The sequence below is a fragment of the Meles meles genome, chromosome 8, assembly GCF_922984935.1.
Source record: "Meles meles chromosome 8, mMelMel3.1 paternal haplotype, whole genome shotgun sequence".
Classification (NCBI taxonomy): domain Eukaryota; kingdom Metazoa; phylum Chordata; class Mammalia; order Carnivora; family Mustelidae; genus Meles; species Meles meles.
In genome coordinates this window covers 62739014-63202500 of record NC_060073.1, presented here as the reverse complement: position 1 = coordinate 63202500, position 463487 = coordinate 62739014, and the positions used below count along the sequence as shown (strand labels likewise).

Sequence of the window (463487 nt, the reverse complement as noted above, 5' to 3'; positions counted from 1 at the left end):
TTTATCAGCTGGATGACTTTGGCCAGTATTTTCCCGTCTCTGTGCTGCTGTAGTTCATGGGAAGTTTGGGACTAACCTTCACCTTAATCGCAGCCATTGTACAAGTTATGGCGTGGCTGACAAGTGTGCTTCCTACTCTGTCTACAGGGTTTTCGTTAAGACTTCTGTGGCATCCTTTCTTTTAAACGACCCCTAATCTTTAAAAAAAGTTATGTTACTGTCATGAAGATTTCTGTTATTTCGCATACCCCACAGTTCCTCCTGGCCGGCCCTCCCCTCTTCTCCAGCATCTGGCTTCCTTGTATTTCCACGTTCATGTTCCCGTTTCATGTCTATGCCTGCCCTCAGGCGTTTGGTTGGACCCCAAACTACAGTGCCTTCCTCTACCACCTGGCAAATGCCCACCGTGGTGCCACTTCCCCCAGGGTGTTCCCTAGCTTGGCCAAGCCACACCTTTCCTTTTCCAGAGTCCTACTGCCTGCCCTCCTCCCCTCCCTCCCTCCTTCCCATCTGCCCGCGTTTACTGGGCATCTACTTTGTTCCAGGCACGGGCCCAGCGATTCCACAGCAAACAAAAGGCAACAATCTCTGCCTTCCTGGAACTGATGTTCTGGTTGGGAAGAACAAAAATAAACAACTAAAACTAGGATTTCTTTCTTTCTTTTTTTTAATCGGGCAGTGGCACATATTAAGGACAAGGTTGATACAACAGCTTGAAGATAGGGACTGTGGGCCAGGAAGGGCCGTTGGTGAAGAGGAAGGATTCTGTTTTATTTAGGTTGTCCAGAGGCCTGCCAACAGAAGTGGGGGTGGGGGCACAAGCCATGTGGGGCCCGGGGGGGCGGGGGTGCTTGGATCATTGCAAACAAGGCCCCCAGGGCTGGAGGGAGGGAGGGAAGAGGGAGGGCAAATGGGAAGGCAGGGGAGCAGGGGCAGACGGGGAGCCCAGGTGCCACCCCAGGCTTGGGCACAAAGGTACGAGGTGACCCCCTTGTGCCCGGGGCCAGGCTCTGAGCGGAGCGCTTGGTGTCCAGCACCTCACTTGCTCCTTCTGGCAATCCAATCCATCATCTGAGCTTGGTTTTCAGACCCATTCAAAAAGGCAGTGGAGGCCCAGAGAGAGAAGGGACCTGCCAGAGGTTGCACGGCCCTGAGGCCCTTTCTCTTCCTCCTCAGTCTGTGGCAGGGTGGCCGTGGGGAGGTGGGAGAATGACCACGCCCTGAGACTGCTTGTGTTGCCCCAGGCTCTCCTCTCAGCATCTGCCCATAAATCACTCTGACACCCGATGAGGGGGGGCACGGAGGACAGATGTCACATCACCTCTGTGGGTGAGCGCTTCCCTGGCCGTTGGGTTCCAGCTGAGCCTGTGGTCCTTGGCTCCAGATGCTGGCCGCCCGGCCCCAGGGCTCCGAAGGCCAGGCCCACGACACCAGGGCACTTGTGTTGCCCTGGGCCGGGAGTGGGGTTCAGGAGAGAAGTTTCGACCCCACGCAGCTAAAGGATCTGGCTACCAGATGAAGACTGGGAAACACTCAAGTCCTATCCACAGTCCCCTAACCCCCCACCGCCCATCCACTGGAGGGTGAGGGGGGTGAGGTAGGCTGGTGTGCTCACAGCAGGGGGCCGCCTTCTCCCCAGGCCACCCCTCCCTGCCCTGCGGTGCCGAAAGCTCCAGGCCCTGTCAGAGGTGTCTGGGATTGTTTGGAGCTGTCGCAGGAGCAGAGGCAGGCAGAGAGAGAGAAGAACCCCTCCACCCACAGCCTCCCACCCCCACGCCCCATGTTGGTGAGTTGTGGGCATAGTCATATCAAACGGTTTTTAGGGGCACCTGGGTGGCTCAGTGGGTTAAGCCACTGCCTTCGGCTCAGGTCATGATCCCAGGGTCCTGGGATCAAGTCCCACATCGGGCTCTCTGCTCAGCAGGGAGCCTGCTTCCCCCTCTCTCTCTCTGCCTGCCTCTCTATCTACTTGTGATCTCTCGCTGTCAAATAAAAATTAAAAAAAAAACCAAAAAATGGTTTTTACCTGGAAGTGGGTTAATGGGCTCTTTGAATAAGACCCCAGGGCTTCCCAGGAATCCCCTGGGAGGAGGAGCGGCCCTTGTCTGGGCCCGCTGGGGGATTCGGGGAGCACCCGTCCTGTGTGGGGCTCTGAGCGGTGCTGAGGCAGCATCATGAACAAGGCACCTGCCATCAATGAGAGGTGGGCCTCCAAGTAAGACCCACTTCTCAGCTTGCACTCAAGGCCTGGCCAGTGGGCTCGGCTGACCTCTCCCGCCCCTATCCACCTGCCATGCGTCACCCCATCATTTCCCACACTTGCCTTGGACTCGGAAGCCATCACACCTCTGTTCAGACCCATCCTTCCTCCAGGCCTGCCCTTCCTTCCACTACCCACTATCAGAGTCTAGATCAAATTCTCTGCCCCCTCGCAGGTCCTTAAGTTCCCATGCACAGGACACCTCATTTCCAGCTTGGCCGTCACCGGGCATGGGTCACACAGAGGCTGAGAAGCAGGTGGTACCTGGGGGGTGGGGGAATCATGGCTTCCAGGACCGAGGGGCTTGCTGACCTCGGGCTCTGTCACCTCCTGCATGGTGTAAGCCTCGGCTTACAGCTGGGTCACTTGATGCCACTTGTGAGGACACACGGAATGCTCGAGGCGTGTGTGTTCACGGAGGGCCTGCTCAGGACTCAGCCCAGCACTGGGGAGCACTAGCGGCTCCCGGGTTCGAGCCCCAGTGGTGAGCCCCGGGAGTCTCCCCCATGGGAACTCCCTGCTGAAACCCCCTCCGGCCATCTCCGGCCACAGGGCACGGCCCCCCAAGGATGAGCCCTTCCTGGACATGCCCATCCTTCTCTTTTTCTTTCTGATGGAGGCAAAAGGCAGCAAGGGACAGGGCTGCTCCAGGGAACAGGGGAGTCGGGACAATGGAGGCCAGAGATGGGTGATGGGTTGCCCAGTCTGGGCCATCCCGGATTCCAGAATTCTAGAGTTCTAGGAGGATGGGGATGATACCTGCTCCACCACCCAGCCCTGCCAACCCCTGATTTGAGTCCCCTTCCCTTCCAGAGTTGAGGGCAATGAGAGGCTAATCCTTAACATTTGTCTGCTCCTTGTGGCCTTTCCTGCCCTAATCGTGGGCCCCCAGCTTTCTCTACAGCTTCAGTTCCCTCCAGCCCCCAACCTCTCTTAGCAAGGGAAAGCAGGCTGCCCCCAGCACCCTTCCTCTCTGGGGGACCCCAGTTATGTGGCAGGTGAGAACGTGTCATCTCTGGGAGCCCATCCTGCTCTGAGTTTGCAGGGGCCCTACTCTTCCCACGCCCCAACAGACGGAGCTGCCTGAACCCAGCACTGGCTCTTCCCTGCCTTGCTGTGTGGCCTTGAACAGACTGCTGCCCTCTCTGGACCTTTTATTTTCCTTTGGCCCAAGGCAGGGTCAGCCTCAGAGGGTGCAGAGGAGTCCAGCCAAGGTGCCTGAGGCTGAAGAGGGACGAAGTCCCACCTTGTCACCTCAGAGCTGTTGGGGAGGGGCAGGGACCTGGGAGGGGGGGCTGTAGAAGGGACTGTCGGGCAATGGCAGGGTGTGGGCGGGAGGGCGGTGGGGGATTGGTGAGGGTGGGGTTTGGCGGGCAGCCAACCTCACTCACTGCAGTGACCCCCTAGTGGACCCCACAGAGGCTGCTTGTCAAAGCCTCTTGCCTAATTAGCAAATTGCTCCCAGATGCCCTCCCACAGACTGACCTCCTCCCAGCCAGAGTCTACTAGGACATGTCAAGCCGAGCCCAGAGAAGGGGACACTGGTGTGCAGGGCAGCCAGACCCTGCCTGGGTCCTCCTCCCCACCCCAGCCACCCGGTCACCCAGCCATCCAGGCCCAGGCCAGTGTCTACCCCAGAGTCCCATGCCAGACGAGGGCTGATTTAGGAGCCAGGCCTACTCGGGGACCTTGGTTGGGTTCTCTGCTTCCTGTTTTTTTCTTCCTTAGAACGGGGATTTTGATCTCGACTCTCCAGGGCCACAGACATAGTGTTTACTAACTCCCGGGGGGAACTAGCGCCCCTCTTTCTGAACCCCAAACCAGAGTCTCGGAGATGGAGTATGGGCTGACAACCGGCACCGGGCTGCACCCCTGCTCTAACCCTGGCACCAGGCTCGCTTTGCTGGAAGCAGATGCCCCGCCCTCCTGTGTCCTCCGGAGACAGACTCGGCCTCCCCACAAGTCAGTCTCTCTGGAGGACAGGCTTCCGGCTGGCCAGCGCCTATGCCAGAAGAGAATGTGCATGAGGCTTCCCCACAGCCCCAGAGCCTCGCTGATGACCCGCTCTGAGGACACTTCTCAGGGTCCTGGGGTCTGATGCAGATGGGGGCGTATTTCCCAGGGTCCAGCTGGGAGCCCCCGCATGGCTATTCCCACCCCCAGGCCCCCGTTCGGTGCTCCCCCTAATTCCCAGCGCAACCTCACACAAGTGTGCACACACACACCCACACGCACAGGCACACACAGCTGCACACACACACAGACGCAGGGCCGTGTGCACGCGCACACGGGATCCGCCAGGGCTGAGGAGGAGCAGACATCTGCCAGCCAGGTGCGTCCCAGCTGCTAATCAGTGCTTGGAAGGAGCCGCTGGTGCCGGGACCCCTGGGGAGATAAGGGCAGCCAAAGGTCGCCTCGGGTTTCCACAGCCCCTCACGGTGGCCGCAAGGACCATGCCAGGAGGAAGAGGGCCCAGGGGGCCTTGGCCACTGTCTCCAGTCCCTAAGAGGCCACAAGAAGGCACAGGGCGTTCAGCAACATGGGTGGAAAGACATTCATCTGGTTAGAGCTGTCCCATATGGGCAGAGGTGGCCCCAAATTGAAGGGAGAGAGCCCACTGTCCCTGGGGATATTCAAGCAGGCGCTGCAAGCTACTGGGGACTTTGATGGGTAGGCTCGATGACCACCAAGAGTCTTTTTAGGCAAGGCATTTCCTTGCTCTAAGATTCTGAGTGTTAGTGACCCTGAGCTGAGAATTCCTCTGAAGCTTGGCTTGGATACAAACCCCTCCCCAGGCTCCTTCCAGTCCCCTTACTCTGGGACTTTCTGTGTCTCTAGACTCCTCTCGGCCAAGCTCCGTGGTCTGTGAGCAGATAGTTCAGGCTCCAATCCCTGCTCATCGATGACCTTGTCTCACCAGGCTTCGTGGCTCCCTCTGGAAGGTTGGGCCATCCCAATGGCCTCTGCCTCTCACATTGCGGTTGTAGTGGGGGATAAAATGAGGGGCCACACATGACAGCTATTGTGAACTAGACCAGGAGCTGTGAACTTGACTCTGGCTTGGAGGGCTCTGCAGGAGGAGGAGATAGTAGGAGCAGAGACTGGGGGTAATGGAGAAGATAAAGGAGTTAGAGTGACAGCTGGGCTGGGTATGAGCAAGGGAGCTCTGAGGGGGCAAGGCTTGGGGTTTTCGGATGCCAGACAGAGGCCCCGGGACCTGCGTCAGTGGACATGTGTTTCCCAGCGGGACACCGGGAAGGGGCATCGATCACTGCCCGAGCCTGCCAGCCCAGGCTCCAGCCACTGGAGCTGGTGGTGGATCAAAGGGCTGTAGAGATGAGGCTGACAGCTGGGCCAGGCCTGGGTCACCTCATTGACCCCAGCTGGTGGCCCAGACCTCAGGAGAGTGGAGCTGGGAAGTAGTGCTTGAGGATGAGGCTCCAGGAAGCAGATTCTGGTCCTCAAGGAGCACCTGCTGGGCACCAAACTGGGTGGGGCTTGGCCTGCATCATGGAATTGGGTGCCCACATGGGGATAACCCATTTTACAGAGGAGGACATGGAGGCCTAGAGATCTCTTCTGTCTGGGTCTCTTCCTGCCCTGCGTCCTCAACCACCAAGGGAGAGGGTATATCCAAGGAAACATGGTGGAAGCACCCAGATTAAATGGGGGAAAAAATCTAGCAACTGGAAGGGAGAAAGAAGGGCTGGAACACTAGGATTGTGTCTCCAGATCTACTTGGAGGGCTCCAGAGCCACAGGTCTGCCTGGCCTGGCTTGGCCCTCCCAGACCCACAGCAACCACCGTGACCTTGGAGGAGCATCTTCAGGCCTCCATCTCCCCATCTGTAAAACGGGTGGTTTGGATTCACTGCCCTCTAAAAGGCCTTCCAGCCCTGGGGTGGAATGGGGAGGGCTGCCGAGGATTTCAGAGAGAAGGCCTCTTCAGCTCAGATTTAACAAGCCGTCTATTCAGTTGGAACTGATCAAAACCAGACTTGAGCTCAGTTGCGACTCTGATTTGCACGGACTGAAGCCGCCAAGAATTCATCCCTCACTGTTTCCAGTAAATAATTGGGCTCCTGTGGGGTTCCCAGGGCGGGCCGGACGTCTCACCTCCTTGCTTCACATTGAATTTGACCCGGGGAGTCCTGGTGGGAAGGAAACCCACAGCCGGGCCTCCATCTGTGCTCCTACCATCCCACCCCATGGTGGGTGGGGGTTAGCTCAGGGCCCCCACCCCTCACGTGGCCAGATGGCCAGGCTGCCAGCTGGAGCCCACGGGCCCACTTGCTGGGGAGTCTGGCTCCCCCTTTTCCTTCACACACGCCGTCCACAGACCTTCTCAGAACTCCTGAGAACCGTGATGGGAATTCCCGACCCCTCCTCAGAAGTCCCCCACAGTCTCTCAGAGGTCCTGACGGGTCACCACCTCTTCCTTTGTTGTTCCCCCTTTTTCTTTTTTTTTTTTTTTAAAGATTTATTTATTTGACAGATAGAGATTACAAGTAGGCAAGTAGGCAGAAAGGCAGGCAGAGAGAGAGAGAGGAGGAAGCAGGCTCCCAGCCAAGCAGAGAGCCCGATGCGGGGCTCGATCCCAGGACCCTGGGATCATGACCTGAGCCGAAGGCAGAGGCTTTAACCTGCTGAGCCACCCAGGCGCCCTCCCCCTTTTTCTAAAAGAAACCAAGAAACGCACAAACCAGGTTTGGAATAGTGACATGCTGGACGTTGTGCAATGAGCCCTGTCTTTCAGTTATGTGGGTCACTGTCCCAGTTCTGTGGCTGTGAGTGTGCCCCTGTGGGGTGAGGGGGGAAGTGCTGGGGGGCCTGGACTGAAAGCCCACTGCACAGCGTGCGCATGGGCACACACAGGGTTAACACCCAGGGATGTGCTCTTGAACAAGAGTCCCAGGGACAGCGGCTCTTCCTGCGGTGTTTGGGAGCTCTAGGCCAAAGATGGACAGAACATCCACTCTCCCCCAGGACTGTAACTCTGGAGTTCTCTGGACTCCAAGTCATCCTCCGTGCTCCAAAAATACCCCAAAGCCACAGAAAATAGAAAGATGTGGGTGATAATTTGTTGCCATTTCACACTGAGGTGTGAGCGATTGTGTTTGACCGCAGAGGAGAGCCAGCAGCCCCCAGGCCAGGAGAAGAAGGGACAGCCACCCCCCCCACCCCCGCCACCACCCCCTGACCCCGATCTGCCAGCTGCGGTCTCACATCCCCCCCCCCCCCCCGCCCCCGTGCGGATCTCTGGGTAGTGCATTTGCTCATTTGCTGAAAGTGGGGAGGGCAGGAAGGCCCTTTCAAAAGGGGACACCTCTAAATCCCGTTGTTGTCATGTGCATTGAGTGACAGCGTTGAATTCATTCTGAATCTCAAATACTATTCGAAGATGGCAGGAGACGGTTTACTGGAAGGGAGCAGGATTTTTTAAAGTTTCAGAACTAGCATGAAGAGTTGGTGGCTACCGGCCTCACCCACCTTCCGGGGCTCTGTCTGGGCTCGGCGTCTGCATTCTGAGTTCAGGCTCTGATGTTATCAGTCTTGATTCTAGGTTCTGGATTATCAGCCCATGATTCAAGGTCTAATAGATCATCAACAGCCCTCTGGGCTCCTAACAACATACTGTGAATAAGTCTACCAACCAACTAAGCAGAAGAATGGAGAAGGAGGGAGGGGAAGGTGTGGAGGGAAGGGCATCTCCATCCTCCTGGACCTTGGCTCCGCCTACCGGCTGCATTTCTCCAGGACCCTGGTTATCTCCTCCTCCCTTTGGGTCTAAGAACCAAGGTTGGGGGCAGGTGTCCCTGGAGACTGGGCTATTCCTTCTCTTGCTACCCTGAGAAAAGGATTTGTAAAAATCTCTTTGAAGCCCCATCTTACTGACCACTTTGGACTCCCCCTCCTCTCCCACCAGCCCTTCTACTGGGGGCCAACAACCCAGTTTGGGAAAACAGCCCTTGGGCCCTTCCCTGCTCCATCCACTTCCCAGTTCTCCTGTGCACAGGTGGGCCTTTCTCTTCCGCTTCCCCCACAATGAAGCAAAGCTGGATGGGGAAAGAAGGGGAGGGCAGTTTGCAACTGAGTGGCCTTAAAAACATGGGGGTGGGGAGTCAGCCAACATTGCCTCTGTTGGCCACTTGTTCCCTTGACAAGCCCTTTGTCAGGCTAGGGGGACCCAAGAGGAGTTCAGCCAGGTACCGGCCTCCCTGGCTCCATCTGGCCCCAGACTGGGGGCACCTTCTGGGTGAGGTTTCTGTCAGACCCTCCTGCTGATCCCAGTATCCAGCCCAGGCAGGATCTAAAACCCTGGTTTTGGAGAATATGAACAAGACCCCGGCCTCCCCCCAAACCTACCGCATCCAGCATGGGACTGACCCAGAGAGAGAGTACAGGGTGTGGGAAGTGGGGAATGCCCCCCGATGGCAGCACCCATGCCAAGTGGGTGTGGGAGCCAGGGCCACATGGGAGCTGTACTGCTCGACCCCAGCAGCCTTCTCCCAGACTGCCTGCCTTGCTGGAGGCTGCCCCAGGAGAGAGGGGCAGGCCGCTGACATTGCCATGGACACAGACAGCTTAGCTCCCCAAGGGCCAGCCCCCCTGCCCACTGCTCCCCTCCCACACCTGAAATAAGAGACACCTGGCAGCACTTTCCAGTCTGTGACGTTTACTCCCTGATGATTCCCCCTAACTTGACAGACTACTATTTAGGAAGACGCAGGGGCTGGCTGGAGAGACAGGTGCTGCCCAGGCTCTCCCCACCTCTGCGGCCAGGGACCCCGGCTGCTGAGGAGGCCGGTATGGTTTGGCCTTATCTGCATCTCAGACCTAGATGGATGGCAGACAGGTGCCTGGGGTCCCGGCTACCCAAGTCCTTCCCAAGCCTAGCCAGAGAAAGTCATCAGCTTGCAAGTAATCAGACCCGGCTTACCTGTCGCAGGCTGTTCTGGGCCACCCAGGTCTGGGAGCCAGCCCGCACACAACTGGCCTACCGGTCCCCAGCAAGGGGGGCTGCTTGACTTCGTCCACAGGCCCAGGCCCAGTCCTGCTGCCGTGAGACCCCGGCCTTTGTGATGTCTGATCATGGGGGTCCCTGACCCTCATGTCCCCTGACAGCAGGCACCCCCAGCCCTTTACTCCCTAGGGAAGGGTCAGGAAGAAGGTATTGATGGGCACAGCAAGAAGGACCTTGCCAGACAGCCAGGATGAGGCTTGACATTGTGCTTCCCCGGCTGTCCCACAGCTTCCCACCTGCACAGCTACGCCCTTGACAGGACGGATCTCTGGGCCGCCCTCACCTTTGCCATCTCCCAGGATGGGGCTCCCATGCCTTACAACTGGATTTCCCCCAAAGCCCAAATCCCCCAGGGTATCCTGCAGCCTGCTGGATCACATCCAGATGTCAAGGCCATGATCCCACACAATGGCTGTTAGACCCTCATCTGAGAAACATTTGCAGGCACTCTGTTTCCGCTGGAGTCACAAGATCTGACTTTGCACCCTCCGCCCAGCCCTCCCTGCCATATGACCTTGGGCAAGTCACTGTCCCTCGCTAGGCCTTCGCTGAAAAGTCATGCTCGGATTCCAGGTGTAGTAGTGACCTCATTTTTCATTCTTCTCCCTTTCACATCCCATCCTATGGCCTTTCAGACAGTGGGCAAGCAGGGTTTTTTCTCTCTCCATTTCGAAGGCCTAGGAAATGGAGGGGAAAGGGGCTGCCCCCTACAGACCCTGCTCCCTGCAGAGACCTGGCGACAGAGGCTTGGCCCAGCCACCCCACGAGGCCCAAATCAGGAAGACCACCCTGTGAGAAAGGACCATGGCTCAGGGGGGTCAGTAAGCAGCCATTGCAGCCGTCACGGCTGATATCCATTGCCTGCTTTCTCTGTGCCGGTAGCCAGGCCACGTGCTTTGCACTATTAACCCACTGACTCCTCAGAAAACTGCAGTGAGCCAGGCCCAGCTTTCAGCCCTGTTCCAGAGGAGGAAACCCGGGCTCCGAGAGGTGAAGGCCTTTGCCCTTGGCCACACGGTTTGTGAGCTGCTGCCACTGGGACTAGAATCAGGTCTTGTGACACCCAGAGCCCGTTACAACCTATCCCGGGCCAGACTCAACCCCAGATGTGCTAGCCCACAGCTCCCCAGATGTGTCCCTTCCTGCTGCCTCTGTAGGGCCATGCGTGGGCGGAGACTCTCAGGCTGCAGAGGGGGATGGGGACCAGGAGAACAAGGACCGGGTCTTTCCCAGTGGAGCGCTTCCCAGCAGACAGTGGGGTCTGGGTGTAAGGGTGCTGCCTGCCTAGGACCCGGGACCGCACCCAGTTCCCCAAAGGCCAGGGCAGTGCCCAGAGTGGCCAATGGCCCAAGGGTCCTCCCTGCTGCCCCACCCCCACCCTCCCCTTGTGCTCAGAGAGGGAGAGCTTGGAGGCCTTGCTATCTTGGGGCAAATAGAGGTGGCCATCTAGGGAGGGGACTCTGCTAGGTCAGAAACAGGAAGGGTTTTCTGTGAGAGGGAGGGAGAAGCTCATGGACCCATAGAAATCCAAGAAATCTCTTGCCGTATGGCTGTGTAAGAGTCTGGGCCAGCTCCCTCCTAGTACACACCGGGATGGGGGAGGCGCTGAGGGGCAAGGGCTGGGAATGGGTACCATCCCAGGTGCTTTCATGTTCCCAGGAGGCTCGGGGACAGGCAAACCCTTCCCCACATCCCAGAGTGCCGCCTGAGTGCTCATGACAGCCAGACTTATGCGCCCATCCAGCTTCCACTGGGGAGGAAAGTCCTGTAGAGTGGGGACCTGTCCTGGGAGCTGGAGGCCCAGGCTGAATGAGCCCGAGAGAGATGGTTTCAAACTTGCCCTCTGGTCCAGCCACATGCCCAGGGTCAGCCCTTCTTTTCGTGGGTAAAGTGGGGACGTTGTCCCTTTCTTGACGAGAGTTTAGGTGCAGGTCAAATGAGGTCCTGTGTGTGTGTGTGTGTGTGTGTGTGTGTGTGTGTGTGTGGTGGGGGGAACGAGCTCATTAATCCCAGAGGCCTTTTCGTTAGATACAGACTGGGGCCTCCCCCTGCCTCCTGGCCTTCCCCTCCCAGTCTCTGGCTGTCCATCTGTTCCATGGGGGAAACCGGGCTAAAGGATCCAGAAGGCTGCTTCTTGCTCTTAAAAGTCACCTGTCACCTCCCCAGTTGGGAAGGAGGGGCAGGATCGAGAAGGGTCCACAGAATATCAGGGGGTTGGCTGGGCTCCCAGAAGTGAGATTCCGGGGTCCCCTGAAAGACTGCGATGTCCAGCAGAGCCATCTGGAGCCATCTGGAGCAGGGCCAGGCCTGCGGTGCTGGAGATGAGAAACGGCCCGGGGACGCAGCTGAGGGGGGAAGGGGGTGGGGAGGAGGTCTGTCCCCTGCGGGGTGGGCGGGGTGAGCCGAGTCTAAATAAATCACTAACACACGGGGGTGGGGGGGAAATTCCTTGAACAGGCGCCCTGGATTATGGACAACAGAAGGGGAGGGGATAGGGGAGAGGCTCAGGGGGGTCATTCCTGTGATCTGCCCCTCTCGGGCACCAGGGCCCTTCCCCCTCCCACATCAGGGGCTGTGACTATCTGAGGACTGGCTGCCCCTGGGGTGGGGTTGGCCTTGGTTGGCGGGGGGATGGGAAGGGGTCTCTCCATCCCGTCGTGAGAAACTCGAAAAGCCCCGAGCCCCTCCGAAGGGAGAAAGGTGTTGAAAGCTGCATCCTGCTTGGAGGGCTGCGCCAAGGCCAGAGATAATATCGTGCAGAGAGCAGTGAGGCTGGGCCTCACCAGCCCCAGCCTTACCTCCACCCGCCGCGCCCACACCCCTGCCTGGGCCCGAGCCTGTGCTCTTGGGCAGGGGCTGTGTTGCTCTCAGCCTGGGGAGCGGCCTGGCCCTCATCCCAGTGAACCTCCTCCAACCTTGAAAAACCCAAACTGGCGCAGGGTGGGGGCAGAGATCAGAGTGGGGGTGCAGAGGAGCAGCCTGATGCTGAGGTCTGGAACTGGGCAGATCATCCTGGGTTCCCTCCGGCCCCTGGAAAGAGGAGCTGGGGAACGCTGGTCATCTCTAAGGAGGGGTCTGAGGGTTTCTGGGGCCTTTCCTAGGCAGGGGCATGAGGCTAGCTCAGGGTGCTTCTCTCCAGGCTTTCCCTGCAGCTCCAGGGGCGGGGGTTGGTGGATGGACAGATGGATGGGTGGGTGACTAAGAAACAGCCAGGACCCAGAAATTGTACAATCCGAGCATGACTGGGGAGCAGGTCCAGGGAAATGTTTCCCACTTCCCCACTCAGGAATGAAACTTCCTCAGGAATGAAACTGTTTCAGGAATGAAACAGCCCTCACGGTTCACAAAGGGCCTTCACACTCAGTCCCTTGGCCCTGGGAGGAAGGACAGCGAGGCCAGATTCTCCCTGTGGCACAGGAGGATATGAGGAAAGGGCCAGCTTGGCACCCGGTGCTGTCCCCAAGGCTTCCGTGTCCTCTTCCTCTGTCCCAGGAGCCCAGGACTGCTAACAGGACAAGAAACGTCAACCTACATGGTCCATGAGACAGCCAGATCTGGGGAGGGTCAACCAGGGGACTAAAGACCCAACCAGGACCAGAATTCAGCTGTTCAGTTCCCAGCCTGGCCCTGTGCAGGAGATGGACACAGCCATTTTCCTGAGCAGGGGGCCACAAAGTCCAGGCCCCCAGTCTCTCTCCTGCATAAACCCCTTCCTTTCTTGGGCTCTCTGGCCCACGGCTGCCCCTCATGCCCCAGCCCCTGCCAAGCTCTGTGGTGTCTGCCCTCTGCCCCCTGCAGTGCTGGAGCCCGGACCACGTGACAGGCAGGACAGGGAGGCTTTTCCTACAAGCCGGGAACCTCTTGCAACCCTTGGAGCTTGAGCTTCTCCAGACCGCGGCCCCCGCCTCCCTGCAACACACATCTGTTCTGGAGCCTGAAAATGCCTCGTTGAAGAACGGCTCTGCCAGTTCATTTCCTCTCATCAGCAGCCCGAATGACGCCCTCAAATGCTCCCTGCCAGATCCCAGGCCCCTGCCAGGCCCTGGGAGGGACAGAGAGAGGCTGGGCTTTGGCTTTGAGTTGGGTGAACTGTGCCCCTTACCACTAGGGTAGCCCTCACCCACCCACTGCCCTTCTCTGAGCCTTAGTTTCTTCATCTGTAAAATGGGACAATGACTCAGGTCAGAGAATACACAGTATTGCAAGACTCGGAGGACAGGAGAGATGTTAATGGACTTCACAAATTATAAAATGCTGTTCAAAATACGAACGAACGATGAGGGAAGAACCTGGGTGACTTCCCAGGGTCACACAGAGCTGGTTCCAGAAGCGGTCACACAGAGCTGGTTCCAGAAGCGGACCACGTCAGTGTGGGAGAGCCAGACCGTGGGAACCCCTAATTCTGAAAGGCACTGGGAGCCGCTGTGGGGTTGCTGATAAGCACCTGCTCAGGGAGGGCTGCCCCCATGCTGGTCAGAGGGCTCCTCATCTGAGAGCAGGGGTAGGCCTTTATCTGGGAACTTCTCAGCAGCCCATTAAACCTCTTAGAAAACAGGCCCAGAGAAGGATGGGACCTACGCAGGATCATATGGTCACTCGGACGGGGCCAGGGACCAACCAGGTCAGGGTGTCACCAACTGGGGCAGCTTCCTGGCTTTCTGGGGACTGTAGGAGCACTCACACCCACTCAGGCCCAGGAGCCCAAGCCCCTCACCCTTAGGCCACACCTCAGACTCCAGCCCTGAGTAGCCCGTTAAGGCCCAGTAGGAGGCCAGGCAGGGACCCAGAGGGGAGCAGGCAGGCAGGACAGGCAGAGCAGGGTCTTCAAAGAAGAACCAGAGTCAGGGTGAAAAGGGCTGGAGGAGGCTGGACAGGGGAACCAGAGGCCCGGGAGCAGCTGCTCTGGGCCCATCCCAGGAGTCTTAGTCAGGGAGACTGAGGTCTGGCCTAGCACAGAACTCATCGTCGCTCGTTGGCTACAGCCCATGACGTCCCCACACAAGGTGGGCCCCAAAGCAGAGGGGTCAGGGACAGTCAGTGCTGGCAATCAGGGATTTTGTGAGGCTCTGGTACAAGTGACTCCTCAGAAGAGTTCGTGAAGCTAGTAAATAAAGTCAACACAATTTGCTTCACCTAATGAGGTGGGAGAGGGGTCACTCAGGAGCAAGGGCAAGTCAGTCCTGTGCCCTCTGCCAGCCTGGGGGGCAGTGAGGCCGGACCATCTGTCTGTGCCTTGGGGATTGTGGTTTCGTCAGCTCCTCACCAGAGCACTGAGGTGAAAAAAGCGCTTCCTGATTTCTGGACGATGACACTGACATTCAGAGAGGTTACGTCACTTGCCAGCAAAGGACAGAGCTGGCATTTGGATTCAGGTCTGCGGATTTCAGGGTGAAGGTCCTTTCCACTCCCTCCCCTGCCACCCCACGCTCTCTACCCCATCCCCACCCTGTGGTCCGGAAAGTAATCTCACAGGAGAACAGGGCTCTGTCCTCCCGCCCACCCGGCTGGCCTGACTTGGCAGTGACCTTCACCACTACTGGCCACACCCCCTTTCCTCTGGACTACCTGCCTCCCTCCCACCTTTCTGGCCACTTCCTCTTAGTCTCACGTGAGGGTTCCTTTCTTCCTCTTTCTCCCACCTCTAAATGTACCTCAGAGCTCAGGCTGACCCTCTCCTCCCACTCTGTAGTCACTCTCTGACTGGCCAGTGACCTCTTGTCTATACCCGCAGTGCCTACCCACCTCTACCCTCGGGAGTCAGGCGGGCGCCTCAAACAGATCAGGTCTACGTCTGAAGCAGCACTCCGCCCAGTCAAACTGTCTTGCCTCTTGCTGGCATTACGGCCCCCATCTCACTTCCATTCTGGCCTAAGTTACCCTTCTGCCCTTCCCCTTCAGCATCCACTGTGCTTTTTTTCTTTTTCTTAATTTAAATTCAATTTAGTTCACATATAGTGTATTATGAGTTTCAGGGGTAGAATTTAGTGATTCACCAGTTGCATATAATACCCAGTTCTCATTCCATCACGGGCTCCCCCCTTAATGTCCATCACCCAGCCACCCCATCCCCCCACTCACCTTCCCCTCCAGCAACCCTCAGCTTGTTGCCTATAGTTCAGAGTCTCTTCTGGTTTGTCTCCCTCTCTATTTTCATCTTATTTTATTTTTCCTTCCCTTCCCCTATGATCCTCTGTTTTGTCTCTCTCTCTCTCTTTTTAAGATTTTATTTATTTATTTGACAGAGATCACAAGCAGGCAGAGAGAGAGGAAGGGAAGCAGGCTCCCTGCCAAGCAGAGAGCCCAATGCGGCGCTCAATCCCAGAACCCTGGGATCATGACCTGAGCCAAAGGCAGAGGCTTTAACCCACTGAGCCACCCAGGCGCCCCGACTCTGTTTTGTCTCTTAAATTCTACATATCAGTGAGATCATATGGTAATTGTCTTTCTCTGACTGACTTATTTTGATTAGCTTAATACCCTCTAGTTCCACTCATGTTGTTGCAAATGGCAAGTTTTCGTTCTTTTTGATGGCTGAATAATATTCCTGTGTGTGTGTGTGTGTGTGTGTGTGTGTGTGTGTGTGCACGTGCACACACCACATCCTTAGCCACTCATCAGTCGAAGGATGTCTGGACTCTTTCTACATTTTGGCTATTGTGGACAATGAAGTTATAAACATTGGGGAGCAGGTGTCCCTTCAAATCGCTATGTTGTATCCTTTGGATAAGTACCTACAGTGTGATTGCTGGGTAGGGTAGCTCTATTTTTAACTTTCTGAGGAAACTCCATGCTATTTTCCAGAGTGGCTGCACCAGCTTGTGTTCCCACCAACAGTGTAAGAGGGTTCCCCTTTCACCACATCCTCTCCAACACCTGTTGTTTCCTGGTTGGTTAATTTTAGCCATTCTGACAGGTGTGAGGTGATATCTCACTGTGGTTTTGATTGGTATTTCCCTGATGCCAAGTGATGTTGAGCACTTTTTCATGTGTCTATTGGCCATTTGGATGTCTTCTTTGAAGAAATGTCTGTTTACGTCCTCTGCCCATTTGTTAACTGGATCTTTTTTCTCTGGGTGTTGAGTATGATAAGTTCTTTATAGATTCTGAATACTAGCCCTTTATTGGGTAAGTAATTTACAAATATCTTCTCCCATTCCATAGGTTGCCTTTTAGTTTTGTCGACTGTTTCCTTTGCTGTGCAGAAGCTCTTTGTCCTCTCGAAGTCCCAATAGTTCATTTTGCCCTTGCTTCCCTTGCCTCCAGAGACGTGTTAAGCAAGAAGTTACTGCAGCTGAGGTCAAAGAGGTTGCTGCCTGTGTTCCCTTCTAGGATTTTGCTGGATTCCTGTCTCACATTGAGGTCTTCCATCCATTTTGAGTCTATTTCTGTGTGTGGTGTAAGAAAATGGTCGAGTTTCATTCTTCTGCGTGTGCCTGTCCAATTTTCCCAACACCATCTGTTGAAGAGACTCTTTTTTCCATTAGATGTTCTTTCCTGCTTTAATTGATGATTAGTTGACCATAGGGTTGAAGGTCCATTTCTGGGCTCTCTATTCTGTTCCACTGATCTGTGTATCCGTTTTTGTGCCAGTCTTAATGATTACAGCTTTGTAATAGAGCTTGAAGTCCAGAAATGTGATGCCTCCAGCTTTGCTTTTCTTTTTCAACATTACCTTGGCTATCTGGGGGTCTTTTCTGGTTCCATACAAATTTTAAGATTATGTGTTGCAGCTCCGTGAAAAATGCTGGTGTTATTTTGGTAGGGATTGCATTTTTAAAAAATCCACCTTACTGAGGCATAATTACATACAACAGACCACGCCCACTTAAAATGTACTTTTGTAATTCTTATGTTTCTCAATATATTGAGCTTTTTATTCTCATTCTGGAATGTACTCCTTTATGCCTGGTGATATCTTCTTTTTCCAGTCTACTTAATCTGATATTAATATAGCCACTCCAGCTGTCTCATGCTTAGTCTGTTTGCATGGTCTGTTTCATTCCATCCTTTTTCCCCCCAGTCTGTTTGTGTCTTTATATTTAAAGTGTTTCTTTTTTAGGAGGCATGGAATTTGTTCTTGCCTTTTTTTTTTTTTTAACTCAGTTTGACAATCTCTGCCTTTTCACTAGAATATTTGTTCCATTTGTATTTACTGTAATGATTGAAATGCTTTTCTGTTAGGGACTCCTGGATGGCTCAGTTGGTTGAGTGTCTGACTCAACCTGATTTTGGCTCAGGTCATGATCTTAGGCTCCCGGGATCAAGCCCCATGTCGGGCTCCATGCTCACCAGGGAATCTGCTTGACATTTTCTCTCTCTCTCCCCCCTGCCCCCCACACATGCTCTCTGTCTCTCAAATAAATAATAAATCTTCAAAAAAATATTTTTAGTCTGTCACTTTGTTGTATGTCTTTTGTGGGTTTTGTTCATTAGTTCCTCTTTCTGGTTTTCTGTTGAGTTAACCAGATATTTTTTAATATTCCATTTCATTCCATTTTTAGTGGCTTTCTAGCTGCATCTCTTTGCATAACTTTCAGTGGTTGCTCTACAGATTACAATATGCATCTTTATTATATTCATATGAACATGATATGTATACATATACATATCTTTATCAGTGTCTACTTGGAGCTAATGAATTACTTAATTTAGGAATGTTGCAATAATATATTTCTATCTATTCCCCACTCTCCTTAATGCTATTGTTGTCGATTACATGTACATACTTTATAAGCCCCCAAATATATATGTAATCTTTTCATTGACCCACATATTTATCAATTCCAGTCCTCTTCTTTCCTTACTGTGGATCTGAGTTCCCTTTAGCCTGAAGAATTTCCTTTAGCATTTTTGGTTATTAAGAACTCCTGATCATAAATTATGTCCTTATTTGTTTATCTTAAAATGTCTTACTTTATATTCATTTTTGGAGGATGGTTTGCTAAATATAGAATTATCTGTGACAGTTTTTTTTTTTTCAGCACTTTGAAGGTGTTTCAGGGTGTTCTAACATCCACTGCTTCTGATGAGCAAGGATCACTAATTGCATCACTGTTCTGTATACAAGTTATCTTTTTCTTCTGGTTGTGTTCAAGATTTTCTCCTTCACTTTGGCTTTCCATCAGTTTGACTTTTTTTTTTTTTAAGATTTTATTTATTTATTTGAGAGAGAGAGATCATTAGGAAGGGCATGCACAAGTAAGGGGACAAGTAGAGGGAAAGGGAGAGGGAGAAAGAGATTGCTCACTAAGAACAGGGCCCGACTTGGGGCTGGACATGGGGCCCAACATAGGGCTCGATCCTAGGACCCCAAGATCATGACCTGAGCCAAAGTCAGAGGCTTAACCCATTGAGCCACCATGCAGCCCCTCATCAGTTTGCCTTACGTGCCTAAAAGTGATTTCCTTTGTGTTTCTCTCCTTGGGACTTCTTGAGATTCTTAGCTCTTAAAGTTAGTTTTCCACCAAATTTTTGGCCAGCATGAATTCAAATACATTTTCCTGCCATTTTATCTCTCTCTCTTTTCCTTCTGGCATTCCAATTACACAGATTTTAGACTTTGTGATATCCCTCAAGTTTCCAAAGCTCTATTCATTTTTCTTCTTTCTTCTCTCTGCAGATTAAGTGACTTCTGTTCAATTGCCTGCAGGGATCAGTGATTCTTCATGGCTGTCTCCAATTTATAGTTGAGCTCAGCCACTGAATTTTTCATCTCAATAATTGTACTTTTCAATTATGGAATTTCCATTTAATTAAAAAATATATATATACACGTATAATTTCCATTTCTCTTTTGAGATCCTCTTTCTCTTCACTCATTTAGACCTTTTGTTCTTTAAATCTTTGAACATATCTTCCTTTAACCGAATGTATAAAAGCTGCTTTGAAATCTTGGCTGAATCCAACATCTGGGTCCTACTTAGCTGCTTGCTGGTCTTTCGTTGGGTTTTGTTTTCCCTGAGGATGGGTCGCATCTCCCTGTTTCTCCGCAGTCTGAAAACTAGACACTGCGGTAATTCCGGTTCCACTGTGCTCTTCTTTTTATTTTATTTTATAAGATTTTATTTATTTATTTGACAGACAGAGATCACAAGTAGGCAGAGAGGCAGGCGGAGAGAGAGGAAGGGAAGCAGGCTCCCTGCGGAGCAGAGAGCCCGATGGGGGCTCCATCCCAGGGCCCTGGGTTCATGACCTGAGCTGGAGGCAGAGGCTTTAACCCACTGAGCCACCCTGTGCTCTTCTGATGACTCTCGGTTTTGATTCCGGGGAGCAGCTGATTTCCATGATTCAAACTACAAACACTGTCCCCTGACAGCGTGCAGTAGTAGATGGCTCTGGTTTTTATTTTGTTTTGTTTTGTTTTTTTAAAACTCCTGGCTCCCGGGGTCTTCTCTCTGCACCTCTGAGAGCTGGTGATCACCCAAGGATTGGGGCAATTTAGATTCAGATTGGGGTGCTCACTCTTTGGTGGTTCCCTTGTTTTTGTGGATCGACCCCTACATGTCCAGCTGTTCAGCCAGTCTTGGATTCTGTACCCCGACACCTCAATGTCGAGTTCTCTGCTACCTGCGTTGCACACAGGTTGGGAAAATCCACTGTTATGTAAAAGCGGCGTACTCCCACACCTTCTGGGTCTAGTGTGGCTCTGCCTTTCAAGGGTAGCTTCCCCTCTGGTTCCAGCCTCTTTTTCCATAAGGCACTCTAGCATTGGGCTAAAGACACAGACAGCCATTTATGCTCAGATTTTGGGTCTTATACCTTCTGCAATTCTCTCACTTCCAGAATTTTCCCTTTAAACTCCCAGCTGTTCCTAAGGCTCCGAACCCTGCGCTCTGCTCCCAGAGGAGGCGAGGCGGTGCTAGAAGTCTGGGGAAGACCACAGTGATTCTTGCACCACCCAGGGGCGGTTTTTCAAGAGTCAGCTTTCCTCTGGCTTCTGTCTGTTTTGAGACACTTCCCAGGGCCCTTCAATGGTCGTTTTGTTTTGTTTTGAAATTTTGTCCAGATTTCATCATTATCTTCAGGAAGGTTCGTGTGCTCACTTCCCACCGCCACCATTACCAGAAGTTCCTCCCACTGCATTCTTTTTAAAACATATACTAGAACATGTCCCTCCCCGTGCTTAAGAACGTTCAAAGCTTTCCCACTGCCCTAGGGCCAAGTACACAGTCCCCAGTGAGACCTGTGACACCATACAAAAAAGTAAGGTACAGACTCTTTTAAGGTTAAAAATTCCTGTAGATCCCCTAAAGTTCAAAATTGATTTTTCTTTAGAATATTGCCTGAACAATCTGTGCCAGCATAGGATCTTTCCCTTCCCTTTCCATCCCCTTCCCGGGGCCTGGCATACAAGGGAGCCAGAAATCAAAAGGAGCATTTGGGAATGTGGCCAAGGTGAAGCGAGAGGACAGGAACTCTTCTGGCAAAATGATGCTGGGAGGGGCCCCATCTAGGCGCTGCCAGTGATCAGGATTTCTGGTGAGGCTCTGCCAGCAGAAACGAAAGTTCCTCTCCTTCTGCCCAGGCCCTCCAGAGGCTGAGGGGAAGAAGAAGCAAAACACCAAAGGGGAGGGGCACCCAGGGATTAAAGGCATCCAGGGAAATAGAAGGAAGGGGAGAGTCTTTGGAACAGAGGTGTTGGCCACAGAGGACACTTGAGGATCTACAACAAAGGCCAAGGCTGGGGGCAGGGGAATGCAGTCTTTCCTACAGCCTGTCTCCCTCCTTTCTCAGATATGGCCCAGCAGCCCCGAAGTAAAGACTTCTGACATTTCCTCCTGGATCCTATTTTGTTTTGTTGGGGGCAGGGAGGGGCTGGTGAACAACCGCAAGGAAAGCTTCTCCAAGACAGACCATTCCGCCCTTCCATTTTTACTCTCAAGAACCCTGGACAGACAAAAACCCAAATATAAGCTAACGTCTATAGCTCCCCTACAACCAACAACCAAACCAAGTTCACAAATTAAGAACACACGAAACTACAAAGCCGGTTAAATTCTTATTAGCAACATGAATCTCATGCGACAGACGGCGTTTTGCAAAAACGACGTCACTGCCATCACGGGACCGGCACTGCCTTGAACGCACCAGCGAGTTCTTCAGCCTTCCATCTGTCCCTACACCAACGGCAACTCTCTCCTCCCACTGTTCTCTGCCTCTGAACTTCTGGGATTCCTTGGGGCCACAGGCCCTGACGTCATGTGGACTTCACTCAGCAGGAATGCTTGGTTACTCGTCCAGCTGGCCTCCTCCGTCCCTGCTCGATGGCGGCCAGTGCAGCGGAGCGATCCGGAGGTGTTTGTCACGCCTTTGACCCCTTCGCTTGCCCCACCATTTGCTGCCTCCAGGGCAGACAGTGGATACCGTCCAACACAATAAAGGGAATTGGAGTGCCGAATGTCTCAAAAGCCGGGCTTTCATTGCAAGGCCAGGCTTTGTTGCGCAAGAAAAAGGATTTCTGAGTTCTGACTAGACAGGCCTGGAGCCTGGCGAACTTTGAGTGTACAGTCATAACAATAAAATAAAATAATATAATTTTTAAAGAAAAGCCACAGAAGGGAGGAGAATACAGGTTGGTGATGTTGTAGAAATGTTTTCCCACCTCTAGAAAAGGAAGTGAAAGTTGGGAGAGCCTCAGAACGCACTATTTGGAAGGGGCAATGCTAGACCCCAAAGTCAAAAGACGGGTAGAGCCTGAGAGGAGCCCTTCCCTCCTTGCCCCTTGCCCCCGTCCGGGGTCTAAGCAGGAGGGAGGTTTGGGGAGAGTCAGAGACAAGGGACCCAATGGTCTAGGGTCTGCCAGGAAGACCTAGGAGAGCCTTCACAGAAGTGCCATGGTCCTCAGGGTGCCTGGAAGCTGCCTAGCAGAGGGGAGAAGTCTAGGCAGGTGGGCCTGAGGGCAGCCTCAGGGCAGCAAGAAAAAGGGGGCCAGGTGGCCTCATTTCCCAAAGGGGAATTCCCCCCAAGAGGGCTGGACCAGGGCAAGAATGACGCAGGATAGAAGGACCCAGAGACCAGAACCGCCAGAGAACCTGAGCTGTGGAGGCAGCAAACACCCAGATGAGCCACACTGTGTGCAGGTCAGAGAGTCGCTCGTCAGAAGCCCCAGACCTGGGGCCAGAGTGGATGAAGGATGGAATTAGGGAGGATTTGGGAATTTTAACACTTCCCCAAAGAAGTTAAGAGCTTTAACCATAAATGGCTGAGTTGCCTCAAAGTGTCACAATCAGGCATTTCTGCCACCAGCTGGAGGGGGCATAATGAGCCTGGTTGAAGAATAGTTACGGGAGAGCAAGTTAGAGTTCTGCACTTCTAGACCTGGCCCCAAGGTTTGCTTGGCCAGAGCCGGACCAACAGGGGGCGCCTAATCAACACTAAATGAATGAATGATGGCGGGAAGGGAACTGTGGCCTAGGGCTCTGATGGGGTGCAGAGACAGGACTCAAAGGTTTTGGTTTCGTGTTCTAGCTCTCTCATGTTTTGGCTCTAGGGACTTGGCCATGACACTGACTTCTCTGGGTCTCAACTGCTTCATCTGTGCAATGGGCACTCAGCACACGGACACTGATTGAGCAAAACTTCCTGGGCAGTAGCTGTTTCTTTTTTTTTTTTTTTTTTTTTAAGATTTATTTATTTATTTATTTGACAGACAGAGATCACAAGTAGGGAGAGAGGCAGGCAGAGAGAGAGAGAGGAGGAAGCAGGCTCCCTGCCAAGCAGAGAGCCCGATGCGGGGCTCAATCCTAGGACCCTGGGATCATGACCTGAGTGAAAGGCAGAGGCTTTAACCCACTGAGCCACCCAGGCGCCCCATGGGCAGTAGCTGTTTCTTAAACAAAGTCCCTGTCCTCTGGGAGCTCACAGCCTCCTGGAGGTGGCAGACCGGGAGACACACACCTAGAAAAAATGTATGAAGGGCTGTGGTGGGAGAACTCATAGGTAGTGGGAGGAGCCTAGAGGAGGATGGCCTGCCTACTGTGAGCCGAAGGTGGGGAATAGAGACTGGGGCAGAGCACAGGGAGGACTTCAATGAAGAAAGGAGAATGGCTGGCGCCTGGCTTATAGGATGAACAGAAGTTTGCTGTGGGCGACGGGGAAAGATAGTCTAGGCTCTGGGAGATTCAGGAGCAGGGGCGTTCTGGGAATGACAAGCATCCAACTGGCTGGAGGGCAGGATGCCCGCCAGGAGGCACAGTGGGGAGGAATGGGCCCCACTTGCCTGTCACACCTCACCATGGCCAGTCCTGTGTCCTCTACCCACCACACCCTCAATCCCAGACACAGGCATTTCGTCTGCACATACGTCAGTATGCGTCTCTAAGAGACAAGGGACTTAACAAAAATTGTTAGACTGTTTTTCTATCACTATTATCACACCTCAAAGAATAAGGAGTCCTTAAGACAACCAAATAGGTAGTCAGAATTTGCATTTTGATTGTCCCTTCATTTTTTTTTTTCAGTTCATTCAGTGTATGGAAACCAAACCAGGTTCATCACAGAATTGACTGCTATGCCTCAAAGATATTGAGTCTCTTTTTAATAGGTTTTCCCCTTCTTTTTTTTTTTTTTTAAAGATTTTATTTATTTATTTGACACACAGAGAGAGATCACAAGTAGGCAGAGAGGCAGGCAGAGAGAGAGAGAGGAAGCAGGCTTCCCGCTAAGCAGAGAGCCCGATGCGGGGCTCGATCCCAGGACCCTGAGATCATGACCTGAGCCGAAGGCAGCAGCTTAACCCACTGAGCCACCCAGGCGCCCCAGGTTTTCCCCTTCTTGTTTCTATTTTTTCTTACACTGTATTGGAGAAACCAGGTTGTTTGTCCTGCAGGGTTTCCTACGGTCTAGATTTTGCTGACTGCATTTTCCAGGTGTTAACGTACTCATCTGCCCTCTGAGTTTCCTACAAACTAGTCGTTAGATCCAGAGTTTTCTGTGCAATACAAAGTGAAGCACAAATGCAAATTACATGTGTGCTTTTCAATTTTCTGGTAGTCACATTTTAAGAAGTAAAAAATATGGATGAAATTAGTTTCACTATTTTACTTAAGTCAGCAAATGCAAAATATTATCATTCTAACATGTAATCAATGTTAAAATTAATATAAAATTATCATTCTATTTTTGTATGAAATCCTTGAAGTTCGGGGTGTAATTTACACTCCCAGCGCATCTCAGTTTGAACTAGCCACCTTGCAATGGGGCCAGCGTCTCTTGCATGGGACATCACAGAGAGAGCTCTGACGCTTATTTAGGGTCAGACTTTTGTCAAGAGTGCTTCATGGGTTCTTCCAACAGGAGGCATAAATTCTGGGCTCACTGTCTCTGTGACATGAGCAGTCATGTCCCATTGTTGTCTTAGACACATCACACTCATTTGGAGTTGCATCGTGGTTATACTTTAGTTCTATTATCCCTTCTGGATCTTTATATTTCAGCAAAATATGGAATAAAAATTAAAATTTCAACCAGAAAAAAAAAAGGAATATTTCAGCAAGAGAATTTCCTCCTCCTCAGCAATTCAGTTAACTAGTGAGTTATAATCCATCTGGCCGAGGTAAGTAGCGTCTGTCTCTTTCTCATAGGTAACGGTTCTGGAGGGTTCGAGCTATGTCTAGGGAGTGTGGAGGGAGGGAGCCAGGGAGGAGGTGACGGCCATCAAGGAAGGGACGTCAGCCATGGATTGGCCCCTCCCTGGGCAGCCAGCCAATCCTTGCCCCTGAACCTCAGGAATTGCCCTTGAAAGGCTGGAAAGCACCCCCCCCCCCCCCGCCTGTGCTCTGGGACAGTCATCCCATCAGGCCCCATCCCAGGTGTCCTGCACCAGGGGCAAGGCAGGAAAATCACCCCTCCCACCCTCTGCAGAAGGACGCTCTAGTCCAGTCCTGCCTGCCCCCGCCCCGCCTTCCTCCTGTCCTCCTCTGACCCAGGTAATGTCTGCGCCATCCCCAGGGGCTCCCTTCTCCCCGACCCCCCCATTTGCTCTGAGACCTTGCTCCTTTCATTGCTCTCTCTGCCTTCTTCCTGAGCCTTCACCTGCTTCCGCTGCTGCCTACTGGCTGCTTCCCCTTAGCACTTACCTGAAATCTGCCCTTGACCTCACATTCCTCTCCAGCTTCCACCCCATTTCTCTCCATTCCTTTACAAGCAAACTTCTTGGGAGTGCTGTCCACACTTGCCGTCCCCGCTCTCACTGCCACTGCCCCCTGGCTCTGTGTAGACAGTGACAGCTCATGGCACGAGAGGTATATACAGGGCCCTGGAAATTTCTTCTCTCCAGCTTCTAGCCCTGGCTGCTGGCCCTGCCCCTGTTTTATCCCCTTCACCTACCTGTTGGATGCAGCTAAGGTGCGTCCTCCAAGAAGCCTCCCCCGGCCCCCATATCTTAGGTGTTCAGGCTTCACACTTCCCATGGCTGAACTCCTGAGTTTTGACAGTTACATCCATTTCTGACAGTTACAGATGGACGTTTCCACTCCCTAGAAAGTCGCGGCCCCCCTCACAACACAATGTTCATGAGGTGTTGACTTCTTCCTACTCCTTGGGCAGGAATGTCCTCCCAGTCTGCGCCTCCTTCTTGGCAAGGGGCTCCTGAATGGGGAAGAGCTACCCGTAGCCGGCAGGATGTTCAAATGGGGCGGGCAGAGGGAGCAGGCTACCTACCGGGCCTTGCTAAGGCTCAGGGTGCGGAAGAGGCTCTGTGGAGGGGTCAGGGTTTGGTTTGGCCCCAGTGTCCCTCTGGGATCTACGCAATCTCAGGCAGCTCACCCTCCCTCAGGGGCCTTCTGGGGGCTTCCTGGTCAGGTGGTGATGCTAACACACGGCCTCCGTCTTCCCGCGGCTCTCCTCAGTGTCAGAGGCTATCATGTAAGTGATTGGGTTGGGGCAGGAAAACACCACTGCATCCGGGTCTCTATAGGGCGGGGCAGCAGAGGCTCAATCCCTGCACTGGTTTCTCACCTAGTGGGGGGGTCATTCCCACTCAGGATGTTTACGAAAATCTGTGATAAACCTTCAAAGGCGCACCTCTTTTTACTGTTTACAAAAGCCCAGCTCCAGAGTCTCAGCTAATCCATGGACACTTCTGCCTCAGAAGGTCGCCAGTGATTTTTGAGGTGGACTCTGGGCATGCTGGGCCCTCCTAGAGCTCCCAAGGGACCAAGAGACAGGCACAAATGAGTTACAAAATCTTTGTATCTGTGCTCTGTCTCACTCTCCCATTGCCCCAACTTTAAGAGTACCTGCTGTGTGCCCCCAGAGACCTTAGACAGGGCTGGGGACAGAGCTGTCAAGGCAACTGGAAGGTTTCTGGAAGCAGACGGTCTGGCCTTGAGGTCAGCAAGCTTTAGAGACCTCTGTCTCATGAACAAACATTCCCATACTGTCTGCGTGAGTGGTAGGCTGGGGCGGGGACGGAGTCACCTCCCACCACAGTAACAAAGTATGGCCAAGTCCTTCAGCCAAAGTGCAAAAAATCCGTGGACACGAAGCGGTGCCAGTTTCTTTGAGGAATAATGTGTTCCCTATAAGGGAAGGAAACATTTTTTTTTTTTTTTTGGCAAGTAAAATTTTGAGAGAACGAGTTTATCCCTTAAAATATCAAAACTTCGCCCTTCAGAATCGTATATTCTCTTAAAATAGTTTACGCATTTTCCTATCCAACTAAAATTCATTTCCTATCAAACTACAATTACTTTATCCTTTCTCTGATGACAGAGGGCCATCTTTAGGAATGGTAGAAGTCATTCTAGCTGAATTTTTTAAGCTAGCTGGTTTATTAATTTTTGTTTCAGAGTTCACAAGCCCTGTGTGAAGGATCTTGAGGAGACAGCAACGTAGTAACCATACTGCTACCCAGAAATCCCTGAGCAGAGGCAGGCTGTGTTAAATGGTTTAGCCCCAAGTTCTTCACAAGAACTCTGTTGTGACACCCTCTGTCACACAGAGGGTGACAGGTTTGGGTCCTCCCCTTTTCTGCCATGCTCTGGAGCCTAAGGCAAGCTGAGGAAGGTTTTGAAGAATGAATACCAATCTGCTCTTAGGGTAAGAAGAATCTCTGTCTGGGCACAAGGGCCTGGCTTCACTTCTCAGAGGGGCACACGGGCTCAGAGAAGTCAAAGGTCACACAGTCCGGGAGCAGCAGGCGGGCGGGATGGGATCTGTCAGGCGAGGGGCTCCTCACACATATGCCCGGACTGTTTTCTTCCTGCTTGTATCTGCTTCTTGAGAATCAGGTTATCCAGTATCTCTGTCCACTCACACCCTCCATTCCTTCCAGTTTGCTGCCTGTAATTAGTGGGGACTGAGGGAAGCTGATTCCAATCATGTCTTGTACAAAACTGAAGGGACCCACACCTGTCATGGCCCTGCTTGACTTCTGTGCCCAGGCCCGGCTGACTACGGATGCCTTGCCAACCACCAGCCTTTCACTTTTAGCTATAGACTCAAGACCATTCTTTTTCTGGATCGCTGACATGGCCAGCCTCTAAACTATGTGGAATTATCGTGTAGACATGTGTTTTTTATTCATTTCAAATCCACAAGGCTGAGCTGTCTACCTACAAAACTGTAATTAGATGCGCTAGGAGGGGGAAAAAAAAAAAGAAAAAGCTTCTATCTCCTTCGAGCAAAATTAAGAGCTCTGGGCACTAATTCAACGCGCAGCGAGGCAGCCAGAGCTGTGTAGGAGAATATTTATGGATGAGATGGGCCTGAAGAAGCTCATCTGCCAGGTGTTTAAAAACATGCAAATTAGGCTAATCAGGCTTATAGACCACATCTCAACACTGTCCATACCACCCGCTAAAAATCCTCGGAACACCTGACGTCTGTTTAGAGCTTAGTTTTTCAAAGGACAGGTTTCAGCCCTGACACATTCTCGATGTGGACAGAAGAAATAACCGCACTTCAGCGGCCGGGTCTAGATGATGCCAGAAATCCTCGTCGGCCGACCGATTCCTCCAGGTGTGCGAGGTGCTTTGCAATGATCACGAAGTGCTTTTGTAAGAACATTGAGCTCTTCTAACAGTATCATCAGCCCCGCGTGGGGTGGGGCGAGAGTGAGGGAAGTACCATCCCTACTCCACACAGCAGGGGCCAGATTGAGAGATGAGGTGGCTGTCCCCAGGTGTTAGAACAGGAAACAGTAAGAATAAGTCTTGGGCGTCCTGTCACTAGGCTGTGGCCTCCTGTAGGACAATAGGGACCACCATTGATGGCACAGGCCCCATACAAACGCAAGGGTAAGGATAGAGTTCACTCCCATTTTTTTGATTAAGAAACGGGGGTGGGGGCAGGGTGGAATCCTTATAAGTTCAATGACTTGAGCAGGGTCACAGGTTCAAAGTGGCTGAGTCGGGGCCTTGGGATCAGCTTCTGCAGACCAGATGCTGGCTGCACTGTCTCCGGTACCTGCTCAGCCTGTTACCCAGTACCTACCCTGAAAACACCAGGGTGCGAGGAGGCACCTCTTTTTCAGACATTTCCCCCCCAACAACAAAATGGGAAAGAAGAGTAAACAGGCTCAAGTCTGTTTACTAGTACTGAAGTCTAGCCCTGACTTGGCTGCCGGCTGTTACTCAGATCTAACCAAGTTACTCTCTTGCTTTGCTGCCTGGAAAGGGTGCCTCCCAGCTGCCCGCCGCAGGCATCTAAATCCGTCTCGCCACCTGAAGGCCTTCCCCACCAGCCTGCAATTCAATCTCTCCTCACCTTTCTTCACATCCGCTCAGGTCTCCAGCACAGGGGAACTTGACGTTTTGCAAACACTTGAGGCCCTGCCTTGCCTCTGGGCCCTTGCCCGTGCTGTGCCTTCTACCCGGGATGTCGTAGACATTTTTCATCCTATCTAGCTTTCATCTGCATGACCTCCACGAACCTTTCCTGATCCCTGAGTCAGCTAGCTTTCTTTGCATTCCACACGCTGATTATATATCTGTCCCATCACAGAATGGAGCGCGCTAAATTCTAACGCAGCAATACACCCACCCCCCACCCTCCACCCCTAGAGCAACAGCAGAGGCCAGGGTTTATGAATCTTTGTATTGACCTTGCTTAGCCCAGTCGCTCACAGACAAGACAGAGAGGGAGAGCTAGCTTAGTAAATGTGCAATGGCTGGCTGACGGTTTATGAACAAGGTTTTCATAGTTAACTCAGCTTCAACATGAAATTCAAAACAGTGAAGAAGACGGGACTCAAACATGGCAGGGGAATAACATACACTTTTACTCTCAAAATAAATACTAATCAATTTTATTTTATAAATACAGATGCTGAGTTTTCTTCCAATTACCAACAGATCAGTTTCACATGCCATTTATTATTGGTGGTGGTTTAAAAAATTATTTAAATAACCGGTTAGGTCAGGATAAATGGGCACCATTAGAACGGCTAAAAAAATATAGCTGGATACAATCTTCCAAAACTAATATTCTGAAGGGGGGGAAAATCTCTGGAATTTCTAAAGCGGGTAAGGGGAAGTGGAGAGAGAGAACACAATCATATCTTCATTTGATAACATTTACTGGCTGTTATAAGGGTCGCAGCTACAAGAAAACGGAAAGAGCTTTTAGCAGTTCTGACACAGATAGTAGTGAATTTCATTTCAGCTTATATCCTCAGAGCAGATTTTTTTCCTTTTCTTTTTTCTTTAGTGATTTAAAAGACTAATTAAAAAGATTAGTAGGAGATAGTAACCCATCCCATGTTTTGGCCTTGGCCACTTGAAAGAGGTCAAATGAACTCTGCAGCTTTGGGAAACGTGGAGCCGGGTTCCTCCTGGAGACACGTGAGACTGCAGGTCCCACCCAAGGCAAGGCAGAAACAGGAGGCACCAAGCAAACTTAAGGAGCACCTGAAAGCCCAGAGGAACGCAAACCCAGGGGAGGCGCTGCGAGGTGTAACGTCACTGAGCACTGTGTGGACCCAGCCGACGTGCAGGTAACCAGTTCTGAGCTGCCTAAGGACATTCAGGGGCAGGGCTCCGTGCTGTGGGGGTGCAAAGCTGTGGGTCCCAGAATCAGGAAGTCCATGGACCAGAGACTGACAGAGCCCCAGAGCCTCGGGCTCTGTCTGGCTGTGTGGAACCTGAGATGAACATTGTAACTAGGGGTGTTCTGCGTGTGGTCCCCCTGCTTGGGGCCACCAAGACCCAGGCTGTGAGGGTGCGCACCTTAAGCCGCATGCGATGCGCTTCTCACTGGGCAATACTAACAGTCCTTCCAAAATCTTTTCCTTTTGGGGGCAGCGGTGGGGGTTAGTTCCCTGGAGGGCTCCACACAGCCTAGTCTGAAGGAGAGCCAAGCCCACGGTTATCTTCCCTCTCATGGACTCTAACGTGAGTGACAGTACTCTGCAAAGAAACTGTGACTCGACAGATGGCTTCTGTGTTAGGTTTGGAGGCGTTCCACCTCTTTCTATGGAATAAGATGGATTTCTCCAGATCAAGTTAAAGCTCTTAATTGCTTGCAGGTCGGCTCTGCCTGTCAAGCATGGATTCTGAGTTCTCTTTATGTGGAAAGTAACAACACGAACGATTCTGCTTGACGATGTAGTTGTCAATGAGAACTTGAGCCCAAGGGTGCTTGGACAATACATGAAAAGGATCGCGAGAGCTAGGAGATCAGCTGTCGCGCGGGACAGACACAGCTACAGGACGGGCCAGGTGTGAGGGTTTTTGTGTGGCCACGCAAACCGGGTTGACTCAAGTCGACATCAGCGCGGACACAGCTACCCTTTTGGTTCAGTCTCGCCCTGTCCTGATGTAACATGGAGATGCAGGTTCTAGATGAATTCCGAAACTGGAAAAAACAAATCGGGTCAAGTGAAGCAAATTCAGTTTTTATTCTATACAATACATGAATATATGCATAAATTTTCCTTAAAGAGCTTGCAACCCTGAGGCAATGTCCTTGGGTATAGAAAGTATAGAGCAATAGCAAATGAGAGCTGAGCTCCAGGAACGAAATCGGACTTCAAGAACATAATTTACTATGAACGCACCTGCATATATACCAGCAGTTTCTACGCCTCAACTATGCCTCTTCATCCAGCTCTCCCGAATGCCTTGTGGTCTGCATGTCGGACAGCCTGACTCTCTCCAGATTTTACATTATATCCAGTGCCTTCCTTTCTGACTGAAATTTAATCAATCAGGGTGGAGCTGACACATAGGGATTTCTGTCTGGTGAGTTGCTAAGAGCTTGCCTGGTTTTTGACTGCAGCATCTGCCCACAGAAAAACTCTGGCTCCCAAAGGGGGCTGGATGCCATCTGACTGTTGTAACCTTGTTGGGGTCCTTGAGCATCCTTTGGGATATACCAGAGGAGAGGTTTCTCCTTTGATTCAAGGGTTACACCAAGCTATGGCTGAGCTGAGGAGGTGGGAGATCTTGGCTACTGCATTCAAGAACCAGTGAGTCTGAGGTCCTCAGTTTTCTGGGTGCACAACCCAGCCATTGTGAAGATGGGGCAGTGGATGGGGTGACTGGGGGCAGGTGCAGAGAGATCTGGGTGTAAGGAGACCATTGTGCTTCTTATTCACCAAACTCATGGATGGTCAAAGATCTTTCAGTAAATGGTGAAAACCTTTTTTGGATTATTTGGTTTTCCCAAGCTTTATAAACTTATGGGCAAATGCTTATGAGAAACTAAAAGTGAGTTTATTATATTATTTATATATTATCATCTCCCCTCTGAGGATAACACAGAAGTGTAAATTAAAAAGCAGACAAATACCTATAAGGTGACTTGAGCTAGAGTGTGACTTTTGCCCTAACACAATCATCAGGCCTGGAAAGCAAATCTTGCAAGCAAAATCTAACTTTGTCTGGCCCACTGATACACAATGATCCTGAGTCCGTCCTTGACTGACAAAGTCTGTTTTGCTGAGGAATATCCTCCATTAATATTCATTTTATGTCATAATTATTCCAGGGGGTAACCAGTGCAGCTTTCTCTTCCTTTCAGGCAGCGCCTCTGTCCCAGTCCTACCAGCTGTCTGCTCACTTCACTTATCGGAACTCCTGCGCGGCCGGCGGAAGCTGGACACATTCTCATTCAGTGCATAGATCCTTCGAGAGAACTCTTCAAATTCTCCCAGAACTTGTTCGTCACACTCCACTGCCACGGCACTATCCACCGGGATGCAGTTAAAGGCTTCCAGCTGATCGCCGGAGGTGAAACCTGTGGCTTCCATCCCGATGATCTCCTCCGCCTGCTCCACAGTACAGCAGAGCTCAGGCTCGGACCCCGGGTGGTACTCCCCCGGGAGGCGGATGCTGGAGGAGCCAGCCTGCTCGCCGGGCAGCAGAGTGCCGTTGACCGTGGATGCGTGCCCGGAGAGGGCTTCTTCTTGTTCTTGGCCGGTGCTCATGCTCACGGGACCGCTGTTGAATCTGTCACCCAAATCAACTCCTTTTTTCTTGTTTTCTTTGGAGAAGTCCAAGGAGGTATCCAAGGAGGAGGACAGGGATGTTGTCTTTCTCTCAGATTCTCCTGCGGAAGGGATGGCGGGAACAGGCTGGGTGAGCACTGAGTTATAACTGGGAGGAGGGGTTTGGTACTGGAGTCTCTCATTCTCTGAGCTGGCCCGTTTTCGGTGTCCTTTGTCTGGGGATGGGATCCCCCCAGAGAAGCCTACATCTGCGCCTCCAAACATGGAGCTTTGTCTCTGTGGAACAGGGATGGCACTGGAGGTGTGGTGTCTGTCGCTAGGAGACAAACAAAAACAAGAAGTTACTTTCAACTTTCGAACTCAGTCTAAGCCTTCTGGATCCAGAGACAGGAAACAATATATTTAGGTTCGAGAGAACAAAAATTGATAATAATCAACCTTAGTACTAATTGTAGTGAACAAATGCAAGAAAAAACATGAAGCATTCTGAATTCAAGTTTGAGAGCTTCCTTCTAGAAGGATACAACACACACTAAAATATATCCAGAGGACAGTCCTCAGGGTGGGATGGGGGATAGAAACCATGTCGTGTGGGGAAGGGCTGAAGTAACTGGAGGGATGGGATCTGAAAGAAAAGTATTTGAGGAACGTCATCAACCTCATGGGCTTGAAGCACTATCAATATTTTTATTCTTGTTTGAAATATTCAACTTAGGGCACCTGGGGTGCTCAGTCACTTGGGTGGCTGGCCAACTCTTGGTTTCAGCTCAGGTCATGGTTTTGGGGTCCTGGGACTGAGCCCTGCATCAGGCTCCACACTCAGTGGGGGAGTCTGCTTCAGGATTCTCTCTCTCCCTCTCTCTCTGTCCCACCCCCTGCTCGTGCTCTCTCTTTCTCTCTGTTATAAATAAATGTTAAAAAATAGTCAACTCTTATTTTATCTTCATAAAGCAGGCATCCTTATTTGGCAGAGAGGTTAAATGACTCTGATAACCTCAGAGAGGTGGGGTGGCAGGCTAAACTAAAACCCATGACTCACGACTCAATGATCAACAGCTTTTCTGACATCGACATGCACTACAGAACTGGCAGCGCGGGGACTTGCCTCTGTATCTATATCTAATAGAGATTATTATCGATCTAATATCTATATCCAGCTATTTTTTTTAATGAGACAATAACTTGGAAAATGGCTTCTCCTTCCTAAGGCTGGTCATACACACACATGGTTTACAATGCTTGGTCTTCAGTGCCCTCTCCTGAACTTGAGTTCCTTCTCAGGAAGACACTTTGGGGCCAGCAATAACAATCACAGCTTCGCTATACAAAGCACTTTAATTTCTTAAGTGATTTCACGTATCTCGTTTCACTTGGTTCTCACAAAAACCCTGTCAAGAAAGCAGGGTATCCACTATTACCCTGAAGTCTGAAACAATAAATAATCACGAGTTAATGGAAATTGAGAATCCAGACCCTGGAAATGATGGTCACGGCAGATGCTGTACTGGTGAGGCCAGCCTGGAGTACGGATCACTGTTCTAGATAGCACACTTGGATGGAGCCTGTCCGCTCAATACACCGATGTGAACACACGGGGGCCAGAGACAGAAGGAAGTGCAAACACGAGATCCATTTGACTTGGATTCTTCAGGGGAGGACACATTCAGAGAAGTGGCTTGCAAAACAGCAGCTATCAGTCAGGCAAAGAGGTTGGACATGAAACTATACCAGCCCAACGACCAGCTATTACACGCACCAGGCCTTGGGGAGGGCAAACGGATGCAAGACAGAGCAGACCCTGCCTCTGAGGAGCTTCCAATCTTGCAGAAGAAAGTCTGCCATAATTACTGAAACAATACACTGTCAAGTTATAGTTGTGCTAAGTGCCCTGAAAAGGAAGGAAGGGGCTAGGTTTCCTTCTGCCGCAGTCCTCAGCCATAAGCCCTCGGGCCAGCTGCTTGCCCCCTCTTCTCTCAGATTTTTTTTCTGATGCTCGATTACGCCCGTGGTCTCAGACACCTAAGAAAGGGTTTTTCTTCTTGCAAAAAGGCAACCACCGGGCTGCTAATCCACAGGCTCATCAGACTCCATAGCTTGGCTGTAAGTGCTGGTGCCAGGAGAGATTTCATAATTAGGGGTGGTCACTGGTGCATATATAAAACAAGGCAAGTAGACCAGCAAATTACTGTTTTTAGTTCTCAAGAGAAACAAAACAAAACAGAAGAATCTACAGGCCTTAATTTAGGCTTTCAGTTAATATGTTGTCAAAACTCACAGTAATTGGGTAAGCCACACGTTTTTGCCTACCTTGTTGATTTTACTCTACCACTTGCTGACAGTATCCCTCTCTAAATGATTCTGCAGGGGCCCTAGGTAATCAGACTAAAACACAGCCTCAGCACTACCCACAGACCTTCTATTCCGGGCACACAGGCCAAGCTTTCAGTTGCCACCCCAGCCCAGAAGGGGGGACACATCAAGTGCAGCCGCCTGGAACGCCGCAGGTGGTATCCTCGGCACACAGCCAGAGTCAGGTGCAGGAGCGCTCGCAGCGATGAAGGCTCAACGACATGGCACCTCGCCACCACCGCGACCCGGCGCCCCCCCGCCCGCCCCCGCAAGCACCCTGTTCTGCTTCTCTGCTGGGCTGCAGGGGGGCTGACAAAAGGCAGGGCAGGAGGAACAGGCCTGGGCCCAATAAGCTGTGCTGCTGATGTGAGAGGAAAGGGGCTTTCGCAGCTGTCTTAGATTGGGAGACTCTGTGGAAGCTCTCCACCACTTTGTACAACAGAAAAGTAATCAAGCGTGACATCCCTCTCCTCGACTCTAATGGGAATGGAGCTATGATTTTCTTGCCCATCAATAAAGCTGAACCCTTACACCTACCTGGTGGAAAAGGTAGGCAGGTGGATGGGTTAGGCGGTTTGCTCAAGGCTGCCTCCAGAGCCCAGGCTGTTGCGTCCCAAATGGGAAAATCACATTCAAATTCAACTAACATTTACTAACTGCCAGTGAGATGCCCAACCTCCAGCTAAATGCCATTACACAGGCTTTCTCATTTAACCCGCCCAGTCCGTCTCGAAGCGCTGGGGCGCTTCTCTGATTTTAACAGATGGATTCTAAAGGCTTTGCAAGGTAGAGACTTCGTCATTTTCTGACATCCTGACATCAAAAATCCTTTAGATTTTTATGAAAACCCAGGTAATGACAGTATCAGATACTATCTGGGAAAGCCCAAGTAACAGTAAAATGTCCCCTCTGAAGAATGGTAAAGAAATGACTTATTGCAGATAGCGAAGAAGGTGTCCATGTCTAGAATTTGCGCTTCAGTCACCACATGTTGTCTTTCCCCCATTTGTAGCCACGTGTAACAAGACCTTTCAAAAGTTTTTTATTAAAGTCTTTCTTATAATTGTAAAGACTGTAAGTTGAAGAAAAGGGGATCTTCTTGACAACGCTGGGCTATCGATATGAACACGCATTACGGAACTGATATGGGGAAGAGATGATGGGACACTTAGTGGCGTTGGGTCTGGGTCTCAGGCTCTCGCAGCCACACCCACGCCTCCCTGGGTCCTCTCTCACTGCGGGCCTGGCGGTGTCCCTGCGCTGGTGCTCCTGTCTGCAGACCCTTGCCTTTGGTTAATGTCTGCTTCTGACTCGCTGTGCCTGCCTGCGGTGGATGGCCCGAGAACTGCGTGCCAAGTAAGAGTACGTAGGCTTGAGTGAGGGGCCAGCTACAGCCAGGGCATAACATGCTTGACTTTATGAGTTTTGTAACATTAGTTTTGGCTGCTCAGAGTTAATTTTTTTTATTATTTCCAGGATCTTAGCAGTGGTCCAGATTTTTCAGATAGCTGAGTTCTAAACAGCTGAAGTGCTGAATGATCACATTAAAATATATACAAACACACATGCATTTTTAATTATTATAATAATTTATACTCCCTGGAAAACTAAAAAAATATAAACTATATGAAAAATATAAATCACTCACAAGCCCATTACCTATCAAATAACCACAATTAATTCCAAGTATTTTGTTTTTAGATTTTGATTTCACATATGTGTGTTTAATTAAGAGAAAAAATCTGAAGTTATGTTTGTGGTACACACACACACACACACACACTCACACACACACACAAACACACTCACAATTCTGTATCCTGCCATTGGATTTTATTAAAACCTTTTGGTAAATAATTCTAAATGGCTGCTCTACTGAATGGAATATTATTCCCTTATTTTTGTATTTCTAAAATTTTGCTATTAAAAAACAAACTGCTACAAGCATCTCTAAAAACATAATGCACAGACTTTTAATAAAATAATTTGGATTTTAACATTTAATAGTAAATTTCTAGAATGAACCTTTGTTACACATTTTAGTACAAGCTAAATTCTTACAATAAGAAAAGGGGCATTTTTACCTCTACCATTGCCTAAAATACAGAAAGGTAGCAATTAAAGAGGCAAATGATAGATCAAAAAAGAATGCCTGGAAGGTTTCAAGATTTTTTCTGTCTGATTACAGTCTGGCTTCATGACTATTTCATCTAGATGGAAGAAGAGGTCAAAATGCATAGATTTACTAATTACACGACCAATTTTTAAAGGCTGTTGACAATTTACTTATCAAATGAAACTGGTACATTATTTAAGTTGTGGCGATGAGTCACTAATCGGGAATTTTTACTCTTAGAAACAACTAGAGTAAACCTGGATGTTTTGGGGAGGGGTGCATGCTGCAGGAAACGTGGTCGCTTTGCTCCATCCTCCACCCTAGCCAGGGGTCCCTAAGTGCCCTGCAGCACTAGATCAGGGGGCCCAAGGTATGAGGTGTGGTAACTAGATGGAGTCCCCTAGCTCACCACACACATTCTCATTAGTCGTTTGCCTTGAGTGGATGTCTTTTCCAGCCTGGCTTAGGTTCAAACTGGAAACCTGGAAACATGACATCTGGGGTTTAATGCTGCAATTAAAAGGAATTTATTAAAAAACAATAACCCAAAGACATTGTAATTGCCAATTTACCAGGCCATAGTTTATTTAGGGAAACACGGGATAGGTTGTTGAGTAACTGAACCACATCGGGACTGTTAGATTACTTCACGATCAACCTTTTGCTACAAGTACGAAAGGATACCCCAGAGTCACAAACAATAGCCTGATGAGGGAGAAGCCAAGTAGTTTGGAGTTCAGAGATCAAGGAGGGCAGTCTGTTTTAAATTTGGCTTCTCTGGATCAAGTCTTCTCTGATCTCTCTAAATTAAGGTGATTAATTTCTTTCTCATTCTGTGCGTCCTGATTTATTTACTGCGGTCAGTTACCTGTTGTTAGGTCTTCGGCTGTAGCTGGAGACAGGGGTGGTGATGACAAAGAAGGCTCAAAACCTGGATCCTGCTCCAAGCTCTGCAGCCATGACTGTCGACCTAGAGTTTTTTGTTTTTGTTTTGTTTTAAGATTTTACTTATTTATTTGACAGAGAGACTGAGAGAATACAAGCAGGGGGAGTGGGAAAGGGAGAAGCAGGCTTCCCATGGAGAAGGGAGCCTGATTCAGGGCTCGATCCCAGGACCCTGGGATCACAACCTGAGCTGAAGGCAGACACTTAATGACTGAGCCACCCAGGCGCCCCTCGATCTGGAGTTCTAACTTAAGGTTAGACTCACCACTTGCTTGTTATAGGACTATAGGACCATAGGCAGTCCCTCCTCTTCTCTGTGCTTTAGTTTTCTCCATCACAAAACAGATCACTGGACTACAGCAAGGATTAAATAAAATAGCGTACTTGCAACCCTTAGCAGAACGCCTGGCATATAAGCTACTGGCAGCAGAAGCTGTTAACTGTGGCTGCCGTCATCATCATCAGCTTCCATGGGCTTCGGATTCCAAAAGAACTGCCCTCATTTCACAGAAGGGGTAACTGAGGCTCAAAGGCATATAATGTCTGGGACCATGGAACACAGGTAACCAGAAGTAAAGACCAAAATACGGGTCTCCGTCCTCCTGCCATTTCCTCCTATACAGAATGCTGTTTAGAATGGGGACAAACAGAATTCCTCCCCCTTGCCCCGTCTCCACTTGTGCACAGAAGGGAGCCAGCTGCAAGAGGGAGAATGAGAACTTAGGCAAGAGTAAAAGAGTTTTGGAGGAAAGGTACTAAATCAATCAAAAGCGAAACATCCCCCGTTTTTTTTCTTTTTTCTTGAAGACATGGGGTGGGGAAGGCTTTGAATAAAGTAGAAATGCTCAATTGCCTCTATTTACATGATCTACCAAATGCTCAGGGACTATAAAAACTTCCCAGCATCCTTGGAGGTACATTCCAATTGTCCCCAAACCCCTGATGTATCATTTTTCTATATGAATCTAGCTTCAGGGAGAAGGAATTTTTCTAAGGGGGGGAATTTCTGTTATCCCATCCTAAAGGAGGAGGATCCTGCTCAGCCTTCTAGGACCATTATACAAATACTTTGCCATGAAGCCAACCTGGGGGACAGCAGAACCCAGTTCATCCCCAACCCCCAGCTGCTCTTCCTGCCTCTAACACTTTCCCTCCTCCTCTTCTTTCTGTTGGTTTTATAGCCTCCTTTAAACCGAAGGACTGGGAGAGAGAAAATAAGGTATGAAAGCACCGGTCTAAAATGAGGTTCCGTTTCCACGTCCCCCTACATAACGTTCCAGAGCTCGGCAGGGAGCCCCGCGGCACGGAGCCCAGGAGACGCCCGAAGCACCAAGTGCTCTGAACCAAGGTCTCCTCTTCTGTGAAACGTGGAGAGCCACCTGACGGTTGTTACAGCAGGAGTAAAATTCCTAGTACAATGAGGAGGTACACCATAGATTGTTACTAATGGCACAACGGCAGCAGCTAACAGTAAGGGAGTGTGATGAAGTAAGCATTCTGTTGATGGCTTTCTACGTGGTCTCGCTTCAGCCTCACATCTCTGTGAAGTATTAGGAACGTCGTCCTCCTTTAACAGATGAAGAAAGGGAGGCTTAGAGGTTAGGTCACTTGCCTGAGGTCAAAAGCACTCACTGTGACTGAACAGACACAATCTGACTAAATAAATGTTAGGTTCGTTCTCTCTCCCAGTTCCCAGGACTTGACACCAGAACATGGACACTTAATCATGCTTCTACTCGAGGGAGGAGGGAGACTCAGAGGAATAATGTTTAGGCTAAGCGGCTTGGTGTCTTCTCTTGCTTTTCTCTTCTTGCCTCTATTCTTAAGTTTGGTGACTTTTTTGGCTTCCTAGGAACTGTTATTCTGCTGTAAAAATGCTGATGGAATCCAAGCATCGATTATGAAAACAGGAATACATTTTGCCACCAAATGGTATAAATGTCGAGACTCAGGGGAAAGGGAAATAAAGGAAAAATGTAAAGATTGGCCACATCCAGAGAGTTCCTGAAGGCAGGGTGAATTTTTAGCCATTTGGAACGGTTTTGTTCCCTATTCTCTTTCAGATTCACTTTTGCTGGTTCTCTCCGTCTACGGCCAGGTCCCACTCTGTAAGGTACTGGGAGGGAGCACAGTCCACAGTCTCAAATATGTGTCTTTCCCTCCTACAGAACGTCTCCTCTGAGAAACATTACTAGATCACAGCTGGTCAAAATGCTAAATCTTGATTGTCTGGATCCCGGCCAAAGTCGACAGCTACAACTCGGTGGGATAAGAATACTTAAAAAGAAAACAGAAAAAAACACCCCGCTTTTAAACAACATTCGATCTTCTTTCTCCCCCTGCAGCAAGATATGACCTCACGGCTGTGAGGCCTCTCCGTGGAGGTGTTTAAGTTGGTTTACGGCCATTAGAAATGTTTGAAGCTCTAGGTACTCCTCTGCGCCAATAGCATGTCAACTGTGCTAAAAAAGCAATAATAGTTTCTCACCTTCTTAAAGATTACTGCTTAAATAATGCAGAGCAACGACAGCGCTGCGCCCAGTGCCAAAAGCAGGTTGCCAAGGCGAAGCTGAGGTAGAATTACGTCTTTTGGCAGCTACGGAATTATGACATAAAGTTAGTTTTTTTAAAAAAACAACCTCCATAAATTAGACTACTATCCTTTTTCAGAATCCAGCAAAAGCTGGGATTTATCTTTCTCCTTGCTCTCTCAGATCAAGCAGAAGCGCAGAGACTCCTTTTGGGAAAGCCAAATTTAACAGCTAGATCTTATCTCTCAGGAGGTGGCTGAGGGTTAGCGGTTTGAAGCCTGCAGTGTCCTGACCACAGGCAAGTAATCTAAAGGCCTCTCACCATTACCAGATAAGCGAAAGTGCTTAATCTTTGCCCAGGATGTTAACAAAAACAAGAAACAAAATAAAAATAGAAATAATCTTTGGCCAAAAGCATAGGCTGAAACCTGTGCCAATGGTCACCTTTCCCCTGGGCTCGGCTTGGAAGGTTTTCTGCCAAAGTCTGACTAAATAAAAACAGAAAGTTTAAAAAGGTATAACTGAACAAGGGAGCCTTTAAATTTTATTTCAACTAAGGACTGATGGAAAGACGGATTTGTAAAAGAGAAAGTTCCAGAGGCAAAGGGTAAAACAAGCAAGCTGAAGAAATCCATTTCCCCAGGCTACGTGATCTGACCGAGGGCCTGACCAGAGGCTAAGGGGATGCCCACAGGCAGGAGCTCATCTGAGGGCCAGCTCCACCTCAGTCTCAAGGCCGAGTTCCCTGGGATCAGGGAATAGAGAGTGATCCTTAGGGAGACGGAGAGGGGTCCCAGGATGAGTCAAGTCAACCACTTTACCCATCAGCTTTCATTGTAAGAAATCACCATACAAATGGATGTATTAAAAATCACAGTGCAGCAACAAACATTATGAAGACCATAAAATGGTCTGCAGGAACAGAAAGAGATGCTGGAGATAATACCAGAGGCCCCCTGGAGTGTCTGAGTGGAGTAATAGAGTATTTAGGCTGAGAACTGGTGGGTGGGGCAGGGGCAATGTAGCCTCTACCTTTGGCAGGGACACTGGAGGAGGCAATCTCACAGAACCCAGCCTCAGGGAGATCTTTAGAGACAGTCTAAAACCTGGTCAGAGATTGCTTTCTGAATTTCAAAAGCAGACTTGCAGAGAGAGCTAAAGGAAGTTTTAGGCTCCATAAGCCAGTGACAGGCTCTGTGCAATGAAGTCTTCGAAAGATACTGTGAAAGTTCAACTACCTCGACATTTCTAATAAGCTCTGATGAGCTGAACCGTGGGGCTCTGGGTGTTTGTTATTTTGAAAGAAAAATGAGTAGCGCCGCCACCATTTCCCGAGATGCTAGAGGTCTCCAGAAGAAGTTTCTGAATTACATTAGCTGCCATCTAATCATCACTTAGTGACAGACTGTGGGGCTCCGGGGGGAGTATCTGGGGAAACTTGTCTTTGGTAGTCCTCCGTACTACCAAGAGGTGCAGCATGAAACTATGAATACTGACAAATGATTTACTCCCTGATGCAAATATTTATTGAATGTCTACTATGTGCTAAACACTAGGGACACAATAATGATCGAAAATAAGGCCCCAGTTCCTGCTTTTGCAGAGCTTACCCCACAGTGGGAGAGGACAGATACCTGTCACAAAATTATGACAAAAATGTAAAATGATAACCTCCAACACATGCTGTGCAGGTGAGGACATGGCCTAAGAGAGCGTGTCAACAGAACTGACCCAGAAAAGGTCAAGAACTGAAGCGTTCGTAGAATTTTTCACTGGGTGAAGAATGGGTTGGTGGTTAAGAGCATCTTCCAAGCAAAAGGAAGAGCATACGATGAGCCCCTGCATCAAGACAGAGAACAATGTTTGAGGACCCAAAGGGTCATCAAGTGGAGAGCAGCATGGTAGAAGATAAAGCTGGAGAGGAAAACAACGTCTAGATCATGCAGATGTCCACAGACCAAATTGATAATTTTTCTCTTTAAGCCATTAAAGCATTTTAAGCTACTGGTGTGTGTGTCGGGGGCGGGGAAGGCAAAGGTGGTGGAAAGAGAGATCTATTAATTGATTGACTGATCAGTGTTTTGGAAAGTGCCCTTTGGTTGAAGTTGGAGAAGAGATGGGAGGGGGCCCAGAGCGGATGCTGGGGAACACAGGCTGTGCAGCAGTGCAGGTGAGAGACGATGGGGGCTTGGACCAGAATGGAAATATACCAGTATAGATAGTAGACCTGTCAGGAGAAATCAGTGGGGGTTTCTAAGGCTATGGGGATGAGAGGGAAAGCAAAGAAGCAAGGATTATGCCCGGCTTTCTGGCCACTATGAAAGAATGGATGAAGATTCCATTTGCTGTAAACAGAGCACCGGAAGACCATGAGGCTTATGGTGGTTGGGATGGCCAGCAGGAAGAAAAAAACACAGGCACACAGCACGTGTTGTGAAAACATCCAGGAGGCAGTCTGAAGGGAAGGGAGGTGTGATATCTGAAAAGAGACCTGGGCTGAAGATTTTGTGCTTGTGTTTCCTTTCAGTGTGGGTAATAATGAAAATGATGGTTGTGGATAAGATCACCTAAGGCTGGAGAATAAACTGGAGAAAAGAGGGCCTAGGACTGAGCCTTGAGGAGCTCCCATTCTTTATGCTGAGGTAGAGGAAGAGGAGATTGTAAATGAGAGGGAGCAGTCAGAGAGGAAAGAAGAAAACCAGGAGAGCGTTATTATAATGATAGCATTTCTTCCTTGAAATCACAGGGTGCTAAACAGTCCCTTGTATAAAACATTTTAGTCTTAACATAGTTATAAATGAGGCTTAGGTAACAAAGTGGGGGCCTAAAACTGTTCGACCTGGGTCCAAGTCCAGCTCCTCTGCTTGATGGCTGGGTCACCTTTAAGTTATTTTGACCTTTCTGTGCCTCAGTTTCCTCATCGAGAAGATGAGGCAGGATAGTGGGTCCTAATTCTCAGGGTTGTAGTGAGGATTACAGGAGTTAACTAATACACTCAGGATGCTCTGGAAGAGTGCCTGCTTTGCCCTAACAGTCATTTGACATTAGTTACAATGGCATTACTTATTACATACTGCTCTTTATTAACAGAATTGTGGAATAAGCTTCATATAAAATGATCTTAAATGTTAAACTCCAAACTTAAAACACAGGGAATTGTATCTGAATTGATTTTAAACTCAAAGGTCATGCTGCAGTAGTCAGTAGTCATTTTTAATGCTGCAAACCCTTGTCGGCTTTTGATGGGCAGAGACCATAGCTCTACAGGCTTCTTGAAACTTAATACAGTGCTTTAGATCCAGAAGGATGCTTATCTGCTGAGAATTGGCACGTGCTACAGAGTCCCTCCTAAAAAACACTGACTTCTTAGTACAGGACACATTAGTGGCTTTTCTGCTAATTCTTTCCCTCCATTCATTTAAATATGCCCATCTTCCAAAGCCCAATCCGAGTCCAGCCTCCTTCATGAAGCCTTTAACCATGTCAACTTAAAGTAATCTCTTTGAACAGCCACAGCACTTGTAATTAGTCCATCCAATTGATGTTTAAATACGCTCACTTGTGTTTCAACACATATTTCAGTAGACATTACTGACATCCACGGTCACTGCCTGGCAGTCTCCTAGGTCTGGAAATGACAAAGTGTATAAAATAAGGTTTCTATCAGAAAGGAGTTCCCAGGGTGCCTGGGTGGCTCAGTGGGTTAAAGCCTCTGCCTTCGGCTCAGGTCATGATCCCAGGGTCCTGGGATCGAGCCCTGCATTGGGCTCTCCAGGGAGCTGGCTTCCTCCTCTCTCTCTCTGCCTGCTTCTCTGCCTACTTGTAATCTCCGTCTGTCAAATAAATAAATAAAATCTTAAAAAAAAAAAAAAAAAAGAAAGGAGTTCCCATTGTAGTTGAGAAGATGGAGAGTTAACCAGTAACCAGAACACCATGGTGCTTTGTGTACAATGCACACTTGGTATATTGCAGCAGGAGGGAGCCAGCGATCATCTGGAGGACTCATCACAGGAGGCCGTATTCAACTGGCGCCTTGAAGGATAGGGGGGAGTTAACCGGGGGAGGTGGGGGTGGGGGGGTGGGGTGTGTGTGTGTGTGTGTGTGTGTGTGTGTGTGTGTGTGTGTGTGTAGGGGGCAAGAGTAAGAAATGAAGGGAAGGATCATTAAAGCAGAATAAAATACAATGTGTGCAGTCCAGCTATGGAGCCAAGTCTTGTAAACACTGTAAGGGGGGACAAGACTTGTCTCCTATTTCTTGAAATCTACTCTTTCACTTTCCAATCTAACGTAGTAAAGAGTGACTATTAAATGAACTTATCTGTTTTATGAATAAATGGATTTAATTAGTTGTACTCAAAAGGAATAATTTATGGTTTTTTCTTTTTTGGCAACATGTTGAGAAACATTCTGTTAATGAAAAAAAGAAGGTAAAAAGAAGAACATGACAGTGTTATTTATAACATGAAAAACAAAACTATTTAAAGATACAGTTATAGTAAATCTAAATGAGAATATTATGCAGCCAATAAAATGATGCTAAAAAGTTTTAAATGGCCATTATAAAAGGCTTAAGATGTTATGTACAGGGGCGCCTGGGTGGCTCAGTGGGTTAAGCCTCTGCCTTCAGCTCAGGTCATGGTCTTAGGGTCCTGGGATGGAGCCCTGCATCAGGCTCTCTGCTCAGGGGGGAGCCTGTTTCTCTCTCTCCGCCGGTTTCTCTCTCTGCCTGCTGCCTCTCTGCCTACTTGTGATCTCTCTCTCTGTCAAATAAATAAATAATTTTTTTTTTTTTACGATTTTATTTACTTGACAGACAGAGATCACAAGTAGGCAGAGAGGCAGGCAGAGAGAGAGGGAGAAGCAGGCTCTCTGCTGAGCAGAGAGCCTGATGCGGAGCTCGATCCCAGGACCCTGGGCCCATGACCTCAGCCGAAAGCAGAGGCTTTAACCCACTGAGCCACCCAGGCACCCCTAAATAAATAAAATCTTAAAAAAAAAAAAAAAGATGTGATGTAAACAGTAGTATATACAATTGTGTGGACGGACTATGCTGTCCGACACTGTAGCCACTAGCCAATGGTCCCTGAGTACCTGCAACGTGGCTAGCTGCATTTGAGACATGCTTTATATATATATATACCAGATTCAGAAGGCGTAGTATGAAAAAAGGGATGCAAAGTATTTTATTAATAATTTTAAAAATACTGATTATATGCTAACTGGATTTTATTAGAATTAAATAAAATAGTAAGACTAATGTACCTATTCCTTTTTACTTTTTTATAATATGTCTGCCAGAAAATTTAAATTTACACACGTGGCTCAGACTATATTTCTACTGGACAGTGCCGGTATAGACTACAGGATCTCAACTATAAAAGAAACACAGAAAACTGATCAACAATGGTTTTTGTTCCTAGACTGTGGGGTTATTATTCCTCCTTCGTCTGTATATTTTTTTTTTTTTTTTTTTTTTTTTTTTTTTAGATTTTTATTTATTTACTTGATAGACAGAGATTGCAACCAGTCAGAGAGGCAGGCAGGAAGAGAGAGGAGGAAGCAGGCTCCCTGCTGAGCAGAGAGCCCAACGTGGGGCTCGACCCCAGGACCCTGGGATCATGACCCGAGCCGAAGGCAGAGGCTTTAACCCACTGAGCCACCCAGGCGCCCCATCGTCTGTATATTTTTATACCTCCCAAATTTGATTCACTGAGCACATATTATTTTATAATCAGAAGGAATTAACAGAAGCACACAAGACACACATAAAAACAAAGAGAAAAAGATTCCAGTTTGGTTCAAAGACTTGGTTGCTGGGGGTTGAGAAAAGAAGTCCAGGGATACCCAAATGACTTTCTGTCACTGATGGAGGGTTAGCACACAAGGGATGTTGGCCAGCTGTTCTCCATCCTGACTGGAGACAGAAAAAAGCGGAAATGGGTGTTAACCGCAGGAGGGGGCCTGTAAGTTAAATATAGGGAAGAATTTCCTGAAGCGAGGGTGTTTAAACTCTGGAATGAGTTATGGAAGAAGCCTGGTCCCCCAAGGTCTTTTAAAATACTACAGATACCCATATGCCTTGTGTGTTCCTGTCTAGAGGCAATGAGATGACTTGTCAAGGTTCCTTCTAAAATAGCTATCTTGGAGTAAATAACTCCAATAAAACTTTCTTTTTCATTTATTTTTGACCAGGCTTCACTTTTCATATTAAGGATGCCAGTTTGCAAGAGGTACTCTGAAAGGCAAGCCCATCTGATGCCGCTACCTTAAGTGGTGCACTTGAGACTTCAAAGACAATGTCATTTGATCTAAATTTAAAAACTAACATCAGTTAGACATGTTTTTTAAGTCCCTCAGGGTCACCTGCCAGAAACTAGTGCTGAATTCCGTGTAAGCATGATAGAGGGAAGGAAAGAGGACACGTTTGCATTTAAAGATGATTTAGAAAAATGTTAATGCTGGATACTGCTTCATTTTCAAAGGTGAATAGTTTGGCTTAAAAGCTAAAGTATTATACTACTACCCTCAGATTTTAAAAAGTATACTGGCCCACTTGCTCTTGATTTTCATTATCCTCAGTTTTAAAAAAAGGACTTTCTTAAAACATGCCAAAGTTCCTCCTTCCTTCCTTTCCCTTTCTTCCTGCCTTCCTCTTCCTCCCTCTCTCCTTCCTTCCTCTCTTCTCTCCTTCCTTCCTTCCAAAGCTGTTCAGCTTGGTCCTCTCTATTTATGAAAAGGAGTGGAAGGAATGGAAGACTAGATAAAAAATAGGTCACCAGAAACGCCATCTAGAGATTTATACCACTTAAGTGAGATGACCCAACACAAAGCCACTAGTTGTTACTTCCTCAGTCCCACCATTAAGTGCTAGAAGGAATCAGGAGAACTATTCCAGCAAGCTGCGGAATAGTCATCCATGCTTCTCTTCGGCGTCCCATCTTCAATAAGGTCACTGAAACTGACGTGGTCTCTGTAAAAACTGCACACCTGGTCCTAAAACGTCAAACAACTCAGACCAAGGTTGACCTCCAGCAGTTACCAGACTGTCCACTGAAGCTGGGTCTCAGGCTCCAGCTCCAACGTGACAGCAAGAATGCACAATGTACAGGGAAATTCTTGCAAGTCATGTCCTTCAAAATATTAATTTGTCTTATCTACTCATTTAGATTCCAAACTAAACAACTGTCATCTAAACAGAGCAGGAGTTACGTTACACTTTTGAATCTTTTTTGTCTCTTAAATAGTGCTATATGCAGAGGAGACAGTTAATGAATTGTTAAAAGCATAAATCCTACTTAACAATACTTTGCATAGTCCTTTTTAGTTTATCACTCACTTAGACATGACCTCATTTGCTCCATACAACTATGCTTGGGAAATAAGGCTGGTGCTACTAACTTAATGAAAATTAAGTGATAGAGCTGAAGTTGGAGCCTACGTTTTTTGATTCCCAAATCGAGGGCTCCTTCTGCTGTATTACACTGCCTTGCATGAAGTTGCTGGTTTAAGCTCTGTAGTTGAGAAAAATTAAACTTGGAATGAAAAATTCTACATATAAGGCAGGACATATGGTTTGAAATCCCACTTTTATCATGTCTTATTCTGAAAAGCAAACAAACAAACAAACAGAAACAAACATAAAACTGGGGGAAGGCAAACACTGGGAGCAAACATATGTTTTAGGCTAACCCATGTGCTTCCTTCAGTTTTCTTATTTCTTGAGGAATGGAGATGAAACATATAACCATTTATGTTTCTTTTGGTCTTAAAGTTCCCCAATTCTTCACAAAGTTTTCTGACTCTTGAGTTTCCTCCCTCTCTGAGTATATGGGGTAGGATAAGCTTCAAAGAGTGTTTCCACCAGGACTGCTGCCTTGGTACCACAGCAGTGTATTTTCTTAGTACTCTGGACTTGACTCTGGTAGATTTCCCATTAGAAATCATGAGGCACAGAGACAGGAGGGCTGGGGAAGGGCAGAGAAGGAGAAGGATGACCACTGATTAAGACGGGGCAGCATCGTGTGATAAAAAGACAAGAGCCAGATATCTGGGTTTCTGGCCCCAGCTGCATCACTTAGGAGCATGTGACCTTGCCAATTCACTTCACTTTTTTTTTCTTAAGATTTATTTATCTATTTGAGGGAGAGAGAGAGAGAGAGAGAGAGAACAGGGGAAGGGATAGAGGGAGAGGGAGAGAGAATCCTCAAGCAGCCCCGCCCCGTGAGTACAGAGCCCACCACCCACCGCCGCAGGGCTCCATCTCACAACTCTTGAGATCATGACCTAATCACGACCTGAACCAAAATCAAGAATCAGCTTAACTGACTGAGCCACCCGGGTGCCTTTCACTTCACTTCACTTCACCTTTCTAAGTCTTGGTTCTCTGATCTGTGAAATGGTGATTATCTGCTTTGCCCTCGCAAGGTTGCTGCAAACTTAAATAAAAATATGGAACATTTTGCAAATAAGAGACTTATTAATTATAACTTCTAACTCCATATGAAAGGCACCTAAGAAGGCAGGTACCAAAAAAAGTAGGTAGGCAAACAGATCTGTAGGATACTTACCTCTGTGGCTCTCAAAGGGTCTTATAAAGGATTTGGGGAAAGCAAGAGGGAGAAGATGACTATTTTGTATCATTAACTTACAAGACGGCCTGAGCCTCTATTAAAAAACGTGACCAAGAACCATATTCCATACCTATTTGTAGATATTAAGGGAAAAACAAAATACCTATAACAAAGACTGGATTAACATTTGAAGACAGAGATAGTAACTGTGATTCCCTTATCCACTACATATTTATAATGACAGCTACCCCTTCGTGACTGCTGTGTGACAGGCAGTATGCTAGACGTCTCTATATTTAACCCACATAGCGACTCTATCAGGTAGGCACCAATGACTCCATTTTACAGATAAATTGAAGCCGACAGCTTAAACTTGTTTGAAGTTTCAGAGACTGTAAGTGGTGGAGTTGGTATTCAAAACCACAGTCTTTTCAGGCTCAGTATGACCAGGCAACTGTTTCCCTAACCTACTCGGTCCTATTCTCCAGTCTTCACATGCCCAAATCCTTCCCGTGCTTTAGGTCAACTGAATGCTGCCTCCTTTAGTGAAGGCTCAGCCCAGGTCTCACTCACTGCCCCCACATCAGGAAGTCAATGACTCCCTCTGAATGTTCCAAAGAACTTATCTACCTAGAATACTTCATACTTTGTATTTGCCATTATGTACTGCTTGTTTCCATCTCATTGCCTCAAATAGACTATACCCTCCTTGAATGTAAGTTCAAGGAGTATATTCCATGAACAGAACAAAACGGATGGCTAATTCATTCACTCACATAACTCCAGGCTTCCCTGATGCCAGGCTGGGACCACAAGATGAAAAAGACACAGTCCTCAGCAGCTCAAGAGCCTAGTGGTTAAGACTTCCTGGGAGAAGTGAACCTCTGCTACCGAGGGACTACGTATTTAACTTGGTATCTGCCATTGTGCCTGTTGAGTGAGTGAATGAATGAGGTTGGACATACTCAGAGTGAGAGAGCAACACTTGGACAGGGCAGAGGGAAGGGCAGGCTCTTCTGCGTAGTGGGAACTTGTCTGAGTAAAGAACTGAAATCGGAAATAAGTGTGGTCTGTCTGGGGGTCAGTGGAGAAGGGGTGAGAGAGTAGTTGAGAAACACAGTCAAGGCCCTGTCCCAGGACCTGAATGCTGGGGCCCCATCACACAGCCTGTTCACAACCACCCCAGCGACTCTGTTTTAAACTTATCGTCTTACTGGCAGGCATCAAGCCGCAGCTCGTGTATACATTCTTCCCTGACCGTGAATGTCAGCTGCGCATGTGCACGTCAGTTTGCATCTGAGACTGCAGTTAGTAGCAAAAGAAAAAATGGGATGTTTAAATGGCAGGCTGGTGGCTTTTAACCAAACGACTCAAGAGTACAACCTCTGACTTGAAATTCTGCTTTTCAAAACCGTGTTGCTTGGCAGTTACAACGGGATCAAGTGATGATAAAGTTGATGAGAAAACGGGACTTCCTTTGGAAAGAGCTAGCATAAAGCACCAAGCACTGCGCCCCATGTAAGTCTGTTCATGAGGAAAAGGGGTTAGTTTTAGGATGAATCAGATAGATGCTTTTGATATTAGATCAGAATCCTGTAATGTGAAAGAAAAAAAAATCCCGTCATTAAAGAAATTTTAATCACACTGTCCGTCCTTAAAAAAACAAAACAAACAAGCTGTCATGTAACTTTGAAGCTTACCACAAGGAGGAATTCAGTGACTGCACTGATCCTCAGCCAGTTTGAAATCCTCGACACCAAAAGAACATACAGCAAGTCTGCTTCCACGGGGACCAATCTGTGAATGGTAACAACCACACAGAACATGGAAGTGTTTTCTTTTACAAAAGATGTAAGAGGCTCCCTCAGGAGCGTGAGTTTTTTTACCCTCTGCCCTAAGGAGCACTGGCTTGGGAGGTAATTCCTCAGTCCACGGTTGCGTTAGGAAATTCTCAGATTTCCTTGGAGGCTAAAAGTGCTTGTTCCAGCTTTGTTTACATTTGTAACTTCCAGCCTGGCTTCCTGCGGTGGTTTCTACTTGGAATCATCACGTAGCACTCATTCTGTGGTGCTCTGCATCTACCTGTAGCCCATTTTTCACTAGAGCATCATAAAGTGGTCTCTGCTACTCACTCAGTGCTAATGCGCTTGGCACAGTTGGCACAGAGGGGCACTGTGTAAAATGTGTGCGCTTAGGGCTTAATGGGTTTACTACATCAGTGCCAGGAGACCTAGATTCTAGTTTTACTGCCATAGGTTCGTGGGTCAACCATGCTCAGAAAGCCATTTATTTTCTCTGTACCTTAGAAGGGAGAGTTGCTGGAAATTGCAGTGTTTTAGGAGAGGAAGGGTAGGCAGGTTGCAATGTGGAAGCATTTCTTTGTAAGCATGTTGGGTAAACTGTCAGCTCAGGAGAAAGGGATTGAATCTCTAAGTTTCAGTCATTTATTTTAACTTTGTTTTTTTAAGTATTTAGATTTTTCTAATTTTGTATTTGAAGTCATATATTCTTTTTCTTGAAAAGTGGTCCCGGGACGCCTGGGTGCCTCAGTGGGTTAAGCCGCTGCCTTCGGCTCAGGTCATGATCTCGGGGTCCTGGGATCGAGTCCCGCATCGGGCTCTCTGCTCAGCAGGGAGCCTGCTTCTCTCTCTCTCTCTGCCTGTCTCTCTCTACTTGTGATCTCTCTCTGTCAAAAAAAAAAAAAAAAAATCTCTTAAAGAAAAGTGGTCCCAAATTGTATAAGCTTGAAGGACCACAAAACCCAGATTCTCTTGGTTCCTAATGTGAATGCACAGGCTAGCCAAGGTGGTCTGTCCTTTGCCAATAAAGCTACTGGGCCTTTTCTACAACTGCTCTCTCCATATGAAGGGACAGGTGAGGACAGTGGTGGGAGAGAAGGAAGGGGAAGAGCACATCCTAGACTCCTAGACAGAGGAGCAGTGAGTCAGGAGAGAACCTGTTCCCGTAACTAAAAGGAGGCCAGGACAGCGACCACCCATGAGAGGACAGGAGAAGGCAGGGGGCAGGCAGACCATGACAAAGAGTATGAATTTCATTCTGGCCACTGAAACCAGGGAGTGATTAAGATATAGTTAAAATTTAAAAGACCCCTCTGGCTACTGTGGGGAGTTAACATGGGGTGGGTGGGGAGTGGCAAGAGTGAAATTAGGAGACAAACCAGACTAGTGCCATTTGGGGCAAGACAAGGTGATGCCCTGGACTGTAGCGGTCACGGCGGACATGGGCGGTAGTGGTTGGTTGGATTTGATATACACACTTTGCAGACTGGATCTGGTGGGAGGGGAGAAGAGAAGGGAATCCAGGATCATGCCCCAGTGTGAGCGTTTGCGACAGGAAGAAGACAGTTTCAGATATGTCCAGGCTGAGGGGCCCATGAAACTCCATGGTTATCACAAGTAGATCTCTGACTCGGCAGAGTTGGCGAGAGAGATCTACGCTAAAAGTGTCACTTTGGGGGTCATCAGCACAGAAATGGTTTTCAAAGCTGAGGGAATGGATGAGATCACATGAGAAGGGAGTAGAGCGAGGAAAAGAGAGGAGGACCCAAGATGGGGCCATGGAGAATTCCATATTTAATGATGTAAGTACAGGAGGAGGAATACCAAAAACAGAGAAGAACTGCAGAAGGGAGAAAAACCAGCGGAGGATGGTGTTAAGGAAGACAAGAGAGGAGATACTTCAATGAAGGCCAAATGCCAGACGTGGAACAGAGCAGGATAAGGATGGAAAAGTGACATTTAGGTTTTGTAATATAGAGTTCCATAGGCATCCATTTAGATAAAAGGAATTTCAGTCTACTGACAGAACTGGAAATCATACTGAAGTAGTTAATGAGGAACTGGGAAAATAGAACATAAATAGACCTTTAGTAATTAAAAATCTGTACTTCTTCCCTCAACAAATTAAAAAAACACTAGGTTTTTGCTAAGTTCTATCAGATCTTCACTATACTAGATAATTTTTATCTTACACAAACTATAAACTGTTCCAGAGAATACAAAAGAAAGGAAAGATCTCCATTTATCTTTTAAGGCTTTTAAAACCTTGTTACCAAAATCAGACAAGGATTATTATATGAGGAAGAAAAATTCAAGGCTAACCTCATCTCAGTTCACAGAGTTAGATACTCTAAAAATTAGCAAACTGAATCTAATAACATAGGAAAAAATCATTACACATTATGACCAAGTAGAGTACATCCCAAGAGGCAAAAATGATTTAACATTAGAAAATGTATTAATACTTATTAACATATTAATATAGCAAAGGAGAACAAATACAGTGCTATCTCAATAGATTCAGAATAAGCATCTGATAAAATTCAAAATACACACACTCAGTGTATGTGTACACACACACACACACACACAGAGGAATATTATTCAGCCTTAAAAAAGAATGAAAGCTTGCCATTTGCAATGATGTGGATGGAGCCAGAGAGTAAAATGCTAAGTGAAATAAGTCAGTCAGAGAAAGGCAAATATCAAATGATCTCACTCACATGTGGAATTTAAGAAACAAAACAAATGAAGAAAGGGAAAAAAAAGAGAGTTAAACTGAGAAACACCCTCAACTATAAAGAACAAACTGATGGTTACCAGAGGGGAGGTAGGTGGGAAGATGGGTGGAAGAGCTGATGGGAAGTAAGAAAGAGTACGTATACCCTGACGGGCACTGAGGAATGTACAGAATTGCTGAGTCACTATACTGCAGACCGAAAACTAATGCAACATTGTATGTTAACTATACTGGAATTAAAATTAAAAACTCAATTTTAAAAAATGGAAAAAAAACCCAAATACACACATTCATGATTTAAAAAAACACCACCAAGTGGGCTAGGAATAGAGAGAAATTTCCTTTTGCTAATCAAGGATATCTATCCAAACCTGCAATAAATATAGTATTTAAAATGGTGAAAAGTTAGAAGCAATCTCTCTTTTGTTGTTTAAAGATTATTTATTTATTAGAGAGAGCAGGAGAGAGAGGCGCAGGGAGAGGGAGAAGCAGGCTCCCCGCTGAGCAGTGGTAAAGGCATTCTCTTTAAAGTCAGGAGCACCCAAAGCTATTCACTATTGCTGTTCCTCTTTAATAATAAAATATAAGAAGGAAAAGTAATAAAAGTAAAAACAGAAAGGAAGAAACAATGCCATCATTCACTAAAATAGTATGACTATATACACAAAAAAATCCAAGAGAATCTAAGACAAACTACTGTAATTAATGTTAGCAAGGTTACTAAATGTACTCAAAATACAAAAGTCAGTGGTACTCCTGTATACTAGCCACAAAAAAGTTGGATACTATTAATAAAGAATTTATAATAGCCACACAAATGGCAAGCTACCTGGGACTAATAAAATATGTGTAAGACCTTTAGGAAGAAAATCTTAAAACTTCATTGAGGTACGTTTAAAAAACAGAAAGAAAATGTATAAAGAGATACAGGGAACCCCTGGGTGGCTCAGTCAGTTAAGCATCTGCCTTCGACTCAGGTCACGATCTCAGAGTCCTGGGATCGAGCCCCTCATCAGGCTCCCTGCTCAGCGGAGAGTCCGCTCATCCCTCTGCCTCTGCCCCTCCCTGGCTCACTCTCTCTTTCCGTTCTCAAATAAATAAATAAATAAATAAAATCTTTTATCATACAAATCATACAAATATAATTCATAAGTCAAGGAAAGTCAAGAGTTTCAAAGAACCGTAGGTAGGAGCCTCGCCCTATCAGACATCAAGAAAATTGGGGGTATCTTCCTTTTCTTGCTATGAAGGAACATGATTTAGGAGTAGCACTCCTGGCTTCTCTCCATCCTCTCACTCTCTCTGTGAGGACAAGGGCCTTTTCTGATGGGTGAATTTAGAGTGAAAAATAAAACCTGGGTATTCTTGGCTTAGTCCCATCTGGTTTTCCGCAGGAATCTCTGACTGCTCTCCACGGTATAGTCAAGGGTCTGCCTCTGTGGAAAAAGCCAGGGATTCTCTAGTTCACAATGCAACCGTGAAGGGAAGTTTTATTTTGAGTGACATTTTTGCAAGCCCTTTTTATTACAGATCTTAAGCCACATTTTCCAAGAGGCTTCATCAGTAATGAAACTGACATTGTGAGTTCTATTAGTCTGTCTCTTGTATCTCCTCTCTCAATGGTCCCAAATTTAGGGGGGAAAGGATACTATTTATTGGGCACCCTCAAATCTCAACATGACTTATAGAAATTACATCTTATAAGAGTTTAAAAATGTGGTATTAGCCCATAGATAGACAAATAAAACAAAGGAGTAGGAACTGTGAGCCTAGAAACAGACTCAGATATATAAGTATAAACTTGGTACATGAAAGAGATGACATTACCAAATAGTGGACAAAAGATAGAGTCTTCAATAAATAATACCAGGACACTTTGCTGTCTGGACTGAGCAAGGTTCATTTAGTGATTCATCAGGTGGTATTATGGGTGGCCTCTTTAGAAAAAATAATTTTAGGTTATTTATCACTTGCATTATAAAGCCTTTCATTAATTATATATCTTATTCTCAACTAGATCACAATCCCTTGAGGGTAGGGATAGAATCTTACATTTCCCGTTAACCCTCCAGAGTGCCTATCACTGAGCTTTACACAGAGACAGCACTAAGTAAATGTCTGCTGGTTCATTATTATTTTACATTAAAACTCAATTCCTATCCCTCATGCCTCAGGGCATACAGGTCCACATCAGTATTAGGCATTTCTAATTATTTTGATATTCTGACTAGTAGGATTCTTTAAACAATTGTGCATTGACTTAACAGGAGTCCTATCTAAAATCACACAACCAGAACACGCATTTTGAGGTTCAAAGAGGACAAAAATAAAAAATGTCAAAATAAAGGTCAAAGATGTAACTTTCTCATTATTTTCAAGGCCCATCCTTATGGCACAGAAGAAAATGAAACCAATCTTGTACCTTCCTCCCCACAAGTAATTTTTCTGTCTAACGTCTTATTTATTCTCACCACAAACTGGTGAGATGAGCAGGGCAGGGATTACAGATGAGGAAATTAAGTTTCTAAGAGGTTACACTTTAGGTTCACCCAGCAGGTTAGAGAAAGATGGCGGACAAGGAGCCAGTGTTCTTTAGAAGAAAATATGCTGTTCCCAGCTGTCTAGCTCTTGAGGCCTGATTTCCATTTACGTGATTGTCAGTTACTGCCCATCACCCCAAAATTCAAACTTTGAGAATTACTCAATGGCTAGTACACACAGCTTTCCATTTATTTAAGTCAGATGAACCAATCTCATGTTTTTGCAATGGACTTTTCCTTGCTCCTTCTCTTTTTCAAAGAGCCAGTCTATCCTGACAAAGCATTTGCAAGCAGCAATTTGCCCTCATGGTACAACAGGCACTGACATCAAATATAAGAAACATTCTAGCATGTGTCTCCTGGTCTCAGACTAGGTCCTGCCAAGCTGACCCTATTCACTGTCTGCTTTTTTCCCTTAACTCTCACGGCCACTGATCACGCTGTTATTTCTGTGGTTATGTCCTTTACCTATTCTTTGAGGAAGTCCTAGTGGCCCCACAACTCCCTTTTGTGAATCACACTCAAGGATTCCGCACCCAGCCAACCTCCCAGTGTTTAAACAATACCCCTCAAGCCCACTCTCCTCCTGCTTAGCAAGACTGGGGTAACCCACACATGAAAATGGCTGCCTTTCCTTTTCTTCAGGCATCTTAATAAAGAAGGAAACACAGAAGGCAGGTGAGGAGCAATGGGGAAACTAGGAAAGTTTCTCAGGATTATTATCCACATTCCAGTTTCTGGGTGTCAGAGAGAAAGGTACTCACCACCTGACCATTAGTCCATGTTCCATGAAATTTTTCAGGTTAGGGAGGGTTTGCCTCAAGTCTGGAGTCCCTAGTCCATGTTGATATCTTAGCTGCAAAGATGGAAAAATAGAATTAAAAGAAATTCTGCCAGATACGAGGCAATGTTTCCCAAACACGATCCATTCACTACATTTTTTGTTCTTCTTTCGAACTCTAAAAGAGGAAATGTAAATATATGACCCCAACATCACTGGCCACACTTTTGGAATGGTATTTAAAGGGAACCTCTTGGGACGCTTGATCACCCAGTCAGTTAACTGTGTGCCTTTGGCTCAGGTCATGATCTCACGGTCCTGGGCTCCCTGTTCAGTGAGGAGTCTGCTTCTTCTCTCTCCACCCTTGCACCCCCTCCAGCTCGTGTATGTGCTCCCTCTCAAATAAATAAACAAACAAATAAATAAAATTAAGGTTGGCTTTTCACCTCCTGCTCCCTTGTTTCCTAAAGCTGGAGAAGACAAAGAATGCCAAACTATGGAATCAGCATATTTTAAAGAGCCCCGTAGCGCTGGCTAACATCAACTCCAGGGACATACACTGGAAAACCAATATTTTATTTTATTTTTTTTAAAAGATTTTCTTTATTTGGGAGAGAGAGAGACAGAGATAGTGAGAGAGAGCATGAGCGGGGAGGAGAGGGAGAAGAAGGCTCCCCACTGTGCAGGGAGCCCAATGCAGGGCTCGATCCCAGGACCCTGGGATCATGACCTGATATGAAGGCAGATGCTTAATGACTGAGCCACTCAGGCGCCCTTCAGTATTTTGTTTTCGATACTGTACGGCTGGCATTACATACTCTGGGCACATTCAATGACTCTTTCCTTTTGTATAACAACCAAGGTTAAGGGTCATGCTATGTTCATCTCTAATCCCCAACAGCTCAGTTAATGCTTGCTAAACAAATAAACAGCAAGCCATTTTTGAGGACAATGTGCTCTGTTTTTCTCTTAGATTCCTAACTTTCCCTTTTGTCCAGAACTAGTATACAGAGCTATAGAGCTGGTATGAGACGCACTATGGCCTATGGATGGATCTGGTCTTAGTCTTACTTATTTGTGCTAGAGCTGATTTTCCAACCCTAGGTCCTTCTGTGTACCTAGGTAACTTGCTAAATGGTTTTCATGGTCTGTTCCTAGTCTCTGAACACCATTTGCTTCCTTAACTGGTCATGACAGAGATCTGAGGCAAATATATGTGCATATTCATACCCATGCTCTCTCTCCCTCACACACACATCAAATACACAGTAAAGGTACAGTAGAAATGTATTTTTCAAATGACATATATGAAAAAAGTACTCTGTAAACTGTGTACTGGTGTGCAAACATGAAGGATAATTACTTGTGAAGTCTTACTTTTCCAGCACCTAAATTTAAAAGTAACAAAATCAGGGGCACCTGGGTGGCTCAGTGGGTTAAAGCCTCTGCCTTCAGCTCAGGTCATGATCCTAGGGTCCTAGGATCGAGCCCGGAATCGAACTGGGCTCTCTGCTCAGCAGGGAGCCTGCTTCCTCCTCTCTTTCTGCCTGCCTCTCTGCCTACTTGTGATCTCTGTCTCTCAAAAAAATAAAGTCTTTAAAAAAATAAAATTAAAAAAATAAAAGTGACAAATCAAACTTCTAAATATTTTCCCCTCTTAAAAAATAAAACCACTATGAACAAAAAAAATTGTTCTCTTTTGTTTGTATCTAGTACTGAACTTATTTTTTTTAAAGTATGAGTGATACTTAGCACAGAAGAGTTTACTCTTACTACCCTGAACTTTTAAAGGAAAACCCCCCAAACCTAATCAGATCTCTTGAATGGTCCAAATACACACATAAAGTAAGGAAAAAGGAAACACAGAATGTTAAAGTAAAGAGGCATTTTGAATATAATTTAAGCTAATCCTTTCCTTTTGCAGGTGGGGAAACTGAAGCCCAGAAAGGGTAAATAAATTCTCCAGGGCCATGTGTTTCAATAACAAAGATATTATTAGCTACAGCCTCATTCTCACAACCTTGCTATTCTACCATCTACCCCAAAGTCTGAGAGGAAAATTGGTTGAAATACTTGAGAAGACAAGGGAAAATATCCTTTTCCTTTTCCAAAGCTAGCTTGGTGACCTAAATCACCTCCCGAGATTTGCTGACCTTGAATTTTAAGATCTACTCCATATTAAATGACATCATTTCTTAAATTAATATAAAAGCATTTTTTCCATACATTGATAAAAGTAAAATGGCTGATATCCCAATGTGACATTCCTGAATTCATTGTTTCAATAAAAAAGTGAAATTGTTTACACATGGTATGGAAATTTCACCTGTGATTCATACTGAAAAATATTAAATATTAAAAAAAAACCTAACTCATACTGAAATAACACAAAGCTCTGTGTCCCTGAGCCAGTACATAGTCAACTGCTGCCCCAGGTTCCACAGTGGAAGGTTGGTGTTGCATTCTTTGCAGAGACCACAATGAAAATTTTTCTTCAAGACTGATTTCAACCAAAAAAAGAAAATATGGGAATTTCGAGCCTCTACCTCTATATTTGCTATATTGCATTATCATTTTTATCATAGAATCATAGGATATTATAGCTTAAAGAGATCCTGGAGATCATTTTTCCAACCTCCTTCCTTTCATAAATGAAGAAATGAAGGCTCAGCAAGGCAAGTGTCCTGCCCAATGTCAGAGAGCTGACAAAGGACAAAGCCAAGACTGGAATTTTTAAAAATTCTTATTTATTTTTAAAATCCAAGTATAGTTAATACACATATGCTGAATGATGAATGTTGAATCAATATAATCAACCTTGATGCAACACTCATCATGTATAATGATTCAATAATTCTGTACATTACTCAGTGCTTACACAGTAATTGTATTCTTAGTCCCCATCACTTATTTTGCCCATCCCCCCTTCCCCTCCCCTCTTGGAACCATCAGTTTGTTTTCTGTATCTCAGAGTCTGTTTTTTGGTCTTTTTTCCTTACTTGTTTTGTTTCTTAAATTCCACATATGAGTGAAATCACATTGTCTGACTGACTTATTTCACTTAGCATTATATCCTCTAGGTCTATGCATGTTGTTGCAAATGGCAAGATTTCATTCCTTTTTATGGCTGAGTAATATTCCAGAGTAATATCGTGCGTATGTGTGTGAGAGACATCTTCTTACATTCCACTGCATGTATATATACATGTAATATTTATATATATCACATCTTCTTTATCCTTTCATCTATGGATGGACCCTTGAGCTGCTATCAGATCTTGGCTTTGTAAATAATGCTTCAATAAACAAATAAACATAGGGGTGCATAGATCCTTTCAAGTTAATATTTTTGTTTTCTTTGGATAAATACCCAGTAGTGGAATTTCTGGATCATAGGGTAGTTCTATTTTTAACTTTTTGAGGAGCTTCCACACTGTTTTCCACAGTGGTTGCACCAGTTTGCATTCCCACCAATAGTGCATGAGGGTTCTTTATCTCCACATCCTCACCAACACCTGTTGTTCATGGTGTTTTTGATTTTATAAGGCTAGAATTTCTTTTCATTCTTTTTTTTGTATTTTTGAATTATTTAGAATTTTTAAGAATTTCTTAAATTTTAATTTTCAACATATAAAGCCAAAAAAATTCATATAATACACATATATTACATTTTAAAAATAAAGTACACATACTATTTAATAAGCCTAAATTGCTCCAAGGCTTAGAATGAAAAAGCAAATTCTTTGCTCTTCAGTAGCAAGACTTTTAGCTGTTTCTTCTTTATCTTCATATTTATAAGTAATATGATTGTATTAATTTTCCTGTTCTTTCCTATTCTTCCCAGTTTTAGACATCATCTACTATGTTCCTATTATGAAAAATAAAAATTCAGCTTTTATATTACTCTTCTCTTACACAAACATGTTATCCCCTAACCCATCCATCATCTATTGATTTTTTTGTTAAAGAATACGAGGATTTAACTACCCTCCCAGATAAACTTCTCTTTATCCTCAAAGATATTCAATACCACATTTTTGTTAGAATAGTATTTCACGCGTCTCTTATTATACCTGCAGAGATACTGTGTACTGCCAAGCCTGTCTTTTGACCTATTCCTTACTCTACGCTCTATGAGGCACCTGATACCTCCTAAGTCCTTCTGGAGTCCTGTGGCTTGAATTGCAGTGCTGCTTGAAGGCTTTAGGTTTTGGTTTTCTCCATTCTGTCAACTCAGTTTATCACTCATTTATTTGTTTGCATTCTTCTAAAATTTTGTTGACTATCACTCACTCTTGTCTCTTCTGTTCTTTTCATCTTCATGAGTTTGCAAGTTTAAACTGTTTTATCTTTATTAGTAGTATTTCATTAGGGAGCAGACATAAAGGAGGATATTTAATTTGTTTATCATGCAGCATTTCAATAGTGGCTAACAAACTTCCTTACACCTTTTACAGAGTACTCAATGGAGCTCTATTTTCTGTTTTTAAGTCTCTCTTTAGGCATCATCCATCTGGCCATATTCTATCCATTCTCAAAGAGCCAACACAAGTTTCATTTCCTGTAGGTGGTTCTCTCTGACTACTCCAGGACAAGGAAGCATTTTACATCTCTCCTCAAATCTCTTCCTACACCATGTTTGCATGTACTGTCTTTGGAAAGCTCTAACTAATTCAGTAGGTACTTGATAAACATTTGTTAATAAGTTCAATCAGTGGAATATGAGAGACAATGAGAGGCATCAGGACAGCAATGAGCTTCAGTGGAGATCTGTAAGTGACCGTGCTGTCACTTCCTAGTTGTCTGACTTTGGATGTCATTTTGCTTCTCTGAGGAGTTTCAGTTTCCTTACTTGTAAAATGGTGAACATTATCTGCCTTGCAGAGCTGTTGTAATGTTTAAATAAGACAAAGTATCTGGAGTACCCCAAACAATATCTGGTAAATAGTAAGTGCTCAATAAACTATACTTATTGCCATTTTAATACATATATGCTCTATACGTTTTCATTATCATAGCATCTACCACTAGGCTGGGCATAAAACTGGTGTTCAATGATGGCTTATCACTTAACCAATTAGAATGAGAAATCAGAAAAGGGAAAAAAGAGACTTCAAGTCAAGGGGAAAAATCTTAACTGTACTGTTTACTTTTTTAAATGCTAATTTCTACTCACTTACTAAGCTTTTGACTGCAAGCACTCCAAAGAGGCAGTAATGAACATAATACATGTCAATATCTTTAAAACAACTGCACAGGGAAATGGAAAGGCTGGGTATGTGACATGGATGGTCAGAAGATCTGGGGGACAGAGCTCTGCAGAACGATCATGAGTGAGGGCTAGCCAAAGAATTTTCAAACTTCTTTTTATAGCCTGGGAATCCTTTGTTCAAATGAAATATTATTTATAGCCCAAAGTGTAAAACAAACAGGGAACCGCTCTAACTGTAGGGAAGTGGTGGAGTAGAGTCAGAGAACGGCAGGCATCCTGTCTTGCAGGTTAAACGCTCCTAAACTACAACATCTCTAGGAGCCTTTCAAAGTTCTATGAGTCTCCTTTTAAGTGCTCTAAAATTATAGGCTGGCACCATGCATCTAAGGATTTTGATATAAAAATATGGTTTGCATGGTGCATGTTCACAATGTGCGCAAGGAAAGCACATTAGTCCAGTTGGTGCCATTTCTGATGGTGTCAGAAGCCAACCTGGCTAAGAGGGTGTTCAGTCTTTATGTAGTCCCTTGAGAGGTGGGTGTGACGAAGAGTCTATAGAACGTACTTTTCTGGTCACCTTAGGGGAAGTGTATAAAAATGTAAGGGGTAGGGTGGGGTTCGATCTTTATTTTAAAACTTTTATTTATTTATTTGAGAGAGAGAGAGAGAGGAAAGGGAAAGGGAGAGGGACAAGCAGACTCTGCTGAACACAGAGCCCAACATGGGGCTTGATCCCACGTCCCTAAGATCATGACTTGAGCTGAAATCAAGAGTCAGGTGCTTAACCCACTGAGCCACCCAGGTGCCCCGGGGTTCAGTCTTAAATGCTACACTATGTCAGGAAGAGCTGAGCCATTATTAAAATGTAAATACTTCAGGAAAGAAACAAATCTTAATTTTTATTAAATAATTCTTGAACAAGTTAACAAGTTAACTCTGGTGATGTATTAGTAGAAACAGGAAGAAAGAGGAGTTAGGCTGAGGAAGAAAAGACAAGGACAGGACAAGAGGAGGAAGAAGTACATTTACTAAGTTCCTACACATTCTATTCTTTCATCCAACAAGTATTTATGTAGTGTCCACCAGGGTAGGCAGTGTGAATCAGCTCTGTCTCTAGAATGACAGGCCTGGACTCACAGTCTGCTCTCACCACGGGATGTATGTTAATCTTGAACAAGTCACATAACCAATCTGTGCCTTGTCTATAGAACATGACCAGCGCTGTTTGTCTCATCATATTGTTGTAAGAGTTCAGTTGGGATACTGACAGAGGATGGAAACTCCTGAGGCCTGATGTTTAGAGGGCAGTCACCAAAGCTGTTGAAGACCTGGAGCGCTAAGCTCAGGAGTTCAGCCTTTATCTTGTCAGCAGTGAGAATCTAGGACAGGGTTTCAAGCAGGAGACTGAATGAGGAAACAACTCCAAAAGCAGCTCTGAAGGACAGGTTAAAAGACTGAAGTACTCTTTCCTCTGATAAAATCTTACTTCACGTTCCATCCAAACCTGCCCTCACCGGCTACTATCAATACCACACTTCCCCTAAAGAGCTTGTCTGCTCTCACTTCTGATTAGAGAAGGCAGATGCCAAGAAACCCAGGCAAATAAAATACTACTTTGGGTCTGTCTAACTGCCTCAAATTAGTCTCTGAAATAAACACCTTTTGTAACAACTTCCTACTGCATCACCACCCAAAGAGTCTAAGCAGTTTTTAAGTGGAATTTTGGTTTCAATTAGCTTGAATTTCAGTTTTACTTTGATTGGTTTAGAACTCCATGGGAGCAATTAAGCTTTTGTGCAACTGTAGAGTAGGCTAGTAGGTGAAAACTATACATACATGATAAGTTAGATGGGGAAGTGGGAAGAAGCAATGTTCAGTGGTTTCCCTGGAAAAATGAACAAATGCTATTGTCTATTAGCAAAAGAAAATCCCCATACTAAAATAACCAGGAAGATGTGCCTTTATAGTTACTAGAACAAGCACAAGGAAAGAAAACTAGGGCAAAGGATACATTTAGACCTCAACAGATAATCATAACCATGTCAATTCCATTAAATATCTTTCTCTATTTTCTCTCTCCCACACCATCTCCTTGTATAAAAATACACTGTTTCTCCAAAGTCACATCTTGGTTTCATCTCAAATCACTATACATTCACTGTGTGTTTCACCAAATTAAGACTGATCAACTATGACTTTAGAGCCTTTGTAGTTGAAATTAACTAGTTGCTACAGTTAATAAATGGTGCTCCACTGACCAGGTAAGACCATTTGCAGGTCTGTAGACCGTATTTTAAAATAAAGTGTGATTGAACTTCTAAGGAATAAATGCTGAGTTCTTGTACTCAGTGAGCATCTGCGTATTGAGCTAAGAGAGCTAATTTAATATCAAAGTGCTCAATTTTATTTTTATTTTTTAAACACACAATTTTTCCAGGCCAGGAAAGACTCTAGGGGTTCAGGAATCATTTTGTCATTTAGGTTTTGGCAGGAGAAATTCAGTTTAGACAACAGACACAGGCACGCGCATGCGCGCACACACACACCCATACCCTTCCAAACTACATTCATCTACACAAGGCCACTTACTGCGTGGCTTATTAGTTCCATATGGGACTTGAGCTAAGCTGCATGATATGTTTGATACAAACCGTCTGTTACCGTGAGGGAATGTGGATTAATACAATGCTTCAATAAAGGTTACTAAAAGATCAACACTTTTGTGATGGGATTACAATGAATTTGACTACAAAGAGAACTGGTCTACAGGAACTGAAAAAAATAAGAAATTAAAAATGTACATATGCATCAAAGACTTAATCTTAACTCTGGAGTTCTGGCTTATGTAGTCAAAAATCTCTATTGGACTAGTTACCAATATTTTAATTCATTTTTAAATCCCAAGGTTTCACTGACATGAAAAGAACTACATGAGGAGCTTAAAAAAAAGGGTACCACCATGTCAAAAAAAAACCCTGCTTTCTTAGAAGAAACTACAATTCTTTCAAAGATATGGAAAAGCTACTTAAAGAATATTTAATATGAGTAATAATATTGTTTCTTACAGTGAGTCATTGCAATATATACCTCTAAGGAAAAGTATAAAAACCTGATTATGGGCCTCTGGTTGCGAGTACAACCTAAGTACTTTTCCATCCCCATCTACAAACCATGCCAGTTCTTTTCCAAAATAGGTATGTTTTAATATAAACACTGGACACAACTGACCTCAGGCTTCAGAAAAGCCCAAAAGTCAAGTCTAAGAAATGGAAGCGCTTCTTCTATTCCTCCTCCCAATTATACTATCAGCTACTATTAGAGTCAAGGGATTCATATTAGAGCTGAATGGCACCTTTGAAAGCATCATCCCACCTGCTTTAGTGACCTTGTATGGGATGTACAGGGTTATGCAACCTTTCTAAGGTTGAATGGGTTGAGTCTAAGGAGCAGAATCTAAGTGTGCTGAGTTCTAACAACAGGCTCTTTTCTTTATAACACATGTTGTATTTATGAAGCACAGGTTATATCCGAGCCAAACTTATCATTGTAAAATCTGTCATACTAAAAGTACTTCAATTAAGATAGTCTTTTGCTTCAGAAAGTTATGTTTGCCAGAAAAGAGCTAGAAGCACTATTACACTGATACAACTCCGGGGCCAACCTGATCTGTTAAGTGTGGTCTCGGTTGTTGCTAACGAGGGTCAGCAAAGCACACTGCAGATAGCCAAGCGAGGCAGAGTGGGACATCTGTCAAAGGCAGGCAGATCGTACCCTTGACAGCAACTGCAATCAGCTTTAATTAATGATCATCAAAGAAAGGTCATGTTCTCTGGAGGCTAAAGGCTATGTGAGTGGACAAACTTTACAGGATCCATTGGAGCAGACATTCACGCTGTCAGACCGAGCTTCCTGCTCTCAATGTTAACCGTCCTGTGCGTCCTGATTTACCCCAAACTACCTTGTATTGACCTTTGACCAACCTGGATTCCTGATTCCCTAAACAGTTCAAACTCAGCATTTCTGCTTCCAGTTCACTGACTTTGATGCCACGTTGGTGCAAAGAGCTACACTGGACCAAGAAGATCACAGTCTAATAAGGCAGAAACTGTTTTCTAGAATGTCTTATAAATGGAATCGCAGAATATGTGGCCTCTTGTGTTTGTCTTCCTTCATTTATGTTTTTGAGATTTATCCATGTTCTATGTGGATCCTTTTTACTGTAGTCCCTTGTAGGGACAAGCCATCAATTGTTTATCTGGACACCAGCTGATGGACGTTTGGGTTGTTTCGTGTTTGGGCTATTATGAATTAAGGTGCACAGGTTTTTGTTTGGATTTGTATTTTTATTCCTCTTGGACCAATACTTAAAAATGGAATTTCTGGACTGAATAGAAGGTATATGCTTAGCTGTATTTTTAAAATGCCAAACTGTTACCCAGAGCAGCTATCCAGTTTGCATTCCCACCAGCCATGTCTGGGTGTTTCAGCTGCTCTATGACATCGTCAGGACCCGATCCTGTCAGTTTTAAAAATTTTAGCCATTCTAGTAAGTGGGTAGTAGTATCTCACTATACATTTAATCTGCATTTCCCAAATCAATAATACAATTGAGCATTTTTTCATATGCTTTTCTTGCCATCTGTGTATCTTCTTCTGGCTGCCTTGTAGTTTCTCTAAGCTACTTCTTATGAATACCTAATATATCTGATTAATACCCTCTGATTCATCATAAGACCTTCTAACCGATCATCTTCTAGTGAATACCATTTCTACTTAATCTAGCTAGAGTAGATTCTGTTTACAACAACGCCACAATCCTATTCGCAACAAGGAGCCACAGGGAGTTCTTACGTGTATGAAAGTCAAAAATGAAAATGTTATTATGACTGCAGGAATTTTCTCATAGAAATTTAGGTAAATCTAAGCATTAGTTATGTGGAACGAAAAATGCCCTTAAATCAGCTGGCATAAATCTGATTACATAAGGAATAGAAAAGCCCATTCTGACATCTCCCCAGCAATGTACAGTGACCACAAATACCTGACAGGATCACTAGAAGAAGTTACTTAACGCAATTCAACAAATAATTACTGAACAGTGTGTGTGTACGAAGGGCGTGTGTGTGATAATGACAGAAATGGAGATATGTGTACGGCATTGCTTGGAAACAGGGGAAATTTGGAAATTGATTATACTCTAAGCCTTTGGCCAGGTTCCATAGTGGAATAATGACCATGTTACTGATAATGAAAATAATGCTAGAGCTGCTAATGTATTTCCTGAGTGATTCGTTATGTGCTAGGCATTGTGCTAAGCATTTCACACTGCATTATTTCATTCAGTCCTCACTGCTACTCTCTTACAACTGAGGATACTAAGGCTTAGGGTTCACACGTGGTAGAGCTTGAGCTGGTACCCTAGCACTCTGAACTCTTAACCACTCAAGAATGATGATGATAATGGTAATCTCAATAGCATCTACTGTTCTCAACCTGCAATCTGTGCCAGGCATGGAACCTGACTGTTTACTTATGTCATTTCGTTTAATCTTCATAATAACCCCATGATATCACTCTACACATGACAAAGTTTAAAAGGTTAAAGGAGTTGTGTGAAATTTCATAGGTAAGCAAGCCGAGGAGCTGGGATTTGAATTCAATGGATACTTTACACTCCAACACAGTCTAAATACTGCTTAGAAGTTGGTTAGAAAAAATTGTTTTCTCATTCTTCATTTAATTCCAATACTTGGAAAGAGACTCTCAACTCTTTAGAGAAACACATTCCTTCTCTTGATATCATTCATTTGACAATAGTTAACATCTCTACTCAGCTGTCATTCAGCTAAGTTATACAAGTTTAGTCTTTTTAAATCTTTGCTTGTAAATTAATCTCTACAGGCTCTTCATCATTCTTGATGTCTCTGAACTCCCTCCAGTTTCCTTTAAAGAATCTGGTAACGAGGCGCCCTAAATGGAACACAGTTTTCCAGAATGCTCTTTTCTCTCATTAATGATTTTTTCCCTTAAAATATTAATTTTGCTATATTATCTACTTTATGCTTTTCAAGTTTCTTCATGGAATTCTTCTGACCTAACTTGAATTGCACTGGAGTCTAAAGCCCATGTGTCCACTATTTTAGTCTCTCTGGCTGATCATAAATAAATGTAGTTTCAAAAAAAGCAAAAGGAAAACAAGACAAAAATGGCAATGAACTGTCAAGTGCACAGTGCTCCTCCAACTGGACAGATACTCTTATAGTTTGGTCTGGGATAATTCTATTCATCTTTTTGATCTTACCATTCATTTAATGCGAAACCATTTGCTAGATATGTACTGAATGTCTACTAGAGGCAAGTATGATGGAGTATCATAGAATGACTCAGCCATGAACCTTGAAGGGGTTACCTTTAAAAATGAACCTAGAAGGGAAAGTATAACCTTCTGTGAGGGTTTGAAGGGTGGGATAGTGGTCAGAATTTTAAGATTGGCCCCCTGGCCTCCATGCCCTGGTGTTACTCTCCTGATTATTTTATATTTATGGCAAGGGGAGATTATCTCTATGGGCCTCATCTCATCACAGGAACCCTTTAAAAGCAGGGAGTTTTCTCTGGCTGGCAACAGAAGAGAAAGTTCTGAAGGATCTGAACTGTGAGAAGGGTTTGATGGGACATTATTGGTCTGAAGACAGAGGGGTCATGTGAGAAGGAATGCAGGAGGCCTCTAGGAGCAAAGGCTTGCCCTTGGCTAAACGCCAGCAAGTAAATGTACATTTCAGACCTACAGCTGAGAGCAACCACATTCTGCCAACAATTTAAATGAGGTTGGAAGCGGATTATTCCCAAGAGCCTCTAGATAAGAGCCCAGCCTGACCAACACCTTGATTTTGGCTTTCTGAGACCTTGAGCAGAGAAACCAGATGAGCCCACCCAGACTTCTGACCTACAGAACTGTGAGATGAAAATGCATGCTGTTTACTAAATTTGTGGTGATTTGTATGAAGCAACAGAAAACTAGTAATGGTGAAAAAGATTCTTTTTACCTTTTACCTGAAGATATCTGAAGTGAATTCATGGGGATGCTGTAGCCTGAGCAGTTAGTTCCTTGGTGGACAGATAACATTTTAATGTATCTACTATGTGTCAGCACAATGGGGACAGCTCTATACACGAGCACAGAGGTTTTTAGTTAGAAAATAATATTTTGAACATTAAACACATGCTGGAACGTACTTCTCTGATGGCTAATTTAAGTGCGCAGGGGAAGGGGTTAGAGACACTGAAGAATCATCTCCAACTTTATCTATTTTGGGGAGTCTGAGGTTTTGTTCTCCAGAGATACGGATTCTCTAAAATATTCTCTGCAAGATCCTGTCAGGCTAAGAGCCAAGTGCGGATGTTCAAGTTTATAGAAGACAGACTTAATAACTAAAAACACACGAATGACTGTTCAGCACAGGACAAAATCTTTGGTTGTTTAAAGCAAAGCACAGCAGTAAGTGACTTTGTTTATCAAGCTGGGAAAACAAAACACCCTGTATGTAAGAATCTTTTTCAAGTATAATGGTCACAAATCAAGTCACAATATAAATAAGACAAGCTTATAAAAATTGAGGGAGGAAGGCAAAATGATCATTTCTTAGAGATGATATATTATATATCAAGAAACTCCAAGCAAACCAACTGAAAACTCATCATAAACGATAAGATAATTAAGTAGAAAATTTAAAAACAAAAATCAGTCGTCTTCCTTCATATGAATAACAGTGAATTTAAAAACTACATGGTGCCATTTTAAATAGCAACAAAGATAAAATAAAAAATAAAAACAGAAATAAATAAAATAGAAATAAAAATAATCAAAATGGCAAGATCTACATGAGGACCACTATTATATTCCATTAAGATGCAAAAGAAGATCTTAATAAATGTAAACTCACCCTGTTCTCAGATAGGAAGTTATTAGTGTAAAGATGACATTTCACTAAGTCAATCGGAGAAAGACAACTATCATATGATCTCCCTGATATGAGGACATGGAGAAGCAACATGGGGGGTTAGGGGATAGGAGAAGCATAAATGAAACAAGATGGGATTGGGAGGGAGACAAACCATAAATGACTCTTAATCTCACAAAACAAACTGGGGGTTGCTGGGGGGAGGTGGGATTGGGAGAGGGGGAGGGGGCTATGGACATTGGGGAGGGGAGGCGAACCATAAGAGACTATGGACTCTGAAAAACAACCTGAGGGTTTTGAAGGGTCAGGGGTGGGAGGTTGGGGTAACAGGTGGTGGGTAATAGGGAGGGCACGTTTTGCATGGAGCACTGGGTGTTGTGCAAAAACAATGAATACTGTTATGCTGAAAAAAAATAAATAAAATGGGAAAAAAAATGACATTTCACGATAAGCTATAAGTTTATTATGCTACCAGTTAGAAATACCAAATAGAACTTTTTAGAACTAGATAAAGTGACTGCAATGTTCAGTATTGTTTTGGTAAATAAAAACACTTCTACAGCATTTTCTAATTGCTAGGCCCTACCTTAAGAACTTTATAAATATTAATTCATTCAATCATTGTAAGAAACCTACCAAAGCAACTACCATCATCACCTTCATATTACAGATGAAGAAACTGAAGAAATACCAATAATATGAAGAAATTTCATATTAGAGATTAAATAATTTACCCTACATAATATCACAAGACTATAACTCTTTAATGGTGGAGATCTATTTTATTTATCATTAAATGCCCAGCACCTAACATGACGCCAGGTGCATGGTAACTAATTAAAAAAATAATATTTTTTTTTTTGAGGACTGAGTTGCAAATTGCAGGGGTGAAATTCTTATTTGCTCATTTGATTTATAAAGAAATCTCTGTGGGAAAAGCTTTCTTGGAGTGTTGGGACTTAAGCCATAATCTGACAGAAAGTGAGCTGAGCCGAGCTAGACAGTAAATAGTAGGAAGGATGGAAGCCAGTGGAATGGGAAGAAAGAACCTAAGCAAAGCTCAGAGTCAGGGAAGTACTTAGATGAAGGTACATGGTTGCAAGGGTGGGAAGGGAGGTAGGGGTGGTGGCTGAGAACAGATTCACCAAGGAACTATTTTATTTAATTTCTCGTAATAGAGCAGGAATGCAATTTTTTTTTTCCCTTGGCAAGTGCACTGGAAAATAAAGTTTCTATAATGTGTTAACCATCAAAACAGGTATGAACAATTTTGGACAACTTTAGTGGGGGCACAAAAAAAATGAGCACCAATTTTTTTTTTTTTTTATATTTTATTTATTTGACAGAAATCACAACTAGGCAGAGAGGCAGCCAGAGAGAGAGGAGGAAGCAGGCTTCCCGCGGAGCAGAGAGCCTGATGCGGGGCTCGATCCCAGGACCCTGGGATCATGACCTGAGCCGAAGGCAGAGGCTTTAACACACTGAGCCACCCAGGCGCCCCGAGCACCAATTTTAGATTGTGTAAAAATTTCCATCAGGAGATTTGCTAAATGAGAGCTCCATTTGCTATTTAAATATTAGTCTCTGGCACCATTAATCTTTGAACAAGTTCTGACACAGAACCACCCTATAAAATCAATTAGCTGTTCCAAGGACATGCCAAGGTTCTTAAACAACATGATCTTCTTTCTTCAAACGGCTATTTCCATGTGAACTTCCTAGCTAACTTCTGAAATTCTTACATCAAAAATAATCAAAGAAAAAGCTAATTGAAAATATAGGAACTGGTGTAGGAATTAAAAAGGGAGTTAAAAAGTGAGAGTCATGGGTTGGGGCACCTGTGTGAACTTGAGCAAATCACTCAAACCCTCTGAGCCTCTGGTTCCTCGTGTACAAGATGCCCATCACAACATCTGCTTCGTGGGTTATCGTATGGATTAAATAAAACGATGCAGGTAAAACTCCCAACACACTCAGTGAGTGAGCCATAAACATCTTACAATTATTAGTTCTTGTCTTTGTTCTTCAACAGCTATTCTTAAGAAACATTACTGTTTTTTACACTAAACCATTAATGCTAATTTTTCTACTTCCTTCTTTACTAGTTTTTCTTTCTAACTTCCTTTAGTTAAGGCTATATGCTAGTTTTGGTCTCCAGTGAATCAAATGCATTTTATTTTTATTTATTTATTTTTTTTAGAGATTATTTATTTGGGGGTGCCTGGATGGCTCAGTGGGTTAAGCCGCTGCCTTTGGCTCAGGTCATGGTCTCGGGGTCCTGGGATCGAGTCCCGCATCGGGCTCTCTGCTCCGCAGGGAGCCTGCTTCCCCCTCTCTCTCTGTCTGCTGCTCTACTTGTGATCTCTCTCTCTCTCTCTGTCAAATAAATAAATAAAATATTTAAAAAATTATTTGATAGACAGAGATCACAAGTAGGCAGAGAGGCAGACAGAGAGAGAGGGGGAAGCAGGCTCCCTGCTGAGCAGAGAGCCCGATGTGGGGCTCGATCCCAGGACTCTGGGATCATGACCTGAGCCAAAGGCAGAGGCTTTAACCCACTGAGCCACCCAGGAGCCCCTCAAATGCATTTTAAATGTGACATGTGAAAGCCTCCAAAAAACAAGGCTCACCAGAAAGAAAGCATCCAAGGTAAAAAGTATATCCATAGCATTTTAAACATAAGAAATGGCAAAATTCTGTGGATCAGAGTAGATTGAAGTAAGGGGATTGGAAAATTGACAGAAAATCAAAAGTGGGATGACAGTGGTAGGATTATCAGGTAGAAGGCATAAAACTGTTAGAGGTAAAGGGCAGGTTTACATTCTGAACCCAAGTTCAAAGTGTGTGTGTGTGTGTGTGTGTGTCAAATAGAATTTGAGCTAGAAATAATCTAGCTCTAGTAACAACACCATGTCTATTCTTTTCTGCTCCACCTTCGGTCTTAAACAGGTACAAAGAAGACAAGAAGCTGAAGTCATATATTCATTCAGTCAGTAGACTCTGAACATTTTCTGTGTGCTAGGTCATGGGCTGAAGTCACAAAATAAAGAGGCAGTTCCTCCTTTAATAATAAGGGGCTCCTGGGTGGCTCAGTAAAGCGTCCAACTCTTCATGTAGGCTCAGGTCATGATCTTGGGATACTGGGATCAAGCCCTGCCTTGGGCTCCATGCTCAGCAGGGAGTCTGCTTGAGGAGTCTCTCTTCCTCTCTCTCTACCCCTCCCCCACTCATGCACATGCACGCTCTCTCTCTCTCACATAAATAAATCTTTAAAAAATAGAATAAAATGGAAAAGACATTTAAAAATCAGGAATGTAATTATATTAAAGAATAATAAGCATCACATCAGAGAAAATTATAGGAACACAGAAGAGGGAGACCTAAGTTCAGGGAAGACAGGAACATCTGGAAAGGATGTGGTAACCTATCCGGTTACACAGTATAAGCTGGATTTTACCAGGTGAAAGGGTGGGGAAACAGTCTTCTGAACCGAGGAAACTGCATGTGGAAAAGCCCAGAAGCAAACAGGGAGAACAGCCACCGGTTTGGCATGGGAAGAATGGGGGTGAGACTACAGTAATGCAGGGTTACGACAGGAACAGCAGCCTAGGGAGGAAAGTCTTTAGCAAATTTCTAAATCTTGAACTCACTTCTTACTTCCAAAGAAGTAACCAGCATGTCAGATGACTGTGACACAGTGTGACAGAGAGCTGAACGTGTAAAAGGCTTCAAAGGATAATAGTTTCACACAAGGAGGGAAAAGCCATGGTCTGGAGAAATGGAAAAACTACACATCCCTCCCCTTGACCTTCACCACCTCGCTGTTGTGGAGTCTCAAAAAGCAAGGCCTCAGTAGAAGGGGCTTTAGGTTTCGGTTAAGATAAAGAGAAGGAGAGGGCGCCTGGGTGGCTTGGTGGGTTGGGGCCTCTGCCTTCAGCTCAGGTCATGCTCCCAGGGTCCTGGGATCGGGCTCTCTGCTCAGCAGGGAGCCTGCTTCCTCCTCCCTCTCTCTGCCTACTTATGATCTCTGTCTGTCGGGTAGATGGATAGAATCTTAAAAAAAAAGAAAAAAAAAAGATAAAGAGAAGGAGAGAGGTCTACGGCTGCTAGGGGTTTGCCAGGGGCTGGGAAGCCCTGTCCTGAGATGTCTGGAGGCTCCTGCTCAGTGAGAGTGCCCTTGACGTCTGTGGAGTGGCATCACCTGGATGAAGACGGTCTGTATTCAACAGCCTTGTGGAGAAGTCCCTGGGGAAGGTACCAGGAGGCGCCTGTTTTAGTGAAAGCCGCTGGAGGTCTATGAAGCCGCTCAAGGAAGGGACTGCCTCAGGGAATTTCTAACAATCCTCAATGTCCTTGTTTGTGGAACAGGCTGCTGTTCTGGGAAAGCCTGAAGCAAGGTGTACATCTGGATGACAGTGAGAGCCCCCGTTAGGCACAGAATCATAGGCACTAGAGTGTAACCTTAGAAGGCACTTGGTTTCACCTTTTCCCAAAACAGATCTGTGTTCTGTAGTATCCTTGACAATCATTTAGCACTTAGATACTTAATTCCTCCCTAAGTTTTTCATTCCAATGTTGGACAGTTCTATCTGTTAAAAATCATGATTCTTCACGTGAACTAGAAATGTCCCCTTTCTGATTTCTATCTTTTTGTATTAATTTAATCCATCAGCAAAGTTTAATTTCACTCCTTCTTCCTCTTGACAACCTTTCAGATACAAAGACAGATATCTTCTTCGCTTGGACATAATCTTTACTTAGGTTTTTGACTCATCTGGAATAACTAAACTATATATGTAACAAACACATTTCAGGTTTACCAATAACTTTCATTACAGTCTTGATCTCTATCAGATCAAGCTGTTAAAAAGTCATATTAAGTAAGTGTTAACAGAGAGGGATCCTGGCCTCCCCAGTGGTTCTTTGCTTCGTATGTGTCTACTGAATGATACAGTATGGGAGAACACCGACTCTTGTTCTACTGAGGTGTCCTATGTCAAAACCTTTCAGGCTTGTACTGTATCATTCCACAGGTTCCATAATCCAAACACCTAGAACTATATACCTGTCCTTAATAAGCCTCAGACTTTGGTTCTTTACATAGCTATGCTTTTGTCTTGCTATTCCTTCAGTCTGGAAGGTCTAACCTAGTCCTTTCCATCTCTCTGGCTTTCTTACTAAATAAAACCTTACCCTCTGTTCAGGTATATCACCAAAAAGCCTTTGCTGGTTGAATCAGTAAGAAGGATAATGGGTATCATTTAACCATCAGCCTCCCTGTCCTAAGCTCTCTGCCAGGTTCTTCAATACTTTATGGTGTTCAAAGTTTATTAACCCTCAAAGTGTTATTATCTTTGCTTCACAGGTGAAAATACAGGTTGAGAGGATAAGTAATTCCTAAAGGTTATACAACTATTAAAACAAGAAAAACTCTGATCTACCTAATTTAGAGCCCATGCATATCTAATAATGCTGCTCCCAAGATACTGCTTATCTTCTTTATAGCATGTGTATCATGGATAAACATTAGAGTCAGAACTAACTTTCCATTTACCTCGCTTCCTTCACAAACGATCTAAATCTATTCAGTGTCTCAGAAGGTAAATACATTCCTTGTCAATTAGTTTTAAGAATATCTACGAAGATATTCCTATCTCTTAGGAATACTATGGAAAAGTGTTGGAAAGTAGAGGAGGTCTCTGATTTCTTAATACTGTGACTCTGTGGACTTTAATTCTTGACCAGGAAAACACTATTCAGCAAAGCCTGGTTGTGGCTTTGGGACATTTGCTGGTTGTACTCAGATCTCATTCTTGTACTGTTGGAAAAGCAGTAAAATCAGACTGAATTTAGTTAAAGAGAATATTTTAGAATTTACTATTTTTCTCATACCTTTAAAAAAACCCCTAATTTCTCCATTTAAAATCTTATTTGGGGGGATGTGCGGGTTAAATTGGCAGACTGAACAGGTACATTTACTCCTGAAACTCCAATAACATTCCAGGAATGATCTTCCACTATTTCTAATGAGAAGACAGTAACATTTTAAACTGTTGTTTCCTGTATGTACTGTATTTATGTATAAATAAAAGAAAGACAGTAAGGGAGGATATAACAACAACAAAATTTTGGAAACTGAAAAGAGGATAAACAAGTGCTAAATAACTTAGCAGACTTAAAAAAGATGAGCAGTAAGCCAGCAGAAGGAAAATGAGAAGCAACTTGAACTATACTTCAGTAACCCCCGTAAGGCGCAGAAACCGGCGACCCTGTGTACTTCTTGACATGTCAGCAAAACTGGGCTTAAGAACAGAAGACTGGGTGATCATTCTGTGGTGTATACAAATACTGGATGATTTTGCTATATACCTGAAATTAATATACTGTTGTACGCCAATAATATTTCAATTAAAAAAAAAAGGAACAGGAAGACTGGTTGAAAATCTGTAGGACAATTATATCTCCAGATCCTCTCCCAACTCCACAGAGCCATAACCACTCTTACACACTAGCAAATAAACTTGAATTTTGCTCTTTGGAAAGGGAAACATTAGCACAATTAAAGACCAAAGCACTGGGTTGAAAACAAGGTGATTAAGTGAACATATGCATATTAAATGCTGAGACCTCCAGTCATCCTCCCCAACTCAGCTTCCAGAATACAGGCAAATACTTTACAGGCTTGTACTTTACAGCTGTAACTGAAAGATTCTCAGCAAGCTGAAGAGGAAAGACTTATGTAGAATGACAGTACGTTTTCCCCAATGAAAAGAGCACAGACAAATTACCCTACAGTGAAATCCAAAGTTAACCTCTATCCACACACTACAAGCTTCCTATGTTTTCTAGTCTTCTCTTCTTAAAAATAAGTATGCGATCAAATATCATCAGATTCCCAAGAAAAGCCTCTAAGGCAAATAATACATCAAAAATCAAACTGAAACCAAAAATAAGAATAAAATTTAGAAAATCATTAATATGCTCAAGTAAGAGAAGATACCACACACATGAAACAACAGGATGCTACTTAGAGAAAAGGAACTCTTAGAAATTTAAAATATAGGGGCGGCTGGGTGGCTCAGTCGGTTAAGCGGCAATAAAGCCCCTCGTTGGGCTCCATGCTCAGTGGGGAGCCTGCTTCTCCCTCTCCCTTGGATGCTCCTTCTGCTTGAGCTCTCTCACTCTCTCTGTTGAATAAATACATAAAATCTTTAAAAAATTTAAAATATGAAAGCAGAACATGAAAAATGAAAAACAGAAGGGTAAGATGCAGAGTTAAAGGACTCTCTCAGGAGGAAGAACAAAAAGACAGAGATGGAAAACACGAGACGTGATACAAACATGAGAGGTAAGTGTGGGAAATCCAATGCTAAATAACAGTAGCCCCAAAAGAGTGACAAGAGAAAATAAAGAGGAAGTCATCAATGAAATAATTCAAGGAAATTTTCTAGCACTTCATGACTTGAATTTTGAGACTGAAAGGATCCACTGAATACCCAGCACAATGAATAAAAATAAGCTTTTGTATGGTTTTGACTAGAAGAGGAGAAAATGGCACCCAATAACTTTTAACAACTTACTTTATATTTATAACAATAACTTTAACAACTTACTACCACAGGCATATGTTTCAGGGAAAATGCTCAGTTACTGTGTAATTTTTCCTTAACCATCCTCCACTTCTCAAAGTCTTGCATTATTTCTGGACACATAACAAAGCCAAGCACATATAAGCAAAGACAGTAATTTCATCTGATAGAAATGTGCGTTGCCCTTCTCTCTCTCTTTTTTAAATTTTTATTTATTTATTTTTTCAACGTCCCCTTCTCTTTTCAAATGGCAGGCTTTTTCTTTTCAAATGCAGGCTATTCCTTACAGTGTTGAATTCTCAGTCCTTAGCCCAAGTAAGAAGACCACAGATTCATTCTATCTTCCGCACGTAAACCCTTCCTGGGCCCATTTGATGTGCTAGACACTGTGTTAGGATAATGGGATGAGAAAGCTTCAGCCTCTCGCCCTTAAAGAGCTTATTCACCTAGTAGGGGACACACACACATACTACATAACAACAGAAATGTAAGAGTATTGGTATGTTTGATTGACTGTTTTTAAAGAAAAGTACAGCAGGGAGATGAGAAGATGGAGGGTAACTTTGTTCAGGAGGGTAATGAAAGGCTTCATGGACCAGAATGGCCCTGTTCTGGATAGTGGTAAATGAGTAGGAGTTTAGCAGAGGTATGACAGGAGGAGATGTCAGGCAAAGGAAATATATATAAAAGCAAAAGCAGAAGGTGGGTCTCACATCAGTGTAGTGGTTTAGCTTTCCTGGCATAAACGGCCAGTGGCAGGAGTTTGGGCATTAAGTGACAGCAGGAGGTGAGGCTAAAAAGGGAGGAAGAAGACCATGGGAAGCCTTTGCCAAGCTAAAGGTTTGTTGTTGCTATTATTTTTTGAGGGGGAAGGGCTGTGGAGAGATAGCCTACTGAGAACTATTAAAAGTTTATTTGTTTTGTTTTCTCTTTTGAGACAGCACACATTGCGGGGGGGGGGGGGAGGTGCAGATAGAGAGGGAGAGAGAGAAGCTTAAGCAGGCTCCGCCCACAGTGCAGAGCCCAGCAGGGGGCTCAATCCCAGGACCCTGAGACCAGGACCTAAGCCGAAATCAAGAGATGGACCCTTAATCGACTGAGCCACCTAAGAGCTGCTGAAAAATATGGAAAGGTTTTAAGTAAGGGGTTGACAAGAACAGATTTATAAGGTTTCTCCCGCCTTCCCCATTGTTTTTTCACTGTAAGTGTTTACTTGAATGCCAAGCACTTGAGCAAGGGCTCTACCTTGGAGGCAATAAAGAATCTCTTAACAAAAATCAGCCAAGGTGAAACCCCAGGGGCATTACAAATCAATGCCACTAGTGGTAGGTGAATGTCTATAAATGTCTCAGGGTTCAGAGGGTAGTACTGGACTGAACCAGGCCAATGCAGTGACCATGGCTAAGTTACTAAATCTCTTTAGTGCTAAAATGAGAACAGAAAAGAATTTATATTCTGTCCACTTCAACGATCATTATAAGGATCAAATAAAATAACGCACATAAAAATCTTTTGATAGGGGTGCCTGGGAGGCTCAGTCAGTTTATTGTCTGACTCTTGATTTTGGCTTAGGTCATGATCTCAGGGTTGTGAGACTGAGCCTCACATTGGGCTTCGTGCTCAGCGGGGAGTCTGCTTGCAATTCTCTCTCTCTCCTCCCTCTGCCCCCCCCCCCCACCCTTTTCAGTAAAATATCCTGACCCTCCATCTGTAAACTGTATGATTTTAGTTTTCCTGAACTTCGAAGTCCTCATGTGTAAAGTGTGGATACTTCCATCTATCTTACAGAGTGCAAAGAGGACTGCAGTGCCTTGCCGGACACGCAATGTCTGTAACAGTATCTTAACCATTTAAACTGGCTCACTGAATGTCAGTTGGTCAGTTACGCAGTTAATAAGTATTCACTGAGGACATGAAGTATACAGAGTCCTGATTAGTCAGAATTCCTAGGAAAAATAAGCAAAGCTGGAACAAAATTTTAAAATACCACCATAATGCTCACGATCAGGTCAGCTCGAGCACAGTAACAAGTACCTACAGGCTTAAAGCTTTCTCCAGAATCTCATGCAGGAATTACCCAAGAACATGTCTGACTTTCTCCTTGGCATTTCCATGTACCCACACACATTCATAACCGTGTGTGTGTGCACGCGTGCAGAAACATTAAGACTCACTAAGGAAAAATAAATCTCTCACAGTTGAAAATTAAGGAACTGCACAGGCAGCAAATCTCTGGGTGAAGGTGATGCAGTGGGTTATACAAGCCAATAATTTATGTTAGGGCTTCACAAAGTGTTCGACACCAGGAAAGGAACCAAAATAAGTCCAATTACATCAATAAAAAGGTATGATTAGCTGTGCTGCCCAGGCTGGGATGCTATTTCTTGCTATAAACAGAAATGGCTAGAATTTGGATGACTAACTAAACAGTGCAATAATAAAAACAAAGCATGTTATAATAGCTGCTGCAAGATCCCCAACCTTGGGGATCAATCAAATAATGGCTGTTGCCATATATATACAATCTCGAGGGTTTCTGTTTTTTGCAGAAAAATAGGTTCAGATCATTTCTAAACTAGCAATTTGTCTGCCTAGGTTTTGTTAAGTCTGTTATGGTTACGAGAAAATATGATTTTTCATATTAAATCATTTATGACCTTGGTAAAATATTACTTTATATTAACCAACTCTTGGGACACCTAATTTTATGAAACATGCACTTTAGTTTTAAAAGTATGAAAGCAAAACTGTGTATTCTTAATCTACTACATCGTGTTAACAAGCCATCAAAGATCTGGGACTATAAAGGGAAAAAAATACACTGAATCTCCATCTACTTAGTTTCAAATACGAAAGGTTGCCGGCAATTAAAAACAATACACAGGTAATACTTTAAATCCTTAAACAGATAAGGAACATGTTTAATTGGATCCCTGGATTCATGTCTCCCAATATTCTAATATTCCCATATCTGTGGAATATTGGGAATATTGGAAATATTGGAAATATTCCCAATATTCCACACAAGGTTACCAATGTTACCAATATTCCACAGAAGAAGGTTACAGAAAAAAGCAGAAGGTTATGGGAAAATCCAACAACCCCTTCAGGGTACAGGTCAGCAACTTTATGGATATAATGACAAGTATTTCTGGAATACATGGTGAAAATAACTAAAGAAAGATTATAGCTCGTGGATTAAGCTGGGGCACCCACAGTTCAAAAATATGTCTTACACAGTTCCATGGCTTAAATTTTAAATTACCAATATATAATCAGGAAGAGAGTCACCTTTGTATTACTTATTTAATTCAGATTATTTTCTTCTTAATTACTGACCTATCTGTTTTCTGAGGGAGTGGGGCTTTGACCACTCTGGAACGGTGAGGGGAAGTGGATTTTGGTGGGGCCACACAATTTGGGGGTTCAACAAGGTTGTGACACAGCAGTGTGAGAACACTGGGCATCAGCAGGTACATGGTATCTGGAAGGTTAGGAGGAGCTCAACAAATATATGCTAATAAATGAGTTGGAAAAAGGCCTTGGAAATAAGACAGTGACAAAGCTGCCTCCTTTGATATTTGATCACAGGGCCGGAAACTGACAAATGCTAAAAGTGCCACTGGCTGCCACTGACATGAATAACATGAACTGCCAATGTCCAGCTCCAAGTGGTTTCCTCTCTAACAGACAAGCTGAAATACATATGATAAAGCCCCATATGTTCTGCTTTTATATTTTACTAAATTCCAATGCTGCTCAAAGTGCCAGGATACAATAAACAAGGAGCTTGTGCCAGAATATAAATAAATGCACCACCTTCCGTCATTGAGAATGTCTTCATATTAAAAAAAATTGTGTCTGAGCTAAGCAGTGTGTTTACTGACCTAGCTGACTTTAGTACAAGTTCCTGGTCTCCCCGCACCCTGGTACAAGCAGCTCTGTGGGCTACAGACTGCCTGCAGGTCCACAGACCACACGGAGTTGTCCTGGTAGAGACAACCTCAGCACAATTTATACCCAAAGGATGTTTTCCCTAAGAAGAATCAGTTAGGAAACAATCACCCACTATAATAGAAGAGGTCTATAAAGGAAACTAACATTTAGGATGATGATGATGATGATGATGATGATGATGTTCCAAGGCTTTTACATATATAATTTTATTTAACCTTTACAATTACCCTGTATTGGCAATATTACCATTCATGAATGAGGTTCAGAGAGGTGCTAAAATTATCTGAAGTCTTGCAACTAATATAGAAGCCATGAAATGTGCCCCTGAGGCAGGAATATAATTGGCTAATGGCTCCAACTACTGTTATTTTTGCATTTTGAACTGCATTCATGCCCCCCATTCCTGCAGGCTGCTCCCAGCCAATGACTCCCAAATGTCTCACATTTGGGTGAGACATGGGATGCCTCCAATGGTCAACTCTGGCTTGACTTCCCATCAACCTTGATGAATCTTCCTTAGAACAGAGCTGCAGGCTAAGATTCCTCCTACCCAGTCCTTCTTCCTTCCCTTTCTCCTCCTACAAACATATCTGCATTGAGCTGAAGGCTCTTTGCACCTTCTTTTGCTCCCTCCTCCAATAAATCTTTGTACATTAATCACCTCTGCTTCATGTTGAACCAAACTAATACAGTTAGTAAATGCGGATACTGGTCCTGACCATGTGGCTATTTGGAGGAAGAGAATGTTGGTATAGAATTAACTACAGTGGGATGCCTGGGTGGCTCAGTTGGTTAAGCGGCTGCCTTCAGCTCGGGTCATGATCCCAGTGTCCTCGGATCGAGTCCCACATTGGGCTCCTTGCTCAGCAGGGAGCCTGCTTCTCCCTCTGCCTCTGCCTGCCACTCTGTCCGCCTGTGCTCGTTGGCTCTCTCTCTCTCTGACAAATAAATTCTTTAAAAAAAAAAAAAAAGAATTAACTACAGTGAGTCTAACACATTGAATTTTACTCCCACTAAAGGAATTTTGATCAAAGGAGCAAATTTAAAAGGCTGCCACTTTCTCTTTCTACACCTAGGATAATACACGAAGACTGAAGGCCAGAAGTGGAAAGTAATGACTTTTGGTAGTAAGACTAATAGAAGTGTGTGGGCTAGCAGATTTGCAAAATCGCTTCTTCTTAGTATCATTAACTTCATTTTGCCAGTTTTAAAAAAAGCAGCGACAGCAAAAACCCAAAGTATAACAAAAGAGTGCCATGTTGCCATGGTGCTGCCATAGCCCCGGAAGGCGGTAATTTATGGATTTCTCAAATGGAAAGTCACACTAGCAACTTTGCCAAATGTCTCGATTGGATACGATCATGAATGAAACTGAAGAGATTTTTATTGAACCTCTATTTTGGTTAAGGCGGTATGGTGGGGAATTCATCAGAATAATTAGATTTTATACACATGTGGACTATTTTTCATATGGAACAACTTCTCTGATACCCATTCACCCACTGGAGCCTTGTATAGTACATTTAATTAATACTTTTTGGCTGGCATATGTAAAAGGTACACAAACTCTGTATATATTCTGAGTTTTAGACTAAAAGTAGAACACCAAGATAACTTATAAAGTACAGGGAAACTAGAATAATGTATTTTATTTAGAAAAGGAGATTATATAAGATATTAACTTTGGAAATAAATGATATTATATATCTATTTTTAATGGCTATGTTTTAGGGAAAGAGAATAAAAATGACAACATAATAACGAATGTCTTTTTTCTCACATCTTCCGTAACTTACCAGAATAAAGATCTTAGACCATTACTAAAAGCTCTGCATTCTCATAGACTCTTGAATTCAGATATTAATAACTCCTTTATAGAAATAAATAAAAAAGCACTGAAGGGAGACGGAAAGTGCATTAGTGTTCATGTTATCTCTCCCAGTATGAATTTAATGGGTATCTTAATAAGGAGAAATAAACTAATGTCACTGATTAGGAAATATATCCACTCACATGCTTTGGTCACCTCCAGTGGGGCTTGATGGTGATGTCTGAGTGGAATTACTTACTATAAAGCAAATGATGAATTAGTGTCGGGGCAAAGGGACACATAAATGTGTCCCAGAGATGAAACAATTATGTTCTGTATCACAAGTTAAAGGTCAACGCAAAAGACAGTGCAGTCAGTCCTAAAGCAGGGCTAACCAATTTGGCTAAGCCCATTGCTTGGAACTTGCTGAAGCTAAGCTGTTTTGATAGCTGGGCCACAGGCTTCCTTGGCTATAATAACCTGAAAGTAACATTTACGTGTTTTAAGTCTCTTTTAATCTCCTAAATACCATGAAGTGATGTTTATCAGATTTTAAGACGCAGGCACATTCCACTCAGATGATTTCATTCTCAGGGGACCTTGTCATTACGAAGGCTTATTCAAAGAAGGTGAGGGTTCACAAGCCTTTAAGAAGAATCCTAAGTGACACCGCAAACTAAATTTTAAAAACTTGTTTTTGGCTTTGGCTATATAAAGAAATTTCCTTTTCGTGGTTAGTTTAGTGGTCATGGTTCAGTAATCTGTGGATAAAGTGACCACCATGATTAGTATATCAAAAATGTATAAATTATGCCTCTCACTTTCTCTTCTAATTACGTACACTTAGTACAGAGCCTTGATCTATAAGTGGAAAATGCCCAAATACCCAGGAACACATTTACTTACTTCTAGGCATTTCAAACTTCCCATATTCTTCGGCACATTTTAAAGATTTATTTGAGAGCGAGAGAGAAAGAGAGCACACATACATGAGCACGAGTGGGGGGGTGAGAGGGAGGGAGAGAAATCTCAAGCAGACTCCTCACTGAGTGAAAAGCCTGACCTGGGGCTCGATCCCAGGACCCTGAGATCATGACCTGAGCTGAAATCAAGAGTTGGCTGCTTAACCGACTGAGTGAGCCACCCAGGTGCCCTTTAGGCACATTTAAGAAAAGAGATGTACCCAAAAACTCAGTCTATTCATTTATTTGGGGCTTATTTTTATATTACACATCCTTAAAATGGTCATAAACATTGTTTCCAATTTATCTTTCCACAACATGAAGGAGAAAAAAAAGTATCCAAAATACTCGAGCTTATTTGTTTCAGTGGTTTATTTAGAATTCCTTCTCAACCAAGGAGTGATTTAATTATTCTAAGCCTCAGTTTCCTCATTTCTAAAATAAGGATAATAACAAAACCCTGAAAGGGTTATTATGAAGATTGGCGATGTAGAACAAAAAGTGCTTTGCATAGAGATAGTCAATAAAAATAGTCATTCTTATTTGTGAAGCTAAGACAAAGGAACTTCCAAGTGTTGTAGTTCAAAATCTTTTTTTCTTCTGGTATAGGACACTGAAATATCAAGTCCTTAGTAGCAGCAAGTATTTTTCAGCAACTATAAGAAATTCACTGAAACAGTACTACACATACTTTTTTAAATTGTTGTTATTCTATAATGTTTTCATGTGCAGATATAACATACACATAGCAAAATGCTTAAAACACATATGTGCATTGCTTAAAGGACCATGATAAAGTCAGCCCCCATGCTGCTAGCACTCGGTCACGAAATAGAATGCTGCTGGGGCCCCAGGAGCCCCCATGGGCCCCTTTTTTCTCATTATGACGCAGTCACTAAGCTTGCTTTTCCTACAGTTTCCAGCCCCAGCAATCCAGTTTCACCTAGCTTACTTCTGAACTACACATAAATGGAGTAACACTGTGGAAATTCTCTTTTGTTTTGCTTCTTTTATTCAACATTATGTTTGCGAAATTCGTCCTTATCACTGCATACAGCTATGGCTCCATGGCTGCACAGTATTCCATTATATAAATATATCCTGATTAATGATAAACATATTGCTGACAGAGTTTAAGCTGTTTCCAGTCTCTGGCTATTACAATTAGTTCTGCCATAAACATTCTCATATGCGTATCTTCAACTTCACTGGATAATGCCAAATTGTTTTCTAAAATGATTTTTATCAATTTACACTCCCATCACTTCTACTTTAAGAGAAACCAATCTGGGGTGTGTGTGTGTGTGTGTGCTTTGCATTTTTTTTTTAATCATGTATCTGTTCAAAACAAGATTGGTGGGAAGAATCACAGAACATTACTGCTAGAAGGAAATTGAGAGATTATTTACTTTAACATCCTTATTTTAGAAGGATGTAGAGCTTAGAAAGATTAGATACTTTCTAATGTCACAGTGTGTAAGAGGCACACTGAGAGAACTCAAGAGAAATACAGCAAATGCTGAAGCTAGGATGAATGTAGGGCTTTCTCCATAGATACTAAGCAAGGCGGTCTAAAAACAATGAACTAAAACTGCCTTCTGTTAAGGTGAACACAATGAGGAGAAAAAAATGCTTCAGAGAGGTTTAAAAAAGGTGGCAACAACATTATGTTGTACAACAGACCTCTGTGAGCCTCATCACATACATAAAGACATTGAGGCCCAGAGAGAAATTTCTCAGATACCACCACAGTCATCAAATGACAAATACCAAACCAAGAACTTAACTGGTGTCCATTTGTGCTTGTGTTCCTAACCATAGTATACTGCCCTAAACCTACTCAGCCAATGGAATACTGCTGTATTTTAAAAAGCACAAAACAAAATAATGTTGATTTTGTTAATTTTACTAAGAAGTAATGAATACCACAGGGAAAACACATACAATAAGACAAAAAATGTACCTAGGTAACCTCTTCAAAGCAGGAATCTTTATACCTGTCGGTGTATCATTACAATTTGATTACAGAAGCCTAGCACTAATGGACAGATTAAGGAATGTGGTTTCTAGTCCCAGGTTCACCGAAGCATTTGTCCCATTTTGAGAATGTCAAGAAACCTTACTATGCCTCGGTTGTTACTAAAAATATATGTAATTATATATTTTATTATATATTTTAATATTATTATATATGTTTATATATACACATTTTATTATAAAAGCAATAGTGTACTCAACAAAAAAGAATCAGAAATAGGTAAGTAGAAAAATTATGCAAAATCCCACAAAACAAACATGTAACACAATTTTGTCAGAATGTGGGCAGTATTTTTCCCCCTACATAAAGGGTGAATATTTATTTGGTGCCTTTAAATTTTTTATTTCCATAACTACAGCATATACATTTAACTCCATATCCTCTTTTCTTCACTAATAACAAATGCATTTCTATACTATTACCTCATCTTCGTAAACATTTTAATAACTGTGGATGTCCTTCAGTTTATTTAACTTACCCCTAGATAGCTATTTTCAGTTATGATGAACATCTTCTAACTGTTTTCAGGGAGTGAGAATTATTTCCTTATGACAGAGTTTCCAAGAAGAATTACTAAATCAAAGGTGAAAATTCTTATTAAATCTACATCAGAGGAGAAATTGTGAGAATCAGCAAATAAGCTTTTCATATGAAAGCACTTTGAAGACTACAAAGCACAACATAAACACATGGTGGTATTATCATTACTGTAAGTCCATGTCATATGGACTTCTACTGACACATTCTCTACCTGGAATGGTACCCCATAAATATCTGCTTATTTTCTACCAACAAAATCACTACCATGTAGCATACTGTTTACAAATTGTATCTTAGAGAATCATAAAATCTTTTTGATCTTGCTATGGTAAGTCAAAAAAAACTTGAAGGTAATAATAAAAAGCAACGAACAGATTGAAATATAAGTGGTAAAGTTCAGAAGCACAAATTCAAACACTATTAGGACTGATAGGGACCTCAAAGTACACAGAGCTCAACCCCTTTCCTATTTAGATGAGATGACTAAGGCCCAATAGAAACCACTTGCCCAAGGTACCAGCAGGTAAAAAGAGATGGACTAGAACACCAACATTTCTAATTGTTGGTGCTATGTTCTTTCTATTAAATCATACCATCTACCTTTTTGGAGTCCATTGGATGATAGAATTTCATTCCTCCCATTATATCTGTCCAAGTTACTTAAAAGTAAAATGCTAGCTTGAGTTGACAATATATACAGCTTTTAAACTGACAACTTATAGAAGTATCTATAAAGGCAGTGTTCTAAATATAGGACTATGATTTGGGTTTATCCACAGATAACTGTGGGTCTGTCTTTTCTTGCTCTCTTTTATTAAAAGATAAATTAGCAAAATAAAATCATTAAAAGTTTTAAATTCTAGACTCTCAAATCAACTGTGCTATCTTCCCCTAAAAGCTAGAGATCCTAGGTTTTGAATCAAAAGACTGAGTTTCAAGTTTTGTCTCTACCAGTTAATGGGTCTGTGTGGCCTTGAGGCAGGCACGTAACTTGTTCAAAGCTTAGTTTCCTTATTAGCAAGAGAAGGCAACAATAATCTTGTGCCTCACAGGGTTATGGGAGATTATAAGAAATGTGCCTTGTTACCTGTACCATGCTAAAGTACAAACATCATACAATTATCTGTGTAACTATTATACCAAGCAACAGAGAAGAAATAAAAGTTTAATGCTCAAAGTCCTATCTACCAGGCTTAATCAGGAGAATCAAAGCCTGATTCAGTTTCCATTTTCATAAGGATAAACAGAACAAGAGATTTGTAATTTTTGTTTTAATACCTTGACTATATAGCACATCTTTTTATGCAGTTCTAAAATTATCCCATTATGAGTTAAAAATATATCAGTTGGCAAACAGCAAGACAGAGAAAATATTGCTAAATTTGGGGGGAGCACTCTAGGAATGTAATATTCCCTGATTAAAAATGTAATGCTGCAGTTAAGGGTAACATGTCATAGAGACAGTGAGAAGAGGAGTTCATTGTCCAGGGACACAGAGTAAGTCATGTCATCAAGAAGCCTGAGGAGAGACATGGACTGATCCCAGCATGTGTATCTACTCTGAGCTTTGTTCACACTCAAACCTCTGTGTGGGGGGCAAGAGGGTCTTTACCTTTCCCTCTCTACTTCCCTTCCCTCTACTTTTACAGCAAACTGACTTGTTCTTAAAGGTCTAACTTGAATGTTTCCTTAGAATACCTCCCAAAGAAAGTTTCATACATCTCTATCACTACTGCACACACCATACTACAGTGTTGGTTGGAAGCGGAGCACCAGGTTTAGGAACCAAGTCCTATTTATCCTTGTCTCCACAGTACCCAGTCCAGTACCTGACACAGAATAAGTGATGAATCAGCCCTTCCTGCAGCCACAGAAACATCAAGAGAGTAAACAGAAATATCATACCAGTCATAAGACAAAGATGAATGAAAAGAAATACTGACAGTAAAGAAAATGTGCCGAGCAAAAAAAAAAAAGAATGAAGAAATGAGCCAGGCAGTGGGAGATGGGAGTTGAGAGGCTCTTCCAAAAGCTGTCTTCATCAAGCCTCTGCCCTAATGCCAGACAGCTTTTACATAGGAAGGGAACTGAAGATCCTAGAGAGGACTGGGAGAAGAAAGGAGGTATAAACAGAGAAATAAAAAAGACTGACACAAGTCTGTGACTAGCAAATTCTTCACTCTTAGATGCAAGGCCTATGCATTATTTCCTTGCATCTTATATAATTTTGGGCATTCTACAGTCTACCTATAATTTTTAAAAAGGCACATTTATCAAAAGGTACTGGTTATTCACAAAAGAACTCGACACAACAAGTAAATATACGAAATACATGAACTTAACACTAATGATCAACAAGCTACAAATCAGTATAGAGATCTATTTCCTCTCTTACATAAAAAAAAGGTTAATAAATACACAATATGCAATAACACACAATACATAATATTGGCAAGAGGGTAAAGAAGCACCTATATATAACTTTAAAATGTATATGTTCTTTGACCCAGCAATTAAGTGTTTATCTTAAGCAAATAACTGAGCACAGGTATAATTCAGTAGAAAGATCTTCCTCATTACAAAGTTGTTCACAATAGAGAATCTTGGAAAACAATCTAAATGCCCATTAATAAGGAAACTGTTATAGTATGTCCATACAACAGAAGGCAATGCAGACAAAATTTTACACAACTATACTCATCAATATGAATCTATCTTCACAATATGATTAAATGAGAAAAGTAGAGCAAACAATAAAATGCACAGTATGAAACAATTTACATAAAATTTTACTTATTTAACTTATGTATGTATATATATGCATAGATGTTTGGAAAGGTGTTCATCAAAATATTACAATGGTGTCTCTGAGTAGTGGAATCCCAAGTGGTTTTAATTTTTTTTCTTTAATGCTTTTCTGTATTTTAAAAACAAATTTATAATGAGATTGGATGATTTACATGATAAAAGTTATTTTTTTTGAAAAAAGAAAACTGTTACCTTAACCTGAAACTAAAAGCTCATTTACAGTGAACAAAGTATCTGAATATTTTCTTCCCATATACAAGGTACTCATCTAGGCAGCTAAACAGGCAAATTTTCCCCCTTCTTTGCTTATTTGTAACTTGTATTTAGCTTGTAATCTACTTTCATACATTGTTACCCCATTTTGTATTTGTGGAATATGGGATTTCTTTATCACAAAGTTATACTATACTTTGCATTTTATGTAGTTGGCAAACATTTACTTAGCACTTACTCTGTTCTAGGCAGTATGCTGTCTTTACAAATTATTTAATCCTCATAACAACTCTGAGACAGGAACTACCCTTGTAGGTATTATTACTATTTCCATTTTACAGGATACTGAGGCACAGAGAAGTGAATTAACTTATCCAAAATCGTATAGCTAAAGTGATGCAACTAACATTTGAACCCCTGCAGTCTACATCCATAGTACTCGATCTTAAACACTCAGCTATGAAGCATTTCTTTTAGTTCATTTTATTCCAGGATTTTGGCCTTGATAAAGTTAGGATATAGGATAATCCTAATAGGATAATAATTTTATCCTGGAATTTTCCCTGGAAACCCACATCTGGACATTTTAAAAAGCATTTCTCTAATAGGTACCCAAATTTACATATAATAATTTTTTGATGTTCATTTCCTTAAATAGCTTATACCTAAGTTATGCTGTTCACTTGATGCCAACTAAAATCAGGCTTTTCACAGATATTATTTCTCATAATTCATTTCATGAGACTTAACCATAAAAAGTTAGAATTGATAGCCTATCTTCTCTGAACTAAGCACTGTGTATTTCATTTCAGTTGAGGTGTGTTCTTTAAATATTTTTCTCCCAGCAAAAAATGTCACTCCTGGTGGTGATTTGGAATAGGCTAATGCCATTACTGAATAAGGTATTTATTTCTTTAGTTGAAGAAAATAATTTGGCAGCCTAAAATACTAAAACATGCAAAATAAAATGCTAAAGTAAATCTTTTAAAACAATTAGGATAGGGGCGCCTGGGTGGCTCAGTGGATTAAGCCGCTGCCTTCGGCTCAGGTCATGATCTCAGGGTCCTGAGATCGAGCCCCGCGTCGGGCTCTCTGCTCTGCAGGGAGCCTGCTTCCTCCTCTCTCTCTGCCTGCCTCTCTGCCTACTTGTGATCTCTCTCTCTGTCAAATAAATAAAATAAAAATCTTAAAAAAAAACAAAACAATTAGGATAAAGGAAAAAAGAAGTTATCAAGGCAGCTAAACCAAATAAGCTGCTAAATTTACACTTAGTTCTTAGGTAGCCACAGATAAAAGGGAAACCTGTTATTTACTGTTTCTTCCTGTCTGAGAAAAGGAAACCAGCAAGTACAGTCTCTTGAACTTAGCCAGATTCTTAGGGTCTGAATTTCTTTGCTCCCCTTCAGAGGTTCAGTTTCTCTAAACGTAAAATGAGGACAACAATACTTACACTTCAGGGCTTTTGCAAAGGAAAAAAGAGATGATATATGTGAAAGATCTTTGCACTCTAAAATAAGCTACATAAATACAGGTTACAATAGCTTTATTTTTCATTTGGAAAGGTGTTTTTGACATTGGATTTCTAGTTTCAGTTTTGAGAAAAGATGTCCAATAAAGGTAAAAATAGATTATTTTGTCTTGTCTACTTATCACTCAGCTTTAAAGAGTACAGTGATCACAGCCAATATATCATTAAAAACGTCTAGTAAACTGGTTAATAACTAAAATTAAGTGTTAAGTAAAATTAATTGGTTAAGTGTTCTTAACAACGAACACTTAACCTATTACCTACAACTACAAAAAGGTAATATCATCCCTTTAAATACAGAATGATATTTTTGGAAAACAACTACATGTATGATTTTTCTACCTCAATTAAAGCCTTTATTTAAAGAGATATAATAGATACATCAAGATACATACATACATATATATATATATATATATATATATATATTTAATATACACATATTTAAATAGAAATAACTATCAACCTTAACAAGGAAAAAACAATCTTCTGGCTAATTCTTTCAGTTATTATTTACTAAACATCCCAAACATGCCCTGGGAGCTCATAAAGACCACAATCAGGTTCAAGTACAAAGACTGGTAATTGCATGGGGCTGGGGCCAATGCTGTGCAACAAAACCATCTTTACTATCTCTGCTATTAAGGTAACTTTCTGCTTCAACCAGGCTGGTCTTGATATACCTTAAGCAGTGCTTCTTCTGCACCTTCACTACTGCTCCTCTCTCACTAGTCAAACACCTTCATCCTTGAATTCCCAGTTCAGGTGCCATAGCTTCCTACTGAAGGATTCCTTCTGCACATCAGCCTCACAGGAATGACAAGTCAACATCAAGAATAAATGATGGCAGTTACCAGTGACTGAGTACCCTTTCTAGGGACAAATTCTTAGCTATAAACTTGACATTCACTGTTTCTGGCCCCCACAATAATCCTGTGAGGACTACCCAGCCTTTACAGATCCAAGGAAATAGAGATGTAGTGAGATATTATTACATGCTCAAGTTCATCCAGACAGTCAGTGGGATGCACATCCAGGTCTGCGGAACTCTAACCCACCACAGGGTTCTACCTACTAGGATAAACAGAACCTCTCCTTTGATACTGATCATTGTAGGTTTTGTACTGCCCTGGGAAAAAGTTTGTGTTCAAAAAAGCAGAAAGATATAAAGCTATATCTAAGCTATATATAAAGCAGAAAGATATAATGTTACCTCAACTATGTAAGAAAAAGAAAAAGGGCTCCTGGGTAGCTCAGTTGGTTAAGTGTCTGACTCATGACTTTGGCTCAGGTCATGATCTCATGGATTGTAAGATCGAGCCCTGTGCTGGCCTCCATGCTCACTGAGGAGTCTGCTTGAAAGTCTCTCTTTTCTTTTCCATCTGCCTGTCCCCCACACCATGAGTGCTCTCCCTCCTCTGTCAACTAAATAAAAAATAAATCTTTAAAAAAAGACAAAAAGTTTTGAAGATTTGGAAGGCACATATGAACGATGAGATTAGACTCTAAAAAATTCTGTTCTTCTATCTTCTTCTGTACTCTAAAAAAGCATCTATGGAGCACCTGGGTAGCTCAGTTGGTTCAGTGGCTGACTCTGGATTTTGCCTCAGGTCATGATCCCAGGATCCGGGATTGAAGCCCACTTTGGGGTCCATGCTCAGTGGGGGCTCTGCTTGAGATTCTTTCTCTCCCCCTCTCCCTGTCCCTCCCCCCATTCACATATGCTCTCTCTCTCTCAAATAATTAAGTCTTTAAAAATTTTTCTAAGATTGGCATATATTATTATTGAATTTAGAAAATATTTTTTAGAAAATACTTCAGAAAAAAATTTTTAAAAAGATACAGAGTATACGAACATAAGGACAGGCATCTAGATTAATGGAACAGAATTTAGAGTTCAGAAATAAATCCTCACATTTATAGTTAATTTTCAACAAGAAGGCCAAGACAATTCAACGGGTAGAGACTAGTCTTTTCAATGAATTTTTCTGAGATAATTGGATATTCACATGCAAAAGTATGAAACTGGACCTCTTAAATGCTACAAAAAAATTAATTCAAAATGGATCACAGACCTAAACATATGAGCTAAAACTACATAGAAGCAAACCTGTGCTAAGCTTTCTTAGATTTTTTTTTTACACCAAACGCACAAGAAAGAAAAGGAAAAATAAATTTAAAAATTGGACTTTATTGTGGTGCCTGAGTGGCTCTGTCAGTTAAGCATCCGACTCTTGGTTTTGGCTCAGGTCATGATCTCAGGGTCATGAGATCGAGCCCTACATCAGGCTCCGTGCTCAGTGAGGAGTCTGCTGAAGGACTGTTTCTCCCTCTGCCTCTCTCTGCTCTCATTCTCTCTAAAATAAATAAATACATCTTTTTAAAAAATTAGACTTTATCAAAACTAAAGACTTTTCACCTAGCATAATTCTCTCTAGCTCCAACCATGTCATGGAGAATGGGAAGATTTCATTCCTTTTTATGGCTGAGTAATATTCCACTGTATATATATACACCACCTCTTCTTTATCTTTCATCAGTTGACAGACGTTTGGGCTGTTTCCATAATTTGGCTATTGTAAATAATGCTGCTATAAACACAGGGGTGCAAATATCCTTCTGAATTAGTGTTTTTGTATTCTTCAGCTAATACATCATAGGGCAATGGTTGGATTGTAGGGTCGTTCTATTTTTAGGTTTTTGAGGAAATTCCATATTGTTTTCAGAGTGGCTAGACTAGTTTCCATCAACAACAGTGCAAGAGGGTGCTCCTTTCTCCACATCCTTGCCAACACTTGTTGTTTCTTGTGTTTTTGATTGTAGTCATTCTGTCCAGGGGACAGACAGGTTTAAATGGGTGATGGGAACTAAGGAGTGCACTGGTTATAATGAGCACCACATGATGTATGGAAGTACTGAATCATGATATTATACACCTGAAACTAATATTATACTGCATGTTAAATAACTGGAATTTAAATCAAACCTTAAAGCCTAAAAACTTCTGTGCTTCAATGGACAATATCAATAAAGTGAACAAGACAGTCTATGGAAGGGGAAAAAATGTTTGCACATCATACATGTGAGAAGGGACTTGTGTCTAGGTTATGTAAAGTACCCTTACAACTCAATAACAAAGACAAATAATCCAACTTAAAAATGGGCAAGGGGCCTGAGTATTTCTCCAAAGAGTACATTATAAATGTCCAATAAACATGTGAAACGAGGCACAACATCATTAGCAAATAGGAAAGTTCAACTCAAGACCACAATAAGATACCATGTTGCATCCAGCAAGATGGCTATAATCAAAAACACAGAAAATAACAAGTCCTGCTGGAGATGGGTAAGGGAACTGAAACTCTTATACACTGCTGCTGGGAAGGTCAAATGGCAATTCTCGAAATGTTAAACAGTTACCATGTGGTGCAGCAATTCCATTCCCAGGTAAATACCGAAGAGTAAAGAAAACATATGTCCTCACAAAAACTTGTACATGAATATTCCTAGCAGTATTATACATTCTAGCCAAAAAGTGTAAACAACCCAAATGTCCACCAACTGATGAACTGATTAATAAAATGTGGTATATATCCATATATATCTTCAAGTAGCCAAAATGATTTGGCCAAAAAAAAAAAAAAAAAAAAAAAAGGAATGAATGATACATGTTATCACATGGATGAACCTTGAATATATAAAAGTGTAAGAAGCCAATCACAAAGATCACATATTGTAGGAGTCTATTTATAGGAAATGTCGGAATAGGTAAATCTATAAAAACAGAAAGTAGAATGTCAGCTGCCTAGGGATGGGGGTCTCGGGGAATGGGGAGTTAAGTAATGGGGGCAGTAAAAACATTTGGGGGTAGTAAAACATTTAAAGTTGATTGTGGTGATAGTTGCACAACTCAGTGGATATACTAAAAACCATGGAACTGTACTTTTATTTAAATAGATGAATTATATGATATGTGAATTATATCACAGAAAAGTTTTCTTTAAAGATACAGGTATGGGACTTAAAAAAAAACGTTTCTACTACATTACTGGCAAATTTCGTTGGCAGCAGCAGGAGAAAATGGCAGTCTGACTATTAAAACATCCTTGGAATTTGTATTCTCAATTCCAAGAATTAAGAAAATAAAAACGTGTTTTCTTCCCATGTGTCACATAGATTGGACTGTATGTTGAAGAAATAGACAAGAATTTAAGCTGCTGGGTGTAAGCTGGCATTCATCCTTTCTAAATAGCTGAGCACAGTAGGCCCCACGAGTAGTCAGGTTGTAGAGAAAGACCATGTCCTTGGCAGAACAGAGGTTTCCAACTGTTTTTGGAAGGAGACGCTACTTTTACTTTCTATGAAGTCTTAAAATAACCTGAGGGGAAAGAGAGGTAGTAGAATGAAAGGAAGAGCGGTCATGAAGTCCCCGCATTCTAGTCCTGGTTCTTCTGTTGAGCTCTTGCTCTCAGGCTTCCCATCCGCAAAAGGCAGATCACTGTCTGTGACCTATCTACCTCATAAGATTGTAAGAAGACTCACATTTTTAAAAAATTTTGAAAAGAAATAAAGAAATAAATGTCAGTGGGATATAGCCAGATTGACATCAGGAGATTTGGTCTTGATTTGTGTGCCATTTACTAGTTTTGTCATCCTCTGGAAGTTAGCGTAGCAGCAGCTCAATCTCTTATCTCTAAAGACAGACCCGGTCAACTGCTTCAATGAGCATGAAATGTGATAAAGAAGTAAAAATATAAAAAAAGCCACATTACATTCAAAACAAATGTAAATCATCATTAATATTTATAAACTAGATCCTCAAAAGCATTACTGTTAAGTCCCTGAGCTTTCAAGAAAGGAGTGAAGAGGCCTGGCTTAAGAAATGTCAAAGGCAATCAGGAAAGAGCCCAATGATAGTTCCTGGCCATGAACTGAGCATACTGGATGGACTTGTACTGAACATATTACCAGAATTTAACTGTTAAGTCTCTTATATCATGTTCCAAATTTAGGAAACCAATAAGTGTGCCTTATCAGACTATGAGCAACTCAGTTGTTTTGTAGGAAATCTGGATGGCCACCTTCTCTACGACAGCAGTTCTTAAACTTTTTGGCCTCAAGATCTCTATACTTTTTCAAATGACTGAGGACGTTAAAGAACTTTGTTTTTATATGGGTCATTTATACCAATGTTTACCATATTAGAAGTTACTTTTAAATATTTAATTCATTTAAAAATAACAACAGATGGGCACCAGGGTGGCTCACCCGTCTAAGAGTCTGCCTTTGGCTCAGGTCATGATCCCAGGGTCCTGGGATTGAGCCCTGCTAAGTGGGAAGCCTAACTTTCCCTCTCCCTCTGCCTGCCCACTCTGCCTGCTTGTGCTCTCTCTCTCTCTGTTAAATAAATAAATAAAATCTTTAAATACATATTAATATGAAACATTGTTTTAGTTTCAGGTGTACAACATAACGACTGGATAAGTATATAATTTGCAATATGGTCATCACAATTAGTCTAGTCATTCATCACCTTACAGTTACTAATTTTTTTCTTAGGGTAAGAACTTTCTTAGGGTTAGAATTTTAAGATATATGGATGGTCTCTGACTAACAATGATTTATTTGACTAATGATTTTTTGATGGTGTGGGTTATGGATGGAGTGAAAGTGATACACATTCACTAGAAACTGTATTTTGAAGTCTGAATTTTCATCTTTTCCCAGGCCGGTGATAGGTGGAGCAGCGGAGAGCTACAGCTCTGTCAGCCATGTGACCGTAACGGTAAGCAACTGATGCCTTCACAACAATTTAGTCCCCATAAAACCATTCTGTCACTTTCAGTAGAGTATTCAATAAATTATATGAGATATTCAATACTTTATTAAAAATGGGCTTTGTGTTAGATGATTTTGCCCAACTGTAGGCTAATGAAAGTGTTCTGAGTATGTTTAACACAGGCCAGGCTAAGCTATGACATTCAGTAAGTTAGGTGTATTAAATACATTTTTGACATGGTATTTTTAACTTAAAAAGGATAATGGTAATCAGAATATAAGCTCACCACAAGTCAAAGATCTGTACTTTCTTAGCAACTTTTTAAAAAAAATTTTTATTTATTTATTTGAGAGATAAAAACAGAGATAGTGAGAGAGTGCATGAGGTGGGGAGGAGAAGCAGGCTCCCTGCAGGGAGCCCTACAGACTTCCAGCTCCATCCCAGGACGCTGGGACCATGACCTGAGCTGAAGGCAGACATGTAACTGACTAAGCCACCCAGACACCTCTCTTAGCAACTTAAAATATACAATGCAGTATTATTAACTGTAGTTACCATACTATACATTATATCCCCAGGACTTATTTGCTTTACAACTGGAAGTTGTGCTTTTTGACCATTTTCAGACATTTTACTCACTCCTTAATGCCCCCAGCTCTGGCAATCTCTGAACAGTCTCCGTACCTGAGTTCGATTTTTGTTTTAAGATTCCACATATAAATGAGATCATTTAGCATTTGTCTTTCTCTACCTGACTTGTTTCATTTAGCACAATGCCCTCAACATCCATCCATTTGTTGCAAATGGCAGGATTTCCTTTTTTTTTTTTTTTTAAAGATTTTATTTATTTATTTGACAGAGAGAGAGATCACAAGTAGGCAGAGAGGCAGGCAGAGAGAGAGGAGGAAGCAGGCTCCCCACAGAGCGGAGAGCCCGATGCGGGACTCGATCCCAGAACCCTGAGATCATGACCTGAGCCAAAGGCAGCGGCTTAATCCACTGAGCCACCCAGGCGCCCCCTTTTTTTTTTTTTTTTAAAGATTTTATTTATTTAGGATTTCCTTTTTATTATAGCTGAATAATTTTCCATGGAATGTGTGTGTGTGTATGCGTGCGTGTGTGTGTGTGTGTGTACACATACCACACTTTCTTTATCCCTCCATCCACTGATGGACATTTAAATTGTTTATATATCTGAGCTACTGCAGATAATGCAACAGTGAATATGTAGGTGAAGACATCTTTTAGACTTAGTGTTTTCATTTCCTTCGGTTGAATACCCAGAAGTGGAATTGCTACACCATATAATAGCTTTTTCCACCCCCACCATATAATAGCTTTATTTTGAATTTCTTGAGGAACCTCCACATTGTTTTCCATTTTGTCTACACCAATTTATTTTCCTGCCAACAGTACACAAGTGTTTCCTTTTCTCAGTATCCTTGCCAACACTGGCTAATTCTTGTCTTTTGGATAATAGTGAGGTGATATCTCATCGTGGTATTGATTTGCATTTCCCTGAGGATCAGGGATGTTTAGCACCATCCATCATATATTTTAAATCTGTTCAGTTCTCTCCATCTCTATCCCTACTATCCTAGTCCAAGCTACCTACAACCCTCATCAGGTATTTTGAAATAGCCACCTCAGTGGTATCTTAGTTCTATTCTAGCCCTTTATAATTCATGAGAGAAGGAAGAACAATCTTTGAAAAAATAAATCAAGCCACTATCCTGCTTTAATTATTCACTGGCTTCCCTTTGTATTTAGAATTAAATTCAAACTCTTTATAATCTCTTAGGCCTTATAGGATATGCTCCTGGCTACCTCTCTCCTTACTTACTATACTCCTATCACATTAGCCATCTACACAAGCTCTTTCCTACATCAGGGATTGGGCACTCACTGCTCCCATTACCTTAACTTACTGTTTCCTAGCTCTTTGCATGGCTGGTTCCTTGTCATCTCCATGTCTTAACTCAATATTGCTTCCTCAAAGGCTTATTTGACAATGTAATCTGTAGGTCCCTCTCTCCAGTTATGCCTCATTATATCGCCTAGCTGATTTCTATTATAGCACTTAACACAATCGAAGATTATTTTGTTTACTGTCTTTTCATTAGCTTATAAGTTTAATGAGTTTTCTTGTTTTTTTTTAAAAAGAACTTTATTCTGATATAGCTCACCTACCATAAAATTCACCTATGTGAAGTGTATAATCCAATGGTATTTAATATATTATTATTTTTAATTATAGTAAAATATACATAAAATGTGTCATTTGGGCCATTTTAAAACCATTTTTAAGTGTATAATTCAGTGGCATTATCATTATATTCACAATGTTATCGAACTATCAACACTATCTTCTTCTAAAATTTTTTCATCACCCCAGACAGAAACTGTAACAGAGGTAAGTAATAACTCTTCCATTTCCCCCCTTTCCCAGCTCCTAGTAACCTCCAATTCCTACGTATTTGCCTAGTTCAGATAATTCATATATGTGGAACCATACAGTATCTGTGTTTTTGTACCTGGCTTATTTAGGAGGCAGAGATCTTGTGTGTCTTACTCACTGTTCTTTTTTTTTTTTTTAAGAGTTTATTTATTTATTTGAGAGAGAAAGAGAATGAGAGAGAGGGAGAGAGCATGAGAAGGGGTGGGTCAGAGGGAGAAGGAGACTCCATGCCGAGCAGAGCGCCTGATGTGGGACTCGATCCCAGGACTCCAGAATCATGACCTGAGCTGAAGGCAGTTGCTTAACCAACTGAGCCACCAGGTGTCCCCTTACTCACTATTTTCACTCAGAATATACAGCACATGGTAGATGCACAACAAATACTTGTTGACTCAATTCATAATTTGAAGCAAGTCACAATTCTTTGGGATCTGTTTCTTAACTGTGTATAACCATTCATTCATTCATTCATTCATTCATTCAACATTCTTTTGAGACTTTACAGTTTTAAGCATCATGCTTACTGAGATATCATAACGTGTAAAAAGCTGTCTCTGCTCAATGAACATTCAGTTTCTTTCCTATATGGGAATGTCATCTTCTTTGACTCTGTGCACTTTTAGGATGGAAATACAGTGGACCGTTGACCAATGCAAGGGTTAGGGATGCTGACTGCCCACACAGATGAAAACTGCCTCTAACTTTCGACTCCCCAAAACCTAACTACTAATTGCCTCCTGTTGACTAGAAAGCTTACCAATAATACAACCAGTTGATTAATACATATTCTGTATATGTATTACATACTGTGTGCTTGCTCTTATGATATGCTAGAGAAAATGTTAAGTCACAAGAAAGAGAAAAATACATTTATAGTACTGTCCTTAGCAAAGAAAAAAAAAACACAACAAAAAAAAACCAATAACAACCACCAAAAAACCCATGTAATAGTGGACCTTGTTTTTTTAGTGGATCCATGTTGTTTTAAGGGTCAACTATACAGAACAATGAAGCATATGGGAACAAGGGAAACTCCGCCTCACCGGTCAGAAAAAGTGATCCTAACTGGGGCAAAAGATGTCCAAAGCCATACTGTCTTCAAATCCATTTAACATTAGCTGCGTCTTTCATTTTGTAGGGTGATAATGAGGGTTACATGGCTATATATATGTTTCAAACAATAGAACTCTCCATAAATGTAAGGCAAAGTATTGTATTTTTTGATTTATTACTTTTTATGCTGAGAACTAAAAGCAAACTACTGTGTTACATGCAAATTCTAATGTAATGTACTTATAAAGTTACTGACAATTGTGGCAGACCCTGGTTATTTATTTATTTTACAGAGAGAGAAGAGAGAGAGACAGCAAGAGAGGGAACACAAATGGGGGGGTGAGAGAGGGAGAAGCAGGCCCCCTGTGGGGCAGGGAGCCTGATGTGGGGCTTAATCCCAGGACCCTGGGATCATGACCCAAGTTGAAGGCAGAGGTTTAATGACTGAGCCACCCAGATGCCCCAGAACCTAGGTTTTTGTTTTTTTTTTTTAAGATTTTATTTATTTATTTGACAGACAGATCAGAAGTAGGCAGAGAGGCAGGCAGAGAGGGGAGGGGTAGAAGCAGGCTCCCTGCTGAGCAGAGAGCCTGATGCGGGACTCCATCCCAGGACCCCGGGATCATGACCTGAGCCGAAGGCAGTGGCTTAACCAACTGAGCCACCCAGGCGCCCCAGAACCTAGTTTTTTAAATCAATGTTAATTATACTGTGCCTGAATTTTGCCAGGCCTATTCCTATAGTGTTATATGTTGACCAACAAAGAAAGCTATTCCCAGACAAAGGGGCTGACAAGTGAAAAATATTACCAAATGGTACTAAAAACAAGGCACTTTGCTTTATTCACTTTCAATACCCAGTAGAACATAGAGACACATACCTTTAGACCGCAATGACAGGAAGAGGGCAAGGAGGCCTTACCACCCCTCTCAGCTCTTCAAACAACACTTGAGGATTTCTACTTGAAGGCCTGTCTTTCTAAGCTTGTGCTTTCAAAACGGGCTGGACTGGTCCCAAATACTGAAGTAACAAATATTACTAAATTCTGTCATTTCCTCTACCAAAAAAGTGAGTTTACTACTACTTCTGGTTGTGATGAAAGGTCCTATTGACTATTCAAATCCTCAACCAAGTTATGGATGCAGTATTAAATGACTTCACTCCTTTTTCTCTGGCACTTTAACACATGCCAATGCTTTCATCCACCTCCACTAACCTGGCCTATAAATTACTGAGGTGGGGCCATTTTAATAGTACGATTTGTTCACATCTCTAGAGGTGGGGTATAAATGAGACTGGCTGAGAAGAAAAAACTCTCCTTTGACAACATGTATTAATATGTAAGGTACAGAAATATATGTAAGGTATAGAAAACTAAATCTTCAAAAAGTTGGAAATTTTTTCCTGATACAATATATATGATTAGGGCTCATACTGATTAATACTTTTTTGATTTGTTATAAATTGAAATGTAACAAAGTGATGGTATTAAGGTCAAAGATGAAATGAAATATTTTGCAAGAAATATCAGAAGATGGACCATATACAGTTGAAGCGAAAAAAGTTTAAGGTCACAAATTCGATAATAGTTTCTTTCTAAATTGTCAGAAGAGGCCTCCTGAATGCACTCTGAAACCTAAAACAATTTGTTTATAAAAAGCTGACTGTCCTCTCCTTTTAAAACTGCCACACAGTGATGAAAAATACAGAGGGCAAGATACTTGCTCTCTCTGGATTTAAAGGAGTTAACTTATCAATCTTAAACCCACACACAAGTGACAAGTGTAGTCTCTCAAATCTTCCAAAAAAATTATTAAGTTGCAGATACAAAAAAAGTAGAAACCATCTATTGTTTAAACAGATGAATAAAACTAGTTCAGCATGCTTGTGACCTTGGTTCAGTTAAGAATAAAGTCAGAGGCTTCTTGGGAAGTGCTCCAGAGTGAGGACCAAACAGGTACCCGAGCTGAGTCTGAGGTGCAGGGTGGACTTGCCCAAATTTTCCACTGCACACAGCCTCCATCTTTGTCTTGTTTTCAGAGCAAGCTGGACTATTTGTAGCGCCTCTTTCAGCATCCTCTGGCACTCCTATGTGTGTGAACTCTGTGTGTGTGTGTGTGTCCCCGCGCGCGCATGTATGCACGGCTGAAATTTAAAGGAAATCCAGACATTCAGCTCTAGCCTTAATCAGGAGTAGGCTTCAGAATCTTCAACAGGTTTTGGACCTCACCCTAAGCATTTAGGGCAAGAAATAGAAAATAGGGCAAGGAGAGACAAACCTCTGCATTCAGATCAGAACTTAGTTCCACCAACTTTCCTGACATCCTACCCCCCAGACTCTGGACTCATGTGCCCTTTTCCACACTGGCTGACCTCACCTGGAGGTACTCTCTAATTTACTTAGACCTCTTCTCCCTTCATGCACTCTTAGGCCACTTCTGCCTTTTCCATAGTATAAAAACTATAATCAGAAAAAACAAACAAACAAACAAACTATAATCAGTAGCATAAGACAGCCTTGAAATAAAAGTCCTATTTCTTTCCTTCCTTTTTTTTTTTTTTTTTTTTCCCAAGAAGGCTCTATGCCCTACATGTGGCTTGAACTCATGACCCCAGGATCAAGGGTAGCATGCTCCACCAAACGAGCGAGCCAGGTGCTCCTAAAAAGTCCCATTTCCTAGACTAAGGTGATTCTCCGCCAAAAGTGGAGAGAGGGAAAGCATCAGGTGTGGGAAGAATGGCACATGGAAAGATGAGTCACAGGTCAGAGACTGTGGGCTCTGCAGACTGCCTGAAGTAAAGAACACAGGCTGGAATGGCACTTAATAAGCAAGCAGTATGACTGCAAGGGCGATGAGTATGCACTTACAAAGCAAATGATTAACTGAAGACTGCAGACTAGAAATTTGATCCAATATCAGAAAAGGTAAGAATCTAAATAAAAATCAAATTAAATAACATTAAACTAATATTTGATGAGGGATAGCCAGGCAAAGATGATACCATATGGAGGAATAATTCTAGATCCATCAGGAAAGAATAAGGGAAAATTTCAGTGAGTCTTTATATTCATACAGATAAAAGGCAATCTTTTAAAAACAAATACATTATTAAACCTTCTTGCTTCTATTAAAAGAGAAGGTCTGAGGATACAGCTGATAATGTCTTTAAATAACAGTCAAATCCTGGGTGCTTATCCATGTGCTATTCCAACTGAGCATGTCCATATAAAAACAATGCACTGAAGCTGATCTTCCTTTACAACTAGAAAATATAGGAAACGTCTACTTTGTTTTTTTGTTGTTTTTTTTTTAAGATTTTATTTATTTATTTATTTGACAGAGATCACAAGCAGGCAGAGAGAGAGAGGAGGAAGCAGGGTGTCCGCAGAGCAGAGAGCCCGATGCGGGGCCCGATCCCAGAACTCCGGGATCATGACCTGAGCCGAAGGCAGAGGCTTTAACCCACTGAGCCACACAGGCGCCCTGGAAACGTCTACTTTGGAAGCACAGTCAAGTATGCTACAGAAATGCTTCATGGCTCTTTTCGGAAAATGAAACCCAAGCACCTGTTAGTCTTTCTACAGCATATGGGAAGACTTTATTTAAAGAGATACTAACTGGCTTAATGTCGAGAGAGCTGCAGAAACCCCAGATGGGTTGGAAGGACCACGTGGTTGGTCTTTTCTTTTTGGTTCTTGCAAAACAAGGTGAGGAGACCATTAAGGACTTGCCAGAGGCACTAAACTTTTACTCCATAAACAACTCCCAATGCAAAATGAGTCCCTAAACGTGGTTTAAGAGAACAAAATGATCTAAGAGAAGAAAGCTGTGTGAGAAGCTACAGAGAAAAAAAGTTATAAACGGACACATTCAAGTACAGTATACTAGCAAGTAACAACTTAGTAAAGGGCTTCTGAGTTTAGAAGGATTTCAATGTGCATCCACTGCTAAGCAGGAGTACTTATAATGGCATGAAATTAGGCTGTGGCCAAAAAAGAACTTCGCATTATCACCCTAACTGGTTAAATAAAACAGTCAACTGTAGTAGTCCTTATTTATAAAGAAAGATGGTCAGCAATCCAAGAAGTAGATTGCATGTGGGAAGCAGAAAAGGAGTGAAGAGAGGTTACTTACCTGTGCTATATTTTTGTTCAGAAGATAGACACCATAATCAAATTGTAACTTCTCCCCTCCTTTTGGATATAATGGAAACCTAAAAAAAAAAAAAAAAAAAAAAATCCAGTAGGATTAGAAGCTTTCCAAAGCTTGAGTAAAACAACCTCCAAGTTGTTGACAAAGATAGAAGCTCCCTGAATACAGCATAAATATGTAAAGACCTGGACTACCAGCTGGTTATAGTCCCTGCACCCATTATCTTAATATCTTCATAATTAGTCCAATCAGATCAATGGTTCCTTTGTTTCAAAAAAAAAAACCCGAGGGATGCCTGGGTGGTTCAGTTGGTTGAACGTGTGACTCTCGGTTTCAGCTCAGGTCATAATCTCAGGGTCATGAGACTGAGCCCTGTAACGGGCTCCAAGCTTAGCGTGGGGTCTGCTGGGGAGTCTTTCTCTCCCTTTCCCTCTGCCCCATCCCTCCCACATACAGAGGGCAAGATACTTGCTCTCTCTGGATTTAAAGGAGTTAACTTATCAATCTTAAACCCACACACAAGTAACAAGTGTAGTCTCTCAAATCTTCCAAAAAAATTATTAAGTTGCAGATACAAAAAAACTAGAAACCATCTCTTGTTTAAACAGATGAATAAAACTAGTTCAGTTTTCTGAACTAGTTTTCTAGTTCTCTTTCTCTCTCAAATAAGTAACTTTCCAAAAAATTGAGTAGGTCATGCCACAATGGACTAATACATAAAAAAATGACCCAACTAACCCCAAGAAGTTGAGACCACTATGTTTCATACTTATGTATCATAAACTTTCCACCCTAAACTTAAGATCCTAGAAGCTTTTCCTCTATACTTTGGGCCTGACAGCTCAAGTTCTATTAAATAGAAAAGAAGATTAAGGGGAAAAAAATCAGACTTGAAAGCAACATATAAGATTTCTGTTTCCTTCAAGGTGGCCAGTCAAATCAACAGTACTAATATGAGTGAAAATTCATCCAGAATTCATTCACACCCACAGGCGTGCTATTTGGATGTTATTTCTCCAAGGCAATGTCATGCCATAGAGCTCTCATCAGACTTTCCATTTTAACCTGACTCACTGAATTAACAAAGGCCTGAGATTTGTGGATCCTTATCAACATGATGAGTTATTTTAGAAAATAAGTTTCTCTCACTATTACCTTTTCCCTATCCCTGCAAATGAAGAAGAAAAGGTTATATTCTACTCATATCTTCCCAATTCTCAAGACTAAGAATACATTTCTATCCTCTGAAATAAACACACAAACACAGATCAATCACAATTTAGATAGGATCAAGAAGAAAATTTCACCTTCTTTAGTTCTGCAATATATGATTATTCTCAAAAATAAAATAATCCTATTGAAATGAATGGAAGGTGACAGTGGACATTCTTAAGTTTAACTGCCGGAGGAAAAGATACATTCCATGAAGTCTGATGGATAGTGTTTTCCAGGAAAAATAAAGGAAATAATTAAAAACCTTTATATTGGGGCGCCTGGGTGGCTCAGTGGGTTAAAGCCTCTGCCTTCAGCTCAAGTCAGGATCCCAGGGTGCTGAGATCGAGCCCCGCATCAGGTTCTCTGCTCAGCAGGGACCCTGCTTCCTCCTCTCTTTCGGCCTACTTGTGATCTCTGTCTGTCAAATAAATAAATAAAATCTTTAAAAAAAACCCTTTATATTAAATTCTTCTTTTTTCAAAAGATTTATTTATTTATTTGACAGAGAGAGAGAGAGAGAGAGAGAGATCACAGGTAGGCAGGCAGAGAGGGGGAAGCAGGCTTCTGGCTGAGCAGGGAGCCTGACATGGGGCTTGATCCCACAACCTTGAGATCATGACCCGAGCCAAAGGCAGAGGCTATACCCACTGAGCCACCCAGGGGCCCCATATTAAATTCTTGAAAGCTGTTGATTACATACAGTTTCCACAAGGTAAATTCATTGTGCTATAAAATTACAGGCACTGCGGAATGAGTAAGTTCATGAACTTCCTTATTCTCTACTAAGGGAACACCAAATGTTGCATACATCCATCAAGAAGATACAGCTTTGTATTTAACTGAAGCAGCAAAAAATAAAGCAGGCCATGTGGTGTGGCCCTAAATTGAGATACATAAAAATAACAGCAAACTTAGGATAAGCAAAGTGCAGCACTAGGCTTTCCCAGGGTGTTTGGGAATCATCCAAATTTGTATGAGGTAGCTTGCAAAGAAACTACCTAATTGTAAAGACATAATAACACAGGAGCCCTCTGGAAACAATCTAGTAGAGTCCCAAAGCTCTGTATTATGTAGTTGTTATTCTATAAACATCACATGTAGATTATCTGCACCGCTTTCCAATCCCACATATATCTCTACCTTCAAGTTACCTATATAGAAACAGTTTCAAATGTTAGAAGAGTACATTGAAATAAGCACACGCTAAAAAGCCAAGTCTTTACATTCCTGAAGAATGGATCTCACAACATGGACTTTATTACTTCATCAGGACTTCTTTATAGAAAAAGTCACAAGGTGTGTACGTAACATTAAAACAAATCTGAAGAGTGATTAAAGCCAAAGGTTCAAACAGGACAATTTTAAGACAGATCGACATTAGGACAGAGTCCTATCTTACATTGCTTTCAAATTCTTAAGGGACCACTTCACATTGAATAATATAATAGCTTATAACTATTATACATTCATCTCAGTTTGCAAAAGTACATGGATCTATAGATCAACTAGGCAGTCTAAAAAATGAAATCCATTTTAAAAGGTAAAACCTATCACCATCAGGACATAAGATAGAAATCAAAGGCACCTTAGTTCAGTGTAGACAGAGAATCACATTAGCAAACTGTAGAAGGTTTAGATAAGAATGTGGTCGTTCAAGTACACCTAGAAAAATGTCCTTAGCTCCACAAATAGGATTCATTAAAGGGGAGTAGTACATTAAATAATCGGAGGAAGAACTATATATTTCCTATTACAAAACTCTTACAGAAAAGGCAAATTGTCTGAAAAGTTCGCTAACTCTACATGGCACCTATCAATGAATATAAAAGCAATAAACAGATTATGTGTGAAGATGATCTGGTGCTCTTGAGCACAGGGTAATTTCAGTATGAATTATGACATGACTACCACAAAGCTAGTGTGATCCCAGGCTGCATTAAAAGAAACAGAGCAGATAATCAGGAAATATGCTACTGGCAACTACGCTGTACTGGGTCAGACTATACTGAGAGATTTAAGTTCAGTTCTGGGAGTTAATTTTTTTATAAGCATACAGATAAACAATTGGGAAATTCTTTTTTTTTTTAAGATTTTATTTATTCAACAGACAAAGATCACAAGTAGGCAGAGAGAGAGAGAGAGGGGAGGAAGCAGGCTCCCCGCTGAACAGAGAGCCCGACACGGGGCTCGATCCCAGGACTCCGGGATCACAACCTGAGCCGAAGGCAGAGGCCCCAACCCACTGAGCCACCCAGGTGCCCCCAACTGGGAAATTCTTATAGTTTATGTTTCTTATGGGTTTTATAATAATCTCATTTGACTATAAAAAGCATGCAGTGAAGCAGATGGTCCAGGGTTTTTGTTAAAAAAAATGATTTGCCTTGATCACCTACTCAGTGGGAGAGACATGACTGGAGTATTAGGTCTTCAATTATAAATTCAGTATTCTTTATCACCTCTAAGTGCTTAAGAGAAGCAGCACAACTAAGATCACTAGAAGAATGGAAGCTCTGGTTCTAAGAGAAATGGTTGAAAGAACAAGAGATGTTTAGTCTGGAGCACAGAAGTCGCAGAGAAAACAAATGAAGGACTTGCAGAGAGAAAAGGAATTCTTTTTGTTCTCATGGTTTCAAATATGGAGAACCGAAGTTAATGGTAAAAGTTACAGTAAAAATTACAGTTAAAAAGTAAAAATTGATTTCACCCAGAGTTAGTCAAAATCCAAAAGATTCTGGGTAGAGGCAGCCAATCAGAAGCTGGACGACAAATAATGGACATATATTCAGGGTCCTAATAGGCTGAATGGTGGCCCCCAAAAGGTATGTCCATACCCAAATTCTGTGAATGTGACCTTATTTGGAAAAAGGGCTGCCATTAAGTTAAGGATCCTAAGATGAGATCGTCCTCAGTTATCTGGGCGGGCCCTATAACCAATACATGTCTGTATCAGGGCCACACAGAGGAACAGACACAGAGGTGAACATCATGTGAAGATGGAGGCAGAAATTAAGTTATATAGCCTTACCTGGAACCACTAGAGGCTGAAAAGGCAAGGAAAGATTCTTCCCAAGAGCCTCTGGAGGGAGTGTGACCCTGCTGACACTTTAGTTTTGGAACTCAGGCCTCCAGAACTATGAGAGAATAACTTTCTACTGTTTGAAGGCACCAAGTCTGTGATATTTTGTTACAGCAGCCCTAGAAACTGACACACAGGTGGGGGGTACTACCAAACACTGAATGACTCAGTAGACTAGATGAAGTATACCTCCTCCATCTCCAGGATTCTGTAATATTAAATAAACAAAACTAAATATGCTGAATATAACTTCATCTTTCCTTCAGGAACCAAGAAAATATTTCAAGACTGTAATCCAAAGAGTCATAATGACAGTCAACAGCTAAGGCTGCAAAGTAGATCTACTGAGATGCCAGTAAATGGAATGAGCAAAAAAGAGATTCATATGTATATGAATTCACATATAGATATATATGAATTACTTTCTATGTGTGTGCATGTGTATATACACAAAGAACAAATTTCACTGAATTTGGAAAAAAACTGTAAAATGAAGTGACTATGAATCATTCTTCCTTTAAAAAGTAACTTAAAAAAAAAAACTTCCTTTAAAAATAACTTTAACAGTTATTGGGGCTCCTGTGTGGCTCAGTGGGTTAAAGACTCTGCCTTCAGCTCAGGTCATGATCGCAGGGTCCTGGGATCGAGCCCCGCATCGGGCTGTCTGCTGGGCAGGGAGCCTGCTTCCCCTTCCTCTCTTTGCCTGCCTCTCTGCCTACTTCTGATCTCTGCTGTCAAATAAATAAAATCTTAAAAAAAAAAAAAGATAACAGTTATTAAAACATTACCCTCTCCCCAACCTAGACAATTTTACAAAGGATTCCAAATTGGTGACAGTTTCTTGCCTTCACCTTCAGAAACCCACATCAAGGTCTGGTTCTTTAATGGTTCAACTGGGGATAAGGACATGGTATAATTAATTCAAATTTTTTATTGTGTATGTTAAGATCAATTCTGCTCAATGCATCTGTAGAAAACGTGACAATATATATACTCAGTATATTTTGAGGTCATGACTTTACTTCAAACTAACATACTTTCTCCTGTTCAGATTAGTTTCCTACCACCACTTTTATCAGTTACTCAGGCTTAAAATGACATTCAATCTTTAGCCACCTTCTTTGCCTTTTGTATTTGCAATGATTCACCGAGTCAACAAGTCATTTTTCCTTGAAACATTCCTATCTCTCCATTCCACTGCCACTCTGGAAAATTCTTTGCTGTTGTGTGCATTGCAGGATGTTTTAGCTGCATTCCTGGCTACTCATTAGAAGCCAGTATTATTGTTTATCCTCTTAAGTATAAGTTGTTGTTGTTTTTTTTAAATCATGTTGCTTCTCAGCTCTGCTTCCTAATCACTTATTGTCTTCAATTTCCACTCCTCTGCCCATCTTTCCAGGCCTAAGGGACTGGACCTGTCTGCCTGATGTATGTGCAGCTTATTATGCTCAAGTGGTTTCCTCACAGTCTCAAGAACACACGAGCTCATCTCTCTGCCTTTGCGCACTTCCTAGAAATGCTCATCTTCCTTTCTTTCCACCTGGCAGAGGAAAAGAGACTGTTTCACTTGGTCACAACTAAAGAAAAGAAACTCACATTTTGTTTTTAAAAATTTTATTTATTTATTTGACAGAGAGAGAGGGAGATCACAAGTAGGCAGAGAGGCAGGCAGAAAGAGAGGGGGAAGCAGGCTCCCCACTGAGCAAAGAGCCCGATGCGGGGGCTCGATCCCAGGACCCTGAGATCAGGGCCTGAACTGAAGTCAGAGGCTTAACCCACTGAGCCATCCAGGCGCCCCAGAAACTCACATTTCTCTACTGAGTTGTATAGTATCACTAAAGCCTTATGTCTGTGTCACTGCAAGTTGATGCTAATGCAGTGACACCACGAGGCAGACCATAGGCACACTTACAGGATGGGAAAGGGCTGCAGTAGAGCAAGGGAAAGGGAAAGGAAATAAAGTCAGCAAGGTAAAGCATCTGGGTCATGCCCAGTCACAATAAGGACTTTGGCTTTTAGTCCAAATGAGGGGGAGTTGTGAGGACAAACTGCAGGGGAGAAGAAAGGAAACATGAAGAGGCCACTGCAAAAATCAAAGCAAGGGAAGAGGGTGGTTTAAACCAGGACAGCGGCTGTGGAAGTGGTCAGGAGTGGCTGAATTCTCCTGTTTTGAAGACAGAACCAACAAGATTGGTTGGCTAATCTTACATGAGGTATGGGAGCCAGGGGAGTCAAGGAGAACTTCAAAGTTGTTGGCCTAAGCAACTGACAGAATGAGGTTTTCATCTCAATGTTGACACAAGTACAGGTGGCATTGAAACAGACAGTTAGGGGCTGGCGTGAGGAACAGAGTGCGGGCTCGGGGCTCGAAGATTCGGCTGCAGAGGACAGCAGGGGCCAGACAGGGCGAGGTCCTGTAAACCATAAGATACCAAGATCATACCCTTAAGGACAACGGGAGGATAACCAAAGACTTCTTTAATGTGGGAGTGACAGGATTGGGGTTATATTTTGTAAAGAGCACCCTGACTACTGCAGACCTAGGTTAGAGGCTGCTACAATGGTCTAAGCCAGAATGGTGACAGTTTCGATTAGGATTCCAATAGTGGAGAGGGAAAGATGTGAATGGATTTGCGCTATAATTGACGGGTGGAACTGAAAGGATTTTGGGACAGATTGGTTGTAAAGGTGGTGAAGAGGGAGGAGTCAAAGATGACCATTTTGTGTTTTGATTGAGTAAGTAGGTAGATGGTGGTATCTGGGAAATGAGACCGGGAACACTGGAGGAGGAACAGGTATATGTTATTTAGGTATATAATAGATATAAAATATATGTGTTATACAAAATTTTATTATATATAAGGTTAGAATAGAAATTTGGGGTAAAAATGCTAAGGAATTATAAAAATTGAAATGGGGGGGGTGCCTGGCTGGCTCAGTGGGTTAAATGTCTGCCCTCAGCTTGGGTCATGATCCTGGGGTCCTGGGATCATGCCCCGCATCAGGCTCTCTGATCGGTGGGGAGCCTGCTTCTCCATTTCCCTCTGCCTACCACTCTGCCTACTTGTGCTCTCTCTCCTGTCAATAAATAAATAAAAGCTTTAAAACAATAATTGAGATAGGTACTACAGCCATAGATATGAACGAGATGGCCTAGAGAAATCATAGAGAAGACAGCTATTTCAGAGCCTTGAGAATATCAACAAGGGACGGTGAAAACAAAGAGCAGCCAGAAAAGGACTAGTCAGAAAGATTTGAGGAAAACCAAGTGTCTCACCAAAAAAGCTCAGAGAAAGTGTTGATTTAAGAAAGACTGTATTATCAATAGTTAAATGCGGCTCACAGATTAGGCAAAATGGACATGAAAACATGTGAATGGATGTAATTATAAGAGTTCATTGGTAGGGAGCTTTGGTAATATGGTAAACACAACTTTAAATGAAGTAGTGGGGGATGACGGAAGGCTGGTATGAATTCAGGAGTGATGAAGTGGGAAAATGGAGTGGAGGAGAATTTGGCACAGAGAACAGTGAGCTCAGTAATAGGAGGACAGGGTGAAGCACAGCAAAACTTCCTGAGAAGGTGAGACGGACAGGCTCTCCATTCTACAGGTGAGGATACAGGAGAAAGATCTGCCTTAGGTGGCAGGTGGGACAACTATCCCATTATAGGAAGGATAAAGAAAATGAAAAAGCCTGGATGGAAACAGTTTATCCATCTGACAAATTTCCACTGAACTCACACTGTGCCAGCTATAGTGCTAGTGGCAGAGACAGGAGGGTGAGCACACACAATGAAGCCTGGAGTCCAGTGGAGTACACGGGCATTGCTCATATAATCACTAACAAATATCTAATTTATAAATTAAGTACTCAGAAGGAAAAAGCACTATTCCAGAAAAGAAGCAGACAAAAACTAAGAGTCAGGGAAGACTTGTAAAAGAAAGTGACACTCTAGCTGAGATCTCCAAGATGGGTAAAAGCTAAGGGAAGGAATGCTCCAATCAGAGAAAGCAGCATATGTAAAGGCCCCAGTGTCAGGAAGGAGGATGGTGCTTCAAGGATTGGTATATTGGACTGAGGTGAGTTGTGCTCAGAGATAAAGCTGAAGCTGGATAGGAGGGAAAATTTGCAGGGCCCCCTACCCTCTAAATGTGCCTAGATTATGGTCTGATTCTTTTCTAAGAGAAACAAGAAACTATGGGAAGACTTTAAATAAAGGTGTAACTTGCTCAGAATTGTACTTGATACCTTCCTTTTTAAAATGAACACTTTTCTCTTTGAACTTTCCTGATGATGACAGATTTGCATTTTGAAGAAATTATGGCTGATTACAGTGGAAAATGGTTTGGACGTGAGACCAGCTTATTATACACATTTAGGGCAGAGATCATGGTTGCCTGGACTAAGGTGGTGGTATTAGAAATGGTAAAAATAAGACTAATTTAGAAGGCTTTTAGGAAATAAAATCATAAAGATTCCTGTCTAGTTGGAAGTGAAGAGTGATGGAGAGGGAGGGATCATGGATAACTCTTAATGTCTGTTCTGCTGAACAAGACAGGAGCTTGATCAAATGGCAGAACAACTTGAACAAAGAAATGTAACAGAACTGCACAGCACTACTGGGAGCCCAGAAGTGGTTATTAGTCATGAGTTTATAATGATGCTATTGTGTGACTTTCTCTAGACATCTGCTTGGATGCAGCAAGTACAGAGAAAATGGACAGCAGGGCTGTAAAGATGACAAAAAGCTACAAGGGGCAAGATGAAGGTGTTACTAAAATAATGGGCCATAACATCTAAACTGGAAAAAAGGGGCCAGGATCTAAAGGCCACCAGAGGGAGCAATGAACAAGTGGGCTGAAGGAACAAGCGGAAGGAGAGAGTATTCAGAGAGCGAGAATCAAGATTTTGGATGTGAACTGAAATGATAACATGAACCATAAGATTAAGTGAAAATAATGAAATGCCAAGAGGTCATTTGTAACAAAGATCAAGAAAATGAGAGGCCAGGGTGTTGGATGAATCATCCATTTGGGTGTTAATTTCACCCATAATAGCAAGACCTTGAATAAAGAGAAAGAGTATTTCTCTTTCCCAAGTTCTCTGCTTTCTCCGTTTCTCAGTTGCCAAAATATGTGAGTAAGGGCATTATAACTGGGAGATTGGTAGGGGAAAGGGTGTATAGCTGAAGAATATACTCTCAAAAGAGAACAGTTCTTGTAGGTTTGCTTTACCAACAGAGTAGTGAGAATCTAGAAAAAGCAACGAGGAGCAAGAACACCCTCACCTCCTGAATCTGAATACCCAGCATTTTAAAAAATGAGTGACTACCAATGAGAAGGCTATAGGAAAAGAAGGGTCCTCAGGGAAAATTCAGGCTCAGATAGGCTGAACTCTGATAAGAACCTGAAGATATAGGAGGGTTTGTTGATTATACAGATGCACTTTCAGAGGATCCAGCTGAAGGGCTTGAGTCTGGATCAGGGTCAAGGAAGTAGAGGGCATTTTGAGGATGATGGAGATGACAATACACGATTTTTTTAAAAATGTATGTTCAAATGTCAATTTATTATTTTTCTTTTCTATCTTATTTAAAAAATTTTATGATAATAAAATATTTTGAAATGTTTCGGTAGGAAGTTGAGGTATTCTCATTGGACAGTTTCTGTCTTCTCTGTAAAATCAGAAATGAGGCAATTTATCAAGCATGAAAGGGAAAATTAGTGATGGGAAAAAAGGAGAGAAGGTCTGATATAGTCATACAACAGGAGAACTAGTTATCTAGGATGTATCGATCCAGTGGAGATGGAGGAGTCTAAATATACAGCGCCAGTAGTCTTTCCAGCTGTGTGACTGTTGTTCCAGGAGCTAAGTGGACTGGAGGTAAGAATGATGGGATGGGGCGTTTAGGATATTGACAAGAGAGAAGCTATGAGGAAGAAGCTAACAGGATATAAGAATAATGACAGTGGCCTACTAGGGGCAGGATGATGGCTCAAGTCTCTAAGGGGGTACATTAGTGAGTTTTTAAATGATCCTAACATACATCAAAAACCAACAAATCTAAACAATGTCAATGATAAAATATTTCTCCCAGAAAAAAATATTTTGTGGGTCTAATTTCTAAACAATTAGAAATTTCAGTGATTATTTAATTTCAATATATATATAAGCTTCAAATCAGGGTTTTTTTTTCATTATTCACACCCTAATAAAAATTCTATCTATATAGAAGTTAGTTCAGAGAGCTCCCAGTTATATAGTCAGCCGAACGAAGTGGACGAGGCTATATACTTCCATCTCTAGTGTTGGTTTTGAAATTTGAATGGTTTAGAATGGTTTGGAATGCTCTGGTCACCGTTTGTGTCTCCGAACTGTTCCATGCTACATATTCCTGTGTTGAAACAGCAGATTCAAAGTAAACGATGATGGTAATGTGTAATTTCTTGTCTGAGTTTTTTTCTGGTGTAGAGTTTTAGATAAGATTATTCAGATACAAAAGTACTGCAGTTGGCCTTAAACAAGGTATGGTGACATGCAAGCCTTTAAAATTGTTCCTTGAAGATGGACACACTGAAACTGTGTTCAATAAAAGAGTAAACATATACACATTTTCTCAATCAAAGAAAATTTTCTGCCTTTCTTTTTTTTGCCATTATTTGTTTCATTTCATGATCATTAGTGGACAACATTTTATCATATAGAGAAAACAGTATTAAAAATGACCCACTCCAAGGGCACCTGCATGGCTCAGTCTGTTGAGCATCTGACTCTTGATTTCGGCTCAGGTCATGATCTCAGGGTTGTGAGATCCAGCCCCACATTAGGCTCCTTGCTCAGTGCGGAGTCTGCTTCTCTCTCTTTCTCGTTTCTCTCTCTCTCCCTTTGTTACTATTCCCCTGCCCCTAGCCTGCACTCTCTTTCTCTCTCTCTCTCAAATAAGTAAATCTTAAAAAGTGATCCACTCCAAGCGTCAAAAACACTAGGTACATGCCCCTGAGAAATGATTTTAAATTGACACCAGGATACACAGCAGATATTACTTGCTCTAGACCCAGATACATGGGAGGTGTGAGATAAGAAACAGTTTCCCATTAAGATGGCTCTAGGATAAGTGATACTTTTAGGAGAGAGCCACTTATTTTATCTACAGCAAGCAGTTGTATATTCAGCAGTATATCTTAGTTGTTTCGACAATAATAGAGTAAAAGGGTTGAAAGCTTGTCTATATTATAATCACCGAAGAAGGGTTTTAGAAAGCACAGAGGAAAGATCTAGGGAGGAAGTAAGGACAGTGATAATAGATTAGAGGAGAAGGAGCAAACAATAACTAACAATGTAGAAATAATCCATGGGCAGAGGGTGACAAAAGTCCTCACAGGAGAATAAGAAGAGTGATTTTTTCTTCCCCATCTTCCTCTATGGGAAGAAAAGGGAGAGAGACTGTAGAACAGAAGATCTTACAGGCCAATAAATGAGATTACACTCGATACGACAGGTAATTAGATGCCATCACAAGTTTTTAAAGGAGAAATCATGTAATGAAAAGATTTACATCAGATTATTTTCCTTGCCAATATTAAATATAGTTCTTTAGAGCGGTACTAAAAAGAGAATGGAATTTCAGGGAAATAGAATTCCAAATAATTTCAGTAAGAAGGTTAAAAATAATCCCCATTTTTTTACTTGGTAAGCTGCAGGGTTGTGGAAATTGTTAAAGAACTCAATATCAATTTCCTTGCAGAAACCTTCCAGTTTTTCCACACCCTTTTGCTAACTGTTGAAAAATAGTCTACAGGCAAATTTCAGTGAACAGGACAAAATTAAAGGATGGAAACCATGTCTTTTTTAATAGTCAGTTTTGTAAAATAAAAATTCTGCCAAGAAAATCAAAATCACATTCCACAACATTAACAGCCATCTTCTATTTGCCTGGGTTTAATAGCACCTGTTTCCCACAAAATCTGCAAACGTTAAAAGACCCCCACAAAATCCTACAATTAAACATGCAAGGTGCATAAACCTACCATACTTGGTAATGCCAGAAGATTTTTCCATCTGGAACAGGAATTCGGAAAAAAAGACCATTCACCATTTAAAATTTCTAAAGACAACTTCCCGAAGGGTGCATATAATATAGGTTTGTTTAAACCTATCAGTGCACCTAATGGCACAGTCTCTGTAAACTGCTTCTTTATCAGTGCTAGGAAGATAATAGGGACTCAATGTTGTATAACAAAATAATGCATTTAATTATAGTACCTATTTAGGAGTGGGGGAAGGAGGATGAGAAAAATAGAAGGGGGATATAAGGCTTTTAAGTTATGAAAGTCAGAGTTATAAAAGTCTGGCTTTGAAGTCAGGCATAGGCTCAGATTCCAGCTTTGCTATTTACTTGTAGTGTTAACAGGCATAGTGCTCTAACCTGTTTCCAAATCTCTACAATGGGTTTAATAATACCAATCTTTCAGGACTGCTGTAAGAACTGAATTACACAAAAAATCTAAGAGCCAGCACAGTTACTAGAATACAGTAGGCATTCAATTATTATTACTACTATGCTTTATTTCCTGGCCTCACCTCTCCCACACCTATCTCTACGTGCTACAATGGGAGATACCATAGTTTACTCACTTTGCTGCCTCCTGAAATCACACAGTATTCTTATGCACCTGGTGCTTCCTATCCCATATTTTAGTTGTTTACCCAGATGTCCTATTTTCTCTATTACACTATAAATTCCTTGAGAATGTAAGTGTTAAGCTCAGAGCCTTACCCACCGTAGGTATTCAACAAATATCTGCAACAAATGAATAAAGACTAAATTTTATTTTTTTTTTTTTTTTTTTTTAAAGATTTTATTTATTTACTTGACAGATAGAGATCACAAATAGGGAGAGAGGCAGGCAGAGAGAGAGAGAGAGGAGGAAGCAGGCTCCCTGCCAAGCAGAGAGCTCGACGCGGGGCTCGATCCCAGGACCCTGGGATCATGACCTGAGCGAAAGGCAGAGGCTTTAACCCACTGAGCCACCCAGGCGCCCCAAGACTAAATTTTAAAAATACTGAAGAACAAGTATCTGATGATATACAGCCCTGTAAATTTAAAAGAAATAAATAAAGATTTTAAGACTGAGAAATATTTTCATCTTTCTTTCTTAACCTTAGTATAATATACCCAGACAGTCAACTCCCATTTTTAGAAAGTGTTCCAAACTCCGCTCGAAAGAAAAATTTGTGGGCGGGGGGAGGAAATTTCAAGTTACAGAATGGTGTTTACCGTGGATTAGCAGGAAGCAGTGGCTTCCAGCACTAGAGTAAGACAGCCAGTAAGCAGAGTGACACAACAGCAATACGGATGCTGATGCTGGGACTCTGTTCTACATTAGCAATACAACGCAACTGTCCTATAGGCACTATGGAGGTGCCCACCATCACACAGTCCTTCTTAATACTCAACAGCCACCAATCCCACTCTACTCCACATCACCCCTGCCCTGAGTCTGGATTAGTTCTGTCCTCACAGAACCCTGTACCCTAACACAGTGCCCTTTACATTATATTGTAACTGATTACTTATTCCTTTGAATCTAAAAATGAAAAACGTGAGGCTCAGTCTTATACCCCAGTTTCTACAGTACAGCATCTGGGATATATTTACTTGTGGGATGGACAGAGGAGTGAATGTATAGATGGATGGTAGAGCGACAATTCTGACCCATGCCTGTTTGATTCCTAATCCTGCGCTTTCAACTCTACACCACTGTCCCCATCTAATAATAAACCCATTTTGTGAGTCTGTATTATTTTGCAAACTTCATCTACTCAAGATTTCTATAAAAATTCATGGGACTTCCTTCTTCATCTCAAACGTCAGATGTTCATGAAGGAAATAATTTCCAAATTCATCAACTACCTGGGTAGACTGGCATCTTGAAAACCAACAAATCTAGCTTTTACGTGACAACATTTCGGGTTTATAGCTGAGTCGAAAAGGTGAGATTGTTAACACCAGTATCTATAGATCTCATTAAAATCCAAAATGTAACTTCTAAAGTCCTAGTAACAACATTACATATATGTATTACTTCGGGGATTTATACATAAAGAAGAGTGGTTAAAAAACATGGAAATAAACCCATAAGGTTTTGAAATATCCACTTAATTTCACTACATTGATTTTTCAATCACTGTGTACATAAATTTCTTAACTACTTTAGTTTTAAAGGTTAATTTTAGATCATTTATCACGAAGCCTAAAAATGTCTATGTGCTTTCTAGATGTCAAAGCTCAAAATTACATATATAAGTTAACTAAAGTGAGTTTTCTAAAATGAATACGCTGTATAGGAATTCCATATATTTAGAATATATTTGAGAAAGACATATTTCAATTCTGAAATTTCAAAAGGAATCACTTCAACTCATCATTTCACCCAATTTCAGAGCACAGAAAGATAATTTAGTGGCCCTTAAAAGTCATTCTGTTTAAGTGAAGATTTCACAGGAGGAGAAAACTCCAAGTATCACTGACCTGACAGCAACCAATGCTAACATCTAGGTTGTCATAATCAATCTGCTTTAATTATCAACAAGTTTTCTCCACTTCTGCCCAGTCATTTAGGGCTGACCTCTGACAAGTACTTACAAGTCATCGAAATCTCATTTTATTTTATAGCCTCATATTTGTTATTGGGCTAATCTTTACCTGTTCTACATCACACAACAGCTTAAATATTTGAATGGCCCAGCAATAAATTTCCATGGTCCCCTTGGGTCAGTCAGATGTTAGCTGTTAAGTAAAGCTAAAAGGATCTATGCTTCATAAATTTCCTTCAGGGTCCACATTTGCTCTTACAGGCTAGGCTTTCAAGCCCAAACATCTTTATAGCTATGTGCAGTGATTTATTAACTCCTCCTTGTTTTTATCCAAAAAGATCAATCACATTTGTATCAATAAGCTGGTGTGCTGGTGACTGCTTTTTATTGTACATATAACCACCTGCCTTTAATACAAACTTGAGTCTAAAGCTTTTGTAAGCGCTTGCCGGATTTAACTACCTTCACCTGTTTCTAATTTGGTATAAAACATATGGTTTAACTCTGCTATTTAGTTCTAAGTCAGCCTTTCCTCTTATGGACCCAACAATATAAAACAAACCCAGAGCACAAAAAGCTAAATTTGGTGGATATTATACACACACACACATACACACTTCCCCAATTACTTCTGAAGAGCACTTCTGACAAATAACAGGAATAAAATATTTTGCAGTTATGAAATTATTACATTTCTTTGCAAACAATTAGATATGTCCCCTATTACTCTCGAGGGTTCTAAGAATTATGCCCAAACTACAAAAGTGACTGTTTTATCTCGGGACCTCAAAAAAGGTAACAGCCATATCTGGCTGCCTGTGAGGTCAGGGAACAGCGTTCCTATCTTTACATTCAGGAATCTACATCCAGCCAGGTGAAAGCAAGGTTTTCTTTTCCCTTCCCTTATCTTTCTGTAAATTAGACCAAAAGTTGGAGAGGCGGGGCGCCAGCAGAGAGAGAGAACCACCACCTAACCCAGCATGGTAAAGTCAATACTAAAATTAAGAGTGTCTGGGTGATAGGGCAGGGAGGAGTAAATCCTCAGGAAAAAATGACTAATAGAAATGTCTAGGAAAGGCAGAGAAGTCAACACAGCCTCCCACAGCTCTACCAGACATCTTTCCTACACACATTTACTTTTCCAGTCATGGTGGGACCTGACAACACTGGCCACAGCTGGCACTTAATCTCCCATTCAAATTCCTCTCATCCTTTGAGGCCCAATGCAAAAAACCTCTATCTACTCTACTTTTCCCAACTCCCCAATCAGAATTGATGGTGCTTCCATAAGATTTATGCATCATTTGGGAGCTTTCACATATTTACATGTCTCTCTCTTGTACAATAATCTAACAGGCACTGAATAAATGTTCACTGAATTGTATTAAATTGGTTTACAAAGAAAAAGATTTTGTTTAAATGAAGCACATGGAAATTAATGTCATTTTTATTAAAATAATATTTAGACACGGTTTAAAAGTCAAATTTCTCTACAAACCTGATAGTAAAAACATCAGTTTGCATGCTTATTAGCTAATACCTTAACTCTACCTCAATTCCTAGATCCCAGAGCCAATTATTCTCAACACTTTAAGCTGCCTTTTCCCCGTGGTATTTACCCTACATATATCTAATTAATATCCTATATTCCTGTTTCTTAATTCTACAGTTTAAAAAATAATCTACTGACAACCTGCTGGGGAAAATGAGGATTTAGCTCTCTTCCATGCTGCTTCCCCACCTCGTCTCAAAACACCCACATTTCCCCTTCCTCCCATTCTCTCAACAGGGTCAACACTACGACTTTTGGTTAAACCAGTTTAAATCAATATGTAACATTACAGCATCAAAAGCACATAATTATTATTTTGAGCTAAGCTACATAATGTAAAATATTTACATCTTCCTTCTTTTAAGCTTGGTTCTTCCTGGAGTTAATAACTATCTAGTTTGTTCATTTGCTAAATTTATCGATGTATACCTCTCACTAATTCAGCCCCTGACTCCCTGAAAGCCATGAAAATTCCCTCTTGATAGTTAAATACATCAGATACTCTCGTTTCAACTCTTTCTTCAAGTCAGTCCACCTGCTCGCTAGGCCAATTGAAAAGCTGACCTACAAATTCCCTTTGCCATCAGCCTGAGATCCCTTCTTTTCCTTAAATGATGTTTTCACTTGCTTTATTCCCTTGTACTAACAGAACACATCTTCCAGGAGCTCCCTAGAAAAGGTGCAGAGGTAGGTTTTTTTAGGGACTTCCATGTCTGAAAGTCTTTTCTCTAGTCTTACATTTGATTGGTCTGACAGGTAGATAAATCTAGGTCATAGGAATGACTCCCGGTACGTCAAGGGCATGACCCACTGTTTTGTAGTTTTCAGTGTCGCCATTGAGCAGTCAGACACTTTAACTCCTATTCCTTTGTATGTATTTATCCCCCTTTGTAAGCTTTCAGGATCTTCACTTTACCTCCAGCATTTTGAAGTATCACAGTTCTCAGCACTTGGTGGGCTCTTGCAATCTGAAATCAAGTCTTTTAATTATTGGATTTTTTTCTCACATTCTTTCTTGGATGATTTCCCACACTGTTTTCTCTGTTCCTTTTCTGTACACACCTCTCTAGCCTCCTTGCGCTCAGAAGAAACAGATTTCTCAGTCTCTTGTGGAGGATGGAACATGTGAAAGTCCTTATAGGAGGAAAGAGTGCTCATTTTCCTGATGGTTGAATAAGACTGACAGTTGAACAACCATCTTGGTACGATGAAGGCCACAACCTAGGGATGGCAGACAGAGAGTTTCACGGAGCCTGAATTTTCTGAAGCTTTTATGGAACTGCCATTCCAGTCCTGGATTACTGATCGGACTTTTATGTGCAATAATAAAATTTTATCTGTTTAAGTCATTGTTAATCTGAGGTTTTCATTACATGCAGACAAACCCCAAACTGATACTCTTTCCCCAGACTGAAGCTTGGAGAGCGACTTGACCAAGATTAGAGTGAGAAGGAGGAGAGCTAACTCAGGTCTTACACCAAGATTGATACATACATACCTCATTTGTCTGTGCTTTTGCATTATTGAGCTTCCCAGATACCACCAGCCTCCCCTCTCCCCAGACTGAAGGTTTGTGGCAATGCTGTGTTAAGCAAGCCTGCTGGTACCATTTTTCCAATAGCATTTGATCACTTTGTGTCTCTGTGTCACATTTTGGTAATTCTTAACAGTATTTCAAACCTTTTCATTCTTACTATATTTGTTAGGGTGATGTGTGATCAGTGATTACAAATTGCTGAATGCTCAGATGATGGTTAGCATTTTTAATCAATGAAGTTTTTTAATTACTACATTTTTTAAGACCTAATGCTACTGCATAGTTAATAGACTACAGTAGCATAAACAAATTCCATTTGTTTACACAATAATTCCAAAAAAATTCATTTCACTTGCTTTATTATGCTATTTGCTTTGTTGCAGTGGCCTGGAACTGAATTGACAGTATCTCTGAGGTATGCCTAAACTTTCAACTGCAATTGGCTTTCTTTAAGTTATTACATTCTAGAACCAGATACACATACATGTCATAATTTAAGAATTGGGTACAATTACTATCTCAAGAAAAAATAATAGAATTCAGGTGTCAGAGTTCTGATCCCTCTCCCACCAGCGGTAAGAATAAAATTTGTTTTATGAATTTTACTGAGCCAAATGATGGGGACAGATGTTTTTTAAAATCATGCAAAATATGATTATAAATGTTTTTCACCAAATTTGAATATAATGTTGGAAGTGATGTAATTTAAAATGTGGACTTTAAATAAATAAAAATAAAATGTAGACCTTAGTGTAGACATATAGCAAGTTACCCTACAGAACACTGAAGACATGTACCAACATATTAAGATACTCCTTATAAAAACTAAAAAAAAAAAAAAAAGTGATTTCAAATACAAGGCCCAGGCTGAATGTCACTTACACACAGTAAAAGCCCAGTAAATATTAATATTTATTAAATGAATGCCAATCGGTTCTTGATTCATTTGCTAAAAAATATTTCCCAGCTGTTCCTCAACTTACAGTAACCATTCCCACATCTTTGTTCCTGATGTTTATATAATTCAACTATCACCTTCTTTTTCTTTTTCTTTTTAAAGATTTTTTTTTAAAAGAGTTTATTTATTTGAGAGACAGAGAGAGAGAGAGAGAGAGAGAGAGAGAAGTCAACTCTACACTGAGCACAGAGCTGGATGTGGGGCTTGATCTCATGACCTGAGCTGAAATGAAAAGTCCAATGCTTAAGTAACTCAGCCACCCAGGCACCCCTATTTTTAAAGATTTTTTTAAAAGATTTTTTTATTTCAGAGAGAGAGAGAGAGCGTGTGTGTGGGTTGGGGGTGGATGGGGGAGAGGGTGAGGGTAAGCAGACTCCCTGCTGAAAGGAACCCAATGCAGGGCTCCATCTCCAGACCCTGAGATCATGACCTGAGCCAAAATCAAGAACTGGATGCTTAAACAACTGAGCCACCCCACCCAGGAGCCCCAAGATTTTTTAAAATTAGAGCATAACAAGCAAATAACTATATATCCACAACCTAGGCCTGACAATTGATATTACTTTTGCATTTTTTAGTTAAAATAAATAAAACATTGCAAATAAAGTGAGCCTCCATTGTTCCCTACCACAACTACTTCCCCATTTTTGACAACAGTTAGGATGTTTCAACTTTAAGTGACAGAAAACTCAAATCAACTGATTTAGAGAAGAAGAATGGAGACTAGTTCCAAAATTGGCTAACTCAGGAACTTGAGGACTTTATCCAGGACTCAGGTTTTCCCATCTTTCTATCCTGCCATCCTTAGAAAGTTGGTTTAGACCCATTCATGGTTATAAAATGGTTGCTACACATTCAGGTCTCATTTCTGGAGACATCTAGTAGATGATGATGGACTTGTCTCCCAGGCCATTGGCCACACATCACATATATATATAATACATAACTTTTTCATTAAAGTACAACATACAGATAAGTTCAAAACAGAATTAATGATCCTATGAAACCAGTTCTGAGATCAAGAAATAGAATATTATCAACATCCTAGCCATGTCTGTCTTAGTGCATAAAACCACTCCCAGAAACACCCCTTAAAACTGGCCAGAATTGTGACAGATTTTATGTCAGAACCAATCACTGGTGAGTGGAATAGGAATAACATGGTTGGCAAAAAGCCAGTCGTGGTTTAGTCTCTGGCGCCCACCTTTCATATAGCAAATGAAGAGAAAGAGTAACAAAACTGAGCTTTGCTCATAAACAGGAAGCCCAGAATGGCTGTGGGTAGACAAGCAACTGTGTCTGCCACAGCATCTCCCAGAAGTCACTAGCTTTATAAATTTGGTCAACACCTGTGTATATCACTTTTTACACTTTGAAAATTCAATGTCTATATAAGTAATAATGAGCCATGCATATCATTCTGCAACTTACTTTTTCCCCTTAATACTGTTTTTGGAGAACTATTTTCCCCAATATCTATATATATACCTAATGCATTCCTTTGAAGTCCTAATTAGCATTCCATCTTACATATATCCCAAATTTGATTTCTCCTGTTACTGATGAGCGATGTAGGCAGTTTTAATTTTTTCTATTTACTCAGTACAAATAATGATTAATTTATTATATCATTATCTTTATATGCCCTCCTATGAGCAAGTTTCTCTAGTATGTATGTACAGTTTCTAAGTATGTCCCCCATTTGACTTGACAAACCAAAACGTTGCTGCTGTTGACGCTAAAGAACAATGTGTGGCCTTGGAAGTAAACTTCTTGACCTACCTGTGACTCAGTCTACACATCAATATAAGGGAGGTAATAACAGCATTCATCTCATACTGCTTTTGTGATGGCTGTGACAAATGCTGTAAGATACATACAATAGCAGTACCTGAAACACAGCAAAAGTTACTATAATTTTCTGAGTGATTACTACTGTCTATTGTTCTTATCAATCTTTATATTCCTAGAATAAAGTATAGGGCCTATTCATATTTGCTGTGGGTTTTTGCTGTGGGTTTTTACTGTGTTCACTCAGCTAAGCTGGAACTGTTTTCCAGAATACCACTGCCTGTATGGATCCAGGCTAGAGCTGAACAAAATGAAAATCTGCAAGCGGTTTGGAAGATAGAAGTGGAGCAGTGGCCATTATACTCTGAGTTAGCAGTGGTCAGACACAGAAAGAAGTAGACACAAGGCTGCCCACAGAGTCCATCTGGTCTTTGTCCTCCTGTTCTGCATCTAGCTTTTGTTCCCAACTGCCGGCCTTGCTGACAAATTGTGACTCCAAGCCCCCTACCAGATGCAGGGGCGACTGTCTTCCACAGATGTCTCCACCTGCTGTCCTTGGGGGTTCCACTGAGCAGCTGGACAGATCCTGCTTCCCACTTCCTGGCCTGAGTAGCCCCCCTGCACTGAACTTCTCAAGGGCCGGTCAGTGACTTTTCTCTAATCCTCCAACTCCCCCTTTCGGACTCTTTTTCAGCTTCTCTCACAATTGTGTAGTATCTTAGTCCTAGAAATAAATCCCTTATACCACTCAACGATTCTGCTTTCCTGACTAAAATCTGACTGATGTAACATCCTTCCACAATTTTTCAACCGAGCTCTTTCTTTTTAACTATTGAACCAAAATGTTCTTTATATAGTCCAGATTGATTCCTTCCTTCCTTCCTTTCTTCCGTTTGCTATCTTGGTGCTAAAGTTTTCACTCACCAATTTATAAATGGAAACTTTTTATTGAATCCTGATTTTCTGGGGTTCTCCCACGATTTTCTGGACAAAAGCCTCAGTCCTCCCCCTCCCCAATTTGAGTATCCCATTCATTTTTAGACAAACTAATTTCTGATGTACTTCCTTATAGGTGCTGCTCAATCTTCCTAGGGTTACAGTAATGTATATGATCTTCTTTCAAAATTAAAAAATTTTAATATTAATTTTTAATTCCAGCATAATTACCATACAGTGTTAGTTTTAGGTGTACAATATGAGTCTACAATTCTGTACATTTACTCAGTGCTCATTGCGGTAAGTGTACTCCTTAATCTCCACCACCTATTTCACCCATCTCCGTACCTTACAATCTCCTTCTTTTTTTTTTTTAATTTTTATTTTTTTATAAACATACAATGTATTTTTAGCCCCATGGGTACAGGTCTGTGAATCACCAGGTTTACACACTTCACAGCACTCACCACAGCACACACCCCCCCCCCCCAATGTCCATAACTCCACCACCCTCTCCCTCCACCCCTCCCCCCAGCAACCCTCAGTTTGTTCTGCAAGATACATTCCCCTTCTCCTTCTATACTCAAATAACTTCCACTAATCCCTGTTTGCCTACTGATTTGTATGGTTTTCTCACTATTTCCATTTTAAACCTAATCCATGTAATATATTTCTGGCATTGTCATTTGCAAAAACTTTTGGTTAGCCATCATGAGACCAAACTTTTCTATTTGGTTACTGGCAGATAGTATCTGATAATAGCATATGGAAGAAAATAGATTTATGATACACTGTTAAGAGATTATTTAAAATTCAAAAACAATTTTAAAGGAAAATATTCCAAACAGAGCCATAACAAATCAGAGCAGTGTAAGACACAGTTACACCTAGCATGTATGTATGTACATCCATTTATTTGGATCTCTTATGTGCTTTATCATTTTTATGTTGTCTGTTTTTATTGACAAAGATCTTTCACACTTTTTACTAAATATATTACTAGGTAATTATATTGTGTTCTTCTTCTATTTGGTTATTGCTGGTGTATAGAATACTTGGTTTTCATTTTGATCTTACACCCAACGAATGTGCTAGGTTTTCTAATTCTAATAGTTTGCAGATTTGCTCACATTTTCTACGTAACATTCCTTTCTGCAGAAGACAATTTTGTGCCTTTATTTCAAATACTTGTACCTCATCTCTTTTCTCCATATAATTAGATAGACCAAGACCTCAGGCACAATATTCTATTATAAAGATAGTAACTGGCATCTTTAACTGCTTTCTGACTTTAACGGGAATAATAGTCTCACCATTACGCCTAGACCTTGCTATAGATTTGACAACCATTCTTTAGCATTTTGAGAAAATTCTTTTCTGTTTCTAGTTTACCAAGAGTTTTAGTAACTCCTAGTACAATTTGAGGACATTTGAGACTTTACCATCATGTACCACATTTATTTTACATATATTGACTCATTTACTCCACACAGATACCCCTTGAAGTGGGTGCTATTATTATCATCTCCATGCTACAGACAATAAAGCATAGGGAAATCAAGTAATGCATCTAAGGTCACATGATTTAATTTTGATTACTACTTTAAAAAATACAACAAATTATTAGCTTAAACCAACACCATTTATTAGTTCATAGTTTCTGGAGGTCAGAAGACCAGGTGCAGTGTGGATGAGTTCTCTGCTCAAGGTCTAACAAGTCTGAAATCAAGAAGCTGGCCAGTATGGGGAAGAAATTATAAAGAGCAGATACCAGGACAGTGGAAATCTTGAGTTCTGTTTCAATTTCTGTCTGCCACATATAATAAATAAGAATCTGAATGCAAACTCATGCCACCTAGTTCCACAGCTATGCTCCTAATCAAAACCTATACTACTTTTCTAAGTATGTACTAAATTTACTGAATGCTTTTTCTGCATTTATTGAAATAACCATATGATATTTCTGTTAATCTGTTAATGAGTGAATCATGTGGAAGGCTTTTTTCAATGTTGAGCTCCTGATTTCTGAATTGCTAGATTGAGCTTATACACATTTTATTTGGTTTTTGCACTTACGTCCGTAAATGAGTTAATCAGTTTTGTTTTTCATATTGTCCTGATTAGGTTCTTATATCAAATTCAAATTAAGTTTATTAAATGCCTTCGAGGCAAAAGCTTGCTTCATTGCTTAATCTATCTCTAAGTTCTTGCTTTCCCTCCGTTTTTAATCTACGTATTTTTTTTTATAAGCTCTATACTCAATATGGGGCTTGAACTCATGACCCAGAGATCAAGAGCTGCATGCTGTAGCCAGCCACACGTGCTACCAACTGAGCCAGCCAGTGCCCCAGGCCCAACTATTCTTGATTTCCTTGTTAACTAATAAATACATACATTAAAGGTTTTTTTCTTTTGTTTTGTTTTTAAAATCCTACATTTTCAGTACTGGTCTAGACATCTATTCTACCATACTCTGGAAACAATTTTTTTTTTTTAAGATTTTATTTATTTATCTGAGAGAGAGAGAGAGAGAGAATGAGCAGAGGGAAGAGGCAGAGGCAGAGGGAGAAGCAGACTCCCTGCTGAGCAGGGAGCCTGATGTGGGGCTGGGTCCCAGGAGCCCAGGATCATGACCTGAGCCAAAGGCAGACACTTAACTGACGGAGACACCCAGGCACACTGGAAACAAAATCTTATTCCATTTTCCCATTTCTTTTTGAATCAATATTATTACATTTCTTAAAAAAAATCCATCCTACCTTTTAGAAGTTGTTCAAAGTACGTTATGATTTTTCAGTCTTTACTGTATCTGCCTTTTTTTTTTGTCATAAGTCTTCTCTCTGTACTTTTTTTCTTAACCATTTAAAAAGTAGTATTTCTTCCTTGCCATTCCCTTTAATCTCTACTTCTAGAACTCCTATCAGATGTATGTTGACACCTCAATCATACTCTATGTTTTAAGTTCTGTTTCATATATTTCTGTCTTTCTGTGCTGCATTCTGCATTAAGTTTTCATTCCTATTTCCTTATTCACAAATTCTCTTGTGTGTCCAGTCTACTATTTGAGTTTTTTTTGTTTTGTTTTTAAGAGATTTTTCCTTTTCAATATACTTTCTAAAAAAAATCGACTTTTTTTGAGCCACAGTTGCCTATTTCTGTTTCATGAGCCCCCATTCTTGTTTTATGGATGCTATTTCCTCCTTTATCTTTGAAAATCCTGAATATATTCAAAAGCCTTTTCTTCCCCCAAAGATGTACATTCTATTTTTCTAGATTCTTTCCCTCCTGAGTCCTTGAATTTCCCCTCTGGATTTTCTATTCGCAGGATATTTTGTAAAAGATTAGAATGGGAAAAAAGTCAACTGAACAAGCCATAAACAATTTAACCTTCAGTAAGTATAATCTTCCTAGATGGATAGTAGATTGGGCAGTCCTTAAGAGTATTTATGGTGAACCTTATTTTTAGTATTTTCTAGGAGTTAAAATGTTTGGAACACAATAGAGAAAAGAAGATACTTTACTCAAAAGATATTTGGTGAACATAATGATTCTAGGAATTCTTGTTCTTAAAAAATATTAGCTGATATTGCTCTATGTCTAAACGTGTACACTCCGGCATGCCCATGTGTGAAACTCGTGACATTAAATCATGGTATTTCTAAATTAATATTTGTAATTTTTTATTTAATTAGCTATGGTTTGAGCAGATAAAACACTATTTAATGTCCCTCTGAATGAATCTTGTCAAACAAATAGTTCCCTGATACTAGCATATTTTTGCTTAGAATAAGCACTGGGTCATTTAAGCATAATGTTATTTTCACTTGAAAAGCCAAAAAACTAAAATAGATATCCTGAGCAAAGTCATTTTTAAGTTGGTCCCAAAACTATAAAGTACTTTCCAGTCAATAATCAGTCCTTTACTTTTAACAACAAAATGGCTATGGAGACAAACCACCTCAACCAGCCATAGCTCTTTCTTTGCTCAGACTGAATTGTCTTCCTAATTAATCCCAGTGTGTTCACAAGATAAGGGCATGCCCTATAAAGAAATAAGTGATACTGAATAAACGCCATGAAACAAGGGACTTTTTGTTATTTCTTGAATTAAATAATAAGTTTAGATAATATGTTCACTTTCTTAGTCTGTATCTGTTCTATAAAACCATCTAGCATAAAGTCTACTCATATGCCAGACACTCAGTACTTTTGTGGGATTGACTGTAAACTAATTATTTATTTTAAAGAAAAAAAAGATTGTTATAATTGTTGATGTTGGTCATACCATATTCCAAAGACTTAGAACACTGTCTGCCACACACTAAACACTTACTAAACATCTGATGAATAAAGAGGTGAGTGGGTTCATTTGCACACTTAGAATTCTGATATCATAAGGCTTGATTTTGAATTTGCACTTAATAGTACAAAACTAAGTGTTTATTCCAAATTGCATACTAAAAAGACAGGTAGGCTCCTCCCAAATGACACAAAATGGGAAGGGGAAAGCCTACAATTGAATGTGACCAACCTGTAACCTCTTAGAATGGAATACTACCTATCATTTCCCCTGAAAATCAGAGGGAAAAATAACAGGCTGTTTACTAAACTGCTTTTCAACTAAAGAATCTCCCATTTTGTGATTTAAGCAGAGATCACAATTAATACAGAAACCAGAAAATAATAAAATAAATTCTGTCTCCTGTGCAGAACAATATTTAGCAAGTTCAATATTAGGAGGCTGCTTCTAAAAAGTTTTTCCTCTAGTAAGTAATTTTTTTAAGCTGGAATGACAAAATTATGCTACTGCACACTCAAAAACAAATATTTCCTGTATGGAATATCTTACAACATAAGTTGTCTCAATAAATTCATGCGTCATCCACACACTTAAAAGAGTTTTAGTACAGGTGTCAATCAAACTCCAAGAGACCTGCCACTTCTCATTAGCTTACCAGCCTTATATTTATACAAATTAAAATAATAAAATGCTTCAGTTGCTTATTGGTGTGTTTAATTAACTTAGAGCAGTAAATTTCTATAACTTACTACAGTTAACACTTCTAGGATTTCATCACTAGACTCTCCACACCATGAACCTGGGAGCCATCATTTACATTAATGAGAGTAACTAACAAGCAGCATGGGAAAAATTAATTCTTTTGTAAGTCTTTTGAAAAGGTTTCCAATAATATAAATGAGTAGCACTCAAAATTCTAGGCATTATTAACATCAATATTTGCTCTAAAAGAAATAGGGAGAACTACTGCTATAAATTTAAAACCAATCAAGAACTGGTATATAGAAATGATACTAATTATGAGAAAAAGTAACCACCCACATCAACCCAGTGTTAGTAATGAGAAAGAAAGAAGAAGCTGTATGTTAAGAAACATGTATTCCAGGCTTAAAGGAAGTAGTTGTAAAAGAAAAGAATGTTTTATAGTAATAGAGATTCTGAAAGGAACAATACAAAAGGACAGATATATTTTAAGAAAATTAAATGCTAGCTATATAATGTGAATATTTTTAATACAGAACAGAGGTAACTAAGAGATAATCTACTTAATTATCTAGCATAATAGAGATACAATAAACATTTATAGACCACATACATATAAAAACTACTCAGGAATCTAGTATACAACCAAGAGTGAGGTTATTGGGAAAGGTTTGTACAGATGGAGCTCTATTATCACATTATCCTCTGAAATAGATAAACTAACTGAAATTTTCACAAAGGATGAGAGCTCCTTTTCCTCTAAATGTTCACCAAATTAGGTACTAAAACAGACATTCTATTTTTGCCAGGTTGCATCTCTTCTGGTGTGAATTTGAATCTTCCTGAGCTGAGTATCTTATGTTATTGGACATTTAGTGCTTGTTCTTCTAGAATAGCTTCTTCACACACTACATCCATATTCCTGTTGGGCTGATTGCTTCTTTTCTTATTGACAATATAAAGGTTTTACTTACATATTCTAATACTGACCCTTGGTTAATCTACGTTGTAAAGAATACTTTCTGATATGTAGCTTGTCTTTTCATTTTTGCATATGTTTTCTTTTGCTTCAAGCAAGTTTTTTTTTTTAAATGAAAAAAATTTATGGATTTCTCATAATATGGTCTGTGTGTTTCTGTGATTTAAGAGATCCTTTCCAAATTGAAAACTAAAGACTTGACAAGTTTTTCATTTCTACTGGAATGAAGTAAGATCAAAAAGTTCAGGTAGATGGGAAAAGAAATCAACGCTGTGACAACTGCGTATATTTATTCAGGGAACAAATATTTACTGAATAACCATATGCAATGGTAATGTTATATGAATTCTTTTACTCCTCACATTTCTCTAAAGCCATTGTCTTCATATTCAGATAAGTACACTAAGGATAGTGAGGTGAAATAAATTGATTCAAGGTGTGTTTAATGCTAAAGTTCTTTCAAAAGACTGAAATGGGAAGGCCATGATTTCTCCTTTCCTAAGTTTAGAATTACACAGTTTTTATTATTTAAATAGCAATATGGTTTATCCCTATTAATACATACAAAAGTGAATGTATATTTATGTCAAATTAGTCACATATTTATCATAACCAGTCTGTGACCCAAAACACTTTATAAAAGTATATTATTATGCCTTGAATTAATGTATATTGATATTAACCACGTATAGCTAATCAACTTTGAGAATCATTTTTATTTTTACATAGACTGAAGACTAAAATATAAACTTTCTACTTCTTTTATCTATGCCTAAAGAAAACTGCTGAGTAACTTCAAGTGAAGTCACTTAAAAGGCTAGGTGAAGACACTGGAAGCTTTGGTCATTGGACAAGTGTAATACCTCGTTGGTGTCAGAGTATGTGTTCGTCTGCTGCATCTAGCCTCAGCTGGAACATCTCCTAATCTTCTTCTACACTCAGAAGCTTTGATGTTTAGGTAGGGCCCATCTCATGCATGCCTATGCTGGCCACCCCCAACTCAACCCCATTCTGATCTCCAATGTGGCCCTTGTCATGCTATACATGACTGTCTTCCCTACTTACTGTCCAGTCCTGATGCCACTTCAGCAGTGAATGATTTTACCTAAAGTTGGCATCTTGATGAGTAACCAATAATGGACTAGTTCTCAATACATGGTCTGACTGTTGTGATGTAATAAGCCTTTTATAATTTAACTCTTTGTGAAATAACTATATGTGAGTTAGCTCTCATATCATTTTTTTTTATTTCAAGGAATTAGAGAAGAAAAATACTATGAAAATGAATTAATCATTTAATTTGATTTAGAAGTTATGTTTGGTGATCTTATTAGTTATAAGAGAGGTATAAAAATATGGCAGCAAATAGAACTCTGGTTAAAAGAATGACATAAATTTGTTTTCTAATGATACTATTTATTATCCAAGACATAAATGTTATCCTTAGAAAATTGTCTAAAGAGGGACACCTGGGTTGTTCAGTGGGTTAAGTCTCCGATTCTTGGTTTTGACTTAGGTCATCATCTCAGGGTCCTGGGGTGGAGTCCGGCATCAGGCTTCCTGCTCAGCATGGAGTCTGCTTCTCCACACCGCTCTCCCCCACCCCGCCTCTGCTCCTCTCCCTACTCGTGCTCAGTATCTCTCTCTCTCTCTCAAATAAACAAATAACGCTTAAAAAAAAAAGACAAAGTTGTCTGAAGAACTATTATCATATGATGTTTTGGGAAGTTAAAATAAGTTCACATGTACCTAAAAATAATTTTCTTATTCTTTCCATGCATTTGTTTCTTCAGAGAAACAAAAGTCCACAAATCACCTACTCCAAACTCTCTGGCTTGATACAGTTATCCCCGTATCCCTCATTATTTGCCTACCAAAAAAATTTAACATGTAAGAACTAAAGAACACTGTTACTTTCAATGCAACACCAACAAAATAAAGTCTCATTTATTAGACTAAAGGATTCATTCATATCAAAACCTAAAGCATCTATGCTGTCATATGATACATACTGACAGACCCTGAAAAGCCAATCCACGGGCTACCTGGAGCTCCCTGAGGTTCTCTTGAGAAACACTGATTTTGCATATTTTAATAATGTAATGATCTTCACCCCATGACACCATGACATAGTCCATTATTAACTAAATATATTACCTTCCTCCACCAATCCTGCCAAGCATTACACTGAACCTCTATTCTGATTTGGGTACACTGCAAACCAGAAAAGCACTAAGTTCAAGTTGGGGTCACATGTCAGAGTCATCTGGTTTTCTTTTTTATCCCGCTGTCCCATTATATTACTGTATTTTAATTTAGCTGGTTGCAGAAAGCTGAGATGACAATAATACTAGAGAAGACTTCCTCAACCAGATAATAACATCAGCACTATAAAAGCACACTTCATTAAAAACAGCACACACAACAATATGCTTCCAAGTGTCAGCAATGAAATAGCTGCACAATTACTTTGGACTCATTTCCCACATTTCCCTTCTCTCAATGGAATGCCTAATCTTCACAAGGTGTTCATTTCCTGTCTCACCCAGCAACCACCTTCTGCATTTTTATTTTGTTGATCGCTCCTGCTTAAATTTCCATGGGGATTCCTCATTTTAAAACACGCTTTTTGCTCTCACTCCTGAACACAACCCCATCAGCACTGCTGCCTGTGCCTTGGATTACAACAGGCACTGAAGTTAATAGCTTGCCATGGTCCTAAGGGACCATATGAAATAATGATTGTCCTGGCCAGAGCATCTAGAGTTAAAACTATAGGCCTACGGTGTGGAGTGTCAGATTACCTAATAGCATTTGCAAAAACTGAACATCCCTTTTGCTCTCCTAATTCAATTCAAGAAATATTTATTGAGTTTCTACATAATACAAGGCTCTCTGCAAGGCAATGGGGTAAGTTTGATGCCAGGTAAGATGCACTGAAAATATTCTGGATAAGAAGAGGACAGACAGGGGCACCTGGGTGGCTCAGTGGGTTAAGCTTCTGCCTTCGGCTCAGGTCATGATCTCAGGGTCCTGGGATGGAGCCCCACATCGGGCTCTCTGCTCAGCATGGAGCCTGCTTCCTCATCTCTCTCTGCCTGCCTCTCTGACTACTTGTGATTTCTCTCTCTGTCAAATAAATAAATAAAATCTTAAAAAAAAAAAAGAGGACAGACAACTCTAGCACATGACTTGCATTGCTGGATTGTTGTTAAATGGAAAGAGTATACATGAACTTACTTCATCTGAAGTACTACTCAGAGAGAACTGCTCATAGGATTAAGGACGGCTATGAGAATACACCAAACGATGGGAAATCAAGAAAGAGTTGATGAGAAAAGTTTTAGATAAAAAGAGAAGGGTTTTATGTACAACAATTCCAGGCCTTCCAGATAAGCAGAACAGTACAAAGAGTATCAAGGTGAAAAATAATGTAATATATCTGGAAACCAACAGTTAGACTGAAGCACTGGTTATGAACTCAGAGGGAACTGGGATAAGACCAAAAAAGGAGGTAGCAGGCCAGGCTGGCAACCAATTTTTTTGAACATGCTCTATTTTCCTTCAGCACTCACTAAACAGATACCTTTTACATTTATTTATTTATTTATTTATTTATTTATTTATTTATTTATTTCCAGTCTTCCAATCTGATACCTTCTAAGATACAGACACTTGCTTGACTCATTAGTGGATAATAGGCACTAACCTCCCTGCAGAGTTGAAGTTAAAGAGCCAAGTCTTCAGACCTGGAAGTTTTTCCACTGCACTCCGGGAAACCTCATTAGTCCTTTGCATTTTTCACCACTGAAAAAAATGATGTACCTCGTGGCAACATTGTTATAAAAGAAAACCTAATGCTACGCCACTGTGTTGCAGTTTTGATTTTCCTTAACTTTTCCTTATGCCCACCTTTCCTTGTAGCATCTACATTTAATAAAAAAGTTACATGGCTGCCTGGAATTACTGTTGCAAAGCTCAATGTACACACAAGAGTAGCGGCAGATTTTACTGAGCATCTTTTGTGTGCCAAGCACTGTGCTTCATTTACTCCTCATAATAACCTAGTGGCACAGGTATGTATTGTATCAGGCTAACCAAGACTCAGAGAGGACATTTCTACAGCTGCTCAGTGATAAGAGGTCTGAAGCCCATGTAATTCTAAAGCTTTAAATAATTGGAAATAAAAAACAAAAACAAACCCTACCAAATTTAAATCAGTTGAGGCAAGAGAGAGAAGGAAAGGCATCTTACCCTGCACCTTTAAGAGGAAAAACAAATGTCAAGTGAGCCAACTGATAAATGGGATTTAAATAATTAACATTTTCCATGAGAACTTAACAGCGTGACTTAACATACAAGAATTCACATCATGGCATTTTCATCAAAGAGATTTCCCTAAACCAGGAAAAGCAGTATTTCAGTCTCATGTACAGTCCCTTCTTGATAAACACACTTCTTCCATCTCCCAAGTGTTTGCTTAAAAGTACTACATTTATAGTTAGCATATGATCTTCTGGGCTTGCTTTCCTCAATGGGCCATATTAAAGTGAATGCTTAGTTAATTTGTTACATGACCTTGCTTCATCTCTTAGCCTGTTTCTCTATGTGTGAACTGAAGAGTTAAATCATATGACCTAATAATATGCTGGTTCTAAAACACAATAAATCTGTAATTCTGCATAGACATAAACATTTTTTTTCCATCTTCTATTTCCATCTTCTATTCATTCCATGGTGTTCCCTTAGGTAGTTATAATAGAGCTAGACTATAGACATTTGGGAAAGTTTTCATATTAAGAGAGATTTTTATTCTTGGGTCATATTCTTGTAATCAAGTGGAAAATCTGAAAGAATAGTTCATTCATTTCAGTAATATCAGTCACCTTGAAAAATATTTGTTTGATTATACTTTTAAGTTCTACATCAAGGAAAAAATTTAAAAACAAAAAACAAAAAACACCAAAGCATGTGGTCTACCCAACTGCCTGAAGTCATCACATTCATTGTTCAATTTAAAGGTCTGAGATCCAGGGTACTGAGTGTTCTAAATGCCAGCATCTGAGCAACAACCTATAATAAAATGAAGATGAAAGGTTATAAAGAATGTTCTAATTTATAGGATAAACAGTAGAAGAGTTGAAAATTAAAGCCACAGCACTGAAGCCTAAGCGTGATGTGAAAATCTCTACTTCTGGAAGGAGGCCATCGGATTTAATTGGATGCTATGAAAGCAAACAGATGCTAATTTAGTGAAAACAGCAACCCATTTCTGAAGGGTCTGCATTAAAACAGCTTGATTAACAAACAGAAGCTGAGGAGTCTTGTAGGAAGGAGTCTATAATTCTTAATATAAGATGTGTCAGCAGGTGGTTAAATATGTCTGAAGCAGGTAATAATAAAAATGAAGAGTCAGAAGTACAGCAGTCTGAAAACATTTATGTTTTTAATATAAGTTTTACACCAACGAAAATCCAGGTGCTGGTCACTATTACTATAGAGAATTTCCCTTCTTTGCAAGCAACATTCATGGTATCCTAACTGCTTCAAGAAGATGCCATTAGAAAAATTCTCATTCATTTATTCAACAAGACAGTGTTGCCAGGCCAAAAAGTAGGCTGAAGGAATACAGAAATAGGGAATTGCTCAGCTCATGGCCACTCTGAAAATTCCTGTTTCCTCCTTCCTGGCAAAATGCAATCTAGTTATGCTGAAAGGGGAGCTCCATAAACATGCCACAGACATGCCCCGGTGGCTGCTAGAAAAAGAAAAGACTCTAGTCACAGGACTGAAACATGTCTGGCCAGTCCTTATATGTAGGTATATATGACTGCCTTATGCATTCAGTCACAGAAAAGGTGTTAGATCGTTCAAACAGACCATTCCTTCTCTCATGAGCATCAGAAACACATGCAATGACTATGATCTGGGTCCAATATTAGCTGTTTTCGAACACATCACACTTTCTTTATATACTCTAAAACTTCTGTCTCTATAAGAAATCAGAATCAGCCAGGTAAAAAAAGCATCTCCTAGGGTTCACTCAGGATCTTCCATAGGAATAAACGTAAGAACAAAACAATGAAGGAAATGGGAAAAGCAGCATTTACATGTCTCTAGGTTCCAATGATTCCATTATAGAAAAACAGCTAAGCATCTTTTAGCGATTTGGATTCGTAAAAGCCTTGTCGTGGACAGGTCAGGAAGTTTCAAGAGTGCCTGCCAATTACGCCACTCCTTTTGAGAGTAAAACAACCAACTTAAGGTGTTGTTTGAGGGCTTGAAAAAGCCATATGCTCCGACCAGCTATGTCCTAGCTCAATGATTGTTTCAGTAATCCATCCGGAATGTATCATCTAGCAGACAGTTAAGTAGCGCAGTAACAATGACTAATACATTTCATTTCAAAAATCACTTTAAAACCTACTTTTCAGTCCTCAGTGAAAGAAGACATAAAGGGTAAAAGAGCACTATGGCTGGACTCTGGTTACATTCCTTCGTGTTTTGTGGTCTGAGCCTCAAAATGAATGCAGCACAGATTTCAGAGTTTCCCTTTACAGTGTGCAGGTGCACAAGTGATGGTTTAGGCAAGGCATCGGTCCAAACCTGTGTTTCAAACAGGCCAGACAAAGCAAAGAACTAGTCTCCACCCACGTGCACAGCAAAACTGGCCAAATAGGACTCTGAACTCCACTGTTCATGTGCCAATAGCCAGATGAAGCAGGTAATCAGACAGGGCAGAGGTTGAGGATTCCTAGGCCCATTACAACAAGTGTAACGCATCCAATGAGTCATTCAATTCCATCTCCCATGAAGACCTGATTCCATCTAATAACCTGGAAAGGCTTTCATCAACACTGACAAACTCAGGAGAAAAGAAAACCAGGTCTCTGCTCTTTCAGTGATCCAGGCTAAGAATAACTGAGAGACTGATTCAATCAACAAGCATAATCAATAAGTTAACATTTATATATCTACATGTACATCAATGTTGTTCCAAAAAGGATACAAAGTGCTTTACTAAATTGCACAGAGCCACCTAAAATATCTGATAGTTTATAAAATCTGAGACAGCATCTATTGCGAACTGCAGCATTCATTTATGTACCACTAAGAAAAGATAAGTGTTCTCATAATATGGCATGCCATTAATTATAAGAGGCACCTCATTTTTAGCAATATCAAAATGTCAAAAATATTTATATTATAATCAATAAAATACAATATATGTTTCAGTAAAGGGGGAAGATAGCAGTAAAATGCAAAAATTAGTTCACAAAAATGCAATTCCTGTGTTTCTTGTGGCTGCCAAAGAAACACCTAAATCTAGCTGGCCTTCCCAAACTAGTTAGGAAAATAAATTAATTGATAAATTACTGCTACTACTCACACTGTGGCATAGTATTGGGAGCTGCCCACATGTTAAGCTGCTCCTTCATAAATTAAGGTGTGTAGCTGATCTGGAGAGAGAGTATCATTTTGAGGGACAGCTTTCCTTCAAGTTCCCCAACTGCTTTTCCTACATAACTAATATTTTAAGTCAGATCACCATGTATAGTAAGTCAGATCACCAGGTACAAATTTGATTAAAAAATCTATAGAGTTTTAAAATTTGTTTAATATGGAAGCTAGGGAATATCAGGAGGGAGACCATTCTCAAAACTACAAGGTGATCTTATGTGGTCATGCTTAATTAAAATCATGGGTCCCTTCATCCCTTATAAGTAATGTTTTCCTTCATTAAACAAACAAATGGAATGATGGCAGCAAAAATAGGGGAGGAGGTAGATCTAAGGACTTGTCCCTCCAGAGAAACATTTTTTTTTTTTTTAAAGCAAAAGCTGTTAGAATCAACTTTACTAAAACTCTGGAAAAAGTGAAAAGTGTACAAACAACAGGCTGAACACTGAATCAAGAAAAAGGAAACTCAAAATCAAGAGGAAAGCATCACAGAATTTCTACTCACACCATCTGTAACTCCCTCCCCACCTCAGCAGTGATCTTGAAGAAAGGAGTCTGCCATTGTGGGCCCTTGATCCCCAGTGCATAAGGGAGCCAAGTAGACTTTATTCTAAAAAAATCTGTCTGTCTTAACTTTTCTAGGGGCTACTTGAAGTACTAGCAAGGTGCTTGCTTTGGCCTTGCCTAGTCAAAACTACTTACTCAGAAGTGAAAAGCAGGGGACATTGTACAAGATATAAGGCAAAATCCGACAGCCTCGTTGTATGGAAGATCAAGGCTGAGACATACAAAAGACTGTCTAAAGCCTGGGAGGTAAATCTGCAGAGAGTTTCTTTGAAAAATCAGGGTTTTCAAAAGTGCCCATATATAACTGAGGAAGACAGAAGTTACCTACATGCCCATAATAGGATGCATACTCAGAAAAGACCTGAGAAGGCCGTAGGCTTTCACCTCTGGCTGACTGCTAGGCTTACTGAAAGCAAGAAGTGAAGGCTTCATGTTGAAATGAAAGGATACCAGACAAACTCAAAGCTGTACAAAGAAATAGATATCTCCAGAAAGGTAACTGCATAGGTAAATGAAAAAGAAAGTATTATGGGCACACAGCGTATAAAGATGTAGTTTCTGACAATAACAACATAAAGGTGGGAGGACTAAGATATAGAGGGGTGGAGTTTTGTATACTATTAAAACTAAGTTGTTATCAATTCAAACTTGACTGTTATAAATATAGGATATTAGCTGTAATCCCCAGGGTAATGAATAAGAAAATATCTTTAAAATATACTGAAAAGGAAATGGTATACCAAATTAGAAATGTGTACTGAATCAAAAAGGTGGGGGGCAGTAATAGAAAAAATGAAGCACAAAAAGGTATAAGAAATACAGAAAACAAATAGCAAAATGAAAACAAATAGTCCTTCCATACAAATAATTATATTAAATGTAAATAGATTAAACTCTACAATCAAAAGACAGAGATTTGGAGAATTGATTAAAAAAAACACATAATCCAACTATATGCTCTTTATAAGAGATTCATTTTAGATCAAACATACAAATAGGTTCAAAGTGAAAAGATGGAAAAGATGTTCTATGCATACAGTAATCAAGGGAAAGTTGGTGTGGCTATACTAATAGCAGACAAAACAATCTTTAAGTCAAAATTGTTACAAAAAGCAAAAAAGATTGGGGCACCTGGATGGCTCAGTTAGTTAAGTGTCTGCCTTTGGCTCAGGGGCTGATCCTGGTCTGGGAGTCCTGGGATGAAAAGCCCCAGGCAGGCTCTCTCCTCAGCAGGGAGTTTGCTTGTCCCTCCCTTTTGCCCCTCCCTCCTGCTCATGCTTTCTCTCTTTCTCAAATAAAATCTTAAAAAAAAAAAGCAAAAAAGGTCAATGAAAAGGTCTACTCATCAAGAAGAAATAACAACTAAAAACAGAAGCACCAAACAAAAGAACCCCAAAATATATGAAGCAAACATTAACTGAAATGAAGAAACAGTCCTACAATAATAGTTCAAGAGTATATTTAACACTATACTTTCAATAATGGATAAAAATATCTAGAGCAAAGATCCATGAAGATATAGAGGACCTGACAATACTATAAAACCAACTAGACCTAACAGATATATATATAGAATACTGCATCTAACAACAGTAGAATACACAGTCTTCTCAAATGCATGTGGAACGTTCTCTAAGATAGATCATATGTTAGGCCACAAAACAGTCATAAAAATGTTAAAATACTGAAATCATAAATTATTTTCTCTATCACAATGGAATGAAACTAGATATCAATAAATAAAGAAAACTAGAAAATTCATATGTATGAGAAAATTAAATTCTCTTAAACAACCTATGGGTCAATGAAGGGAATTATAAAGTACTCTGAGATGAATGAAAATAAAAATACAACATACTAAATTACTAGGATGTGGGAATTTATAGAATTAAACACTGACATTAAAAAAAGAAAGATCGGGGCGCCTGGATGGCTCAGTGGGTTAAACCGCTGCCTTCGGCTCAGGTCATGATCTCAGGGTCCTGGGATCGAGTCCCGCATCAGGCTCTCTGCTCAGCAGCGAGCCTGCTTCCCTCACTCTCTCTCTGCCTGACTCTCTGTCTACTTGTGATCTCTCTCTGTCAAAATAAATAAATAAAAAAAAAAAATCTAAAAAAAAAAAAAAAAGAAAGATCTTGGGTGCCTGGGTGGCTCAGTCGATTGGGCACCCGATTCTTGCTTTCTGTTCATGATTTCAGGGGTGACGGGATTGTGGGATTGAGTCCCATGTCAGGCTTTGTGGTCAGCATAGAGTCTGCTTGTTCCTCTCCCTCCCCTTCTTTTCCCACCCCACCTCTCCTCCAGCTCATGCCTGGGCATTCTCTCTCTCTCCAAAATCAATCAATTAATCAATATCTTCAAAAACGGAAAGGTCTTACATCAGTGTAACATAACTTTACATCTACAGAACCAGAAAACAAAAGCCAAAGCTAGCAGAATGAGGGAAATAACAGGTTAGAGTGGAGATAAAATAGAGAATAAAAAAACAGTAGACTCTGATGCGGGGCTCGATCCCAGGACCCCGAGATCATGACCTGAGCCGAAGGCAGCGGCTTCATCCACTGAGCCACCCAGGTGCCCCAAAATGAAATCTTTTAAAAAGAAAAGAGTTCAATCTAAAATTCCTTATGAAAAACTCCATCCAAGCAGATAAGAAAGAAAGATCCCATATACGATCGCTTGCTATTCTTGCTTCGCTTATGTAGATGATTAGAACAACTGTGGGAAAACTGGAATTGTTTCACAAACAAATTCATCTTCCTTTGGCTATCTTGGATGGCAATAAAGGTGACATTAGAAAAAAAACAAAACAAAAAAAAAACAAAACAAAAAAACAGTAGACTCTGAAAAACAACCTGAGGGTTTTGAAGGGTCAGGGGTGGGAGGTTGGGGCAACCTGAGGGTTTTGAAGGGTCAGGGGTGGGAGGTTGGGGTCACAGGTGGTGGGTAATGGGGAGGGCACGTTTTGCATGGAACACTGGGTGTTGTGCAAAAAGAATGAATACTGTTATGCTGAAAAAATAAATAAAATGGAAAAAAAAAAACCAGTAGAGAGAATCAATGAATGACAGATGAGACTGAGAACAGTTTATTAGTCACATATACTCATAGCCTGGGGGAGGAGGACACTACATGGAATGCATGGGGTTACATGGGGTTACATACAGAAAGACTGTGAACAACCAGGGCCTGTGGGGAGACAGACTTTTTTTGTATTAAAAGGAGGCAGTGCTGACTGGTCCTTGTGAGAAGATGTGATTGGTTTCTTTCCACAATTCCCCAGCTGGCAAGAAACTGAAATTTACCACTGAGGAATTAGAAGAAACTACACCTGGTCCTGAATAAGGAAGAGTCCTGTTTAGATAAGGACCTTTATCCACAGGAGCAGCAAAGGGAGGGGATATTCTAGCAGCACAAAATACATACCTTAGTTTTAGGCCTTAAACTCTAACAACCACCCAGAGAATGGGAAGAAAATACTTACAAATGATGTAATGATAATGATCTAGTATCCAGAATACATAAAGAAGTCTTAGTGTTCGACAATTAAAAAAAAAAAAAGAAGAAAAATCCGATTGAAAAACAGGCAGAAGACTTGGACAGATATTTCTCCAAAGAAAATAAATAAATGGCAGCAAGGACATGAAAAGATGCTTAACATCATTAGTTATTAAGGAAATACAAATGAAAATTACAATGATATACCACTTCACACCGGAAATGTAAACTGGTGTGGCTGCTGTGGGAAACAATTTGGAGGTTCCTCAAAGAGTTAAACATAGAATTACCATATGATGGAGCAATTCTACTCCAAGATGTATATTCAAAAGAACTGAAAGTGGATACTCATATAAGTGTACATGAATGCTCATAGAGCACTAGGCACAACTGCCAAAGGTGGATATACCCCAAATGTCTATCAACAGATAAATGGATGAACAAAATGTAGTATTACATTCGATGGAATATTATTCAGCCGTAAATGTGAACGAAATACTGATTCTGCTACAACATGGATACCCCCTGAAAACACAAGCTAAGTGAAAGAAACCTTAAACAAAAGGTTATATATTATATGATTCCATTTATATGGAATATCCAGAATAGATAAAGCTACAGAGACAGAAAGCAGATGGGTCACTACCAGGGGCTGGGGGAAGGGGGCACTGGGTGGGGGAAGAATAGGGATTGACTGCTTAAGAGTACAGGGTTTTCTTTTGGGGTCATGAACTGTTTTGGAACCAGACAGAGGTGGTGGTTGCACAACATTGCAAACATATTAAATGCCATTGAATTGTACACTTTAAAAAAGTTAATCTTATGTGAATTTCATATCCATTTTTTAGAAAGAGAAAAGAAAACACATCAATGTCCCCTTCTGTAATACATATATGTTTCAGGATCTCTTTATGTTTCTGAAATTGAAAAAAAAATACTTCAGCTATCAACTAATCAGTGGATTTAAAAGGCTTAAACTGACTTAAACTAAACTAAATACGTGTTCCCGGCCCGCTATCTATAAGCCAAGGGTCACTGTCCTACCAGATACAGCACTAAATTCTTCCATTTGGTGCCTACCTTTCCTGCCTCTCCTCTTGCAGTTTCCTAAATATAGTGGAGGATATTTCATTTTTTCATTACCATGAATACAAAAGTCTCTCAATCTAGAACAGCAGTTCTCATCCCCGACTGCACATTAAAATCACTTCAGGAACTTTAAAAAAACAAAACAAAACAAAAAAAAAAACCTCATGTCTGGACCCTGTTAACTGAATCAGAATTTCTGGGGAAGAAGCCAGGAATCTGGGGGTCAGAAGCTCATTTTTAAAGGCTCCCCAGATGACAATAATGCTCAGCCCGTGTTGAGAATAACTGACCTAGAATCATCTATATCCATTTCCCTTTAGCCAAGTGTAGTGTTTTCTAAACTCCATCATTCACATAACAGTTTCGGAAAGTTGTCTTTTTCTAGAAATGTAGCCAATTGCATTGAATTTCAAATTGATAGGCATAATGTTGTTCCTAAGATCTTATCTTTTAATGTCTATATATCTGTAGTGACATCTTTTCCCCCTCTTTACTTATAATAGTTGTTTGCCTGTCTCCTCTAACGGTTTATCCATTTTCCAGTTGTTTCAAAGACTAGAACTTTTTTTTTTAAATAAAGATTTTACTTATTTATATGCCAGAGAGAAAGGAAGACAGGGAACAAGCAGGGAGAGCGGCAGGCAGAGGGAGAAGCAGGATCCCTGCCAAGCAAGGAGCTGAGGTAGGACTCAATCCCAGGATCCTGGGATCATGACCTGAGCCAAAGGCAGACACTTAACCAACTGAGCCACCCAGGCGTCCCAAAGGCTAGACGTTCTGCCTGTATTTTTTTTCCATTGTTCAGTTGTCCATCTAATTTCTGTTCTTACCCTTCTTTCCTTCCTTCTAACTTCTTAGGGTTTAATGAACTCTTCTTTCTCTGGGGATTTCAAAAGGAGACTTAGATGAATGATTTCTAAATCTTTCTTTTTCCTAATGCACACTTTTAAGGAAATAAATATCCCTCTGGGAACAGATTTAGCTGCTCCTTACAAGCTTTTATATGCTATATTCTCTTACCATTTAGTTAAAAACAATTTCAAGCTTCCTGTATAGTTCCTTCTTTGGCCTATAGGTTTTACGGAAGTACATTGTTTAACACCTACACCTTTGGGGATTTTATTATTGATCTCTATTAATTTCCACCATGGTCAGTAAACATACTGTAAATTACTTCAATGTCTTGAAATTTGTTGAGGCCCAGCATAATCAATTTTGGTAAATGTCACATGAATACTTGAAAAGAATGTACTTGTTGTTATACGCAACTAATGAATTGTTGAACACTACATCAAAACTGAATGATGTACTATATATATGTTTGGCTAACTGAATATTATAATAATAAAGGAAAAGAAAAAGAATGTACATTCTATAGCCATTGGTGCAATATTCTTTACCCATAACTCAGATCTAGTTCATTGTCAAAGCATGTAGTTCATGCTTTTTCTAATAATTAGTAAAAAAAAAAAAAAAAAAAAAAAAAAAATTTCTTTTTTTTTTTTTTTTTAAGATTTTATTTATTTATTTGACAGACAGAAATCACAAGTAGGCAGAGAGGCAGACAAAGAGAGAGAGGGAAGCAGGCTTCCCACTGAGCAGAGAGCCCAATGCTGGGCTCAATCCCAGGACCCTGAGATCATGACCTGAACTGAAGGCAGAGGTTTTAACCCACTGAGCCACCCAGGCGCCCCAGTAAAAAAAAAAAATTTAAAGTCCTGCTAAGATTGTGATTTCCTTGTAATTCTGTGAATTTCTGTCTATATGTTGGAAGGTATGCTTTTAGGTGTGTGTATGTATTCCTGACAGTATTGAAATAAAATAGCCCACTTTTTAAAATTGCCTTAAACTTCATTTTGTCTGATATTAGTGTAGTTCTCTTAGTTCTCATATGGATATTTGCATAGTACATCTTTTTCACTCATATTTTCAACATTTCTGTGTCCTTATATTTGTCTGTGTCCTTATATTTGATCTCTTGAAAGCAGGATAAGCTTTATCCTTTAGCCTGACAATCCTTATTTTTAAATAGTATATTAATGACATTTGCATTTAATGTAACTCGAGAACATGTCTGAGTTCATAAAGTACAAATTTACTATTTGTACCACTTATTTAATGTTCATTTACCTTTCTTTTCTTGCCTTGTTTTGGATTAATAAAGTATTCAAAATTTTTTTCTATTTATATCATCTATTAATTTTTTGCTTGTACCCAACAATTCTTTTAATAGTTATGAGATTATGACATACATCCTTGAATAGCAGTTTACTATAAAGCAGTATCTTTACCCTTTTCCAGACAACGCCAGGATCTTGGACTACTCTAACTCCATTTCCATTTCGCAACTTTTGTGTTAGTCATGCATTATAATTCCACATATGTGTTATGTGTATGTATTTCAAATTTTATGACCCTATCATTTGTTTTGTAGTCAAAATTTAGATATACTCGTACTTTTGCTTTTTTTTTTTTTAAAGATTTTATTTATTTGTCAGACAGAGAGAGTGCAAAAGCAGGAGGAGTGGCAGGCAGAGGGAGAAGCAGGCTCCCCACTGAGCAAGGAGCCCAAAGTGGGCCTTGATCCCAGGACCCTGGGATCATAACCTGAGTCAAAGGCAGATGCTTAACTGACTGAGCCACTCAGGCACTGCACATACTTAGCCTTTCTATTGTCTTTTTCCCCTCCTCAAATATTTCCATGTTTCTGTGCTATGTTTATTTTTTTTCCGTGTTTAGTATTTCCCTTAGTATAGGTCTGCTGGGATGCACCTTCTCAGTTTTGATGGTCTGAAATGTCTTTTATTTTGCCTTTAATTTGAAAGATATAGTTCCTGAGTATAGAATTCTAAGTTGGCAGTACTGTTTTATAGCACTTAAAAAAAAAAGATTTATTTATTTGAGGGGGAGTGGGAAGTGGCAGAGGGAGTGAGAGAGAGAAACCCAAGCAGACTCTGCACTGAGCATGGAGCTTGACACTGGGCTCCATCTCATGACTCTGAGATCAGAACCTGAGCCAAAACCAAGAGCTGGACGCTTAACTGACCGCACCACCCAGGCATATCTGTTTTACAGTACTTTCAAAATATCATGGCATCACCTTTATGGTTCCTAAAGATTCTATTGGGAAATTAGCTTTCAGTCTAATTAATGCTCTTTTTTTTTCCCCATTTTATTTATTTTTTTCAGCGTAACAGTATTCATTGTTTTTGCACAACACCCAGTGCTCCATGCAAAACGTGCCCTCCCTATTACCCACCACCTGTTCCCTCAACCTCCCACCCCTGACCCTTCAAAACCCTCAGGTTGTTTTTCAGAGTCCATAGTCTCTTATGGTTCGCCTCCCCTCCCCAATGTCAAAATGTTGAAAATAGAACTACCCTATGACCCAGCAATTGCACTACTGGGTATTTACCCTAAAGATACAGACGTAGTGATCCGAAGGGGCACGTGTACCCGAATGTTTATAGCAGCAATGTCTACAATAGCCAAACTATGGAAAGAACCTAGATGTCCATCAACAGATGAATGGATAAAGAAGATGTGGTATATATACACAATGGAATACTATGCAGCCATCAAAAGAAAGGAAATCTTGTAATTAATGCTCTTTGATACTAATCTTTTTCTTCTAGGTACTTTTAATATTTTCACTTCATCTTTGGTTTTTCAGCTATTTTTACTGTAATTTCCCTAAGTATGTTTGCTTTATACTTATAATGGGTTGTATTTAATGCTTCTAGAATTTGTAAGCTTAATGTGTTTCACCGAATTTGAAAAATTCTGTCACTACCTCTTAAAATAATGCATTTACCCTATGTATTTTCTTCTCCCTCCTTGTGATCCCAATTATATATATCTTAGACATTTTTACTGGTTCCTACATAAGTCTAGCACTTTTCTATATAATCCATCTCATGTTCTTTATGCTTTCAATCAATATATTTTCTGCTGACCTTTTTTCCAGTTCACTAATCTACTTTTCAGACATGTACAACCTGCTGCTCTGTCTTTTATGCTCTTCTTGCTTGTCTGACAAATATTTAATCATTTCACTTGGTAACTGGCAGGAAACAGGTACTACATGAATATCTGCAGAGTATATAATACTTGTTTCTCACAAAACCAAATTAAATGAGTCAACCCTGCTATCACTAACAATTTTAAGAAATGTTAAGATTTTATTTATTATAACCTAAATTAATAATCACATTCTATATAAAAAGAAATGGAGCACTTCACAAAGGATATACGAAAAATCAGCAGAGGCTAGGTCACATTTCATATTTTTAACATACTCCATCTTTCAAGGTGGCTTATGTTAAAAGTACATTAAAAAAAGATACTTACTCTCTCTCCTTTTCAGTCAGCTTATCATTGATATTATCTTTGATCGTTGATCTAGATCCCTTATGAATTATAGGATATCTTAGGGGCACTTGTAAGAAAAAGGAAATCATGGAGACCAAATGTGCTGTGTAACCAAGGGCAACAGCAATGCTTCCATCATCTTTTGCTGTAAATTCAAAAGCAGAGAAAGAGAAAACAACTATTTACCTTATAAATGTAGCTACAAGATCATAGTAAATCAATTTTAAGAGACTTTATAAGAAATAACTGGTAAATAAAATATTAATCACATCAAAATTACATGAATTTTATACAAATCTAAACATACTAATAGGACCTGAAATTTCATCTACTAAATTTTAAAATTACTGCTCAGTAATTACTGTGATGAGATTAACATTCCATATATATATATATCTTAAGAAAGAGTTCTTAGTACACTCAAATATCCAGTATTTTCTCTCCTTCCCGGCATTTTTTTTTAAAGACAGAGATACTACCTAGTCTATCATACGATGTGAACATTAGTTTCAGAGGTTTAATCATAATGCATTATATGAACACTATATATTTTATTCATTAACAAGTTTATAATCAATATAGTTGTATAATTGTACAAATTAAGTCTAAGGTGAAGTAAAAAAGCATGATGTATCCTTAAGGGGTATGTTCTCAATATCCATAAAGATAGTATTGCATAAATAAGACTGCAAAATTTGAAAGAGGATAGGGAGGAAAAATATTTTAAACAGTAAAAGTAAAATGTCAAAATCCACAGTTACTATATATCCTATTTATGCAATTTAGGTGGAAGCAACTTTGGGGAAAAAAATGTATGTGCCCTACAGTCAAATATAAGCATTTATCTTTTAAGAAGTCACAGATAATTACATTTTAAACTCATCATCTAGATTTCTGCTACTACCTACCAAGTGATAACAATCACCAGGTACTCAGAACAGAGTAATATAACAAAACATTTTAAGTCTGCCCCAGGAGGAACAAAAAAGTAACTGTTTGGTATACAGTATTCCCAAAATACTTTTAAAAGTTCACATATACACACTCTGAAAGATTTAACACATAATCTAGACTATCTCTGGCTAGAGAAAAGCGGAAATAATTGAGATATCTTTGGCTTGAGTGTTTCCTGATTTCTAAGGGTACCTAAATTTCAATTACTAGAAGTGTTTTTCAAATTCTTTTTAATACTTACACTTATTACCTAAGGACTACCTTCTTGTTGTAGGAACGGCCCTACGTGATCTATTCATCAGTTCGTTCTCCACCACTGACCACCGTGGCAGATTCTTGGTTTCTTTATAGTACAATCAAACACTGTAAAAACAGGTAACTTTGTGTACTTCTCTTCTGCCTAGAACTGACTATAGTACTTTATGACAGTCATTAATTCATCAACAATTACTAAACTGGGCACCTTTTTATATGCTATTTTGTTCATTTCATAGATGAAGAAACTAAGGGTCAAAAAAGTTAAGGATCTGTCTCAAGTACTCCAGTACTACAATAGAGGTTGGCCTGACAACACCACCTCCGTCCTTAAGCACTTGACCATACTCTCTCAGAAATTTAGTGTGGAACACATAACAATTTCTTAACTTGGGAACCTAGACTGTACCAAGCAGATGACACACACATACTACCTCAGTTCCTTCACACTTTTCTTGTAAGGGCAAAGAACACAGAGTTCCCAGTGACTTGTACTATGCTAGACTGAGAATGGGCTTCTCACACTAATGTTTGATGTTCTCTCAAACCAAACTGATAGGAAGGAAGGAAGGAAGGAAGGAAGGAAGGAAGAAACAGCATACATTTCAACTGACTATTCAGTCATGCCCTAACTGACAAGAATCCTAATCGTTCTTAGAGACCATGTCCTCTTGCCCAGTCCCACCCGAGTACCTTGAGTACTATAATGCTTTACTTCTTTTGAAGTGAGTATATCACACCACCTTAGAGACTGAAATTATATTACACTACACTGTAAATTCATTACAGTTTAATCATCATATATAATGTTAGAGCTAGGAGAAATCTTAGAAATCACTGAGTCTGATGCTATCAATTTGGAGATGAGACAAATGATTTAGGTGGTATAAGTGACTTGCTCAGAACCATACAGGTAAAATCCATGAGTGATGGAATAAGACAGAGGATTATATATACACCTGTGCCCTCCAAAATACCTCTATCCCTGGAGTCAGAGCCGGGACAGGAGTTCTGTCACAGGTCACTGACTACTGCGTCTCCTGCTTTCCATAAAGGATAGGGCTTATGGAATTTGAAATATTCCTATCAGTAAAAGGACTTGGTCTCTAAGAACCTTCTTTTAGAAGGGAGAGAAGAGGAAGTAGACGATTTACAGTAATGAAGGATAATGCTACACTAAGTTTGCACCTTCCTATATGTGCTTCACACTAAGCTTTTCCTTTCCTATGTGGCCAGACAGAAAAGAATTTGCAAACTTCTGGAAAGCAGGAGAAGGCCTCTTAATTAGCCTTCCAAACAGGTCAAATGCAAACTATGAGTGCTTAAAAAAAAAACCCTATCCAATGCTAAACATGCAAGCACCTACATTTTTCCATATTTCTAAAAGCGTAATACTAAGGAATTGAGTTTGCAAATCCTGAGACCATGTCCACATATCTACTAAAAGAACAAAAACTAGTCTTCTAACATCACCTCTCTTCAATGACCCAAACAATTTTGCTTAAATTTAAGATAAAAAGGCACCTCTAAAGAAGTCTACACATGGAAATAAAAATCCAAACAGAAACAGCAAAACCTGGAAACTGGATAATACTGGAAATCAGTTTTGATTCTGGTTATTTGCACTCACCATTGTTTCCACAAGACTCCCTGCTCCACCTATTAAAAGCCCCAAGTTGTTTCCCATTCCAGGCCACAGTGCTCAGGCACAGTCTCACTGTTAAACACCATGGTGTTGGATTTCCAATATTGAAGCTTTATATTAAAAAGCATTTTAAAGGACCACGGGTGAGGCATTACAGGGCCCAAGGGTATTCCAATACCCTCAAAAGGAAAACCACCTCCTGGTAGGGAAGTCACTTTCATCACCCCAAGACCACTGAACCTCCAGTGGGAAAATGTGAGCTCATGTGGTTAATTATGGCTATTGCTGGCCACGAACCTCAGATGTCACTTTCTGTTGCCAATCACTTCAGCTAAAAAACCAAAAGGTTTAAGGTTTCCAGCATTCCAAGATCTAAAAGACTTTCTACCTGCCAAAGCCAAAACCTAGCTCTCTGGGGTGTGCTTTTCCAGTAAGCATTAATGACGTCCCTAACACCTAATGCAGAGCAGAGGTTTGTGTTCCTTATGCTGCTCTGGGGGTGAGAAAGGTTACAGATGATAGGTTTGTTGGTGAGAAGAAGTTGGGGGGGGAGTAGAATGATTCAGGGAGGAACAGGAATAAACTCTAACACTCAGGTGTGTGAAAAAGATTCTAATTTAAACAGTGTTTTCGGGGGCTTAAAAACAAAACAAAAATCTGCAGTTTCCTCCTAATAATAATTTCTGATTTGCTTTTTAAATGTAGGATAGTTATTGAGAGCAGCAGCTTTTGTGTAATTTTTATGATAATAAATACCATCAACCCACAATGGCCATGACAATATTAAAAATTAATTCAAATGCCCCTTTGACTTATATGTTGGACAAACTATTCATATTCAAATGCATCCAAGTACAATAAGTGATCTAAAGGCTCTTACCATCCTGCCTTCCCAATCACTGAGGCAGCTGATTTGTTAAGGAACCAAGCACCCACTGATCCAGACAGGACAAAATATTTAAGACTCTAATCACTGCCACAGCATCTATGGAATCATTCCATGTTCTCAATGAGACACTGTTTGACATATGGTCTCTCCTTTCCAAGAAATCATGCCTGCATAAAGGGATACAGACACAGAAGGAAATCTGGGTCTCATTACCACAAAAGGCTCTTGTGTTATGGATTACTTAAAAACACACACAAACAATTTTTTTTTACGAGAAATGTCTCAGTCAATGGAACTCAAACGAATACCCTTCAGCAGACAACTTTCTCCCATCATGTCCAGGCCTCTTTGGCAAACTCTACCAGCAACTTACCCATTTAAAAAAGCACAATAAAGGTTGGGCAACTACGGTAGAGTTTCCCAGACAGTGTCAACCCAAGCAATGGAAAGTCTGTCCCAGCAAAGTCTCGTGAATATCACAGAATAACCAGTGTGGAGGTCCTTACTAGAGAAGGACCGAGAATGCAGCTGTTACAAAACACTAAAAAGTTGTCAGAAGTTTGGAAGAGGTTTTATTCAAAACAAGGACACAAACTGCATCATGACAGGAATAATATGAATCTTAAAATCAGGGTGACCAGAAAGCTGGCCAGAAATGACTTTAGCTCTGCCACTGGCTAGTATGAGTCTTTGGAAAAATTAATTAATCTCTCTGAGCTTCAATTTTCTTGTCTTAAGAAAATGGAGTATAATTCTTTCTCTCACAGAAAGAATTCATTCTCACAGTTGTGAGAATTAAATAAACAAGAAGCACCACGCACGATGTTCCATGTTACCACATTTCTCAACTCGCCCAATCTAAAATGTCCTCTTCCTCTTCTTCCAACAAGGGAATACTATTTTGTCTTTTAAGACACGTCAGGCACTCTGTAAAGGTTTTCCTGCTCCCCTTCTGATGGCACTGATTATATCCACTTCTTTGAATCTTGTGTTCCTGTTATAAACTTCAAAGTGCCTGACACAGAGTATGAAATCAATAAATGTGTCTCAATGGCTTTGATTACAAGTTTAACGGCCTCACCCCGACTGAAATCTCACTGAGGTAGGAGTGACGCCCTACATCTCTTTGCATTCTCTCAGCACCTGGCCCCACAGGTGACACCCACGAGGCACTCAGTGAGTTGAGTATATGGAAGCGCCTTGCAGAATGCTAACATAAGATTTTAAAGTCTAACACCACCACATGTGCTTCCTAAAATTTCTGATTGCTAGGCCTCATAGGGATTGACTGGGGCCTTAGAGTAAAATTGCCCATTTGTTTCATTTCATCACCCATTTCATTTTTCAGCAACTGCACCAAAAAGCTAAGCTAATTTTTTAAAGGGTAGGAAAAATATATTCAGTTTGGTGGACATATTAAGAACAGAGAGCTAATGAAAGCTACGAAAAACAGGGAAACAAAGCAATTCATATAAAACAAAAATAGTATCAAGAACATCTCAGAGTGGAGTAAGGTGACCATCACCAGTACAGATATCCTGGCTTCCCTTACTGCCTCCCTGCAGATTATTCTGTATTTAGCAGGAAGAGTGACTTCTAAAAACACAAATCAGCTCATGTCATCCCCTTCTTGAAGCCCTTCAGGGTCTCCCCCCTCCACTGAGAATAAAACATAAACTCCTCACAGTGGCCTCAAGACCCTGGCTGACCCCTCCTATGTCCTCTGAGGTAACTCTTCCCCCTGCGCTCTACTCTCCAGGTCTGGTCTTTTCTGTCCTTCCTTCTTTCCCTCCTACTTTCCTTCCTTTACCTCCTCTCTCTTGCAATTAATTTCAACTACATTTATTTAACTATCTTATATGAAAAGTGCTTTCAAATATTATCTCATTCAGTTCTCACAGTAAATTAGAGATGTGGATATTACCTCATTTTACGGTGAAAAAATTAAGCCAAGAGATTCCATGATTTGCCCAAAATATAGGTCTTTTCTCTCATACCCCCCAAGCCTACATTGTTTTCAGATATGTCAAGCCTATTCCTCCATCATGAACTTTGTGCTTGCTGCCCCCTCTTCTAGGAAAGTTCCTCCCCCAGATGCAGCAGAGTTAGATTCTTTCAGCCTCAAATTTTCTGCTTAATGCTTCCCCTCAGGTCTTCTTTGGCTGCTTTATCTAAAGTAGATTCCCCTATTGTCTATGATAGCATATTCCTTCTTATTTATTGGCTGTCTCTCTTAATAGATATTATGCTCTATGAAAGGAGAGAACGTATTTGTGTTTTCTATTATTATATCCTCAAAACCCAGCACAGTGCCTGGTATATCAGCGTGCTCAATTAATATTTTCCAATGAATGAATGCTTTGTATCCCTGGAACAGGGCTCAAGGTATTTAATAAGGTTTGTTGAATGAACAAATGAGGAAAAAGATGTGCTATGACCTTCAGGACGCCGTAACTTTGCCCAAAATTAACACCAAAGCACATTTGTATGACTTAAAGAGATTGGAACATTTTATAATGGAAACCAAACAAATTCCAGTTTGATCATTACCTAGCTTTGTGGTCTTGAGCAAGTCACTAAATAGCTCATTTATACGTTGTAATATGAAATTATACCACTTTCCTTATAGGTTTCCTTTGTTTTTGTGAAGATTAAAGATTAGGCAAATATCATGCTTTTACAGATCTAATCTGTACAACAATAATGCAGAACTGGTAAGGACATGAATCAATATGTTCATACTACTGATTAGGAAATCAACTCAAAGTATGGATGACTTGTTCCAAACTACATGGTTTCTAGAAAGAGAACCAGGACTTTAACATAGGTTTTCCCATTCCTGTTTTATCACTCATATTATGTCCCAACTACTTCTTGTAAGGGCTGCTGTAAAGGCCAAAGGAGGTAACAAATTAGTCTCAAATGTTAAATGACCATAAATAACATTTTCTTTATTGGGAAATGGAAGAAAGTCTGAAACAAAATTAGTAATGCCCTTTTTTAATAACTTCTTCCCAAATAGATAATACACCACCTCGGGAATAATCTATGAAGTTATTTAGTAGGCCTCAAAGCACTGCATAGGCTAAGGGAAAAGAACCCACTCTGCTAACAATTAAAAAAAGAAACCTCTTTACCAATATGTCAAATAAAATAAGTTCTTTTCTTTGACCTACTGGTAAAGAGATTAGGAAAATTAAAATACTTTAAATACAGCAATTACTAAGAATCATGGTCTATAATATCTTTAATGTCATTTTTTCTTACTGGAAAGAGGACAAAAATGACAGTATAATAAATATTGAAACCATGGTAGTGGTTTCATGTTACCAGAAATGTGATTTTCTAAATAACAATAGAACAGATTAGTGTTTGTCATTCTCCTGCTCCCAGAGACAAATTTTTCAGGAAAATCAAACCAAAAGGATAGAGTGATTATTTGTATTCTTAAGAAACCAACTGTCTAATTTTCTTAAAGCTCACTTAAAACGATTTTCCTCTAAATTTCAAATAGACAACTTATTGGTTTTTCCCCATGATTAGAATTAAATATTCTCTTACGTCTCCCATCAGAGAATCTATGTTCTTTCAGCTGAGAAGGGACAGAAGGTCCAAAAACCCTCTGGATAAAGTGCTAGGGAAGCAACACTTCAAGAAATCTCTATTTTTATCTGAAACATACCCAGTTATTACATAAATCATTAGATGTAAAAAGAAATAAAATACCTTGGAAGTCCTCAGAATTGGGCAACTTGACACCACATACAAAGTAATCCTTATGCTCATTCTGTGAATATAACCAAAGAATGAAATTAATTCTTTTTCCATGTAAAGCAAAGAAACTCAAAGTCAAAGCTCAAAGAATTCAGTAGGTCAGTGTTAACTCAAAGACAATACTGTCCTACACTCAAAATATTATCATAATGATAATATTGTTGAAGCTGGGCGACGAGTATATAATAATTCATTATACTACTATCTGTACATTTGTATATACTTGAAATTTTCAATAATATAAACATTTAAAACATCATGTCCAAGCAAAAAGCTATGTAAAATTTTTATTACAAAAACATCCCTTAATTCATAGTTATAAATGAAGCTTTTTAAGTGGAATTAACAAGATTCTGTGAGCAACCTAAAATCCTATTAGCTTTCCTCTCAGAAAATTAGTCTTTTAAATCGTTTTTCATTAAAAAGAAAATAAAACCTTCAAATTTAGTGATCTGGCTCTCTTAAAAAAGAATTCTCATCTTTTTAATTTTAGTGAAGTTTTATTTTTCACATTTACTCTAAGAAACTAGTTTCAAAAACTTCACATTCTGAGTTACCCCAGGAATTTCTTAAGTAGTACTTAAGTAATACAAATTAATTACCAGTTATATTTTTAAAGCAGTACACATACAATTCTGCATGTATGTGTCAGAATTGATGGTAGTTGATAATCTGGCTGAGTAAAAAAGATCTTAAAGAGACCAGAAGTTATCTGGCATTCTTTCAGATGAAGTTGAGTGCATTCCACCACCAAACTGATACAAATAAACAAATGATGGAACCTAACATGCACCCACTTTTAAAATAGATATTAGCTTCTGAATGAATCATGACAGAGCATGTGATTAAGACCGGAGCAATGAGTTTTTTTACTATTTCCTTTTTAAAATAATTTTTTCCTTTTTTATTATTTTTATTAACATATAATATATTATTTGTCCCAGGGGTACAGGTCTGTGAATTCGTCAGGCTTACACACTTCACAGTACTCACCATATCACCCAATGGCCATAACCCAACCATCCTGTCCACAAACCTCCCCTCCCCCCAAGCAATTCTCAGTTTGTTTTGTGAAATTAGGAGTCTCTTATGGTTTGTCTCCCTCCCGATTCCATCTTGTTTCATTTTTTCCTTCCATACCCCCATGAATAAAGAAGATGTGGTATATATATACAATGGAATATTACGCAGCCACCAAAAGAAATGAAATCTTGCCATTTGCAAGAAGGTGGATGGAACTAGAGGGTTTTATGCTGAGCAATGAGTTTTTTCATTGAGAAAACATTTCAAACAGAAACCATCTTTTAAAAAAAATGTTTTCTTTCCATAAAATTTGAAACTTACCAAATCAATAGGATAAATGTAGGAAAGCTCAGATAGTAATTGCCTGCAACGAATTGTCAACTGAGCATTAGTCTTCAGAAAGAGTTCCCTGATGAGGAAAGATAAAAAGCAAATTTGTTAAAAAAACAAAAAAAAAAAGTTTTCATGCTTGTTAACATTTATTTCCACATAACTGATATGGAGGAAGATTAAATGGCCTGCAGTAGGCCACAGAAACTCAGCAGTCGTCAAGAATAACAGCTAACATGACTCCTGACCTGTCTCTAAATAGTATAAATCAAGTTAAAATATACTGAGGCCTATTGTGTGTGTCTAACACCATGCTAAGAGATGTAAAGGGTAAAAATAATCATTGACCGAGCACCTAACTCTCTTTGTCAGGAGCTTTACAAATGGCTTTAATCATTACAACTCAATTAGGTTGATATCATTACACCCATTTTACAAACAAGGATACAAAATTTAGAGAGGCTCAGTAAGCAGACTAGGGTCTCTAATCTGAGGCCAATCTGATTTCTGATTCTTTTAAGGAAGTCTTCTCTTTTTCACTCATAGCTACCTCAAAAAATAGCCTGCTGTCATATTCAGAAAAAAAGAATAAAAAGAACAAACAGTAAGTTGTGGCAAGGGATGTACCTCTTCTCTTGAACTAAAGACATAAGACCAAGAGATAAAACATCTATAGGATAAATTAACCTGCTCAACTGTGTTAACGATTTAAGAAAAAGAGGGATTCAGAAAAACTGTACGTCACAGTGGAATGTAAAAGTAGTAGGAAACACAAGGAGTACTAAAGACCTAAAGGGATCTAGTCCTGTTTTCCTTGTAATCAGGACAAAGTAACTTCCCAGAGCCTTGCCTTCCTATCTGCAATTTGAGATCAGACCAGATGATCTCCACGGTTCTTTCCAGGTCTAACATTCTTGAATGCTCAACTGCTAAGGTTTCTTGAAGAAAAATGTAGGATGAGATGGCTTTCCAGAAAAAGTGAGTAAACATGAGCAAAAGAACAGAGGTGGCATCAAATTAAGCATGTGCTGGAAAAAAATAAAGAGAAAAACTATTAGCATCTGTCAACTGAATGCTGTGGAGGACTGAAATTAGCTACAGTTGTATAGTGCTGATTTATTGAAGGTTATTTGAAAATTAAGCAAAATAATCACCATGACTTCTTAAGAAAAGAAAAGAAAAAAATATGGTAAACCTAGTATTTTAACAGGAGAGGTCTGGGGTGCCTGGGTGGCTCAGTCAGTTAAGCGTCTGCCTTCAGCTCAGATCATGATCCCAGGGTTCTGGGATCAAGCCCCGCATCAGGCTTCCTGTTCAATGGGGAGTCTGCTTCTCCCTCTCCCTCTGCCTCTCCGCCTGCTCATGTGTGCGCGCTCTCTCTCTCTCTCTCTCTGTCTTTTAAATAAATAAATACAATCGCAAAAAAATAAAAAATAAAAAAGAGGGTAGGTCTGGTAAGCAACATGGAGGATGAACTGGAAAGACAGACTGATGTTAGATAAGCTAGGAGCTGTGGCAGAAACACTAACACTAAACAGGAGTAAATCTGAAGAAATGACTGAAGAAAAAAAGCTACCTTACCATAGAAGATGGGAAGAGGAGAAGATTCAGACATTTAGTCATGGTACTGTGGCCTTAAACACTAGAAAAACAATGTTCGCGTTTCTGATTATGACTATACACTAGGAAATCTTGTAATGGCTACAATACTGAGTAGATGCTTCATAAATATTCGTTGAATAAATTAATGTGGCACCTACACGTGCAGAATGTAGGTTAATACCAGCAGCTTTCAAAGGAATGCTACATTTCCAAATCCCATCCTCAAAGCAAACCCAACACTCTTAAGCATTATTCTCAGGGCCATGTTTACCTTTTCGCAGTACACTCCTTCCTCAATTCATTCAGGGATTCCTTCTGGAGTTGAAGCTTGAAGTGCTCAGCTGAAAATGCACTTCCTAGAGACAGAGGGAACAATTCCCGATGTAATACTGCAGATAGGACTGCTTACCAACAACCAAAAAGGCAGAGCCCATCCCCTGACCATGAAGGAATAGAGTTCGGAGGCAAAGTAAGCTGGGTGTAGAGGTCTTCTGGAGGGTTCACTGGAAAAAACCTCCCAACTTGTTCAATTTGACATAAGTCTGGCCTCTAGCAGGAATCAAAGAAGAAGAGTCTCTGCCTCCAGATTTCTGGATTGCTGACCAAGAAACCCTGATGAGATTTCAAAATTCAGACAACTTAGTTTTAAAAAAGAAAGTTGCTGTGGACTCTAGGTGTTCCTGCTTATTCACTGAAGGTTCATCAGTTGTAATACACAGACCTTTCTGGTGAGGAATGTTGCTAATGGGGGAGGCTATGCAAGTGTGGGAGTTGGCTATATGGGAAATCTTTACAACTTCAGCACAATTTTGTTATGAACTTAAAACTGTGCTCTGAAAAATGAAGTTGATTTTCTAAAAAAGTGGTTAATTTCTTTTCACCTACAGATGCTATACAATATTTCTGAAAGTATAAAAAGTAGAACAGGGGGGCACCTGGGTGGCTCAGTGGGTTAAAGCCAATGCCTGCTGCTCAGGTCATGATCCCAGGGTCCTGGGATCAAGCCCCACATCGGGCTCTCTGCTCCATGGGGAGCCTGCTTCCTCCTCTCTCTGCCTGCCTCTCTGCCTAGTTGTGATTTCTCTCTGTCAAATAAATAAAATATAAAAAAAAAAAGTAGAACAGGAAAAATTACTTGCATTTTGCCTACTTATTATTAGTTCATAAAACTAAGTAGTTTTAGCTACAATCACAGTGTGTAGGAAATGTATATTCTGATTTTTCCATATTATGTCATAAGCATTTTTACATGTTGACAGATAGTCTGAGTTGTAATGTTTAATGGCTGTGTAAAATTCAACGCCATGAATGTGAATTATATGAATATTCCACATTTTAACTGATACCCCATATCCCAATCCCATTACAGAACATTTAATTTCCTTTAAGTGTTTGCTTTAGCTCTACACACAGATTTGTATTTGTTTATATGCCTGATTGTTGTATTTATATCAACTTTTGGAACCCACATTTCCATTTATGTGATCATAAAGTCCTTTTACATCTTCCTATTCTAAGAAATGAGAGCATTTTCTGTCCTTGACAATCCAGACCTGATAATACCAGAAATACTGAGGCACAGAAAAACAGTCTTAGATCCAGACACACTAATCTCTGGATCTTACAAAGGGGGTTAGTTTCATAAGCCACAATCCAATGGGAAAGGGGGCCTTCAACTAGTCCGCACATCTCCTGCAGGAAGGAACAAGAAGTACATTACTGACCATAATACAGTTAGACCTCCACGTAAATTCACCAACCTTAGTAATTTTATCAACATATTTCTCTCCTCTCTCAACTGTATTTAAATGACTTGTACCTTGTTAACTTTGCCCCCCAAACAGAACATAATCAAGGAACACCACTTATCTTTTTTAGCCCACAGTATAGGTCCTCCCTAAATCTTCACCCTCCATGATTTCAGATGACATTCAGGTTGACAACCTCCACCACCCACCCCATGTATGTGTAGAAAAATTATCAAATATTTGAAGTTTTCCAGGTATCTATCAGTGATTTCTAGTTTCTTTCTTTTAGTCAGAGACAGTATTATACATCATTTGACTCTTTCGTATTTGCGATAACAACTATGGCCTAACTGAATGTTCCATGTACACATGAAAAAAGGTATATTCTGCTGGTGTGCACTGGGGTAGTCCACTCTTAATCAGGTCAAGTTAGTTAGTAGTGTTGTTGAAGTCTTTTCTCCTTACTGATTTTGTCTTCACTTGTTCTATGAACTAGTGAGGGATAAGTGTTGTGGTTTCCAGCTATAAACGTAGATTTGGCTATTTCTTCTTTGTTCTACCAATTTTTACTATCTATATACACTGAAGCTCTGTTATGCATATTTAGAATTATTATGTCTTTTTTTGACTTACTCCTCCACCATAATGTTTTTAAAATCTGTCTTTATCACAGGTAACATTCATTGTTCTGAAATCTTTTGTCTATTATTAATATAGCCACTTTGGCCTCCTTTTAATTCATATTTGCATGATGTAGTATTCCTATTCTTTTGCCTTTAATCAATCAACCTTTATATTAAAAGTGGGTTTCCTATAGATAGCATTTAGTTGGGTCTTTTTTAATATAAAATCTGAACAATCTCAGTGTTTTAATTGAGATATTTAGACCACTTACACTTAATATAATTGATTTTAGCTTAAAATCTACCATTTTGCTAGTTGTTTTCTGTATGTTCCACCTATTCTTTGCTCCTTTATCTTTTTTTATGCTTTTGGATTGAATATGTTTTACCATTCCCTCTTTCTTCACTACTGACTGTCTGACCTCCATTTTAAATTTTTAGTGGTTGCCCCAGAGTTTACAGTATATAATGTCAATGAATAAGTCCAACTTCATATACTATTATACTATTTCATGTAGAATATAAAAAAACTGTAAGTACCATACTCCCAATTCTTCCTTTTCCCGCTCTTCACATTCCTCACACATTTTACTTTACACGTTTTAAATTCCAAAACGCTGCTATTTTTGCATTAGAAAATAGTCTTTCATAATTATAAATAAGAAAAAATGTGTTTATAATATCTTCGACCATTTCTGGATATCTCATTTTTTGTGTGTAGAGCCAAGTTTCTGTCTGTATCATTTTCCTTCTCCTGAATAATTTTTTTTCTTTTTCTCTTTTTTTAAAAGATATATTTGTTTCAGAGAGAGAGAGGAGAGAATGAGAATGGGAGGGGGAGAGAGAGGAGGAGAATCTCAAGCAGACTGCACACTGAGCACAGAGCCTGACTTGGGGCTCAATCTCATGACCCTGAGATTATGACCTGAGCTGAAACCGAGTCAGAAGCTTAACCAACTGTGCCACCCAGGTGCCCCAAGAATTTCTTTTAACATTTCGTAAAATATAGGACTGGTGGTAATGAATTATCTTAGTTTTGTCTGAGTCTCTTTGCACTTCAGTTTGGGTAATTACTATTGATCTATATTCGAGTTCACGTATTCTTTTCCTAGTTGTATCACATTTACTGAAAAGTCTGTCAAAGGCACTCTCCACCTCTGTTACTGTGTTCTTTCTTTATAACATTTACTACCTAGTCATGCTTGTTATCCACCTTGCCACAAAAGCCTGAAGCACATTAATCGTAGTTATTTTAAACTCTCATAGTCCCAACATCTCAGTCACTACTGAGTTTTTTTCTTCTTCTGAGTTAATTTCTTCTCAATAACATTTTGTTGGTGGTATTAGGTGGGGGGAGAGATAATGATGGGTTTTTTTCATTTTTGCTTTTTCCCTGTCTCAAAAATTTTGATTGAATACTCACCGTCATGTGCAACAGAGAACACGGGACAACAGAGCAAGAAAGGAGCATATGTCTTCTGCAGTTATGGGAATGGAGTCAATACAATTAAGAACTGGGCTGCATTTGAGTTTTGTGGTTGCTGTTTTGTTGTTACCTTCAGTGTAACACATTCTTCAAATTTCCTCTAACTCCCCCTTACTGGAGGTGGTGATGGTGGTGGTGATGATCTGTGGGAGGCTTTTTCTCAGTGAACCCATTCCACACTCAGATTTGGGTATTCTGTGTGAACCGGCACTGAAATAGGAGCGACTCACTCAAGTGGCACACTGTGGTTGGTTCTCCAGTCTGGCTGGGGAGGAGAGCAGAGTTTCTCTTTCATCTTGAGTTCAACAGACCCTGTGCCCTTAGGTATCAGGTAGGGCTTTCTCAGTTATACTGTCCTTCCCCTAGGGATAGAAGTTTTCTAAGAGTCCACATGCAACAAGGTTCTTGCCCCACCCTTAAGGGCAATGTTTTCTTTTTCTCTTCCTCCAGTCCTTCACCTGCGCCCAGGGGAATGCAGGGCTTAACAGCTCCTCCTCCAGAGGCTTAATGCTTTTGTTCTTAGAGAAGAGTTGTGCTTTCTAACAACAGTATCCACTCCCATCCCTCGAGACCTATACCACACCAAGGGAGGCTTTTTACATCTTCTACCCTGTCTCCAATCTTTCTTGCGAATATCCAGTGTAGATTCACACAGAATAAACCACACACAGGTGTGAACTGCCGCCTTCTTGCTATATAGTCTTACAGAAGTGTGCACTTAGTGGTTAGCAATTTGTTTAAAATTATGACTAAATTATTTCGTCTTCTTAGACAGTGGCCCAACTTCCCCGGTGCTCTGCCACTAGTGAGTCAGCCCTCATATCCTGTCTCATCTTTTCTTATGTATCAGGCTCCTTGGTTGACCTGTAATCTTAGTTCTTTTAGATTCAAGAAAAGTTGAGTTTGTACATTACCCAGCTTTCTCTTGTTGTCAGGGTGGAAATGAAGTTCCTTCTACCTTTTTACATCTTAAGCAGGGGCTAGAAGTCGAATCTGATTCTTTCTATTTTCTGCTCCTTTTGGACCTGCTATTCTGTTTGTTCAACTTGGGCTAGTTTATACTGTTTTCCTCAAATATATGTTGACCCTTGGTTTTCCCTTCAAATCCGTGACAGGGGCGCCTGGGTGGCTCAGCTGGTTAAGCCTCTGCCTTTGGCTCAGATCATAATCTGAGGTCCTGGGATGGAGCCCTGAGCCAGGCTCCCTGATCAAAAAGGGGCCTGCTTCTCCCTCTGCCTCTGCCTGCTGCTCTCCCTGCCTTGCATGCACGTGGCTCTCTCTCTGAGTGTCAAATAAATAAATAAAATCTTTTTAAAAAATCCATGGACAAGCAATTAGACTGATTAGTACAGGCAACTAGTGTAGGTTTCTTTTGAAGCTATAAAGATTTATTTACATGAAAGGCATTCCCAAATGCCAGCACAGTGTAAGCAGGTAGGTCCTACTGACAATTGGGCTTTCCTTCCAAGTAATATATGCCATGCTGGAAGAAGGTAGTACCTTTACGTTTAAACCACCACAACTGTCAAGTAAGGAGAACTTCACTTTGGGATTGTGTTACTCTTAGGCATTTCACTTCTAAGTAGAGCTGCTTTTCATGTTTTCCCTCTGGTCAATTGTTAAAGTCCAGAGCCAGGCTCTGTTCCACCTTTCTTTTTTTTTTTTTTTTTTAAAGGTTTTATTTATTTATTTGACAGAGAGAGAGAGAGAGAGAGAGATCACAAGTAGGCAGAGAGGCAGGCAGAGAGAGAGAGAGAGGGAAGCAGGCTCCCTGCCGAGCAGAGAGCCCGATGCGGGACTCGATCCCAGGACCCTGAGATCATGACCTGAGCCGAAGGCAGCGGCTTAACCCACTGAGCCACCCAGGCGCCCTCTGTTCCACCTTTCAATGCCAAACCCTTGTACCATGGGACCTAACCAGGTCAAGAATCCATTGTTTAGAAAGCAGTTGGAGCAAGTATTATAGGAAGTTACTCCAAATTCACAGAGCAAAGAAAATGAGCTAGTAGGCCCAGCTACCCAAATTATTGCTCTATCACTCCTGATTTCTATACTTGGAAATTCCAAGTTGAAGTCTCTGAGAGTTGTACCAAAAACCTTTTCTATTTGTGTTCCATGCTGCAGTTTTTCTCTACTCCAGTTTATGCATCAAAACAATCATATCTATGTAGTGTCTTTGAGAACTGTGTCAAAATCTTTGCTATTCCAATGGTACCCTCTGTTATTTTCATCACCACCACTGGTTCATTCTTTATGCAAGTATTTTTACGATCTGTCACTGGGTCCTTGAGAAGGAGAGAGAGAGAGCAAAAGCATCTGCTTGGTTTACCATATTCCAAAATTGCTTTCTGAAATGTTTGGCCCTTTCCCTGTACACACTAACATTCCACTCTGCTAGGAAGATGGCTCCTCTGTTCAGCAAGAACTCAAGTCAGATGCTTAATTTTAATAACCAAATGTCAATGCTGTTTCCTGAAAATCTAATAGCTTAAGAATATGAATCTTGCTTCCATCAACAAAACAAAACACAGACTCTTTGGGCTCTCTCTCACCAGAGAGTTTGGTCTCAGACTGGACAATGGCCAGTTCCTGTCAAAATTAAAGTTAAAACCAATAAACTGTCATTCTTCTGGGTTTTCTACATCAAGTCAGATGACCAAAAAGCAATATACTTGAACTATTTTAGTTTCCTTCCCTGCAGAATTGCCTTTTCTGTACTATGATTTATGAAGCTGCCCTTCTCAAGGGTTAATAGATATTTCTTGCTGTACCTTTTGCAAAATTGCAATTGACTATATTTCATTATGATATTTAATACATTGCACATAAGAAACTGCATGCTAAATTCCTCTCCGAATTTAGTGCCAATAAATTTTTTCTCCCTAAAGAACTGATGCACTTCCTTCTAACATGTAGTGGGAAGAGTGGATTCCTTTCTTAATTCTACACAATTGGCTTGATGGCTAACAAGGTCAGAGCTCATTTTAGTGTTTCAATACAATAGGCAGATCCTACGGGAGGCAGAGTACTATACTGGAAAGCCCCCATACTCAGGAAGTAGAAAGATCAGGGTTGAAATCCTACATATGCTACTTTCAGGACTCTAGACAAGTCTCAACTTCTCTGAGTTTCATTTCCCTCATCTGTAAAATGGGAATTAATTTCACTCTTGTTCAACATTTTCATTCTCTCAACCTGCCCCCATGAAGCTCTGAGTGGGTAGACAAAATTACACAATCAGTCAGATTGACTCTACTTTAAAAATACAAGCACAGAGCCTACCAGGCACACTGTCCAACTATCAATCCTACTCTTAATGCCCTCATTAGTGTGCTTTCCCACTCTTGGACCTGACTACTCCACACATTCCCCTCAATCCTTAAACAGCCTCTAAATTGAATACAATTGTCTCACCTCGTACCATCCTGAAATAATCGGATTCCTTCACAGTCCTACCACTACCTAATATGGAAACCTGCCCCTGGGCCGTTTTCTTAGCCTTCTCCTGTTCAGTGGGTATGCAAATAGCTTCATTTATATAAACTCCGAATTCCTTTTCATTCCAACCCATGTCAGTCACACTGCTCTCTTCCTAACAATTATGCTCCAGCTATAGTGGTCTCTTTTCTGTTCCACAGTCCAAGCCCTTTCCAAGTCTTTTCACTTGCTGTTTCCTTTGTTTTTCCAGCAATTCTTACCTTCACGGCTGAGCTCCTCAAGCAAATCTTTTCTGAGCAATCTCTGCAGAAATGGTCTCCCAGAGTTATCGTCTATCATCATAGCTTGTTTTTAGTATTTGTCACAACCTGATATTTACTTTAGTTGGTTTCTTGTTTCTTGTCTTACCGACTAGGTAAGTATTCAAAATTGGAAGTCTTAGTTAATTCTTCCTTTTTCTCTCTTTACCCCAATATCTGCTTTTCCTCCAGCATTTGTTTTTGTTTAATCATCTGGCCAGTTGTCAAAAATAGAAACTGGAAACCATCCTAAGTCCTTCTCTCCCTCTCTCCTCAAACCCACCAAGCTATTAACAGTAGAGTCTATCATCGAAATATTCCTGGAACCTATACACTCCTTCCTCCCTCTACATTGCCAATCTGTGCTGATTTTAATTATGGAAGGCTTAGATTATTGTAATAACTCCCCAACAGTTCTCTATCATCAACTCTTCAAAGAGAACTTTCTAAAATATACGTTTAATCCCCATTCTGTATTGTAGTCCTCAATATGGTTTCATCTACCTTTGTCTTTGAGAAGCTTAAGTTATTGCAGTAGATCCCCAGACCTTTCAACAAAAACATTTATGATTAAGGCATTCCTTACCCCTGTGGCCTCTCCTATGGACCCTTACTTAAATGAATCCTTAGCTGTAGCTTTACTAGAATTACCTGCAATTCTCTAACCTACCTCTATGCTTCTGTATGACGTGTTCCCTCTATCTGGGAAGTATTCTTCTAGACTCAACCTAAGGGTCACCTCCTTTACCTGGAGTTGACTTTCAGATACTTATCTTCTGTGCTCCTATAATACCTTCGAAATATCTGTGTCATATACTTATCACACCTGTCATTATGTTTCTAACATCTTACATGATGCTGGGGTCGTTGTTGGTGTTCCATAAGTGATGACTAAAGAGCTTGATGAAGGTACACATGCATACACATACTCAGTGTTCTTCCTGTTTCCTTTACATGCCTTCTGACCTCTTCTTATCTCTGTGTTGAACCAGCCAATTGCAAAAGTATTCTTTGTAAATGCCACAGCTAGCTTTTTGGAAGTAGAGAAAAATGATGGCAAGCCAAATGAAAATTCTGTCAGATGGCTTATTTCTGCCCATCTATAACTTCCATTGCAAAAGGGAGATTAAAATATGATAGTTTACCTTCCCTACAATCCAATTAGGACATTACTGGAATAAATCATTATAAATAAATGGAAACAATCATTCTGAAAAGAAAACCTGAAGTTTACACAGGACCCAGATTTGTTCTCCCCACTGCCAAGTTCTCTGCTTTCACATGCTACATACAATGTCAACAGCTCAAAGTAAAGAAACTTTAATAGCATAAGCCCCAGGGAAAAACTGTCCTCAGGTTCAGAAGTTTTTGAAAGGCAGATATTAATAATTTTTAAAGAAGTCTGCTTAGGAATTTCTGTCAGACGGCTATAAAAAAAATCAGAACATATACACAGGCTAATAAAATTTAAATTCTGCTATCATTACAAATAAATATATTTTGAATTATAAAGTCAGTAAGGTGATTTTTCAATTTGTGACCTTATGATGGAAGAGGAGAAAACTGTTACATAATACTTAATAATGTCTTTATAATTTCAAATAGAAATCAATGACCTTTTAATAGAAACTGAAGCCCCAATTTAAATATACCCTGTGATTCTTCTTTTATGAGAAAAGAGCACAGTATTTTACTGACCAAAAAGAAGCTAATTAAGTAGAACTAGATACATAGTTCATCTTACTCAAATTTATTACAAGATAAATAACTGGAGTGCCTTGGTGGCTCAGTTGCTAAGCATCTGCCTTCAGCTTAGGTCATGATCCCAGAGTCCTGAGACTGAGCCCCACATCGGGCTCCCTACTCAGCAGGAAGCCTGCTTTTCCCTCTCCCAACCCCCGTGCTTGTGTTCCCTCTTTCACTGTGTCTCTCTCTGTCAAATAAATAAATAAATAATCTTTAAAAAAATTTAAAAATTTAATTTAATTAAAAAAAAGAAATGATCATAATTGATGGAAACTCCATATAAAACATTTATTATTTTGGCAATAAAGGATCAAAACTTTCTATTTATTGAAATTACCAAGAGGATTTTTTCCCTAAATCTAAGCAATGAAATCTGACATAGCTGATTTCTACATACTACATTACTAAAAGAATGTGCTTGTTTTTGCTCTTGCTTAGCAAAATGAATTGATGATCTTTAAAACAGAAGGTCCAACCACATGGCTTCCCAGTTAATAAACAACATCTATAGACAGATATACACACTTACTGTCAGAGAATCTCTCTCGCTCTCTATTTTTGTACCTTTCATTGCTGGTACCTTTCATTGCTGGTACATTGTTGGTACCAAACTTGGAAAAATAAAGAGATTTGTAAAAAAGATTAAAAGATTCCCCTCCTTTTTGCCAATCTTAACTTTCTGAGGTAAACAGAGTATTAGAGATGTAAGAAATCTGGACTGTATAATTTAAATTTTTTTGTTTGTGAAGAGAAGACCAAAAAGGTTGAATGACTTGTCTAGGGACAAAATGAGAGGATGGCAGATCTTTAATCCAGACCTCTTAATGAATTAAGATGTAACCAAATCAAAGACATCTTTGGGGAAAAAAAAAAATCACTTCACCCACCCTATAATAAAAAGGTATAGAGTAGAACAAAGTTCTTTATCTAACAGTCCACAAGCCAAATGGAAAACTAGCAAACCATTAGTCAATTTATCTGTTGGGCACATACTAGAGAAAGCAACAATATTTTGTTACGTAGAAACAAGACAGGTGTTGGAGTCTGAGAAACCTAAATTTGAATTTGGATCTGCTCTTATTTGTGACAAATGTCTCTGAGGCTCAATTTTTCTCATTTGATAAAATGGGGGGAAATTATTCTCCTGGGGCCCTTTTAAGAACTAAATAATATACCATAAGTGAAATATCTAGCATGTTATGGAATTTCAATAAAAGTCACCCACTTTTTAAGATTTATGCAGGGTTTAAATGAATGTATTTTATAAGGTTTTAGATAATATGGAATAGTGACAAAAGCACAGAGTTTAGAGACAAAGGTCTAGGTCAACATCCCAACTTTGCTCTGAACGATCTGTTCATAACTGGCCCCAGTCACTTATCTTCTCAGTATCTCATATATATGAAATGAAGATAACGATATTTGCCATACCTACGTCTCAGGGATACTTTAAAGATCAAATACAATAATCCCTGTACAAGCACTTTCTAACTATAAAGTACCTTATATACGTTATTGTTACTATCAAGAAAATTAACTGCATTAAAAAATAGCCACTTCCTTCAAAGCTTAGAGAACTGTGCTTTTAAAAAGGTCGTATCATTCCCCAGGCACACTGAAGAGTTCTTAGATTTTGTCAACATTTGTAAAATGTGTTTAGATTATAACCTAAACACATTTCCTTAAGACCAATGTTTCATACCATTTTCTAAACCAAATTTCAAGCAATCTAATTTAGATGGAGTGTTGCTTCTCTAAGATTTGGGGGTTGAGGCAACAGACACTGTAAGCCAACATATAATTAATTAATGGAGAGATTATTTGGTTTAAGACACTAACGAGGGGAAATCTGTTTTTTATTAACATCATAAGTTAAATGACTAATATCTGCCAACAATGAAAATGCATCCAATAATAAACATTAATACTGAACGGATCAGTTCATGGCCCATCTGGAAGTTGCTGTAGACAAGTTGAACACCACAGCCTTTGAGGTGTGGGAAAAGGAAACTTACAGGTGTGGAGTAATGAAGCCCCTCAGAGCATGTGGCCACTCAGCAAGTCAGCAGCATGGACAGAAATTATCTTTTTGCCTCTTTCCAATATATCATCTTACTGCAATAAATTTTTATAAACAAAAATATAAAATATATAATAGGCACCTGGTTTCTCCCAAATGTTCACACAAATTAATCCCTATGGCACTGCTATGAGCTGCTATCCTCACTACACATATATGTAAAAAGTTGCAGAGTTAAGTAATTCCTTTAAGATCATTCAGAAGAATCAGTAGTAATGATTAAATATCATATAATACTGACTTTGTATACTAACTGCAGTCTTGGGCCGAGAACCAAGTGCGTGGATAAGCACCAAGTTCCAAAAAGAAGTCCTAATATGTAAGAAGTCAATAATATTCATATTAGCAAGTCATTTTACAAATGATTAGCAAACATGCTAAATCTGAGCCACAAGCACAGGTGACAAATACATTTTCCCCTTCGTATTACCAATACCAGTGACTCAGGTGTTTTGTTTTTTTTTTTTTTTTGCTGTTTATTTTTTTTTCATTTATTTATTTATTTTTTCAGCGTAACAGTATTCATTGTTTTTGCACAACACCCAGTGCTCCATGCAAAACGTGCCCTCCCTATTACCCACCACCACCTGTTCCCCCAACCTCCCACCCCTGACCCTTCAAAACCCTCAGGTTGTTTTTCAGAGTCCATAGTCTCTTATGGTTCGCCTCCCCTTCCAATTTTTTTTTTTAATCAACATATAATGTATTTTTATACTAGAGGGTATCATGCTTAGTGAAATAAGTCAATCGGAGAAAGACAACTATCATATGATCTCCCTGATATGAGGACATGGAGAAGCAACATGGGGGGTTAGGGGGATAGGAGAAGAATAAATGAAACAAGATGGGATTGGGAGGGAGACAAACCATAAATGACTCTTAATCTCAGAAAACAAACTGGGGGTTGCTGAGGGGAGGTGGGGTTGGGAGAGGGGGAGGGGGTTATGGACATTGGGGAGGGTATGTGCTATCGTGAGTGCTGTGAAGTGTGACTCAGGTGTTTTTAAGTATTTTAACCTGACTCAAGATTCATTAAATAGTACATTCAGTGTAAGCATGCAAGAATATGGTTCAACACAAATATTCTCTCCAACAGATAAGAATAAATATGTCTCTGGTTACCTAACACAATCACTGTGAAGAACAGCGGTCCCACCAAGTAGAACAAGATCTACTGGTACATAAATCTGGTTATTTGTATCCAGCCACCCCTTCTTTCCAATCCCCCACCCCCACCCTAGTGCTGACCACCACAGTCTATAGAGATACACAATGGCAGAAATTTTGCAGCCAACAGCAGCACTCTTTCTCCTCTTTATGTTTGAGACCAAGGTTTTAGATCCTAACCTTTCATTGATTCCAATAGTTCAGAAAAATACAAAATAATACTCATCTCAAAAGTTTGTATAAAAGTGGGGAGAAAGCTCCTGCAATATAGAGTCAGTGTTAAAAATTAGTAATTCTGACCCATCCTGGCAAATATATATTTAACTTTGAGCATTATCATCTTTTATTTCCATGATAAAATGGAGATACAAGAATGTGCTAATTCTGATTTGACTGTCAGAATTAAAACAGTAGAACAGATATCTACAAAATCCTATAATCTTCCTTTGCTGCAGAGTTAGGCACCAGTAACTCCGAACACAGGCTCCACTCTAACTTGCTTTGTGGCTTTGGACAAGTCCTTAACCTCTCTGAGACTCAGTTTCCTCATCCAAAAATTGAATAATAATATATATTTATTATTAGGAGGATAATAAGAATACCCTTAATTGACAGGACTACAGGTAGAAACCAAATAAGATAAGGAATAGGGGTGTCTGGGTAGTTCATCGGTTAAGCATCTGCCTTCAGCTCAGGTCATAATCCCAGGGTCCTGGGATCAAGCCCCGCATTGGGCTCCCTCCCTGCTCAGCACAGAGTCTACTTCTCCCTCTCCCATTGCCTGCCACTCCCCCTGCTTGTGTTCTCTTTCTCTCTCTAATAATTAAGTAAAATCTTTAAAAAAAAAAAGATAAAGAATAGAAAACACAAGACATTGCCTCAGTAATGAATAATCTATAAATATAAGCAATTATTATTATTACACTCTGTCTTTTTTTTTTTTTGAGATTTAATTAATTAATTTATTTGTCAGAGAAAGAAAGGGAGAGTACAAGCAGGGGGAGCATCAGGCAGAGGGAAAAGCAAGCTCCCTGGTGAGCAGGGAGCCCAATGCTGGGCTCGATCCCAAGACCCCGGGTCCATGACCGGAGCTAAAGGCAGACGCTTAACCTACTGAGCCCCCCAGGCACTCCTACACTCAGTCTTTTAAACGGGATAGAAATCATTGTTTATCATTCCATCTGTTTACAGGCTGATGACAGACTTCCTGGGACTTCACTCTATCATTATAAGAAAAAACACAATTGAGAACATAACAGGAGAACTCTCCCTAACCTTTTACCATATGCTGTTAATAATATATATTACAGAGGCTTTACTTAGCATATCTTTGGTAAAATGTAGTATTATACAGTGAATGAGAGTTTCGGAATCAATAGATTTTAATCCTAACATCACCTGTCACTAGCCGTGTGAACTTAAGAAAGGTATTTAATGTCTCTGACCCTAACTGTAAAATGTCAACAGTAATAGTTCTTACCTCACAGAATTATTGTGGTGATTAAATAACATCATACCTATATAGTGGTAAGTATGGTAACTGAAACATTATAGCTATTAGTATTATTACTTCTCTTTTTAGCAAATGGCAAATGCCCCGAACCCCTCTAAAACGCTATAGTATTCTCATTTTAAAAATTGATGACCCTACAAAAAGTTGTGCAGAAATACATGCTATAGGTAACAGGCAATTTGAGTACAATAAAAATTCCACGCCACCATAAGAAATAAGTCTTGCCACAGAACAGAAGACCTCTTAAAGCAAGTCTTGTATGTACACAGCTACCTAGTTATCTGGAGTCACTCAACAGAGATGTGGAAATGGATTCTGCTCACAATGTCCCACGACTTTAAGTGGCATTATTCCATCAGACTCTCATGTCTCAAAATCAATATGCAAGCTGTGTTGCAGTGCAGATAGCTTTAACAACCACTGCCAAACAATATATAGTGTTTTTTTCTATAGTGTTTCACATGAGAGTATCGGTTTTCCCAAATGAATGCTAAGCTAGAAGGTACAAAAGTCTTTATTCTTTGGCAATAAGCCCATGACATTAGACTGACAACCATGAATATGATTCATTCATTCAATAAATATTCATTCAATGCTTACTGCGTCCAGGCACTGTACCATGCCCGAAGAATATAAGTTTTTCACACAGTACACAGGCAATGTCTCCCCTCAGAGATCTTAGCGCCTAGAGGAGGGGATAAACTAATAATTAACAATGCTGTAATGGACACAGGATGCTATGGAAACACATGGTAATACATCTAACCAAGGGGGCAGAGGCAGGAGAAGGGAAAGGGAGCCAGTGAAAAATTTCCTGAGGAAAGTAACATTTGAACAGTGGCTTAAATGCAGGCAAGACAGACTGAGCATATTTAAGAAACTAAAAGTTTTTTACAGCTGAAACATTCAGACTGACGTGACATTTTAAGTCATGCTGAGTCAGGATGTGATGTAGGAATCTGCACATTTAATAAAAATCAATACCACTTTAAAACAATCAGTTCTATGTCTACACATCAGCAAGAAGTAGAACATAAAATTTAAACATTTATAATAGTATAATAAAACATCAAAAAACAGAAATAAATTCAATGAATTATGGGAAATATCCATGTACTTACAATTAGTTTATTTTAATCATGTTTTGTAGATTTAATAAACAAAGGACTATACCATTTTCTTGGGTTGTAAGACTCAATATTTTAGAGATGTCCATTATCCTCAATTGTATTGATAAATATATTAAATGGAGTCCCAATCAAAATACTAGCCAGATTTCCTTTTCTGTGTAGAACCATATGAAAATGCAAAAGGATAGGAATAAGCCAGTTATCAGTCATGCTAATGGCCACAGACTCTATTTATATGAAATGTCCAGAACAGGCACAACCATAAAAACGAAAAAGTAGATTTCCATCCTTGCAAAGATGAAGAAAGGTGATCCTGAAAAGGAACAACTAAGGGGAAGAACTTTAACAGATATAAAGACCAATTATAACACGAGAGAAATTAGAACAGTGAGATAATGGCAAAGGAACAGGCAAATGGATCCATGGAACAGAGGGCCTGCAACAGACAGGTAAGTACATGGCCACTAGTTTATGACAAAAGTGAGCCTGCAGTGCAAGGGAGAAAGGTTTTCAGTAAATGGTAGTGCGTCAATTGAATATTTGTATGAAAAAATGAATCTTATTAACATCATACACAAAAAAACAAATCCTGATGAATTACAAATATAAATGTAAGAAGTAAAATAGTAAAGCACTTTAAAAAATAATAGGGGCGCCTGGGTGGCTCAGTGGATTGGGCCGCTGCCTTCGGCTCGGGTCATGATCTCAGGGTCCTGGGATCGAGCCCCGCGTCGGGCTCTCTGCTCTGCGGGGAGCCTGCTTCCTCCTCTCTCTCTGCCTGCCTCTCTGCCTACTTGTGATCTCTCTCTGTCAAATAAATAAATGAAATCTTTAAAAAAAAATATAGAATAACATCTTTATGACATTAAAAGCCGCAAATATTTCCTAAACTGGACATAAAAAAATCTTAACTATAAAAGGAAAGACTGATAAAATGGAACTTCTGTTCATGTAAAGGTATCATTAAAGAAAGGGTGCCTGGGTGGCTCAGTGAGTTAAGCGCCTGCCTTCCGCTCAGGTCATGATCCTGGGCTCCTGGGACTGAGTCCCACATGGGACTCCCAGCTCAGCGGGGAACCTGCTTCTCCCTCTGCCTCTCCCCTGCTTGTGTGTTATCTGTCTCTCTCAAATGAATAAATAAAAATCCTAAGCAAAAACCAAACAGAATAAACTGGCAAACCACAGAATGGGAGAATACATTTTTAAATGTATATTTCAAACAAAGAAACCTTATCTATAATATATAAAGAACTACTGACTCCCTTCCCCACAAAAAAGCTGGGAGGGGGCAGGTGAGAAGGCCCTGGCAGGAAGACTTCAACAGGTACTTTACAAAGGAGTGTATCCCAGTCAGCAAGAAACATAAAATAGTGTTCAACTTCGTTAGTTTTCAGGGATATCAAAATTAAAACTGCGAGGAGATACTACAACATATCCACTAGAAAGGCTAAAATACAAAAGACAGAAAGTTCCAAGTGCCACCAAGGACACAAGACAAGAGAGCTGATACACTGCTGGGTGGAGAGGAGGTAAACTGGGCACAAGCACATTGGAAAACTTTTCAACATAATCTTTTAAAGCTTAAGATATGCTTATCTTGTAACTATGTAATTCTGTTCCTAAGTTTATATCCAACAGAAATGCATAAAACATCTTCATTAAGAAGCATGTATGAACAATGGAGTATTATGCCTCCATCAGAAAGGATGAATACCCAACTTTTGTAGCAACATGGACGGGACTGGAAGAAATTATGCTGAGCGAAATAAGTCAAGCAGAGAGAGTCAAGTATCATATGGTCTCACTTATTTGTGGAGCATAACAAATGACATGGAGGACATGGGGAGATGGAGAGGAGAGGGAGTTGAGGGAAACTGGAAGGGGAGATGAACCATGAGAGACTATGGACTCTGAAAAACAACCAGAGAGTTATGAAGGGGCGGCAGGGGTGGGAGGTTGAGGAACCAGGTGGTGGGTAATAGGGAGGGCACGTACTGCATGGAGCACTGGGTGTGATGCCAAAACAATGAACACTGTTATGCTGTAAATAAGCAAATAAAAATAAATAAATAAATTAAAAAAAAAAAAGAAGCATGTATGAGAAAGCTCATGGAAGCATTAGCTAATACTTCCAAACTAGAAATTACCAAAAGCCAGAATTAATAAATTCATATCTATATTTGTACAACGAATATAAGGGCAGTAAGAATGAACTAAGACTACAGAACATGCAGGTTAGGATGAAACTTACAAACAAAATATTGAACAGAAGCCAGCACATAAAATGTACATATTATATGATTTTATTTGCATAAAGTTTAAGATGAAGCAAAACCGATTTTGGTGTAATAAGTCAAGGTAGTGTTTAGTCTGGCTGGAAATATCCTAAACAGAAGGGTACATGAGGAAGCTTCTGAGATTCTGGGCTCCTTGTAATGCCTTGTTTCCCAGTGGAGATACTGCCTACATAAGTGCGCTCATTTTGACATTTTGAAATATTGTGTGGGTGTATGTGTGTGTATCTTTGTACACCCTTCTGTATCACCTTCAAAATACTTCCAAAAATTTTTAGAATCATATCACCATATTTGTACAAAGATGACTATTTGAGCCTATGGAGAATGAAAAAGGAAAACTGAATGTAGAGGTTAGGCTGTTTGTATGGTATTTTTACTCACCTTTGTCCTGTAATGCAATTTGTTGCTTATGCAGTAATGCCACCTCCCGTCCCAAAGCTTTCTTCTGTCTTTCCAGTTCATTTCGAAGCACCAAAATTTTTAATTGCAAGCACTCACTTTGTTTTCTCTAAATAATTAAAAAGCACAGGTAAATTTATGACTATGAAAAATTATACATTCATAGTGTCTTCAAATTAATTATGATGTAAAGCACTTTAATATTCATCTAATTTAAAGATCTCTTGAATAACTTAATTATCAGCACCAGCCATTTTAATAGAAAGAACACAGATGTAAGCGGAGAATAAACCTGATGTCTGGGACAGGTGTTTCTAAGAATCCAAAAAGCACTACAAAATATCTCAGGCCTCTTTTCCGAGATCACAATATAATTAAGACAAAAATTCATTTTTAAAAAATGGAGTTCTCAAAAACTTAAACATAAAGATACCACAGGACCCAGCAATTCTACTGCTAGGTACACACCCAAGGGAACTAAAAATAGGTCCATACAAAAACCTAAATATGAATTTTCATAACAGCATTATTTATAATAACCAAACGGAGGAATCAATTCAAATGCCCATCATCTGATGAACCAAAACAAAATGTGGTACATCCATACAATGGAATATTACCTTGCAATAAAAGAAATGAAATAGTGATGAATGCTACAACATGGATGAACCTTGCAAACACTACACTGGGGCGCCTGGGTAACTCAGTCAATTAAGCTGTCTCTGGTCATGACCTCAGGGTCCTAGGATCCAGCCCCGTTGTCGAGTTCCTGCTTATTAGCAGGGAGTCTGCTTCCTTTTCTCCCTTGGCTGCTCCCCCTGCTTGTGCTCTCTCTCACTCTCTCTCTCTCTCAAATAAGTAAATAAAATCTTTTTAAAAAGAAAAGAAAACACTATACTAAGTGAAAGCTAGTTTAAAAAGGCCACAAACCCCATTTATATAGAATCCACAGAAACAAAAAGTAGATTTCCATCCCTGCCAAACTGAACCAAGGTGCTCTAATATCTCACAGATTTCAGAGAAAGTCAACCAGGGACATGGAGCTTTCACCCCTTCCAGGTGATAACCATCCACAGTATCAGTGGACAGCACAAGCGGAGCGGATTTACAAAAATAAAGAGATAATCCTCTCCCTCCCAGCTGAGTGATATCAGAGGAGGCTTAGTGGAGAGTGAGAACTTTCCTTACTACACAGTATTAATGAGGCCAGCCTATTCAGCATGCTATCAGTGGAGGCCATGTGGGGAACAATATCAAAGTATTCCTACACCTCTTAGTTAGGTCAGTAGCAGTGAAGGCCTAGTGGAGAGTGGGAACTCTCAGTCCTGCTCAAAAGTAAGGATGCCCTCCCCCACACTTTTGCCACTTGGGTGTCAATGGAAGCTGCTTGAGGAACCTGAACTTTTATACCCACCTGGCAGTAATGAGATAGCATCTCTCCCTTCACTATCAGAGAAAGAGGTGTCAGAAAAAGCCAGATCAAAGAGGTTTCAATAAGATCTAGAGACTCATAACATCATATCCAAAATGTACAAAGTCTCAATCAAAAATAATTCAATATACCAAGAACCAGAAAGATGTCAAAGTAAATGAAAAAGGATAATTATGAGATACCAATACTGAGGGGCGCCTGGGTGGCTCAGTCAGTTAAGCGTCTGCCTTTAGGTCATGATCCCAGGATCCTGGGATTGAGCCCCACTTCCTGCTCTCTAATCATCAGGGAGTTTGCTTCTCCCTCTCCTTCTGCCCCTGCTTGTGCGTCTCTCTCAGAAAATAAATGAATAAATAAATAATAAATAAGATCTTTAAAAAAGAGAGAGAGAGATATCAACACTGAGGTGACAGACATGTTACAATTATCTGACAAAGACCTGGGAGCAGCTATCATAAAAGTGCTTCAATAACAATTAAGAACATCCATGAAACAAATTAAAAAAAGGAACATCTTGATAAAGAAATAGAATGTCTAGGTCAAGAAACTGAAGATATAACAAAGAACCAAATGGAAATTTTATATCACTTAGCATAATCCCCACCAGTTCAAAAAAAATGGAAATTTTATTTTTATTTTATTTTTAAATATTTTATTTATTTATTTATTTGAGAAAGAGACAGTGAGAGCATGAGCGAGAAGGTCAGAGGGAGAAGCAGACTCCCCATGGAGCTGGGAGCCCGTGTGGGACTCAACCTGGGGATTCCAGGATCATGACCCGAGCCGAAGGGAGTCACCCAACCAACTGAGCCACCTAGGCCCCCCAAAAAAGAAACTTTAGAGCTGAAAATATCTTGAATAAAAAACTTAGTGAATAAGCTCAACAGCAGAATGTAGGAGACAGAGAAAAGAATCTTTAAGCTGGAAAACAGAGCAACAGAAACCACCCAATCTAAACAAGAGAGAGAAAACAGAGTGTTGTTAAAAAAAAACAAAAACAGTCTCAGGATCTGTGCAACTATATAAAAAGACCTAATACTTGTAACATCCAGTACAGGGAGGAGAAAAGAAATAAAGCAGAAGTGAAAAAAAGTACTCACAGAAATGATGATGAAAAACTTTCCAAATTAGGCAAAGAAATACATCTACAAATTCATGAAGTTAATGAACCCCAAAGAGAATAAATTAAATGGAGAAAAATCACAAAATAAATAAAATCAAAAGCTGGCTTTTTGAAAAGGCCGATAACTTTGATAAAATTCTAGCCAGGCTAACCAAGAAAAAGAGAAAAGACAAATTAATATTATGAAGAACAAAAGAGGAGTCATCACAACTGATTCCAGGGGCACTGAAAGAATAATTTAAGAATACTATAAACAACTCAATGGCCAGAAATTCGGTAACTTAGATGAAATGGACCAATTCCTTAAAGACAATCTACTAAAACCCATGCTAGGAAAAATAATCTGAAAGGGCTTATATACGAAATAATTAAATTAATAACTAATAGCCTTTTAAAATATAAATTACCAGGCCCAGATGGTTTCACTGGTGAATTTTACCAAACATATAAACAAATAACACTAATTCTTTAAACTCTTTCAAAATATCAAAGAACTTCCTAACTCATTCTAGGAGGCCAGCATCACCCTAATGCCAAAATCAAACAAAGACATCACTAGAAAGGAAAATTACAGACCAATCTCTCATACACACTATTACATACATATACATAATATTTTGTTGATGCATTTGCAGATGCAAATTCATCAACAAAATAGTATCAAATCAAGTCCAACAATGTATGAGAAGAATTACACACCATAGCCAAATGGAATTTATTCCATGTATGCAAGGCAGGCTGAACATTCAGTAATCAGTGAAATTCACCATATAAACCAGGCAAAAAAGTCATATAATCATATCAGTACATGCCAAAAAAGCATACGACAAAATTCAACACCCATTTATGATAAAAATTCTCAGCAAACTAAGAATAAAGGAAAACTTCCTCAACTTGTAAAGAATATTTGCCAGAAAACCTACAGCCAACAACAACTTATGATGGGGTTATGCCCCAATAAACCCATTATAAGTTAAAAATATTGTAAGTTGAAATACATTTAATACACCTAACCTACTGAACACCACAGCTTAGCCTAGCCTACCTTATGTGTGCTCAGAACACTTACATTAATCTACAGTTGAGCAAAATCATCTAACACAAAAATGTTTTATAATAAAGTGTTAAATATGTCATGTAATTTATTAAATACTGTACTGAAAGTGAAAAACAGGATGGTTGCACAGGTACAGAATGGTTATAAGTATTATCAGTTGTTTCCCTCATGATCACGTGGCTGACTGACTGACAACTGTGATTTGTCACTGCTACCAGGCATCATCCCAGCATCACATATTGCTAGCTTGGAAAAAGATCAAAATTCAAAATCTGAAGTACAGTTTCTACTGAATATGTATCATTTTCATACCATCATAAAGTCAAATCTTACTTTGGGGATTGTCCATAATTAATGGCAGTGAACCAGATGCTTTCTCCCTACACTGGAGAACAAGGCACGGATGTCCCCTTACACCACTCTGAAACATGTACTGAAAAACCTAACTATGCAATGCAATAAGAAAAGGAAATAAAAACTATCAGACTGAGAAAAAAAGAAATAAAATCATCTTTGTTTACCGATGATTTGATTATCTGCGTAGAAAACCTCAAAAAATCAACCCCTCCCCACCCGTCAAAAAACAAAACAAAACCCAAAGTCTCCTGGAACTAATGAGTGATTATAACAAGGTTGCACAATCCAGGGTTAATATACAAAAGCCCATTTCTTTCTTATGTAACAGCAAGGAACAATTAGGATGTGAAATCTAAAACACAACATTACATTAGAATAAAAAAATGAAATATTTAGGTATAAAACTAACATACCAAAATATGAAGAAAATGGAAAAACTGATGAAAGAAATCAAAGGAGATCCAAATAAATGAATGTCCATATTCATGGATAGGAAGACAATATTATTAAGATGTCAATTTTTCCCAACTTGACCTATAGATCCAGTGAAATCCCAGCAAGTTATTTTGTTGATACCAACAAATTGATTCTAATGTTTACTAGGAAGGAAACAAAACAAAACAAAACAGAATAGCTCAATACCAAAAAAGAACAAAGTTAGAAGACTGACACTATCTAATGTTAAAACTTACTATAAAGCTACAAGAATCCAGACAGTTTGATATGGACACAGAATAGACAAATAAATCAATGGAACAGAACAGATAGCCCAGAAACACATACACATACGAATAGTGAACTGATCTTTGTCAAAGGAACAAAAGCAACTCAATGGAAAAAGGATAGTCTTTACACCAAACAGTGCTATAACTAGTGGACAGCTGCATACAAACAAAACAAAATGAAACAAAACATTTAGATACAGACCTTACACCTTTCATAAAAATTAACTCAAATCACAGAACTAGTGTGAAGTAAAAAAATTATCTTATGTGGGATGCCTGGGTGGCTCAGTAGGTTAAGTATCTGACTCTTGATTTTGGCTCAGGTCATGATCTCAGGGTCATCATCAGGTTCTGCACTCAGCCTGGAGTCTGCTTGTCCCTCTCCCTCTGCTCTTCCCCTCTTCCTCTGTCTCTGTCTCTCTCTCTCTCAAATAAATAAAATCTTTTAAAAAATTATCATACAAATTCAATAAGATAATACTAGAAAATTTAGGTGACCTTAGGCTTGGAGATGACTTTATATACAACATCAAATGCATGATCATAAAAGAAGAAAATAAGTTGGCCTTCATTAAAATTAAACCTTCTGCTCTGCAAAAACCACTATTAAAAGAATGAAAAGATAAGTCACAAACTGGGAGAAAATATTTGAAAACCACTTATTTGATAAAGGAATAATATAAAATATACAAAAAATGCTAAAAGCTCAACAGTAAGTAAATAAACAACCCAATTAAAAAATGGGCAAAAGATCTGAACTGTCATCTCATCAGAGAAGGCAAATAAGCATATGAAAAGATGCTCACACCATATGTCATCAAGGAACTGCAAATTAAAACAACAGTGAGATACTACATGTATTTACTAGAATAGTTAAACCTAAAACAGTGACAATACTAAATGCTGGCAAGGATGTGGACCAACAGGAACTGTCTGTAATTCATTGTTAGTGGCAATGCAAAAGGATAAAGCACTTTAAAAGTTTCTTACAAAACTAAACACAGGCTTATTACTATATGATTCGCAATCATGCTCCCAGATATTTATCCAGATGAGTTGAAAACTTACGTCCATATAAAAACCTACACGTGAATGTCTATAGCAGCTTTATTCACAAGTGCCAAAAGTTGGAAGCAACCAAGATGCACTTCAATAGGTCAACAGTTAAACAAACTATGGCATATCTATACAATGGAGTACTATTAAGCAATAAAAATAAATGAGCTATCAAGCTATGAAAAGTCATGGAGGAACCGTAAATGCATATTGCTAGGTAAAAGAGGCTACATGCTATATGACATTCCTGAAAAAGGCAAAAGCATGGAGACAGTAAAAAGATCAGTGGTTCCCAGGGGTCCTAAAAGAGGGGGAAAAGGATGAATAGGTAGATTTATCCTAGGAGATTTTTAGGCCCGTCATTACACTGCATGATACTACATGGTGGATACATGATACTGTGTATTTGTCAAAACCTAGAGAACTGTACAACAGGGAGCAAACCCTAATGTAAACCACAAAGTCAATATTCTACTAATATTAACTCAACAATTGTAACAAATATATCACTCTAATATAGGACATTAAGAACAAAAGAAACTGGGAGGAGAAGAGGGGAAATAACTTTCTGTACAGTTTTTCTGCAAACCTGAAACTACTCTACAAAATAAAGCTTATTTTTTAAAAAGTGATAGAACCATACCTCAAAAAAGTCAATTTCACTGAATGTTTATTTGATAAAACAAGTCCCAGACACATTCTACCAGAGATACAATTAAGTTTGCTGAATAAGTTTATTAATTTATCTTTCCATTAAAACACTTCCTACCTAAACCTTTGACACCACACTCTAAACTTTACTCAGACTCCCTTTTTATCCAAACACCTTTAGGGACCAGAATTTTCCTCCAGATAAAATCTGAAGTCCTGTCCCACAATAAACATGTATGTGCTTGCACATGTTTGCATTCACACTCAATTACTGCCCTATGAATGTGTTTGCCCTTGTTTCCTGGTCTTTATCAAGTGTCAATAATATACTTTACATGATTTTTCCATGACATAAATCTTAACCAAACAGTATTTGGCCATACCTAGTAAATTCTTGTCTCCTTCCTAAAACATATTATTAATTAAAATTGTAATGATGGGGTGCCTGGGTGGCTCAGTGGATTAAGCCGCTGCCTTCAGCTCAGGTCATAGTCTCATGGTCCTGGGATCGAGCCCCGCATCGGGCTCTCTGCTCCGCAGGGAGCCTGCTTCCCTTCCTCTCTCTCTGCCTGCCTCTCTGCCTACTTGTGATCTCTCTGTCAAATGAATAAATAAATAAAAAAAAATTGTAATGAGAAAAAAATTATCTTCAATAAATAAACTAAATAGGTTTATCAGGCTGGTAAGAAACTTTTTTAAAAAGATGAAAGTCAGCATCTCTATCTGACTCACAAATATTGAAGAAGCAAGGGCACTCAGTGAGATGACTAATGGTATGGCCTTGTTGAAGCAATGGGCATGGAAAATGACTTGGCAGTTGGTGGAAAGTACTTTATAGCTATCGTTTCTCACCCAAAATGCTTTCTTCCTCATCACTGAAATACTGATTCTAAACAGATGGCTTGATCATCTGTTAAAGACATTCAAGCCAAGAAAACAAGCACAAAAGCTTATTTCCAATCATCTTTATTATATTTGACTGGAAAACTCTATGAAATATGAAACATTCCTAAGCAATTTTTCTTGAACAAAGCAAACATTTATGAAGGGCATACTATGCGCTTCTAAATGAATGAGAAATGATATCTGCTTTCTAAGAGCTTGGGTCTAATAGAGATAAAAGCCATTTTGCCCTGTCAACCCACTGTAAAAACAAAGACCAAAGTCAGTGAGTTTGTTTATCATTAAAGAAAAAGGAATCAAGAAACAATTTGGGTTTCTTTAGTAATTCAATAGTGTGATCAAGACACGCTAGTGTTTTTATGTCACACTTAGAGAAAAAATACGTAAATTCTTCAGAAGCAATCTTTTCCCACAAAGAAGTGTTCAATTTTCATAACCTGAATTTCTCCATAAAATATCCAAACTGAATTCTACCTGGTCGAGAAAAAAAAGCAAAAACCAAAAACAGGAAAACAACTTTTCACAGAACACAGAGATCTGCTTACTTAGAGGATTAATCTGTTCTATTCCAGGGTATACAGTCAAATTGGGAAATATTTTCTAGAATCAAAGAACCAAGGGTACAAGTTAATCAAAATACTAAACTAATACAGGAAGGCATGTTTACAGTGTGTTTGTGTTATGGTCCATGTGCAGAAACTGGCCCACTTACAGAAATGTATCAAGTCATTCAAAACCAGGATGGTTGGCTCTAATTTCTGATGAGTAGAGTAAACAAACCTGCCCAAGTGGGATCTGGTTCCGCTTCCTTTCCAATGCATCTAACACAAGAGCTCAAAGACCTTAATGTTCTGTAAGTATCTTCTAATGAGTTTCTGTGTTCTATTTATCTGTTTACTCCTAGGTTAATGTCACATGTGCATCTCCAGTGCATCACTGTTAACTGAATTTTGGTGTTTTTATACAACATCTATCTGTTCTGAAAAATCACAGTTTCATCTATTTGCAAGCATATACATTCCTATTTGTGGGTCTTTACAAAGACAATGATGGGCAATGTTAAAGAGTCATTTCAGAATGACAGACTAATTTGTACTAAAGGAAGCAATTTTCTTTAGATCACACTGGAGCTAAAAAGTCTTAGACAAAATGTTCTCAAAACATGGTCCAGGAAAACATGAGAATTTCTGAGACCATTTCAGCACCTGTGAGATCAAAAATATTTTCATAATACTACTAAGCTGTTATCTCCCTTTTTCACTCTCATTTTCTCATAACTATATAGCAGAGCTTTCCAGAGTCTCTAAGATTTGTGGTATCACAACAGATTGATTGCAGAAATAAATGTGAGAATCCATCTGTCTTCTATTAGCCTAGGCATCATCAACAGATATATGCTAAGTTCTTTGAGGTCTTAATAATTTTTAAGAGCAAAAGGAGTCTTGAGACCAAAAAGTTTGAGAATGGTGGCTTAGGGAACATTCATCTATATTAGTTTTCCCACAAAACCTAGAAATAATTAACAATCTGGGGAAAAGCTATGAACTATGGCAGTTGTCCTATGAGAACAAATTTGCTTTTAAAAATGTCATTTGTAGGTTCTTTCTATTGCACTTATACCTTCTCAACCACTAAGAAAGGGAAAATATTTCCTTAGAAAATACTTAATCCAACCCCTTAATTTCATAGACTCAGTGGCAATATAAGGCCTTGAACCCAGGTCCAGCTAGGAAGATAAAGCAAAAGGTATATATAATAATAAAACATACATTCGTTGGGTCCCTGGGTGGCTCAGTTAGTTAAGTGACTGCCTTCAGCTCAGGTCATGATCCCGGAGTCCTGGGATCATCAGTTCCACATCAGGCTCCCAGCTCCACGGGAAGTCTGCTTCTCCCTCTGACCTCCCCTTTCATGTGCTCTCACTCTCTCTCTCTCTCTCTCTCTCTCTCAAATAAATAAATAAAATCTTTTAAAAAAAATACGTAAGTTCTACTTCCGCTATCAGAGAATGAGCACCTAACAAACTGGTCCTCTCATAAGTAATAGCTCCAGACTCTAAATAAAATACAAAACGCTACTACCTGAGGATTCTGGAGATTGATCAATGACAGGTAAATTGTGGAGAGACTCAGACCCTGGTGCAAGCAACCAACTCAAAGTGTGAATTTCCTCTTTTCTGTAGCTTTGTCCTGAGGGTGGCTGCAGTCAAACTCCAATGAAAGACAACCATCTCTCTGGCCAGGGGAACCAGGGGAAAAGAGATCACACAATCAAGGCCACCAGAATGGAGGAAGTCAGAGAATGGACACCCAGATTCTGTTTAAATTCAATATGAATCTCTGAATCATAAACCACACATGTATGAGGCAAACAGAAAGCAGCTGGGCCTAAAGGTAAAAGTACTGAACTGAATGAAATCTGAGCCAAGTCCATTGCAGGCATGACAGTTTGAGCCTAACCAAGCTGACTACCTGCTAAATGAAAACATCAATGTTCTTCAGAGGAAAGTAACAAAATCCAGACATTCCACAAAATTACATTCACATTGCCCAGGATACTATACAGTACTACCCAATATATGAAGAGCCAGGAAAATGTTACTCACTCTCTAGGGAAAATACAACCACCATATGCCAACCCCAAGATAACAGAGATGTTAGAATTATCATACAAAGACTTTAAAGCCACTATTATAAATATGCTGAGTGAGAAAAAGTAAAATATTCTTATAAAGAATAAAAAGATATGACGTCTCAGTCAAGTCCCAGAAAAAGTAATACTCTCATAATGAATAAAAAGATGAAATCTCAACAAAGGACTAGAAAATATTAAAAGCAGACACTTCTGCTTCTGGTCAAGATGGAATAGGAAAAAGGAACACTGATCAAATAATTTGAGCAAGCTACCGTAATCCTACTACCAATCTGATAAAATAATTTAAATCAGGGTGCCTGAGTGGCTCAGTGGGTTAAGCCTCTGCCTTCAGCTCAGGTCATGATCTCGGGGTCCTGGGATCAAGCCCCGCATCAGGTCTCTGCTCAGCAGGGAGCCTGCTTCATCCTCTCTCTGCCTGCCTCTCTGCCCACTTGTGATCTCTGTCAAATAAATTAAAAAAATTAAAAAAAAAACCACTGTATTTCAACATCCCTAATAAATACAGCATAAAATCCTTGAAATTATTTCTAGATCAAATCCAGCCAGATACAAAAAAAGAGTATATATTGTAACCAATTCAGGTTTATTCCAGAAATGTAATGTTAAACATCTGAAATTACAGAGAGTCAATGAGAAAAATCACATGATTATTTCAATAGATTCAGAAAAAGCATCTAACAAAATTCAACATCCATTCTTGATAAAAACTCTCAGAAACTAGGAATAAGAGGGAACTTCCTAACACCAATAAAGGTATTACTATCATTATGCTTAATTAAGAAAGGAGGAATCATTTCCCCCCATGAACAGGAAAAAAGAAAGGATTTCCACTTGTATCACTTTTATTCAATATTGTATTGTATGTTCTAGCTATAGAAATAAGTCAGAAAAATTAAATAATAAAGCACACAAGGCAGTCCAAGTTTGCATGTATGGTTGTTTACACAGAAAATCCCAATAAACATACAAAATAACCCTGAGGACTACAAAATTAATAGAATAAGACTGCAAGATACTAGGTTAATCAATTAGTAAGAACTGTATTCTTTCCTACTAGCAACAAACAGGTAAGACTGTGGACTCTGAGAAACAAATGGAGGGTTTTGGAGGGGAGGGTGGTTGAGGGATGGGTGAGCCTGGTGGTGGGTACTATGGAAGGCACATATTGCATGGAGCACTGGGTGTGGTGCATAAACAATGAATGCTGGAACACTGAAAAGAAATAAAATAAATAAAAAAAAAAAGAAACAAAAATTCAAAAACAATGCTATTTGCAAGAATGCCCCCCCAAACTCACATAAACTACTTAGGAATAACTCATAAAAGATGTCCAAAATCTTCACAGTGAAAGCTGCAAGATATTGGGAGAATTACAGAAAAGTCTATAAAAGAAATAAATGCCATGTTCCAAAGACTCATTATTGCTAAGATGGCAATTCTCCACAAACTGATTTACAAATCCTTATCAAAATTGCAACAGCCTTTTTTTTTTTTTTTTAAAGAAATGGATAAACTGATTCTCAACTCACTTGGAAATACAATGAACATGGACAACCCATGTAACTTATAAAACACACAAAACTGGTGGACTTGCCCTACCTGGTATTAAGACAACAGATTTGTAAGAGACTTTGGTATTTGGTGCAAGGTAGACATATAGATCAGTGGAACAAAACAGAGAATCCAGAAATAGATGAACACATATTTGGTCAATTAATTTTGGACAGATATTTCAAAACAATTAAACCAGGAAAGACTGTTAAATCAACTGTATATTCATATGGAGCAAAAAGAACCTTACTGAACTTGTACAAAAAAACTAGCTTGAGATGGATCATAGATCTAAATGACAAGCCTCAAACTACAGAAATTTCTTTAACAAAACACAGAAGAAATTGATGCAACTTTAGGTTAGTCAAACATTTCTTACAAAGAAAACAAAAAACCCTGCCTATAAAATAACATTAAAAAACACATTGTATTTCATTAGACTTTTAAGCTTTTGCTCCTTGGAAGACATCATTAAGAATATGACAAGGCTGGGGCGCCTGGGTGGCTCAGTGGGTTAAGCCTCTGCCTTCGGCTTAGGTCATGATCCCGGAGTCCTGGGATCGAGCCCCGCATCGGGCTCTCTGCTCAGCGGGGAGCCTGTTTCCTCCTCTCTCTGCCTGCCTCTCTGCCTACTTGTGATCTCTGTCTGTGAAATAAACAAATAAAATCTAAAAAAAAAAAAAAAAAAGAATATGACAAGGCAAGTCACAGAACGTTAAGAAAAATACAAATATACATGCAAACATGTGCATATACACACATTCTCCTCTCTCCTTCTCCCCTCCCCCTCTGTTTAACATAAGAAGACAGAAATCCCATTTAAAAATGAGGGAAAAAATATGAAACTAGTTCCCTCTACTGGAGTGAGGCTGGACTTAGTATTTTGCTTTCACAAAATTCAGCATGGAAAGAATACTCTAGAGGAGTATAATGGATAAACCTGGGGGACACTACCTTAACCAAGCAGTGACTCAGGTAAATATCAACACTGATAAGAAATAGTGATTTTAAAATAGGAAGGAATGAGAAACTGTCCTAGATCAGAGAAGCCTAGGAAGGCATGACTAAATTCAGTGTGGTATCCTGGGCTGGATACTGAAACCAAAAAAAGGGATATCAGAATCTAGGCTAATCATGGCAAAACATCAGACAAGTCCCAATCAGGAGATACTCTGTAAAATATCTGACAAGTAATCCTCAAAATTGTCGAAGTCATTAAAAACAATGAAAGCCTGAGAAATTTTCACATCCGACAAGAGTCTAAGGAAGCATGTCTACCAAATAGGTTGGTTCCTAATAGGGGTTCCTGCACGGGATCCTGGAAGAGAAAAGAACTTCAGGTGAGAATTAAGGAAATCTGAAGAAAGCATGGATTTTAGTGAATGAAGATTTATCAGTACAGATGCATTAACTATAACAAGGTAAAATGTTAGTAACAGGAGAAATTGGTTGTAGGGTATCCTCTCTGTACCATCTTTGTAGTAATTCTATAAATCTACTATTGTTGTAAAATAAAGTTTATTTATTTAAAAGAAAGATATGAGTGGAAACATTGGTGAAACCTGAATAAAGGCCACAGTTAATGGTAATGTATCAGTGTCAACTTCTTGGTTTGATAATGTACCATGTGAAATGTAACATAGTCATAGAAGAGGTTAACATTAAGGAAAACCAGATGAAAGTCAAATGGAAACTCGCTGAACTATCTCTGCAAGTTTTCTGTAAACCTAAATAGTTTATTTTTTTTAATGGGCAGAAATAAACTTACACTTCCTAAAGAATACACAAGTGACCAATAAATATATGAAAAATGTTTATCATAGAAATGCAATTATAAACTAAAATTAGAGAACACTACACAGCCAATAAGAGAACAGCTAAAATTAAAAAGACTAACATTTTAAATGAAATGGACAAATTCTTGAAAGACATAAGCTACTAAAGCTCACTCCAGAAGCAGATAATGTCAATAATCCACAACTATTAAAGAACTGAATTCTAGTTCAAAATCCACAAAGAAAATTTCAGGTCCAGATGGCTTCACTGGTAAATTCTACCAAACATTTAAGAAATAATTCCAATTCTACACACAATTCTACACATATCCTTTTAGGAAATAGAAGAAAAAACACTTCCCAAATCACTAGTTATGGCCAACATCACCCTGACAACAAAACCACACAAACAGATGATAAGAAAACAAAACTACAGACCAATATTCCCCATGAATATAGATGCAAAAATCCTTTAAACAGGGGCGCTTGGGTGGCTCAGCCAGTTATTCATCTGCCTTCGCTTAGGTCATGCTCTAGGAGTCCCAGGGCATCATCCTGCTCAGCAGGGAGTCTGCATCTCCCTCTCACTCTACTCCTCCTCCGCTCATGCTTGCTCTCTCTCTTGCTCACAAATACATAAATAAAAATCTTTTAATTTATTTATCTATTTATTTATTACTTTATATATTTATTTACTTTTTAAAAATTTTTTTAAAATTTTTTAAATAAAATCTTTTAAAAAATACTTTAAACATTTTAGCAAATTGAATCTGGCAATGCACATAAAAAAATAATAACTCCTCATGAACAAGAGGGGCTTTCCCCAAAAATGCAACAGTGGATTAACATTTAAAAATTAACAAATGTATTTTATCATTGTAATACAAGAACATGGGCAAAAATACAATTATCAACAGATACAGGAAAGGCAGCTGACAAAATCCAAAACATAAGCAAAAATTCAAGATAACAATGGCAGAAATTTCATAAGAAATGTAATTAAATGTCAAAAAGATACGTTGGCTATTGATGTAGTATGAGAAGATGCAAAATCTTTAAAAGCCATCAAGTATGAACTCAATTTCTAATAACAGAGGTACTTAAGTTTGGTCTTACAAAGTGTTCTAATTTCTTTCAGCATCAAGTTTGTCTTCTGATTATACATAGGCTAAAATTATTTTATTTATTTACTTATCTATTTATTTACTTATTTGAGAGAAAGAGCCAGCAAGGAGGTTAAGAGACAGCAGAAGCCAGGGGAGAGGCCGAGGGAGAAGGGAAAAGCAGGCTTTCCACAGAGCAGGGAGCCTGATGCGGGGCTCAATTCCTGGACCCTGGTACCACACCACAACCTGAGCCGAAAGCAGACGCTCAACTGACTGAGCCACCCAGGTGCCCCTAGATATAGGCTAAAATTAAAGTCAATTCTTAAAAATTGAAAATGCTTGGGTTGAAGTATAATGACCTTGGGCCAATTTAGAAAGGAATGAGGGAAAAAGGTAGTAGTAAAGGTTTCTAACTTGCTACAGGTAAATTGTAAAGTAGAAAATTAACAAGTAAATGGTATTATTCCCTGAAAGAAGACAAGTAAACCAAAATTTGTCTTTACTTGTCAAATGATTATGGGAAAGTTGTTTCCTTTCTTCAGGCCTCATTCTCCGTCCTTTTTAACAGTTTAATGCTTGTTTTTATCCTTGTTTAAAAAATAATAAATAAAAAGACAAAATACAGGCCCCAAATAGTGTCACTTAGACCAAGTTCCCAAACTAATCTCCTTTAGAAATGCAGTCTTATCTGGCCAGCCAAGAATCTTTCAAACCATGCCAGTAAGATTGCCACTTTGGCCCTCTCTATCCCCACAAAAAAGATGAGGCAATCCACAAGCTAAGAGACCTTGCTTTTACTCCTAGAAAGCAGCCTTGCCTGGAAAAATCCTTTTCTTTTGCTAATAACTTTCTTGCCCCCACCCTCCTTCTATTAAAAACCTTGCATTCTGTAGGACTCTTTGGAGAGAGCTTTGGAGCTCTCTCTAGAAGAGGTGCCGCCCCACTGATTCATGAATCATTTGAGAAAGTCAAGTAGATACTCAAATTAACTTGGTTGAATTTTGTTATTTAACATGCTAGATTCATTCGTAAATCTAATATTTATTGAACCTACTATGTGTTAAGCACCTTTCTAGACACTGGTGAATATAGCAGTGGAGAAACACAGACAAAAATCTCTCCTCTCACAGAGATTAGAGAGACAGATAAATAAAATACCTATGTAAAATATATAGCATGTTAAAGGGTAGTAAATACTACGGAGAAAAACATAACAGGGAAGGGAACAGAATGTACTGAGGAGGGATGATTTTAGGGAAGTTATATGGGAACTAGATGATGCCTAGGTTCACCTTCAGTTCAAATATCAACAATTCTTGTCTATGTTGACCAGGCGGCATAAAAACACACAGTGAACCTCTGAACCTGACCTCCTTAAACTCACACATTCTATCACCTTGCTTGGTATGTCACCACTTATATTTTAGAAAAATAGGATTAAACATACATTTTTCCATACTGAGACAAAACATATGCTGTCATTTAATGAAATAAGTAATTTCCCAGTCTTGCCTTGGGAGACAAAAAAAAGAAAGAAAGAAAGAAAAAAAAACAAAAACCCTAGCAATTTGTCCTCAGACAAAGGTTCTAAAAATGTGGCATTTCTGTACACTACAGAAAGGCTTAAAATTAGCTGCTTTTTCTCCTTTTCCAATATATTTGTGGTCTGGCTTTTCTTCCTTTACCGAGGCTGAGTTAAAACAAGAGGTGGTTTAACAGCTTCTCTAAAACAGAAGATTTTCCATAGGCAAGAAAAGTCAAATGGATAAGCATTACTACTATAGCTATTATAGCCACCATATTTTGTATGCCCACTCTGTGCCAGGTACAGCATCAGACACTTTATCCATCAGGTTGAATTATATGAAACTGCCATTTATGGGTCAAAATCAGCAATTTTATATAGTTTAAATACATCATCATCCATTCACTTTAAATTCCATGAGATGTCTCTGTTGATGGTTAACTGTGTTGATTTTCTATAGTTCATCTATTAAATTACTATCTCTGGCATATCTTCAAGATAATACAGAATATTTGTTTAGAGGTACAAAGGCCTTCTCCTAAGTTGATGGTGCTATAAATGACAACTGGAAGACACTGCCTATCTAGGAGAAAACAAATACTTCAAGCTTTTTTGGTTAGGACTTAATTTGAGGATTTGAATTGTACTTTAACTATCATAATCCATAGCACAAATTTCATCAAAAGCTAACCATAGCCATGTGGCTTCATTTTGAGAAAAGTTCAATTTATTAGTTATGCCTACTATTCTGCTTACAAAGACAGAATCTTTACATCAAAATTAGTATTTTTAGTATTTAGATTTAGATTTAGTATATTTAGTATTTAGAAAGAGTATAAAGCAACCCCAAATTATACTAATATCTTAAATCGTCTACTTGGGTTGGAACTTCTATTTCTTTGGAAATGCCTCATCAATCTTTCCCAAAAGGAATCTTTCCCAAGAAAGAACACTGTCCATAAACCAACCTATTAAATCCAATCCAATAATTTTAAATTCATCTTTTAAAAGGAGATTAGTCCCTAAAGTTTGTTTGTTTTTTTCTTTCTGGCAGCTATTTTTTATTCACTATACAGTTCACATCTAGAGTTTACATTGATAAGACATTAATAAAATAACTTTTAATTATTTTTTAAGTAATTGTATGTAATCTAAAATTTCACCTAGCAGCAAAAGGCAGGCACTCTGCGTGTTAGATTACGGGAAATAGGAACGTGTTCTCCAACATTTAAATGCCAACATTAAGTCTCAGCAAAACATTAAAAGAAAAAGTAACTACTTAAAGCTTTTTGAAAAAGAAATTCATTAATATAAGAAGAACATGATGATCACATTTAGAGATCAAGGAGTCTAAACAAGTAAATGTATTTTAAAACTTACCAGTTCATTGCTTGTAGATGTGAGCCTTAGCTTTTCTTCAATTTCCTTTCCAATTTTCTGAACTGTTACCTGAGTCTGTTTAATTGCACACTGGGCTCTGTGAAGCCTAGAAATAAAAGTTGCAGAAAAATTTAAGTGAGTTAACTATAAACTTTTAACACAGAGCAACAGATATAAATGGAACAAAATGAGGACAAACCTTCCAGGATAAGCAGAACTAGTAATCAACTCAAACTGACCATTTCATAATTCCCTAGCACATTTATAATGAAATAAACAGGAATTACTATGGACCCTAAAAACGTCCTTTCTATTCCTGCCTGCCTGCCCACCTCTGATACACTGAGAGCTAAAATGGCAAACTCACAGGAGTCTGGAAGACGTCTTAGAAAATAATCTAGTTGAGGGGTTCCTGGGTAGCTCAGTTGATTGAGCACCTGGCTCTTGGTTTCATCTCAGGTCATTATCTCATGGATCAAGGGATCAAGCCCACAGTCAGGCTCCACACTCGGCAGGAAGTCTGCTTGAAGATTCTCTCCCTCGGTCCTTCCCTCAATACTCTCTCTCTCTATAGATAAGTAATGTTTGTTTTTTGTTTTTTGCTTTTCTTAAAGGAAAGAATTTGGTTGAATTCTATCATGCTACAAAGGTGAAAACTGAGGCCCAGAGAAATTAAGTAGAGTGCTAAAGTCACCAGGAGAAGATCACTGATAACAAAAAATATTACCTATGGGTATACACAAAGAAAAAAAAAAGAATGAACAATAATCCCAGTTAAGGCAGCAGTAGCCACTCTGAAATGAGAAACGCTGAAAAAATTAAGAACTATTTTTCTTTTTTGCTTTCATTATGGGTTTGTGTTTTTCTTAGTCTGTTGGTCTTCAAATATAGCTTATATATTTCTTTATACATATATACAAATTGTCTTTATTTTTAGATAATCATGATTTTCATATAATGAAAATGAATTTCATTAGTAATCTACAAAACAACTACTAGAACTAATAAGGTCACAGGATACAAGGTCAATATACAGAAATTCATTATATTTCTATACATGGGTCTTTGTTTCACAATCACAATTCTGATCTCAAAAGGCTTTCGTTTTTTTTAAAGAAATTAAGAAGCTGATACCGTATTTTATAAAGAAAAACAAAGAATCTAGAAGAGATAAACCAAGATAAACTTTTTTTTATAAAACTACATAATCAAAACAATATGGTACTGGCGTAACGATCAAAACATAGATCAATGGAACAGAGTAAAGATTATATAAATAAAGCTACATATATATGGCCAACTGATTTTGGACAAAGGAATCCAGGCAAACTAATGGAGAAAATAAAGTTTTCTAAACCAATGGTACTGGATAAACTGGCAAAAAAAAAAATAATTTCATTCCCTACCTCAGAGCACATGTAAAAGATTAATTCAATGACAGCACAGTAAACATAAACCCTAAAATCATAAAACTTGTAGAAAAAAATAGACAATCTCTTGCAACCCTGGGGGAGGTAAAGATTTCATAGAGAAGGCATGAAAAGCACTAACCATAAAATTAAAAATAGATAAATTGGATCTCACAAAAATAAAAAATGTCTGTACATCTAAAGATGGCATTAAGAAAATGATAAGCAGTCTGGGAGATAATACTTGCAAAACATCAATCTGACAAAGGACTGTGTCTGGAGTATATAAAGAACTCTTATAAATCAGTAACAAAAAGACAACCCAATAAAAAATGAGCAAAAAAGTAAAATTCTTCACAAAGTTGACATAAGAGTGGCCAGTAAGTACAAGAAAAGGTACTCAACATCTTGGTCATCATGAACATGCAATTAAAATCATAAGAAGATACCATTTTACACCTGCTAGGATAGCTAAAATTAAAATAACACCACCTAATACTAGGAAGGATGTGGAGCAACTTGTATATGTTACTGGTAAGAGTGTATAAAAAAGTATTACAATTTGGAAAACAGTTTCTTATAAAATTAAACATCCATCTAACCTATGACCCAGTATTTCTACTCCTAAGCATTTACTCAAGAACAATAAGAACATATGTCTACATGAAGATCCGTAGAAGATTTTCATAGAAAACAACACAAATGTCCATCAAACAGGAGCATTAATAAACAAACTGAGGTATAATTCTACTCATCAATACAAAGGAAGACACATTGAATCACACAACAATCTGAACTAATATTAAAAGAATTATGTTGAGTGAAAAAAGCCAAGAACAAAAAGTAGATTGTATGATTCCATTTATACATAGTTCAAGAACAGGTAAAAGCAATCCATGGTGACAGAAATCAAGAGTTGCTGGCTGTCTGTGTGGGGTGGAACTGACTGATAGAAGACAGGGGAAACAAAGGGAACTCCCTGAGGTGATGGAAATGTCCAACATATCTTTCCTGGAGTGCGGGTACATAGCTATATGCAGAATTTACACTTAGGATCTATGCATTTCACTGTGTAAATTTTACCTCAATTTTAAAAAATCATTCAATAATTCTAACCTGAAAGATATCCTTTATACAAGGTGAACGTTTTTAGGGATTTGATGGCATCAGGAACCAACATCAGGAACACAAGCAAAGACATCACTACCTCTGCCTACATTATGATGATGATGATGATACTATACACCAAAAATATTCATGACATATACTGCACTTTCAGAAATTGCTTGATAGTTATTGAGGATTTCTTATATCATCTAAAAGGGCCATCTAAAAGGGAGCAACTTAGGTCATCTAGAAGGGAACAACTCTTACTATAGCTATTTTGCTCATGAGCTAAGTTACTGAAGCAACTTCCTCGAGGATCCTGTGGAATCCAACAGAGGTTACACTCCATCTTACTGCCTCTTGCACTGGGAATGTATGTGTACACACTCTCTTGGTAGTAATACTCTCTTACAAAGGTGGCTCTACAGAAATTTAAAAGCAAAGAGAGGCCCCTTGTCATGCAGTCCCAGCATATATCTCCAGCCTCCTTTCCTGATAGTCCTTAACTTGCGTGCTCAGCTCCCAGCAATTCTCCAAGCACATCATGCCATTTTTTTTGTTTCTGTGCCTGTGAGTGAGCTGATCTATCTGCCTGTAAGTTTTCCTCATCTCTTAACAGATAAGTACACTCCTGAGTCCACTAAAAAGGCAGCTCAAGCATAATCACTTCTTCAAAGACCTTTCTGGACTATTCCAGACAGGTGAAGGCACTCCTTCTTCTGGAAATCTACAGCAATCCATATACAAACCTCTAACAAAGATGACAGAACCACATTTTATAGCAACTGTTTATTTCCTTACTACATCTTTCCAAGAAAAAAAAATCTCTTATTTTTATATACATTCCCAGCACTTAGAACAGAATGTGGCACAAAGGAGGGACTCAAAAGATATCTGCAAACTGCATGTCAACTAACTCCTGAACATAAAAGCTCAGCCAAAGATTTGATTATTTTTTACAGGTATCAGTGGGAGAGTGAAAGATTATAGTGATAGTTCCCTATATTTACAACTTTAAAATACTATATTCAAAACAAAAATAAAATAAAAACCACTCACTCAAGTAAGGAAACATGCAATTTTTACTAAAAAAGTAATCAGAATTGTAATAATAACAGGCATTATCAACTCAGAGCAGAAATCAACAAAATAGCCTGTTACTTTAAAAGGGAGAAAATGCTGCCTGAAACTCACTGGTACTATGCAAACAACCTTGTCAAATGGTAAAGACTTTAAAAATAAAAATGATTCATGACCATAATTAATGTATGACTTCAGCTATTTGGCTCTCACAGCCCCAGACGCTTTCTGATCTTACCTTAGGGGCTTAAAACACACAGACAGAGTCACATTTCCTCCAATCTTCAGTGTTATCCAAATAGACTTTCAGAGCCCCTGCTACATCAAGACAGAGCTAATAACGACCCCTTTCAACCCAACAGAAGAATAAAAGTTTGATATGTTTAGGCTTTTAAACATAACATGGGGCATCCTGATTCCCCTGAGGGTGAGGAGGTGAAGAACTGACAAGGAAAGGAACAACTGCTTTACTTCCAAACCAGCTAGACAGTTTCAGAGGACTGTTTCTTGATTTTGCAAACTATGAAATGGTACTATAAAGAAATACACATCATCTAGTCGTCTGGTGGCAGGTCGAATACCAACACTAACACTGCCAAGCTGAAATAAACTCATTGCCATGGGTTTGAGGAGGAGGGATCAAACAGCTGTCTGAGAGGCACTCTAACTGGAGCAAACAGATGCAGCACTATTACTTAATATGCTTTGAGATAACAGTAAAATGGAAACTGGGCTTTAAAATGTTTTGGGGTAAGACAGTCCTGTGAATATAAAAATCTATGGAATAAAAGGCATTATGTCAAACAAATAATATATATTGAGACCATACCAAGCAAATATTAACAATCATCTCAGTAAAGGAGAAGTTAGGAGACAATTTTTATCCCCTTAGTATCGATCATATCACATCTGAAATGCTGCATTCTGTTTTTAGGTGAAATATGACAAATCAGAATCCCTAGAAAGGCAGTATACTTCCTTATGGCATGTGGGAAGAGATAAAAAGGGAGAAGTAAATATAAGAAAAGACAGGTATCTATTGAGACAGACACCTTATCATTGATGACTTTGTATTTCATAGGAAGAAGCATAGATTTTTTTTTCCTGAAGCAATTATGAAACTATTAAAGTTTTAAGCTAGAAAAGATTTAATTTCATTTATATTTAGAAAGATCGTTCTTCCTAAAAGAAGGTAAATGGGACACAGAGGCAAGACTGTAAACAGGAAGGCTGGAGTGTGGTTATTATAGGCTCCTTAGGAAAAGTTTAGGCATTGCTCTAAATTAAAAAGGGAACAGGAATGTGTAGACGTGAAAAGTGAGAGAGAAGGAGAAATAAAGAACGATGCCCCACCCCTCAAAAAAAAACAAAACAAAACAAAAAAGAATGAGGCCCCAAAACAAATTACCAGCATCAGGAACACAAGGAAAGACATCACTAGATCTTATAGACATTTAAAGGGCATTACTGGGAAATTATGAGCAACATGCCAAAAATTTAAAAACTTAGATGACAGTCAAATTGCTTTAAAAAATCCCAAGTTTCCAAAACAAATAAATGAATTAGAAAATCTGAATCACGATTATTGGTTAAAGAAACTAAACTTGTAATTAAAACCACTTTCATGTACAAAACTCTAAGTTCAGAGAACTTCACTGGTATTACACTAGTTTTAGCAAAATCTTTCAAAGAAGAGGAAACACTTCTCAATTTGTTTTATAAGACCAGTATAATCCTTGTACCAAAATATGACATGACAAGAAAAGATAAGTACCATACATGACTATAAATGCAAAAATCATTTTAAAAAGTTAGCAAATCAAATCCAGCAATGTATCAAAAGGATAATACACATCTTGTTCAAATAGGTTTATTTGAAGAGTACAAGGTTAGTTTACCATTTGAAAATCAATAATGACAAAATAAAGAAGAAAAATATGGCTATCTCAAAAGATGTCCCCCAAAAAGCATTTGATAAAATTCAATACGTGTTAGTGATTAAAAACAAAACCAAAAAACCTTGGGCAAACTAAGGGAAAAGGAGGTCTGGGCGCCTGGGTGGCTCAGTGGGTTAAGCCTCTGCCTTTAGCTCGGGTCATGATCTCGGGGTCCTGGGATTGAGCCCACATCAGGCTCTCTGCTCAGCAGCGAGCCTGCTTCCCACCCCCACCCCCCAACCCCCGCCTGCCTCTCTGCCAACTTGTGATCTCTGCCAAATAAATAAATAAAATCTGGGGAAAAAAAAAAAAGGAGAGCTTACTCTGATGAAGAATTTATTTTTTAAAAATTTACAGCTAATACAAAAGAGGGACTTAAATGAAAAAATCTACAGCTAATATTAGATCAGGAGCAAGGAAAGGTATCCACTTTTACCACTCTAATTCAACACTGTAACTCAGGTCCAAATCACTGCAATAAGGCAATTAAAAAATTATAAATATATGAAAGGAAGAAGCAAAAATGTCAACTCAGAGATGCTTTATTGTACACATATAAAAATTAAAAAGTATGTAATTAAACTAATAAGTAAGTTTAGCAAGACTGTAAGATTCCAGATTAATATATAAAAACTTAATGGTATTTTTATATCATATAAACAAATACTAGGTAACACTAATGAAAGATGTGCAAGGCCCGCGCACTGAAAACTATAAAAGATTGCTGAGAGAAATTTAAAAATCCCTAACAAATGGAGACATCTAACAATTACATGGGTTGGAAGACTCAATGTTGTTAAGCAAGTCGAGTCTCCCCTAAATCTATCCAGAGCAAAAACAATCCCAGCCAAACCCTTGCAGTCTTTTTTAACTGACAAGCTGATTCTAAAGTTGATATACAAATATAAAAGTCCTAGAATAGCCAAGAAAATGTTAAAGAAAAACAAAGTTGAAGCTTACACTACCAGATTTTATGACTTATCACAAAGCTAGTTTATAAAGTAGTAGTTATAGAAGTCTAAACAAATAGATGAATGAAACAGAATTCAGATTATAGAAACAAACCCATTATATAAAATAAATCTATTTTTTGATTAGGGAAAGAAAAATTTTGTCAACAAATGACACTGAAATAACTGGACTTTGACATTGAGAGAAAATGAACCTTAATCTCTACCTCACATCATACGCAAAAAGTTAAACTGAAATAGATGAAAAACTAAATGTAAAATCTAAAACTATAAAGCTTTTAGACTAATGTGTAGAAACGGTATTCATGACCTCATGACCTTCCATTAAGCAAAGATTCTCTAAAGAGGAAACAAAAGGTATTATTCATAAGATAAGCTGATATAACATATTATAGCAACATCTGAAACTTCTACTTATTAAAAGGTATTACAGCAAAAACTAAAAATCAAGACAGAGAGTAGGAAAAAAATGTTATATATATGTGTGTATATAAATATAATCTGACAAAGGACTTGTATTTATAATACCAAAGAATCTTACAAATCAATGATAAAAATAAAACCCAATAAATGTTATCAAAATATTTGAATAAACACTTCACAAAGGATATAAAAATGGCCAATAACATGAAATGGTGTTTCACTATTCACGATAGATTTAAAAATTAAAATCAAAAGGATATCCCAAAACCCACTGTAACTGCTCAAATTTTCAAAATGACAATACCAAATGAAGCCAAGGAGTAGAAAAGCGGAGCTTTCAAACATTGCTAATAGGACTGTAAAACTGTATAACTACTGAAGAATTGTTTGGCAATTTCCAATAAACTAAACATACTATCAGATGAGCAGGTAATTCCATTCTGAAGTATAATAAAAGAAATAAAAGCATATGACCACAAAAGACTTCTATAAGGCTATTCCTTAAAAGCTTTATTCAGAACTTTAAAAAGTAGAAACAACTCAAACATTCATTAATAAGATACTGGGTAAGGAAATTATAGTATATGCACAGAAATATCACTCAGCAATAAATAAATAAACTGCTGATCTACACAATAACCTAGATAAATTTCAAATACCGTATGTTGAACAAAAAAAGTCAGAAACTGAAAGAGTATACCATATGATTCCATTTATAAGAAGTTTAACAACAGGAAAAGCTAATAATGAAGAGGCAATAAGAAAAGGGTTTAACTCAGTCAGGCATAGGAGTAAGGGTGTAAGAATGATTGGCAAAGGGGTATACGCAAATTTTCTGGAAAATGGAATATATTCTATACCATGATTGAATGATGACAACATGGGTAGGTACATTTGTCAAAACTCATCACACTGTATACTTAAATTCCCTGCATTTTACTGTATATAAATTATACTGCAAAGAAAAAAAAAGGGGGGAAATGATAGCTGGTATACAGCTTGGGGAATAAGGAAAATGGTGATGTTAATTATTGAGATGGGGAATACAGAATGAGCAGTTTGTAAAGAAAATTCTACCTTCAGTTTGAGATGCCTGTGTAATATCCAAAAGGAGGTGTTGAATATGACTTGAATATAAGGGTCTGGAACTTAGTAGACTGATCTTGGCTGGAGACAAAAATGTGGCAATCATTAGCACACAGATGGTTATTAATGTTATGAAAGTGAATGAGATCATTCTGGAAGACTGTGAGAATGAAAGAGAACAGAGCCTAGAACAGAATCCTGAGGAACATCAATATTTAAGGGATTAGAAAAAAAATTAAAAGCTGCAAAGAATTCTGACCAAGAATGTCCAGAGAAGTAGAAGGACAGCTGGGAGAGTAGATGTTACAGCAGTCCAAGGAACAGAACATTTCAAGACAGAATGACCACTGTCCTAACATCAAGTAACCTAAATCTACAGATTTAGCAACAAGAACTTGATTAAAGCTGTTTGGAATCTGTTCTCCTTTCTCCAAGTCCACTGCCACCGTCAACTTTCAACTAGCCAATACCCTGCTGACTGGCTTCTCAGTTTCTACCCTTGTTCTTCTCAATTTCATCTCTCCTTTGTACCAAAGGTAACCCTGTCACTTGGTCAGTATTATTGTAGCTTATCTGCCCAAAGAGTCTCCAGAATGCCTGCCTTATCAAGCTATATGCCAGTCGGATATCACCTACATCATTATGCATGTTGCAACCTGTCAATAATCTTATGAGTGAAAGAAGAGAACAGGATTTAAAGACCGAAGACTTGGGGTGCCTGGGTGGCTCAGTGGGTTAAAGCCTCTGCCTTTGGCTCAGGTCATGATCTCAGGGTCCTGGGATCGAGCCCCGTGTCGGGCTCTTTGCTCTGCTGGGAGCCTGCTTCCTCCTCTCTCTCTCTCTCTCTGCCTACTTGTGATCTCTGTCTGTCAAATAAATAAATAAAATCTTTTAAAAAAATAAATAAATAAAAATAAAGACCGAAGACTTTGCCCCAACCAGCAACACAGTCTATCCAGTACTCCATGTTTCTCCTCTCACAGAGTAACAGAGATAAACCAGTTCTCATTTATGTCGTAGTTACTGATGCTTTGATACATATCTATGACTAAATTCCCTTGGAGACAACTAGAAATATTACAATCTACAAATTTGTAACTTAAAAGATTAGTGCTGTCTAATGCAGCCATACCTAACTACCTAACCACTTTTCCTTTCTTCATCTCTACAGACACAAAATGTTTTAGATATTCTACGTTCTCTAACAGCTAGTGTTTGTCTATGTAGTTCCTATCATTACGTAATACACCTAGAGAAAGTTAACATATATGAGCTTCTAGTCATGTTTATAACACCTTCCATCAATGATAAAGATCTAGACACCATCAAAGTCATGAATCACCACACTGCTCTGGAAGGGTTAACTGGCAGCAATATCACATTACACCAGTCTTTTCCCTCCCTCTCCTCTCTCCTAGTCTGTACCCAAGTCTGTTGATTCTTCTTCCCCAATGCTCTTAACTCCATTTCCTTTTTCTTATTCCCACTATAGGCACCCCAGCTTGGCATTTAAAAAAAGGCCTCCTGGGTGGCTCAGTGGGTTAAGTGTCTGACTCTTGATCTCAGCTCAGCTCTTGATCTCAGGGTCCCGAGTTCAAGCCCTGCACTGGGTTCCAAGCTCGCCAGAGCCTACCTTTAAAAAAAAAAAAAAAAAAGCCTCCCTCCCTCTTTTTTTTTTTAAGTTGTTTTTTTTTTTTTAAATTTTATGTATTTATTTGACAGACAGAGATCACAGGTAGGCAGAGAGGCAGCCAGAGAGAGAGGAAGGGAAGCAGGGTCCCTGCTGAGCAGAGAGCCCGATGCGGGCTCGATCCCAGGACCCTGAGATCATGACCTGAGCCGAAGGCAGAGGCTCCAACCCACTGAGCCACCCAGGCGCCCCCCTCCCTCTTTCTAATCTCTGCCCTCCTCAATCCATTTGGAACACTGCCAGGAGAATACTCTTCCCCAAACACACATTTTAATGGTGTACTTTTTTTTTTTTAAGATTTTATTTATTTATTTGACAGAGAGAGAGAGAGAGGTCACAAGTAGGCAGAGAGGCAGGTGGGGGGTGGGGGAAACAGGCTCCCTGCTGAGCAGAGAGCCCAATGTGGGCCTTGATACCAGAGACCCTGAGATCATGACCTGAGCCGAAGGCAGAGGCTCAACCCACTGAGCCACCCAGGTGCCCTAACGGCGTACTATTAAAAAATTCAAAACAATGAAATGGGGTCCAGGAGACCTTCCAACTCTTTAGTGTATCAGTAACTAGGCTGACTACTGGCACATTAGAGCTCTTTACACCAAAAAACCAGGGCCATATATAAAATTGAATGATCACAAATTCTAAAATTCTATGATTAGATGTTACTCTTTGCTTGAAAATTTTCCATACTATGGAATGTGTAATGTGGCTATTTACATACAAATTAACACTTAACTGTTTTAGCCTGGAAATTCAAAGTCAAATAAAATCTAGCTCAGGCACAATATTTGGTATTTAATATTATTAAAACCCTGGGGCCAAAAGGAACATCTGGCACATAATACATATTTATATATTTAATAAATAACTGAATTAATAAACATTTATTTAGTGCTTACTATGTTGCCAGGCACTGGGCTAAAAACCTGAAATGTAATATTCCATTTAACCTTCAAAAAAATCCATAAACTTTATACATTATCATTTTCATTCTACATGTAAGAAGCCAGTAAGTGCCAGAATCAGTGTTCAAAACCAAGTCTGTCTAAGTCCAAAGCCCATGGGTTTTCACTGTTACCTATCTTCTACCCATAAACCTATCATTCCTAAACCAATCTTGCCATTATCTCCCCAAAAAACTTCAATATCAGTAATACTTTACATGTTAAATTAATTTTTAGTTGCCAAAGTCCTTTTTTACTCAGATACACAGTTTGGCTGAACCTTCTAAATACCTAAGTCCCAGTTTAATGCTCCTACCATACCAGGTTGCTGTGTGCTTTTTCTACCATTCTACTCACAACAGCCCTCATCCCTGATCTAAATCTGCTGCTGCTTTCTACCCTACCACCTTTGTAGCAGGCAGAATTCCAAGATGCCCCCAAGATTCCCAGCCCCTGGTATACTAGCCCGGCATCAACCCCTCCTCGTGCGTGTTAGCAGGACCTGTGACTATGATAGGATATTACTTCCAAGATTATGCTACTTTATAAGGTGAAGGTATTTGGAAGATATAATTAAAGTCCTAAATCCTGACTTTTAGTTCATCAAAAGGAAGATAATCTGATGTTATAAACTGAACTGCATCCCCCCAAAATTCATATGTTGAAGACCTAACTCCTAAAGTGACAGTATTTGGGGACAGGGTTTTTAGGAGGTAGTTAAGGTAAGTGAGGTACAAGGGAGGGATCCAAATCTGACTGAATTAGTAGCTTTGCAAGAAGAGAAAGAGAAAGCTATCTGTCTCCCTTCTTCCTCCCAGTACAGAACAGATCCAGAAATCCCTCTCAGAGAGGAAAAACTCAGGTGAAAGTCCAGGAATATTTAGTAGTTAACATTTGCTAAGGCTATACCCTTATCTGATTTGTGGTCTTCTTCATTGACCCTGGGAGCGTGGCTCTATCTAGAGTCCAGATCATGTAATAATCTGCTTACTGTCTTTCCCTGCAGCGCTGGATTCCATATGCCTTGAAAACACAGTCCTATATCTTATTAGTGTATATCCTCATATGAGCTTCCTCATAGTACCTGCTATGGACCTTCTATACATATTTCTTGTCTTCCTTCCCTCAAGAATAGGAAGAAGCCCAGAAGCAGAGCAGACATTTAAACCCTCAAAGCATAGGAGACACTCAATAAATAAGAGAAGACTATTTTAAGATTTCATCTGATTCTGTTCCTCCTAGATTCTATGAAATGTTGACTCATAAATTTACTCATGTTTTCTTATAAGTGTATCAAGCATAGAAAAACTCCTGGAAAAATGCCTTGAGAACTTTTTTTTTTCAAAGTTTGCAAATCACATAATACTACAATACAAATTTCTAATTGTCAAATTCCCTTTTAAAGAACGATTTTTATAATGGAACCTAGGAATTCAGATATGTCTGCCTGGAACAAAGGTCTATCATTTCTCATTCCAGATATTAAATACCTATCAACATAGCCTGAATTTTCCCAGCAGCCACATTTCACTGATTATTAACACTGATTGACAACTGATTTAAGGTTCTATATCTTTTTTTGCATGGGCTGTGCCCATATGTCATGCTTTCCTCTTCTAATACTGTTGGTTTTGGGACTCAAGTATAAGGTTATATTCTTTTTTTTTTTTTTGGTCAGAGAGAGTGAGCACAGGCAGACGGAGTGGCAGGCAGAGGCAGCTCCCTTCTGAACAAGGAGCCCAATGTGGGACTCGATCTCTGGACGCTGGGATCATGACCTGAGCTGAAGGCAGCTGCTTAACCAACTGAGCCACCCAAGTGTCCCTAATTTTCATCTTGAAATTTAAGATGGGCTGAATATATAAATTCAGCCCATCTTAAATATGTGTGTGTGTGTATATATATACACACACACATATATACACATATTACATACATATATATGTATATAATCTACTTTCCAGCCCCCAGAGATCTATATACCGACTTTATTACACAAAGCAATCGCCATCTCTATAAGTTCCACATTAACACTGCATTAGCTTTCTAAATTTGTAACTTTGCATATGCTTTCTATATCTTTGTTCAAATGCTTGGATTGTAATATCATAAAGGGAAGTACATTTCCCTAATTCACTATTATATCCCCAGCATACTGCACAGTTTCCAACATGTAGTACTCAATGAACATTTGGAAAGTAAATAACTGAATGAATGGACATGTTCATCAAGACTAGATCAAAAACAGAGCCCTATATCATGCCATTAGAAATTTCCCTCTAGATTGATAATAAGCAGTTATAAATCTTCCTATTTTTTACTATCATCCAGCTTATACTTATACTATCATCCAGCTTATACTTATACTCATTTTGTTCCTAAAGGTTTCATTACATAGATTGTCACACACCTTCCTAGAGTTATTGTCTGGATCTAAAAATCTAATTATCCTTTCAAAATGGAAACATTAGTCTGAGATAACTTGTTCTTGTGAATGGTTCACTAAAGGGGAAGGGATTTAAGCTTCAATCTGAACGAAAGATAGGTAGGACAATTGCATGCAAGAGAACAGTCATTTTGAGTACTGAGACTAGCTTTTCAAAATCATTAAAAGAGCAGAGTGCACTGCATGTTCACAACAGGAAGTAGGGGGTGTGCTAAAAGCAAAGAGTCCACGAGAGCGCTGTCATGAGAGGCGGTCTGAGAAGGGTGATCAGAGCCAAATTACTGTGGACTTTAAATGCTTGAGAAATCTTTTGCATTTCCACAGCACCTACAGCAGTCTTGGACACAAGGGAATCACTCAAATACTTGTTGATGGGTTTATTAAATATGATATTTTCCCAAAAGACCAGAAATCTACCCCAAAGCCTACTTCTACATTCCTCCGTCTAGACCATACACATAGTTGAGAAGAACACATCGTCTCATGGCAATGGCATCAAATAAGACAGAATACTATTACTACTTATGAAATTAACACTCTCATGGAAAAGTAAATGGTAGCGTCATGGGTGGGGAAGTTCTACTGGGGAGAGTTAGGTGGTGTGAAAGCATGTGATAATGAGTATGTCAGGTCTAAGTAAGATGTATCCTCAAAAACAAACAACACTGATGAAGCAACAGTTACAGAACAATAATCAACTCTTCAGATTTCTAATTTACATCTTGAATAACTCGTTTCAGGCAAGAAGAACCACATTTGGCATAAGAGCAGGCTAAATCATTCCCAGATTTTTTGGTAATACCATCCATGTGCTAAAATGCAAGTTTAATTTAAAATATATTCATTGTACAATAAACATACTTGAGGAAGAACATATAAAAGTACCTCAGAATTAGAAACAAGAAAGAGGACAAACTACACTAAGGGCAAAGTTTTAAAAATTAAAAGGAATACTACATAGAACTTTATGCCAATAAACTAAAAAAGCCAGCAAAAGCAAATGATTTTCTAGAAAACAATAAATTACCAAGTTGCCTCAACAAGAAGTTGAAGCCTGAATAGATCAATAACCACAAAGAAATTGGAAAGGTAACCAAAGCGAGGTGGAGGGTTTGCAGGCCCTGATGGATTTATGGGTGAGAACTACCACCTAAACCTAAATTATATAAACTGTTTCAATTCATGGGAAAATACAGAGAGCCTCTCAATTCATTTTAGGCTGGGGTAGCTCTTACTAGTTTTGATTTGGGTAAGTAGAGCACACTAAAAATAAAGCTATATGCCTGCCTCATTCATAAAGAATTGTAGGGGCGCCTGGGTGGCTCAGTGGGTTAAAGCCTCTGCCTTCGGCTCGAGTCATGGTCCCGAGGTCCTGGGATCGAGCCCCGCATCAGGCTCTCTGCTCGGCGGGGAGCCTGCTTCCTCCTCTCTCTCTCTCTCTGCCTCTCTGTCTGCTTGTGATCTCTGTCTGTCAAATAAATAAATAAAATCTTTAAAAAAAAAAATAGGTTCATAAAGAATTGTAAAATACTAAATAAAACATTAGCAAATCTAACCTAAATCTAACCTAATTAAAAATTATATCATAAGCAAGCAAAATTTATCCCATGATTATACAGAAGATTTAACATCAAGCCTGTGTAGTTGCTTTATTAATAGAAAAAAAATAAGAAAAATTAGATTTGTTACTGAGTAAAATCCTTAGTTATACTAGACATAGAAACATTCCTTGTTTTAAGACTTTATCCGAGAGAAAGAGAGAGCATGTGCATGCACATAAGTTGGGGGAGGGGCAGAGGGAGAAGGAGAGACAGAATCTCAAGCAGACTCCATGCCGAGTGCAGAGCCCAATGCGTGGCTCAATCCCATGACTCTGAGATCATGATGTGCGGAAAATCAGGAGTCGGATGCTTAATTGACTGAGCCACCCAGGTACCCTGAAATATTCTTACTTGATAAAAGGAACCTATCAGAAAAATCTAACATATAAGGTACTCAATGGTCAACTACCAGAATATGAAGGATGTCCTCCATACACAGAAACTAAATTTTCTGTGTATGACCACAAAAAGACCTCCCACCCTACCTGGTTTTCTGCAACGTTGCCTTAATATTTCTCCACCAAGAGGCAGAATCTATTTCTCTATTCCTTGAATCTAGGCAGGCCCTATGACTGTTTTGATAAACACAGTACCGCAGAAGTAACTAGTTAGAAGTAACTATGCTAGTTCTAGGCACAGACCTTAATTGGCCTACAAACTTCTACATCCTCTCTTTCAATACTCATCGCGGGGGAAACCAGCTTCCAAGTAAGAAATCTGACTGCCCTGACAATGCCATATGTGAGGAAGCCCAAGATGGCCATGTAGAGAAGCTCCTTAAAGGAAAAGAAGACAGAGTCGGCCACTCTCCACTGTTCCAGCCATTCCACCTAAGGCACCAAACATGTCAGTGAATATCCATATGTCCAACCCTTCAGATGACTTCACCCGCTGTGGCCATTTGACTGCAATTGCTCCAAGTAAAAACTACCCAGGCTATGCTCAAGGCATCTCAGAGAACTGTGAGGATCTGAGGATAATAAATTGTCTTAAACTACTAAGTTTGGGGATGATCTTTATAATGTTACAATAGAATACTCACCGTGTAAGACTTAGCCAATCATAATAAATTTTAAGAAATAAGAGGTATACACTTAGAAAATAAGAGACAAAACTGTTATGTTTGCAAAAGATGTAATTATCTATATAATATACCCAAGAGAGTCAGTTAAAAACTGTTAGATTAAAAGACTTCAGTAAAGTAACCATATTCAAGACAAGCATGCATAATCTAGAACACCTTTTCCACTAACTTTATATGATATACCAAGCAGACTAATTGTTTCAATTTGTGAAACCAAGGTACCAATGCAGTAAAAAAATAGATGTGCACGAATGCACTGTTTGTTTTTGCTGGGCTCACAGTCATAGATCTTGCATCTTTAACCCTGGTTAACCAGTTTATAAATTTTCATCTTTGATCATGAGAAAGATGGGGCAAGAGGGATGTAGTTGAACTAGTATACATTCATTCTGAAAATACTGATTAAATCTCGGGGCACCTGGGTGGCTCAGTGGGATAAGCTGCTGCCTTTGGCTCAGGTCATGATCTCAGAGTCCTGGGATCGAGTCCCGCATCGGGCTCTCTGCTCAGCAGCGAGCCTGCTTCCCTCTCTCTCTGCCTGCCTCTCTGTCTGCTTGTGATCTCTCTCTGTCAATTAAATAAATAAAAAATCTTTTAAAAAAATACTGATTAAATCTCATCACTCGCAGGCCTCTTTAAAAATAATCCACTGCCTCCACACAGCCTCTTCCACAAAATTAATGTTTCTCAATGTGAATTTCACTCTGTTCTGCCATCTGTATAATCTCAAGATGATTCTTCTGCTCCTGTAGAATCTTTCTACTCTATTTATCTCCTTCTCTATTCTTATTGTATGGTCTCTTACCTCTTTACAGACCCTCAGAACTCTTCTAATCAAAGAACTTTCTTTATTCCTTCCCTTTGAAGACTTCAGAAAAATCACACCAGCTTCTTTTTTTCTAAGTCTGTTTTAATGCTCACAAAAATGATATAAAGATACTAAGTATCTCATGTATTCTTTCATTTAATTCCTAAATGTACCACAAAGTTCAGCACTTGATTATGTCTGTCTTCATACTAGTTTTTCCAAGTACTCAATCTTATTCAACTAGAAAGATAGTAAGTCTCTTGCTTTCTTCTCTTGTATCCTTTCCCCCACTGTACTGAACAAAGGGGTGCACACTTTGCAAGTACTTCATATACACTGTATGGTTTTTTAAATCAATTTTGAAACTGTAATTTAATCATATCCTTCAACTAATTGGATTTTGTGAGAACAATATTTAAAAGGAAATTGTTAAGCTTGATTAAATCTTTTTTTAAATTGAGGTATAACTGACATCACATTACATGTGTTTTAGGTATACAACATAATGATTTAATATCTGCATATACTGCAAAAAGATCACCACAATAAGTCCATTTGTTTTTACTGTTCTGATCTCTTAAGATCAAGCCTTATCCTCTTCATCTTCTCCTAAGAAATTACATGGGTACAGACATAGGCCACATATTCTAGGATTCTGAATTTTCAGGCTTGTGGTCATCAGACAGACCAATGCAAGGGTTCAAAATGACTTTCCACTTGGTTCCAAGGTTTTAGCAATGTGAAATTCTTGTGGACTATGACTTTTAGTGTAAAATGAAAGATTTTTAGATAACTCAATGGTGAAAAATGATATTTCCTTAATTTAAATCTTAACTCTGGACCAAAAAAACCAATATCAGGCTCAAGGGAGAAGATGACAGATGCAGTAACTGTAATGAGTAACTTTAAAGGATGCTTTACTGAAGAGATGACACATGTAAGGGTTTTTCCTGTTTTTATTTGTGTGTGTGTGTGTGTGTGTGTGTGTGTGTGTGTGTGTGTGTATGTGTTCTAGGTCTTGTCAGAAAAGTTCTAAACCAGGGAAATTAACAATACAGATATGTCAAAGTATATACAGCAATAGCAAAAATCTGAACAGAGAGAGCTGGTTTCCATCATATGCTTGGGTGTGCATAGATAACAAAAGTAAAGTGAGAAAAGCATTTTTATGGAGTTTACTCCTGCAAAGTAAATCCATGAATGGTGTTTTCTTCATTGAGCAAAACTTCTTACAAAAAAATGTCAGCTGAATTAAAATATATGTCTGAGGACATAGCTGAAAACTTTGCTGCAAACTCATTTTGTTAAATGAATGGTAACAAACAGTTCAGACTGGCAGACAATCCAGAGATGACCCAATAATTCATTGTGAGGGCATTCATCAGAATCGCCTGAGCTGCTTTTTTAAAAATAACTCATTCTTGAAGCCTCTTGATCAGAATCTATGATAATTAAAATGATAATTATGTACAGGAATGAAAAAATAATCATAAAGTCATTGATTTTTAGGGCACAATTTTTACAATTAATGAATATTGTCCATTTATGGAAATACAATAATTTGATACATGTGGATTTTATAACTATAATGTGTGGTATAGTGTACTAGTTAAGAGAATAGGCTGTGGCGTCAGTGGTGGCTCAAATCCCACCTCTGTTGTTTAGTAACCATGTGACCTTGTACAGGTTACCTAACCTTCTGTGCCTCATCTGGAAAATGATGATAAAAATGGTACATTCTTCAAAGGTTTATTCTGAGGATTAAAGACTTTAAAGTATCTATGATTTTATCATTTGAAAAGCACTGTAGTATTAGCTATGACCCTAATTATTATTATCCTCTTAAAATTTCTATATTTATTCCAGCAAGAATGCCATTGTCCAAAGCACTCTTGGGAGTTGCCTACGAAACTATACAGTCTCTGAATTATCTTCAATAATGGCAAATCTCTATCTTTGCTGGAGGACTTGATATTTTAGAAATCATCAAAAGTAACCTAGGTCAAGTTTTTGTGAATTAGATGAGCCATCAGGCTGAGTAATGACCTTTGAATGAAAAATAAAACGTGATGATATAATAAAGCAATTTTTTAAAATGTTAGCTCCAGAAATAATAGGTAATAGACCCATGGTCAGTTAAGATCATCTTTGTAGTCAAAGGATCATGATAATGTTAGTATTAAGAGTTATTATAGAGGTCTTTTAAATCAATGTTCTCATTTTCAATATGAAAATGAAACCCCAATTAGTGTAAGTGACTCGCTCAAAATCTCAGTCAGAAAGCCAAGATGAACCCCCAAGATTCTTAACATCTGGTTCACTTCTTCTTCTACACCACCCTGCCTTGTTGGCCTCTTGGTCACATCTGCATGCTGCATTTATACTCATACAAATGGTCTTATTGCTGGTACCAGAAAGTAAAAACGCTGCTCCCAGAAACTGAAAGGTTTTCATAGATTCCCCCCCCAATGCCAATACATGTGATTAACTTTGCTCATTTTGGGATTTTAGTATAATGTTTCAGAACTGGCTTAACAAATTTCTCCATTTGGCCCGCTATCTGAAGAAAATGAGCAAATACAGAACTCCTTCTAGATTGGCAGCTCTGTTGCAGTTTTAACTGGACACAAATCAAAGTTACTGCAGTGTCTCCAAAGACATGTTTCTACCAGCATATTACTACTTATAACTCTTGAAGTCTGTTCCAAAAAAATAAACGAGCACAACTCTCCTTTTTCCTCCCTCTTCATCCCATTGGACCTCTAGTTTATTACCAGTCTCACACACTCACAAATGCCTCTCCTCACAAGTCTTTTAGTCACTGATAAGCAAAAACCAGTCTGAAATAGGGTGAGACTTTACAGCCTCGTAGTCTTTAGACTATATATTCATCACGCCTCCTGAGTTCTATAGGTATGCACAGATGTATGCGTGTATACAGATATATATGTATACTGAATATGTGTGTATGGAATTATATAAGGACACTCTGAATATGTGTGTACAGAATTATATAAGCACACTTTGCTACAGTAAAAAGACATTCAACTAGAAACCGAAAGATCTGGTTCAAACTCTGTTCTACCAATTTAAGAGCTGTGATTTAGAGGATATTCTATAACCTCTCCAAGCATCTCTAAGCTCTGAGTTCTCTATAGAAAGGGATGACATCCTATTAATCTTTTAAATCCCCATTCTACTGTGCTTGGCCCATAGCAGGCCTTCCATAAATTTGTTTCAGTTCAAATTTGAATGGGAACAAAGGGAAACAGAGAAAACAACACAGAAATAGAAAGATAAGGCCCACATCTTCCACAAGAGAGGAGTGTAAAGTCATATATATATTTGTTTTTACCCTAAAGTCACTAAAATGTTCTACAGGACATCAAAATTCTCAGACACAGCCTAACTTATTCCACTTCTTGCCAAGACAGAGTAATACAGATGGTATTTATACTCCCAACTGAAACAACTAGAAAAACCTAAGAAAACATGTGAAACAATGGTTCTCAAAACACTGGCTGTCAGGCAAGAAAAGACAGTAAAACCTGAGAATAAGGAAACATATAAGGTGAACCCTATGACTGCTCCAGCCTTATTGTCTGGAGAAAATTTCCAGGCTGACACAAAAGGAGAGGGATCCCAACAGAGTAAGGTCATCTCCCTGAATTGAAAAGAAAAGTTGAGACTCCAGAGAAACCACAAGTGCTAGAGTTCTCAGCACATAGTACTAGAAAAAAGAAAGCTGCACACAGAAAACTCCAGAGATCTGGAGAGGATCACACTCAAGTTTTCAGTTGTATACTGATCAGTGAACCATTGGAGGAAACTAGCCAAAGCCAAAGAAGAAAAAAACCATTCAAAAGGACTAGAAGAAAAAATAAGGAGAGATTGCACAGGGCCAAGAATAATGACTATTCCCCACAGACAGAGTATGGCCCATAACCCATGGGCCATACACAAAGTATTGAGGAGAGTTTTATTTTGGGAGCACATAAAATCAACCCTAGATTAAATGACATTCTGATCCAGCCTTACAAAGCTTAAAAAGCAAGATGTCAAAGGATTAAAAATTTTCCAAGTAATATAACTGTATCTCAGAATAAATCTCTAGAATATTTATTCCAAAACATACCCAACAAACAATAAGGCAAAATTAACAATGCCTGGCATCCAATCAAAAATTACCACACATGCAAAGCAGGAAACTGAATACAAAATGAATGGCAAAATCAATCAATCAACATGAGTCTAGGAAGGCAGTGGTGATGAGGATGGATAGAAAAGAGGGAGAAAAGAAAGAGAGGGAGGGAAAGGGAGAGGAAAGAAGAGAAAGAGAGCAATCAATCAAAACTGACCAAGAGTTAATAGAATGATACAATTAGTACAGGACCAGTAAAACAGTTATTACAACTATAATTCATAAGTTCAAAAGCTAGAGAAAAGATTGAACATGTAAAATAGACCTGGAAAATTTTTTAAGGACCCAAATAGAACTTTTAGAGATGAAAACTACAATAATTGAAATGAAAAAAAAAATTTCTTGATGTTTGAACAGATTAGATAATACAGAAGAAAAGATTAGTACCTGAAGATATACTAAATGTCTATGGATATTTGGATAGGAAATATTCAAAATGAGAAAAAAATAATATGAAAACAAAAACAGAAACAAACAAAACATCAGTTACTGGTGAGACAACCTCACCGGGCTCAATATACATTTAACTGTAGTCCAAGAAGGAGAAAATAGTGGAGGAAGACACAGAATTTTTTTTGTGTGTGTGAAAAATTAATGGCTGAAAAGTTTCCAAATTTGATGAACACTACAAATTCAGATCCAAAAATCCACAAAAATCCTAAGGATAAAAAGGACAAGGAAATCTATAGCAAGATACATCATAATCAAATTGCTTATAGAAATAATAAAGAAGAACTCTTAAAAGCAGCCTGAGAAAAAGCCATACTACACAAAAGAGAACAAACACAATGTAACCCAGAAGACATGGAGTAACATCCTTAAAGAAATAAAAAACAAAAGAAAACAAAAAATACCAAGCAAAGAAAAACACCTTAAACTAGATGTCCATACTCAGCTAAACTATCCTACAAAAACCTAATATAACATTAAGATGGTTTTAGACATACAAAAGGTGAAAGTGTTCAATTACCAGCAGATATATACCAGAAGAAGTGCAAAAGCAAATACTTTAGGCATAAGGAAAATGATACTAGATACAGAAAAAATGAAGAGCCTCAGAAATGTAACTATTTGGGGAAAAATAAAGACTGCTATTATTTTTAATTTCTGTAGAAGTTAATCAACTGTTTAAAGCAAAAAGAACAATATATTGTAGGGTTGGTAACATGGAGAAGTAAAACACGTGATAAGAATAGCAAAAAGCTGGTAAGAGAAAAATGTGCACTGATGCGAAGTCCTTATACCATATGTGAAATGATATGCTATTACTTTGAGATGGACATTATAAACCCTAAAGCAACCATTAAAATGACAAAACAAAAAATTAGAAGTTAATAGAGCCAAGAAAGGAAATAAAATCTAAAATTATGCAGATAAAGAGGAAAGGGGGAACAAAGAACAAATGCAACAAACTGAGTACAGAGAGCAAGATAGATTTAAGCGCAGCAATAAGTTAATGTAAATTAAAAGTAGTCCAAACACCCCAATTAAAAGGTAACACTGTCATAGGGGGCGCCTGTTTGGCTTGGTCTGTTGAGCATCTGCCTTCAGCTCAGGTCATGATCCCAGGGTCCTGGGATGGAGCATTGCATCAGGCTCCCTGCTCAGCGTGAAGCCTGCTTCCCCTCTCCCACTTCTCCTGCTTGTGTCCCCTCTTTCACTGTGTCTCTCTCTCTATCAAATAAATAAATAAAATCTTAAAAAAAAAAAAAAGATGTAGTCAAAGAATGAGGTTAATAGGGTTAAATGAAAACAGAAGCCAAACTGAAAACATTCCCATAAGCCAAACCTGAAATAATGTGAGTATCAAAATAAATTACTATAGTAAGAGGCATGGGGTGGCTCAGTCGGTTGAATATAACTGTATCTCAGAATAAATCTCAACAATATTTATAGAACCAAAACATACCAAAAAACAGTAAGGCAAAATTAACAATGCCTGGCATCCAATTAAAAATTACCACACATGCAAAGATTCTGGCTCAGGTCAAAGATTCGATCTCAGGGTCGTGGGATCGAGTCCTGTGTAGGGGTATGTGCTGAGAGCAGAGTCTGTAGATTCTCTCTCTCCTTCTCTCCCTTTGTCCCTCCCCTCACTCTCAATAAATAAATAAAATCTTTAAAATGATTAATTAATTAACTAATTATATTAACAGATTATAATCCATTGGATCACACAGGAATCCCTGAGTCCACTCTGATAAATGAATGAGGAAGAGACAACAACTTCTCTTTATAGTAGGATGTTAACTGATGAATACAGAAGACGTGATGGAATCAGAAAATAACCAGCATCATATTAAAAATTAATTCTGCCAAGAAACATCAATGTATGTTAAAACTGAGGGATGAAATTTAATGAGAAGTGAAAATATTTACATATCTAACCCCCCCCACAAGATATTTACAGACTGCCAAGTCAAAAAGGGAACTTCATAGGAGAAACTTGGCAGACACCACTCTGAGCAAGTGTTCACAGTTAGCATCACAAGTAATGAGGTAAATGAAAATTGTATACCACCTGACGGAATGCAACATCACTTCTATAACATTCCATCAAAAAATAAATAACGTGAATTTCTTCAGTGAGGCAACACCAGACAAATAAAAATTGGGAATATTACAAAGTAAATGGCTAAAATCTCTTAAAATGCCAAGGTCATGAAAGTCAAGGAAAGACAGAGGAACTGGTTCAGACTGGCAGAGAATAGACATGGCCATTAAATGCAAGCTATGGTCCTGGATGGAATCTTTTTCTTACAAAAGATATTGAGACAGTTGGACAAACTTGAATGGGGTGTGTGAGTTATATGGTAGTAATGTGTCAGTGTTAACTTATTTTGATGGTCAAACTATGGTTATAAAGAATGTTATCATTTGTAGAAAATACACTCTCATTTATTTGGATCATCTTCCTAATTTACTCTCAAATGGGTGGAGGAGGAGAAGCTCTTTACTTCTACAGTGGTTCTATAAATTTGAAAATTTATTCTCAAGGAAAAAGACATAAAAAAGACATAAAAGTCTCAAATATAAAAGGAGTATGGGGAGAAAGTAGCGTATCCCAATCTCTTCCACAAGGCAGCCTGTCCAAACCCTTGTTCTGCGGAGACAAAGGTCAATCCAGTGACAGTGATACAGTGTTTAACCATGTATTCATGACAAACACACCAAAGGAAAAAAAAAAACTGCCCTTTTTGCCAACTGATATATTTCACAATGTGGTCAACAGCTGCTTTACAGCAATAATCCATATGGCAGCAGTTTTGTAGGGACTGAGCTTTCAGTAACTAACAAAGTTATTTCCATTATTATAAGAAATACACTACACAAAATAACTACACAATCCTGCTGCATCGCAGAAGACCCCTCATGCAAATTAAATTTCCAGAATACCTTATCATATGCTTATCATTTTTAATTGTCAAAAACAATTTTTTAACGTGACCATTTTGGATAGGAATACATATATATCTTTGATATATTACTTACTTCCCTAGTTTCTGAAAATGTGTACCATGAAAATAATGATACATTTTTTTCAAGATCAAGGATCATTACGAACATCATGCAAGATCCTGAGGCCTACAGAAGTGACTGTACTGTATCATATAGTCCTGTGTCAGAATACTTTTAAAGATTACTGTCAGCTTTTAAATTTTTTTCTGCCTTTCCTCTCTCTATAAGGGTTTCACATGATATTTCTCAGGACGATGTGCCTGCTAGTAGCATCACTAAATTATAGCATTTACTCAACTATGGACCTGAAGACTAAGGCATCATAATTGGTAGAATGGCACACAAAATAAGCAGTTTCTGAATGAGGCCTATGGAGTCTTCCCATACAAAAAATATAGACCTTTGTAGGGATGAGATGTTTTTGCAGCTTAGTAGGTTTTTATGCTCACTTTTTCCTTTTTTTTTTTTTTTTAATAGGCTCCATGCCCAGCATGGAGCCCAACACAGGGCCTGAACTCGTGACTTTGAGATCAAGATCTGAGCTGAAATCATGAGTCGGGCACTTAACAGACTGAGCCACCCAGGCGCCCCTTTTTATGCTTACTTTTAGATTATGGCTAGGCTGTTAGAAATTGATACTACCAAATAAAGGAGACACTATTTCAATTTTCAAGCAAGATACTACATTCTTATCAGAAAGTGTTTTGGAATTCATATATCCAATCATAGGAAATAAGACTTTGTGTTTAAGAAAGGGTGGGGACAAAAAGTCCATCGACTAGACCCCAACTCTTGGGAAATTCTTCTGGTATTAAGACACAACATAAAATTACAGTCCTTTGCTATGAGACCAGTCACACTTGGTCTATAGTAATATTATGAAGGGTATATCTTTGTGGCTCAATTTTCAGTTATCCTATAGATAAGATATAGATCTATATCCCATAGATAAGAGTTAATCATAATAACATGGCAAAATGTAATTTTCTTTTAAATCTGATAATGTAAGAATAAGATGAGTAATATAAGTAAGATAAGTAATAAAACACAGAGGTAGAGGGAGGGAAGAAAGGTGGCATATACTGTAAATGTGTGAAAGTCCTCATCTTTCATTGTCCAAAGCCAAGAGTCACTATCTAAAGTTTATTTATCAAGTAACAGAAACAAAGCATATTATTTCAAGTCTTCAAGCATATAACATTTCAAAAAGAAATGTTAAAGCTACTTAGTGCTAAGGAGTGAGACTGGGACAGTGGGTAAGGTAGAAAAAGTACTTTTATTTTAGACTTGGGTTAAAAAAAATAGCATTTAATTTTTTAAAAGGCATGGAAGAAAGTGTGGTAGAGAAAGAAAAGGGAAGAAAAAAATCATTTCCTCCAGGAACTTTCCCATGACCACACTGGAGTGTTCCAGAGAAGCAAGCATGGCACACTATCGGAGCATTTATTACAAGGTACTGTGTTTCTGTGCCTAGCTGTCTGAACAACCCAAAGATTAAAATCTTGAAGGCTGCGATAGTATCTTACTTACCTTTTTTTTATTAAAGATTTTATTTATTTATTTGACAGAGAGAGAGACACAACGAGAGGAAACACAAGCAGGAGGAGTGGGAGAAAGAGTAACAGACCTCCTGCAGAGCAGGGAGCCCGAAGCGGGGCTCGATCCAAGGACTCTGGAATCATGACCTGAGCTGAAGGCAGACACTTAATGACTGAGCCACCCTGACACCCCTCTTACCTACTTTTGTACTGCCAGCACATAACTAGTACAGTAATTAGGAGAAGAATAATAAACAGCCATTGAATGAATGAACAGTCGCAGTGAATAAAACTGATACTACCAATTCTTCATTTGGAAAAAGCATTAAAAAAAGGAAAACAAAATCCTCCAAATCGTAAAATGAACATGAACATTTATAGTTGTGTCATGGTAACTGGATCTCACCAAAAAATTCATTTTGAAAAGAAACTTTTGATGAATTCCCAGGAAAGGTTTAAAGAAATTTAAAAGGCAAAACAAACAAAGAAGAAATACCCAACACCTTGCCTTTTCCATTCGCTTTCTACCAGAGGCCCCTTTTCGCCACCTCCTAGGAGTAGTCTAAACTCAGTATCAAATATGGGCTGCCTTGCAGATGCCAGCACATACGTGCTGGTTCAGAATATTTTTCAGAGGGTGAATTTATTTATGTATAAACAATGTTTCAAGTCTATTCAAGTGGCTCCACAGAGTAATTCCACATGACAACTTTTTTCAACCATCAGAATCTACTTATATTAAAAAGAAAACCATAGTTAAAAACAAGCACTTAGAAGTCATGGTTTCCAAGGCTACAGGGAACAGCTTATGTTTGAAGCATCAAGACAGGAATGCCTAGCACATTTTGAATAAGTATTATTTTTTTCTCTGAGCAATGACAAAAAACTTTCTTTTTCTCTGTGCTCTATAAAAAGGTTTTATAATAATAGTTTATCATAAAAGTAATCACCAAGTTAGACATTCATTTTTAGCCTTAAAAACACAACATTTGGGGCGCCTGGGTGGCTCAGTGGGTTAAGCCGCTGCCTTCGGCTCAGGTCATGATCCCAGGGTCCTGGGATCGAGTCCCGCATCGGGCTCTCTGCTCAGCAGGGAGCCTGCTTCCCTCTCTCTCTGCCTGCCTCTCTGCCTACTTGTGATCTCTCTGTCAAATAAATAAATAAAATCTTAAAAAAAAAAAACACAACATTTGAAGTTAGCTATTTCATCAGTTTTGCTGTTCAAGTCCGAAGTCTGAAGAAGTGCTAGGATTAGCATTTTGATCCTTTGATCACTCACACGCACCCCCCCAAAAAACCATGATGGAATTGTGAGGCAGTCTAGAAAGTTTAAGAAGACTTTTATAAAGCATGTAAATTGTACTGAAGTAATATATTCTGTTAAAAACAGCAGAGAGCAAGAAGAGGCCTCAAGCTTCTGGAGGGTGCCAGAAAGCGTTGTACAACCTTGGACAAGTTTTAAGTCTCAATTTCCTTCTTTGTCTATTGCGCCGGGTTGTTGAAAAGATTAAATAGGATAATAAAGTATGTACAACACCTACCACCATATTTGTGCGGAATGGGCATTCAAAAAAGAAAAAAAGGAACTAGCATTAAAGAGATAAGAAGGCATCTGTATAAAAAGATAATAATGAGAAAAAAAAAAGATCATAATGCAAGGTTAATTAAAATAAGAGTCTGGCCACAGAATGCTTGTTAAGTGCAATAAGGGTACAGGAAATGAAGTGAGGTCCAAGAAGGCTTCCTAGAGTAGAAGAATGTGATCTACATCTGGAAGAATGTATTAAACATGTTAGGCAAGCATTCCCTACCTGTTGGAACACTGTTACCCAGTGTAATCTTCTGTTCCTTACACTGCATGACAAACTCCCACTCATTCTTTATTAATTCAACACCTACCATGTGCTAGGGAATAGACTAAGCACCAGAGGCTATGACAGTGGGCAAGACACACCAGATTCCCTGTTCCCACAAAAGGTTACAATCCACTGGAAGAAATAGTAATTAAATAGGCAATTAAAAATCACCATATAAAGTTTTATAACAGAAAACAGCAAGGTGCAGGGGCCCCTGGCTGGCTCAGTTGGTACAGCAAGTGACTCTTGATCTGAGGGTCATGGGTTCAAGCCCTATGTTGGGCATGGAACCTACTTAAAAAACAAATACACACACACACACACACACACACAGAGTACACTGTGTGGCTCACAAGAAGATGGCAAGGTGAAGCTTCCTCTCTCCTCTACCAACATACTTCCCAAAATGAAGATACCACTGTGAATGCTAAGGTCAAGATTTAGATTTAGGGTTAGAAGGAGGCACCCTTAGGCTTAAACTACCTGCTTTCACCTAGCCTTCTTCCAGGAGCCACCTGATTGTACCTTTCCTTTAAGTTCCTGCTCATAAAGCAGCACTCTGATTTTCAGTTTGCTATTGTTTTTTGTGCAGCACTCCCACTGGAACTGATAGAGAGGAATGACTGACCAAGTAGCGTAAGACCCTCCTAATAGCAGATTCTCAATAAAGATTTGTTGCTAGTGACATTTTATCTCAAATTATTGACCAGTATTCTTTTCTTAGATTACTGGATTACTAAACCCTGTATCTAATTCATCCCCAAATTCTCAGTTTATCACACAGCATGCTCCCATGGTTTATATTCTAATTTCTTGACTATTGGTTTCTATACACATCCTCACAATTATATAGTCATAACTGTTCAATCACCAAGACCGTCAGAAAACCATAAACCTAATCTACTAACAATAAAAACATCAGACATTTCAACAGAAGGATTTTCTACAAAGCTGACCAGCGATCCTTTAAATTGTCAAGGTCATCAACAAGAGAAGTCTGAGAAACTCCAACAGTGAAGAGGAGCCCCAGCAACATGGTGACTCAAGGTAATATGGTATCCAGATATGGGATCTTGGAAGAGCACATCTGAAGAAAGTATAAAACCCTAGTTAAGATATTAATAGTGGGGGCGCCTGGGTGGCTCAGTGGGTTAAGCCGCTGCCTTCGGCTCAGGTCATGATCTCAGGGTCCTGGGATCGAGTCCCACATCGGGCTCTCTGCTCAGCAGGGAGCCTGCTTCCCTCTCTCTCTCTCTGCCTGCCTCTCTGTCTACTTGTGATCTCTCTCTGTCAAATAAATAGGTAAAATCTTAAAAAAAAAAAAAAAAAGATATTAATAGTGGTTCACTAATCATAACAAATGTACCACTGTGAGATAATAGAAAATATATTCATCTTTGCCCCCAGTTCCTGGCACAGAGCTCTTAAGACCCTTGTAATTTTTTTTTTTTAAGATTGTATTTATTTACTTATTTGACAGAGAGAGAGCACAAGCAGGGGGAGCAGGAAAGGGAGAAGCAGACTCCCTCTCTGAGTAGGGAGCCCAACACGGGTTCAATCCCAGGACCCCTGGATCATGACCTGAGCCGAAAGCAGATGCTTGACCAACTGAGCCACCCAGGTACCCTGACCCTTGTAATTTCCTAAATCATAAAAAAACTAGGAGCACTCCAGTTCTTAACACACAGTTCCTGAATTCCTTGGGACTTCTGGGATGTAGCAGTCTTTGTTTAAATGAGATAATCTTGGTGGCTCCTGATTGGGGGCTAATCATCTGAAAGACCAAGCCACGATTAGAAGCTTGGAATTTTCAGCCCTGTCTCCCATTCAACAGAGAGGGGAAAGAGGGTGGGAATGAAGTTATAACTGATCACGTCTACGTGTTGAAGCCTCCATAAAAATCCCAGTAACATGAGGCCTGGGGTGCTTCCGGGTTGCTGAACACATAAAGGTGCTGGGAAGGAGCCACAGGAGGGGACCTGGAAGCTTCAAAGCCCTTCCCACCTACCTTGCTTTATACACCTATTCCATCCGAAAGTTCATCTGTACCTTTTATCATATCCTTTTATAATAAACTAGTAAATAATAAGTAAACTGTTTGAGTTCTGTGAACTACTCTAGCAAACTAACTGAACCTGAAGAGGGGTTAGAAACCTCTGATTTATAGCTGACTGGTAATTGTGCAGGTGACACCCAGGACTTGAGACTGGCATCTGAAGTGGGATGGAAGCAGTCTTGGAGGACTGAGCCCCTAACCTGTGGGATCTGATGCCATCTTCAAATAGATAGCATCAGAATTGAGCTGAATTGGAGGATGCTCAGAAGGTGCTGCAGAATTGCTTGGAGTATGGAAACCCCACACACATCTGGTGTCAGAAGTGTTATGAGTGAGGCAGTGATGTGAAGGAGAAACAGGAGGATGACTGAGTTTTTCCTACTCGGCCTTACTAATGAAAGATATTGAGCAGGGGAAACTGGGTACAGGAGAAATGGGAACTCTGATAGCTTGCCATGTTTCTGAAAAACACTTTGTAACAATAACATAGTATATTTAAAAAAAAAAAAACAAATAAAGAACAGCTAATTCCTCATAACATCAGACTCAGGATGTTTTAACACCATTGTGAAAAGCCAATACCTCAAACACTAGTAGAAACTAGTCAACAAAACCTGAAAAAATAGTCTTATTTAAACAAAGAATATATTTTCAAAAAAATTCTGCCAGATTGTAATCGAGGCTAACAAAAACACAACCTACAAGATCAACAAACCTGTTTTTGCCCTGACTCCTTTCCCAGGAGATTTAGTTGACAAGATGCCCTTTTAAAATATCAACTTAATCTTCCCCCCACACACTTTTGAACTGATGTCATAGTTCCAGCTTGCAGATCTTAAAAACTGAGCAAAGTGGGCTACCTCAAATTCTAAGACTGAGAAATAGCAGGACATCTGGAAAGATGTTCTGTGCCAAGTATGCCACAGTAGGAATAGGTAAAGGAGCCCATTTGGGCTCCTCCTCTTCAGAAGCTAAACAACAATGACTTACACCATTTTTTTGACACCAAAGATTGACCAATATTCGTGATTCGTTATCTTTTCATAACATACACATACCCACACATATCCAAAATCTAAGTTCCATGAAAGCAATCGCTACTTTTCTACTTTTTTGTACCCAAAGGGCCTCATATGTGAAATTCTGTAGAATGGTAAACTGCCTGCAGATTAAAATGGAAGTAACCAGTTTAATTACAGACATTTTTAAACTGAGGTGAAATCCACATAATACACAACTTACCATTTAAAATGCACATTTCAGTGGCACTTAGTGCATTCTCACAATGTTGTGCAATCACCACATAATCACAGACTCTTATCTTAGAGATAACTGAATTCAACTATCATCCTCCTGCCCCTCCTCCAACAGCTGAAAAATACCAATTCCCCTCCTCCTTGTTGGTTTTCTCCTGGAATCATTCTATGATTAAATCAGTTTGCAGTGGTGAAGACAGAAGGCAGACATCTACTTCTGGGATAGGGAGCTCGCCTTTTCCTCCAAAGGAACATTCTCACTGGTGCCCGCCTCTATTGCTAAGAAGTACCTTCTTATATTCATTCAATATCTGCCTTCCTTTGGCTCCCACTGGACTCACACGATGCCCCCTCCAGTATTTATAAGCTATGACGATCGGGGCAATTATTTTAAGCCTCAGTTTCCTCGTCTGTAAAAATGAGGATAATAATACCTACTGTTACAGGGCTGTTGTGAGAAATAACTAAGATTATGTATGGCCCGAGTGGGGCTCAAGTGTTTTCTCCTACAACCAACACAACACTTGGCTTAGAGATGAAGTGGATGCCTTCACTGCAACTCATGGCTGCCTTCCAGATCACTGCCCTCCCTGTGCTCTAGAAACCCTCTGTCCCTTTAACACACATACTGATTATGCTACTTCCCACTTTCCCTTCTCGCTGCTGCTATCTATATAACCCTCCCATTCCCGCTCAGGGACAGGATTTCAGCACCTAACTCACCGCCTCCTGCTCCACCACTGCTCCTGCTGCTCTTCTTGCCGACTTCCACATACAGGTAGAAGATCATCCAATACTCAACCTCTCAGATTCTTGACTTCCAACCAGTCCAGCCACTTATTCTTTACTTTAAATCACAATTAATAACTTCAGCAGCTTTAAAAACCTCAACTTCAAGCAGCCCAACCTCTTACCATCACCATCCGTATTTCCAGATCCCTTCTCTCCAACAATTCATCCTCACCATCCCAACTTCTAATCCACTGATCTTAGCACTTTTTCACTGACTGTCATTTCCTGCATGTCCTCACTTCTCCTCTTATCCAGTTTACGCATCACTGTCAATCACTCCTACGGCTCATTCTTCTTCCCCTTGAACTCACCTGGCAAAACCCTACTTCTGGTTAAATTTAAGCAATCGCTTCTCGGCCTTTTGGCTAAGATCAAGTGTGGTTAAATTTAAGCCATTGCCTTCTCCACCTTTGTACACAAGTAGCGGAATAAAGCTAAAGAAATTACACTCAAGCATGCTGAATCGTCTCCCTTAAATTTATAACCAAAGTGTGCTCTCTGGCCCAGAAGCATCAGGTTTACCTGGAAGAGTTACAAATGCAAATTCATCCCAGACCTGGTGAATCAGGAACTCTGGGGGTGGGGCACAGCAATTATACCAATCCCTCCGCCTGATTCCGAGATAGGCTAAAGTTTGACAACCGAGGCCTAACTAATTCATTCTCTCATTCTCCAAAATGCCTATCTTAAACCCTTCTCTTTTCTTTTCAAACCTTATACATTCCTTCCGCCTTTCCGACACCTGGCTATCCACTGAAAAATGGAATCAGAGGACAATTTATTGATTCTCCCATCAGCAAATTTACCAAGTGATTCTATATCTGTAACCAAAAACTCTGCCTTCCCCTGAGGCACAGTCCTTCTTCCTAAGGCCAAACATCCACTTGTACGCTGAATTCCATTGTCCTTCACTTATCAAAAGTTTTTAAACCTGCTATCCCTGCTCCTTCTCATGCATCCACAAATTTTCCTTCAGCCCATGAATATACTACCTCCTATCTCAAAACAAAAACCACTTCCCTGGACCCCTTATTCCCTCCAGCTTTGGTACCATTTCTCTGCTCCTCTGTAGAGAAAAACTTTGCAAGAGTAGTCTGTACTTCTTGTCTTCATTTCCTCACTTCCATTCTCTCCTTCACCTATTCCTACCGCACCATCAAAATACTCATATAAGTCACCAATGAGTCCAATTTGCTAAAGTCAGCATTTAATTCTCAGCCCTCATCTTACCAAACCAATCAACAAGCACCTGTTTCAGCTGAGCACAACCCTGAACAGGCTTGATTTACTTTGGCTCTGGGACACCATGTTCTAGACTTTCCCCCATCTCATTAGCTGCTCTATCCTCTTCTTCCTAAATGTGGAAGAACCTTGAGCAAAATCCAGAAGGTAGAAGCCATTCTTCCAGCTACAGCGACAGACTCTCTCTAGTATGAGTGTTCTCATATAGGTGTCTGATGGGTATGGGATGCCTATCTCACCAGCAGCAATTTGTTGGGACCAGAGGTTTGGTGGGTTGACCTTGAAGCCTTGTGGTAAGTGTGCCTCTGAACCCTAGCAACAGCTTCCCAACTTCTATTCCTCCAGACCCCTGAACACCCAATTCTCTGTTTTAAACCTCTTTCTGATGGGCACCTGGGTGGCTCAGTCAGCTAGGCATCCAATCTTGATTTTGGCTCAGGTCACAATCTCAGGGTCATGAGAGCCAGCTCCACGTCAGGATCCATGCTAGGCATGGAGCCTGCTTGAGATTCTCTCCCTCCCTCTCCCTCTGCCTCTCCCATGACTGCTAGTGCATTCTCTCTCTCTCCCTCTCCCAAAAAATAAATAAATGATATAAAAGAGCAAACCAATAAAATAAAATAAAATCTCTGATGATATCTAGAGTGGTTGATATTTTCTACCCTGAACCTTAACTGACAGAATTCCCAAATTCACATCTCTGGCACCAACTGACCCCGAAAGCAAAACTGCATATCCACCTGCCTCTCAGCACCTTCCCCTTCATAACTAATACCTATCTCAAAACCCATATGCCCCAAATACATTCTCGATTCCCCATTCCCCCTTCTTCTCCTCCCAGGAATCTCACAGCATTTATTTTCATAAATACCACTACAATTCACCCAGTTGCTCAGATTAATTATCTGATAAGTTATCCTTAACTCCAATTTCCTTCATACATCCACACCAAATACATTAGCAAGTGTGGTTACTAACTGCAAATATGTCCAGAATTCTACCACTTCTCTTAATTAACCTCGAATGCTACCAGAACAGCCTCAGTCACTCCCACCTCTTACTTGCAAACAAGTCTCTCAATGAATCTCTCCTGCCTCTTTCTCTTCCTCCAGTCTCTTCTCCTTGTCAGAGTCATTGTCTTTAAATAAAAATCAGATCACATAACTCCCTTGCTCAAAATTATCCAATATCTTCCCATCCCACTTAGGAAAAATCTAGAACTCTACACAGTCTGGCTTTTGCCATCTTTGCTCACTATGCTCAAATTAGACTAACTCCTTAGTTATTCTTGCAACAAACCAAGCTCTCTCCCACCTCAGGGCTTTTATACCTACTAATCGTATTCTCTAGAATGTTCTTCATACAGATACCCACACAGGTTGCTGCCTCCTCTTTCCCAAGGCTTTGCTCAAATATGTTCTTCTCAGTGAGATCTTCCCTGATCACTATCTAAAATAACTCATCCTGGGGTGTCTGGGTGGCTCAGTCAGTTGAACATCCAACTCTTGGTTTCAGCTCAGATCATGATCTCATGGGTCCTGGGACCGAGTCCCTGTCAGGCTCCGCACTCAACAGGGAGTCGGCCTGAAGATTCTCTCCCTCTGCCCCTCCCCCACTGGTACACATGTGCACACACTCTCTCTCTCAAATAAATATTAAAAGAATAAAATAAATCATCCTACCATCCTCATTACTCTAGATCCCCCTTAGCATTATCATTATTTTACCCACAGGAAAAGTATACCTACATACTTATTCTATAAAATGTGAGTGCCAGCATGGGACAAAGGGTAAGAAATTTGTCTTTCTGACTCTTTCACAATCCAACCTTATTCAAGTCAATTTCCCTTTCTGGATCTGTTTCCTCATTACCAAAAGAGGGATAACAATAATATCAATCACATAAATTTGCTTTGAGGATTAAATGAGATAAAGTATGTAAAGGCTTTACCCGACAGTACATGTTCAACAAATAATGTTTATTTTATTATTATTACCCAAATAACTGCTCATCAAATTATTTCTAAGGTAGTGACTATATTCCCCAAACCTTCACTTTTCTAAGCTAACTATTTTCTATTCCTAGGGCCCCTGGGTGGCTCAGTTGGTTAGACATCCAACTCTTGATTTCGGCCTAGGTCATGATTTCAGGGTCATGAGATCAAACCCTGTGTCGAGCTCCATGCTGGGCATAGAGTCTGCTTGGGATTCTTTCTCCCCTTCTCTTCCTTTTGCCTCTACCCCCTACCCCAGCTCACATGCATGCACACTCTCAATAAATAAAAATAAAATAAAATAAAATAAAATAAAATATCTTCTATTCTGAACTAATTTTCATATGACTGTTTTAAAACCCCTCATCACCCTTGATATCACCCCTGGATCTTTCTCATCAAAGTAAACAGGGACTCAAACTAAACAGAACATTCCAAATATGATTTAGTGAACATAAAGTCCATGAAGACTTGACATGGATACTGTATTTTAATTAATGCAACATAAGACCATCTTAGCTCCTTTCTAAAAGCTGTTGATGCCATTTCTTGGCTTTCACTGAGTTTTTCATAAATTTAAATCTCCAGATGTTTAAATCTCCCCATAAACTGTTTAAAGCCAGCTCTACTCCAAGGTTCATATCTGACTCTATTACTAGAATCAAGGAATCTGTTGAGATGGAAAAAATCACTGCTACTGTGGGAAAACTCACTGTACCTCCATGATATCAGTGTGCTTCTTGCAAGAGTCAGAATTTAAGAGATGGGAGCTTGAAAACAGAGAGGGATGCAACTAAGGAAAAACCATTGTCTAATCACTTTATGCTTACCACATCGAGCGAAAAGAAGTAAAGGGAACTATGTGGTCAAAGAATTATAGAGACGTTCTTCAAAGGCAAACCTATATAGACTTTAGTTAACACTTCCAGCAGAGGAGTATGCTAAGCATACTCTAGATGGCTCTAGGAAAGGCTATTATGAAAGCCTCCATTGTGCAAGGACCACAAGACTTTAAGAAATGCCTGGCCCATTTTATAGTCAGGTTTACCACCAAAGCAATTTTATTGGAAGGGGTATGAGTACTGTTAGGCAGTTTTGAAAAAGAAATGTCACAGGGAATTCTTCCATGAGATGGAGAAATATATTAGAAAGGCCTTTGCCATTGGACATATCTGGACTCTGAAAAGATACTTGCTCAATTTTTCCAAGTTGCAGTTTGCTTCCCAGTAAAATAGAATTATAATAGTATCAAGGCGATTGTGATTATTATAAAAATATGTATGCTAAGTTTTTAGCATTTAATTGCCTTTCATGTTTCAGATACTCAGATATTATTTTCCTTCCCTACTACCTGTGTAGGCACACAAAGAGATAGGATTCTGATTTATTCCTGCAATACCAACAAAATATTTAGAAATTACTAATATCTCCATGAATCTAAGACCCCTTGTTTGCTGTATCTGTTAATCTGTCCTAGTAGAATATAAGTCTCCAAAGTAAGAATCTGGCTTCTTCTGTTACTAGAGTACCTGCAGTCATACAGAATGAACTATTGGAGTGAGGCTATTATTATTACAAAGTCCACACTCCTCAACAGATAAACATGTTGAGTTTCAGATTCTCTTCCAAGGTCCCACTCTTACAATGTCCCACTCTTACAATAAAAGTTTAGTTCAAGGGCCAGGTGATATCCTGATAAGCATAATGTATTAATTGTCCTACAATCTCTGATAAGTTCTCTTAATAAAACAGCATGTAAAAATCCAGTTATGGGTGGGATATGTGTTTAATGGTAACTGGTTATTTTTACTGGCAGAGACATCAGGGTGAAATCACTAAATCTTGGAAAGCTGCCTTGGAACATGCCTGGCACCAGTGTGAATGCAGAAGTTACAAGGGGGTTACAAGGCAGCCATGTGGGGTGTGATGGTAAAGACATCATTTGCAGTGACATCTTAAACAAAGCAGTCTTAATAAAGCAGCCCTGTGAATTTAAGCCAGAACTGAAAGAAGGGGCAGGGACAGAGAATATCTTTTAGGCAGAAGACTACTCATATACTTACTTGCCCTCAAAGGATGCTCTTTGCCTCTTTACAGTGATTTATACACTTCTTTAATCATTCCAACAACATTTAAAAATTAATTATTGCTCCAAGCCAGGAATTCTGAACACCATTTTAGAGAAGGCTCATTTAATTTATCCACTATGTTCCTACTCTCTGTTGAACATCCAGTACACTAAAGAAAATAGACTTAGCCTAGAAAAGGTCCTAAATAAAGACAGTCAGATCTATCGGTTAACTCATTTAATAAACAGGAGTTAACTTACCTTGCCATATGATGGTTTTCCATGACTTTCATTAGCAAATGCTTTGTCCAAAATTAAGTACTTAGATATTTTATATTAAAAGAACAAATCCAAGATTAGTGTCATCTTTGAAAAGGTGATTAAAAATCTATCATTTTAGAGGTGCCTGGGTGGCTCAGTCAGTTAAATGCCTGACTCTTGATCTCAGTTCAGGTCCTAATCTCAGAGTTGAGTTCAAGCCCATACTGGGTTCCACACTGAGGATGGAGCCTACTTAAAAAAATAAAAATAATAAAAAATAAAAAATAAAAAATTCAATCTATAACTTAAAAAGTTCCTCCCAAAGTCTACCTATTATTCAGTTATTATCCAACCAGGTTGTATTTCATCCATTATTTATTAATTTAACCATTTTTTCATTTAACAAATACTATGAATCTACTCTAAGTCAGGTTTGTGGTATACACTGGGAACAATATTGTAAACTAGATCTAAATCCACTAAGCTTGTGTAGTTTAAGCTCTCCATTCTTATTCTAACATTTTAAAAGCAAAAATTATCTCAAATAGTTTGTTTTAGCTCATACGGTAGAAGAATTCTTCAACATCAGAAAGCATCCTGTCCAAGAATATTTCTAAATGAAGTACTAGAGTGGTTTCTGGGCTTAATTAGAAAATGTGGCATAAATTATTAAAATGATCAAGTGAATTATAAAATAAAAATATGTGCCATTTCAGTAATAAATTTAAAAATCTAGAGGAAATAGATGGTTTCTTAGCAAAAATAAATTGACAAGAATAAACCATGAAGTAAGAAAAAATAGAGCAAATGGCTTAGCAGGTATTAGAGTAAGATTTAGCATTATAAATGGCACCCGGAACCAAATGATTTAACAGCTAAATTCTAACAAACATTTAAGAATTGAAAATTTCCAGGGTGCCTGGGTGGCTCCGTGGGTTAAGCCACTGCCTTCAGCTCAGGTCATGATCTCAGGGTCCTGGGATCGAGTCCCCCATCGGGCTCTCTGCTTGGCGGGGAGCCTGCTTCCCTCTCTCTCTCTCTCTGCCTGCCTCTCTGCCTACTTGTGATCTCTCTCGCTGTCAAATAAATAAATAAAATCTTTAAAAAAAAAAAAAAAAAGAATTGAAAATTTCCAAAATTATTTCATGTGTTTTGGCTGCTGCTGATGCTACTACATAACATATATAGTGCTAACTATACTCAGGCACTGTACTAAGTACATCATATTAATTCATTTAATCCTCCAAGCAGTCCAATAAGGTTGCCTCATTTTATAGATTACAGAATCCATCATTTTACAGATTAGGGTCATAGAAAAGATAAAAAGCTTCCCAATTCATTTTTAGATCTAAGGAAAAACGGTTACCTACTCAGCCCCACTTCCCCACAAGAAACAGCTACAGGAATACTATACACCAACCTCACTTACAGTAAGGAGCCAAAGAATGACCTATAACTAAGTAGTAATACAATATCAGGAAATCTACATACTTTATTTCAACTATAAATTAAAGAAAAACATACAATGTTAATAAGCATGGAAAGGCATTGCCAAAAACTCAGCATCCATTCCTAATAAAAACATTAAATAGGAAGAATTATTTAAGATATTTTCCAAAATATTCTGAACAGCAAAATATTGGACACTTTCAATTAAAACAACTGGACTAAAATGCTCACTATTCCCATTACTTTTCAACATTATTTTGCGAGTTCTAGAAGGTTTAGTATACGTAATAAGAGTAGAAATCACTATAAACACTGCAGAAGAACAAATAAACCCATCCTTTTATTGATGATAATGAGTATCTGCCAAGAAAACCAAGAGGGATTTCCTTAAAAAATAATAGTAATAAGAAAAATGATTTGACGTAGACACTAAATAGCTCCTGGGTGGCTCAGTCTATTAAGTGTCTGACTCTTGCTTTGGGCTCAGGTCACGATCTCAGGGTCGTAGGATCCAGCCCCTTATCAGGCTCTGCACTGGATGTGGAACCTTCTTGGGATTCTCTACTTCCCCCTCTCTTGACTCCTCCCCTTGCTCTCTCTCTCTCTCTAATTAATTAATTAAATCTTCCGGAAATTCAATCCATGCAAGTAAATACATCATAAATATAAAGACATATTTATATATAAAATTTACTGCAATAATGTGCATAGTGGCAAAACAAACAAAAAATTAGAGTCACAGCAAATATTAAACACTTATCAAGAGGGTAATAGTTAAAAAACATGGTACATTCCTATTACGGACTATTATGAAACCAATAAAAGAATGAACTGAAGAGATCTGTACAGGGGCGTCCAGGTGGCTCAGTCGGTTAAGCATCCCACTCTCGGTTTTGGCTCAGATCATGATCTCAGGGTCATGAAGTTGAGCCCCATGTTGGGCTTTGTGCTCAGTGAGGAGTGTGCTTGAGATTCTCTCTCCCTCTCTCTCATCCCCTCCTGCTCATGCTCTCTCTGTCTAAAAATAAATAAATAAATCCTTTATAAAGAGAGAGAGATCTATACACGGAATATTGAACAAGAAAAATAATATGTATGATGCAGAGCTCTGTGAGATTCTATTAGAGCTAAAGGCAATAAGTGGTTCGAAGAAACTACTCTAAAAAGTTTTTGAAAGGTTACCACATGGAAGCCAAAGAATTGATGTAATAAAATACCATATAGTATATAATAAATTTAAAAAAAGAAAAGAAAAATAGTATGTAGAGTCAGATATATAATATCCATTCCAATTTTGTAAAACAGCAATTAAACCTCTTAACGCATATATATATATATATGTTTATGTGTCTATACTAAAATCTATGACATATACGTAAAGACCATGGGGAAAAAATAGAGACAGATACACATTAAATTATTAACATGGGTGAATTAGTGACTATGGATCATGTGGACATGTGTTTTGTGTTTGGGAGCTATCTTGGTTCAGGCTGCTATAATAAAATACTATGGACTGGGTGGGTCATAAACAGAAATTTATTTCTTACAGTTCTAGAGGCTGGGAAGTCCAATATCAAGGTACCAGCTTGGTTGGTGTCCGGTGAGAGAGCCTGCTTCCTGGTTCACAAACAGTCTTTTCACTATAACCTCAGGAGGTGAAGTGGCAGGGATTTCCCTAGGGCCTCTTTTATAAAGACACTAATCCCCATCCTGATCGCAGACGCCACAGCCCCACCTCCAAATGCCATCACACTGGGGATTGGGTTTTAACACGTGGATGAGGGGAAGAGGGATGACAAACATTCAAGCTGTGGCTTATGCTTTTCTGACAGTGTAGTGGCGGAGAAGGGCTTAAGGAAGAAGAAAAATTAAAATGTAAAAAGATGGGGGGAAAAAACTGTACCTTTGAACACTACATCAAAAATTAATGGTGTACTATACAGTGGCTAACTGAACATAATAAAATTTTTTTTAAACCTAAAATAACTTCCATATTTTGCTAAAATTCTATTTTTCTAAATACATTTATGTTTAAGTGTATTTATGTGTATGTATTCATATTTGTGTGTACGTGGGGAGAGAATGATAAGAATAAAATGTGCTCTTACACATAAATACTGTCTTTGTTTAACCAAAGCTTACAGTAAATACCAAAACTTTTTCATTTTAAATTTTGATTGAAAACCTTTCTAAAACTTACACGTGCCCCTGTTTTCTGACCCAGGCTCAAATAATCACACCTTTTTATTCTACTGATGGTTTGGCATCAACGTGGCATGATGGAGAAAAGCACATACCCCAAGCCCAGCAGAACTTTATTCAAACCTGCTTTGACACCAACTTGTACTGTGGGGCTGGGCAAGCCATGTCACCTTTCTGTGCCTCAGTTTCCTCATCTGTTACACAGAGACAGCATTAGCTAAAACTAACATGGTTCACTTGGTACTTCTCATTTTTTTTTTGTAAGATTTTTATTTATTTATTTGACAGAGAGAGAGAGATCATGAAGAGACAGAGAGGCAGGCAGAAAGATGGGGGGAAGCAGACTCCCTGCTGAACAGGGAGCCTGATGGGGGGCTCAATCCCAGGTCCCTGAGACTATGACCTGAGCAGAAGGCAGAGACTTAACCCACTGAGCCACCCAGGCACCCAGTACTTCTCATTATTAACTTCAGTTACAAACTGCCCCACGGAGATGTGCCCGGTGAAGGACTGACACCTACACAAAGAGGGAATCTAGCTGTGCTTTTTCACTTAGCCTGTCTCTCTTCACAGTTGGACTATTTCTCTCCGCCCTCATTTTACATGAAGTGGTGACAGTGCTATTTACATGCCCAAACACAGTGACTTTAAAGGTAAGCCAAAGCTAACATGATTTACCACCCAATTATGCTCCAGAATCAAACAGTAAATCATAAACAGAGCAAACTACCAACAAGCTTTCACTTCTCTTTGTTGTCAGTGTCTCTACTTTAACAGTAATCCTCTTAATTCCCCTTCTAATTTATTAAAAATGAGCACAGAGGGGCACCTGGGTGGCTTAGTCGGTTAGGCACCCAACTCTTGGTTTTGCCTCAGGTCAAGACCTCAGGGTCATGAGATCCAGCCCCAGATCGGACTCCGTGCTCAGCGCAGAGCCTGCTTGAGATTCCCTCTTCCCCTCCTCGCAATTCCATTCCCCTGTCACCCCTCTCTCCTCACAAACACATGCTCTCTCTCCCTAAAATAAATAAATAAAATATATTTTTTTAAATGAGCACACCCTCACGCTTATGAGAGCATTTTTTTAAATGAGCACACCCCCTCATGAGACCCTAAAAGCCTAGTCGTCACTATAAATGGCAAGATATATGAGTTTTAGAACATAAATTCTGTGACATCTTTTGCTTACAGCTGCATTTAGCCATATTCTCTATACTCGTAATTACCACAGAGAGCTCACCAGGCAGGGTTAGGGAAGAACTCTCTCTACAACTCAAAGTTGATTATCACATCCAAAATTTATATGGACAGAGGTTATGCCCTTATATATCTCATCCCATCTGTTTTCTACACATTATCTGGAGAATAATGTATTTGATGTAAAGCATTTCCCTTTTAAAACTGAACTTTTAAAGGAGAAAGTATTTTCTATCAAAGCAGAGAAGGCGGGAACAGTTTACTTCCAGACAGCCAGATATAGCTCTTCCAGAAAAATCCACATAAGGAGTAAGATTAAAAGTCACAAAGTCCTGAAATCTCACCAGATGTTATGTGGAAGGCAGTGGCAGAAAGAAAAGAGGCAGCTGAAGGTTCACAGATCTGATTATACTTTCAACACTTTTTAAGTAATGACCTAGAAATTTTTTATGACCTTCATTTTGCCAGATGCAAACCAATTAACTAGAAGAACAAAATGATAGTCCTCTGTAACCTGAAGATTAGTTCAGTTTGATCAAATCAAAAGACCATTTATTATCTGTTTAATATGTATGATATGCACTGTGATAGAATTACTACAGAGACCAAAAAACAAAGACTCTTGCCTAAAGGAGCCCTCAGTTTGGGGGCTCTGAGAGGAAGAGAATCAGACAATGAAAAGCTAATTACAACACAGTATGTACTCAATATAATACTAGCTATTAATTGCACAGGCAGTGGTAGGAGGACTTAAAGTAAGGACACTAGTCCCTGTACAGTGTTCAGAACAATGTCCTTTGAATATCACATTAAGAGTGTTTGCTTCATCCTGTATGTGATAGCTCAAAGATTGCTAGGCCCAATGAGTGACAACACAGATATATTTTTTTAAAGGTTACTCTGGCAGCAATGCAGCAGATAAAATGTACCAAAGCGATATAAAAGATCAGAAGGCAGTAAAATATACTGGTTAAGAATACAGGTTTAGGGGGCGCCTGGGTGGCTCAGTGGGTTAAGCCGCTGCCTTCGGCTCAGGTCATGATCTCGGGGTCCTGGGATCGAGTCCCGCATCGGGCTCTCTGCTCAGCGGAGAGCCTGCTTCCCTTCCTCTCTCTCTGCCTGCCTCTCTTGTGATTTCTCTCTGTCAAATAAATAAATCTTTTAAAAAAAAAAAAAAAAGAATACAGGTTTAGGAGCTAGACTTTCTGGACTTGAATACAGGCTAAGAGGAACTACTTGTGAGACCTCGTCTAAGCTACTTAACTACTCTGTGCCTCAACTTCCTCATCTGTAAATAGGATAGAAACAATTGCTGTGAAAATCAGAAGAACTAATGTAAAGCAGTAAGTAAAGCTCCTGGCACAAAGTAATTGCTCAATAAACAAGAGCTATCAATTACATGAAGGAAAAACTGATAGTAGGGAGACTAGTTAGGAGGTCAAGAAGTAGTCCCAGAAAACAGAGATGAGAACAAAGAAGGGTATGTTCACCTGGATGCTTGAAAAGGTAACATATAGGACATGAGACATACAGGGAAAAGAAAAGGAAGAGGAGAATAACACCAACAAATCTAACTCGGGACCTGTTAGGGATGAGATTCCTACAGAACATGAAAGTATTAATGTCTAACAGTCACTGGAAAATACAGATCAGAAATCCAAAAGAAGGGAAAGAACCAGACATATAGGTTTGAGAGTTACTAACATGTGGCTGTGTTGGGTGAAGCTGTGGTAATGGAAGAGAGTACTCAGGGAGAAAGAGTAAAGCAGAAGGGTTGTAGGATCTAGTCCACAGGACATGGGGCTTCAGGATCACAACAGCATCCACGGGAATTCCAATATAACCATCAATTGTCAGGAAGATAGAGAGGAAAAAATATAGTCATATGAAATAATCTCTTTCTTCAAGAAGTTTTCAATGTCATTAGGGAGAAAAGACATACACCCATTAAATAATTTTATCATGATTGTTCAAGATTAATAAAAGTAAGGGTAAAAGCAGAGGTGGTAGTCTAGAATGGCAAGAAAAAAAAGAGAAATTAAGCTAGAAATTGAAAAAACTAATGCTAACACAAAAAAAGAAACGAATTCTACGATGGGGGAAGGAAAGGAGCAAACAAAAACTATTATGTACTGATGTCTACCATATGACAGTAGCTGTCCTAGGATCCTTCAAACAGTTTACCTTACTTCTCATAACACCCCTCTGAGATAAATATAATTGCCTATATATATATAAAGTAGTTTGAGCCATACAAAGTAATCTGCCCAAAGTCTTACAACCAGTTATGGGCATATGATATGACAGTGTTAGGACTGGAACCTAGGTGGAGGGCCCATGATTCTCCACCATATTTCCACTTCTTCAATGTGGCAAAAGTAGGACATGTCAAGAAGGGGAAAGGGGCAATAAAAACTGCCCTAGAAGAAAACCTGAATTATTCTCACTTAATCTCACTATAACAGAGCTATCTTTTTGAAGAAGTATGAAAGGGGAAAAAAATAACCTTTTAAAAATCAAAAGTAATCTTTCTGTCTCAGAGAACAGATAGGATTACAGATGTCTCCTGCTTCCAGCTCCATCCCACTGATTCCACACAGTCCCCACAGTTAGAAATCTAAATTGCACACCCGACCATGTCACTCCTTCTCTTTCCAAGCTTTCAATAACTCTGTATCACCAATAGGATTAAATAAAATCATCAGAACCAAAAGGAGAAAGTTATCTAATAAGCCTTGAAACTCCTTAACCTAGAAGGAATAAAAGAGGAAAAAAAAAGTTAACTTCTAAAAATAAATTCCCATTTGTAATTTATAACCCAACTTTTCTCACTTTAAAACCATAAAATAAATGAAATTTCAAGTGCCAGTTAAAGAGCAACATTGACACCTTGTGGCGAACATCCTAATTCAAGGGTAATGAGTCAAATGTAAGGAGTAAAGTGGCTCCTAATTAAAAGTCTGCTTACATGAAAACTAACCCTTAATCCAGGAATTTCCAAGGGTTAAAGAAGCAAAATGTAATTACTACTGCACACACTGAATGTAAATTTGGAAAGACCTGAAAGCAGCCCACATTCTTTTAACTACCGGCAGAAAAATCTGAATAAAACCCCAGATCACTGTTTTCTTAAAAATGGTATACAACACATCCACCTGAAGGGGTTCTAATGCTCGCGTCATAGGTGCTGCAAAATCCCTGCCTTGGTCAAGATTTCTGATTTTTTATGTAACATTCACATTATAAAAAGTGGAAGGAAATATGCATCCTAGTGGCACAATAACACAGTGAAAGTTACTAACTAGAATATACTTTCAAAGAACAGACTCAAGAGACTAGGATTCTAGTCCTGATTCCAAATGGCACTGAGAATTTTGTGAAGTTAAGTGATATTAAAGAATTCAGACTCTATGCTTTCACATAAAATTACAGATCAAGAAGTAACAATTTCACACACCAAAAAAAAAGCATCAAGGAAAGAAAAGGTATATTTTTAAAAATTACTCCCATCTAGGTACAATGTTACCTGAATTAAAGAAGGGAAAATGAATGAAACTGATCAGCACAAAATTAAGTTTACCAGCAAGCATAAACCATGCCAAGAACTGCGAGATAAGAGCTTTTGATTTAGCAAACAGATAGATGGTGGTTACTCCTTACTAATGTCTAAGAGAATTATCAAAGGAAGTTCCTTGTTACTCATTAATGCTGATGACTACAATATCAAGTTTCTAGTTCCAGAGTAACTCTTTGGGCTCTGGTAAATTGATTGGTAAATGGATATTTGATCTGGTTCAAAAGAGTACATCTATGTTACCAGCTATAAATGATACACACAATGCTAATGATAAGGCCACTGCTAATAAATGAGGCAAATCAAACGAACACACCTGAGGAATCTGGAAAGCACTCTAGAAATGAGACCCCCCAAGAGACATACCATTGCAAGAATCAATGTTAAATAATTGAGCACTAACTACCAAATTCCCCAATGATTTTGGATTTATGAAGGGCTCTGTGATTTTCTGAAAATTTTTCTGTCATTATGCTATGTGTACCTTATAACTACCTTGTAACCACCAATCTAGGAAGGTAAGTGAGACTCTGAAAAGGATCTGCAAAACCTGCTTGCAGGAAAACTTCACACCAACCTCTAGTCTGGCTCTTACTCCGTGTGCTCTCAAATAAATCCCGTAACGCCTCTTAGCCTCAGCTTCTACACTGAAGAAAAAGGCTGATCCCTGATGTCTAAACACAAAAAACTTCAAAGAGTATAAGATAGTAAATATGGAAATGCTCGCAAGTTACACAAACTTAAAATATTACTGCCTCTACCTTTTGGAAGAATCAGAAACGTTAAATGAATTCTGATAAACCAGGGACAATTGAAGTCGGGGTCAAGTTAACCAAAGCATTCTCTATTGTACCACATTGTTTCCCAAGATCCTACAGCATTTCTTCAGTCCTTATTTTCCTGTCTCATCACAGGGCACTCAACACTGCTTGAATCTCTATTCCTAAGAGATTTAGATTCTAAGATGCAATTTTTCCCCAGTTCTCCTCTTTTCACTGACTTCCTATTTCTTTTTCTTTTGATTCTACTGATTTCTCTAATAAGATCACATCATCTCACACTCGGACAGTATCTTTAAAATAGTGAAATCCATACCCTCATTTCATGAGGAAAACAGGTCAAGAAATATTAGTGGTTTACTCACATTTCAAACTATTTCTGTATATTCCTCTTTGCAATATTTAAAACTCAATGTAGTCTCAAACTGAATAGACCCAAAAATATGAGTTATATATTTTGACACCTCCTGCTTTCTCTCTCCACCATCCAATTACTAAGTCCTGTGCGTTCTCTTACATATCCTAAAAAGTCAAAGTGAAAGTATGGCTCAGATAAGAATCAAAAGTCATCAAATGTCTGTGGTTACTTTAGTTGAAATGATTGTCTCTTAAGAGCAATTTACACAGGTCATGTGACCACACTTTATCATCAAGTATCATAAGATTCAAGATTTGCAAAGAAAAGGTCCATTTCATAATGTTTATAAAATAAACAATCATCCAATTGGACAACAGTCCAACCATCCTTCTGGACTCTTCCTCTAGTAGATATATTGAAGTTGTCTAATGGTCTGAAATTTATGATGTGTTATGCAAACATTAGAAAAATACTGCCAAAATCAAATTTCAATGAACCATCTGTCTGAGCAGGGTGAACACAGGCTGAGTGTCACTGTTACCCTCATTTTGAATTGCATTTATTTTGGTTGCCTGTCTCCTGGGAAAATGTCCTTGATGATCTACCACATCGAAAATTAAAAACAAATTTAGAAATGTTTCAAAATTAAGCCCAGACATTATGAAAATACAGAGTTAAGGCAGTTAGTTAAGCCTCTGAGCATGAGATTCATGCAAAGCTCCTTTGCCTTGCCAAACATGATTCTTTAAGATGAACAGCAGGTCAAAACTCTAAGTCATGTCTGGGGCTATTGGAGGGCTTTTCTAGTACTGCTGTAGTTGTTAAGATTTTGATAAGTCTAAATTTCGAACCTCTGGTTGCTGCTCCTTATAGTACAGAAAATCAGAAACAGCTCATGTCCCTGTTTTAAGATCATTGGCTTCCAATCATTCTCTCCCACTGTCCAGAGAAAGGAAATGGCGTTCCAAAGGCTTCGTGGAAGAGATAAAGTTAAATCACTGTAGCTACAAAATTTATGAAGCTCTCACTAAAAAATGTTAAGCCTGAATAACAGCTTCTAAAGCTCCCATACATTTTCTCACACAGAAATGTCACAAACTCAAAATGAGGAAGATTCTTTAGAAAATGCAGGAAGTCTAAGAAGTTTCTTACCGCAGCAAAGAGAAGACATCATAAGAATTGCGAACACAGTTCTGATCCACCTGAAGAAGAATATTCTTCTGAGCATTTGAATAACCCTGAAAGACATTAATCAACAAGTTAATGAAAGTAAAACAAAATGTGTAAAAATTAATCTTATTGTTTGCTTCTGAAAATTATAATTTAGCCTCAGTAAATTCAAATCATTAAGGGATTCCAAAAAGTAAAATTTCCATATAACTGAAGTTTAACCTTTTAAGTAAGTGTATTTAAAATAAGTATCTTCTAGTATTTTCACCGAGAAACCATGTTTTACATTATAAATTATAGTGAACTTCCTGGGGAAGCGCCAGAAGGCTTTTTAACATATGATGTGACTGAAGATGAGTATTAAAAATAATATTTCAAGGGGCACCTGGGTAGCTCAGTCATTTACGTGTCCAACTCTTGATTTTGGCTCAGGCCATGATCTCAGGGTCCTGAGATCCAGCACCACATCAAGCTCTTCACTCAGCAGGTAGTCTGACTGAGATTCTCTCTCTTCCTCTGTCCCCTATCATTTGCTCCCTCCTTTTGTCTAATAAATAAATAAATTCTTTTAAAAAAACAATATTTCAAGCATGTATAGCCATCATACATAATGTTTTTATGGGGAAAGGCATTCCAAGTTCTAATTAGTAATACCAGAAATAAATATTTCTACCAGTGAAATAAAGGTGGGAGAAGCACCAGAAAGAAAACAGCAAAATTCCGTAAGAAGAAAAGAACAGGTATCTGACATTTAAGAAATGCAAAGTAAACACTAGTCAAGAAAAAAGGACTCTAGACCCAGATCACGTGGATTATAATTTAAGCCCTTAATACACCAGCTCTGTGATCTTGAGCAAGGCACCTTAACTCTCTTAGTTTAATTCTGGTTTGTTTTTTCAACTAGAACACAGAGATGATAACATTATCTATCTCACCAATTGCTGTGGGAATTAAAAGAGTTATTATTTATAAAGTGAAAAGTATGAAATAGGTACTATATAAACATTTGCTACCATACTAATACAAGCATTTTCTATAAATTACATTGCCACAGACATTAAAAGGTTATTAGGAGAGTATGAACAACTTTATAGTAACATATTTGACAACTTAGATGCATCAGACACCCTCCTTGAAAAAACCCAACATGCCAAAATTGAAATAAAATGTCTGAATAATCCTATATCTATTTAAGTGAATAATTGAAAAGCTTCCCACAAAACAGTGTAGGTCCAGATGGTTTCACTGATAAATTCTATCAAACATTTAAGAAATAACATCAATTTAACAGTAAAATAAAATAGAGGAAAAGAGAACAATTTCCAACTCATAAGATCAACATCACTGATGTTAAAACTTGACAAAGAGGGGCACCTGGGTGGCTCAGTGGGTTAATCCTCTGCCTTCCGCTCAGGTCATGATCCCAGGGTCCTGGGATCGAGCCCCACATCAGGCTCTCTGCTCAGCAGGGAACCTGCTTCCCCCTCTCTCTCTGCCTGCCTCTCTGCCTGCTTGTGACCTCTCTCTTTCTCTGTGTCAAATAAATTAAAAAAAAAAAAGAAAGAAAGAAAGAAAGAAATTACTAAGAGCTCTGTGCCGGAATCTTTAAAAAGAAAAAAAAAAAAACTTGACAAAGATATCACATACACGCACATGTACCCCAATATCCCTCATGAACACAGATAAAGCAATCCTTAGCAAAATATTTAGTAAACTGAACTAGTAATACATTATAAAGATAAAACAGTAACATATCATTATTGCCTGAATTTATCTAAGAATACAATATTGGTTTAACATTTAAAAATCAATCAATTAGAAAAATACATAATATAACCATAAATCTATCTTGACAGGCACACAATTATAAAGATATAATGTGACAATAACATAGAGGTAGGGGTACAGAGCTATACAGAATAGTTTTTGTATAATATTAAAATTAAGTTGGTATTAATTTAAACTATATGATTATAAATTAAGATGCTGATTGTAATCTCGAGGGCAACCACTAAGAATTAACTAAAAGATACATTGCAATGTATGTATGAGAAATGACAAAGAAATCAAAATATCACATGAGAAAACATATAGCACAAAAGAAGGTAGTAACGGAGGAATAAAGAAACAAAAAAGATATAAGAAACAAACAAACAAAATAACAGAAGTCCTTCTGTCTCTGTAATTAAGTATAAATGGATTAAACACTCCAATTAAAAGACAGAGATCGGCTACACAGATTTCGTTTTAATGCTATCTACAAGAGTTGTGCTTTAGAAACAAAAACACAAATAAGCTGAAAATGAAAGGACAGGAAGATAGTCCATGTAAGCAGCAACCAAAAGAGAGCTGGACTGGCTACACTAATATCAGACAAATAGACTTTAAGACAAAAAACGTTACAAGGGACAAAGAAGGGCATTGTATAATATAAAGGGTTATAAACATATATGCACCTAATGACATGTAATAAAATACATGAATCAAAAACTGATAAAACTGGGGTGCCTGGGTAGCTCAGTGGGTTAAGCATCTGCCTTTGGCTCAGGTGATGATCTCAGGGTCCTGGGATCGAGTCCCACATCGGGCTCTCTGCTCAGCAGGGAGCCTGCTTCCTCCCTTTTCTGCCTGCCTCTCTGCCTACTTGTGATCTCTGTCAAATAAATAAAATTTACAAAAAACTGATAAAACTAAAGTGGGAAATAGCTAGAGATATCTACTCCTACCTAACAATGGAAAGCACAGATAAAAGAAAAGAAAGCACCATATAAAAGACAAACAAGGAATATAAGACATGAATAATACTATAAATCAACTAGACCTAATAGACGTATATAGAATGTTCCACCTAACACAACCATATATACATTCTTCTCAGTGCATGTGGAACATCCTCCAAGCTGGACCATATGTCCAACCACAAAGCAAGTCTCAATAAATTATTAAAAGTTGAAATCATAAACAAAGTATCTTATTTGACTGTAATGGAATGAAACTGAAATCAGTAACAGAAGGAAATTTGGAAAAAACTGCAAAGTGAACAACACACTCTTAAACAAGCAGTGAGTCAAAGAACAAATCATAAGGAAAATTAAATACTCTGAGGTGAATAAAAATGAAAGTACAGGGACACCTGGGTGGCTCAGTCAGTTAAGCGTCTGCTCAGGTCATGGCTCAGGTCATGATCCCAGAGTTCTTCGATCGAGTCCCACAGTGGGCTCCTTGCTTAGTGGGGAGACTGCTTCTCCCCATGCCTGCCCCTCCCCCTGCTTGTGCTCTTTCTCTCTCATTCTCTCTGACAAATGAATAAATAACATTTTTATTAAAAAAATAAAAGTAGAACATATAAAAAATATGTGATATAGTGAAAAAGTGCTAAGAGAAATTTACAGCTGTAAGCATCTACATTAAAAAAGGAGTAATAAAGAGTTCAAATTAATAACCTTAACATCCACCTTTAGGAACTAGAAAAAGAACAAACTAAGCTCAAAATAAGAGAACAATTAATAAATATTAGAACTGAGATCCAGGAAATAGAGAATAAAAAAACAATAGAGAAAATCAACAAACCAAAATTTAGTTCTTTAAAAAGATAAACAACTCAAGCTTAGACTAAGAAAAAAAGTGAGAGAAGACACAAATCACTAAAATCAGGAATAAAAAGGGGAACATTACTACTAACCTTACAGAAATAAAAAGTGTTATACAACACTTGTAGTGTTATAAACAATTGTGCGCCAATAAATCAGATAATCTAGATAAAACAGAAATCCCTGGAAACACAAAAACTCCCCAAAATGACTCAAGAAGAAATAGAAAATTTGAACAGAAGTTGTTGAGAGGGGCGCCTGGGTGGCTCAGTGGGTTAAAGCCTCTGCTTTCAGCTCAGGTCATGATCCCAGGGTCCTGGGATCGGGCCCCACGTCGGGCTCTCTGCTCAGCAGGGAGCCTGCTTCCCTCCTCTCTCTCTCTGCCTGCCTCTCTGTCTACTTGGGAGCTCTCTCTGTCAAATAAATAAATAAAAATCTTTATAATAAGAAAAAAAGAAGTTGTTGAGACAAATCAAGTCATTACTTAGCTAAACTACTCCCTGATACCGCTGCCTCAGCATCCATTTTGTTTGGACAAGGGGCCTGCAAGGACCGTAAACTAACTAGAGCTCTCAGGGCAGCACATGTCCTAAACAGGCGCCACAGAGACACAAGCACTGTAAGTTTGTTTACAGGAACTCATGATGGGACTTGTGATCAATGGTCTCTCCCGGTTCCCAGTGCCTGCATGATGTGTTAAGCACCCTTAGATAAAAGCCCTAGTGGAGCTTACCATAACCCTACTCTTTTGGTTTGAACTGACAAATCTACCTATAGCCCAGAATCTCCAAAGCACTCTACCCGCAGACCTAATAAAGGCACTGTACTCCGGGTCCTACCTCTCTCTACAATTGCCTTGATCTCCCTCTGGGGTCCCTTAAATGCATGCCCTTATAATTCCTCTAGGACCTGTAAGTAAAAAACTTTTCTATTTCAATTTCTCTTGTGGTCTATTGTCTAACCATGGCTCACCAACCAGCATTCTGTGCTCCAACTAATAAATGTTAATTTAATAAAGTCATAGCACAAGAAGCTGAAATAAGTAATCATAAAACTCCCAGCAAAGAAAAGCCCAGAACCATATGATTTGGTGAATTCTACCAATCATTTAAAGAAAAAAGAGCACCAATCCTTCTCAAAGTCTTCTCAGAAAAAAGGAAAGAGGAAGAAATCCTTCTTACCTCATTCTATGATGCCAACATTACCCTGATACCAAAGCCAGACAGTAACATCACATGAAAATTATAGACCAATATCCCTTATGAATATATATATGCAAAAGTCCTCAACGAAATACTAGCAAAGCTAATCCAGCCACATATTAAAAAACGTAAACCACTGGCCAACAATTCCACTTCTAGGTATAGACCCAAAAGAACTAAAAGCAAAGACTCAGAAAGACATTTGACATCCATGTTCAGAGGAGCATTATTCACAACAGTCAAGGGGCAGAAGCAACTCAGTGTCTACCAACAGATGAACAGACAAAACATGCTTTATTCATACAACGAAATATCATTTAGCCTTAAAAAGGAAATGAAATTCTGCTATAATAAGATGACCCTTGAGGTGATTTATATTTTAAGTAAAATAAGTCAGTATATCTGACTTATTTTAAGTTGGCCACTTTAAAAAAAAAAAAAAGTTCAGCAATTCCTCATACAGTCAAACACAGAATTAGCATATGACCCAGGCAATCCACTCCTAGGCACATGCAGTGTGCATACTGAATAATTCCACTCACATAATATACCTAGAGTAGAAAATCTGTAGAAACAGAAAGTAGGAGGGCAAGTGCCAGGGGCTTGGGGAGGAGGATATAGGGAATTAGTGCTTAATGGGTAGTTTTTCAGTTTTACAAAATAAAAAAAAAGTTCTGGAGATGGATGGTGGTGATGGCTGCACAGCAATGTGGACATACTGAATGCCACTAAACTGTACACTTAAAATGGTTAAGACGGTAAATTTTGTTATTATGTATATCCCACCACAATTCAAAAGTAATTTTTTTAAAAAGGATTATATACTATGAATAGTGGGATTTATCTAAGGTACATAAGGGTGGTTCAATAAATGAAAATCCATATAATACACCAGTTAGGAAGACTCACACTTCCCGATTTCAAAGACGCAGTACGAAGCAACAGTATAGGGTGGTACTGGTATGACGGTAGACCCACAGATCAATGGAACAGAACTGGTAATCTACAAATAAACTCACACACCTGTGATCAACTGATTTTAGACAAAGGTACCAAGATTACTCACCAGAAAAATAACAGTCTTGTCAACAAATGATGCTGAAACAACTAGATAGCCACAGGCAAAAAGAATGACTTGGATCCATCCCTAACACCATATATAAAAATTACCTCAAAATAGACCAAAGGCTTAACTGTAAGAGCTAAAACTATAAAACTATTTGAAGAAAGCACGGGGGTACACCTGTATAACCTCAGATTTCCAATGGCTTCTTAGGTATGAACCAAAAGCACAAGTAACAAATACAATAATAAACTTGACTTCATCAAAATTAAAAACGTTGTGCACAAAGGATACTATAAGAAAGTGAAAAAACAATCCACAAAATGGGAGAATATATTTGCAAATCATATAGCTGATAAAGGTTTCACATCTAAAATATATAAAGAACTCTAACCACTCAACAATAAAATGACAAATAATCCACTTAAAAAATGGGCAAAGGACTCAGAGACATTTCTCCAAAAAAAGATACACAAATAGCCACAAGCACATGAAAAGATGCCCAACATCATTAGTCATTAGAAAAAGGTGAATCGGGGCGCCTGGGTGGCTCAGTGGGTTAAGCCTCTGCCTTCAGCTCAGGTCATGATCTCAGGGTCTTGGAATCGAGCCCCGCATCGGGCTCTCTGCTCAGTAGGGAGCCTGCTTCCCCCTCTCTCTCCGCCTGCCTCTCTGCCTACTTGTAATCTCTCTCTCTGTCAGATAAATAAATAAAATCTTAAAAAAAAAAAGTGAATCAAAACCACAATAAGAGGGGCACCTGGGTGGCTCAGTGGGTTAAAGCCTCTGCTTTGGATCAGGTCATGATCCCAGGGTCCTGGGATCGAGCCCTGCATCGGGCTCTCTGCTCAGCAGGAAGCCTGCTTCCTCCTCTCTCTCTCTGCCTGCCTCTCTGCCTACTTGTGGTCTCTGTCTGTTAAATAAAAAAATAAATAAAACACAGTAAGATACTAATTCATACCCACTAAGATAAGCAAAAACAAATAAACCAAAAAATAAGCAAAATTTTTTAAAAATTTTAATTAATCCCTATGCCCAAAGTGGGCATTGCGCCCCAAGATCAAGAGTCACATGTTCTACTGAGCCAGGCACCCCAAAATTTTTTTTAAAAATCCACAGAAAGTAAATGTTGGCAAGGATGTAGAGAAATTAGAACCCTCCTATAATGGCACTGGGAATGTAAAACATTGGGCACCGTTCATAAAAAAAAAAAAAAGCTCGGCAATTCCTCAAAAAGTCAAACACAGAATTACCATATGACCTAGCCAATCCATTCCTAGGCATATACCTAAAGGAAATAAAAACAGGTCCTCAGGGGCGCCTGGGTGGTTCAGTGGTTTAAGCCGCTGCCTTCAGCTCAGGTCATGATCTCAGGGTCCTGGGATCGAGTCCCGCATCGGGCTCTCTGCTTGGCAGGGAGCCTGCTTCCCTCTCACTCTCTCTGCCTGCCTCTCTGCCTACTTGTGATCTCTCTCTCTCTCTCTCTGTCAAATAAATAAATAAATAAATAAAACAGGTCCTCAAACAGATACTTGTATACAAATCCTCATACCAACACTATTCACAATAGCCAAAAGGTAGAAACAACCTCAATATCCATCAATGGATTAACCATTAAACAAAATGATACCAAGACAATGGGTATTTCTTAGCCATAGAAAGAAGTATTAACACGTGCTACACACGGATGCACCTCAAAACATCAGGCTAACTGAATACGGACAGACACACTTTTTTCTACTGAAAAATCATCCATACCCACTAACATACAACTAAAAGCAACACATCATACCAAGAATTGAAGCGAAAACCAGGATCCTCGGTATTAATCCACTCTGCCTGTCATGGAAGTGAGGAAAACAATTTAACTTTCCTCTAGAATTCAGTTTCTTTAACTATAAAATGAGATGAAACTACTAGTAATAAAAACAATTTTCAAAAAATGACAGGAATATACGTAAGAGTAACATTTATGAGCATTTACAGTATACCAGGCAGTGTTCTTTTCCAAGTTAATATTAACAATTTACATGTTCATATGCTAAGGGTTAACATATTTTTCACACAACCTTGTGAAACAGGGACTATTATTATCCCCACTTTAAAGGTGAGGAAACTGAGACGCAAGGAGGATTAAGTAGAAGAGCCATGCAGTCTGGCTCCACAGCCCATTTTCTTAATGACCATGCTTGATCTCTGAGACCTTTCCAGTTCTAAAATTCTGGGTCCATGTACATTTAAGGCAACTTAAGAACATTATTAAACCCTTCTGCCTCAGCCACCACTTAGCAATTAACATTCTTAAAATATGCTAAGAGCCTTGTTCTGAATGACATCTAACTTCACCACATGTGTGATCCTGAGAGACCTCTGATGAAGGATTATAATGGAAAGAAATGGCTCGTTTGTATCTGGTTATCTGTGTGAGATACTGCCAAGTGCCAAAGAGCCCAGAGGAGATTTACATGTCACTCAAAATTCTTCTGAAGCCAGGCCTAACAATGCTTTTTCAAGGAAGGGACAGGCACCAGTCTGGGTGACTGCCTACTACATTGTTCAAGAAAACAGATGATTAATGTCACATACCCAGTGAGCAGGAGTAATTCCAGGCAGATGTGTTTCTAGATCAGTGGTCAACAAACTTTGTCAATGGCCAGATAGTAAATGTTTCAGGCTTTGTAAGTTGCATGTCATCTCTGTGGCATATTCTTTGTTTTCTCCTTCAAATTCTTCACAATGTAAAACCTTCACAAATTCTTCACAAATTGTAAAATTCTTCACAAATGTAAAAACCTTAGCTATTGGGCCATACAAAACCATGTGCTAGACTATAGTTTGCTTACCCCTGTAGTATACTATTGATAAAGTCACCTTTTAAACTATATTATGGTACATTTTGGAGAGTTTTTGGCTGCTACAACAGTCACAAGACCATCCTTAAGTTCACTAGAATTCTAAGTACACGAAAATAATCCAGTTGACAGGATAACTAATGATGAAGCAAAGTATAATACACATACTTATTTATTTCAGTGTTTATTGAATGCCTAATACACACAGGGTTTCAAGCACATGCTACCATCCTTATGAAAGTATACAACCCAGGACACTATGATGTATATAACCCAGTTACGTTTCTAAGTGAAGTAAAAACTGTAAAGGTGCCATAGGATAGGTTAAAAAGGAAATAGCTACAGGGGTTCTGATGTAGTAAAGATTCCATCTAGTAGGAGCAGGAACATCAAAGGCTGCAGGGGTGGCAGTAACTGAAACAGATTAAGAAGTATTAAAAAGCTGAATAGCAGTGAAGGAAAGTCCCACACAGTCTGAACACCTTTAGCCAAAGCATGACAGTGGGAAAACACAAGTTGCATTCCGAGAAAATTAAGTCGTGGTCCAATTTGTTCAGCTTGGATGACATGGAAATTACTTGGAACCCTGGAGAGGAAAACAGTGGGAAGCAGGGTTGAGTAAGCCGGTTGGGAGGGCCAAAGTAGAGAAAGCCTTGAATGGCATGCTAAAAAGTGGATCTTTTTAGCTCTCTAGGCAATGAGGAGTCATGAAAGGTTTCTGACAATATTGCATAATGATCAGAGGTGCGTTTAAGGAAAGTTACCCCAGTAATGACAAATATGATACATTAGAGAAGGCAGAATTTCCCAACACCAGTTAGCAGGCTATGCTAAAAATCCACACGTACTAGAGATAATAATAAGAGCTCAAACACTAAAAGAGAGAGAAAAGATAAAAGCACAGCTAGAACTATAAGTACTTACTGTACATATCACTGACTGAATTTAGGCTGATGGAGAGAACGAAAGCACTCAGGGATTCAGACACAACTAGCAGAAAATGAGAAGTCACTCAATAAAGCTTTTAAGCAAAGGAATAAAAAATGAAAGTCCATCTTAGGAAGATGAATCAGGCAGTAGTGAATAAGACAGAGTGGATACAAAGAGACTAGAGTCCATAAGCCCACCAGAAAACTGCAACAGTAATCTATCCTTACGGGGATACCGGTCTGAGCTTGGATCATGCATGGCAACGGAGATGGAAAAGTCGCCACAGATAGGAATTATTTCAAAGGCCTCAAAAGAGGCTAGTGGCCGACTATATAGAGTAGATAAAAGAAAGAACTCAATCAAATCTAACTGCAATACTTGGGGCCCAAATAAATCGGAAAATAGTTAAGAGAGATGTGGGAAAATGGAAAGGAAATAAAACCTGGGGAGAAAAATGAAGAGTTCCATTTAAAGTATAATAATCTGCAAATAATCTGCAAATGATCGATGCAGAAATGGCCAGAAACTATTTAATCCTAGAGAACTAGAATTTTGAGTCACAAGCCATCCAGATGATAACCAGCTATCCCATTACGCATCCCATTAGAATGCTTAATGATCTGCTGCTACAGAAGCTTTACTCACTCATTCAACAAGTATTTATTGTATTACTACTATATGCCAGGCACAGTGTTAAGCACCAGCAATAAATTAGTAATCAAGGCAGATAGACCCTGTCCCTGCCCTTATGTAGCTTACATAGAGAGATGAGCAAATGGACAAACAGAATGCAATCAGATAAGTGTCAGTGATGAGGAAAATGAAGGTGCCATGGAGCATGTAAGAGGGGTATCCAAACCAGAGTTAGGAGTGTATCACAGAAAGCCTTTCTACAGAAAGGAGATCTAAGCTCTGAGTGGGGTGCTTAGAAATCAGGAACCAGAACACACAGTAAGACCTTATAAACCAGTAATTACTCTGAAATGATTCAAATAAAAGAGGGAGATTACCAGCATTTGGAAAGATAAATCTGGCTATATACTCCAAAAAGCAGGAAAGAAGTAGCAGACACCATCAAGTAGTCATTCAAAAAAGAGGGAGGGGTCCAAGCTGACTCCCCTGTTCTGACTTTCTGAACTGAGACAATTCATGGATAGTAGTACCATTCACTAAACTAAGGAATACAACAGGAAGAAGTTTTTCAAGATGGGGAGGGGACTTGAGCTTAGTTTGGGTCATGCAAAGTGTGTGTGTCTTTGAAACATCCAAGCAATTTAATGCAGTCTGGATATATGGAAATAGAGAGGAGATGTAGACTTGAGAGGGATCTGAATGCAAATATAACATGTTCATGAGAAGACAAAAGGCCCAGGCAGAAACCTGACGACAATAGCTTAAAGCCTCCACCGAAAGCTTTCCTCAGCAGAACTGATACATTCTAGATGTTATTCACAAAACTATTACCTGAGCTTTGCAAATTGTCTTTTTTCTACTTACTTAGCTAGAATAAGAAATTATGATTGGCACGGGAAAAAACAATGGCTCTCTACTACTTGAGCGTATTTTCAGATGCAATCAGTATCCATTTTTAAATATGGTATTTATTTGTACAATGTCTCTTAAAATAGCTACCTGATGAATCAATAGAGAGCCTGTGTTCCTATGTGTATATGTTCATTTGGACCTTAACACACTTTTAGTTGCCAGCCAAGTTTAAACTGAAAAAAAAAGTCAAGAATCTCTGTCAAGTATCTTCCAATCTCAGGTACCTTCTGCCTCTGAAGAAGCCCAGAAGCCAGGCTTTTCAGGAGGAAAGGCAAGACCTCTTCTGAGACACTGAACCAGAACTGAATATATGTATTCCCCCAGATTTGGTGTAAGGTTTGAGACCACAGAGGAAGTTCTTCTCTCCCTCAAAATAGTGAGAAGCACTGAGAAACAAGAATAGTACTGGTTAAGCAAAAGTATACAGATCCTGAAACCAAAATCAACTCCTTCTTTTAAATTCAATAGGGTAAAGAAATCCTTGTTCATATTTTAAACGACCATCAAGAAAGCATTACAATCAGAGTCGCACAGTGCAAGTATGAAGTAGACTTAAATGCCATCAGTGCTACTCCCTGACAAGAGGACCAAAGCTGCGCCTGTCACGTAACCTGAAAATATCTTTCAGAGTAGAAACAGGAACTGTGTGATCCGAACAGACTGAGTTCACTCATGGAAAAATATGAACTAAGCAAAGTCTATGCTAAATCTTGACACTCACAAAAATAAGACACAACTTCAGTGGAAAGGAGCTTATGCCCAAGAGGAGAGAAGGCACGCACACAAATTCCTATACATGTGAGAGGCGAAGAGAAGGCAGGACTGGCATCACGCTAACAAGCATTAGTGAACGGGGCGGGGGGAGAGAGGGAGAGAGAGAGAGAGAGAAGAAAGGACTCCCAGCTTGGAAGAACAATTTAAACCAAAACCAACTATGGGGTGGGGTGGGGGCCACAAAGGACAAGCATGCCCTCACTACAGATCCAAGAAAGAAGAGGAAAAACAAGTTTTCAAAAATTTTAAACTCTGAATCCTCTAGTGAGGGTAAGTCTGGAGCTCTGTTTCTGTTTACTTTTCAAGAATCTAAAACATCTATACAAAGAACCCTGCCTGGCTTTGAATTTTCCAGTATTAAGATTTAGAAAAGCTCAAAAAATTGTGCTAAGAAGACAAGATCCTCCAAATTCGTAACAGGAAACGTGGCATTTTCCCAGATTATTTTCTGGCTGCAACGAAGAAGGAGAATGGGGACCACACTGCAGCAGCAGGATTTATAAATATGAATTACAGGATAAGATGATTTTCCAAACATCTGTCAGAAGTTAATTTGATCCAAGAGAAAAGGGGGGAAAAGAGAAAAAAAGACTCAAGAGAAGCCAAATACAGTGACTAATACGTGGAACTTTTGTACACTTCACTGGGTTGATGGCCTCACGGGCACTGCATGCCCACTCTACAATAATAAATACACACAGTCTGTAAAATAACGCACTTTATACCATTCAAAGCCCTTTCCCACGTACCTTCTCACTGGATTCTCACAATGCACACAGTGGAGATCTCTGGTTAAATGTAAACACAGAGACTTGGTACTTTGAACAGGATATATGAAGTGGGAAGAAATGTAGAGATGGCATGTAGCATAGTGTTTAAAAGAAAACACCTCTGAATAAAGGAGACCTGCTTTTAAGTCATGGTTCTGCTACTCCCCAGCTATATAATCTTGGGTTAGTAGTTTCAGGTTTTCTTCTAGGGTACTTTACCTATAAAATGAGGATAATAACCACCTCGTGGAGCCGTTACACGAGATTAAATAAAGCCACGTAAAACAGCTAGTATAGTGTCTAACAAAGAGTAGGTACTCAGTAAGTGAAATCTGGCAAGGGTAGCTTTCAAATGCTCGGTCCCTACCTGGTATAAGTAACAGTTACTAGGCTATCGTACCAGCTCAAATCATTCAGAAACAAAGTTTTACCCCGGATTTAGACAGAGCTCAGATACCTAAATGTTTTATGACAAAGCAGGCAGCTATTAGAAACAGCCCCTGAAGATTTATTGTCTTTATATTTTATAATGGAGTGGGAAGAGGCATAAGGAAAACTGAATAGAGTATGTAGAGGAATGGTCTATTTTTATGATTTTCCAACTTTTGCTTAATGATGTACAGAAAGACCTGGACATTATACCATATCCCTTTCCCTACTGTTAAAACATAGGCTACTTGGGACATTTAAACCCTACCGCTGAATGTCCGGCTTTGAGTACTGTGTAGGATGTGCTTTGGAAACAAATTTTATGTCCATTAATTTGACTAGTAAGAGGACATAGCCATCTTTTTAATTTCTCAGTTCTATAAAGTTAACTAAATGGAAATAACTTGACTGGGATTAGAAATCAGATTTTCTACTTTTCAAAAGTATCATGCCTTGAAAAATATAAAATAAGGAATTTTCATTAGTACAAGTTCTCAAAACAGACTCTGAAACTTGCTATTGTCCCTAAATCTTTAAATCTAGGCTCAACTATGTACTTGAGATGGTCAAGTTGTATGACAGTGTTATGAATTTAATCACCAAATTGCTATTTCAATCTCCTGAGAATTTCATTCCAAAAAGATTTAATTTTTTACTAGATTCTACTCCTGCTCTTTTTTTTTCATTAGAGTGAGAATGCACTGCCATCTACTGGATTCTGAAGATACTGCGGCTATAACTCTTAGTCTGAGAAAAGAATTCTTACCAAGCTGATGCTTTTTGTACTTTTCCAAAAACATAGTAGTTATTATGGCAGTATGAGTTACATAAAAATAAAAATCAAGAGGGGTACCTGGGTGGCTCAACTGATAAGGGTCTTCCTTCAGCTCAGGTCATTATCCAGGGTGCTAGATGGAGCCCCCAGGTCAGGCTCCTTGCTCAGTAGGAGTCTGCTTCTCCCTCTTCCTCTGCCCCTCCCCATCCCATTCATGCTCTCACTCACTCTCTTGCAAATAAATAAATAAATAAAATCTTTAAAAATAATAGGGTTAAAGTGGGGTAGAAGAAAGAAATAATATCAACCCCTCAATATTTTTATCCTCAATTATTGCTATGACAGTCCCAAATACAGCATGCATTCACCTACATTCATTAACAAGCTTCTTTTGAGCACCTGCTATACTATATGCCAGGTACTGCTGCAAGCAACACAATGTCAATGCAATAGAATTAGAGAGGTAATCTCTTTTATCACAGGGTTTAGATCCCAGTGAGTAGTTTCCATTTATTATTGAACTCTACTCATGTGCCGGGCTTATACTGTACATTATCACTTTTCATCCTCCAAGGATGAGGTAGAAACTGTTCTACATATAAGAGAAAAACTCAGAGATGACTTAATTTGCCCAAGATCTCTCTCAGAGGTAAGTTGCAGAAGTGCCTAGAATTAAACTCACATCAATCTGCCTCCAAAATCTGTATTTCTATCTACTAGGAGTATACACTCACCCAGGTAAGCTGTCAGCATCCTCCCAAAAACAAGAGTAGCAAAAAAAAAAGAAAAAAAAAAAAAAAAAAAAGGACTGACAAAAGACAATTTAAGCGAAGATAGCCTTGCATACCTATATAAAAGGCAAAACTCCTAAACTGAGATCTGAAAGGTTTCCAGTTTACTGGATAAGGAGCTGGTCCAATAGCCTCTTACTTCTCATGCTCCCCAAATGCCATTCTAGCTCAATCCACCCAGAAAACATCCCTCCCAGCCACCTAGCTTTATTCACCAACCTCCATCCCCCTCAACTTCAAGCCACAACAGAGTTCCTGTCTGGGTCTCCACCATCTCCAAATGTTAAAAAGAGCACCTCTTCCTCTTCAGATTATTTAAAGTTCCGCTACAATTCATATAATTCACCTGTGTTATCTGCAAGACCCAAATAACTGACATTTTCAGAAACAATTTTTCAAACTAAATCCATTTGTAAACCAGAGCTCTTCTGGAACATACGGTGTTTTATCTCACCTAAAGGAAATAAATATTTGTGACTCTGCATCTAATACTTTTGTACCCCAAAATACTTAGTTTAATAATGGGAACAGAGTATATGATATTTATTGATGGAAAAAATGACTTTTGCAAATACAGACAGAAGATTTTCATCATTTACTCAATCATCTCTTCATCCGCATTGCTGTTGAATAGCTAATAACTTGATCCCTGGATGCTGGGATCATGACCTGAGCCAAAGGCAGAGACTTAACCAACTGAGCCACTCAGCCGTCCCTAGTGACAGACAGTTTTTAGACTAGCTCTGGTCCACAAACTATACTTTGAATAACGATAGTCTAGTTTGTTTTTACATAAAAACATACAACTTGTTACATATTAAGTTTTTGTTTGTGTTTTAGTTTGCTGTCGGTAGTTAATTGTATTCACTAACATTGCAACCATTTTCATGTAACTTGCTGTGACTTCCTCCATCTTCCCTTTGGGATCACTTCTCCGCCTCCAATATTCAGTACAGATAAAGGGTCTGTGGAAAGTAAATTCTCAATCTGTGTGTCTTTAAAATTGTTCCTCTTTCATCCATGCTCTTGACTGAAGGTTGACTAGAAATACAGTTATACATTTAATAGTTAATAGCACTCCGAGGATTATTTCTCCTGGCATCAACTGTTACTGTTGCAAAGTCTGCTGTCAGTCTAATTTGTAGGTAATACTTCCGTTCTCTCTGCTCACTTTTAAGATTTCTCCTTTTATTTTTTTTACGATTTCTCCTTTTAAAATTAACATTAAAGATCTGCACTTTCTATGTCTTTTTTTCAGCCTCCTTCTATAATCGGGAGAGTCCTGCCAACCTCAGCTTTGTGCTCATTTTCTGTTCATTTTGCCCAGAGGAGCGTATCCTTCAAGGACTAGGCTTCTGCCTACTACTTTTGTTCCAGATAGGTTTATTTTCTTGCTTTTAGTTTGTTTTAGCAAATATGTCTCTTGAATTTCTCTGATCTCACCAATCACTAGGGTTTTGTTTTCTTTTGTTTTTGTTCTTTGGGTTTTGGGGTTTGCTTGTTTTTTTTTTTTAAACCTATCACTGCCTTTTGTTTGGTGCAGTTGAGGGTCTTGAAGTGTGCACTTACAAGGACATCTTGACTGGAAAAACTGTTTATGGCTTTCTTTAAAAAGGAAAACTAGGGTGCCTGGGTGGCTCAGTGGGTTAAAGCCTCTGCCTTCGGCTCAGGTCATGGTCCCAGGGTCCTGGGATCGAGCCCCGCATCAGGCTCTCTGCTCCACAGGGAGCCTGCTTCCTCCTCTCTCTCTGCCTGCCTCTCTGCCTAGTTGTGATTTCTCGCTGTCAAATAAATAAAAATATTTTTAAAAAATGGAAAACTAATGCTTTTTAAGGTTCAAACTATATATCAGATGTTCACCTGAAAGTTGGTACAGGGGCAAGATAAGGCTGGCATCTAAATTTGTAAAATTCACTAACTGAAGTACTATAGAATAATATATACCACTTATTACAATAATATATGTTCAATAAACTTTTATTGACCATTTGGTCTTGAATCCCAGCTCTGCTACTTAGTAGCTCTGTAATCTTGAGAAAGTCACTTAACTTCTACGTGCAGGCTTCCTCTTCTGTAAAAAGACAATTGTGAGGTTTAAATGAGGTAAATTATGTAAAGCACTTAGAACAGCACCTAGCATTATCAACTCACTGAACATTAGCTGCTATTATTATTATTATTATTATTACTAGGAACACTCTGCACTCATGTTTCCACACAGGCAAAAGATATCCCACTCCTCAAGCCCAACTCCCTGCTCAGCAGGAAGCCTGCTGTTCCTCCTACTTACACTCTCTTTCTCTGCCAAGTAAATAAATAAAATCTTAAAAAAAAAAAAAAAAGATGCCCTACTCTATATCCCAGGTCCTAAAATGAACACTTCCAGTTTCTCGGCATCCTTCTCTCGTTCCTCTCCAGGACAGGCAGAGGACATACCTGACAGCTGAGCTTGGGAGACAAAACAGAGCATGACAGTCTCAGTTCTTTCCAGGTTCCCTCCCAGTCAGAACAGCCTGCCTACACCACACATAAATTCTGCTTTTGGCTTGGAGGATTAGGCTTTGTCCCTGTAAGGGCAAGATCTTGGTTTTGCTTGTTTTGTTGTTTTTTGGGGAAGATTCAATTTGGGAGAAGTATATACCAGCTCTTTTAGTTGTAGAATTTAAAACACATTTGCCAATTAATTTTATTAGAAATAAAGCCAACATTCTGATCTCCATTTATCTATCACCTATCTCAGAGGGAGAAGAAAGGGGGTATTAGTCACCGGTTATCCAAAACTTCAATTACTAATAGTATCTGACTACACAATTCTTTTAGAGATTAAATAGAATAACAGATATAAAGCTCTTAAAAGTGTCTGATGCACAGTCACGTTCAATAAATATTCACTTTAATATTACTTAATATCTATGTACCAGATATTTAATATCTATGTACCAGATATTGTGCTACACAAAAAACTGGTTACTAGTTACCAGTTGCAAGAGGAACTTAATCCCTCAAAAGGGTTGGAATGGATAACCCTATACATGGGATACTGCAAACAAGAACAGTAGCCATCTCATAATTCTCTCAGTAAATCAAACATTTTTACTAAGCAAATACCATGTCTCAAGAACTGTGATAGGTACCGGGAATTCAAAATTATATATACAAATCTGTCCTTAAGAAGCTTACAGATTAGAAGATCTATACAACAAAGGAAGAAAGAATTATGAATTGGTATCTCTTATGTCAAAGGTATACACAGTGTTGATAAACTTTAGGAACCCAGAATATAAGGGCTTTAAACAAATTATTTTTAAAAAGCTTATCAGAGCTTGAACTGAATTTGGTGAAGTCACCTAGAAGTACCTTCCATTTTGCTAAATCCAATGAGCAATTTTCAGTCCTCATCTAATTTGCCCACTCCCGCCCCTTCTATGCCAAATACTAAACCAAAACAAAAATCTCTTTCTTTGGCTTCTGAGAGGCTGTGAGACTCCACCCTCTTCTCCCTATACATCCCTCATCACTCCCTCTCAGTCAACTTTTCCAATGCCTCTACCTCTACTTGGCCCTTAAAAAGTTGGAGGCCGCAAGACTTGGTTAGTAAGCCCCCTTTTTCTTCAATGTACACCCTGTCCCTAGCCTAAACTCATCATTTCAGTGACTGTTTGCCATTGGCCCTACATTCCTACCTCTAATCCACTTCTCCCCTCTGAACTCCATCTGCACATGGCTATCTTAAAGGCATCTCAAAGTCCATATGATCAAATATCAGCTCTCGATCTGCCTCCATGAAACCTAGTCTTCTTTTAGTGTCCCTTAGTTCTCCTAGTGCCTGGAACATTTATTTATCCCATTACACTACCCAAGCCAGAAACCCAAAAGTCATCCTTAACACCGTCTTTTTCCTTATACTCTAAATTTGAAGGATACCAGGTCCCAACGATTTTTACCTCCTAAAACTTTCCTAAATCTACTTTCTCTCTTTTGGGCCATAACCCCTGTTTCAAAGTATCAGCATCTCTTACGTAATATACTACATGATCCTCCTTTCTGTCTTTCCACATATATTCTTACCTCTTCTACAATTATTCTTTACTACAGACAGAGTGAAACTGTTAAAATACAAATCAAATTCTATCTCTGTCATGCTAAAAATCCTTCAACACTAAAAATCCACTACTCTTAGGACAAAATCCTTTAAAAAGTTCTATATGCTATGGTTTCTGCCTTCCTGTCCACCCTCATCTGGTATCACTCTTCCTCATCACTCTGACCTTCCTTTAGTTCCTCCCATCCAAGTACTAACCAGGCCCGACCCTGCTTAGCTTCCGAGATCAGACGAGATCGGGCGCGTTCAGGGTGGTATGGCCGTAGACTTTCCTTTAGTTCCTAAAACCCACCATGTGTCTTTCCACTTCATGGCCTTGCAACTTGTCAACCTTCTCTGCTAGAATGCTGTCCCCGTTCAGTCCCCACTCCCTGCACTTGGTTCATTTCCACTCATCCTCTGGATTGTAGCCTTAAAAGTCTAGTTCTCAAAAAGACAGTCCCTAGAGTGTACAGAAGATCCTCCCTCCATGCTTACAGCATTACCACCATTTGTGTTTATACATATTCATCTGTTAGGTCACCTCACCAGCGCTTGTTTCCTCCACACACTCCTGCTGGAAAACATCCATCTGCTCACCAATGTGCCTTTAGCACTTACGGAGAGGGCACAATGGCTGACAAATGGCAGGTACTGAGTAATTACCTGCTAAATGAATGGAGCATTCCAGAAATAGCATTTCACACAACAAAGAATTATGAACCAATGTGATCACTAAGAGCAAGTAACATAGAAAACTCACCTCATTGTTTTCTGGCTAGTATTAAGTGGGATAAAGAACATGAATCACCTGGCATAGTAACACAGATAGTAGGTACTTGGTAAATATGAATTCTCTTCCCTTTCCTTTCTCTAATTGCCTGTAGATATAGAGATAGAACTGACTATAATATCACTTGACTCACAGTTTCTTAAATTTATTCAAAGTGTAAAAGGTATCTGAAACATTTAATAAAACTGTACTGCACTTAATCAAAATTCACCATTCTGTTTTCACTCTCCGAAGAATTACATAAAATAAGAGCAAAAAGCCCAGATTTTCTGTTAAGAAAATTAATAATCTGGATTTAGAAAAGATGAATCAGGGTGGTTACAAAACAAGTTTTCCCTTTAAAAAGCATCACCTTAAGCCACACTAAATAAATGTACAATGATACTTAAAAGAAGATTCTGTTTACACAGAACTTTTTACACTGTATGTCAAGGCACAGCTACACTGAACAAAACTCACAGCATTAGGAAAATCCTCTTACCTTGTGTTCAAATGGAGCACCATAGTAGCCATCATTCAGCCCAAAAATTATTTCATTTTGGTTGCGAGCATGAATCTAAGAGAGAAGAAAAACATGCTATCAGTTTTTCTCATTCCAATTAAGTTTTACTATGATTAAGGCATGACAGTTACAGCAAGACCTACTTCAATGCTGAGAAACAGGATGACTAACCTAACAAGCCAGCAGAAAATATATTATTTATCCTAAGACCACGTAATCAATTGAGTGCTTCCTGCTTTAGCGCTTTACTCAAAGAGCTCACAAAATCATTATACCGAGATAACAGGCATGATCATTCACATATATTTTCTACAAACACTTTTTGAGATTGCTATGGAAAGGTTATTTCTGAAATGTAAGGGATCCAGAGACATACTATACATTCTCCGATCTCAAAGGAAACACAATCCAATTAGTCTATAAGAGTGCTTTAAAAACTATAAAGTCCTAGAAAAAAAAAAAGATGAATATTATTTTCTATTTTCAAGAAGACAGTTAAATTTAGATAATACTATGTAAGTTGCAATCACTCTGGACTCTAGTTTCCTCAAGTAAAAATGAATGAATCAGATTATGTCTGTTATATCATACTTCTGTGCCTACCCCCATCTCCTATGGCTAAATTCAACATATCATCCAAATTTCACCCAAGACTATCAATCAATTTAACCTAAATGACATCTGGAGTCAACAACAAAAGAATACACATCACATGTATAAGAAACATTTACCAAAAAAGAGACTTTATATTCTAAGGCCATAAAATAAAAACCTCAGAAAAGCTGAAAAGATTGAAATCATACAAACTATTTTCTCTAAACTCAACAGAATTCAAGTAGAAATCCACAAAAGAAAGACACCTGGAAAATCCACAAATATTTGAAAATTAAACATCATACCTCTAAATAACCTATAGATCAAGGAGAAATAAAATGGAAATATTTTGAATTGAATGAAAATGAAAATACAACACCAAAGTTTGTGAGTCATAGTTAAAGTAAGACTTAGAGAAAAATTCAGTAGATGCTTAATCTAGAAAAGAAAGTCTCGAAATGGTAATACAAAAATCCTACCTTAAGAAACTAGTAAAGAAGAGCAAAGTAAACTCAAAGCAAGCAAAAGGAAGAAAATTAAAGGATAAAATCAGAAATCAATGAAACTGAAAACAATAACAATAATCAAAGAAACCAAACACTAGTTATTTGAAAACCTAAGAAAACAGATAAATCTCTAAGCAATGATCAAGAGAAGAGAGGAGAAAGAAATTACATATACCAAGAATGAAAGAGGAAAGGATTATCATATAGACTACATATATTACAAGAATATAGTAATATTGTGGAAATATTTATACTAATAAACTTGAAATCTCAGGTGAAACCATAAATTCTTTGGAAGACAAACTATCAAAGCTCAAAGAAGGCACAGAGAGGCTAAATAGCCCTACATCTAATAAAGTAACAGAAGTCATATTATTAAATTTCCCCACAAGGAAATCTTAACACCCAGATGGGTTCACTGAAGAATTCTGCCAAACATTTGCAGAATAAGTAATACCAACTTTACACAAATTCCTCCAGAAAATAGAAGCGTTAAGGTTTCCCAATCCATTTTACAAAACCAGCATTACTCTCATATTAAGCTGGACAAGAACAAGGCAAGAAAGAAGCCTTAATAAAATATTAGCAAATGTAATCCATTATGAAAGGAAATTTCCTCACCCTGACAAAGTGCTACAAAATTTACAGCTAATATTATACTTAATAATGAAAGACTTAATACTTTTACACAACATCAGTAACAAAACAAGGATGCCCACTTTACTCACTTTTAGTCAACACTGTACTGAGGTCTTACCAATGAAATGATAAGAAAAGAGAAAAAACACATATTCATTAGAAAGGAAGAAATTAGACCATGTGTTCACAGACATGACTGCCTACACAGCAATCTACAAAAGGAATCTACAAAAAAAACCTACTAGATCTAATAAATGAGTTTAGCAAGGTCACAGAATACATGCTTAATACAGAAATGTTTCTATATACTAGCAACAACTGGGAATAGGCATATTCTTTAAATGAATAGCATTTAAACTAGCATAAAAAACATGGAATCACAGGTACAAATCTAACAAAACATGTGCAAGACCTATATACACTAAAACTACAAAATGCTGATGAATGAAATCAAAGATTTTCCTAAATGGAGAGATGTCCATAGACTGAAACATCCAATACTAGCAAGATGTCAATTCTCCCCAAATTTTCTCAGATTTTTGTAGAATTGACAAATTAATTCTAAAGTGTATAGGTAAAGGCAAAAGATCTAAAACAGCCAGAACAATCTGAAAAAAAGATCGAAGTTGGAGGATTCTTATTACCTGAATTCATGATGTATAAAACTACGGAATTCAAGACAATGTGGTATCGACATAAAGACAGACCTATAGAATAATGAAACAGAAGAGAGTCCAGAAGCAGACCCACACAAAATTATTTTAAATAATCGATTTTCAACAAAGATAGCAAGGTAATTCAATGGAGAAGTAATAGCTCTTATAACAGAATAGAGAAAAAAATGTTCATCCATCTGCAAAAAAAAAAGACCCTTATACTTTAAATAAAAGTTAATCCAAAATGATCATAGACTTAAAAGTAAAACCTAATAGTATAAAACTTCTAGAGGAAAAACCCCATAGGAGAAAATCTCTGTGACCCTGGATTAGGCAAATATGTCTTAGATAAGACACAAAAAGTATGAAACATAAACGCAAACACTGATATAGTGGACTTTAACACTTATAAACTTGTTATTTAAATGACACTTAAAGAAATGAAAGGACAAAGGGCGCCTTGGTGGCTCCGTTGCTCAAGTGTCTGCCTTCAGCTCAGGTCACGATCACAGAGTCCTGGGATGGAGTCCCGCATCAGGCTCCCTGCTCAGTGGGGAGCCTGCTTCTACCTCTCCCTCTGCCTGCCACTCTCCCTATTTGTGCTCTGAGTGTCAAATAAAAACAAAATTTAAAAAAAAAAAAAAAAAGACAAGCCACAGACTAGCAGAAAATATTCAGAAAATACTATCTCATAAAGAACTAACTCATATCCACAATACATACAGAAGTTTTACAACTTAATAATGAGAATTCAAACAGCCAAATAAAAACTGGGCAAAGGCCTGAATAAACGTTTCACTAAAAAAAGGGCAAGAGAGTGAATGATGATAAATAAGCATTTTTTATTCCTCAACATGACTTCATCACTAGATAAATTAAAATTAAAATAAGAAGATTCTCTATACCCATAGTTAAGCAGCAGCAGAAGAAATTAAGAAAACAATTCCAGGAGCACCTGGGTGGCTCAGTCGGTTAACCATCTGCCTTTGGCTTAGGTCATGATCCAGGAGTCCTGGGATCAAGCCCCGCATTGGCAGTCTGCTTCTCCCTCTTCCTCTGCCGCTACCTCCCCCGGCCCCCTCCCCCGACTTGTTCTCTCCCTCTCTCCCTATGAAATAAATAAATAAAATCTTTTTTTAAAAGTTAAAAAAAAAAAAGAAAACAATCCCATTTACAATTACTCCCAAAATAATAAGACACCTAGGAATAAATCTAACCAAAGAGGTAAAAGACCTGTACTCTGAAAACTATAAAACACTGATGAAAGAAATTGAAGATGACACAAAGAAATGGAAAGACATTCCAAATTCCATGCCCATGGATTGGAAGAACAAATATTGTTAAAATGTCTATACTACTCAAAGCAATCTACATATTTAATGCAACCTCTGTCAAAATACTAATAGCATTTTCCATAGAAACAGAACAAACAATCCTAAAACTTATATGGAACCACAAAGTAACCTGAATCACTAAAGCAATCTTGAAAAAGAAAAGCAAATCTGGAGACATCACAATCCTGGACTTCAAGTTATAGTGCAAAGCTGCAGTAATCAAAACAGTATGGTACTGGCATAAAAACAGTCACATAGATCAATGGAACAGAATAGAATATCTAGAAATAAACCCATAATCATCTGGTCAATTAATCTTAAGCAAAGCAAGAAAGAATATCCGATGAGAAAATGATAGTCTCTTCAACAAATGGTGTTGGGAAAACTGGACAGCCACATGCAAAAGAATGAAACTGTACCACTTTCTTACACCATACACAAAAATAAATTAAAAATGGACTGAAGAGGGGCGCCTGGGAGGCTCAGTGGGTTAAAGACTCTGCCTTCGGCTCGGGTCATGATCTCAGGGTCTTGGGATCGAGCCCCACAGCGGGCTCTCTGCTCAGCAATGATCCTGCTTCCTCCTCTCTCTCTCTCTCTCTCTCTCTCTGCCTGCCTCTCTGCCTACTTGTGATCTCTGCCTGTCAAATAAATAATTTTTTTAAAAAAATGGACTAGAGATCTAAATGTGAGGCCTGAAACCATAAAAATCTTAGAAAAGAGCACAGGCAGTAATTTCTCTGACGCCAACTGTTTTTTAGATTGGCCCCCTGACACAAGGGAAACAAAAGCAAAAATAAACTATTGGGACTATATCAAAATAAAAAACTTCTGCACAGCCAAAGAAACAATCAACAAAACTAAAAGGCAACCTACTGAATAGGAGATGATATTTACAAATGACATCAAATAAAGGGTTTGTATCCAAAATATATAATTTATAAAAGTCAATACCCAAAAAAGCAAATAATCCAATTTTAAAAATGGGCAGAAGACATGAACAGACTTTTCTCCAAAGTAGACAACCAGATGGCCAACAGACACATGAAAAGATGGTCTGAAAAGATGCTCATCATCACCTAACACCAAGGAAATGCAAATCAAAACCACAATGAGATATCACAACTGTCAGAATGGCTAAAATCAAGAACACAAGAAACAACAGGTGTTGGCAAAGATGTGGAGAGAAAGGAACACTTGTGCATTGTTGGTGGAATGCAAACTGGTACAGCCACTGCAGAAAACAGTATAGAGTTTCCTCAAAATTTTAAAAATAGAAATACCCTTTGATCCAGCAATTGCACTATTAAGTATTTACCCAAATAATACAAAAACACTAATTCAAAGGGATATATGCACCCCTATGTTCAGAGCAGTTTTATTTACAATAGCCAAGATATGGAAGCAGCCCAAATGTCTACCGACTGACGAATGGATAAAAAAAATGTGTGTGTGTGTGTGTGTGTGTGTGTGTGTGTGACTATTACTCGACCATAAAAAAGAATGAAATCTTGTCACTTGCAATGATATGGATGAAGCTCAAGAGGATAATGCTAAGTGAAATAAATCAATCAGAAAAAGATAAGCTCCATATGATTTCGCTCTTATATAGAATTTAAGAAATGAGAAAAATGAGCAAAAGGGGGGAAGAGACAGAGACAAACCAAGAAACAGACTTTTAACTATAGAGAAAAAATTGGTGGTTACCAAAGGGGAGGTAGATGGAGGATGGGTGAAATAGGTAATGGGGATTAAGGAGTGTACTTGTCATGATGAACACTGGGTAATTACAATTAAAACTTTACCCAAAAAAATCACAAGATACCACTTCAAATCCATCAGAATGGTTAAAACCCAACAGAATGGAAAACAACTTGGCAGCTTCTTATAAATTTCAACATACACTTACCACTAGACCCAGAAATTCCATTCTTATGTATTTACTCAATAGAAATGACAACATATGTCAACATAAAGGTGTATAGTTAAATATTCACAGCAGCATTATTCATTGTGGTGGTTAACAGAATTTATACATTTGTCAAATCTATTGAACTGTATACTTTAAAGGGGTAATTTCATTGTATATACATTATACCTCAACAAACCTGACCTGTAAACAAAGTTTCATTCAAAAGTTGGCCCTCCCTGACTCTATCCCAACTTGTCTAAATACCTCTTTCATATACTCTCCCAAATTACATCACAAAGCTACAGCAATCAAAACAGTATGGTGCTCTGCAAGTCCCTGCAGGTATTCACCAATCATGAGCTTACCAAGTCTAAGGTCTCTGGAACCTTAACAGTAAGAATAAAGCCTGGTAGAAAGCAGATGATCGATCAATGAACCTAAGTAATTCCGGCTGTTCTCCTGATATATCTGAGTCTTGTTTTCCTCTGAAAATGTATAATTTTATTTTATCTGATTTCCTAGTAGTATGTTACTTATTGTATCTATTTTGTAAGTGAGTTTTGCCTTTCTACAGTAAGTTTCTAAATGGCATAAAATACATGGTTTCTCTTTCTCTGTTCTCCATTATACCCACTAACCAGCTTTGTAAGAAGACACCCAAAAACGGACTCTCTGAAATTAGAGCAGGTTCAACATAAACACAGCTGGATACTTCAAGAACATCACTACCCAAGGAATATGTGAGTTGAAAAGCATGAAGTCCATCTTCTTTGGCCAAAAACCCCTGCCAGACTATAGCCATACAACTCTAATGTTAAGAAGCACCATCCTCCATGAAATGTAAGTACTTTCAGAAAAAAGATAAGAGCTCAATACCAGGGGCACCTGGGTGGCTCAGTGGGTTAAGCTGCTGCCTTCAGCTCAGGTCATGATCTCAGGGTCCTGGAATCGAGCCCCGCATCAGGCTCTTTGCTCAGTGGGGAGCCTGCTTCTCTCTCTCTCTCTCTTCCTGCCTCTCTGCCTACTTGTGATGTTTCTCTGTCAAATAAATAAATAAAATCTTTAAAAAAAAAAAAAAAGAGCTCAATACCATTGTCTATCCACAGAGAGCCAACTATGCTATGTGGGAAGACAAAAAAAGTATACATCTCAGTGCAGGGCTCTTGCTGGCCAGCCTAAAGCAACAAGTGTCTCATGCTGAAAGAGAGGAGAGAGGCCCTAAGCCAAAAGTCATGATTTTACAAATTTTCATTGAGACCAGTCCTAAAACAGAAGGAAAAATAGAAAAACAAAAAAGAGTAAAAATCCATTGAAGTTAGAATTTAGTTATGTAAAATATCTATTGCATGCATTGTTCTGATCACTATAGGAAGACAGAAAATAAAGTATATGGTAAGCAAAATGAGGGCAGAGGAGTTTTTTTTTTTAATCTGAAAAAAATGTGGAATTAAATTGTTTCTTTAAAAGAAATAAAGCAAGGGCGCCTGGGTGACTCAGCTGGTTAAGTGTCCGACTCTGATTTCAGTTCAGGTCATTTTCTCAGGGTCATGAGATCGAGCCCTGTGTCAGCCTCTGCACTGGGTATGGAGCCTGCTTAAGATTCTCTCTCTCTCTCCCCCTCTGCCTTCAATCCCCCACCCCTGGTCATGTGTGGTCATATGCATGCTTTTTCTCTCTCTCTCAAAACAATAATATAAATAAATAAATAAATAAAAGAAAAATCAGAAAGTCTATATTGAATAAATATTAAGAAATATCAAGGATAATCATAGATACGACTAACATTTTGGAGTTAACCTTTAACAGTATCCAATAGGTATCACAAATAGACACAGCATTTATTCCAAGGTAGGTTACCAAGGACCACATGTATAGATCAGTGTGGTACAGCACAAAGAATGCATTTGTAAGTCAGCCAGGCCTAGATTTCAATCTTCCTCCACCTAGCAGTGTGATCTTGGGCAGTTACGTAAACTCCTTATGGTTCAATTTTCCCATTTAGAAAATATGGGCACTAATACCAACCTTCACAAGGCTGCTATAAAATATTAATTATAATAACCTAGTCTGGGGATGGCAAATAGGTTTCATTTATCAGCAATTCTGATACATTGCTAGCTGCATCCCAGAACACTGTGTTCAAAGGGATTATGGAACAACTTCGAAGCTCAGCTAGAGGAATGCTATGATCCAATAGCTACCTCCCTCATAGGGACTTGGTAGTAGTATGCAAGCCAGGCATTTGTCAGCCCTGTGTTTAATAAACAGTAACAGCTCTCAAAAAATAAATAAATAAATAAATAATAAATAAATAAATAGTACCTCTCCTTCCCAGAATCATTGAACTCTATTGGTCGGTCATAAGGGAAATATTTAATAGTATGTTCTATATTTGCAACTTAATTTTTAGATCCAATAAAAGAGAAGATCACTTCTCAGCCTTGTGGCTAAGATCAAGTGCAATAAAACAGAAGAAGCAGAATGCTATGGGAAAGCATATTCTTTCCTACAAAAAAAAAAAAAAAACTTCCTCTTAAAGTAACAGCTCAGGGTTCTTCTTCATAAGTTTCTTCAATTAAAAATTATTTTTAAACTTGGCCATAACTCAGAATTTCTATAATTAAGTAAACAATCACAAGGGTTCTGTATAATAGGAAATGTAGAATCTAAACAATATACAGAAAGGTTAGGTAGGCTTAGAGAAGACAAACACTCAAAACTACAGTCTAAAAATTACCTGCTGACCCAAGTATTTCAGCCCATCCAAACAGACTTTCCATTCAATCAAAAGCTGGTAGATGTTCTCCTTTCCACCCCATATCTTCACCACAAAACAAGACACAGACGTATCAAGACGGTCTGGCATTATTCCAAAATCGAGACTCCGCCATGTTGGATTCTGTTGATGGAAAGGAAAGCATGAAGACTCTAATTTGCTTACAGTTATTTCAATTAGATTAGAAATCATTTTGTTTTTGAAAACCAAAAGACTTCAAAAATACATCAAACTGCAGACTTAAATAAATCAGGAAGACATCTAATTAACACAGTGGGGGTGATAATGGTATAAGCATACCTAAGAAATAATTGCAAGTTTGGTCCCAAAGCACCAAAATAAAGCAAGTACCGAACTAAAGCAAGTCAAATGAATCTTTTGGTTTCTCAGTGCATATAAAAGTTATGTTTACACTATACCACAGTCTATTAAGTGTACAACAGCATCATGTCTAAAAAAAACAATGTACACACCTCAATTAAAAAATACTTTATTGCTTAAAAATGTAACCATCATGTGAGCTTTTAGCTATTCATAATCTTTATGCTGGTGGAGGGTCCTGCCCAGTGTCGACGGCTGCTGACTCATCAGGGTGGTGGCTGCTAAAGGCTGGGGCGGCTGTGATAATTTCTTAAAATAAGACAACAACCAAATTTGTTGCACTGATTGACTGACTCTTCCTTTCATGAATGATTTCTCTGTAGCATGCAATGTAAAATGCTGTCTGACAGCATTTTACCCAAAGTAAACCCTCTTTCAAACATACAATCAATCCTCTCAAACTTACCACTGCTTTATCAACCAAGTTTATGTCATATTCTAAATCCTTTGTTGTCATTTCAACCATCTTCACAAAATCTTCACCAGGAGTGGATTCCTTCCCAAGAAGCCACTTCCGTTGTTCTATGAGAAGTAACTGCTCCTCCGTTCAAGTTTTATCATGAGGTTGCAACAACTCAGCCATGTCTTCAGGCTCCACCTCTTATTCTAGTTCTCTTGCTATTTTCACCACATCTTATAGTTACTCCCTCCACTCAAGTCTTGAACCCCTCACAGCCACCTATATTAGGATTGTAATCAGCTTCTTCCAAACTCCTCTTAATATTGATATTTTGACCTCCTCCCATGAATCAAGAGTGTTGTTAAAGGCATCTAGAATGGTGAATCCTTTCTGGAAGGTTTTCAATTGACTTTGCCCAGATTCAGCAGAGGAATCACTACCTACAGCAGCTATAGCCTTACAAAATGTACTTCTTAAATAGTAAGACTAGAAAGTTCAAATGACTCCTGGATCCATATGGGCTACAGAATGGATGCTGTGTCAGCGGGAACAAAAACAACTTTAATTGCATCGTACATCTCTATCAGAACTCTTGGGTGACCAGGTGCATTTTCCACAAGGAGTAGTATCTTGAAAGGAATCCTTTTCTGAGCATATCTCAACAGTGGGCTTAAATGGAATCATGTTATAAACAGATGTGCTGCCAATCAGGCTTTCTTGCCCCATTTATGGAGCATGGGCAGAGTAGATTTAGCACAACTTTTAAGGGTCCTAAGATTTTCAGAATGGTAAATGACACTGGCTTCAATTTAGTCATGAGCAGCATTAGCCCCTGACAAGAGAGTCAGCCTGTCCCTCTGAAGCTTTGAAGCCAGACACTGACTTCTCCAGCTGGGAAAGTCCTAGAAGGCACCCTTTCAAGTAAGAAGGCTGTTTCATCTACATTGAAAATCTGTTGTTTAGTGTAGCCACCTTATTACTCATCTTCACCGGGCCTTCTGGATGACCTGCTGCAGAACTACATCAGCACCTGTTGCTTCACCTTGCACTTAACCCCCAGGGACACAATTCTTTCCTTAAACCTCATGAACCAACCTCTGCTAGCCTCAACTGCTCTCCTACAGCTTCCTCACCCTCTCTCACCCTTCACAGAATTGAAGAGAGTTAGGGCCTTGTTCTGGATTAGGCTTTGCTTTAAGGGAAAGTTGTAGCTGGACTGATATTTCATCCAGACCTCTCAAACTTTCTCCACATCAGCAATAAGACTGTTCCGCTTTCTTATCATTGTGTATTCACTGGAGTACCACTTTTAACTTCCTTCCAGATCTTTTGCTTTACATTCATAACTTGGCTGTTTGCTGCAAGAGGCCTAGCTTTCAGTATATCTTGGCTTTCAACATGCTCTCCTCACTAAGCTTAGGCATTTCTAGCTTGTGATTTAGAAAGGCATGTGATTCTTTCATTGAACGTCTAAGAGGCCATTGTAGGGCTATCAACTGGCCTAATTTCAATATTGTTCTATCTCAGGGGAAGAGGGGAGAGGCCTGAGGACAGGGAGAGAGATGGGGGAATGGCTGGTCAGTGGAGGAGTCAAAACTCACACAACATTTATCAATTAAGTTCACTCTCATTATAGGAGCAGTGCATGGTGGCGCAGAACAATTGTGATAGCAATGTCACAGCACCATAACAAGTATAATCACAATGGGACACCCGGGTAGCTCAGCAGGTTAAGCACCTGCCTTTGGCTCAGTTCATGATCCCAGGGTCCTGGGATCAAGTCCCATATCAGGCTCTCTGCTCAGCAGGGTGTCTGCTTCTCCCTCTGCCTGCTGCTTCCCCAGCTTGTGCTCTTTCTCTCTCTCTTTCCCCCTCTCTCTCTCTCTGAAAAATAAATGCATAAAATCTTTTTTAAAAAGTATAATCATAATGAAAATTCTGAAATACTGTAAGAATCACTAAAACATGACACAGAGACAGGAAGTGAGCAAATATTTTTGGGGAAATGGCACCAACAGACTTGTTCAAAGTCGGGTTGCCATAAACATTCCATTTGTAAAAACACCTTATCTGCGAAGTGCAGTAAAATGAGGTATACCTGTAAGTACATGTGCCCCCAACAACCATTTGCCGAGGGAGGAAACCAAGAAGAGGAAGAGAAACATCAGTCCAGAGGCTGGTGCAGCCGTGCCTGCGGCTGACGGTCTGGGAGATAGAGAACAGAGATGGGATAGGGAAGTGGGAGGTGTTTTTGGAATGAGACGTGACAGGAGTTGCTGATGGGCGAAGCTGAGCGGCCAGCTAAGGGACGAATCTAGAACGTCTCCTGAGTCTCTGCCTCCAACAATGGGCAGATGATGTGCCGGTTTCTGTGCGGGGGAAGACTGGCAGAAGCGAAGGAGTGCAGCACGGGGACGGGCTGGGCCAGAGAACCGGGAGTCCACACCCCAACGCGCCAGCTGTGAGAGGCCTTCGGGACGCGTGAGCACAGACGTCAGGCGGCCGTCTGGAGCCCAGAGGAGAGGGGAAGGTTGAAGGGGCAACCACGTCCCGAGCCAGGTCAGCAAGGGAGAGTGTGAATGAAGGGAGAAGAGGGCCAGGACCTACATGTGTCCCAAATGGTCTGAAAACCCACAAAACCCAAACCAAACCAACCAAACCAACCAAGGGCATGCTCGTGCGATGAGCTGGAGAAACCTGTCTAGGCTCACTGAGCCTGCTTCCTCCTCTGTAAAATGAGATACTAAATCTTCCTCATAGAACAAGACCCCAAAGCACCAGACACACAAGTAGGGGCTCAACAGATGACAACAGCCCTGGGAGGGCTCTGAATTCTCCATCCCGACAAGGCCAGGAAAGGGTTCTCCAGCCGAAGCAGCAGAAATAGATCCCTCAGCCGTCTCAGTGAGTCAGTCCCCCTCACAGCTCTGCCTGTTCTCCAGGCTTCTCCAGAGCACTGGCGGGCCCTGACCTGGGAGGGAAGCCCATGCTGCACGCTGCTGCTCAGAATGACCACCAGTACTTCTGAATTTTGCTGCTTATTTATTACACCTATTAGAAGGAGGATAAATTCTAATTTCTTACTAATATGGCTTCAAATGGTAATTCATTTATTCAATACTTGAGACAATTATTAAGAAGCAACACATACACAGTGCCCTCAAAATACCTCCAACTTGTTAGATTCAAACCTGATAAATAATTACATTATTTCATGAAAAGTTCAATAACAATATTATGCACAGAAGGGGATTAAACCTCAAGCAAACAGGGGAAAGACATCACCACAGAGGCTGTGAAACTTGGCTTTTAAAGGACAAACAGGATTTCCCTAGGTTAAAATAAGGAATTTCAGGCAGAAGGAACACAATTCACAAGGACTCCGCAGTGTGACATAGCAAGGTATGGTCAGGGAGCAAAGACAACTCCTGGAACACGCAAGGCAAGAGCAACAGGACACAAGGCTCGAGATAAACAAGAGGCTACACTGAAGGATATCTGGGGGCGCTGGCTGGCTTAGTCAGTCTACCAGGCTCTTGATCCCAGGGTTGTAGAGTATGAGCCCCACATTGGGTAGAGAGATCACCTTAAAATTCAAATTAAAACGAAAACAAAAACAAAAAACCACCTGAAGCATCCTTTATGCATTGCCGAGGAGCACTTTGAACAAGATGTGGAGGATCCATGGAAAGGTTTTACAGTTAAGAATCACAAGGTCAACTTTATGCTCTGAAATAATTTTATTGTTCATTAAGAGAATCATTCAGGGGTGCCTGGGTGGCTCAGTGGGTTAAGCATCTGCCTTCAGCTCAGGTCATGATCCCAGAGTCCTGGGATCGAGTCCCACACAGGCTCCCTGCTCAGCGGGGAATTTGCTTCTCCCTCTCCCTCTACCCCTCCCCCTACTCATGCTCTCACCCTCTCTCACTTTCTCTCTCTCAAATAAAATCTTGTTTAAAAATCTTTAAAAAGAGAGAGACAATCATTCAGATAGCTGAAACATTCTGAAAAGTCAAAACGTTAAGGAGATTTCATGACATCAATAGAAATGAACTATAATATATTGATTACTATCATTTATTTCCCCTATATTAAATGTTAGGGCTTTCATTATTAAATGTAAATATAATCAACCATATAAAATTAACAATTTTTTTTTAATTTATTTGAGAGAGAGAGATCATAAGTAGGCAGAGAGGCAGGCAGAGAGATAGGGGGAAGCAGGCTCCCTGCCAAGCAGAGAGCCCGATGCGGGGCTCAATCCCAGGACCCTGAGATCATGACCTGGGCCGAAGGCAGAGGCTTAACCCACTGAGCCACCCAGGCGCCCCTAAAATTAACAATTTTCATATGATATAAATCAGTAAGTCAAAGGGTCCTCATGTAAGGGTAACTGTTCTTGGCTCTGTGGCATTTATTTTTCTGACCAAAGCAGGGAGGGGAGTAGGGTAGTGCTTGTTTTTGTTTCAGGGACTATATTGATACATTTGTTTTGTGGGTTTGGTTGTTCAAGCTTCTGGAGACAAGACATGACTTATAGCTTTTTCACTTATATTTTACTTATATTTACTTATATTTATTTTATTTTTATTGCCTGATTTCCTTCCACCAAAAATAAAAGCTCTGATAGATAAGAACATTGTCTCATTTGCTTACAAGATCTTCAAAGCTTGAAAAGCCCATGATATGCATGCAGTAAGTTTTTGCTGCATGAGTAAATGAATGTCTGATCAATGGATACGGATGTCTGAGGAAACTGAAAGACCGCCAATAAACAGCATGATGATAACACAGTAAGCAGCACATTTATGTGAACAGTGTTATATTGAATCATAAAAAAACTAAATTCCAACTACCCAAGAATTTTAACCTAATGTCAACAGAATTCCATTCTTATATGACCCCAGTATCTATCTCACTATAACTGTTTAGCCGCCCTGCTAAATAGAGTTTCATTCAAATATCTCAATACAAACTCTGACTAGTCACTAATCTCTGCAGACACCAAAGTGATCACTGGAAATGTGGATGGAATAGCAGCAATCAACCAAAGAAAATCACTGGCTTGTGAAGTAATGTACCTTCAGCATTTGGTCTATCTGACAGAGAGCTGAGAGGCAGTATGGTAGAGAGGCACGCACTGAAATTAAACTATACTGTTAAACCACATAATCCCCTCTGTATCTTAGCATACTCACTTATAAAAACCAGAATAACTATCGCTTCACAGGGTTTCTATAAAGCTTAAAAAGAGTAATAATAATTATAGTGAGAGCTGTCATTTAACACTTATTAGTGATAAGTACTATATAAAGTCAGATATATACATATGAATAATGCCTATCCTAACATTACACAGAAGTACCTATCTGCTTAACGGCCTTGTTCACTTCAACAATAAGTCCAACTGATGTAAATAGGACAATTTGTTGACTTCAATAGTTAAAAAGACAAAATGTCATTTCATCAAATCTGAGATACCACCATCTCTAAGATGCATCATTATTTTATAGGCCATTAAAAAAGAATGGCTCAGGGCTCAGTCAGTTAAGCGTCCCACTCTTGATTGTGGCTCAAGTCATGATCTCAGGGTCCTAAGATCAAGCCCTGCAAAGGGCTCATGCTGGGCATGGAACCTGCTTAAGATTCTCTCTCTCTCTCTCTCCCCTTCTACCCCTCCCACCAGCTCTCTCTCCCTCCTCCCCCTCCTCAAAAAAAAAAAAAAAAGGAGAAGAAGTAGTAATGATTTTAAGATGCATCTAGATTTCAGGGGTGTTAAACTGTGAAAAAAAATGTGCATCTTAGAATCAATGAAACACAGTAACTAAGGGTCTTGTCTAAGGTCTCCTAGTAAGCACACAGCTCCAGAGTTTGAACCTAGGTCTCTAACATTCCTCTCTTGTTCTTTTTTTGTGTGTTTGGTTCTTGGGTTTTTTTCTCTCCACCAAAGCACAGAAGACAGAATTTAGAATAAAAGGGCCTTATGAGATTGTCAACAATTGCCTTGTTTTAGAGCCCACAGCCAGAGGCAGAAAGAAAAAGAAAGAATTTTGCCCTCTACCTGTGCCCCATTCTCCGGGCAAAAGGAACTTCACATGATTCAAACTTGCTCTTACTGCCCAATTACCATACTATACCCCTGAGCAGGGCTGAGACACAAATAAGTAATTAAACATGACAGCAAATGCTAGAATATTACTACTACAAGAATGAAGTATTCGTTCCAGATAAGCTATACTTAATCTTGACAAAACTCAGAGAACTGTGAGTCCATGGCTTCATCCCAATTTTTCAAAGGAGAAACTGATACTATATACCATTAAATAACTTGCCTAAGGTCATACATTTGGTTATATCTAGAGCAAGAGGTCAGTCTATATATCTGACTTTAAAGACAGGATAACAATGAAAAAACAATTTAAAAAAAAGATAGTGACAACATCAGATAACTTCTGAATAGAGGTAGCCCATGCTGCTGGGGACCGTTTACCATAAAGCAATCAGGCTTTATGTCCTGGGAAGCCCCTGAAGGATATATCCGATGTCACTCCTGATAGGCTTCAGTCAATGAAAAAAAGGTAAATAATGTCCCCCAAATAGGAAAGTGAAGGGGAGGGAGATATGAAATATTCAAATGATAATATTTTACCTAACTACAATTCAACAGACCACCAACTCCACTATCCTCAAATAGTTAAAAACAAGAAGCATGAAAATAGAACTACTTAAATTATCAAGTTAGATCAAATATACCCTATAAACTTAAAAAGTGTCAAGTCATTGCATATAATTTGTTTATTCCTAATTGGTATTAATTGGCATATTTTTCCAGAAAATGAACTTTATACAAAAAAAAAAAAAAAAAAAAAAAAAAAAGCACCTGGGTGCTCAGTCAGTTAAGCTCTGACTTCAGTTCAGGTCATGATCTCAGGGTCCTGTGATTAAGCCCCGTGTCAGGCTCCCTGCTCAGTAGGAAGTCTGCTTGTCCTTTTCCCCCTGCTTGTGGTCTCTCTGTCTCTCTCTCAAATAAATAATTAAAATCTTTAAAAAAAAAAAAAAAGTATCCAAATGGCCAGTAAGAGCATAAAACCTAAAAAGTTACTCAATTAGAATACTGTATGAGGAAATGTAAATTAAAAACATAGTACAATATCACTATCCAACCAGAGCTGCTAAAATTTTAAGAACAGATAATACCAAGTTTGGAGAAGGATGCAGAGCAACTAAAACCTCACACTGCTGCTGGGGCTGTAACTGGTATAACCATTTCGAAAAACTATTTGGAAGTATCCACTAAAGCTGAAAGTAACCTGTGACCTAGCACTTGACTCCTCTCCCAGGTATCCACCTAACAGCAGTGAAATGCATATACATGTGCACCGAAGGACATGGCATTAGAATGAACTACAGCATGCAACAACATGGATGAATCTCACACACGTAATGCTAAGCAGGAGAGGACATGCCAGAGAGAGAGAGAGAGAGAGAGAGAGATATTCAAAAACAAGCAAGACTAACCAATGGTGCTTCAAGTCAAGACAGTGGTTCTCCTTGGGAGCAGGGAGTGACTAGAGAAAGAACAAAGGGGTGCTGATAATGTTCTACTTTTTGAACTACTCCCTTTAAAAAGTCATCAGGCTATTATTTTTGCCCTTTACTGCAATGTGTGTTCTATCCCAATGAAAAGTAACGAAACTGTATTCTTTAAAGACCCAAGAGCAGGGCGCCTGGGTGGCTCAGTGGGTTAAGCCGCTGCCTTCGGCTCAGGTCATGATCTCAGGGTTCTGGGATCGAGTCCTGCATCAGGCTCTCTGCTCGGCAGAGGGCCTGCTTCCCTCTCTCTCTCTCTGCCTGACTCTCTATCTACTTGTGATCTCTCTGTCAAATGAATAAATAAAATATTAAAAAAAAAAAAAAGACCCAATAGCAGAAAAAAATACAGCATCTTAAAGGAGGAGGCTGAAGCAATAAATCAAATAAAGGTATCTCTTCATGATGTAAATTCAGGCCTTAAAGTCTAAAGTCTAAAGGTGTTAGAGGACCTCCTGGCCTTCAAATTATACCACCTGAAAAGGTAGCTATTTACTCTATGTGTAAGATCATCTCTCAACAAAAGTATATGTGCCCTAGATTATGACACATTATAATTTCAAATTCTCACTCTCAGAGTAATAAAGCACCAGAAAAACCGTGAAATAACCACCCCTTCCCAAAGTGAAAAAAGGAAAAGACTGGTGAATATATCTGAACAGGGAGAGGGAGGACTTGGGGGTGGGGAGGCAGTTGTATTAAATATTCGTAAATACTTCATTCTAAAATAAATTAAAAGCCTTTGAGGGTGCCTGGGTGGCTTCAGTGGGTTAAGCCGTTGCCTTCGGCTCAGGTCATGATCTCAGGGTCCTGGGATCGAGTCCCGTATCGGGCTCTCTACTCGGCAGAGGGCCTGCTTCCCTCTCTCTCTGCTGTGATCTCTCTCTGTCAAGTAAATAAATAAAATCTTAAAAAAAAAAAAAAGCCTTTGAAAGTGAGAGTGGTGTTCTGAAGTTACTTCATACGGTTGACTAGATGACATGGGTTTCTTTTCTAAGCCAATACAACATTAATACAGCACAGCTATTGTCAGTCTTCTCATTACAATGACCTTCCTTCATACTTTCATGACATAGCCGCCAAAGAGCCATAATTCCTGAGCTGGTACATTCAGACATACTGAAAGACTTTATTGCCCAATAACGTTATTATAAAGACCCAGATGATTTATATTTATATTTAACCTATACAGGTCAGCCTGTTTCATAGATGGAACAAATTATCTAAGTACTAAGATGATCTAGGGACCTATACCATATTCACTGTGGTACAGCTGCAGAATATCAGGATATTTATGGCTCTGAAAAGTTCACTGCCCACTCACTACCCACAGGAGAATGTAAACTCATTATTTAGCCAGAGCAACTTCTCCATAACGCTGCTCAATGACTGTTTTTTTATTAAAGAAACACACTTGTACAAAAGAAATTTCAAAACATAAACTATCACCGCTCTTATCACCCAGTAACAAATGTATGGTCATAAGAAACACAACTTAAGAAGTCATAAAAATTTCTCTAAACATACAAGATAACTCTTGGGAATTGCATGCTGACGTTATAAAGCAGTAGTTACTTCTCAGCCCAATAAACTCTCTTTCCCTGTCTAATTCACCTCTACTCATCCTTCACATCTCAACTTAGAAATTAGCTTTAGCTAGAAACCTTTCCTAGCCAGCCTCTCTTAAAATGAGATAAATAATACTCCGATGTGTTTTCAAAGAACCCTGTTCTTCCCTGGTACTTTAACTGTATGTGTCAATTATCTTAGTCTCCCTCCATGTCATATAGTTGACCAGACAGAAGTTAGAAAACCCCAAAGATGGTGCAGTTTAATACAGGGTAACATAATCTGGCATAATTAAGAGGAGACAACTCTCTACTCATGCATACCCATAGAGATGAAATGTTAATTTATTTGGTTACAATTCAAATGAAACATAAACTTTGACAATCACTCAGGCCAGTAACTCATAAAAGGTATACTGTTGGGTCAGGTTTTTTTCCCAAAAATTTAAAAACAGCTCAGGAAGTCAGAATTTCAAACAAAGTTTATGATTTTGATAATTATATCACATGTTGTCCCTAAAAATACTTGCTCTTGCAGTTTTCCTGGGATGCCTGGGTGGCTCACTGGGTTAAAGCCTCTGCCTTCGGCTCAGGTCATGATCTCAGGGTCCTGGGATCGAGCCCCGAATTGGGCTCTCTGCTCAGCGGGGAGCCTGCTTCTCCCTCTCTTTCTGCCTGCCTCTCTGCCTACTTGTGATCTCTCTCTCTCTGTCAAATAAATTTAAAAAAATGAAAAATAAAACTTGCTCTAGACCTTTGCTTATTCAATCACAAGGGCCATCACTGACCTCTACTAGACCTCCAGCAGACACTGACTCAGTTGAAGGAAGGAAGCTAAAGGAAGTGTGAAGTAAGGCAGGCAGCATAAAGCTGCAGAAGAGTAGGGCTTTCCAATGTCACGATTGCCCTAGTGCCCCCCGCAGGGGCCAAGTTTCTCAGACTGTCTGAACCTCAGTTTCCCTATCAAACAGGCATATATTTCTTACCTTATAGCACAGGTATCAGGATAAGAACCAATGTACATCATGCATCCAACACATGACTAGAATCACAGGTGGGTACTTAATAATTGATACCTCTTATTTATTAAAGAAACACACATGTATAAATTTCAACACACACACAAACTACCACTGCTCTTACTCCCACTATGAGATTTTAATTTTGTAATAGAAGTTTAAAAACTCCCTTTTGTAAAAGTATCTAATGATCAACTTTGTAATTGTTGAAGATGGGTACATATGGTTTCATTACCTAATTCACCTGTACTTTTGTGAATATACAAAATCAGCTTAAAGAATTTAGCTACTTCCATTCTTACTGCTTCAATCATTTTGGTTATTAACCAATAACCCTTCAATCTAATCTCCTCCTGAACAACAATAACAAAATGCAAAAGTTAACAAATCATGTAGAGAATATGGCTACCTGAAGCCAGAGAACTTTAAAGCTGAATTGTACACTGACAATTAATTGTTCTATGTTAAATATATATGAGAAGAAACCAAAGCTCTGACTTGTAACTTGGAGACACATCTCCACCTTCTAGCCTGCAGAAGCTGGATTCTTCAGTTACTCAATGCAATAGGCATTTATTGGACTTCTCTGGGTGAAGCACTGTGCTAGGGACATTAGAAAACAGAAAAATGAATACATTCAGTGTCTTTGTTTACCAGACAGTGTCTTTGTCTGCCCCTACCTTTGTGTGGCCTGCAACTATATCCCTGTCCAAATCTCTCTCCTGCTGACCAACTCTTGACCATCATATCCCATCTTTCCAGGTCATTTCCCTTACTGCCCTGACCCTCAATTCCTCTGTCCCTGTTGTCATACTTGTCTAGCAAGATCTCAAACCACCTCTGCTCACCCCACCCAACCCCAGCCAGACTAGCTTCTTAGCCAGTTCTTAAAGACCTCAAGGACACTCCTGCCTTTGTAACCCTCCTGCTTCCTGGCCTGTAACAGTCTTCCCCCACACAGGTACATAGCTTCTCCCTCAATTCCTTCAGGTGTCTATTCAAATGATTTTATCTATATGACATTTTGTCTATGTGACTACCAAAGGAAACCAGAAAACAGCACTGCCAGATACTTTCTTATTCTGCTTTATTTTATGCCATTATTTTTAACATCATCTAACAGAGTCTAATTTATCATTAATTCTAACATGCACTTTCCTTCACATTGAGGATGAATTTTAATTTTAGAAATATTAAGATCAATAAGGTTCTACAATTTTTGACCGCCAGGTGGCAGTCACTAGATGTCACTGTCTCTACATGCACAACCTTAAAAATAACTGTTCTTAAACTCTTAAATTAGGCATGCTGAACCCTGTTCGCCTGTGCTGACTTCAATGCCATTTAAAATATCTCTCTGGGTTTAAACTGAAACAAACAAACAAAAAGTCCTGTATATAATATCTATCAAATTTTTAAATTCAAAAGGTTAAAAAAACAGAAAGTGATTGGAACAACATAGAGTAACCCAGTACTCTCAAACAGTGCTGGCGAGAGTGTAAGTGAAACAAAAATTTGGAAAATTTGGCAATATATACTAAAGTGGATCCTATGAATATTCCCTACAGATCCACTCCTAGATATGTATCACATTAACAGAAATGTACACATAGGGTCAACCAACAGATACACAAGAGAATGGTCACAGCAGCACTATTCATATTAGCTCAAAAACTAGAAACTAACCAAATGCCCTCAACAGAAGAATGGATAAATTCTGGTACATTCACACAATGCAGTATTACAGAATAAACAAACTACAAATATACCCACAATCTGAAAGACTCTTAAAATATACAGTTGAGACTCTTTCAATATAAAGTGCAAGTCAGATACAAAGGAGTACATACTCTATGATTTCATCTCTGTAAAGCTTAGAAGTAGATAAAATTAATTGATGATGTTAAGTCAGGGCAGTAGCAGTAACTGAAGAAGGCATGAGGGGCCTTCAGGGTCGCTAAAAATACTCTACTTATTGACCTGGAAGCTGGTTATACCAGTATATTCAATTTCAGAAAATTCATCAAGTTGTATATTTAAGAACTGTAATCTCTTCTTTATGAAACTTTATGAACTTCAAAAAAAAAAGTATTAAGTTTTGTATAGGCAAAAGGTCACAGACATAAAACAAGAAGACATGAATTTGGTATTAGAGAAGCAGTATTTGTGAATGAAGAAAAAAAAACCTCATGCATCCTTTTCTTTAAGACTTAATGAAATTCCCACAGATTGAGAAAGCATATTTATGTTGTTATTGAGATACAAAAGATTCCCAACACAGGTCAAGCAATATACCTAAAGGAAGGAAAGACTGCTAAATAAATACCTTGGAATGGGTAAAAGAAATGTCAAAGTAACAAGAGGTTAGGAAGATCAAATCACGACTCATTCAGGACTATTACGAAGGTCCTGTGTTTCAATTTAATTACAAGTGTTTGTTTTTCTTGGTGAACATAAAATAATGGTGACTTTTACAACTAACTTGGCTTAGGCTATTTTTCTTGTCTTGTTTGCCAAACACAAGCCATCACAATAATTCTGGAGGTTATGAAGATGACGCATACAGGTCCCTGCCTTTGTAAGGTTTATCATATATATTAAAGAAGCTAAGACAACCAAAGGAACAGCTATCACACCGCTTTAGAATGGTATCAGTGGTATAAGGACAAGGTTCTTCATTCTTTTGTTTTTTAAAGATTTTTATTTACTTAGAAAGAGAGAGGGAGTAGGGGCAGGGCAGAGGCAGAGAGACAGAGAGGGAGAGAGAATCCCAGGCAGACTCCACACTGAGAACAAAATCCCACAAAGGACTCGATCCCACAACCTGAGCTGAAATCAAGGGCCAGTCAGTCCCTGAACCGACTGAACCACCCAGATGCCTCCAAAGTTTGGTTTTCTCAAAGCACAGAAAAAGGGAAACCTCTTCCTGCTAATGTCAGATTGTAAGAAAGCTCTTCAGAAGCATCCAGAACCATGCTGTCCAATACCATATCCATTAGCCACTTGTGGCTATTTAAATTAGAATTAAATAAAATTAAAAATTTAGTTCCCCAGTATTACTGAACCACATTTTAAGCAGTCAGTAGCCACACATGGCTAGTTGCAAATGTACCAGGCAGGGCACAGAACACCAACAGCACTGCGGCAGTGATCTGCAGTAGCCAAGAGTTAGAAAGACCCAAGGAATATGCACATAAGATCAATTTAATCTTTGGGCGAAAACATCCTTTTTAACTCATGTCCATTTCCATGTTTCCTTTGACATCACAATGGCAAAAGCAGCCACCCTGGACTGGGGACCAAGCTAAAAACACAAACCTAGGAAAAACAGTTGAAGTCTTGAAGTTATAGGAGTAAAAAAAGAATATAAGCTCACTAGAGTCCAGCTTAGTTCACCAGGGTGAAAAATCACCCAAAGCTTCAACTAAAAATCAATGAAGCATTACTATGCCTAATCTTTAATAGCTAACTGAGGATTGGGGGTTCAGGATATAACTCAGAAGTCAGTCAATAAACATATTTATGGAAGAATCCATTCACTAAGAAACACTGACTGAGCACCTTCTATGTGCCAAGCACAAAGGGCAACCAGGAGGAATAAAAGCATTTAAATCGCTAACTCTATTTAGCAGATATCACAACAGCTTACGAATCACCAGCTCCTAAGCAAGGAAAAAAACCTACAAACTTTGCTCATCTGTGGTTCTTCAGAAACAGCAAGCAGGGATATAACAATGTGCCATCTCCAGCATATTCTCTAAGGGTTGTTGACTCCTGTGATGCTCAATGCAAATTAATCTGAGTCAGTCACAGTGATTTAACAAAAAAACAAAGAAGAGTCCTTTTCAAAAGAAAAGAACATATGAACTACAGTTTATCAAACCTATATTAAGCTATAAAAGATAGGAAAGACAATCCTTGCCAGAAATATCATAACCTCAAAGAATATCCTTAAAAGGAAAGATAAACCAATCAACATTTATCCAACAACTCCCAAGGAGTACACGGGGAGCCAGAGGACATAAAGATACTCAAGCAGTCTCTTGACCTCCAAAAGCTGTCATCTACTTTGGGAGAGGAAACCGTTCATCAACAATCACAATGGACGCAAATGCTCAAAGTGGGATCCCCAGGAAACAACTGCAGGACAAACTGTAACTGCAAAGGACCTTGCAAGTCTTTTGTCCAAATATCTCCATTGTCTGAAATCCATTCTACAGTATTTTTATAAAACATTTATTCAACCTAAGTACACCAGGCATGAAGGTATCACCTCATGGACATTTCAGAAGCAAAAGATGGGAGCCCGAAGGGCTGAAGAGTTAACATTCAACGAGATGGTTTTAGAAATATGAACTTGAAAGGCAAGTGAATACCAAGTAAATACAATACAATAATGCAGAACAATACACTAACATGGCACTATTAGCACAGGATCCACTATGACCCAAATCCAGAGTAAAAGCAATGGGATGGGGTAAAACCATTTCCAGTAGACTTCTGACTACCAAAAGGAGGGTAGAATAAATCAAGGTGAAATTCTATTCTATCTGCCCCTGCAACCACCCACTCTTCCCCAGCTCTCCCTGGTGTGTAGGACACTTACATTTTCACCTGAGCCAGGGGACAAAGAGACACTAATATTGACTCAAGAGCTACTATGTGTCAGGCATGGCGCTAGTCATTTCATGTCATTTACTATATGCAGAACAAGAGCTATACTGATGATTAGAGTTCCTCAGAAACAGGCTCAAGGAAACTGTCTTGCCCTGAATCCAAATTTATTATTTTATTTTAGAGACATTGAGAAGGCAGCTTGATAAAGAGGCAAGAGTAGCAGAGACCTGAAGAGAGAGGTCTGAACTTAGGATCCAGCTCTACAGTTATGTGACTACAAAAGTTGTTGGGCCTCTCTGGATGTCAGTTCCTTAAGACCTACCTCATCTCCTTACAGGTTATTGTAAGGATCAAAATGGAACCCATATGTAAATAGATTCTGTAAATATAACACATAACTGATACCCATTTATTCATCTAACAAGTATTTACTGAGCACCAATACTATTCTAGACTCTACGCAAGGTCCCTGCCCTCATGGAACTTGTGTTCTATAAGGTGGGAGACACGTAATCAACATAAAGAAATCAATGAACAAGAGTTTCTAAGAGTGATGAATGCTCTAATGAAAATAAAACAGGTGACATAAAAAAAGAGTGACTAGGAGAAAGGGAACCACTTTCAATGGAATAGTCATAGAAGACCAAACCAAAGTCTTATAACTTGAGACCTCAAAGATGTCTTTAGTCAAACAAAGAGCTGGGGAAACAAGTGTTCTAGCCATAAGAAAGGGAGAGGAGCTCAGCATGTTTGAAGCACCAAAAAAATGAGGTATGCCTAGGCACAATGAGTAAGGAAAACTATTAGGAAATGAGGTTGAAAAAGTGGACAGAGGCCAAATAGAGCAGTCTTGACCACTAAGAAGATATTATAATTCCCATAAAGTCCTTTTTTTGTCAACATGGCCCAATAAACTGAGCCATTTGTGCAAATATCTCATGTGTACATTATCAAAAGTGGGACACTTCCAAATTTCTACCTTAGCAATTCCACCACCAAAAAATAAATGGGAAGATCCAATGCAATGGCCCTAGACATACAATTCTTAAGAATTTTATCTAAACAAAGACATCATTTATTATGTTTCATAAACCAGATAATCAAAAAAAACTAACAGAATTATAGAATATGAATTTAAAAAAACACTGAAGTTTTTAATAGGGAAAATATCAGTTCATTCAGCAAATATTTATCAAGCACCTACTATGTGCCAGGCATGTTCTAAGGATGAGAGATACAGTAATGAACAAATCAATGAAAATTTAAGCAATAACTAAGCAGAAGATTTAATTGTAGAAGTATCATAATAAATAGCAGAACTGAACTTGAACTTATGTCTCAGCATTTTCTGAAATAGGAGTTATAGGCTTAGTCAAGTGTACCTATCAGAAAGCAAACTTACCAAGGAATTCTTAATCACTTCACTCCTATAAAATTCTGGAAAAGAAGAAAAAAAAAAACAGTAAGTGATATGAAAGAAAATAAGCTCATTAACTCTTAATCCTATAAATTTTTATAACATATGTTCCAGTAAACCATTTAAAACATTTTCAAGGGATCTATTTTCTCTATACCTTTAGCTATAAAAAATAAATAAATAAAAATAAATTAAATAAACGGGTCTTAAAGGAAAAATTTTCATAAAGAAATACCAAAACTGTTAAGATTTAATTTAGCAAATTTTACCCCAGATTCAAATTTAAGTCCTTAAAAATTTAGACTTTCTTCTCTCCTACCTTACTACCACTCTACAAAAACTGATTCCAAATGCTCTGTAAGCATTAAAATCTCACGATTCTACAGACCTTCATATGTACTGTAAACATTACAAACCTAGAGGCACAATCAAAAGAGAGAAATATGGCAGAGATGCAGACAAACACTGCCTCTTCTGAACCCGCTTAAGTCACCATCACGACACTCTGTCTCTGCAGAGTCTACAAGGACCTTCATATACTTGTGTTGCTGTAAGACAAATTTCCCAGGTGTGATACATGGACCACTGTTACCTGACATGATGTTAGGTGATATACAGACACACTTTATGTTTTCCTTATATATTTAAATTTATGTCCCATATATTCCTCAACCCCTAATTGTAAGGTCTGAAAGGACAGAAACATTTGTTTAATACAACTGCTATGTCCTCAGCATGTAAAACTATTCCTGGCACAGAGTAGACAATAAATACTTTATAATTCAATGAGTTATTTTACTTAGATGTAAGTTTAAAAATAATGATGGGTGGTTCAGTCAGTTCACCATTCAGCTCCTGATTTCAGCTCAGGTCATGATCTCGGGGTCATGAGATAGGGCCCCAAATTGCACTCTGTGCTCAGCGGGGAGTCTGCTTGGGATTCTTTCCCTCTGCTCCTCCCCTTGCGTGCACACGTGACCACATGCACCGTTTCACTCTCTCTCAAATGAATAAATCTCTAAAAACTTTTTAAAATAATGAACTTAAAAAGATATATTAAGTATGTAATAGTATAGATGAAACTCAAAAATAGTGAAACATGTCAAAGTCTACTAGAAACTAAAGCTAAGGAAGAGTTGGGGCACCTGGGTGGCTCAGTGGTTTAAGCCTCTGCCTTCAGCTCAGGTCATGATCTCAGGGTTCTGGGACAGAGCCCCGCATCAGGCTCTCTGCTCGGCAGGGAGCCTGCTTCCCCCTCTCTCTCTCTGCCTGCCTCTCTGCCTATTTGTGATCTCGCTCTCCGTCAAATAAATAAATCTTTTAAAAATTAATTAATTAATTAAAAGCTAAGGAAGAGTCAGGCAATAAATGAACAGCAGGCCTAAATGTAAAACTCTTACAGGCAAGATCTTTAGATTAAAGCATTTCTTGATAAACATACTATCTATATTACTCTATGTTTGTCTTTCCTAAAAAAGAAAAAAAAATATATATATATATGTGTGTGTGTGTGTGTGTATATATATATGGATAATTATTTTATTTTATGGAAAGATAGCCACTACATATTAAGTTTAAAAAAAAGACAGGTTCTAAGAATTCAAAACAGGATCCAAATTTTTATAATTATGTTAATAATGTTTACCTTAGGTGATAGGAATAGGCTGCTGACTTTTATTTTCTGCTTGGCAGTATCCTATTTTTCTATTTGACATAATTATTTGAAATAAGAAAAGAGATAATTATAACTATTTTTAAAAGGACCCTGTGATGGACATTTAGGTTACTGCTAATATTTAGATATTTCAAATAATATTATAATATTATAAATAATCATTCAGAGATATATAAGATAAACATTGAGAAGGAGAATGCAAGATAAAAGGAAAAACACAGTTTGAATTTGGTAGATACTGCCATATTCTATAAATGTGTTGTGCCACTTTACAATCCCACTTATGAAAATACCTGTTTTCCCAACACTGGAAACCCTAAGTATTATTCTTTTCATTTTTTCCCAAATGATTAACCAATTATTCCAACCATAAATTAACTATAAAGATGTTTGTGTGTAGGTATATGTATGTGTATGTGTGTGTGCATTCTATTTAATATATACCACGTTTATTTTTAGGGGGAAAAGACCTAAAAGGGATAAAAAAAAATCATTTTTTATTTCAAAGTAGTTTCACTTTATACACAAAAAAAATTTGTATTGTTTGAATTTTTTGCAAGCATGTATTTAGACCTGCTAATTTAAATGGAAAGAGGTCCACAAAAAAGCCCTACAAGAAATCATGGAATCCGAGGTAATCTCTAACATGCTAAACATGGGCGTACACTGTCCACCATTCTGTTACATCTAAAATATTGTCAATAAAATTAGCAGCATGATACACTGGTGATTTAATAGTGAACATAGGAGAATTTAATAGTGAATATGGGAGAATTTAGAGTCAAAAAATAATTCCAGGGGCGCCTGGGTGGCTCAGTGGATTGAGCTGCTGCCTTCGGCTCAGGTCATGATCTCAAGGTCCTGGGATCGAGCCCCGCATCGGGCTCTCTGCTCCGCGGGGAGCCTGCTTCCTCCTCTCTCTCTGCCTCTCTCTCTGCCTACTTGTGATCTCTCTCTCTGTCAAATAAATAAATAAAATCTTCAAAAAAAAAAAATAATAATAATAATAATTCCAGTCCCCCTTCCACCTATGATATTCACTCTGGACAAGTCAGTCAACCTTTTGGGTCACATAGCTTACCTTTTAAAGGATAATGACAAATGGAAAATAGGGTTACTGTGAGGCTCAAATGAAATAGTGAATTAAAAATACTTTGTAAACTGTAATTTTTATTAACACAGTTCTAGTAATTTTTATTAATTCACTTTAAGCAAAACTATTTGACAAGTAAACTTTTAAAAAGATACCACTCGGGGCGCCTGGGTGGCTCAGTGGGTTAAAGCCTCTGCCTTTCGCTCAGGTCATGATCCCAGGGTCCTGGGATCGAGCCCCACATCGGGCTCTCTGCTTGGTGGGGAGCCTGCTTCCTCCTCTCTCTCTCTCTGCCTGCCTCTCTCCCTACTTGTGATCTCTATCTGTCAAAAAAATAAAATTAAATTAAAAAAAAAAAAAAAATGATACCACTCAAGGGGAGCCTGGGTGGCTCAGTGGGCTAAAGCCTCTGCCTTCGGCTCAGGTCATGATCTCGGGGTCCTGGGATTGAGCCCTGCATCAGGCTCTCTGCTCAGCAGGGAGCCTGCTTCCCTTCCTCCCTCTCTGCCTGCCTCTCTGCCTGCTAGTGATCTCTGTCAAATAAATAAATAAATAAAAATCTTAAAAAAAAAAAAAAGATACCACTCAAGACCTATTTCTACATGAAAGGGCCCATTAGATACAAATGCCTCTCTATCCATGCTAAGTCAGACCTAGAAAAACAAAGCAATCAGACATTGCACAGCATGGTTTCAGTGACATGTTTTGGCTGTTATGCAGCATTCTATTCATTTAACAAATGCTTTTTTAGTACCTCAACCTCACTCATAAAAGAAGAAATACAAACTTAAACTATACTATAAAACTATTTTTCACCTATCAGATTGGCAAAAATTCAAAAGTTTGATTGCACAGTCTGTCAGTGAGCCTGTGGGAGAAAAGGCACTCATACCTAGCAAGTGGGAATGCAAATAAAAAAAATTTTGCAATATCTACAAAAACTAGAAGTACACATCCTTTGCTCTTTCTACTTCCTGGAAATTTACCCGACAGCTATACTAGCACTCATACAAAATAATGTACTTATGAAGTTTTTCAAAGCAGTCCTGTGTGCAGAGCAAGACTAGGACAACCTAAATGCCTACCAAGAGAAGCCAATTAAATAAATCAAGGGACACCTACTTATTGCAGAACTGTACAGAAAAAAAAAAAATAGGGAAGCGCTGAAAAATCAGGGAAGCTCTCTACAGACAAACATCTAAGATATTTTAGGTGAGAAATGCAAGGCACAGAACTATATATAGTTTGTACTATTTTTATTTGTATTTGCATAAAGAATTCAGCAAAGAGAAACAAAAAATGTAGAAACAGTGGTTATTAGGATGGGGTAAAAATACTACCAGAGATGAGACAGGTGAAAAGATTTGAAACCTTTATATATATTTTGAACCACAACTGCATTAGCTGTTCAAAAATTAAATGGAAAAAAATATGAGGGCTTAGTATGTGCCAAGCATTGTTCCAAGCGCAGTAAACAAAACTAACACAAAAATTTCTGGATTATACGGAGTTCATCTTCTCATGTATCCAAAATAACTGTCTGGCATTCTGGGCACTCACATTTCATGGGTGAAAAAAAGAACTATGACTGAAGAATAAACATGATTTCATAAAAATTTCAAGTTCAAGAGGAAACCACGATTAGAACCCTAGTTCTTCATCCATTAACACAAGGTTTTGTTCTCTGGGGTTGTGATAACTTTAATCTGAACTACCTAATAAGTAGGCAGTGTCCTAAGAGCGCTGAAAGATGTCAAAAGTCAAAAAATCTCACACATAACTTCTTAGGATCTGCTGCGAATTCAGTCAAAATAAAAGAGTAACTTAGAGATCAGTATTTCAAAAATTTTTCCAACTAAAAAACAAACAAATAAAAACTTCTTTTGAAACTAAGAAATGGGGACGTCTAGGTGACTCAGTCAGTTAAGCGTCTGCCTTCGGCTCAGGTCATGATCTCCAGGTCCTGAGACAGAGCCCCATATTGGGCTCTCTGCTCAGCAGTCTGCTTCTCTCTCTCTCTGCCTCTCCTACTTCCTACCACTCATATTCTCTCTCTCTCTAATAAATAAATAAAACCTTTAAAAATAAATGAAACTGAGAAATGATGCCACTAAACAGGTGGTACAGGTGAGTTTGTAAGAAGACCTCTACAGTGGTCGTCCTACACCAAGGGCCGCATAAAGATCATGAAGTGAATATTTGTGTTTATCATCACAGGTCCAACAAGATAAGGTGGATTAACTAGGCTTATTAAGGAAACAACTTCCTGGCTCCTCCTACGGTAGTTAAAAGTTATAAAACCCAACATGCGGGCCCAAAAGAAGATGATAAATAGATTCCATTCAGCCATGACATTTTGGAGTAAGAGGAAGCCTCCGAAATTATCAGTTCTCTCATTTTAGAGGTAAATTCACCAAAGCTCACAAGAGGGACTAAATTTCCTCGTCAAGGGGCTTGCCAGTTAGCGACAGACTCACCACCACTGGCAGACACTGCACTCCCTTGTGGAGTACCAGCTACCCCCTCACTGCATGAATGATCATTTCATAGCGGCAACTTTAAGAAGCAGTCTATGATAACTTCTAAACTCAAGGTGTAGTCTGAGCTAGAAGAAGACAAAGAATAAACCAAAAAAGTCACTTTGCTTCCACATCTCTTAGACAACTTTTAATAAGATGGTCATCAACCAGCCCCTGTTATTAACTACTTTGACTGTTAACAAATACCTAAAATATGTTGGTAAGTACTATGTTAATTATTATCATCAAAGATAACGCTGGAGCAAGAACACAAAAGTTTTATGAAGAAAATCAAGGACTGATTATACAGAAAACGATCAATAATTTAAAACACTCAGGGCGCCTGGGTGACTCAGTTGGTTAAGCATCCAACTCTTTGTTTCAGCTTAGATCACGGTCTCAGGGTCATGAGATGAGCCCCCCATGGGGCTCTGCACTCAACGGGGAGTCTGCTTCTCTCCCTCTCTCTGACACTCTATCTCTCTCCCCACCCCAAGAGAGATAAATAAATCTTTAAAAAAAAATTTTTTTTAACACTCTGGCATGGGTCACCTAAAAGGCTCAGTCGGTAGACCATGTGATTCTTGATCTCAGAGTTGTAGGTTCAAGCCCACACTCAGTGTAGAGATTACTTAAAAATAAAAATAAAAAAAATTTTTTAATTAATCTAAAGAAGAAAACACTCTGGCACTGTCATATATTGCTAATGATAAAACCCATGAGTGAGCAGCAGACCAAATGTATTAAGGTCTGCAAAAATGCTTATACCCAAAGACAATGACCAAACTGTTTCATCTTCCTTCTGGACACATAGGAAGACAACATATCCCAGTCCCCTTTCCACCTAAAAACGATGACACTACTGATTTATGGCCCATGAAATGTTATAAAATTCATGTAGGTCATTTCCATAAAAAAAAAAAAAAAGAAAAAATCTCCCTCAAGTAATCCTTCTCTCTTGCCATGCCAAAAGTCATGTATTGATGACAGCAGCATTCCAAAATAGAAGAAGCTGGGATACCTGAGTCACCGCTTAGAGGACAACTGCCAAGACAATGCCTGATAAGAACACCTGCACTGGACTTAGTGTAAGAAATTTATTATGTTATGCCACTTAGAGCTGCAGTATTTGTTATAGTAGCTAGCATTGATCATTCAGATTTAATGGTGTTTTAAGAATATGCAATGGTTACAATGAAAAATAAGAATGAAATAAAATCATATGAAAATGCAGAATTCAGAGTCCTTTTTTTTCATCCTTAAAAATTATTTTAATGCTATTTACATTATGGTGGTGGTTTTACCCTATGTAATTCCTTGCTGAATCTTTTTTTTTTTTTTTTTAAGATTTAATTCATTTACCTGACAGAGATCACAAGTAGACAGAGAAGCAGTCAGAGAGAGAGGAAGGGAAGCAGGCTCCATGCTGAGCAGAGAGCCCAATGCGGGGCTCGATCCCAGGACCCTGAGATCATGACCCGAGCTGAAGGCAGAGGCCTTAACCCACCGAGCCACCGAGGTGCCCCTTTACTGAATCTTTTAATGGGCATATACTGGTATTGAAATAAAAAAAACAAAAAGGTATTAAATGACTACTGCTTTAATAATGGTCTTTAAAAGTAAGTAAAACTGGGTGGCTCAGTTGGTCAAGCATCTGACTTCAGTTCAGGTCATGATCTCAGAGTCCTGGGATCAAGCCCCATGTTGTTGGGCTCCCCATGCAGCTGCTTATCCCTTTCCCTATAACCCTCCCTCCATTCATGCTCTCTCTCCCTCTCTCAAATAAATAAAATCTTAAAATAAAAAAAAAGTTATTAAAACCAGAAAGGTAAAATGTTGTTTGAATTTTTCATCTTTATCATAGTACAAAATTCAAATAAGCCCTTAGTAACTCTAAAATAACACCACTTTTTGTTTATATAAATATATCTTCAATCACATTTTACCCAGTGTTATCACTTTATCTCAGTTGTTCCTCGCAAACTTCATAAGGCATCATCATCTCCACTTTATAAATGGGCAAAGTGAGGTTTCAAAAAGCCATGATCATTGTCCAGCGTCACACAGCTAGACCTACTCTCTATTTTCAATCCTAATTCAATATTCCTCCCATATACCATGTTTGTTCCCTTGTACCACCCAACACAGGTCAACTGATTATATCCAAGGGCCTTTCATCCAATATGTATTCAAAAGACGCTTGTGATTTTGAATCAAATATTATATTTGTTCTACTCTCAGAATTGCCACTTATGCAGCAGTCCACAGTACAACATGTGCAGATGAAGTCAAGGAAACCAAGCCATTTTTCTAAAAATGACCCCACAAATACAGAAGGAATTGCAAATATGAGAAGACATATACTGGTTTCAATTTTACCACAATATTTTTTTAAAATTATGTTTTGAAGAAAATAAAATTAGTACATATACTGGACTCGTATACCTACTTTCATGATACCTACTGGAACAAAAACATTCATAGCTAACATTCATAAATAAATGATATTTAGCAATTAAGAACTATCCAAAAGCCATGTTTCTTTTATATATGATACATGTAACAACTGCTCATGAAATATTTTCGGATAGCATTGACAGTTTAGCTTTCCAATAAGCAATAATAGCAAATCAAGAGGCACCGATACTCCCTTGTGTTACAAAAGAATAAAAAGGAGATGTAACAATCTGTGGGGAAGTCCACAGATTCCCTTACCTTTATATATCTTTTCTGTATTACACAAGTGAAGCGTGAAGTAGGTATCAAGGAGCTGATGGCCATTTCTATTAACAATGTTCCGGGCAGCAATGTTCCGAAGGTGTCTGAGACGTCGCTAAAAATAACAACAAAAAAGAGGGACACATTCAGCTTTCTTCTGAAAGTTACAATCTGAAAATGAAACCTAGGAAGTTGCCCCAGTTATTGATCTGTTGAGCCAATAACTTTAACCCAGTCTCTTATTTATGCCTCAGCATCCCCTCTGCCAAATAGGAATTATACCTGCCCAATCTCATTTACAAGGTTGTTGTGAGCATGAAATGACAACAGATACAAAGTATTGTCAAAGAGCATAAATGTTATTTACTTAAGTACTATATAACTGTACAATAGCATTAGTATTTCCTGGAATACAAACTAAGTAGTAATTTGTTTTCTTCCCTTCAGAAGAATACTAGTAGACATGCAAATCCATCTCATACCTACAGACAAGCAGTTTTTACATACATACACCCCCTGTTGCTAGTGCATTCTAGAAGCCACATCTCCTGTCCAACCAGAAAAGATGCCAAGCCAAAACATAACTCACTGGGCACTCCAGACACCCAGTCAGTAACCCAACTGTAGTGAGCTTAAATTAAATTTTCACCTGACCAGCAGCCAAACAATCTCTCTTTCCTGATCAGTCTCTCCTTCACAACAATTTCTCCAACTAAGATGCACAAATCATTTGGAGTCCCATTTGTGGAAAAGGCAAACACTAAATAAGCAATGGTAGAAATCAACAAAAACACAACGTAACAAACAAATAAAAGCATATCAAAAAGAGAAGATGTTGGCAATGCTCAAGTCTGGGCACATCAGATTCATTCCCAAAAACTAGTTCTTCCCTGTGTCAGATAATTATTTCCGTACTAAAAAATAGAAATCGAGTGCTCCGTTTTAAAATATGCTTAAAGCTCTCCCTTCAAGCTGAAAGACAGCCCAACCTACTGAGGTAAGTCCATCTTCAATTACATATGCAGTCAGCTGGAAAAGTACAGTTCTGTCTTTCCATGCGCATAGCAACCTAATCCTTTCTCCCAATCTAGAGACTAAGATTCTTTGAGAGGTTATTGTCCAATAAATTTGTTTAATACTCTAAGTATGAAAGGGCCCAAATATATTCACAAAAAGTTCCTCTGGCTGGGATGCCTGGGTGGCTCAGTGGGTTAAGCGCCTGCCTTCAGCTCAAGTTATGATCTCAGGGTTCTAGGATAGAGCCCTGCATGGGCTCTCCATTGAGGAGGGAGCCCATTTCTCTCTTTCCCCTTCTCCCTGCCCCTCCCCCTGCTCATGCTTGCTCATTCTCTCTCTCTCAAATAAATAAATAAAATCTTCAAAAAATAAAGAGTTCTTAGGGCTTATTCTAAAAGACTCATTTTCACACAATCTGCCAATGGTTTCCATTTCATACCTTGGATTACAGCCACTATCTCATCCCCCTATATATTTTCCATTAGCTCTCGCAATCAAAATTTTAAATTAACAGGAAGACTAACCACATCTATTTTGCTACAAGATTACAATCCTGGCCTTCTGTTCAAAGACCTGAAAATATTACTCAAAGCCTCTAGAATAAAGTACAAACTTGCCCTATTGCTTTCAAAGCCCTGTACAACCTGACCTCTCCACATCCTATGTTTACTTCTCACTAGATCTTCTACATATCCAACCCCCAGTCAGACACGAATGCTTAAAGTTCCATGAAAAAGATCATGCATGTTCCTAGCCCCAGGCTTTTGCTAATGCTAGCCCCTCAATCTGGAATACCATTCTCTCTATTCTTTTAACATTTTATTTATTTATTTTGAGAGAGAGAATGAGATTGAGAGAGCATAAGCAGAGGGGAGGGGCAGAGGGAGAGGAAGAAGCAGATGCCCCACTGAGCAGGGCACCCTATGCGGCACTCGATCCCAGGACCCTGGGATCATGCCCTGAGTCAAAGGCAGGCGCTTAACCGACTGAGCCACCCAGGCACTCTAGGATACCATCCTCTTAAAGGACATCTTATTTCTACTTCAAAGTTTAGGAGAGAAGACTTCTCCTTCCTTTGTCTCTGAGATTAGTTGCTCCTTTATTTGAACAAATAAGAACTTTGCTTCTATCTCTCCGATAGCACTTACCTCAGTTAAACTAGTCTTATTAGTTGATTAGTTATCGTCCCTATTAATGGAGGAAATGACTTGATAACAGAGACTATTACCATCACTACACTGTCAGCACTTCTTAAATGCTTACCATGTGCCATGCTCTGTATTACACACTTCGAACATACGATGTTATTTAATCCACATAACAACCCCATGACATGAGGTTTCACTCATTATCATTATGCATCTTTTTATCCCAACATTCCTATGTAACCAAATAGAAAATAATAAATAATAAACGGGCAATATATCTCAAAAGAAGGAAGGAAAGAAAGAAGGAGGAAAGCAAGGGGTTACACCTATATCATACACTTCTATCTCCTGTACGTGCACGCGCGCACACACACACACACACACACACACACACACAATTGATGCAGGCTGGTCTTTACACTCCCCTATTGCCACAGAAGGCAGAGTGAGCAATGATCTATCCTTCAACACAAGAGAATAATTTCATGACAAATATAATAAAAATGGAACAGACTGCCTTACGAAGCAATGTGCAAGGCTTGGCCAGAGATGTAATCTACACAGGTGCATAGATATTACTGAAGACATCTTTCCACTATCTAGGAAGTAAGCACAACCAGCTCGAAGACACCTTCAGACTCCAAGCTCTACAATTCTAAAATCAGCAGTGGAGTCTACAAACATTGACCTGGGGGGGTTACCAATATGTCACTATCGATCGCTTCCATGCTCCTTCCACTAATGTGAGTAAAACAAAACTGACCACATCAGGGCATTTTATAAAAAGATTTACAGAAAACAAACAAACAAACAAAAAAACCAAAAACCTCCTCCACAAATTAACCAACTACACTTAAAGCACTGACTTTGGGTTGTACAACTTTTTGCCTTTTCCCCTACTTTATTTATTTCAAAAGCATTATAGGTAAGTATTCTCATTACACCATGATTAAATAAAATACAAGATGCTCCCAGCAGCTAGAAGGGACAAAGGAAATCAACTCTTTATAGGTAAATAATTGATGTAATCTTGGTGAAAGGCAGTACAGGTACACATGAAGCCTCTTGTGCTTTCTGTCTTGGCCTCCTCTTTAATAATATTCATTCCAATTTTATCATAAAGCTGCTTTTTATTTTTAAAAATGCTAAACCGTAATAAAATGGAGTTTAATTAATAATAATATGTCAATGTTACTTTTTAGTTTTGGCACATGAAAAATGGTAATGTAAGATGATGACATTAGGGGAAACTGAATGAAGGAAATTCTCTGAACATTTTTAAAACTTTTATGTAAATTTAAAGTTATTCCAAATAAAGTTTATTTTTTTTTAGTTGTTGTCTCTTTCAGAATTAGTTGTGTAAGCAGTGCCAATAAAGCATTTCACAAGCCCGATTTTATTAATAAAACTCTTCTTCATTCCCACCATTCATTTCCTTCCTTTTAATTTTTTTTAAGATTTTATTTATTTATTTGACAGAGAGATAGAGAGTATAAGTAGGCAGAGCAGCAGGCAGAGAGAGTGGCAGAAGCAGACTCCCCACTAAGCAGGGAGCCCGATGCGGGGCTCGATCCCAGGATTCTGGGATCGTGACCCGAGCCGAAGGCAGCTGCTTAACAGACTGAGCCACCCAGGTGCCCCAAGAAATAGTGTAGCAAAGTTTGTTTGGGGGTTTTGGTTTTTGTTTTTTCATTTCCTTCCTTTAGACTCCCACTTCTTTTCCTCTTCTTCCTGTAAGATCTAATGCAGTAAAAAAGAAGCACTAGAAGGTTAAGTCAGAAACTCATAAAAAATGATTACCTATAGGGGTGAGAACGAGCTAGAGGGAATACAGATAAAAATAAGACTTTCCTGCTACTTGCTTATACAGTTTTGACTTCTGTACCATATAAATGTCTTACATACTCAAAAAGTAAAGTTAAATAAGTAAGAAAAAGTTTAAACCAACTAAACCTAGTCCAAAATATAAGAGCAATATCAAAAATCATCACCAGTTTTAGGAAACATCAACTACCTTCACCCAAATTATTATCCCATGATCCAAGAATTACTGAAGAAACCAGAGTGACCTAAAGGATCCTCTCTTGTTTTCAGGTCCCCCAGAAGATCTATACTTGAAAAACAGTATGTAATTTACCTAACATGGAAAAAGGGTTAGTTCGAGATATTTGTCTATCTTCCCCAACAAGAATATAAATTCTATGAGTAAGAGATTTTGTTTTATTTATTTTTAAAGATTTTATTTATTTATTTGTCAAAGAGAGAGAGTGCGCATGCACAAGCAGGGAAAGCAGCAAGCAGAGGGAGAAGCAGACTGCGTGCTGGGCAAGGAGCCTGATACCATGACCTGAGTCAAAGGCAGACACTTAACCAACTAAGCCACCCAGGCACCCCAGAGATTGTTTTATTTATTTATTTATACTTGTATTTCCAGCATCTAGCTGAGTACCTAGCAAATGGCAGGCACAAAATAAATGTTTTTTGACTGAATTAATAAATCTCCTGTGAATTAACCCAGTCAAGAATGTCGTGGTATGGGACACCTGGTGGCTCAGTCAGTTAAACATCTATCTTCATGGGCGCCTGGGTGGCTCAGTGGGTTAAGCCGCTGCCTTCGGCTCAGGTCATGATCTCAGGGTCCTGGGATCGAGTCCCGCATCGGGCTCTCTGCTCAGCAGGGAGCCTGCTTCCCTCTCTCTCTCTGCCTGCCTCTCTATCTACTTGTGATCTCTCTCTGTCAAATAAATAAATAAAATCTTTAAAAAAAAAAAATCTATCTTCAGCTGCCACTCCCCCCGTTTGTGTGTTCTCCTTCTCTGACAAATAAAATCTTAAAAAAAAAAAAAAAAAGACTTAACTCTTCAAATGACCCACCAAAAGACAGCTGAAATCAAATCTGTCTTATCCATCTCATGCACCTCAGGAAAGTATGAATACTCTGAGTAATTAAAATTTCCAAACTTTGGAATTATTCTTTAAGATAACATCCTATGCAGTTTTCTTAACCAGCAATCTCCTTACACTTTCTCAAATGTTCTATGCCTTTATGGTTATGAAATACTCTTTTTTTTTTTTTTTTTTTTTTTATGATTTTTTTTTCCCTTTTTATTTATTTTTTCAGCGTAACAGTATTCATTCTTTTTGCACAACACCCAGTGCTCCATGCAAAACGTGCCCTCCCCATCACCCACCACCTGTTCCCCCAACCTCCCACCCCTGACCCTTCAAAACCCTCAGGTTGTTTTTCAGAGTCCATAGTCTCTTATGGTTCGCCTCCCCTCCCCAATGTCCATAGCCCGCTCCCCCTCTCCCAATCCCACCTCCCCCCAGCAACCCCCAGTTTGTTTTGTGAGATTAAGAGTCATTTATGGTTTGTCTCCCTCCCAATCCCATCTTGTTTCATTTATTCTTCTCCTATCCCCCTACCCCCCCATGTTGCTTCTCCATGTCCTCATATCAGGGAGATCATATGATAGTTGTCTTTCTCCGATTGACTTATTTCACTAAGCATGATACGCTCTAGTTCCATCCACGTCGTCGCAAATGGTGCTGGGAAAATTGGACAGCCACATGCAGAAAAATGAAATTGGACCACTTCCTTACACCACACACGAAAATAGACTCCAAATGGATGAAGGACCTCAATGTGAGAAAGGAATCCATCAAAATCCTTGAGGAGAACGCAGGCAGCAACCTCTTCGACCTCAGCCGCAGCAACATCTTCCTAGGAACAACGGCAAAGGCAAGGGAAGCAAGGGCGAAAATGAACTATTGGGATTTCATCAAGATCAAAAGCTTTTGCACAGCAAAGGAAACAGTTAACAAAACCAAAAGACAGCTGACAGAATGGGAGAAGATATTTGCAAACGACATATCAGATAAAGGGCTAGTATCCAAAATCTATAAGGAACTTAGCAAACTCAACACCCAAAGAACAAACAATCCAATCAAGAAATGGGCAGAGGACATGAACAGACATTTCTGCAAAGAAGACATCCAGATGGCCAACAGACACATGAAAAAGTGCTCCACGTCACTCGGCATCAGGGAAATACAAATCAAAACCACAATGAGATATCACCTCACACCAGTCAGAATGGCTAAAATTAACAAGTCAGGAAATGACAGATGCTGGAGAGGATGTGGAGAAAGGGGAACCCTCCTCCACTGTTGGTGGGAATGCAAGCTGGTCCAACCACTCTGGAAAACAGCATGGAGGTTCCTCAAAATGTTGAAAATAGAACTACCCTATGACCCAGCAATTGCACTACTGGGTATTTACCCTAAAGATACAAACATAGTGATCCGAAGGGGCACGTGTACCCGAATGTTTATAGCAGCAATGTCTACAATAGCCAGACTATGGAAAGAACCTAGATGTCCATCAACAGATGAATGGATCAAGAAGATGTGGTATATATACACAATGGAATACTATGCAGCCATCAAAAGAAATGAAATACTCTTTGTGTATCGTTCTTCAGCAATAGGTTTAGGCAGCAAAGTTGTACTCTAATAACATCCACCCCCAAAACTAAAGCTGAACAGATTTTAACTTTTAAATTGGAATTAACATGGCTTAAAATCTTTGAAACACTATCTCTAAAATGTCCTATGTAGGGAATAAAAACATTCACTAACATATAAAATTAAAATCTCCTATTCAGCTTCGATTTGGAAGATTGATAGATATAATGAGAGCACAATTCTGTTACCTGAAATGTTAGTGGTGAGCAAAAGACCTGTATGACCCTAAATTCCTAACATTTTTACAAATCTTTCAAATATAAATTCTAAAACAAGACTTAAGTGGTATGCATTGTAGATCTGAAGCATTTGCTTTAGTAAAAAAATAATAATAATTACTCATTAGTAATGACTGAAACTGATGCCTCTAAAGAACTTATTAATACTACTACTACTGTCAGCCAAGTGCTTCAAACTGTAACAGTAGTCCAGAGGTGCCTGGGTAGCTCAGTTGGTTAGGTGTCTGCTTTCGGCTCAGGTCATGATCTCCGGGTCCGGTGACTGAGCCCCACATTGGGCTCCCTGCTCAGTAGGGAGTCTGCTTCTACCTCTCCGCTGACCTGTCTTCCCCACTTGTGTGCACTCGCGCTCTCTCTCTCTGAAATAAATAAAATCTTAAAAAAAAAAAAAAGTAGTCTAAAGTTTTGGAGGGTTTTTTTGTATTTTGTGTTATTTTGTCCTGCCCAGCACCTATTTGACTAAAACAAAATAAACAGAAAAACTCCCTTGTAGAATCACCCTCCCCTATTATCAATCTCTATGCTTCCTGTAGAATTAACTCTACCTACAACCCCAAGGATGTTCATGGCATGACTGAGGTCAGGTCAATCAGCACATTCCATCCCCCCGACTTTAACATATGACTTAATTAGGACCACCGAAAGACTCAGAAATTATATTCAATTATGAAGATTTTTTTTTCTCCACACTGGCCCTGAATCTGGAAGGAATCAGAGCTGGAGATGTTGGCAGCTATCCTTCATCAGAGTGAAACCAAAGAATGAAACGAACAAGGAAGAAAGCAGAGCAAAAAGATATGAGATTCGGGTCCTGCCAAGAATTTAAGTGTCTCTGGATCAAACTATACCTAGAATGAGAATTGCAATGACAACCACCAGCCAAGTTCCCATAAAACTGTCAAAGATTACAACTAGGGAGATTTATATTGTGACTATTTATTTAGGATTTATCCCGTAACAGGTTAGTAGATGAAGAGTACCATTTAGTGGCAGGATACAAAGATGTGTTTCACTTTGTTCAACATCCCCATGTTTTAGAAAATGATCATTTCTGGTTGGTCAATTCATTTTTGTTGATATAATTTTGAATCTCAATATGGGTGACAGCATAGCTTTAAAAACAGTCAAATCACACCCCAGAACAAAAAGAAATCCAAAACAATTTTCAGTAGTGAAATGTGTCATTGGGGTTCTATATTCCTCCTGAGTTTTACCATTCCCTTGCAGGTAACTAAAATGCTCTGACTTCCAAGGTATCATAACGACCAAAGAGAACTAATGTGTCTTTGATCTTGTTCCTCATCACTGCTGTAAGAGAGTGATTCAGGGAGTCTAACAGCTAACAGGAGGAGAATATGGCTCCCATTCACCCTTCCTTCCCTATCCGTAACCCTTGCTTCAAAAACACAAATACTGTGCTTCTTAAATATAATCACTCCATGAATCCCCACCATTGCCAAACTAAATAACCATCCCACACACACCTTTTATGACTTCTATGCCATAGAGAGGCATCTTCCAAAACAATTTTAAGTCTAATTTGCTTAATCTACAAGGGCTATTATAAATCAATAATATAATCAATACCCTATAACCTGGTAGAAAAGGAGGCAAAGGATATAAAAAGAAATGGAAATGGTCTATAAACCATATGAGAAGAAAAAGAAATGGAAAAGAAAAAGTAACGGAGATGTTCAATAAACATATGAGAAGATGCACAATCATGCTCCTAATTAAAGATATACACATCGAAACAACCATTCCACCTCATGGCAGACTAGTTTCCAAACAAGGTCTGTACCAAACATCACACCCCCCGTGCTTTCTTAGCATGTGACACTACTACTCCTCCGTAACAAAATGGGGTCTATGGTCCTTCTCCCTTAATGTAGGCAGGACTGCGACAATGGTAGAAATTACACTACATGACTTCCAAGGCTAAATCATAAAATTATCTAGTTGTTTTAGGATGCTCTTTCTTAGAACCCAGTCACACGAATGTGAAGACACCAAGCAGCTACATGAAAAGGACTTTGCAGTTGCTCTCCATGGCCTCAAGCGAGATCCCAGCTATAGCTAGACATGTAAGTGACCATGTCAGCGCCCAGCCTTGGAGCCACCAGAAATGACACCAAATAAGGCAGAAAAAAGTCATTCCTACCACAGCCAAATGAAACTGCGCAATCATAAGCAAAATAAATGATGATGTTGTTTTATGCCACTAATTTTTCTTACTCAGCAATAGAAAATGAAGAATCCTATCTGATTAAATGGTCAAACTATTTAGTTTTTGTCACAGTTGATATGAGTAAGGAAAATAATGCAGGAAGAAATACAAACTGGTTCAATTTGGAGGGACAGCAATTTAGCAATAATTACTAAATTTTAAATTGTATGTAATATTTGACCAAGCAATTCCACAAGTCATGAAAATGTGTGCAAATATGCTTATTTTGACATTGGCTATAAAAGCAAAAATTTAATAACCACTCTTAAATTGTGGTACAGCATACAATCAAAAACTATGTACCCATTTTTTAAGAAGTAAAAGTAGGGAACACAAGAGAACCTGAAATTTTAAATGTTTACTTAAACAAATATTACTATTTACCCTGAAAGATGTAGATCAAGGGTTGCCAACTCATTCTGTAAAGAGGCAGAGAGTAAATTATTTTAAGTTTTTCAGTGCATATCCATTCTCTTCATATTCTTATTTATTTGTTTACAATCCTTTAACCATAATAACTTTTCTTAATCTCCTTAGTTACAAATACCAGAAACTTTTGGCCAGTTCGCTAAGCTCTAATATAGAAAATCACAGATATTATGAGATAATTTTTTTAAATAGCATTTAGTTTAGAAATGTAGTCAAACTTATTCTGGGCACCTGCCCCCTTTCCGATCTTCAACTCATTTTTTTTTTTCAGGTCAGGCATTTATTTTCTGCCTGGGACTAGGCTAAATGGCATGAAGGAATAAGGCCCAGGTTGTTTCCAGTAAACTGAGATTACCACTATTTTGATATACTTTTCTAAGGGACAACAAAAGTAAACCTGAGAGAAGAAACTTGTCCTTCTTCCTCCATGTTTCCTCTGGGTAGTGTTGCTCTAAGAAACAAGTCTTTGCAGTGACAGGTCTAGCATTGTTCTCCACCTATATCTCTCATCCTCCCTGTCTTGTTCCCTTCTTCCTTCTATTTTTATCTTGCTGGTATTTCTTCCACACACCATGCTAGGAACTCTAGGGATATAAACATGGCATTCCCTAATTTCAGAGTATGTAACCTCACTAAAGAGCTAGAGTTTGTGCACACAAAAAGGCCAATTTGAGGTCGGTCAAACAATCCAGCAGTATACTGTCAATGAGCATTTATTAGAAAACTGTTATTCTAGAAATATAACACCAAGGAAGAAAGACACAGAATTACAAACAATGACCTGGAAGATAAAAACTGGAAGACAGGAGATAGCTCTCAGTGGTCCAAGTGTTAAGAGTAATATCGTGGGGAATGCCTGGGTAACTCAGTTGGTTAAGCATCTGCCTTCAGCTCAGGTTGATCCCAGAGTCCTGGGATCAAGTCCCAAATCAGGATCTTTGCTCATTGGGGAGCCTGCTTCTACTTCTCCCTCTGCCTCCTATTCCCCCTGCTTGTGCCCTCCCTCTCTCTCTTTCTGAAAAATAAATAATTTTTTTTTAAAGAGTAATATCATGGCCATAATTTGCTTCAAAATAATTGGGGTGAGGGAGAGAGAATGATTAGGTAGGCATCGGTTAAACAAGATATGCCATCACATGGCAGTTATTGAAGTTACATAACAGGTACCTGGGAGTTAGTTATATACCTCCTCATATACATGCATTTCAATATACACTGATATACACAATGCACATTGCACTACACATATTTCAAATTTCCATAATAAAAATGTTTGAAAGTGGGGCACCTAGGTGGCTTAGTGGGTTAAAGCCTCTGCCTTCGGCTCAGGTCACGATCTCGGGGTCCTGGGATCGAGCTCCGTATCGGACTCTCTGCTCAGCAGGGAGCCTTCTTCCCTTCCCCTCTCTCTGCCTGCCTCTCTGACTACTTGTGGTCTCTGTCTGTCAAATAAATAAATAAATAATCTTTAAAAAAATGTTTTAAAGAAATATTAACAGGAACAGAAAGAAAGGATAAGACCATATAGGAGCCTAAAGCAAAAATGGGCTTAACAGGGAGATTAGATAATGGATATGATTGAGGAGGAAATGAAGATTGACAAAAGAAATAAGGGAGTCAAAAGGCCCTTGGGGAAATATGAACTAATCATTAAAGGTGTTAGGGCAATAGAATAGCCACAAAAATAAAAATAAAAAAGAATGAAAAAAAGAAAGGAAGAAAGGGAAAGGTGTGTGTGTGTGTATGTTTAGGAAATATACCCTATACCTTGTATCAAATTCCAAATGGCTTAAAATATTTAAATGTAAATAATTAATGCATAAAGTACCAAAAGAAACCACGAAGAGTTATTTTATAACCTCAAAGGTCTAAGAATGGTGAAAAACTCAGAAGCCATAAAAAGAAAAAAAAACTATAAATTTTACTACATAAAACATTTTTAAATTATGCATAGTAAAAACTGTGATATGCAAAGTCAAAGGAAAAACAACCTAACCAAAACTTTTCAACTCACATAACCAATTTCACTAAAATATAGAGTTCCTAAAAATCAACAAGAAAAAAATCCAAAAACCCAACAGAAAAAAATGGCAAAGAATATTCACAGATAATTCACAGAAAAGGAAATACAAATAGCACTTAAACATGAAAAGATTCTCAACCTCACTCATAAGAGAAATGTAAATTAAAGCTACACTAAAATTGGCACAGACCAAAAAGTCTGCTAACATATTCAGAGGCAAGTCAGTGGCAAAACAAGGACTTAGCTGAAAAGAGTACAAATGGAAAAACCTCAGATGATGGCAATCTGGCAATAACTACCAAAATTACAAATCCACATATTCTCTGACCCAGTAATTCCACTTCTGCATTTTTGAAAAAATTATATATTTTTATAGAGATAGTCATCATAATATATGTAATACACATTTGTTTGTATTAGCAAAAAACTAGAAATACGTTAAATGTCCGTCAATAGGGGACTAGCTAAATTACAATATATCCAATAGTGGATACTAAGTGGCCATTAAGAATAAATTATATGGCAGCTGTCTGAGCACTGATATAGAACAATCTGTAAGATATACTATTAATGGAAAAAAAAAAACCCACAGAGTTTGGGACGCCTGGGTGGCTCAGGTAAAGTGTCTAAATCGGTTTAAGCTCAGGTCATAATCTCAGGGTTGTGAAAAATGCCCCACATCTGGCTCTACGCTGGGCGTGGAGTCTGCTTAAGATTCTCTTCCCCTCTCCCCCTTCTCCCACTTACTCTGGCTTACTCACTCTCGCTCGCTCTCTCTCTCAAAAAAAAAAAAAAAAAAAAAAAAAAAAAGCAAAACACAAAAGTGTATGCAGTCAGTGTGTTTATCATGTTAGCATCTGCTTCATAGAGAAAAAAAGAATATAATTGTCATTATTGGAGAAGCATATAATATAATCAATAACGTGGTTGTCCCAGGGAAAGGGAAATGGTTGTCCCAGGGAAAGGGAAATGGGTATAAATTCACTCTTATATACCTCTGAATTGTGATCCATATGAATATATTGTTTATTTTTTAAAATAAAATCAGGGGCTAGGTGGCTCAGTCAGTTGAGTGTCCAACTCTTGGTTTCAGCTTGGGTCATGATCTCATGGTCATGGGATCAAGCCCCACATCAGATTCCACACTCAGTGGGGAGTCTGCTTGAGATTCTCTCTCTCCTCTCTCTCTGCCCCTTCCTTTGCTTACATTCTCTCTCGCTCTCAAATAAATAAATCTTAAAATAAAATAAACTTTACATTTTTTTGTTTGCTTATTTGACAGACAGAGAGAGCACAACCAGGGGGAGCTGTAGAGGGAGAGGGAGAGAAGCAGGCTCCCCACTGAGCAGGGAGCCCCATGTGGGGCTCGATCCCAGGACTCTGGGATCATGACCAGAGCCGAAGGTAGACGCTTAACTAACTGAGTAACCCAGGTGTCCTTAAAATTTACATTTTTTAAAAAACAGAGATGGCAACTAACCTTTAAGCACAGGTATCTGTGACAGCCATTACCAGAAGCAGTGTGACATAGTGGTTAAGAGTTCAAACTAGAGTCAATAATTCTGAACTCTAAGGTAGTACAACTCACTAGTGGGCAAAACACTTACTTTCTCTGAGCTTGTTTCCCCTCCCATAAAATGGAGATATTTCCTGGATGCCTACCTCTGTGGGTTATTTTAAGGAGCAAATGAAATAATGGATATAAAAGCTCTCTGAAAAAATCATGAAGTACTTTATTAAGTATTAACAGAAATAGGGATGTTGAAAAAGGATGTGGTTATCAGTGTAAGGTGATGAATTGGTTTAGGCATTTCTAATTTGAAGAGAAGAGACAGATGTAAAATTCATTTATCTAAACAGAGGTGACATGGTTTCAAATATAACCGATCTCCAAAGGACAAACATTCAATAAACAGAGTTACAAAACTGGAAAACATCCTCAAGGTCAGCTAAGCCTTTGCTACTCAGGATTACCTGGGAACTTATTGGAGACACAAAATCTCAGGTCCCACTACAGATCTACACAATCAGAATCTATATTTTAATAGGATCTCCAGGTAATTTTTATGCATATTTTAATTTTAGTAAGTACTACTCTATCTTATTCATTTCTCAGATAATAAAATTGGGGCCATAAGTAGAGGGAACTGGCCATGTTCGCACTATCAGGAAGTGCCAACATCAAGATCTAGACCCAGGCCTAACCTCTTGGATTATGTGTATATGTATGCATGTACCTCATGTATTTGCTTCCCAGATACCTGGTTTCAAAACCCAGGAGACATCTTTGCCTTGCAGATATCCCACGTCCCCGCCCCCACTTCCGATCAGCCACCAGCCCATCAGTTCATTCTTTCTTCACAATATCTCTGGCATATGTTCCTTCTTTAACCCACTGAGCCACCCAGGTGCCCTGGCATATGTTCCTTCTTTTCCACATCCTTCATTCATTCATTGCCCTAAAACTATTGCTATGCATACTATGAAAATCCAGCTTCCTCCTCTTATGCATGTACCAAGTTCCTCTCCTGGAAACAAGAACTCTCTTACAAATAGTATGTTCTATTTAATTCCAAAAAAAAAAAACAAATGCAAGCCATTAAAAAGCATTGGATATTAGCATAACTGATTCCAGGCAGAATCTATGTGAGAAACCTAGCAAAACTAGCACACTCTAATTTGGTAATCATAACCCAGAAACTTCCTATTGTCACTCCCACTATTTCTTTCCCATCACCACCTCCTCTTTGCCCTAGAACTGACCCAGGTTGCCTTCATCTAAGAAGGCCCTTCCACCACAATCAGGCTATACTAAATAAATCCAAAGGCTCTGAATATACTTACTATTACCACCTTCTATCCCAATCTATCCCAATACACTCTCAACATTCATAGATATTCTCATATTTTCATAATTCTCTCCTATACACTGTACTCTAACAAACCAAAGTATTTCAACATTTCTTGAGTATCCACGATGTGCCACGAACTACACACATTAAAAAAGAAATCTAGGGATGCCTGGGTGGCTCAGTTGGTTAAGTAGCTGCCTTCGGCTCAGGTCATGATCCCTGGATCCTGGGATCAAGCCCCACATCGGGTTCCTTCCTCAGCAGGGAGTCTGCTTCTCCTCTCCCTCTGCCTGCTATTCCACCTGCTTGTGTGTGCACGCGCTCTCTCTCTCTCTGTGTCAAATAAATAAAAAATTAAAAAGAAAGAAAGAAAGAAGTCTAAATACCTTTGAAGGAGTGCCTGGGAGGCTCAGTTAGTTAAGCATCTGCGTTCCACTCAGGTCATGATCCCAGGGTCCTGGGATTGAGTCCAACATCAGGCTCCCTGCTTAGACAGCAGTCTGTTTCTCCCGGATCCCTACCCCTCCCCACTGCTCCTGCTCTCTCTCTCAAATAAATAAGTAAATTTTAAAAAATAAATAAATAAATACCATTGAATACCTTCCTACATAAATTCAAGAAAATTAAAAGCTCTGGTCTCTGACCTACTTGCATTTCTGCACCAAGAAGTTTTGACACACTGGGGTGCCTGGGTGGCTCAGTCAGTTAAGTGTCCGACTCTTGGTTTCAGTTCAGGTCATGATCTCAGGGTCCTGAGATCAAGACCAGAGGTGGCCTCCATGCTCAGTAGGGAGTCTGTTTGAGATTGTCTCCCTCTACCCCTCCCTCCTCCTCCCTCTCCCTGCCCCCACCTTCCCCCACTGGCTCACACATTCTCTCCCTCTCTAAAATAAGTAAATCTTTTTTTTTTAATTTAAAAAAAAGGAAGTTTTGACTTTTTAAAGAGCAAATAATATGGGAAGACTTTTACAGATGTTCAGCCACAAAAGCAACAGGTCAACAGAGTAAGACACCCACAACATGAAGAATAACTCTTGCGCGACAGCCTGTACGGCATGAGGGTAAACAATTCTAGAGACTCCCATGTACAAACTGGGTTCAATTAAGTCAACCTGAAAAAAACAAACGGAGTGTGCTTCAATTCAAAATCAACTTGTGAGCTACTGGTTCCCATGATCCCAAACACCGTCTTTGGGTTATAGCATGAATTTGGCAGACCTGGGCCTGAGCCCCTCACTGCCGTGTCACTAGGAAATGTATTTAAGCTCTCTAAGCTTCTCATTCCTCATCCATAAAATGGAGCTAATGACAGTTTGTATCTCACAGAATTGTAATGAGGAGTAAATGGAGTAACTCCAAAGTCCTTACACAGAGCTCTGGCACATGTGACAGTTCAATAATATTACTATTATTATCAATCACCCTAAAGTTTCCTCATTCTTTTGTAGAGCTTCAAAAGCTATCCTCTGGGGGCGCCTGGGTGGCTCAGTGGGTTAAAGCCTCTGCCTTCGGCTCAGGTCATGATCCCAGGGTCCTGGAATCGAGCCCCACATCGGGCTCTCTGCTCCGCGGGGAGCCTGCTTCCTCCTCTCTCTCTGCCTGCCTCTCTGCCTAGTTGTGATTTCTGTCAAATAAATAAAATATTAAAAAAAAAAAAAAAAAAGCTATCCTCTGAACTGAAGCTACATAGGTTTGTGTAGGTACAGACTATTATTATCAATCACCCTAAAGTTTCCTCATTCTTTTGTGGTGAGTTTACCTCTAGAGTTTCAAAAATCTATCCTCTGAACTGGAGCTCTATAGGTTTGTACAAAGATGAAACTGGAAAAACTGCATTTTAAGTTCAACAAGTGAGTGAGATAGTAGGAAAAGCTCTGAATTTAGAACCAGAATAGGTGGGTGTGAACTCTAGCTCTTCCATGTTCTTTTCTGGGCCTTGGTTTTCTTCCCTGTTAAATGGGAGAGATGGCTCTAACTATTGTAGCTAAAAATACTATAAGAACAGTTTTAAGGAGAATAGCTACTACAAACAAAGCAACAGGGTAAAAGATAAGGTAAAAGTGGGAAACTTGTTCATGAATTACTGTTAAGGGGTCTCTCTATAATGGTATGTGACAAGAAATCATGAATCTTGTCTTGAGGAAAATATGGCAGTAAACGGTAATTACAATTAAACTAAAATGAATACCTACAATTAGACAGGCAAATCACTCTTTATGACCTAGCTCCAGAATCTTCACTTCTGATATATCCTTTATGACCTTCTTGTCCCATCCATGACTCCAAACGAAGATGATCATTTCTCCGCTCTGGACTACCACTACCTGTGTACAATGCCACCATTCTATAGCACTTGCTGCAATCACACTTTATTGTCAATGCCCCCCACAAAAAGAGGGGTGATCTCTAAATACAGAAACCAAGTTTTATTCCTTTCTACACCTACAGCACTTAGCACAAGCTTGGCACAAAGTAGGTCCTCAATAAGTGTTTGATAGATAAACCAATGAGTGAATCACAGACAATATTAGCGACTTCACTGAGCCATGTGAGATAGTACCCTTAAGCATATGGTAACATTTAAAGCTATATTTTAAGCAAAGCTCTTAATAACATATTTTATTACAATTCTTTGCCCTTCTATAGTTTCAATGACAATAAGCTCCTTAAGGACCAAACTATGTCTTTTTATCCCAAGTGGCTAATGGGCAAGCAGAAAGATAATAAATGTCTGCTGATAGAAGAACGGAATGGAGAATGCATGAATACCACTGCCTCATCACTCAGACCTCAATCTTCCCTTATTTAGAAATTTTGTCAGCAGTCTTCTCACCACTCTTTCCACTACCGTGCTCTCTTCTTGTATCAACGATCCTTGAATAAAAAAAATTAATGAATTTTTTTTTAAAAGACTATTCTCCCTTTCTTGCTTACAGTACAATGTCAAAGTCAGACTGGTAAATGTGGAGGGAGTGTTAAGAGCTGGGAAATCTTTGTTTTGTCACATCACAGCCAAGACTGGCTCAGGTAAAAACCCTCAATTGATGATAAGTCTGCAGGGTGGGGGACAGCAGGATATATGCATGTTCTCTAAGTATCTCCCTACAAACACTGGTCACGCACATGCGCACATGCACAAATTTCTAAAGCTGAGAAATCAGATAATATCTTGACCATGTGACCAAACTTAACAGCACCAGTGAGGGACAAATGGATGCCACATACCCCCAGAAGTGATACATTATGAAAGACACATTACCACACATGAAATATTCCAAGTGATAATGCATAATCTGAATCTGATCATGAGGAAACATCAGATAAACAGAAAATGAGGTATGTTCTATTTTAAAAAGGAAGAAGTGTTCTGTATTATGACACTGACATTAAAAAAAAAAAAAAAAAGACAAAGAAAAGCTGTGAAAATCTCTTAAAGAAGAGGGAGACAATAAAATGCACTACCTGATCCTAGACTGGATCTTGAACTGGAGGAGGAAAATTTCTATAAAGGACATTACGGGACCAACTGACAAAAGTGCAATATAAACCACAGATTGAATAAAAGTATACCAGTGTTAAGTTTACTGAAGTTGACAACTATACTATGCATAGCAAAGAGAATATACCTATTTAAGAAATACATATGCAGGGGCGCCTGGGTGGCTCAGTGGGTTAAGCCGCTGCCTTCGGCTCAGGTCATGATCTCGGGGTCCTGGGATCGAGTCCCACATCGGGCTCTCTGCTCGGCAGGGAGCCTGCTTCCTCCTCTTTCTCTGCCTGCCTCTCTGCCTGCTTGTGATCTCTGTCTGTCAAAGAAAGAAAGAAAGAAAGAAAGAAAGAAAGAAAGAAAGAAAGACATACATATGCAGTATTTAAGGGTAAAAGGTCACAATAACTTCAAATGATTCACATATACCAAAAAATATTTATCTATACCTATATGTACACAGAAAGAGAGAACTTACAAATGATAAATCACATGGAATAATGTTAACAGTAGACAAATTTGGGTAAAGGGTAGAAAGTTGAGGTGTTCCTGTATAAGTTTTATTTTTACAATTTTTCAATAAGTTTGAAATTCTTCCTAAAAACAAGTCCTAGCCAATGCAATAAGATAAGAAAAGGTATGGGGCGCCTGAGTCACTCAGTGGGTTAAGGCCTCTGCCTTCCGCTCAGGTCATGATCCCAGGGTTCTGGGATTGAGCCCCAAGTCAGGCTCTCTGCTCAGCAAGGAGCCTGCTTCCCCCCCTCCCCGCCTGCCTCTCTGCCTACCTATGATCTCTGTCAAATGAATAAATACATAAAATCTTTTAGAAAAAGGAGAAGAAAAAGTATAAAATGTACACAGAAAAGGTATAAAACTTAAACATGTTTTTGTCACAGATGACATGATCACCTATGTAGAAAATCTGAGAAAATGGACAAAAAACTCCAGGAACTAATAAGCAATAATAGCAAGGCTGCAGGATATAGGTTAACATACAAAAGTCACTCACTTTCCTCTCTACCAGCAATGAACAGGTAGAATTTTAATTTAAAAACATGACACCATTTATATTAGTAACCTCAAAAAGTGAAATAGTAGGCTTGAATCTAACAAAATATGTATAAGATCTATATAATACTACAAAACTCTGATAAAAGATAACAAGAAAGAACTAAGTAAGTGGAGCAACACTGCATATTCATGGATAACAAGACTCAATATTGTCAAGATGTCAATTCTTCCCAACTTGATCTACAGATTGATGTAATCTCAATCAAAATCCCTGCAAGTTACTTTGTGGTTATCAAACCAACTGATTCTAAAGTTTATATGTGAGAGGCAAAAGACTCAGAATAGTGAACATAATACTGAAGGAGAGCAAAGTTAGAGGACTGACAAGACTTACTATAAAGCTATGGTAATCAAGACAGTGCAGTACTGGCAAAAGAATAAACAAAAAAATCAATGGAACAGAATAGAAAGCCCAGAAATAGACCGACATAAGTATATTCAACTGATCTTTGACACAGGAGCAAAGGCAATACCATAGAGCAAAGACAGTCTTTTCAACAAACAGTGCTGGAAGAACAGGACATCCACATGCAAACAAATGACTCTAGACACAAACCTTAACATCCTTCACAGAAATTATTTCAAAATGGGATTACAGACCTAAATGTAGAATGCAGAACTATAAAACTCACTGAAAGTAACACTGGAAAAATCTAGGTGACCTTGGGTATGGCAATTACTTTTTAGATGTAACACCAAACACACTCTCCATGAAAAGAATAATTGACAAACTGGACTTTGTTAAAATTAAACACTTCTGCTCTGCAAAGGACAATGTCAAGAGAATGAGAAAACAAGCAACAGACTGGAGAAAAATATTTGCAGAAGGAACATCTGACAAATGATTATTACCCAAAATACACAAAGAACTCTTAAAACCCAACGATAAGAAAAAACAACCCAAATGAAAAATGGGCCAAAGACCTTTGCAGACACTTCACCGAACAAGATATACAGATGGCAAACAAGCTCATGAAATAATGCTTCACATCATTTTCATCAGGAAAATCCAAACTAAAACAAGGTGACACTACACAGACCTATTACAATGGCCAAACTCCAGAACACTGACAGCACCAATGCTGGCGAGGATGTGTAGCAACAGCAACTCTTAATTCATTCATTGTTAGTGGGAATGCAAAATGGGATAGCCACCTTGGAAGTCAGTTTGGCAGTTTCTTATAAAACTAAGCATATTCTTATCATACGGTCCAGCAATCATGGTCCTTGGTATATACTCAACAGAGTTGTATGATTCTAACTGTATGACACTCTGGAAAATGTAAAACAATGGAGACATAGAAAGATCAGTGGTTGCCAGAGTTTAAGAGGGAGTGAGGGATGAACAGGTGTAGCACAGGAGATTTTTAGGGCAGTGAAACAACTCTGTATGGTATTACATTGGTGAATACATGTCATTATACACTTATCTATAACCGTATAGATGTATAATACCAAGAGAAAACCCTAATGTAAACTACGGACTTTGGACGACAATGATGTGTCAATGTAGGTTCTCCGACTATAATAAATGTACCACAGTGTGGGGGATATTGATAATGGGGGAGACTATGCATGTGTGGGGGCAGGGGTTTTTGGGAAATCTTCATACATTCTGCTCAATTTCACTGTGAAATCTAAAACTGCTCTAAAAAAAAATGAAGTCTTAAAAAAAAAAAAAGACTTCCTTCCTTCTACCTCCAGGATAATATCCAAATCCTAAACCATGGCATATATGGCCCTTTATAATCTAATCCCAAACTATACCTCTCCAACTCATTTGTTTCCACCATCCTCCTCCAAGCTACTTAAACTCCAGCCTCAGTTAATTATCTGCCATTCCTGTTGATACCTTACTTTTTTACTCAGGCTGGTCACTCTGCTAGAATGCTTTTCCTCCCCTTTCCCACCTCAGCATTTGTTCAAACCACCTCCTGTATTACACTAAAATGGTTTGCTGATATAGTTGCTTTAACCTTTAGACTATGTGTCCCTCCAGGGCAAGGACAGCACCTTATTGATCCTGTATCCTCAGTGCCTAACAAATTAGTAATAACAACAGGAGCCAGCAACTAACATTTCTGGAGCACTTTCCCTGTACCAACCACTTTTTAAAGCAAATTTATGAATCATTTAATCCTTTCAACAACCCCACAGGCTAGATGCTATTATGCCCATTTGATTTGAGCGTTCCTGAAGCATAAGGAGATCAAGTAACTTCCAGACTGCTCAGCTAGGAAAACGGAAAGACCAGGATTTCACCCAGTCTAGCTCTAGAATCCACATTCTTCACCAGAGTGGTATACATAGCAGAAAGTCAAAAAAATAACTATTGAACAAATGATAGTGTAGAACAGAGTTGAACACAATGTTTATGGAATGAAAATATTAGGGAAGAAAAGTCAAACAATTGGCAACTGAGAAAAAGGAGGCACAATGAAGTTTAAAATGTTTAGATATAGAAATAATTCAATCTGTTTCCAATCTTCTCTTGTAAAAGTTAAGACCAGAACGAAGTTTCCCAAAGTTACCTGAGCCACACTCAGAACCAGCTTTACAAGTCTTCCCACTAAACCATAATTATCTGTTTTTAAGAAACTATTTTAAAACAGGAGCCCCTGGGTGGCTCAATTAGTTAAGCACCTGCCTTCAGCTCAGGTCATGATCCCAGGGTCCTGGGATCGAGTCCCACACAGGCTCCCTGCTCAGCACAGAGTCTGCTTCTCCCTCTCCTTCCGCCCCTCACTGAATGCTTTCTCTCTTTATTTATTATTTTTATTTTCTCAAATAAGTAAATAAAATCATTTTTAAAAAAAATGGGAGGCCTGGGCAGTGCAGTCGGTTAAGCGTCTGCCTTCAGCTCAGGTCATGATTACTGGGTCCTGGGATCAAGTCCCACATCAGTCTTCTTGCTCAGCTCCTGCTTCTCCCTCTGCTTGTGAGCTCCCTCTCTAACAAATAAATAAATAAAATATTTTCTAAAAAAAAAAAAAAAACACAAAACACTTGTTAAAAAAAGAAATTGTAAAACAAGGGGTAAGAGATGAACTGGATGAAGGGGGGCCAAAAGGTACAAATTTCTAATTATAAAATAAATAAGTCAAGGGATGTAATGTGACTATAATTAATAATACTGTACTAAATATTTGAAGGTTGCTACAAGGACTTAAAAGCCCTCATCACAAGAAAAAAATTTTTACATAACTATAATGTAGCTATATATGGTGACTGAGACACCTGGCTGGCTGGCTCAGTCAGTAGAACATGTGACTTTTGAACTGTGGGTCATGGGTTTGAGCCCAACATTGGGAATGGAGTTTACTAAAAAAAAAAAAGAAAAACTATGTATGGTGACGATGCTAACTAGACTTATTCTGCCAATCATTTCATAATTTACATGAATATCAAATCATTATGTTATATACCCAAAACTAATGGTGCATGTCAATTATACTTCAATCCTAAAAAATAATAACAATAATAAAAAATTATATACATAATAAATATATATATTTTTGCTACTTCACCAAAGAGGATATAGATAATGTAACTGTTTCTTGAAAATTCAAGGTAATAATCATGAGCAATACTTTTTAGTAATTTTCAGGTAGTTCTAAAATAGTAGTTTATTTATCAAAAATGCAGCAAAAAAATAAAACAAAAAAATGCAGCTAAGGGGCAATTAAGAAATTCTACAATTCTAGTATCCCCATTTAATCATCAAACTGATGTCTTTTCATAGAAAAACATGAAAATCAAAACTAAACTAGTCACTCCAGAGCACCTGGACAACTGTTCTTTACATTTATATTAAATACCCTCCAAGCAGAATAAACTCCATTAAGTCAATGCATGAAAACAAGACTGAAACACATTCTCTACAGTAAGTCTAAAATGGGACCAACTCTTTCCTGTAATGAGTATAGTACTATAAAATATCCTAGACCTGTAATGACCACCCACAGCCTACCTGCCTATCTTGCTTTGTAATCTATTTTCAAAATGAAAATTTTAAAAATCTTTTTCATATTGCTGCTTCCCATACAGAGCTAGATATTAACATTTTAGTGGATGAAAGCAGTACCAGTTTTCTCAAGAAGATTACTCTACTTATTAATAAGGTAGACAAGATTAAAAAATGTTTTTCATAATTCTAAATAAAATTATTTTCATACTATATTTTTTAAATTTTTTTTTAAAGATTTTATTTATTTATTTGACAGAGGGAGAGAGATCACAAGTAGGCAGAAAGGCAGGCAGAGAGAGGGAGAAGCAGGCTCCCCACCGAGCAGAGAGCCCGATACGGGGCTCTATCCCAGGACCCTGAGATCGTGACCTGAGCCGAAGGCAGAGGCCCCAACCCCACTGAGCCACCCAGGCGCCCCTCATGCTACATTTTTTTATAAGTTTCATTTTCCTGTAGTCTCATTTAAAAAATGACTGGCGGGGTGCCTGGGTGGCTCAGTGGGTTGAAGCCTCTGCCTTCGGCTCAGGTCACGATCTCAGTGCCCTGGGATCGAGCCCCGCCATCAAGCTCTCTGCTCAGCAGCGAGCCTGCTTTCTCCTCTCTCCCTCTCTGCCTGCCTCTCTGCCTACTTGTGATCTCTGTCTGTCAAATAAATAAATAAAATCTTAAAAAAAAAAAAAAAAAGACTGGCATTGTGACAGGAAATAATTCATATCCTCAGAAAGACATAAGTAGGTTGGAGGGAATGAGGCATACAGTTTCTAATCACACACCTAACATAATTCAAAGAAGGTGCTTTATAAGTATCTGTTGAATAAATGGTTGATGCAGTTAAGTTCCTTCTATAGTTCTTTTATTTCTTTTTTAGTCTATTTATTTGTCAAGGAGAGAGAGAGAATGCACACATGCGCCAGAAGGGGACAGAGGAAGAAGCAGGCTCCCTGCAGAGCAAGGAGCCAGATGTGGGGCTTAATCCCAAGACCTTGGAATCATGACTTGGGCCAAAGGTAGGCGCTTAACCAACTGAGCCACCCAGGCGCCCCCTATACTTCTTTTAAGAGAGGCTAACATGACATATAAAGTACTTATAGTTCAGAAATAAACCTTTAGTAAAAAAAAAAAAAAAAAGAAAAGAAAAAGAAAAAAAAAGAAAAAGAAAGTACAGTAGTCATGGTAAAAAGAACAAGCAGCTTTCCCTGGCGGCGGGGGGGGGAGGCGCGTGGGGGGGAGGATCGTAAGTCTGATTTCCACTTTTACTTATTTGTACCTTCCTTTTTTCTTACCCTGGCATCTACTGACAAAAGCCAAAGGTAACTGCCATTTCCAGCTTCCCAGTTTTTCTCATTTTTTTTTTAAATATCTGAATGCTTCTTTCAGGACATTCCAAAAACCATGGTAGGGGAAAAAATGCCAGATATTTCAACAGACCAACAAACAAACAGAGACACTTAAGTAATAGGTTCTAATGCTCAGCTTTTAGCATTATCTGGCTCAGCCTTTAAGGACAAGCGCACTTTACTAAAAGTTTTCAATGCCTAGTAACATGTCTAGCAAATGAGGTCTATGGCAATCACTGGCAAATATTACACAGAATGAAATTCCTGACATCACAAACTCACAATCACCAGATGCTGCTGTTTCAGAAATTTAAAAGGTAAAGAATCAGTACTTTCAAGTGGACTATTCAGAAAGAATAGACATGGGGGAGGGGGGAAAAAAAAGGATCGGCCTGTTAAGTACCCAGGGACAAAACAGGAAGACTGATCACTTCAAATACAGAGGGATATTCTGAAGTTTCACTCTAATTCATATCATAAAAGGGGACTGGGGGGTGGTAACTGAGTGTTCTGCCTATAAAGAGAACTTTAAAATACAGTCTTTCTCCCATTTCAATTCTAGCCTAAAATCCCCAGAGCTGAAGAAATGATGTGTCAAAGCACAGAGGTAAGTTTAAGAAACAAGTTCTCAAACACCCAGCCACGCACAGTAGAACTGTTCACAAGGCCCAGGATCTGGTCAGATATCTGTCACTAAAAGGGACAAGAGGAACTGTCAGGTAACTGTCAGGCGACTGTCACTAAAAGGAACTAAAGGAACACTCAATTCAGATTTGTTCAACTAATATTCTTTACTGACTCCTTGAGGAAGTGAATAAACAGATCGACCAAGCCTATTACCAGGGAAATAGTTTCAACTCTGAGGGCTTCAGATTTTGCATCTATAAAATTCTATGATTCAAATTCACACTTCTACCTTAAAAGAAGACAGAAAACAAGATTTTATATTAAACCAAGAAGGTATACTATGAGTTATACCTTTTTTAAAAAATATATTTATTTATTTATTTATTAGGAGAGTGAGAGAGGGGGTACCTGGGTCACTCAGTCAGTTGGGCGACTTGCCTTCGGCTCTGGTCATGATCCCATGATTCTGGGATCGAGTCCCGCATCAGGTTCCTTGCTCAGGGAGTAGGAGACTTCTCCCTCTCCTGCTCCCACCGCTTGTGCTCGCTCTTTCTCTCCATCTCTCTCTCTGACAAATAAAATCTTTAAAAAAAGAGAGATGGAGGGGGAGAGTGCATGTGCACACAAGTCAGAGGGGTGGGGAGAAGGAAAGAGAATCTCAAATGGATTCTCCTGAGTGCGGAATCTGACACAGGACTGATCTCACCACCCCAAGATCAGGACCTGAGCTGAAACCAAGAGTCAGAGATGCTCAACTGACCACCAAAACACCCCTATACCACTGAAAATTCCAATGTCAACTTTTCCATTCTCCATGTGTTCCTCTAGCTGTATAATCTAAGTATACAACTACTAAATCATTCAAGACATCAGAAAAATTTAATTCTTCCTGAGACATTACTGATGTCATACATATATAACACATATATATATAACTATAAAAAGTATAAAACCTAAAATGTTTCAACTCCTCCCTTAACATAGACCTGTCTTTAATTTATCTAAAATACCCCCTAGTTTCTTGCTGCACTCATTCAAGTACATCAAAAATGACAAATATTCCTCCTCTTCCCCGACCCAGTGGTAATAAGTCTGACAGGTAAAAACACACAGATATCACAAGCACACATTTGGAAACGATGAAAACCTTTTTTTTTTTTTTTCATTTTACCATATACTTCAGGCCCAACTTATTAGTTTCAATTCTGCTCTTGCTCTATTTCCAGTCAGTTTCACTTCTGAATTTTCTGCCACAAAGTTAAGAATTGTGACCCTGTGGAGAAATTTTAAAGTAAACACTAAATAAGAACATAGCTTTTCCTTTCAAAGGAGAACTAAACATTTTCACAGGAAAAACAAAGAAACAAATAAAAATTCTTACATTCCTGATGGCATTTTGTCACATAAAAATGATCTAAGGCTGTTGATTTTTTTTTTCAAGTTTCTGAAGCTTCCTCATACAGTTTTGTTTACAAGAGACAAAGCAGCCCAAAAATTGCTATCATTCTATCTTATACATATTGGATGTTTTAAATCTGAGTCACAAGTAAGGGGCTCAATAAGTATTTGCGGAAGGAATGAACGTGATAGCACAGTGCGTGCTGCATGAAGCATACATTCCCAGTAAGGCACAACGTTCTCTCTGCCTTCAGTGGCCTTACCGACAAAAACAGACTTTTTTGAAAATATAATAAAAAGATAATTAAATCAGATTAGCAAAAGTAAGGTATCTAATAAACATATAAGGGGAAAATACATATCATGTTCAGCCAAATTAGGCTTTATAAAGCTTTCTGGTGTTACGCTACCATTTTTTTTCTTGTATGTGTTTCAATCCCATTTCCTTCTTCTCTTTAGGCTGTAAAGTTGTTTACAGGAAATTTTCATATAGAAATAAAATTTAAAAATAAAAATACAGGCACGCCTGGGTGGCTCAGTCAGGTGAACATCTGACCCTTGGTTTCAGCTCAGGCCATCATTTCAGGTGGTTGAGATCCAGCCCTGCACTGGGCTCCGCACTCAGCGGGGAGTCCGCTTGCGATGTTCTCTCTCCCTCTTTTTCCCTCTCCCCCCCACCACAAGCACAGCCACTCACTCCCTAAAATAAATAAATCAATCCTTAAAAAATAAGTAAATAATGTATCAATAAATAAAGACATACAGCTCCTACTACATTAGCAGCAGCGCTTGTACGTGCTGTGGGAAATAAACTACACAAACCATGATGGTCCTGAACCTTAAGGTAACTTAAAACTTCTCTGCTTCGGGGGCGCCTGGGTGGCTCAGTGGTTTGGGCCACTGCCTTCGGCTCGGGTCATGGTCTCGGGGTCCTGGGATCGAGTCCCGCATCGGGCTCTCTGCTCGGCGGGGAGCCTGCTTCCCTCTCACTCTCTCTGCTTGCCTCTCTGCCTACTTGTGATCTCTCTCTGTCAAATAAATAAATAAAATCTTTAAAAAAAAAAAAAAAAAAAACTTCTCTGCTTCTCCAGCAATTTGCAAAGAGTGGCTGCCCACGGCAACTCAGGATCAAAGACCTTGACTGCAGTCCCTGTGTTGACACTGTGTGACTTTGAAAAAGCTACCCAGACCTTAGATTCCTCATCTATAAAAGAAAGTGGTTACTGATATAAACCTCCTATGCAGAAGAATTCCAAATAATTTATGTAGATATTCTGCCAGCAAGGAGAGGGAATAGGAATCCCCACTCCTTAAGTGTGGGCTGTGCATACTGACTACCTTCCAAAGAGGACAGCACAGAAGGGTGGGTGGGAAAGAGTAACCTTCTAGCAGAGAAACCCCAGTCTAATCATAGAGGAAAAAAAAAAAAAAACATAAGACTAATTCCAATACAGGTACAGCCCACAAAATACCTAACCAGTACTCAAAACTGCCACAGTCATCAAGAGGAAGGAAAATCTGAAGAACTGTCACAGTCAAGAGACTAAGGAGATAGGACAAATACAATGTGCTTTCAGGATGGTATCCTGGCACAGAAAAAAACGTCATTATCAGACGAATGGATATACAAACACAGAGGATCCCTGCTGACTCAGTCAGTTGAGCACAGACTCTTGATCTCGGGGTTCTGAGTTCGAGCCCAATGCTGGGCATACAGTTTACTTAAAAAAAAAAAATGCAGCATATACATACAATAGAGTATTATTTATCCATATAAGGAATGAAATTCTGATACATGCTCCAACACAGAAAAACAATGAAAACATTATGCTGAAAATAAGCCATACACAAAAGGACGAATATTGTATCATTCCACTTATATCAAGTACTTAGAACAAGCAAATTCATAGGGACAGAAGGCAGAACAGAGTTTACCTGGGGCTGGAGGAAGAGGAAAATGGGGAATTACTGTTTAATGGGTACAGTATCTGTTTGGGATGATGAAAATGTCTGGAAATAGATACTGATAATGATTGTACACAGAACACTGAGAATATACTTAATGCCCCTGAGTTGTACACTTAAAAATTATTAAAATGGCAAATTTTATGTTATGTGTATTTTACCCCAACTTTTTTAACTAAGGAAATCTGAATAAAAATAATAATACGTCAATATTGGTTCATGAATCACAACAAACGTATCATACTACTGAAAGACATTAAGAATGGGGGAAATGGGTGTAGAGTATACGGGAGTTTTCTGTACTATCTTTTCATCTCAATTTTTCTGTAAATCTAAAACTATTCTGAAAAATAAGGTCTACATAAAAAATTTCAGGGGACAGAGCACCTGGGTGGCTTAGTGGGTTAAAGCCTCTGCCTTCAGCTCAGGTCCTGGGATCAAGCCCCGCATTGGACTCTGCTCAGCAGGGAGCCTGCTTCCCCCTTTCTCTCTGCCTGCCTCTCTGCCTACTTGTGATCTCTCTCTATCAAATAAATAAATAAAATATTTTTTAAAAAAATTCAGGGGACATAAAGGCTAATAGCACAATATAGTCCACCTGTTCCAAAAATAGGACAAGAGCAGTGCTTGGGTGCTCAGTTGGTTAAGAGTCTGCCTTCTGCTGAGGTCACGATCCCAGGGTCCTGGGATGGAGCCCTACATCAACCCCCACACAACGGAGCCTTTTTCTCCCTCTTCTCTACCGCTCCCTCTGCCTGTGCTCTCCTGCTCTCTCTCTCTGTCAAATAAATAAATAAATCTCTTTAAAAAAAAAAAAGAACAAAAAACAAAAACAGGACAAGAAAAATGTTCAAGTTGATGAAAAACATGAGCAAGCAATCAGAAAAATTAATGCCAAGGATATAAATAAACCTGCAATTCACAAAAGAAATTAAAATGCTACATAAAGCTACGCAAAGATGAAATTCATAGGTTTGTGTAAGGATAAATGAGATCATGTACTTAATATAATGTTTTATATACCATAAATGAAGCTATTAAAATATAACTAATAAGTAATACAAATTTGAAATAAGAAATACAAATTTGGATAACAGAAATATAAACATATATACACATATGAAGGTTATATATATTCATATATTTATAACTTATGTGATTATATTCTATATATATTAACACATACAGATAACATCTGTATACATAAAACCATTTTTGAAAACACTGAGAAAACTTTTGAGCCCAAAGTTGACAAAATATGGAGAAAGACATTCTGTCATAATTTGGTAGTAGTAGTGTAGTGGGTATGTCCTTTTAGGGAAACACTCTGCTAGTACCTTCTAAAGTTAAAAAAAAAATTGTATCAATCTAAGTTTACATATATCTCCATTGAGTGAGTGATTTCACTGCTCAAAATTCATCCTACAGAATTATCAGCACAAGTGTAGAAAGATAACCATACATGGATATTTACTGCAACAATATAACAGAATAAATTGGAAATAATCCAAAAGGCTACCAAGAGTTAAACAAAGGTAACTGAACATTGTTAGGCAAAGTGTGGTAGATGTATATACCCTGACACGGACAACTGTCTAAAAGAATAATAAATTGAAAATCTAAAAAAAAGTTGTTAAGGAGGGGAATAAACCAGTTTAGGACTATTTTAATCTGGGGTCTTCCATGTACACATGGCTCAAGAGAACCAAAACAGCATGTAAAATTGTCTATGTATGTAAATGCATTTTCTAAGGAAAGTGTCTGTAGCTTTTATCAAATTCTTAAAGGAATATGTAGCCCCCTGGAAAGGCTCACTAAACGATCATGAAAAAGCATCTAGCTCTGAGTATGTAAGAAATGTAATTAAGTCATACTCAAGTGAGGAAGACTTTGGGGAAGAAAGAAAGACTCTCAATTAAACTTTTAAGGATATATTCTATGCCTCTACCACTAAGCACAACATTTTATTTCAAAACTGCTAAATCTAAGGGTGTGAAGGAAGTTATTTGTCAGATGAGCTTATATTCACTAATTACAAACCTCAACCAAAAATTAAAGATCAAAAACGGTCTTCAAAATGTGTGACTAGTTCATGCTTAAATTACAGTTAAAGTAAGATCATACAGAAGCAATAGGAGCCAAAGATGAAGTGGGAGTACCATTTGACACAGTCAGGCTGGTAATTATGGACCAGTTACTCATACATACAGACTCAGGAGTTACACAGCCTTAAGTAAACTTTATTTTTTACCTTTTTTAAAAGATTTTACTTATTTATTTGTCAGAGAAAGAGAGAGATTAAGAGAGAGAGAGAGAGAGTACGTACAAGCAGGGGGAACAGCAGAGGCCCAGAGAGAGGAGGCGACTCACAGCTGAGCAAGGAGAACGAAGGGGGACTTGATGCCAGAATCTTGAGATCATGACCTGAGCGGAAGGCAAATGCTTAACTGACTGAGCTACCTAGGCTTCCCTAAACTTTATTTCTTAAAGATAAGTTGATTAAAATAAGACAAAAATAAGTTAGGTCTTCTACATAGTTTTGTGAATTTCTTTGAGCAGAATAAATAAGTCTTTTCCCCTGGAGGCAGGTTAGGAAGAAGATTCCAATAGCTTTAGAATTAATATAATAAATTAACATTTTAAACATTATAGTCACTAGAATCAATGGGACTTAATGAAGACTGAAATAAATGAGTAGAAAATAGCAGGAATACTCCCTATCCTAAAATGCAAATATATCTTAGAACAGTGGTTCTCAACCAGGAGTAACTTTCCCCCCTAGGGACATTTGACACCACCTGAAAACATTTTTGATTGTCAGAACTGGATGGGTACTCCTGGTATATTGTGGGTAGAAGCTATGGATATGGCTCAACATCTCACAGACTCACCCGCCCACTCAAAATGTCGACAATGCCAAGGAGTGGGCTGGAGGAACCACTGAATCTGTGCTTTGAGATCAACTTCACAACAGAAATCTAAAACAAGGTTTACTTATTTGTTTTGAAACACTGACACCCTATCAAATAGCATAGATCTTATTAAAATGACCTAATTCTAAAAGGTTATTTAAAAGAAAGATATTAATTGAATTTCCAATTTATCTTAAACCTTTTAAATGACATAAAAGCCACAGGCAAGAAAAAAAAAGGACAACGAATTAATGCTAAAAGAAAAAAGTTTTATGCACACACGCATCCTATGATGCTCACAAACAATACTGAGCAAAGGAAACCAGACACAAAATGCTGTATTTTGCATGATTCCATTTATACACGGTTCAAGAATGGGCAAAAACTGATCTCTTGTTAGAAATCAGAATTGTGGTTCCTCTGGAGACAAAGAAAAGGTAGGGATGGGAGAGAACATAATGGGGGGCTGCTGGAATGTTAATAATTTTGTATTTCTTAATCTGGGTAATGGTTATATAACTGTGTTCACTCTGTGACAATTCATCATGCTGTGTACTAAGTAATCCAAGTGCAGTTTATACAGTTAACACTTACACCAAAAAATGTTTATTTTTTAAATGTTATTTATTCATACCCTAAAAAGCTGAATACTTTGACCCACAGAGCTAAATGAATGTCAACTGCAAAAGTAAAAGTATTTTAGTTACATAGGCTACCTTCCAAGAATTCAAGAAGGATGACACCCCCAGAAAGCTGTAAATACCATACTCAGAGCTCATACAGCCTTCAGTTGAACGCTTAAGCCACCATATATCCCTTGGCACAAATCCAAAAATCTGACAAAGGCTTACAAATGCACTTAAATTTATTCCATGGACAGTTTAAATTATTGCCCGCAATTTTAAACTGTGAACTGTTATTAGAGAATGCATTCTATGAAACAAACGATGCTCTCTTTCTTAATCCCGCATTTTCCCAAAACTCCCCCCAAACTAAACCCCTCTTGGACCTCAGCTCCTTAGGATTTCTCCAGGCTGCTTGCCCACAGTGCCCACCATCGCCACTCTCAGTATCCATCCTTACAATCCACCTCCCCAAATACATGAAAATTCATGCTCATTCCAGAGGCTGGTCTCCTGTACCAGACTCCTACTCCCTCCCAGGACCTCATAAGTACAATCCACACCTCGCTACCCTCAAACTCCTAATATTCTCCAACTAGCTTCCCAACAGCACCACAAAACTAGGGCACATGCAAATCCCATCTTTAAATCCTCTTCTACCACATAAAAAAGGCCTGCTTCTGCACACAATTCAGCTCACTGGCCACTGTAGCTGCCATCCCCGGTCCAGCTCTCTGCTTTAGGATCCCCTCTACCGCATTCACATCCATTCCATTTCCCACCCACTCCCTGCCCCAAACTCTGCTTTCTTCTTAAAAAACCTTTCCTAAGTACTAAAGCAAGGATATAAAGTTGAAGGAAGGATAAAGGAAGGTGCTCCATTCCATTCTGCATGAAGGTAGCTGCTCCAGGGTCAAATACACCAACGGTGGGCATGGGCTACCGGGTCAGAGACAAGAGTGTGGAACCCAGCCACAGTCCTTCCTAACTAACTGCAAGGCTCTGGGCTATTTCACATCTTTAAGCCTCAGTCTGTTGAACTACAAAATGGGAAATCATAAAAATAGCGATCTCACAGAGTTGTCAGGATGAAATAAACTACCGGCTGTCGAGCACTTTGCACAAATCCTACGCTGTAAACTCAGTTGGCTGATGGTTTTTCCTAGGTCCTCTCCTTGGAGGAATACGAGAGGGTGACAGGTACTTCAAGGGCAAGGAAGTGGTGGAGGGAAGAAGTACCTTACACACATATGGCTGATACAAAGAATTGTGTCTGATCCCCAGTGTTCTCTCTTTATTATCCCCTTACAATGTGGACCCTGAGAAGCCCTCAAAGCCCCCGCTGAAGGATTGGGGAAGACACAAATAGATATATCAAATCCTGCTTTCACCGAGAGTTATTTGAGGGAATGAAGTAGGAAAGTGCCCCCCCCAAATTGCTCAAATGCGATCCTGGGGTGGGGGGGGGGGGTCTGAGAATTAGGACGAAAACCCCAAAGTCCCAAAGGATTTCTCCTGGGAAGCTGAGGGGTGTACTTCATAACAAGGAGATTAAAAGTAAACGCTAGAAACCATAGACTCCTCAAGTTCGCCCCTAAGAAAGAGTACTAACTGGTTTCTCCGCAAATGGCTTGAGAAAGGAAACGCGCTTACCGCGTCTCTCATGGGACACCCGGGCTTCCCCGGGTCGCTTTCCCGGAGGGATAAGGGGGGCGGTTCTCGCAGGGGAATCCCCAGCCTCCCCCACCCCCGGCGGGGGAGAGGCGGACTCAGGCCGGGGCCCCCAGGGAGTTCCACTGGGACTCTTCCAGTCTCTTTGCAGCCGGTCTCCAGTAACGGGATCTCTCCGGGGGCTCGGGGATCTCCCAGAGCTTCGGCCATCGCTGGCTCCCTCCCCTCACAAGCTTTAGGTCCTCGGTCCCCCGAGCTCTCCCCGGGCACTTCTCCGGGTCTCCTGGCTGGCAAAGGGTCCCTCCGCCGCCCACGGGCTCTCCTCCCTGGCCTCCTCCGCCGCCCCCCCAGCCCCGCCGAGCGCCGCGAGCCTGCGCAGTTACCTGCTGAGAGGGCAGCTCCACATGCAGGGCCCGCGCGGCAGAACCGGGTGGCAGCGAAGCGGCCGGGCCCGGGGGCGGCAGGGGGACCGGGCCCCCGACCGACGCCGAGGCGCTCATCTTGACCCAGGGGCCGCCAAGCGGCGGGACCCGCGTTCCTCCGGCATCCGCCACCACCGCCTATCCTCGACCCGCCGAGTCCCTGCAGCCCAGAAACCCGCCACCCGAGAGGCAGGAGTGTTCTACCCAACCTCCGGCCGCCACCGCCGCTGGCTAAAGAAGAGCCATATTACCGCAGTGCAACCCCACCACCCCGCCGAGACCTGGCTTGTTCATTGGTTCGGCTGCTACGGGGGCGGGACCCAAAGCCAGACAAGGGACGTACTATTGGGTAAAAGGTCTGTCCATCGCCGGCCGGAATGGGCTCTGGGCGGAGGGACCCGGGGATGGCCTAAATCGCGCCTGTCAAACCCTGGTGAAACCTGGGGCGTTGCTTCTTTTTTTCCCTGTCTAATTGGTTCTCTCAGTACTATAGGGCGGGGTCTCCTGGCAGATCCGCAAAGGCCATTGCTCTAGGTGGGTGTCAGTTGTCAGTAAGGGGACAGAGGGGCGGGGACTGATTAGGTAGAGAGCGCGCCTGGGCTCTGTTGTCACGTGCAGAAGGCAGGAGAGTCACCTGATTAGTGAGAGTCAGTCTTCCGAGCCACTTCCGCCCGAACCTAGTTGCCATGGTAACCGGCTTCCGTCGGAGGGAGGGGACCCGTTTGGCGCCAGCTGGGTGGTGATAGCTGATATAATGTTGCAAGCTCCCTGAGCAGCCTTTTCCTGAGGGACTCCCGGCAACATGCGGGGATTGAAAAGGAGTATTTTGTGGTTCGACAGAGGGCATGCACGGAGACTAGAAACCTGTCGGGCAGTCCCACCTGCTCTTCGGCGACCAATGCCAACCTACAAGTCCACGCCCCTCTTCACACTGCTCTAACTAGTGCGCTGAGCTTCAAGGTGTACCAGGCACCCAGGACGCAGTTTCACCTCTTGCTTATGCTGTCCTTAGAAAGCCTTTGCCACTTTTTTCCTCCATAGTGTTTACTTACCATCAAATCTCATCTGGGGGTGGGGTCCCTTCTTCCCTGATCTATTCTAGGACCCTGAGTTAGGAACACTGCCTCTACCATATTTCTGATTATTTTATAGTATTGTCTTTCAATAAGTGTGTAATACACACACACGTATTGAATTCCTCAAATAAAAGGACCTTGTCATTCATATCCGGGCTTCCAGGACCTGCTGGATAATCAATACATGTTTGCTTTTTAAGTGAAGACCCAGCTCAAATGCCCCCTCTTCCATGAAGACTTCCTTGATCATAATATAGCATATATAGCAAATGTGTCTATAATAAATAGCACTGAATCATTCTGCAGGATATCAATCTGCCTCCCCCACACACACACACCCCCAGACTGTGAATTTCTCCACCACCTGGACTGACAGAGCTGAAAGAACACAATGTTTCAGAATCAGACACAACAGGAATCAGGCAGTTTGGGAATCTTGGCTCTGCCACTTTCTAGCTATGTGTTCCTGGGCAAACCAGTTTCCCTCTCTCAGCTTTGGTTTCCCATCTGTAAAATAATTATAAGGTTTCTGTAGGGATTAAGTAAATCAACATAGGTAAAGTGCCAGGGAAAGCCTCACATATAATAATTGCACTAAAAATAGTTTAATAAAAGGTAAGCATACTATCTTTCCAGGGTGTCCAGAAGCCTGAAGACACTTTGGATCTGACGCCAGGGCTGACTAACATGGATGCACCCTGTCTTCTATTCTGAGACATCGAGTGATTCCTCATGGGTGTGTGGTCAGGTGTTTGTTGAGAAGGGATTAGTTAGGAAATCCCAAATCTCATGTCATTCAACTCATGTCATGCCAAGATCTGGTGGAATTTCACAGAAAACACTTTTTTGTTTCCAAGCTGTATTAGTTCCCTGAGGCTGCTGTATTACATTACCACAAACTAGGTAGCTTACAACAACAGCAACAGAAATTTATTCTTTAACAGTTCTGGAGGCCAGTAGCCCAAAGTGAAGGTATTGGCAGGGCCTCACTCTCTCAGCAGGCTCTGAGGGAGAACATTTCCTTGCCTCTTTCATCTTCTGGTGGCTTCAGGTAGTCCTTATCCTGGGGCTGCATAATTCCAGTATCTCCCTCCATCTTTTCATGGTCTTTTCTTCTTGTTGTGTTTTTTTTCTTTTTCTTACCAGAACACTCGTCTTTGGACTTAGGGCCCACCTGGACAATCCAGATCTCATTTTGAGATCCTTAACTGCAAAGACTCTTTATCCAAGTAAGACGACATTCCCAGGTTCCAGGAATTAGAGTATGGGCTCATTCCAGGGGGAGCGGGATATCATTGAACCCACTACGTAAGTTAAGAAAATAGACCTCTAGAGACAGAACACAGAATCACTTCGTTCCCCTTTGGTGGGCAGCTCTGGATATTAGCTAACTTTATTAGTTTGTTCATTTAACAAATGTCCATTGACACAGAGATGTCAAGCCCTTTGATGGGTGCTGGGAAATCAGACCCAGACTCATCCCCGGAGGAGCTGCCCTCTTTATCGGGTAGTCCAATAAGAAAACAAAGAGTGAAAATCCAGTTGCTCAGTCTGAGGAAAGTTCAGGAGCTGTGGAAGCCAGAGAAGAGAGTCAGATTTCAGTCACAGTAGAGGTGACATTTAAACTGGGTATTGAAGGACCAATAAGAGTTTACCAGGCAGGAAGGGAGGACAGCAGGACCCATTCTTTCTACAAGTTTCTAATGAGATTCAACACTGTACCAGCCTAATTACTAGACACTGGAAATACACAGTTCAACTAAACAACCCTTCTCAGACTTTTCCACTCACATGTCACTAATACCAGGAGAGCTGGAATGCTCACCCCTAGGGACAGGAAAGAGAACCGAAATAACTGCAAAATATTCAAGGTTAATGAACATAAAATGTTTTGTACCGTGCCTTGGGGATAGTAAGTGTTCAATAAATGCTAGCACTATTTTTATATGTCCTATTTCATTCTAAAAAGTCTTGTATTATCTTAGATCCTTTTCCATAATATAGCTATATTTGTTTCAATGTAAAAATATTTCTAATCACTTTGAATTAAAATACTATAATATTTATACAGTGCTATATATGCCCTAGGGAGACTTGTATCCAAGTGTGGGAAACATCTAGGCGGCCAAATACGATATGCATGCAATGATAGAAGAAAGCTCAAGGTCAGATGGTAATGGAATGACTGACTCTACAGGAGCTGGTGGGCAAAGTCAGAGAAGGCCTCACAAAAGTCTTTAAAAAATGATTAAGAGCATGATAGATGAAAACGAGGGGTTAGATCTGTTTGGTTCGGGGATGACTGGTGTTTTTAAAGCTAACTAGAGCCATGTTGGATATTAAAACCAAGCATTGTTTACAGGGTCAAAAATCTGAAGCCACTCCAATCCGTTTTACCTCCTCTTCCTCCTCCCCCCTCATTTTCTAGATCTCATGAGTGTGATGCATTAAGTAAGAGCAAGACAGGCCAGGTTGGTCTTTCAGTGTTTCAAATTTAATTAAATTAGATCTATCCCATTCCTTTCAACAGTGTCCTCTTTCTTCCGCTTACTTACTCACTAAGTCAAACAGCAATCAGACATGTACCAGGTACCCAGTCAGGGCACTACATTTACAGAAATCATGCAGATGGAATCCCTGACTGCAAGGAGGTCATGGATAATTTCACTACAATGTGGCCAATGCAGTCACTGGGACAATATATAAAGTACAATAGGAGCACGGAAGAAGAAGTTGCTAACGGCTGTGTGTTGTACCAGAAGGTTTTCCAGAGAAGACAGAGTATTCTAAGCAGAACATGAGTTTTGCATGAGCAAAGGCCCTGAGGCCGAAGACATGACATTAGTATTGTTTAAGGTGTCTGAAACAAAGGTTGCATGGGAGCAACAGGCAAAGAGGTCAAAAAAGGAAGAGGGGGCCGCGTAAGAAGAACCTGGCTGCTAGGCGGAAGAACTCGGGCTTCATTTTAGGCGATATGAAGTCAGTTAGAAAGAGCCTCAGGAAGCCCTGGAGAGACAGCTTTCAAGAGGTAGGATTTGAAGAGCAGACTTGCAGAAAACCAGGTGAGAATCGTAAAACAAGGAGACAATTCTGCAAAGAGCCTGCACCCAACAAAGGTGGGTCCCTGGGCAGCGTTTCTCCTTCTCCTTCCTCAACCCTTCAAGGTCCTTTTTTTGAAAAAGGCTTCCTAGAGGTGAGCTAATGGCTACCTTCTCTGGGCTTCCACTGCGGCTGCCTGACCTCTCTTTAGTACCTGTATCCACGTGCCTAGTCATATGGTTCATGTTAGTCTCACCCACTCTACTTTGAACTCTTGCTTTTCATTTCGTGCCAAATCCCACAGAAGGCAGACTGCAGGAGCTTCAATGCATCAATGAATGAAATCAGTGAATGAGTAGATGAACGATGGAGGAAGGGAATGTTTAGATGACGTGGAACCTCCATGCCTCTCCCACTGGACACAGCCTCAGAAAGAGGAGGTGAGCTTGTCCAGGGACACACAAAGTTTGTAGCAAAGCTGAGACAAACACTTAGGCTTCTTGCCCCTGGGAACAGCACTCCTTCCTCAATTCCAGTGGTTTTCACACTGTCATGGACTATAAATGGGCCAACGTGGGCACCTGAGTTTATGAATTCATGGGCCAGCCAGGGAGACAAGCATTAGACAGAAGGACATCTAACCCATGGGGCTGGTTTAGTGGAGCCCCCAGAGAAAGCTTTCCTTGGGGACTGCCTTTTACAATGAAGTCTTAGGGGTGAGGAGGGGGTAACTGGACAAAGGGGGCTAGTGAGAGCCAGAGGAAAATTCGGGCAGAAGAAAGAGCTGAAGAAGGAGCCTGGAGCATTGAAGGAACTGAAAGAGAAAGGCAGGCAGGAGTAGGCAGGAGAGGCAGCTGGCATGGAGGAGGAGGAGGAGGAGGAGGAGGAGGAGAATGGTGTTTGAAAGAAATTGGTATTTCAAAAATAAAATCAAAGACTTCCTTCAATCTCTCTTACAGTTTTAGTGTTGCTTTCATTTGTCATTTCATAGAGCGGCAGTTGCATTGTCTTTTCAGGGCTTAAAGTTTCTGCAGTTTTAGTCCAGCTCTGATGGCATAGAATGAAGTCTGGGTCCAGATCCTGCCAGAGTCCAGATCCTGCCAGGGACGGTTGCCCCTGGGGAGTCTGACCTTGAAGTGTGTGGACCACACATCACAGAAGGGTTTAAGTAGGGAAGCTACATGATCTGATTCAGGTTTTATTTATTTATTTTTAAAGATTTTATTTATTTATTTGACAGAGTGAGATCACAAGTAGATAGAGAGGCAGGCAGAGAGAGAGAGAGGGAAGCAGGCTCCCTGCTGAGCAGAGAGCCCGATGCAGGACTCGATCCCAGGACCCTGAGATCATGACCCGAACCAAAGGCAGCTGCTCAACCCACTGAGCCACCCAGGCGCCCTGATTCAGGTTTTTAAAATATCACCCTTGGGGGTGCTAGGTGGCTCAGTTGGTTAGGCGGCTGCCTTCGGCTCAGGTCGTGATCCCAGGGTCTTGGGATCAAGCCATGTATCAGGCTCCTTGCTCAGCAGAGAGCCTGCTTCTCCCTCTCTCTGCCTGCTGCTCTACCTACTTGTGCTCTCTCTCTGTCTGTCTGTCAAATAAATAAATAAAATCTTTAACACTCTGGGAGCACATGACTGGCTCAGTCTGTTAAGCATCCGACTCTTGATCTCTGCTCAGGTCTCGATCTCAGGGTACTGAGTTTAAGCCCCGTGTTGGGCCCCATTTTGGTCATGGAGTCTGCTTAAAATAAATAAATAAAAATGTCACTCTGGCAGTTGTGTCACGAGCAGATGCAAGGGTGAAGGGATGGTGAAACGGCAACGAGAAATTGTGACATTCCTTCATTGAGTTAGAGGACTGTTAGAACACAGATATGTGCCTGAGTTCCTGGGAAGAGAGATCAACGGATATCCAATTTCCCTTGTTCCCTGCCGGAAGCAGGCATGATTTCACAGGGTTCCTGAGGAGCAGCATGCTGGATGCGGGGGGTGGGGGGGGGGGGGTGGTGTCTGAGAGCTCCAAGCCAGGGGTCAGAAAAAACATGGGTCTGGGCCCGCAGCTAACTGGCTGCAGGATTTGAGGCAAATTCATTCCCCTCCCTCACAGGTTTCCCTGGGGCCTAGAAAGAACTAACATTTAACTAGTACCCTATATACATTACCGTGGACAATCCCCACAGGACCCTGTGAAGGTATTGTTGTCCCAGTTTCACAGAAGCTTAAAAAGCAGCTCTGGAAATGGAAATGAGCTGCCCAATGCCCCATGGTTCTTACTGGCAGATTGACTTGTGAACCCAGGTCTCTTGCTTCCTGGGCTGGGGACGGGGATTGTCCCCCCATAACACACTGACTGCATTAAGTAAACTACACTATATAAGACAGAATTTTCCCAAAAGAACAAGAATCTTACTTCCATCGAGAACAAAGGATAGCTGCAAAAAATCCAAAGGCTAAAACTCTTCACACAGGTTTTCTCTCTTGTTCTCTTCCTAAAGGATGTAGTTCAAAAGCCCTTAGGGTGGGGCTGAGAAGGGTTAGCAAGGGAGGCCCAGGGCAGGGAGTCAGAGTCAGAGCAAGGTGAGGGGGGTGTCCACACAGGGCCAGCAGTGGGTGCAGAAGAGATCCTAGCACAAGGCTAGGAAGTGAGCAGAGCAGGTGAACAGGATATCCACAGGGAGGCCTGTCTAAAGCAGGATGTCAGAGCTGAAACCCGGCTAAGTGAGGACTGGCTCCATAATTAGTGGGCCCTAGTGTGAAATGAAAATGCAGAGTCCTGTGTTCAAAATTATTAAGAATTCCAAAAAGCAACAGCATTAAATCAAGTGTGGGGCCCTTCTAAGCCTTAGGCCTGGGGCAACTGCGTAGGTCGCACTGGTGAAGCTGGCCTTGATGGAAAAGGCTTCAGTATTGGGTTCAGGGTTGGAGGAGAAAGTGGTGACAATGGAAGGTGGGTTATGTCCAAAGGGATTGGTCAAATCAATAAATATATTAAGGATAATGGGAGCCAGTTTCTATCAGGAAAAGGAGTTACAAATATCATAAGAGAGGAAACTCGGATGAACTCTGTGATGATAGCCCGTAGTTGCCCAGATCTTGGTTTCTAAATATCATCCTCCACTAAGAGGAATCAAGATTCTCCAAAGAAATGGCTGACTCTCAGGATTGAGCCAGAAAAGTACAAGATGATCGATTGTAGGACACCTGGTTGTGCTTGAAAGTAAGGAAGTACTCCGTCCCCCCGTCCCCAAAAAGAGGGAGATGTGTAAAAGGACACAGAAGCCAGTTTGATGAGTCTCCCACTGGCCAAATCTGGAGCAGTTTGAATATCAAGATAAATAACGACAGGGATGCCTGGGTGGCTCAGTTGGTTAAGTGGCTGCCTTTGGCTCAGGTCATGATCCCAGCGTCCTGGGATCGAGTCCCACATTGGGCTCCTTGCTCAGCAGGGAGCCTGCTTCTCCCTCTGCCTCTGCCTGCCACTCCGTCTGCCTGTGCTCGCTCTCTCTCTCTCTCTCTCTCTGACAAATAAATAAATAAAATCTTTTTAAAAATTAAAAAAAAGATAAATAACGATAGAATAATGGATAGCCCACTGAAAAAAATAAGGACCCATGAGTCTTACTGATATAAAAAGACTGGGAAAGAGAGATTTTCAAAGTATGGAGAAAGAGTAACTTCACAATATGAAGCTTGACAGTTCCCACCTTAATCAAGTGATCAAATGAGCATCACCCATAGGACAGATTGAAATCATGACTACCTGCAGGGAGGCGGTAGGAAGAGCCCATCATTATGTCTGCGATGTTTCAGCTAAAGATGGGTGGTTGGAATCAATCACAAGGAAAAGCTAGATATAACAAAACATGTTCTACTGAAGACTAGACTCATAATCTCTAAGGCTGTCAAGGTCATGAGAGTCAAGAAGAGACAGAGGAACTGTCTCAGAGAAAAGGAGTGTGATACTGTGATTTATAGTAAGTAATAGTAGAATAGTAAGTAACCCTGGGATCAGACCCGAGCCAAAGGCAGACGCTTAACTGACTGAGCCACCCAGGTGCCTGGGTTTGATCTTTGTTCACTCTTCCTGGCACACAGCTCTTAAAATTCCTGTAATTTCCCATATAGGAGCCATAGGAATGCAAGTTAGTGCAGCCACTTAGGAAAACAGGGTGGAGATTCCTTAAGAAATTAAAAATAGAGCTACCCTATGACCCTGCAATTGCACTGCTGGGTATTTACCCCAAAGATACAAAGTGAAAAGAAGAGCCATCTGTACCCCAATGTTCATAGCAGCAATGGCCACAGTCGCCAAACTGTGGAAAGAACCAAGATGCCCTTCAACAGACAAATGGATAAGGAAGATGTGGTCCATATATACAATGGAGTATTATGCCTCCATCAGAAAGGATGAATTCCCAACTTTTTTATCAACATGGACGGGACTGGAGGAGATTATGCTGAGTGAAGTAAGTCAAGCAGAGTCAGTTATCATATGGTTTCACTTACTTGTGGAGCATAAGGAAATGCACGGAGGACATTGGGAGATGGAGAGGAGAAGTGAGTTGGGGGAAATCGGAGAGGAAGACAAACCATGAGAAACTGTGGACTCTGAGAAACAAACTGTGAGTTTTGGAGGGGAAGGGGGTGAGGGGTTGGGTGAGCCTGGTGGTGGGTATTAAGGAGGCCACATATTGCATGGAGCACTGGGTGTGGTGCATAAACAATGAATTTTGGAACACACACACACAAATAAGAGCCATACAGGCATTTTTTTTTCCTTTTTTTTCCCCCATTTTATTTATTTTTTTCAGCGTAACAGTATTCATTGTTTTTGCACAACACCCAGTGCTCCATGCAATACGTGCCCTCCCTATTACCTACCCACCACCTGTTCCCCCAACCTCCCACCCCTGACCCTTCAAAACCCTCAGGTTGTTTTTCAGAGTCCATAGTCTCTTATGGTTCACCTCCCCTTCCAAATTTTTTTTTTAATAAACATATAATGTATTTTTATCCCCAGGGGTACAGGTCTGTGAATCGCCAGGTTTACACACTTCACAGCACTCACGATAGCACATACCCTCCCCAATGTCCATAGCCCCCTCCCCCTCTCCCAATCCCACCTCCCTCCAGCAACCCCCAGTTTGTTTTGTGAGATTAAGAGTCATTTATGGTTTCATACAGGCATTTTTTGTTTGTTGTTCATTTTTTAAGATTTGAGAGAGAGAGCAGGAGGTATCATACGGATGTCTTCGTTACATTTCGTTTTGCCCTCAGTTCCTGAAAGCTTCAGGGAGGGAAATGATTATCTTTTGTTTCCATAACAAGTCACTTTCAACCACATCTGAGTTTATGTTAATGGGGTGACATTTGGAAAGCCCCACATAACTTAAGGACGGGGGCTGGTTGCCAGGGAAACTAACCCTGATTAGAAGGTTGAAACCTTCAGCACCCTCCCTCCGTATAAGGCTGGGACTGGGAAGCAGTCTTACTCCAATGTTATCTATCCTACATTTTACTGCCTTTAGTGAAACAGTATTATAGCCTTTTTTTTTTTCTTTTTTTTTAAAGCAAGTTCTATGCCCAATGCAGAGCTTGAACTCATGACCAGGAGATCAAGAGTCACATGCTCTACTGACTGAGTCAGCCTGAGGCCCCAAATTTTATTTGTATGGTTAAATCATATTTTCAGAATACATTTTTATATCCTACACATTAACAATATACCTCTGTGTTTAGAGGAGAAATATTTCATATCAGTTTTCATCAAAAGTAATTAGAAATCTCAAAAATTGTTGCTATTTTAGCCTTGAGAAAAGGAACTTTCTAAATGTGTGCCAGTGGAATTCAATGTTATGTAAAAAATGTAGGAGATAAAATGGTGTGTCTGCATGACACAAATGTTAGATGATACATAAAGCAAAACTCCCTAAGCAGGAAGTGGTGAAAAATATCTTGAAAAAGAGTTTACAAGGAAAGAGAAAGAGGATTGTGAAAAAAAGAAGTTTGCAATACATATGGGAGAGAGATAGGTTATAAAATTATGGGTGAAGCCAAGGGATGGGAGGAATTCCTATTTTTCTCCTAGCAATCCTATTCATTACCATTACAGGGGAATTTCTTTCACCTCTCAGAAGTATCAGGAAAAAGTGCCTTCCAAAACTGCAGCCCGCCCCATTTAAAGAAAAGTGAAATACAGTTGACTTTTAAAACATGGGTGTTAGGGATACTGATCCCCGGACATAAAATCAAAAATTCTAGTATAACTCCCCCAAAACTTAGCTGCTAATAGCCTTCTCTTGACCGGAAGCCTTACCAATGACATAAACAATTGATTAACAATATTTTGTATGTTATTTGTATTATATAGACTGTGTACTTACAATAAAGTAAGGTAGAGAAAAGAAAATCAGAAGAGAAAATATATTTCCAGCACTATATCGCATTTATCAAAAACAGTCCATGTGTAAGTGGACCTGGGCAGATCAAACCCATGTTGTTCAATATTTTATTGATGAGAAGACCAGACTCTGCCTCCATGGGTACAATTCCTTGATTAGGTGATAGAAATACATTGAAGGTCACTGTTTGTATTAGATTAAGCCATAAATGAGCTGAATGAAAACAAAAATTCATTCTGTCCCAGTTCTGCATGCCAGAAATCCAAAACCAGGGTGTTGGGAAGTCTTTGCTCCCTCAAAGACTCTAGGGAAGAATCCTTCCTCACCTCTTCCCGCTGCTGGTAGCTGTGGGAGTACCTGGGCTGCCTTCTCCTGTTTCCCTGTGTCTTTCCTGTGTGTCTTTCCCTGTGTCCTTCTCCCAGGATGACACTTGTCATTGCATTTACAGCCCACCTACATAATCTAAGATTATCTCGTTTTGAGATCCTTGACCTAATTATATCTGCCAAGGCCCTTTTTCCAAATAAAGTCACATTCCTTCGCCAATTGCAGGGTTTAAGATACGTCCACATACTCTGTAGGCCACTATTCAACCTACCACATCATTCATGGGTGTGGCCTGCCCCTTTTGCCCCTCAGGCCAGCCACCCAAAAAATGAAGAAATTAAGTTTTTATTAATCTGAATGAGAATGTTTTAAATTAAGTTGTGAATTTTAATCTCCAGGGTAACCACTAAGATAATAACTTAAAAACGTAGAGCGACTGAAATTTGACACATGTAATTATTTAGTACAAAAATATTGCCAGTCTCAGGAGAAGTTTCTTAAGTATTATGAATCTGTCAAATATCATGGTAGATACAAGCTTTATAGAATTATATTATTCCTCAAATATTAGATTTTACAATTGGGAGCAAATACTGTCAGGTTTCTTGAAGTGGGTGGCTTACTTTGTTCATTTTTTTTTTTAAAGATTTTGTTTATTTTCATTTATTTGACAGAGAGAGATCACAAGTAGGCAGAGAGGCAGGCAGAGAGAGTGAGAGGGAAGCAGGCTCCCTGCCAAGCAGAGAGCCCGATGCGGGACTCGATCCCAGGACCCTGAGATCATGACTCGAGCCGAAGGCAGCGGGTTAAACCACTGAGCCACCCAGGCGCCCCTACTTTGTTCATTTTTAAGAAATTGCCTAACACTCAAATCTGATAGCTATATTTGTCACTCGTTCTTTCAAATAAAACTAGTATTTTGTGGGGAAAAAATACAGAACAAAACGTAGGACCAAAGACTCAACAAGAGAATTTAAAAGGTTTTTAATAGACATTTAACAGAAAAGAAGGCAGGAATGGAGGGAGAGAGGAACAAGAAAGACATAAAAGAAAATGGCAAAATGGCACATGTAACTCCTACATTATCCGCAGTTCTATTAAATGTAAATAGACAACACTCCAACGAGAAAGGCAGAAAGTAGAAGTATGGACGAAAGGAAGAAAGATTCAACACTATTCTGCCTACAAAAGACATACTTCATATTCAAAGACACAAACAGGTTTGAAAGGAAAAGGATGGAAGAAGATGTTTCATGTAAATAGTAACTAAAAGGCAGCTGGATGGGTATATGTCTACAGGCTAAATAAAATAGATATTAAGACAAAAATTGTTACTAGAGACCAAGGTTATTTTATGATGACAAAGAGGTGACTCCATCGGCAAGAAGTAACAATTATGGACACAGACATGTAACAGCAGACTCCTAAAATATAGGAAGCAAAACTTACAGAATTGAAGGGGAAAATAAACAATGTAATGACAATAGTTGGAGGCTTCAATACCCCATTTTTGATAAAGAATAGAAAAACTAGACTATCAACAAGATCAACAAGGAAACAGGGGACTTGAACAACCCTATGGACTAACTCAACCTAACAGACATCTGGAAAATACTGCTACTGTAACACTAATAGTACCTAGAAAATACTTCAAAAGCAGGAGTGGAATGTGCATTTTTCTCAAATGCACATGGAACATTCTCTAGGACAGACCATCTTTCAGGTCGTAAGAGAATTCTCAATAAATTCAAAGAGACTGAAATCATACAAAGTATGTTCTCTGAAATAAAATTTGAAATAAACGACAAAAGAAAATTTGGGATAAAAGCAAATATGTGTTAATTAAGCAATATTTTAAGTAACCGAACAGGTCAATGGAAAAATCAGAAGAGAAATTAGGAAAAACTTTAGGATGAATGAAATAAGAACACAAGACACCAAAACCTTCGGAACGTGACAAAAGCAGTTTTAGAGCAAATTTTATATATGCAAGCCTATTAAAAAAGAAAAAAAGAATCTCTTAACTTTCTACCTTAAGACCCTGGAAAAAGAAGAGTTCCTGGTTAGCTCTGAGCATCCGTGAGTCTGAGTTCAACTCTCTTCAGGCTTCTAGTCCAGGATAAGAGCGCTGAAATAACACACCGTGACTAGACCACCACCACCCCGGCCCCGCCCCCCTGCCCGCTGTGGGATTTTTGCCTCAGAACTAGCCCCACTGCCCTCTAGTGGCCATATCTGTGAACCACAAGCAGAATCATGGAATTGACGATTTATAGACTACAGCCCCACCTCCGGAGCCCAAAAGCTGATCAGCTGGAAAAGGAGGATCCTATCCTGTTCCCTTTCCGGAGGTAATAACTCCCAATCAGAGGCAATGACCACAGCATTTACCTTGAGGCCCCCCACCCATTGCTTAGAGCAGACAGGCCTCTGCTCTGCGCAGGCTGCTCCTAGACATATTGCCCTAGGTGAGGTCCCCCTCTGGGATTTGGGGGCCTGCAGATTGTTGCTGTTCGTATTCAGAGGTGGTGGCGTTCCCTTGCGCACAGCAGATGTTTAATCTTCACAAAATCCATGCTGGGAATAAGGGCCTACCTTTGTAAGGAGTCCTAGGTTAGGGCCAGTTCTTAGCCTGGAGCCAGAGGCTGACGATCATGGCTAACCTTAGACTGGGGCTGGAAAGGGGCTGAGACCATCATCAAAAAACAGGCCTTTCCTCCATCCTAAAGGAAATATCTGTCCTCCACCGGAGTTCTGCGGGCCCGAAGCCCCTCCAGGGTGCCTCCTGTTGCTGCCTGCTCTCCTGCCCACCTAGAAACTCTGGAGAAGTCCACTCTCCTGCCCTTCCAAGCCAAGCCCCATTGCGGACCTATCTACCACCACGTCCCCCTTCAAACCAGCAGTGCTGTCTTCCCTGTCTTGGTACTTGTTGCTCTGGCTCTGCCTTTCATTTCCTTCCTGCCAAACTTCCAGTCACCCTTCAAGTCCCAAGTTAGGCATCGAGGTCCCAGCTCAATGAGGCACCCAACACTGGATACACAGAGGAGTGGTCCTTGAAGTGGATGAATGAATGGCAAGGGTGGGCACTTAGGCAGTAGGAAAGTTGGAATGGAGTCCCTTGCATCTAACGGAGAGAATATGGCAGAAGGGATAGGACATCCCATCTGAGATTAAGTTATAAAATAATGTGACTTCCACCTTGCACATTCTTTCTGGCTCCTCCTCCTTACTCTCTCTGATGAAGACAGCTGCCATGTCGTGAGCTAGTCCACGGAAAGGCCCATGTGGTAAGCAACTAAAAGTGGCCTCTGGTTAAAAGCCAGTGAGGAAGCGAAACCTGGAAACGACCACAGGAATGACCTAGGAAGTAGAGCCTCCTCCAGTCAAGCCTTACGATGACGGCAGCCCTGCTGACAGCTTGACTGTGGCCTTGTGAGAGCCCCAGAAGTCGAGGGCTCAGCTAAGCTGCACCTCAGCTACAGACTCTCAGATTGTGTGGTGGACACAATGTTGTTTGGAGCTACGGCATTCTGGAGGATTCTGTCACACAGCACTGGATAACGGACACCACACAGGGTCACATAGCCCAAAGGAGCAAGGGGGAAAGCTTGGCAGGCAGCCCCGATGGGGCCAGGGTTTCCCTAAGTGTCAGTAGCAAGGTGCAGTTGTGGCCCCAGCAAGAACTCACAGAGGACTGTCATTTTTATTTATTCATTTTGGAAAATACCAAACTCTGACACGGTACAATAATCTCCATCGAAAGAAAACAGAACATGCAGAGGAGGGGCTGGATTTCTTCCCAGGCCCCTAACCTCTCAGAAAGGCACAATTATGCAAGGCTTGGGTTCGGGGGCCTCCTGACCTGAAGGCCAATCTGCTGCTCAGAAGGCCAGGCCCCTCTGTGAAAGGGAAGACAGACCCTTTCCTCACAGCCACACTGGGGGGATATGGGTTAAACAAATTGAGGCCATGGGGAAGTATGTAATTCAGGCCAAGTCCGTGTCGATCTGGGTCTGTGTCAACACCCTGTGGAGGACCAGTCACTCCAACCAGACACGGTGGCGGAATGATCCCAGAGATGGTGCATTTGGGCACAGGGTCATTGTCACCCCCTATTCTTGCTCTGGAGGGCTCAGATTTAAAAGACTGGCTGGACACAAGTGGAATATTCCAGATGCTCGTCACGGCACTCTTCAAGATGGAGACAACTGTGCTCTCCGAGTCTTCCCCTTGGTAAGAGGGACCAGTCCTGCAGTTAAGTGTGGGGTAGGTAGTTTGGAATAGAGGTGTTTGTATTACAAGTGGCTTCTGCGGTGGGAAAAAGCAAATAATCCAACCGGCCTGAGCCGCAGATGGCTGTCCTTCTTTCCCAGTCAACCAGGACTGAGTTTTCTCTGTGATTTTGGGAAAGGAGGAAGGGTTAGCCAAGATGTGTTAGCCACCACCTAGAGCAGGTCAAACTGGAAGTGAAAGAGCTTGAGATACTCTTTTTCCTTCTTAAAAAAGACCTAACATTTGTAATGGTTTAACAAAATTATTATAATTTCTTTTAAATAACCCACAGACACCCTTGACGCTTCCAAATTTACAGAACAAAAAAGCATTCGAGAACTTGGTAGAAAAGGATTTGTAGCTGATTCCTCCCAGGAGCTGACCCCTGCTGGTGGGCTCAGTTCACCTCGAGAACCTCAGTTTCCGGGAGGCCGAACTTGGTCTTGTGCTTGTTGAAGAGGTTCACCAGGGCCTCCATGTACATGGTGTGGTACAGGTCTATGTCCTGCTGGGTCGGGTGCTCCAGTTTGGGGATGGTGATGGGCTCACCCACTGCGGGGATGGGGCAGAGGCCTCTGGTTAGTCAGCCCACTCAGACCACCCTCCCTGAAAGCCTCCCGTGGCACCGATGGCAGTGACCCCGTGCCAAGTGCCAGCCACATGCCGGAAACTGTGCTAGATATGCTCCAGCTCAGGTTGTCCCCACTGCCCTTGACAGACAGCTCCTGAGACGGCTCTGGGAGCAAGTAACGGCGTTGTTCTGGCCCCACTCTGGGCAAGTCACGTTGCCTCTCTGCGCCTCAGTTCCCTCACCTGTCCCAAGGAATCCCTCCTCCTAGGGGCGGCAACATTCATCCATGCACGCATTGCTCGATTTCTTGCACCTCCACATCCAACTCACCCCGAAGCCCTAGCAAAGACAGTTTGGAAATTTCTCCCCATTTCACGCCTTTTCCTTGCATCCCTGCGGTCGCCACCTCGGTCCCCAACAGCTGCCAGAGAGGCATCTGCACGAATTTTCGGGGGCTTCCATTTTGCCCCTTGTAACCCACTGGCTATCCAGCAGCCCAATAATCACTTGAAAGTGCAGTCGTGAACCTCTCCTCCCCCAAACCCTCAAGCATTCTAAAGGATTCCATTCTTAAGGATCTCCTTTCTTAAGAGGAAGCGTAAACTCCTTCACACTGCCCACAGGACCTGTCCCTCTTCAGCCACATCTGCACGTGGAAATGTTCCTGCTGCCTCAGAGCGATCAGGCCTGGAATAGGATTTGTGTGTAATGAGAGCAGACAGTGAGTTTGGGTCTGGGACCCAAGGTGCAGGAAGTTAGATTTCGTAAAGATACAAAGCAAAACACCTGACAAGTATCTATGTGAACTTTGAGCCTGAAAGTCCACGCCTGGTAGCCTACACACCTGTGTGTGATCTCTGGCTTGTGAACCACACACACACACACACACACACCCAGAACAACACAGCCGAGGGACAAGTGCAGCCAGTTTTCTTACTATGCTACTCAGAGGCCTATGCTCCATTCACGTTGATGATTTTCTTTCTGTTCCTCAAAAATCTACACAGTTTTGCTGTGGGAAGTCCGCTCCGGCTCATGCTTCCAACAAATCTCTCCTCCTCTCTTTTGCTAGGTAATTCCTCTTCAGCTAGGGGTGGAAGAGTCACCTCTTCTCTGGGGTCCACTATAACCCCCCAGAGAACCCTGCACATTCCCCACACACACCCTCTTGGTCTTTGCTTAACAGACTGGTCTTCCTGATCTTCCCTCATAGACTTGCGGGCTCTGTGCACACGGACTGCTGGGTCGGGTTTTCTCACCCGGCACTGCTTGGCTCATGGTAATGGAACTCATTCCCCACCGCCCACTCCCCACCCCCACTCGCCATTCCCATCAGTGCCCAAACAGGTCCACATCCACGAGGTTTACATTATGGACATCAGAGGACCTCAGAGCCTGGGTGTGAATCCTAACTCCACCACAAACCAGCAGAGGGTTGCCCTGAGGTCAGGGGCTGCAGGCAGGGGAGCTTACCAACGGTGGTGATGGGTTTGGAGTAGGGCACCAGCCCCCATGTGTCAGATGAGAAGAGGCCTCGGCCATGGAAGATGCACGGGGCAAAGCCAATGTACTTCTGGAACTTCTTCTGGACCCATCGGCCCCAAGAACCCTCCTCAAAGATCACCTGCTTGTAGACTTCATTCTCCCCGAAGGAGTAGGTGGGAACCAGGTCAGCCCTGGAAGGGAGAAGCCAGGGTCCGTCACACCCTAACTGTGGGCTTTATGCTTGCTCTCCTAGCGGCATGACACATGTTGGCCTGAGGGTACACAGTCCCGCACAGAAGCCTGGCGTCTCCACCCATCTGGAAGGGCTCAGGGTGCACAGGCTGAATTTCTGCTTGGCTCAGACACTCGGGCTGCACTTGGGCAAACTTGGTCTGCAGCTCAGGCCTCCCACCTCCCCCCTCCACAGGACAGCAAACTCATTGAGGTCTTTCTAGGGTCTGGGCCTTGCCTCCAGGAACCAAGGAGTTGCTCTGCTGGGGCCAAACAAAGCCTTGGAGGGCCATGTGTGCCGTGCACGCTGGTACACGCACGCATGCGTGCGCGTGTGTGTGGCGGGGGCACTTACCCGTGGCGTAGGGCCAGTTTTACAAAGCCCTTGCGATTGCGCAGGGTGACCGCATTCTTGCCAGGCATGGAGCTCAGGGATTCGGCTGCGCCCCCCACCACGATGATGATGGCATTGCCACTCCCGTTCTTTGAAAGCAAGTAGTCTATGGTGTCCCTGTTGACAGGGCAGATGCCTGGCAGGGAGAAGGACAGAGTCAGGGCTGCCCACAGGTGTACTCCCTACCTCCCACTTATAGCCAGGGGTATGAACAGAATGAGCCCTGGACTTGGGCTCCAGACCTGAGCCAGCCCCTAGTAGTTATACAGCCCTGCCTGAGCTATTTCTTTTTCTGAACCTTGACTTGCTTATCTGTAAAATGGGGATAACAATATGAGGTTGTTTAGGGAACTCGTTCATTTGGGCAAACATTCCTTGAGGTCCTAGCTCTGCCAGGCTCTTGCAAGGTGCTGGGGGATACTGGGGAGTCAGGGCGGCAGGGGTCACAGCAGGTGGATAAGAACAGCACCATTGGCAGCAATGTGGTTGTGCAAAGGGCAGCACCGGGGCTGGGGGCAGAGAAGGCTTCCTAGGGACTTTGTTATTCAAGCTAAATCCTGAAGACCATATGGACAGCTCTCCTGCTCAGACCTGGTCCACCATGCCTGGGGCCCTCCATGTCTCTCCACACACAACCAGCCACTGGGACATGGTGTATTGGCCTCCTACTCCCTCTATCCCCTTGCTCAGTGGAGAGGCTCAGGTCTGGACAGCAGAGCCTGGCAGGGGAAGGCAGAGGAGGCCCCTCACCTCCAGACATTAGGTATTCCCTCAGCACGGGCATCCGGAAGTTGCCAGCCAGCGTGGCCAGGTAGGGCCTTATGCCGGGGAACTTCTTGCTCACTTCTGTGGCCTCGGTGCTGAAGTTACAGAAGGCACCTAGGCCCATGATGCCGTGCGGGTGGTACCCAAAGATGTAGTTCCTGGTGGTCAGCAAGTTGTGCGTCTTCACCAGCTGCAGGGAAAAAGCTCAGGTCAGAGGAAATGCTGGGAGACGGGTGCTGGGATGAGATGTATGGGATGCTGTTGCCTGGGATGCTGTTGCATGCATCCCATGCTGTTGCTGGGATGAGTTGCATGGGATGTGCGCTGCACACCCCATGCAACTCTGCACGCCTGAGACTCGCGGCAACTGCTACTGAGACTGTGAGTCCCTGGGAAGGGAGTGAGAAACTCGCCCTCTCATTCCCTCACCTCTCCAGCCAGACACCCCAGGTCCTCTCACCTGTACCCTGCTAGCCTCCTGACCACCCTCCTCCTGGGCCCATTCTCCTCATCCAACACCAGCTTCTCTCAGATAAAGAGTGAGGTCCAGTTCTTGTCAAGGTAAAGTCCATGTCCCTTAGTTTGGCCAGAGAAGAGAGAGTGCAGCGGGTCTGAATGGAAACTTCCTGCCAGGCAGCCAGGCCCGGCTCGTGCTCTATTTAGGAAGGACAAGGGAAAGCCACAGGCCTCTGCCAGCCCTAGCAGGGGCAGGGGGCCAGCCAGGCAGCTGACCTGCAGTACTATCAACAAAGCTGTCCCGGGATGCTCTAAAGAACGATTGGTTTTCTCTGGAGGCTGCTCCCTGCCCTGGGGTTGGTGGCTTGGCTGGGGTGGGAGTGGTGTAAAGTTGCCCTAGACTCTGAGGCTCCTGCCCAGCATTGCCTGGGACGTGGTGGGGTTAGAGGGTGCTGAGAGTGCTGGAAAACAAGGTTTATTTTGTTCAGAAACATCACTTCTTTTCTGATTAGAAAAATAGTAAATAATCAAGGAGTATTTTTTAAAATACAGGAAAGTCAAAAAATAATCCAGAGCACCTGTCCTATCTCCATCTTGATAAACCACTCTGATGTGGTGAGTTCTTTGGTTACTCAAATATACTCGTGCTCTTTTCTTAAAAACCACAAAATTTAAGGGCACATTGTTGCTATCATTTTTACATAATTTTCTTTTTAAAAAATATTTATTTATTTATTTGACAGAGATAGAGCAAGCACGAGCAGGGGGAGCAGCGGAGGGAGAGGGAGCAGCAGACTCCCTACTGAGCAGGGAACCTGACATGGGGCTCAATCCGGGAACCCCGGGACCATGACCTGAAGGCAGACACTTAACTGACTGAGCCACCCAGGCACCCCTCATTTTTACATAATTTTCTACCAAGCCTATCATAACTATTTTTCCTATCACAATCCAACAGTCATGTCTCTCTTGGCTTCATTATCCCGTTGCATAGCTTGTTGCATGTACTAGAATTTTAATCAAACTCCAACAGATGGATCTTTAAAAACCTTCCAAAATTCCCTTCAGAAATAACGCTTCCACAAATACCTTATTGTCATCTGCGTATCTGATTATTTGACACACTTCTAGAAATCACAGCTCCTGGAGCCAGGCGTATGAACATTTTGGTCTTGTGGGCTGCCCTGCCTCTAGGGGGTGCTGTCGATAACACCCCCGGCTTCCTTCCGGTGCTGGAACATGCCCGTGTCCTTGCGAGCGTGTCAGGTGGAGGCAGAGCCACTAGCCACCGCTGGAATGTCAACAGCCTGGGTTTTCCATGACTCCCAATCTGGGAACCCCAGGCTAGGGAAAGGACCTGGTGCTCAGTTTGGAGGAAGAGTGCTGGTGGCTGGCCCCAGGAAACGGAAATCTGAAGTTTCAGGTGACAGAGGCCAGAGGTGGATGGAGCAGATGATGGCCGACACCATTCCCAGGGCTATGACTGCAGGGACGTGTGGGAGCAAGACCCTCTGAGTTCCACCCCCTGCTGCTCAGGCCCTCTGTACTCCTTCCCCCACCTTGCCTTTGGCAAGCACCTTAAAGCTGCTCAAAACCAGCTTGTGCTTTGCTGCCCACCACATAAACGCCAGCAGTGTAAGCCACGATTATTGGGAAGGGGACAGAGAGGGGGCTTCTAAAAGCGGGCCCGGCTTTACACGAGTGTGGCAAGGAGACTGTTCTGAGAGTTCGCCTCCTGATGAGCAAGAGTGCCCACCACGCTAGCTTGCAGGAAAGCTGGAACCTGGAGCTGGCTTCCACACAGTAGGATTGTGTCAAGGGAAGAGTGGAGGCAGCCAACAGTGCCCTTGTTACCGCTTTGGAACTGAAGACTGGGTCTGGGACTCCCAAGCGCAAAACCCACCGGGAGAGCCCTGATCTAGGCTGTTGCTTTGATTGCGAGGTGGAGAAAGGCCTAGAGAAAGGAGCTCCCCATCCTCTTCCCTCTCTAGATGGAGTCACCCAGTGGGCTTTTCTCTAAGTCACTGGGATGAAAATATGTTACCTGGTGCAAGGTCAGCTGGCTCTTTTTCTTTTCTTTGCAGTTTTCTTCTCTCTCTCTCTCTTTTTTTTTTTTTTTTTTTAAAGAGAGAATGTGCAAGTGAGCAGGGTGGGGAGGGGCAGAGAAAGTGAGAGAATCTCGTGCAGGCTCCAAGCCCTATGGGGGACTCAATCTCATGACCCTGCGATCAGACCTGAACCGAAATCAAGAATGGTATGCCCAACCAATGAACCACTCAGGTGCCCCCAGCTGCCTTTTTCACTCCCACCCCCACCCCACACATCTGTCTGGTGGGACGTTTGACTAAGTGAGCCGCCTTGGCACACACTGCAGGTTAAAGGCCCTTGGGGCTGTCCCCAGAAGAAAGCAGGCTGATACAGCTTTGATCTGTCTTCAATACTCCCCTGCCACCAGGGCTGGACAGAGTGTCCATTCTGGAGGGAGAAGGAAGGCACTGTTGATGAAGTCTCTGTTGACATGCTTGCCCTCATGTCCCCTGTTTCCCGTGGCAAAGTCTCAGCCCAACGAGGTGCCCAGGCCAGGCCCCGTGGCTAACATGAGTCTGGGACACACTCCCGGCAAGTCGTTCTTCCCACCCTGCCTCCCAAGGGCTGGAAAGGTACTCAGATAAGCTTGTCCTACCCCGGCACCAAACAGAAGAAATTCAGAATAAGAGAGGAGCAGAAACACACAGCCCAGGAAGAGAGAAATGAGAACATGGGTCCTGAAGCAGATAGCTTCCGGTTCCAATACCAGCCCCGCTACTGACTTGCTTTGAGACCTCGGGACAGTCCCTCCTCTCTGGGCTTCAGTAGGACCATGCAGGAAATGAAGCAGATGGACAGAGAGATCACTCTAAGCTCAGTCTTCCCTAGTCTCCTTTCCAGAAATCCTGCCTGTAACTCAGGGATACATGACCCAGGCATTGGCTCTCCTCTGTCAGGGAGCTGGTGGTCCTGGTGGCGGCTGCTAATGCATGAGCCCTCCTGTGCTGGGAGGAGGGATGCTCTTGGGCTCGCTGAATGGCTCTGGCAGCAGAGAGCTATACAAAGGAGGAAGCAGGGGAAAGGTGGGTGGATGGTTATAGCTAGAGATCATTACATAACCCCTGGCAAGAGGCTGAGAGAAGAGGGAGGGCCAGGAGGCCACAAAGAACATCCCAAAGCATCAGCTCGGACATCAGGTCACTAAGGCCCAACACTCCCTGCACAGAAGAGCAGCCTGAGGCCCCGAGGATCAGAGGCTTGGCCAAGCTCACCTGTGGGCAAGAGCAGCCCAGGCCGAGGCTCCAGGCCCTGGCTGGCCTCAGGCCCAGGCTGGCTTGGGTCCTGGTGCCCAGGGGCCCTCCCAGGGCCAACCCACATGTGTCCTATGGCTCCAGTTCCCAGCTGACTTCTTGGAATAGAGGGGCAAAAAGGGACACAGGGTTTTGTTTTGGTTCTTTTAGAAATGTGGACGTCAGTGAGGAAGAGCACCTGCTTATCCCAGCTCTGGCCAACGGTCATTGGGTCGTCCCGTTTTGGGTGGTGAGTGGGGCTATTGGACTCGAGGAATCTTCCAGAGGGGCAGGCTGCTCAGATCATTGTGGCCTGATCCCTGAAGTAAGGGTCCCAGCAGAGAGAAGAGAGTCCACAATCCCTCATCTCCACCCATAATTTACTACTCCTTAACAGTATGAACAGCTCCATTTTGTAAGTAAGGCTAATGAGGCTCAGTGAGCTTGAGAAAGCATGTCTGTGGTCCTTTAGGCAGAAAGTGACAAAGTCTAGCAGAATTAGGTGGTGAGCCTACATGAGGGGAACCAGGACTGACCCTTCCATGTCCCTGTGCCTAGCACAGAGCCCAGCAACCGCTGGTCAGAGAATAGAGCAACAGAGCAGGAACCCAATCCAGCTCTCTAACCACAAAGCAGATGGAGGGAGACCCAGGAAGTGGGGCTCAATCCAATGAGGAAATCTGGGATGGAATCTCTCCCAGAGAAACAGGCAGCAGGAATTCATTGGGTAAGAGCCTGGGGCTGGGATTCCAGTACTAATGCTGGCATGGACTCGCCATGAAACCTGGACCAGACTGTGCCCGTCTTTGGGACTGAGTCTCCTCACTTTCAGAATGACAGGGTCAGGGCTGATGATGTAGCACTGCCCCAACAGCAGCAGCCTTGAATTCCTTGCAGCCAGAGAGATGGGGTCAAGGAGAGGGAAGAGCAGGAGTCCTGACCTCAAGGATCCTGGGAAAACTGGCTCAGGCTGTGGTGAGCAGAGGGAGCTTCCTCCCAAAACTGAGAGCAGTGGAGGAATGTAGGGTTACCCGGCCACCTCCTCTGGGCAGCACGCCAGGATGTCTCAGTCGCTGACTCACAGCCACAAACATACACCACCCTGCCCCGTGCTCACATTCCCTCTCACACATGCCGTCTTGGCTCTTCAGAACCCACTGCCTTCTGCTGGGTCACCTTCAGCAGCTAGGGTGTGCCAGTGCTGGGGTGCTCGATGAGCTGGCCGGACAGGTCTTTGCCCTGCAGGAAAAACCTTCGGGATCCTGCCAGAGTTAGCCACAAACCCCCAGCACTGCCCACATGGCCTCACCTTGCCAGCCTGGCTTGTAGACCTCTGGAAGGGGGTCAATAAAAAGATGAGAAAAAGTCCCGACTAAGCCACCACTTATCTCGTCAGGACCTGGATGCTGGTCCCAGAGAAGACAGATCCTTAGAAGACCAGCATGGGGGTCCCAGAGCAGCCAACGGTGGTGCCGCAGGAAGGAAACCCAGAGACCAGCTTAGTCTCAACTCGCTTCATATGGGGAGACTCGCTTCATATGGCTGGAAGGGATGGGGCCTCACTCAGGGTCATACTGGGTGCTTCCTCCAAACCTGAGGGAAGCTGGAGTCCTGGAGCTTGTTTCCTACAGCTCATGCTGCATAGGGAGGCAGCATGCTGTGGGGGGAAGGATCCAGAATTCTGAGGCAAGGCAGCAAGTGGAATTTCAGCTCAAAATACTACTAGCCTCCTTCAGCTTTACTCCTCTCTGACCTTCAGTTTTTCTTCTGTGAAAAAGGGATACAATGAATACCCGCCTCACAGGATACTGCGAGGGTTAACCAGAACTCCTTGAGAAAAGGTGTGGGTTTCTAGAAGGCTCTGGATAAATGGAAATCATCCTTCCCCACTCTACCTCCTCAACATTCCCCGCACCACAGACTTCTTCTCAAACTCAGGTGCCTCAGTGTTCCTCTTTTGCATGCCTCTTTAGTGCTACTCATCTTGAAGATGGAGTTCTAGGAGCATGTCCTCCAGAAGCCTTCCCTGCGCACTTCCGAACTAGGGTCTCACTTGTCTTTCACGGCACATCTAATTTCCTGGGCCTTAATTCCCTGGTCAGGAGCCCCAGTGGGCGACCGCAGCTGGCTGAGAGAAGTAATATTCTATCAGAGCTTCAGAAGGAAGAAAAAGCCCCTCACACCTACGGCTTGAAGTCGAATCCATGGTTCAGGTCAGATGGACTTAGAACTACTTTGATATTGCCCTTGGTAAATTGCTGCCCTTTTCACTTATGTCTTTAATATTCACTGAAAGGCAGATAAGCATAATATCTGCTATTGTAACAGGCTCCTTATATCACTAAGGATCTCAGCGTCGGAAACATCTTTTAGTTCCAAATGCTAGAACAAGCCTTGTTTCCCTGAGAAACTAGCATGCTTTGTCCTTGCCCAAAAGAAAAACCAACAACCATCATGTTTCCCTTTTTGCCTCGGCGGCCAGGAAGCAAACTCAACTACTGCAACTCTGTTGATGCTGACAGCTAAACCACTAGCAGCTTTTCCTTCAGGTCTTGATTTTGGTTTTTACCTGGCATGATACTGAATGTACCCTACGTCACCTCAAATCCTGCATAAGCGGGGACAGAATGTGGACAGTCACAGTGGAAGGGGTCGCGGGGTTGAACTCTGCACAGGGTAACAACAGATGGTGAGATAAAGCTCTCACTCAGATTCCCGGCCTGTCCCCCCACCCCCCGACCCCAGGTTAACACCCACGAGTCTTTACCTGGATGGGAAAGTAGTCTCGAAAGTAGCGCCACACAGCCCAGTTTCGGACCCACTGTGACCTCCTGCCACCTTCCAGGGAACAAAACACAGTGTTGGGAAGGAGCGGGAATAGGGGCGGGAGACACTCAGCTAAGGCAGGGAAGATGGAGTCAGTGTGGGACCCTGAATTAGGGGACTGTCATCCTGAGGAGCATCTTCTCCCCCCACCGCTTCCCACTGGGCCCTGTCCCACCTTTGTCCCCTCCAGGCAGGCAAACCCTTGACTGAGTGTCAGCCCCTGGGAGGGCATTGTGAGCTCCTCTGAGCTCCTCTAAGGACGAGGACTGTGCCCTCCGAGGGGCTTTCCACCCTCCCCCACCAGAAACCACAGCCTGGCCTAGCTCCCCACTTCCCACAGAGCAGGTGCTGAGTAAAAAGGGGCGGCCCCCACGCTGGGGAACTTCAGCTGCATTGGGAGGAGGGTTCCAGGGGCAAGATGGTCTTGCGCCTACCTTTCTTGGGCGTGTTCCAGTCAAACACCAGCCAGGTGAAGTAGAGCACGGCGATGAGCCAGCAGTCGGTGCAGATTGTGTACATGAGGATGGCGCTGCAGGCCACTCCTGGCGGGGAAACCGAGGGCTTTGGGTCAGGCCCCGTCCTCCCTGGGGGGTGTTGCTCAGTATCCCGCTGGGCGAGGCTCACCAACGGACATGGCTTTGGCACGGCGCGGGCCATGGGCAGGGGAGGCCTACAGCCGCAGCCTGGGGAGGATGAGGCTCACGGGGACAAGAACCTCAGCTCCTCGTTCTGATGGGCATTCTCGGCTTTGAGGAGCTCGTGCGCTCCGTGTGGGGCGGGCAGTAGCACTGGGAAAGCTGTCCTTAGATCTATTCTGTCTGGCCCCTCCTTGCATGTTCTCCCCACTCCAGGGCCTGCCCCGGTTACTGTGGCCTTGGGGAGGGACCTGCTGAGTGTCTCTGTATCTCAGGACTTGGGCTGAGCCACCCCCTCAAGTGTGAGGTAGGGGGACTTTATCCCATTTTGGAGATGAGAACACTGAGGCTCCAGGAGGCGGTAACATGCCCAAGGTCACTCAGCAGGTGGCAGAGCCAGGATTCATGAAGATTTTATTTTATTTGTCAGAGGTGGGGGAGAGGAGGAGAGAGAGAGAGAAAGAGCACAAGCAGGGGGAGCAGCAGGCAGAGAGAGAAGCAGGCTCCCTGCTGAGCAAGGAGCAGGATGTGGGACTCAATCCTAGGACCCTAGGATCATGATCTGAGCAGAAGGCACTCAGTTTAACTGACTGAGCCACCCTCGTGTCTCAGCAGACTAGGGTCAGACCCGTGAATCCATAATCTGCACCGGGCTTTAGAATTTTCACCAAAAATGAGATGGCCCAGACTGCCACCAGAGGGACCTAACAGGTAGCTTCCTGCCCTGGGAGGAGGGCTGGCCCCTTTCAACATAAGAATGCCGCAGGCAGGCCCAGGCCAAAGCCCAGAGCCTATCAGGCCCCCTCGCAAAAACCCCAGCAAGGCCCTCAGTAGACCCCAGCTTGTGTGTGGTCACTCCTTTCTGGGTCTTCGGGCCCTAACGTTGAAAAACCTGGGGCAGCAAGGAAGGAAAGTCTGTGCCAGAGCTGACTTACCTCAGGGCTAGCCCCCAAAAGTCCTCATCAGGGCCTCTCTCCTTCCCATTTTTACCCAGCATACCGGGTCCAGCTCAGAGCAGATCTCCCCAAGAACCATGCTCCAGGATCACACTGCCCTCCCATAGGGATCTCTCACCCCTGAATTCTCCACTCTAGGAGAGGGTGAGGGGGCCATCTTCCTTGCCTCATGGCATGCAGCACAGGGCCGGGGCAGCAGGGGCTCACATCGGTAGGAGCGTGGCTCTCACCCAGCACCTTCCCCACCGCTCAGGGAGGGAGTCGACGCTTGCTGTCTGCTGGGCCCTGCGTGTCACGGGTCTCTGGGGTTGTCCGGCTCTGGACCCCGTGCTCTCTCATCTTCCAGCTATGCTGAGCCTCCTCTGGCTTCCCGAGGGAGGGTGGAGGGCCAGAGGGACTCTCCCTGAGCCTTAGAGCAGGAAAATGGCGCTCCCTAGTCATCCATAATACAGTCCTGTTCTCCTCCCAAGCTAACCTCTCCCAAGGTAGCTAAACATAGTATAACTATCTTGGGAGGGACAGAAACACAGAGTGACCAGGCACATCAGCTTTTCAGGAGCAGCTTAGGAGTGTGACATCACAGACAGGGAAGGGGGGTCTCAAGGGAAGCATTTGTAGCCTACAAAACCCCGTTAAAGGCCAACTGGGAAGTACTTGGGGCAGCTTGGTGAATGGCTATGTCTAAGTTAAGGCCACTTACAAAGTCGCTCACACTGTTGAGCAGTTTGCCTCTGACCCCCTTTCTCAGGACTGGGGAAAGGCCCATTCCAGGCCCCTAGAGGCCACAGGTATCCAAGCTGGATTCCCCCGGTGTGCCATGAGGTTCAGGTGAGGGTTCGAGGAGCCTGGAAATCTTGCTGCCGTCAGAACCCTAGCTCTCCTAAGGCGCACAGGGAACAAGCAGGGCTGAGCCGCAGGCCCCACTGCCTCGACGTCTGGGCTCTCTGGGAAAGTGGGAATTCCTACCATGCGTGTGCTAAGGCAGCCCAGATGGAGGAGAGAAGCCACTGTGAGTCCAGAGCCTGTATTCCAGTTCTGGACTTTCACAGCCCGGGTGACCTGCTCCCCCCTTGCCCCCGTGTGCCCACAGCCCTTCTCTCACAGCACGCACCCGACTCCCTCCCGCACACAGCCCTTCAGCCCCTAGGCTCCCTGGGAGCTGGAGCTTGGATTCACTTCTCCAGCCCCGGCAGCAGACCCAGGAAAGGTTTATTGAGCAAAAAATGAGCTGAACCCACCAAACGGCCTCCTTTCTCTGAGCCTGATCCCAGTCCTCTGAACAAGGGGCTCCCTGCTTCCCCATAGTGGGCCACAGGGCTGCAGCCGGCACCCCCACTACAGGCCCCAGGAGGGGTTAACAACCACTTAAGACCCTGCGGGCTCCCTGCACAGAAGGCCTAAGGCCACTTTCCACCAGTGTCACCTGCCCACGCCTTGGTGAAACTGGGGACTCAAAACTCTGGTCACTGAGGCCTGTGAGTCCGGCAGCCCCTGGTGGCATGGGGCAGGGAGGCAGCATGAGGGGCTCTGCCAGGAAGCCTCAGCCCTGCCCCTCCCAGGCTGCAGCCCCTCCCAGAGCCTCTGTGTCCTCACAGGGCGCTGGGAAGGTTACATGACGTCATGTGAAAGAGAACAGAACACGCAGCCAAGCATTTCATCTGGAGATCCATGCGCTGGGATGGGGAACAAAACGACACCTTAATTTTGACCCCTCTCTTAGGGAAATAGAGTACTGTTTCTCTTTACCCATGTTACAGGCCACAGCAGTGTTGGCAGCCCACCTGTCAACAGGGACGCCAGGAGAAAGCAAAGGTGTTTTCATACCACATTTAGAGCTGCGACAGAGATCTTAAAAAAATCATTTATTCTCTGAAATGATTAAGAATTAGAGCAATGATTTTGTCCGCCGCTAGATCTTTTTATTTCATGTAATAATAAAGAAGCACACGTGTTACTCTATGCCTAATTTGACTTCTTAAATGCACGTATATATCTACACTTCAATATCACTGGCTTTCTCTGAAGCCCAGTGTACTTTATAGTTAGTACACATCTGAAAACCGTGAGGAAGGTTTACAGCCTTTACCAGGACGTCAGAGGGGTCCACTGCACAAAAGTGGTAGCGTCTGTCTGTTTGGAGGTAGGCCGGTGGGGCCGTGGCAGCCTTTGCAACACCAGGAGGGCCACTGCCAGCGGTTCTGGGTGGGAGCAGGAAGGAGTGGCTGGGGCGGCTCGGGGCAATAATTAGCAGCCGCTCTGCACACCTGCCCGTTGGAGCAGGCTTGGCTCCCACCTACACAAGGGCGTGGGGAAGATGCTGGGCTGGTTTCTGGGCCACGTCGGACTTGATCGATTGCTGACATACACCTTGAGGCCAGTCCCTGTTGCAGACTGCATGGGCTGGGGTTCTGGCTGTGGCTCAGCTCTCCCGCGACCAAGCTAAGACAGGGATGGTGGCAGCTTCTTGGTGTAAATGGGGGCCAACGGAGCAGGTGCAGTGGACTGCACAGGTGTCTGGAAGACTGTGGTCCATGGGGTCTTGTCCTGGTCCTACTACTTCCTTCTCATTCTGGGCAAGGCTCAGCTCCTCCGGGCTCTCCACTCTAGGATCCTAAGAAGTAGCCAAATGTAGGCCAGGGTGGAGGTCTGAGTTCTAAGGGAACCAGTTTAATTTGCTCGGTTCGCCAGACCAGCATTGAGGCCAGAGATCTCTTTAAGAATGTGAGGATGGTAATTGCCCCTCACCCCAGAAAAAGGGGCAATTACCAGAAAAAGGTATACATACTCACACATATAATTTTTCACCTAATTTGGGGGATTCGTGGCCCTCTCCCTAAATCCTACCCTTGGGCCTAAAAGTGAAAACTAGTTGTTTTAGACCAGGTCCACTGATTCTGAGCTCTCCAGTAAGGTGGGCTCCCTGGCGAGTGCTCTGGGCTTCCCCCCCAAATCCCAACTATGCCACTCAAGGAGCCTCACAGTCTCAGGGAGTCACTGAAGCTCGGTAAGTTTCCACTTCCTCACCTGTGATGTAGAAATCAAGGGAAGGCGCATCAGGTGCCTGGGGCACCGTGCAAGCTTGACAAGCAGCACCCCCGTCCTGTCCCCCTGCCCTGCAAAGGCAGGCAGGGACAGCACGGAAGTGCCCTGGAAATGTGGTCTCAGAGGCCCGCATACCTCCTGGAAGGTAGGCTCAGCACTGAAAGGGTAGCTCCTGACCATTCCCATCAGCCCGGACCGTCCTAAATAGTGCTGTGCCCGGAAAGACCCTCCCACAGGCACCAGAATGTGCTCTGTGATGCTTTGCTAGGACGTGCTGGGAGGCCACTCAAGGAGAACATGGGGGGCCTGGGAAAGAGGTGAGGCTGGAGAGTGAGGGCTGGCCCATGAATGGGCCTTATCCTCCTCCCAGACAATCTGTCATGGCCTAACCCTGGTCCAGTGGGCAAGCCAGGGAATGAGAGCACCAAGCCGGCCCTGCAGAAGTAGCCAGAGCCCTGGCAGGGGAGGGGGTGAGAGAGAGAAAGGGAGGAAGCTTTTAATGGCCCAGCAGGAGCCACTGGGGACTGGCAGCTGGGAGTGGGGTCTGAGGGCACGTCGCCCCAGCGACGCCCCTATAATGGGCACCCTGTGCTACAAGCTCTCATCCCTCATCTTCAAGTCCCACAAAGGTGCTGTGAAGAAGGCAGTGTTTTCTCCCCAGCTGAAATGAGGAAATGAACTTCCAGAGAGTTCTAGGTCACAGAGCTTGTCTGTGTAGGGTCAGGACTCAAGCCCTCAAGCCAGCACTACAGCACACTAAGGCAAAGCAACATGCCTGCTGGGAAATGGTTGTTGGCTGGCAGGGTAGCACGTGGGAGAAGCATGGCCTTTGGGGAGCCTACAGACCTGGATTCAAATCTGTGTGACTTGGAACAAGTTACTTACCTTGGGTGAGAGTTGGGTCTCCTCTCCGTAAAATGGGAAGGGTACCGCCACCTCCCACTGCAGTGCCAAGTCCTCGTGTGTGCCCGGGGTCAGAGCACTTGATTGGGCCCCCCGAAAGGTGATAAGGGGGAGGGTGCTTTTGCCCAGCACCCCTGCAGAGTAGAGCTCCAGCTCTCAGCTCTGCTGGGGAGAACCCTACCTGCCCTCACCCTCTAAGCCCCAGCTTACCAAGCACGAGGAAGGACAGGACCCATTGTAGCACCGAGATGACCTGCAGCTGCTTTTCCACCTTGGATCTGTTTAGCCAAGTGATGGAGAAAAGGTCCTGGAGGGCGGAGAGGATGCTGGAGCCAGTGCCTGCAGCAGAGGGGAGAGGCCTGCCTGTTGCCACCCTTCCTTCCAGGCACAGAGCCCCCAACACCGACCCGCCTCCACGGACACCTTCCTGGACAACTTCCTAGACGTGATGGGAGCCGGACTGCAACGTCAGACTGACGCGGGTTCTGATTATAGCCCCGCCACCCAGGAGCTCTGTGATTCTGCTCTGTTCGCATCCTTCCCTGTGCCCCAGTGTCTACATATACCCGTTGGGAATGGTGTTCCCCTCATGGGGTCATTTTGGAGACCAAATGAAGTATCCCAAGGGGCTGGGGTGGGGGGCGGCTCTCCCTAATTGCCAGTTTTCTTCCCTCCCCTCCAGCCCAATCCAACTCCTGTCCTTATCCTTTATCTGGATCTAGTACAAATATTTAATCTTTGCTACCTGTGCCTGGGAGGCCAAGGACAGAGGTTCAATATCCAATTTGCAATGTTTTTTTTTCTCCAAGTGTACTCTGAGTGCCCTAGTCCCTGCCCCCTCTCATCTCCAGGACCCCTTTCCCAGCAGACTGAGCCCTCTAGTTCCCACCCCACCCCCACCACCATTACTGCCTTTAGAGGGATTTACACTTCCAGCTTCATCTTGGGTCCCAGAGGTGGGGGCCCAGAAAGGAATCAGGTGGGAGCTTTTGCTTCCCTAAAGGCATCCGGTGGCCAGTGAGCTTTGGGAAGCTTGGCATAGTGACAGCTGCAATTATGTCTGCTACCAAGCAGCCACCAAGCCTAGAAGTTAGGCTGAAATGTGCCTACTTAATTGGCTCTTTGGCTGTGCCCCCAGGATGATGTCCTGGACTCCAGTGGCTGGGAGGCCATGGGACCTGAAAGCCTGGTGATGGCAGGAGAGGCAGCACTGGGGAGAGCACGGACGAGGTTCCTAGTCCATAGCCCACTCCTTGCAGGGGCTGGACAAAAGGAAGTGGGCCATTTCCAACACCCATTGCCCACTGAGTCCCCCCGCATGCCCTTCGCTCTACACATCTTCAGTGAGTGCCTGCTGGGTGCTGGCTTCACACCAGTCACTCAGCAGGGCCCAAGGACTGTGTCACAGTGTTGTCCTTGAGGGTCGCATGACCTTTCTCCCTGGCCTACTGCTGGGAGAGGGGGTTAGGGACTTATGCTTCAGCCTTTGCATTTCTTCAAAATCTGGAGAGCAACAAGGTCACAGCAGAGTTTAGAAAGGGACATAAACCGCACCGGCTGAAAGTTAACTTTTAGGAGACATACAGATAACACTGGACTTTAAGGCAGACACACCAGTCCTGTCTCGTGTACCTGGTCTGGCGGACCGGAGGAATGGGGCACGATCCAGCAGAAGAGCCTGATGCCAGCAGAACCTTGAGCCCAGGCAAGACCACAAGGGCTCCCTGCCATACCCCCCCAGGACACAGCATCTACAGGCTCTCGGTAGCATCTACTACTCCACAGGCCTAACTGGGTGGAGGCGGTAGTCGGGGAGCTCACAGAAGCAAATGAGGCTGCGAACAGAGACATGGTAGAGGTTTTGGGAAAACGATCCTTGGTTCTCTAGATGAAAATCCTACTGCCACAGGTCCTTTCCATCTCCACACCTTCCCAAAACCCATGCCGGGGACTGAGGCCTCCTGGGGTCATCTGGTAAGGCCCAACAGGACCCTCCAGTGACTGAGGGGCACTGACTTGCCAGGCTTACCCAGGCAGTGGGAGGCAGAGCCAAGGCTAGAACCCAGGATTCCTGCTTCCTGCTTAGGGTACCTCCCTTTTCCCCATAGCAGGTGCCAAGGACAAAGTGCTCTTGTGCATGGGACACAGCAGAGCTGAAGTGTGTTATGCTCAGGGCCCAGTCAACCCGTTCAGAAGTGGGGAAAGGCCTGTGGAGGTTCGTGGCGGAGAGAAGTGAGGCCCAAGCACAGGTCTGAACTCCTGATCTCAGGCCTTGCCTGCTCAAGTCATGGCTTCCCAGCTGGCTCAGCCTTCCGAGCTGTGCTGGAGGAAGTGAGGCAGGAGCCATGGCAGCTAAGGGGAGGCAAGTCCCTGCTCGGGGACTGGGACAGACTGCATGCCCTGGCTGCACAGAAGACAGAATGTACTCCCACACTTACCTAAAGTGAGACCTGAAGAGCCCCACATTGGGCTCTCTGCTCATTTGGGGAGCCTGCTTCTCCCTCTTCCTCCACCTGCCGCTCCCCCTGGTTGTGCATGTTCTCTCCCTCCCTCCGTCAAAAAAATAAATCTTTAAAAAAAAAAAGAAAAAAACCCTCCTAAGACAGACTTGGGAGCTGTTTAGAAATGCAGGATCTGGGGCTCTAGCCTGGATCTACCAAATCGAAATCTGCATTTTATTTTATTTATTTATTTTTTAAAAGATTTTATTTATTCATTTGAAAGAGAGAGAGATCACAAGTAGGCAGAGAGGCAGGCAAAGAGAGAGGAGGAAGCAGGCTCCCTGCAGAGCAGAGAGCCCGATGCGGGGCTCGATCCCAGGACCCCGAGATCACGACCCGAAGGCAGAGGCCCAATCCACTGAGCCACCCAGGCGCCCCAAAATCTGCATTTTAAAAAGATCCTCAGTCAAAGTCTAAGGGAGGGCCAGTCTAGAGCAGGGAAGGAGGTAGGGGGAGGAGCTGAGGACCTCCACCTTCTAGGCAGGGAGTAAAAGGCGATGGAGGGAAAGGCATCACACATTGCTTGATGTGACCAATTCCTACAGCAGACAGGAACCCCGAGGCCAGCAGCTTGAGGCGCTTAAGGAAAGAGCTCTCTGTGCAGCCCCTGTTCCAGGTCAGGGCCAGCTGAATGGTCCCACTCACCCTACGGAGGTCTCCTGCTTGGGGAGGAACTGCACAGTAATTCCACACTGGTGGCATAGCTCCCGTTGAAACCACTGAAAAGACGAATTCTTGCTAATGCCTAATTCAAATCCATCTGCTAGGCTTATTAGTGGTCTCTTGGGATCAGATACAGTCAGAGCTCGGGAAGGTATGCAACCCTCACCCTATTAACCAGACAGAAAGAAGGGGCCTGAGGGACTTGCACCAGCTCCATGGCAAGCAGCCAGAGCCAAGCCTTTTCTACGCTGCCCAGACTGTTCTCTCCCTGCCTTATTACTCCAACCACCACCCACAGTCCACTCTACAACAAAGTAGGAAACGCCAAGGCCACAGAGGCATGACAGGTGCTTCTGTGGGAGTCAGAGTGAGAGGCTGCCTAGAGGGGATTCCGGGGGAAGCCGTGACTCAACGTTTCTTCCTCGGGCCTGGCGCACTAAGCTGCCTCCAGGCCAAACCATCCGAACCTGACTGACCTCAGAGCTGGAGCTGGCCTGTGAGGGAGGCTGAGCCCCAACCCCAGGGAAAGCCCCATGTGGACCTGAGAGGTGTCGAGTCACAGCTCCTCCGCCCAGAAAACCCCTCCTTGCTGTGCCCACCTGATGAGACCCTGAAAATGAGATGAGGCAGCTCATTGTTCGAAACCCAGAAAGGGCAGGCCTTTGGAGAGAGGTCGTCATTCTTTCTCTGGGATTGTAAACTGTAAAGTCTGTGCAAACCAGGAACTGTCAGAAGCATGGAGAGAACCTGTCTGGAATGAAGTCAGGAGAGGCCCACAGAACAGAGAAATAAGGGAGAGAAAAGACGACCCCCTCGGGGTCCCAAAGCCCCTCACCTTGCCCTAGCTGCTGATTACACATCCATTCCCCCATGACCGAGCCTGGCCCCTCCACATCTGGGTTTCCAGCAGCCTGCCAGGCCCTGGCCCAGAGCAAACACAGGGAAGGTTTGCTGAGTGAGACGAAGAGTGGGTCTCTGTTCTGGCTGTTCCTCAGCACCATCCCCCTCAACCCCCGCTGCTTCTCCTCACAGCTGTGCGACAGGTGTGCTGCCCACACGGCCCACAGAGCACTTTCACGGGCACTCGGGTTCCTCATTAGGTCAGGGAGCTTGGCACCATCACTCCCACTTTGATGGTGATAAAAAAGTGACGGGGTCAAGGTCAGTCGGCCAGAGGGTGGTCAATTCACTTGGCCAGAGTCAGACTCAATTCAGGCCCAACATCCAGGCTTAGATTCTGTTCCCAGGCCACAGGTTCCCCCGGGTTCCTTTTCTCTTCTCTCCACAGCAAAGTAGGGGGAGCAAGAGGGGACCGTGTTCTCCCTCACAGGCCAGGCCAGGCCAGGAGCAGGCATCTCATGGAGTAGGTGAAGTGGCAACACGCTTTGAGGTTTCAGTCCCAGTTCCGCCACCAACACCTGTGTGACCTTGGTTGCGTCACTTTGTCTCTCTGGGCTTTGGTTCCCCTATCTATACCATGTGGTTGGGGGGTATGAACTCTACAGTCTCTTCGACTGCTGGCCTCTGGTGTCTGCCCTCCTGGGGACAAGACCTAGAGGCTCACCTCCCGGCCATAGCCCCCATATGGTTGCCCGGCTGATGGGAAGTGAGGTTCAGCTGGGTACCCACAGGCCACAGCCAGCCCTGACACCCAGCTGTCATTGCCTCCTCTGCCCAGGCTGTGGCAGAAGCAGGCATGGATGTCAGTGCCGCCATCAGATGCCACACTGCCACCACTGTCACACTGAGCCCAACCGTCCCCCCCGTCTTGGGTGGGGCCGGCAGGGAGCCTCAGCCTCCGGCTGCATCTTGTCTCTTCCCACGCCACCCTCCCCGGTCTCCCTCAGCCCAGAGGCCCCTCCATGCCCTCTCAGCACCAGTCCCACCAGCCACCCTCCTCGGCCAGTGTCTCCTGGGCGCCAGGGCTCACACTAGGCTTCAATGTACCCAGGGCCCCGCACAGGGCCCAGTGACAGCAGGTGCTCAGAGAGGGCTACGCATGAATGGACAGACCCCTGAGCCACAGAGGCAGTGGGAGGCCCAGGTGTCAGAGTCAGACTGAGCGGCCTAACAGGAAGGCCCCTAACTGGGATTGGGGTGAGGGAGGGAGCCTCTCTCGCCCTCCCTGAGCATGAGTTTCCCACTGTGATGGGAACAGAACCCACTACCTGCTTTATTTTTTTCATGGAGGGAGACAAGACAGGCTGTAGCATCACTTCACTAGCCCTGCGAAGAAGTGTCCCCAACAGCTCATTCAAGCGGCCACTCCCAGGCACCATCGGTCTCACCACTTGCTTTACACAGCTCATGTACTCCTAGATTTGTGGAGGGCAGAGGGGGTGGAGCTACCAGAGAAGCCCAGAGCAGTTCTCTTATTCTCTGAAAGGAAGGCCCCTGCCATCTCTCTGGGGGCTCAGTGTCCCACAGCTTTCCCCAAGAAGGCAGACAAGGCAGATGGAAACTGAGGTGAAGTAAAGTCAAAAGAGGTCAAAGCAGTCGCTTGAGGTCAGGGTGCTGGGGAGCTAGGACTTAAGTCTGGAATCTGGGCTCTGCGTCCCTCATCATTCCCATGATGCCAAGCTATTGAGGGCTGGTCCCCACTATGCACGCCAGTGCACATCCAGACTTCAGGAACACACCCCTGCCTAAGGGAGGGCCACCTGCTCAGCCCCAAACTGTGCCCCAGCCTACCGGGGACGTCCTCCCACGGACTGGCTGTGCAAGGGACACGAGTCCCCTACCCGTGAACTCCGACAAGTTGGGGCTGCTGCCACAGGGCTGAGCCAGAGCTGCCTGTGGCAGTGGGGCCCAAACACCCCTCGGTCCCAGAGCTGAGGCTGGGGTGGCCACGGGAATGGCTTTGAGAACACCTTCTTGCCCAACATCTGATAGCAGAGTGACCACGGAAGCCACTCCCAGGCTGATGAAACCGGGGTTTCCTGGGCTTCCTCCTCCACACACCTGAGGTGCGCAGGGTCTGAGCAATAATCCCCTTAACCTGAGGAAGGCCCCTTGGCCGCTCTGCCCCCACAGGGCTCTGTGACCTGAAGGAAGTCATCCAGCCTCCCTCAAACCTGGAGTCTTCATCTGTAAAATGAGAATAACCTTCCCCCAGCAGGGTCGTTGGGACGACGAAATGAAAAAAGAACCATGTGTGTGAGGTGCATTGGGCATTTCCTAGCCATTGCTTCACCACAGACCATGGTGGCCAAGGGGTAGGAGAAGTGAGCAGACACAACGTTCGTCAGAAAGTCCGTGGCCCTGAGGGGTGAGAAGAGCGGGCAGAGCAGGGTGCTGGCAGGGGAGGCCCTGAGCGGGTGGTGAGGCGTCAGCTGGGCCTTGAAGACAAGATCTGGGAGGCAAAGGGAAGGAAAGCAGGGGCTGTGACCAGGGGTGGTGTTGGGAATAAAGGCTCAGGGTTAGTTAGAAAGGGCTGGCTTAACGACCCAGGAATGGGGGGGGGGGGGGTTCACAGTTACTGAAAACGGAAGCCAAAAATAGAGAAGCTGGAAAGGACCTGAGGAGCCAAAAGTGGCTTCCTGGAGAAGGTAGGCGGGACAGAGGCCAGGCTGGAAGCCTGGGGCACTTAAGAGGTGCCAGGCCCGGTACTGGGCACTGGGGGGTAGGGGTGGGGGAAGAGCAGTGAACACAGCAGATAAAGTCTCACCTGCTCGGGAGCTTGAATCCTGCTCAGGGAGAGATAAAGCGCCTACAGGTAAATGTGCGACGTAACAACAGATGAGAGCTCAGGAGAAAAATAATTTGGGGTGATGAGCTAGAGAGGGGGCAGGAGGATGCTCTGACCTGTGGAGGGGAGACACTGAGCGAGGCCAACCTCCCTGAGGAGGCAGGAGCACGCATGAACGGCCACAGGTCATGCTGCGGGACGGCCCCCTGCTTCCTCCACCCACCTTCACTCCCAGCACCAGGGGGAGCAGGAGTGCCAGCCTGGGGAAGGTACAGAGGAGACAGGAGGCTAGGCGTCAGGAAACCCTGGCCCCTAACCAGCAGGCAGTGTAGCCTTGGTGAGCCACTTCCTGTGCAAGCCTCAGTTTCCTCATCTGTGCAGTGGAGTTGACACCCACCTTGCCGGATTCTTGTGAGACTTAAATGAGATGGTGTGTGGGCAAGAGCTTCACAAAAATCCAAGAGCTGCGTGAATGCTAGGTAATTATCAAGTGAGCCTTGGTCTCCACTCCTGCCTAATGGGTGTGCCAAGCCTGGCCCCGCCTCGAAGCGGAGGCGTTGGCATCAGCACGCCTGGGATTCAAACCCTGGCTCTGCCTCTGGCCAGCTGTGAGACCCCGAGAGCCACTTCCCAGCCAGAGACTCAGTGTCCTCCTTAGTTATGATCCAGGATTGCTGTGACGAATCTAAACAACGCATGTCACAGAGATGTGAAGAGCCCCCAGGGGCTTTTGGAGGAAGGAAGGCAGCTTGCTCATGTCCTCAGTCTCAAAGGTGTCCCCCCTGGGCTCACCTGGATCTAAGCTCTGCCCTCAGACATCAGCTGCCAAGTAGACAGTGAGGAAGTCGCCTCAAACTACTCCAAAGGGCTGGGTACAAGCCCGTATCAAGGCAGAGGGATGGACATACTGACCCTGACAGACCCATCTGGCCCCGGGTTTGGGCCAAGAAGCAAAGCCAAGTGCCTAACAGGTGCTACTACTTCAAGCCAGATGCCAGCTCTCCTCTACGGCCCCTCACGAGCACCTTCCAGCAAGAATCACACACGTGGTGATGGGAAGGCCAGTCCAGGCTCTGGGGGGACGTGCTTCTGGATTTGAGTCCCAGTCCGTGCCTGGGCTCCCAGAAACCTTGCACACAAAGCACCTCACCACCTGCTTGGCCAAATACTCCTTGCTTCCAGGCAGACTCTCCACACTCTTGGCCCCACCTGCAGTCCATCCCCAGCTAGAGTTCTGTCACCTTCAGGTCCAATCTGCTCAGTCGTTTGGCTCATACTTGGTGGACACCTGCCAGGCACTGGGTGCTGACCCCCCAGAGTCTTTCCTCAACCTCCCTGGCTGGCTCTTCCTTGGGGCTGCCAACCTTCTCATCAGAGGAAAGAGTGCACACTTGTTTGCAGGGACCACATCTTGTTCATCTGGGTCCCTGTGCCCAGCAGGGGATCAGGCACAGAGCAGGTGCTCGGCCAAGTGTTTCCTGAATGACTGGGTGCTGGCGGGGACTGCACTGAATAGACAAGGTCCAGACCCCGTCCACAGCTGACTGACATGGGCCACAGCAGATGAGCTTTCTGGGACATCGGGAGGGACGGGTCTCCTCCATCTGGACAGGCTGGGTTTAAAGGCAAGGGCAACGGTGGAAGTCTCCAGAGTGAGGGAGAGAAGGATGGAGCCCAAACATTACCATTCACTCAACAAGTGCTCTCTAAGTACCCTTTCCACGTCAGGTGCAGGTGCGGCAGCCCAAGGGTGAGAGCTCCCGCACCCTGCTTCTCCTCTGCTTCTTGGGCACCTGTTGGAGGCTGAGCTCTGCCTCTGGGCAGCACCTCCCAGCTATGGCTGGGGAGACAAGGCTGTGAACAATTAGGCTCAGAGGGTAAGTCAGGGTCGGGGAATCTGGGGAGGCCCCCAATCAGATCTGGAGGATATTCTCACAGATGCTTTCCTGGAGGAAGTAATGGGACAGGTGAGATGCAAATGATGAGTAAAGGGCAGCCAGGCTGGCAGGAGGGAGGGGGAAGGGCACGAACCCAGATGCTGGAGTCCTGCAAATGGCATTTGCAAATGCCTCGAAGGAAGAGAGAGCACACGTTGGAGGAATTAATGGCAAGGAGTTCAGCCAGGTTGGAGCATAGCCACTGTGTAAGCGGATGAGTCCAGTTGGGAAAGTGAATAGGGAGTCATGAAGGACTGGGAATGTCAGGCCAAGGAGTCCTGGGGTCCAACCCAGGGGCCGAGAACACTGCCGCCCACCCCTCACATTCCCTTCCCCAGCTCCAGATGGTGCCTCTGGACCCCTTGCCAACAAGCCGGGCATTCACCTGGTACCTGGTACCAGTGCCCTCATGAATTCTTTCCTGGGAAGACTAATAGTCTCCCCCTTTGAGGGGTAGGTATCCTTAAAGTAGGGCCATTTAGGATGTCTGGCCCAAAGGGGAAGCTGACACACAGGAATGGTGGGCGTGCTGGCTGTGAAGCTCCTGGCATGGCCATCAGGACTCTGGGGGGCTCAGTGGATCCCTGCTGGTCCTCAGGGCCTCCCATGCTGGATCTTGGCAGGAATCTTGGCGTCCTCAGTATCCATAGATAGGCTGGGACCCTGGGCCTCCCCCTTCCCTCTGTAGGTCTCAGACTCCTGAACCCTGGAAGTGATGGCTGAGGACCCCAATGGCCCGTTTTCCCCACCCCCCCCCCCACATTCTGGCACATTAAAAAAAATAGCTATGGAAGTAGGAGGAGTTGCCATGGCAACACCACCAGCTTGTGGGGGTATCACTAAGGAGTCTCCAAATAGGCCGCTCTCATAATCCATGAGCAAGTGTGGAGAGCTACGGTCTTTGGGGGCCCCGAACAGGACATGAGCCCATTTTCATAGACAAATCGAGAATGGGAATGAGGAAGAGGTTGGTCCTTGGGTTCCCACAGCTCTCAGGGGGCAGGACTGCAATCCCATTTCCACAGCAGAGCTGGAACGAACCCGAGAGGACAGGCTCTTCCAGCTCTCCTCACTGTACAGATGAGGAGGCTGACATCCCAAGAGGGCAGGGTCTGGCCAAGGTTACATGAGAAGCAGATGCAGAGTTAGGCTCCTGGCCCTTTACTCAGGACCCTTAAATCTGCTTTAATAATAAAAGGAATTCATGCTTCCTACGTCTGTTGATTTGCCCAAAGGGTTTGTGGGTTTGGCTTCCTGGGGTCTGCGCCATAGCCTGGGCAGCTACTCCTCTCAGGCTTTTGCCCATTTTACAGATGAGGACACTGAGAGTCAGGAAGGGACAGTGGTTTCCTGAGGTTACAGAGCAGTTCAGGGGAGGCACTGGGCCAGACAGTCCCCAGGCCTGACTCCTAGCCCCAAGCCCTCAGCTCCCTCTACTCAGCCAGTAGAAGCTCCGTTCCTGGGAGACCCCAAGAAGCTCTGAGAGCACCTTTCTCAGGAGCCCTCAAATCTTTCCCCCAGGTGGTCATAGGTGAGCCGCCCAGGGTCTAGATACGGCATCCTCTGTCTCCCTTGTCTCTGCCTCGCGGCACATCAGGGCCTCAGCCGTAGTTCATCGCTCCGGGGCCCTGCAGTCAAACTGCCTGTTCCACCCAAATCTCATGCCTCTGTTGATGCTATTCCCCGTAACTGAATGTTCTTGCCTGCCTTGCTGACACTTATTCATCTTTCAATACCCAGATGGAATGTTGCCTCTTCCAGAAAGCCTTTCCTGGCCCCAGCCGAGATGACTGAGCCGTCCCACCCTCACCTTTGGGCCTCTACAGCCCCCCATGTGCCCTTCGCTGACGCTGTGTGCTTCCCTATGCACAGTTGCCCTGTGTACATCCCCCTCAAAGGCAAGGACCAGGGCAGATCGACCCAGGGACAGTACAGAGCCTGACACACAGAAGGGGCTCCAGCAGCAAACCACACCCCAAGTTCCCATTGTGGCAAAGCCTTCCTGGATCCCCCAGAGCAGAGGCTGCCACTCTCCACAGTGTGGGGAGCCTGCTGCGTCCATCATACAGGACAAGTGACAAGGATGAACTTGAGTGTCACAAGTTCATTTACAAAGCACTTTCCATTCCTGTTCGCTCAAACCCTCACGTTCTTGACAATTTGAGATTTTTGACCCGGTTTTCCGTACAGGGCAGTGAGATCCCCAGTGGGTAAGTGAGCTACCCAGCCATGTCCCAGAGGGAAGGCAGGGCTGGCACCCTGGCTCTCTGGCTTCAAAAGCTCTGGAAGTGATGAGAGGGACCATGGAGGGCCCAGCTCCCCCTACTTGGCACTCTGCCCTGGAACCAGCTCCTCAGGAGACTGAGGGTATTTCCGCAGCAGGGAACAGCTGCAGCCCCCACACCCAGCACAAGCAGGCACAGAGGAGGCCTGAGGAAAGACCGAGCAACCACCCTGAAGCTACAAGCAGGACTTCCTCCCAAGAGGAACAGGGCAGCTCTCAGGAGGGCTGAGGCTTCATTAATGATTCACTCATTCAACAAATATTTACTGAGCACCTATTATATGCCATACATTATACTAGACACCAGGGACACAGCCCTGAGAAAGAGAAGGTCCCAGCTTCCAAGGGGCCGACAATCTTATGTGGGAGACAATTACTAAACAAGTAAGGACCCATGATAATTTAGGTAATGAGAAGGGCTATAAACAATAAAACAAGATGTGGTAATTGGAGGGCAATTCTACACATGGCATGTCAGAAAAGCTCTCTGAGAGGAGACTGAAGGATCCAGAGCAGCCACGTGAAGATCTGGACAGAGAGGCAGCATGTGAAAGGGCCCCGAGTAGGGCAGAACTGGTGGAACAGGAAGACCAATGGCAGTTCTGGAGCACGGCAGGGTAGGAGATGAGGTTGTGAGGTGGTGGGAGCTGCTCACATAGGGATTCATGGCCTCATGGAAGAGTATGGAAGGTCTGACATATGATAAGGGGCAACTGACAGTTCATCACCTGGCATCAGAGCTCTGGGGGTCTGTGGTGTCTCTACCTATCAGGGCAGCTGGGGTAGCTTCTGCAGAAAAGCTTGGGAAGCAGTGATCTACCAGCCCATCCTGGAGGCTGGGAGCAACCTTTACTCATTCAGAGTAAATTGCTGAGCTTCTGCAACAGCTGGAGCCCCATGCTCAGCCCTACACCTCCTCTCTTGGGTAAGGAGGCAAGCCACAGACTGAGAGGTGTATCTGTGTTCTGACCCTCGCTTTGATAACTCTGAACCAGTCCCTTCTCTCTGGGGCCCTCAGTATCCCCATAGGTAACAAGAGGGCTGGGCCAGATCCAGCACTAACAGATAGCTATGATTTTATGACTCAAGCACATGCTGCTGAATTTGAAGTGGGAGGCTGGGGGTGGGGCAGGATTTCCACATTGCCTATTGAGTCACCCAGCCTGTCAATCAAATATTACTCTTGACCCTCCTTTCTCAGCACAGAAGAGCCCTTGGAAGCACAGATAACCTCAAAGGAGCCTCTGTACAGTTGGGGAAGGGGTGCAAGGAAAGGGAGACAGCTACAAAGAAATGGGGGGAAAGGGAACAGGAGAGCGACATTTGCATCCTATGATTTAGGACTGGGTTAGGTGACTGTCAACCCCCAGTTCCAGAGTTTCCCAACAATCTAGCTTCTTAGTTTCATTCCCTACCAAGCTCCTGCTTGCATACCCCCAGTAACAGGGAGCTCCATCTCTACCCACACCAGGATTTCTCCATTACATCAAAACCTATCCCCTGTAATCCCACCCCTGTTCCTGGCCTTGGGACAAACAAGAACAGAACAAACAAATCAGCTCAGAATTTTACTAGAGTTGCCACCATTTTGTTCTGGATCTCGTGCTAAACCCTGAGGATCTAGGCAGGCTTCAGGGCTCTGACCTGAAGAGCCCCTGGTCCAGAGGCAAAGATAGGGAGGCAAACATGACTAACTCAACAGCCGCGATAGTCCTTCAAATATCAGAAGTTACCAACACAGACTCCCATCTCCCCCAACAGACACCCACTTACCCATGTTCCTACAGCTGCCTTTTTCTTTTAGATAAGAAACCAGTCACCAAGGTATCTATTTCAATCTCTCACCCAACACAGGACTTCCTTTCACAGAATCCATGGTCTCTCCTTGAATATTGCCACTGACAAGGGGCTCACCACCTCACAACAGTGGACACTTATCCAGAGAGGCAAACCAGGCCACTGAGGAGTCTCTTCAAAGACCAAGGATGTAAGAAGCCAGTCTAATGGAGATACCTAGATAACCTAAAATCTGCTTCAGCACCCTCCCCTACCCCACCCAGTCTTTCACCAAAGTAGATCCGGAGAGCTAACACGTGACTGGTTTGGATTTCATACCAGCCCATGATGGAATTCCTTGCAGCCAGTTTGAAAAAAAAAAAGGCAGGGGTAGTTCTTAAGATCTGAAGACAACATGGGGAAATGCTCCTGATAGGATACTAAGTGACTTGGTCAAAATCATTCACTAAAAGTCTTACTGAAATACAAATTTGAGGTCAAAAACATGAGCTGACTGCTCCTGGTAGGTATAGCTCACAGCCGGTGGAAGCAGAGGCGAGGGAAGGGGATCTCTGGGAAGGACTATAACAGAGAGCACCACTATCCCGTTCCCCTGGAGACAAAAGCATGTTTTAAAAGCACAAATATGGGTAAGTCCCTTCCTTCCCTTGTCATGGGCATCAAAGGGCATAATGAACAGAAAAGCACACTTAAGTGAGAGAAGAGGCTGTCATAGGCTATTAGGCCGGAGTCAGGGGGCGGCTCAGGCTGCTTGCCTCCAAAATGGCAACAGCAGCTCAGTAGTTCTCCAAGGGCAATGAGCAGCACTCCAAGGGAAATGCCAATGCCAATGCCCAGGACACAGTTAAACTATGATACTCTCCAGGGTGGTTACTCTGCAACCACTAGAAAACTCTAAGTGATTCTGAGCAAGAGAGGAAATCCTCCGAGAAACCAGAATTCAGAACTATAGCTGTAGCATGCCTTCAACTTTATATAATGTGTATAAATAAACTTGCAAAGAAATACACTAACACGGCAATAGGAAGCTATTTTTGGTGGGCTGATGGGCCAGCAGTGGTTATTTTCCTCCTGTTTTTCTCAATTTTTCAAAATTCCAATAATTAGTATGTTTTATTTTTATAATGAAGGTGGGGAGAGTAGGCGACTGTCAGTTACTGAAGAAAAAATGCTAAGTAAGAGAGGTTCAGCAAGCAGAATAAAGACAGGAGGAGAGAGGGAAACTTCGAGACACACACAGACCTAGGATAGCTGTGATGGACTTCCCAGGGTCTCCCTTGGCCAAGGCATCTGTTAAGAAAACCTCAGGAAGGGGGCGCCTGGGTGGCTCAGTGGTTTAAGCTGCTGCCTTCAGCTCAGGTCATGATCTCAGGGTCCTGGGATCGAGTCCCGCATCGGGCTCTCTGCTTGGCAGGGAGTCTGCTTCCTCATCTCTCTCTCTCTCTCTCTCTCTCTCTGCCTGCCTCTCTCCCTACTTGTGATCTCTATCTGTCAAATAAATAAATAAAATCTTTTAAAAAAAAAAAGAAAGAAAACCTCAGGAAGGTCATGCCTCTTCCCATCAATTTCTCTGACCACAGGTGTATATCTAGATAGTCAGCAAGGGCCTCAGTTCCACACTGGTGGAAGAGGGGCCTGGGCCACATGGAGGGTCCTCTGTCCCATCTTCTGTGGCTGAGTTGCTGCCACCCAGTAGGCTCCCGATCCTGGGCTCCAGGATGGGAGGAGGGTAGAGCGCAGTGTGGGCGCACCTCTCCCAGCCAGGCTTGTTCTCTGGCTGGTGGCTCTTTCAGGGGATTGCAAAATCCTGCCATTCTGCCCCATCCAGTCTCTCCTGGCTTGCTCCACCTGGTGAGAAGTGAGGGGAAGGAGATGCCAGGGGCCAAGGCCCCCAGTGCTGGGGTTGGGGAGCTCCTGTTAAATATCAACCGCCTCTCACAGATGGGGAAAACAAGCTGGGAGAAGAAATGTGATGTAACAGAGGTGACACAAGCTGATGAAGGGCAGGCGTGGAGCATGGACTCAGACTTGACTACCACGCTGACGAGGTCCCCAGAATCCTTCCCTCTTCCCAAACCTAGATGGGCGGCGGGAAGGCGGCGGCACGCTTTCAGAAAAGCAGAGAAAAGGGCTGGAATCTCAACCTGCACGCTGGCCAGTTCCCCAGCAACGTAGCCTCGTTTTAAGGACACAGTCCTACCTGCCTTAGAGTCCTAGCCCCATCCTTTCCGAAAACCCTCTTGCGGCTTCCCAGCCCGGGATGAAAGCCGCGGAGACCCCGCAGACGCCTGGCCCACCGCCGTGCCACCCCCACCCCCACCCACGGCGGGGCAGCCGGGGCCCCCCCGCTCACCTCGCAGGACCCCGGAGTAGGCGGCTATGAGGGTCTTCATGCTGAAGCCGCTGCAGCTCACCGCCCCGCGGGAAGCCGGTTCGCCCCGCGCCCCTGGCCCATGCCCCGGCCGCCGGGGCCAGGGCTTCGCGCCGAGCTCGGGGGGCCGGGGGTGGGGGGACGGACGGCGCCGACGCTGGAGCGGCTATGGCGCGGGGAGCTGGGGGCGCACCGCCCGTCGCGGCCCGAGCAGCAGCCGAAAGCGGGCCGTCGGCGGCGGCCACTGCGCTCGGCGCTCGGAGCGCGGCGCTTTATCACCTCACAACCGGGCGGCAGACGCGGGCCGGGGCGGGGCCGGCGGTTCCACCCGGCCCGCCCCTCGTCCCCGGGGAGCTGGAGAGCCGCGGGGCGCGGGCGGGGCCGGGGGCCAGGGGCCGGGGGTAGGGCGGAGGGGGCGGGCGCGTGGTCCTGGGCTCCCCCACTGTGACCCGCGGCTCCTGGGTCCGGACGCAGAGCACGTGCAGTCGCCTTAGCGGTGTCTCGGCCCGCGGCGGGGCAAGCACTTGACTAAGAGCGAAAGTCGGGTGTCCGGGCTTTGGATTTCGTTGGTGCCCAGATTAGCTGGGGTAAACCTGGGCTCCTAAACCACCCAAGCTGCCTCTACTTTTCCATCTGGTTCTCAAGAAAGCCCAGAGTATCTCTGCACCGCGGGGTGCTGAGGACCCAGCTCAGCCAGCCCAGTCTCTGCCGGTGGGATGCTCACGAGGATGAGGGGTGAGGGTCCAGGACACAGGAGACAGGGAAACACATATGCTGTTGGCAATGCTGGGACAGGAATCAGAGAAGAGAGGCCCCTGCCTGGGCTGGGGCTGGACGCACTTACCGGAGGGGTTTAGTGCACAGCAGCTTTGCACTCAGAGCTGGAGTCTGATTCTGGCCCTGCCTTCCTTGAACCTTAGTTTCCGTATCTGTAAAATGGGAATAATAATTATTTTTGTGAAATGCTTTGAGAACTGAATAAAGTAAGATACAAAAAGCTAGCATAGTGCCAGGCACATGTTGCAAGATTATCTTCCTTGCCCATTGATGAGCGGTTTTGCAGATGGAGTCTGTGTGCAAGGCAGGACAGACATGATGTCTTAAACTGGGAAGATGGAGAGGAGATGGCATTTGCCACTGGACGGGAGATCATCAGTATGTTTCTGCCAGGCTGAGAGAAAGGTAAGGGCCTTCAGGTAGAGGCCACAGCATGGGGGAAGGCCTGGAGATAAGCCCTAGGAGCACCCTGGTGTGGCTGGAAGAAGGATGCAGGCAGGGGAGTGGTAAAAGAGGAGGAGACCGCACAGGGGGTGAGGGACCAGATCTGAAGGGCCTTGGAATCCTACTGAGAAAATTGGACTTCATCTTGTGGGGGATGAAGCAAAGGAGGGGTGTGAAGAGCAGGGCACCTTGATTAGATTGGAGGGTTAGGAAGAGCAGGTGGGTTAATGGTACAGAGGTGGGGCTTGGGTAATACGGCAATAACACGTGCCGTGGATTTGGCCCTTCACACACATGTGGCAGCTTTCTTTGTCCTGGGACTGTGGTCTCCTGCATGAGGTGAGCGTGGGGGACTCACACTGGCACTGGCTTCTCCTGGCCCCCTCCCCGCACCTCCGAACATCCCTGCATTCCCGTCTGTAATGGTCTGCCCAGCTCCTCCTGCAGCTACGTGAATAGGATGACCCTGGGACCTGAGTCACATTTCCTTTATCTTTCTCCTAACCAGCCCCTGGATGCTTTGACCAAATCAGGGGGAGAGAGGCCAAGTCAATCGATCAAACTGACCAGGATGGACTTCACCAAGGATGGTGTGTCCCACTGCCCCCTGCCCCAGTCACCAGTGTTGTGTTGGGAATTATGGGTGCCGTTCTTTAGTTTTGGGAGTTTGGACACTTGCACACCTGAGACTCCTTACTGTGACAGCAGTGTTGGCCTCTCTGTTGCACGTGGCCAGACCGCAAGGCAGAGAGAATGCTTGCCTTAAGAGAGGCCCAGGGTGAAAAGCAAACACAAACATTTATCAAGTAGCCTGCTCCATGCCAGGCTCCACTCTGTGTGCACTTACCCAATCCTCACAGCTGCCCTGCCAGGGGTGAGTATCACCCCACCTTGCAAGAGGGGCCCAGAGAGGCAAAGTGATTTGTCAAGGACTACAAAGTTAGGAAGTAGTAAACCTGGGATTTACCTTCAGGCCTTCCTGAACCTTCAGCGCATCTGCTTTCCCTGACTCATGAGATTGGGGAGAGGGACCAGCCCCCAGCACTGGAACTACTTGACAAGAGCAAATTTCCATTCATTCATTACATTCTTTAAACTTCCCCCATAGCCCTGAGTGATTATTCCCATTTTGTAGTTGGGAAAACTGAGGTTCAGAGTATCAAAGAGCTTGTCAGATGTCATGTTGGGGCTAGGATTTGAATGAGTTCTCATGCCCCATGGCTAGGGCTTGTCTGGGTCAAACTCATTGCCAGTGCTCAGCTCACTCGGGGGTGGGGGGCGGGTTTGAGGAGAGCCTGGCATGGCCCTGTGGTCCAGAACCTCACCTACTTCCTCCGCCATCCAGGAATTTGCCTGGGACCCCTGAAGGGACTGCTTCCCTTCCCTCCAAGCCCCCAGTGTCCTTCTGTCCACATGCTGTTTGGTCAGCAAGAGCCAAATGGTGTAGTCTTAGGTGCCAGGTGAAGGGGTCTGGACTTTATCCTCAGAACAATGGGGAGCCATAAAGGGCTTTAGCAGGAGTGACATATGGTCTAAAAAGATCATATGGTCCAAAAAAGAACACGTTCAGCTGTCACCTCCATAGCATCCTTCCTGATTACCTATGGCCTGTTTCAGCCAGGGTCCCAGCAGGAGACAACCTCTCTAGAGTTGGGTAACTGGAGGAAATTTTAATACAAAAACTTTGCAAAAATATAGGCCAAATATAGAGAAAACTTAAGGGATGGAGCAGTACCCCAAAGCAAGTAATGTGGAGGCATGCAGCCTAAAGGTCCAAAGGAAGGAAGTCAGGCAGAGGGGGAGCTGTGTAGAGCAGGCCTCCTGATAGTCCCAGCCTTCACTGAAGGGGAACAGGCCAACATGGTGACCTGGCAGGGTCACGCTCTCTCCCTCCCTCCTGTCTTCTGCTGGGCTTCCCATTGGCCAGAGGGTAAGGGAGCCCAATAATGCAGTCCATACACAGAATTCAGGAAGTACGCAGGATAGAGAAAGGTAGAGAGTGGGCCTAGGAGGGCAATTGGAAGATACACAACACATGGCCCTCAGGAGGACCCTCTCTTTGCTCTGTGTCCCCATCAGACCCCTGGCTTCTCTCTTTCAGAGCACCTTTACTCTTAATGTTTACACAGCTGCCTTGCCCAGGAGAGGCTACTTGAGGGCAAAGGTAGAATCAGAGGACTCTCTGTATCCCAGTGCCCAATGCTGGACCTGGCCCATAGGTGGGGTTTAGGTAATACTGGACGGAAGAAGGGAAAGAAGGGAGAGAGGGGAGAGATGAGGATAACACAGCCTGCACTAAAGTCATAGCAGGGCCAGAGGTGAGAAGGAAAGGTTGAAGAAGTGTTGAGGTCTTAGAATCTCCAGGTTTTGGTGATATGGACATGGACATGGATATGGACATGGGCCTTCGGCCCACAGGGGTGATTGAGGATGACTCCTGGTTCTAAGGCCAGGCATTGGGGGAGCTGGGCAGTAGACTTCGGCTGATTTGTGTGATGGGTTTGGCCAGCTGGAGAGGAACGGGGCTGAGAACCTTGGGATCAAGCCATCAGCACAGCCCCGGCCCCATTTTAGAATGCTCTGTTGCAATGTGTAACGAAAGTTCCCCTTGCATCATTCTATCTGCAAGGTTCTTACTCAATTTCTCCAAAGACCGTTCCCCTATAGACAAAGGGGGCAAATCTTATTTTGCTGGGGAGCTCCTGGTGCATTCTGAGACCCAGGCCTGGGGTGCAGTCCCGGCTCTCCACGAGTCTGCGTGCTCAAGGCAGAAACAGACATGTTAAAACAAACCGTGAGTATGTGTGAGGATGGATGTTAACGAGAATTACCATGGTGATCGTTTTGCAATATATACGTATAGTGGGTCATCTTATACATCTGAATCTAATGTTGTAGTTCAATTATGTTTTTAAAAAGACCACAACTATTCAGCAGTTGTTTTCCCAGCTTTCTTTAGCCGTGCAATCCTTTCTTTGTTCAGAAGCCCATGAGGTGACAATAGATGACAAGGGCCACTCTGTTTCGGCAGGGGCAGGCCCAGGATCCAGATGGTCAGCCTCTCACTTGGGTAGCCCCCATAGTCCAGGTTCCAGGACTCTGGGAACACAGCTGGAAACTCAGTGCAGAGTAGTAAGTGCTGGGACAGGGGACTCAACCCACTAAGGATGGCATGGCTCATGCCCCCCATGCTGGGAGCAAAGGACAGCCCCTCGAGAGCTGGGGCCCGGTCACGTCTATCACACTGAGCAGGTGCTCAGGACATGTCTGAATGGATCATTGTTATAGGCACTGTAATAAGTCAACCCAGACAAGGCTCTTCTCCTAATGCATATGCATCTCCATATGCATCTTGACCCTGACTCGGGCCGCAGACTGAATCAGCCCTAAGCTCGCCACCTGGTAATGTTGCTTACTGTGTTTGAGCCGCAGCTTCCCTGTGCTCCATCCAAATGGGAGTAAAAGAATCTCCTCCCCGGGATTGTAAGGACTAAAATAATGAATGGAAAGTGCCCAGTACAGAGCCTGGCGTGTAGCATTCGACAAATGTTATCAATAGAAGTATTATGATTGCCACTAAGAATTGGGAGGACAGGGGCGCCTGGGTGGCTCAGTGGGTTAAGCCTCTGCCTTCGGCTCGGGTCATGATCCCAGGGTCCTGGGATGGAGCTCCGCATCCGGCTCTCTGCTCAGCGGGGAGCCTGCTTCCTCCTCTCTCTCTGCCTGCCTCTCTGCCTGCTTGTGATTTCTGTCTGTTGAATAAATAAATAAAATCTTTAAAAAAAAAAAAAAGAATTGGGAGGACTATTTGGAAATGAGGCAAACTGGCCGAAAGCCTATGAAAAAACATAATGGAGGAGGAAAGAGTGAAATGCCCAGAGAAATCAGGGAAACCAGAGGACAGTGGAGAAGACGAATAGCACCTCAGCGGGACCACAGCTCCCAAAGGAAAACTGCAATGAGACCGAGGATGCTGGAAGGATCAGAGGCCCGATCAGAGGAGACTAGGAATGTGTGTGAAGATCGAGTTCCGCTGGAGAAGCATTGGGAGACTGCTAGAGCAGCTCAGATCTTCCCGAAGGGAGAAGAGGCGGGATCGTGGACGACAGCAGGTCTGTGCTAAACTTGAATGAGCGTTTACGAACCAAGTTACTCTTCCAGCTACTTTACATGTGTGGATTTGTTTCGACCTCATGGCAGCCCTATGGAGTACATACCGCTAGAATTAGCTCCATTTCACAGATGGAGACATTTAGGCACAAAGGGTTAAAAAGATGTGTCCAGGGCCACATAGCTAAGAGCCAGAGTTTAAACCCAGGTAAGTCTGGTTCAGGAGTCCAGGCTTTATAGTAGATGCAAAATCCTGGCCCTTTCTCAGGCCAATGGAATAAACTGCTTATTTTATTTTATTTTATTTTTTGATTTTATTTATTTATTTGACAGACAGAGAGAATGAGATCACAAGTAGTCAGGCCGGGGGGTGGGGGAGGCAGGCCGCCCGCTGAGCAGAGAGTCCAACGCGATCCGGGGCAGAGGCTTAACCCACTGAGCCACCCAGGCGCCTCAAAAGTACTTATTTTAAAGGCTGTTCCGTGTCCCTTGAGAGAAGGAAGCGTTGGTTATCAGGAGCTGTTGCTGAGTCACCTAGAGAGGGTGTAAGGAACGCGCCAGTTCCCTCTGCGGTGGCCTTACTGGATTCCCCAGCTAGCCTACGTGTAGGCCCATGGCCCTGAGCAGAGTCCCTGAGTGGGCTAGGTGACCAACAGCCACGCACGGGCCCTGCTAGGGAAGAACAGCTAGTTGTCTCAGACAGAAGCTCCTCTTAGAGTGAGGGGTCCTGATGAGCCCAGGCTCCACTCCCCCCTAGCCTGGCCTTGTGGAGTTTTTCAATCAGCAACCTGTACAAGGATTTTTGACACAAGGCATGCAGGACACACAAAGAAGGGCAGGAAAAGAAATATTTTAGATGAGATATCCAAGATTAGAAGACCCTGAAAGCCTATAAAAGAGATTTGAATCTCTCTTTATAAGAAATATAAAGTCAGATGCTAGATAGATGTGTTTCAGCCTCTTTCTTTAGTATCCTTGGCCTCCCCCAGGCTTTGGATATGATGGGTTGTGAAACTGAGTAGCTTTGATATTTTTGATTAGGCTGACCCTCTGGGGAAGAATGCATGTCTAGAAATGTACACACAGACACCTCCACCCTTGTTAAGTACAACAAAGCTCTTTCCATCTCTTCTGGGCCATACCACCTCCCTTTGCAGGACAGCTATACTAGCCTCTTCACAGGTCCCCTGTCTCCATCCTTGTGTTCCACGCTGACCCCCAGAATGATCTCTGGAATGCGCAATCCAACCATTTTCACATATGGCTCCCACAGCTTTAGGAAGAGGCCCGAACTCTTCAACACGGCATTCAAGGCTTTGTGTAATTCTGTCCCTACTACTCCCTCCAGCCTTCCTCCATGCCCCTCTCTGATATGGATTCAGCTCTCTGGTCACATCAGGTCACTTGCTGGGTCCGTGAATACACTTTCTCCCTCTGGGTCCTTGCTCACACTGTGCTCTTGAACTTAGGTGCCCTTGAGCTGAGGTACCCTTCTCCCTTCTTGAACTGAAAAGTGTCTCTTTTTTTCTGCACCCTGCCCAGCCTTCCTATCTTTACATATCTTCCTCCAAGAAGCCTTCTCTACAACCAAACCCACTTTTTATTTGTGTGCGGTTTTCTTGTTTAACCTTCATTTGAACTTTAACACTGGGACCAGGGCAAGGAATATGGAGGGATATAGGGCAGGGTCCCTGCCTTCTGGAAGTTCACAGCTTGGAGAAGTACATAATTCAGAGAAGCCCACATTTTGGAGAAAGAGTTTATATAATTTGTCTGTCTAGGTTCCTCCCTGTCTGACTGCAGGCAAATCAGACAAAGCTGATTCAAAGATCCCAGCACCTAGGATGAGACCTGATATAGGGAAGACACCAGAAGAGAATGTATTGACTTCCTCAAAGGTAAGGACTGGATCTTATTTCATTGCCCACTCCCTGCTTCTGCAATCACATGCACTCATGGGACCTAGAAAATACAGTGTGGCATTCTGTATTACATCTCATGTCACCCAGAATAAATTTTGTCTTCATTCATTCATTCATTTATTCACTCATTCAATACATTTATCACATATATACTCTTTGCCAGACCTGTGCAGGTACTAGAGATATAATAGTGAGGAGAAGTCTGACTCAGTCCCAAACCTCCTGGAACTTTTGAAGTTCAAGACCAAATTGAGAAAAGGAAGTAATCGTCCTCACTGGAGTTTTCAGGTCGTTTAGGGAGGAGACCAAAGATTGAAATGAATTTAGCCCTGACCTTGTGCGTAACACTGGATATGGAAACTTCAGAACCCTGGAGCTATGAATTCACAGCAAACTTAAAATAAAGATGAAACAAACAAACAAACTGAGGATTAGAGAGGTGACAGTGAGAAAAGGGTCTGAGACTGGTATCCTACTTGGTCTGATGCCAAAGCATTTACTTGCTCTAATTCACCCGGGCCTGGATGGAAGGGAGGAAGGGAGGAAGGGGAAGAGGGGAAAGAGAGGAGCTGAACTACCCTGTCAGTCCTGTATTGGGATGGTGCTGTGGAGCTGGCTTGGACAGGGAGGACAGACAAAATCTGGGGATTTTCCAACATTGCCATTGGGCAATCCCCAGAATTAAGTCATGGTTGTCATTTCTGATGCACCAGGTGTTGAGGAAGAGGTTCAGGCCTGAAAATAAATTCAGGGGACTTTGAACGAGGGCAGCTTGCCCAGTGTGGCCTCTGCCAGGCTAACCCTTTGAGCCTGAAGGATTGTTCTCTACAGCAGTTCGGACATTCTGTGGTCTGCACTTCCCTTCTTGTCTACACAAATCTCAGTATTATGCCAGGCACAGATGGGGTGGGGGGGATCGCCACTCTGAGACCCTCTGTTAGGACATTTCAACTGAGATATCAAAAATATTTGCACACAGTCGTTGATAATATTCACTCATTGTCCTTTTAGTATATACAGGATCTGTAGTGATATCTCTTTCATTCCTAATATAGACAATTTTTTCTTTTTCTTTTTCTGTGGACCACTTTGACTAGAGGTTTATGATCTTCTTTCTTTTTCCAATAACAATTTGTGGTTTCAAATATTTTCTGTTTTCAGTTTCATTGTTTCTACTCTTCTCTTCATCATTATCCTTATTTTTATCATTATCTTAACTTTATCATGCTCTTATCTTTATCATTATCTTATCATTATTTTTTCCTTCCTTTGGCTTGCTTTGAATATAATTTTTTCTTTTTCTTAAACTTAGATTATTGATTCCAAGCCTTTCTTATTCTCTAACATAAGCATTTAATGCTATAAATTTCCCTTTGTTAACTATTCTAGTTGCATCCCATAAATTTTGATGAGTTTTCATTTCCATTCTGTTCAAAATATTTAAAAATTTCCTTTGTACTTTCTTCTTGACCCATTGTTTGTTTAGAAGTGTGCTGTTTCCAAAAATTTGGGATTTTTCAGATATCTTTTAATTATTATTATTTTTTTTAAAGATTTTTTATTTATTTATGACAGAGATCACAAGTAGGCAGAGAGGCAGGCAGAGAGAGTGAGAGGGAAGCAGGCTCCCTGCCAAGCAGAGCCCGATGCGGGACTCAATCCCAGGACCCTGAGATCATGACCTGAGCTGAAGGCAGCAGCTTAAACCACTGAGCCACCCAGGCGCCCGAGAGATCTTTTAATTATTGATTAATAATTTAATTCCATTTTTTTAAAGCTGGGGTTTTTTTTTAGATTTATTTTATTTATTTGACAGAGAGAGAGAGATCACAAATAGTCACAGAGGCAGGCAGAGAGAGAGGGGGAAGCAGGCTCCCTTCTGAGCAGAGAGCCCCATGCGGGGTTCGATCCCAGGACCCCGAGATCATGACCTGAGCCGAAGGCAGAGGCTTAACCCGCTGAGCCACTCAGGCACCCTGATTCCATTTTTATTAGAAAACATACTTGGTTTGACTTTCTTTTAAAATTGTTGAGGTTTTTTTTAAGGGCAGAATATGGGAATATGGTCTGTCTTGGCAAATCTCTTTTTCTGCCCCCGAATCTTTAATGTACACTGGAAATAAGTGCTTATTCTGCTGATGCTGTGGAGTGTTCTGTAAAGATCAGGTCAAGTCATTTGATATTGTTATTTGGGTTTTCTAAATCCTTGTGGTTTTCTGTCTACTTGTTCTATTAGTTACTGAATGGAGAGAGGAAATTTGAAGTCTCCAACTATAATTGCGGATGTATTTATTTTTCTTTCAATTCTATCAGGTTTTGCTTCATATATTTTGAAGATCTGTTATCAGGTTTTATTTATTAGGATTATTATGTTTTCTTGACAAATTGGTTCCTTTATCATTATATAAGATCACTATTTCTGCTAAAATTCCTTGTTCTGAAATCTGCTTTGCCCGATATTAGCATATCAGGCATGATATATTAGTTGATTAGTGTTTGCATGGTGTAACTTATTCCACCCCTTTTTAACCTATATGTTTTTATACTTAAAACGAAGTCCTTAATATACAGATGCTCAACAGACACTTGAAAAGATGTCCAACTTCACTCATCATCAGGGAAATGCAAATCAAAACCACAATAAGGTATCACCTCCCACCTGTCAGAATGGTTAAAATAAAAAAGACAAGAAATAACAAGTGTTGGTGAGGATGTGGGGGAAAAGGAACTCATGTGTACTATTGGTGGGAATGTAAATTGATATGGCCACTGTGGAAAACAGTATAGAGGTTCGTCAAGAAATTAAAAATAAAAATACTATCTGATCCAATCATAGCACTACTGGGTATTTACCCAAAGAATGTGAAAACACTAATCTGAAAAGATAGATGCAACCCTATGTTTATTGCAGCATTAACAGTTGCCAAGATACAGAAGCAACCTAAGTGTCCGTTGATAAACGAATGGATAAGGAAAACATGGTGTGTGTATAAACAATGCACTATTACCCAGCCATAAGAAAGGATGAGACTGTGTCATCTGCAGCAACATGGATGGAACTAAAGGGTATTATACTAGGTAAAATAAGTCGGACTGAGAAAGCCAAATGCCGTATGATTTCACTCATATGTGGAATCTAAAAAAATGAATTAAAAAAAAGCAGAATCAGAGCCATAAATTTAAAGAACAAACATGGCTGCCAGAGGGGTGGGAAAATGGGCAAAATGCATGGAGAGGAGGGGGAGATACAGGCTTCCAGTTTTGGGATGAGTAAGTCATGGGAATAAAAGTCACAGCATGAGGAATATAGTAAGTGACATTGTAATGGTGTTGTGTGGTGACAGATGGTAGCTACACTTGTGATGATCACAGCCTGGTGTATGAACTTGTCCAATCACTATGTGGTATGCCTGAAACACCTGTAACAGTGTGAGTCAGCTACCCTCAAAAATAAACACATGAAGTGAGGTTCCTAAAATAATAAATAAATAAAAGTGCGGTTCATATACACAGCATATAATTGAGTCTTTAAAAAAAAAACTCTGTTTGACAATCTCTTCCTTTCATCTGGGTGTTTAACAAGATCATTCACCATCTATATAATTACTGATATGGTGGGATTTAAATGTACTATCTCACTAGTTTTCCATTTTTGAGATATGATCCTATATCCTTTTTTCTCTTTTTAAGACAAAGTTTACTTTGTCGGATAAATTCAGTATTTTATTATAATTCCATTAGATTCCACTACTGAGTTATTGATTAACACCTCTTTAAAAAGTTTTTAGTGGTCAACTTGGGGTTCACAAGATGTGGGGTTCACATCTTGAACTTAATCAGGGTCTACCTTTGAAGAATAGTGTACCATTTCGTGTACAGGCGAACGAGCCTTATTAATAGTATACTTCCATTTCCTCGCTCCTATTCTGTGCGCTCTTTTTGTTATACATTTTATTTCCACAGATGTTATAAAACACTATATGTTGGGCACCTGGGTGGTTCAGTGGGTTAAGCCTCTGCCTTCAGCTTGGGTCATGATCTCAGGGTCCTGGGATAGAGTCCCGCATTGGACACTCTGCTCGGCAGAGAGCCTACTTCCCCTGCTCTCTCTGCCTGCCTCTCTGCCTACTTGTGATCTCTGTCCGTCAAATAAGTAAATAAAATCTTTTTTAAAAAACTCTATATATTATGACTATTTTTGCTTTGGATAATCAATTATCTTTTAAAGTGATTAAAAATAAGAATAAAGGTTTGTGTATTTACCTTCTTTTTGTTGTTGTTGTTGTTTAAGATTTATTTATTTGACAGCACAAGCAGGGGGAGTGGCAGAGTAGAAGCCCGATCTCCACTGAGCAGGGAGCCAGAAGCAGGGCTGGATCCCAGGACCCTGAGACTATGACTTGAGCCAAAGGCAGAAGCTTAACCAACTGGGCTACCCAGGCGCCCCATGTTGCTGTGTTTGTTTGTTTATTTTATAATTTCTTTCAATCTTCATTGTGTAAATCCAGGTTTCCATCTGCTGTCCAGTGCACTTCACCTAAAGAATTTCCTTCAACGTTGCTTGTTGTGCAGGTCTACAGACAATGTTGTCTCTCAGAGACTTTAAAATAACTATGATTACTAAGTGAAGGATCAAGAGGAGATCATAGACAGCCTGTAGAAACAGATGGGGGGAGAGTTAGCATAGAGAGAACACTATAAAAAAGAAGAATCAGGGGCACCTGCATGGCTCAGTCAGTTGAGCGTTGGACTTTTGGTTTCTGCTCAGGTCACGATCTCTGGGTCGTGGGATCAAGCCCAATGTTGCGCTCCAGGCTCAGCGCAAAGTCTGCTTCTCTCCCTCTCCCTCTGTCCCTCCACCTGTCCACACTCCATCTCTCTCTCTTTGTGTCTCTAAAATAAATAAATCTTTAAAAAAGAAGAAAATGAAATGTTATTAATTTTAAAATATATATATATATATATATATATATATATATATATATATGAAAGATAAAGAACTCCAAGCAAACTGGAATCAACCAGGAAAGAACGAGTGAACTTGAATCTAGGGCAGTGAAAATTATCCAAAATGAAACATAAAGAGAAAAAATAATGTAGGTGGGGAGGAGAGAACATAGCATCCAGGAGCTCTGGGACAATATCAGATGGTCAAAAGATGCATATAACTGGAGTCTTGGTAGTTTAAAAGAGAGAGAGGAAGGAAGAGAAAATATTCGGAGAGACAATGACTGAGTCTTGCAATAATGAAAGATAACAAATCACAGATGCAGGAATTCCAGAGACTCTGGAGCAGGACAAACACAAAGCACATACACACCTTGATGCACTGATCAACCACCGAAAACCAAAAATAGAAAGTCAATGTCAAAGCAGCCAGAGAAAAAAGAAATATCATATAAAAAGGGACAAAAACCCTGTAGTTGCCAGGGCAACTGGAGGGAAGGGAGAATAGGCACAGAGTTTCTGTTTGGAGGATGAAAAAGTTCTGGAACTAGATAGTGGTGTTGGTTACGCAATACTGTGAATGTACTTAATGCCACTGAATAGTAGACTTTAAAATGGCGACAATGAGGGACACATGGTGGCTCAGTCAGTTAAGCATCTGACTCTCGATTTTGGCTCAGGTCATGAGCTCAGGGTCGTCACACATTGGTCTCCATGCTGGGTGTAGAGCCCACTTAAGATTCTCTCTCTCCCTCTCCCTTTGCCAGCCCCTCTCTAAAATAATAATAATAATAAATAACATGGTTACAATGGCAAATTTTATGTTATATGTATTTTATCACAATTTTTTTTAAAAAAGAAACCTCTCACTCCCCAGTCCCCCATCCCTCCCAACCCTAAGCAACTACTCCTCTATTTTCTATCTCTATATTTTTGCCTTTTCTTGACATTTCTATCTCTATATTTTTGCCTTTTCTTGACATTTCATATAAATGGAATGTTGTAATATGGGATCCTTTGTGTTTGGCTTCTTTCACTTAACACGTTTTCGAGGTTCATCCTTGCCATAGATTAAGTGTTTGTGTTCTTCCAAAACTCTTACATTAAAAACCTAATGCCCAAGGTGAACGTAGTAGGTAGAGTTTGGGGGAGGTGAGTAAGTTATGAAGGTGGAACCCTCGCTGGGATTAATGTCCTTATAAAAGAGACCCCACAGAAATAGCTGTTCCCTTCTCCCTTGTGAGGACACCACGAGAAGCCGTTGGTCTGCAACCTGGAAGGGGGCTCTCACTGGAACCCAACCAACACTGGCACCCTAATCTTGGACCAGTGTCCAGAATGTGAGAAAGATACTTGCTGTTTATAAGTTAGCCAGTCTGTAGTGTTTTGTTGTAGCAACCTGAGTGGATTGAGATAGTCCTTGTGCAAGAATCTATTTTTTATGGTCAAATGATATCCCATTGCGTGAGCAGCGTACTTTGTTTTTCCCCTCAGTAGTTGATATGGCGCATGGGTTATTTCCACCCTTTGGCTATTACGGATAATGCTGCTATAGCCATCAGCATTCATGTACAGATTTTTCATAAACATATTTTCCTTTCTCTTGGTCGATACCCAGGAGTGGAACTGCTGAGTCCAAGGATAAATCTGTTTCACTTTTTGAAGAACCACCAGACTGTTTTGCAGAATGCCTGCTCCATCTTCCACCCCCACCAGGAGTATTTGACGGCTCCAATCTCTCTACATCCTCACCAACCCTTGTTATTTTCTGACTATTTGATTTTAGTCGTTCTAGGGGATGTGAGGGGATACCTCACCTGGTTTTGATTTGCATTTCCCTGATCACTAGGGATATCGAGCATCTTTTCACGTACTTGTTGGCCACTTCTAATCTTCTCTGGAGAAATGTCTATTCACATCCTTTGCCCTTAGTCCTTTAATTGGGTTGTCTTCTTATTGAGCTCTAAGAGTTCTTTATAGATATCATATATTATGGATAACAATCTCTTATATACATGCTCTGTGAATATTTTCTCCCATTCTGCGGGTTGACTATTCAGTTTCTTTACAGTGATCTTTCAATCAAATTTTAAAATGTGGATGAAGGCTTTCCCAGTTTTCATAGTCCTGTGCCATGGTGGACAACTCTTTTCATGCCCTTGTGCCCCTGAGTGGTACACTATTGTTGCCTTGTTACGCTGTGCTATGGTCATGGTGGGTTCAGTGAGTTCTCTATCATGCAGGTTCAGCTGGGTCTTGAGCAGTCCCTGTACACCTTGGTCTTGCGGGGAGGGGAGGGTTATCTCAGCATTCCTGAGCCTCGTCCCCATAACAACTATCTGTTGCCTTCTATCTGCAGTTGGTCTTGTAGGAGAAAGACCACTGGTAGCCCACCTCTGCTTGGTATCATTGCAGGATCCTAGGCTAGAGACATTTCCTGTCTGTCTCCCTGAGTTTTTCTATCTTTTCTCTAACACCAGTGGATCTTGGCTTGTGTTCTAGGGACAGAAAGAAGAGTCAGATGAATTTCGATTCTACTCTTTGCCCAGAGGCAATGTATTTTTACCTAGACCCTGGGAACAAAATGATTTCTGTCCCTTCTCTAGAGGTTTAGGCTTTTGCTTGGTCAGAAGGGAGTCAAAACAAGGGATTAAGGTTTTGTTTAACAGTCCAAAGCCATGGAGGGCAGTGCTATCTAGTGCTTCACCAAGTCTTTCTTACAAGTGTTAGGTAGAAGCCTGCAGAGAAGAACTGGCAAGCCCAGTCTGAACTGCCCTTTCCAACTGACATGCAGGCCGTACTAGACCTTTAAGACTCATAATGAGTTCAGGGCGCCTGGGTGGCTCAGTGGGTTAAAGCCTCTGCCTTCGGCTCAGGTCATGATCCCAGGGTCCTGGGATCGAGCCCCACATCGGGCTCTCTGCTCCGCGGGGAGCCTGCTTCCTCCTCTCTCTCTGCCTGCCTCTCTGCCTAGTTGTGATTTCTCTCTGTCAAATAAATAAAATATTAAAAAAAAAAGTTTCTCTAAAAAAAAAAAAAGACTCATTATGAGTTTATCTGATTTCTTCTTACCTACTTGTATAGCAGGCAGCCAGCTTTCCTCTGTGTCCTGCCAAAGGTAACAGCATTTATACGTGCTGTTTTGGAGGACTTGCTATGTGAGTGCCAAACCAAAGAGCTCCAGGTGTGAACTGGAGTAGAAGTAGAACAATGCTTCAGGAGGACTCATTCTTGCCATCTACAGGGACTGTATGTCAGGGACTGAGGGGCAACTACCCCTCAGGTGTGGCCTTGAGCAAATCCCTTCAGTTTCCCCAGCTGTGCAATGCAGTCCCACAGAAGAGGGCTAAGGGTGGGGGCTGCACACCAAAGTGCCTGGAGTTGAATCCCAGCCTCACACCATAGAGCAGAGTAACCCCAGGTGAGGAGGTGAGGTACTCAACCTCTCTCTGCCTCAGTTACCTTATCTATCCAATGTGGATAATAATAAAACCTATCTCTATGATGTCTGGCATATCACATTAAGTACTCTCATCATTAGTAGTACCAGTAGTAGTAATAGTAGTAGCAGTAATTGTACCATACTAAGAGTAGCAACATTATTAATATTGCTATTCCTCTTGACGATCTCCAAGGTTCTTTCTACTACTGACTATTTGTGATATATGAAGTATTTATTCATGTATTTTGGTAAGAGGATCTGCCAGGTAGGCCAGGTTAAAAAAAAAAAAAAAAAAGACTCCCTGGGCAAGGGGAGGGCAGGACTCCATTTGCTGTGTGAACTTTGCTCAGACCCTGGCCAACTCTGGACATGAGAGTCCTTCTGTAGAGTGCAGATTGAACTGACAGGCTGGGACTAGTCGAATCTGTGTCAGGGAGCAGGGGAGAGAAGGATAACATTGGAGCTGTCATCCCACAGACCTCATGATGCCTATTCCTCTAAATTAAAAATCAGAGAAGATGGGCAATCAGAACCCTCATGTTCACAGAACACTTGAATCATCAAAATTCACTCATATTCATGATGTCATTTAGCTGTGCCAAGAGCTGCTTTGAAGGTGTGTGTCAAGGATTGTTGATCCCAACTTGATAGTTAGCAGAGTGAGATCCAAAGAATGATTAGGCCAAGGTCACCCAGGAAGATCAAGATAGAGCTGAGCCAGAACCCAGGAACCAGACTTGGCACTTTCCCATGAACTCCAGGCAGTATAAGGCCTGCTTCCCTGCATTTTCCCAGCAGGTGTGCCTCCCTCTGTGGGATGGCAGGTAGGATCCATCGAAGCAGAGAGGCCTGAGTAGGGAAGTCTGGAAGGTCGATAGTTGGAGCTGCTCCTTGTCCCTGGTCCAGACAACAGCATCTCCAGGTCAGGGACTGGATGTCTTCCCTTGCAGCTTCCTCGCCCCATGGGCCTGACCAGATCACAAGAGTTCTGTTGAATGAAGACATGAAAAAAATTCTCTTCCATTTTTGTTCAGGCTTATGGAATTCTAACCCTTCAGGGCCAAGGATGAGCCTTGAGTCCCTCCCATGTTTTAGGCCCAGCACAGGGCCAGGAACACCGGAAACCACTAATAAATATTTGTTAAAGGGCTCATACCAGAAAAACCCTCATCTTGCACAGACTCAAACAAACAAACAGAGACAAGGGGGGAGGGGAAAATGGGAAGTTACTGTTTAATGGATATAGAATTTCTGTTTTAGAAATGAAAGAGTTCTGGGAATGGATGTTGGTGATCATTGCAACAATAGGAACGTATTTAGTGCTATTGAACCATATACTTTAAAATGGTTAGGATGGCTCCCTCAGAGCCTCCAGGAGGAACCAACACTATGGACAACGTGACTTGGCACTTCTGGCTTCCAGAGCTGTGAGAGAATAAAATGTCTGTTTTAAGTAAAAAACAAGCAAACAAACAAACAAAAAACCCAAATTTAAGATGGTAACTTTTATGTTACTTATGTTTTACTATCATTTTTAAAAAATTGAAAAGAAAGTTGACAAAACACATTTTCTAGCCTGAAGAAACAAAACAAGAGTAAGCCTGCATTATTTCTATCCATTTCACCACATGGAAAGGAAATGCAGGTAGTCTATGCCCTTCAGCAGATCCTGTCAGACACACAGACACACACCCATCCTGGATTATTAGCCCACCCACTGTGCATACCCACTGGATACCCAACCCTGGCCTAGAGCTCCCAGGGGCACTGTGTCTTCTTTCTGAAGTCAGGGGAGACATTAGAGTTCAGGCAGGCGGGACAGGGAAGAGGGAAGCCCTTGAAACTCTCCCTTCACCAGATGGTGTCTCCTTGGTGCCTTGTCCTCTGGCTTTGACAAAGGATGTGAATTGTCTCAAGTTGGTGTGGCCAGGGGGCCCAGGCAGTTCTACAACCCTCGGATGGCACAGAACGGGAGCACAAACAACACTCAGCCTCCCAAAGTTCGCTGTGTGTTGGGGACCCACGGAGCGCTCCCTGTGAGTGAACCTCTTTAAATCTCACAACAAACCATGAGGCCAATCTTGCTGTCCTCCCCAGTGACAAATGAGGAAACTGAGGCCCAGACGGGGTAAGCCGCTGGCTCATTCAGAGTGTGAGGAGCCTAAGAAGCAGGTTTGAGGCTTGAGTCCTGTGCTCTGAATGCCATGATTCACCATGTCCTGAGCAGGCCTTCCACAGATGGGGAAATGGGGTCCCTTAAGAGTCAGGGGACTACCTTAAAGTCACTCAGCCAGGCATTGACAGAGTTGCCATTGGGACCCGGGTCTTCCAATACCCAGAATGGTGCCTCATGTGAGCATGAGAAGGTCTAGGTTCTGTCCACCGGGATCCCATCTGCCTTCAAGCCGTGCGCTCTTGAAGGCCCTGTGGTGAGTGGTGTTGGCTGAACCGTCTCTGCCTGGCTGGCTTCCACCTTGGAAGATTTCTTTTTTCCTGCTTTCTGAGTCTGGGTACTTTCTTTTCCAAGAAGAGATGATGGTTTAAGGGGACACTCTCAGGAATGGTGTACCCAAGCAGGCCAAAGAAACCAACCCAGAGCTGTTGGCAGTGTTCCGGAGAGGGCCTGGGGCCCACAGGGGAGGTGAGGAAGGTGCCGGCCAGGTGGGGCTGCGGAGAAGGGCAGGAGTACAGCCTGCCCCGGCCTCTGGAGACACTCCTTCTCCTCTCAGGGCCTCAACGCCCTTTGTTCAGTGGGGTGGTGGGGGAGAGTTGGGCGAAGTGGTTTCTATGCCCCTCTCCCTGTTTCAGGTCGGGTCCCTGAGAAGCTGAGCTTGAGAAGAGGAGCCCCTGTGAGACTGGTTTTTCGAGGAAATGCCTGCTGGGGAAACTGGAGAGGGAGTTGGGATGGTAGGCCAAAGAAGACAAGGAAGCTAAACAGGGTGCGATTCCAAACTCAGAGCAAGTGCGGCTGGATCCTGCAGAAATGTGCCCCTCCCTCCCTGCCCCCCTCACCACCGCCCCAAGGTGCTCCAGCTTAGAGCCAGGCAGCTGGGCTTGCACTGATTGGTCCAGGCCAAGGGTCACCTGGGGTGGGGTGGAGCAGTGGGGGTGGTCTGAGTGCCCAGGTGTTTACCATCCTCTGCACATGGGGCTAAAGGAGTCCCAGGTGAGGCCCAGAGGGTTTCGGGGCAGGTGTTAGAAGAAGTTGACAAGAACATGGACTAGGGCCCAGGGCAATGATCAAAGAGACTCTGGCAGAGCACTGACAGCATCCCGGCACCACCTTTGGGATTCATCCTAACATTTCAGATTCTGGGTCTTTCCCAACAGCACCGGATGGATGAGAGAAGGAGTGAGGGCGCCGACAGACTGGAGCCTGAAACCTGTCTCTCTAGTGGCGCTATGGCGTGAGGCTGGAGGGTACCGGGGAGTCTCAAAGAGCCAGATGTCCCAGGCTCAGGGAGCTCAGGGAGATTGACGACCCTCTCAACTCCTGCCTTTACCCGTGCATATAGTCCCACTCAGACATGTGGGGCCCAGGAACGCACCTGTGCGACTGTGCCAGAAAGCGAAGGCACTGAGGCACACGGACATGCACACACAGGCTCACGCACAGGTATGTACACACCAGCCCACGTCCATGCACGGGTATGCTTGCAGAGACATATCCATGGACATTCACACTCACTTGTGCACACATATGCCTGAGCTTGCACTAGAAGCACCGCCGACCAGGTCCTTTCTATTCCTGGCTTTCAGGGGAGGGCGAGGGAGGGGGAGGGTCCAGAGCCAGGCCGCTTGCAGCTGGCCGCTGAGATTGACCTTTGGCTACAATGGCCCAGATCACACCAGCCCCAGAACCCAGGTTCGTGTCTGTCTGGGTTACTTGTAGAGGACTGATAAAAGTGTCTGGAAGCTTAACTGCTGTCTCCCCTGCCCCTTCCTTGTCCCCCAAGTTTCCACTCCCACCTTTGACCCAGGCCTTTGTCCATCAGCAGTTCAGAGGCCTTCTGTCCTTGTTGTGCGGGTGGTGATCTGCGGTCGGGGGAAGGGAAACACCCGGGGCTCCTGACGTGTAGCCCCCTTCCTTGTCAAGTGGCAGCAAGGAGCAGGGGCATTGCCATTGGAAAGCAAGGCCGTCAGCGCAGAATCAGACTGACCCCAGCTCTGAGTGGCTCCTGGTTTGGTGGAGGTCATAGGCATTTAAAAAGTGTGATCCGTGCTGGGCTGGAAGGAAACAGGGGACTGAGGAAGCCCAGAGAGGAGAAACCTGCTAGCCTGGACGGGGTGGGATCAGGGAAGCCTTTCAGAGAGAGAGGATGTCTAAAAACGACTCTTAAGAGATCAAGAGGAATTAGATGTGGGTGGAAGGGAGTAGGGTAAAAGGCATTTTAGACAGAGGCAAAGGCTTGTGCAAAATGCTGGCTCTAGGGGAAGCAAGGTGCCCTAGGGAGCTGGGAGACGTTCAGCAAGGCTGGAGGAGGCTATGAGTAGGTCAGAAGGGAGGCAGGCTCCTGCTCTAAACCAGCCCAAGAAGGCATCCAGAGGGCATGGAGAAGCCATTGGGAATTTCAGCCAGGAACAATGATTGTGTCAGAGCTACACCACGAAGATCTTTCGGGCTCCAAAGGGCAAAGTGGATCTGGGGTCGGCTTAAGACAGATTTGAGAAGGAACATAGGGCAACTGATTAAGTGGGGGCTGGTAGAAGCTCTGAAGGTCAAGAGGCAAATCAAGGAAATTGTGTAGGAAACAAAGAGAGGAGACAAGAGAGGAAACAAGTTTCCACAAAATGTTAATAGCCAGAATTCAAAGTAAATAACAGAGCACGATTTTTTTTTTTTTTTTTTTTTTTTTTTTTTTTTTTTTTTTTGTAATGCAGGTCTACTAATGAGAAGAATGGTATTTTTTGGAGGATGACATTTCTAAGTGGTGCTCAAAGTTAGTGTTTCTTTCCATCAAATGGATTGCAAATGTTCGTCTGTAGAAGTCACTCCTAGCTCCTGGGTTGTTTAAACATATGTCGAAGTTTGTTGATCCCTGGTCTAGACTCATGGGGCCCGGGGGGAAGCAAGTAAGAAACACGTTGTGATCCACCCAACAAATCACAGAGCCTCAACTTCCCCATGACTGCCGCTCCTGTGAGAGGGGGCTATGGCTTCCAGTTAAAAGGTTCCCCTGTTACTAGGAGCCAAAGGCAGTATGAACATCCGTAATCATAACATCTCAGGGCAGGAGGGACCCAATGTGCCACTCTAGCCCTCTCCCAGGGCAGGACTAACATCCTCGTGTTTCATAGAGTCACGCTATACCCTAGCTATGGAAAGTGACTTTTGCAGTCACATTACAAGTTGCTGACAGTTGAAATTTGGACCCAAGTCTTAGGATTCCCAGCTGAGTTTTCTTTCCCTATACCACCACGTCCTGGCCGTGGACCCCACTAACTTGGAGGAGTGGGGCCCATGGGGAAGGAAGAATGTCAGGATTCCTCTGCCCAGGACAGGAAGCTCTTCAGGCTCCTGTTTTCTACAGGAAGAAGTCTGGTGGCAGATCAGGCTTCGTTTACAAACATTTGTACCTCACTTCTGGATGAGGGACCTGAGGCTTGGAGAGAACACATAATTTGCTTGGCATCTCGAATAAGCTAAACTATAACCCCATGAAAGATATCCTGGTCCTAGTCCCTAGAACCTATGAATATTACCTTACCTGGATAAAAAAGGGTCTTTGTAGGTGTGATGAAATTGTATTTCCCCAGATGAGAGGATTATCCTAGATTATGTGGGGCCCTACATATAATCACATATATCCTTGTAATAGAGATGCGGAAAGACCCTACTAGATACAGAGGCAGAAGGTGATGGGACAATGAACAGAGGAAGGTTGAAAGATGCTCCCTTACCGGGTTGGGACATGTCAGAAGAGCCCAGGACCCAAAGAATCTATTATCCAGTTCTAGAAGCTGGAAAAGACAAGGAAACAGATTCTCCCCTTGAGTCTCCAGATGGAGCACAACCCTGTGAACCCCTTCTAAAACTGATACCAGTGCAGCCTGTTTCAGCTGTCTGGCTTCCAGAACTGTGAGCGAGTATATTTCTGTTGTCTCAAGTGACGAAGTTTGTGGTGATTTGTTACAGCAGCCTCAGGAAACTAACAAGACATCCCACAGCGATTTTTCTGAATTAATTATTTAAATTAAAATAAACTTTTAAATCTTAGAATAATTTTAGATTTACAGAATAGCTGCAAAGACAGTGTAAAGAGTACTTAAATACTCCTCTCCCAGGTTCCGCCACTGTTAGCATCTTTCTTTCCTGTGGTACATTTGTCACAACTAAAGAGCCAACATTAGTATTAGGTAAAATCCACAACTTTATTTCAGTTTCACTGGTTTGGGGGCACCTGTGTGGTTCAGTGGGTTAAGCATCTGCCTTTGGCTCAGGTCATGGTCTCACGGTTCTAGGACTGAGTCCTGCATCAGGGGATCCAACCCCTCGTCAGGCTCTCAGCTCAGTAGGGAGCCTCCCTCTCCGTTTCCCTCTGCCTGCTTCTCCCCCTGCTTGTGTGCTCACTCTCTCTCTCTCTCTCTCTCTCTCTGTCAACTAAATAAAATCTTTTAAAAAATTAATTTCACCTGTTTTTGCTAATGGTCTTTATCTGTTCTGGGGACCCATCCAAGGTACCACAATACATGTAGTCGTCCTGTGTTCTTAGCTTCCTCTGGTCCGTGACTGTTTCTCGGACTTTCCTTGGTTGTTTGATGGCTTTCCCTTTGGAGAACTACTAGCCAAGTATCTTGCAGAAAAGAAGGTCACTCCATTCAGATATATCTGATGTTTTTCTCCTAGTCAGCTTGGGGTCATGGGGTTTGGAGAGGAAGACCACAGAAGTGAGGTGTCATTCTCATCACATCGTATCAAAGGCATATAGTGTCAAGGTGACTTATCACTGCTGTTGACCCCGATCACCTGGCGGTTGTGATGGTTCCACGGTATAGTTACTCACCTTCCCTCTGCTGACCCTAACTCTTCCACACTCTTGGAAGCAAGCCACTAAGTATCCCCCAATTCAAGTGGGGTGGGTTAAGCTCCATGTCCTCGAGGGCAGACTATCTCCATCCAAGGATCTGGGATTCTTCTGTAACAGAAATTTGACTCTTCTCCCCCCACTTCTTTATTATCATTCAATCATTTGTTTTTATCAGTATGTACTCATGGGCATGTATTTTATACTTTGGATTATAATCCAAATAGTGGTATTTGTTTTGTTCCAGCCATCGCCATTGGAAGCTTTTCCATTTTGCCTCCTGGGTTTCTTTGAGATGCTCCCACAGTTTTGTTTTTTGAGTACTTCTTTACTTTCTGACACTCAAAGATGCTTCAGGCTCTATTTTCCCTGCCCAAGAAGGCTGCTGGGGTGATATTCTTCTAGGCTTCTTCAGCAGACGGAACTAGGAGGTAGGAAATACACGTATGTAAGCTAACCCATGCACACATACATACTTATGATGATTTCCGTATCTACCCGTCTGTTTATCAAACTAAACATCAATTCGTACTGTTGTCTCCCACTGTTCATTCTAGCCTTCCTCCCTTGCTCATCTGTAACTTCCCTCCCCAACAGTGAGAAAACTGGCTCCCACCATCTACTTACCTACTTGTGCACTCTCAGTATACAGTGCAGCCGTTTCCAAATTGTTGATGCACACCCCCATGAGAAATTCAAATTTAACTATACTGTGGTATTTATGTACAATTTATTTTAATGTTAGTCTTAGAGTTTCCAGTCAAAACCTTATTTTCCAAAGTTCCTTAGGGCAGTTCTTCTCCTCCACCTGTATTTGTAATACAGTTTAAGATTCTTTTGCCACAGGGGACCTGGGAGCCTCAGTCAGTCAAGTGTCTGCCTTTGGCCCAGATCATGATCCCAGGGTCCTGAGACTGAGCCCTACATCAGGCTCCCTGCTCAGCGGGGAGCCTGCTTCTCCCTCTCCCTCTGCCTGCTGCTCTGCCTGCTTATGCTCTCTCTCTCTCTCTCTATCAAATAAGTAAGTAAAACTTAACTTCCTTTGGGGCGCCTGGGTGGCTCAGTGGTTTAAGCTGCTGCCTTCGGCTCAGGTCATGATCTCAGGGTCCTGGGATCGAGTCCCGCATCAGGCTCTCTGCTCAGCAGGGAGCCTGCTTCCCTCTCACTCTCTCTGTCTGCTTCTCTGCCTAATTATGATCTCTCTCTGTCAAATAAATAAATAAAATCTTTAAAAAAAAACACAAAACTTAACTTCCTTTAAAAAAAAAAAAAAGATTCTTTTGCCACAAGTCCGCATTCTATCTTGGAATCCCCAGGCTGCTTGGTTGGTTTTTTACAATTTAATTTCTATACATTAAGGTTCACTCTTTGTAGGTCTTGACAAATGCATGGTATCAATCATTTACCAGTCCAATACCATACAGATTCATTCCACCAACCTAAAGAATTTCCTATGCCTCTCTTAGTCGATGGTTCGCCCTTTCTAAATCCCTGGCAATGGCTGATCTGCTTCCATGCCTATATCTTATCGTTTTTCAGAATATCATATGAATGGAACCAAAAAGCTTTTAGTCTAGCTTCTTTCACTTAATGAAACACATCTAAGATTCATCCACATTGTTGTGTGAATTAATAGCTCATTCCCTTTATTTCAGAGTAGTATTCCACTGTCCTCAAGGTACCACGGTGTGTTTGTCTATTCACCTACTGAAGGATAATCTTGGTTGCTTCCAGTTTCTGCTGATTATGAAGAAAGCTGCCGTAAACACTGGTGTGCAGGTTTTTGTGTGGACTTATTTTTAAATCAGTTGGGTAAATAGCTAGGACCATGATTGTTGTACTGTACAGTAAGCCTATATTCAACTTTATTTAAGAAATGCCAAGATGTCTTCCAAAGTGGTGCACCATTTTCAATACAGTTACTTTAAGTTTCACAACTTAAATACAATTTTTCTGATCCTTTCCTTTGTTTTCCAAACTGGTAGTCAGAAGATCTCATTCATAAGACAAAAACCACTGGCTTTGCCATTCGATCTGAGTTGAAATCCTGACTCCAAAAACATAAAGTCCATTTAAAAACTGTGCAACTTTGGACAGGTTAGTTAATCTCTCTAGTCATTAACTCTTCATATATGCATAATGTCATGGGTTAGGTTCTCCAGGAAGTGGATTCTGAAAGCACGTTTTCCCTGTGGGATGTCTATTAGGGAGAGTTCTTGGGGTCAACACCTACAGAAGGGAGGGAAGGCAATGGAATTGGGTAGAGGGAGAAGCTGAACAGAAGTGGCCCATCAGAGATGTCCTGATCTGGGCTGAAGAGGCCAAGCCTTTCTTCCCCATCTGGACTAGTCAGTGCCCTGGCAGGGTGGAAAGAGTTTTGCATGAGAGGGAAGAGCGATCGCATGTTGGAGTCTTTCTAGCTCTGCGCCTTCAGGCAAGTCCTTCCCTTCCCAGAGGCCCTCAGCTTACTCACGTAGAAGTGGCCAAGACCACAACCCCACCAATCTTGTAGAGCTCTTTGCAGTTCACCAAGTATCTTCATGTAGCTTAACCACAGTGATCTGACAATCCCAGTAATTAGCCCCCCACGAGCTCTAAGGCCATGTGACTCTAGTGTGGTCTGAGGGCTGGAATGGGTCTGTTAACCACTTGCTCCTGGTTCCTGACCAAGTTAGGTACAGAATTTGAGAGTACCTGCTCTGAAACCTTAGAGCAAGGTGGCAGAGGAATTGTATGTCTGTTGAAAGTAAGAATAAAAACTTGGACTATGCTGTTGTTTTCATATTTCATTTTTCCGGTAATTTATATTGTATTTTACAAATGAATAGGTCCGAGATGAATTAGGCACCCCTCCCCACCCCCACCCCACACAAGAACCTGGTCCTATACCACAGACATTTTGAGAGGCATTGATCTAGCCCATGCCCAAATACTAGGTCTGATAATTTTTGCCCTTTTTCAAGGGGGAGGTCCCTTTTGATCCAAATCATTGGCATTATATTCATAGGACCAGGGTTCATTGCTGGTTTTGTTCTTTTCAGGGCCCCTTTAAAAGGGGCTACTAGAAAGAGTCTGCCTGCCCATCTAGTTCTACCCACTCACTCACTAAAGATACAACTGGGGGTCCAGGGCACACCTTGCACTGGTTAAAGGTTTTCTAGCAAGGAGTGAGTGGTGAGTTAGAGTCTAAGAAAACCCCAAACCTCATTTGTGATCCATAAAGTCTCCCGGGTCTTTCAAAATCCATTTCCTGGCATTTCCAAAAGAGAGGGGTGAGGAGGAACGGGCATTTATTAAATACCCCCTTACAGGTGAAGCAATAATAGGTGACGGAACTAAGCCTCAAGGAGGCATGTGGCACAGGGAGAGGGATGGGGGGGTGGTGTGCAGTGCAAGGAGGTGTGTGGTGGGACCAAGCAGGCAGGTGGGGGGTCATGCATACCTCAAGGGTTCTCAGGTCCAGCCCCTTCCATTGTGCCCTTCAGCCCAGTTGGAGGCTGGAACTAGGCAGAGTGGGAGTAGAACAGAATAGCTGTCTGGGCAGGTAGCCTTCCTACTGAGACCAGGATTCCAGAAAGTCCTTACCCCTCTCTGACACAGGAACCTCATTTACTCCAAAGACTGGGTGTTGTTGTTGGTTGTTGAGATAATGCCTGAAGAGTGTCCCACCCAGAGCCCAGCATGGCCTAGGTTCTCCGTAAGTGGATCAGTGCTGGCTCCGTCCTTCCGTGGGGTCATTAAGACAGATGCCCAGTCCAGCCCAAGGCAGCCGCTGCCCATCTGGTCCTGCCCCCGACCCACTCCAGCTCAAGGATCTTCCAGGGCTCCTCCCTACCTGGGGGCGAAATTCCTGAATCCTTGATTAGACTTGAGTTCCCCCAGACAGTAGGCAAGGCAAAGTCAGGTACCCTGGGTGCCTTGATCGCCACTCTGTCTCCAAGTTTGCTGAACAAAGGCCTGGTCCTCCAGCCTCCCATTCCCTAAAGCTCCCTCCTGCCCGCTGACTCACAGGAGCGGCCCTCACCAGCCTGTGCCCTGCCCTGTCTCCCCTCCCTGCCTTTGCTTGCTCAGCAGCTTCCATCCTCCCTACGTTAGCCTCCTCCTGAACCCTCGCTGAGCACGGTCAGCTCTCTTGTGAGGCTACCGCATGGCCCATGCCACGTGGCTGCTGGCAGTGCTGTGCTGGTTGACCCCTGTCCCACCCGGCACCATAAAGCCATGTCCACAGGCTGGGTCCCAGTGGGCCCTTTGCTCCCTGTGGGTAATGCCTTCTGAAACTTCTCCCGAGGCCAAAGGGCAGCATGATTTCTGGAAGACTGCAGCGCACCCCGCACTCGAGGGCCTCTTAACCTGTCCACCACGTCTGGCAAAACCTGTCATCCTCTGGCTATCTCAATCTGTGTGTATGCACTGGGGTCGGGGAGCTGTTCTCTGGCGGAGACAATGCTGAGGCCCCTGAGGCAGGCTCTGGAGCCCCTGAGGAGTGTCAGTTAGGAGGGATGAATTTAATTACTGACCCCTTTCATGTGCAACTTTGGCACACTGCGTCATTTGGGGAGACCAACCCCTAGACAAACACCTGCAATCGCTCGGGAAAAGGACATGTTTTGCTCAAAGTCCAGTGTGCCTGTTCCCAGCCGGGCAGCTCTCTGGAGCAGCCCTCCTCCGAGATCAGGCCCTAGCCTCCTTTCTTTTGCTGCCATGGTCCTCCACGTGAGGCCTCCTAGGTGACCATGAAAAGGGAAGAATTCTCTGCCTTCTGGCCCTCCCAAATCTGTCACCACTCCCCTCCCCCACCCGAACCCCCTCAAATCTCATGGTTACCTCCTCCTCCAACCCAGCCAGGCCAGGCGTCTGTGGCCAGCATTCCCTCTGCTCCCCATCCCTGCTCATTCTGTGCCTCACCCATTTGGGGACACTCTTTGAGGCCAGACGGGCAAGTTACCTCGCGCAGCCTCTGAGGGCTCATCTGCCATCCCTGAGAGAGCTCCAAGCCGGCCCCCAGGCACCTCCCATCCAGGGATTCACACCCTTGTACAGAGTGTGAGCAGGACTTAGGGACTCACATCTCACGAATACGAGAGGGCAGAATTGATGGTGTGTGACACAGAGGCGAGGTCATAAAAGGTAGGGTGGCCCCTCTCCTTACTTGCTCTGGGAGAAGGCACACCACTGGCAGCCCTTTGGAGAGGCCCTCACAGAGGCGGACAGAGCCTCCTGCCGACAGCCACATGGGGGAGCTTGGGAGTGGTTCCTCTGGCCGACTCCAGTCTTCTGGAACTGCCAACGACTGCGCAGGGCTGCAGCTCAGGAGACGCCTGAGCCAGTATCCCTCAGGGAAGCTGCTTCCAGATTCCTGACCTCAGAAACTGTTGAGACAGTGACTGTGGTTTAAAGCTGCTCAGTTTTGGAGCCACATAACCATGGAGAACTGATTTAGTGACCTCCAAAAGCAAGGCCTGGGTCTTCTCGGCCTTGTCCCTGCCCCAGGCCTCCCAAGAGGGAGTGCCATGCGAGGATTCATTTATCCAACCAGTTCTCACCCAGTGTGGTGCTGAGGTGCCTTGAGTCCCATGCGGGGTGCTGGGGTGGGGCTGAGGGTGGCCAGGATCTGGTCTTGGCCCTCAGGGCTTTCCCAGTCTACGGGCAGACACAGGAGTCCACTCACCCATGAATGACCATGGCCCTGTCACCCCTAAAACTAGCCCCAAAGAGAAAACTAACTCTGCTTCAGGGCAGTGAGGTGGGAGGCAGGTAGGAGTGCAGGTGGGGTGTGCTAATGGCCGACAAAGGAGGCGTCCTTTGGGGATGGGTGACATCAACCAGTCTAGAAGGAAGCGTGTTTCAAGGCAAGGGAACAGCATGCCCCGGGACACAGCAAGTGCGAGAGCAGTGTGCACTCAGCAAGCAGCGAGGGGTGCCAGGGTGATGGGGTGCAGGGGAGAAGATCCAGCGGGAGTCTGGTGAGGTCTAGGGGCCGATGAGAAAGGCTCTGGAGGCTGAGGAGGAATTTGGGCATTATCCTGAGGCGTTGGAGACCATTTTAGGGTGTTGGGTTTTGTTTGGAGAGTGGAGGCAGGTGCTGCACGTGGATAGGCTGGAGGGGGCTCACTGGAGGCAGAGGTATCATGCATGGGACTGGGACCACCCAGCAGCCACCCAGGTGTGAGTGCCGTGGCAGAGAAGGGGAAGTCGGGGCACCCCGTGAGACCCCTACCTCAACCAGGGGCATTAAGGCAGGCCTTCCCAAATAGAGGAAACCAGTAGTGAAAGACAAATAGGAATTTCCCAGACAAAGGGGGAGGTGGGGCGGGGGAGATGCCATTCCAGGCAGAGGGAACAGCATGGGCAAAGCCTAGAGGAGAGAAAGAGAGCAAATCTGATACAAGGAATTACAAATGATTCGGTGTAATGGGAGTCCATGACTAGAGGAGGAGGACAAATGAGGACCGAGAAAACGGGGCCAGATGATGGAAGAGTGGCGAAAGGCACTAAGAAGCTTGGACTTGAAGGTGGACATCTGTCTTCCGTGCACATCTGCAGGACCGCTATCCACCTGTTTGCACCCCATTCCTTCCTGGAGGCCTACCTGTGTGCGCTGCGGCCTCAGGCTCTTGTGCCCTCCCGCTCACAAAGGGGCTCAGGCAGAGGGGAACCTTGGCAGAAGAGGGAGTGGAGAGAGGGAAACAGGAATGCCCATTCCTGGCTCCTTCCCTGCAGGGTCCCCGGCATGGCCTGTGTCCTCCGACCAGCGATGGCCCCTACACCCTGGCTGGTCACTGAGGATGGACTAGGGAGCACGACATGGGGATGGGGCAGCAGCTGAAAAGGAGCTGGTGCCCTGTGGATAAACTACAGCTCTTATCATGGTCATGCAGGGAATTCCGCTACACTTGGGGGCGGGGCGGGGGGGTACGTCCCACAGCAAGGTTTCATTTACCGCTGTTTTGGGGTTTTTTGTTTGTTTATTTGACAGAGATCACAAGTAGGCAGAGAGGCAGGCAGAGGGAGTAAGGGAAGCAGGCTCCCCGCTGAGCAGAGAGCCCGATGCGATGCGGGGCTCGCTCCCAGGACCCCGGGATCATGACCTGAGCTGAAGGCAGAGGCTTTAACCCACTGAGTCACCCAGGCGCCCCCATTTCCCACTGTTTTGTAGATTGTTGGCCAACATGGCCACAGAATCTCTTGGTGGACCTCCAGCCTGCTGTATTCTGACACCGATGCTCCTCCCAGGCAGAGGCAGAGTCTACTCCTAACGTTTAAAATGGTGGGAGGGACACTCAGGAGTGGCTTTGATCGACAGAATGGAATGAAAAGATGCTGGACAAGTTGCTCAGGTGAGGATTTAAGAGCTTTGCAGCCTTGCTCCCATTCCTACCAAATCCAGCCACCACCGAACGCCAAAGACCCATCAGACTCACCTGTCAAGAGAGGCCCAGCCAGCACCCCAGCAGGCCCGGCCCCCGTTGTATGCAGCTGCAAGGAGCCCAGGGCAGACTGAGAAGAGCCACCTGGTCAGCCCACAGAATTGCGAGAAATACCAACTCCTTGCTTCTTCAACCATTCAGCTTTGGCATGGCTCGCTAGACAGCAACAGAGAACTCTGATAGGCAAGTACTTCTCTCCTTTGCAAATACTGCCCTTCCTTCACAGCCCTGCCCACCTGTCACCTCCTCCACTCCCTCCCCTGAACCCCACACATTTAAAATATTATCTTACTATGCTCACAACGCCAGAGATGGGTATGGTAGTCTTTATTCCTCAGATGGCAAAACTGAGGTTCGGAAATGACATGACTTGCCCAGAGTCACCGAAAGAGGGATGGGCCAGGATTTAAACCCAAGTTTACAATTCTCGGACGTCCCTGTTGTTGTAGTTATGGGTATGATTTGCTCCTGGAGGGGAAGGATGCTGCTTCCCTGCTGGAGAGGGAGGGGAAGTCACAAGGACGGTCCCCACTGGCCATCCTGATCTTCACTACTGACATATGTCCCAAACCTAGGAATCCAGAATCTTTTAATTAGGGCATCTGTCCCCATGTCACCCACCCTGCAGACACACAGAAACATACACTCCTGGTGGCTGGTCTTCCTTCTCTGCGTTGGTCTGCCCTGCGTCTTAACACAGACTTTCAACTTCCTTGCCCAGCAGATCAGGACCAGGGCTGATAAGGTTGGGGCTGACTGATCAAGAAGGATGAGTCAACATGGTGTTCTCTGGCTCTGTCCGACCCACCTTCTGGGAAGTAGAGGTATGGCTGCAGGGCCACAGGGCCAGGGTGGGGGTCCAAAGAGAGGCTTTGATGAGCCCTCTTTGTTGAGGAATGAGGAGGAACAGAAGAAGGCTAAAACAGAATCCTTTCATTTGTTAAACTGATGTTTATGGAGACCCTCCCCCCACCTTTCTGCGCCAAGGTCAGGACTGAAATTACAATGGATGAGCTCTCCACCTCTGTATGTCAGAGCTGAGTCTCGGGGTTCATCTTAGTCAGTCATGGAAACTGAGGCTCAGGAGGAGAGCCAAGAGGGCTGCCCAGCACCATACAGCAATGACAGAGCACAGTTCTCCACCTTTCCAGCCCCTGTGGCTGCCAGTCTACAGCTCGGAGGACTCAGAAATGCACAGGTGCTTAGCATGGGCACAGAGACTGCAAGGCCACCCCTCCTCTCTGGCACAGAGAGGGAGGGGCGGAGACGAGACATCCAGGGTGCGGGATGAGGGAGCTTGGAGCAGATGGGGCTGGAGCAGGCGCTTCTTCTGTGCCGTTACACAAGGTCAAGGAAACTCAAGGTCAAAGAAAAACCAGGTGAGAGTGGCCCCTCTCTTTCTCTGTCCCTCGAGTGACATGACAACAGGGGGCCGAGACCTCAGAAGTCCCTCTCTTCCAGCAGTCTCTCCCATTCACAGAGGAGCAGGCCAAGGAGAGGGAGGCTGGCAGGGGTTTTGCAGCAGGGGTGAAAAATCACCAATGCCAGATCCTGGTGTCCCCTCACGCTCACCGGCTGGGACTTGGGACCTGGTGTGGCTGGATTTGCAGAGGTCTGGGAAGGCTGTGAAGGTATGTTCAATAGATGCTTCCAGGAAGCCTTCTTAGATCATAGCACCTTCCACTGGGCTCCCTAACGCCAATCCTGCCCTCTGGGGAGGCGCTCAGCAGAACTCCAAGTGTTGGTCCGCGGGGATATTGTACTTCAGCTTGTGGGCTTCAAAGAGGTCGCACAGCTCCCTGATATAGCGCTCGTGCAGCTTGTCCACCTCTTCCTGCGAGGGGTACGGTGTCTTCTGCACCTCAATGGGCTTTCCCACTGCAAGGCACAAGTGTGGGTGTTGGTCCGGAGCAGGAAACATGGGGCCGCAGGAGCTCTACCCCACGGCATCCCTGCACAAAGTGCTCTTACTACCATCCCTTTCAACCCTGTGCTGGGTTATGGCTTCTAAGATGTTATGGTAACTCCAAGATTCTGATATAGTAACAACACCTGCGGGCATTGCCACGTGCCATGGAACGTGCCAGGCACTTGCCACGCTTCATCTCCTTTAATCCCCGTAACACTCCTATGAGGACAGAAGCTCTTATCCCCTGTTGACGGGTTGGTGCAATGAGGCTCAGAGAGGCTAAGTAACTTGTTCAAGTCACACAGCGAGGAAGAATCCCATTCCAGTTTTCAAATCCTGGGGATATGCTCGTAATTTCCAGACCACAGGGTTCTGGGAGCCCAACATGTCATGATCAGGGGTACCTGTAGATCTAGGATGAGGTGGGCCCACAGCCCACGCAGCTCTTCCTCCTCCTCCTCTGTCCATCTGGCCTATTCCAGGGAAGCCCTAAGTGACCTTCTTCCTCTACTCCTGCCTGGTTGGGGTGATCGCTCCCCAGCCTTCTCTTGGCAATAGGTCTGGGGGCAGCAGGAGTATTAACACTCTTGAAAATATTGCCACAATACACAGGGAAAGTCATGGTGTAGGGGTACACCAGGTCTGTGCTCAACTAGCAAATAAACGGATGGAAAAAGACGAACCTTCCTCTATAGGCTTCGTCAGAGGGATCTAGCTGGGATCCAAAAAGAAAGTAAACGAGGAGTCCGAAGAGCTGAAAAAGACAGTGCTGAGTCCATGGACGAGAGCTCATGCCCATTATTTACGGGAAAATCCTCAGGCTCTAATCCAAGCGTAGTCATTTCCTACTCTACACACAATTCTAATAGACTTGGGATGCCCTTTCCCTGTACCCATCCTCTCCAGTAAGCCTTATGAGATCCTTTGGGTCAGAATTAAACCTCCTTCTCTAGAAAAATAAAAAGTCAAATAAATCCTGATCCAATCCTCAACCTTGTTACTCAAAGGCAGCGAATTCTTTTGCAGTCAAATGCTCTACCACTGAGCTACACCCCCGCGGCGTGTTCTTTTGGAAGTTACTTAACTTCTCGGAGCCTCAGTTTACCATTAGTGAGAGAGAGATGGTAGTCCCTGTCTTGAAGGTCATTAGGGCAGATCGAGCTGCTGCACGTTAGGGACCCTGCCTGGCACACCGCAGCCACTCTGTAATCTGTGGTGACTATTGTTCCTTGTGCCTGTTTCAGTTCCCATCCCAGAGCGCCTTCTATCAGGCTTACCTGCTTGATAAGCAGAGTCTGTTTCCTGGTCTCGTAAGTGTGTTTCCCTGTCTAGAATGTGAGCTCCAGGAGGGCATGTGTCTGACCATGTGTCCGGGATGTGTCTGACCTGTCTCTATGTCCCCTTGCAGCCCAGGGCCCAGGCCTCTTTCCCTGTAGCCCCCCCGCCCCCCAGCCAGGCTGGCTTGTGGCTCACCCACAGTGGTGATGGGCTGGCGGTAGGGTATGAGACCAAAGCTGTACTGGAAGACACCACGGCCGTGGAAGAGCGGGAGGGAGATGCCCATGATCTTCTGCAGCCGGTTCTGGATCCAGCGCAACCAGGAGCCAGGAGAGTTCTCAACCTGGTCAAAGAGTTCATTCTCCCCGAAAGAGAAGATCGGCACCAGAGCTGCCCTGGAGAGAGACAGGAGAGGATATGCATGAAAGGTCTCATAGGAGGCCCCAGCTAGCTTCCTGCAGGGACCCAGCCACCGGGAATTAGAGCAGAGGATGGAACCCTGGGTCAGCAGTCAGAGGCCTGGGTTGTCTCCCAGCCCTGCCATAGCTTTGCTTTCTGACCTTGGGCAGGTCCTGGCCCCTCTCAGGGCCACAATCTCCCAGTTGTAAAGGACAGACAGACCAGAATGTTTCAGAGCCCTCCCAGATAGAAAACATCTGTGAGCTTTGCAGAGAAATCTCTCCGTCCTCAGCTAGCTTGTGTTCTTCAAAGATGCTTCTAAGTAAAAGAGTTCTGTGCTATGCCCCACACTCCATCCTCCCAGATCCCACAGATGTCAGATCTTGTACCAGCTTTGGGCAGACACGTCCCTTCCCATTTAGTGCCTTTGATCACCAAGCCTCCCTTCTGAAATCTGCTCTGGTATGTGGGCATGCCATAGTACATCTCTCACCAAAATTTAATCTTTGTTGTAAACAGACTGAGAATCTCCCTGCCAAAATACAAGCCACTTAGTCTCTGCTGTCTTCCCACCAAAATCTAACCCTTGCAAATCTCCCCTGGAGCCAAGAGCCCTCTCTCCAGATACCCGTGCATCAAGGCGAGCCTGACGAAGCCCTTGCGGTTCCGGAGCAACAGCGTGAAGGCTCCCGGTCTGGCGTTCAGGGCCTCCTGGGCACCCCCTACAATAATGGCCAGCAGATTGCCACCTTCCTTCCTGCTCAGAATGTGAGCAGCGCTCTCCTTGTCCGACGTGACCAGCCCTGGGGAGAGAGGAAGGTGCGTGCTCAGGTATGGGGAAGGGGGCAGGGATGGTGGTGTGGGTAAGACCCAAGAGAGAGACCACCGAAAGTGGCGCAGAGGCCTGGGTCCCCACCCACTGCCTCCAGCTGGGTGTCCCCTAGGACTGGAACTGAGTCTCTCCCTGCACACGGCTGTGCAGAGTACTCCTTTGGGTCGAGCTACTTCTCCCATTGCACGCACACTTGCAAGAAGTATGGAAGTGCTGGCAGCCCTCCTCTTCCTAAGATGCCTCGTCCCTTACCTCCAGCCTCATCCTCCTGGCTACCCATGGGTGTAAAGGCTCACCCCCAGACATGATGTAATCCCTGAAGAAAGGGGCCCGGAACCACAGGGTCAGCATCATCAGACGGGGGCGGATGCCCGGGAAGAGCGAAGGGAAGCCCGTGCTGTCCGTGCACAGGTTGACAAAGGCTCCGGCCGCCAGGACTCCGTGGGGGTGGAAGCCCGCAAGGTAGTTCCGGGAGGGGTCCAACTCAGCAGTCTTGACCAGCTGCAAGGACAGCAATCCGGTGAGCTGGACCATGCCACTCATCAGGGTGACCTTGGGCAAGCCGCTCTCCATCTCTGAGCCTCAGTTTCTTAGGAATACTGAGATACGGTGTGTGAATGCACCCAGGGACACCCTCTCGTATTCATGGCTGACTCTGGACAAACTGCTTCCCTCTCGGGCTCTCCATCTGTAAAATGGGGACATTTAGCCCTGACCTGCCTACCTCCCAGGGCTGCTAAGAAGCCCTGGTGTGCAGTACCCTGAAATTACCAAGATTACTACAGGACCAGGTATCATTTGAAGGCATCGAAGGGACACATGGGGGTGCCACCATGCTGGAAGAGCCCCAGTTTAACAAAACTCAACATAAGAAAAATGGGCACTTAAGACCTGGGAGTGAGCGTTGCAATCTTGCTATCTTAGCAGGAGTGGTTGGAAGAGCACGCAGCCAGATGGCTTATTTACCCTTCTGTACAATTTAAGTGTCTCCCCGGGGTCCCTGCTCCCCCTACGCCAGACCCTCATTGCCCCTCTACCACTGTCTTCTACTGGCAAGGAACTTGCCAAGGTCTGGTCATGTCTGCAGCATAGAGCGGGAGGTGGAGACCACCAGCCATCACAGATGGCCTGGGAGAGGAGAGCTGCTGTCTTTAGCAGCTCCCAGGTGTAGCAAGATGAGGGTGGAAGGGCAGGGACTGAGCTAACAGATGCTGCTCTTGGCCTGCCCATTCCTGGACAGGCTGCTCTGTGGTCCAGGGCGCAGACTATAGCTTCGGGCAGTGACTAGGTGGTGGTGGGGGCAATCCTTCCGCCACCCTGCCAGGAACCACAGGCCCACCTTTTACACTGCCCTGCACTTCAGGAGCCACAGCCATCAAGAGTCTGAGGACACAGAGGCCCCTGGGCCATGCCCCAAGCCCCTGATGGAACCGCCCAGTTCCCAGTCTGTACTCCCCGGCACAGGGCAGCCCTTTCCGCCCCGGCTCAGCTTTGCCACAGTGAAAGTTCGTCCTATCATCAAGCTAAAACTTGCAGCGGGTGCCTCCCTGAGGATTCTCGCAGCCACCTTTGGGATCACAGAGACCTGGCTGCCTGCCCTCAGAGCAGCCTGGAGGGACCTGGGGGCAGCGACAGGGATATGAGCCAACTGCCCCCATCCAGGCCCACCAATCCCAGATTCTCCAGCACTTCACCTGGACTTGGTTTCTGCAATCCCCCAACCCCTGCCCTGTATGGCCCCCAAGTTACCCACTGATCCTTTGCAGAAACCTACAGGGACCACAGTTGGAGAGACCACTGCCTCCCACAAGAGGACCAACGTCTCTGCTTCCGCAGGGGTTACTTATTAGAGATGAAGCTAAAGCCAGAAGACAGAAACCTCTGGTTATCCTCAGTGGGGAGGATAGCCTTTGGCGCTTGCTTGGGAACCCATCTGGCAAGTTCCTCTACAAACACGCCTGGCTCCCCACACTGACGCATGGGCACACGAATTCCTCCTCTGCCAGCAGGAAGGCAATCTTGCACAAGCCCTGGAAAGGCGATTGTGCAATAGCTGAATACCAAAAAGCAGGACTGACCTTTTACCCCAGCAACTCCACTGCTGAGGAATTTCAGCACTGTATTTCATTCTGGCTGTGTCGTTTTATAAAATGACATGTGGACGAGATTACTAACCGAAGCATCATTTTTTTGGTACTATCCAAACCTCAGCAACCCCTCCAGTGCCCATCAAAAGGGCCCATTGAGGCAAATTCTCACAACATCCACACAGTGGGGCACAGGGCAGCCCTAGGGAGGTAGGAGCAAGATCTCCCTGGCCTGGCAGGGGAAGACGGCCCAGTCACCGGTTAGGACAAAGCGAAGGGCAAGTCAACGTGGGCAGAATGTCACTGACTGTGCTGGGAAAGGGGACACGCACTTGTTCATCTGCAGACACACCAAACGCTAATGGTCCTAATGGCCTCTGGGGCGGAGACTTTTCACTTACATACCCCCTCGTCCCTTTGGAATTTTGAACAAGAACATATTACCTATTTTGAATGAACAATGAATGTATAAATGAACAAATGAAAGAATGACTATCCTTAATAAAGAAGCCTTTGCATATAGAGAAATACCCTGGTGAATGAGAGGGTCCGTGTCTTGGCACACTTGCCAATATCTGCCCGGGCACTGATGTGTGCGTGTGCAAGTGTGTGCACTGACAGGGCCATCACTGTCCCGCTGTCTACCCAGGCCCATCTCTCAACAAATGCCCTTGTGCCCTCTCACACCCTTGGCGGTGACGGCCACTGTCCTGAGGGCTCCTTTATGGCTCACAAAGCACCCACGCCACCAGCTTGTGTAACCGTGGCCCTAAGGAGGGGGGCTGCAGTGCGAGAGCCCCCATTTGACAGCTGAGCAAACTAAGGTGCAGAGGGGGGTAAGCAACATGCCCAAAGCCACACAGACGACCTGAGCTCAGTTCCCCGCTGTCTCCCACTGAGAGCACCTGAGAGAGCCTTTCTTCCAGAACCAGAGAGACATCTCGAGACTCAGGACTGTCTCAGGGGCCATTTCCTTTCTGGTCAAACTTGGTATGTCCAGGGCTCTCAAGAGAAGACGCTTCTTGCACCAGCAGCCTGCCCCTCCCGGCTCCAAGACCTGGCCCTGGAGAACCTGTTCATGACCTTTTATGTACCTCGATTACTTGGCAGTTTAAAAATGCAGGGCAAGCAGGGTCTGATTCAGTATTCTGGCTCGGGCCTTGGGGCATCTGATTTGTGGCAGATTTCCCAGAAGATTATGATATATATCAAAGTTTTAGAGTCACCCCCTTTACAACAAAGGAATCCCTTCCAGCTTCAGGTCTTTGGCTCTGTGTGTGTGTGTGTAGGTACTCGAGTCCTTTCCTGTCTCCTCCCATCATTGCCAGATGGAAGGAAAGTCTTGGCTTTCTCCCTGGCCCTGGTAGTGTGGGTGTGCCATCAAGACGGGCTTCAGACCCCCTCGCCCCTGCCCTCCCCCCCTTGCACTCAAGGGCTCACAGAACAGACACCCACTGACATCAGCGGCTGTATCCCCTCAATTCTAAGATACACCATTCCTTTGCATCTTAACATTATGTTCTCAAGATGCATTTGATGATTCCTCTGGAGGGATTTTTTTTTTCTTAGTGGTACATAAAATACTGCTGCTTTACCATTAAGGATATCTTAGAGGGGTGCCTGGGTGGCTCAGTCCCCCAACTCTTGATATCAGCTTGGGTCTTGATCTCCGGGACATGAGTCCATGCCCTGTGTTGGGCTCCACACTGGGCGTGAAGACTACTTTAAGGAAAAAAAAAAAAAAAAAAGGATGTCTTAGAGTTTAATAATATAGGATGTGCTAAACACAGAGAGCTGGAAAGACTGCCCCAGGTGGTGCCCATTCCTAGCACCTCCCATGCCGAGGGACGTCAGGATACTGACTTGAGCCATCTTCTGTTCATGCTGCCAGGGAAGTAGTGGTGACAACATCCCTATTTTATGGATGAGGAAACTGAGGCACGAGGGTTATTAGCTGCTTCTAGGTCACATAGCCAGTAAAGTGGCAGAGGCAACGCTTTAACACAGATGGCCTGGCTCCTGCAGGCTCTGCCACCTTGCCGCAGTCCCCAGGTGGAAAGTGGTGGGGGTTAATGGGGTGAACGGGTGCACTTCTGGTAAGGGTACCAGCCCAGGGAACACAGCTCACGCCTGGAGAACTTGAAAGGCAAAGGGGGAAGGTGAGGCATGAGCAGGGGTCCGAGGTCCAGGGACCTACAGGCTGGGCAAAAATTAGATTTGATTTTTAGGCGTCACGGGAGTCACAGCTATTGTGGCATTGAGTATCCTGGCTGCTGTGTGCAGGATGGACTGTAGCAGAGTCCAGATAAAGAGCTGACTGGTCGGATTCAGGTAGCTAGTGGGGGAGGAGTTTTGGAGTCAGACCTGGGCCCCAGAGCAGTTCTCAACCAGGGTCAGTTCCCTGGGCCCACCAGGGGACATCATGTCTGCAGACGTTTTTGGTTGTCACACCTGGTGGGGGCGAGTGCTACTAGTGGATAGAGGCCAGGGATGAAGGCACCCCCCCATCCATCATTTAGCCCCAAATGTCTGTACACAGAAAGCCTCCTGAGAGCTGCTGGCTGGGGAGGGACAGCAAGGACAGGAACTGAGCAGGAAGGAGGCCCCCTCCCTGCAGGGCAGCCAGAGGGCTGAGAGAACAGCTGTGCCCATGGCAGAGGCAGGACCCCTGGGACAGGGCAGGTGGTCAGACAGCCAGAGCTCAGTGTGGAGGAAGACCTTCTTCCAGGCAGAGCCCTCCCGTGATGAAAGGAGCCATCACAGGATGAAGTGTTACTCCGTCCAAGTGTACGCTGGAGATCTGTCCTGGGCAGGCGGCTGGCTACCCACCTTCTTCTGACTCAGGTTAAGAGCCCCAGTATTCTTGGGGGGGGGGGGGGAGGCAGGGCCTGAAGTCCCCAGTGACGTCCACAGGGCTGTGAGGAACTGAGGGAGGTCCCAGGTGTGGGAGGGGAGGTATCCTGTGCTTCCCCAGGAAATGCAGCATTTCCTGACACCAGGCCACAGCCTGGCCACAGCACTCCATCCCTTCTCAGGCCTTGGCCTGTGGAGACAGTGTTGACTCCAGGAGGATGAAATCTTCACTGGGCGAACCTAGCTCTGGGGCTGGCCTTCAGCATGAGGTGGGATCAGTGTCTCCTATGGGAAACATCACCTGATTCTCCACCATCAGCTCTTTAGAAGCCTGTAGCATGGGGGCACCTGGGTGGCTCAGTGGGTTAAGCCGCTGGCTTAGGCTTACGTCATGATCTCAGGGTCCTGGGATCCAGTCCCCATCGGGCTCTCTGCTCAGCAGGGAGCCTGCTTCCCTCTCTCTCTGCCTGCTTCTCTGTCTACTTGTGATCTATCTCTGTGAAATAACTGAATAAAATCTTAAAAAAAAAAAGCCTGTAGCATGAGTTCAGAAAGCTGCAAGGCGCAGAGAGTTTCCTAATTCTGCTTGGAGTTCCATCCATAGATGCTAGTTCATAAAATCACCCTAAGAACTGATAGAATATGAGTCTTGGAAATCTATATGCATTTGACAAGGGAAAACAGAATTCTGTGAATGTGTGTGGGAGGGTTACCTACCTTCCGCCCCTCTCAAGATCCCAGCGTGGCGGGGGCTGTAAACGTGTGTGGAAGAGTGGGAGGGTCTTCTGGGAAGAGGTGGGGAAGGGGATCTGTGGGCCCCATCCCCAGCCCTGCAGGCTCACAGCCTAGGACGGGCAAAGTCAAGTGCATGCTATCTCGCCCTCTGCTGGCCACGTGGTGGTACTGTCCGCCCTCTGCAGGGGTGATGCAACAGGCCCTCACAATCCAGAAACATTACACAAAGGACTGAGGCAGATCAGGGCAGTGTCCCACCAGAGCCAGTAGTGCCTGGCTAGGGGAGGATCAGGAAGGGCAGTGGATAGGACAGGCGCAGACCCTGTTTGTCTTTGTGGACAAGATCCCAGAAACAAATATGGGGAGAAGTCCTCCCCCAACACGGACTCCTGGGATAGTTCAGCACTGCCCATTGACTCTGCCCTTCCACAAGTAGCACCCCTCACGAGCGTGGAATTCTCTGCCACTCAACTTCCTGCCCTATCCCCAGCCCCCACCCTGATGCTCTACTGCCCGGCCCTGCCCCGTCCCACCCTTGCCCTTTGCCCAGGAGGCCCTGCTCACTGTGGAGCTCGGGGCTTTGTACCCTAGCTCTTGCCCAGCTTCCCCAAGTCCTCGCCAGGCCCCAGGACTCTCAGAAGGGAGTCAGGCAGGAGCCCTGAGTCCACAGCTGAGTGCCCAGGAGCCTGTGTCCTCCACTCCCTCCCCCTTTACCAGCTAGAGACCTAACGCCAGGAGGGGTGGGAAGAGGTAGAGCTCCAGGATGGGAGAAGTCAGGCAGGTGTGAAGGTCAGAGCAGCCAGGCTCTGGGCTGTCAGAGCCCTCCCCCCAACCACTGCCACGTGCACGCTTCTCCACGCTCCCCATTGACTCGGTCATGTAATACTAGCACCTAGTGTCCTGCCAACCTACACGGCGCATTCCTGCTGGCTCAGCGAATCCGCCCGACTCAGTGACGTGTGTGGTGTCATCTCCACATTACATATAAGGACACTGAGGCTAAGAGACGCTATGAAACTCCCGCAGGGGCACCACAGGCTATCGCGGCGCTGGCATTAGAACCTAGTCTGTACGGCTCCAGAGGCTGCACTTTATGCCTTTCTTCTCCTGTTTCCAGGGGATGGCCGGCTTTCCCTGCCTGGCCCTCTCTGTGTTCCCCACTGCCTTCCCACCCTGTCCCATCCAGCCAATACATCAGGCCTACCCGGCCGCTCAAGTCCCAGGATTGTCTGCCTGGCATTCGGTAAAGGAGCCAGCGGGTCTGGGCATGAAAATCTGAGGGTCTGCTTTACTCAGGACTGACGTTTGAGTCCAGGGTCAAGTATCCACAATGAGATGCCCCGAGTCAGAGTGAGAGATTCAAACGCGCACAGGGGAGGAGGGATCACTCTGCTTTCTAGATATCTGGGGAAACTGAGGCTCAGAATGGGCGAGGTTTTGCTCAAGGACATCCAGCAATCTAGAGATGGGGCAGGATAGAACCGAGAACCAGTTCAGGGCTCTCTCCCCCCTGCCTCTTCCCCCATAGTTCATGCACACGTCTCAAAACCAGAACTTGTCGTGTGGAGTTGGTCACACCTTTGTCCCTCTCGGGGTGTCATTCTCCCCCGCTGATACAGGGTGGGGCTCGATGGTCTCTTGGGACCTTGAGCTTATTAACTTCACCCCTTCCCTGGCCCCTGAGGAGTTACACCTGTAGGATCCATGTGTGTGCCCAGAGCTCCTCCAAACCCTGACATTTCCCAGCCCTGGGAAAGGATGGCCAGAGCGAGGGAAGGGGGACTCTTCCCCAGGCCCCACAGTGGTGTAAGCTCTGGCCCCTCCCACCAGCCCAGCATTCTGCTCCCCAAGCCTGGGTGGCACTTCCGCTGCAACCCCACCCCCGCCAGGGCCAGTACTCACCGAGACGGGGAAATAGTCCCTCATGTACTTCCACAGGAAGCAGCGCCTTAGGGCTTGGATGGGCCTGCCCCCCTGCAACGGCTTGTCCCAGTCCAGGTACCACCAGGTCGCATACAGGACACTGACTAACCAGAATCTTGTGAACAGGAGGCCTATGAAGACCACAATGCAGATCTGGGCTGGGGAGGGAAGCAGGAGCCATCAGGGGTCCGAGAGGAAGGAGGTGAGACGTTCACACTGAGTTGCTCGCCCATATGCCCCACACTAGCAGCACCTTCCCGTCCAGCCTGTGGCCCCAGGAGGAAGAGCTCAGCTTCCCACACCTTCAAGGAGGAAATGCACCCGCCAGTGTCTTGCTTGGAGGAGACTGGAACCTAGGTAGGTCCAACTTCAAAATTCATAGTTCCCACTGTCCTGGCTCCCTTGTTCACTCTGGCCTCCTCCCTCCCCACCCCCCACATCCCCCTAAACAGCCCCCTCCCCACCGTCCCACCTCCTCTCTCTGTAGTCTGCACTCCCCAGTTGCTCAGTAAATGCCTGCTTCAGGACTGATTGGATTATCCATTTCTAGTTTCCATTTTTGGGGACCTCAGGAAAAACGGGGACACTCTTTCTGCCCACCCTCTGCCCCATCTTTCCACCGATCAATCTGGCCAGGTTTTCCTCTCTTTGAAGCCCTTCCCTGTCTTTCCTGTAACTCTGGGAGGAGCTGGCTGGCCCTACCCACCTCCTGCTCCAGCCTCTCCTCATGACTTGCACTCCCAGTGCTCTGGGCACACTAACTGCTATGTTCTTACAGCTCCCTGAACTCCTTTAGACCCTTAGCTTTTGCTCATGCTGATTCCTTCTTCCCAGTGTCCTTTCCCGGTGAAGGAACGAAGGAGAAAGAGACCAAACCCCTGGCTGGCCGATGCTCAGGGGTGTAGCAGGGCTGGGCTAGGACAAGGCCCCGTGAGGAGCTCTCCCTCTGACCTGCAGGTCCAAATCCCTTGCCACAGGCTAATCCCAGCTTCAATTCAGGGTCAGCTGGTCTGTGGGCTCTCCCTAATCTGATGCTGATGGAAAGAATACTGCTAGAGAATATGGCTCTTCCCCACCCCCTTTCCTCCACTCAACACCATGCACTCATTCTCTTAAAGAAGGTCAGCTTTCACTTGTATATCCTACTGGAAAGGACGGTAGTTGGGCGTGTCATTCCCGGCAGGTTTCCTGGTGGAGGGGACCTTGACCCAGTCCAAACAGTGGTAGAGCTCATGAGCCAGACGACAGAGCTCGGGGCTCACGGGTGTTCACTTCACACAGAGCAGCTCTGATAGGCCAGGTGCTAGTGGGCGGCCTTGAAGGACAGACGCACAGTCCTGCCCTCAGAAAGCTAACGTTCCAGGGTCAACGTTTGGGGCACTTTATGTTTTAAATTGTTACTGCGATAAAAAGCGCATTAACATAAAATGTATCGGGCGCCTGGGTGGCTCAGTGGGTTAAACCGCTGCCTTCGGCTCAGGTCATGATCTCAGGATCCTGGGATCGAGTCCCGCATCAGGCTCTCCACTCAGCAGCGAGCCTGCTTCCCTCTCTCTCTGCCTGCCTCTCTGCCTACTTGTGATCTCTGTCTGTCAAATAAATAAATAAAGTCTTAAAAAAAAAAAATAAAATGTATCACCTTAACCATTTTTAAGCACAGTTTAAGCCGTAAGTCCATTCCCTGTGTAGCCGTCGCTACCACCAACTCCGGGACACCGCCCCCTCCTCTCCCTTCCCTCCCCCTCCCAAATTTGAACCTCTGGCTCCCCGAGCCGCCTCCCCCAGCCCCTGCTGGCCACCATTTGCTTTTCAGGCTCTACAAACGGGACTGTTCTAGGAAGCTCACAGGATCGTCAAGTGCTGGTCTTTTGGTGACTGGCTTATGTCACTTCACATGATGCCACGGCGGTCCACTCATGCCATCCGTGCTGCCCCGCGTGTCAGAATTCCCTTCCCCTTTGGAGCTAAATGCTACTCTCTTGTGTGAGCCAACCACCTGTTGTTCATCCAGTCCTCTGTCGATGGACCAAGGGCCTGTCCATCTGCCCCATGGCCCCCATCTCCTAAACAGCTCCCAAATGGGGCCACATCTCCCCACCCTCTGCCAGCCTCGCTGGACCAGTCTTGGCAGTCTTTTTCCTAAAGGACCACATGGTCAGTATTTTAGACTTTGCGGCTCAAGACCCAACGTGGATAATATTACATAGGTCCCTAACCATTTAAAATACAACTCCTTGAAAATGTAAACTTAGCTCATAAACCGTACAAATATAAAAGCGGCCCGTGGTCTGGATTTGGCCATGTGCCATAGTGTGGTGGCCCCTGATGGGGACTGGGATGGCTCCCTGCCATCAGCCCATCCTCCCACACTCAAAACACAGTACATACCTCCCCTGCAGCCACAGGAACTTCAGCACCCAGAGTGGACCTCGTCACTCCCCTACCTAAAGCCCTTCCGAGGCTCCCTTTGCACCCAGGATGAGGGATAGGGTAAAACCTCCTACTCACAGGACATCTCTTTTCCCAGCCTTCCTCCTTCTGGTCCTCCAGGCCCAGAGCTACTAGACCTCTCTGGGCCGCTCCTGACATTCCCAGGCTCCTAAGGCCAGGGCCCGCAGGGCTGGGGGACCGAGGCTGGGTGGGATGCAGGGACAGGATGTTCAAACACACTGCGGGGCCCCAACATCACAGAAGGCACGTTGGGCCTGATGAACCTTACCCTCTGGGATCCCCAGGCCACAGCCTACCTATAGGCCCCCAGGCGACCTTTGTCCAGGAGCCTGCAGACTCGCAGCCTGCCCTGTTAGGCCTCCTTCCCAGGCTATCTCCACCAGCCTCTTAGCCTCTTATGCACACCTCCTCCCACACCATCTGCCCTCCTCCTCTCTCTGCCCCTCCGTCCCTTTCTTCCTTTGGCTGTAGAAGGAGCCCAGGACTCCAGACCTACAACCTTGGGCAGTTAAGTTATTTCATTTCTCTGCCAGGGGTGTTTAAAATGTTGAAGAACCCTTGGGAGAGAGACACAGATGAATCATAAGGGAAACAGGGTGCTGGGGGCCCGCTTTGCTGGGGGTGAATCCTTCAGTGGCAGAACTGTGAGGGGGTTCTGAGGGAGCACCTGGGTGTGTGTGTGTGTGTGTGATGCTGGTGACCAGCCAGTACAGAGGATCCCCGGACTGTAACACCTGGATAGTGGCATCCGTGCACAGGCCGAACACCAGCCCCCGGGGAAGCACAGCCTACACTGTCTGGTGCTGGCATAAGAACAAAGGAATCCCACACACACACACCAATCACCCCGCCCCGGCCCCCCCACCCCTCCCCCGTCACTCTCTCCCCCTGCTCCGCCCCCTCCCCTCCTCAAAAGAGTTCCCTTCAGCAGAGTGGAGTCTGGGCCAGGCTGGTCTCCCTGGCCACCATCAGTGTGCTTGTGGTGGGGGTGGGATGGGGAGGGGGACCTACGCATACTTCCCATGGGACCCCAGCCCAGGGTTCCGGCCCAGTGTGCGCTGGGCAAAGCAAGCACATTCCTCACTTCATCCCACAACAGCTCTACCAGCTCGGCAGTGATATCCCCACTCGGCAGCTGATTAGAATTAGAAACCTACAGAGGTCAGCTGCTCAGTTGCCCAGCCAGACTCTGAGCCAGGCTCGCCTGGGACCCTCCCTCATGCCCCAGTCCCCTGGCAGTCTCTACCTTCGCTCACACTCCTATTCTTTGCCTGTTCCCTTCTCTTTCCCTACCCACCAGTCTGTTTCCTCCTCTCTGAAAGGAAAGAAGGAAATCCGTTCCTTCTGAGAAGCCCTACAGAACCTGGAACTTTTCCACAATCACCTAGGTCCTTCCACACACCACCACCAGGCAGCCCGAGGCTGTCTCTGTCCTCGTACTAAGCCAGAAACCTCAGTAACCTGTCCAAAGCCACACACAATGGCTTCTACCACACCCTGCTATCCCCAAGCTCTGAGAGCTCTGAGAGTAGCAACGTCCCCATTAGGGCGAATGTCTTTCCACCATCAATACACTTGTGCACCTGGAGTGGCAGGTGTCCATGATCTCCCAGCCCCCAGCCCAGCTCGCCTTACCCAGGGCCAGGAAGGAGAAGACCCACTGCAGGACCATGAAGGTCTGCAGCCTGCGCTCCCATGGCATGAACAGTGGTGCAAACTTCACCATGCTGGCTCCTCTGACGGTTCCAGAGGCTTCTCGGAGCGTGTCTGTGGTCCGCGACACCAACTGATTTTTGTTGATATTGGAGATTGCATAAGAGTTTGTGGGCGGGGGGGGGGAATGGGGGAGGAGCATGCCCCACCCAGCCCCCACCCAGCCCCACCCAGCTTCAAGGCCTCTGCCCCTACGGTGGCTGGGGACCGGCTTCCTAGGAGAAACCTTTGAATCCACTTCCGCTGGACCTAGGAGGAAGGAGGGAGAAAAGGAAGTGTATCAAGCAACGCCTGATCTGCCAATGACCTTTCTCTGTTTGCTTGAATCTTGCCCTTCACTTGGAAGGTGAAACCCCAAGCAGATTAATATAATGCTGTCTTCATCTGTCCAATGACCTGGCTCCAATGATTATCGCCTCTCTCTCCTATCACGTGGACTGCTCCTCCTTCCACGAATGTGCAGTAATAGTTCACACCTAAAAATTCCTGGGCCCCAACATCTCCTCCATCTCCGGTCCCATTTCTCAGCTTGCCTGCATGGCAACATGCTTGGAAGAGCTGCCTGCAATGCCTGCCTTCACCTTCCTTTCTGTCCTCCCCTACTCCATACTTCAGATGCCACTTGCCCGTGGAACTACCCTTGGCCAGTTCACCAACAGCCTCCCTGTAGCTCAATCCAGGATCAGTTCTCAGATCTCGGCTTATCCTATCAGCGTGACCTTGAAACCACCTGGCCAATGGACTGCATGCTCTCCTGGTTTCCTTCCTATCTCTCTGGCAGGTCCTTGGTCTCCTTTGTGGCTCCTGTCCTTTATCAGATTAAATGTTTGAGCACCCTTCTGCCCCCTCAGCCCTTGGACCTTCTCTCTTCTCTTCACACTCTCTCCCTCAGAGATCTCATCCACACTCATTGGCCTTGTAGTCTATCTACACAGTGAAGATTTTCAAATCTCCATCTCCAGCTCTGACATCCCCCGGGGCTCCAGGCTTGAATATCTTGATGGCTACTTGACATCTTCACTTGAAAGCCTGATGGTCACCTCCATCATAGAATGTCTGAGACCAAACTTGATTTCCCCTCACCAGCCCGTGCCAACCTTCCCTCTGCTTTTTGCCATCTCAGTGAAGGGTAACTCCATGAACTTGACTCCTCGGGCCAAAGCCATAGAGTCACACTAGAATCTGTCCCCCTTCATCCACATCTATTGGTTGATTCTCCTAAATCTCTCCTTTTACATACACACCTTGAATTGAAGTGTATTCAACATATAGTAAAATGCACAAATCCTGAATGTACAGACTAATGCACCTTCACAACGTGAACACACTCATGGAACTACCACCCCGATCAACGAATAGAAAATGACCAGCACCCCATGTCCTGGTCAGCCACTCTCCTCCTCTCCGAAGGCCATCACCATCCTAACCTGTGCTTCTGAACTTCATGAAAAGTGAATCTTACAGGATATACTCTTTGGGGACTGGCTTCTTTGGCTCAAGATTGTATTTTTGAGAACCATCTGTGATGTAGGAAATAGTGGAGTTCAGAGCCAACAGCCAAGAAAGAATTCCTGAGACATCTTTAGTGCAAAAGGTGGTTTTATTAAAGAACAGGAACAGGACCTTTGGGCCAGAAGAGCTGCCCTGGGGTTGTGATTGATTATATACTTTCAAGTGAGAGGGGTTAGGGACAGCGTAAATTGTAAAGTTTTACAGGCGAGGTAAACAAAACACCAGGGCGAGGTAGGCGTCAGGCAAGATTTATTAAAGGCACTCTCCAGCGAAGTTTCAGGGCTCAGGAGAAGGGGAGCCAGGAAAGTCGTTCTGGGAGGAGGCTGGCACTGTCTGGTGAGGTTCCGAGACTCAGGAAGGGGGAGTCGAGAAAGTGGCGCTGGGAGGGAGTCCTTGGGGTCTTTTATCAGGCCAAGGCAGGGCTGGGCTCATATCCATACATGGTAAGGTATTTGGTGATCAGAGGGCATGGGGGGTGGGTTCCTGATGCCCCTGTTTCCTGCATAGGTATCGGGTTACCTATGGAGCTGTGACCTGGGCATACATCCTTTTGGTGGGAGAGTCAAGGGTTAAGGAAGGTGGTTGGGGTGCGGGGGAGCTGGAAGATGGCGCCCTGGCGGTCATTTCTATTGTTTCTCCTGCATTCCCAGAGCCGCTGACCCAACATAAGTCTCTAAGGAATTTTGGAAGCAAGGTCTCCAGGATCTCAAGGGGGCTAGCTATTGTTAGGAAAAGGTCATTTATTACTATCTAATAAAATCATAGTCATGAGACTCTTCAGATGTATATCAGTGGGCCATACGCTTGGATGATGAGAATGATTGTTAGCATGTATCTTGGGGAGGGGCGCTCAGGGAGCTCAGTCAGCTGGGCAGCCTACCCTTGACTTAGGCTCAGCTCATGATCTCAGGATCTTGGGATTGAGCCTCACATCAGGTTCCGTGCTCAGCGAGGAGTCTGGTTGTCCCTCTCCCTCTGCTCCACTCCTCATTGGTGTTCTATCTCTCTCGCTGTCAAATAAGTAAATAAAATCTTAAAAAAAGAAAAAAGTATATATGGGAGTATAGATAAAGTAAGTTTGTAAAAGAATTTTTACAAGATAAGGTAGACTTATAGGATCCTGGGGGTCAGGATAATGTTAAGCTAAGATCGCCTTTTGCCCTTAGGGAAGTTTAACGTGGAGGCAGCTGAGTTCCTGGAGGAATGTCACTCTGACTATTTTAAGGACTTGTCAACGGGCTATAAGTAGTAAGGAAACTGAATGTTTCTTTTTCTTTGCCTTTGTTTCCCACATCAGTCTAAGTTGTATTTGTAGTACATTTGTTCTCATGGCTATATGAGATTTACTGTGGGAGTGTGCCACGATTTATCCATTGCATTGCTGCGAGGCATTCAAGTTGGCACCTGTTTCTGGCTATTATGAACTGTACTGCTATGGATGTCCTACCCCCCCCCCATTTTATTGCAAAATACTTGCTGTGCATCATGGTATAAGTTTCAGGTACATGGCACGATGATTTGATTGACATGTTTTGTGAAAGGATTGCCACAGTAGGATTAGTTTTGAACCATCATCTCATACAGATACGAGGAAAAGAAAGGAAAATAATTTGTGTTTGTGATGAAAACTCTTAGGAGCTACTCTCTTAATGACTTTGCTATGTATCCTAAAGCAGCATGGATATTTTTGTCCATGTCTTTTGGTGCAAACTGGTGTATATTTCTGTCTAATGTGTGCCTGGGAATAGAATGCTGGTGTCCCTGGGATAAAGCCATATAGTTTTCCAAAGCAGCTGGTGCACATTTACACGCCCACAGCCCAACATGGGGGTTCTGACTGCATCATATCCTCCTCGACATTTTAAACATTTTAGTGAGTGTGTGGAAGGGCTTCATTGTGGTTCTAGGATATTTCTAATGCCAACTGAGGTTGAGCACATTTTTTTAAAATTTTTTTTATTATTATTTTTTTTATTTGACAGAGAGAGACACAGTGAGAGAGGGGACACAGCAGAGGGAGTGGGAGAGGGAGAAGCAGCCTTCCTGCAGAGCTGGGAGCCCAATGTGGGGCTCGATCCCAGGACCCTGGGATCATGACCTGAGCCGAAGGCAGACGCTTAACGACTAAGCCACCCAGGCGCCCCAGGTTGAGCACATTTTAATATGTGTATTGGCTGTGTGGATTTCATTTTCTCTGACATTCTTGTTCTCCTCTTTTGTTGATTTTAAATAACTCTTGCTTCGGAAAGCTGCTTTCCACCTCCACAGCCAGCGCCTTTGACCCACTGGACACCACTTTTCTATTGGTCCTATTATACCCCAATAATGGGTCTGTGATTAAAGGAATAAGACTGATACAAAGCGAAGGTCATGCAAAGTTTTATTTCACGCCAAGCATAAAGAATCTAACCGAACGTTCAGGGCCGCACCTCTTACAAGAGAAGGCGACCCCACTCTCCCTTATGGACTGGCTTTTAAGGGCAAAGGCCATGCGGTTGGGCCTGGCCACGCACAGGTGGCCAATGAGATTGTAACACACACAGGAAACCCCACAGTGATGCTAGGTGACCAATTGAACTACAATTTACCCTAGTAGACATTAGAACCAGCCTATTACACCTTGATTAGGATTGGCGCCAAAAAGGCTCCCAAAGGGTGGGGGGCCCTACTCCTTGGTAGCTAGGGAGACAGTATGCAACCCCCACTGATCGGATGTCTCCACCTGGCCTGACCCACCCCTGTATTTGAGCTTTGTTGACCTGAGGCTGGTTTCCAGGACTTGTCTCCAAGTAAACCCCCTGGAGGAAGGGGAGCAGGGACAGTTTCTAAATAGGTCCTTACATTCCCCCCTCCCCCTTTTTTTGGAGACTAGTCAAATCTTTGACTTTTTAACCAGTTCTATACCCTCCTTTTAACGGCTGCTAGACTGTTTTAAGAACTCCAGTGTGATTTACCCAGAAACAGTATTTCCTCCTAAGGTTATGCAGAGCCCCCTTTTTTATTGCAATTGCTTATACCTCCCGCCTATATCTTAACAAGAGGGGCAACAATGAATTTAATGAACTCGTTTTTTTGAGTCTTAGTTTTAGTTCACTATCGGTGGGGTCCATCGGCAGTGGCATCCACCTCTGGGATTCGTTCTCGTCCTTGGCTTGTTTGACGTGAACTGCGTGAATCCAGGCCCTGATGCCATCTACTTTTATTGCCGTGGCAGTGGTCAGGATGACAGTAAACAGTCCCTTCCAGCGAGGCTCCAGGTTTCCCACTTGGTGACGGTGTATCCAAACCAAGTCCCCGGGTTGGTAAGGATATGGCTCCACCTCCGATTCTGTCCCAGTGTGGGCAGTCCAGATCCCTGTATGGGCTTTTTTAAGACAGACTGTAATGTCAGCAGTGACTGGAGTACAGACTAATCAGTCATTTTGATGAAGTTCTAGAACCTAGGTGAGGTTCGGTGGGCTGAGGTCCCGAGTCGATGACCAAGAAAGAATTCTTGAGACATCTTTGGTGCAAAATGGTGGTTTATTAAAGCACGGGGACAGGACCCGTGGGCAGGAAGAGCTGCTGCCCCGCGGATGTGAAGAGTGGTTGGTTATATACACAGGAGTTGAGTAGGTGAGAACAAAGGGGATGAGGTTAGTCTCTAAGGAATTTTGGAAGCAAGGTCTCCAGGACCTTGAGGGGCTAGCCGTTGTTGGGAGAAAGGCTATTTATTACTAGTAATATATCAGTGGGCCATATGCTTGGGAATGATTCTCAACACTATCTTGGAGGTTTAGAGATAAAGTTTCACATTTCTCCTATCAAGTGTCCTTGTTAGTGAGATTTAGGTTTAGAAGAAATTTAACTTTATTTAGGGCTTGAGGAACTGCGTTATTCGCCTCTGGAAATTGTGCTATTGTTAGGACAGCTTCTTTGTTGTAAATCTCCAGGACATTGGTAAACCAAGGGAGACTCCTATCTTGCAGGATTGTAATCTCTGCAAGTTAACTATTTGTTTCTCTTTTAGGGCAGCCAGGGGTGCCTGAGGAATGTCACAATATTACGGAGAGGAGCGGGTGGAGAGGGGGTGCAAGGTGCCAGCTTTTGCTTTGTCCTCAGCCAGCCTCCTGCTCCCTCATCAATTTCTGCTATAGCAACCTCTTTCTCTTTTCCCTCTTCCCATTCTAGTTCTTCCCGCGTTTACCGCCTGATATTGAGCACATCTATCAACCACATTTTGAGCCATATGCCCTAATTTAGAAACCTAGAACTGCTTGCCCATAAGCTCTTTAAACTTGCGTGTCCCCAAATGAGTGCCCTGATGTATTTGGCTTACTAATTTTCTTCTAGTCTTAGCGCAATCTTCTTTATAGTCTAATTTAGTCCATTTCTGTAAATATACTTGCATCCTTGACCAGGGAGGCTGTGGCAGCAATTATGCGGAGGTAAGGGGGAACCCAGCCGCTACTGGATCTAGTTTCTTGCTAAGATAGGCTATTGGCCTTTGCCAAGGCCCCAGAGTCTGAGTCAAAACTCCTCCAGTCACCTGTCTTTCCATCCACATACAAGTGGAAGGGCTTGGTAATGTCTGGGATGGCCAATGCTGGGGCACTCAGTAAGGCTGTTTGTAATTCCCAAAATGCTCCTTCTGCCTCAGCTGTCCACTCTACCATAGTGAGTCCTCCCTTAGCCAGTTCGTAGAGAGGTTGCGCCATCTCCGTGAACCGCGGCATCCACAGCCTGCAGTAGCCCACAGTCCCAAGGAACTCCCTCATGGAGACCAAAGTCTAAAGAAGTGGCATGGCTCTGACAGAGCTGTTTTCATTGCTGACACCTGATACCTGTAAGGACCTATTCAGAAATTGTCCCTGCTCCCCCTCCCCCAGGGGATTTACTTAGAGACAATTCCCGGAAACCAGCCCCAGGTAACAAAGCCCAGATGCAAGGCTGGGTCAGGCCAGGTGGAGACATCAGATCGGTGGGGGTTGCATACTGTCTCCCTGGTTACCAAGGAGTAGGGACCCCCGCCCTCTGGGAGCCTTTTTGGCGCCAATCCTAATCAAGGTGTAATAGGCTGGTTCTAATGTCTACTAGGGTAAATTGTAATTCAATTGGTCACCTAGCATCACTGTGGCATTTCCTGTGTATGTTACAATTTCATTGGTCATCTGTGCGTGGCCGACCACATGGCCTTTGCCCTTAAAAGCCAGTCTGTGAAACAAAGAAGGGTAGCCTTCTCTTGTAACAGGTGCGGCCCTGAACGTTCGGTTAGATTCTTGATGCTTGGCGCAAAATAAAGCTTTGCTTGACCTTTGCCTTATATCAGTTTCACTCCTTTAATCACGGACCCATTATTTGGGCATAACAATACCCTTTTCCCTGCAGAGTCTGTAAGAGAGCTCTTGTGCCCGGCAAGCATGACCCATAATCCTCAGCGGCTATTTCTACTATTCCCACTAACTCAGTCAGGTTCTTCCTTTTAAATCCTTCAATTTTCTGGAGTTTCCTCCTTGTATCTGGGGCTGACTGACTGGCAAAGGCAAGATCGTTTACACGAGTTATCGTGCAACTTCTCTGAAGCTTACCTTAAGCTGTCTAGCTTAGGTAAATAAACATTTAATAACAATCTAATCTAGAATTTAACACCCATAAAGGCATGTTATTAAAGCATAATTTTCCCTCTAAAATAACCCTCATTTCCAGAGATAGCCAAATCAGGACTAATTCGTTTGAAAAACAAGTCCAGTTTTAACGAACTTGGCCTAATTATTTACATAAGCTCAGCAAGAACAGTGAGTAATCATATAGATCTTTTAGAATCTGCTTTGCTGGAACTTTTTATAAGGAATCTCTAGGTTGAACTTTTAATAGCCTCTCTGGGCCAGAAGCCAAGCCACGTACTTGCCATTAGACATGCCTGCAATACCTGTCGACTTGGGCAAATTCTTCTCCCTGAGGTCCTGCCCAAAGTATCTTGAGGCTCCTGCTCCTACCAGGGAGTGACATTCTTTACTCCCCTGGTGAGGCTGCTGGGAACTCTGTAAGCAAGGTATCAGACCAACAGTTTCAAAGGGCTTTACCGCTCCAGGTTTTGTAAAGTCAACCTTAGTTCCTTTAAGCTGTCTGGTCATATCTGAGTCTTTTCAAATATGACATTCCAGTCAAAGCCTTGGTAAAATAACCAGTTTCCAATGCTGTCCTGTTACAAGGAGAACAGATTCTTATTGAACTTATGCAAATGACTGGTTGCCCAGGAAGAAAGAATACTTAGTGAGACCTTTTGGTTTCAGAGGGTTCAGATAGAGAGAAAAGTTGAAAGCCTTGATTCATTTACAAATGAACACCTTTACATCTCTATAAGTTACAGGTAACTTAAGAAAAAGTTTCCCTAGTCTAGAGGACCAAACATTACAGAACCAGTCATGTTTAAAATAAGACAAAACATTAAGAGACACCACATTACAACCTTTCAGTTCATCTAGTCCCATGTTACTAATTCTGGTTTAGTCTGAATGTAGCCCTTCTGTAAATTTTTACCCATTTCAGTTCCTAGGATTTTAACATATCAAAGACCTGTATTTGTCCTGAAAGTCTTCCCATATGAGTTTCCTTTAAGGAGGAATTCATCTTACAAGAGAATTAAAAATTACAAATGACAAAAACTCAGAATAGATATGGTTAAATATCAAGTGATGACCCTTATCAAAACATTAAACTCTAGGAAATGTATAGAACCTCTAGAGTAGTTACAACATGTAACCCAAGGTTTATCATTGGTTTAGCAGTACTCCCTGGGTAACGCAGAATATCAAGGAAGCCTTCTGAGCCAAAGAGCTCTCATTTACAACTCTGGGCAGGCAAAGAGAAAACCATTTACATTTCAATTAACCAAAGAAAACTTTGCCCCTTTAAACAGAGAGAAAACCAGCTTTTCTATACCGGTGTCTTTCCTTTTTTTAAATTTTTTTATTTATTTTTTTTTATTTTTAAGCGTGCAGTCTTAAGATACGAGTTTTCTGGGTTTCCCTCCCATTATGAATGATGTCGCAGACAAAGGGAGGGGGATCTTTCAAATGCTGTCCTGCTCGCGTCCCTTGCCAGAACTTAGGAGCATCTTAGCTAAGGTCTGTCCATATAAGCCCCGGACCAGGCTACTCCATGGACTAGATGACCGTTATGCCATATGATGCCCCGTGAGACTCAGGGTGCAGCCCACTCAGACTCCATAGCTGAAGCGGTGGAGCCATACAGACACATTCACACAATCAGGTACTCTTCAGATTCAAACAGGTTGGACACCTCCTCCCACTGGGTCTCCCCTTCCATTCTTTAGGAATGGATCTAGCTCAGACAGTGACCCCGTGGGCCTGTTTTTCCTTCTTATTCAAACAGAATCAGGCACCTGGTATTTTTCTCTCCTTTTTACATATTTCCTACTTTTCTACAGAGTTGTTTCCCGTATTTCCATCAGTCTTAATTACACTTAGCAGAATTTTGTACTCTTAGAAATACCTTAACCTCTACCGAAGATTAAATATAAACCAATTGTGAACTGTTAAAACAGAATTCTTTAGATGGCAAATTTATCAATCAGTTAAGCACAAAACATGTTTACCAACAGATTTCAAAAGCACAAACCTAGTTCCAGCAACCAGTGCTCTAGCATTTTACCCCATTTGGACGAAAGTCAGAGTCCCCTTACTCTCTGCTTGCCCATTCCTTCAAACACAACAAACACCACAACAGACAACAAAAGACAAGACAAAGACAACCCCAAACCCAGCGGCCCTTACCCAGAGGCTGCCGCTGACGGGGGTTTCCTGGCCCCCTACAGATGCTCTCCAGGTTGAGCCACAGATGCTTCCTGAAACGAGCCACAGACCAGAACCAGACCCAGCGGCTCTCACCCGCTGGTGGGGGTTACCCGGCCCCCTACAGACCCAGATGACCGCCTAGGGGGGACTCGGACCCCTAGACGATCTACCAGAAGAGTGATGGGGCATCCTCGCCTCCACTCCAGCCCTGGGGAGCATGGCTGCGTCCAGCTTCTCCCCGGCGGGCCCTATCTGGAGCTCCACAACCAGACAGATTCAGACCCAGAAATTCCGATGCTGGCTCAGTTCTTGTCGTTTAATCCCGGACGAGCCCCCAATGTTGGGTCCCCCAAAATTGGGTACCCCAATAATGGGTCCGTGATTAAAGGAGCGAGACTGATAACAAAGCGAAGGTCAAGCAAAGCTTTATTTCACGCCAAGCATCAGGAATCAGACCGACCATCAAACGACCGGTCAGGGTTGCCCCTTACACAGGACGACCCCTGCCTGCTTTCCAGACTAACTTTTATAGAGCAAAGGCCATGTGGTTGGGCCTGGCCACACACACAGGTGGCTAATTGAATTACAATTCACCCCACAGTAGCCATGGAAACTAGCCCATCACCTTGGTAGCTAGGAGACAGTATGCACCCCCACTGATTGAATGTTTCCACCTGGTCTTACCCACCCTTGTACCTGGACTTTGTTACCTGGGACTGGTTTCTGGGACTTAAGTAAGTTCCCCTTTGCGGGGGGGGGGGGGGGGGAGGTCAATCCAAGTTTTACAACAAAATGACAGTTCAACCGGGGTGGGGCTGCTCTGGCTGAATAGGCACTTAGAGTTCGAGTACCCCTAAACGGCCAGGGAGTTCAATTCCCCCTGGATGGCCAGAAGATCAAAAAGTCCCCACCAGTGGCAGGTTCTGGGTAAGAACTGATGAGCCTGCGGTTGTCTTTGTCTTGTCTTTTTGTTGTCTGCTGTGCTGTTTGTTGTGTTTGAAGGAATGGGGCAAACAGAGAGTAAGGGACTCTGACTCTTAATGGCTATAACTGGAGCCAACTGGGGGTAGTCTAACTCAAGACAGAGACTTTAAGGAATATTCCCAAGCAGCTGCTGAAACAAACTTTGTTTTGGGGACATTCCTTGCCCTCTCTGGCTGCAAGGAGACTGCCTAGCCCCTCCCCCTTGCTGGGGGGAAAGCATGGCGTCTCTCCTCTCTTGGAGCTGATGAGCTCTAGAACTGGGAACCCTTTCTCTGCATTCTGGTGGCACTTTGTTCTGTTCTTCACTGTCGGGAAACAAGAACAGCACCCCCTGGACACCCCCCACTCCGGATCTTCCCACCCGGGTCTCAGATAAACATTCGAAGTGGAGTGGGCCCAGGTGGAACGTAAATCAGTATTTGAACTAAGTTAAGTTTGTTGAGTTAATTAGGATAAACATGTCTTTTGAGTTAACAGTAGTAAATGTGAAACTTCAGAGTTTTTTAGTTAAAGTCAAACAAGCTCGTGTTACTTGTTAAAATCTGTTGAAATCTGTTAGCAAAGAGATGACTAAACTGATGGTTAATCGTCTTTCTCAAAGTTTTAATGGGAAATTGTTAAAGTAGCTTTCAAAGTCTTTGGTAACCTGAAACTTTAAACCAAATGGGATAAAATGCTAGAGCGCTGGTCGTGAAACTAGGTTTGTGCTTTTGAAATCTGTTGGTAAACATCTTTTGTGCTTAACTGAGTTCTGTTGTAACAGCCCTGGGGCCTCTGTCTGAGCTAGATCCATTCGTAAAGAATGGAAGGGGAGACTGATCACCTCCCATTAGCCAGGGATACCCAAAGGGGAGGGTGTCCACAACCTGTTTGAATCCGAAGAGTGCCTGACTGTGTGAATGTGTCTGTATGGCTCCACTGCTTCAGCTACAGAGTCTGAGTGGGCTGCACCCTGAGTCTCACTGGGCATCATATGGCATAACAGTCATCTACTCCACAGAGTAGCCTGGTCCGGGGCTTATATGGACAGACCTTAGCTAAGACGCTCCTAAGTTCCCTCGAGGGATGCGAGCAGGACAGCATCTGAAAGACCCCCTCCCTTTGTCTGCGATATCATTTACGGTGGGAGGGAAACCCTGAAAACTCATTATCTTAGAAAGAAAAAAGCGGAAAGACACTGGTATAGAAAAGCTTGTTTTCTCTCGGGTTAAAAGGGCAAAGTTTTCTTAGGTTAATTGATCCGGTAAAAAAAGAAAATGTGTAGATGGTTTTCTCTTTGCTTGCGCAGAGTTGTAAATGAGATCTCTTTGACTCATAAGGCTTTTCCTTGATATGCTAAGTTACTTAGGGAGTACTGTTAAACCAATGAAAAACCTTGCTTTACATTTGGGGAACTGCCCTAAAGGAAATTCCTGTGGGAAGACTTTCAGGGCTGATACAGGTCTTTGATATGTTAAAATCCTGGGAACTGAAATGGGTAAACATTTACAGAAGTAAGGGCTACTTTTGGACTAAACCAGAATTAGTAACATGGGACTAGATGAACTGAAGGAAGTTGTAATGTGGTGTCTCTTAATGTGTTGTCTTATTTTAAACATGACTGGTTCTGTAATGTTGCGATTCATGGAGATGGCGCAACCTCTCTAGGAACTGACTAAGGGAGGTTTGACTCAGACTCTGGGGCCTTGGTAAAGGCCAATAGCCTATCTTAACCAAAAAACTAGATCCAGTAGCGGCTGGGTTCCCCCCTTGCCTCCGCATAATTGCTGCCATGGCCCTCCTGGTCAAGGATGCAAATGCAAGCAAATTGACTTTGGGTCAAAATCTCATCTTGACCACCACCCACGCTATTGAGGGCCTTCTCCAGACTCCCCCAGACCGGTGGATAATAAAGGACCGAGTGACGGAGTATCAAGCCCTCCTCCACAACAAACCAAAAGTGACCTTCCGGCCCCCGGTGGTGCTAAATCCAGCCACGTTGCTACCAGAGGTGCTAGCTGACCACCCACATGACTGCGGGGAGGTCCTAACCCAGGTCACAGGAATAAGGCTGGATCTCGCAGACACTCCCCTCCTGGATGCGGAGATGACTCTGTGAACAGAGGAGTAGCTACACGGTCCATATAAAGCGGTATGCCGGGGCTGCGATGGTTTCTCCTGAGCAGGAACTCTGGACAACAGCCCTGCCACGTGGAACCTTGGCGGAAAAGCGGAGCTGATTGCACTCACCAAGGCACTACAGATGGCCAAGGGTAAGACCGCCAACATCTATATGGATGGTAGGCTGGGTAGAGGCTTTTTCTGCCAAACATGAGAGTGGTAGCTAAAAAGCTACTAGAGGTTTGGGTTACCTCTCGCGATTGGGTCAGACAACAACTGCATTTGTGAGTTCAGTCTCACAGGCATTGGCCAAGGCCGTGGGCACTAATTGGAAACTACATTGTGCCTACTGGCCCCAGAGTTCTGGGCAAGTAGAGAGAATGAACCGGACTCTTAAAGAGACCTTGGCGGAGCTAATTTTGGAGACTGGTGGTGGATGGGTGGATCTCCTTCCTTCTGCCCTCCTCAGGGCCCGATGTACACCCAGCTTAAACAAGATGACCTCATTTGAAATAATGTTTGGGAAACATCCCCGCTCTGCCCTCAGCTACAAGAGGTTGCTGTAGCAGAAATGACAGATTAGTCTGTACTCCACTCACCGCAGGCATTACAGTTTGTCTTAAAAAGAACCCATGCAGGGATCCGGACTGCCCACACTGGGACGGAGACAGAGGTAGAGCCCCAGGCTCGCCAACCCAGGGACTTGGTTTGGATGCGCTGCTTCCAAGTGGGAAACTTGGAGCCTTGCTGGAAGGGACCGTTTGCTGTCATCCCAACCACTCCCATGGCGGTGAAAGTAGACAGGCGTCAGGGCCTGGATTCACGTGAGTCACATCAAACGAGCCAAGGATGAGGACGCCCCCAAGAGGTGGAATCTGCTGCTGATGGACCCTGTCGATCGTGGACTAAAGCTAAGACTGTAAACAATGAGTTCATTGAGTTCATTGTTGCTCCTATTGTTAATAGGGGGAAATACAGACAATAAGGGCTTGATATATTATTCCTACGCAGAGCCCTAAGATAAATGCTGTTTCTGGGTAAATCACTCTGGATTCATTAAAACAGTCTGGCAGCCATTAAAAAGGGACATAGAACTGGCTGAAAAGTCAAAGATTTGACTAATCTCCAAAGAAAAGGGGGGAATGTAAGGGCCTATTCAGCCAGAGCAGCCCCACCCCGGTTGAACTGTCATTTTGTTGTAAAACTTGGATTGACCTCCCCCCCCCCAAAGGGGAACTTACTTAAGTCCCAGAAACCAGTCCCAGGTAACAAAGTCCAGGTACAAGGGTGGGTAAGACCAGGTGGAGACATTCAATCAGTGGGGGTGCATACTGTCTCCTAGCTACCAAGGTGATGGGCTAGTTTCCATGGCCACTGTGGGGTGAATTGTAATTCAATTAGCCACCTGTGTGTGTGGCCAGGCCCAACCACATGGCCTTTGCTCTATAAAAGTTAGTCTGGAAAGCAGGCAGGGGTCGTCCTGTGTAAGGGGCAACCCTGACCGGTCTGTTTGATGGTCGGTCTGATTCCTGATGCTTGGCGTGAAATAAAGCTTTGCTTGACCTTCGCTTTGTTATCAGTCTCACTCCTTTAATCACGGACCCATTATTGGGGTACCCAATTTTGGGGGACCCAACAGAACCCCTGGTGACAACCTGGGGGGACTCAAACCCCCTGGCTGCCTAGGGGGACTCGACCGCCTAGGTGACCGCCTAGGGGGACTCGAACCCTCTGGTGATCTACCAGTGGAGGGAAGGGGCATCCCTGCATCCTCTCCAGCCCTGGGGAGCATGGCCGCATCCGGCTTCACCCCGGTGGGCTATACCTGGAGATCGGCAGATCCCACAGAGTAAATTCTGTGAGATCTTACCTCGAGGCTTTTCCCAGAAATTCTGATGCTTGATCAGTTCTCGTCGTTTAATCCCGGACAGAGCCCCCATATGTTATATCCCAATAACGGGTCTGTGATTAAAGGAGCAAGACTGATAAAAAGCAAAGGTCACGCAAAGCTTTATTTCGCACCAGGCATCAAGAATCTAACCGAACGTTCGGGACCACACCTCTTACAAGAGAAGGCGACCCCGCTCTCCTTTACAGACTGGCTTTTAAGGGCAAAGGCCATGCGGTTGGGCCTGGCCACGCACAGGTGGCCAATGAGATTGTAACACACACAGAAAACTCCACAGTGATGCTAGGTGACCAATTGAACTACAATTTACCCTAGTAGACATTAGAACCAGTCTATTACACCTTGATTAGGATTGGCACCAAAAAGGCTCCCAAAGGGTGGGGGTCCCTACTCCTTGGTAGCTAGGGAGACAGTATGCAACCCCCACTGATCGGATGTCTCCACCTGGCCTGACCCACCCCTGTATTTGAGCTTTGTTAACCTGAGGCTGGTTTCCAGGACTTGTGTCCAAGTAAATCCCCTGGGGGAAGGGGAGCAGGTATGGTCTCTAAATAGGTCCTTACAGTCCCTCTGTCGCTAATGCCTCTTGGTCCTCCCACAGTGTCAGCACAGCCAGAGGGACAGCTGGGTCAAAGAGTGTGTGAATGTTCAAGTTTGGGAATAGTGCCAAACTGTTTTCCAAAATGGTGGCATAAGTTTACATTCTGACCAGGAATATGTGAGCGATCCCATAGATGCATAAGCTCTCTGACCCTAGGTATGCTCAGACTCCTTCTTGTCTTGCTAGGGTGTGAAGTACTATCTCATTGTGGTCCTGATTTGCTTTCCTGATCACCAATGGTAAACATGTCTTTATTTGTAGGCATTTCCTTTGCTATGAAAAGCTTACTCTTAATTTTTACCATTTCTACCAGTGTTGTTTGTGGGTTTTGCCTGAATTTAAACAAGCTTTTCTATGCACTTATAAAGTGGTTCTTGGTTGGTTGCGTATATTGTGACTCTCATCTCCTAATATTGAGTTTGTCTTTTCAGGTGTCGTTTGATGAGCAAACATTCTTAATTATAAAGTAGTCATGCTTATAAAGTCTTTTAGTCAGTAGACTTGTCTGATTTAAGAAGCCTCTTCCCCTATGTATTTTCCATTAAGAATTTCAAGTTTTGTTTTTCATATATAAATTCTTTTTTTTTTAATTTTTAAAAAGATTTTATTTATTTGACAGACAGAGATCACAAGCAGGCAGAGAGAGAGGGGGAAGCAGGCTCCCCACTGAGCAGAGAGCCCTACACGGGGCTGGATTCCACGACCCCAAGATCATGACCTGAGCTGAAGGCAGAGGCTTTAACCCACTGAGCCAGGTGCCCCTGTTAAAATTCTTTAAATTAACATATAATGTATTATTTGCCCCAGGGGTACAGGTCTGCGAATCGTCAGGCTTACACACTTCACAGCACCCACTATATATAAATTCTTGATTCATCTGGATTTTTATAGAGTATTTTATAAAGTATGAGTCAGGTTCCACTTTTGCCCTTTAAAGCAGATGACCTTCTTTTGCAATTCCATTTGTTGAACAGCACCCCTCCCCTCAACCCTGCCTCAAGGGTGTAACGTACTGCTTCTGTCATGTAAAATGGCACCAACCCGTACATAGCGGGTCTGACTCTTCTCTTCCATTGGCCAATTTCTCTACCTCTGCCGGTGCCACACCATCCTAATTGTCTAGTTCTCCTCTCTGGGACCACAAGCCTTCTCCTTGCTTCTCTAACCTGGAAGTGTCCAGGCTGACATCACCCCTTTATTGCACTGATGAGGGAGCAGGAGGCTGGCTGAGGACAAAGCAAAAGCTGGCACCTTGCACCCCCTCTCCATCTGCTCCCCTCCATAATATGTGTAGCATTCCTCAGGCACCCCTGACCGCCATAAACAAATAGTTCCCCTTGGATTACAAATGTCCTCAAGATCTACAAACAAAGAAGTTACCTTGTGCTATTGATAATTTCCAGAAGGCAAATAACTCAGTTCCTCAAGCCCTCCCCTCCATACACAAAACTGGAGGAGGCTGAAGTAGAAGGAAATGTAAATAAAGTTAAATCTCTTCTGAAGCTAAATCTCACTAACAAAGATACTTAATAGCGGGATTGTGATATCCCACCAGGAATCTCCCAACTATCTTGACGTTAATAGCTTGCCAAAAGACAACATTGATCTAGCCAGAAGACCTCCTGGGATGCTCCAGGTACCTTGTAGGCTCTCTTTAGCATATGAAAACTTTGAAACCTCCCTTCCTTCCCCCTACCACAGGGTACAAAACCTGCCATCCCTTACAACCCAGGGCAGCAGCTCTTTCTGCCCATGGGTCCTGTCTCCATGCTTTAATAAACCATTTTGCACCAAAGATGTCTCAAGAATTCTTTCTTGGTCTTCGGCTCCAGACCTCAGCCCACCGAACCTTACCTAGGTTCTAGAACTTCCTTCAGTACCATCACTTTTGAATCATCTTAACAAATTCCCCCCAAAACTCTCCTAAAACATTGCAGTTCATAAAGTGTTGAATCCACAGTTCATTTAGTGCAAACACGTATACGAATAAAAATGAAACGGGTACCTGGGTGGCTCAGTGGGTTCAAGCCTCTGCCTTTGGCTTGGGTCATGATCCCGGGGTTCTGGGATCAAGCCCCACGTCAGGCTCTCTGCTCAGCGGGGGGCCTGCTTTCTCCTCCCTCTCTGCCTGTCTCTCTGCCTACTTGTGATCTCTGTCGAATAAATAAATAAAATCTTTAAAAAAAAACAAATGAAAATGAAAGAAAGCAAAAATGGGTTAAATTTGTGGATCATAGTATCGAGCAAAAGAGCAATAGAGACACCCAAAAGAAAACACAAAGGAAAATAAAGGTAAAAGCAGAAAATAATGAAATAGAGATAGACTAGATCTAATAAATACATTAAAAATTTTGTTTTCTACAGTGTGGAGATTCCTCAAGAAATTAAAAATAGAGCTTCCCTATGACCCTGCAATTGCACGACTGGGAATTTACCCCAAAGATGCAGATGTAGTGAAAAGAAGGGCCATTTGTACCCTGATGTTCATATCGGCAAAGGCCATAGTCGCCAAACTGTGGAAGGAACCAAGATGCCCTTCAACAGACAAATGGATAAAGAAGATATGATCCAGGGGCACCTGGGTGGCTCAGTGGGTTAAGCCTCTGACTTCAGCTCAGGTCATGATCTCAGGGTCCTGGGATCGAGCCCCACATCAGGCTCTCTGCTCAGCAGGGAGCCTCCTTCCCCCTCCCCCTCTGCCTGCCTCTCTGCCTACTTGTGATGTCTCTCTCTCTCTGTCAAAAAAAAAAAAAAAAAAGATATGATCCATAGGGGCATCTGGGTGGCTCAGTGGGTTAAGCCTCTGCCTTAGTCCCAGGTCATGATCTCGGGGTCCGGGGATCAAGCCCCACATCAGGCTCTCTGCTCAGCGGGGAGCCTGCTTCTCCCCCTCTCTCTGCCTGCCTCTCTGTCTACTTGTGATCTCTCTGTCAAATAAATAAATAAATCTTTAAAAAAAAAAAGATATGGTCCATATATACAATGGAGTATTATGCCTCCATCAGAAAGGATGAATACCCAACTTTTGAATCAACATGGATGGAACTAGAGGAGATTATGCTGAGTGAAATAAGTCAAGCAGAGAGAGTCAATTATCATATGGTTGCACTTACTGTGGAGCATAAGGAATAACATGGAGGACATGGGGAGATGGAGAGGAGACGTGAGTTGGGGGAAATCAGAGGGGGAGACAGACCATGAGAGACACTGGACTCTGAGAAACAAACTGAGGGTTTTGTGGGAGCGAGGGATGGGTGAGCCTGGTGATGGGTATTAAGAAGGGCACATATTGCATGGAGCATTGGGTGTGGTGCATAAACAATGAATTTTGGAACACAACAGAGAAAAATTGAATTTAAAAAAATGTGTTTTCTAAAGAAATCAATGAAATAAATTACCAGCTGATGAATCAAGAAGAAAAGGGGCACATCACACAAACACAAAATGAGAAAGGTAGTGGAGAAATAATTGAAACAGAAGAAATTTTAAAATTCAAAAGAAATGATGTTGCAAACTTCAGTGCAAATAGATCTGCATGCTTGGATGAAGTGATAGTTTCCTAGAAAATATAATTTACCAAAATGACCCAGTTAAAGATTGAAAACTAAAACAGATTAATTTTCATAGAAAAAAACAGAAAATTATCAAGGAATTTCCTCAGAAAACACTCCACATTTACCAAATCTTTAAAGGCTAGATAGCTCCAATGCTCCGTAATTTGTTTCAAACCTTTTGAAATGAACAAAAACTTTCAAATTCTTTCTTACATAGCAAGTACAACATGGGTATTTAGGTAATTTTTTAGAAAGCAGCAAATGAAAAAGAGACTAAAAACTTACTGAATTGCTTATGATATTAATACAAAGTATTTAAATACTAGAAATATTATATTAGAAAATACTAGAAAACATTCCATCACATATATCACGAACAGGTGGGATTAGGGAAGTCATTAATACATGAGATTAATAGATTTTTAAAAAACACTTTATCTAAATTCAATTAATTAACATATATTATTGGTTTCAGAGGTACATGACTGTGATTCATCAGTCTTAATAATAATCAGTGCTCATTACATCACATGCCCTCCTTAATGACCATCACCCAGTTACCCCTTCTCTCCCTCCCGCCTCTCCTCCAGCAACCCTGAGTTTGTTTCCTATGGTTAAGAGTCTCTTACGGTTTTTCTCCCTCTCTGGTTTCATCTTGTTTTGTTTCTTAAATTCCATGTATCAGTGAGATCATCTGATAATTGTCTTTCTTGATTGACTTCTCTTAGCATATACCCTCTAGTTCCATCCATGTCATTGCAAATGGCAATATTTTATTTTTTGATGACTGCATAATATTCCTATATGTATGTACACAGCACATCTTCTTTATCCACTCATCTGTTGATGGACATCTAGGTTCTTTCCATAGTTTGGCTACTGTGGACATTGCTGTTGTAAACATTGGGATGTAGGTGTCCCTTTGGATCACTACATTTGTGTCTTTGGGGTAAATACCCAGTAGTGCAATTGCTGGGTTGTAGGGCAGCTCTATTTTTAACTTTTTGAGGAACCTCCATGCTGTTTTCCAGACTGGCTGCACCAGCTTGCATTCCCACCAACAGTGTAAGAGGATTCCCCTCTCTCTACATCCTTGCCAACATCAGTTGTTTCCTGACTTGTTAATTTTAGCCATTCTGACTGGTGTGAGGTGGTATCTCACTGTGGTTTTGATTTGTATTTCCCTGATGCTGAGTGATGGTGAGCATGTTTTCATGTGTCTATTGGCCTTTTATATTTCTTCTTTGGAGAAATTTCTGTTCATGTCTTCTGCCTGTTGCTTCATTGGATTATTTGTTCTTTGGGTGTTGAGTGTGATAAGTTCTTTATAGATTTTGGATACTAGCCCTTTATCTGATATGTCATTCTCAAGTATCTTCTCCCATTCTGTCAGTTGTCTTTTGGTTTTGTCAACTGTTTCCTTTGCTGTGCAGAGGATTTTGATCTTGATGAAGTCACAATAGTTCCTTTCTGCCTTTGTTTCCCTTGCCTTTGGAGATGTATCTAGCAAGAAGTTGCTGTGGCTGAGGTTGAAGAGTTTGCTGCCTGTGTTCTCCTATAGGATTTTGACAGATTTCCTATCCCACATTTAGGTCTTTCATCCATTTTAAGTCTATTTTTATGTGTGTTGTAAGGAAATGGTCCAATTTCATTCTTCTGCATGTGGCTATCCAATTTTCTCAACACCATTTGTTGAAGAGACTTCTTTCCCATTGGATATTCTTTCCTGCTTTGTCAAAGATTAGTTGACCGTATAGTTGACCATATCTGGGTTCTCTAGTCTGTTCCATTGATCTATGTGTCTGTTTTTATGCCAGTACCATGCTGTCTTGATGATTACAGCTTTGTAATAGAGCTTGAAGTCCAGCATTGTGGTACCATCAGTTTGGGTTTTCTTTTTCAACATTCCTTTGACTATTCGGGGTCTTTTCTGGTTCCATACAAATTTTAGGATTATTTGTTCCATTTCTGTGAAAAAAAATTGATGATGTTTTGATAGGAATTCTATCGAATGTGTAGATTGCTCTAGGTAGCATAGACATTTTAATAATATTTGTTCTTTCAATCCATGAGCATGGAGCATTTTTCCATTTCTGTGTGTCTTTCTCAATTTCTTTCATGAGTGTTCAATAGTTTTCTGAGTACAGATTCTTTGCCTCTTTAATTAGGTTTATTCCTATGTATCTCATGGTTTGGGGTACAATTGTAAATGGGATTGACTCCCTAATTTCTCTTTATTCTGTCTCATTGTTGGTGTCCAGGAATACAACTGCTTTCTGTGTGCTGATTTTATATCCTGCCACTTTGCTGAATTCTTGTATGAGTTCTAGCAGTTTTGGGGTGGTGTCTTTTGGGTTTTCCACATAGAGTATTATGTCATCAGCCCAAGTGAGAGTTTGATGACTTCTTTGCTAATTCAGATGCCTTTTATTTCTTTTTGTTGTCTGATTGCTAAGGCTAGGGCTTCTGGTATTGTGCTGAACAGCAGTGGTGGTAGTGGACGTCCCTGCCATGTTCCTGACTTTAAGGGAAAAGCCCTCAGTTTTTCTCCATTGAGAATGACATTCCCTATGGTATTTTCATATATGGCTTTTATGATATTGAGGTATGTTCCTCTATCCCTATGCTTTTCTGTGCATAGAGTAGCTGCTATTCTTTTCTTTGATCTCCAGTTGAGTTTTCAAGTGTTCAGAATGGTTTGATAACTGTCTAGCTGAATTCCTGGGACCAGACAAAATTTAGGTCTCCTACTCCTTGCCATCTTGGACTCCTGACACTAATAGATTTAAAAGAAAAAGTACATGATTATATCCATAGATGCTGAAAAAGCTCTTAACAAAACACAGCATAGAATGAAAGTGATGTGTCTTTTAGTATAATAAAATATATACTTCATTCCTAAAGCTAGAATTTTACTTAACAGAGAAATACTAGAGACATTTCCGCTAAGATCAGCAATAAATTGAAGAGGACCTCTACTAGTCAGCATTGTACTGGAGGCAGTAGACAAAGCAGATAAAGAAGAGAAATCAATAAGAGCACAAAAATTAGGAAGAAATAGAGAAAGTCTATCCCTTGCCGATGATAGGATTGTGTACCTGGAAAGCCCTGAAAGTATTTTGTATTTGTCTTTATTTTTACTGCCTCTGGGGTTCCTTATTTCTTTGTATAAACCCAAGCTTTACTTGGTATCATATTCTTTCTGCCTGAAGAACTTCCTTTAATGTTTTTTATAGCACAAGTCTGCTGGAATTAATTCTCTTGGCTTTTGTTTGGCTAAAATCTGCATTTATTTTTTAATTTTGAAAGCTGTTTTCACTGGTAATAGAATTTGGGGTTGATAATTTTTCCCTTTCAGCTCTTTAAAGATGTAATTCTTATCTTTGTTCCTCTGTCTATAATGTCTCTCTTTCTCTAGCTGCCTCCAAGATTTTCACTTTACCTTTGGTTTTTAGCAGTTTTAATATAAAGTGTCTAGATTTTTCACTCTACGTTCTTGAGTTTATGGTTTCATATCTTTCATTATTTTTGGAAAATTTCAACCTATATATTCAAATATTTGTTTTGCTCTGTTATTTCTTCTCCTTCTGGGATTTCGATTACATGGATATTGGACTGATACTGTACAGCTCTTGAAGACTCATTCTGTTTGTTTGTTTTTACTCCTTTTTCTCTTTGTGTTTCAGTTTGGGTAGCTTTTATTGACCTTTCTTCAAGTTCATTGGTCCTTTCTTTGGATGTGTTGAGTCTTCTAATGAACTCAGTAAGGTTCTTCATCTCTGTTTTTGAGTCCTAGTGTTTCCATTTGACTTTTTCTTATTCTTTCCTCCATTCTCTTAATTTTAACACTAAGATCTCAGCACAGCAACCAGCCTATCTTTGAGCCACACACTCTCTTGGTCCCCTATGTTCCTCATCAACAAAGGTGCTTCTTCCATTCCCTCCCTGATGGGTCTCCATGGGTTGGCGGCATCCCTCCACTTAGCTCCTGTCAGATAGCCCACTCCTTATACCCATTCCCCCAGGCTCCAGTGATAGCTCCCTCCCTTTGTTCTGTAGTGCCTGTGAGGGGCAAGATCCCCTTGGTTTGGCACACAGTAGATGCTCATATATTTATTGAATGAATGAAGAATGAATGAATAAAAGTATCTGAAACATAAAGTGTTGGGGGACTGGAGGGGGACAAGCATGGAATTAGGAATTGAATTAGGTCCATTTGGTAAAAGGCCTTGAATGCCTCAGGGCTCTCACCCATCAGGCTGAATTGCCTAACTAGAAAGAACTGAACTGACCTGGGACCAAAGCTAAGTGCTACAGGTGGGCTACAGAATGCTGTGGGTGCTGGCTGCTGAGTCCTACCCGTGTGGACAAGGCCCTGCCTGTTTTGTTATTCTAATGGCCTCTTGCCTTTATCAGATGATGAAGGAACCTTTTTTGACAGTTTGGTCAGAGTCCAGGATTTCTGTCTGTGCCGCGGGTTGTATGCTGGGCACAGAAGAAAGATGTGGAGTGGTCCCTGCCCTCTCCTCATTCCCTAGGTGACTTTAAGGAAGCATGGACCTCCCAGGGCCTCACTTTCTACATCTACACAATAGAGATGGGGCTAGAGGTACAGGTAAAAGAAAGAGGGAAAAGGGAAGTTGGGGAGTGGGGCAAAGAGGAAGAGAAAGAGAGGTGCTCCCTCTGGTGGTCATTCTGAGCAGCAGCGTGCAGCGTGGGCTTCCCTCCCAGGTCAGGGTCCGCCAGTGCTCTGGAGAAGCCTGGACAACAGGCAGAGCTGTGAGGGGGACTGACTCACTGAGACGGCTGAGGGATCTATTTCTGCTGCTTCGGCTGGAGAACCCTTTCCTGGCCTTGTCGGGATGGAGAATTCAGAGCCCTCCCAGGGCTCTTGTTGTCATCTGTTGAGCCCCTACTTGTGTGTCTGGTGCTTTGGGGTCTTGTTCTATGAGGAAGATTTAGTATCTCATTTTACAGAGGAGGAAGCAGGCTCAGTGAGCCTAGACAGGTTTCTCCAGCTCATCGCACGAACATGCCCTTGGTTGGTTTGGTTGGTTTGGTTTGGGTTTTGTGGGTTTTCAGACCATTTGGGACACACGTAGGTCCTGGCCCTCTTCTCCCTTCATTCACACTCTCCCTGGCTGACCTGGCTCGGGACGTGGTTGCCCCTTCAACCTTCCCCTCTCCTCTGGGCTCCAGACGGCCGCCTGACGTCTGTGCTCAGGCATCCCGAAGGCCTCTCACAGCTGGCGCGTTGGGGTGTGGACTCCCGGTTCTCTGGCCCAGCCCGTCCCGGTGCTGCACTCCTTCGCTTCTGCCAGTCTTCCCCCGCACAGAAACCGGCACATCATCTGTCCATTGTTGGAGGCAGAGACCCAGGAGACGTTCTAGATTCCTCCATTAGCTGGCCGCTCAGCTTCGCCCATCAGCAACTCCTGTTGATGAGGGAGCAGGAGGCTGGCTGAGGACAAAGCAAAAGCTGGCACCTTGCACCCCCTCTCCACCCGCTCCCCTCAGTAATATGTGTGGCATTCCTCGGGCACCTCTAACTGCCCTAAAAGAAAAACAAATAGTTAACTTGCAGAGATCACAGTCCTGTAAGACCGGAGTCTCCCTTGGTTTACCAATGTCCTGGAGATTTACAACAAAGAAGCTGTCCTAATAATAGCACAATTTCCTGAGGTGAATAACTCAGTTCCTCAAGCCCTAAATAAAGTTAAATTTCTTCTAAACCCAAATAGATCTCCAAGATAGTGTTGAGAATCATTCCCAAGCATCTGGCCCACTGATAACAAACTAAAGGGTCTCACAAGAAGATTTTTACTACTAGTAATGAATAACCTTTTCCCCAGACAACAGCTAGCCCCTCAAGGTCCTGGAGACCTTGCTTCCAAAATTCCTTAGAGACTAACATCACCCGCTTTGTTCTCACCTACTCAACTCCTGTGTATATAACCAACCACTCCTTAGGATAACGGGCCAGCAGCTCTTCCTGTCCATGGGTCCTGTCCCTGTGCTTTAATAAACCACCATTTTGCACCAAAGATGTCTCTTCTTTCTTGGTCATTGGCTCCGGACCTCAGCCCACCGAACCTCACCTAGGTTCTAGAACTTCATCACTGTCACATCTCATTCCAAAACACGTCCTGCTTCCGTGTCCCATCTCCGTTCCCCATCTCCCAGACCGTCAGCTGCAGGCACGGCTGCACCAGCCTCTGGACTGATGCTCTTCCTCCTCTTCTTCTTGGTTTCCTCACTGGGCACATGGTTGTTGGGTAGGCTTGCGCTGTTTACCAGGTAATCCTCTGATCACTGGGAACAAGGTAGGAGCAGGACTTAGGCAAATCTTCAATGTTGTTGTTGTTCTTTTTTTTTTTTTTTAAATTTATTTGACAGAGAGAAATCACAACTAGGCAGAGAGGCAGGCAGAGAGAGAGGAGGAGGCATGCTCCCTGCGGAGCAGAGAGCCTGATGCGGGGCTTGATCCCAGGACCCTGGGATCATGACCTGAAGGCAGAGGCTTTAACCCACTGAGCCACCCAGGCGCCCCTATGTTGTTGTTGTTCTTAAGCAGATTCCCCGCTGAGCAAATATGGGTGCCTTTCAAACTCTCCACCTTGGCCCCTAAGTATCTATGTGATCTGTCTCTCCAGTAGCTTCTGCGGCCTTCTCTTCTCCATCCCGGTGCCTATGTTTTAGCCACACTGCTCTCCTTTCATCCTTTCACTCCCTTAACGGTGCCATCCCCTGCCACCTGGGGGCTCTATTCATGCTGTCCCTTGGCCTGGAGTGCTCTCTCCCCAGCCTCTGTATTCCTGTGTCCTCCGCCTTCAGGTCTTGGTTAAATGATACTACATGTTCTTCCCTTGTCTTGCATTCTGGATGTTTCCTCCACAGCCCTGATCTCAAGAGGTAGTACTGAGATCAATAATCTTTTACATTTTAAAAACAAATAAACCCCAAACAGTAATCTTTTATGTCTATCTCTTACATAGTGGTAAGCTCCTTTCGGGCAGGAAACATGGTTATGTAATTCACCAATCTATCCCAGCACCTCGCCCTTACAAGACGTACTTACTGAATAAAGGAACGTGGAACTAAGGCTTTCTCCTTTCCCCTTGGGTTTTCTGAGAGCTGAAGGAGGACCTACTCCCCTGAAGCTTCTTTTCTTCAGACCGAATACCCCAGAAATTAGTCTGGTCTATGCAGCATTGCCCAAACTGTGTTTTTTTTTTTTTTTAAAGATTTTTATTTTATTTATTTGACAGAAAGAGAGATCACAAGTAGGCAGAGAGGCGGGCAGAGAGAGAGGGAATCCCCGCCGAGCAGAGAGCCCAATGTGGGACTCGATCCCAGGGCCCTGAAATCATGACCTGAGCCGGAGGCAGAGGCTTAACCTTAACCCACTGAGCCACCCAGGTGTCCTCGACCAAACTGTATTCTACAGAACATTACTATCTCAGAAAACTTTCATGATGAATTGAATTTAGAGAGTCAGAGTACATACACAGCATGGTGAAGGCTCTGAGAATTCCTGCTGTAAAGAGCCCATTTAGGTCTGTTCATCCTTATTGTCCCCATCCTTGTCTGCCTGATTGTTTGGAAGACAATTTAATTAGAAAGTAAGCAGTCTCTGAGCCCAGGGGCAGTGGCCAGATTCTGCACAGGAAAGGCAGCAGTTAGCCAGGAATAGGGACTGAAAGGGTGGTTCCCCATGTCCTGGTGATGATACACGCGCTGGGCACTACTGGCTGATTAATGGCCCCAAAAATGACCACAACGTCACCCCCAGATACTGTGCGTGAGGCTAAAGGGACTGTACAGGTGTGATTATGAAGGGATTTATGATTATCCTGGATTATTCTGTATTATCCACGTGGACCCAATATGACCACAAGGGTCCTTGTAGGACGGAGGCAGGGGCGAGTGTCCCAGGAGAAGAGGTAATGATGGAGATGCAGGCTGGAGTGAACTTAGAACACAGAGGAAGGTCCACAAGCCAAGGAACATGGACAGCCCACGAGGAGCTGAAAAAGCAAAGATAGCAGATCCCCCCCACCTCAGGGCCTCTAGAAGGAACACATCTTGCCAATTGATGCCCTGATTTTAGCCTAGTGAGACTGATTTCAGACCTCTGATGTGTAGAACTGGAAGAGAATACACTTGTGTCGTTGTTTTGTTTTTTATTTGACAGACAGAAATCACAAGTAGGCAGAGAGGCAGGCAGAGAGAGAGGAGGAAGCAGGCTTCCTGCTGAGCAGAGAGCCCAACGCGGGGCTCGATCCCAGGGCCCTGAAATCATGATCTGAGCCAAAGGCAGAGGCTTTACCCACTGAGCCACCCAGGCACCCCCACTTGTGTCGTTTTAAACCACCAGATTTGCGGCAATTTGTTACAGTAGAGATAGGAAACTAACAGTCCCTTGCGGGGGTTCAATAAGTCTTGGTTCTGAACTTTTTCTTTTCTCTTGCTGTGCCCAACAGCCACAGCAAAACCCTTAGCTAATAATCTGGGTTCCAGGGGCACCTGAGTGACTCAGTTTAAGCATCTGACTCTTGGTTTAGACTCAGGTCCATCATCTTGGGGTCGTGAGACTGAGCCCCAGGTCCGGCTCCACTCTGGCTATGGAGCCTACTTAAGATTCTCTTTCTCCTTCTCCCTCTGCCCCTCCCCTCCTCTCTAAAAAAAATATAATCTGGGCTCCATGAGCCAGCCTGTTCCTCTCTGTACTAGAAGACTCTTCTCCCATATGTACATACCCAGTTTTCCAGACTCCATTCAAAAGCCACCTCTACCATGAGGCTTGCTGTGTACCCCCCACACCCACCAGGCAGAAGCAGAGACCCACATCACCTGAGACGGGGAGCCCTTCCACCCCGCAGTACAGCTCCCCTCACCCACATCTCATTCTCCACCAGACTGAACATCAGCAGAAGTCTTGTGCATGGAATGAGCGGGTGGTGTAGTAGGGGAAAGCCCCAGGTGAAAGGGCTCCACTTTATGGTCTTCTAGTGAAACAAACATGCTCTGTCTGACCTGGCTGGGTGCCCTCATCTGTGCCTTCACGTAGGACCCCCCCTTGTGAAGCCAGCATGTCACTCTGCATCCTGGATGGTTTCCTCGGGACATCCCACGAGCCCTTCAAGCCCAGTATGTTTGCATGCGGTGAACTGACATCAGCATCTCCTGAGCAGGTGCTCCTCCCACATTCCCTGGCCACTACTGGCACCACCACCCTTCCCTCCACTCTTCCTTCTCCTCCTTTCCACATCCAGTTATTTAGAAAGTTTTGTCATATCGACTTTAGGCACATCTCTCAAATCCATCTTCTTCCTCTGTCTCCACTGACCCTGGTACACCCAGAGACCCCCCATCACCTCCTCACTGGATCCTGCTCCAGCCTGGTCCCTTTCTTTTTGCCTCCAGGAAGGCCCCCAGCCAGCTCCTTTTCCAAAAGTAGCCACCAGGGGGCGTCGTGAGAAGCTGCATGGAAGCGTGTTACTCTCCTGTTTCAGGCAGAGCAAAGGACAGACCACAGCTGTTGGCAGGTGCCCACCACCCCCCTCCCCGGCAGGTCCCAGCCTACTGAATGGTGCTCCCCAGTTCCACCAAGAGATGGGTTGCAGCTTCCTTCCTCTGTAGCCACCTCTGTGACCCAAAGGGACCCCGCATTGTGAGGCCAGCCAAGTCCTTCTCAGGCTTTCCTAGATTCAAGTCCCATCCTCATCATGACGGGCATTATGAACTTCTCCTGCGTCAAATACCATGTACTGCAGTGGACGTTTTGAAAAGGATTTTTGTAATTTTGAGTTTTGTGAAGAGCAAATTATTCATTTGGTTTTATAACTTAACTATAGTTATTGTAAGTATGTAAGAATTGTTTTGGGTTGCCCATGACTAGTTGGCATAATACTGCCTTTGTAGACATTTTAATTCAACATTTGTTAATTTTGATGGTGTTGTTTTTCTGCTCACATTTTGGAGTCAATGTAGTTTTCTTCCCAGGACTTAAATATTGGTGTAAGCTCTTGAAAGGTTCAGGGGCCCTAAGCCACAAAGTCATGAGACCATTAAAATATCCCTGGATCTCTGCAAAGAGGCCTGGGTCTCCAAAGAGCATAGCGCTGAGCGTGCAGCTGAGCTGGGTGGCTGGGGTCAGAGGGCTCTCAGCCCCTCACACACACACACACACGTACATACGCACATACAGGCATCAGGGCCACTCCTGCTGGCCACCGAGTGGTGAGAACAAGGGAGAAAGAGGCTTTGGGTGGGGAGGAAATCTGGAAAATTCTGAGCATCTGCTGCCTCCATCTTACACCTCCTGTCTACCCTGCCCCCACTCCATGAGTTCTGTTTCATGAGAGCTCTCTCTCTCTCTCTCTTTTTTTTTTGAAGATTTTATTTATTTATTTAAGAGAGAGCATGTACACATGAGCAGTGGGGAGGGGCAGAGATTTTTTTTTTTTTTAAGATTTTATTTATTTATTTGACAGATAGAGATCACAAGTAGGGAGAGAGGCAGGCAGAGAGAGAGAGGAGGAAGCAGGCTCCCCGCCAAGCAGAGAGCCCGATGCGGGACTCGATCCCAGGACCCTGGGATCATGACCTGAGCGAAAGGCAGAGGCTTTAACCCACTGAGCCACCCAGGCGCCCCGGGGCAGAGATTTTTATTTGACAGAGAGAAAGAGCACAACAAGAGGGAGCAGCAGGCAGAAGGAGAGGGGAGAAGGCTCCCTGCTGAGCAGGAAACCCAATGTGGGTCTCCATCCCAGCACCCTGAGCCAAAGACAGACACTTAAGGGACTGAGCCACCCAGGTGCCCCTCTCCAGCCATTTCTGAACCCACAATCTGACCAGGCACTGAGTTTAGCCACCCATGCCCTGGCTTCCTTCCCTTTTCAGGTGGTCCTTGACACCAGGGCACCAGGATTCCAATCTGGTGGGGGAAAATGGGTGAGAGGTCTATTTACCACAAAGTTGATGTGTGTTGGGCACAGTGCTGGGTGCTTTAAGCAGGTGACACTATTTAAGGCCTACCTGACAGAAATCTTTATCTTTTCCTGATAGGCTGGCTCCCCCTTCTCCACTTTCAGTTTCCCTAGTGCTCCACCACTCTGCAGAGAGGTAGAAGGCAGAATGTGGCTCCTCTTGGTCAAGTTTCAAGCCACAGTCCCCCATATTATCAAGAGAATGTTGATTCTAACTAAACACTGCTTCCCCTGACCATTGCACTTGACATTGCACCCTACTATTTAAGGCCAGCATCAAGGCATATCTTTTAAAATAGAAAAAAAAATGTAATTACTTAATTTAAGCAGTCATCATGAAAGATTCTGAGTCAGCAAACCAATATAATGGATTGTGGCTAATGCATTTTCCTTGCAGAAAGCAGATGGCTGGTATCCAGCTTCCATCAAAACTATGAAAGATGGCAACACACACTTGCTCCACCAAAACTTCATGTGGCTTTCTCGATTCCAGGGGCAATGTTTCAAGAAATTTAGGTCAAATACTGCTCAAGAAGCAAGAAGTAAGTTTTCTAAGCTGTCTTCCAGTTACTTTCACCGTCATCATCATCATCACCATCACTCCTTTCAACCCTGTCACCACCACCGCTGTCATCAACACCACCATCCCCAGCACCATCACCACCACTACGACCATCACCAACACCGTCACCACTAACATCATCACCACCACCACCCCTACCACCACCACCGTCATCACCATCATCATCACCACCATCCCCAACACCAGCACTATCACCACCACCACAACCATCACTACCACCACCATCACCGTCATCATACCACCATCCCCAATACCATCACCACTAATACGACCATCACCAGCACCACCACCATCACCAACTCCACCACCATCCCCAACACCACCCCTACCACCACCACCGTCATCACCATCAACACCATCACCAACACCACCATCATCATCACCACCGTCCAACCATCATCTATGAATGTCTACTATGTATCTGGCAGGATCTATTCTACATAGCTTTGAGGTTGGTATCTATTTTCCAGGGAGAAAACTGAGGCCCAGAGAGAATAAATCATTTCTCCAAAATCACCCAGCTGGAAAAAGGTAGGGTTGAGAGGCAAAGTGTGGTCACTCTGACTCTAACGCCTAAGTTTTTTCTACTGTGATATAATTTCTGTCCTCTTTCTCCTTTTACCACCCCGACACACCTCTTCCTTTGTTTCTTAGCTCCTATTAACACCTCCTCTCCAATCCTCCCTAATTTCTGGCATGCCTTCAAGATTAAATTCTTCATTTTCCCCACATGTTTTCATCCATGCTCTGTATAATGCACAGGTGGGCACCTTACAGCAGTGCTTACCAGTCTGCTATTATTTTATGGCCATCTCTCCCATCCCCTCCACACTTATACTCCTTGAGGACAGACTGTCTATTGGTCAGTGTATCCCTGGAACCTAGGACTTGGTTCATGATTTACTCATGGTTTACTCAAAGATCTGTTGTCTGAATCCATGAATGAATATATGGACGCATGGACAGATGAATGAAGAGACATGGGAATCAGTGGCAGAGTGATTAAGTGCACTAACAGGTAGTTAAGGAAAACTCTCAAATCTACATTTGTAACCTTCTCCAGTTCACCCCACTCTTATGTCTCCAAATGCCTGTCAGAGCTTTCCACTTGGCACCTTTGCTGTCATTTAAAAGTGAACCAGTACAAACCTAAACTCCACCCCAGCTGATCTCTTATTTCTTTTCTGACAACAGTGTGGCTATTCTTCCCAAGGTCCGCATCACAGGTCCTCTGATTGGTTCATTCAGTCAACAATATTTTGTACTTGTGTGTGTTTTGGACTGTCTGCTACATGCCAAGCACAGTTCTAGAGAATGGAAACAGTATGAATCAGACAGACAAGTTTCTGCAGGAACTCAGAGGAGTTCACAGTCAGCAGTGGGGTGGAAGATAGCCTAGCAGACAACAGGCAAGTAAGAAGTTAACAAGATAATTCCAGAGCAAAATGAGTGATACTGTAAGGAAATACATAGAATAACGAAAGAGAACTAAGGGATATCACACTAGATAAGATGGGGAGGGAGGGCTTGTTTGAAGATTTAATATTAGCCAGGACCCAAAGGAGGAGAATAAGCCATTCAGTAGAAGAGCTGAAAGAACATTCTAGGCAGAGGAACCAACCAGCAAGTACAAAGCTTTCTGGGCTGGAAAGAGCCTGGTGTGTCTCAGGAACAGAAAGGTGGGGGGGGGGGGCAAATGTGGCTGGCGTGCTGTGAACAGCAGGAGACATAGGAGAGGAGGTCTTAACAGACTGGAACCAGGTCCAGCAGGGCCTTGAAGGCCATGGCCAGAAGTCAGATTTTATTGCAAGAGCAGTGGGAAGCCATTGAAGAGTTTCAAGCAGGGGAATGACATGACCCCTCTGGCAGATAGGCAAAGAGCTCCCTCCCCCAAGCCCACCCCAACAGCCCCAGGTGCAGATGATTCACAGGTGAGTTATCTCAAGCCATTAGGAAAGGGCCAACTCCAATTCCATTTAAACCGTTACAGTGCACAGAAAAGGAAAGCAGCCTCTAAATGCTTTTTGTAGAGTCATCATAGCTCTGGTGTCCCCCACCCCCCGCCACCAAAGGCACAGCTAAAAGGAAACAGACTAAACTGCTTTCTAAGTATCCATACCAAAAAAAATCCTTTAAGTTTTACTAAGTAAAATTCTGAAGCACTTTTAAAAACACACCACAACCAAATTGACATTATACCAAAAAAAACAAGAATGGTTTGATAGTAATAAGCTACGTGATAATTACATATGTTGAAAAATCAAAGTGAGAAAGACATGAGCATGTCTGAAGAGACTGAAAAGACATCTGATAAATTCACCATCTATTCTGGATGTTTAAAAAATTTCTTAGTAAAATCGGAGCAAATGGATAGTTTCTGAATATTTTGTGCCAAAAGTCAACATCATGCTAAATGATGAGATACTGGAAATGTTCCCATAGAAGCCGGGAACAATAATTCTAGAGGCACATTAGGAGCAACTGGGAAAGAGGAAGAAATGGGAGATATAAATCAGAAAGAAGGAGACGCAGTTGTCATTTTTGGTGAACGATAAATCTATAAACTATTAAAACTAATTGGAAAGTTGAGTATGGTTGATAAACAGAAATCAATACATGCAAAAATTCAACAGTCCTGCTGTGTATGACTATAATAAAAGATGACATTTAAAAATATGTCAGTTCACAGGAGCACATGAAAAGATGTTCAACATTAGCCATTAGGGTGATGGTAAATTAAAACCATGATGAGAAACCACTGTCCACGTATCAGAGTGGCTAAGATAAAAAAGAAATGATAATACCAAATACTGGCAAGGAAGTCCAGACCTGGATCTTTCCTCCACTGCTGGTAAGAATGCAAGATGGCGGAACCATTCTGGAAAGTAGATGGCAGTTTCTCATAAAGCTAAAAATACGCTAAAATGGCTCCTGAGCGCTTATCCTAGAGAAGTGAAAATGCGTTCACAGAAAAACTTTACATGCGTCTTCACAGCACTTTTATTTGCAATACCTCCAAACTGCAAACAACCCAAATGTCCTTCCGTGGGTGGACAAACAAAATGAACTTTGTCTATACAATGGAATAATACCTCAGCAATAAAAAGGAACAAAGTGGTGATGTACGCAACAATTTGGGTGACTCTTAAGGCAATTATGCTGGGAGGAAAAGCTTACAAACAATATGATTCCAGCTAATGATGTTCTAGAATGTCCAAAGCTCAGAGATGGAGAATGGATTGGTGGTTGCCAAGGAAACCAGGGAAATCGGGGAAGGGTGTGATAATGAAGAGGTAGCAAGAGAGAGATCCTTTGTGGTGATAGAACAGTCCTGTATTTTGACGGCAGTGGTGCTTATACAAATGCATATATGTGATAAGATGTTGTAGAACTCGGCATGAAGGCATGTTCAAAAATGAGTGCATGCAAAAACTGATGAAATCCAAGCAAGGTCTGCAGTCGAGTTAATTGCATGGTGTTAACATAAAAGTCCTCGTTTTGGTAACGTACTGTGTATATTTGAGGTGTTACCACTGGGAGAATGGAGGTGGCAGCTACAGGGGCCTCTCTGTAGTGTTTCTGCAACTTCTCTAAGTTTATAATTATTTAAAAATAAAAAGGAAAAGACGGTGCTATTTCCAGTTACAACAAAAACCATGACAAAAGAACATAAAAGAACTCAATAAACAGAGTTTTGCCATCTCTACGTGAGTAGAAAGTCTCAAAATCCTCACAATGGAAATTTCTCGTAAAAACTAAATAAATGCAGTGCAATTTCAGAAAACATCTCATAAGACTTTTTGTTCTCATAAAAGTCTCCAAATAATTCAACAAGCTGATTCAAAGGTTCATATGGAAGAATTAAGGGCAAGACTTCCAATGCAATGAAAGTTCCATGACCATAGAGATGTGTATCTATCTTGTTCAGTTCCGTACCCCAGAGTCTGGAACAGTGCCTGGCCCCTGGTGGGTGCTCAAAAAATATTTGTGAACAAATGGATGACAGTCTAAAATGAGAAGAAGAAGAGAGGTTTCCTTACCAAATATTGAGACCTACAATAATTTTAGACTATAACATCAGCATGGGGTAAATAAACAGACTAATAAAATAGAATATAAAGTTTAGAAACACATCCACATACATATGAAAACTCATTATCTACTTGAGGAAGCATTTCCAATCAGTGGAGAAAAGATAAACTTCAAACATGCTTAAAGAATGGGCATGTGTCGTATGGTGACGGAAGGCAGGTAGTTACTACACTCAGGGTGAGCGCAGCATAATGCATAGAAGTATGGAATCACATGTTGTACACCTGAAACTAATATAACATCATGTGTCAACTGTAACCTCTCTAGTTAAAAATAAAAACAAAAACAAAAACAGAATTGGGTGTTTATATGGAAAAAAAAAACCACCCTAGGTCCTTTTCTGTATTAAGATTTGCATTCTGTGGCTAAAATTAACAAGTCAGGAAATGACAGATGCTGGCGAGGATGTGGAGAAAGGGGAACCCTCCTACACTGTTGGTGGGAATGCAAGCTGGTGCAACCACTCTGGAAAACAGCATGGAGGTTCCTCAAAATGTTGAAAATAGAACTACCCTATGACCCAGCAATTGCACTACTGGGTATTTACCCTAAAGATACAAACGTAGTGATCCAAAAGGGCACGTGCACCCGAATGTTTATAGCAGCAATGTCTACAATAGCCAAACTATGGAAAGAACCTAGATGTCCATCAACAGATGAATGGATAAGGAAGAGGTGGTATATACATACAATGGAATACTATGCAGCCATCAAAAGAAATGAAATCTTGCCATTTGCGATGACATGGATGGAACTAGAGTGTATCATGCTTAGTGAAATAAGTCAATTGGAGAAAGACAACTATCATATGATCTCCCTGATATGAGGAAGTGGAGATGCAACATGGGGGGTTAGGGGGATAGGAGAAGAATAAATGAAACAAGATGGGATTGGTAGGGAGACAAACCATAAGTGACTCTTAATCTCACAAAACAAACTGAGGGTTGCTGGGGGGAGGGGGGGTTGGGAGAGGGGGAGGGGGATTATGGACATTGGGGAGGGTATGTGCTATGGTGAGTGCTGTGAAGTGTGTAAACCTGGCGATTCACAGACCTGTACCCCTGGGGATAAAAATACATTATATGTTTATTAAAAAAAAGAAATAAATAAAAAATTAAAAGATTTGCATTCTGCTATAAGCCACCCAAAAATGGCCTAACCAAAAATGGATTTCTTTTTTCTCATAAAAAGAATTCTAAATATGAACAAGAGGAAAACAATCACAAAAATTAAAAGTCAACAGCAAAGTCCAGAGGCAGACTGGTGTGCAGCCCCACAGTGTCATTAATGGTCCAGGTTCTTTCTCTCTCTCTCTCTCTTTTTTTTTTGTTGTTTCTTTTTTTTTTTTTTTAAGTTTATTTATTCATGGGAAAGAGAGGGAGCATGCATGAGTTGGGGGGGAAGGGCAGATGGAGAGGGAGAGTGTCCCAGGCCAACTCCCCAATGAGCTCAGAGTCTGACATGGAGCTTGATCCCACAACCCTGAGATCACTACCCAAGACCACGACCAGAGCCAAAACCAAGAGCTGGACATTCAACCAAGACTGAGCCACCCAGGCGCCCCTGCTCCAGGTTCTTTCTGTCTGTTCCTCCACAGTCTTTAGCTTGCAGCTTCTGTCTTTAAGATTGTCACCTCATAGTGGCAAAAGGCTGATTCACCTCTAGCCTCTGCCTATTTTTAAGAAAAGAAGTAATAGAAGAAAAAAGGGGGGTGGAAGAGAAAACACCCTTGAGTCTGTGTTTTCCCAGAAATCTCTAGCAGTCTTCTGCTTATACCTCAGTGACCGCTTCTGGCCACAAGGAAGTCGGGAAAGGTGGACCTGCGTTGAAATAACTTGAGCATATTGTAAGTCGGGCAGAAGGGCAGCCTACCATGCAACTTAACATGTTGCACAAAAAATAGGTTGAAAATAGAGATAAAAACTTCTCAAAGGCGGTAGAGGAGAATATTCTTATAACTAGCAGAGCAGGGAAGAGTTCTTAAAGATGTAGAAAGCATAAACTTTGACTAATATGTTTAACTACATTAAAATTTTAAACCTCCATGTGTCCAAATATACTATAAACAACATGAACAGATAAGTCACATACTGGGAGAAGATCTTCATGATATAAAGAAGCCATGAGTGATTAATGTGCATAAAGACTTCATATAAAATAATTCTTTAAACAACCTAAGAGAGAAAAATGGGCAAAGGATATGAACAGGCAGTATAGAAAAACTCCAGTAGGGCAATAAGCAAATGAAGATACTCAACCTTATTCATATTCAAATTTAAACACCCGTAATTTAACATTTACACTCACCAGGGTGGCAAAAGTCTAAAGTCTAGTCATTCCAAATATCGGTGAAGACGTTGAAAAACAGGAACTCTCGCATATCACGGTAGGTGTGTAAATGGGACAATGCCTTTGGAGAGCAAGTTGTTTTTCATCTATTGGAAGAGGCACGCATTGTATGGCCTAGAAATTTTACTTCTGGGTTACTTACCCTAGAGAAATGCTCTGGCATGGGGTATGGAGACACACATAAGAAAAAATATGTTGTATTATTTGTAATAGTTAAAAAGTTGAAACAATTTAACTATTCCTCAGGGGAGGAACAGATTTTTTTTTAAAGTGGTTTATTATACAACACACTGCTAGAGACCAGTTATGATGGCCTAACTAGTCCTGGGTATACAACATGGGTGAATTTCAAATTCCTATTGGGAAGGAGAAAAAGCACATCGTAAAGGTTTCATGAGGTTTGACGCCCTTCAGAAAAAAATGTCAAATCATAAATGTTTAATACACATGAATTTAATTTATTATTTAATGCTAAATACACATGTATGTACATGTGGAAACATGCATGCTCACAGTCTTCCACATGACACGAACATTGGAGGATGGAAGGCAGGGTGTGTATTCCCTCTGGACCTTAAACGTGCCTGTGTCATTTTATATAAGGGAGCTGCAGAGCGATCACCCAGGGCTCCCACTGAGAAAACGATGGAACAGCTTGAGCAGCAAAATAAAAGGGGATAGTAATAGATTAACGCCTTTGGAAAAAATAAGAATTCATGAATCCATGCTGGTATAAACCAAGATGCCAATGGCTAAAGGTAGAAGGAATAATGGAGTTGGAAAATCACTTACTTGGCAAACATTGTAGTAATAATTGTCTAAGGCAACAGCCATCAGTGGTTGTAAAAAGTAGTGGATGAAAATTTGATGAGTAACAGGAGATCTATAGAGTCTCAAAGTATCTGGCTTTAGTATAATATTTAGGTATTATACTAAATGAAGAAGTTGGGAATAGTTACCCTGAGAATAGAAGATCAGGGAATATGACAGTTTTTTAAATATGACTTTAAAATTCAGTCATATGAGGTCTTGAGGCAAGATGGAAATTGCAAGAATTTCTATTTTGGCTCAATATAAGGAAGAATTTTTTAGCCTGCAACAGTAAGTGGGAAAAAAAGGTTCAGAAACATACTAAATTATTCCCAGGCTCAAGGAATCTTAATATTCATTTATTCTAGGATTCTAGGACTGATCATTCTATTACTCTGAGATTCTAGGACTCCAAATATGATTCCAAGATTCTCATTCTTTTATTTTGATTCCAGGATACAAAGATTTCATAATTTTGGTATAATCCCTCTTTCTGTGGTCATTCCAGTCATAGTAAAAGCACTAAGGTATTTGACTCTAAATCTCACTTAGCTTCATAACTAGAAATCCAAATGCATTAGACCTTCGTACCCAACCTTTATGACTGAGATCAACTCTCCCCCGCTTGTGTTCCTGAAGATAAAGCGAAGGCTTCCAGCATTTAACCCTAAAATGTACTATTTCTAGTAGGTTTTTGGTATATATCCTGTGACATACTAGGAAGTTCTACCTTGCGAAGAGCTTTTAAAATTAAAGTGTGCGAACTTTTATCGTGTTTCTCAAAATACATCTATGTGAGATGGTTGTGTGATATTTCTATTGAATCTGTTAGCATGTAGTATTATATCTACAGATCTTCTGTTATTAAATCAGTGTTCATTCTTGTATAAACATAACTTATTGTTGATAAATCATAATTGTTATGTACAATTCTGAATTGTTTGCTAGCACTTATTTCATAAGATCTTTGTATATATGATTGGCTTATAATTTCTTCCTCTTCATATTATTCTTGTCTAGTTTGTCTCAGTACATCTATCATATTGGCTTTCTAAACTGGAATGGGAAGTTTCCCCCCCTTTTTTTCTGTTTAATGGAATAATTTACCATAACATACAGATTGTCTGTTCTGTGTAAGTTTTGTGAGACTCACCGTAAAATCAAATAGATCACATATTTTGTTTTATCTTGTTTGGTTTTCCTTTGCAGGTAGATTTTTTAACTGCTGATTCAATTTACTGAATTATTCAGGTTTTCTAGTCCTTCTTAAATCAGTTTTAGTAAGATATTTTTCCCTAAGATTTACTTATTCCCCTGAGTGAGCTAGTTGTCTCTTACCACATAAGAAATCACTCCCAAACTTCAATGCAATTCCAATGAAAGTCCCAGGAAGTTATTGTGTGGATATCGATAAACTTATTCTAAAGTTTATACAGAGAGTCAAAAGACCCACAATAGTCAATGCAGTATTGAAAGAGAACTAAGTTGGAGGACTGATGCTACCTGACTTCAAGACTTACTATAAAGCTGCAGTAATCAGGACAATGTGGTACAGTGAAGGAAGAGGCAACTAGATCAATAGGACAGGACAGTACTCAAGAATGCACCTAGACGAATATGTGCAACTGATCTTTGACAAGGGAGCAAAGGCAACACAGGAAGAAAAGATAGTCTTTTCGGCGAACGGTGCTCGAACAACTAGACATCCACATGATTTAAAGAAAAGGCTCTAGGTGTTAGCCTTTCACAAAACCTAATGATCATAGGTCTATATGTAAAACAGGAAACTATAAAACTCCTCGAAGATAACACAGGAGAAAATCAACATGACCCTGGGTATGCCAGTGACTTTTTACATGCAACAACAAAGGCGCAATCCATTAAAGAAAAAATTGGTAAGCTGGATTTCATTTAAAATTAAGCACTTCCACGGCGCTTGGGTGGTTCCGTTAGATTAGCATCTGCCTTCGGCTCAGGTTATGATCCCACCGTCCTGCAGTGGAGCCCCAGGTCACGCTCCCGACTCAGTGCAAAGCCTGCTTCTCCCTCTCCTCCTGTCCCTCCACCCTGCTCGTGTGCACATGCTCTCTCAAATAAATAAGTAAAATCTTTGAAAAATCAAATTGAATTAAATCAAACACTTCTGCATTCAAGAGAATGAGAAGACAAGCCACAGACTAGGAGAAAATATTTTCAAAAGACATATGTGATAAAGGACTATTATCTGAAATAGAGTAAGAACTCTAAAAATTTCCAACAAGAAAATGAACAGTCTGATTTAAAAATAGGCAGAGGACCTGAGCAGACACCTCACCAGAGGAGATGTCCAAATGGTAAATCACGTAAGAAAAGATGCCCCACATCACACGTGATTAGGTAAATGCAAATTCAGAAAACAATGAGATACTACTACACACCTATTAGAACAGCCAAAATCTGGAATGCTGGCTTCACCAAATGCTGGTGAGGATGTGGAGCAACAGGAATTCTCACTCTGCTCCCGCGAATGTAAATGGCACTTTGGAAGTCAGTTTGGCAGTTTCTTACAAAACTAAATATAGCCTTATCATACGATGCAGTAATCATGTTCTTTCGTATTTACTCAAATGAGCTGAAAATCTATGTCAGTACAAACACTTGCACACGGATGTTTATAGCGGTTTTATTTATATTTTCTGGAACTTGGAAGCCAGGATATCCCTCAGTGAGTGAATGGATACGTTAACTGTGGTATATCCAACGAAATATTGTTGAATGCCAAAAAGAAGTGAGCCATCAAGCCATATAAAGACATGGAGGAAGCTAAAATGTGCATTCCTAAGTGAAAGAAGCCAATCTGAAAAGGCTCCGTACTATATGATTCCAATTGTATGGTATTCTAGAAAAGGCAACACCATGGAGACATTAAGAAGATCAGTGGTTGCCAGGGGTTGGAGGGAGGGAGGGATGAGTCTGCAGAGCAGAGAGGATATTTTTGGCAGTAAAGTGATTTTGTATAATGCTATGATGGTGGACACATGTTACTACACATTTGTCAAAACCCATAGAAGGTAAAACACCAAGAGTTAACCCTAAT

At 42.2% G+C, this 463487-nt stretch overlaps 3 protein-coding genes and 1 long non-coding RNA gene across 5 annotated transcripts; 1 reads left to right on the top strand and 3 right to left on the bottom strand.

Moving 5' to 3' along the window:
* Window positions 1-29557: 29557 nt before the first annotated feature.
* On the bottom strand, window positions 29558-331182 carry UVRAG (UV radiation resistance associated). The gene is made up of 15 exons (XM_046016488.1): window positions 330879-331182; window positions 296973-297090; window positions 288956-288990; window positions 271940-272101; window positions 263541-263615; window positions 243447-243532; window positions 195427-195532; window positions 178113-178239; window positions 160476-160560; window positions 158594-158681; window positions 157202-157262; window positions 149712-149877; window positions 105085-105163; window positions 57027-57118; window positions 29558-32988 (listed from the first exon to the last, which is right to left on the bottom strand). Exons 1-15 carry the CDS (start codon window positions 330993-330995, stop codon window positions 32286-32288), a joined length of 2100 nt encoding a protein of 699 aa, XP_045872444.1. The 5' UTR covers window positions 330996-331182; the 3' UTR covers window positions 29558-32285.
* LOC123949142 lies at window positions 310490-315682 on the top strand. Its single transcript, XR_006820025.1, has 3 exons — window positions 310490-310502; window positions 312483-312485; window positions 315557-315682. It is a non-coding gene; the product is annotated as an uncharacterized LOC123949142 (long non-coding RNA).
* A 14272-nt stretch (window positions 331183-345454) lies between the features above and the next one.
* On the bottom strand, window positions 345455-377129 carry DGAT2 (diacylglycerol O-acyltransferase 2). Its single transcript, XM_046016267.1, has 8 exons — window positions 376839-377129; window positions 361826-361954; window positions 356514-356621; window positions 356021-356091; window positions 349466-349670; window positions 348677-348851; window positions 348079-348281; window positions 345455-346586 (listed from the first exon to the last, which is right to left on the bottom strand). The coding sequence occupies exons 1-8, from the start codon at window positions 376876-376878 to the stop codon at window positions 346432-346434; spliced, it is 1086 nt and encodes a 361-aa protein (XP_045872223.1). The 5' UTR covers window positions 376879-377129; the 3' UTR covers window positions 345455-346431.
* A 30133-nt stretch (window positions 377130-407262) lies between these two features.
* On the bottom strand, window positions 407263-423210 carry MOGAT2 (monoacylglycerol O-acyltransferase 2). 2 transcript variants are annotated; one of them, XM_046016063.1, is made up of 6 exons: window positions 423053-423210; window positions 418946-419124; window positions 411665-411869; window positions 411121-411339; window positions 410333-410532; window positions 407263-408828 (listed from the first exon to the last, which is right to left on the bottom strand). In XM_046016063.1, exons 1-6 carry the CDS (start codon window positions 423141-423143, stop codon window positions 408715-408717), a joined length of 1008 nt encoding a protein of 335 aa, XP_045872019.1. In that variant the 5' UTR covers window positions 423144-423210; the 3' UTR covers window positions 407263-408714. The 2 variants fall into 2 exon arrangements, with proteins under 2 accessions (XP_045872019.1, XP_045872020.1); XM_046016064.1 differs by having other exon boundaries at window positions 411165-411339.
* Between the last annotated feature and the right edge of the window lie 40277 nt (window positions 423211-463487).

What these genes read in the sequence shown, in the direction of transcription:
- UVRAG (XM_046016488.1), bottom strand. Translation starts at nt 330,995, where the DNA reads ATGAGCGCCTCGGCGTCGGTCGGGGGCCCGGTCCCCCTGCCGCCCCCG. An exon ending in GTGCTCCATTTGAACACAAG is followed by an intron (nt 243,533 to 263,540) that starts GTAAGAGGATTT and finishes AATGTCTTTCAG; the next exon opens with GGTTATTCAAATGCTCAGAA. An exon ending in CAATTCTGAGGACTTCCAAG is followed by an intron (nt 149,878 to 157,201) that starts GTATTTTATTTC and finishes TTGAATTTACAG; the next exon opens with CAAAAGATGATGGAAGCATT.
- DGAT2 (XM_046016267.1), bottom strand. Translation starts at nt 376,878, where the DNA reads ATGAAGACCCTCATAGCCGCCTACTCCGGGGTCCTGCGAG. An exon ending in GAGACTACTTTCCCATCCAG is followed by an intron (nt 349,671 to 356,020) that starts GTAAAGACTCGT and finishes TTTTCCCTGCAG; the next exon opens with CTGGTGAAGACGCACAACTT. An exon ending in GGAATACCTAATGTCTGGAG is followed by an intron (nt 348,852 to 349,465) that starts GTGAGGGGCCTC and finishes TCTCCCTGCCAG; the next exon opens with GCATCTGCCCTGTCAACAGG.
- MOGAT2 (XM_046016063.1), bottom strand. Translation starts at nt 423,143, where the DNA reads ATGGTGAAGTTTGCACCACTGTTCATGCCATGGGAGCGCAGGCTGCAG. An exon ending in GGGACTATTTCCCCGTCTCG is followed by an intron (nt 411,870 to 418,945) that starts GTGAGTACTGGC and finishes CTGTCCTTGCAG; the next exon opens with CTGGTCAAGACTGCTGAGTT. An exon ending in TCCAGGGGAGATTTGCAAGG is followed by an intron (nt 410,533 to 411,120) that starts GTTAGATTTTGG and finishes GTCTCTCTCCAG; the next exon opens with GGCAGCTCTGGTGCCGATCT.